General features: G+C 48.4%; 3 protein-coding genes across 6 annotated transcripts; 1 reads left to right on the forward strand and 2 right to left on the reverse strand.

Moving 5' to 3' along the window:
- Positions 1-9607: 9607 nt before the first annotated feature.
- PDHB (pyruvate dehydrogenase E1 subunit beta) lies at positions 9608-59068 on the reverse strand. 2 transcript variants are annotated; one of them, XM_063940880.1, is made up of 10 exons: positions 58943-59068; positions 58808-58867; positions 44019-44126; positions 25352-25414; positions 19063-19098; positions 18668-18953; positions 18457-18567; positions 17651-17742; positions 17068-17209; positions 9608-10127 (listed from the first exon to the last, which is right to left on the reverse strand). In XM_063940880.1, exons 1-10 carry the CDS (start codon positions 58976-58978, stop codon positions 9979-9981), a joined length of 1083 nt encoding a protein of 360 aa, XP_063796950.1. In that variant the 5' UTR covers positions 58979-59068; the 3' UTR covers positions 9608-9978. The 2 variants fall into 2 exon arrangements, with proteins under 2 accessions (XP_063796950.1, XP_063796951.1); XM_063940881.1 differs by lacking the exon at positions 44019-44126.
- Positions 59069-59117: 49 nt separating this feature from the next.
- On the forward strand, positions 59118-184561 carry KCTD6 (potassium channel tetramerization domain containing 6). Of its 3 annotated transcripts, XM_063940882.1 has the most exons (5): positions 59119-59374; positions 119927-120027; positions 123058-123180; positions 181649-181755; positions 182638-184561. In XM_063940882.1, the coding sequence occupies exons 4-5, from the start codon at positions 181672-181674 to the stop codon at positions 183322-183324; spliced, it is 771 nt and encodes a 256-aa protein (XP_063796952.1). In that variant the 5' UTR covers positions 59119-59374; positions 119927-120027; positions 123058-123180; positions 181649-181671; the 3' UTR covers positions 183325-184561. The 3 variants fall into 3 exon arrangements, with proteins under 3 accessions (XP_063796954.1, XP_063796952.1, XP_063796953.1); XM_063940883.1 differs by lacking the exon at positions 123058-123180; XM_063940884.1 differs by lacking the exons at positions 119927-120027; positions 123058-123180 and having other exon boundaries at positions 59118-59374.
- A 49624-nt stretch (positions 184562-234185) lies between these two features.
- ACOX2 (acyl-CoA oxidase 2) lies at positions 234186-469850 on the reverse strand. The gene is made up of 14 exons (XM_063940885.1): positions 469571-469850; positions 464383-464545; positions 388220-388371; positions 361730-361837; positions 333604-333723; positions 322702-322817; positions 296985-297157; positions 273240-273402; positions 259694-259884; positions 259428-259589; positions 258259-258364; positions 235712-235929; positions 235416-235548; positions 234186-234683 (listed from the first exon to the last, which is right to left on the reverse strand). Exons 1-14 carry the CDS (start codon positions 469713-469715, stop codon positions 234621-234623), a joined length of 2013 nt encoding a protein of 670 aa, XP_063796955.1. The 5' UTR covers positions 469716-469850; the 3' UTR covers positions 234186-234620.
- Between the last annotated feature and the right edge of the window lie 106866 nt (positions 469851-576716).

Genomic DNA, 576716 nt, shown 5'->3' on the forward strand with positions numbered 1-576716 from the left:
GGGATCTTGAAGAAGATGTACCGCTTGTAGAAGGCCGTTGTAAATGGCTTTCAATTCCAGAACGTTTATGTGAAGGCAGGCTTCCTGACTTGACCATTTTCCTTGGAAGCTTTCCCCCTGTGTGACAGCTCTCCAGCCTCGGAGACTTGCATCTGTGGTTATTAGGACCCAGTCGTGAATCCCAAACCTGCGTCCCTCTAGTAGTTGAGAACTGTGTAGCCACCACAGGAGCGAAATTCTGGCTTTGGGGGGGGACAGGATTATTTTCCGGTGCATGTGTAGGTGGGATCCGGGCCACTTGTCCAACAGGTCCCACTGGAATCCTCTGGCATTAAATCAGCCAAACTCTATGGCCTCGTAGGCCGCTACCATTTTCCCCCCAACAACCGAATGCATTGATGGATCGACACGCTTGTTGGTTTCAATATTTGTTTGACCATTTTCTGGATTTCTAGAGCCTTTTCCACTGGAAGAAATACTCTCCGTACTTCTGTGTCCAGAATCATCCCTAAAAAGGACAATCTTGTCGTTGGTTCCAACTGCGACTTTGGAAAATTCATGATCCAACCGTGTTGTTGGAGTATTGACAGGGAGAGTGCGATGTTCTGCACCAACTGTTCCCTAGATCTCGCTTTTATCAGGAGATCGTCCAGATAAGGAATTATATTGCCTCCTTTTTAACGAAGGAGGACAGTCATCTCCGCCATCACCTTGGTGAATACCCTCGGTGCCGTGGAGAGTCCGAACGGCAACGTCTGAAACTGGTAATGGCAATCCTGTACTGCGAATCTCAGATAAGCTTGGTGAGGAGGATAAATGGGATCATGCAAGTAAGCATCTTTTATGTCTACTGACACCATGAAGTCCCCCTCTTCCAGACTGGAAATCACTACCCTCAGGGATTCCATCTTGAACTTGAACCTTTTCAGGTAGAGATTCAGATTTTTTAGGTTTAAAATCGGTCTGACCGAGTCGTCCGGCTTCGGAACTACGAAGAGGCTTGAATAAAAAAAAACTACTCCTTACTGTGCCAAGGGTACCAGGACAATGACCTGATCCTGACAATTTTTGAATTGCCGTTGTTACTGCCTCTCTTCCCGGAAGAGAAGCTGGCATGGTCGATTTGAAAAATCGGCATGGGGGGACGTCTTGAAACTCTAGTTTGTAACCATGGGACACTATTTGTAAGACCCATTGGTCCAGGCCAGATTGAATCCAGATTTGGCTGAAAAATTTCAGACGTGCAACCACCCGAGCGGGCTCCCGCAAGGGAGCCCCAGCGTTATGCTGCAGATTTGACAGAAGCAGGGGTGGACTTCTGCTCCTGCGATCCGGGAGACGCTGCGGATTTCTTTCCTTTTCCCCTTCCCCTACCTGCAAGAAAGGGGAGACCTTTGGCCTTTTTGTATTTGTTGGGCCTAAAGGACTGTATGTGAGAGTGATGAGTCTTTTTCGCCAGTGTAGGAGCATAAGGCAAGAATGTCGATTTACCTGTGGTAGCTGCCGAGACTAACGCATCCAGCCCATCACCAAACAAGGCCTCACCTTTATATGGGAGAGCCTCCATATTTCTTTTGGAATCTGCATCAGCATTCCACTGGCGAATCCACAACGCCCTCCGAGCAGATACTGCCATGGTAGCGGTTCTTGATCCAAGAAACCAATATATTTCATGGTTTCTAGTACGTACGCAGCAGCGTCTTTGATATGACCTAACGTTAGGAGTATCTCGTCTCCATCTATTGTGTCAATGTCTAATGACAAGTTTTCTGACCACTTTTCAATAGCACTACTCACCCACTCACAGACAATGGTAGGCACGAGTAGTGTCCCATTGGCCACATCAATAGATCACCTCACTCACTTGCGGTCTGTCGGCTCCTTAAGTGAAGCGATTCCAGACGCAGGGAGAAACACCTTTTCTCTTTTATGACAGGGCCCTGTCTAAAATGCGGGGTGACTTCCACCTTTTTTGGAAAAAGGTAAGCTGCCTGAATTCCTTTTGGGAATCTGAAATTTTTCTTTTCAGGTTAAATCAGACCTGAGGTGGAGGGAAAATTACATTACTTCTTTACTAAAGTAAGCCCTCTCCTTGTGGTAAAATAAGAATTTACTTACCGATAATTCTATTTCTCGTAGTCCGTAGTGGATGCTGGGGACTCCGTAAGGACCATGGGGAATAGCGGCTCCGCAGGAGACTGGGCACAAAAGTAAAGCTTTAGAACTACCTGGTGTGCACTGGCTCCTCCCCCTATGACCCTCCTCCAAGCCTCAGTTAGGATACTGTGCCTGGACGAGCGTACACAATAAGGAAGGATTTTGAATCCCGGGTAAGACTCATACCAGCCACACCAATCACACCATATAACTTGTGATCTAAACCCAGTTAACAGCATGATAACAGAGGAGCCTCTAGAAAAGATGGCTCACTACAGCAATAACCCGATTTTTTGGTAACAATAACTATGTACCAGTATTGCAGACAATCCGCACTTGGGATGGGCGCCCAGCATCCACTACGGACTACGAGAAATAGAATTATCGGTAAGTAAATTCTTATTTTCTCTAACGTCCTAAGTGGATGCTGGGGACTCCGTAAGGACCATGGGGATTATACCAAAGCTCCCAAACGGGCGGGAGAGTGCGGATGACTCTGCAGCACCAAATGAGAGAACTCCCGGTCCTCCTCAGCCAGGGTATCAAATTTGTAGAATTTTACAAACGTATTTGCTCCTGACCAAGTAGCTGCTCGGCAAAGTTGTAAAGCCGAGACCCCTCGGGCAGCCGCCCAAGATGAGCCCACCTTCCTTGTGGAATGGGCTTTTACAGATTTTGGCTGTGGCAGGCCTGCCACAGAATGTGCAAGCTGAATTGTACTACAAATCCAACGAGCAATAGTCTGCTTAGAAGCAGGAGCACCCAGCTTGTTGGGTGCATACAGAATAAACAACGAGTCAGATTTTCTGACTCCAGCCGTCCTGGAAACCAATATTTCCAGGGCTCTGACAACGTCTAGCAACTTGGAGTCCTCCAAGTCCCTAGTAGCCGCAGGCACCACAATAGGTTGATTCAGGTGAAACGCTGAAAATCACCTTAGGGAGAAACTGAGGACAAGTCCTCAATTCCGCCCTGTCCGAATGGAAAATCAGATGAGGGCTTTTACAGGATAAAGCCGCCAATTCTGACACGCACCTGGCCCAGGCCAGGGCCAACAGCATGACCACTTTCCATGTGAGATATTTTAACTCCACATATTTAAGTGGTTCAAACTAATGTGACTTTTGGAACCCAAAAACTACATTTAGATCCCAAGGTGCCACTGGAGGCACAAAAGGAGGCTGTATATACAGTACCCCTTTCACAAACGTCTGAACTTCAGGGACTGAAGCTAGTTCTTTTTGGAAGAAAATGGACAGGGCCGAAATTTGAACCTTAATGGACCCCCATTTCAGGCCCATAGACACTCCTGTTTGCAGGAAATGTAGGAATCGACCTAGTTGAAAATTCCTCCGTCGGGGCCTTACTGGCCTCGCACCACGCAACATATTTTCGCCAAATGCGGTGATAATGTTTTGCAGTTATATCTTTCCTGGCTTTGATCAGGATAGGGATGACTTCATCCGGAATGCCTTTTTCCTTCAGGATCCGGCGTTCAACCGCCCTGCCGTTAAACGCAGTCGCGGTAAGTCTTGGAACAGACAGGGTCCTTGCTGGAGCAGGTCCCTTCTTAGAGGTAGAGGCCACGGATCCTCCGTGAGCATCTCTTGAAGTTCCGGTTACCAAGTCCTTCTTGGCCAATCCGGAGCCACGAATATAGTGCTTACTCCTCTCCATCTTATAATTCTCAGTACCTTGGTTATGAGAGGCAGAGGAGGGAACACATACACTGACTGGTACACCCACTGTGTTACCAGAGCGTCTACAGCTATTGCCTGAGGGTCCCTTGACCTGGCGCAATACTTGTCGAGTTTTATAAACATGTGGAAGACTTCTGGGTGAAGTCCCCACTCTCCCGGGTGGAGGTCGTGTCTGCTGAGGAAGTCTGCTTCCCAGTTGTCCACTTCCGGAATGAATACTGCTGACAGTGCTATCACATGATTTTCCGCCCAGCGAAGAATCCTTGCAGCTTCTGCCATTGCCCTTCTGCTTCTTGTGTCACCCTGTCTGTTTACGTGGGTGACTGCCGTGATGTTGTCCGAATGGATCAACTCCGGGTGACCTTGAAGCAGAGGTCTTGCTGAGCTTAGAGCATTGTAAATGACCCTTAGCTTCAGGATATTTATGTGAAGTGATGTCTCCAGGCTTGACCATAAGCTCTGGAAATTCCTTCCCTGTGTGACTGCTCCCCAGCCTCGCAGGCTGGCATCCGTGGTCATTAGGACCCAGTCCTGAATGTGCGGCCCTATAGAAGATGAGCACTCTGCAACCACCACAGGAGAGACACCCTTGTGCTTGGTGACAGGGTTATCCGCTGATGCATCTGAAGATGCGACCCAGACCATTTGTCCAGCAGGTCCCACTGGAAAGTTCTTGCGTGGAATCTGCCGCATGGGATTGCTTCATAGGAAGCCACCATTTTTTCCAGAACCATCTCATTGATGTACTGAGACTTGGCTCGGTTATAGGAGGTTCCCGACTAGCTCGGATAACTCCGACTTTCTCCTCCGGGAGAAACACCTTTTTCTGAACTGTGTCCAGGATCATCCCTAAGAACAGAAGACGAGTCGTCTGAATCAGCTGCGATTTTGGAATATTGAGAATCCAATCGTGCTGCCGCAACACTACCTGAGATAGTGCTACACCGACCTCCAACTGTTCCCTGGATCTTACCCTTATCAGGGAATCGTCCAAGTAAGGGATAACTAAAATTCCCTTCCTTCGAAGGAGTATTTTCGGCCATTACCTTGGTAAAGACCCGGGGTGCCGTGGACCATCCATACGGCAGCGTCTGAAACTGATAGTGACAGTTCTGTACCATAAACCTGAGGTACCCTTGGTAAGAAGGGTAAATTGGGACATGAAGGTAAGCATCCTTGATGTACCGAGACATCATGTAGTCCTCTTCTTCCAGGTTCGCAATCACTGCTCTGAGTGACTCAATCTTGAATTTGAACCTCTGTATGTAAGTGTTCAAAGATTTTAGATTTAGAATCGGTCTCACCGAGCCGTCCGGCTTCGGTACCACAACCGTGTGGAATAATACCCCTTTCCCTGTTGCAGGAGGGGTACCTTGATTATCACCTGCTGGGAATACAGCTTGTGAATGGCTTCCAAAACTGTCTCCCTGTCAGAAGGAGACATCGGTAAAGCAGACTTTAGGAAACGGCGAGGGGGAGACGTCTCGAATTCCAATTTGTACCCCTGAGATATCACCTGAAGGATCCAGGGGTCTACTTGCGAGTGAGCCCACTGCGCGCTGAAATTCATTGAGACGGGCCCCCACCGTGCCTGATTCTGCTTGTAAAGCCCCAGCGTCATACTGAGGGCTTGGCAGAGGCAGGAGAGGGTTTCTGTTCCTGGGAACTGGCTGATTTCTGCAGCCTTTTTCCTCTCCCTCTGTCACGGGGCAGAAATGAGGAACCTTTTGCCCGCTTGCCCACGAAAAGACTGCGCCTGATAATACGGCGTCTTCTCATGTTGAGAGGCGACCTGGGGTACAAACGTGGATTTCCCAGCTGTTGCCGTGGCCACCAGGTCTGAAAGATCGACCCCAAATAACTCATCCCCTTAATAAGGCAATACTTCCAAATGCCGTTTGGAATCCGCATCACCTGACCACTGTCGTGTCCATAACCCTCTACTGGTAGAAATGGACAACGCACTTAGACTTGATGCCAGTCGGCAAATATTCCGCTGTGCATCACGCATATATAGAAATGCATCTTTTAAATGCTCTATAGGCAATAATATACTGTCCCTATCTAGGGTATCAATATTTTCAGTCAGGGAATCCGACCACGCCAACCCAGCACTGCACATCCAGGCTGAGGCGATTGCTGGTCGCAGTATAACACCAGTATGTGTGTAAATACCTTTTAGGATGCCCTCCTGCTTTCTATCAGCAGGATCCTTAAGGGCGGCCATCTCAGGAGAGGGTAGAGCCCTTGTTCTTACAAGCGTGTGAGCGCTTTATCCACCCTAGGGGGTGTTTCCCAACCCACCCTAGGGGGTGTTTCCCAACGCACCCTAACCTCTGGCGGGAAAGGATATAATGCCAATAACATTTTAGAAATTATCAGTTGTTATCGGGGGAAAACCACGCATCATCACACACCTCATTTTATTTCTCAGATTCAGGAAAACTACAGGTAGTTTTTCCTCACCGAACATAATACCCCTTTTTGGTGGTACTCGTATTATCAGAAATGTGTAAAACATTTTTCATTGCCTCAATCATGTAACGTGTGGCCCTACTGGAAGTCACATTTGTCTCTTCACCGTCGACACTGGAGTCAGTATCCGTGTCGGCGTCTATATCTGCCATCTGAGGTAACGGGCGCTTTAGAGCCCCTGACGGCCTATGAGACGTCTGGACAGGCACAAGCTGAGTAGCCGGCTGTCTCATGTCAACCACTGTCTTTTATACAGAGCTGACACTGTTACGTAATTCCTTCCAACAGTTCATCCACTCAGGTGTCGACCCCCTAGGGGGTGACATCACTATTACAGGCAATCTGCTCCGTCTCCACATCATTTTTCTCCTCATACATGTCGACACAAACGTACCGACATACAGCACACACACAGGGAATGCTCTGATAGAGGACAGGACCCCACTAGCCCTTTGGGGAGACAGAGGGAGAGTTTGCCAGCACACACCAGAGCGCTATATATATACAGGGATAACCTTATATAAGTGTTTTTTTCCCCTTATAGCTGCTGTATCTTTAATACTGCGCGTAATTAGTGCCCCCCTTCTCTTTTTTAACCCTTTCTGTAGTGTAGTGACTGCAGGGGAGAGCCAGGGAGCTTCCCTCCAACGGAGCTGTGAGGGAAAATGGCGCCAGTGTGCTGAGGAGATAGGCTCCGCCCCCTTATCTCCCGTTTTTCTATGTATTCTGGCAGGGGTTAAATTCATCCATATAGCCCAGGAGCTATATGTGATGCATTTTTTGCCATCCAAGGTGTTTTTATTGCGTCTCAGGGCGCCCCCCCCCCCCCCCAGCGCCCTGCACCCTCAGTGACCGGAGTGTGAAGTGTGCTGAGAGCAATGGCGCACAGCTGCAGTGCTGTGCGCTACCTTGTTGAAGACAGGACGTCTTCTGCCGCCGATTTTCCGGACCTCTTCTGTCTTCTGGCTCTGTAAGGGGGCCGGCGGCGCGGCTCTGGGACCCATCCATGGCTGGGTCCCAGAGCTAATGTCCAGTAGCCTAAGAAGCCCAATCCACTCTGCACGCAGGTGAGTTCGCTTCTTCTCCCCTTAGTCCCTCGATGCAGTGAGCCTGTTGCCAGCAGGTCTCACTGAAAATAAAAAACCTAAAACTAAACTTTTCACTAAGCAGCTCAGGAGAGCCACCTAGTGTGCACCCTTCTCGTTCGGGCACAAAAATCTAACTGAGGCTTGGAGGAGGGTCATAGGGGGAGGAGCCAGTGCACACCAGGTAGTTCTAAAGCTTTACTTTTGTGCCAGTCTCCTGCGGAGCCGCTATTCCCCATGGTCCTTACGGAGTCCCCAGCATCCACTTAGGACGTTAGAGAAAAGAGGGGGCTTCGTAACTTCTAACACCTCCTTTATAGCTAAAACATGTTTTGAATGCTTTTTTGCTAATTTAGGACCTATTCCCCTGGAATCACTAGTGTCGACACAGGAATCAGAGTCCGTGTCGGTATCAGTTTGTACTACTTGTGCAAATTTGTATGTGACCCAGAAAGGTTCCTGTGGATGAAAGGCAGAACTATTAAAAATCACATCTTCAATAGATTATTTTCATTTTCTGTATGAGATTCAGTCCAACCTCTTACTGATATGATTCACACCATCATGTAACCTTTCACCCAGTCAGGCTCTTGGTGTCATATTACACCTCTGTGTCCCTAACATGTCTCCAGAGTTCCCTGCCACAGACATGTCACACACGTGCACAACCATACCACAGACACTCCGGGACTTATAGGGGACAGACCCACACTAAAATCTGTCAGAGAGACAGAGATCGGATTTGCCAGTTCACAACCCAGCGCCAGAAACACAATGTCTGAACACAAAATGCCCACTGGCATTCACTGCTTTTAACATGTTAATCACACAATTATATAGCACCAAATTTACTGTGGCCCCTGTTTTTCACCCCGATACTTGTTCAGTAGTGGAGGAGGACCAGCTTTGTCTCTGCAGCCTGAGGAGAGAGAGAAAATTGTGCTGAGCAGTGTGCTGGCTGACTGAGGAGGAAGCTCCACTCTTCAATGGTGTGTTTCTCCTTAGCTTTTATGAGGTAATTTTTTATACTGGCAGGGGTAGGACTGTGCCTCAGCAACTTATGCCCCTTATTTATGCCAGTTTCCATAGGTTTCATGCTGCCCAGGGCCCCTGCGCCCTGCAGTGCCTGTGTATGTGTGGGAAACATGGCGCGCTGCGCTCCCGCCAGCCGCGCGGTACCTTTAGCCGTCACTTTCTTGATTGAAGATCTGTCTTCTAACACTCACCTGTCTTCTGGCTCTGTGAGGGTGGTGACGGCGTGCTGTGGGAGTGAGCATCTAGGCACGGCTAGCGTTCAGTTCCCTTCAGGAGCTAATGGTGTCCTGTCAGCCAGAAGCAGAGCCATGAAACTCTTTAGGAAGTTGGTCCCTACTTCTGCTCCCTCAGTCCCACGAAGCAGGGAGACTGTTGCCAGCAGTTCTCCCTGAAAATAAAAAACCTAACACAAGCCTTTTCAGAGAAACTCAGTAGAGCTCCTCTGGAGTGCATCCAGTCTGCCTGGGCACATTTCTAAAACTGAGGTCTGGAGGAGGGGCATAAAGGGAGGAGCCAGTTCACACCCTTGAAAAGTCTTAAAATGCCCATGGCTCCTGCGGAACAGTCTATACCCCATGGTACTGAAGTGGACCCCAGCATCCTCTAGGACGTATGAGAAAAGAAAGAGGGAGAGAGTTTTTTTCTTTTCTTCCTGTGGTTTAGTCAATCTGAAACAGGGCAGCATTTTATACTATTCAGAACAGAACACATTCACCAGAGTTCCATCAGTGAAAACAGCTATCAATACAGACATACAGACATACATACATACATACATACAGTATCAGACTCTCCAGAAAGTTTCAGACAGGCTCCCAAAACCCACTTCTTTAATAATCTCATTTCTGTCCGTCTCCCACTCCCTTTGGATGTTCAAGGTCTCACGAGCAGGGCCCTCGTGGTTGGACATAAAGGATATTAATAATCTTACAAAAACTGTTTACTACTTACTGGGGAATTCAAATGCTGGGCCGATTAGCTCCCCTTTTCGCTCAAAAGTGCCTGCTACCCTATGGAGTAGCAAACCGTTTTGAGCGAGATTCCACAACATAAATTGCGGCGGATATCGTGCGGATTTGGCTGGACAAATCCATTCAACATCAACTGTCTAATCGCAGACATTATCACACAAAGACATAAGAAAAAAAAAGGAAATTCCCAAAACAAATTCAGGTTTTTATTGTGGTACAAAGCAACATTACGTATTTCTTTTTTATTACAGGAACCGGACCAACGGAGGCATTTATACAGAAGTATGGAATTCATTATTCCCAATAAATATTGTCCGCCTTGTAACACATTTCTCCAATATGAGACAGATCCACTGGTAGGAGTGTGTCTAATTGACTGTGCAGTCCCTGGCACCAGAGACCCTCTATAAGTTAACTGATCTTTGTAAACAAGTCAGTTTCCCAGCAATAAATGAAATGGTTTGTTTTTATAGACCAGTAATCCAGAGAAAAATATAGGTGGGATACTAATGTTAAAAAGACATGTACATGACCATTAAATGAGATTATATACACCTAGACAATATTTAGAGTCTTTTTAACTGCAAATATGATATCCTTTACTTGTGGTATGCAGTTGTCTTCTAATATCTTGGCATAAGGCATGGGAACATCGGCGCCAGTCACACGGAACACGGGGGAATCCAGGTAATTGAATGCAGGTCCTGCCACAGAATAACATTGTTATATGAAAAATAATAAGAATTTACTCACCGGTAATTCTATTTCTCGTAGTCCGTAGTGGATGCTGGGGACTCCGTAAGGTCCATGGGGAATAGACGGGCTCCGCAGGAGACTGGGCACTCTAAAAGAAAGATTAGGTACCATCTGGTGTGCACTGGCTCCTCCCTCTATGCCCCTCCTCCAGACCCCAGTTAGGGAAACTGTGCCCGGAAGAGCTGACATTACAAGGAAAGGATTTTGGAATCCAGGGTAAGACTCATACCAGCCACACCAATCACACCGTACAACTCGTGATAACCTTACCCAGTTAACAGTATGAACAACAACCGAGCATCACTCAACGGATGGCTCATAACAATAACCCTTTATTAAGCAATAACTATATACACGTATTGCAGAAAGTCCGCACTTGGGACGGGCGCCCAGCATCCACTACGGACTCCGAGAAATAGAATTACCAGTGAGTAAATTCTTATTTTCTCTAACGTCCTAGTGGATGCTGGGGACTCCGTAAGGACCATGGGGATTATACCAAAGCTCCCAAACGGGCGGGAGAGTGCGGATGACTCGAATGAGCAAACACTAAGTCCTCCTCAGCCAGGGTATCAAACTTGTAGAACTTTGCAAAAGTGTTTGAACCCGACCAAGTAGCCGCTCGGCAAAGCTGTAAAGCTGAGACCCCTCGGGCAGCCGCCCAAGAAGAGCCCACCTTCCTTGTGGAATGGGCTTTCACTGATTTTGGATGCGGCAATCCAGCCGCAGAATGAGCCAGCTGAATCGTGCTACAGATCCAGCGACCAATAGTTTGCTTTAAAGCAGGAGCACCCAGCTTATTGGGTGCATACAGAATAAACAGCGAGTCAGTCTTCCTGACTCCAGCCGTTCTGGAAACATATATTTTCAAAGCCCGGACTACGTCCAGCAACTTGGAGTCCTCCAAGTCCCGAGTAGCCGCAGGGACCACAATAGGTTGGTTCAAATGAAACGATGATACCACCTTTGGGAGAAATTGGGGACGAGTCCGCAATTCTGCCCTGTCCATATGGAAGATCAAATAAGGGCTTTTACATGACAAAGCCGCCAATTCTGATACACGCCTCGCCGATGCTAAGGCCAACAGCATGACCACTTTCCACGTGAGATACTTTAGTTCCACGGTCTTAAGTGGTTCAAACCAGTGGGATTTCAGGAAATCCAACACAACGTTAAGATCCCAAGGTGCCACTGGTGGCACAAAAGGGGGCTGAATATGCAGCACTCCCTTTACAAACGTCTGAACCTCAGGCAGTGAAGCCAGTTCTTTTTGAAAGAAAATGGATAGGGCCGAAATCTGGACCTTTATGGACCCTAATTTCAGGCCCATAGTCACACCTGACTGTAGGAAGTGCAGAAATCGACCCAGCTGGAATTCCACTGTAGGGGCCATCCTGGCCTCACACCAAGCAACATATCTTCGCCATATACGGTGATAAAAGCTAGGAAGGATGTAACAGCTAAGCATTATCAGCGTAGGAAACACTTCATCCGGGATGCCCTTTTCAGTTAGGATCCGGCGTTCAACCGCCATGCCGTCAAACGCAGCCGCGGTAAGTCTTGGAACAGACAGGGCCCCTGTTGCAACAGGTCCTGTTTGAGAGGCAGAGGCCATGGGTCCTCTGTGATCATCTCTTGTAGTTCTGGGTACCAAGTCCTTCTTGGCCAATCCGGAACGATGAGTATTGTTCTCACTCCTCTTTTTCTTACTATTCTCAGTACCTTGGGTATGAGAGGAAGAGGAGGGAACACATATACCGACTGGAACACCCAGGGTGTCACTAGCGCGTCCACAGCTATCGCCTGAGGGTCCCTTGACCTGGCGCAATATCTTTTTAGCTTTTTGTTGAGGCGGGACGCCATCATGTCCACCTGTGGCAGTTCCCATCGATTTGCTATCTGTGTGAAGACTTCTTGATGAAGTCCCCACTCTCCCTGGTGGAGGTCGTGTCTGCTGAGGAAGTCTGCTTCCCAGTTGTCCACTCCCGGAATGAACACTGCTGACAGTGCTTGTACGTGAATCTCCGCCCAACGAAGAATCTTTGTGGCTTCTGCCATCGCCACCCTGCTTCTTGTGCCGCCCTGGCGGTTTACATGGGCGACCGCCGTGATGTTGTCTGACTGAATCAGCACTGGTTGGTCTCGAAGCAGGGGCTCCGCTTGACTCAGGGCGTTGTATATGGCCCTTAGCTCCAGTATATTTATGTGCAGACAAGTCTCCTGACTTGACCACAGCCCTTGGAAGTTTCTTCCCTGAGTAACTGCCCCCCATCCGCGGAGGCTTGCATCCGTGGTCACCAGGACCCAGTCCTGTATGCCGAACCTGCGGCCCTCGAGAAGATGAGCACTCTGCAGCCACCACAGAAGAGACACCCTGGCCCTCGGGGACAGGGTGATCAGCCGATGCATCTGAAGATGCAATCCGGACCACTTGTCCAACAGATCCCACTGAAAGATCCTCGCATGGAACCTGCCGAAGGGAATGGCTTCGTATGAGGCCACCATCTTTCCCAGGACTCGCGTGCAGTGATGCACCGACACCTGTTTTGGTTTTAGGAGGTCCCTGACCAGAGTCACTAACTCCTGGGCCTTCTCCTCCGGGAGAAACACCTTCTTCTGTTCTGTGTCCAGAATCATACCCAGGAAGGGCAGACGCGTCGTAGGAATCAGCTGCGACTTTGGAATATTCAGAATCCAGCCGTGCTGTTGCAACACTTCCTGAGAGTGTGCTACGCTGATCAACAACTGCTCCCTGGACCTCGCCCTTATGAGGAGATCGTCCAAGTACGGGATAACCGTAACTCCTTGCTTCCGAATGAGTACCATCATTTCGGCCATTACCTTGGTAAATATTCTCGGTGCCGTGGACAGACCAAACGGCAACGTCTGGAATTGGTAATGACAGTCCTGTACCACCAACCTGAGGTACTCCTGGTGAGGTGGATAAATGGGGACATGCAAGTAAGCATCCTTGATGTCCAGAGATACCATAAAATCCCCCTCTTCCAGGCTTGCAATGACCGCTCTGAGCGATTCCATTTTGAACTTGAATTTTTTCATATAAATGTTCAAGGATTTTAAATTCAGAATGGGTCTTACCGAACCGTCCGGTTTCGGTACCACAAACAGTGTGGAATAGTAACCCCTTCCCTGTTGAAGGAGGGGGACCATTATCATCACTTGCTGGAGGTACAGCTTGTGAATTGCCGCCAGGACTACCTCCCTTTCCGTGGGGGAAGTGGCAAGGCTGATTTTAGGTAACGGTGAGGGGGAGTCACTTCGAACTCCAGCTTGTATCCCTGAGATACAATTTGTATAGCCCAAGGATCCACCTGTGAGCGAACCCACTGGTTGCTGAATTTTCGGAGACGCGCCCCCACCGCTCCTGGCTCCGCCTGTGGAGCCCCAGCGTCATGCGGTGGACTTAGTGGAAGCCGGGGAGGACTTTTGTTCCTGGGAACTAGCTGCATGGTGCAGCTTCTTTCCTCTACCCCTGCCTCTGGCAAGAAAGGATGCACCTCTGACCTTCTTGCTTCTCTGAGAACGAAAGGACTGCATTTGATAATACGGTGCTTTCTTAGGCTGTGAGGAAATCTGAGGCAAGAAAGTAGACTTTCCAGCTGACGCTGTAGACACAAGGTCCGAGAGGCCGTCCCCAAACAATTCCTCACCCTTATAAGGCAAAACCTCCATGTGTTTTTTAGAATCGGCATCCCCTGTCCATTGCCGAGTCCATAAGACCCTCCTGGCAGAAATGGACATTGCATTAATTCTAGAGCCCAGCAGGCAAATGTCCCTCTGGGCATCCCGCATATATAAGACGGCGTCTTTTATATGGCCCAGGGTTAGCAAGACAGTATCCCTGTCCAGGGCATCTATGTCCTCTGACAGAGTATCTGTCCATGCTGCTACAGCGCTACACATCCAGGCTGAAGCAATAGCTGGCCTCAGTAGAGTACCAGAGTGTGTATACACTGACTTCAAGATAGCTTCCTGCTTCCTATCCACAGGATCCTTTAGGGCGGCCGTATCCTGAGACGGCAGGGCCACCTTCTTAGATAAGCGTGTCAGCGCCTTGTCTACCCTAGGGGAGGATTCCCAACGTAACCTGTCCGTTGGCGGGAAAGGGTACGCCAGCAGTAATTTTTTGGAAATCACCACTTTCTTATCAGGGGAACTCCACGCTTCTTCACATAACTCATTTAATTCATGTGACGGGGGAAAAGTCACTGCCTGCTTTTTCTCTCCAAACATATACACCCTCTTGTCAGGGACAGGGTTAACCTCTGAAATGTGCAATACATCTTTCATTGCAATAATCATGTAGCGGATGGCCTTGGTCATCTTAGGCTGTAATTGTGCCTCATCATCGTCGACACTGGAGTCGGACTCCGTGTCGGCATCTGTGTCAACCATCTGAGATAGTGGGCGTTTATGAGACCCTGACGGCCTCTGAGTCGCCTGGGCGGGCCCGGGTTGATACCCCGGCTGTCCCAAGGCTGCAGCGTCATCAAACCTTTTATGCAAGGAGCTTACATTATCATTTAAGACCTTCCACATATCCATCCAATCAGGTGTCGGCCCCGACAGCGGCGACACCACATTTATCCGCACTTGCTCCGCCTCCACGTAACCCTCCTCATCAAACATGTCGACACAGCTGTACCGACACACAGCACACACACGGGGAATGCTCTGACTGAGGACAGGACCCCACAAAGGCCTTTGGGGAGACAGAGAGAGAGTATGCCAGCACACACCACAGCGCTATATAACCCAGGGATATTCACTATAATAAGTGATTACCCAATAGCTGCCGATTTTATGTCTTTTGCGCCTAAATTTATGTGCCCCCCCTCTTTTTACCCTTCTTGTACCTGGATACTGCAGGGGAGAGCCTGGGGAGCGTCCTTCCAGCGGAGCTGTGAAGAGAAAATGGCGTTGGTGTGCTGAGGAAGAAGGCCCCGCCCCCTCAGCGGCGGGCTTCTGTCCCGCTTCTGTGTGAAAAAAAATGGCGGGGGTTTTTACATATATACAGTGCCTGACTGTATATATGTAAGTTATGCCAAAAAGGTACTTCAATTGCTGCCCAGGGCGCCCCCCCCCAGTGCCCTGCACCCTATAGCGACCGGAGTGTGAAAGTGTGCTGGGAGCAATGGCGCACAGCTGCGGTGCTGTGCGCTACCTTAAATGAAGACAGGAGTCTTCAGCCGCCGTTTTCGCCGTCTTCAAGCTTCTGTTCTTCTGGCTCTGCGAGGGGGACGGCGGCGCGGCTCCGGGAACGGACGATCGAGGATAGATGCCTGTGTTCGAACCCTCTGGAGCGAATGGTGTCCAGTAGCCTAAGAAGCGCAACCTAGCTGTAGACAGGTAGGTTTGCTTCTCTCCCCTCAGTCCCTCGTAGCAGTGAGTCTGTTGCCAGCAGACGCTCACTGAAAATAAAAAACCTAACAAATACTTTCTTTTACTAGCAGGCTCAGGAGAGCCCACTAGGAGCACCCAGCTCTGGCCGGGCACAGATTCTAACTGGGGTCTGGAGGAGGGGCATAGAGGGAGGAGCCAGTGCACACCAGATAGTACCTAATCTTTCTTTAGAGTGCCCAGTCTCCTGCGGAGCCCGTCTATTCCCCATGGTCCTTACGGAGTCCCCAGCATCCACTAGGACGTTAGAGAAATAAGGGGCAATAATTTGCTCAAACCAACTGAACAGAGCACAGTACATATAGTCTGTATAATGTTAAAATTCTACCGTTATGGTCTGCGACACATTTTGACTATAAAGAAACTCAGCTACAAGCATATGTAGCATTTGCAACAAGAGTTATAGCTTTAAGGCATGGTGGCACAGCTCACTTCCTTTTGCCGCTTAATTTATAACTAAATGGTTGTATGGATGTACTACATCACATTAGGTTACATTGTAGGGCTGCCAGTGCACATTATGCAACACAGTACCCCCCAATTCCATTATGACAGTGTGCCCAGTTCATAATATGCCACAATATAGTACCTCATTATAGTGCCCCAGTTCATATTATGTAACATTATATTGCCCTCCAGTTCATTTTATACCACATTACAGTGAGCAGATCCAGAGGTGAAACTAATTATTTGTAGTCCACAAGGCAAATGTCTGTAAGCCCCCTAATGTGTATAACACATGTAACTGTGACAGGGAAGGTGGCCCCTCTCAGCTCTGGGCCCCTTAGCAGCTACACTCCTTGCACCTATGGTAGCTACGCTCTTGTCCCTGGCCCCATGCATTTATACTATGGATAAAAGCTGTGCTCTGACTTTAGACCTCTAATCACTTACAATTCTGTAAACATGTGATCATTGGTAAATCTGTTCAGGTTACAACTTTTGTAAAGTTTTTTTTTTTTTTTTTTAAATTGATCCCCAGTTTATAAATGGTTATATGTTGTATATACCAGCCTACTGAGGAGGTTTAGTTCTATTTTTGTATTTAAACTGGTATACTCAACTCAGTAGCCAGGGCTTTTCTCATCTTATTCTCACTACATTTATAAACATGCCTCATAATAGGACATGTCATTTTCTAAAGGACCATCATTTGGCACTGGGGTCAATTTCGTCCCATACATGCTGCTGTAGTAGGCAAAATGCCCGATACTGGTTGTACTATTGAAGCATATATGGCCAGCTTTATCCACATAACGAACTTAAAATAAAAATGAACAAGGCAAGAGCAACTGAGAGATAAACCAATAAATAAGGGAAAAAACCTATACAAAAAAAAAAAAAGGCAATTGAATGGAAAGGGAGCAGTAGTGTCTGACATCCCATTAACATAGGTAAACTTAACTCCAATTTAACAGTGAACATCAGGTGATATAAAATACAGATACATGCTTATTATAACATTACCTTCCATTATCTTGGCGCAGATTTCAGCTCCTACACCAAACTGTGGCCACCCTCCTTCTACTGTGACCAGATGGTTGGTTTTTACAACACTAGCTTCAATTGTTTCAGTGTCCATTGGCCGAATTGTCCGTAAGTTGACAACCTTTTAAAAAAAACATATACGCTAAAGAGTTAGGAATTAAATGGCAAGATAATATTTTAACCAGTTTATTTCAGATGTATTTCAAGGCAGCCCTTCCCAAATGGTGGCTATCAGTATGCCACAGACCAACATAAGATTTACTTCTCAGTTTTACACTTCAGGTACACCATCTATAAATATAAGAAACAAAACTGTGTCTGAGTATCCTGGGACTTGTAGGATCACAGCACCCGGAGAGCCACAGACTGTCCCGACCTTCATATCTTGTATAGGTTTTAAATTCTTGTTCCTAATGAGCCCATACCCATTGGTGTTTCACTGCACATGCACTGAACCAGTGCATTCTTAAAAGAGGCCAAAAAAAAATGCCCTGGCAAAGCGGTGCGGCATCACCAGTCTATGGGGCCGGCTATAGTGTTCCACTGCTAGATATGTGCTTACCTCACAATCAATTCCTTCTTTAGCCAGCACATTGGCAGCCTCTAGACAATGCCCAACAGAACGCGAATGAGAGACCAGAGTGATCTGACTTCCTGTGGGTAAAGAACAGGTGTACGTTACACACTACATAGTCACATGCCTATCACAATTACCTGCAAAAAGCCATTAAACATTAAATACAACCCATCCAATAACCATTTAGCCAAACATCGATTACCAAAAATTTGGGGGTATTTTCATTGCACACTACAGATTTGGTCATTGTTCCACCTGGAATGAGTGCAGCACCATGCATTACCAGTGATACTTCTGCCAGACAAGTAATGGACCAGAACTGTACAGCTTGGACTTCTCAGAGGCCATTATGCAGAGATCCACCCATTCAATATAAGAAGGTTGTAATGCATGGCCAGAAATTAGAGAGAAGGCTGTCAGAATACCTTAAAATTCTGCCCAAAAATGACAGCTTCAAACACATATCTCGTTATTGATTAAATGCTACAAATATTTTATAGGAAAGTGCTATTTACGTTAGGTTTAGCAGCCTTTTTAAATAGCAAGCATATGCATGTCTACCAAGAAACACGTAACCCAAATCTTTTCTATCAAATATATAAGGAAACTGCCCACAGCAAGACAAGGTTTTTGTGTTGTATGTACCCATGTTATTAAGCTGTCTGTACACAGTCACACAATACTACAAGTGTCACCTTCAGCATCTTTGAAAGGACATACGGATAGGAAGTCTGCACAAAAAATGTTTACGCTACAATGACAAATCCCAAAAGATAAAGACCCGTTCGTACCTTGCCGTTCAATCTTTGCTTTACCAATGGGAACAACAAAGTCCTTTGATTGAGCTTCTTCAGACAGTTCAAATGGCACACCATACATTAACTCGTTCTCTAGCATCACCACTGTAATGGAAACAGGTACATGTCAGAGGGGCTCCATTGGATCACTGCATAGATCATGCAGCCAAGGGAGATATGTGGGACGAATGACCACTCCATTTACCTGGGTTATTATCCCGGACAGCTGCTTTCAGGAGACCTTTAGCATCTTCAGCATTCCAAGGGCTCACCACCTTCAATCCGGGGCAGTGCCCGTACCAGGCAGCAAAGCACTGGGAGTGCTGGGCAGCCACACCAGCCGAGGCACCATTTGGCCCCCGGAAAACAATAGGGACAGGCACACGGCCTGCTGACATGTAATAGGTTTTAGCAGCGGAGTTAATGACTTGATCAATTGCTTGCATGGAGAAGTTGAATGTCATGAACTCACAGATTGGCCTCAATCCTGCCTGTGTTACAAATTAAAAAAATAAATAAAAATAAACACCCCAATACTTCATTTTCCATACATAAATTTCGGCAATTTGCTCCGAGTATAAAGCGAAAATGAACACATACCATGGCAGCACCAACAGCAATGCCTGCAAAACCCATCTAAAAGGGGGGGAAAAAAAACAAAAAAAAAACAAAAAAAACACACAACAAATAATATATTAAGACTAGTACTGCTTAAAATACAGACTTTACCATTAATCCTTCTTAAATGGAAATACAATTTTAGAAGTTCAGCATCAATTGCTTTCTAGAACACTGTACATAAATACAAATCTGGTCTATATCCACTGACACATATAAATACAAGTGTCCTGGGAACAGGGAGGAATTAATGTATATCTATATAGCTACTGGCGACTGTACAAATATTAATGGTATATTCTAATATGTAAGACAAGCCAGTCCACATGCATACTTGTAGAAGTCAAAGTTCCTTTAACATAAAAACACAAGTAGCCTATGTCTGTAGGAATCCACATTTTATTTATTAAGATGCTACATGTAACCTTATATCAGTGATGAACAAATCCCACGGGCCAGGTAACATACGAGACTAAATAGTTAGCGCTGGCACTTAAGTTTTGGGATTAGTTTCTAGCAATGTTTATGGATGACGATCATTCCCGGAATTGTAAAAATAAGAATTTACTTACCGATAATTCTATTTCTCGTAGTCCGTAGTGGATGCTGGGGACTCCGTAAGGACCATGGGGAATAGCGGCTCCGCAGGAGACTGGGCACATCTAAAGAAAGCTTTAGGACTATCTGGTGTGCACTGGCTCCTCCCCCTATGACCCTCCTCCAAGCCTCAGTTAGGATACTGTGCCCGGACGAGCGTACACAATAAGGAAGGATTTTGAATCCCGGGTAAGACTCATACCAGCCACACCAATCACACTGTACAACTTGTGATCTGAACCCAGTTAACAGCATGATAACAGAGGAGCCTCTAGAAAAGATGGCTCACTACAGCAATAACCCGATTTTTTGGTAACAATAACTATGTACCAGTATTGCAGACAATCCGCACTTGGGATGGGCGCCCAGCATCCACTACGGACTACGAGAAATAGAATTATCGGTAAGTAAATTCTTATTTTCTCTAACGTCCTAAGTGGATGCTGGGGACTCCGTAAGGACCATGGGGATATACCAAAGCTCCCAAACGGGCGGGAGAGTGCGGATGACTCTGCAGCACCAATTGAGAGAACTCCAGGTCCTCCTCAGCCAGGGTATCAATTTTGTAGAATTTTACAAACGTATTTGCTCCTGACCAAGTAGCTGCTCGGCAAAGTTGTAAAGCCGAGACCCCTCGGGCAGCCGCCCAAGATGAGCCCACCTTCCTTGTGGAGTGGGCATTTACAGATTTTTGGCTGTGGCAGGCCTGCCACAGAATGTGCAAGCTGAATTGTACTACAAATCCAACGAGCAATAGTCTGCTTAGAAGCAGGAGCACCCAGCTTGTTGGGTGCATACAGGATAAACAGCGAGTCAGATTTTCTGACTTCAGCCGTCCTGGAAACATATATTTTCAGGGCCCTGACAACGTCTAGCAACTTGGAGTCCTCCAAGTCCCTAGTAGCCGCAGGCACCACAATAGGTTGGTTCAGGTGAAACGCTGAAACCACCTTAGGGAGAAACTGAGGACGAGTCCTCAATTCCGCCCTGTCCGAATGGAAAATCAGATAAGGGCTTTTACAGGATAAAGCCGCCAATTCTGACACGCGCCTGGCCCAGGCCAGGGCCAACAGCATGACCACTTTCCATGTGAGATATTTTAACTCCACAGATTTAAGTGGTTCAAACCAATGTGACTTTTGGAACCCAAAAAACTACATTGAGATCCCAAAGTGCCACTGGAGGCACAAAAGGAGGCTGTATATGCAGTACCCCTTTTACAAACGTCTGAACTTCAGGGACTGAAGCTAGTTCTTTTTGGAAGAAAATTGACAGGGCCGAAATTTGAACCTTAATGGACCCCAATTTCAGGCCCATAGACACTCCTGTTTGCAGGAAATGTAGGAATCGACCCAGTTGAATTTCCTCCGTCGGGCCTTACTGGCCTCACACCACGCAACATATTTTCGCCAAATGCGGTGATAATGTTTTGCGGTTACATCCTTCCTGGCTTTGATCAGGATAGGGATGACTTCATCCGGAATGCCTTTTTTTCCTTCAGGATCCGGCGTTCAACCGCCATGCCGTCAAACGCAGCCGCGGTAAGTCTTGGAACAGACAGGGTCCTTGTTGGAGCAGGTCCCTTCTTAGAGGTAGAGGCCACGGATCCTCCGTGAGCATCTCTTGAAGTTCCGGTTACCAAGTCCTTCTTGGCCAATCCGGAGCCACGAATATAGTGCTTACTCCTCTCCATCTTATCAATCTCAGTACCTTGGGTATGAGAGGCAGAGGAGGGAACACATACACTGACTGGTACACCCACGGTGTTACCAGAGCGTCTACAGCTATTGCCTGAGGGTCCCTTGACCTGGCGCAATACCTGTCGAGTTTTTCCCAACGGTTTATAATCATGTGGAAGACTTCTGGGTGAAGTCCCCACTCTCCCGGGTGGAGGTCGTGCTGAGGAAGTCTGCTTCCCAGTTGTCCACTCCCGGAATGAATACTGCTGACAGTGCTATCACATGATTTTCCGCCCAGCGAAGAATCCTTGCAGCTTCTGCCATTGCCCTCCTGCTTCTTGTGCCACCCTGTCTGTTTACGTGGGTGACTGCCGTGATGTTGTCCGACTGGATCAACACCGGCTGACCTTGAAGCAGAGGTCTTGCTAAGCTTAGAGCATTGTAAATGTCCCTTAGCTTCAGGATATTTATGTGAAGTGATGTCTCCAGGCTTGACCATAAGCCCTGGAAATTCCTTCCCTGTGTGACTGCTCCCCAGCCTCGCAGGCTGGCATCCGTGGTCACCAGGACCCAGTCCTGAATGCCGAATCTGCGGCCCTCTAGAAGATGAGCACTCTGCAACCACCACAGGAGGGACACCCTTGTCCTTGGTGACAGGGTTATCCGCTGATGCATCTGAAGATGCGACCAGGACCATTTGTCCAGCAGGTCCCACTGGAAAGTTCTTGCGTGGAATCTGCCGAATGGGATTGCTTCGTAGGAAGCCACCATTTTACCCAGAACCCTTGTGCATTGATGCACTGAGACTTGGCTCCGTTTTAGGAGGTTCCTGACTAGCTCGGATAACTCCCTGTCTTTCCCCTCCGGGAGAAACACCTTTTTCTGGACTGTGTCCAGGATCATCCCTAGGAACCGAAGACAAGTCGTCGGAACCAGCTGCGATTTTGGAATATTGAGAATCCAATCGTGCTGCCGCAACACTACCTGAGATAGTGCTACACCGACCTCCAACTGTTCCCTGGATCTTACCCTTATCAGGGAATCGTCCAAGTAAGGGATAACTAAAATTCCCTTCCTTCGAAGGAATATCATCATTTCGGCCATTACCTTGGTAAAGACCCGGGGTGCCGTGGACCATCCATACGGCAGCGTCTGAACTGATAGTGACAGTTCTGTACCATAAACCTGAGGTACCCTTGGTGAGAAGGGTAAATTTTTGACATGAAGGTAAGCATCCTTGATGTCCCGAGACATCATGTAGTCCCCTTCTTCCAGGTTCGCAATCACTGCTCTGAGTGACTCAATCTTGAATTTGAACCTCTGTATGTAAGTGTTCAAAGATTTTAGATTTAGAATCGGTCTCACCGAGCCGTCCGGCTTCGGTACCACAACAGTGTGGAATAATACCCCGTTCCCTGTTGCAGGAGGGGTACCTTGATTATCACCTGCTGGGAATACAGCTTGTGAATGGCTTCCAAAACTGTCTCCCTGTCAGAAGGAGACATCGGTAAAGCCGACTTTAGGAAAACGGCGAGGGGGAGACGTCTCGAATTCTAATTTGTACCCCTGAGATATCACCTGAAGGATCCAGGGGTCTACTTGCGAGTGAGCCCACTGCGCGCTGAAATTCATTGAGACGGGCCCCCCACCGTGCCTGATTCTGCTTGTAAAGCCCCAGCGTCATACTGAGGGCTTGGCAGAGGCGGGAGAGGGTTTCTGTTCCTGGGAACTGGCTGATTTCTGCAGCCTTTTTCCTCTCCCTCTGTCACGGGGCAGAAATGAGGAACATTTTGCCCGCTTGTCCACGAAAAGACTGCGCCTGATAATACGGCGTCTTCTCATGTTGAGAGGCGACCTGGGGTACAAACGTGGATTTCCCAGCTGTTGCCGTGGCCACCAGGTCTGAAAGACCGACCCCAAATAACTCCTCCCCTTATTAAGGCAATACTTCCAAATGCCGTTTGGAATACGCATCACCTGACCACTGACGTGTCCATAACCCTCTACTGGTAGAAATGGACAACGCACTTAGACTTGATGCCAGTCGGCAAATATTCCGCTGTGCATCACGCATATATAGAAATGCATCTTTTAAATGCTCTATAGGCAAAAATATACTGTCCCTATCTAGGGTATCAATATTTTCAGTCAGGGAATCCGACCACGCCAACCCAGCACTGCACATCCAGGCTGAGGCGATTGCTGGTCGCAGTATAACACCAGTATGTGTGTAAATACATTTTAGGATACCCTCCTGCTTTCTATCAGCAGGATCCTTAAGGGCGGCCATCTCAGGAGAGGGTAGAGCCCTTACAAGCGTGTGAGCGCTTTATCCACCCTAGGGGGTGTTTCCCAACGCACCCTAACCTCTGGCGGGAAAGGATATAATGCCAATAACATTTTAGAAATTATCAGTTGTTATCGGGGGAAAACCACGCATCATCACACACCTCATTTAATTTCTCAGATTCAGGAAAACTACAGGTAGTTTTTCCTCACCGAACATAATACCCCTTTTTGGTGGTACTCGTATTATCAGAAATGTGTAAAACATTTTTCATTGCCTCAATCATGTAACGTGTGGCCCTACTGGAAGTCACATTTGTCTCTTCACCGTCGACACTGGAGTCAGTATCCGTGTCGGCGTCTATATCTGCCATCTGAGGTAACGGGCGCTTTAGAGCCCCTGACGGCCTATGAGACGTCTGGACAGGCACAAGCTGAGTAGCCGGCTGTCTCATGTCAACCACTGTCTTTTATACAGAGCTGACACTGTCACGTAATTCCTTCCAACAGTTCATCCACTCAGGTGTCGACCCCCCTAGGGGGTGACATCACTATTACAGGCAATCTGCTCCGTCTCCACATCATTTTTCTCCTCATACATGTCGACACAAACGTACCGACATACAGCACACACAGGGAATGCTCTGATAGAGGACAGGACCCCACTAGCCCTTTGGGGAGACAGAGAGAGAGTTTGCCAGCACACACCAAAGCGCTATATATATATACACAGGGATAACCTTATATAAGTGTTTTTCCCCTTATAGCTGCTGTATTGTTAATACTGCGCCTAATTAGTGCCCCCCTCTCTTTTTTAACCCTTTCTGTAGTGTAGTGACTGCAGGGGAGAGCCAGGGGAGCTTCCCTCCAACTGAGCTGTGAGGGAAAATGGCGCCAGTGTGCTGAGGAGATAGGCTCCGCCCCTTTTTCGCGGACTTTTCTCCTGCTTTTTTATGGATTCTGGCAGGGGTTAAAATTCATCCATATAGCCCTGGGGGCTATATGTGATGTATTTTCGCCAGCCAAGGTGTTTTTATTGCTGCTCAGGGCGCCCCCCCCTAGCGCCCTGCACCCTCAGTGACCGAAGTGTGAAGTGTGCTGAGGAGCAATGGCGCACAGCTGCAGTGCTGTGCGCTACCTTGGTGAAGACAGGATGTCTTCTGCCGCCGATTTTCCGGACCTCTTCTGTCTTCTGGCTCTGTAAGGGGGCCGGCGGCGCGGCTCTGGGACCCATCCATGGCTGGGCCTGTGATCGTCCCTCTGGAGCTAATGTCCAGTAGCCTAAGAAGCCCAATCCACTCTGCACGCAGGTGAGTTCGCTTCTTCTCCCCTTAGTCCCTCGATGCAGTGAGCCTGTTGCCAGCAGGTCTCACTGAAAATAAAAAACCTAAACTAAAACTTTCACTAAGAAGCTCAGGAGAGCCCCTAGTGTGCACCCTTCTCGTTCGGGCACAGAGATCTAACTGAGGCTTGGAGGAGGGTCATAGGGGGAGGAGCCAGTGCACACCAGATAGTCCTAAAGCTTTCTTTAGATGTGCCCAGTCTCCTGCGGAGCCGCTATTCCCCATGGTCCTTACGGAGACCCCAGCATCCACTTAGGACGTTAGAGAAAGAGCCTGATGCTCCTAGAATAAGCGGACTGGTTCCTGATTCCTACTTTATCCACCAATGAGTTGGATATGTTCTACTTATGCTAGTAGGTCACGTACCTCAGATATAGGCGTATCCATAACTCTTTTGTCTCCATACTTTTTCCAAAGACCTCTACTGATCTGAAAAAACGAAATTTCAGTTGTCATAAATATATTGCACTAATTTGTTCCTAATTATATACATACATACATACATACACACACTGGCCTGAAAAATAAGAATTTACTTACCGATAATTCTATTTCTCGGAGTCCGTAGTGGATGCTGGGGTTCCTGAAAGGACCATGGGGGAATAGCGGCTCCGCAGGAGACAGGGCACAAAAAGTAAAGCTTTACGATCAGGTGGTGTGTACTGGCTCCTCCCCCTATGACCCTCCTCCAAGCCTCAGTTGGATACTGTGCCCGGACGAGCGTACACAATAAGGAAGGATTTATGAATCCCGGGTAAGACTCATACCAGCCACACCAATCACACCGTACAACCTGTGATCTAAACCCAGTTAACAGTATGATAACAGAGGAGCCTCTGAAAGATGGCTCCCTACAACAATAACCCGAATTAGGTAACAATAACTATGTACAATTATTGCAGATAATCCGCACTTGGGATGGGCGCCCAGCATCCACTACGGACTCCGAGAAATAGAATTATCGGTAAGTAAATTCTTATTTTCTCTATCGTCCTAGTGGATGCTGGGGTTCCTGAAAGGACCATGGGGATTATACCAAAGCTCCCAAACGGGCGGGAGAGTGCGGATGACTCTGCAGCACCGAATGAGAGAACTCCAGGTCCTCCTTAGCCAGGGTATCAAATTTGTAGAATTTTACAAACGTGTTCTCCCCCGACCACGTAGCCGCTCGGCAGAGTTGTAATGCCGAGACCCCTCGGGCAGCCGCCCAAGAAGAACCCACCTTCTTTGTGGAGTGGGCTTTTACCGATTTTGGCTGTGGCAGGCCTGCCACAGAATGTGCAAGCTGAATCGTACTACAAATCCAGCGAGCAATAGTCTGCTTAGACGCAGGAGCGCCCAACTTGTTGGGAGCATATAGTATAAACAGTGAGTCAGATTTCCTGACTCCAGCTGTCCTTGAAATGTATATTTTTAAAGCTCTGACAACGTCCAACAACTTGGAGTCCTCCAAGTCGCTTGTAGCCGCAGGCACTACAATAGGCTGGTTCAGATGAAATGCTGACACCACCTTAGGGAGAAAATGCGGACGAGTCCGCAGTTCTGCCCTGTCCGAATGGAAAATCAGATATGGGCTTTTGTAAGATAAAGCTGCCAGTTCTGACACTCTCCTGGCCGAAGCCAGGGCTAGTAGCATGGTCACTTTCCATGTGAGATATTTCAAATCCACAGTTTTTAGTGGTTCAAACCAATGAGATTTGAGAAAGTCCAAAACAACATTGAGATCCCACGGTGCCACTGGAGGCACCACAGGGGGCTGTATATGCAGCACTCCCTTAACAAAAGTCTGGACTTCAGGAACTGAAGCCAATTCTTTCTGGAAGAAAATCGACAGGGCCGAAATTTGAACCTTAATAGATCCCAATTTGAGACCCATAGACAATCCTGATTGCAGGAAATGTAGGAATCGACCCAGTTGAAATTCCTCCGTCGGAGCACTCCGATCCTCGCACCACGCAACATATTTTCGCCAAATGCGGTGATAATGTTGCGCGGTTACTTCCTTCCTTGCTTTAATCAAAGTAGGAATGACTTCTTCCGGCATGCCTTTTTTCTTCAGGATCCGGCGTTCAACCGCCATGCCGTCAAACGCAGCCGCGGTAAGTCTTGAAACAGACAGGGACCCTGCTGAAGCAAGTCCCTTCTCAGAGGTAGAGGCCACGGATCTTCCGTGATCATCTCTTGAAGTTCCGGGTACCAAGTCCTTCTTGGCCAATCCGGAACCACTAGTATCGTTCTTACGCCTCTTTGCCGTATAATTCTCAATACTTTTGGTATGAGAGGCAGAGGAGGAAACACATACACCGACTGGTACACCCAAGGCGTTACCAGCGCGTCCACAGCTATTGCCTGCGGATCTCTTGACCTGGCGCAATACCTGTCCAGTTTTTTGTTGAGGCGAGACGCCATCATGTCCACCATTGGTCTTTCCCAACGGGTTACCAGCATGTGGAAAACTTCTGGATGAAGACCCCACTCTCCCGGGTGAAGGTCGTGTCTGCTGAGGAAGTCTGCTTCCCAGTTGTCCACTCCCGGGATGAACACTGCTGACAGTGCTATCACATGATTCTCTGCCCAGCGAAGAATCCTTGCAGCTTCTGCCATTGCACTCCTGCTTCTTGTGCCGCCCTGTCTGTTCACATGGGCGACTGCCGTGATGTTGTCCGACTGGATCAACACCGGTTTTCCTTGAAGCAGAGGTTCTGCCTGGCTTAGAGCATTGTAGATTGCTCTTAGTTCCAGAATGTTTATGTGAAGAGACGTTTCCAGGCTCGACCACACGCCCTGGAAGTTTCTTCCTTGTGTGACTGCTCCCCAGCCTCTCAGGCTGGCGTCCGTGGTCACCAGGATCCAATCCTGTATGCCGAATCTGCGGCCCTCCAATAGATGAGCACTCTGCAACCACCACAGAAGAGATACCCTTGTCCTTGGAGACAGGGTTATCCGCTGGTGCATCTGAAGATGCGACCCTGACCATTTGTCCAACAGATCCCTCTGGAAAATTCTTGCGTGGAATCTGCCGAATGGAATTGCATCGTAAGAAGCCACCATTTTTCCCAGGACTCTTGTGCATTGATGTACAGACACCTTTCCTGGTTTTAGGAGGTTCCTGACAAGTTCGGATAACTCCTTGGCTTTTTCCTCCGGGAGAAATACCTTTTTCTGAACCGTGTCCAGAATCATCCCTAGGAACAGCAGACGTGTTGTCGGAATTAACTGGGATTTTGGAATATTCAGAATCCACCCGTGCTGTTTTAGCACTTCTTGAGACAGTGCTAATCCCATCTCTAGCTGTTCTCTGGACCTTGCCCTTATTAGGAGATCGTCCAAGTATGGGATAATGAATACGCCTTTTCTTCGAAGAAGAATCATCATCTCGGCCATTACCTTGGTAAAGACCCGAGGTGCCGTGGACAATCCAAACGGCAGCGTCTGAAACTGATAGTGACAGTTCTGTACGACGAACCTGAGGTACCCCTGGTGTGAGGGGTAAATTGGAACGTGGAGATACGCATCCTTGATGTCCAAGGATACCATAAAGTCCCCTTCTTCCAGGTTCGCTATCACTGCTCTGAGTGACTCCATCTTGAACTTGAACTTCTTTATGTACAGGTTCAAGGATTTCAGATTTAGAATAGGTCTTACCGAGCCATCCGGCTTCGGTACCACAAATAGAGTGGAATAATACCCCTTTCCTTGTTGTAAAAGAGGTACCTTGACTATCACCTGCTGAGAGTACAGCTTGTGAATGGCTTCCAAGACCGTCACCCTGTCGGAGGGGGACGTTGGTAAAGCAGACTTCAGGAAACGGCGAGGTGGATCCGTCTCTAGTTCCAACCTGTACCCCTGAGATATTATCTGCAGGATCCAGGGATCTACCTGCGAGTGAGCCCACTGCGCGCTGAAATTCTTGAGACGACCCCCCACCGCCCCGAGTCCGCTTGAGAAGCCCCAGCGTCATGCTGAGGCTTTTGTAGAAGCGGGGGAGGGCTTCTGTTCCTGGGAAGGAGCTGCCTGTTGCAGTCTCTTCCCCCTTCCTCTGCCTCGTGGCAGATATGAATATCCCTTTGCTCTCTTGTTTTTAAAGGAACGAAAGGGCTGCGGTTGAAAAGTCGGTGTCTTTTTCTGTTGGGGAGTGACTTGAGGTAAAAAGGTGGATTTCCCGGCTGTAGCCGTGGCCACCAAATCCGATAGACCGACACCAAATAACTCCTCCCCTTTATACGGCAAAACTTCCATATGCCGTTTTGAGTCCGCATCACCTGACCACTGTCGCGTCCATAAACTTCTTCTGGCCGAAATGGACATAGCACTTACCCGTGATGCCAGTGTGCAAATATCCCTCTGTGCATCACGCATATAAAGAAATGCATCCTTTATTTGCTCTAAAGACAGTAAAACATTGTCCCTATCCAGGGTATCAATATTTTCAATCAGGGACTCTGACCAAGCTACCCCAGCACTGCACATCCAGGCTGTCGCTATAGCTGGTCGTAGTATAACACCTGTATGTGTGTATATACTTTTTTGGATATTTTCCATCCTCCTATCTGCTGGATCTTTAAGTGCGGCCGTCTCAGGAGAGGGTAACGCCACTTGTTTTGATAAGCGTGTGAGCGCCTTGTCCACCCTAGGAGGTGTTTCCCAGCGCGCCCTAACCTCTGGCGGGAAAGGGTATAAAGCCAATAACTTCTTTGAAATTAGCATTTTTTTATCGGGGGCAACCCACGCTTCATCACACACCTCATTTAATTCATCTGATTCAGGAAAAACTATAGGTAGTTTTTTCACACCCCACATAATACCCTGTTTTGTGGTACCTGTAGTATCAGCAATATGTAACGCCTCCTTCATTGCCAAAATCATATAACGTGTGGCCCTACTGGAAAATACGGTTGATTCATCACCGTCGCCACTGGAATCAGTGCCTGTGTCTGGGTCTGTGTCGACCGACTGAGGCAAAGGGCGTTTTACAGCCCCTGACGGTGTTTGAGGCGCCTGGACAGGTGCTAATTGATTGCCCGGCCGTCTCATGTCGTCAAACGACTGCTTTAGCGTGTTGACACTATCCCGTAATTCCATAAATAAAGGCATCCATTCTGGTGTCGACCCCCTAGGGGGTGACATCCCCATATTTGGCAATTGCTCCGCCTCCACACCAATATCGTCCTCATACATGTCGACACACACGTACCGACCCACAGCAGACACACAGGGGATGCTCTTAAAGAAGACAGGACCCCACTAGCCCTTTGGGGAGACAGAGGGAGAGTTTGCCAGCACACACCAAAAAGCGCTATATATGACAGGGATAGCCTTATAATAAGTGCTCCCTGTATAGCTGCTTTAATAATATAATTTTGCCACAATTTTGCCCCCCCTCTCTTGTTTTACCCTGTTTCTGTAGTGCAGTGCAGGGGAGAGCCTGGGAGCCTTCCTGACCAGCGGAGCTGTGTGAGGAAAATGGCGCTGTGTGCTGAGGAGATAGGCCCCGCCCCTTTTTCGGCGGGCTCGTCTCCCGCTCTTTAGTGGATTCTGGCAGGGGTTAAATATCTCCATATAGCCCCCGGAGGCTATATGTGAGGTATTTTTAGCCAAAATAGGTTTTCATTTGCCTCCCAGGGCACCCCCCTCCCAGCGCCCTGCACCCTCAGTGACTGCCGTGTGAAGTGTGCTGAGAGGAAAATGGCGCACAGCTGCAGTGCTGTGCGCTACCTTAAGAAGACTGAGGAGTCTTCTGCCGCCGATTCTGGACCTCTTCTCGTTTCAGCATCTGCAAGGGGGCCGGCGGCGAGGCTCCGGTGACCATCCAGGCTGTACCTGTGATCGTCCCTCTGGAGCTAATGTCCAGTAGCCAAGAAGCCAATCCATCCTGCACGCAGGTGAGTTCACTTCTTCTCCCCTAAGTCCCTCGTTGCAGTGATCCTGTTGCCAGCAGGACTCACTGTAAAATAAAAAACCTAAGCTAAACTTTTCTAAGCAGCTCTTTAGGAGAGCCACCTAGATTGCACCCTTCTCGGCCGGGCACAAAAATCTAACTGAGGCTTGGAGGAGGGTCATAGGGGGAGGAGCCAGTACACACCACCTGATCGTAAAGCTTTACTTTTTGTGCCCTGTCTCCTGCGGAGCCGCTATTCCCCCATGGTCCTTTCAGGAACCCCAGCATCCACTAGGACGATAGAGAAATCATAATTAAAGGCCCTCCCCAGCTTATGGGTTCATGATTATCGACCTCTCCAAATAGTAACAACCTGTCATAAACGCTTAAACCTTAACAGACAGTCTTCAAATTGAGCTCCATAAGTAGCTCAATGAAGGGTTACTGCATTCTGTAAAGGCCACTCTGGGTACGGAAGAGAAAAATGCACTAGAATAATGGAATGTGTTACTTGGCTATATGGGCAGACAAATTTCATATACTGGTGTGCAAGCAAGCATGACAGGTCACTATCGTACTGCATGAAGTCTTGTCACCTGAGGCCTTGAAATTAGCTGCACCCTTCTACGGTTTGTCTTTACAATCAGTGGTTCCAGCTGGAAGTTGGCACATTTCATAACAGTCTCTTGGCATTGCCTGATCCTGAACTCTCACCTGATGGGACCGCTGTATATGTTGTCAAAAATAAGATTTTAAACCTACCGGTAAATCTATTTCTCCTAGTCCGTAGAGGATGCTGGGGACTCCGTAAGGACCATGGGGGGTATAGACTGGCTCCGCAGGAGATAGGGCACCTAAAAAGGACTTTGACTATGGGTGTGCACTGGCTCCTCCCTCTATGCCCCTCCTCCAGACCTCAGTTAGAGAACTGTGCCCAGAGGAGATGGACAATACAAGGCAGGATTTAGCAACCCAAGGGCAAGATTCATACCAGCCCACACCAATCATACCATGTAACCTGGAACATACATAACCAGTTAACACTATGAACAAACTACAGTAACGGTCCAAGACCGATGTCAACTGTAACATAACCCTTATGTAAGCAACAACTATATACAAGTCTTGCAGAGTTTCCGCACTGGGACGGGCGCCCAGCATCCTCTACGGACTAGGAGAAAATAAGAATTTACTTACCGATAATTCTATTTCTCGTAGTCCGTAGTGGATGCTGGGAACTCCGTAAGGACCATGGGGAATAGCGGCTCCGCAGGAGACTGGGCACAAAAGTAAAAGCTTTAGGACTACCTGGTGTGCACTGGCTCCTCCCCCTATGACCCTCCTCCAAGCCTCAGTTAGGATACTGTGCCCGGACGAGCGTACACAATAAGGAAGGATTTTGAATCCCGGGTAAGACTCATACCAGCCACACCAATCACACCGTACAACCTGTGATCTGAACCCAGTTAACAGCATGATAACAGAGGAGCCTCTGAAAAGATGGCTCACAACAATAATAACCCGATTTTTGTAACAACTATGTACAAGTATTGCAGACAATCCGCACTTGGGATGGGCGCCCAGCATCCACTACGGACTACGAGAAATAGAATTATCGGTAAGTAAATTCTTATTTTCTCTGACGTCCTAGTGGATGCTGGGAACTCCGTAAGGACCATGGGGATTATACCAAAGCTCCCAAACGGGCGGGAGAGTGCGGATGACTCTGCAGCACCGAATGAGAGAACTCCAGGTCCTCCTCAGCCAGGGTATCAAATTTGTAGAATTTAGCAAACGTGTTTGCCCCTGACCAAGTAGCTGCTCGGCAAAGTTGTAAAGCCGAGACCCCTCGGGCAGCCGCCCAAGATGAGCCCACCTTCCTTGTGGAATGGGCTTTTACAGATTTTGGCTGTGGCAGGCCTGCCACAGAATGTGCAAGCTGAATTGTACTACAAATCCAACGAGCAATAGTCTGCTTAGAAGCAGGAGCACCCAGCTTGTTGGGTGCATACAGGATAAACAGCGAGTCAAATTTTCTGACTCCAGCCGTCCTGGAAACATATTTTCAGGGCCCTGACTACGTCCAGCAACTTGGAGTCCTCCAAGTCCCTAGTAGCCGCAGGTACCACAATAGGCTGGTTCAAGTGAAACGCTGAAACCACCTTAGGGAGAAATTGAGGACGAGTCCTCAATTCTGCCCTGTCCGTATGAAAAATTAGGTAAGGGCTTTTATAGGATAAAGCCGCCAATTCTGAGACACGCCTGGCTGAAGCCGGGGCCAACAGCATTACCACTTTCCATGTGAGATATTTTAAGTCCACACTGGTGAGTGGTTCAAACCAATGTGATTTTAGGAACCCCAAAACTACATTGAGATCCCAAGGTGCCACTGGAGGCACAAAAGGAGGCTGTATATGCAGTACCCCCTTGACAAACGTCTGAACTTCAGGAACTGAAGCCAGTTCTTTCTGGAAGAAAATCGACAGGGCCGAAATTTGAACCTTAATGGACCCTAATTTTAGGCCCATAGACAGTCCTGTTTGCAGGAAATGCAGGAAACGACCCAGTTGAAATTCCTCTGTAGGGGCCTTCCTGGCCTCGCACCACGCAACATATTTACGCCAAATACGGTGATAATGCTGTACGGTTACATCCTTCCTGGCTTTGATCAGGGTAGGGATGACTTCATCCGGAATGCCTTTTTCCTTCAGGATCCGGCGTTCAACCGCCATGCCGTCAAACGCAGCCGCGGTAAGTCTTGGAACAGACAGGGTCCCTGCTGGAGCAGGTCCTTTCTTAGAGGTAGAGGCCACGGGTCCTCTGTGAGCATCTCTTGAAGTTCCGGGTACCAAGTCCTTCTTGGCCAATCCGGAGCCACGAGTATAGTCCTTACTCCTCTCCTTCTTATGATTCTCAGTACCTTGGGTATGAGAGGCAGAGGAGGGAACACATACACTGACTGGTACACCCACGGTGTTACCAGAGCGTCCACAGCTATTGCCTGAGGGTCCCTTGACCTGGCGCAATACCTGTCTAGTTTTTTTGTTGAGGCGGGACGCCATCATGTCCACCTTTGGTTTTTCCCAACGGTTCACAATCATGTGGAAGACTTCTGGGTGAAGTCCCCACTCTCCCGGGTGGAGGTCGTGTCTGCTGAGGAAGTCTGCTTCCCAGTTGTCCACTCCCGGAATGAACACTGCTGACAGTGCTATCACATGATTTTCCGCCCAGCGAAGAATCCTTGCAACTTCTGCCATTGCCCTCCTGCTTCTTGTGCCGCCCTGTCTGTTTACGTGGGCGACTGCCGTGATGTTGTCTGACTGGATCAGCACCGGCTGACCTTGAAGCAGAGGTCTTGCTAGGCTTAGAGCATTGTAGATGGCCCTTAGCTCCAGGATATTTATGTGAAGTGAAGTGATGTCTCCAGGCTTGACCACAAGCCCTGGAAATTTCTTCCCTGTGTGACTGCTCCCCAGCCTCTCAGGCTGGCATCCGTGGTCACCAGGACCCAGTCCTGAATGCCGAATCTGCGGCCCTCTAGAAGATGAGCACTCTGCAACCACCACAGGAGAGACACCCTTGTCCTTGGTGACAAGATTATCCGCTGATGCATCTGAAGATGCGACCCGGACCATTTGTCTAGCAGATCCCACTGGAAGGTTCTTGCGTGGAATCTGCCGAATGGGATTGCTTCGTAAGAAGCCACCATCTTTCCCAGGACCCTTGTGCATTGATGCACTGAGACTTGGCCTGGTTTTAGGAGATTTCTGACTAGTTCGGATAACTCCCTGGCTTTCTCCTCCGGGAGAAACACCTTTTTCTGGACTGTGTCCAGGATCATCCCTAGGAATAGAAGTCGTGTCGTCGGGATCAGCTGCGATTTTGGAATATTGAGAATCTAACCGTGCTGGCGCAGCACTATCTGAGATAGTGCTACTCCGACTTCCAACTGTTCCCTGGATCTTGCCCTTATCAGGAGATCGTCCAAGTAAGGGATAACTAAAACTCCCTTCCTTCGAAGGAGTATCATCATTTCGGCCATTACCTTGGTAAAGACCCGGGGTGCCGTGGACAATCCAAACGGCAGCGTCTGAAACTGATAGTGACAGTTCTGTACCACAAACCTGAGGTACCCTTGGTGAGAAGGGTAAATTGGGACATGTAGGTAAGCATCTTTGATGTCCAGAGACACCATATAGTCCCCTTCTTCCAGGTTTGCAATCACTGCTCTGAGTGACTCCATCTTGAATTTGAACCTTTGTATGTAAGTGTTCAAGGATTTTAGGTTTAAAATTGGTCTCACCGAGCCGTCCGGCTTCGGTACCACAAATAGTGTGGAATAGTACCCCTTTCCCTGTTGTAGGAGGGGTACCTTGATTATCACCTGCTGGGAATATAGCTTGTGAATGGCTTCCAATACTGCCTCCCTGTCTGAGGGAGACGTCGGTAAAGCAGACTTTAGAAAACGGCGAGGGGGAGACGTCTCGAATTCCAATTTGTACCCTTGAGATACCACCTGAAGGATCCAGGGGTCCACTTGCGAGTGGGCCCACTGCGCACTGAACTTCTTCAGACGGGCCCCCACCGTGCCTGAGTCCGCTTGTAAAGCCCCAGCGTCATGCTGAGGACTTTGCGGAGGCGGGAGAGGGCTTTTGTTCCTGGGAACTGGCTGTTTGTTGCAGCCTTTTTCCTCTCCCTCTGCCACGGGGCAGAAATGAGGCGCCTTTTGCCCGCTTGCCCTTATGGGGCCGAAAGGACTGCGCCTGATAATACGGCGTCTTCTTAGGTTGAGAAGCTACCTGGGGTAAAAATGTGGATTTTCCAGCAGTTGCCGTGGCTACCAGGTCTGATAGACCTACCCCAAATAACTCCTCCCCCTTATAAGGCAATACTTCCATGTGCCTTTTAGAATCCGCATCACCTGACCACTGCCGCGTCCATAAACCTCTTCTTGCAGAAATGGACAGCGCGCTAACTCTTGATGCCAGTCGGCAAATATCCCTCTGTGCATCACGCATATATAGAAATGTATCCTTCAAATGCTCTATAGTCAGTAATATACTGTCCCTATCTAGGGTATCAATATTTTCAGTCAGGGAATCCGACCACGCCAGGCCCGCACTGCACATCCAGGCTGAGGCGATTGCTGGTCGCAGTATAACACCCGTGTGAGTGTATATACATTTTAGGATATTCTCCAGCTTTCTATCGGCAGGTTCCTTTAGGGCGGCCGTATCAGGAGAGGGTAGTGCTACCTGTTTAGACAAGCGTGTGAGTGCTTTATCCACCCTAGGGGGTGTTTCCCAACGTGCCCTATCCTCTGGCGGGAAAGGGTACGATGCCAATAACCTTTTAGGAATTATAAGTTTTTTAATCGGGGGAAACCCACGCCTCATCACACACTTCATTTAATTCCTCGGATACAGGAAAAACTACAGGCAGTTTTTTCTCACCAAACATAATACCCTTTTTAGTGGTACTTGTATTATCAGAGATATGCAATACATTTTTCATTGCTTCAATCATGTAATGTGTGGCCCTAGTGGAAGTCACGTTTGTCTCCTCATCATCGACACTGGAGTCAGTATCCGTGTCTGTGTCTGCCATTTGAGGTAACGGGCGTTTTAAAGCCCCTGATGGCGTTTGAGACCCCTGGACAGGCACAAGCTGAGTAGCCGGCTGTCTCATGTCGTCAACTGTCTGTCGTAAAGAGCTGACACTGTCACGCAATTCCTTCCATAAGCTCATCCACTCAGGTGTCGACTCCCTAGGGGGTGACAACTCTATAATAGGCAATTGCTCCGCCTCCATCTCATTTTCCTCCTCAAACATGTCGACACAATCGTACCGACACACCGCACACACACAGGGAATGCTCTGATAGAGGACAGGACCCCACTAGCCCTTTGGGGAGACAGAGGGAGAGTATGCCAGCACACACCAGAGCGCTATATATAGACAGGAATACCACTATAAAATGTGCTTTTCCCTTTATAGCTGCTGTTAGTATCAAAACTGCGCCAAGTTAGTGCCCCCCTCTCTTTTTTACCCTTTTCTGTAGTGCAGGACTGCAGGGGAGATTCAGTGAGACGTCCTTCCAGTGGAGCTGTGATGGAAAATGGCGCCCGTGTGCTGAGGAGATAGGCTCCGCCCCCTTCTCGGCGGCCTTTTCTCCCGCTTTTTGGTGAGTTCTGGCAGGGGTTAAAATACATCCATATAGCCCTGGGGGTTATATGTGGTGTATTTATGCCAGCCAAGGTGTTTACATTGCTGCTCAGGGCGCCCCCCCCTAGCGCCCTGCACCCTCAGTGACCGAAGTGTGAAGTGTGCCTGAGTAACAATGGCGCACAGCTGCAGTGCTGTGCGCTACCTTGTTGAAGACTGATGTCTTCTGCCGCCGATTTTTCCGGACCTCTTCTTGCTTCTGGCTCTGTAAGGGGGCCGGCGGCGCGGCTCTGGGACCGAGCTCCGAGGCTGGGCCTGTGTTCGGTCCCTCTGGAGCTAATGGTGTCCAGTAGCCTAAGAAGCCCAAGCTACCACCACTTAGGTAGGTTCGCTTCTTCTCCCCTTAGTCCCTCGATGCAGTGAGCCTGTTGCCAGCAGGTCTCACTGAAAATAAAAAACCTAAAACTAAACTTTCACTAAGAAGCTCAGGAGAGCCCCTAATGTGCACCCTTCTCGGCCGGGCACAAAAATCTAACTGAGGCTTGGAGGAGGGTCATAGGGGGGAGGAGCCAGTGCACACCAGGTAGTCCTAAAGCTTTACTTTTGTGCCCAGTCTCCTGCGGAGCCGCTATTCCCCATGGTCCTTACGGAGTTCCTAGCATCCACTAGGACGTCAGAGAAATAGATTTACCGGTAGGTTTAAAATCTTATTTTCTCTTACGTCCTAGAGGATGCTGGGGACTCCGTAAGGACCATGGGGTTTATACCAAAGCATCCAATCGGGCGGGAGAGTGCGTATGACTCTGCAGCACCGACTGAGCAAACGCTAGGTCCTCATCAGCCAGGGTATCAAACTTGTAGAATTTAGCAAAAGTATTTGACCCCGACCAAGTCTCCGCTCGGCAAAGTTGTAAAGCCGAGACGCCTCGGGCAGCCGCCCAAGAAGAGCCCACCTTCCTAGTGGAATGGGTCTTAACCGAATTTGGTACCGTCAATCCAGCCGTAGAGTGAGCCTGCTGAATCGTATTACAGATCCAGCGAGCCGTAGTCTGCTTCGAAGCAGGAGCGCCAATCTTATTGGCCGCATACAGGATAAACAGAGCCTCTGTCATCCTAATTCTAGCCGTCCTGGCTACATAAATTTTTAAGGCCCTGACTACGTCCAGGGATCTGGAATCCTTCAGGTCACTTGTAGCCACAGGCACCACAATAGGTTGATTCATATGGAACGAAGAAACCACTTTAGGCAAAAATTGCGGACGTGTCCTCAATTCAGCTCGATCCACATGAAAAATCAAGTAGGGGCTTTTGTGTGACAAAGCCGCCAATTCAGACACTCGCCTTGCTGATGCCAAAGCCAACAGCATGACCACCTTCCAGGTAAGAAATTTCAACTCAACCTTGGTAAGCGGTTCAAACCAGTGTGATTTTAAGAACTGCAACACCACGTTCAAGTCCCATGGTGCCACTGGAGGCACAAAAGGGGGCTGGATGTGCAGCACTCCCTTTACAAACGTCTGGACTTCTAGAAGAGAAGCCAATTCCTTCTGAAAGAAAATCGAGAGGGCCGAAATCTGTACCTTAACAGAGCTTAATTTCAGGCCCATATCCACTCCTGTCTGTAGGAAGTGGAGAAGACGACCCAGATGAAAATCTTCCGTAGGTGCATTCTTGGTCTCACACCAAGACACATACTTTCGCCAGATACGGTGATAATGTCTTATCGTCACCTCCTCCCTAGCCTTTATTAACGTAGGGATGACCTCTTCTGGAATTCCCTTTTTCGCTAGGATTCGGCGTTCAACCGCCATGCCGTCAAACGTAACCGCGGTAAGTCTTGAAACACACAGGGCCCCTGCTGCAACAGGTCTTCCCTCAGAGGAAGAGGCCAGGGATCTCCTGTGAGCATCTCTTGTAGATCCGAGTACCAGGCCCTTCGAGGCCAGTCTGGGACAACGAGTATCGTTCGTACTCTTCTTCGTCTTATGATCCTCAACACTTGTGATGAGAGGAAGAGGAGGAAACACGTAGACCGATTTGAACACCCACGGTGTTACCAGAGCGTCCACTGCTATTGCCTGAGGGTCCCGAGACCTGGCGCAGTACCTCTGAAGTTTTTTGTTGAGGTGTAACGCCATCATGTCTATTTGAGGAGTTCCCCAAAGACGTGCTACGTCTGCAAAGACTTCTTGCTGAAGTCCCCACTCTCCTGGATGGAGATAGTGTCTGCTGAGGAAGTCTGCTTCCCAGTTGTCCACTCCCGGAATGAAGACAGCTGACAGAGCGCTTACATGATTTTCCGCCCCGCGAAGGATCTTTGTGGCTTCCGCCATCGCAACTCTGCTTTTTGTCCCGCCTTGGTGGTTCACATGAGCCACTGCTGTGACATTGTCTGATTGAATCAGAACCGGTAGGTTTCGAAGAAAACTCTCCGCTTGTCGAAGGCCGTTGTAAATGGCCCTGAGTTCCAACACATTGATATGTAGACAGGACTCCTGGTCTGACCAAAGACCCTGAAAATGTTTTCCCTGTGTGACCGCTCCCCATCCTCGGAGGCTCGCGTCCGTGGTAACCAGGATCCAATCCTGAATTCCGAACCTGCGACCCTCCAGGAGGTGAGCACTTTGCAACCACAGGAGGGACACTCTGGTCCCTGGGGACAGAGTTATTTTCCGATGTAAGTGCAGATGGGACCCGGACCACTTGTCCAGAAGGTCCCATTGAAAAGTCCTTGCATGGAACCTGCCAAAGGGAGTGGCCTCGTAGGCCGCCCCCATTTTTCCCAGAACTCGAGTGCATTGGTGAACTGACACCCTTTTCGGTTTTAGCAGGTCTCTGACCATGTTCTGTATGTCTTGGGCTCTCTCTATTGGGAGGAAGACCTTCATTTGTTCCGTATCCAGTATCATACCTAGGAACGGTAGTCGAGTTGTTGGGAATCAACTGTGACTTTGGTAGATTTAGAATCCAACCGTGTTGCTGGAGCACTCTCAACGAGAGCGCCACACTGTTCAGCAATTTCTCCCTTGATCTCGCTTTTATCAGGAGATCGTCCAAGTATGGGATAATTGTGACTCCATGCTTGCGCAGGACCACCATCATTTCCGCCATTATCTTGGTGAAAATCCTCGGGGCCGTGGAGAGTCCAAACGGCAACGTCTGAAATTGGTAATGACAATCCTGTACAGCGAATCTCAGGTATTCCTGATGGGTGGCATATATGGGGACATGAAGGTACGCATCCTTTATGTCCAGAGACACCATAAACTCCCCCTCCTCCATGTTGGCTATTATCGCTCTGAGAGATTCCATTTTGAATTTGAATCTTCTTATGTACAGGTTTAGGAATTTCAGATTCAAAATAGGTCTGACCGAACCGTCCGGTTTCGGGACCACAAATAGGGTTGAATAGTAATCTCTTACCTGCTGGTGCAGGGGAACCTCGATTATCACTTGCTGTATACACAGCGTTTGAATTGCAGCTAACACTACATCCCTTTCCGATGTGGAAGCTGGTAGGGCCGATTTGAAAAATCGGCGCGGGGGCACCTCCTCGAATTCCAATTTGTAACCCTGGGAAACTATTTCCAACACCCAGGGATTCAGGTCCGAACTGACCCAGGCCTGACTGAAAAGTCGAAGACGTGCCCCCACCGGTGCGGACTCCCTCAGGGGAGCCCCAGCGTCATGCTGTGGGTTTTGGAGCAGCCGGGGAGGACTTTGGTTCCTGGGCACCTGCCGAAGCAGGTGCTCTCTTGCCTCTGCCCTTACCTCTGGCGAGGAAAGAGGATCCCGACCTCTTTTGGACTTGTGCGACCGAAAGGACTGCATCTGATAGGGTGTTACTTTCTTTTGCTGTTGGGGAATATATGGTAAAAAATTTGATTTACCTGCTGTGGCTGTGGAAACCAGGTCCGTCAGCCGATCCCCAAACAATACATCACCCTTGTAGGGTAGTAATTCCATATGTTTCTTGGAATCCGCATCACCCGTCCATTGGCGAGTCCATAAGGATCTTCTCGCTGAGACAGACATGGCATTGGCCCTAGAAGCTAGCAATCCAATGTCCCTTTGAGCATCCCTCATAAATAAGACTGCGTCTTTAATATGGGCTAGAGTTAGGAATATAGTATCCTTATCCATATTATCAAATTGATCTGACAGCTCATCTGTCCAAGCTGCAATTGCGCTACACACCTATGCCGACGCAATTGTCGGTCTTAGCACAGCACCCGTATGAGAATAAATACACTTTAAGGTAGTTTCTTGCCTGCGATCTGCAGGGTCCTTAAGGGCTGCTGTGTCAGGAGACGGTAGCGCCACTTTCTTGGACAAGCGCGTCAGGGCTTTGTCCACAGTGGGGGGTGATTCCCAAATCTCCCTTGCCATATAAATTCTTTTGGGGATCTGCGGTCTCTTATCCGGAGTCTCCCAAGCTTTTCCAAAGAATTCATTTAATTCATGAGATGTGGGAAAGTTAATAATCTGTTTCTTTTCCTTAAACATGTGTACCCTTGTGTCGGGGACAGAGGGTTCATCCACCATATGCAACACATCCCTTATTGCCACAATCATACACTGAATGGTTTTAGTCACCCTAGGGTGCAATTTTACTTAGTCATAGTCGACACTGGAATCAGAATCCGTGTCGGTAGTAGTGTCTTGTGTTAAGGGACGCTTTTGAGACCCCGACGGGCCCTGTGAGTCGGTCCAATCTGAGGATTGACCCCCTGATGTCCCCCCTAAATCAGCCTTATCAAGCCTTTTATGTAAAGATGTCACACTTGCATTCAACATATGTCACATGTCATTCCAATCTGGAGTCGGCACAACCGACGGGGACACACCACCTCCTCCTTGGAGAAGCCTTCCGCCTCAGACATGTCGACACACACGTACCGACACCCCCCACACACAGGGATTAACCTATAAGGGGACAAAACCCCAACTAGGCCCTTAGGAGAGACAGAGAGAGAGTATGCCAGCACACACCCAGCGCTTAATAACACTGGAAAAATATGACCAGATAGCGCATATATTATATATATATATTGACCAGATTCCCACTCACTGCACTCAAAATGCTCCCCTCCTCTTTTTTCCAGCCGGAATGTTCAGCAGGGGAGAGACCAGGGAGCCAGCGTTTTCCTCATGCAGCTTCTGTGGAGAAAATAGCGCTGGTTAGTGCTGGGGATCAAGCTCCGCCCACCCGACGGCAGGCTTCGGTCCCGGTGATTTTTTTTATAGAAAATGGCGGGGGATCGTAGAATTACTGCCCAGCAGCCTAATCTACCTGGTCAGTGCCCAAATGTGAGGTTTATTGCTGCCCAGGGCGCCCCCCCTGCGCCCTTCAGTGCTGCTCTGTGTGTGTGAATGGAAGCAATGGCGCGCAGCCTTACCTCATGAAGATCTGAGGTCTTCTGCCTTCTCATACTCACCCGGCTTCGATCTTCGGCATCTGTGAGGACGGCGGCGCGGCTCCGGGACGAACCCCAGGTGAGACCTGTGTTCCGACTCCCTCTGGAGCTAATGGTGTCCAGTAGCCTTAGAAACAGAGCCCAACTTAACAAAACAGCTCTGCTTCTCTCTCCTCGGTCCCACGATGCAGGGAGCCTGTTGCCAACAGGACTCCCTGAAAATAAAAAACCTAACAAAATTATTTTTCCACAGAAAACTCTGGAGAGCTCTCTGCAGTGCACCCATTCTCCTCTGGGCACAAGATCTAACTGAGGTCTGGAGGAGGGGCATAGAGGAAGGAGCCAGTGCACACCCATAGTCAAAGTTCTTTTTAGGTGCCCTATCTCCTGCGGAGCCCGTCTATACCCCCATGGTCCTTACGGAGTCCCCAGCATCCTCTAGGACGTAAGAGAAATAAACTTTAGTTTCTAGCTGGCTACCTAAATAAATTGCTGGGATCCTACCAGTCCAAACAACAGGTTATGGTGTCAAATCTAGCTCTCGCTTACCTGTACACAGCATGCCAGTAACTTAAGACAATCTGCTGCACCTTACTACCTCTAACACCTTTCCTCTTACTGCCTTTCATTTTGTAATATCTTATGTCCTACTGTCATACCTGCAGGTCCACCGGTATGCATTTTATTGTAAGGTTCTTTTCTCTCATCATACATTTACACCTGCATACTTGCATTGACACCACTGCATCTATTTTATGTGGTTCTATTTTTAGAATGTGTTACAACACTTATTTGCATGTAGTACGGTTTGATATGAATATAACGGACAATTGGGCAGATGTATTAACCTGGAAAAGGCATAAGGAAGTGATAAACCAGTGATATGTGCAAGGTGATAAAGGCACCAGCCAATCAGCTCCTAACTGTTTATTTACTTATTGGAGCTGACTGGCTGGTGCGTTTATCACCTTGCACATATCACTGCTTTATCACTTCCTTATGCCTTCTCCAGGTTAATACATCTGCCCCCATGTGTGGTCACATGTAACAGCACTTCCTCTATCCATCTACATCACAGTTCTTCTTTGCAGCTTTACCTTTTTAGAAGTCTGCTCATCGGTTCCATTAACAAAAAGTTCTAGCATGACCTCATTCAAGTCATGTTTAATAGTCCTTTTGCGGTATACACACAAGGGGAATTGAATTAGCCACGGTAATTTAAAGGCAGGCTGATTGAAACAGAGGAACTATTCAACTTGAGCAGACTTAAGTTAATAAGGATTTCTCTTTCAAGCCTGAGTGGGCTTGAAAAGAAATCCACATTAAATGGCTGTTTGCCGGTTCCCACGAATGTGTTAACCCATAGGTCGGTGAATGTAACCTGGATTCTGTGGGTTAATGTGCGCTTACAGGGTAATTTACCATGCGAGAAAAAGGGGCTGTCACAGAGTATCCCCAGGCATTAAAGCGCAAGGCTTTCACCCTTTTCCCTGTGCGGTAAATCACTGCTGCTAATTGAATTCCCCCCACAGTCTTTAAGCCCTGGAAGTGAAAAGGCACAGATATACCATACCTTATATGCACCATCATATTGAGCAACTTCTTCTCCTAAGATAAACACCTTTTCATCTCTTTCCAATTCTTCATCCAATGCCTGATTTAAAGCATCTCGAACTGTGAGCTAAAATAATTATTTTGTGTTATATACATAGAAACATAGAATTTGACGGCAGATAAGAACCACTTGGCCCATCCTTTATGCAATCTCAACCCTTTTTTAACCTTAATTCTTTGTAAGGATATTCATATGCCTGTCCCAAGCATGTTTAAATTGCCCTACAGTCTTAGCCTCTACCACCTCTGATGGGAGGCTATTCCACTTATCCACTACCCTTTATGTGAAGTAATTTTTCCTTAAATTTCCCCTGAACCTCCCCCCCTCCAGTCTCAATGTATGCCCTCGAGTTCTAATACTTCTTTTCCTTTGAAGAATGTTTCCCTCCTGAACTTTGTTAAGACCCTTGATATATTTGAAAGTTTCTATCATGTCCCCCCTTTCCCTTCTCTCCTCCAAACTATACATGTTAAGATCTTTTAGCCTTTCCGGGTAAGTTTTGTGATGTAGGCCATGCACCATTTTAGTTGCCCTTCTTTGTACACTCTCTAATGTATTTATATCCTTCTGGAGATAGAGTCTCCAGAACTGGACACAGTATTCCAGATGGGGCCGTACCAATGACCTATACAGTGGCATTATCACTTCTTTTTTACTGCTACTGATTCCTCTCCCTATGCAACCAAGCATCTGACTTGCCTTTCTCATTGCTTTGTTGCATTGCTTTCCTTCCTTCAAGTCACTTGAAATAGTGACTCCTAAATCTCTTTCCTCCTCAGTAGTTTCCATTATAGTACCCTTGATACTATACTTAGCCTTTGGGTTTTTGAGACCCAAGTGCATGATTTTGCATTTTTTAGCATTAAACTGTAGTTGCCACGTTCTTGACCATTTCTCAAGCCTACCTAGGTCATTAATCATTTGTTTGACCCCTCCCGGTGTGTCTACCCTGTTGCATATCTTTGTATCATCTGCAAAAAGGCATATCTTCCCTTCAATACCATCTGCAATGTCACCAACAAAGATATTAAAGAGAACTGGACCAAGTACAGATCCCTGGGGTACTCCACTGGTAACATTTCCCTCCATAGATTGCACTCCATTAACTACGACTGTCTGTTTCCTATCCTGCAACCAGGTTCTTATCCATTTAACTGATTTATAATCCACCCCCAGGCTTTCAAGTTTATTTAGCAGTCTGCGATGTGGGACAGTGTCAGATGCCTTACTAAAGTCTAGATATGCTACATCTACAGCTCCCCCTTGATCTATTATTTTCATCACAGAGTCAAAAAAGTCATTAAGAATTGTTTGGCATGATCTCCCACCAGTAAATCCATGCTGTTTTGGATCCTGTAAATTGTTTGATTTAAGATATTCCACTACTCTTTCTTTTAATAGTTTTTCCATTACTTTCCCTACTACTGATGTAAGGCTTACTGGTCTGTAGTTACTTGCTTCTTCCTTGCTTCCACTTTTGTGCAGTGGAACTACATTTGCTCTTTTCCAGTCCTCTGGAATAGCACCTGTATTTAGTGACTGGTTAAATAATTCTGTCAAAAGGTGTAACCAGCACATCTTTTAGCTCTTTGAGTATCCTTGGGTGTATCCCATCTGGTCCCATTGATTTATCCACTTTTAGTTTTGAAAGTTCTGTTAGGACCTTCTCCTCTGTAAATGTATTTTCATCTACCTTATTTTTATGAATGTCCTTGCAACTTAACTGTGGCCCCATCCCTTCTTCTGTAGTAAATACTGAGCAAAAATAATTATTTAGGTGATCTGCTATTGCCTTGTCTCCCTCCACCAAATGCCCACTCTCTGTCTTAAGTCTTATTATTCCTCCATTTGATTTTCTCCTTTCACTTATATACTTAAAAAGTTTTGCCCCCTTTATCTACTGACTGGGCCATTTTCTCCTCAGCTTCTGCCTTTGCACGTCTGATCACTTTCTTAGCATCCTTCCGTCTGTCCAGATACACCTCTTTGTCGTTATTATTTTGAGTCTGTTGGTATTTCCTAAAAGCCATCTTTTTTGCTTTCACACTAGTTGATACTTCTTTTGTGAACCACACTGGCTTCCTTTTACTGGTGCTTTTCCTAACCATTTTGATACAAAGGTCTGTTGCACTTAGTATTGCACTTTTCAGTTTTTTCCACCTCTCCTGCACTCCTTCCAAGTTCCTCCAGTCTGCCAATGAATCACTTAAACATCTCCCCATTTTTGCAAAGTCAGCATTTCTAAAATCCAACACCTTTGTTTTTGTGTGACAGGAGTTGGATCCTGTCTTTATACTAAACCATACTGCTTGATGATCACTGGATCCCAGGTGCTCACCCACATATAGATCAGATATCCTATCACCATTTGTAAAAATTAGATCTAATATTGTGTCTTTGCGAGTGGGCTCCCTCACCAATTGCTTGAGAGATGCTCCCTGTAAGGAATGTAGAAATTTGCCACTTGTAGCTGAACTTGCAAAAGACCCCTCCCAATTTACATCAGGTAAATTAAAATCTCCCATGATTATGACTTCTCCCTTAAAAGCCATTTTAGAGATGTCCAACAATAGGTTCCTGTCCAAATCCTGCCCCTGGCCTGGTGGTCTATAGATCACCAATGCGAATAATGTCCTTCTTCCCAGTTTCTATGGTGACCCAAAGGGCCTCAGTTTTGGCTTTAATATTTTGTATTAAAGTAGCATTTATGCTTTTTTTCACATACATTGCTACCCCTCCTCCTATTCTATCTTTCCTAAATAAATTGTATCCTGGTATAGCTAAGCCCCAGTCATGATTCTCATATACACATTGAATTTCACATACCAACTACCAAGGCAAAGATAAGATGGGACGTTTATAAGAACTGGTGGAGTCGCCGATAGTGATCAAACATTTTCTAAACGGCATGGGAAAGGTCTGTAAAAATTGGCTTGTTATGGGAACCCCCAATCTTCTCCTTTGCCCCAATTATCATAGTTTCCAAATTAACTAGCAAATAGTATATACATTTATAAATATCTCAGACTCAGTCACAGCATGTACTACCATACATATAGGAGTTCAAAGCTGCATTCTGTACTTTCATATTGGGCCAGCTACTGTAGTATTTTGCATAGTTCACTTTAAATGTGAATAGAAAATACAATAAAAATTAACAATAATTTATTCTTTGAGGGCATTAAAAACCAGGAAACCAATGTTCCAAAGCAAAGTGATTACATATTTTACTTTGACAACAAAACCGTTATGGCATGAAACGGGAGCAGTGTTCTCTATTCACATTAATAGTGCACCAGCTGAGCACAGAAGCACACAAAAAATAAGAATTTACTTACCGATAATTCTATTTCTCGGAGTCCGTAGTGGATGCTGGGGTTCCTGAAAGGACCATGGGGAATAGCGGCTCCGCAGGAGACAGGGCCCAAAAGTAAAGCTTTACGATCAGGTGGTGTGTACTGGCTCCTCCCCCTATGACCCTCCTCCAAGCCTCAGTTAGGATACTGTGCCCGGACGAGCGTACACAATAAGGAAGGATTTATGAATCCCGGGTAAGACTCATACCAGCCACACCAATCACACCGTACAACCTGTGATCTAAACCCAGTTAACAGTATGATAACAGCGGAGCCTCTGAAAAGATGGCTCACAACAATAATAACCCGATTTTTGTAACTATGTACAAGTAATGCAGATAATCCGCACTTGGGATGGGCGCCCAGCATCCACTACGGACTCCGAGAAATAGAATTATCGGTAAGTAAATTCTTATTTTCTCTATCGTCCTAGTGGATGCTGGGGTTCCTGAAAGGACCATGGGGATTATACCAAAGCTCCCAAACGGGCGGGAGAGTGCGGATGACTCTGCAGCACCGAATGAGAGAACTCCAGGTCCTCCTTAGCCAGGGTATCAAATTTGTAGGATTTTACAAACGTGTTTGCCCCTGACTAAATAGCCGCTCGGCAAAGTTGTAAAGCCGAGACCCCTCGGGCAGCCGCCCAAGATGAGCCCACCTTCCTTGTGGAATGGGCATTTACATATTTTGGCTGTGGCAGGGCTGCCACAGAATGTGCAAGCTGAATTGTATTACACATCCAACTAGCAATAGTCTGCTTAGAAGCAAGAGCACCCAGTTTGTTGGGTGCATACAGGATAACAGCAAGTCAGTTTTCCTGACTCCAGCCGTCCTGGAACCTATATTTTCAGGGCCCTGACAACATCTAGCAACTTGGAGTCCTCCAAGTCCCTAGTAGGTGCAAGGCACCACAATAAGCTGGTTCAGGTGAAACACTGACACCACCTTAGGGAGAGAACTGGGGACGAGTCCGCAGCTCTGCCCTGTCCAAATGGACAAACAGATATGGGCTTTTTTGAGAAAAAAAAACACCAATTTGACACTCGCCTGGTCCAGGCCAGGGCCAAGAGCATGATCACTTTTCATGTGAGATGCTTCAAATCCACAGATTTGACTGGTTTTAAACCAATGTGATTTGAGGAATCCCAGAACTACGTTGAGATCCCACAGTGCCACTGGAGGCACAAAAGGGGGTTGTATATGCAATACTCCCTTGACAAACTTCTGGACTTCAGGAACTGAAGCCAATTCTTTCTGGAAGAAAATCGACAGGGCCGAAATTTGAACCTTAATGGACCCCAATTTGAGGCCCATAGACACTCCTGTTTGCAGGAAATGCAGGAATCGACCGAGTTGAAATTTCTTCGTGGGGCCTTTCTGGCCTCGCACCACGCAACATATTTTTTTCACATGTGGTGATAATGTTGTGCGGGCACTTCCTTTCTGGCTTTGACCAGGGTAGGAATGACCTCTTCCGGAATGCCTTTTTCCCTTAGGATCCGGCGTTCCACCGCCATGCCGTCAAACGCAGCTGCAGTAAGTCTTGGAACAGACATGGTACTTGCTGAAACAAGTCCCTTCTTAGCGGCAGAGGCCATAAGTCCTCTGTGAGCATCTCTTGAAGTTCCGGGTACCAAGTCCTTCTTGGCCAATCCGGAGCCATGAGTATAGTTCTTACTCCTCTACGTCTTATAAGTCTCAGTACCTTAGGTATGATAAGCAGAGGATGGAACACATACACCGACTGGTACACCCACGGTGTTACCAGAACGTCCACAGCAATTGCCTGAGGGTCTCTTAACCTGGCGCAATACCTGTCCCGTTGTTTGTTCAGACGGGACGCCATCATGTCCACCTTTGGTATTTCCCAACGGTTTACAATCATGTGGAAAACTTCCCGATGAAGTTTCCACTCTGCCGGGTGGAGGTCGTGCCTGCTGAGGAAGTCTGCTTCCCAGTTTCCATTCCCGGAATGAAACACTGCTGACAGTGCTATCACATGATTTTCCGCCCAGCGAAAAGTCCTTGCAGTTTTTGCCATTGCCCTCCTGCTTCTTGTGCCGCCCTGTCTATTTACGTGGGCGACTGCCGTGATGTTTTTCCCACTGGATCAATACCGGCTGACCTTGAAGCAGAGGTCTTGCTAAGCTTAGAGCATTATAAATTTAGCCTTAGCTCCAGTATATTTATGTGGAGAAAAGTCTCCAGACTTGATCACACTCCCTGGAAATTTTTTTTTTTTTTTTTTTCTTGTGTGACTGCTCCCCAGCCTCTCGGGCTGGCCTCCGTGGTCACCAGCATCCAATCCTGAATGCCGAATCTGCGGCCCTCTAGAAGATGAGCACTCTGTAACCACCACAGGAGAGACACCCTTGTCCTTGGATATAGGGTTATCCGCTGATGCATCTGAAGATGCGATCCGGACCATTTGTCCAGCAGATCCCACTGAAAAGTTCTTGCGTGAAATCTGCCGAATGGAATTGCTTCGTAGGAAGTCACCATTTTTACCAGGACCCTTGTGCAATGATGCACTGATTTTAGGAGGTTCCTGACTAGCTCGGATAACTCCCTGGCTTTCTCTTCCGGGAGAAACACCTTTTTCTGGACTGTGTCCAGAATCATCCCTAAGCACAGGAGACTTGTCGTCGGGATCAGCTGCGATTTTGGAATATTTAGAATCCACCCGTGCTGTTGTAGCAGTATCCGAGATAGTGCTACTCCGACCTCCAACTGTTCCCTGGACTTTGCCCTTATCAGGAGATCGTCCAAGTAAGGGATAATTAAGACGCCTTTTCTTCGAAGAAGAATCATCATTTCGGCCATTACCTTGGTAAAGACCCGGGGTGCCGTGGACAATCCAAACGGCAGCGTCTGAAACTGATAGTGACCGTTCTGTACCACGAACCTGAGGTACCCTTAGTGAGAAGGGCAAATTTGGGACATGGAGGTAAGCATCCCTGATGTCTCGGGACACCATATAGTCCCCTTCTTCCTGGTTCGTTATCACTGCTCTGAGTGACTCCATCTTGATTTGAACCTTTGTAAGTGTTCAAATTTTTTAGATTTAGAATAGGTCTCACCTAGCCTTCTGGCTTCAGTACCACAATATAGTGTGGAATAATACCCCTTTTCTTGTTGTAGGAGGGGTAATTTAATTATCACCTGCTGGGAATACAGCTTGTGAATTGTTTCCCATACTGCCTCCTTGTCGGAGGGAGACCTTGGTAAAGCAGACTTCAGGAGCCTGCGAAGGGGAAACGTTGCTGCAGTCTTCTTCCCTTTCCTCTATCCCTGGGCAGATATGACTCTTATAGGGACGAAAGGACTGAGGCTGAAAAGACGGTGTCTTTTTCTGCAGAGATGTGACTTAGGGTAAAAACGGTGGATTTTCCAGCAGTTGCCGTGGCCACCAGGTCCGATGGACCGACCCCAAATAACTCCTCTTCCTTTATACGGCAATACACCTTTGTGCCGTTTGGAATCTGCATCACCTGACCACTGTCGTGTCCATAAACATCTTCTGGCAGATATGGACATCGCACTTACTCTTGATGCCAGAGTGCAAATATCCCTCTGTGCATCTCGCATATATAGAAAATGCATCCTTTAAATGCTCTATAGTCAATAAAATACTGTCCCTGTCAAGGGTATCAATATTTTTAGTCAGGGAATCCGACCAAGCCATCCCAGCTCTGCACATTCAGGCTGAGGCGATCGCTGGTCGCAGTATAACACCAGTATGTGTGTATATACTTTTTATGATATTTTCCAGCCTCCTGTCAGCTGGCTCCTTGAGGACGGCCCTATCTATAGACGGTACCGCCACTTGTTTTGATAAGCGTGTGAGCGCCTTATCCACCCTAAGGGGTGTTTCCCAACGCGCCCTAACTTCTGGCGGGAAAGGGTATACCGCCCATAATTTTCTATCGGGGGGAACCCACGCATCATCACACACTTCATTTAAATTTATCTGATTCAGGAAAAACTACGGTAGTTTTTTCACATCCCACATAATACCCTCTTTTGTGGTACTTGTAGTATCAGAAATATGTAACACCTCCTTCATTGCCCTTAACGTGTGGCCCTAATAAGGAATACGTTTGTTTATTCACCGTCGACACTGGATTCAGTGTCCGTGTCTGTGTCGACCGACTAAAGTAAACGGGCGTTTTAAAAACCCCTGACGGTGTTTTTGAGACGTCTGGACCGGTACTAATTGTTTGTCGGCCGTCTCATGTCGTCAACCGACCTTGCAGCGTGTTGACATTATCACGTAATTCCCTAAATAAGCCATCCATTCCGGTGTCGACTCCCTAGAGAGTGACATCACCATTACAGGCAATTGCTCCGCCTCCTCACCAACATCGTCCTCATACATGTCGACACACAGCACACACACAGGGAATGCTCTGATAGAGGACAGGACCCACTAGCCCTTTGGAGAGACAGAGGGAGAGTTTGCCAGCACACACCAAAAACGCTATAATTATATAGGGACAACCTTATATAAGTGTTTTCCCTTATAGCATCTTTTTTATATATTTCTAACGCCAAATTAGTGCCCCCCCTCTCTGTTTTAACCCTGTTTCTGTAGTGCAGTGCAGGGGAGAGCCTGGGAGCCTTCCCTCCAGCCTTTCTGTGAGGTAAAATGGCGCTGTGTGCTGAGGAGATAGGCCCCGCCCCTTTTTCGGCGGCCTCGTCTCCCGCTCTTTAACGGATTCTGGCAGGGGTTAAATATCTCCATATAGCCCCCGGAGGCTATATGTGAGGTATTTTTAGCCAAAAATAAGAATTTACTTACCGATAATTCTATTTCTCGGAGTCTGTAGTGGATGCTGGGGTTCCTGAAAGGACCATGGGGAATAGCGGCTCCGCAGGAGACAGGGCACAAAAAGTAAAGCTTTAGGATCAGGTGGTGTGCACTGGCTCCTCCCCCTATGACCCTCCTCCAAGCCTCAGTTAGGTACTGTGCCCGGACGAGCGTACACAATAAGGAAGGATTTATGAATCCCGGGTAAGACTCATACCAGCCACACCAATCACACTGTACAACCTGTGATCTGAACCCAGTTAACAGTATGATAACAGCGGAGCCTCTGAAAAGATGGCTCACAACAATAACCCGATTTTTGTAACTATGTACAAGTAATGCAGATAATCCGCACTTGGGATGGGCGCCCAGCATCCACTACGGACTCCGAGAAATAGAATTATCGGTAAGTAAATTCTTATTTTCTCTATCGTCCTAGTGGATGCTGGGGTTCCTGAAAGGACCATGGGGATTATACCAAAGCTCCCAAACGGGCGGGAGAGTGCGGATGACTCTGCAGCACCGAATGAGAGAACTCCAGGTCCTCCTTAGCCAGGGTATCAAATTTGTAGGATTTTACAAACGTGTTTGCCCCTGACTAAATAGCCGCTCGGCAAAGTTGTAAAGCCGAGACCCCTCGGGCAGCCGCCCAAGATGAGCCCACCTTCCTTGTGGAATGGGCATTTACATATTTTGGCTGTGGCAGGCCTGCCACAGAATGTGCAAGCTGAATTGTATTACACATCCAACTAGCAAAAGTCTGCTTAAAAGCAAGAGCACCCAGTTTGTTGGGTGCATACAGGATAACAGCAAGTCAGTTTTCCTGACTCCAGCCGTCCTGGAACCTATATTTTCAGGGCCCTGACCACATCTAGCAACTTGGAGTCCTCCAAGTCCCTAGTAGGCGCAAGACACCACAATAAGCTGGTTCAGGTGAAACACTGACACCACCTTAGGGAGAGAACTGGGGACGAGTCCGCAGCTCTGCCCTGTCCGAATGGACAAACAGATATGGGCTTTTTTGAGAAAAAAACCACCAATTTGACACTCGCCTGGTCCAGGCCAGGTCCAAGAGCATGTTCACTTTTCATGTGAGATGCTTCAAATCCACAGATTTGACTGGTTTTAAACCAATGTGTTTTGAGGAATCCCAGAACTACGTTGAGATCCCACAGTGCCACTGGAGGCACAAAAGGGGGTTGTATATGCAATACTCCCTTGACAAACTTCTGGACTTCAGGAACTGAAGCCAATTCTTTCTGGAAGAAAAATCGACAGGGCCGAAATTTGAACCTTAATGGACCCCAATTTGAGGCCCATAGACACTCCTGTTTGCAAGAAATGCAGGAATCGACCGAGTTGAAATTTCTTCGTGGGGCCTTCCTGGCCTCACACCACGCAACATATTTTCGCCACATGTGGTGATAATGTTGTGCGGTCACCTCCTTTCTGGCTTTGACCAGGGTAGGAATGACCTCTTCCTGAATGCCTTTTCCCTTAGGATCCGGCGTTCCACCGCCATGCCGTCAAACGCAGCTGCGGTAAGTCTTGGAACAGACATGGTACTTGCTGAAACAAGTCCCTTCTTAGCGGCAGAGGCCATAAGTCCTCTGTGAGCATCTCTTGAAGTTCCGGGTACCAAGTCCTTCTTGGCCAATCCGGAGCCATGAGTATAGTTCTTACTCCTCTACGTCTTATAATTCTCAGTACCTTAGGTATGAAAAGCAGAGGATGGAACACATACACCGACTGGTACACCCACGGTGTTACCAGAACGTCCACAGCTATTGCCTGAGGGTCTCTTAACCTGGCGCAATACCTGTCCCGTTTTTTGTTCAGACGGGACGCCATCATGTCCACCTTTGGTAATTCCCAACGGTTTACAATTATGTGGAAAACTTCCCCATTAAGTTCCCACTCTGCCGGGTGGAGGTCGTGCCTACTGAGGAAGTCTGCTTCCCAGTTTCCATTCCCGGAATGAAACACTGCTGACAGTGCTATCACATGATTTTCCGCCCAGCGAAAAGTCCTTGCAGTTTTTGCCACTGCCCTCCTGCTTCTTGTGCCGCCCTGTCTATTTACGTGGGCGACTGCCGTGATGTTTTATCCCACTGGATCAATACCGGCTGACCTTGAAGCAGAGGGTCTTGCTAAGCTTAGAGCATTATAAATTTACCCTTAGCTACATTTATGTGGAGAAAAATCTCCAGACTTGATCACACTCCCTGGAAATTTTTTCCTTGTGTGACTGCTCCCCAGCCTCTCGGGCTGGCCTCCGTGGTCACCAACATCCAAAACTGAATGCCGAATCTGCGGCCCTCTAGAAGATGAGCACTCTGTAACCACCACAGGAGAGACACCCTTGTCCTTGGATATAGGGTTATCCGCTGATGCATCTGAAGATGCGATCCGGACCATTTGTCCAGCAGATCCCACTGAAAAGTTCTTGCATGAAATCTGCCGACTGGAATTGCTTCGAAGGAAGTCACCATTTTTTTTACCATGGCCCTTGTGCAATGATGCACTGATTTTAGGAGGTTCCTGACTAGCTCGGATAACTCCCTGGCTTTCTCTTCCGGGAGAAACACCTTTTTCTGGACTGTGTCCAGAATCATCCCTAAGCACAGGAGACTTGTTGTCGGGATCAGCTGCGATTTTGGAATATTTAGAATCCACCCCTGCTGTTGTAACAGTATCCGAGATAGTGCTACTCCGACCTCCAACTGTTCCCTGGACTTTGCCCTTATCAGGAGATCGTCCAAGTAAGGGATAATTAAGACGCCTTTTCTTCGAAGAAGAACCATCATTTCGGCCATTACCTTGGTAAAGACCCGGGGTGCCGTAGACAATCCAAACGGCAGCGTCTGAAACTGATAGTGACAGTTCTGTACCACGAACCTGAGGTACCCTTAGTGATAAGGGCAAATTTGGGACATGGAGGTAAGCATCCCTGATGTCTCGGGACACCAGATAGTCCCCTTCTTCCCGGTTCGTTATCACTGCTCTGAGTGACTCCATCTTGATTTGAACCTTTGTAAGTGTTCAAATTTTTTTAGATTTAGAATAGGTCTCACCTAGCCTTCTGGCTTCAGTACCACAATATAGTGTGGAATAATACCCCCTTTTCTTGTTGTAGGAGGGGTAATTTAATTATCACCTGCTGGGAATACAGCTCGTGAATTTTTTCCCATACTGCCTCCTTGTCGGAGGGAGACCTTGGTAAAGCAGACTTCAGGAGCCTGCGCAGGGGAAACGTCTCGACATTCCAAACTGTACCCCTGGGATACTACTTGTAGGATCCAGGGGTCCTGTACGGTCTCAGCGTCATGCTGAGAGCTTGTCAGAAGCGGTGGAACGCTTCTGTTCCTGGGAATGGGCTGCCTGCTGCAGTCTTCTTCCCTTTCCTCTATCCCTGGGCAGATATGACTCTTATAGGGACGAAAGGACTGAAGCTGAAAAGACGGTGTCTTTTTCTGCAGAGATGTGACTTAGGGTAAAAACGGTGGATTTTCCAGCAGTTGCTGTGGCCACCAGGTCCGATGGACCGACCCCAAATAACTCCTCTTCCTTTATACGGCAATACACCTTTGTGCCGTTTGGAATCTGCATCACCTGACCACTGTCGTGTCCATAAACATCTTCTGGCAGATATGGACATCGCACTTACTCTTGATGCCAGAGTGCAAATATCCCTCTGTGCATCTCGCATATATAGAAATACATCCTTTAAATGCTCTATAGTCAATAAAATACTGTCCCTGTCAAGGGTATCAATATTTTTAGTCAGGGAATCCGACCAAGCCACCCCAGCTCTGCACATCCAGGCTGAGGCGATCGCTGGTCGCAGTATAACACCAGTATGTGTGTATATACTTTTTATGATATTTTCCAGCCTCCTGTCAGCTGGCTCCTTGAGGACGGCCCTATCTATAGACGGTACCGCCACTTGTTCTGATAAGCGTGTGAGCGCCTTATCCACCCTAAGGGGTGTTTCCCAACGCGCCCTAACTTCTGGCGGGAAAGGGTATACCGCCCATATTTTCTATCGGGGGGAACCCACGCATCATCACACACTTCATTTAATTTATCTGATTCAGGAAAAACTACGGTAGTTTTTTCACATCCCACATAATACCCTCTTTTGTGGTACTTGTAGTATCAGAAATATGTAACACCTCCTTCATTGCCCTTAACGTGTGGCCCTAATAAGGAATACGTTTGTTTATTCACCGTCGACACTGGATTCAGTGTCCCTGTCTGTGTCTGTGTCGACCGACTAAAGTAAACGGGCGTTTTAAAACCCCTGACGGTGTTTTTGAGACGTCTGGACCGGTACTAATTGTTTGTCGGCCGTCTCATGTCGTCAACCGACCTTGGCGCGTGTTGACATTATCACGTAATTCCCTAAATAAGCCATCCATTCCGGTGTCGACTCCCTAGAGAGTGACATCACCATTACAGGCAATTGCTCCGCCTCCTCACCAACATCGTCCTCATACATGTCGACACACACGTACCGACACACAGCACACACACAGGGAATGCTCTGATAGAGGACAGGACCTACTAGCCCTTTGGAGAGACAGAGGGAGAGTTTGCCAGCACACACCAAAAACGCTATAATTATATAGGGACAACCTTATATAAGTGTTTTCCCTTATAGCATCTTTTTTATATATTTCTAACGCCAAATTAGTGCCCCCCCTCTCTGTTTTAACCCTGTTTCTGTAGTGCAGTGCAGGGGAGAGCCTGGGAGCCTTCCCTCCAGCCTTTCTGTGAGGGAAAATGGCGCTGTGTGCTGAGGAGATAGGCCCCGCCCCTTTTTCGGCGGCCTCGTCTCCCGCTCTTAACGGATTCTGGCAGGGGTTAAATATCTCCATATAGCCCCCGGAGGCTATATGTGAGGTATTTTTTAGCCAAAAAAGGTTTTCATTTGCCTCCCAGGGCGCCCCCCTCCCAGCGCCCTGCACCCTCAGTGACTGCCGTGTGAAGTGTGCTGAGAGGAAAATGGCGCACAGCTGCAGTGCTGTGCGCTACCTTAAGAAGACTGAGGAGTCTTCTGCCGCCGATTCTGGACCTCTTCTCGTTTCAGCATCTGCAAGGGGGCCGGCGGCGAGGCTCCGGTGACCATCCAGGCTGTACCTGTGATCGTCCCTCTGGAGCTAATGTCCAGTAGCCAAGAAGCCAATCCATCCTGCACGCAGGTGAGTTCACTTCTTCTCCCCTAAGTCCCTCGTTGCAGTGATCCTGTTGCCAGCAGGACTCACTGTAAAATAAAAAACCTAAGCTAAACTTTTCTAAGCAGCTCTTTAGGAGAGCCACCTAGATTGCACCCTTCTCGGCCGGGCACAAAAATCTAACTGAGGCTTGGAGGAGGGTCATAGGGGGAGGAGCCAGTGCACACCACCTGATCCTAAAGCTTTACTTTTTGTGCCCTGTCTCCTGCGGAGCCGCTATTCCCCATGGTCCTTTCAGGAACCCCAGCATCCACTAGGACGATAGAGAAATAGGTTTTCATTTGCCTCCCAGGGCGCCCCCCTCCCAGCGCCCTGCACCCTCAGTGACTGCCGTGTGAAGTGTGCTGAGAGGAAATGGCGCACAGCTGCAGTGCTGTGCGCTACCTTAAGAAGACTGAGGAGTCTTCTGCCGCCGATTCTGGACCTCTTCTCGTTTCAGCATCTGCAAGGGGGCCGGCGGCGAGGCTCCGGTGACCATCCAGGCTGTACCTGTGATCGTCCCTCTGGAGCTAATGTCCAGTAGCCAAAGAAGCCAATCCATCCTTTACGCAGGTGAGTTCACTTCTTCTCCCCTAAGTCCCTCGTTGCAGTGATCCTGTTGCCAGCAGGACTCACTGTAAAATAAAAAAACCTAAGCTAAACTTTTTCTAAGCAGCTCTTTAGGAGAGCCACCGAGATTGCACCCTTCTCGGCCGGGCACAAAAATCTAACTGAGGCTTGGAGGAGGGTCATAGGGGGAGGAGCCAGTACACACCACCTGATCGTAAAGCTTTACTTTTGTGCCCTGTCTCCTGCGGAGCCGCTATTCCCCATGGTCCTTTCAGGAACCCCAGCATCCACTAGGACGATAGAGAAATGTTAGTTTCCTTGTTAGAAAATTGCCACAATCTGAAGCAGCCATTTGTCTTTGCACTTGAAATCACCGACATGAAGTATTTCTGTTGCATAACAAAGCAGTGGCAACCGAATCACATGAGTGGCCCGCCAACCTTCAAAATAGCCTCTGCAACACCCACATCTCTCCACCAGGTACCAACCTGACCTCTTATTTGCCCTCAGTGCCCACATGGATTTCATAACTACCCCCCCTCCCCTCCCTATGTGTAATGTGAGCTGCACAGAACTGCATTAGGAGAATGCAGCAGACAGTCACCACCTAGAAGTCTCACTTAAGGTCTGTGACCATATATATATATATATATATATATATATATATATATATATATATATATAACAGACGAGGCTTTAGGAGATTTGCTTATATACAGGTCATAGACATGGAATGGGGATGACAGAACATTGCTAGGCTCTAACACATACATACAGTGACAGGGGACACGGTACCTGCAGGGCGGCTGGCGAGGTCCTGTGGAATTCTCTCTGCAGGAACACTGACACGCCATTCTGTGGAGACAAGGAGATACTGAGCACCGCTCTCATGTCATACTCAGTCACACTGTACCCCGCTGCTCCCCTTACCTTCCCCCCGCAGAACAGTCTCCTCAGCGCAGCCATTTTGCCTCTGTCCTCTGACAAGACGTCGCCCTTCGCAAGGATTTCCACCAATCACAGCGCAGCACAGGACGGTCCAGACTCCAATCATCAGCTGACTGGCTTAGACCAATGAGAGGTGAGGTGAGGCGAACGCATCGTTTCACACACCCCTAGCAGAAGTCGCTGCAAGCGGGCAGAGGAGAGCGGAGTGCGTAACTACGCAACCACCAATCAGCGTGCGGGCGTGGGCTGGGAACGTACACGGAAAGCAAAGAGGAACATTTGTATTCAGTCCGCGGGCTTGTGGGAGGAGACCGAGAGCAGGCCCTAGCCTAGTTCGTTTTTGCACAGACTGTGGTGATTGCTGGCCGTGCCTCGCCCCCTGCAGCCCTCACATCCAGACGGAGCATAGATCGGGTAAGGGCGGGCATGCAAAGCCCATTCCATCACATGTGGGTCAGGCAGACATGCTCTGATTGTACCGGACTGACCGCACCACTAATGCTCTCATATATATATATATATATATACACACACACACACACACACACACACACACACACACACACACACTATAATATCTATCTACAGTATATATCTAATAACTATTTCTTATCTATCTATCTATCTATCTATCTGTAATAAACACCATTCTCATATCGGATAATATATTTACCATATATATCTACCTAGAGTGTTTAATAACTTATTCTTATCTATATCATATTTCTAATATTTATATTTAATCTAGCTACAGTATCTAATAAAGATCAATTTCATACCTACCAAATACATACTTTATCATCTATCTATCTATCTATCTATCTATCTCTTATACTAATAATAATAATAATAGACTGTAACCCATAATTCTGGAATATATCTTCTAGTAGAGCTTATGTATTATACTTATAAGTACGCACCAGAACGATTTATATGAAGGACGGACCATCATATCGTTCTGTCCTTCATTTATATAGAATTAGGTCGCTAGCATTACCACCCGTCTTGCCGTGCAGCAGGGCTGACCGGACAGTGTCAGTAGCGACCATGGCTGCCCGCATATTGGGCATACACACTGAGCGTTATACCTGATATGTTGTTTGCGCTGAATAGGAACGACATATCAGGCCGATATTGCTCCAGTGTGTGCCATTTGTGCTTGAGTCATACTATTTGGTACTCACAGCATATATTGTTTACATTTTGGATTATTGACTCACTGTACAAAGGTTATTTGTTATCATAATCTTTTTATAATGTCAATGATTATACAATGTTATACAGGGATATTTTGAATGGCAACTTGGCCATATGTAGTTGTTAAACTACTGTTTTCACTTTTATTTATAATGTATTTATTTGTGATGTATTGTGGACCTGATTCATGTTTGTAAATAAAGCAAAAAAGCAAGCAACTGGGCAAAACCATGTTGCATTGCAAGTGGGGCAGGTGTAACATGTGCAGAGAGAGATTTGGCTGGGGATGAGGTCAAACAAATCTAAATTACAAAAAAAGAAAGAAAAAGAAGCATTTTTTTTGGACGCACTAAACCACTGTTCATTTTTTTTAAATTTTTTATCTTTAATCGGTATGCATTAAAATTGTAATCTCAAGGAATTGGTGAAATATTAAAATATAGTGTGACTATATTTTAATATTTCACCAATACCTTGAGATTACAATTTTAATGCATACCGATTAAAGATAAAAAAATTTAAAAAAATGAACAGTGGTTTAGTGCGTCCAAAAAAATGCTTCTTTTTCTTTCTTTTTTCTGATTACATTGTGTGGGTCTAGGACCCAAAAGCATTTGGAGAGCACCTGCGTTTAGAACAAGAAATAGGGTATAATAAACCCAAGATAAGTTAGTAACGCAGTAGTTACCACGATACATTCAAGCTCTACATATAAGAAAGTAATTAAGAAAACTGGTGCGGGATTATAAAAACTTTGTGTAAAATCTAAATTACAGTGTAAAGATAAAGCTGTCTAACATTTGTGGGCTACATGCAAAAGCAGCCAATATTTACCCTGAACAGAAACAATATAAATGTATTTCTCTAACGTCCTAGTGGATGCTGGGGACTCCGTAAGGACCATGGGGAATAGACGGGCTCCGCAGGAGACAGGGCACTCTAAGAAAGAATTAGGACTACTGGTGTGCACTGGCTCTTCCCTCTATGTCCCTCCTCCAGACCTCAGTTAGAATCTGTGCCCGGACAGAGCTGGGTGCACTTTAGTGAGCTCTCCTGAGCTTGCTAATAAGAAAGTATTTTGTTAGGTTTTTTTATTTTCAGAGAGATCTGCTGGCAACAGACTCTCTGCTACATGGGACTGAGGGGAGAGAAGCAGACCTACTAACTGCGGATAGGTCATGCTTCTTAGGCTACTGGACACCATTAGCTCCAGAGGGATCGAACACAGGAACGCACCCTTGGTCGTCCGATCCCGGAGCCGCACCACCGTCCCCCTCGCAGAGCCAGAAGACAGAAGCGGCGAGAGAAGCAAGAAGACTTCAAAATCGGCGGCAGAAGACTCCTGTCTTCATATGAGGTAGCGCACAGCACATTAAACCCGCACACTCCGGTCACTGTAGGGTGCAGGGCGCAGGGGGGGTGCCCTGGGCAGCAATTGAGTACCTCTTAGCATTAAAGAGCATATATACAGTTGGGCACTGTATATATGCATGAGCCCCCGCCATTATTTTACACAAAATCGTGGGACAGAAGCCCGCCGCTGAGGGGGCAGGGCTTCTTCCTCAGCACTCACCAGCGCCATTTTCTCTCCACAGCTCCGCTGAGAGGAAGCTCCCCAGGCTCTCCCCTGCAGAATCACGGTAGAAAGAGGGTAAAAAGAGAGGGTGGGGCACATAAATTTAGCGCAAAATCACTAATACAGCAGCTACTGGGTTAACACTAAGTTACTGTGTAATTCCTGGGTTATATAGCGCTGGGGTGTGTGCTGGCATACTCTCTCTCTGTCTCTCCAAAAGGCCTTGTGGGGGTTCTGTCCTCAAATAGAGCATCCCCTGTGTGTGTGGTGTGTCGGTACGCTTGTGTCGACATGTTTGACGAGGAAGGCTATGTGGAAGCAGAGCAGGTGCAGATGAATGTGGGGTCTCCGCCGACGGCGCCGACACCTAATTGGATGGATATGTGGAAGGTGTTAAATGATAATGTAAACTCCTTGCATAAAAGGTTGGATAAAGCTGAAGCCTTGGGACAGTCAGGGTCTCAACCCATGCCTGATCCTACAGCGCAGAGGCCGTCAGGGTCTCAGAAGCGCCCACTATCCCAGATTGTTGACACAGATATCGACACGGATTCTGACTCCAGTGTCGATGGCGATGATGCACAGTTGCAGCCTAAAATGGCTAAAGCCATCCGCTACATGATTATAGCAATGAAGGATGTATTGCACATTTCAGAGGTAAACCCTGTCCCTGACAAGAGGGTTTATATGTTTGGGGAAAAAAGGCAAGAAGTGACTTTTCCCCCTTCACATGAGTTAAATGAGTTATGTGAAAAAGCTTGGGATTCTCCTGATAGGAAAGTGCAGATTTCCAAACGGTTACTTATGGCATATCCTTTCCCGCCAACGGACAGGCTACGCTGGGAATCCTCCCCTAGGGTAGACAAAGCTTTGACACGCTTATCTAAGAAGGTGGCCCTGCCGTCACAGGATACGGCCACCCTAAAAGATCCTGCGGATAGGAAGCAGGAAGGTATCCTGAAGTCCGTTTATACACATTCAGGTACCCTACAAAGGCCGGCAATTGCGTCTGCCTGGATGTGTAGTGCTGTAGCAGCATGGACAGATACTCTGTCTGAGGAACTTGATACCTTGGACAAGGATACTATATTACTTACCCTGGGGCATATAAAAGACGCTGTCCTATATATGAGGGATGCCCAGAGGGACATTTGCCTACTGGGCTCTAGAATAAATGCAATGTCAATTTCTGCCAGAAGGGTCCTGTGGACTCGGCAATGGACAGGTGATGCCGACTCAAAAAAGCACATGGAGGTTTTACCTTATAAGGGTGAGGAATTGTTTGGGGACGGTCTCTCGGACCTAGTTTCCACTGCTACGGCTGGGAAGTCAAATTTTTTGCCATATATTCCCTCACAACCTAAGAAAGCACCGTATTACCAAATGCAGTCCTTTCGATCGGAAAGAGGCAAGAAAGTCCGAGGGGCGTCTTTTCTTGCCAGAGGCAGGGGTAGAGGAAAGAAGCTGCACAATACAGCTAGTTCCCAGGAACAGAAGTCCTCCCCGGCTTCCACTAAATCCACTGCATGACGCTGGGGCTCCACAGGTGGAGCCAGGAGCGGTGGGGACGCGTCTCCGAAATTTCAGCCACCAGTGGGTTCGCTCACAGGTGGATCCCTGGGCTATACAGATTGTGTCTCAGGGATACAAGCTGGAATTCGAAGTGATGCCCCCTCACCGTTCCCTCAAATCGGCCCTGCCAGCTTCCCCCATAGAAAGGGAAGTAGTGTTAGCGGCAATTCACAAATTATATCTCCAGCAGGTGGTGGTACAGGTTCCCCTCCCTCAACAGGGAAGGGGTTACTATTCCACAATGTTTGTGGTTCCGAAACCGGACGGTTCGGTCAGACCCATATTGAATTTAAAATCCCTGAACATTTACCTGAAAAGGTTCAAGTTCAAGATGGAATCGCTCAGGGCGGTCATTGCTTACTTGCATGTCCCCATTTATCCACCTCATCAGGAGTACCTCAGATTTGTGGTACAGGACTGTCATTACCAATTCCAGACGTTGCCGTTTGGTCTGTCCACGGCACTGAGAATATTTTCCAAGGTAATGGCAGAAATGATGGTGCTTCTGCGAAAGCAAGGAGTTACAATTATCCCATACTTGGACGATCTCCTCATAAAGGCGAGGTCCAGAGAGCAGTTGCTGATCAGCGTAGCACACTCTCGGGAGGTGTTACAACAGCACGGCTGGATTCTGAATATTCCAAAGTCGCAGCTGATTCTTACGACGAGACTGCCCTTCCTGGGCATGATTCTGGACACAGACCAGAAGAAGGTGTTTCTCCCGGAGGAGAAGGCCCAGGAGCTCTTGACGCTGGTCAGAGACCCCTTAAAACCAAATCGATGCACGCGAGTCCTGGGAAAGATGGTGGCGTCATACGAGGCCATTCCCTTCGGCAGGTTCCATGCGAGGACCTTTCAGTGGGATCTGTTGGACAAGTGGTCCGGATCGCATCTTCAGATGCATCGGCTGATCACCCTATCCCCCAGGGCCAGGGTGTCTCTCTTCTGTGGTGGCTGCAGAGTGCTCACCTTCTCGAGGGCCGCAGGTTCGGCATACAGGACTGGGTCCTGGTGACCACGGATGCAAGCCTCCGAGGGTGGGGGGCAGTCACTCAGGGAAGAAACTTCCAGGGGCTGTGGTCAAGTCAGGGCCATATACAACGCCCTGAGTCAAGCGGAGCCTCTGCTTCGCAACGAACCGGTGCTGATTCAGTCAGACAACATCACCGCAGTGGCTCATGTAAACCGCCAGGGCGGCACAAGAAGCAGGGTGGCGATGGCAGAAGCCAGAATTCTTCGCTGGGCGGAGAATCACGTGCAAGCACTGTCAGCAGTGTTCATTCGGGAGTGGACAACTGGGAAGCAGACTTCCTCAGCAGGCACGACCTCCACCCGGGAGAGTGGGGACTTCATCAAGAAGTCTTCACACAGATTACAAATCGATGGGAACTGCCACAGGTGGACATGATGGCATCCCGCCTCAACAAAAAGCTACAAAGGTATTGCGCCAGGTCAAGAGACCCTCAGGCGATAGCTGTGGACGCATTAGTGACACCGTGGGTGTTCCAGTCGGTTTATGTGTTTCCTCCTCTTCCTGTCATACCCAAGGTGCTGAGAATCGTAAGAAAAAGAGGAGTGAGAACAATACTCATTGTTCCGGATTGGCCAAGAAGGACTTGGTATCCGGAACTGCAAGAAATGCTCACAGAGGACCCATGGCCTCTGCCTCTCAGACAGGATCTGATGCAACAGGGGCCCTGTCTGTTCCAAGACTTACCGCGGCTGCGTTTGACGGCATGGCGGTTGAACGCCGGATCCTAGCGGAGAAATGCATTCCAGATGAAGTTATTCCTACGCTGATAAAGGCTTGGAAAGACGTGACAGCAAAACATTATCACCGTGTATGGAGAAAATATGTTGCTTGGTGTGAGGCCAGGAAGGCCCCTACAGAGGAATTCCAGCTGGGCCGTTTCCTTCACTTCCTACCGTCGGGAGTGACTATGGGCTTAAAATTAGGGTCCATAAAGGTCCAGATTTCGGCCCTATCCATTTTCTTTCAAAAGGAACTGGCTTCTCTTCCTGAGGTTCAGACGTTTGTAAAGGGAGTGCTGCATATTCAGCCCCCTTTTGTGCCACCAGTGGCACCTTGGGATCTTAACGTGGTGTTGAGTTTCCTGAAATCTCACTGGTTTGAGCCACTTAAGACCGTGGAGTTAAAATATCTCACATGGAAAGTGGTCATGCTATTGGCCTTAGCTTCGGCTAGGCGTGTGTCAGAGTTGGCGGCTTTGTCATGTAAAAGCCCCTATCTGGTTTTCCATATGGATAGGGCAGAATTACGGACTCGTCCGCAATTTCTGCCGAAGGTGGTGTCATCTTTTCATTTGAACCAACCTATTGTGGTGCCTGCGGCTACTCGTGACTTGGAGGATTCCAAGTTACTAGATGTAGTCAGGGCTTTGAAGATTTATGTAGCCAGAACGGCTGGAGTCAGGAAAACTGACTCGCTGTTTATCCTGTATGCATCCAACAAGCTGGGTGCTCCTGCTTCAAAGCAAACTATTGCTCGCTGGATCTTTAACACGATTCAGCAGGCTCATTCTGCGGCTGGATTGCCGCATCCAAAATCAGTAAAAGCCCATTCCACAAGGAAGCTGGGCTCTTCTTGGGCGGCTGCCCGAGGGGTCTCGGCATTACAGCTTTGCCGAGCAGCTACTTGGTCGGGTTCAAACACGTTTGCAAAATTCTACAAGTTTGATACCCTGGCTGAGGAGGACCTTGTGTTTGCTCATTCGGTGCTGCAGAGTCATCCGCACTCTCCCGCCCGTTTGGGAGCTTTGGTATAATCTCTATGGTCCTTACGGAGTCCCCAGCATCCACTAGGACGTTAGAGAAAATAAGATTTTACTCACCGGTAAATCTATTTCTCGTAGTCCGTAGTGGATGCTGGGCGCCCGTCCCAAGTGCGGACTTCTTCTGCAATACTTGTATATAGTTATTGCTTAAATAAGGGTTATGTTATGTTTGCATCAGGTTGTCTGATGCTTTGTTGTTGTTCATACTGTTAACTGGGTAAGTTATCACAAGTTATACGGTGTGATTGGTGTGGCTGGTATGAGTCTTACCCCTGATTCCAAAAATCCTCTCCTTGTACTGTCAGCTCTTCCGGGCACAGTTTCCTTAACTGAGGTCTGGAGGAGGGACATAGAGGGAGGAGCCAGTGCACACCAGTAGTCCTAATTCTTTCTTAGAGTGCCATGTCTCCTGCGGAGCCCGTCTATTCCCCATGGTCCTTACGGAGTCCCCAGCATCCACTACGGACTACGAGAAATAGATTTACCGGTGAGTAAAATCTTATTTCTCTATCGTCCTAGTGGATGCTGGGGTTCCTGAAAGGATCATGGGGAATAGCGGCTCCGCAGGAGACAGGGCACAAAAAGTAAAGCTTTAGGATCAGGTGGTGTGCACTGGCTCCTCCCCCTATGACCCTCCTCCAAGCCTCAGTTAGATTTTTGTGCCCGGCCGAGAAGGGTGCAATCTAGGTGGCTCTCCTAAAGAGCTGCTTAGAAAAGTTTTAGCTTAGGTTTTTTATTTTACAGTGAGTCCTGCTGGCAACAGGATCACTGCAACGAGGGACTTAGGGGAGAAGAAGTGAACTCACCTGCGTGCAGGATGGATTGGCTTCTTTGGCTACTGGACATTAGCTCCAGAGGGACGATCACAGGTACAGCCTGGATGGTCACCGGAGCCTCGCCGCCGGCCCCCTTGCAGATGCTGAAACGAGAAGAGGTCCAGAATCGGCGGCAGAAGACTCCTCAGTCTTCTTAAGGTAGCGCACAGCACTGCAGCTGTGCGCCATTTCCTCTCAGCACACTTCACACGGCAGTCACTGAGGGTGCAGGGCGCTGGGAGGGGGGCGCCCTGGGAGGCAAATGAAAACCTTTTTTGGCTAAAAATACCTCACATATAGCCTCCGGGGGCTATATGGAGATATTTAACCCCTGCCAGAATCCATTAAAGAGCGGGAGACGAGCCCGCCGAAAAAGGGGCGGGGCCTATCTCCTCAGCACACAGCGCCATTTTCCCTCACAGAAAGGCTGGAGGGAAGGCTCCCAGGCTCTCCCCTGCACTGCACTACAGAAACAGGGTTAAAACAGAGAGGGGGGGCACTAATTTGGCGTTAGAAATATATAAAAGATGCTATAAGGGAAAACACTTATATAAGGTTGTCCCTATATAATTATAGCGTTTTTGGTGTGTGCTGGCAAACTCTCCCTCTGTCTCTCCAAAGGGCTAGTGGGTCCTGTCCTCTATCAGAGCATTCCCTGTGTGTGTGCTGTGTGTCGGTACGTGTGTGTCGACATGTATGAGGACGATGTTGGTGAGGAGGCGGAGCAATTGCCTGTAATGGTGATGTCACTCTCTAGGGAGTCGACACCGGAATGGATGGCTTATTTAGGGAATTACGTGATAATGTCAACACGCTGCAAGGTCGGTTGACGACATGAGACGGCCGACAAACAATTAGTACCGGTCCAGACGTCTCAGAAACACCGTCAGGGGTTTTAAAACGCCCGTTTACTTTAGTCTGTCGACACAGACACAGACACGGACACTGAATCCAGTGTCGACGGTGAATAAACAAACGTTTTCCTTATTAGGGCCACACGTTAAGGGCAATGAAGGAGGTGTTACATATTTCTGATACTACAAGTACCACAAAAGAGGGTATTATGTGGGATGTGAAAAAACTACCGTAGTTTTTCCTGAATCAGATAAATTAAATGAAGTGTGTGATGATGCGTGGGTTCCCCCCGATAGAAAATTATGGGCGGTATACCCTTTCCCGCCAGAAGTTAGGGCGCGTTGGGAAACACCCCTTAGGGTGGATAAGGCGCTCACACGCTTATCAAAACAAGTGGCGGTACCGTCTATAGATAGGGCCGTCCTCAAGGAGCCAGCTGACAGGAGGCTGGAAAATATCATAAAAAGTATATACACACATACTGGTGTTATACTGCGACCAGCGATCGCCTCAGCCTGGATGTGCAGAGCTGGGGTAGCTTGGTCGGATTCCCTGACTAAAAATATTGATACCCTTGACAGGGACAGTATTTTATTGACTATAGAGCATTTAAAGGATGCATTTTCTATATATGCGAGATGCACAGAGGGATATTTGCACTCTGGCATCAAGAGTAAGTGCGATGTCCATATCTGCCAGAAGATGTTTATGGACACGACAGTGGTCAGGTGATGCAGATTCCAAACGGCACAAAGGTGTATTGCCGTATAAAGGAAGAGGAGTTATTTGGGGTCGGTCCATCGGACCTGGTGGCCACGGCAACTGCTGGAAAATCCACCGTTTTTACCCTAAGTCACATCTCTGCAGAAAAAGACACCGTCTTTTCAGCCTCAGTCCTTTCGTCCCTATAAGAGTCATATCTGCCCAGGGATAGAGGAAAGGGAAGAAGACTGCAGCAGGCAGCCCATTCCCAGGAACAGAAGCGTTCCACCGCTTCTGCCAAGCTCTCAGCATGACGCTGGGACCGTACAGGACCCCTGGATCCTACATGTAGTATCCCAGGGGTACAGATTGGAATGTCGAGACGTTTCCCCTTCGCAGGCTCCTGAAGTCTGGTTTACCAAGGTCTCCCTCCGACAAGGAGGCAGTATGGGAAACAATTCACAAGCTGTATTCCCAGCAGGTGATATTCAAATTACCCCTCCTACAACAAGAAAAGGGGTATTATTCCACATTATATTGTGGTACTGAAGCCAGAAGGCTAGGTGAGACCTATTCTAAATCTAAAAAAATTTGAACACTTACAAAGGTTCAAATCAAGATGGAGTCACTCAGAGCAGTGATAACGAACCAGGAAGAAGGGGACTATATAGTGTCCGAGACATCAGGGATGCTTACCTCCATGTCCAAAATTTGCCCTTCTCACTAAGGGTACCTCAGGTTCGTGGTACAGAACTGTCACTATCAGTTTCAGACGCTGCCGTTTGGATTGTCCACGGCACCCCGGGTCTTTACCAAGGTAATGGCCGAAATGATGATTCTTCTTCGAAGAAAAGGCGTCTTAATTATCCCTTACTTGGACGATCTCCTGATAAGGGCAAAGTCCAGGGAACAGTTGGAGGTCGGAGTAGCACTATCTCGGATACTGCTACAACAGCACGGGTGGATTCTAAATATTCCAAAATCGCAGCTGATCCCGACGACAAGTCTGCTGTGCCTAGGGATGAATCTGGACACAGTCCAGAAAAAGGTGTTTCTCCCGGTAGAGAAAGCCAGGGAGTTATCCGAGCTAGTCAGGAACCTCCTAAAATCAGTGCATCATTGCACAAGGGTCCTGGTAAAGATGGTGACTTCCTACGAAGCAATTCCATTCGGCAGATTTCACGCAAGAATTTTTCAGTGGGATCTGCTGGACAAATGGTCCGGATCGCATCTTCAGATGCATCAGCGGATAACCCTATATCCAAGGACAAGGGTGTCTCTCCTGTGGTGGTTACAGAGTGCTCATCTTCTAGAGGGCCGCAGATTCGGCATTCAGGATTGGATGCTGGTGACCACGGAGGCCAGCCCGAGAGGCTGGGGAGCAGTCACACAAGGAAAAAATTTCCAGGGAGTGTGATCAAGTCTGGAGACTTTTCTCCACATAAATATACTGGAGCTAAGGGTAAATTTATAATACTCTAAGCTTAGCAAGACCTCTGCTTCAAGGTCAGCCGGTATTGATCCAGTGGGAAAAACATCACGGCAGTCGCCCACGTAAATAGACAGGGCGGCATAAGAAGCAGGAGGGCAATGGCAAAAACTGCAAGGACTTTTCGCTGGGCGGAAAATCATGTGATAGCACTGTCAGCAGTGTTTCATTCCGGGAATGGAAACTGGGAAGCAGACTTCCTCAGCAGGCACGACCTCCACCCGGCAGAGTGGAAACTTCATCGGGAAGTTTTCCACATGATTGTAAACCGTTGGGAAATACCAAAGGTGGACATGATGGCGTCCCGTCTGAACAAAAAACGGGACAGGTATTGCGCCAGGTTAAGAGACCCTCAGGCAATAGCTGTGGACGTTCTGGTAACACCATGGATGTACCAGTCGGTGTATGTGTTCCATCCTCTGCTTCTCATACCTAAGGTACTGAGACTTATAAGACGTAGAGGAGTAAGAACTATACTCATGGCTCCGGATTGGCCAAGAAGGACTTGGTACCCGGAACTTCAAGAGATGCTCACAGAGGACTTATGGCCTCTGCCGCTAAGAAGGGACTTGTTTCAGCAAGTACCATGTCTGTTCCAAGACTTACCGCAGCTGCGTTTGACGGCATGGCGGTGGAACGCCGGATCCTAAGGGAAAAAGGCATTCCGGAAGAGGTCATTCCTACCCTGGTCAAAGCCAGAAAGGAGGTGACCGCACAACATTATCACCACATGTGGCAAAAATATGTTGCGTGGTGTGAGGCCAGAAAGGCCCCACGAAGAAATTTCAACTCGGTCGATTCCTGCATTTCCTGCAAACAGGAGTGTCTATGGGCCTCAAATTGGGGTCCATTAAGGTTCAAATTTCGGCCCTGTCGATTTTCTTCCAGAAAGAAGTGGCTTCAGTTCCTGAAGTCCAGAAGTTTGTCAAGGGAGTATTGCATATACAACCCCCTTTTGTGCCTCCAGTGGCACTGTGGGATCTCAACGTAGTTCTGGGATTCCTCAAATCACATTGGTTTAAAACCAGTCAAATCTGTGGATTTGAAGCATCTCACATGAAAAGTGACCATGCTCTTGGCCCTGGCCTGGACCAGGCGAGTGTCAAATTGGTGGTTTTTTTCTCAAAAAAGCCCATATCTGGTTGTCCATTTGGACAGGGCAGAGCTGCGGACTCGTCCCCAGTTCTCTCCCTAAGGTGGTGTCAGTGTTTCACCTGAACCAGCTTATTTTGGTGCCTTGCGCCTACTAGGGACTTGGAGGACTCCAGGTTGCTAGATGTTGTCAGGGCCCTGTAAATATAGGTTCCAGGACGGCTGGAGTCAGGAAAACTGACTTGCTGTTATCCTGTATGCACCCAACAAACTGGGTGCTCTTGCTTCTAAGCAGACTATTGCTAGTTGGATGTGTAATACAATTCAGCTTGCACATTCTGTGGCAGGCCTGCCACAGCCAAAATATGTAAATGCCCATTCCACAAGGAAGGTGGGCTTATCTTGGGCGGCTGCCCGAGGGGTCTCGGCTTTACAACTTTGCCGAGCGGCTATTTAGTCAGGGGCAAACACGTTGGTAAAATCCTACAAATTTGATACCCTGGCTAAGGAGGACCTGGAGTTCTCTCATTCGGTGCTGCAGAGTCATCCGCACTCTCCCGCCCGTTTGGGAGCTTTGGTATTATCCCCATGGTCCTTTCAGGAACCCCAGCATCCACTAGGACGATAGAGAAAATAAGAATTTACTTACCGATAATTCTATTTCTCGGAGTCCGTAGTGGATGCTGGGCGCCCATCCCAAGTGCGGATTATCTGCAATACTTGTACATAGTTACAAAAATCGGGTTATTATTGTTGTGAGCCATCTTTTCAGAGGCTCCGCTGTTATCATACTGTTAACTGGGTTCAGATCACAGGTTGTACAGTGTGATTGGTGTGGCTGGTATGAGTCTTACCCGGGATTCAAAATCCTTCCTTATTGTGTACGCTCGTCCGGGCACAGTATCCTAACTGAGGCTTGGAGGAGGGTCATAGGGGGAGGAGCCAGTGCACACCACCTGATCCTAAAGCTTTACTTTTTGTGCCCTGTCTCCTGCGGAGCCGCTATTCCCCATGGTCCTTTCAGGAACCCCAGCATCCACTACGGACTCCGAGAAATAGAATTATTGGTAAGTAAATTCTTATTTTTGCTCCCCTTGCATGGCAACGTGGTTTGTTTCAGACACAGTTACTTGCTTTTTTTGCTTTACCTATAAACATAAATCAGGCCCTGTATTCATTGTGACACTTTTATATTAGTTTGGTTTATGTCATCTTTAGTATATGGCAGGGGTTCACAAACTTTTTTGAATAATGGCGCCCTAGAGCAGGCATTCCCAACCACGGTCCTCAAGGCACACCAACAGTGCAGGTTTTTGTGATATCCAGGCTGCAGCACAGATAGTTAAATCAAATTAACTGAGCTACTAATTAAGTCACCTGTGCTGAAGTCTGGCCCAAATCATGCAGGCTGATACTGATACTGATGATGATGATGATGTATCAGACCTGGAGGAGGGTGAGGTGGACTCGGGAGGGGGGGATGAAGCTTTGTCACAGGGTATACAGGCCCTGATAGAAGCTATTAGAGATGTCCTGCACATCCCTGATAAGGTGTCAGAGGACGAGGAGGAATCTTATTGTAATGTGAAAAGGAAATCCTCAGCTACTTTCCCTGCATCTAAGGAATTAAATTCCCTATTTGAAGCAACTTGGGTAAATCCTGACAAGAAGTTTCAGGTCCCAAAACGGTTACTCGCATCCTTCCTGTTTCCTAAGGATGACAGAAAAAAATGGGAAAACCCACCGATAGTTGACGCATCGGTTTCTAGGCTGTCACGTAATAGAGTTTTACCTGTCCCTGGGGCAGCTTCCTTGAAGGATGCTGGAGACCGCAAGATTGAGACCACTCTCAAATCTCTGTACACAGCTGCGGGGGTGGCCCAGAGACCTACTATAGCTTGTGCATGGATCTCTAGGGCCATTGCTAAATGGTCAGGTAATCTAATTGACGTGTTAAATTCCTTATCCACGGGGGAGATAATTTTACAACTACAGCATACACAGGATTCTGCTAACTTTATGGTGGAGGCCATAAAGGAAATTGGTTTACTCAATGCACGCACCACTGCCATGGCAGTGTCAGCATGCAGGGGCTTATGGCTACGCCAGTGGACTGCGGACGTGGATTCCAGGAAAGGCGTGGAAAGCCTACATTTCGCAGGTGAATCCCTTTTTGGAGATGAACTGGATACGTGGATATCCAAGGCTACGGCGGGTAAGTCTACATACCTTCTTTCCGCAGCTCCCCCAGCTAGAAAATCCTACACTGCTCCAACTCTGCAGTCCTTAGTTTAAAAACAAAACCAAAGGTTCTTCTATGGCCTTCAAAGGCAATAGAGGTAAACCCAGAAGACCAGCAACTGCAGGTTCACAGGAACAGAACCCCGGTTCTGCTTCCTCTAAGCCTTCAGCATGATGGTGGACCACACTGCCTGGAAGACAGGCAGGTGGGAGCCCGTTTGAGATTCTTCAGTCACATATGGGCAACGTCATGCCAGGTTCCCTGGGTCAAAGATCTTATAGCCCAGGGCTACAGACTGGAGTTTCAGGAACTCCCACCTCACAGATTCTTTAAATCAGGCTTACCAGCTTCTCAAGAAGCAAGTATGACTTTACAGGAATCAATTCAGAGACTGGTTCAAACTCAGGTCATTGTTCCAGTTCCACTTCGGCTGCAAAACCAGGGTTATTATTCCAACCTGTTTGTGGTTCCGAAACCGGACGGTTCAGTAAGGCCCATTTCTCTAACGTCCTAAGTGGATGCTGGGGACTCCGTAAGGACCATGGGGAATAGCGGCTCCGCAGGAGACTGGGCACAAAAGTAAAGCTTTAGAACTACCTGGTGTGCACTGGCTCCTCCCCCTATGACCCTCCTCCAAGCCTCAGTTAGATTTTTGTGCCCGAACGAGAAGGGTGCACACTAGGTGGCTCTCCTGAGCTGCTTAGTGAAAAGTTTAGTTTTAGGTTTTTTATTTTCAGTGAGACCTGCTGGCAACAGGCTCACTGCATCGAGGGACTAAGGGGAGAAGAAGCGAACTCACCTGCGTGCAGAGTGGATTGGGCTTCTTAGGCTACTGGACATTAGCTCCAGAGGGACGATCACAGGCCCAGCCATGGATGGGTCCCAGAGCCGCGCCGCCGGCCCCCTTACAGAGCCAGAAGACAGAAGAGGTCCGGAAAATCGGCGGCAGAAGACGTCCTGTCTTCACCAAGGTAGCGCACAGCACTGCAGCTGTGCGCCATTGCTCCTCAGCACACTTCACACTTCGGTCACTGAGGGTGCAGGGCGCTAGGGGGGGGCGCCCTGAGCAGCAATAAAAACACCTTGGCTGGCGAAAATACATCACATATAGCCCCCAGGGCTATATGGATGAATTTTAACCCCTGCCAGAATCCATAAAAAAGCAGGAGAAAAGTCCGCGAAAAAGGGGCGGAGCCTATCTCCTCAGCACACTGGCGCCATTTTCCCTCACAGCTCAGTTGGAGGGAAGCTCCCCTGGCTCTCCCCTGCAGTCACTACACTACAGAAAGGGTTAAAAAAGAGAGGGGGGCACTAATTAGGCGCAGTATTAACAATACAGCAGCTATAAGGGGAAAAACACTTATATAAGGTTATCCATATATATATATATATATATATATATATATATATATATATATATATATATAGCGCTCTGGTGTGTGCTGGCAAACTCTCCCTCTGTCTCCCCAAAGGGCTAGTGGGGTCCTGTCCTCTATCAGAGCATTCCCTGTGTGTGTGCTGTGTGTCGGTACGTTTGTGTCGACATGTATGAGGAGAAAAATGATGTGGAGACGGAGCAGATTGCCTGTAATAGTGATGTCACCCCCTAGGGGGTCGACACCTGAGTGGATGAACTGTTGGAAGGAATTACGTGACAGTGTCAGCTCTGTATAAAAGACAGTGGTTGACATGAGACAGCCGGCTACTCAGCTTGTGCCTGTCCAGACGTCTCATAGGCCGTCAGGGGCTCTAAAGCGCCCGTTACCTCAGATGGCAGATATAGACGCCGACACGGATACTGACTCCAGTGTCGACGGTGAAGAGACAAATGTGACTTCCAGTAGGGCCACACGTTACATGATTGAGGCAATGAAAAATGTTTTACACATTTCTGATAATACGAGTACCACCAAAAAGGGGTATTATGTTCGGTGAGGAAAAACTACCTGTAGTTTTCCTGAATCTGAGAAATTAAATGAGGTGTGTGATGATGCGTGGGTTTCCCCCGATAACAACTGATAATTTCTAAAATGCTATTGGCATTATATCCTTTCCCGCCAGAGGTTAGGGTGCGTTGGGAAACACCCCCTAGGGTGGATAAAGCGCTCACACGCTTGTAAGAACAAGGGCTCTACCCTCTCCTGAGATGGCCGCCCTTAAGGATCCTGCTGATAGAAAGCAGGAGGGTATCCTAAAATGTATTTACACACATACTGGTGTTATACTGCGACCAGCAATCGCCTCAGCCTGGATGTGCAGTGCTGGGTTGGCGTGGTCGGATTCCCTGACTGAAAATATTGATACCCTAGATAGGGACAGTATATTATTGCCTATAGAGCATTTGAAAGATGCATTTCTATATATGCGTGATGCACAGCGGAATATTTGCCGACTGGCATCAAGTCTAAGTGCGTTGTCCATTTCTACCAGTAGAGGGTTATGGACACGACAGTGGTCAGGTGATGCGGATTCCAAACGGCATTTGGAAGTATTGCCTTATTAAGGGGAGGAGTTATTTGGGGTCGGTCTTTCAGACCTGGTGGCCACGGCAACAGCTGGGAAATCCACGTTTGTACCCCAGGTCGCCTCTCAACATGAGAAGACGCCGTATTATCAGGCGCAGTCTTTTCGTGGACAAGCGGGCAAAAGGTTCCTCATTTCTGCCCCGTGACAGAGGGAGAGGAAAAAGGCTGCAGAAATCAGCCAGTTCCCAGGAACAAACCCTCTCCCGCCTCTGCCAAGCCCTCAGTATGACGCTGGGGCTTTACAAGCAGAATCAGGCACGGTGGGGGGCCCGTCTCAATGAATTTCAGCGCGCAGTGGGCTCACTCGCAAGTAGACCCCTGGATCCTTCAGGTGATATCTCAGGGGTATAAATTGGAATTCGAGACGTCTCCCCCTCGCCGTTTCCTAAAGTCGGCTTTACAGATGTCTCCTTCTGACAGGGAGACAGTTTTGGAAGCCATTCACTGTCATGACTAAGGTTTTGTGAACCCGGTGTTAGTGAAGTCTGTGCGGGCGACTGGAGGATTATATGAATACTACCACTGACCTGGTTTGGGACTGTTGTGGACTCTGGGTTTCTTCCGGTGACTGGGAAGAGGAACCGCAGCAGAGATGGCCGAATCTAGGTTCTCCTCATGCAGGATTAGGTCGGCAGACAGGAGGCATGCTGAAGGTCTCCTAAAAGACAGAACTGGAAAGGCACTGATGAATCCGTGAAAGAATACCAGGTATAATTGTGCTAAAGGGCACGGGGTGCTTGGAGACACTGAGGTGCTTGCGGACACTGAGGTGCTTGCGGACACTGAGGTGCTTGCGGACACTGAGGTGCTTGGGGACACTGAGGTGCTTGGGGACACTGGGGTGCGTAGAGACACTGGGGTGCGTAGAGACACTGGGGTGCGTAGAGACACGGGTGCGTAGAGACACTGGGGTGCGTAGAGACACTGGGGTGCTGAGGTACTGAGGCACGGAGGTACTGAGGCACGGAGGTACTGAGGTGCTGGAAGCACGGAGGTACTGAGGCACGGAGGTGCTGAGGCACAGAGGTACTGAGGCACAGAGGTGCTGGAAGCACGGAGGTGCTGAGGCACGGAGGTGCTGAGGCACGGAGGTGCTGAGGCACGGAGGTGCTGAGGCACGGAGGTGCTGAGGCACGGAGGTGCTGAGGCACGGAGGTGCTGAGGCACGGAGATGCTGGAAGCACGGAGATGCTGAGGCACTGAGGCACGGAGATGCTGAGTCACGGAGGTACTGAGGCACTGAGGTACTGAGACGCTGAGGCACGGAGGTGCTGAGGCACGGAGGTGCTGAGGCACGGAGGTGCTGAGGCACGGAGGCACGGAGATGCTGAGTCACGGAGGTACTGAGGCACTGAGGTACTGAGACGCTGAGACACGGAGGTGCTGAGGCACGGAGGTGCTGAGGCACGGAGGCACGGAGATGCTGGAAGCACGGAGATGCTGAGGCACGAGGTACTGAGCCCTGGAGATCCCAACTACAACAGTAGTAAAACTGAAACACGACAGCTGTGGTTTTCAGTGGAGAACACGGAATTCAGTACTGTGCCTTTAAGACGAAACATTGCAGCTGTACCTTTACATTGAGACTCAGGGAAATGGTGAAATCAAATGGCAACACACAAGTAAACCAAACGGTAACAAGGGAACAGAGTTTCCACAGGAACTTAGGTACAAAGGTTACCTTTAGGGAGCTCAGCTTAAGACCCACACAAGGCTGTATGTGACACAAGGAACTGGCCCAGATTCCAACTCAGCCTCCTGATTTATACTTCCTGGTCCTTGATGATTGGTGGGCAGGATTAGGTGATGTAGAGAGTCTCAGGCTGGCAGAGGATTGGACAACTCTGGGTCAGGTGAAGTCACTGTCATGTGACTACTCTAGAGGAGGCTGTGAAGTGCAGCGAGGCCTAGCAGGCCGAGAGAACACTGAAGCCTGAACTTCAGATTACTGAATTCAGCCTCACACAGGAGATCACCACAGGTGGAGCTAATTAACTATTACCTCTCAGGCAGAGAACTCAGGAAAACTCAGTGCTGACAAGCTGTTTAACTCCGTGAGTGAAAAGACACAGGATCCAGGACAGATGGCAGGGGTAAGTCACCAAATATAAAACCTACAGTCAGGATTGTGACAGTATCCCCCTCTTCAAGGGTGGACTCCGGACACCCATCTTGAATCTTAGAGGAACTTGAGAAATTCATACAGAAGAATTTAGGACCTTCGTTGATGCAGATTCCAAAGGTTTAGGACTAAATTCTTTAACTACAGCGTTACTGAAAGTCTGTAAGTCATGGAACACAGGATCATTACTCTCAAAGAGCATGTTGGCCCACTCCAAAGCTCTTCCTCTGAATGCCAGGAACAGATATCGAGTAACGTTGGAAGGAGTTACTGCACCTGAAGGATCAGACTCCATCCGAGAGAGAAATTGTTCAACCAGAGCGGCATATTGCAATAAATCTCCATCAAAGTAAATAGGTGGAAAACCATCAGACGAAAGCTTAGAGGATGAAACTGAAGAAAGCTTTGGCTGGACGAGTAGGACTGGATTGGATCCGAGGATACTTGAATTGGCTGGAGCCAAAGGAGACGGACCAGGCTGGTCCTGGAGTATTGCTGGACCGGCTGGAACCGGGACGGACTGACCAGGCGGAGCCTGGAGTATTGATGGACCGGCTGGAACCGGGACGGACTGACCAGGCGGAGCCTGGAGTATTGATGGACCGGCTGGAACCGGGACGGGCTGAGCCCTTTCTTCACAGGGCTGGGCTGAGGCAAGAGCCCCCTCTTCACGGGGCTGGGCAGCACTCTGTAGAATCTCTGGCTGGGCAGCACTCTGTAGAATCTCTGGCTGGGCAGCACTCTGTAGAATCTCTGGCTGGGCAGCACTCTGTAGAATCTCTGGCTGGGCAGCACTCTGTAGAATCTCTGGCTGGGCAGCACTCTGTAGACTCTCTGGCTGGGCAGCACTCTGTAGACTCTCTGGCTGGGCAGCACTCTGTAGACTCTCTGGCTGGGCAGCACTCTGTAGACTCTCTGGCTGGGCAGCACTCTGTAGACTCTCTGGCTGGGCAGCACTCTGTAGACTCTCTGGCTGGGCAGCACTCTGTAGACTCTCTGGCTGGGCAGCACTCTGTAGACTCTCTGGCTGGGCAGCACTCTGTAGACTCTCTGGCTGGGCAGCACTCTGAAGACTCTCTGGCTGGGCAGCACTCTGAAGACTCTCTGGGGCTGGACGCTCTGAAAACGCCCCTCCTGGGGCTGGACGCTCTGAAGACGCCCCTCCTGGGGCTGGATGCTCTGAAGACGCCCCTCCTGGGGCTGTGGACACGGACTCCTCTGTGACTGTAAATGGCTTGAACATTCTTCTCTGGACACCCAACTTGGGATAAGGTCTTTTAACCACCGGACCCCAGTCATAAATTTGAGTCTCTCTCAGAAGAGTAGCCTTCTTGATACCCCCGTCAGCAGCAGAAGGATCGGATACTGTGGATGACTTGTAGACATGAGTACTATGATACTGAGATTTGTCACTATTACCTGGCTTGCGAAGAATGCAGTCTTTAACAAAATGACCAGAATTTCCACAGTAAAGACAGAGATGTAGCTCCTTACGCCGCTGACGTTCAGCTTCAGAGAGCTTGGGCCGTGGATAGCTCTGATGAAAAACTTTCCCTTGCGCAGAGGAAGAGACTCTATTAACTGGATGGGACAAAACAGGATCAACAACGTTGGTAGTATTCCTGAGGAGATCAGGCATCACAGAGAGAATACTAGGCAAAAGTTCTTGTAACTGTAGTAACATCTGGTAGAAAATCTGCAGTTGGTCAGGAGTCTTAGAGCAGAAGGTCATAGAATCTCTGGAGGACGAATTCCGCTGCAGACACTGTGCCAATTGATGCTGAGTCGACTCCAGACCTTCCAAGCGTCCTGCAATATTGCTTAGGAGGTCATGCGTCAGACAAACACTTTCGGCCGGGTCCATGTGGCCAGTTCCTACTGTCATGACTAAGGTTTTGTGAACCCGGTGTTAGTGAAGTCTGTGCGGGCGACTGGAGGATTATATGAATACTACCACTGACCTGGTTTGGGACTGTTGTGGACTCTGGGTTTCTTCCGGTGACTGGGAAGAGGAACCGCAGCAGAGATGGCCGAATCTAGGTTCTCCTCATGCAGGATTAGGTCGGCAGACAGGAGGCATGCTGAAGGTCTCCTGAAAGACAGAACTGGAAAGGCACTGATGAATCCGTGAAGAATACCAGGTATAATTGTGCTAAAGGGCACGGGGTGCTTGGAGACACTGAGGTGCTTGCGGACACTGAGGTGCTTGCGGACACTGAGGTGCTTGCGGACACTGAGGTGCTTGGGGACACTGAGGTGCTTGGGGACACTGAGGTGCTTGGGGACACTGAGGTGCTTGGGGACACTGAGGTGCTTGGAGACACTGAGGTGCTTGGAGACACTGAGGTGCTTGGAGACACTGGGGTGCGTAGAGACACTGGGGTGCGTAGAGACACTGGGGTGCGTAGAGACACTGGGGTGCTGAGGCACGGAGGTACTAAGGCACGGAGGTACTTAGGCACGGAGGTGCTGTGGCACGGAGGTGCTGGAAGCACGGAGGTGCTGAGGCACGGAGGTGCTGAGGCACAGAGGTGCTGGAAGCACGGAGGTGCTGAGGCACTGAGATGCTGAGTCACGGAGGTACTGAGGCACTGAGACGCTGAGTCACGGAGGTACTGAGACACGGAGGTGCTGAGGCACGGAGGTGCTGAGGCGCTGAGGCACTGAGGCACGGAGATGCTGGAAGCACGGAGATGCTGAGGCACGGAGATGCTGAGTCACGGAGGTACTGAGGCACCGAGGTACTGAGACGCTGAGACACGGAGGTGCTGAGACACGGAGGTGCTGAGGCACGGAGGTGCTGAGTCACGGAGGTGCTGAGTCACGGAGGTGCTGAGTCACGGAGGTGCTGAGTCACGGAGGTGCTGAGGCACGGAGATGCTGGAAGCACGGAGATGCTGAGGCACGAGGTACTGAGCCCTGGAGATCCCAACTACAACAGTAGTAAAACTGAAACACGACAGCTGTGGTTTTCAGTGGAGAACACGGAATTCAGTACTGTGCCTTTAAGACGAAACATTGCAGCTGTACCTTTACATTGAGACTCAGGGAAATGGTGAAATCAAATGGCAACACACAAGTAAACCAAACGGTAACAAGGGAACAGAGTTTCCACAGGAACTTAGGTACAAAGGTTACCTTTAGGGAGCTCAGCTTAAGACCCACACAAGGCTGTATGTGACACAAGGAACTGGCCCAGATTCCAACTCAGCCTCCTGATTTATACTTCCTGGTCCTTGATGATTGGTGGGCAGGATTAGGTGATGTAGAGAGTCTCAGGCTGGCAGAGGATTGGACAACTCTGGGTCAGGTGAAGTCACGGTCATGTGACTACTCTAGAGGAGGCTGTGAAGTGCAGCGAGGCCTAGCAGGCCGAGAGAACACTGAAGCCTGAACTTCAGATTACTGAATTCAGCCTCACACAGGAGATCACCACAGGTGGAGCTAATTAACTATTACCTCTCAGGCAGAGAACTCAGGAAAACTCAGTGCTGACAAGCTGTTTAACTCCGTGAGTGAAAAGACACAGGATCCAGGACAGATGGCAGGGGTAAGTCACCAAATATAAAACCTACAGTCAGGATTGTGACATTCACAAGCTGTATTCCCAGCAGGTGATAATCAAGGTACCCCTCCTGCAACAGGGAACGGGGTATTATTCCACACTGTTGTGGTACCGAAGCCGGACGGCTCGGTGAGACCGATTCTAAATCTAAAATCTTTGAACACTTACATACAGAGGTTCAAATTCAAGATTGAGTCACTCAGAGCAGTGATTGCGAACCTGGAAGAAGGGGACTACATGATGTCTCGGGACATCAAGGATGCTTACCTTCATGTCCCAATTTACCCTTCTCACCAAGGGTACCTCAGGTTTATGGTACAGAACTGTCACTATCAGTTCAGACGCTGCCGTATGGATGGTCCACGGCACCCCGGGTCTTTACCAAGGTAATGGCCGAAATGATGATATTCCTTCGAAGGAAGGGAATTTTAGTTATCCCTTACTTGGACGATTCCCTGATAAGGGTAAGATCCAGGGAACAGTTGGAGGTCGGTGTAGCACTATCTCAGGTAGTGTTGCGGCAGCACGATTGGATTCTCAATATTCCAAAATCGCAGCTGGTTCCGACAACTCGTCTTCTGTTCCTAGGGATGATCCTGGACACAGTCCAGAAAAAGGTGTTTCTCCCGGAGGAGAAAGCCAGGGAGTTATCCGAGCTAGTCAGGAACCTCCTAAAACCGAGCCAACTCTCAGTGCATCAATGCACAAGGGTTCTGGGTAAAATGGTGGCTTCCTACGAAGCAATCCCATTCGGCAGATTCCACGCAAGAACTTTCCAGTGGGACCTGCTGGACAAATGGTCCGGGTCGCATCTTCAGATGCATCAGCGGATAACCCTGTCACCAAGGACAAGGGTGTCCCTCCTGTGGTGGTTGCAGAGTGCTCATCTTCTAGAGGGCCGCAGATTCGGCATTCAGGACTGGGTCCTGGTGACCACGGAGGCCAGCCTGCGAGGCTGGGGAGCAGTCACACAGGGAAGGAATTTCCAGGGCTTATGGTCAAGCCTGGAGACATCACTTCACATAAATATCCTGAAGCTAAGGGCCATTTACAATGCTCTAAGCTTAGCAAGACCTCTGCTTCAAGGTCAGCCGGTGTTGATCCAGTCGGACAACATCACGGCAGTCACCCACGTAAACAGACAGGGTGGCACAAGAAGCAGGACACGACCTCCACCCGGGAGAGTGGAGACTTCACCCAGAAGTCTTCCACATGATTATAAACCGTTGGAAAAAACTCGACAGGTATTGCGCCAGGTCAAGGGACCCTCAGGCAATAGCTGTAGACGCTCTGGTAACACCGTGGGTGTACCAGTCAGTGTATGTGTTCCCTCCTCTGCCTCTCATACCCAAGGTACTGAGATTGATCAGATGGAGAGGAGTAAGCACTATATTCGTGGCTCCGGATTGGCCAAGAAGGACTTGGTAACCGGAACTTCAAGAGATGCTCACGGAGGATCCGTGGCCTCTACCTCTAAGAAGGGACCTGCTCCAGCAAGGACCCTGTCTGTTCCAAGACTTACCGCGGCTGCGTTTGACGGCATGGCGGTTGAACGCCGGATCCTGAAGGAAAAAAGGCATTCCGGATGAAGTCATCCCTATCTTGATCAAAGCCAGGAAGGATGTAACCGCAAAACATTATCACCGCATTTGGCGAAAATATGTTGCGTGGTGCGAGGCCAGTAAGGCCCGACGGAGGAAATTCAACTGGGTCGATTCCTACATTTCCTGCAAACAGGAGTGTCTATGGGCCTGAAATTGGGGTCCATTAAGGTTCAAATTTCGGCCCTGTCAATTTTCTTCCAAAAAGAACTAGCTTCAGTCCCTGAAGTTCAGACGTTTGTAAAAGGGGTACTGCATATACAGCCTCCTTTTGTGCCTCCAGTGGCACTTTGGGATCTCAATGTAGTTTTTGGGTTCCAAAAGTCACATTGGTTTGAACCACTTAAATCTGTGGAGTTAAAATATCTCACATGGAAAGTGGTCATGCTGTTGGCCCTGGCCTGGGCCAGGCGCGTGTCAGAATTGGCGGCTTTATCCTGTAAAAGCCCTGATCTGATTTTCCATTCGGACAGGGCGGAATTGAGGACTCGTCCTCAGTTTCTCCCTAAGGTGGTTTCAGCGTTTCACCTGAACCAACCTATTGTGGTGCCTGCGGCTACTAGGGACTTGGAGGACTCCAAGTTGCTAGACGTTGTCAGGGCCCTGAAAATATATGTTTCCAGGACGGCTGGAGTCAGAAAATCTGACTCGCTGTTTATCCTGTATGCACCCAACAAGCTGGGTGCTCCTGCTTCTAAGCAGACTATTGCTCGTTGGATTTGTCGTACAATTCAGCTTGCACATTCTGTGGCAGGCCTGCCACAGCCAAAAATCTGTAAATGCCCACTCCACAAGGAAGGTGGGCTCATCTTGGGCGGCTGCCCGAGGGGTCTCGGCTTTACAACTTTGCCGAGCAGCTACTTGGTCAGGAGCAAATACGTTTGTAAAATTCTACAAAATTGATACCCTGGCTGAGGAGGACCTGGAGTTCTCTCATTTGGTGCTGCAGAGTCATCCGCACTCTCCCGCCCGTTTGGGAGCTTTGGTATAATCCCCATGGTCCTTACGGAGTCCCCAGCATCCACTTAGGACGTTACAGAAAATAAGAATTTACTTACCGATAATTCTATTTCTCGTAGTCCGTAGTGGATGCTGGGCGCCCATCCCAAGTGCGGATTGTCTGTAATACTGGTACATAGTTATTGTTACCAAAAAAATCGGGTTATTGCTGTAGTGAGCCATCTTTTCTAGAGGCTCCTCTATTATCATGCTGTTAACTGGGTTTAGATCACGAGTTATACGGTGTGATTGGTGTGGCTGGTATGAGTCTTACCCGGGATTCAAAATCCTTCCTTATTGTATATGCTCGTCCGGGCACAGTATCCTAACTGAGGCTTGGAGGAGGGTCATAGGGGGAGGAGCCAGTGCACACCAGGTAGTTCTAAAGCTTTACTTTTGTGCCCAGTCTCCTGCGGAGCCGCTATTCCCCATGGTCCTTACGGAGTCCCCAGCATCCACTACGGACTACGAGAAATAGAATTATCGGTAAGTAAATTCTTATTTTTAAATCTCAAGTCGTTGAACCGATACTTACGGATGTTCAAGATGGAGTCTCTGCGAGCAGTGATCTCAGGTCTGGAGGAGGGGGAATTCTTGGTGTCTCTAGATATCAAGGATGCGTACCTTCTTGTTCCAATTTGGCTGCCTCATCAGGCTTATCTAAGGTTTGCATTACAGGACTGTCACTACCAGTTCAAGCCCTGCCATTTGGCCTCTCTACGGCACCGAGGGTGTTCACCAAGGTAATGGCAGAGATGATATTTCTCCTCCACAAACAGGTAGTGAACATAATTCCCTACCTGGACGATTTGATGCTAAAAGCACCATCCAGGGAGTTGTTAGTCGTTGTTGGATGGATTTTTAACCTACCAAAATCTCATCTGGGACCAACACAGAGGCTTCCATTCCTAGGGATGATATTGGATATGGAGGCGCAGAAGGTATTCCTTCCGTTGGAAAAAGCATTGGTGATCCAGTCTATGGTGCGGGATGTTCTAAGACAAACCCGTACATGGGTGCATCTATGCATTCGCCTTCTGGGAAAGATGGTAGCCGCTTACGAGGTACTGCAGTATGGAAGGTTTCACGCAAGGCCCTTCCAGCTGGATCTGTTGGACAAATGGTCCGGATCGCATCTTCACATGCACCAGAGGATTCGTCTGTCGCCAAAAGCCAGGATTTCTCTTCTGTGGTGGCTTCAGACTTCTCACCTGACGAGGGCCGAAGGTTCGGGATTCAAAATTGGATTCTGCTAACCACAGACGCAAGCCTCAGAGGTTGGGGAGCAGTCACCCAGGGAGAACAGTTCCAAGGAAAATGGTCAAGTCAGGAAGCCATTGTTTCAATCAACATTCTGGAACTAAGGGCCATAAACAACGCCCTTCTACAGGCATGGCATCTTCTTCAAGATCGAGCCATTCAGGTTCAGTCGGACAATGTGATGGCAGTAACGTACATAAACCGACAAGGCGGAACGAAGAGCAGGGCAGCAATGCCAGAGATAACAAGGATTCTCCTCTGGGCAGAAAGACACGCTGTGGCGTTGTCCGCTATCTTCATTCCGGGAGTACACAACTGGGAAGCAGACTTCCTCAGCAGACACGACCTCCACCCAGGAGAGTGGAGCCTTCACCCGGAGGTGTTTGGGTGCTTAACATGTCGGTGGGGAATGCCACAAATCGACATGATGGACTCTTCTCAACAAGAAGCTCAAGCGGTATTGTTCCAGGTCGAGGGACCCTCAGTCAGTGGCGTTGGATGCTCTGGTGACTCCATGGGTCTACCAGATGGTGTACGTGTTTCCACCACTCCCATTGATCCCAAAGATTCTCAAAAGACTAAAAATGGAAAAGGTTCAAGCAATTCTTATTGCTCTGGACTAGCCAAGAAGGGCCTGGTATGCGGATCTACTGGAGATGCTCCTAGAGGACCTTTTCTAACAGGGGCCGTTCATCTATCAAGACTTACCTTGGCTACATTTGACGGCATGGAGGTTGAGCGTCAAATTCTAGCCCGGAAAGGGATCCCGGATAGGGTTATTCCAACCCTGTTCCAAGCCAGAAAGGGGGTAATGTCTAAATATTACCACCGTATTCGGAAAAAATACGTCTTGGTGTGAGAAGAAAATTTCCTGCAGTGGAATTTCAACTGGGACGTTTTCTCCTTTATCTGCAGTCAGGTGTGGATGTGGGCCTACGTTTGGGCTCCATAAAAGTCCCAATTTTGGCCTTATCCATTTTCTTCCAGAAACAATTGGCTTCTCTCCCTGAGGTTCAGACATTTTGAAGGGGGTTATGCACATCCGCCCGCCCTTTGTGCCTCCTACGGCACCTTGGGATCTCAACGTGGTGTTGCAGTTCCTGCAATCGGAATGGTTTGAGCCTTTATAGGACGTGGACGTCAAGTTTCTTACGTGGAAGGCCGTCACGCTGTTGGCCTTGGCTTCTGCGAGGTGTGTGTTGGAGCTGGGGGTGTTGTCTCACATAAACCCCTATTTGATTTTTTTCATGAAGATTGGGCTGAACTCAGAACTTGTCTGCAATTTCTTCCAAAGGTGGTGTCTGCGTTTCACATCAACCAACCTATTGTGGGACCGGTGGTTACCGACACCTCTCCTGCTTCAAAGTCCTTGGATGTTGTGAGGGCTTTGAAGATCTATGTGAAGCGGACAGCTCGTCACAGAAAATCTGACTCTCTGTTTGTTCTCTGTGATCCCAATAAAATTGGGTGTCCTGCTTCAAAGCAGACAATTGAACGCTGGATCAGGCTTACTATCCAGTGTGCTTATTCCACGTCAGGTTTGCCGTATCCAAAATCTGTACAGGCGCGCTCTACTAAATCGGTGGGTTCTTCCTGGGCAGCTGCCCGTGGTGTCTCGGCTTTACAGCTCTGCCGAGCAGCTACTTGGTCAGGTTCGAACACGTTTGTTAAGTTCTACAAGTTCGATACTTGGCCTCTGAGGACTTTCAGTTTGGGCAATCAGTTCTGCTGGAACCTCAGCACTCTCGTATGCGGTTTGGGAGCTTTGGTACATCCTCATGGTACTAATGTGGACCCCAGTATCCTCTAGGACGTAAGAGAAAATAGGATTTTAATTACCTACCAGTAAATCCTTTTCTCGTAGAAAAGACTACGAGAAAAGGATTTACCGGTAGGTAATTAGGGGTGGCAAGAAAAAAAGACTATTTTAATTACCTACCGGTAAATCCTTTTCTCGTAGAAAAGACTACGAGAAAAGGATTTACCGGAAGGTTATTAAAATCCTATTTTTTTTCTTGGCACCCCTAAGCCAAAAGTTTCTGTTTGAGAAATGGAAAAAAAAAATATTAAATGAAGCTAATTGTGTGCTTACAAGTCATCCTTAGGGTCAGTTATGTGGTGGTGGTGGAAAAAGTTGCACTTCTGCTTGTCCACATATTTTATGCTGGTCAGGTCACCTGCACTAGTTTTGCCTCCCATATGGACCGTAAATAATTTGATGTGATACTGGACCATCAACCAGTGGCACCCCCATAGAGCAACGACACCCAGTTTGGGAACCACTGCTATATGGTGTAATGTACCCCTTACTGTAAATCATAAGGATGTTATAAGTCTTCAAGGAGCTATGTGAGAATATGGCCACAGTGCTTACATAGAGGTTATAAATCTTTTAGGTGACTTTTTAAATAGTTGTAATTACAATTTTTACAATTTGTAATTACAATTTTTGGTTTCGGTTTCTTTGTAAAGGGAAGGGGAACCCCAATTAGGGCACCGTGTCCGCTCGCATGGCTCGCTTCGTTCGCCATGCTTCGGGCAAGGTGCCTCGCTCCGCTACTGTTGCGCTCGACACAGGTTACCGTTCCCAATTGTAGTCCACGTGGATTGTCAAGTATGAAAAAGTCCCAAAAAATTGAAAAACATTTTTTGAAAAACTCATGTCGACCTTTAGACCTGTTGACCTAATGCATGTCAACCTTCTGTGGTCGACCTAATGACTGTCGACCTGAGCTGTGTCGATCTAACAACTGCATCCCCTCTGCACATGTTATATCTGCCCCCCCCCCCCTGCCGTGCACACGGGGGATCATTCAGACCAGATCACACGCTAGCTTTTTTTGCAGCGGTGCGATCGGGTCTGAACTGCGTATGCACTGCAATGCGTAGGCGCGGCGGCCGCCGGCGACGGGGATCGCCAGACAGCGACGGATTTTACGAAGAAAGCGTTCGCAGTGGCGATTGCAAGAAGATTGACAGGAAGAGGCAGTTTGTGGGTGTCAACTGACCATTTTTAAGGAGTGTCCAGGAGAACGCAGGCGTGTCCAGCCATTGTAAGGGAGGGTTCCTGACGTCAGCTCCAGGCCGGATTGTCGCAGCGGCTGTGTAAGTCCTGAGCTGTGCAGAGACTGCACAAACTTTTGTTTGTGCAGCTCTCTGCACATGCATTCGCACCCCTGCACAGTGATTACCCACTCCCCCTGTTGGTGGCAACTACCTGATCGCAGCACTGCAAAAAAAAGCTTGCTTGCGATCAGTTAAAACTGAGTTTCCTGGATCAGAACAACTGATGGAAATTATGGAAGAGGCTTGGGCTACACCCAGTAAGAAATTTAGAATTCCTAGGAAATGGAATTCCAGTGATCCTCTTTCAGCTGGGGACTGTTTAAAATCTACATTATCTCTGCCTTCAACATCATTAAATGATGTCACGAATAGGAGGGTAGATGGTTTGCTAAAAAATGTTTTTTCCCTGTCTGGGGCAATCATTAGACCAGCCATGGCTTCAGCCTGGATGGCTAAAGCAGTGGCTGCCTGGGCAGATGCATTGGAAGGGGAAACTTCAATGACATCTAGAGAGCAGAAAGCCCATATTGCACATATCAAACAGGCTGCAATATTCTTGGAAGAAGCAGCCTTGGATATGGGTACTATTGCCTCTCAAGCATCAGCTTCAGCAGTAGCCGCACGCAGAGCAGTTTGGCTGCGCACTTGGAAAGCTGATTCATTATCCAAGAAGGTTTTGGAGTCTTTACCTTTTACTAGGGAGATTCTCTTTCGTAAAGAGTTAACCCTTATTTTGGAGTCAGAAGCAGACTCCAAGAAAGTAAAGTTTCCTTCCACTTACAAATTTAAGCCTAAAATCCCAGCTTTTCGGTCTCAAGAAAAAGCAAAAGGAAAGGGCGATGGCAAACAGTCCCAATACAACAGTTCTGGTAAGACTAAAAAGCATTGGGCTACCAGAGGACCAGCTTCTAAAACAGAAAATAAGCCATCAGCCTGATACTGATGGTGCGGGCCTCCACCTGGGGGACCCCAGGGTGGGAGGCCGACTTCTTCATTTTGCACAGCTCTGGCAGAAGTCTACCAAGGATGCCTGGGTGCAAGAAGCGGTATCTCACGGTTATGTGTTGGCTTTCAGGAAAAACCCTCCTCAAAGTTTTTTTTGTACCAGCCCGTCTTTGGTAGAGACGAGGACCAGGGCTTTGCAAGAGGCAGGTCCGAAATTGCTTCAGTCAGGAGTAATCATTCCGGTTTCTCCTGCACAACGAGGACAGGGTTTCTACTCCAACCTGTTTCTAGTCCAGAAGTCAAATGGGTCATTCTGGCCCATACTCAATCTGAAAATGCTGAACAAGTACATTTGGGTACCTCGTTTTCATATGGAGACTTTACGTTCCATCATTTTGGCCATGGAGCCAGGGGATTTTATGGTGTCCCTGGATATCCAGGATGCTTACCTACATGTTCCTATATCCCTGTCCCATCAGCGCTATCTCAGGTTCGCTATCCTCCAACAGCATTTTCAGTTTCAAGGCTCTACCATTTGGATTGGCCACAGCTCCCAGGGTATTCACCAAAATTATGGTTATAATGGCAGCTTATCTCTGCCAGCAGGGGATAAGAATTTTTGCATACCTCGACAATCTTTTAATCCTGGCACAATCACAGGAATTGCTTCTGTGTCATCTGCAGCAGACACTAGAGTGTCTGCAAAAGCATGGATGGCTCATAAATTGGGCAAAATCGTCTGGTTCCGTCATATCGGATGACTCGCTTGCGAATACAGCTTGGGAGCTGTATTGGATTCATGCCTTCAGAGATTAATTTTACCTCTGAACAAAATAGCCAGACTTCAGTTAAGGATTCAGGAGAGTCTACACAGTCGGAAAGTATCCATTCACGCAGCAATGCATGTGATGGGATTGATGGTGTCAACATTCGACATGGTAGAGTATGCTCAGTTCCATTCAAGGCCTCTGCTGCATCTGATTCTTACCAAATGGAATGGTTTTCATCAGACGATAAAAACACAGACTATGGTCCTTACTCAGAAAGTAAGAAGGTCATTAGCCTGGTGGCTACAGACAGCCCATCTGGACAAAGGGAGACCCTTTTGGATATCATATTAGGAAATTCTGACAACGGATGCCAGCCTTCAGGGCTAGGGAGTAGTGTCAGGAAGAAGTTTCTTCCAGGGGCAGTGGACCAAAGAAGAAAGTTGCCTGCAAATAAATATATTGGAACTCCGAGCCATATACATGGCGTTGAATCAGGCAAAGGACACTCTCTTCAGGGGAAACCAGTCCAGATCCGCTCGGACTATGCGGCTGATCAGGGAGGAACTCGCAGCCGGAAAACAATGACAGAAGTAAGTCACACGTTAGCGTGGGCAGAACTTCATCTTTCAGCCTTGTCCGCAGTGTTTGTTCCAGGGGTCCTAAACTGGGAAGCGGATTTTCTCAGTCGTCACACCATTGATGCAAATGAATGGGCTCTACACCCGGAAGTCTTCCAGACCCTGGTCGACAGATGGGAGTTGCCAGAGATATATCTCATGGCATCTCGTCAGAACCACAAGGTGCCCGCATACGGATCAAGAACAAAGGATCCCAAAGCGATCTTTGTGGATGCCCTGTCAGTGAGATGGGATTTTCATCTGGCATATGTGTTTTCTCCCATCGCCCTGCTACCCAGGGTTGTTAGAAAGGTAAAACAAGAAAAAAGTGCCGTGATACTAATAGCTCCGGCTTGGCTCAGAAGACATTGGTACACAGATCTGCAGAGGATGTCGATGGATGCTCCATTCCTACTACCTCAACGTCCAGATCTACTGATTCAGGGGCCTTGTCATCACAGACATCTGGATAGACTGTCTTTGACGGCGTGGCATCCTGAAGACAAGAAGATTCTCACAACAGGTAATTCAAACAATGCTTAGAGCAAGGAAACCCTCCTCAGCTCGCATTTATCACAGAACATGGCAAGCCTATATTCAGTGGTGCAGTGAATAGAAATTTGGCTCCAGGTCTTTCAGAGTTTCCAGAATCCTAGCATTCCTTCAGGCAGGAATGGATAAAGGTTTAAGGGTGGCTTCCTTGAGAGTGCAAGTGTCAGCGCTAAACTGGCAATTTCTCTGACGTCCTAGTGGATGCTGGGACTTCCGTAAGGACCATGGGGAATAGCGGCTCCGCAGGAGACTGGGTACAAAGTAAAAGCTTTAGGACTAGCTGGTGTGCACTGGCTCCTCCCCCTATGACCCTCCTCCAAGCCTCAGTTAAGATTTTGTGCCCGGCCGAGAAGGGTGCAATCTAGGTGGCTCTCCTGAGCTGCTTAGAAGTAAAAGTATACTTAGGTTTTTTATTTTCTCTATCGTCCTTGTGGATGCTGGGGTTCCTGAAAGGACCATGGGGGGGGATAGCGGCTCCGCAGGAGACAGGGCACAAAAAGTAAAGCTTTCCGATCAGGTGGTGTGCACTGGCTCCTCCCCCTATGACCCTCCTCCAGACTCCAGTTAGATTTTTGTGCCCGGCCGAGAAGGGTGCAATCTAGGTGGCTCTCCTAAAGAGCTGCTTAGAGAAAGTTTAGCTTAGGTTTTTTATTTTACAGTGAGTCCTGCTGGCAACAGGATCACTGCAACGAGGGACTTAGGGGAGAAGGAGTGAACTCACCTGCGTGCAGGATGGATTGGCTTCTTGGCTACTGGACATCAGCTCCAGAGGGACGATCACAGGTACAGCCTGGATGGTCACCGGAGCCGCGCCGCCGGCCCCCTTGCAGATGCTGAAGTAAGAAGAGGTCCAGAATCGGCGGCTGAAGACTCCTGCAGTCTTCTAAAGGTAGCGCACAGCACTGCAGCTGTGCGCCATTTTCCTCTCAGCACACTTCACACGGCAGTCACTGAGGGTGCAGGGCGCTGGGAGGGGGGCGCCCTGGGAGGCAAATGAAAACCTTTTTTGGCGAAAAATACCTCACATATAGCCCCCAGAGGCTATATGGAGATATTTAACCCCTGCCAAGATTCACTAAATAGCGGGAGACGAGCCCGCCGAAAAAGGGGCGGGGCCTATCTCCTCAGCACACAGCGCCATTTTCTCTCACAGAAAGCCTGGAGAGAAGGCTCCCAGGCTCTCCCCTGCACTGCACTACAGAAACAGGGTTAAAACAGAGAGGGGGGGCACTGATTTTGGCGATATTGAGATATATATAAAGATGCTATAAGGGAAAACACTTATATAAGGTTGTCCCTATATAATTATAGCGTTTTGGTGTGTGCTGGCAAACTCTCCCTCTGTCTCCCCAAAGGGCTAGTGTGGGTCCTGTCCTCTGTCAGAGCATTCCCGGTGTGTGTGCTGTATGTCGGTACGTGTGTGTCGACATGTATGAGGACGATGTTGGTGAGGAGGCGGAGAAATTGCCTGTAATGGTGATGTCACTCTCTAGGGAGTCGACACCGGAATAGATGGCTTATTTAGGGAATTACGTGAGAATGTCAACACGCTGCAAGGTCGGTTGACGACGTGAGACGGCCGACAAACTATTAGTACCGGTCCAGGCGTCTCAGAAACACCGTCAGGGGCGTTAAAAACGCCCATTTACCTCAGTCGGTCGACACAGACACAGACACGGACACTGAATCCAGTGTCGACGGTGAATAAACAAACGTATTTCTCATTAGGGCCACACGTTAAGGGCAATGAAGGAGGTGTTGCATATTTCTGATACTACAAGTACCACAAAAAAGGGTATTATGTGGGAGTGAAAAAACTACCTGTAGTTTTTCCTGAATCAGATAAAATAAAATGAAGTGTGTGATGATGCGTGGGGTTACCCCGATAGCAAATATTGGCGTTATACCCTTTCCCGCCAGAAATTAGGGCGCGTTGGGAAACACCCCTTAGGGTGATAAGGCGCTCACACGCTTATCAAGTGGCGTTACCGTCTCCAGATACGGCCGCCCTCAAGGAGCCAGCTGATAGGAAGCTGGAAAGATATCCTAAAAAGTATATACACACATACGGTGGTTATACTGCGACCAGCGATCGCCATCAGCCTGGAGATGCAGTGCTGGGTTGGCTTGGTCGGATTCCCTGACTGAAAATATTTTATTCATATAGAGCATTTAATAGGATGCATTCTATATATATGTACGTGAGATGCACAGAGGGATATTTGCTCTCTGGCATCAAGATAAGTACGTTGTCCATATCACCCAGAAGATGTCATGGACACGACAGTGGTCAGGTGATACAGATCCCATACGGCACATGGAAGTATTGCCGTATAAAGGGAAGGAGTTAGTTGGGGTCGGTCCATCGGACCTGGGGACCACGGCAACAGCTGGGAAATCCAACCTTTTTACCCCAAGTTACATCTCAGCTGAAAAAGACACCGTCTTTTCAGCCTCAATCCTTCCTTTCCCATGAGGGCATGCAGGCAAAAGGCCAGTCATATCTGCCCAGACATAGAGGTAAGGGAAGTAGACTGCAGCAGGCAGCCCCTTCCCAGGAAAAGAAGCCCTCCACCGCGTCTGCCAAGTCCTCAGCATGACGCTGGGGCCATGCAAGCGGACTCAAGGTGGGGGGGTAGTCTCAAGAGTCTCAGCGCGCAGTGGGATCACTCGCAGGTTGACCCCTAGATAGTACAAGTATTATCCCAGGGGTACAGATTGGAGAGTCGAGACATCTTCTCCTCGCAGGTTTCTGAAGTCTGCTTTACCAACGGCTCCCTCCGACAGGGAGGCAGCATTGGAAACAATTCACAAGCTGTATATCCAGCAGGTGATAATCAAAGTACCCCTCCTACAACAAGGAAAAGGGTATTATTTTTCCACACTATATTGTGGTACTGACGCCAGACGGCTTGGTGAGACATAGTCTAAACTGAAATCTTTGAACACTTACATAAAAGGTTCAAATCGAGATGGAGTCACTCAGAGCAGTGATAGCGAACCGGAAAAAAGGGGACTATATGGTGTCCCTGGACATCAAGGATTACCTCCATGTCCAAATTTGCCCTTCTCAACAAGGGTACCTCTGGTTCGTGGTACAGAACTGTCAATATCAGTTTCAGACGATGCCGTTTGAATTATCCACGGCACCCCGGGCCTTTTACCAAGGTAATGGCCGAAAAGATGTTTCTTCAAAGAAAAAAGGCATCTAAATTATCCCTTACTTGGACGATATCCTGAAAAGGGCAAGTTCCAGAGAACAGTTGGAGGTCGGAAGAGCACTATCTAAAGTAGTTCTACGACAGCACGACTGGATTCTAAATATTCCAAGAATCGCAGCTGTTTTCCGACGATACGTCTGCTGTTCCTAGGACTGATTCTGGGCATAGTCCAGAAAAAGGTGTTCCTCCGGGAGGAAAAAGCCAAGGAGTTATTCGACCTAGTCAGAAACCTCCTAAAACCAGGCCAAGTATCAGTGCATCAATGCACAGGAGTCCTGGGAAAAATGGTGGCTTCTTACGAAGCGATTCCATTCGGCAGATCTCAGGGGATTTGCTGGACGAATGGTCCGGATCGCATTTTCAGATGCATCAGCGGATAATCCTGTCTCCAAGGACAAGGGTGTCTCTTCTGTGGGGGCTGCAGAGTGCTCATCTTTTAGAGGGCAGCACACTCAGCATTCAGGACTGTGTTCTGGGGACCACGGATACCAGCCTGAGAGGCTGGGGAGTAGTCACACAGGGAAAAAATTTTCCAAGGAAGTGTGGTCAAGTCTGGAGACTTCTCTCCACATGAATATACTGGAGCTAAGGGCAATTTACAATGCTCTGAGCCTAGGAAGACTCCTGCTTCAAAGTCAACCGGTGCTGATCCAGTAGGACATCATCATGGCGGTCGCCCACGTTATCAGACGGGGCGACACAAGAAGCAGGAGGGCAATGACAGCAAGGATTCTTCGCTGGGCGGAAAATCATGTGATAACACTGTCAGCAGTGTTCATTCCGGGAGTGGGCAACTGGGAAGATTTCCTCAGCATAAATGAATTCCACCCGGAAAAGTGGAAACTTAATCTGGAAGTTTCCACATGATTGTAAACCGTTGGGAAAGACCAAAGGTGGTTATGATGGCGTCCCACCTGAAGCGCCAGGTCAAGAGACACTCAGGCAATACCTGGGACGCTCTGGTAACACCGTCGGTGTACCAGTCGGTGTATGTGTTCCATCCTCTGCTTTTCATACCCAATGTATTGAAAATGATAGGAAGGAGAGGAGTAAGAACTATACTCGTGGCTCCGGTTTGGCCAAGAAGGACTTGGTTCCCGGAACTTAAAGAGATACTAAGAAGGGTCTTGATTCGGCAAGAACCGTGTCTGTTCCGGGACTTACCGCAGCTGCGTTGACGCCAAGGCGGGTGAACGCCGGATCCTAAGGGAAAGAGGCATTCCGGAAGAGGTCATCCCTACCCTGGTCAGAGCCAGGAAGGAGGTGACCGCACAACATTATCACCACTTAGGTGAAAATATGTGCCAGGGTGTGAGTCCAGGAAGGCTCCACGGAAGAATTTCAACTAGGTTAATTTCTACATTTCCTGCAAACAGGAGTGTCTATGGGTCTCAAATTGGGTCCATTAAGGTTCAAATTTCGGCCTGTTGATTTTCTTCCAGAAAGAAATTGGCTTCAGTTCCTGAAGTCCAGAAGTTGTTAAGGGAGTACTGCATATACAGCCCCTTTGATGTCTCCAGTGGCACTGGGCGATCTCAACGTAGTTTTGGGATTCCTAAAAAATCACATTGGTTTAAACAACTCAAATCTGTGGATTTGATATATCTCACATGGAAAATGACCATGCTGTTGGTCCTGGCCTCGGCCAGGCGAGTGTCAGAATTGGCGGCTTTATCTCACAAAGCCATATCTGATTGTCCATTCGGACAGAGCAAAGCTGCGGACTCGTCCCCAGTTTCTCCTTAAGGTGGTGTCAGCGTTTCACCTGAACCAGCTTATTGTGGTACCTGCGGCTACTAGGGACTTGGAGGACTCCAAGTTGCTGGATGTTATCAGGGCCCTGAAAATATAGTTTCCAGGTTGGCTGGAGTCAGGAAATCTGACTTGCTGTTTATCCTGTATGCACCCAACAATGCTGGGTGCTTCTGCTTCTAAGCAGTCGATTGCTCGTGGGATTGGTAGCACAATTCAACTTGCACATTCTGTGGCAGGCCTGCCACAGTCTAAATCTGTTAAGGCCCATTCCACAAGGAAGGTGGGCTCATCTTGGGCGGCTGCCCGAGGGGTCTCGGCATTACAACTTTGCCGAGCAGCTACGTGGTCGGGGGAGAACACGTTTGTAAAATTCTACAAATTTGATACCCTGGCAAAAGAGGACCTGGAGTTCTCTCATTCGGTGCTGCAGAGTCATCCGCACTCTCCCGCCCGTTTGGGAGCTTTGGTATAATCCCCATGGTCCTTTCAGGAACCCCAGCATCCACAAGGACGATAGAGAAAATAAGAATTTACTTACCGATAATTCTATTTCTCGGAGTCCGTAGTGGATGCTGGGCGCCCATCCCAAGTGCGGATTATCTGCAATACTTGTACATAGTTATTGCTAACTAAATCGGGTTATTGTTGTTGTGAGCCATCTTTTCAGAGGCTCCGCTGTTATCATACTGTTAACTGGTTTCAGATCACAGGTTGTACAGTGTGATTGGTGTGGCTGGTATGAGTCTTACCCGGGATTCAAAATTCCTCCCTTATTGTGTACGCTCGTCCGGGCACAGTACCTAACTGGAGTCTGGAGGAGGGTCATAGGGGGAGGAGCCAGTGCACACCACCTGATCGGAAAGCTTTACTTTTTGTGCCCTGTCTCCTGCGGAGCCGCTATCCCCCCCCATGGTCCTTTCAGGAACCCCAGCATCCACTACGGACTCCGAGAAATAGAATTATCGGTAAGTAAATTCTTATTTTCAGTGAGTCCTGCTGGCAACAGGCTCACTGCAGCGCGGGACTAAGGGGAGAAGAAGCGAACTCACCTGCGTGCAGAGTGGATTGGGCTTCTTGGCTACTGGACATTAGCTCCAGAGGGACGATCACAGGTTCAGCCTGGATGGGTCCCGGAGCCGCGCCGCCGGCCCCCTTACAGAGCCAGAAGAGCGAAGAGGTCCGGAGAAAGCGGCGGCAGAAGACGTTCCTGTCTTCAGATAAGGTAGCGCACAGCACTGCAGCTGTGCGCCATTGCTCTCAGCACACTTCACACTCCGGTCACTGAGGGTGCAGGGCGCTGGGGGGGAGCGCCCTGAGACGCAATAAAACTTGATAAAAACCTTATGTGGCTAAAGAAATGCATCACATATAGCTCCTGGGCTATATGGATGCATTTAACCCCTGCCAGTTTTCCAGAAAAAAGCGGGAGAAAAGGCCGCCGTGAAGGGGGCGGAGCCTATCTCCTCAGCACACAAGCGCCATTTTCTTTCACAGCTCCGCTGGAAGGACGGCTCCCTGACTCTCCCCTGCAGACTACACTACAGAAACAGGGTAAAACAAGAGAGGGGGGCACTATTGGCAGCTAATATATAATACAGCAGCTATAAAGGGAGTAACACTTATATAAGGTTATCCCTGAATATATATAGCGCTCTGGTGTGTGCTGGCAAACTCTCCCTCTGTCTCCCCAAAGGGCTAGTGGGGTCCTATCCTCTGTCAGAGCATTCCCTGTGTGTGTGCTGGGTGTCGGTACGATTGTGTCGACATGTATGAGGAGGAAAATGATGTGGAAGCAGAGCAATTGCCTGTGTTAGTGATGTCACCCCCTAGGGAGTCGACACCTGACTGGATGGTTGTATTTAAAGAATTACGTGACAATGTCAGCACTTTGCAAAAAACTGTTGACGACATGAGACAGCCGGCAAATCAGTTAGTGCCTATTCAGGCGTCTCAGACACCGTCAGGGGCGCTAAAACGCCCGTTACCTCAGATGGTCGACACAGACCCAGACACGGATACTGAATCCAGTGTCGACGGTGAGGAGACGAACGTAATGTCCAGTAGGGCCACACGTTACATGATCACGGCGATGAAGGAGGCATTGAACATTTCTGACACTACAAGTACCACAAAAAAGGGTATTATGTGGGGTGTGAAAAAACTACCAGTAGTTTTTCCTGAATCAGATGAATTAAAATAGAAGGCTGGAAAATATCCTAAAAGGTATATACACACATACTGGTGTTATACTGCGACCAGCAATCGCCTCAGCCTGGATGTGCAGCGCTGGAGTGGCTTGGTCGGATTCCCTGACTGAAAATATTGATACCCTGGATAGGGACAGTATATTATTAACTATAGAGCATTTAAAGGATGCATTACTATATATGCGTGATGCACAGAGGGATATTTGCACCCTGGCATCAAGAGTGAGTGCGATGTCCATTTCTGCCAGAAGGGCGTTATGGACGCGACAGTGGTCAGGTGATGCAGATTCCAAACGACATATGGAAGTATTGCCGTATAAAGGGGAGGAGTTATTTGGGGTCGGTCTATCAGACCTGGTGGCCACGGCAACGGCTGGAAAGTTCACCTTTTTACCCCAGGTCACCTCTCAGCAGAAAAAGACACCGTCTTTTCAAACTCAGTCCTTTCGTTCCCATAAGAACAAGCGGGCAAAAGGCCACTCATTTCTGCCCCGGGGCAGAGGAAGAGGAAAAAGACTGCACCAGGCAGCCTCTTCCCAGGAGCAGAAGCCCTCCCCCGCTTCTGCCAAGTCTTCAGCATGACGCTGGGGCTTTACAAGCGGACTCAGGCACGGTGGGGGCCCGTCTCAAAAATTTCAACGCGCAGTGGGCTCACTCGCAAGTGGACCCCTGGATCCTGCAGGTAGTATCACAGGGGTACAAATTGGAATTCGAGACGTCTCCCCCTCGAAGATTCCTGAAGTCTGCTCTACCAACGTCTCCCTCCGACAGGGAGGCAGTATTGGAAGCTATTCACAAGCTGTATTCCCAGCAGGTGATAATCAAGGTACCCCTCCTACAACAGGGAAAGGGGTATTATTCCACGCTGTTTGTGGTACCGAAGCCGGACGGCTCGGTGAGACCAATTTTAAATCTAAAATCCTTGAACACTTACATAAAAAGGTTCAAGTTCAAGATGGAATCACTCAGAGCAGTGATAGCGAATCTGGAAGAAGGGGACTATATGGTATCTCTGGACATCAAAGATGCTTATCTCCATGTCCCAATCTTCCCTTCTCACCAAGGGTACCTCAGGTTTGTGGTACAAGACTGTCATTATCAGTTTCAGACGCTGCCGTTTGGATTGTCCACGGCACCCCGGGTCTTTACCAAGGTAATGGCCGAAATGATGATTCTTCTTCGAAGAAAAGGCGTCTTAATTATCCCTTACTTGGATCTCCTGATAAGGGCAAGGTCCAGGGAACAGTTAGAGTTCGGAGTAGCACTGTCTCAGGTAGTGTTACGTCAGCACGGGTGGATTCTAAATATCCCAAAATCACAGCTGATTCCAACAACACGTCTACTGTTCCTGGGGATGATTCTGGACACAGTCCAGAAAAAGGTGTTTCTCCCTGAGGAGAAGGCCAGGGAGTTATCCGAGCTAGTCAGGAACCTCCTAAAACCAGGCCAGGTGTCAGTGCATCAATGCACGAGAGTCCTGGTAAAAATGGTGGCTTCTTACGAAGCGATTCCATTCGGAAGATTCCATGCAAGAACGTTTCAGTGGGATCTGCTGGACAAATGGTCCGGATCGCATCTTCAGATGCATCAGCGGATTACCCTATCTCCAAGGACAAGGGTGTCTCTCCTGTGGTGGTTACAGAGGGCTCATCTTCTAGAGGGCCGCAGATTCGGCATTCAGGATTGGATGCTGGTGACCACGGATGCCAGCCTGAGAGGCTGGGGAGCAGTCACACAGGGAAGAAATTTCCAGGGCTTGTGGTCAAGCATGGAAACGTCTCTTCACATAAATATCCTGGAACTAAGGGCCATTTACAATGCCCTAAGTCAAGCAAGGCCTCTGCTTCAGGGTCAGTCGGTATTGATCCAATCGGACAACATCACGGCAGTCGCCCACGTCAACAGACAGGGCGGCACAAGAAGCAGGAGGGCAATGGCAGAAGCTGCAAGGATTCTCCGCTAGGCGGAAAATCATGTGGTAGCACTGTCAGCAGTGTTCATTCCGGGAGTGGACAACTGGGAAGCAGACTTCCTCAGCAGACACGACCTCCACCCGGGGGAGTGGGGACTTCACCCAGAAGTCTTCCAACTGATTGTAAACCGTTGGGAAAAACCAAAGGTGGACATGATGGCGTCCCGTCTCAACAAAAAACTGGACAGATATTGCGCAAGGTCAAGGGACCCTCAGGCAATAGCGGTGGATGCTCTGGTAACACCGTGGGTGTACCAGTCGGTGTATGTGTTCCCTCCTCTGCCTCTCATACCAAAAGTACTGAGAATCATAAGAAAGAGAGGAGTAAGAACTATACTCGTGGCTCCGGATTGGCCAAGAAGAACTTGGTACCCGGAACTGCAAGAGATGCTCACGGAGGATCCGTGGCCTCTACCTCTAAGAAAGGACCTGCTCCAGCAGGGACCTTGTCTGTTCCAAGACTTACCGCGGCTGCGTTTGACGGCATGGCGGTTGAACGCCGGATCCTGATGGAAAAAGGCATTCCAGATGAAGTCATCCCTACCCTGATCAAAGCCAGGAAGGATGTAACCGCAAAACATTATCACCGCATTTGGCGAAAATATGTTGCGTGGTGTGAGGCCAAGAAGGCCCCCACAGAGGAATTTCAACTGGGTCGTTTCTTACATTTCCTGCAAGCAGGACTGTCTATGGGCCTAAAATTAGGATCCATTAAGGTTCAAATTTCGGCCCTGTCGATCTTCTTCCAGAAAGAACTGGCTTCAGTGCCTGAAGTTCAGACGTTTGTCAAAGGGGTACTGCATATACAGCCTCCTTTTGTGCCACCAGTGGCACCTTGGGATCTCAATGTAGTTTTAGGGTTCCTAAAATCACATTGGTTTGAACCACTCACCACTGTGGACTTGAAATATCTCACATGGAAAGTGGTAATGCTGTTAGCCCTGGCTTCAGCCAGGCGTGTCTCAGAATTGGCGGCTTTATCATATAAAAGCCCTTACCTAATTTTTCATTCAGACAGGGCAGAATTGAGGACTCGTCCTCAATTTCTCCCTAAGGTGGTTTCAGCGTTTCACATGAACCAACCTATTGTGGTACCTGTGGCTACTAGGGACTTGGAGGACTCCAAGTTACTGGACGTAGTCATGGCCCTAAAAATATATGTTTCCAGGACGGCTGGAGTCAGAAAATCTGACTCGCTGTTTATCCTGTATGCACCCAACAAGCTGGGTGCTCCTGCTTCTAAGCAGACGATTGCTCGTTGGATTTGTAGTACAATTCAGCTTGCACATTCTGTGGCAGGACTGCCACAGCCAAAATCTGTTAAAGCCCATTCCTCAAGGAAAGTGGGCTCATCTTGGGCGGCTGCCCGAGGGGTCTCGGCTTTACAACTTTGCCGAGCAGCTACTTGGTCAGGGGCAAACACGTTTGCAAAATTTTACAAATTCGATACCCTGGCTGAGGAGGACCTGGAGTTCTCTCATTCGGTGCTGCAGAGTCATCCGCACTCTCCCGCCCGTTTGGGAGCTTTGGTATAATCCCCATGGTCCTTACGGAAGTCCCAGCATCCACTAGGACGTCGGAGAAAATAAGGATTTACTTACCGATAATTCTATTTCTCGTAGTCCGTAGTGGATGCTGGGCGCCCATCCCAAGTGCGGATTGTCTGCAATACTTGTATATAGTTATTGTTACAAAAAATCGGGTTGTTTATTGTTGTGAGCCATCTTTTTAGAGGCTCCTAAGTTTTATCATACTGTTAACTGGGTTCAGATCACAGGTTGTACGGTGTGATTGGTGTGGCTGGTATGAGTCTTACCCGGGATTCAAAATCCTTCCTTATTGTGTACGCTCGTCCGGGCACAGTATCCTAACTGAGGCTTGGAGGAGGGTCATAGGGGGAGGAGCCAGTGCACACCAGCTAGTCCTAAAGCTTTTACTTTGTGCCCAGTCTCCTGCGGAGCCGCTATTCCCCATGGTCCTTACGGAAGTCCCAGCATCCACTACGGACTACGAGAAATAGAATTATCGGTAAGTAAATTCTTATTTTTCTTTTGGAACCATACAACCTACAGGATGTGCACACTTTTTTCCAGGGAATGCTACGCATTCAACCTCCTTTTGTTCCTCCTACAGTGCCTTGGGACCTAAGTTTAGTTCTAAAGGCCCTTCAAGTTGCCCCATTTGAAACACTTAAAAGAGTGGATTTTAAATGGTTGACAGCTAAGGTTCTCTTTCTACTCCCCATGGCTTCAGCTAGAAGAGTTTTTCGATTTAGGGGCATTGTTATGTCGTCCTCCATTTCTGAGTTTTTTTTTTTTTATACAGATAGAGCAGTTCTCAGAACTAAATCTGGGTATCTTCCTAAGGAGGTGTCTAAATTTCACCCTAACGAAGAAATTGTAGTCCCGGCTTTTCAGGTATCGGGACTTTCTGCGGGAGAAGCGTCGCTGGACGTAGTCCGAGCATTAAGAATCTACATAGATCGTACTAGTGCCATCAGAAAAACAGATTCTCTCTCTCTTTGTTCTCTACGGATTTCGCAAGAGAGGATGGCCTGCTGATAAGCAGACACTGGTGAGGTGACTTCAGATGACTATTTCAGAAGCATATTCTCAAACTGCTCTCCCGGTTCCGGATAATGTCTCTGCCCACTCACTCGTAAGGTAGTTCCATCATGGGCAGCACAATGTGGTGCTTCAGCAGAACAGATATGTAAGGCAGCCACATGGTCTTCCATTAACGCATTCATTAGTCATTATGCCGTGGATACCTTTGCCTCTCAGGACGCTGAATTCGGGCGAAGGCTTCTCCTGACCAATCAGGAGCATACCCACCACTAAATTGCTTTGGGACATCCCAATGTATCCTGTGGATACCCTGTGAACCCTGCCGGAGAAATATACGTTATGGTAAGAACTTATCTTTGATAACAGTATTTCTCCTAAGTCCATAGGTTCCACAGGGATCCCACCCTGACGCACCCTGATTTGAGGATCCTTTTACTCACTAACCTCTTCCCTCTTGTACGGAAGGGTATGCATGTGTGTTCTTCTCGCCTGGTTAGGGCTCTACATGATGCTCCTGCCTTGAGCTTTGGAAAACAACTGATTTGCCTGAGCCAGGAGGCAGGGATGCATGGACGGGCCCGCTGCATGCTGGGAGGCCAGAAAGCTTTGACCGTTTGGTGCAGATCCGCTGTCTCTCCACCATATCCCAATGTATCCTGTGGAACCTGTGGACTTAGGAGAAATACTGTTATCAACGGTAAGTTCTTACCATAACACATATTTTCCAGTTAAGCAGTTCCCACCATACGAGTGAATGGAGCCGAGCATCTGCAATCATTCCTATGGGCAAACTGTGATAGGTGAAGCCCGGGGAGACCAAAGCCAGTCGAGAAGCTGTTGCTGTGGCATCTGGTCCTGATTGGCTGCTGGGTCCCTTTAGTGACATTAGTCACATGGAGGCCGGCAGTAGCGTAGTAGAAGTTTACATACACTTCTACATGTCCGTTTTGGCTCCATTTTTCCACAGTATTTTAAGAACCAGGACCAGCTCAAAGAGCCCGGGGCTGGTTATGTTTAGGAGGGGGGACCTCACAAAGTTTTGTTACTTGTTTTGTTTTTCATATTTTTAACTACACATTTACATAGAAAAGCATGCACGGAACTCACTGATCCGTCCATGATCCTCCAAACACACCAGGCAAAAAAGCTGGTTTATTTGAAACCTCTTATTTCTGTATGAATTCCATCCTTTTGTGGCACTGTTTATGTAATGTCGGCAGCGATTGAGAATACGAATCCTTGGTAAATTTCCGTGTTCTAAGGTGTCTGTGAAAATCCAACCGTGTTTGGCCATTGGTCTATTTGTTCGTACATGTGTGGGCGGCCGTGTATCTCAATACGTATTGGTTAAACTCTGCCTAGATTTATGTTTGGTAAATTAATGAGGTGCGTTTTTGGCCGGAAATACCATCTCAAATAAATCCCGTAGCTTAGTAAATTTACCCTGTACTGTGATTACATACTTTCATTTTCAAATGTTAATTTCTCTAACGTCCTAGTGGATGCTGGGGACTCCGTCAGGACCATGGGGAATAGCGGGCTCCGCAGGAGACAGGGCACATCTAAAAAAGCTTTTAGGTCACATGGTGTGTACTGGCTCCTCCCCCTATGACCCTCCTCCAAGCCTCAGTTAGGTTTTTGTGCCCGTCCGAGAGGGTGCAATCTAGGTGGCTCTCTTAAAGAGCTGTTTAGAAAAGTTTTTTTTTAGGTTTCTAATCAGTGATTCCTGCTGGCGACAGGATCACTGCAACGAGGGACTTAGGGGAGAGACTTGCATCTCACCTGCGTGCAGGAGGATTGAAGTCTTAGGCTACTGGACACTGAGCTCCAGAGGGAGTCGGAACACAGGTCAGCCTGGGGTTCGTCCCGGAGCCGCGCCGCCGATCCCCCTTACAGACGCTGAAGAACGGCAGAACGGAGGTCCGGAAACAGGCGGCAGAAGACTCCTCAGTCTTCATGAAGGTAGCGCACAGCACTGCAGCTGTGCGCCATTGTTGCTACACGGCTCACTGATCTCGGTCACGGAGGGTGCAGGGCGCTGCTGGGGGCGCCCTGGGCAGCAATATAGATTACCTTAGAGGCAAATAAATACATCACATATAGCCATTAAGGCTATATGTATGTATTTAACCCAGGCCAGTTTTCCTAATAACCGGGAGAAAAGCCCGCCGTGAAAGGGGCGGAGCTTATTCTCCTCAGCACTCAGCGCCATTTTCCTGACCAGCTCCGCTGGTGAGGAAGGCTCCCACTCTCCCCTGCACTACAGAAACAGGGTTAAAGAGAAGGGGGGCATAAATTGGCGATATAATTATATATTAAGAGCCCATATATAGAAACAACACCTTCTAGGGTTGTTATATACATTATGGCGCTTTTGGTGTGTGCTGGCAAACTCTCCCTCTGTCTCCCCAAAGGGCTAGTGGGTCCTGTCCTCTATCAGAGCATTCCCTGTATGTGTGTGCTGTAGGTCGGTACGTGTGTGTCGACATGTATGAGGAAAATGTTGGTGAGGAGACGGAGAAAATTGCCTGTAATGGTGATGTCACTCTCTAGGGAGTCGACACCAGAATGGATGGCTTACTTATGGAATTACGTGATAATGTCAACACGCTGCAAGCCGGTTGACGACATGAGACAGCCGGCGGACAAATTAGTATCGGTCCAGGCGTCTCAGACACCGTCAGGGGCTTGTAAAAACGCCCATTTACCTCAGTCGGTCGACAGACACTGACACGGACACTGACCCCAGTGTCGACGGTGAAGAAACAAACGTATTTTTCCTTTAGGGCCACAAGTTACATGTTAAGGGCAATGAAGGAGGTGTTACGTATTTCTGATACCACAAGTACCACAAATAAGGGTATTTTGTAGGGTGGGAATAAACTACTTGTAGTTTTGCCTGAATCAGATAAATTAAATGAAGTGTGTGATGATACGTGGGGTTCCTCCGACAGAAAGTTATGGGCGGTATACCCTTTTTCCCGCCAGTAGTAAGGGCGAGTTGGAAAACACACCTTAGGGTGGACAAGGCGCTCACACGCTTATAAAAAACATGGCGTTACCGTTTCCAGATACGGCCGCCCTCAAGGAGCCAGCTGATAGGAAGCTGAAAAATATCATAACAGTATATACACACATACTGGTGTTATACTACGACCAGCAATCGCCTCAGCCTGGATGTGCAGCGCTGAGGGGGCTTGGTCGGATTTCCTGACTGAAAATTTTGATACCCTTGACAGGGACAGGATTTTATTGTCTATAGAGCATTTTAAGGATGCATTTCTATATATGTGTGATGCGCAGAGGCATATTTGCATTCTGGCATCAAGAGTAAATGTGATGTACATATCTGCCAGATGAAGACACGACAGTGGTCAGGTGAGGCAGATTCCAGACGGCATATGGAAGTATTGCCGTATAAAGGGGCGGTCCATTGGACCTGGTGGCCATGGCAACAGCTGAAAAATCCACCTTTTGTTACCCCGAGTCACATATTGGCAGAAAAGGACACAGTCTTTTCAGTCTCAGTCCTTTCGTCCCCATACGGGCAGGCGGGCGAAGGCCAGTCATATCTGCCCAGGGGGAGAGGAAAGGGAAGAAGACTGCAGCAAGCAGCTCATTCCCAGGAACAGAAGCTCCTCACGGCTTCTGCCAAGTCCGCAGCATAACGCTAGGGCCGTACAAGCGGACTCAGGTGCGGTAGGGGGTCATCTCAAGAGTTTCAGCAACACTCGCAAGGGAACTCCGGGATCCTACATGTAATATCCCAGGTGTACATTGGAAATTCGAGACGTCTCCCCCTCACACAATTCACAGGCTGTAATCCCAGCAGGTGATAATCAAAGTACCCTTCTTACAACAAGGAAGGGGGTAGTATTCCACACTATATTGTGGTACTGAAGCCAACCGGCTCGGTGAGATCTGAAATATTTGAACACTTACATACAAGCGTTCAAATCAAGATGGAGTCACTCGGAGCAGTGATAGCGAACCAGGAAGAAGGGGACGATATGATGTCACTGGATATCAGGGACGTTTACCTACAGGTCCAAATTTGCCCTTCTCACCAAGGGTACTTCAGGTTCCTGGTACAGAACTGTCACTATCAGTTCAGACGCTGCCGTTTGGATTGTCCACGGCGCCCCGGGTCTTTACCAAGGTAATGGCGGGAATGATGATTTTTCTTAAAAGAAACATGGACGCTTTCCTGATAAGGGCAAGGTCCAGAGAACAGTTGGAGGTCGGAGTAGCACTATCTTAAGTAGTTCTACGACAGCACGAGTGGATTCTAAATATTCCAAAATCGCAGCTTTTTCCGACGACACGTCTACTGTTCCTAGGGAAGATTCTGGACACAGTCCAGAAAAACGTGTTTCTCCCAGTGGAGAAAACCAGGGAGTTATCCGAGCTAATCGGGATCCTCCTAAAACCAGGAAAAGTGTCAGTGCATCATTGCACAATAGTCCTGGTAAAAATGGTGGCTTATTACGAAGCAATTCCATTCGGCAGATTTCCCGCAAGAACTCTTCAGTGGGATCTGCTGGACAAATGGTCCGGATCGCATCCTCAGATGCATCAGCGGATAACCCTATATCCAAGGAAAAGGGTGTCTCTCCTGTGGTGATTACAGAGTGCTCATCTTCTAGAGGGCCGCAGATTCGGCATTCAGGATTGGATGCCGGTGACCACGGAGGCCAGCCTGAGAGGCTGGGGAACAGTCACACAGGGAAAAAATTTCCAGGGAAGTGTGATTAAGTCTGGAGAATTCTCTCCGCATAAATAAGCTTAGAGCAATTTTATAATGCTCTAAACTTAGCTAGACCTCTGCTTCAAGGTCAGCCGGTATTGATCCAGTGGGATAACATCACGGCAGTCGCCCACGTAAACAGAAGGGCGGCACAAGAAGCAGGAGGGCAGTGAAAACTGCAAGGATTTTTCGCTAGGCGGAAAATCATGTGATAGCACTGTCAGCAGTGTTCTTTCCGGGAGTGGACGACTGGGAAGCAGACTTCCTCAGCAGGCATGACCTCCACCCGGGAGAGTGGAAACTTCATAGGGAAGTTTTTCAACATGATTGTGGACCGTTGGCAAAGACCAAAGGTGGACATGATGGCGTCCCGCCCGAACAAAAAACGGGACAGGTATTCCGCCAGGTCATGAGACCTTCAGGCGATAGCTGTGGATGTTCTGGTAACACCGTGGGTGTACCAGTCTGTGTATGTGTTCCCTCCTCTGTTTCTCATAACCAGGGTATTGAGAATTATAAGACATAGAGGAGTATGAACTATACTAGTGGCTCCGGATTGGCCAAGAGGGACTTGGTACCCGGAACTTCAAGAAATGCTCACAGAGGACTAAGGGCCTGGGGAGCTAAGAAGGGACTTGATTCAGCAAGTACCATGTCTATTCCAAGACTTACCGCGGCTGCGTTTGACGGCATGGCGGTTGAATGCCGGATCCTGAGGGGAAAAGGCATTCCATAAGAGGTCATACCTACCCTGGTCAAAGCCAGGAAGGAGGTGGCCGCACAACGTCATCACCACATGTGGTGAAAATATGTTGCGTGGGTGAGGCCAGGAAGGCTCCACGACGGAAATTCAACTAGGTCGATTTCTACACTTCCTGAAAACAGGAGTGTTTTGGACCTCAAATTGGGGTTCATTAACATTTAAATTTCGGCCCTGTAGATTTTCTTCCAGAAAGAATTGACTTCCGTTCCTGAAGTCCAGATTGTAAAGGATGTATTGCATATACAGCTTTTTTGTGCCCCTAGGGGCACCGTGAGATCTCAACATAGTGTTGGGATTTCTTAAATTCATATTGGTTTGAACCGCTCAAATCTGTGGATTTGAAATATCTCACATGGAAAGTGACCATGCTGTTGACAAATATCTCACATGGGAAGTGACCATGTGGTTAGCCCTGGCCTCGGCCAGGCGATTGTCAGAATGGGCGGCTTTGTCTTACAAAAGCCCATGTTAAAATTTTCCATTTGAACAGGACAGAACTGGGACTCGTCTCCAGTTTCTTCATAAAGGGGTGTCAGCGTTTTCACCTGAAACAACCTCTTGTGGTGCCTGCGGCTACTAGGGACTTGGAGGACTCCAAGTTACTAGACGTGGTCAGGGCCCTAAAAATATATATATATATATATATATATATATATATATATATATATATATATATATATATAGTTAGGACGGCTGGAGTCAGAAAGTCTGACTTGCTGTTTATACTGTATACACCCAACAAGCTGGGTGCTCATGCTTCTAAGCAGTCTATTGCACGCTGGATTTGTAATACAATTCAGCTTGCACATTCTGTGGCAGGCCTGCCACAGACAAAATATATAGATGCCCATTCCACAAGGAAGGTGGGCTCATCCTGGGCGGCTGCCCGAGGAGTCTCGGCATTACAACTTTGCCGAGCAGCTACGTGGTCAGGGGAGAACACGTTTGTAAAATTTTACAAATTTTGATACTCTGGCTAAGGAGGACCTGGAGTTCTCTCATTCGGTGCTGCAGAGTCATCCGCACTCTCCCGCCCGTTTGGGAGCTTTGGTATAATCCCCATGGTCCTGACGGAGTCCCCAGCATCCACTAGGACGTTAGAGAAAATAAGAATTTACTTACCGATAATTCTATTTCTCGTAGTCCGTAGTGGATGCTGGGCGCCCATCCCAAGTGCGGATTGTCTGCAATGCTTGTACATAGTTATTGTTACAAAAATCGGGTTATTACTATTGTTGTGAGCCATCTTTTCGGAGGCTACTTCGTTTTGTTATCATACTGTTAACTGGGTTCAGATCACAAGTTGTACGGTGTGATTGGTGTGGCTGGTATGAGTCTTACCCGGGATTCAAGATCCTTCCTTATTGTGTACGCTCGTCCGGGCACAGTACCTAACTGAGGCTTGGAGGAGGGTCATAGGGGGAGGAGCCAGTACACACCATGTGACCTAAAAGCTTTTTTAGATGTGCCCTGTCTCCTGCGGAGCCCGCTATTCCCCATGGTCCTGACGGAGTCCCCAGCATCCACTACGGACTACGAGAAATAGAATTATCGGTAAGTAAATTCTTATTTTTTTAAATATTTAAAAAACCTGACCGATGTTCACGCAACGGAGCAATTCTCTTCAAACTGCACGTGTGCTGCGATCGCAATGCGCATGTGGCAAGGTACCGCTGCAATGCAGTCGCACTGATGATTTCTGTATCCTAGAGAAACACAATTGCATTTGGGTACAAACAAACATTAGGCCCTATAAGTGAATATCAGCTTGCCTAGCTGTGTCATTGCGAATCCCTAGTGAGTTGCTTCTCCGCCAGTTGTAGGAACTCATAAAGAAGGAAACCTTGATCCCATAGTATATAAACAGTATTTCTCTGACGTCCTAAGTGGATGCTGGGACTCCGTAAGGACCATGGGGAATAGCGGCTCTGCAGGAGACTGGGCACAACTAAAGAAAGCTTTAGGACTACCTGGTGTGCACTGGCTCCTCCCCCTATGACCCTCCTCCAGACCTCAGTTAGAATCTTGTGCCCGGCTGAGCTGGATGCACACTAGGGGCTCTCCTGAGCTCCTAGAAAAAGAAAGTTTATTTTAGGTTTTTTATTTTCAGTGAGATCTGCTGGCAACAGACTCACTGCTACGAGGGACTAGGGGGAGAGAAGCGAACCTACCTGCTTGCAGCTAGCTTGGGCTTCTAGGCTACTGGACACCATTAGCTCCAGAGGGATCAAACACAGGGCCCGACCTCGATCGTCCGGAGCCGCGCCGCCGTCCCCCTTACAGAGCCAGAAGCAAGAAGACAGTCCTGGAAATCGGCGGCAGAAGACTTCGGTCTTCATCAAGGTAGCGCACAGCACTGCAGCTGTGCGCCATTGCTTCCCATGCACACCTCACACTCCGGTCACTGATGGGTGCAGGGCACTGGGGGGGGGGCGCCCTGGGCTGCAATATTAAGTACCTTGGCTGGCAAAACTACACATAATATAGTCATAGAGACTATATATGTGTAAAATCCCCTGCCAGATATACCTACAAAAAAGCGTGAGAAGTCCGCCGGAAAAGGGGCGGAGCTATCTCCCTCAGCACACTGGCGCCATTTTCCCTCGCAGCTCCGCTGGAAGGATCGCTCCCAGGCTCTCCCCTGCAGTTTCCAGACTACATAGGGTAAAAAAGAGAGGGGGGGCACTAAATTTAGGCGCAATATTGTGTATACAAGCAGCTATTGGGAAAATCACTCAGTTACAGTGTTAATCCCTGTGTTATATAGCGCTCTGGTGTGTGCTGGCATACTCGCTCTCTGTCTCCCCAAAGGGCTTTGTGGGGTCCTTTCCTCAGTCAGAGCATTCCCTGCGTGTGTGCGGTGTGTCGGTACGGCTGTGTCGACATGTTTGATGAGGAGGCTTATGTGGAGGCGGAGCAGTTGCCGATAAATGTGATGTCACCCCCTGCGGGCCGACACCTGAGTGGATGGACTTGTGGAAGGAATTACGTGAAAGTGTCAACTCCTTACATAAAAGGTTTGACGACATAGCAGATGTGGGACAGCCGGCTTCTCAGCTCGTGCTTGCCCAACTGTCTCAAAAGCCATCAGGGGCTCTAAAACGCCCGCTACCTCAGATGGCAGACACAGATGTCGACACGGATACTGAATCCAGTGTCGACGACGATGAGACTAAGGTAACTTCCAATAGGGCCACACGTTGCATGATTGAGGCAATGAAAAATGTGTTGCACATTTCTGATGTTACCCCAGGTACCACAAAAAAGGGTATTTTGTTTGGGGAGAAAAAACTACCAGTGGTTTTTCCCCCATCTGAGGAATTAAATGAAGTGTGTGAAGAAGCGTGGGCTTCCCCCGATAAGAAACTGGTAATTTCTAAAAGGTTACTAATGGCGTACCCTTTCCCGCCAGAGGATAGGTCACGTTGGGAAACATCCCCTAGGGTGGATAAAGCGCTCACACGCCTGTCAAAGAAGGTGGCACTACCGTCTCCGGATACGGCCGCCCTAAAGGAGCCTGCTGATAGGAAGCAGGAGGCTATCCTGAAGTCTGTGTATACACACTCAGGTATTATATTGAGACCGGCTATTGCTTCAGCATGGATGTGCAGTGCTGCAGCTGCGTGGTCAGATTCCCTGTCAGAAAATATTGATACCCTAGACAGGGACACTATATTGCTAACCGTAGAGCATATAAAAGACGCAGTCTTATACATGAGAGATGCACAGAGGGATATTTGCCGGCTGGCATCTAAAATAAGTGCAATGTCCATTTCTGCCAGGAGAGGATTATGGACTCGGCAGTGGACAGGTGATGCAGATTCTAAAAGGCACATGGAAGTTTTGCCTTATAAAGGTGAGGAGTTGTTTGGGGATGGTCTCTCGGACCTCGTTTCCACAGCCACAGTTGGGAAGTCAGCATTTTTACCCCATGTTCCCTCACAGCCAAAGAAAGCACCGTATTATCAGGTACAGTCCTTTCGGCCCCAGAAAGGCAAGCGGGTTTAAGGCGCGTCCTTTCTGCCCAGAGGCAGAGGTAGAGGGAAAAAGCTGCAGCATACAGCCAGTTCCCAGGAGCAAAAGTCCTCCCCCGCTTCCTCCAAGTCCACCGCATGACGCTGGGGCTCCACAGGCGGAGCCAGGTACGGTGGGGGCCCGTCTCAAAAACTTCAGCAATCAGTGGGCTTGCTCACGGGTGGATCCCTGGATCCTTCAAGTGGTATCTCAGGGGTACAAGCTGGAATTTGAGACGTCTCCCCCCCCCCCCGCCGTTTCCTCAAATCTGCCTTGCCAACAACTCCCTCAGGCAGGGAGGCAGTGCTAGAGGCAATTCACAAGCTGTATTCCCAGCAGGTGATAGTCAAGGTGCCCCTCCTTCAACAAGGACGGGGTTACTATTCCACAATGTTTGTGGTACCGAAACCGGACGGTTCGGTGAGACCCATTTTAAATTTAAAATCCTTTAACACTTATATAAAAAAATTCAATTTCAAGATGGAATCGCTCAGGGCGGTTATTTCAAGCCTGGACGAGGGGGATTACATGGTATCACTGGACATCAAGGATGCTTACCTGCATGTCCCCATTTACCATCCTCACCAGGAGTACCTCAGATTTGTGGTACAGGATTGTCATTACCAATTCCAGACGTTGCCGTTTGGTCTGTCCACAGCACCGAGGGTATTTACCAAGGTAATGGCCGAAATGATGATACTCCTTCGAAAAAAGGGAGCTTTAATTATCCCGTACTTGGACGATCTCCTGATAAAGGCGAGGTCCAGGGAGCAGTTGTTGGTCGGGGTAGCACTATCTCGGGAGGTGCTACAACAGCACGGTTGGATTCTAAATATTCCAAAGTCACAGCTGGTCCCTACGACACGTCTACTGTTCCTGGGGATGGTTCTGGACACAGAACAGAAAAAAGTGTTTCTCCCGGAGGAGAAAGCCAAGGAGCTGTCATCTCTAGTCAGAGGCCTCCTGAAACCAAAACAGGTGTCGGTGCATCACTGCACGCGAGTACTGGGAAAAATGGTAGCTTCCTACGAAGCAATTCCATTCGGCAGGTTCCATGCAAGGACTTTTCAGTGGGACCTGTTGGACAAGTGGTCCGGATCGCATCTTCAGATGCATCGGCTGATAACCCTGTCTCCAAGGACCAGGGTGTCTCTGCTGTGGTGGCTGCAAAGTGCTCATCTTCAAGAGGGCCGCAGATTCGGCATACAGGACTGGGTCCTGGTGACCACGGATGCCAGCCTTCGAGGCTGGGGGGCAGTCACACAGGGAAGAAACTTCCAAGGACTATGGTCGAGTCAGGAGACTTCCCTACACATAAATATTCTGGAACTGAGGGCCATTTACAATGCCCTAAGTCAGGCAAAACCCCTGCTTCAAAACCAGCCGGTGCTGATCCAGTCAGACAACATCACGGCAGTCGCCCATGTAAACCGACAGGGCGGCACAAGAAGCAGGACGGCGATGGCAGAAGCCACAAGGATTCTCCGATGGGCGGAAAATCACGTGTTAGCACTGTCAGCAGTGTTCATTCCGGGAGTGGACAACTGGGAAGCAGACTTCCTCAGCAGGCACGACCTTCACCCGGGAGAGTGGGGACTTCATCCAGAAGTCTTCCAACTGATTGTAAACCGTTGGGAAAGGCCACAGGTGGACATGATGGCGTCCCGCCTCAACAAAAAGCTAGAAAGATATTGCGCCAGGTCAAGAGACCCTCAGGCGATAGCTGTGGAAGCTCTAGTGACACCGTGGGTGTACCGGTCGGTTTATGTGTTCCCTCCTCTTCCTCTCATACCCAAGGTACTGAGGATAATAAGGAGAAGAGGAGTAAGAACTATACTCATTGTTCCGGATTGGCCAAGAAGAGCTTGGTACCCGGAACTTCAAGAAATGATCTCAGAGGACCCATGGCCTCTGCCGCTCAGACAGGACCTGCTGCAGCAGGGGCCCTGTCTGTTCCAAGACTTACCGCGGCTGCGTTTGACGGCATGGCGGTTGAACACCGGATCCTGAAGGAAAAGGGCATTCCGGAGGAAGTCATTCCTACGCTGATTAAAGCTAGGAAAGAAGTGACCGCAAACCATTATCACCGCATTTGGCGAAAATATGTTGCGTGGTGTGAGGCCAGGAAGGCCCCAACGGAGGAATTTCAGCTGGGCAGTTTTCTGCACTTCCTACAGTCAGGGGTGACTATGGGCCTAAAATTGGGTTCCATTAAGGTCCAGATTTCGGCTCTATCGATTTTCTTCCAGAGAGAACTGGCTTCACTACCTGAAGTTCAGACTTTTGTTAAGGGAGTGCTGCATATTCAGCCCCCTTTTGTGCCTCCAGTGGCACCTTGGGATCTCATCGTGGTGTTGGATTTCCTAAAGTCACATTGGTTTGAGCCTCTTAAAACCGTGGAATTATAATATCTCACGTGGAAAGTGGTCATGCTGTTGGCCTTAGCTTCGGCCAGGCGTGTGTCAGAATTGGCGGCTTTGTCATGTAAAAGCCCTTATCTGATTTTCCATATGGATAGGGCAGAATTGAGGACTCGTCCCCAGTTCCTCCCTAAGGTGGTATCAGCCTTTCATTTGAACCAACCTATCGTGGTGCCTGCGGCTACTAAAGACTTGGAGGCTTCCAAGTTGTTGGACGTGGTCAGGGCCCTGAAAATTTATGTTTCCAGGACGGCTAGTGTCAGGAAAACTGACTCGCTATTTATCCTGTATGCACCCAACAAGCTGGGTGCTCCTGCTTTAAAGCAGACTATTGCTCGCTGGATCTGTAGTACGATTCAGCGTGCACATTCTGCGGTGGGACTGCCGCATCCTAAATCAGTGAAAGCCCATTCCACGAGGAAGGTGGGCTCTTCTTGGGCGGCTGCCCGAGGGGTCTCGGCTTTACAACTTTGCCGAGCAGCTACTTGGTCGGGGTCAAACACATTTGCTAAATTCTACAAGTTTGACACCCTGGCTGAGGAGGACCTAGAGTTTGCCCATTCGGTGCTGCAGAGTCATCCGCACTCTCCCGCCCGTTTGGGAGCTTTGGTATAATCCCCATGGTCCTTACGGAGTCCCAGCATCCATTTAGGACGTCAGAGAAAATAAGATTTTACTCACCGGTAAATCTGTTTCTCGTAGTCCGTAGTGGATTCTGGGCGCCCATCCCAAGTGCGGATTGTCTGCAATACTTGTATATAGTTATTGTTTAACTAAAGGGTTATTGTTGAGCGGCTCAGTTATTATTCATACTGTTAACTGGGTTTAGTATCACGAGTTATACGGTGTGATTGGTGTGGCTGGTATGAGTCTTACCCGGGATTCAAAATCCTTCCTTATTGTGTCAGCTCTTCCGGGCACAGTATCCTAACTGAGGTCTGGAGGAGGGTCATAGGGGGAGGAGCCAGTGCACACCAGGTAGTCCTAAAGCTTTCTTTAGTTGTGCCCAGTCTCCTGCGGAGCCGCTATTCCCCATGGTCCTTACGGAGTCCCAGCATCCACTACGGACTACGAGAAATAGATTTACCGGTGAGTAAAATCTTATTTTTAATAAAAACCTACAATGCAAAATGCACATACTCAAAATAATTTAAAAAATTGGCTTATCTGGATATGGTGACAGTTAGTGTAGGATTCAACTTGATTGTATGGTAATTCCACAAGAGTTACAGCAAATAAAAGTCCAAATTCCAAAGATAAGTCCAAAAGACAGTTCTAATAAGTCCTGTTTGTGTACAGGAATACAGACGCGCATCCTATGGTTTGGTAAAATCTAGACGCCTGAATTCAGTCTACCCCTCTTTCACCGTGGCTATATATCCACTAGGACTGGTGCAGTATTTCAAGTGCTTATCTGAATCTATGGCAGGAGTGGTTTTATCTCTATATAGAGAGTTTATTTTACTTTATTCTGTGTGTGTGGTCTACCTGAGAGCAATAAACATAATTCTGCTTACAAAATCCTGCATGATATTACCTAATGTGGTCCCTGTGACCTACAGATAAGAGGTAATGACAGTAATCTCCCCCTGGCTGCTTTGTATTCAATCCAATGCCCTGAGTCAACGCCCTGCCGGTCCAGATCCAGTGTAAAGGGTAGATTTACGAAAGGGGGGAGCACACAGAGAAATCCGTGCTTAAATTCTAAGCAATCTGACTAATCACAGATCTCTCCGTGTGTATACTCAACAGTGATAACCGCGCCGCATCCCAAATCTAGTGATCGCTCATTTCACCGCTGGGTGAAATGACCGCCTTCCTAGCTTAGCACACGTCGTACTGTGTGCTGAGCGGGGGTAGAGATGTGTGTTGATCGGTTTGTGCTAGATCACTCAGCACACATCTTCCCCGTGTGTAAGGACTTTAAAGGTTGATCTTTAGCAATTTCAAATCTATGAAAATCGGTCTTAATCGATGTTGTGTTACTAACAGATAATTTTTTATATTCATTTTTCAATGTTAGTAAATGTGTATTTCTCTTACGTCCTACAGGATGCTGGGGTCCACATTAGTACCATGGGGTATACACGGGTCCACCAGGAGCCATTAGCACTTTAAGAGTTTGAGAGTGTGGGCTGGCTCCTCCCTCTATGCCCCTCCTACCAGACTGAGTTTAGAAAATGTGCCCGGAGGAGCTGGTCACAGCTAGGGGAGTTCTCCAGAGCTTTTCTAGTTAAAGTTATTTTTAGAGTTTATTTTTTAACAGGAGGCTGTTGGCAACAGCCTGCCTGCAACGAGGGACTAAGGGGTGGAGCAGTGTCCGCCCTGCGGGGTCTGGGCCACTGTCTCCGCTGACTGGACACTGAGCTCCAGAGGGGTCAGATCGTTCTCCGCCACAGGGGACCGCTCGCCCCAGCAGCATGCCGCCACCCCCTTACAGAGCTGAAGAGTGGTGAGTGAGACACTGACCCCCTTAGCAAGCGGCGGGCCGGTGTGAAGATGGCGGCAACGGGGAGGGAGCGCAGTATTAACTGCGGTCCTGGGATCACTTACCAGATAGTGGTCAGCCTTTCAATTCTTGAAAAACCATTAACATTTATTTGTAACACTGTTTAAAATTCTATTCATACATCATTAGAAATATGGCTTTTTTGCTGAGAATCTGTCTTCTTTCGTCAAAACTAGCATGTTCAACTTGTTCCTAATACTTGGCCAGATAATTCTTGACCATTTTCAGTGAGTAATGGGATTTGGTCTATGAGGGTTGCCATGGTGAACCACTCACAGATTCAACTCCAGCAATGTACCTGATGCCGCTGGCTGGTTAGTTCAAGAGAATAATCATGGTCAGGACATGTAACAAGAATCAGCAGTTTAAGGCTTACAAGTGAGCAAGTATGAAGTTGGCTTTCAGGAGAGTTTGTCAGACATCTTAGCTCACCTCTATGGTCAGACCTCTGTGATGTTGACCTCTATGGTTAGAACTCCTGTCCTGGCCATAGACCTCTGTGTTGACCTCTATGGTCAGAACTCTTCCTTGCAGGCAAGATCCTAACACCTGCTTCCTATCTCTGTGATTGGCAGTTGTAAAGGAGGAAACATTCTTCAAAGGAAGAGAAGTATTAAAACTCTAGGACATGGAGAGAAGTAGGTTTAGGGTAAATTTAAGGAAACACTACATCACAGAAATGGTAATGGACAGTAGGGCAAATTCAACATGCTTGGTATTGGCAAATCCTTACAAAGATATATGGATCAAATAGAGTTGAGGTTACCTAAAGGTTTGGGGGAAAAAAAAAAAAAGGGGGTGGGGGGGGGGGGGGTTGGTAGACTAGATTGGCCAAGTGGTTGTCTCTCTACTTCCTCTAGTACCAAAAGCAATCCCTAAACCTACTAGGCCTGGCTCTGATAGATTTTGAGCCAAGATCCTCGCCCCTGTCACTTTTCGCTCCTCTATCTTCGTGTCCTTGTGGGCAGTGGCGCCGAGAGGGTGGGAGCGGGTACTGTTTACCCAGGCCCGTTGCAGACAGCGGCCAGGCAGAGAGAGAGGCTGACTGCTTCAGCATCCTCTCTCCCCCAGTGCAGCACGCGCTGCTGTGTGTTGAGCTAGGGAGAGAGGCAGTAGTCAGCATCTCTCCTATGTACGGGTAGGGTTAGGCGATCGCACCTGTCCCCCCCCACCTTCCCCGGCCACCAAATCTAAATATAGCCTCCCCCCCTCCCATATTGCAGCTCTGCCGGGCCCCAGTAATGGGACGGAGCATTGCCGACAGGGGAGGTGTGGCCAGGACCCCTCCTTGCAAAATAGAAAAAACATTTGTTATGTTTTTCTATTTTGTAAGGAGGGGTCCTGGCCACACCTCCCCTGTCGGCAATGCCCCGTCCCGTTACCGGGGCCCAGCAGAGCTATCGTTGCCCCTGCTTGTGGATGCCACTAAGTCTTATGATTGTTTATGTGATCAGTGGGATGGAGCAATGGCTTATATTACATACCTTGGTATTGTACGCTAAGGAGCTGATTTAGAGTTGCTCACATCTATCCATCCGCTCAGATGGATCTCTGTGTAGGCTCAACTCCTCCGACATGCCTGCTACACACTGCCAGAGCACACAGCCTTGCTGCCCACTAAGCCAGAAGGGCAAATGTGACTGAGATGCCTATGATTCTGAGTCGCACGTAATTGCTTAGAATAGCATACGCTCGGCCACCTATCCTTTCACTTGATAAAGTGACCATTATCACCATCTTGCAATGGATAATTGCAAGATGGTGATAATGGTCACTTTATCAAGTGAAAGGATAGGTGCAACTCTCCTATGAACAGATGTCCACATTTATCTTCCTGCTCACCTTGCGTCTGACTTGCAGCCAGCACTGCATCTGCTCAATATGTTTTGTCTATCTTGCTGTACTGTGGTTTTTCAATTAATCTAGTGACAGTGGTTGTAATATATATTGATTGGGCAGTGTGGTCAGCTGCATCTGTCTGACTTGGAGCCTCGACTTTGGACTCAACCAAGTATGAAAAACTGTTTTGGTTATCTAAGCATAGTTTTGTGACGTGCCAGGTAATATGACAAGCATATAATCTACAGTAGCTTTCTTACTGTTCTGTCCTGCTGTGTGCTCGCTCTTAGTGATGTATACCGACAGATTTTCTCCCTCTTGGGGGTCCACGACCCCCCTGGAGGGAGAATAGATAGCGTGGCGCTCATAGCGCGCCTCCGTGCCCGCAGCATGGCAAACCCGCAAGGGGCTCATTTGCGCTCGCCCAGCTGTCGGTATGCCGGCGGTCGGGATTCGGCGCCGGTATTCTGGCCGCCGGGAGCCCAACTTCCGCCATCACATACTACACCCATGTATACACCCATGCACATACTACTAGCCATGCTAACTCTTTTAGGCAATCACCATTTATCTGTTGCCTCCTTTTGTTTTGCAGACAGCTGCTCCCTAATACCAAATGAGAACGAAGAGACAAATTCAGCAAGCAATCTACCAGTGTAGAAATAACGATGCCTCAGTCACTGTAGTAGTCTAAAGGTAATGACAACCGTTCCTTTGTGTTTAATGATATTCATTTCTCAAGCAGGACCCCCTTGCCGCAGCAGTAGCTTTGCCTTTTACTGCAGCTGCATCTGTATGCTAATGCTGCTGATGGTTTTGTTAATAGTGAAATGCCCACTTGCAGCAGTGCAAATCTGTCTCGATGAGTCTCTAGAGTTTAGATGCACCATTGAAACTCAGGAGCAGTTTATGTGCCTGGACGCTGCTTCCTGTGCAAGCGGTTCTGCGCATTTAGATGCAGCCGCTGTTAGTGACACACCCTGTTACATCCAAGAAACGCCCATTAAAATCCATACTCCCTGCGTCCAAATTCGTTTATGTGGTCGCCTTCAGGATGCATGTGCAGTACTTGCAACATCAGCCAATTACGTGCATATTGGCATTGCGGCATTCTTAGCGTCAGATTCTAAATTACTTACCAGCGCATTCTTACAACTCGGGTGTGGTATGCAAGGTCTACAGTCATTAGGTCGAGCCCATATGATCGACAGGCGCAAGGTTGACATGGACAAAAGGTCGACATGGCAATGGTTGCCACAAAAATGGTAGAGCAGCTTTTTTTGCATTTTTGGGTTATTGTGGATAGTTTTTTCATCCCAGAATACCATTTGTAGAAACGTGTCCCCTCGCGGGCTCGCCACACTTCAGGCACGGTGTCTTGCTTTGCACGCCACAAGATTACTAAAGGTTTTGATTTGTGACGTGGGTAGTTAAGGATAGAAAGTCCAAAAACATGATAAACCCCAATAAACAGGTGTCGACAAGTGTCATTGTAACCATTTGAACTTGTCAGCCTTTTTTTTTTTTTGTCCATGGCGACTTTGTGACTGACGACCATGTGGAGTCGACCTAATGACTGTCGACCTATAGTCCGAATCCCCACAAACTCTGTGCGGGGAGCTCACTGCCACGGCATGGCACCTTGTTGTGCAGTAATGTCACCTGTGTGCAGGGAGCTCACTGCCACCGCATGGCACCTTGTTGTGCAGTAATGTCACCTGTGTGTGCGGGGAGCTCACTGCCACGGTATGGCACCTTGTTGTGCAGTAATGTCACCTGTGTGTGCGGGGAGCTCACTGCCACGGCATGGCACCTTGATGTGCAGTAATGTCACCTGTGTGCGGGGAGCTCACTGCCACAGCATGGCACCTTGTTGTGCAGTAATGTCACCTGTGTGCGGGGAGCTCACTGCCACCGCATGGCACCTTGTTGTGCAGTAATGTCACCTGTGTGCGGGGAGCTCACTGCCACCGCATGGCACCTTGTTGTGCAGTAATGTCACCTGTGTGCGGGGAGCTCACTGCCACGGCATGGCACCTTGTTGTGCAGTAATGTCACCTGTGTGTGCTGGGAGCTCTGTACCACGGCATGGCACCTTGTTGTGCAGTAATGTCACCTGTGTGCTGGGAGCTCACTGCCACCGCATGGCACCTTGTTGTGCAGTAATGTCACCTGTGTGCGGGGAGCTCACTGCCACGGCATGGCACCTTGTTGTGCAGTAATGTCACCTGTGTGCGGGGAGCTCACTGCCACGGCATGGCACCTTGTTGTGCAGTAATGTCACCTGTGTGTGCTGGGAGCTCTGTACCACGGCATGGCACCTTGTTGTGCAGTAATGTCACCTGTGTATGCTGGGAGCTCACTGCCACCGCATGGCACCTTGTTGTGCAGTAATGTCACCTGTGTGCAGGGAGCTCACTGCCACGGAATGACGCCTTGTGGTGCAGTAATGTCACCTGTGTGCTGGGAGCTCACTACTGCACAACAAGATGCCATGCCGTGGCAGTGCGGGGCGCACACAGGTGACATTACTGCACAACAAAGTGCCATGCCGTAGCAATGTCACCTGTGTGCGGGGCGCTCACTGCCACGGCATGGCATCTTGTTGTGCAGTAATGTCACCTGTGTGTGCTGGGAGCTCACTGCTACCGCATGGCACCTTGTTGTGCAGTAATGTCACCTGTGTGTGCTGGGAGCTCACTGCCACCGCATGGCACCTTGTTGTGCAGTAATGTCACCTGTGTGCGGGGTGCTCACTGCCACCGCATGGCACCTTGTTGTGAAGTAATGTCACCTGTGTGCTGGGAGCTCACTGCCACAGCATGGCACCTTGTTGTGCAGTAATGTCACCTATGTGCTGGGAGCTCTGTACCACGGCATGGCACCTTGTTGTGCAGTAATGTCACGTGTGCGGGGAGCTCACTGCCACAGCATGGCACCTTGTTGTGCAGTAATGTCACCTATGTGCTGGGAGCTCTGTACCACGGCATGGCACCTTGTTGTGCAGTAATGTCACGTGTGCGGGGAGCTCACTGCCACAGCATGGCACCTTGTTGTGCAGTAATGTCACCTATGTGCTGGGAGCTCTGTACCACGGCATGGCACCTTGTTGTGCAGTAATGTCACCTGTGTGCGGGGAGCTCACTGCCACCGCATGGTACCTTTAACCCATGCTGACCTTTCATTATTAGGATATGTGGCTTGCATTATGGAAAACCACATGTTGGGGGGCTAGGTGTTGGCGGAATTTCACTAACGACATTCTTAACCATGAACCTGGTGCCATCCGTGAATAGATTTAGTTGCCACGGGTAATGCTACCTTGCATGCCTCCTGTATTGCGGCCTTTGAACTATTGTCACTGACTGCTGCATAAATCTTATATAGCAGTGTCACACTCTGCCCTAACCAGCAGGTGTCAGTGGTGTTCTCATTATTTCTTTAGTCTACTATCACTCCCTACATGAACTACTCTGGAGTAATGGTATTTCTGCTACAGTTTTGCCCTCACTCAGTAGTGAGGTACACCCTCCCTCCATATTAGCCTACTGTATATGGACTTAAAATAACTTAGCATAATGTCTTAGGATTTTATTTCTCTAGCAAGTGCTGAAATTCTTTTACTTTTATAGATTGTCTTGCCAAATTAGTGTGTGACGCTAGGTTCTAGGAGGATAGGTTTTAGCTATCCTTTGCTCATACTCATTTGAGCTCCTACTTTCCTAGGTCTGATGTACCAGTGTGACAGAAGAGGAGAACACTGTTGGTAGTTTTCAGAAAACATTTACGCTTTAATTCACTGTGCGCGGTGAATCAAGGATCCTGCGGGAGGATATCAACTGCTACAAGGTTTGTTAGATAATTCAGACATCATGGTTGTTCATTTTTTGCTATGCATTAAACACTTGAGGATTTCAGTTCTTGATACTCTGAATGCAGGTGGCTCATAACTATAAGAAGGGCACCATTACTATATGTGGAGACTCCAACCTGGTCACTTAACCTTGGGTTGGATAGGGCATACTCTTCTGCTTTGTCCTTTCAAGTTTCTTAATTTGGATAATGATCTATTTGGTGGTTAGAGATACTCCAACCACTGATGGCTACACTTGGCTCTCACAATACTTATGTAGGATTGACCACATCTTTGTCCCTCTGGCCCTTCTTCCATCTGGTTTATTTCTTCCTAGTATTCCCATCACCCCTTTGTCAGGTCACTGGTAATGGTTTTATGTAAAGCAGAAAATGCGACACTTGATGCTGTCAAGAAAGCTCTGCCTTCTTCTGCATTGTTCCCTCATCATCAGAGATTATACTACACCTTGTGTGATCTCTAATTATACACAAGTTTCTGCAGTGGGGTACACTGGTATTCCACAGGCAATAACATTGGGGTGTAGAGTTGGATTTTGATCCAAGGCACCAACAGGCTAAAGCTTTGACTGTTCCCAGGATGCACAGCACCGCCTTCTCTATAGCCCCACCTCCAGGCACTGGATCTCAGTTTGTAAGTTGGTGTCTGCAGTGCAGGTCACTAACAGGTGGGACTGCACTAGGCAGCCTGTAAAGACTTTGATTAGACAAATGTCCGCTCCACGTCCCTCTGGGGTCATCTAAGCGTTCCATTTCTTCCTCACAATCCACTGAGGATGGGGAAAATACTGATCTGTCAGACACTGATAATACAGTTGCTTCTGATGAGTAATCTCCAACCCAGGTTGATGTTCCTGACCTTGTGGAGGCTATCAAGCTGATTCTTCACATTGATGATGACATTGAGCCTTCTGTTACATCTAAGAAACCTGATAAGCTAAAACGTCAAAAGGTTGCTAAAGTAGTTTTACCACATTATGACCACTTAATAGACATACGTCGGGAATCCTGGTCATCTCCAGGAAAAAAGTTTTCCCTGTCTAATAAGGTGCTAGCTCGTTATCCTATCCCTGCGGAGTTGAGCAAGAAGTGGGAAAGGCCACCGCCGGTGGACTCTCATGTCGCCTGTCTTGTGGTGCCCTCTACTCTGCACACTGTCACCTCACTGAAGGAACCGACAGATAAGCGTGTGGAGGGATGCCTGAAGTCTATTTACAATCTTACCGGTGCTGTACATAGACCCACTATGGCTGCCTCTTGGGCGGCAAAAGGAATTGAAGCATGGGTTCAGGCAACTGAGGAGGAGCTACCATGGCCGCCTGTCAGCCTGCTTCCAAACAAGACAAGCCTGCTGCATGATGGGGCGGGCTTCCCCTTGGGGGACCCCAGGGTGGTAGGCCGACTTCTGCAGTTCGCCCAGGCCTGGTTAAAGACCACTTCAGGCGCCTGGGTACGGGAAGTTGTTTCTCACGGGTACGCAATCTCTTTCAAGAGACGTCCCCTCACCAGTTCTGTTCAACGGTTGTCCCTTCGGATCCGTTGAAAGCACAAGCTCTACACCTGGTCGTACAATCCCTCCTGGAAACAAGAGTGGTAGTGCCGGTACCACTGTCACAGAGAGGCAGGGGATACTATTCGACCCTGTTTCTTGTTCTGAAACCGAATGGGTCTTTCTGGCCTATCCTCAACCTCAAATCATTGAACAAGTTTGTGAGAGTGTCCAAATTCTGTATGGAAACTCTGCGCTCTAATGTGCTGGCCATGGAACCCGAGGACTTTATGGTATCCCTGGACATACAGGATGCTTACCTGCACATACCTATTGCCATTTCGCATCATCAATATCTGCGGTTTGCTATTGGCTACCTACATTTTCAATTCCAGGCTCTGCCGTTTGGACTGGACATGGCACCACAGATTTTCACCAAGGTAATGGCCAAGATGACGGCTTTTCTCCGTCGTCAGGGAATCAGAATCCTTCCATATCTGGACGACTTGCTGATTCTGTTGAACTCCCAGGATGTCCTCCTCAGTCAACTGGAGATGTCTGTCAAATTCCTTCAATCCCACGGGTGGCTCAACAATTGGAAGAAGTCCTCACTGGTCCCTGCTCAGTGCATGGTGCACCTGGGGGCGCTGTTGGACACACACAGCCAAAGACTGTTTCTGTCTCCGGAGAAACTTCAGGACAAGAGCAGATGCTTTCTCTCTCACCAGAGAGTGTCGATACACTCGGCGATGCAAGTACTAGGCCTCATGGTATCGGCTTTCAACATGGTAGAGTACGCTCCATTTCATTCCCGCCCTCTGCAGAGGTTAACAGGACGACCTGCCTCATCAGATCAGATCTCAAATGGTCTCCTTGACTCCAGAGGTTCGTCTGTCACTGAGCTTCAGCTCGGATTTATTACAGGGTCTGGAATTCTTACTTCACATGGTGTGCTGCTAAGAAGTATGATACATATACATTCAAAACTTCCAGACTTTTGGCTTTTCTACAACAAGGCCTGGACTTGGGCCTTCGTCTGGCCTCCCTCAAGGTTCATATTTCTGCCTTGTCTGTGTGGTTTCAGAGAAAAATTGCGACTCTTCCTGACGTTCACACTTTCACTCAGGGTGTTCTACGGATTCAGCCTCCCTATGTCCCTCCTGTGTGTCCATGGGATCTGTCTGTCGTCTTAAATGCCCTGCAAGAGTCTCCATTTGAACCTCTTGAGTCTGTGGACCTTAAATGCCTTACACTTAAGTTTGTGTTTCTGTTGGCTATTGCCTCTGCTAGGAGGGTGTCGGACTTAGGCACTTTGTCCTGTCGTCCACCCTTTCTGATTTTTCACGGTGACCGGGTAGTACTTCGAACTCGCCCAGGTTATTTGTGTAAGGTGGTATCATCTTATCACCTTAACCAGGAGATTGTGGTTCCAGCCTTCATCTCTTCTGGTTTGTCCTCCAAAGAAAGGTCTTTGGATGTGGTACGGGCTCTCCATATTTATGTGGAAAGGACTGCCTCGATCAGGTGGTCAGATTCCCTTTTTGTAGTTTTTGGTTTTCACAAACGTGGCTGGCCTGCGAATAAGCAAACCTTGGCCAGATGGATTAGAATGGTGATTGCACAAGCCTATGCGCAGGCTGGGCTCCTAGCTCCTGCTGCTATTAAAGCCCATTCTACTCGGTCTGTTGGACCTTTTTGGGCAGCCTGCCATGGTGCGTCCGCTGAACAATTGTGCAAGGCGGTTATGTGGTCCTCAGTGAACACGTTCAGGTTCTATGCCTTTGATACTTCCGTATCCCAGGATGCTTCCTTTGGACGCTGGTTTCTTGTGCCCGCTACAGTGCGTCCCCTCCCATGAGGAACTGCTTTAGGACATCCCCGATGTTATTCCCTGTGAAATACCAGTGTACCCCGCTGCAGAAAAGTAGATTTATGGTAGACTTACCCATTGTTAAATCTTTCTGCGAGGTACACTGGATTCCACAGGGCGTTCACTTCGCTTCTTGGGGTTTGTATGGCATTAGCCGCTAGTCCCTTCTCCTGTCGTGAGAATGTGGTTCTATGTGACCAACATCTACCGTCTCTTACCTGCTACTGCATTGGACTGGTTAACAAAACTGAGCTCCAGTGCCTGGAGGCGGGCTATAGAGGAGGCGGTGCAGTGCATACTGGGAACAGTCAAAGCTTTAGCCTGTTGGTGCCTCGGATCAAGATCCGACTCTACACCCGATGTTATTCACTGTGGAATCCAGTGTACCTCTCAGAAAGAGATTTAACAATGGTAAATCCACCATAAATCTCCTTTTTTTTCTTTATGAATTTCACTACTTTTGATCCTGCACATACACCAGACAATGCCCATTCCACCAAACCTTGCTATTTTAGAGACTTCTTAAGCCAATCGTGCTATTTTTATCCCGATCATAAGCTAATTATTTTTAGCAGCTGGAGGTGTGATCATGGCCCAGGAAGTTCAGTATGCAGTGCATTCTCTAAACGTTTCTCATAGCCCAGGCCTTATTGGCATCTCAGCAAGTTTCCAGACGGAGACATTTTTTGAAATAGACGGCTAAGATCAAACTACTGTCCTTGGTGGTCATACTCTCACACTCTATGCCTGTGCGGTAGTACATACACAAGATTGTGCACTACAAGTGTAAATTACTTGTAGTTATATACACTTGTAGTGTAAATAACCAGTTGTGACCCTAGTATTTTAAATCATTTTAGTGCTCACATAAAGAATATAATAAATCTTAGTGCCTCATAAAGAATTAAGTCATTAAGATTTATTAAATTCTTTATGTAATCATTAAGATTTCTTATATTTTTATGGGATCCGACAATGGTACATACTGCAGAGCTTTCTCACAAGCTCTGTCCCTGCATGTGATAATTGATATACTCATGTCATGTTTTCAATTATCGCATTGCGGATTGCAGTGATTTCATCACAACCACATCCTCAGATGCTGCGCGTGCACACTCCACAAAAAAATTCAGACTACGATCGCTGCCGCTGCAGCGATCCAGTCTGAATTAGCCCTTATGTGCGCATTTAGGTGGCAGGGTTGTTGGTTGGTCAGGACCGTCCGTGGATGGCCATGGGGAAACAGAGCCAGGGGCGGTATTTCGTGTTTGCCGTGGCCGGTTGTGGCTCATGGACCAGTAGCTCATCGGGCCTGCCAGGTGGCGGCTCCTGGTTGGCTGCTGGTCCGTGGTCTCCGATTGGCTCATAGCTAGCCTTGAATTCAAGGTGCCGTTGCAGGGTCTGTACCTCGTGGTTGGCTGCCAGTGGTCCCGATCAATCAGCGCTCCTGCTGCTTTGGCCCCCTCATGGTCCAGGCCCAGGACTGAAGTACCAGTTGTGCCCCCCTTGATGGTGGCCCTGTGGGTAGGAATAACGGTTGCACAAAAAAAAAAATTCTTAAAGCTATTTGTGCAAATGCTAGGAGCTTAGGAGACAATGGACCTGATTCAGAGATAGACACAGATCTCTGCATAACCAGCAAGACCTGCGTCCATCTCCTCACATGCTAGGGGCCAACCAGCACAGGGTAAGACTGCCCAGCATGTGTGGCGCCGCCTCTTGATGCGTCCACAATTACATTGCGGAGGCATCGAATTAAGGTTGACCCTTGGCAACACAGCCTTTCTCTGACGTCCTAGTGGATGCTGGGGACTCCGTCAGGACCATGGGGAATAGCGGCTCCGCAGGAGACAGGGCACAAAATTTAAAAGTTTGACCACTAGGTGGTGTGTACTGGCTCCTCCCCCTATGACCCTCCTCCAAGCCTCAGTTAGGTTTTTGTGCCCGTCCGAGCAGGGTGCAATCTAGGTGGCTCTCATAAAGAGCTGCTTAGAGTAAAAGTTTTGATAGTTTTATTATTTTCAGTGAGTCCTGCTGGCAACAGGCTCACTGCAACGAGGGACCTAGGGGAGAAGAAGTGAACTCACCTGCGTGCAGGATGGATTTGCTTCTTAGGCTACTGGACACTAGCTCCAGAGGGACGATCACAGGTACAGCCTGGATGGGTCACCGGAGCCGCGCCGCCGACCCCCTTGCAGATGCCGAAGTAAGAAGAGGTCCAGAAACCGGCGGCTGAAGGCTTTTCAGTCTTCATGAGGTAGCGCACAGCACTGCAGCTGTGCACCATTGCGCTCAGGCACACTTCACACCGGCGGTCACTGAGGGTGCAGGGCGCTGGGGGGGGCGCCCTGGGCAGCAATGTTAATACCTTTCTGGCTAAAAAGAATACATCACATATAGTCCATGAGGCTATATGGATGTATTTCACCCCTGCCAGGTCTCAGAAAAACCGGGAGAAGAGCCCGCCGGAATAGGGGGCGGGGCCTATCTCCTCAGCACACAGCGCCATTTTCCTACACAGCTCCGCTGCTAGGAAGGCTCCCAGGCTCTCCCCTGCACTGCACTACAGAAACAGGGTAAAAAACAGAGAGGGGGGGCATTTTTTGGCGATATTATATATATTTAAGCAGCTATAAGGAAACAACACTTATATAAGGTTGTTCCTATATAATTATAGCGCTTTGGTGTGTGCTGGCAAACTCTCCCTCTGTCTCCCCAAAGGGCTAGTGGGGTCCTGTCTTCTATCAGAGCATTCCCTGTGTGTCTGCTGTGTGTCGGTACGTGTGTGTCGACATGTATGAGGACGATGTTGGTGTGGAGGCGGAGCAATTGCCGGGAATGGTGATGTCACCCCCTAGGGAGTCGACACCGAAATGGATGGCTTTGTTTATGGAATTACGTGATAATGTCAGCACGCTGCAAAAGTCGGTTGACGACATGAGACGACCGGCAAACCAGTTAGTACCTGTACAGGCGTCTCAAACACCGTCAGGGGCTGTAAAACGCCCTTTGCCTCAGTCGGTCGACACAGACCCAGACACGGACACCGAATCTAGTGTCGATGGTGAAGAAACGAACGTATTTTCCAGTAGGGCCACACGTTATATGATCACGGCAATGAAGGAGGCTTTGCATATCTCTGATACTGCAAGTACCACAAAAAGGGGTATTATGTGGGGTCTGAAAAAACTACCTGTAGTTTTTCCTGAATCAGAGGAATTGAATGACGTGTGTGATGAAGCGTGGGTTACCCCTGATAAAAAACTGCTAATTTCAAAGAAGTTATTGGCGTTATACCCTTTCCCGCCAGAGGTTAGGGCGCGCTGGGAAACACCCCCTAGGGTGGACAAGGCGCTCACACGTTTATCCAAACAAGTGGCGTTACCGTCTCCTGATACGCCCTCAAGGATCCAGCTGATAGGAGGCTGGAAAATACTCTAAAAAGTATATACACACATACTGGTGTTATACTGCGACCAGCAATCGCCTCAGCCTGGATGTGCAGTGCTGGGGTGGCTTGGTCGGATTCCCTGACTGAAAATATTGATACCCTGGATAGGGACAGTATTTTATTGACTATAGAGCAATTAAAGGATGCATTCCTTTATATGCGAGATACACAGAGGGATATCTGCACTCTTGCATCAAGAGTAAGTGCGATGTCCATATCTGCCAGAAGAAGTCTATGGACACGACAGTGGTCAGGCGATGCGGATTCCAAACGGCATATGGAAGTATTGCCGTATAAAGGGGAGGAATTATTTGGGGTCGGTCTATCGGATTTGGTAGCCACGGCAACAGCCGGGAAGTCCACCTTTTTACCTCAAGTCCCCTCCCAGCAGAAAAAGACGCAGTCTTTTCAGCCGCAGTCCTTTCGTTCCTATAAGAACAAGCGAGCAAAGGGACATTCATATTTGCCCCGAGGCAAAGGAAAGGGTAAGAGACTGCAGCAAGCAGCCCCTTCCCAGGAGCAGAAGTCCTCCCCGGCTTCTGCAAAGGCCTCAGCATGACGCTGGGACCTTACAAGCGGACTCAGGGGCGGTGGGGGGTCGCCTCAAGAATTTCAGCGCACAGTGGGCTCACTCGCAGGTGGACCCCTGGATCCTGCAGGTAGTATCTCAGGGTTACAGGTTGGAATTCGAGAAGTCTCCCCCTCGCCGGTTCCTAAAATCTGCTTTGCCAACGTCTCCCTCAGACAGGGCGACGGTATTGGAAGCCATTCACAAGCTGTATTCTCAGCAGGTGATAATCAAGGTACCCCTTCTACAACAGGGAAAGGGGTATTACTCCACGCTATTTGTGGTACCGAAGCCGGACGGCTCGGTAAGACCTATTCTAAATCTGAAATCTCTGAACCTGTACATACAAAGATTCAAGTTCAAGATGGAGTCACTCAGAGCAGTGATAGCGAATCTGGAAGAAGGGGATTTTATGGTGTCCTTGGACATCAAGGATGCTTACCTTCATGTCCCAATTTGCCCTTCACACCAAGGGTACCTCAGGTTCGTGGTACAAAACTGTCATTATCAGTTTCAGACGCTGCCGTTTGGATTGTCCACGGCACCCAGGGTCTTTACCAAGGTAATGGCCGAAATGATGATCCTTCTTCGAAGAGAAGGCGTATTAATTATCCCTTACTTGGACGATCTCCTGATAAGGGCAAGATCCAGAGAACAGCTGGAGGTCGGAGTAGCACTAACTCAAGTAGTGCTCCAACAGCACGGGTGGATTCTGAATTTTCCAAAATCCCAACTGATCCCGACGACACGTCTGCTGTTCCTAGGGATGATTCTGGACACTGTTCAGAAAAAGGTATTTCTTCCGGAGGAGAAAGCCAGGGAGTTATCCGAACTCGTCAGGAACCTCCTAAAACCAGGGACAGTGTCTGTGCATCAATGCACAAGAGTCCTGGGAAAAATGGTGGCTTCTTACGAAGCGATTCCATTCGGCAGATTCCATGCACAAATTTTTCAGTGGGAGCTGCTAGACAAATGGTCCGGATCGCATCTGCAGATGCATCAGCGGATAAAATTGTCGACAAGGACAAGGGTCTCTCTGCTATGGTGGTTGCAGAGTGCTCATCTGTTAGAGGGCCGCAGATTCGGCATACAGAACTGGGTCCTAGTGACCACGGATGCCAGCCTGAGAGGCTGGGGAGCGGTCACACAAGGAAGAAACTTCCAGGGCGTGTGGTCAAGCCTGGAAACGTCTCTTCACATAAATATACTGGAACTAAGAGCAATCTACAATGCTCTAAGCCTGGCAAAACCTCTGCTTCAGGGTCAGCCGGTGTTGATCCAGTCGGACAACATCACGGCAGTCGCCCACGTAAACAGACAGGGCGGCACAAGAAGCAGGAGGGCAATGGCAGAAGCTGCAAGGATTCTTCGCTGGGCGGAAAATCATGTGATAGCACTGTCAGCAGTGTTCACCACATGATTGTAGTCCATTGGGAAAGACCAATGGTGGACATGATGGCGTCCCGCCTCAACAAAAAACTGGACAGGTATTGCGCCAGGCCAAGAGACCCTCAGGCAATAGCTGTGGACGCTCTGGTAACACCATGGGTGTACCAGTCAGTGTATGTGTTCCCTCCTCTGCCTCTCATACCCAAGGTATTGAGAATTATACGGCAAAGGGGAGTAAGAACGATACTAGTGGCTCCGGACTGGCCAAGAAGGACTTGGTACCCGGAACTTCAGGAGATGCTCACGGAAGATCCGTGGCCTCTACCTCTAAGAAGGGATCTGCTTCAGCAGAGACCGTGTCTATTCCAAGACTTACCGCGGCTGCGTTTGACGGCATGGCGGTTGAACGCCGGATCCTAAGGGAAAAAGGCATTCCGGAAGAGGTCATCCCTACCCTGGTCAAAGCCAGGAAGGAGGTGACTGCACAACATTATCACCGCATTTGGAGAAAATATGTTGCATGGTGTGAGGCCAGGAAGGCCCCGACAGAGGAATTTCAACTGGGTCGATTCCTACATTTCCTGCAAACAGGATTATCTATGGGCCTCAAATTAGGGTCCATTAAGGTTCAAATTTCGGCCCTGTCGATTTTCTTCCAGAAAGAATTGGCTTCAGTTCCTGAAGTCCAGGCTTTTGTAAAAGGAGTACTACATATACAGCCCCCGGTTGTGCCCCCAGTGGCACCGTGGGATCTCAATGTAGTTTTGGATTTTCTCAAATCCCATTGGTTTGAGCCACTCAAATCGGTAGATTTGAAATATCTTACATGGAAAGTAACCATGCTACTGGCCCTGGCTTCAGCCAGGAGAGTGTCGGAATTGGCGGCTTTATCGTATAAAAGCCCATATCTGATTTTCCATTCGGACAGGGCAGAATTGAGGACGCGTCCTCATTTTCTGCCTAAGGTGGTATCAGCGTTTCACCTGAACCAGCCTATTGTGGTGCCTGCGGCTACTAGCGATTTGGAGGATTCCAAGTTGCTGGACGTTGTCAGAGCATTGAAAATATATATTTCAAGGACGGCTGGAGTCAGAAAATCTGACTCGCTGCTTATACTGTATGCACCCAACAAGCTGGGTGCTCCTGCTTCTAAGCAGACGATTGCTCGTTGGATTTGTAGCACAATTCAACTGGCACATTCTGTGGCAGGCCTGCCACAGCCTAAATCTGTCAATGCCCACTCCACAAGGAAGGTGGGCTCATCTTGGGCGGCTGCCCGAGGGGTCTCGGCATTACAACTCTGCCGAGCAGCTACGTGGTCAGGGGAGAACACGTTTGTAAAATTCTACAAATTTGATACCCTGGCTAAGGAGGACCTGGAGTTCTCTCATTCGGTGCTGCAGAGTCATCCGCACTCTCCCGCCCGTTTGGGAGCTTTGGTATAATCCCCATGGTCCTGACTGAGTCCCCAGCATCCACTAGGACGTCAGAGAAAATAAGAATTTACTCACCGGTAATTCTATTTCTCGTAGTCCGTAGTGGATGCTGGGCGCCCATCCCAAGTGCGGATTGTCTGCAATACTTGTACATAGTTATTGTTACAAAAAAAATCGGGTTGTTTATTGTTGTGAGCCATCTTTTCAGAGGCTCCTACGTTATCATACTGTTAACTGGGTTCAGATCACAAGTTGTACGGTGTGATTGGTGTGGCTGGTATGAGTCTTACCCGGGATTCAAAATCCTTCCTTATTGTGTACGCTCGTCCGGGCACAGTATCCTAACTGAGGCTTGGAGGAGGGTCATAGGGGGAGGAGCCAGTACACACCACCTAGTGGTCAAACTTTTAAATTTTGTGCCCTGTCTCCTGCGGAGCCGCTATTCCCCATGGTCCTGACGGAGTCCCAGCATCCACTACGGACTACGAGAAATAGAATTACCGGTGAGTAAATTCTTATTTTCTGCACTGTCAGACGGTCCACCGCCATTCTTTTAATCAGAGCGTCTGCGTGTGACATCACGCAGTTGACCCACCAGCGAAACACTGCATCGGCGCCCTCCCACCGGCCGACACTGTCAATCACCTTGCTGCCGCATCCTAAAAAGATGCGTCTGCAAGGTGTAGAATGCAGCGGCTGCGTTGGGTCTGAATGAGCCAAAATTCCAGAGCTAATTGCAATAGTGACAAACGATGTCTAGATATTGTGGGTATTACGGGAAGCATGGTGCAACAAAAATCATTACTGGGACATAGTTTCACCAGGATATAATTTATTTAAGGACAGAATGGTAAGAATCAGAGAAGAGTTAGTAATGTATGTAAAAAATGTATAAATGCTCCTTTTATACAAAATATTGAAGGAAAAACTGAGGTCCTTTGGGTGACCATAGAAATGGGGAAAAGGACACGATTCACACTGAGGTGATCTATAGACAACCAGGCCAGGGCCAGGAATTGGACAGGAACCTGTTGCTGGAAATCACTAAAATTACTTTATAGCTTGAGGTCATAATCATGGGAGACTTTACCTGCTATGAATTGGGAGGGGTCTTTTGCAAGTTCAACTACGTGTGGCAAATTTCGAATTTCCTTACAGGGAGCATCCCTTAAGCAATTGGTGAGGGAGCCCACTCGCAAAGACTCAATATTAGATTTAATACTCATAAATGGTGACAGGATATCCTGACATATACAGTATGTGGGTGAGAACCTAGGATCCAGTGATCATCAAACAGTATGGTTTAGTATAAAGACAGGGTCCCTCTCATGCCACACAAAAACGAAGGTGTTGGATTGTAGGAAGGCTGACTTTGCTGAAAAGGGAGATTTACAAAAGAGATATCGACTACTGTGAAAGCAAAAAAAGACGGCATTTAGGAAATATAAGCAGACTCAAAATACAGAAGTACAGATGGTGTAATGGTAGGCGTTACTGCCTCATAGTACTGAGGTCCTGGGAACAATTCCCACCATGGCCATAACTGTGTGGAGTTTGTAGATTATATTCTCCCCGTGCTTGCGTGAGTTTCCTCTAGGTGCTCTGGTTTACTCCCACAATCCAAAAATAAACTGATAGGTTAATTGGTCCCCAACAAAAAAATAACCCTAGCATGAATGTGTGTGCATGTACATGTGGTAGGGAATAATGGGGCAGATGTATTAACCTGGAGAAGGCATAAGTAAGTGATAAACAAATGGTAAGTGCAAGGTGATAAACACACCAGCCAATCGGCTCTCATATGTAAATTAACAGGAGCTGATTGGCTGGTGCATTATCACCTTGCACTTAACATTGGTTTATCACTTCCTTGGGGCAGATGTATTAACCTGGAGAAGGCATAAGGAAGTGATAAACCAGTGATATGTGCAAGGTGATAAACGCACCAGCCAATCAGCTCCTAACTGTTAATTTACATATTTCAGCTGATTGGCTGATGCCTTTATCACCTTGCACATATCACTGGTCTATCACTTCCTTATGCCTTCTCCAGGTTAATACATGCCTTATACAGGTTAATACATCTACCCCATAGATTGTATTATAGATCGGATTTATTATATTCGTGGAGGCACTGTGATAAATTCCTTATGGGGCACTAAGATTTAATATATTATTTATGGAGGTACTACTATTTATTATATTTCTGGGGTCATTAAGATTTAATAGATTCTTTATGGGGGCATTAAGATTTTATTATATATGGAGGCACTAAGATTTTTTTATATTCTTTATGGGATTATTAAGATTTCTTATATTCTTTATGGAGACACTAAGATATTTTATATTCTTTATGGGGCAATAAGATTTATTATATTTCTCTAATTTCCTAGTGGATACTGGGGAATAATATATTACCATGGGGTATAGATCGGGTCCACTGTAGCCTGGCACTTTAAGAAATCAATAGTGTGTGCTGGCTCCTCCACTCTATGCCCATCCTAGCAGACTCAGTCTAGGAAACTGTGCCCGAGGAGACGGACTCAGTTTCGAAAATGTGCCCAAGGAGCTGGGTGCATTCTGTTGCTCTCCAGAGCGTTTTCTTCAGGTATTCATTTTAGTTTATTATTTTCAGGCACACTGGTTGGCAACCAGTCTGCCTGCGTCGTTGGACATAAGGGGGGGACCGAACCAACTTCCTAAGAGTTAATGGTTCATAATCCCAGCTGACAGGACACTGAGCTCCTGAGGTGATGTTTCTCACACTCCCAGAGGGTGAGCCCACGCCGGCAGCATGCCCCCACCGGTTAGCGGGTCCTCGGTGCAAAATTGGGCTACGGGCCGTGGTGCCCACCGGGAACCCAGACTGGCAACATGGTAAACGGGGGCTACGGGCTCTTGTTTTACACTTTTAAATGTAGAAAGCCAGTATAAAGAAACTACAGGGACTGCGCGCCATTAAGGGGGCAGGGCTTCCCAGAGAGCGGGACCAGAGGCTAAACGGCGCCATTTCCTGCTGCTGCTGCTCATAACAGGCTGCATGCGGAGACTGCTCCTCCACAAGACCCACTGAATCACCATTGTAACTGGTGCCAGGGGGTTATAGTGAAGGGGAGAGCGCAATATCAACGGTTATGCCGCTGTGGAAAAATTTACACATAGACACCCAGCGGGGCGCTGCCCGGTCTGTGGTGTAGTGTGCTGTTCCATTCCGCTCTGTGTCACTCCATTCAGGGTCAGCTGGGATAAGTGTGCATAGCTCACTAATACTACACTGTGTTATCATACTAATTGTGTGTTTTTCTGCTCAGCATGTCTGCAAATAAGTCTGTGTACTTTATGCAAGGCTATGTTTACACCTTCCTCACAGAGGTCCCTCATGTGTACCCAATGCCCAATTCCTTCACAAGCTAGTCATGTGCAGGAATCTGAGTGGATCTAATCATTTAAAACTATGGTTTGCTGTGTTAATTCTAGTATTAGCTATGGCTAAGCAAGAAAGACGAGCCCTGAAAAAAAACAATGGACACGTTTATGGTTGCTGCTGCAGGCCAGATAGGCTCTTCAGCCCCCCCTGTTGGTCTCTCACAAACGCACTCTCCCTCACTTGTAACAATCTGATTCTGAACTACCAGAGTTTGATGAAGGAGAGGCTGAGGTTGACGAGGATAATTCCCTGTCCCCAGGTGTTGAGGCCCTCATTTATGCCATTAGAGAGGTGCTCAATATCCCTGATAAGGAGGAAGAACAGGCAGAGAAATTGTATTTTAATGTGAAACCAAAGTCTTCTGCAACGTTCCCGGTTTCTAAAGAATGACAAAAAATGTATTACCCCTAAACGGGTTTTAAATTCTTTCCTTTTCCCTACAGAGGATAGGAAAGTTTGGGAAACCCCACCGGCAGTTGATACATCTGTGTACAGGCTGTCACGTAAGATTGTTTTACCTGTTCCTGGGGCTGTTTCCCCTAAAGACCCAGCTGATCGCAAAACTGAAACTACTCTTAAATCAATTTACAGTATACTGCAGCAGGTGTAGCCCAACGCCCTACCATAATATGCGGCTGGATTTCTAGAGCCATGGTAAAACGGTCTGATGACATTTTGAAAGAATTGCTTACACTACCTCGAGAAGAGATAGTTACATTACTACAATACATCCAAGATGCTGCAAACTTTGAATGAGGCTGTTAAAGAACTTATTATTATTAAATTTTTATAAGGCGCCACAAGTGTTTAGCAGCGCCGTACAAAGGACAGTACAGGGAGACAAACTTAGCATTACAGTAAATAAATAACAAAAATAGAGTACAGGTAACAAGGAGCGCCACACATTCTCAATTTGGTCCCCTCACCAAGCGTTCTTCAGGTTCGCGATTCTGGACCAACATTTCCAGTTTCAGGACTTACCCTTTGGTCTCTCCACAGCCCCAAGGGTATTCACAAAGGTAATGGTGGAAATGATGCTACAACTGCGCATGAGGGGTGTCCAAATAATTCCGTACCTGGGCGATCTCCTGATAAAGGCGGTGTCCAGGGAACAGCTGCTGCACAGTATCGACTTGACTACTCGTTTGCTTACGAATCACGGATGGATACTCAATTTCCAGAAATCTCTCTTGGAACCGTCTCAGAGAATTCAGTTCCTGGGGATGATCCTGGATACGGTGTCTCAGAAGATTTACATTCCCATGGACAAGGCCTTGACTATTCAGTCTATGGTCTGGTCGGTGCTGCAACCTTGCGTGGTCTCGATTCATCTGTGCATTCGCCTGCTGGGCAAGATGGTGGCGTCTACAAGGTGATACAGCACGGCAGGTTCCACGCGCGACCGTTTCAACTGGATTTGTTGGACAAATGGTCAGGATCTCACCTGCAAATGCATCAGTATAGAACTCTGTCACCGAAAGCACGGATTTCCCTTCCATGGTGGATACAAGTCCCCCCCATCTGGTGGAGGGTCGGAGTTTCAACACCCAGTCATGGACGCTGTTGACAACAGATGCCAGCCTCCGGGGTTGGGGGGCTGTGACTCAAGGAGCGCAGTTCCAGGGGATGTGGTCTTTTCAGGAATCTGCTCTTCCAATCAACATCCTGGAACTCAGGGCAATTTACAACGCTCTCAAACAGGCCTCATCCCTCCTTCGGAATCAGGCCATCCAGGTGCAGTCGGACAACGCCACGGCAGTAGCGTACATCAACCAGTAGGGAGGAACCAGAAGGAGGGCCGCAATGCGAGAGGTGTCAAGAATACTCCTTTGGGTGGAAGCCAATACAAGGGCCATCTCAGCAGTTTACATTCCAGGAGTGGACAACTGGGAAGCAGACTTCCTAAGCAGGCACGACCTCCATCTGGGGGAATGGGGCCTCCACCCTCAGGTGATTCAACAACTTGTTCACCGGTGGGGTTGTCCACAGATAAACCTGATGGCGTCCCATCTCAACAAGAAGCGCCATCGTTACTGCTCCAGAACGAGGGACCCGCAGGCGGTTGCAGTAGACGCTCTGACGACGCCATGGAATAACCAGTTCGTTTACCTGTTTCCTCCGATTTCTCTAATCCCAAGAGTTCTAAAAAAAACTCAAAAAGGAAAGGGTTCAGGCAATTCTCATTGCCCTGGATTGGCCTCCACGGGCCTGGTATGCGGATCTCCTGACCCTGTCGTTGGAGGAACCCTGGCCTCTGCTGCTTCTTAAGGACCTTCTTCAACAAGGACCGTTCGTCTATCCAGACTTACAGCGGCTACGTTTGACGGCCTGGAGGTTGAGAGAGAAATTTTAACTAGGAAGGGTCTTCCATCCAAGGTGGTTTCCACGATGGTTCAGGCCCGTAAGGTGGTTACCTCAACACATTACCACCATATTTGGAAGAAGTATGTTTCTTGGTGTGAGGGTCGAAAATGTTCTCCTGTGGAATTTTGTCTGGGCCGGTTTCTATTGTTCCTGCATGCAGGAAGTGGCTAAGGTCCTACGATTAGGCTTCATGAAAGTTCAGATCTCTGCTCTCTCAATCTTCTTCTAGAAACAACTGGCAGTACTTCCTGAAGTACAGACCTTTCTTAATGGGGTGTTGCACATTCAGCCACCCTTTGTTGCTCCCACTGCTCCGTGGGACCTCAATGTGGTGTTGACCTTTCTCCAATCGGATTGGTTCGAACCCTTGCATAAGGTTGACTTAAAATACCTGACGTGGAAGACCGTTATCTTACTGGCCTTGGCTTGACAAGTGTCTGAATTGGGGTCCTTGTCCTGCAAGAGCCCATACTTGGTGGTTCATGAGGATAGGGCAGAGCTCCGAACTAGTCCACAATTTTTGCTGAAGGTGGTATCGGCTTTTCATGTAAATCAACCAATCGTGGTTCCTGTCTTATCCGACACTTCGGTTGCTCCGAAGTCCCTGGATGTTGTGAGGGCTTTGAGGATTTAAATCAAAAAGATTGCTCGTCACAGGAAGTCTGACTCGCTTTTCGTCCTTTATGATGCTAAGAATATTGGTCGTCCTGCCTCTAAGCAGTCCATTGCTCATTGGCTCAAATTGACTATCCAACAAGCCTATACTTTGGCTGCTCTGCCGTTGCCGAGTGGGTTCTTCCTGGGAGGCTGCCCGGGGCGTCTCGGCCTTACAGTTAGGCCATGCAGCAAATTGGTCTGGTGTGAATACCTTTGTTAAGTTCTACAGGTTTGACACCTTGGCCAAAGATGACCTTCAGTTTGGTCAGGCGGTTTTGCAGGTGTCCCAGCACTCTCCCACCCGTTCTGGGTGCTTTAAGACGTCCCCATGGTAATATACTCTTCCCCAATATCCACTAGGATGTTAGAGAAAATAGGAATTTAATACCTACTGGTAATTCCTTTTCTTGTAGTCTGTAGTGAATACTGGGCGCCCGCCTCTGTGCTTCGTTTCCTGCTTACCTGGTTGTAAGTGTTATGGGATGGGTTTGCTGTTACTTCCCTGTTCCATGTTTGGTTAGCGTTGCTGTCCTTCTATAGTTAGCAATGCTTTCCTCTGTTCTGGTTAGCTCTGCTTTCCTATTGTTGTGTGTTGGTTCGTTACCTCACCACTTTATGTGTTAGATTTTTCTCTCAAAGTATGTCCGTCTCCTCGGGCACAGTTTCCTAGACTGAGTCTGCTAGGATGGGAATAGAGTGGAGGAGCCAGCACACACTATTGATTTCTTAAAGTGCCAGACTCCAGTGGACCCGATCTATACCCCCATGGTAATATACTATTCCCCAGTATCCACTACGGACTATGAGAAAAGGAATTACCGGTAGGTATTAAATGCCTATTTTTTAATGGGGTCATTATGATTTATTATATTTATGGAGGCACTAAGATTTATTTATATTCTTTATGGGGTCAGCTATTATATATATTATGGGGTCATTAAGAGTTATTATATTTATGGAGGCACTAAGATTTATTGTATTCTTTATGGGGCAACTAAGATCTATTCTATTATTTATGGAGGCACTAAGATTAATTATATTCTTTAAAAAGGCACTAAGATGTGTTATTTATAGAGCCACTAGGATTTATTATACACTGCTCAAAAAAATAAAGGGAACACTAAAATAACACATCCTAGATCTGAATGAATGAAATATTCTTATTAAATACTTTGTTCTTTACATAGTTGAATGTGCTGACAACAATATCACACAAAAATTATCAATGGAAATCAAATTTATTAACCCATGGAGGTCTGGATTTGGAGTCACCCTCAAAATTAAAGTGGAAAAACACACTACAGGCTGATCCAATTTTGATGTAATGTCCTTAAAACAAGTCAAAATGAGGCTCAGTAGTGTGTGTGGCCTCCACGTGCCTGTATGACCTCCCTACAACGCCTGGGCATGCTCCTGATGAGGTGGCGGATGGTCTCCTGAGGGATCTCCTCCCAGCCCTGGACTAAAGCATCCGCCAACTCCTGGACAGTCTGTGATGCAACGTGGCGTTGGTGGATGGAGCGAGACATGATATCCCAGATGTGCTCAATTGGATTCAGGTCTGGGGAACGGGCGGGCCAGTCCATAGCATCAATGCCTTAGTCTTGCAGGAACTGCTGACACACTCCAGCCACATGAGGTCTTGCATTGGGAGGAACCCAGGGCCAACCGCACCAGCATATATGGTCTCACAAGGGGTCCGAGGATCTCATCTCGGTACCTAATGGCAGTCAGGCTACCTCTGGCGAGCACATGGAGGGCTGTGCGGCCCCCCAAAGAAATGCCACCCCACACCATTACTGACCCACTGCCAAACCGGTCATGCTGGAGGATGTTGCAGGCAGCAGAACGTTCTCCTTGGCGTCTCCAGACTCTGTCACGTCTGTCACATGTGCTCAGTGAGAACCTGCTTTCATCTGTGAAGAGCACAGGACACCAGTGGCGAATTTGCCAATCTTGGTGTTCTCTGGCAAATGCCAAACGTCCTGCACGATCCCCACCTGTGGACGTCAGGCCCTCATACCACCCTCATGGAGTCTGTTTCTGATCGTTTTAGTAGACACATGCACATTTGTGGCTTGCTGGAGGTCATTTTGCAGGGCTCTGGCAGTGCTCCTCCTGTTCCTCCTTGCACAAAGGCGGAGGTAGCGGTCCTGCTGCTGGGTTGTTGCCCTCCTATGGCCTCTTCCATGTCTCCTGATGTACTGGCCTGTCTCCTGGTAGCGCCTCCATGCTCTGGACACTACGCTGACAGACACAGCAAACCTTCTTGCCACAGCTCGCATTGATGTGCCATCCTGGATGAGCTGCACTACCTGAGCCACTTGTGTGGGTTGTAGGGAGGTCATACAGGCACGTGGAGGCCACACACACTAGTGAGACTCATTTTGACTTGTTTTAAGGACATTACATCAAAGTTGGATCAGCCTGTAGTGTGTTTTTCCACTTTAATTTTGAGGGTGACTCCAAATCCAGACCTCCATGGGTTAATAAATTTAATTTCCATTAATAATTTTTGTGTGATTTTGTTGTCAGCACATTCAACTATGTAAAGAACAAAGTATTTAATAAGAATATTTCATTCATTCAGATCTAGGATGTGTTATTTTAGTGTTCCCTTTATTTTTTTGAGCAGTGTATTCTAGAAGAAGACACTAAGATGTGTTATATTCTCTATGGAGCCACTAATACCCCTTTCAGACATGCTCCAAATTCCCGGGATTTTTCACATGAACGCGCATCATCCCAGGAATTTGGCATGTGTGAAAGGTCCCAACCCGGGAACACGTCCCGGGTTGCCGACCCTGCAATTGACCAGGGTTTTTCCCGGGAAGACAGCCCGGCTTAGGTCTGAAAGGTGCAACCCGGGAATTTGCTCCCGGCTTGCACCTACACACCTCTGATTGGCGCTAGACTGGAAGGGGCGGAGCTGTCTGGAGGGGGCTTCTGTTGTCCGTGCTGCAGTGTAGTTGAGCAGCCGGCGCAGCTAACAGAGGCGGCCTGTTGTGGTGAGCGAGTGTGTGTGTATGAATTTGGCATGTGTGTGTGTATATATCACATGTATGTATGTATGTGTGTGTTTGAGTGTGACATGTGTATGTGTAAGACGTGTGTGTGTGTAACATGTACGAGTGTGTGTGACATGAGAGTAGCCTGGTCTGCCCTGGCTGTCAGGGCAATTCAGGCTTGTGTCTGAAAGGCGTCGACCCGGAAATTTCCCAGGTCTCGGGTTAAGTGTGAAAGGGGGTCCCAGCAAAAACCCGGGATTTTTCAGAGGTGAAAATCCCGGGTCTGAAGCAGGGAAATTCCCAAGTCCTATGTCTGAAAGGGGTATAACATTTATTATATTCTTTATGAAGGCACTAAGTTTTATTTCATTCTTTAAGAGGGCAATCATATTTATTGTATTCTTTATGGAGCCATTAAGATTTATTATATTCTAGAAGAAGGCACTAAGATATGTTATATTCTTTATGAAGGCACTAAGATTTGGATTTAATAAATCTTAGGGCCTCCATAAAGAATCTAATAAATCTTAATGACCCAATAAAGAATCCGTCTGTGTTTGATCTTCTCCTGGGCTGGACTTCTCAGTGCTGCACTTTTGTTTAGCCAGTCAGGCACAAACTCACTGATTGGCTGAACAAAACTTGTTGTAAGAGACCGTCCCACCTCTAGTTCATTTCTGCTGTTTCTATTCTGAAAACACAGTGACATAATGTCACAGGATGGAGATCTTAAACAATTCTCAATTCTGTAATGAGTAAAATATTCCTATCTATTGTGCTAGTAATGCATTCCGGCAATGCTTATTATACAGTAGTTCTATGTCTCTTTCTCTGTTCCCTTCCTTTTCTCCCCATTTCTCTGACGTCCTAGTGGATGCTGGGAACTCCGTAAGGACCATGGGGAATAGCGGCTCCGCAGGAGACTGGGCACAAAAAAGAAAGCTTTAGGACTACCTGGTGTGCACTGGCTCCTCCCCCTATGACCCTCCTCCAAGCCTCAGTTAGATTTTTGTGCCCGACCGAGCTGGGTGCAATCTAGGGGGCTCTCCTGAGCTTCTTAGAAAAAGTTAGTTTTAGGTTTTTTATTTTCAGTGAGACCTGCTGGCAACAGGCTCACTGCATCGAGGGACTAAGGGGAGAAGAAGCGAACCTGCCTGCTTGCAGCCAGCTTGGGCTTCTTAGGCTACTGGACACCATTAGCTCCAGAGGGACCGAACACAGGCCCAGCCTCGGAGTCCGGTCCCAGAGCCGCGCCGCCGGCCCCCTTACAGAGCCAGAAGCAAGAAGAGGTCCGGAAAATCGGCGGCAGAAGACATCAGTCTTCACCAAGGTAGCGCACAGCACTGCAGCTGTGCGCCATTGCTCCTCATGCACACCACACACTCCGGTCACTGATGGGTGCAGGGCGCTGGGGGGGGGGGCGCCCTGAGCAGCAATATAAACACCTTGGCTGGCAAAAATACATCACATATAACCCCCAGGGCTATATGGATGTATATTAACCCCTGCCAGATTCCAGAAAAAAGCGGGAGAAAAGTCCGCCGAGAAGGGGGGGGAAGCCTATCTCCTCGGCACACTGGCGCCATTTTCCCTCATAGCTCCATTGGAGGGAAGCTCCCTGGCTCTCCCCTGCAGTTAATACACTACAGAAAGGGTTAAAAAGAGAGGGGGGGGGCACAATTTAGGCGCAGTATACAAATATATGCAGCTATAAGGGAAAACACTTTTTTATAGGTGCTATCCCTGTGATATATAGCGCCCTGGTGTGTGCTGGCATACTCTCCCTCTGTCTCCCCAAAGGGCTTTGTGGGGTCCTGTCCTCTATCAGAGCATTCCCTGTGTGTGTGCTGTGTGTCGGTACGGCTGTGTCGACAGGTATGTGGAGGATAATGAGGTGGAGGCGGAGCGAATGCCTGTAAATATGTTGTCACCCCCTGCGGGGTCGACACCGGGGTGGTTGAACTTATGGAAGGACTACGTGAAAGTGTCAACTCCTTACATAAAAGGTCGACGACACGGAACAGCCGGCTACTCAGCTTGTGCCTGTTCCAGCGTCTCAAATGTCATGGGGGGCTTTAAAATCGCCCGCTACCTCAGATAACAGACACAGATGTCGACACGGATACTGACTCCAGTGTCGACATCGATGAGACTGGTGTACCCTCCAAATAGGACCACCCGTTACAGGATTGAGGCAATGAAAAATGTATTACACATTTATGATTATACCCCAGGTACCACATAAAAGGGTATTGTGTTTGGTGACAGAAAACTATTAGTAGTTTCTCTGACGTCCTAGTGGATGCTGGGACTCCGTCAGGACCATGGGGAATAGCGGCTCCGCAGGAGACAGGGCACAAAATTTAAAAGTTTGACCACTAGGTGGTGTGTACTGGCTCCTCCCCCTATGACCCTCCTCCAAGCCTCAGTTAGGTTTTTGTGCCCGTCCGAGCAGGGTGCAATCTAGGTGGCTCTCCTAAAGAGCTGCTTAGAAAAAGTTTGTTAGGTTTTTTTATTTTCAGTGAGTCCTGCTGGCAACAGGCTCACTGCAACGAGGGACTTAGGGGAGAAGAAGTGAACTCACCTGCGTGCAGGATGGATTTGCTTCTTAGGCTACTGGACACTAGCTCCAGAGGGACGATCACAGGTACAGCCTACAATACAAAATATGGGGAGGTTCACAAGCGCTACAATATACTAGTCAAACAGTATCATATAGTATCATGGTTGTAATCTCCAGAACTCTTGGACCACAGGAATCCCACGATTTCTTTGACCTCACAGTTTGGAAAAGGTTCGCACCTTTCGACTAACCTCCTCCAAGCGTGATATATACTTCAAAAGGTTTCTTTAAAATTCTCCTCAGATAACCATATTCTTCCGACACGTGATTTACCACCGCCCCGTCCCTCAGAAAGGGCACTCACCTTTCAACAATGCCCTATATTCCTTGAAAGGTTTCTTTCGCTGCTGGTGGAGACCTGAGTTTTCACCGGTGAGCCGCCAGTATATAGTAGATATGTGGATAAAAACGATGGATATCCCAAAAATACATAAATTTATTATATCTTAAAAAGATATATCCATATACACTCAAATGCACCAAAAAAATAAAAAATAACAAAAATAGATAAAATATAACACCAAATCACTGGTACCCTCGGTCAGATAGGTAATGCTATTACCCCCAAAATGCCATAGAATTCCAAACACTCTAAAATTGTCCGCACAATTTAAAGTAAAAATCGAGTGTGGGTTCTTTACAGCAGAACAAGGCAAATGGAGAAGACCATACGACCTGGGGTACACAGGTGTGTATCCTGTGTACCCCAGGTCGTATGGTCTTCTCCATTTGCCTTGTTCTGCTGTAAAGAACCCACACTCGATTTTTTTTTTTTAAATAGAGTAATTTTTATTCAACAGCGATTTTATATATACAGACATTACAGTGTACACTGGGAGGCACATTGGGATTACACGTTGTTCAAAGCATTGTTGTCACCATGGATATACGTATACTTAAACTAATACGAATGACATTTCCCCATTTTACAGTTCCCGTGCATATTTCCCACCATATACATATTTTCTGAAGTCTGTAACCAGGTCGCGTTTCACATACTTAACATTTTGTATTTCCTCCCGCCCCCCCAACCAGGACCTGTATTAAAAAATTACCCCGTCTGTCAGGCCCTTGATAGCCCCCAACCCCTCTACCCCCAAACAAACCCTTTAACTAACTTAAGCCTAGTTACCTAACATGCGTGATGTGGTGTGGCGACCAGATATGTAAACAGCTATAATAGATGAGAGATGGAGGTCCGGCTCTGCGCCCCGAGGCCCAGATATCACACCGCGGCGAGGGTCGGTGCCTCTAAGTCCGAAGGGCAAGGGATGAGTATGTGGAAGTGATCCAAGGAGACCATATCTTCTCGTATTTGGTAAGGGCATTATACTTCATGTATACATAACGTTCTTTTGTTAGAGTATCATTTATCAAACCTTTGAAAGCATGTATCGTGGGAGGTCGCGGGGCCATCCACGTCCGCGCGATGCACACCTTTGCAAGGGCGCACATGTTGCGGGCGTACAAGTCTTCCCAGCGGGACCCAGAATCGGGGTCTCCCACCCCCAGAATGCAGAATTTCGGAGTCAGCAAGCTCCTCTGTATCCCCGTATGTTCCAGAATCGACCCGACCCCGGCCCAGAACACCTGCAGCAGCGGGCATTCCCATGTGAGGTGCCAGAATGTACCTCCGGCAGCCCCGCACTTGGGGCAACCGCCAGCGCTATCTGTCCTAAATCTGGCCAGCCTGCTCGGTGTCATGTATGATCTATGTAGAATAAAAAACTGTATCTGTTGAAACCGCAGCGATTTGGTGACCTGGCTCGGGTTACCCAGAGCGCCCTCCCAGTCTTCCCCGTCCATGGGACCTACGTCACTCTCCCATCTCTCCCTAAGACTTGAGAGCGGGTCTGCATGTGTCGTTTGAAGGAGATACGAGTAAGTGAAGGAGATCACCTTAACTCGGCCCAGTGAATGTAGGAATGCTTTCATGGGGAAGGGGGAAAGCGTTGGGGCAGAATCTGCGAATTGCGCTTGCAGGGCATGTCTCAGTTGTAAGAATCTATAGAAGTGTGAGTTCGGGAGTCCAAACTCCTCTTTCAATTGCTGAAATGATTTTAACGTGCCATTGCTATATAGCTGGGACACCGAAACTATCAAGTACGGAGCCCATACCTCCTCGCCCCCCAGGGACCCCAGTTCACTAAGCAATCTGGAGTGCCACAGGGAAGTGTCCGGGTCCATTCCCTCGTACCCAAGTAGGGCCTTCAATGCCAACCATATCTTCATAGCCTGGAAGACAATAGGAGGTGATAGTCTGGAAGGGTTACCCCCCGCCAAAACCTGTGCCGGGGAAAGACTTGGGTAATAGCATCTAAGGAACGCCCGGCCTAGTCCATCTTCCTCCCCTCCTCGGAGCCACATGCCAATGTGTGATAGCTGAGCAGCATAATAATACAGTTGGAAGTGGGGTAATGCCAAGCCGCCGTCCCTTTTTTGTCTGGTAAGAGTGGATAATTTTATTCTGGACCTTCTATTGGCCCATATCAAGGACGTCAGGACACTATTTAATTTTCTGAAGAACGCTGGAAATATGTAAACAGGGGACTGCAATAGAACATACAAAAGTTTAGGCAGCACTACCATTTTAATGAGGCCGACTCTACCCGTCATTGTCAGTGGCAGCTTGCACCAAGCTCTCGATTTGCGCACAATCATCTGTACCACAGGGTCAAGGTTTAGGGGCACAAAGTCCGATGGGTCATTGGTAACCAGGATCCCAAGGTACTTAAACTGGGCTGTCCAACACAGCGGTAGGGATATTTTCGGGGACTGGGGGGGGGAGCCCATAACGGGCATGATAAACGATTTGGTCCAGTTTATGCGGAGACCCGAGTACCTACCGAAGGTCTCTATGACCCGCAACACAATGGGCATATCCACCGCGTAGTCTCGAAGGAATAACAACAGGTCATCCGCATAAAGGGCCAATTTGTCAGTGCAGGGACCCGTACTGATTCCCTTAATGTCCGGGTGTGACCTAATCAAACAGGCCAGGGGCTCCATGGCAATGGCAAACAGGGCAGGAGAGAGGGGGCATCCCTGTCTGGTGCCCCGTGTCAAAGGGAATGAGGAGGAAATGTATCCATTCACCAGGACCCTGGCGCGTGGATTCTGGTATAGCAGTTTGACCCATTGTATAAAGTTGGGGCCAAAGCCCATGCTCCTCATAACTCCCCACAGGTATGGCCACTCAACACTATCAAAAGCCTTGGCCGCGTCCAATGAGACCATGACCTCGTCAGAAGGGAAATCATGAGGAGCCTGCAAAATAGTGTACAGCCTGCGCAAGTTAATGGACGTGGATTTCCCAGGCATGAAGCCGGTTTGATCGGGATGGATTATGGATTCAATCACCGTGTTTACACGGACCGCAAGAATTTTCGCTAAGATCTTAGCGTCTGTGGGGATAAGGGAGATCGGCCTGTATGACTCCAAGAGTTTAGGGTCCTTACCAGGTTTTGGAAGCATTATTAGAATAGCCTCGGACATTGAGGGAGGAAGGCAGTCAGCGGCATATATGTTGACATACATGTCTAGTAGTTGAGGTCCAAAAAACTTAATGTACTGTTTATATAGTTCCGTGGGAATACCGTCACTACCCGGGGATTTGCCACTAGGAGCCGCCTCAACCGCCGACACCACCTCCTCCAAGGTCAGAGGCGCATCCAGAGCGTCCCTATCCTCAGGGGAAAGTTTAGAAAGGGGGATGTTTGTCAGGTAGAGGTCTAGCTCCTCCCCGGAACATGTCAGTCGACTGTTGTATACCTCCCTAAAATAACAAAGGAGTAGCTGTGCAATGTCGGGGGTGTTATCTGTAATGGAGCCGTCGGCGCCGAGCAGCTGTACTATTGTGGTCCCAGGCCTGTCGTAATGCACTAGGTGGGCCAACAAGCTACCTGGTCTGTCCGCCTGCATGTATATATTATTGGCCCTAAACAAGAGGGAGCGTGCATTTTTGTCTGAGAGGTGAGCCAGCCAGGCCCCCTGAGCCGTCTGCCATCGGGCCTTCAGCGCAGGGGTGCCCTCAGTCAGGTAGCGTGTCTCCAGGTCCCTGCACTCTGTCTCAAGCTGTCTTTCTGTCGCCCTGCGAGCCACCTTGCAGGCAGCAATTTTGCCAATTAAGGTACCTCGCATATACGCCTTGAATGCATCCCAAACTACCGGAGCCGGGGCCGTGTCTGCGTTATCCGCGAAAAATCCCTCCCATGTGGGCGCTAATTCTGGGCATTCGCCCAGCTGGGCAAGCCAGGATGGATGCAATCTCCAGTATGACTGTCCCCTCTGACATTCCCCTGCCAGTGACAGCACCAGGGGTGAATGATCGGATACCCCCCGTGCCTCGTAATGAGCGTCCGTCACGCCGGGCACAAGCTCCGGTGAGACCAGGGCCAGGTCGACTCTGGAAAAGGAGCCATGTGTACTCGAGTAACAGGAGTATTGCTGAAGGGTAGGATTACGAACCCTCCAGACATCTACCCACTGCATACTGTCTAGGAACTCTGCAAATTTAGATTTGGGAGGAATCAAGTCGCCCCCCGCTCCCTGTCTCGAAGGAGTCCTCCATCTGTCCAAAGAGGCATCCAACACAGCGTTGAAGTCTCCCAGGCAGATGACAGGAGTGTGGGGGGAGGAGGCCACGAATGAGGCAGCCTTTTGCAGGACATCGTATGAGAATGGGGGGGGAACATACACAGACAATAGGAAAAAATTTCGTGAAAACAGTTTGCACTCTAGAAATACGTATCTACCATAAGGATCTGTGTTTACCCTAATCATCTCGAACTGTACAGTCCTCCTTATCATCACCGACACCCCTCGGGAATAAGAGGAGTGTGAGGAATGATACGCCCACCCCACCCAGGGCCTGCGGAGCGATAACAGCCTATTCCCCTCCAAGTGAGTTTCACTCAAGCAAATAATATCCGGGCCATATTTCTTGATCATTTTAAATACTAGGGAACGTTTAACTTTGTTGTTGATGCCCCGGACATTCCACGCCAGAAATTTCAAGGGAGGCATGTCAGTCTAAGTATCAGCAGGGGCGCAGCTCTATTAGCAACCACCCGTCCAACCGATGTTTCGCACCTATAATCATATCGCCCGCAGGCCCCGAGCCCCAAACCGGACCCCATAAAACAATACAGGCCCACCACACCCTCCAATTGACAAACAAATAGGCTTCTTAAATTCAAAATGAGCAACATAATAACTACTGAGAGGCCAACGGCGGCCCCCAAACTTCCCCCCACCCCGTATACCTCCCCGAACTGTGGTATACCCATATCCCTAACTAAACTCTAACCTTGGAGATCCCAAGGCCTACGGCAACACTGTACCAGGTGTACAGATCAATCAACCCCAATACAAAAACCCTTTTGTACGTTAATGTCACTTCTCAGCAAAGTCCAGAACTATTAAGCTAGAGGAAGCTCCCTGGACTTATACTTGCGGAGTGTTGGCCCATATAGGAGGGCGACCCGGTGTCAGTCTGGAGCCAGCTGGCGGTCCCCCGGAGCATACCTGTCCAGCCAGGACGCCGCCTCCCTCGGCGAGCCGAAGAACTTTGTCTCCCCGTCCGCCACTACGCGGAGCCTGGAGGGGAACAGCATCGAGTAGGGCAGATTCAAGTCTCGAAGACGTCTTTTGATGGGAAGGAACTGGGCCCGGTCTTTTTGAACGTCCGCTGCAAAGTCCGGAAATGCCGACACCCTGATTCCATTCCGGAGTAGGGGGCCCTTCACACGGCCCAGGCGCAGGACAGAGTCCCGATCCTTGTAGTGCAGGAACTTTGCAATAAAAGTTCGTGGCGGGGCGCCTGGGGGCAGGGGCCGGAAGGGCACACGGTGAGCCCGCTCCACTGCAAACTGGGAGGTGAAGGATTCCGCACCATATGCCTCTTTTAGCCAGGACTCCAGGAAATCTTCAGGGTTTGCCCCCTCCTCCTTTTCGGGGAGGCCCACGAATCTCACATTGTTTCTGCGGAGTCTGCCCTCCATGTCCAGGAGTTTAGTTTGCATTGTCGCGACTTGCTGTGTGACTGCAGACACCGATCTCTGAAGAGGGCCGCTGAGGTCCTCCAGGTTGGAGACCCTTGTTTCGGTTTCGCCCACTCTCTCCCGTATTCGCTGGACGTCCTGCCGCATCAGTGATAGATCACACTGTACCTTCTCCATTTTGTCCGACAGACGTTGTTCGCTGGCCGCTATAGCCTCCAGGACCTGCTGGATGGAGGGAGCGGGTGGTTGTGTATTCGCCCCCGAGTCGGCCCCGGCCGAGGGATCCATTCTGGCAGGGGGGGAGGCCTTAGGTGATGGCTGCGTCGACTGGGTTGCAGGCTGTCGTGCGAACTTCTCCAATTTAGCAGCGGCAGCGCTCTGACCACCCCTCACCATCGTATCAATGCCCAGGACAGCTCAGAGTCTCGCTATTCAGTGTCAAGAGGTATAGCAGGAGGGTGAATGCAGTATCAGCAGCTGCCAGGCACTGGGAAAGCCGGCTGCCAGGCCAGTGGGAGAAGGGGGGAACCAGGTGAATTCAGTAGTATGTAAATGTAAATCCAATATGTGATGTTCCAAGGGTAAAGGCAGAGGAAGGCAGCTGGGGCCAGTCCAAGCTCCTCCAGCCCAGCACAATCACACACTCACTGCACTCTGCTGTAAGGAAGAAGGGAGGAAGCTGCAGGCAAGATGGCCGCCCAGCACCTTTATTATTCACTCCTCTCACCCTGCTCCAGGCCTCAGGGGAACTGATTTGATCCTGTGTGAAGCCCTGGGGGTGCAGGAGTGAGGTGTCGCTGTCCCCAAGAGCCGCCAGCCGCCGTGTCCGCCTCCGGCGCGGGATCGCGCGCGCGCGCGCACACGCGCCCGGCAGAGCTCCAAAACTGAGGCCGGGGATTGAATTGCGGCCTAGGCCCGAGGTCCGGGCGGCCGCTGGCGCGAGCCGGAAGCGCTCGTTTCAGGCAGTGACCGTGCCCGCTGCCTCCCCAGTACTAATAGGCAGGAGATGGGACCAGGGGAGACCGCAATATAGAGCCCCAGGATGGTTTCAGGATTTTTATTCCAGGGAGCTCCTCGGTCCTGCTGCCTAGTCCCTTGCTGCCGTGGCCACGCCCCCACCCACACTCGATTTTTACTTTAAATTGTGCGGACAATTTTAGAGTGTTTGGAATTCTATGGCATTTTGGGGGTAATAGCATTACCTATCTGACCGAGGGTACCAGTGATTTGGTGTTATATTTTATCTATTTTTGTTATTTTTTATTTTTTTGGTGCATTTGAGTGTATATGGATATATCTTTTTAAGATATAATAAATTTATGTATTTTTGGGATATCCATCGTTTTTATCCACATATCTACTATATACTGGCGGCTCACCGGTGAAAACTCAGGTCTCCACCAGCAGCGAAAGAAACCTTTCAAGGAATATAGGGCATTGTTGAAAGGTGAGTGCCCTTTCTGAGGGACGGGGCGGTGGTAAATCACGTGTCGGAAGAATATGGTTATCTGAGGAGAATTTTAAAGAAACCTTTTGAAGTATATATCACGCTTGGAGGAGGTTAGTCGAAAGGTGCGAACCTTTTCCAAACTGTGAGGTCAAAGAAATCGTGGGATTCCTGTGGTCCAAGAGTTCTGGAGATTACAACCATGATACTATATGATACTGTTTGACTAGTATATTGTAGCGCTTGTGAACCTCCCCATATTTTGTATTGTATATTGTGTCAAGGAGTAGTGCTCTTGGGGGTTGGTACCGAGCTGCCACAAAGGCGCAAGTTATTCTTTTCTGTCTGTTTGGAACAGGTACAGCCTGGATGGGTCACCGGAGCCGCGCCGCCGACCCCCTTGCAGATGCCGAATAGAGAAGAGGTCCAGAAACCGGCGGCAGAAGACGTCTCAGTCTTCATGAGGTAGCGCACAGCACTGCAGCTGTGCGCCATTGCTCTCCGCACACTTCACACCAGCGGTCACTGAGGGTGCAGGGCGCTGGGGGGGCGCCCTGGGCAGCAATGTAATATACCTATTCTGGCTAAAATATATCACATATAGCCCCTGGGGCTATATGGATGTATTTAACCCCTGCCAGGTTCCAAAAAAACCGGGAGAAGAAGCCCGCCGAAAAGGGGGCGGGGCCTATTCTCCTCAGCACACAGCGCCATTTTCCTGCCCAGCTCCGCTGCGAGGAAGGCTCCCAGGACTCTCCCCTGCACTGCACTACAGAAACAGGGTAAAAACAGAGAGGGGGGGCACTTATTGGCGATATTTATAATATTTGAGCTGCTATAAAGGGAACACACTTATTAAGGTTGTCCCTATATATATTTATAGCGCTTGGGTGTGTGCTGGCAAACTCTCCCTCTGTCTCCCCAAAGGGCTAGTGGGGTCCTGTCTTCTATCAGAGCATTCCCTGTGTGTCTGCTGTGTGTCGGTACGTGTGTGTCGACATGTATGAGGACGATGTTGGCGTGGAGGCGGAGCAATTGCCTGTAATGGTGATGTCACCCCCTAGGGAGTCGACACCAGAATGGATGGCTTTGTTTATGGAATTACGGGATAGTGTCAGCACACTACAAAAGTCGGTTGACGACATGAGACAGCCGGCAAACCAGTTAGTACCTGTCCAGGCGTCTCAGACACCGTCAGGGGCTGTAAAACGCCCTTTACCTCAGTCGGTCGACACAGACCCAGACACTGACACTGAATCCAGTGTCGACGGTGAAGAAACAAACGTATTTTCCAGTAGGGCCACACGTTATATGATCACGGCAATGAAGGAGGCTTTGCATATCTCTGATACTGCAAGTACCACAAAAAGGGGTATTATGTGGGGTGTGAAAAAACTACCGATAGTTTTTCCTGAATCAGAGGAACTGAATGAAGTGTGTGATGAAGCGTGGGTTACCCCAGATAGAAAACTGCTAATTTCAAAGAAGTTATTGGTATTATACCCTTTCCCGCCAGAGGTTAGGGCGCGCTGGGAAACACCTCCTAGGGTGGATAAGGCGCTCACACGCTTATCAAAGCAAGTGGCGTTACCGTCTCCTGATACGGCCGCCCTCAAGGATCCAGCTGATAGGAGGCTGGAGAATACATTAAAAAGTATATACACACATACGGGTGTTATACTGAGACCAGCAATCGCCTCAGCCTGGATGTGCAGTGCTGGCGTGGCTTGGTCGGAGTCACTGTCTGAAAATATTGATACCCTGGATAGGGACAGTATTTTACTGACTATACCCGGCTTCTACAAAGGCGTCAGCATGACGCTGGGACCTTACAAGCAGACTCAGGGGCGGTGGGGGGTCGCCTCAAACATTTCAGCGCACAGTGGGCTCACTCGCAGGTGGACCCCTGGATCCTGCAGGTAGTATCTCAGGGTTACAGGTTGGAATTCGAGAAGTCCCCTCCTCGCCGTTTCCTAAAGTCTGCTTTGCCAACGTCTCCCTCCGACAGGGCGACGGTATTGGAGGCCATTCACAAGCTGTATTCTCAGCAGGTGATAGTCAAGGTACCCCTCCTACAACAGGGACAGGGGTATTACTCCACGCTATTTGTGGTACCGAAGCCGGACGGCTCGGTAAGACCGATTCTAAATCTAAAATCTCTGAACCTGTACATACAAAAATTCAAGTTCAAGATGGAGTCACTCAGAGCAGTGATAGCGAATCTGGAAGAAGGGGATTTTATGGTGTCCTTGGACATCAAGGATGCTTACCTTCATGTTCCAATTTGTCCTTCACACCAAGGGTACCTCAGGTTCGTGGTCCAAAACTGTCATTATCAGTTTCAGACGCTGCCGTTTGGATTGTCCACGGCACCCCGGGTCTTTACCAAGGTAATGGCCGAAATGATGATCCTTCTTCGAAGAGAAGGCGTCTTAATTATCCCTTACTTGGACGATCTCCTGATAAGGGCAAGATCCAGAGAACAGCTGGAGGTCGGAGTAGCACTAACCCAAGTAGTGCTCCAACAACACGGGTGGATTCTGAATTTTCCAAAATCCCAACTGATCCCGACGACACGTCTGTTGTTCCTAGGGATGATTCTGGACACTGTTCAGAAAAAGGTATTTCTTCCGGAGGAGAAAGCCAGGGAGTTATCCGATCTAGTCAGGAACCTCCTAAAACCAGGAAAAGTATCTGTGCATCACTGCACAAGAGTCCTGGGAAAAATGGTAGCTTCTTACGAAGCGATTCCATTCGGCAGATTCCATGCACGAACTTTTCAGTGGGATCTGCTGGACAAATGGTCCGGATCGCATCTGCAGATGCATCAGCGGATAAAATTGTCCACAAGGACAAGAGTGTCTCTGCTATGGTGGTTGCAGAGTGCTCATCTGTTAGAGGGCCGCAGATTCGGCATACAGAACTGGGTCCTAGTGACCACGGATGCCAGCCTGAGAGGCTGGGGAGCGGTCACACAGGGAAGAAACTTCCAGGGCGTGTGGTCAAGCCTGGAGACGTCTCTTCACATAAATATACTGGAGCTAAGAGCAATCTACAATGCTCTAAGCCTGGCAAAACCTCTGCTTCAGGGTCAGCCGGTGTTGATTCAGTCGGACAACATCACGGCAGTCGCCCACGTAAACAGACAGGGCGGCACAAGAAGCAGGAGGGCAATGGCAGAAGCTGCAAGGATTCTCCGCTGGGCAGAAAATCATGTGTTAGCACTGTCAGCTGTGTTCATTCCGGGAGTGGACAACTGGGAAGCAGACTTCCTCAGCAGACACGATCTGCACCCGGGAGAGTGGGGACTTCATCCAGAAGTCTTCCACATGATTGTGGTCCATTGGGAAAGACCAATGGTGGACATGATGGCGTCCCGCCTCAACAAAAAACTGGACAGGTATTGCGCCAGGTCAAGAGACCCTCAGGCAATAGCTGTAGACGCTCTGGTAACACCATGGGTGTACCAGTCAGTGTATGTGTTTCCTCCTCTGCCTCTCATACCAAAAGTACTGAGAATTATACGGCAAAGGGGAGTAAGAACGATACTCGTGGCTCCGGATTGGCCAAGAAGAACTTGGTACCCGGAACTTCAGGAGATGCTCACGGAAGATCCGTGGCCTCTACCTCTAAGACGGGACCTGCTTCAGCAGGGACCGTGTCTATTCCAAGACTTACCGCGGCTGCGTTTGACGGCATGGCGGTTGAACGCCGAATCCTAAGGGAAAAAGGCATTCCGGAAGAGGTCATCCCTACCCTGGTAAAAGCCAGGAAGGAGGTGACTGCACAACATTATCACCGCATTTGGAGAAAATATGTTGCGTGGTGTGAGGCCAGGAAGGCCCCGACGGAGGAATTTCAACTGGGTCGATTCCTACATTTCCTGCAAACAGGATTGTCTATGGGCCTCAAATTAGGGTCCATTAAGGTTCAAATTTCGGCCCTGTCGATTTTCTTCCAAAAAGAATTGGCTTCAGTTCCTGAAGTCCAGACTTTTGTAAAAGGAGTACTACATATACAGCCCCCGGTTGTGCCCCCAGTGGCACCGTGGGATCTTAATGTAGTTTTGGATTTTCTCAAATCCCATTGGTTTGAGCCACTCAAATCGGTGGATTTGAAATATCTTACATGGAAAGTAACCATGCTACTGGCCCTGGCTTCAGCCAGGAGAGTGTCAGAATTGGCGGCTTTATCGTATAAAAGCCCATATCTGATTTTCCATTCGGACAGGGCAGAACTGCAGACGCGTCCTCACTTTCTGCCTAAGGTGGTTTCAGCGTTTCACCTGAACCAGCCTATTGTGGTGCCTGCGGCTACTAGCGATTTGGAGGATTCCAAGTTGCTGGACGTTGTCAGAGCATTGAAAATATATATTTCAAGGACGGCTGGAGTCAGAAAATCTGACTCGCTGTTTATACTGTATGCACCCAACAAGCTGGGTGCTCCTGCTTCTAAGCAGACGATTGCTCGTTGGATTTGTAGCACAATTCAACTTGCACATTCTGTGGCAGGCCTGCCACAGCCTAAATCTGTCAAGGCCCATTCCACAAGGAAGGTGGGCTCATCTTGGGCGGCTGCCCGAGGGGTCTCGGCATTACAACTCTGCCGAGCAGCTACGTGGTCAGGGGAGAACACGTTTGTAAAATTCTACAAATTTGATACCCTGGCTAAGGAGGACCTGGAGTTCTCTCATTCGGTGCTGCAGAGTCATCCGCACTCTCCCGCCCGTTTGGGAGCTTTGGTATAAACCCCATGGTCCTGACGGAGTCCCAGCATCCACTAGGACGTCAGAGAAAATAAGATTTTACTTACCGATAAATCTATTTCTCGTAGTCCGTAGTGGATGCTGGGCGCCCATCCCAAGTGCGGATTGTCTGCAATACTTGTACATAGTTATTGTTACAAAAAAATCGGGTTGTTATTGTTGTGAGCCGTCTGTTCAGAGGCTCCTACGTTTGTCATACTGTTAACTGGGTTCAGATCACAAGTTGTACGGTGTGATTGGTGTGGCTGGTATGAGTCTTACCCGGGATTCAAAATCCTTCCTTATTGTGTACGCTCGTCCGGGCACAGTATCCTAACTGAGGCTTGGAGGAGGGTCATAGGGGGAGGAGCCAGTACACACCACCTAGTGGTCAAACTTTTAAATTTTGTGCCCTGTCTCCTGCGGAGCCGCTATTCCCCATGGTCCTGACGGAGTCCCAGCATCCACTACGGACTACGAGAAATAGATTTATCGGTAAGTAAAATCTTATTTTTTCCTGCATCTGAGAAATTAAATGAGGTGTGTGAGGAAGAGTGGTCTGCTCCCGGTAAGAAATTGATAATTTCTACAACGGTTATTGGCAGCGTACCCTTTCCCGCCAGAGGATAGGTCACGCGGGGAAACACCCCATAGGGTAGATACAGCGCTTACACGCTTATCAGAAAAGGTGGCACTACCGTCTCCGGATACGGCCGCCCTGAAGGAACCTGCTGATAGAAAGCAGGAGGTTACCCTATAAGTTATGGTCACACACTAGGGCATTATATTGCGACCAGCCGTTGCTTCGGCATGGATGTGCAGTGCTCCCGCTGCGTGGTCAGATTCCCTGTCGGAAAATAACTATGGATAGGGACAATATTTTGCTGAAAATAGAGCATATAAAAGACGTGGTCTTATACATGCGTAATGCTCAGAGGGATATTTGCCGGCTGGCATCAAAAATAAGCGCTAGGTCCATTGCCGCCAGACGGGGGTTATGGACTTGACAATGGTCAGGCGATGCCGACTCGAATCGGCACATGGAAGTTGCCCTATAAGGGGGTAAAACTGTTTGGGGATAGTTTTTCAGACCTCGTTTCCACAGCTACTGCTGGGAAATCGATTTTTTTGCCACAGGCTACCCCACAACAAAGGAAAGCACCGTATCATCAAGTACAGTCCTTTCGGCCCCAGAAAAGCAAGAGGGCTAGAGGCTCATCCTTTCTGCCGAGAGGCAAAGGTAGAGGAAAAAAGCTGCAACACACAGCTAGTTCCCAAGAGCAGAAGTCCTCCCTGCGTCCGGTAGGTCCACAGCTTGGTGCTGGGGCTGCTCAGGCGGACCCGGGTACGGTGGGGGCCCGTCTCAGATATTTCAGCGGACAGTGGGCTCTCTCACATGGATCCCTGGGTCCTTCAAGCAGGATCTCAGGGGTACAGGCTGGAGTTCGAGACGTTCTTCCCCCCGCCGTTTCCTAAAATCTGCCTTACCGGCACCTCCCTCTGCCAGGTAGACGGTGTTGGTGGATATTCAACACTATAATCACAACAAGTGATTGTCAAGGTACCCCTCCTTCAGCAAGGAAGGGGTTACTATTCCACAGTGGTTGTGGTACCGAAACGGTTCGGTGAGACCCATCTTGAAATTAAAATACTTAAACTTTTATATCAGAAGATTCAAGTTCAAGATGGAATCGCTCAGGGCGGTTATTACGAGCCTGGACGAGGGGGATTACAGGGTCTCCCTGGACATCAAGGATGCGTACCTGCATGTCCCCATTTACCCCCCTCACCAGGAGTACCTCAGATATGTGGTACAGGACTGTCACTATCAGTTCCAGACGCGGCCGTTGGAGTTGTCCACGGCACCGAAGGTCTTTACCTAGGTAATGGCCGAAGTGACGATACTCCTTCGCAAGAAGAAAGTTTTTATTATCCCGTACTTGGACGATCTCCTGATAAAGGCGAGGTCCAAAGAACAGTTGGTAGTAGGGGTAGCAGAAGTGCTACAACAGCACGACTGGATTCTCAATATTCCAAAGTCACAGCTGGTCCCGACGACACGTCTTCTGTTCCTGGGAATGTTTCTGAACACAGACCAGAAAAGAGTGTTTCTTCCAGTGGAAAAAGCCGAGGAGTTGTCATCTCTAGTCAGAGACATCCTAAAACCAGGACAGGTGTCGGTACATCAATGCACACGAGTCCTGGGAAAAATGGTAGCTTCATACGAAGCATAATTCCATTCGGAAGACTCCACGCAAGGACGTTCCAGTGGGACCTGTGGGACTAATGGTCCGGGTCCCATCTACAGATACAACAGCGGATAACCCTGTCAGCAAGAAACAGGGTGTCGCTGCTGTGGTGGCTGCAGAGGGCTCATCTACTAGAGGGCCGCAGATTCGGAATACAGGACTGGGTCCTGGTGACCACGGATGCCAGCCTTCGGGGCTGGGGTGCAGTCACACAGGGAAGAAATTTCCAAGGAGATTTCGCTTCACATAAATATTCTGCAGCTAAGGGCCATTTACAATACCCTAAGCCAAGCAAGGCCCCTGCTTCAGAACCAGCCGGTACTGATCCAATCAGACGACATCACGGCGGTCGCCCATGTAAACAGACAGGGCGGCACAAGAAGCAGGATGGCGATGGCAGAAGCCACAAGGATTCTACGATGGGTGACCTACACCCAGGAGAATGGGGACTTCATCCAGAAGTTTTCCAAATGCGGGTAAACCGTTGGGAATGACAACGGGTGGACATGATGGCGTCCCGCCTCAACAAGAAGTTGAAAAGATATGGCGCCAGGTCAAGGGACCCGCAGGCGATCGCTGGGGACGCTCTAGTGACACCATGGGTGTACCAGTCGGTTTATGTGTCTCCTCCTCTACCTCTCATACCCAAGGTACTGAGAATAATAAGAAGGCGAGGAGTGAAAACCATACTCGGGGTTCCGGATTGGCCATGAAGAGCTTGGTACCCGGAACTTCAAGAGATGCTGGCAGAGGACCCTTGGCCTCTGCCGCTCAGACAAGACCTGCTGCAGCAGGGACCCTGTCTGTTCCAAGACTTACCGCGGCTGCGTTTGACGGCATGGCGGTAGAACACCGGATCCTAAAGGAAAAGGGTATTCCGAAGGAAGTCATCCCTACCCTGATCATAGCCAGGAAGGATGTCACCGCAAGACATTATCGCCGCGTTTGGCGAAGATTTGTTGCTTGGTGGGAGGCCATGAAGGCCCCGACAGAGGAATTTCAACTATGTCGATTCCTGCACTTCCTGCAAGCAGGGGTGACGTTTGGGCCTCAAATTGGGGTCCATCAAGGTCCAGATTTCGGCTCTGTCGAATTTCTTCCAGAAAGAACTGGCTTCACTGCCTGAAGTTCAGACTTTGGTTAAAGGAGTACTACATATTCAGCCTCCTTTTTGTGCCCCCTGTGGCACTTTTTGGATCTCAACGTGGTGTTGGATTTCCTAAAGTCGCATGGGTAGAGCCACTTAAAACCATGGAGCTAAAGTATCTCCCGTGGAAAGTGGTCATGCTGTTGGCCTTGGCCAGGCGTGTGTCAGAATTGGCGGCTTTGTCATGTAAAAGGCCTTATCTAATTTTCTATATGGATAGGGCAGAGTTGAGGACTCGTCCTCAGTTTCTCCCGAAGGTGGTCTCAGGTTTTCACTTGAACCAACCTATTGTGGTGCCTGTGGCTACTGGGGACTTGGAGGATTCCAAGTTGCTGGACGTAGTCAGGGCCCTGAAAATTTTATATTTCCAGGACGGCTGGAGTCAGGAAAACTGACTCGCTGTTTATCCTGATGGCACCCAACAAGCTGGGTGCTCCTGCTTCTAAGCAGTCTATTGCGCGCTGGATTTGTAGCACTATTCAGCTGGCGCATTCTGCGGTAGGATTACCGCAGCCTAAATCAATAAAAGCCCATTCCACAAGGACGGTGGGCTCATCTTGGGCGGCTGCCCGAGGGGTCTCGGCTTTACATCTTTGCCGAGCAGCTACTTGGTCAGGGGCAAACACGTTTGCAAAATTCTATGAATTTGATACCCTGGCTGAGGAGGAGGACCTGGAGTTCTCTCATTTGGTGCTGCAGAGTCATCCGCACTCTCCCGCCCGTTTGGGAGCTTTGGTATAATCCCCATGGTCCTTACGGAGTTCCCAGCATCCACTAGGACGTCAGAGAAAATAAGAATTTACTTACCGATAATTCTATTTCTCGTAGTCCGTAGTGGATGCTGGGCGCCCATCCCAAGTGCGGATTGTCTGCAATACTTGTACATAGTTATTGTTAACTAATCGGGTTCTTGTTGTGAGCCATCTATTCAGAGGCTCCTCTGTTATCATGCTGTTAACTGGGTTTCATATCACAAGTTGTACGGTGTGATTGGTGTGGCTGGTATGAGTCTTACCCGGGATTCAAAATCCTTCCTTATTGTGTACGCTCGTCCGGGCACAGTATCCTAACTGAGGCTTGGAGGAGGGTCATAGGGGGAGGAGCCAGTGCACACCAGGTAGTCCTAAAGCTTTCTTTTTTGTGCCCAGTCTCCTGCGGAGCCGCTATTCCCCATGGTCCTTACGGAGTTCCCAGCATCCACTACGGACTACGAGATATAGAATTATCGGTAAGTAAATTCTTATTATTAGTATTATGGCAGTGACGTATCTATAATGGATGCAAGGTGTTCAGCTCTTACACCTCACACCCTGTATCCAAGTTCTGTAATACTTACCTCTCCGAGTTGGTGCAGCAGGCCATTTTTCCGATAATATGCGCAGTTGAAAAATCACCAGGAAAATGTCTGCCGCACCATTTTCCTGGAGACCTAAGCATGGGTTGGAGACCATGCCACATTACCAGAGTCTACTCTTTGAGCACCCGACTACTGGGAGAGGATGGGATCTCCCGACAAACCCTTAATGCCTGGTGCCCGATATAAAGCTCCCAGCAGCAACTCCAGGCAAACGGCGCAGACGTTCCCGCCTCCAGTACCTCCTGTATCTGCAAGCCATCTCTTCAAGTTCCTTCTCCTGGCTAAAACCCTGCTGATTAATTTGGTCGGCGGTGGTGTTCCTGGTATTCCTCGGGCATCGGAACCTGCAGCACACAGTGTTTTGGAACACGTAGCAAGCAGCTTCCAGTTCCCCAAGCAACACCATGCTCAGTGCTCAACACACCGAGTATATCTGGAATTATAGCCATAGCCAAAGCATAGCAACGGATTTAAGCTGAAGTCACAACTATATTTACTCTCACACCCTCCTGACCCTTGGCCAGCGTTGCTGGGTGATCATATCATACAACCCATTAAGAACCTAGTAATATGGTGGACCATTATGCAATAGGTAGCATCTATCCTTGTGTATCAATGCCTATTTCTCTATAGATTGTAAGCTTGCGAGCAGGGCCTTCCTACCTCTGTCTGTTTTTACCCAGTTTTGTTCTATTACTGCTGTTCTAATTGTAAAGCTCAATGGAATATGCTGCGCTATATAAGAAACTGTTAATAAATAAATAAATAATAAAATATATTCACAGTACAGCTGTTATGATAGATAATGTAAAATAAATTTTGTAACTCATTGCAGCTTCACAACCTCAGAGCTTTATTTGAAAAAAAGAGGGGGGGGGGGGGGACAAAAGGAGAGGAAGAGAAGGAGAGGAGAGAGGAAAGAAAAGGAAGAGAAAAGAAAGGAGAAAAAAAGAAAAAACAACCCCCCCCCCCCCACACACACACACACACGCACACCCCACACCTTTTTAACTGCTCCTTATTGCTGTCCATTATTTATTTAATTTTTTTTCTTCAAGTCTCTGCACATTTGAATGGAGAAATTCCTCTCTCCTTCCATACCGTGTAGTACCAAGAAAAGAGCAGACAAGGGGGAGAAGGCAGTACCTATTATGGCTGCTGTGATGGATTCTCCAGGGGTTAGAGTGGCATCTATCTCCCCTATGCTTCCAAATAGTGCTGAACAATCTTTGCAAGAATTGCCCTCAACACCCCTCACTTATGAAGATTTAGTGAAGGCAATACAAGACACTGTGCGCCCCCTCATTCTGAAGCAAAAAAAATAATTTTCGGACGCTGTACGGGGACCTAAATCGCCAATTACACAGCTCTCTACCAGGATGCATACAACAAATGCTCAGCTGGGTGAGTGACTTCATGATTTAGATGTAGTAAAGCAACAGTCTGCCTCCATGATTCAAACTCAACCAGATTACAGACAAGTTAGACCAGTGGTGCTTAAACTTGGTCCTCAGGACCCCACACAGTTCACGCTTTGTAGGTCACCTAGCAGGAGCACAGGTGTACTCATTACTCACTGACACATTTTAAAAGATCCACAGGTGGAGCGAATTATTTCACTTGTGATTCTGTGAGGAGAAATGGAAAACATGCACTGTGTGGGTTCCTGGGGACTGAGTTTGAGAACCTGTGAGTTAGACGATCTAGAAAATCGTAAGACAGAACAATTTGTAGCCAGTGGGTCTACCATAGTATCACTGTATACATTTCATGAAGTGTCGCTATATACATTTTTGACTGATACTTTCCCAGCTCTAAAATATGTTTATGATGACTGTGCTAATATGGTTATTGAAAGAGTACATCATATTGATTGTAAGCTTGCGAGTAAGGCCTTCGTACCTCTGTGACTGTTTGTTATTACCCAGCTTTGTTTTATCATTGTTTCCAATTGTAAAGCGCAACGGAATATGCTGCGCTATATAAGAAACTGTTAATAAATAAATATTGGTCCTATCAGAGATAATTTATCTACCAGACCTTGAGTAATGTTATTTTCCGATGTTTGAATTCTCTACATAAGATGGCTTTATGGACTGCTTCAAGAAAAGTGTCCCACCTAGTATGGGGAGGTACATAGTCTTCGCCTTTTCCAGGATTATTCTGCGGAGTTATCAAAAGCCAGGATACAATTTTCTTCTATTTGTGCAAAATCGATAAAAAAAAGATCGAAAGATTGCTTTATTATACCCCCGTACGTTTACGGATCTTCACTGATTTTATGGATTTTAGTTCAGTAGACGATGCTACCCCTTTTCTGGATAAAAGGGGCATAAGCTGACCATCGCAGTACATCTTTAAGCTATGAGATAACTGTATCGGAGTCCTGATTAGTTATATGAAATCCTTGTAGTAAGTGCTTTGAAGATAACTGATGGACTGAGCTTCAACTGCAATGCATAGATAATATTGCAATGGAATACTGATACTTATTGTGTTACTGTTATTTTTTTAATCTTATGTGTCTATTTAGGTTATACAGTATAAATATGCTTGGTTGTCTTGTTTAGGGGGCATCTGTAATGTTAACTTATGTTTCTCTTACATCCTAGAGGATACTGGGGTTCAATTTAGTACCATGGGGTATAGACGGGTCCAGTAGGAGCCATGGGTACTTTAAGAATTTGATAGTGTGGGCTGGCTCCTCCCTCTGTCCCTCAGTATGCAGACTCAGTTTAGAAAATGTGCCCGGAGGAGAAGGTCATGCTTATGGAAACTCCTGAAGAGTTTTCTGCATTTATTTTATGTGTTTGTTATTTTCAGTCAGGGCTGGTTGGCACCAGCCTGCCTGCTTCATGGGACTTAGGTGGGGTGAGGGAAGGCCCAACCTCTTAATGGTCCCGTTCCCCGCTGACGGGACACTGAGCTCCTGAGGGAACTATTCGCAAGCCCCACCACGGCGAGCGTACATTCCCTCAGCACTCCGCCACCACTAACAGAGCCAGAAGAAAGAAGAGTGGTGAGTACTAAGCTGACGTTCCAGTTAGCGGGTCGCCGGCCATTATGGCAGCATGAGGGTACGGAAACACACGGCTTCTAACCGGGCGGAATGCGTCTCCAGACACAGTACACAGCTGCGTCTCAGTACACTGTACACAGTACCCACACTGGCAGAAACAGCCTTAAAACGGTTTTCTCTCCATTTTAAGCACCAGATTACCTCAGCCAGTATAAAAAAACGGGAAGACCACGCGCCATTGAAGGGGCGGGCCTTCACTATGAGCAGGTCCAGCAGCTCACCAGCGCCATTTTCCCTCTGCAGTGGACACAGACGCTGACTGACAGGGACGCGCAGCTCCTCCGGAGAGACTCCAGAATACCTCATCAGTACCAGGTACGCGCAGCTCCTCCGGAGAGACTCCAGAATACCTCAGAGATTATTAGTGTACTAAGTCCCCTATCTGCGACCCGGCTGAGCTTGGCATTAGCGATAAGGGCGCAGTGGGGGCTGGCTCCAAATAACTCTGTCTCCCTGAAGTGCTCTTTGTGGGTTAATTGTGTTTAACCTTTTCCTGTGTGTGTGTGTACTGTCACATTTACATTATGTCAGTCAAAGAGTGTGTTTCTTGAACAGCAGAGTGTTCCTCTTCACCAGGGAAATCCCCTCCCATTTGTCCGCAAAAACGATCTCTGGCCCATATCCTGCAGTCTGACTCTGATGGGTCAGACATGGAGGAGGGCGAGGTGGATTTGGAGGTGGGGGATGCTACTCTGTCACAGGGAATAGAGGCTCTTAGGAGGAGTGTGAGGAATCTTATTTTAATGTAAAAAAGAAGTCCTCAGTCACTTTTCCTGCGTCAAAGGAATTGAATACCCTGTTTGAAGAACCGTGGGTTAATCCTTTCAAATCCCTAAAAGGTTGCTCTCATCATTTCCTTTTCCTCTGGAGGATAGGAAAAAATGGGAAAATCCACCGTTAGTGGACGCATCAGTCACGGGAAATTGTATTGCCTGTCCCTGGTGCAGCCTCCCTGAAATACACGGCTGATCGTAAAATTGAGACTACACTCAAATCATTGTACACAGCTGCTGGGGTGGCCCAGAGACCCACTATTGCATGCGAGTGGATCACAAAAGCCATTGCTAAATGGTCAGGTAACCTAATTGAGGGGTTAGATTCCTTGTCTAGGGGGGATGTTGTTTTACTCCTGCAGCAATATACAAGACTCTGCGAACTTTATGGTGGAAGCTATAAAAGAGATAGGCTTGCTTAATGCACGCTCCACCGCTATGGCAGTGTCAGCACGCAGGGGCTTGTTTCTACACCATTGGACTGCTGATGCGGACTCCAGGAAAGGTGTGGAAGGCCTACCATTCACAGGAGAGGCCTTGTTTGGAGATGAACTAGACAAATGGATCTCCAAAGCTACTGCGGATAAGTCTACGTATCTTCCTTCCGCAGCTCCCCCAGGAAAGCTTATTCAGCTACAAATTTACAGTCCTTTCGGATAGCCAAGTTTAAGGGCAAATCCAGAGGTGCTTCTACGGCCTCCAGAGGCACAAGAGGTAAACCACGCAAACCAGCAACTGCAGGTGTTCAGGAACAGAGCTCAGGCTCTGCTTCATCAAAGCCTTCATCATGACGGTGGACAACATCGTGCCAGGATCCCTGGGTCATAGATCTTATTTCTCAGGGCTACAGACTGGAGTTTCAGGAGCTCGCACCTCACAGATTCTTCAAATCAGGCTTACCAGTTTCACAAGAGGCATGTATAACCTTACAGGATGCCATTCAAAAGCTGGTACAGACTCAGGTCATTGTTCCATTTCCACCTCCTCTACAAAACAAGGGATATTATTCCAACTTGTTTGTAGTACCGAAACCGTATGGTTCGGTAAGGCTGATTTTGAATCTAAAATCATTGAACCCGTACTTACGAGTGTTCAAATTCAAGATGGAGTCTCCGAGAGTGGTGATCTCAGGTCTGGAGTTTTTAGTGTTTTTGGATATCAATGATGCGTACCTTCACATTCCGATCTGGCCGCCTCATTAGGCTTATCTACGGTTTGCACCGCTAGACTGTCACTACCAGTTCCAGGCCCTGCCATTTGGTCTGTCCACGGCACCGAGGGTATTCACCAAAGTGATGGCAGAGATGATGTTTATACTCCGCAAACAGGGAGTGAATATAATTCCGTATCTGGACAATCTTCTGATAAAGGCGCTGTCCAGGGAGAGGTTGCTGGACAGCATTGGTCCTTCAACCAAAATTCTCCAGGATCACGGGTGGATTCTGAACCTTCCGAAATCCCACCTAGAGCCAACATGGAGGCTTCCATTCCTGGGAATGATACTGGACACGGAGTCGCAAAAAGTGTTCCTTCCGTTGGAAAAGGCGTTGGTAATCCAGTCGTTGGTTCGGGATGTCCTGAAGCCAACCCGGATATCGGTACATGTATGCATTTGCCTGCTGTAGAAAATGGTGGCCTCTTACGAGGCGCTTCAATACGGAAGGTTTCACGCAAGAACCTTCCAGCTCGATCTGTTGGACAAATGGTCCGGATCGCATCTTCACATGGACCAGAGGATCAGTCTGTCGCCAAAAGCCAGGATTACCCTTCTGTGGTGGCTACAGACTTCTCACCTCGTCGAGGGTCGGAGATTCGGAATTCAGAACTGGATTCTGTTAACCACGGACGCAAGCCTCAGAGGTTGGGAAGCAGTCACCCAGAGAGTGCAGTTTCAAGGAAGATGGTCAAGTCAGGAAGTTATCCTTCCAATCAACATTCTGGAACTTAGGGTCATATACAACGCCCTTTTGCAGGCCTCATATCATCTTCAAGATCGGGCCATTTAAGTCCGGTCTGACAATGTGATGGTAGTAACGTACATAAACCGACAAGGCGGAACGAAAAGCAGTGCAGCAATGTCAGAGGTGTCAAGAATTCTCCTCTGTGCAGAAAAAAAACTGGCGTTGTCAGTGGTCTTCATTCCGGGAGTAGATAACTGGGAAGCAGATTTCCTCAGCAGACACGACCTGCACCTGGGGGAGTGGGGCCTTCACCCGGAAGTGTTCAGGTGTTTGACACGTCGGTGGGGAATGCCACAAATCAACATGATGGCCTCTTGTCTCAACAAGAAGCTCAAGCGGTATTGTTCCAGGTTGAGAGACCCACAGGCAGTGGCGGTAGATGCACTGACGACTTCATGGGTCTATGAGATGGTGTACGTGTTTCCTCCACTTCCTCTGATCCCAAGAATTCTAAAAAGGGAAAAGGTTCAAGCAATACTCATTGCTCCGGACTTGCCAAGAAGGGCCTGGTACGCGGACCTTCTGGAGATGCTTCTAGAGGATCCGTGTCCTCTACTTCTTTGCAAGGATCTTCTGCAACAGGGCCCGTTCGTCTATCAGGACTTACAGCGGCTACGTTTGATGGCATGGAAGTTGAATGGCTGATTCTAGCCAGAAGAGGGATCCCTAGCAAAGTTATCCTGACTATGATCCAAGCCAAGAAGGGGGTAATGTCGAAACATTACCACCGTGTTTGGAAGAAATACGTCTCTTGGTGTGAGAGCAGAAATTATTCTGCGGGGGAATTTCATCTGGGATGTTTCCTGCTTTTTCTGAATTCAGGTGTGGATGTGACCTACGTCTGGGCTCCATAGAAGTCCAGATTTCGGCCTTGCCCATTTTCTTTCAAAAACAATTGGCTTCTCTCCCTGAGGTCCAGATGTTCTTGAAAGGTGTTCTGCACATCCCATCTCCCTTTGTGCCTCCCACGGCACCTTGGGATCTCAATTTGGTGCTGCAGTTCCTCCAATTGTACTGGTTAGAACCGTTACAGGAGGTGGGCATAAAATATCTTGCGTGGAAGACCGTCACACTGTTGGCCTTGGCTTCAGCAAGACGTGTGTTGGAGCTGGGGACGTTGTCTCACAATTAACCCTATTTAATTTTCCATGAGGACAGAGCTGAACTCAGAACTCGCCAGCAATTTCTTCCTAAAATGGTGTCTGCGTTTCACATCAACCAACCATCACCTCTGCTACTTCAAAGTCTTTGGATGTTGTGAGGGCTTTGAAGGTATACTTGAAGAGGACAGCTCGTCACAGGAAATCCGACTCGCTGTTCGTTCTCTATGATCCCAATAAATTTGGGTGTCCCGCTTCAAAGCAGACAATTGCACGCTGGATCAGGCTCACTATCCAGCATGCTTATTCCACGGCAGGTTTGCCGGTTCTAAAACCTGTACAGGCCCACTCTACTAGGTCGTGGGTTCTTCCTGGGCGGCTGGCCGGGGTGTCTCGGCTTTACAGCTCTGCCGAGCGGCTACTTGGTCTGGTTCGAACACATTTGCTAAGTTTTACAAGTTCGATACTTTGGCCTCTGAGGACCTTCAGTTTGGCCAGTCAGTTCTGCTGGAACCTCCGCACTCTCCCACCCGGTTTGGGAGCTTTGGTACATCCCCATGGTACTAAATGGAACTCAAGTATCCTCTAGGACGTAAGAGAAAATAGGATTTTAATTACCTACCGTTAATCCTTTTCTCGTAGTCCGTAGAGGATACTGGGCGCCCGCCTGGTGCTTCGTTCTTCCTGCACTGTTACTTGGTTAAGTATTGTTGGTTCAGCTGTTGCTGTTCCTGTTTAAAGTTGTGTTAGCGTAGCTTTCCTCTGGTTTGTGTGTGCTGGTTCGGAATCTCACCACTATCCTTTTATATCTTTCTCTCAAAGTATGTTCATCTCCTCGGGCACAGTTTCCTAGACTGAGTCTGGTAGGAGGGGCATAGAGGGAGGAGCCAGCCCACACTATCAAATTCTTAAAGTGCCCATCGCTCCTAATGGACCCGTCTATACCCCATGGTACTAAATGGAACCCCAGTATCCTCTACGGACTATGAGAAAAGGATTTACCAGTTGGTAATTTAAAATCCTATTTTCATTGACCCCAGGGTGCAAGGAATTTTTACCCTTTCTTATTCTTCATTTGACAGTCGCTAAGAAAGTCATTTTGTAATCTTGGACAGTTGCTTCTCCACCCTTTTTAGATGTTACTCCAGATCTTATATTTTGATGAAAAAGTTATGTTGGCAGATATTGAGAAAGGTATTCTCAGTTTTTATAAAAAAAAAAGGGGGGGGGGGAAATATACATAGGTACACTACACTGGGCAGCTCAATCCGAAATCACATTTTGAAACTATTTGAACCAGCAACATAGAATTATTTATAGTTAACCCTTATGAGAGGTGACCTTTACTGCATTATCCAACTATGGTTACAAATAATAAAGGGGGGAGAGAGCCAAGGAACCGCTAGGTGATCTTTTTTATTTATACTTAGGGCCAGCCTTATTACAACTTTTTTGACGAAGAAAATAAGAATATATTTAAAGAAAAAAAAATTATATAAAAAATATATTTTTTAAGATGGTGTTTTACAGTATGCTATGGTGGGTTGTAAGCAACTTATCGGAGTTTTGTATTTGTGTAATAAAAGTTTCACTGCGATTCCCAGCCATGTGTATGGGGTGAGAGGTGTATCTCTTGCACTTAGTAATATATCCGATACGTACTAATGATAACTTCTCCAGCGCGGCTTTCCGCTTGCACATACATAAACTCCTGCATTAGTTGAATGGATATTTGCATTAGCATAAGATCCTTAATCCGGCAGTTGCTTATAAACTGCAAAACTACTACAAGTTGATTTATGGTGCCCATCATGGTTTATTGGGATTTAGAAGCAAAATGGAAATGACTGTGGAGGGTGCAAAATTTGACACCAGTTGATGGGGGGGGGGGGGGGGGGGGAGGGGAGGGGAGGGGGAGAGGGAGAGTTTGGGGAATTAGCTCCTTTTAATGTGATTTCTTTGGATCAAAGTGCAAAATCAGGTTCTAGATTTGGTAGCTCAGGCTATGTAAATGAGATTGAGGGGTGGGGAGGGTGCATTTACACCTGTGTTCTCTGCTTTGTAGGTGCACAGCTTTGTTCTTTTGTGTTCCCTCCCCACAAAAGAACTTGATATTTTGCAGTACCCCTGAAGTACCGGAGTTCAGATCCAATTATATTCGCTTTCCACATTCCAAGGTGCACCACCAGTGTAATAAAAGGCTTCACACAACAGTGACACATGTAATAAAGGCAGTCCCAACATTCTCTCTCTGCTAAAATGTTACTTGTTTGGACTTTGAAGTGACTAGCACATTTAGCGCATTTTTATGTTTATCAGAAAATCCAGTGCTACATTGATGTTAGGGAAGCCAATCCCGGGTCATTCTTTCAATCCCGGTATTCGGAATTGAAAAACTCATTACCGGGATACCTGGGTTTAAAATAAAAATCTTTCATAGACCACAGCCGGCCCCCCAACATTACAGTAACAATAATAAAATAACAGTCATGCGCCCAGCCCCAGGCCCACAGAAGATCCTTCATTGACTCGCCCTCTGCCACCTTCTGCCTCCTCCAGACACTTGGTTCCACTCCAAGAACAGGACAGTACAGGCCAAGGCAGACCAGGGGGCTTCACTTCACGTCCAGGCAGCAGCAAGCTGAAGTTATCAGGAGGTTTCAGTCCACTTCTCCACTTGCAATGTTGCACACAGCACAGCAGTAGTGCAACACAGCCTTTGGCACTACAGAGCAGGAGCAAGCAGGGCCTGTCCAGGCTGGGGTGGCACTGGCAGGCCAGGCAGCAACAGCAGCCCCTCTCTGGCCGCAGGGTAGTCACCTCTATTGTTAGTGACACTAAACTGGAGTCACCTTGTCGTCACTTACCACATGGCTCTTTCGTCCTCCGCGTAAGCGGCCTGACTGGTTTTGATGAAGGAGCTGGCTGGCTTGGGGCTGCACAGTGTGACCTCTGATGTCACACCGCACACAGCAGAGCAGTGGCTGAGGCTGCCAAATGCTGCTGCTAGTGCCCGACAAAAAAAAATAAAGAAACAAAACTGCACATGCGTCGCTTAATCCTGCAAATCCTGGCATTTTTGGTCTGAAACCCCGGGATCCGCTAATCCTGATCCCGGGATTAGCCTCCCTAATTGATATCCCATAGGCAGTTTTTAGGACTGGGAAAGTACTGTGCTGTTTGGTATGTGCCAGCGTGACTAGTAATTGGATTTACAATAGTTATGCATTATTTTATCCATTCATGCTCTCCATTGCTGACACAGTCTCCCTAATGCCTATAACATTATGTGAGTTAGGAGTCAGAGGAGGTAGTTTCCAAAGAATTTGACAATCTCATAAAAGCTTTTTTAGAAGACCTTTACTGCGAGCGGCAATTGTCATTTAGCGTTGTTAGCAGAAGATGGGTGCACTCTATACATATTGAGCTGTAACCTAAAAGTAGCTCATCTGTCAGCAAGATCCTTCTGTTCCAGAGTAGGTGGAGGAGAAACAGAGATGCAAGAAGCCGCCCTATGAGTTCTAGTCTGGTGCTTTGTCAGGGGTCTCATTTACAGTGTACACAGTTTGTTCTAATGTCCTTTGCAATAACTACTACTTTAAGCATAAGTTCCCAAACTCTGCCATTACAGTCCAGGCTTGAGCACAGTTGATTTAATGAATGCCTCAGTCAATTTGATTTAACTATCTGGACTCAAGCATTGGATATCCTTTTGAAAACTGGATTGTAATGGAGGAGTGTGGGAAACTCTGATTTAAGGCATTCTGACAAAGGACTCCTGATATCACAATGCTGATGGATCCCGATGGTGAGTATTAGGGTTAGGGTTGCTTTTTGGCTTAAGGTTAGGGGGAGGTTAGGGTTAGACTGTGGGAGGGGTGGTTAGGGTTAGAATACTCACTAAGATACAACGACATTGTCACAGTTGTATTCTGCTGTCGGGATTCTGACCGACAGCATTTTGTGCCCAACCCATTCTATAGGCTAGATCAGTGGTTTCCAAACTTTTTTGAATCACGGCACCCTAGAGTATCAGAATTTTTTTCACGGCACCCCTAGGCCAAAAATTTCTTATTGAGAAATTTAGAAAGAAATATTAAATTAAGTAGATTGTGTTTATATGTCATCCTTAGGGTCAGTTGTGTGGTGAGGGACAAGATTTGCTTCTGTTTGTCCACATATTTTATGACTGACTGCTACTACCGTGTTTCCCCGATAATAAGCCCTACCCCGAAAATAAGCCCTACCCCTGCTTTTGGAAACTGGTCCAAAATAAGCCCTACCCCGAAAATAAGCCCTATCAAAATTCCCGTTCCCTGAGTCCGTGCACTAAATTCAATGCCCCCAAGCTCCACCCCCGCTAACCCCCTTCACCGCCGCCCTGCTTGAGGGATGCTGTACAGTACGGTACTGTATCAGCCGTTGAAGACTCCAGCTCCCAGTCCCAGGGATGCATTGCGACCTGCGCATGATGTCACCGCGCACATCACGCGGCTTCTGTACACGGCGGGAGCGGAGCAGCAGTGCTGGCGGAAAGCAAGAAGAAGCAAGAAGAAGAAACTAACTGGAAAGTGCTGTAGGTGAGGAGCAGGACTGGGGGCATGGTGGCTGTAAAAGGAGGACTGGTGCCTGTAAAAGCAGGACTGGGGGCATGATGGCTGTAAAAGCAGGACTGGGGGCTGTAAAAGCAGGACTGGGGGCATGGTGGCTGTAAAAGCAGGACTGGGGGCATGATGGCTGTAAAAGCAGGACTGGGGGCTGTAAAAGCAGGACTGGGGGCATGTGGCTGTAAAATAAGCCCTACCCCGAAAATAAGCCCTATGGTGTTTTCTGTTGAAAAAAAAAAAATAAGACAGTGTCTTATTATCGGGGAAACACGGTAGCACTAGTTTTGCCTATTATATTGACCATAAATAATTTGAATTGGTCCTGGACCACCAATCCAAGGCACCCCAGGGAGCCACGGCACACAGTTTGGGAACCACTGGGCTAGATGCATCATCGCTTGGAAAAGAGAAAAAGTGCCAGCCAATCAGGTCCTAACTGCCAGGTCACAGGCTGTGTTTGGAAAATGTGTTAGGAGCTGATTGGCTGGTCCTTTTTCACTCTCCATTTTATCACTTTTCAAGCGATGATGCATCTGGCCCTATGTCTATGGTAGAACTATGAGTGGGATGTTTGTCATTCTGCCCTTATTAGCTATCATGTGCTACATGGAATGTGATTGTCAATATCCCTGTAACAATTAGCTGCTTAGATATTTCATACATTGAATTTGCAATTAGTCTTCTTGCCACAGTCTTCAGTTTCCATTCTTCATGCTTCGGATGCTTTCAGTGAACGTTTTGTCACATGTACTCATTTTACTTGGGTGACTATTTATGTACTAATGTCCTGCTGTGTAATGCTCCGGCACAACTGACTGTGTATCCATACATTGGGCGTTTTCACAGTTAGCTCTCATACATGGCTATTACAGGCATGCCTACTGTCACAATACCCTGTGTACTATAGAATGTATTACTTGTGTAATTTAAAAATTAAACAGATAAAATATTTATTCTTCCATTGACTTTTTTGTTCCCTGCGATGTTCTTCATTTAAACTTTTAATATAGGTAAATAAAGGTTGTAGGCAAGCAAAATGGAAACCATCCAGTCATTTAGTACGATGTCAGGTCACCATGCAGAACCAGCAGAACTCAGAAAGCTTTAGATTGGCACCGCATCTGCATGCTGAGAACATATCCCGGTCAGAATGATAGTTCATGGTCTGTGTTCTTTCTGCCACTAAACTCAGAAATGTGCATTGACAGGTGTGTTTCTATGACATCTTGCTCCGTGGCAGTCTCGGACTGTTTTTGATGAAACTAACTGTTTGCAACATAGGTTGACATTTACCCGCAGATCCTCCCCTGTGTTGTCTCATGCTTCAAATGAATGCATGGATTTCATGGTCCTGGAGTACGGGCTTTTACCCGCTGTTATTCATTGTTGATGTAGCTGGATGTTGATGTATTCCCTCTAAGTCTATGCTGACATCGCCGTTGACGCCATAGCTCATAAGACATTAATAAGCCATGCTCTCTTGGTTATTGACCCTATTTCCCCCCCCAGCAATCACCCCTTTAAGTCACTGAGATACCGTCTTGCAGCCACAGATTATTTTGATCATACTGTGAAGTTATTTGCTTATTTAACACATGAACCATTCTTGTATGGAGGATATTAATATACACAGTGACCTTCATTTACACAGGTTTTTCCATTTTCTAGTCCACTACCTTGTATGTGTAAGGTAAAGCATCTTGGCACAGGTTATTCAGTACAAAGAACAGAATATAGTATTAGGAAATAAGAGATTGAATCTGAAGTCATTATGAGAATAAGGATTTTCGCCACAGGTTCTTTTCCTACTCTATGGGTGTTGTGGACACATACAAGTGGGAATAGTCTTGTAGCACCGGTATTCCTGCTGTCTGCATTAACAGCTGTCGGCATTCCGCCGTCGGTATCCTGACTGCCCGGATCCCAACAGCTGCCAAATTAAACGTATACCTAAGGATTGTCATACTGCAGCATTTATTCTTGTTGTCAGCTAGTAATAAGTTATTTCTCTGACGTCCTAGTGGATGCTGGGAACTCCGTAAGGACCATGGGGAATAGACGGGCTCCGCAGGAGACTGGGCACTCTAAAAGAAAGATTAGGTACTATCTGGTGTGCACTGGCTCCTCCCACTATGACCCTCCTCCAGACCTCAGTTAGATTTCTGTGCCCGGCCGAGCTGGATGCACACTAGGGGCTCTCCTGAGCTCCTAGAAAGAAAGTTTATTTTAGGTTTTTTATTTTACAGTGAGACCTGCTGGCAACAGGCTCACTGCATCGAGGGACTAAGGGGAGAAGAAGCGAACCTACCTGCTTGCAGCTAGCTTGGGCTTCTTAGGCTACTGGACATCATTAGCTCCAGAGGGATCGACCGCAGGACCCGTCCTTGGTGTTCGTTCCCGGAGCCGCGCCGCCGTCCCCCTTACAGAGCCAGAAGCACGAAGATGGTCCGGAAAATCGGCGGCAGAAGACTTCAGTCTTCACCAAGGTAGCGCACAGCACTGCAGCTGTGCGCCATTGCTCCTCATGTACACCTCACACTCCGGTCACTGATGGGTGCAGGGCGCTGGGGGGGGGGCGCCCTGAGCAGCAATAAAAACACCTTGGCTGGCAAAATAATCACAATATATAGCCCCAGAGGCTATATATGTGATAAATACCCCTGCCAGAATCCATAAAAAAGCGGGAGAAAAGTCCGTGAAAAAGGGGCGGAGCTATCTCCCTCAGCACACTGGCGCCATTTTCTCTTCACAGTGCAGCTGGAAGACAGCTCCCCAGGCTCTCCCCTGTAGTTTTCAGGCTCAAAGGGTTAAAAAGAGAGGGGGGGCACTAAATTTAGGCGCAATATTGTATATACAAGCAGCTATTGGGAAAAATTCACTCAATATAGTGTTAATCCCTACATTATATAGCGCTCTGGTGTGTGCTGGCATACTCTCTCTCTGTCTCCCCAAAGGGCTTTGTGGGGTCCTGTCCTCAGTCAGAGCATTCCCTGTGTGTGCGCGGTGTGTCGGTACGGCTGTGTCGACACGTTTGATGAGGAGGCTTATGTGGTGGCAGAGCAGATGCCGATAAATGTGATGTCGCCCCCTGTGGGGCCGACACCAGAGTGGATGGATAGGTGGAAGGTATAAACCGACAGTGTCAACTCCTTACATAAAAGGCTGGATGACGTAACAGCTGTGGGACAGCCGGCTTCTCAGCCCGCGCCTGCCCAGGCGTCTCAAAGGCCATCAGGGGCTCAAAAACGCCCGCTCCCTCAGATGGCAGACACAGATGTCGACACGGAGTCTGACTCCAGTGTCGACGAGGTTGAGACATATACACAATCCACTAGGAACATCCGTTACATGATCCCGGCAATAAAAAAAAAAATGTGTTACACATTTCTGACATTAACCCAAGTACCACTAAAAAAGGGTTTTATGTTTGGGGAGAAAAAGCAGGCAGTGTTTTGTTCCCCCATCAAATGAGTGAATGAAGTGTGTGAAAAAGCGTGGGTTCCCCCGATAAGAAACTGGTAATTTCTAAAAAGTTACTGATGGCGTACCCTTTCCCGCCAGAGGATAAGTTACGCTGGGAGATATCCCCTAGGGTGGATAAGGCGCTCACACGTTTGTCAAAAAAGGTGGCACTGCCGTCTTAGGATACGGCCACTTTGAAGGTACCTGCTGATAAAAAGCAGGAGGCTATCCTGAAGTCTGTATTTACACACTCAGGTACTAGACTGAGACCTGCAGATAGTGCTGCTGCAGCGTGGTCTGTGACCCTGTCAAACAGGGATACTATTTTGCGAACATAAGAGCATATTAAAGACGTCGTCTTATATATGAGGGATGCACAGAGGGATATTTTGCCGGCTGGCATCCAGAATTAATGCAATGTCCATTCTGTCAGGAGGGTATTAGAGACCCGATACTGACTTTAAAAGGCACATAGAGATTCTGCCTTATAAGGGTGAGGAATTGTTTGGGGATGGTCCCTGGGACCTCGTATCCACAGCAACTGGGAAGAAATTTTTTTACCTCAGGTTTCCTCACAGCCTAAGAAAGCACTGTTTTATCAGGTACAGTCCTTTCGGCTTCAGAAAAGCAAGCGGGTCAAAGGCGCTTCCTTTCTGCACAGAGACGAGGGAAGAGGGAAAAAGCTGTACCGGTCAGCCAGTTCCCTGAATCAAAATTCTTCCCCCGCTTCCTCTGAGTCCACCGCATGACGCGGGGGCTCCACAGGCGTAGCCAGGTACGGTGGGGGGCCGCCTCAAAAATTTCAGCGATCAGTGGGCTCGCTCACAGGTGGATCCCTGGATCCTTCAAGTAGTATCTCAGGGGTACAAGCAGGAATTCGAGGCGTCTCCCCCCCGCCGTTTCCTCAAATCTGCCTTGCCGACAACTCCCTCAGGCAGGGAGCCTGTGCTAGAGGCAATTCACAAGCTGTATTCCCAGCAGGTGATAGTCAAGGTGCCCCTACTTCAACAAGGACGGGGTTACTATTCCACACTGTTTGTGGTACCGAAACCGGACGGTTCGGTGAGACCCATTTTAAATTTGAAATCCTTGAACACATACATAAAAAATTCAAGTTCAAGATGGAATCGCTCAGGGCGGTTATTGCAAGCCTGGAGGAGGGGGATTACATGGTATCCCTGGACATCAAGGATGCTTACCTACATGTCCCCATTTACCATCCTCACCAGGAGAGTACCTCAGATTTGTGGTACAGGATTGCCATTACCAATTCCAAACACTGCCGTTTGGACTGTCCACGGCACCGAGGGTCTTTACCAAGGTAATGGCAGAAATGATGATACTCCTTCGAAAAAAGGGAGTTTTAATTATCCCGTACTTGGACGATCTCCTTTACAAAGGCGAGGTCCAAGGAGCAGTTGTTGGTCGGAGTAGCACTATCTCGGGAAGTGCTACAACAGCACGGATGGATTCTAAACATTCCAAAGTCACAGCTGGTTCCTACCACACGCCTACTGTTCCTGGGGATGGTTCTGGACACAGAACAGAAAAAAGTGTTTCTCCCGCAGGAGAAAGCCAAGGAGCTGTCATCTCTAGTCAGAGACCTCCTGAAACCAAAACAGGTATCGGTGCATCACTGCACACGAGTCCTGGGAAAAATGGTAGCTTCTTACGAAGCAATTCCATTCGGCAGGTTCCATGCAAGAACCTTTCAGTGGGACCTCTTGGACAAGTGGTCGGGATCGCATCTTCAGATGCATCGGCTGATACCCTGGTCCTTGGAGACAGGGTTATCTCTACTGTGGTGGCTGCAGAGTGCTCATCTTCAGAGGGCCGCAGATTCGGCATACAGGACTGGGTCCTGGTAACCACGGATGCCAGCCTTCGAGGCTGGGGGGCAGTCACACAGGGAAGAAATTTCCATGGACTTTGGTCAAGTCAGGAGTCGTCCCTACACATAAATATTCTGGAACTGAGGGCCATTTACAATGCCCTAAGTCTGGCAAGGCCTCTGCTTCAAAACCAGCCGGTACTGATCCAATCAGACAACATCACGGCAGTCGCCCATGTAAACCGACAGGGCGGCACAAGAAGCAGGATGGCGATGGCAGAAGCCACAAGGATTCTCCGATGGGCGGAAAATCACGTCTTAGCACTGTCAGCAGTGTTCATTCCGGGAGTGGACAACTGGGAAGCAGACTTCCTCAGCAGACACGACCTACACCCGGGAGAGTGGGGACTTCATCCAGAAGTCTTCCAACTGTTGGTAAACCGTTGGGAAAGGCCACAGGTGGACATGATGGCGTCCCGCCTAAACAAAAAACTAGATATTGCGCCAGGTCAAGGGACCCTCAGGCAATAGCTGTGGACGCTCTAGTGACACCGTGGGTGTACCAGTCGGTTTATGTATTCCCTCCTCTGCCTCTCATACCAAAGGTACTGAGAATAATAAGAAAACGAGGAGTAAGAACGATACTCGTGGTTCCGGATTGGCCAAGAAGAGCTTGGTACCCAGAACTTCAAGAAATGATATCAGAGGACCCATGGCCTCTACCGCTCAGACAGGATCTGCTACAGCAGGGGCCCTGTCTGTTCCAAGACTTACCGCGGCTGCGTTTGACGGCATGGCGGTTGAATTCCGGATCCTAAAGGAAAAGGGCATTCCGGAGGAAGTCATTCCTACGCTGATAAAAGCCAGGAAAGAAGTAACCGCAAACCATTATCACCGTATTTGGCGAAAATATGTTGCGTGTTGTGAGGCCAGGAAGGCCCCAACAGAGGAATTTCAGCTGGGTCGTTTTCTGCACTTCCTACAGTCGGGAGTGACTATGGGCCTAAAATTGGGTTCCATTAAGGTCCAGATTTCGGCTCTGTCGATTTTCTTCCAGAAAGAACTGGCTTCACTGCCTGAAGTTCAGACATTTGTAAAGGGAGTGAGCCATATTCAGCCCCCTTTTGTGCCTCCTGTGGCACCTTGGGATCTCAACGTGGTGTTGAGTTTCCTAAAATCACATTGGTTTGAGCCACTTAAAACTGTGGATTTGAAATATCTCACGTGGAAAGTGGTCATGTTATTGGCCTTGGCTTCGGCCAGGCGTGTGTCAGAATTGGCGGCTTTGTCATGTAAAAGCCCTTATCTGATTTTCCATATGGATAGGGCAGAATTGAGGACTCATCCCCAGTTTCTCCCTAAGGTGGTATCAGCTTTTCACTTGAACTAACCTATTGTAGTGCCTGCGGCTACTAGGGACTTGGAAGATTCCAAGTTACTGGACGTAGTCAGGGCCTTAAAAATTTATATTTCCAGGACGGCTGGAGTCAGGAAAACTGACTTGCTTTTTATCCTGTATGCACCCAACAAAATAGGTGCTCCTGCTTCTAAGCAGACTATTGCTCTCTGAATTTGTAGCACAATTCAGCTGGCGCATTCTGCGGCTGGATTGCCGCATCCTAAATCAGTAAAAGCCCATTCCACGAGGAAAGTGGGCTCATCTTAGGCGGCTGCCCGAGGGGTCTCGGCCTTACAACTTTGCCGAGCTGCAACTTGGTCAGGGGCAAACACGTTTGCTAAATTCTACAAATTTGATACCCTGGCTGAGGAGGACCTTGAGTTCTCTCATTCGGTGCTGCAGAGTCATCCGCACTCTCCCGCCCGTTTGGGAGCTTTGGTATAATCCCCATGGTCCTTACGGAGTTCCCAGCATCCACTAGGACGTCAGAGAAAATAAGATTTTACTCACCGGTAAATCTATTTCTCGTAGTCCGTAGTGGATGCTGGGCGCCCATCCCAAGTGCGGATTGTCTGCAATACTTGTATATAGTTATTGCCTAACTAAGGGTTATTGTTGAGCCATCTGTTGAGAGGCTCAGGTATATTTCATACTGTTAACTGGGTATAGTATCACGAGTTATACGGTGTGATTGGTGTGGCTGGTATGAGTCTTACCCGGGATTCAAAATCCTTCCTTATTGTGTCAGCTCTTCCGGGCACAGTATCCTTACTGAGGTCTGGAGGAGGGTCATAGTGGGAGGAGCCAGTGCACACCAGATAGTACCTAATCTTTCTTTTAGAGTGCCCAGTCTCCTGCGGAGCCCGTCTATTCCCCATGGTCCTTACGGAGTTCCCAGCATCCACTACGGACTACGAGAAATAGATTTACCGGTGAGTAAAATCTTATTATCTTGTATATGTTTTGGGAACCCATTGACAATGCTTTGTAATGTTCTCTTACAGAAGCTGGACTAAGTGGCCGGTGTATGCATTCCTCTGCGTTCAAACGTCGGGTTCATTCCAAGCATCAACCATTTGTTCAAATGGATAATGGAGACTGGGGATACATGGTATGTGGAGTATTTAATCCTCATTAAACATTAAAACAGAAAAAGGCTTATTTTATAACCTGGTGCCCATGTGCTGTAACTCTTAACCAGTTAAAAATACATTTAGATAAATCTACTGGAAATTAGAATAATGTAGGATACTTCCCGATATATGTGTATGTGTGTATTTTAGACCTATTACTTGATGGTTCACAAGCACACAGTGTGGTCTGCATGGGTACCTATTACTGTTGTCAGGATTTATGTTTCCTCTGTCTTTCCCCCCCCTCTTATATTGAATCTCCATCCTTTCGTCTCTCTCTCTCTCTCTCTCTCTCTCATGGGGGTTAATGGTTGAAGTCAGGCTCCAGCAATCGGAGGGTTAACGGTTGCGGGTAGGTCCCTATCCTTCAGCGGGGTAACTGTAGAATTTAGTTTCTCGTCAGTGGGGATGGTTAATCGAACTTTCTGTCAAGACCACCTATCACTACCCACTGCTTCTAGTGCATTGCGAGGACTGATTTGAATAAACATGAGTGTGGGAGTAGGAGGACATTACTTACAGTAATGGTGCTGCATCTTCAGCCTCTTTTTTGTAATTACAGGCTGCTGCTGTTTTTAAACTGGTTTTAGAATACGTTGGGGTTTATTTACTATACTGTGGATTCTAAAACCTGCCGCTACCGATTGTGTTTATGCCTAAAATTTAAAAGGGTCATTATTTTACTAGGCTAGTATGGTTGATCAGAGTATTGCCCTTTACATTTTCAGGCATAAACACTATTGGAAGCCCTGGGGTTTAGAACCTGACGCTTATAAATAAACCCCCCTGAATATTTGTACATTAGTGCCCTAATATTCTCAAATGTTCTCACCTTTAATTAAACTTTCTTGCCCTTTTAGACTGCGGATCCAGTCACGCTAAATGTTGGGGGCCATGTGTACACGACTTCTCTCTCCACACTGACTCGTTATCCAGACTCCATGTTAGGTGCCATGTTTAGAGGTGATTTCCCCACAGCCAGGGACTCCCAAGGCAATTACTTTATTGATCGAGATGGATCCCTATTTCGGTACATCTTAAACTTCCTACGGACATCAGAACTAACTGTGCCTGTAGATTTCAAGGAGTTTGACCTGCTTAGGAGAGAGGCAGATTTCTATCAAATTGAACCTTTAATACAATGTCTGAATGACCCCAAGCCCTTGTACCCTACGGACACCTTTGAAGAAGTTGTGGAACTGTCTAGTACAAGGAAATTATCCAAATATTCCAACCCAGTTGCTGTAATTATAACCCAGCTCACTATCACAACCAAGGTGCATGCGTTATTAGAAGGAATCGCCAGCCATTTCACCAAGTGGAATAAGCACATGATGGACACAAGGGATTGCCAAGTTTCCTTCACTTTTGGGCCCTGTGATTACCACCAGGAAGTCTCTCTCAGAGTCCACCTCATGGAATACATCACAAAGCAAGGCTTCACAATCCGGAACACTCGTGTCCACCACATGAGCGAGAGAGCCAATGAGAACACAGTGGAACATAATTGGACTTTTTGCCGATTAGCAAGAAAGACTGATGACTGACCTAGTATGTCTCAGCCTCCTCCGGTGTAGGAGTCAATCAATTCTGTGTCCTTTTAACTATATTACATACTGTTGTGCACACCCTTATTTATTAACAGCCACGAAGACTGGATAGTACAGCTAATGTGACTCTTGAGTTGTTCTGCTATCCAGCATGCATGCATGAGTCCGCACTTGAAAGTTTGGTGTCCAGTAACATTTCCCATGCTTTACTGTACGCTTCCAAACCCTTAATGCACACATCACTCTCCTCAATATTGATATGTTAGCACTCATGTACTTGAGGTTTGTGAGTTTGTAATACAGGCAATGATTATTGCTAGAACGTCATAAATTAACTGGAGATGAGCTTCAGTTTTCGGACCATTCTGAATCATGATCAACGATACTAGTAATCAGCTACTGACCTTGTATATTTGTAATGTATTTTTAACTATGCTACAGTAGTGATCAAATCTTGGGTTAGGACAGTCAGATGAAGAGCCTTGATTTTTCTGTTTGTTATGATGTATGGTAGGCTGGGTGCTGAGTACAAATGTGATAGTATACATCTACTGTTACTTCAGATTATGCTGGCCCCACATCAAGTAATGTCAATGGAGATATTACCAAATTTAATGGTACACCAGAAAATAGATCAAAATGAATCAGATAATGGAGCGTAACCGTACATCAGGACAGCAGATGGCCTCTAACTACCTGTCTGCAGCACACAATAGATGGAACTGTCCAATTCAGCCACCCATCTTTGTGTCCGAACTGGTAACTGGTCCTGTTTGGACTGATTTGACAGTGCAGGGCTGTGTCTGGCAGCTGAAAGTGAATGTCAGATTGGGTGCTATAGGCTACTGCACGTTGTTGTGTAAATAGCCACATCACAATATTACAAGCATATGTTGTGTAAATAACCACATCACATATTACAAGCATATTCAGATGTTCTGAGAAATGTTCTGAGTCAGCTTTTCTTGCTAATATTCCGAAGATTTCAGTGCTGTGTCCTGCAGCCGTCCTACTGTTCATAACATCTCCCATTGTTTGTGATATCAGTGTCTATTCCAACATCCATATTGTTTACACTCTCATTATATGACCTTGATTAGGAATGTCAACATTTTAGGAGTAGTTCCATAAAACCTGACATCATTTTTACAAACGTTTACTTTTGCTATGGTGTTTACAGTGACATTTTGTATAGCCAATAAATGCTCCATTGTCCTTTTTTTTTTTTTTTTTTTTAATAAAAATAGATGCAGAAATTTTAAAGGCTGTTTTATAAAAGTGTGTGCAAAAGATGTTCTTTAACTTATGCAGCCATCAGAGAGGAGGAAGATTGCGTGCAGTCTCCGGCCGGGCCCCGTCCGCTCTAGCAAGGCAGTGCAGTAGACTGTCCCTGAGTTCTAGGAGTACAGCTGACTCTAGTGCTGTGCCAGAGTCTACTGCAGATGTGCAGGTCTACAGGAAAATGGTGCGATGGTCCTTTTTCCATTGAGTTTCATACTATGCATGTGCTGGGAAAAAGGCACAGCGGGCATTTTCGCAGTGATTTGTGCAGCACTGCTGTCGCTGACATGGGACTCCGGAGAGGTAAATATTGAAAAACTGTGTGCAGGATGTGTGCTGTGTGAGCTCCCCTGGACCCAACTGCACCCGTTATAACTATACCACTGCCAACCTTTCAGAACCTGCCAACTGTATATCTGTTGCTATGGGTTATAACTAGGGAAGTTAATCCTGCCCCATTTTGTAATCCCAGGAATCATGAATTAAAAAATCTCAATCCCGAGACTCCATTGTGCAAAGATATCCTTTCCCCCACCAACCTTGCTTTTTCGCTTACGTCCTAGGGGATACTGGGATTCCATTTAGTACCATGGGGTATAGACGGGTCCACTAGGAGCCATGGGCACTATAGAAGTTTGATAGTGTGTGCTGGCTCCTTCCTCTATGTCCCTCCTACCAGATGTGAGCCGGTCACATCTCTGGAAGCTCCTGAAGAGTTTTCTACATTTATTTTTAAAGTTTGTTTATTTCAGGTAGGACTGGATGGAACCAGCTTGCCTGCTTCGTGGGACTTAGGAGGGGGGGCAACCCCACTAAGGGTCAATGGTCCCGTTCCCCGCTGACAGGACGCTAGCTCCTGAGTGATCTATTCTCAAGTCCCACCACGGCGAGCATACATTCCCGCAGCACGCTGCCACCCCTAACAGAGCCAGAAGAATGGTAAGTACTAAGCCGGCGTCCCGGCTAGCCGGCCGCCGGCCATTATGGCGGCATGAGAGGGTATGGAGACGCATGGCTTCTACACGGTGCAGACTTAGTCTCCTGACTAAGTACACTGTAGTGTACACAGTACCCAGACTGGCACTACAGCCATGAAAGGGGAATGTCTCCATTTTGTGCACTCAGACGCATAAGCCAGTATAAAAAAGTGCGGGAAGACCGCGCACCATTGAAGGGGAGGGTCTTCACTATGAGCAGATCCAGCAGCTCACAAGTGCCATTTTCCCTACTGCAGCTGACAGACGCTGACTGACAGGGATGCGCAGCTCCTCCGGAAAGCCTCCAGTTTACCTCAGCGGTACCAGGGGGTTATAGCAGGGGGGAGCGGTTTACTAGTGTACTAAATCCCTAATCTAGGTACTTAGTCTGCGACCCGGCTAAGCTTGGCATTGGCCAAGTGTGCTGGTTCCATACTCTCTCTGGAAGGGCTCTTTGTGGGTTATTTGTGCTTTTAACCTTTTCCTGTGTGTGTGCTGTCACTACTGCTGTATGTCAGGCAAAGAGTGTGTTTCATGTAAGGCACAGTGTTCCTCTTCTCCAGGGGGTTCACTAGTGTGTACTCAGTGTAGTATCCCTTACCAGGCTAGTGGGGCAGAACCAGCATGGCTGGACTCCATTAGGGGAATGATTTCCACCATTTCTACAAAATTATCTTGTAATGAGTAAGAGACGCAATACGTAAGGCAGTCTATGGATGAGTTTATGAAAAAGGACTCAGTGCCCAGACCAGCGTCTCAGTCCTCTACCATTTTTCCGCAAAAACGTACTTTGGCCCATATACTGCATTCTGACTCTGATAATGAAGGGTCAGAAATAGAGGAAGGTGAGGTAGACACACAGGTAGGGGAGGGTACTCTGTCACGGTGTAGAGGCTCTCATAGATGCTATCAGAGAAATTCTAAATATCCCTGATAAGGTGACAGAGGAGAGTGAGGAATCTTACTTTAATATTAAGAAAAAATCCTCCGCCTCTTTTCCTGTGTCAAAGGAACTAAATACCCTGTTTGAAGAACCGTGGGTTAATCCAGATAAGAAATTTAAATATCCTAGGCGGTTGTTATCATACTTTTCCTTTTCCTCCTGAGGATAGGAAAAAAAAGGGAAAATCCACTGATAGTGGATGTGTCAGTCTCCAGGCTCTCACGTAAAATTGTACTACCTGTGCCTGGTGCAGCCTCCCTAAAAGATGCGGCTGATCGCAACATTGAGACTACACTCAAATCTTTGTATACTGCTGCGGGGGCGGCCCAGAGACCCACTATAGCATGTGGGTGGATTACAAGAGCCATTACTAAATGGTCAGGTAATTTAATTGAGGGGTTAGACACCATACCTCAAGAGGAAATTATTTTGCTCCTGCAATATATACAAGACTCTACGAACTTTATGGTGGAAGCCATAAAAGAAATAGGTTTGCTTAATGCACGCACTACAGCTATGGCAGTGTCGGCACGCAGAGGATTATGGCTACCTCAGTGGACTGCTGACGCGGACTCCAGGAAAGGAGTGGAAGGCCTACATTTCACAGGAGAGGCCTTACTTGGAGATGAGCTCGACATATGGATCTCCCGAGCTACTGTGGGTAAGTCCACATACCTACTTTCTGCAGCTCCGCCAGCTAGGAAGGCCTACTCAGGATCTAATCTACAGTCCTTTTGGACTGCCAAGTTTAGAGGCAAGGCCAGAGGTGTTTCTACCGCCACTACTGGTAAACCACGCAAACCAGTGACTGCTGGTTCACCGGAACAGGGCTCTGCTTCCTCAAAACCTTCTGCATGATGATGGACCACGATGCCTGGAAGACATGTGGGTGGGAGTCCGGTTAAAATTCTTCAATCACATCTGGACAGGATCGTGCCAGGATCCCTGGGTCATAGACCTTATATCGCAGGTTTACAAACTGAAGATCCAGGAGCTCCCACCTCACAGATTCTTCAAATCAGGCTTACCAGTTTCACAAGAGGCGAGAGTAAACTTACATGACGCCAGTCAAAAACTGTTACAGACCCAGGTCATTATACCAGTTCCACCTCATCTACACAACAAGGGATACTATTCCAGCTTGTTTGTAGTACTGAAACCGGACGATTCTGAACCTCAAGTCACTGAACCCTGTCAAAGTCGAAAAATATTATGATGCGTATGCCTTGTACTAACCCCATGCACATGCCCGCTGCTCGTGCACCCAGTCTGCCGTGCGTGCACATGTCCGCAATTTGCGTAAGATTGCTCCGGCGATTACGCGCGTGATATGCGCATTTACGGTAGAGTTTGTGAGCGTGTAGCGGGCAACTCGATCATAACATATTTAACTCAAATAGCGTGTTTTATAGATAATATTCCCCTAAACAATGTCAGCAAGTATGCTTATTTTAAACGGTTCGTGGACAGAGAGATTCCTCTTTGCATGATAGGAAGGGTCAGATAAAGGTTGAACGGTGGTGTCGAGTATCCAGCTGTAGAGTATTTTAATGGTAACATTTCGGTGTTGGTTAGGAAGAGATTGTTCGCTCCTGTGTATAGTTATGTACAAAAGTAGTTTATAGACATTTACTGTATTTGCTGTTCATTATCCATGCGGCGGGAATCCTGAGGATACCTCCCACCTGAGCAGTTGGAGAAAGACACAACCCACCTGTTCGAACCCACCTATGACCTTTTGTTATAATGCAGAGACACATTCCTGTGTCCAATGAACAATGAGATTATAGGGACCATTGTATTGTTACTGTTTGCTGTGTATATAAAGACCACCATTGCTGGGCCAGTCACTCACTCTCTCTGCAAGGTTTTCACATTGAAGGCTGAGGGCTGGATCCAGGACGCGCTTGCGAATCATTCCCACGTGTGTAAGTTCTCTGTAGCCATTTTGTTATCCTTAGTGTTTGCCATTTATTCTCATTCTGTTTGCTCGTGTTTGCGATCGTTCGCTGTTGTTCATATTATTCCTTGTTATTCTGTTTAGATTTTGATGTTAGTTTTGTAGTGTATAAGCTGTATTGTTTTCCCCTTTTTACTCTAAAGAATCATCCACGAAGGTGTTAGAGCCGGAGTGGTTTTTAAATCCAAACCAGGTCTTGTGTTTTCACTAGTTACTGTAAAGGGTTTTCCTATAGCGTCTCAATCGCACAAACAGCTTACATATTATCAAGGTTAATAAGCGTTACATCATTATAGTATTACATTGCCAAGGTTTAGAGTATAAGCATATTCTTACTGTGTTTATTTAAAAGGTTTAAAGGTTATCAACTGTGTGTGCGTTCGCTGTGTGTATTCCGGACACTCAGCGCAGCGTGTGTACGCCAAGTGTGTACCACGTACGGTACTCCGTACGCAAATAGCGTGCAAAGTGCGTAGCACATGCACGTGGTCTAGCGGCCATAGTGGCTCAACAGTAATAGTATATAGCTTACGTTTAAAGGTAATATTTGACATTATCAATTGGGAGCTCGTCCGTCCTCCTCATATCCACAGCCTAGCGGAACCAGGCAGACTTTATCCATCAGCAAAGGGCGGGAAGGTAGTATCCCCTTGTTAGCCGTTCGGTGGTCGGGGATACGGTAGTGCTGATTAGATAAGCGTCTGCTCCGCTTGGTTTGTAGGGATGCTGGTGGGATCCGGATCCGAAAGGTAAGAACGTTAAGCTATTGTCTTTTAAAACTGTTTTAATTTCTGTATTGGTGCAATTTGCGCACGCAACACACGCACACACCTGTATTTCTCTATCGTCCTAGTGGATGCTGGGGTTCCTGAAAGGACCATGGGGAATAGCGGCTCCGCAGGAGACAGGGCACAAAAAGTAAAGCTTTTCCGATCAGGTGGTGTGCACTGGCTCCTCCCCCTATGACCCTCCTCCAGACTCCAGTTAGATTTTTGTGCCCGGCCGAGAAGGGTGCAATCTAGGTGGCTCTCCTAAAGAGCTGCTTAGAGAAAGTTTAGCTAGGTTTTTTATGTTACAGTGATTCCTGCTGGCAACAGGATCACTGCAGCGAGGGACTGAGGGGAGAAGGAGTCAACTCACCTGCGTGCAGGATGGATTGGCTTCTTGGCTACTGGACATCAAGCTCCAGAGGGACGATCACAGGTACAGCCTGGATGGTCACCGGAGCCGCGCCGCCGGCCCCCTTGCAGATGCTGAAGACAGAAGAGGTCCAGAATCGGCGGCTGAAGACTCCTGCAGTCTTCTAAAGGTAGCGCACAGCACTGCAGCTGTGCGCCATTTTCCTCTCAGCACACTTCACACGGCAGTCACTGAGGGTGCAGGGCGCTGGGAGGGGGGCGCCCTGGGAGGCAAAATGAGTACCTATAAAGGCTAAAAATACCTCACATATAGCCCTAGAGGCTATATGGAGATATTTAACCCCTGCCTGATTTCTCAAAATAGCGGGAGACGAGCCCGCCGGAAAAGGGGCGGGGCCTATCTCCTCAGCACACGGCGCCATTTCCTCTCACAGCTCCGCTGGTCAGGACGGCTCCCAGGTCTCTCCCCTGCACTGCACTACAGAAACAGGGTAAAACAGAGAGGGGGGGCAAATTTATGGCGATATTTTTATATAACAAAGCAGCTATAGGGGAGCACTTATTATAAGGCTATCCCTGATATATATATAGCGCTTTTGGTGTGTGCTGGCAAACTCTCCCTCTGTCTCCCCAAAGGGCTAGTGGGTCCTGTCTTCATTAGGAGCATTCCCTGTGTGTCTGCTGTGTGTCGGTACGTGTGTGTCGACATGTATGAGGACGATATTGGTGTGGAGGCGGAGCAATTGCCAAATATGGGGATGTCACCTCCTAGGGGGTCGACACCAGAATGGATGCCTTTATTTATGGAACTACGGGACAATTAGTGCCTGTCCAGGCGACTCAAACACCGTCAGGGGCTGTGAAACGCCCTTTGCCTCAGTCGGTCGACACAGACCCAGACACAGGCGATGACTCCAGTGGTGACGGTGACGAATCAACCGTATTTTCCAGTAGGGCCACACGTTATATGATTTTGGCAATGAAGGAGGCGTTACAATTAGCTGATACTACAGGTACCACTAAACAGGGTATTATGTGGGGTATGAAAAAACTACCTATAGTTTTTCCTGAATCAGAAGAACTAAATGACGTGTGTAATGAAGCGTGGGTTGCCCCTGATAAAAAGCTGATAATTTCAAAGAAATTATTGGCATTATACCCTTTCCCGCCAGAGGTTAGGGAGCGCTGGGAAACACCTCCTAGGGTGGACAAGGCGCTAACACGCTTATCTAAACAAGTGGCGTTACCCTCTCCTGAGACGGCCGCACTTAAAGATCCATCAGATAGGAGGATGGAAAATATCCAAAAAAGTATATACACACATGCAGGTGTTATACTACGACCAGCTGTAGCAACTGCCTGGATGGGCAGTGCGGGGGTAGTTTGGTCAGAATCCCTGATTGAAAATATTGATACCCTGGACAGGGACAATATTCTACTGTCGTTAGAACAAATAAAGGATGCATTTCTTTATATGCGTGATGCACAGAGGGATATATGCACACTGGCATCACGGGTAAGTGCTATGTCCATTTCGGCCAGAAGAGCTTTATGGACGCGACAGTGGACAGGCGATGCGGATTCAAAACGGCATATGGAAGTTTTGCCGTATAAGGGGGAGGAGTTATTTGGAGTCGGTCTATCAGATTTGGTGGCCACGGCTACAGCCGGGAAATCCACCTTTCTACCTCAAGTCACTCCCCAACAGAAAAAGGCACCGACTTTTCAACCGCAGCCCTTTCGTTCCTTTAAAAATAAGAGAGCAAAGGGCTATTCATATTTGCCACGAGGCAAAGGTCGAGGGAAGAGACAGCAACACGCAGCTCCTTCCCAGGATCAGAAGCCCTCCCCGGCTTCTACAAAAGCCTCAGCATGACGCTGGGGCTTCTCAAGCGGACTCGGGGACGGTGGGCGGTCGTCTCAAAAATTACAGCGCGCAGTGGGCTCACTCGCAAGTAGATCCCTGGATCCTGCAGATAATATCTCAGGGATACAGGTTGGAATTAGAGACAGATCCACCTCGCCGTTTCCTGAGGTCTGCTTTACCAACGTCCCCCTCCGAAAGGGAGACGGTGTTGGAAGCCATTCACAAGCTGTACTCTCAGCAGGTGATAGTCAAGGTACCTCTTCTGCAACAAGGGAAGGGGTATTATTCCACTCTTTTTGTGGTACCGAAGCCGGATGGCTCGGTAAGGCCTATTCTAAATCTGAAGTCCTTGAACCTGTACATAAAGAAGTTCAAGTTCAAAATGGAGTCACTCAGAGCAGTGATAGCGAACCTGGAAGAGGGGAACTTTATGGTATCCTTGGACATCAAGGATGCGTATCTCCACGTTCCAATTTACCCCTCACACCAGGGGTACCTCAGGTTCGTTGTACAAAACTGTCACTATCAGTTTCAGACGCTGCCGTTCGGATTGTCCACGGCACCTCGGATCTTTACAAAGGTAATGGCCGAGATGATTCTTCTTCGAAGAAAAGGCGTATTAATTATCCCATACTTGGACGATCTCCTAATAAGGGCGAGGTCCAGAGAACAGCTAGAGATGGGATTAGCACTGTCTCAAGAAGTGCTAAAACAGCACGGGTGGATTCTGAATATTCCAAAATCCCAGTTAATGCCGACAACTCGTCTGCTGTTCCTAGGGATGATTCTGGACACGGTTCAGAAAAAGGTTTTTCTCCCGGAGGAAAAAGCCAAGGAGTTATCCGAGCTTGTCAGGAACCTCCTGAAACCAGGAAAGGTGTCTGTACATCAATGCACAAGAGTCCTGGGAAAAATGGTGGCTTCTTACGAAGCGATTCCATTCGGCAGATTCCACGCAAGAATTTTCCAAAGGGATCTGTTGGACAAATGGTCAGGGTCGCATCTTCAGATGCACCTACGGATAACCCTGTCTCCAAGGACAAGGGTGTCTCTTCTGTGGTGGTTGCAGAGTGCTCATCTATTGGAGGGCCGCAGATTCGGCATACAGGATTGGATCCTGGTGACCACGGACGCCAGCCTGAGAGGCTGGGGAGCAGTCACACAAGGAAGAAACTTCCAGGGAGTATGGACGAGCCTGGAAACGTCTCTTCACATAAACATTCTGGAACTAAGAGCAATATACAATGCTCTAAACCAGGCAGAACCTCTGCTTCAGGGAAAACCGGTATTGATCCAGTCGGACAACATCACGGCAGTCGCCCATGTGAACAGACAGGGCGGCACAAGAAGCAGGAGGGCAATGGCAGAAGCTGCAAGGATTCTTCGCTGGGCAGAGAATCATGTGATAGCACTGTCAGCAGTGTTCATCCCGGGAGTGGACAACTGGGAAGCAGACTTCCTCAGCAGACACGATCTTCACCCGGGAGAGTGGGGACTTCATCCAGAAGTCTTCCACATGCTGGTAACCCGTTGGGAAAGACCAATGGTGGACATGATGGCGTCTCGCCTCAACAAAAAACTGGACAGGTATTGCGCCAGGTCAAGAGATCCGCAGGCAATAGCTGTGGACGCGCTGGTAACGCCTTGGGTGTACCAGTCGGTGTATGTGTTTCCTCCTCTGCCTCTCATACCAAAAGTATTGAGAATTATACGGCAAAGAGGCGTAAGAACGATACTAGTGGTTCCGGATTGGCCAAGGAGAACTTGGTACCCGGAACTTCAAGAGATGATCACGGAAGATCCGTGGCCTCTACCTCTAAGGAGGGACTTGCTTCAGCAGGGTCCCTGTCTGTTTCAAGACTTACCGCGGCTGCGTTTGACGGCATGGCGGTTGAACGCCGGATCCTAAAGGAAAGAGGCATGCCGGAAGAAGTCATTCCTACTTTGATTAAAGCAAGGAAGGAAGTAACCGTGCAACATTATCACCGAATTTGGCGAAAATATGTTGCGTGGTGCGAAGATCGGAGTGCTCCGACGGAGGAATTTCAACTGGGTCGATTCCTACATTTCCTGCAATCAGGATTGTCAATGGGTCTCAAATTGGGATCTATTAAGGTTCAAATTTCGGCCCTGTCGATTTTCTTTCAAAAAGAATTGGCTTCAGTCCCTGAAGTCCAGACCTTTGTTAAGGGAGTGCTGCATATACAGCCTCCTGTGGTGCCTCCAGTGGCACCGTGGGATCTAAATGTGGTTTTGGATTTCCTAAAATCTCATTGGTTTGAACCACTAAAAAAGGTGGATTTGAAATATCTCACATGGAAAGTGACCATGCTTCTAGCCCTGGCTTCTGCCAGGAGAGTGTCAGAATTGGCAGCTTTATCTTACAAAAGCCCATATCTGATTTTCCATTCGGACAGGGCAGAACTGCGAACTCGTCCGCATTTTCTCCCTAAGGTGGTGTCAGCATTTCATCTGAACCAGCCTATTGTAGTGCCTGCGGCTACAAGTGACTTGGAGGACTCCAAGTTACTGGACGTTGTCAGAGCATTAAAAATATATATTGCAAGGACAGCTGGAGTCAGAAAATCTGACTCGTTGTTTATATTGTATGCACCCAACAAGATGGGTGCTCCTGCGTCTAAGCAGACGATTGCTCGTTGGATCTGTAGCACAATCCAACTTGCACATTCTGTGGCAGGCTTGCCACAGCCTAAATCTGTAAAGGCCCACTCCACAAGGAAGGTGGGCTCATCTTGGGCGGCTGCCCGAGGGGTCTCGGCATTACAACTTTGCCGAGCAGCTACGTGGTCAGGGGAGAACACGTTTGTAAAATTTTACAAATTTGATACTCTGGCTAAGGAGGACCTGGAGTTCTCTCATTCGGTGCTGCAGAGTCATCCGCACTCTCCCGCCCGTTTGGGAGCTTTGGTATAATCCCCATGGTCCTTTCAGGAACCCCAGCATCCACTAGGACGATAGAGAAAATAAGATTTTACTTACCGATAAATCTATTTCTCGGAGTCCGTAGTGGATGCTGGGCGCCCATCCCAAGTGCGGATTATCTGCATAAGTTGTACATAGTTATTGTTAACTAATTCGGGTTATTGTTAAAGGAAGCCATCTTTCAGAGGCTCCGCTGTTATCATACTGTTAACTGGGTTTAGATCACAAGTTGTACGGTGTGATTGGTGTGGCTGGTATGAGTCTTACCCGGGATTCAAAATCCTCCCTTATTGTGTACGCTCGTCCGGGCACAGTACCTAACTGGAGTCTGGAGGAGGGTCATAGGGGGAGGAGCCAGTGCACACCACCTGATCGGAAAAGCTTTACTTTTTGTGCCCTGTCTCCTGCGGAGCCGCTATTCCCCATGGTCCTTTCAGGAACCCCAGCATCCACTACGGACTCCGAGAAATAGATTTATCGGTAAGTAAAATCTTATTTTTCATTTGTGTACCTTCACATATCTACCTTTCTGTTTGCCATTAGCATTGATCACGTGCTGAGAAAATTTGTTGCTATTTTAGTTAAAAGTAAAACTAATACTTAAGGGAGTAATTGTAAAACACGCACGCAGCCTGACCCAGTTATAAAGGTTATACAGGAGATACTGTGTGTTGCTTGGTAAACGATTATAGTTAAATATCGTTTGCATTTATAGAAACGTGTTATTTGTGTTACTGCGGACGTATCCGGCCTGTGTACACGTGTCTCTGACCGAGTGCGAGACAGCGTACGCAACGCAAAGGCCTACACACGTGGCGTAAATTACGCAATGTGCGTACAGATACGCCCATTAAATACAAATCACAGGATAGCATTGTTTTAGTAGGCGATACAGAAGCCACGCGATAATAGCACAGATTTGTTCAGTTTCCAAAATTTTAGTTTAAAAAGATCCTTCTCTCGTTGCATCTCCTCTGGGATTAGCCTGTGTTACCTGAATGAAAGAAATTTTCTGTACAGAAAAATCAAAGTATATATGAAGTGAAAGAGCGTGTGTATGCAAGTAAAGTTTTCTTTTGTGTGAACCCTGGAATTCGAGATCTCGTAGAAGGACACCCGTGAAGTGAACACGTGGTGGCGTGGGAGAAGGCCATCTCACGTTAACATTGTATAAGGTAAAAGGAGCAATTAGTAGTACAGCAGACCAAAAGGTCCGCGAGTCAGAAATCCGTTTAAGGTAAGTAACGAAGCTCTGAAGACCCTGACTTAAGAAAGGTCAGAGGTAGTGAGCGCAGCCCCGGGGGTTGGCGCAGTACCCATATAGGCCCGTTTTGAGAATACGCTCCGGCTGAAGGTTTTGCAGCCTAAACAACCGATTCCGCTGGTCGTTCAGCGGATAAGTAACAGTTACTTATACGCAGTGTGACTGTACCGCATGTAATTGTGTGCATTAGTTGGTTACCTTGATACCCATTACGCAATTTGCGTACGCTTTGCGGGATCATAAACGCTATTTGTACACTTTAACGTGATTTGTGTAGGTTTTTTTTATTTTAAGGGAGGTTCGCTGATCACTCAGGAATTCTCCAGCAACTGATACTTACTGGGGAGGGTAGCATACTCCCACACGCCCCAGTAAATAGAGGTTACACAGGGGCCCTGGGTTGAGTACGCCAGTGCTGAAGCAGTGTGTGGGCGTATTGGTCGACGTGGGTGAAGGCACTCGTTGGATTTTCACCGTTGCCTTACCTCTGAGAACGTGGTTTTTGTAGGAATTCGCTGAGAAGGCAATACCTGCAAAGATGGGGGCCAGTTGCTCAAGTAAGGGACGATCAACCAAGGTTCAGGTTGATAAAATTCCGCGACCAGCAGGGTCGGCGAGGTACATAATGTGTGAAAAATATGGATCTCACGCCGAGGTTTTATGCAATGAGTGGGAACGTATGACTGTGAACGATGGGGAGAAGTTTCCCAGGGTAGGCAGTTTTAATCCTGAGGTTTTGCAAAATTTAAGGAGAAGGATATGTCTGATAAAATCCGGGAAGCAACGGATTAGACATGATTATTTACAGTTATGGCAACAGGAAGGTGAGATACAACGGGGATTAGCTCAAGCAGCTGGTTCCAATCCTATCAGAAAACTGATAGCTACCGCACCACCACCACCACCACCACCATACATAACAGGAGAGAAAGTGGCTACAGAGAATGGCATACTGGTATATGATAAAAGTGCACTTAATAAATGTATTAATGATAAAAGTAAAGTAGATAAGTGTATTGAAGCTAATGCTAACCCGTGCAAGTTGTATCCCGTCTTAAACTTCCCTGAGGACTGCGACCAGGAAGATGAGCCTACCACAATATCGGCACTCTCTCTAGCAGCCACCATACGAGAGACTACAGTGGGCACGGCCCAACCAGTAAGAGGAGTAGCAAAGGCCCCTAGTGGAGGGACAGGTGAGGTCGTGTCGGCAGGTAAGTACGGCACTGTACATTACGCAGAAACAATTACACCACACATTGTAGAATCAACCCAGAGTGATGTTATTGAACTTAATCCTGTCAGGGTAATTGCAGTCCCAAATGGAAAAACTGACACTTCGGGAGTCACTCCCGTCAGGAACATTGCAATGCATTGTCCCTTTTCCTGGACAGAATTAAGAACAATGATGTCTGAATTCCCTGATCCTAGGAAAGATCTAGTTGCAAGCCAAAGGTTCATTAGAGAACTAGGTAACTCCGCAGAACCCAATAACAAAGATTGACGGACATTGCTGAGGGCATGTTTGCCCCCCAATATCGACTCTGCGAGATTTATCACTGATTGTAGGTTAGATGAAGAGGTACCTCTCACTGATGAGTACAAACAGGACAATGTAAAACGTATCAACCTGCAGTTAGGAGTATATTTCCCAGCTGTTGTCAAGTGGAACAAAATCTTCTCCATAAGGCAAAAAGAAGGTGAAATGGCTTCTGATTATTTCCATCGGGCACTGCAGGAAATGGCTAGGTATACAGGAATAGAGGACATTAAGACCAAATGTTCACCATAGGGAAGTAGCGGTTTCTGTATTAATGGATGGTGTAAAGGAAGTGTTGAGAATGAGGGTACAGACCACTCAACCAAACTGGATAGGTATGTCGGTGGCTGCTTTGAGAGAGACCGCTATTGAGCATGATCGGAACATCATGAGTCACAGGGCGATAAGCTGATGGCAGTAAGTATACAAGCCCTTACAACAAAGCCACCTCAGCCTAAGCCCCAGACCCCTGTGGGTAAGTCAAATGTGATAACATGTTACAACTGTCAGAGAGAGGGACATATTGCACGGAATTGTATGTTTAACGACCCACATAAGGTATATCAACCCTCTAGACAACGACATGACACACGTAATTGGGATCAGGGACCGCAGAGACGGAGTAATGAGCCACATGCAGGGGAAAAAAGAAGGTACCCACCAAAAAGAGACCGGCAAGTCTCTGAAAATTCCCATTTACCCCTTCACATGTTGTAGCTGCCAGCGCGCTGCGGGGAGGTCACCACATACAATAGGGGTGGGGCCACACCTGTAGTCTGCAGCCAGTAAAATTGATTGCGAGCCTTGGAAGTGAACCCGAGGTCACAATTGATGTAGCTGGTAGATCTCTACCTTTCCTTGTAGATACGGGGGCGGCCAAGTCAGTGTTAAATTCAACAGTGGGTATGAAGACCACTGGTAAAACAATTCCAGCCATGGGAGTAACAGGAGTAGTACAACACTACCCTTTAAGCAAACCAGCAGAGATTACGATAGGGCCTTTGCAGACCAAGCACTCCTTTTTGCTAGCTGCATCGGCTCTGACTAATCTACTTGGGAGAGATTTACTGTGCAAAATGGGGTGTGTCATATATTGTACTCCTGGAGGTGTGATCTTAGATATACCCGAGAATCACGCTCAGGAAGTGCAGGATATGCTAGACTCCCCACAAAGGTTAATGTCACACACTGCTGTTACAGAGAGGTGTCCGTCCAAGGTAGAGGAAATGATTTCCCAGATACCGGAGTCACTTTGGACCAAGGATGGACAAGACACTGGATTAATGGCAAATGTAGATCCTGTAGTAATTCAAGTAAAAGATGGTAGGATAGCTCCAAAAATCCCACAGTATCCTCTGAAGCCAGAGGTGGAGTTAGGAGTTTACCCAGTAATAGAGCGCTTGCTACAACAGGGCATTCTGGTTAGGATGTCCAGCACTGCCAATAGTCCCATCTTCCCTGTGAAAAAGAGTGGGGGGAGGGGATACAGGCTAGTGCAGGATCTAAGGGGGATCAACAAAATAGTTGAGAGCCAATTCCCCGTAGTGCCAAATCCAGCTGTCATCCTTATGCAAATCCCTCCCACTGCGAAATTTTTCACTGTGATTGACCTCTGCTCCGCTTTCTTTTCGGTACCTCTGCACCCTGACAGCCAATATTTGTTTGCATTCACATACAGAGGACTACAGTACACCTGGACTCGCTTACCACAAAGTTTCATTGACAGCCCAAGTATTTTCTCACAGGCTTTGCATGATTGTTTACAATCCTTTCAACCTGAGAGCGGTTCAGTATTAATACAGTATGTAGACGACTTACTGCTGTGTTCTGATTCACTCCAATCGTCCTTGAGAGACACAAAGCAGCTTCTGTTTCATCTTTCTGATACGGGACACAAGGTTTCAAAGGATAAGTTGCAATTATGCCAGACCAAGGTAAAATATTTGGGACATTGTTTGACACAAGGACTGAGACACCTCACCGCTGATAGAATACAGGCGATTCGCGACATGACTCTGCCACAAACCCAGCAACAGATTCGCACTTTCCTAGGAATGTGTGGGTACTGTCGTAACTGGATACCAGGATTTTCCATACTAGCCTTACCTTTGCAAGAGATGGTCTCATCAAACAAACCAGATCGGATTTCGCACACAGATGAGTCCGAACTGGCATTTGAGAGACTCAAACAGTGCCTAACGCAGGCACCAGCATTAGGTATGCCAGATTATGGGAAACCCTTTGAACTGTACGGTACGGAAAGTGCTGGGTGTGCGGCAGGTGTTTTAACCCAGAAGCATGGTGATGCCAGCAGGCCGGTAGCCTACTACAGCGCTCAGCTAGACACGGTAGCACGATCCCTCCCCACATGCTTGCGAAGTGTTGTAGCGATAGCATTGCTAGTGAGTAAAAGCGAAGATGTAGTGCTAGGACACAACCTGACCATCCATACACCTCATGCAGTGTCAGCCTTACTGAATTCTGCCCAAACCAGACACGTCTCATCTGCACGATTTACAAGGTGGGAATTAGCACTAATTGCCCCTGTAAACATCACCATAAGGAGACGCAGCGCACTAAATCCTGCAACGTATCTCCCAGGTGTGCCTGGACAGGCACAAAGGGTGGGGGATGAGAATGATGGCGAAGGAGGATTTAGTACAGACACTGACACACATGATTGTATGGAATATTTGACACAAAATTTCACTGCAAGGCCCGACATCAGTGACAACCCACTGGAAGGTGTAGATTTTACTTTCTACACTGACGGTATTTGCCACAGACAGACGGACTCGGGAGACTTGTGTACTGGATACGCAGTCGTAGATGACAAAGGTACATAGAAGCAGAACCCCTGGGCCCACCTCACTCAGCACAAGTTGCTGAGCTGGTTGCCCTAACCAGAGCGTGTGAATTGGCTAAAGGTAAGTCAGCCAATATCTACACGGATTCTAGGTATGCCTTTGGAGTAGTGCATGATTTCGGGGCCCTATGGCGCCTCAGAAATTTCATGACGGCAGCTGGCACACCCGTGGCGCATGCAACCCACATCAAAATACTTTTAGCCGCGATACAGGAACCTGACAGAGTGGCTGTTATCAAGTGTAAAGCCCACACATACAGTCAAGACCCAGTGTCACTTGGTAACAGCCGGGCAGACGAAGCTGCTAAATCAGCAGCCAGTACCCCATACAGGCAGACATCACACAACTGATGGTATTCAATACCGTCAACACACAGAAATTGAGTGAAATGCAAAATTTGTGTTCTCCACAGGAAAAGGCAGTCTGGAGGTCAAAAGGATATGGCCAGGAGTCCTCAGGACTCTGGACAGATGGATAGGGTAAGCCAGTGGCACCCAGAGCATACCTTCCGAGTTTAGCGGAGGCGGCACATGGGCTGACTCATCTAGATAAAGAAGGTATGTGCAAGTTGGTAAGAGCCTACTGGTGCGCACCAGGATTTTCTTCCCATGCGGGTAAGAGGGCAATGACATGCCTCACCTGCTTAAGGAAGAACATTGGAAAGGCGATACCAACAGAACCATCTGTTATGAGCCACGGCTGTGGCTCATTCCTGTTTTGCATTTTGGTTCTGTATTTTATGTTTATAAAGTTGTCTTGCATGCCAGGATTTCCTGTTGCTCTGTTTTAGAATACTCTTGTTGCTGCCGCTGGTGAGTCTGTGTAATTGCAGCTTGTTCTCATGTGTTCAGCCTCACCTGGCTGCTAATTGCACCTTGTCAGTTTGGAGTCATGCAACAGGGCAGCTGCATGAAATTATTAATTAGGCCTCTGTTATACGCTGGCTCAGTGCAGTTCACAGATGCTGGTGATATTTCTAAGTTTCCAGTCTGCTTGGGTTCTGAGCTTGTTCCTGCTAGTTCCAGAATTCCTGTGTCAGTCCCTGTGTCGATTCCTGTGTCTGATCCCGTGTCCTGCCGTTAAGCGTTCCTGTCCTGAAGTCCAGTGGCTTTGCCTGTGCCTGGTCAAGTTTCTGGCTTCTTGGTGTCCACCGGTCTGTCGTTTGGGATTCTGCCTGTCCTCCAGTTCTGAGAGTCTGTGTCGGCAGCATTGGAGGTTCCTGTCCGTTTGCCAGAATTCGTACCGGTTCCGTGAGTAGCGGCTCTGCCGCGTCCGTCGGCCTAGGCCGCTGTATTCCGTTATTCCTGTCACTGGTGTTTTGCAGAGGGTTCTGCTTATGCTGTCACCGCCGGTACACAAAAGTATTGTGTCGGTGTGTGGTCAGCATTTCCTTTGTTGTTCTTTTCCTTTGGCGGCAAGCCGTACATACATTTAGTTTTAGGCTAGTTAGTAGCCCCTGGCTTTGGTTGTTTCAGTTAGAGGGACCCTTGTTATCACCCTGTCTCGGTACACTCTTTGTCTCTCATTAAGACCTGAGGGGGCATCGAAGTTGGGCAGACGTAATCCGCCCTTCAAACGCGGCTGCCATGGGCTCAAGCAACCATAGTCTCGCAAGAGTGTGCTGACAGCACGGGCGAGACAACGGAGATAGGGCGCCAGGGGCTGTTCCCTTTCCATTCCCCTTTCCCAGCATTACGTCCTGGTGCTCTGGACTCACTTCATAACATCTCCCTTGTTCTGAGCACCAGGAACCTAACACCATCCCATATTCCGCGAATGGACGGCCCTTTTCAGGTAATACAGATTAAATTTCTACAAGGTGGCAATTGTATGAAATCAAAGTATGTATTGGTTTGATATTCAGATATGTTCGGATTTTAATGAATTGCAAGCGCAGTACCAAATTGATGAGTTTGAGGAGCGAGGGCATTGTAACAACAACTGGTTTAATTTATGACCCATCAATCGAGACAATGTTGTGATAAGATGTGATTCCACGGTCCGTTTCTTTCACCCGTTTCTCCTTTGTTTTTCTCCAAGGTACAAAGACATCCACTTGGAAGAAGAATTTGATGACCCTTCATACAGACCACTGATGAACTGTGTCACAGACACTTGATGAGCTTTTAGAGACTTTAACTTTTATGGACACTTGAAGAACTTTGCTTGCCACTTACAGCAAAGATACAGCAATCCGGACAAGACATCGACAAGACTTCAACAAAACACCCAAAGACGACCACATACATAATCATACGAATGCATTTATAACGCATGTTTCTTATCTTCATCTCTACTATCTTCAGGTAGTGACACACAGTCGACAGGTAATATAGGCACATATATTAGCACTCACATATTCTCCCCCTTCATGTATCATCAACTAATGTGCACCCCATTTGTTGGAACTAAAAAGCCGAAAAGAGCTCGGTATAGTTTGTTAGCCCACTTACAGACCCTTAATACGGGATGAGAAGGATTCAATGTATACTTCGCAATACCTCGAAGCTTATTTTAGAACATGTACAGCACGATGATACATGACCCCTCAGACATGGATTTCATACACACATGCTTTTACTATCCCACTAGGTCATACATTTCCCACCTCCTCCCTACTCCCAATCATAATAAGGAATTTCATGGTAATATATATTTTTCTGCTTAAATTGTTTAGATAGTGGCAGTTATTGTTGACTGCCAAAGGGTGGACTGTCAAAGTCGAAAAATATTATGATGCGTATGCCTTGTACTAACCCCATGCACATGCCCGCTGCTCGTGCACCCAGTCTGCCGTGCGTGCACATGTCCGCAATTTGCGAAAGATCGCTCCGGCGATTACGCGCGTGATATGCGCATTTACGGTAGAGTTTGTGAGCGTGTAGCGGGCGACTCGATCATAACATATTTAACTCAAATAGCGTGTTTTATAGATAATATTCCCCTAAACAATGTCAGCAAGTATGTTTATTTTAAACGGTTCGTGGACAGAGAGATTCCTCTTTGCATGATAGGAAGGGTCAGATAAAGGTTGACCGGCGGTGTCTAGTATCCAGCTGTAGAGTATTTTAATGGTAACATTTCGGTGTTGGTTAGGAAGAGATTGTTCGCTGCTGCGTATAGTTATGTACAAAAGTAGTTTATAGACATTTACTGTATTTGCTGTTCATTATCCATGCGGCAGGAATCCTGAGGATACCTCCTACCTGAGCAGTTGGAGAAAGACACAACCCACCTGTTCGAACCCACCTATGACCTTTTGTTATAATGCAGAGACACATTCCTGTGTCCAATGAACAATGAGATTATAGGGACCATTGTATTGTTACTGTATGCTGTGTATATAAAGACCACCTGGGCCAGTCACTCACTCTCTCTGCAAGGTTTTCACATTGAAGGCTGAGGGCTGGATCCAGGACGCGCTTGCGAATCATTCCCATGTGTGTAAGTTCTCTGTAGCCATTTTGTTATCCTTAGTGTTTTCCATTTATTCTCATTATGTTTGCTCGTGTTTGCGATTGTTCGCTATTGTTCATATTATTCCTTGTTATTCTGTTTAGATTTTGATGTTAGTTTTGTAGTGTATAAGCTGTATTGTTTTCCCCTTTTTACTCTAAAGAATCATCCACGAAGGTGTTAGAGCCGGAGTGGTTTTTAAATCCAAACCAGGTCTTGTGTTTTCACTAGTTACTGTAAAGGGTTTTCCTATAGCGTCTCAATCGCTCAAACAGCTTACATATTATCAAGGTTAATAAGCGTTACATCATTATAGTATTACATTGCCAAGGTTTAGAGTATAAGCATATTCTTACTGTGTTTATTTAAAAGGTTTAAAGGTTATCAACTGTGTGTGCGCTCGCTGTGTGTATTCCGTACACTCAGCGCAGCGTGTGTACGTGGTCTAGCGGCCATAGCGGCTCAACGGTAATAGTATATAGCTTACGTTTAAAGGTAATATTTGACATTATCAACCCGTACTTACGAGTGTTCAAATTCAAGATGGAGTTGTTGAGAGTGGTAATCTCAGGTCTGGAGAAGGGGGAATTCCTAGAGTCTCTAGATGTCAAGGATGCGTACCATCACATTCCGATCTGGCCGCCTCATCAGGCTTATCTACGGTTTGCAATGCAGGACTGCCACTACCAGTTTCAGGCCCTGCCATTTGGTCTCTCCATGGCACCAAGGGTGTTCACCAAAGTGATGGCAGAGATGATGATGTTGCTCCGCAGACAGGGAGTGAACATAGTTCCGTACTTGGACGATCTTCTGATAAAGGCTCCGTCCAGGGAACAGCTGTTGGAGAACATTGCCCTCAACCAGACTACTGGATCATGGGTGGATTCTGAACCTGCCATAATCTCACCTAGAACCAACACAGAGGCTCCATTTCCTGGGACACAGAGTCTCAAAAAGAATTCCTTCCCTTGGAAAAGGCAATGGTAATCCAATCGATGGTTTGGGCCGTCTTGAAGCCGACCTGAGAATCTCCGCTCATCACTGCATACGCCTTCTGGGGAAAAAGGGGGCTTCTTACGAAGCAGTTCAGTACGGAAGGTTTCATGCGAGGCCCTTCCAGGTGGATCTGTTGGACAAATGGTCCAGATCGCATCTTCACATGCACCAGAGGATTCGTCTGTCACCAAAAGCCAGGATCTCCCTCCTGTGGTGCCTACATACTTCTCACCTAGTCGAGGTTTGGAGGTTCGGGATTCAGAATTGGATTCTGCTAACCACAGACGCAAGCCTCAGAGGTTGGGTAGCAGTCACCCAGGGGTGCAGTTTCAGGTAAGGTTGTCAAGTCAGGAAGTCGTCCTTCCAATAAACATCCTGGAACTCAGGGCTATCTACAACACCCTTCTGCAGGCCATTCAGGTCCAGTCGGACAATTTGACGGTGGTGACGTACATAAATCGACAGGGCGGAACAAAAAGCAGAGCCGCAATGTCAGAGGTGTCAAGAATTCTCCTCTGGGCATGGCGTCGTCGGCGTTCTTCATTCCGGGATTAGACTACTGGGAAGCAGACTTCCTCAGCAGACACAATCTGCACCCGGGGGAATGGGGTCTCCACCCGGAGGTGTTCCGGTGGTTAACATGTCGGTGGGGGTATCCACAAATCGACATGATGGCCTCTCGACTCAACAAGAAGCTCAAGCGGTATTGTTCCAGGTCGAGGGACCCACAGGCAGTAGCAGTAGACGCCCTGACAACTCCATGGGTTTACTAGCTCGTGTACTTGTTTCCTCCCATTCCTCTGATCCCAAGAATTCTAAAAAGAATAAAAAGTGAAAAGGTTCAAGCAATCCTCATTGCTCCGGACTGGCCACGAACGGCCTGGTATACAGATCTTCTTAATATGCGGATCAAAGATCTGTGGCCTCTGCCTCTTCGAGAGGATCTTCTGATGCAGGGCCCGTTCATCTATGAAGACTTACCATGGCTACGTTTAATGGCATGGAAGTTGAACGGTTGATTCTAGCCAGGAGAGGGATTCCTGACAAGATCATACCGACTATGATCCAAGCCAGAAAGGGGGTAACTTCTAAACATTACCATCGTATTTGGAAAATATATGTCTCTTGGTGTGAGAGCAGACAATATTCTGCGGTGGAATTTCATCTGGGATGTTTCCTGCTTTTTCTGCAGTCTGGAGTGGATGTGGGCCTACGCCTAGTTCAGATTTCGGCCTTGTCTATTTCTTTCAGAAACAATTGGCTTTTCTCCCTGAGGTCCAGACGTTCTTGAAAGGTGTTCTGCACTTACAACCTCCCTTTATGCCTCTTACGGCACCTTGGGATCTTAATTTGGTACTGCAGTTCCTTCAATCGGACTGGTTTGAACCGTTGCAGGAGGTAGACGTAAAGTACCTTACGTGGAAGACCATCACACTGTTGGCCTTGGCTTCAGCAAGACATGTGTCAGAGCTGGGTGCGTTGTCTCACAAGAGCCCCTACTTAATTTTCCATGAGGACAGAGCTGAACTCAGGACTCGTCAGCAATTCCTTCCTAAGGTGGTGTCCGCATTTCACATCAACCAACCTATTGTGGTTCTGGCTGTTAGACACCTCTGCTACTTCAAAGTCTTTGGCTGTCGTAAAGGCTTTGAAGGTCTATGTGAAGAGAACAGCTCGTCACAGGAAATCAGACTCGCTGTTCGTTCTTTATGATCTCCATAAAATTGGGTGTCCTGCTTCGAAGCAGTCTATTGCATGCTAGATCAGGCTCACGATCCAGCATCAGAAATAGTGGAAATAGTGTTGCGCTCAATCCAGTTGCCTTAATTAATTGATTAATGAACCCTTAATTTATGTAAATTATGGATGAAGTGGATAACACATTAAAAAATGTATGGAGCAAGTAGATAATGTGTGGTCCTTTGTTGGACAAATACAATGATGTGGAGACAAATGATGATTATATAGTAAACAGGTACTTTTGTACCGCTTTATTAAGATCAGGCTAGCTAAAGAAATGCCATTGGTAAGGATGAGTACTTAAATGGCAATGATGATATTAATACCAGTGTCTCTCTCAGTTATGAAATCAGTGCAGGTAGGGTAGAGGAGAAACTCAGATAGCGCTGGTAACTCCAACGCGTTTCAGCCTTTCAGAGGCCTTCTCCCAGAGGAAGGCCTCTGAAAGTCTGAAACGCGTTGGAGTTACCAACATACAGACATTGGAGTTCTGCAGAACCGCATCTAAGCACCAGAGACAGCGATTGACAGACTAACAAGACCCGGTCACGTGATCGGGAGAACCCGGAAGCTGAACCCGTTGCCGAGCAACAGAGGACAGAGAAGCCAGTGACGGTGCGCGGCGGACACAGGAGAAGGTAAGAAGCGAGTCTCCGTATGCGGCGGGAGTCACTCAGCAAGCAGCTCTGTAGAGCGCTATCTGAGGTTCTCCTCTACCCTAGACAGGACTACCAGTCCGGCCCATCGGCTCTCAGGGGACGTCTGCATCAGGACGCACCACGAGCAGCTGAAGCCGGCTGGTAAGACCGGTCCGGAGCCTCCCTATCATACCCCCTATGTGTACCTGCTAAACGCCCACACCGTGAAGAATAAGAAGGACACGTAATTGCTACTTACATAAAAAGCGCTTTATGAGAAACTTTACAGACTGTTCAGTGCACTATAAATAGAGACTGAAACAACCAAAGGTGCGGGACGCTGCAACCTGCACTGATTTCATAACTGAGAGAGACACTGGTATTAATATCATCATTGCCATTTAAGTACTCATCCTTACCAATGGCATTTCTTTAGCTAGCCTGATCTTAATAAAGCGGTACAAAAGTACCTGTTTACTATATAATCATCATTTGTCTCCACATCGTTGTATTTGTCCAACAAAGGACCACACATTATCTACTTGCTCCATACATTTTTTAATGTGTTATCCACTTCATCCATAATTTACATAAATTAAGGGTTCATTAAATTAATTAATTAATTAAGGCAACTGGATTGAGCGCAACACTATTTCCACTATTTCTGGAGCTTGTATCAGGTTAGTCACCTGAAAGTGTAGCAGCTCGTCCGCACAATAGATCCCAGTGCGCAGATAATTTCATAATTATCACGATCCAGCATGCTTATTACACGGCAGGTTTGCCGATTCAAACATCTGTTCAAGCCCACTCTACTAGGTCGGTGAGTTCTTGTTGGGCGGCTGCCCGGGGTGTCTCGGCTTTACAGCTCTGCCGAGCAGCTACTTGGTCGGGTTCAAACATGTTTGCTAACTTTTACAAGTTCGATACTTTGGCCTCTGAGGATCTTCAGTTTGGTCAATCAGTTCTGCAGGAACCTCAGCACTCTCCCACCCGGTTTCGGAGCTTTGGTACTCCCCCCTGGTGCTAAATGGATTCCCAGTATCCCCTGGGACATAAGAGAAAATAGGATTTTAATTACCTACCGGTATATCCTTTTCTCGTAGTCCGTTGGGGATACTGGGTGCCTGCCAGTGGTTCATTCTTCGTTCTCTCTTACTTGGTTCAGTAGTGTTGTTTGGCTCAGCTGTTGCTATCCCTGTTTGTAAGTTTGGTTAGCATGGCTTTCCTCTTGTTCTGGTTGTGCTGGTTTGAATTCTCACCACTTTCCTTTTCTATATTCTCTCAAAGTATGTCCGTTTCCTCTGGCACAGTTTCCTAGACTGAGTCTGCTAGGAGGGGCATAGAGGGAGGAGCGAGCATTCAACATTCAAACATCTATAGTGCCCATGAATCCTAGTGGACCAGTCTATACCCCATGGTACTAAATGGATTTCCAGTATCCGCTACGGACTACGAGAAAAGGATTTTCCGGTAGGTAATTAAAATCCTATTTTTTCCCCCCTCCCTCAGCGTCCCTCTGTTTCCTTCCCCCTCTCCTTTTAATTACCTTAGTCACACAGCAACGATCAGAAGGGTCTTCTCTTGTTGGCAGACACATTGCCTGATCCTCACCCAGGCACAGCTGCAGTAGAAGAGCTGGAATCCAGTGGTGTGCCTTATCTCAGTCACTGATTGGCTTGGATTGCAGCACATTGATGATGTCACCGTGCTCTAAGATCCCAGCCTATCAGTGACTGAGAGACAGTGGTGTCACAAGGGGGATGCGGGCCGCACAGGGGAGTCACTCTCCGAGAGGGCCGACACCTGAATTGTGGCTACTCTGCAGTGACAGGAACTGGCTGTAGCAGTGTGACATTAAACTGCAGCACCTGGCTCCTGTCACTGAGAAGAAGCTGGCAGTGCAGCATCTCTGGTGGCATGCCCAGCATCCCCAGAGTGATGTAGAATTGCGGCAGCGGCGAGGCCATGCCCCCTTTCTGAAAGGCTATGTCCCCTTGATGTGCCTGCCTAGGTGCGCATAGGGGGACTATTAGCCACACCAGGTGTCACTGACCCAAGTGAGACACTACTGCTGTGAGTAACTGCGTCATGGGACTCCATCTATTCTATGGGCAGCTAGGACTATCTGAGAGGACGGATAATGCGACCAGAAACCTAGAAGGTAAGTAATATCTCACTACCCCCATCCCAAACCACAGTGTGGTTTGAATCCCATAATAGCCCAGATTTAATGATTATAATCCCAGGTATTTCTCTATCGTCCTAGTGGATGCTGGGGTTCCTGAAAGGACCATGGGGAATAGCGGCTCCGCAGGAGACAGGGCACAAAAAGTAAAGCTTTCCGATCAGGTGGTGTGCACTGGCTCCTCCCCCTATGACCCTCCTCCAAGCCTCAGTTAGATTTTTGTGCCCGGCCGAGAAGGGTGCAATCTAGGTGGCTCTCCTAAAGAGCTGCTTAGAGAAAGTTTAGCTTAGGTTTTTTATTTTACAGTGAGTCCTGCTGGCAACAGGATCACTGCAACGAGGGACTTAGGGGAGAAGAAGTGAACTCACCTGCGTGCAGGATGGATTGGCTTCTTGGCTACTGGACATCAGCTCCAGAGGGACGATCACAGGTACAGCCTGGATGGTCACCGGAGCCTCGCCGCCGGCCCCCTTGCAGATGCTGAAACATGAAGAGGTCCAGAATCGGCGGCAGAAGACTCCTCAGTCTTCTAAAGGTAGCGCACAGCACTGCAGCTGTGCGCCATTTTCCTCTCAGCACACTTCACACGGCAGTCACTGAGGGTGCAGGGCGCTGGGAGGGGAGCGCCCTGGGAGGCAAATGAAAACCTATTTGGCTAAAAAATACCTCACATATAGCCTCCGGGGGCTATATGGAGATATTTAACCCCTGCCAGAATACACTAAAGAGCGGGAGACGAGCCCGCCGGAAAAGGGGCGGGGCCTATCTCCTCAGCACACAGCGCCATTTTCCTTACACAGCTCCGCTGGTCAGGACGGCTCCCAGGTCTCTCCCCTGCACTGCACTACAGAAACAGGGTAAAAAGAGAGGGGGGGCAAAATAGTGGCAAAAATTATATTATAAAAGCAGCTATACAGGGAGCACTTATTATAAGGCTATCCCTGTCATATATAGCGCTTTTGGTGTGTGCTGGCAAACTCTCCCTCTGTCTCCCCAAAGGGCTAGTGGGGTCCTGTCTTCGTTAAGAGCATTCCCTGTGTGTCGGTACGTGTGTGTCGACATGTATGAGGACGATATTGGTGTGGAGGCGGAGCAATTGCCAAATATGGGGATGTCACCTCCTAGGGGGTCGACACCAGAATGGATGCCTTTATTTATGGAATTACGGGATAGTGTCAACACGCTAAAGCAGTCGTTTGACGACATGAGACGGCCGGACAATCAGTTAGTGCCTGTCCAGGCGCCTCAAACACCGTCAGGGGCTGTAAAACGCCCTTTGCCTCAGTCGGTCGACACAGACCCAGACACAGGCACTGATTCCAGTGGCGACGGTGACGAATCAACCGTATTTTCCAGTAGGGCCACACGTTATATGATTTTGGCAATGAAGGAGGCGTTACATTTAGCTGATACTACAGGTACCACTAAACAGGGTATTATGTGGGGTGTGAAAAAACTACCTATAGTTTTTCCTGAATCAGAAGAACTAAATGATGTATGTGATGAAGCGTGGGTTGCCCCCGATAAAAAGATGCTAATTTCAAAGAAGTTATTAGCTTTATACCCTTTCCCGTCAGAGGTTAGGGCGCGCTGGGAAACACCTCCTAGGGTGGACAAGGCGCTCACACGCTTATCTAAACAAGTGGCGTTACCCTCTCCTGAGACGGCCGCACTTAAAGATCCAGCAGATAGGAGGATGGAAAATATCCAAAAAAGTATATACACACATACAGGTGTTATACTACGACCAGCTATAGCGACAGCCTGGATGTGCAGTGCTGGAGTAGCTTGGTCAGAGTCCCTGATTGAAAATATTGATACCCTGGATAGGGACAATGTTTTACTGTCTTTAGAGCAAATAAAGGATGCATTTCTTTATATGCGTGATGCACAGAGGGATATCTGCACACTGGCATCACGGGTAAGTGCTATGTCCATTTCGGCCAGAAGAAGTTTATGGACGCGACAGTGGTCAGGCGATGCGGACTCAAAACGGCATATGGAAGTTTTGCCGTATAAAGGGGAGGAGTTATTTGGAGTCGGTCTATCAGATTTGGTGGCCACGGCTACAGCCGGGAAATCCACCTTTTTACCTCAAGCTACTCCCCAACAGAAAAAGACACCGACTTTTCAACCGCAGCCCTTTCGTTCCTTTAAAAACAAGAGAGCAAAGGGATATTCATATCTGCCACGAGGCAGAGGAAGGGGGAAGAGACACCAACAGGCAGCTCCTTCCCAGGAACAGAAGCCCTCCCCCGCTTCTACAAAAGCCTCAGCATGACGCTGGGGCTTCTCAAGCGGACTCGGGGGCGGTGGGCGGTCGTCTCAAGAATTTCAGCGCGCAGTGGGCTCACTCGCAGGTAGATCCCTGGATCCTGCAGATAATATCTCAGGGGTACAGGTTGGAACTAGAGACAGATCCGCCTCGCCGTTTCCTGAAGTCTGCTTTACCAACGTCCCCCTCCGAAAGGGAGACGGTTTTGGAAGCCATTCACAAGCTGTACTCTCAGCAGGTGATAGTCAAGGTACCTCTTCTACAACAGGGAAAGGGGTATTATTCCACTCTATTTGTGGTACCGAAGCCGGACGGCTCGGTAAGACCTATTCTAAATCTGAAGTCCTTGAACCTGTACATAAAGAAGTTCAAGTTCAAAATGGAGTCACTCAGAGCAGTGATAGCGTACCTGGAAGAAGGGGACTTTATGGTGTCCTTGGACATCAAGGATGCGTACCTCCACGTTCCAATTTACCCCTCACACCAGGGGTACCTCAGGTTCGTTGTACAAAACTGTCACTATCAGTTTCAGACGCTGCCGTTCGGATTGTCCACGGCACCTCGGGTCTTTACAAAGGTAATGGCCGAGATGATGATTCTTCTTCGAAGAAAAGGCGTATTAATTATCCCATACTTGGACGATCTCCTAATAAGGGCAAGGTCCAGAGAACAGCTAGAGAGGGGATTAGCACTGTCTCAAGAAGTGCTAAAACAGCACGGCTGGATTCTGAATATTCCAAAATCCCAGTTAATGCCGACAACTCGTCTGCTGTTCCTAGGGATGATTCTGGACACGGTTCAGAAAAAGGTTTTTCTCCCGGAGGAAAAAGCCAAGGAGTTATCCGAGCTTGTCAGGAACCTCCTAAAACCAGGAAAGGTGTCTGTACATCAATGCACAAGAGTCCTGGGAAAAATGGTGGCTTCTTACGAAGCAATTCCATTCGGCAGATTCCATGCACGAATTTTCCAGAGGGATCTGTTGGACAAATGGTCAGGGTCGCATCTTCAGATGCACCAGCGGATAACCCTGTCTCCAAGGACAAGGGTATCTCTTCTGTGGTGGTTGCAGAGTGCTCATCTATTGGAGGGCCGCAGATTCGGCATACAGGATTGGATCCTGGTGACCACGGACGCCAGCCTGAGAGGCTGGGGAGCAGTCACACAAGGAAGAAACTTCCAGGGAGTGTGGACGAGCCTGGAAACGTCTCTTCACATAAACATTCTGGAACTAAGAGCAATCTACAATGCTCTAAGCCAGGCAGAACCTCTGCTTCAAGGAAAACCGGTGTTGATCCAGTCGGACAACATCACGGCAGTCGCCCATGTAAACAGACAGGGCGGCACAAGAAGCAGGAGTGCAATGGCAGAAGCTGCAAGGATTCTTCGCTGGGCAGAGAATCATGTGATAGCACTGTCAGCAGTGTTCATCCCGGGAGTGGACAACTGGGAAGCAGACTTCCTCAGCAGACACGACCTTCACCCGGGAGAGTGGGGACTTCATCCGGAAGTCTTCCACATGCTGGTAACCCGTTGGGAAAGACCAATGGTGGACATGATGGCGTCTCGCCTCAACAAAAAACTGGACAGGTATTGCGCCAGGTCAAGAGATCCGCAGGCAATAGCTGTGGACGCGCTGGTAACGCCTTGGGTGTACCAGTCGGTGTATGTGTTTCCTCCTCTGCCTCTCATACCAAAAGTATTGAGAATTATACGGCAAAGAGGCGTAAGAACGATACTAGTGGTTCCGGATTGGCCAAGAAGGACTTGGTACCCGGAACTTCAAGAGATGATCACGGAAGATCCGTGGCCTCTACCTCTAAGGAGGGACTTGCTTCAGCAGGGTCCCTGTCTGTTTCAAGACTTACCGCGGCTGCGTTTGACGGCATGGCGGTTGAACGCCGGATCCTAAAGGAAAAAGGCATGCCGGAAGAAGTCATTCCTACTTTGATTAAAGCAAGGAAGGAAGTAACCGTGCAACACTATCACCGCATTTGGCGAAGATATGTTGCGTGGTGCGAGGATCGGAGTGCTCCGACGGAGGAATTTCAACTGGGTCGATTCCTACATTTCCTGCAATCAGGATTGTCTATGGGTCTCAAATTGGGATCTATTAAGGTTCAAATTTCGGCCCTGTCGATTTTCTTTCAAAAAGAATTGGCTTCAGTTCCTGAAGTCCAGACTTTTGTTAAGGGAGTGCTGCATATACAGCCTCCTGTGGTGCCTCCAGTGGCACCGTGGGATCTCAATGTGGTTTTGGAATTTCTAAAATCTCATTGGTTTGAACCACTAAAAAAGGTGGATTTAAAATATCTCACATGGAAAGTGACCATGTTACTAGCCCTGGCTTCGGCCAGGAGAGTGTCAGAACTGGCAGCTTTATCTTACAAAAGCCCATATCTGATTTTCCATTCGGACAGGGCAGAACTGCGGACTCGTCCGCATTTTCTCCCTAAGGTGGTGTCAGCATTTCATCTGAACCAACCTATTGTAGTGCCTGCGGCTACAAGTGACTTGGAGGACTCCAAGTTACTGGACGTTGTCAGAGCATTAAAAATATATATTGCAAGGACAGCTGGAGTCAGAAAATCTGACTCGTTGTTTATATTGTATGCACCCAACAAGATGGGTGCTCCTGCGTCTAAGCAGACGATTGCTCGTTGGATCTGTAGCACAATCCAACTTGCACATTCTGTGGCAGGCCTGCCACAGCCTAAATCTGTAAAGGCCCACTCCACAAGGAAGGTGGGCTCATCTTGGGCGGCTGCCCGAGGGGTCTCGGCATTACAACTTTGCCGAGCAGCTACGTGGTCAGGGGAGAACACGTTTGTAAAATTTTACAAATTTGATACTCTGGCTAAGGAGGACCTGGAGTTCTCTCATTCGGTGCTGCAGAGTCATCCGCACTCTCCCGCCCGTTTGGGAGCTTTGGTATAATCCCCATGGTCCTTTCAGGAACCCCAGCATCCACTAGGACGATAGAGAAAATAAGAATTTACTTACCGATAATTCTATTTCTCGGAGTCCGTAGTGGATGCTGGGTGCCCATCCCAAGTGCGGATTATCTGCAATAATTGTACATAGTTATTGTTAACTAATTCGGGTTATTGTTTAGGAAGCCATCTTTCAGAGGCTCCTCTGTTATCATACTGTTAACTGGGTTTGATCACAAGTTGTACGGTGTGATTGGTGTGGCTGGTATGAGTCTTACCCGGGATTCAAAATTCCTCCCTTATTGTGTACGCTCGTCCGGGCACAGTACCTAACTGAGGCTTGGAGGAGGGTCATAGGGGGAGGAGCCAGTGCACACCACCTGATCGGAAAGCTTTACTTTTTGTGCCCTGTCTCCTGCGGAGCCGCTATTCCCCATGGTCCTTTCAGGAACCCCAGCATCCACTACGGACTCCGAGAAATAGAATTATCGGTAAGTAAATTCTTATTTTTTGGTACAAAAATGTCCAGGATCTTCAGATTGGATTCTCTAGTTATAACATCTTATACCTGTAATACTTGTCATTAAATATCCATAAAGTGGTAATTTAAATGACTATGATAAAGGTGAAAAAGTTTTATATGGTGGCGATACTTGTTTCCTTGCACAAAAACTCTATCTCAGAATAAATTGTTTTTATATATATATATATATATATATATATATACACACAGAGTAAAAACCACAGCACTCACCGCACCAGAAGCGGGGCACAGCTATGCACTTACCACTCACAGGGTGGGGTGCATGTAACACTGCACTCTCCACCACAGAAGCGGGGTACACAGCTGTACTTACCACTCACAGGGCGGGGTGCATGTAGCCCATGACCACATCGCTCTAATAAATACAAACAGAGAACCCAGCACTCACCAAAGTAAACTCACTTATCCTCAACAATTCAATAAATAAATGATGGGGGTTTAGTTGGTGGATTGGCCAATGCACGGAAGCCTGTATACCGATTCAAGGTACCCCACCTTCATACAGGTCCTACACTATCACAGAGTCTTAAAACCTGACTACCACACTGCTGCATCATCTGCCAGTGTGGTAGTCAGGTTTTAAGACTCTGTGATAGTGTAGGACCTGTATGAAGGTGGGGTACCTTGAATCGGTATACAGGCTTCCGTGCATTGGCCAATCCACCAACTAAACCCCCATCATTTATTTATTGAATTGTTGAGGATAAGTGAGTTTACTTTGGTGAGTGCTGGGTTCTCTGTTTGTATTTATTAGAGCGATGTGGTCATGGGCTACATGCACCCCGCCCTGTGAGTGGTAAGTACAGCTGTGTACCCCGCTTCTGTGGTGGAGAGTGCAGTGTTACATGCACCCCACCCTGTGAGTGGTAAGTGCATAGCTGTGCCCCGCTTCTGGTGCGGTGAGTGCTGTGGTTTTTACTCTGTGTGTATATGAAGGGGTTAATCTATGGTTAGCTCTTATTAACCGTGGCCACTAGCTTTCTCATGCACCCGTGTGGACTTTATTATCCTGAACCTGTCTCAGCTGTTTTTTAGCAATCATCTTTGAGCCAGTGCAATAGGTGACTAGTGTGCCTTTAAAAGCCATAAAGTCTGTGGCAGGTACACATTACATCTAGCAGGCAGATGATGCAGCAGTGTGGTAGTCAGGTTTTAAGACTCTGTGATAGTGTAGGACCTGTATGAAGGTGGGGTACCTTGAATCGGTATACAGGCTTCCGTGCATTGGCCAATCCACCAACTAAACCCCCATCATTTATTTATTGAATTGTTGAGGATAAGTGAGTTTACTTTGGTGAGTGCTGGGTTCTCTGTTATATATATATATATATATATATATATATATATATTTTTTTTTTTTTTTTTTTTTTTTTGCAGCGGGGTACACTGGGTTCCACAGGGATAGCATTGGGGTGTAGAGTAGGATCTTGATCCAAGGCACCAACAGGCTAAAGCAGAGATGGGGAACTGTTGGCCCTCCAGCTGTTGCTAAACTATGCATACCAGCATGCCTTGTAACAGTTTTGCAATTTGGCCATGCTAAAACTGTTGCAGGGCATGCTGGGATGTGTAGTTGAACAACAGCTGGAGGGCCAAAGGTTCCCCATCCCTGGGCTAAAGCTTTGTCTGTTCCCAAGATGCTCAGTGCCGCCTCCTCTATAACCCCGCCTCCGTGCACAGGAGCTCAGTTTGTAAGTTGGTGCATGCAGTGCAGGCAGCTAACAGGCCCTGAAAAGAGTTTTTAAAAGTGAAGATAGAAGACTTCAAGGGCTGCAGCAGAGGCACTGTCCGTGCTAGATGTCATTCTGACATCTCCTGCTGCAGCTCCCTCACCTCCCCCAGCGGCGCTTTATACTCCCGTGTCCCTGGTTGCCGGGTACTTACAGCGGAGGCTCCGGTTCTCTACTTCAGGCACACACACCAACCGCAGCTCTCCGGGATCGCGTGGCCACATTCGGGGAGGAGGTAAGAGGGTCCCCCAGATGGGACCGGCTGGAAATCGCAATCCGGTGCGGCCATTAGGAGGCGGGCTACGTGCGCTGGCGTGGACACTGTGTCAGTACAGGGACACCACTAGATCACCGGGGCAGGGGCACAGGTCGGTTTTACTAAAGCGTTTTTATATGGCCCACAGTACGGTGGTGAAGTCCAGCAAGGGGATAAGGCTCTGACCTGTAGCCCCACCCCCAGGGCGCCATTTAGAGTAAATGTTCCCACCCTGGAGCTGCATCTCTCTCTCACCCACACTCCCTGTCAGCGTTTGGGCGCCATCTTCACATGCTGAGCTGATCCTGGGACTGTTTGGGCAAAGTCTCCTCTGTAAAGCCACCTGCATGTCAGCACTGTGCATTTTACAGGACACTTAAGTATTCTACATGTCTGGTGACAGTGTTAGTTAAGAAACAGTGCATTTAGTCAGGGTTATGTAGTACAAGTACCCTGTGATATACATCCAGTCTTTACTGTGCATTGATATATCTATTGATCTGTATAGCTTTACTTAGTATTACTAGTCCAGTGCAGTTTTATTGCTTGTCATAATTTCTACATTGTACATGTGACTGTGTGTGCGCATATAGCTGCTGCAAAATCTCTACTCCATGTATCTCACTCAGATTGCTATCCCTATATTCTGTACCCTGAGGGGGGCTAAGTGAGTCAGGGTCATTATTTGATATAGGTGTTTCACAGGACATACTTATTGTGTATTTCTCTAACGTCCTAGAGGATGCTGGGACTCCGTAAGGACCATGGGGAATAGAAGGGCTCCGCAGGAGATAGGGCACTTTAAGAAAGCTTTGGATTCTGGGTGTGCACTGGCTCCTCCCTCTATGCCCCTCCTCCAGACCTCAGTTTTATACTGTGCCCAGAGGGAAATGGGTGCACTGCAGGGAGCTCCCCTGAGTTCTCTGCCTAGAAAGCATTTTTGTTTGGATTTTTTCTCTTTTTTACAGGGAGCACTGCTGGCAACAGGCTCCCTGCATTGAGGGACTGAGGAGAGAGGGGAAGACCTACTTAAATGATAGGCTCTGCTTCCTCGGCTACTGGACACCATTAGCTCCAGAGGGGGTGAACACAGGTTCGTCCTGGGCGTTCACTCCCAGAGCCGCGCCGCCATTCTCCTCACAGAGCCAGAAGAAAAGAAGTCAGAAGACGTCTCAGGCGGCAGAAGCCTTCAGAGCTTCACTGAGGTAACGCACAGCACTGCAGCTGTGCGTCATTGCTCCACACACCTCACACACTCCGGTCACTGTAAGGGTGCAGGGCGGGCGCCCTGGGCAGCAATATAAACACCTCTCTGATGGCAAAAGACTATATACATGTACAGGTGGGCACTGTACATGTATATAAAAGAGCCCCCACCATTTTTTAATAACTTTGAGCGGGACAGAAGCCCGCCGCCGAGGGGGCGGGGCTTCTCCTTCAGCACTCACCAGCGCCATTTTCTCTCCACAGCACCGCTGAGAGGAAACTCCCCGGACTCTCCCCTGATTTACACATGGTGAAAGGGGTTTTTGAAGGAGAGTGGGGGGGGGGGGGGGTGTACATAATTGGCATTTTATTACTACACAGCGCTACTGGGGAAAAGCATTCTGTGTTTCTTTCCAGGGGTATAGCGCTGGGGTGTGTGCTGGCATACTCTCTCTCTGTCTCTCCAAAGGGCCTTAAAAGGGATACTGTCTTCAGAAAAAGAGTTTCCCTGTGTGGGTGAAGTGTGTCGGTACGCGTGTGTCGACATGTTTGACGAGGAAGGCTCGTTTAATGCGGAGGGGGAGTGCTTGAATGTCAGGTCGCCATCGGCAACGCCGACACCGGACTGGGTGGATATGCTGAATGTCTCTGGCATGACGCTGGGGCTTCCCGCGGGGAGGCAGATCAAGTGGGAGCACGTCTTCGATTTTTCGGCCATGTCTGGGTTCACTCACAGGTGGATCCCTGGGCATTAGAGATTCTTTCTCAGGGATACAGACTGGAATTCGAAGACTTGCCTCTCTGACTTCCCCGTCAGAGAGGGAGCTAGTGTTAGCTGCAATCCAAAAATTGTATATTCAACAGGTGATAGTCAAAGTTCCTCATCTCCAACAAGGAGAGGGATATTACTCAACCATGTTTGTGGTCCCGAAACCGGACGGTTCGGTCAGACCCATTTTAAATCTAAAATCCCTGAACCTGTACTTGAAGAGATTCAAGTTCAAAATGGAATCACTCAGGGTGGTCATCGCCAGCCTGGAGGGGGGGGGGGATTGGATGGTGTCCCTGGACATAAAGGATGCATACCTTCATGTTCCAATTTCCCCCCCTCACCAGGCGTTCCTGAGTTGCAGTACAGGACTGTCACTACCAATTTCAGACGTTGCCGTTTGGGCTTTCCACGGCCCCGAGAATTTTCACCAAGGTAATGGCGGAAATGATGGTGCTCCTGCGCAAGCAAGGTGTCACAATTATCCCATACTTGGACGATCTCCTCATAAAGGTGAGATCTCAGGAGAAGTTGCTGGATAGCGTGTCTCTGTCCATGAAGACGTTGCAAATGCACGGCTGGATTCTCAATTTACCGAAGTCCCAGCTAGTCCCTGCAACGCATCTGACCTTTTTGGGCCTGATTCTAGACACAGACCAGAAGAGGGTTTTTCTTCCGATGGAAAAAGTTCAGGAGCTCATAGCCCTGGTCAGGAACCTATTGAAGCCAAAAAAGGTTTCAGTGCATCATTGCACACGGGTTCTGGGGAAGATGGTGGCTTCATACGAGGCCATCCCCTTCAGCAGGTTCCATGCGAGGACCTTTCAATGGGACCTATTGGACAAATGGTCCGGGTCCCATTTACAAATGCATCAAAGGATAACCCTGTCTCCCAGGACCAGGGTATCTCTCCTGTGGTGGCTGCACAGTGCTCACCTACTAGAGGGTCGCAGGTTCGGCATTCAGGACTGGGTCCTGGTGACCACGGACGCAAGCCTCCGAGGCTGGGGAGCGGTCACGCTAGGAAGAAATTTCCAAGGTCTCTGGTCAAATCTAGAGACTTGTCTCCACATCAACGTCCTGGAGTTGAGGGCCATATACAACGCCCTACGTCAGGCGGAGAAATTGCTTCAGAACAAACCGGTCCTGATTCAGTCGGACAATGTCACGGCAGTGGCTCATGTAAACCACCAAGGAGGAACAAGGAGCAGAGTGGCCATGGCAGAAGCGACCAGGATTCTACGCTGGGCGGAAGGCCATGTAAGCGCACTATCAGCAGTGTTCATCCCGGGGGTGGACAACTGGGAGGCGGACTTCCTCAGCAGGCACGACCTGCATCCGGGAGAGTGGGGACTTCATCAGGAAGTCTTCGCACAGATCACGGATCGGTGGGGACTGCCTCAGATAGACATGATGGCATCCCGTCTCAACAAAAAGCTGAAGCGGTATTGCGCCAGGTCAAGAGACCCTCAGGCGGTAGCGGTAGACGCTCTGGTGACATCTTGGGTGTTCAGATCGGTCTATGTGTTTCCTCCTCTACCTCTCATACCCAAGGTGTTGAGAATAATAAGAATAAGCAGGGTTAGAACAATCCTCATTGTTCCAGATTGGCCACGGAGGACTTGGTATCCGGAGCTGCAAGAGTTGCTCACAGAAGATCCGTGGCCTCTTCCTCTAAGGCAGGACCTGCTGCAGCAGGGGCCCTGTCTGTTCCAAGACTTACCGCGGCTGCGTTTGACGGCATGGCGGTTGAACGCCGGATCCTAGCGGAAAAAGGGATTCCGGAAGAGGTCAATCCTACCCTGATCAAGGCTAGGAAGGACGTGACATCGAAACATTATCACCGTATATGGCGAAAATATGTTTCTTGGTGTGAGGCCAGAGCTGCTCCTACGGAGGAGTTCCATTTGGGCCGTCTACTTCACTTCCTTCAAACAGGAGTGAATTTGGGCCTTAAACTAGGGTCCATAAAGGTCCAAATTTCGGCCTTATCCATTTTCTTTCAAAGAGAATTGGCCTCTCTTCCTGAAGTACAGACTTTTGTTAAGGGGGTGCTGCATATTCAGCCTCCTTTTGTACCTCCGGTGGCGCCTTGGGATCTTAACGTGGTATTACGTTTCCTCAAGTCCCCTTAGTTTGAACCACTCAAAACAGTGGAGTTGAAATATCTCACTTGGAAAGTGGTCATGTTGTTGGCATTAGCTTCGGCAAGGTGTGTTTCAGAATTGGCGGCTTTATCACATAAAAGCCCATACCTGGTTTTTCACGTGGATAGGGCGGAGTTGAGGACTCGTCCTCAATTTCTGCCAAAAGTGGTCTCATCTTTTCATATGAACCAACCTATTGTCGTGCCTGTGGCTTCACGGGACTTGGAGGATTCCGAGTCCCTGGATGTGGTCAGGGCTTTGAAGATTTATGTGACCAGAACAGCTAGGATCAGGGAGACTGAGGCTTTGTTTGTTCTGTATGCGGCCAACAAGGTTGGCGCTCCTGCTTCAAAGCAGACTATTGCTCGCTGGATCTGTAACACGATTCAGCAGGCGCATTCTACGGCAGGATTGCCATTGCCCAAATCGGTTAAGGCCCATTCCACTAGGAAGGTGGGCTCTTCTTGGGCGGCTGCCCGAGGGGTCTCGGCATTACAGTTGTGCCGAGCAGCTACTTGGTCGGGGTCAAACACCTTTGCGAAGTTCTATAAGTTTAATACCCTGGCTGAGGAGGACCTCCTGTTTGCTCAATCGGTGCTGCAGAGTCATCCGCACTCGCCCGCCCGTTTGGGAGCTGTGGTATAATCCCCATGGTCCTTACGGAGTCCCAGCATCCTCTAGGACGTTGGAGAAAATAGGATTTTACTTACCGGTAAATCTACTTCTCGTAGTCCGTAGAGGATGCTGGGCGCCCGTCCCAAGTGCGAACTACTTCTGCATGACTTGTATATAGTTATGGCTTACATAAGGGTTATGTTGTAGTTTTATCGGTTGGACCGAGGCTATGTTGTTGTTCATACTGTTAACTGGGTAGTTTATCACAAGTTATACGGTGTGGCTGGTATGAATCTCGCCCTTAGATTTACAAAAATCCTTCCTCGTACTGTCCATCTCCTTTGGGCACAGTTTCCCTAACTGAGGTCTGGAGGACGGGCATAGAGGGAGGAGCCAGTGCACACCCAGAATCCAAAGCTTTCTTAAAGTGCCCTATCTCCTGCGGAGCCCGTCTATTCCCCATGGTCCTTACGGAGTCCCAGCATCCTCTACGGACTACGAGAAATAGATTTACTGGTAAGTAAAATCCTATTTTTTCTCTGTGATTTTCAATCACTGTATGCCTCTTGAATCCTCTGTTTGTGATTCCACACTGTACAGGGGGTTCTTGGTAAGGTATTAGACTGCTGATATTGTACTGTGTTGCCTGTGATTTTCGCTTTCAGTTATGTTAGTTTCAAGGGGCGACGGTGCTGTGGCTGATCCCACAATGCGTGGTGGTGACGCTGCAGATACATTAGAGGAAAACATAGCAGCAGAGGGTTTAGGTTATGGGGTTCACTACCCTCCAGTAGGGCCGTAGCAACAGGGGTCCATAATGACCCACCTTGGGCTACTTTCTCTACTAAATATATTGGTAACTAGACTTACGCCCCGTATGGGACCTCACGTGCCGGTACAGCCACATATTGTCCCTGTGGTTAATCTGCCATGAGCAGATCTTCTATCCACTCAGTTACAGCAATTGAACCACTCAATGAACAAACAAAAACCCAACCCTCGCCTGCCTAAGACCAAGGGATCCTCTAAGCGGGCCATTACTTCCTCACAATCCACCCATGTTCCAGACACTTTGTCTGATGAAGATGGAGTATATACTGACCCCTCAGACACTGATCCAGATGCTTCTGATGGGTAATTTGTTTCACAGGTGGATGTTCCTAACCTATTGGAGGCTATCAGGCTGATTCTTCAAATTGATGACCACCCAGAACCTGTTGTTACCTCTAAGAAACCAGATAGATTTAAACGTCAGAAGGTTATTAAACAAGTTTTACCTCATTCTGACCACTTAGTTGACATACGTCAGGCATCCTGGGAAAATCCAGGAAAGAAATTCACACCTCACAAGAAAATGCTGGCTCGCTATCCCCTCGCTGCGGAGCGAAGTAAGAACTGGGAAACGTCACCGCTGGTGGATTCGCAAGTGGCACAGCTGGTGGTGTCCTCTGCTCTGCCTGTAACTACCGTCACCTCTGAAAGAACTGATGGATAAGCACGTGGAGGGTTGCTTAAAAGCTATTTACACCCTCGTAGGAGATGTGCATCGACCCACTATTGCAGCTACTTGGGCTGCAGAAGCTATTGAAGCGTGGGCTCAGGAGGTGGAAGAAGAGCTGCCGTCCAATTTTTCTGATAGTGCTAGACAATGTCTCTCGTATAATGGTTGAAGACCACTTCCGACGCCTGGGTATGGGAAGTCAACACTCATGGATATGCCATATCCTTCAAGAATCGTCCACCTCATTGATTTTGCCTGACGGACAGCCCTTCGGATCAGATGAAGGCAAAAACTCTTCATTTGGTGGTACAATCCCTCCTGGACACAGGAGTGGTAGTACAGATGCCTCTGGCTCAGAGAGGCAAAGGGTATTATTCACCGCCGTTCCTAGTCCCGAAACCAAAGTGTTCCTCCCAGCCAATTCTCAACCTCAAGTCCTTGAACAAATTTTTTGTGAGAGTCTCCAAGCTTCGTATGGAAACTCTTCGCTCTATTGCTCTGGCTTTGGAGCCTGGGGACTATATGGTCTCCCTGGACATACAGGATGCTTACCTCAATATTCCGATTGCCATGTCGCATTAGCAGTACCTGCGGTTTGCTATTCGCAACCTCCATTATAAATTTTGGGCTTTACCTTTTGGTTTGACCATGGCTCCGCGAGTTTTCACGAAGGTTATGGTGGTAATGATGGCTTTACTCCGCCGTCACGGTGTCAGGATCCTACCGTATCTGGACAGCCTGCTGATCCTGGCAAATTCCCCAGAAATTCTCCTCCGTTATCTGGATCTGACGGTCCAGTTTCTGAGAGCCCACGGGTGGCTCATCAACTGGAAGAAATCTTCCCTGGTTCCTGCTCAGAGCATGGTGCACCTGGGGGCATTGTTGGACACTCACAATCAGCGGTTGTTTTTGTCTCAGGAGAAGGTCCTGAACCTTCAGAACAGAATTTGATGCTTCCTCTCTCGTCCACAAGTGTCGATTCACTCGGCGATGCAAGTACTAGGCCTCATGGTGTCTGCTTTCGACATGGTGGAGTGTGCTCAATTTCATTCCCGCCCTCTGGAGAGGTTAATCCTTTCGAATTGGGAAGGCCTGCCTCACTGGATCAGGACTCACATGATCTACTTGACGCCGGAGGTTCGCCTGTCACTGTCCTGCTGGCAACAGGACCAGCAATTGAGCAGGGGTCGTCCCTTCTGGATCTCCAACTGGGTCCTTCTGACGACGGATGCCAGTCTGCGGGGTTGGGGCACGCTGTTGGAGCAACACTCTCTTCAGGGTCGGTGGACCAGGGAGGAATCTCTCCTCCTGATAAACATTCTGGAGTTGTGGGCAGTGGGGGTAATTCTGAGTTGATCGCAGCAGGAACTTTGTTAGCAGTTGGGCAAAACCATGTGCACTGTAGGCGGGGCAGATATAACGTGCAGAGAGAGTTAGATTTGGGTGGGTTATTTTGTTTCTGTGCAGGGTAAATACTGGCTGCTTTATTTTTACACTGCAATTTAGATTGCAGATTGAACACACCCCACCCAAATCGAACTCTCTCTGCACATGTTATATCTGCCCCCCCTGCAGTGCACATGGTTTTGCCCAACTGTTAACAAAGTTCCTGCTGCGATCAACTCAGAATTATCCCCAGTGTTCAATGCTTTGAAACTAGCCCTGCATCTGGTACAGAACAGACCTGTTCAAGTACAGTCGGACAATGCCACCACGGTGGCGTACATAAATCATCAAGGCGGCATTCGAAGCCACATGGCAATGATGGAAGTGTCAAAGATTCTTCATTGGGCGGAAGGCCATCTGCCAGCCATATCAGCAGTATTCATTCCAGGGGTCCTCAACTGAGAAGCGGATTTCCTCAGTCGTCAGGATGTACATGCCAGAGAGTGGAGCCTTCATCTAGTGGAAAAATGGGGCCTACCAGACGTAGACCTGATGGCGTATCGACACAATCACAAGGTGCCGGTCTTCGGAGCAAGAACAAGGGATCCTCAAGCAGCGTTCGTGGATGCATTGGCAATTCCATGGAACTTCCGGCTGCCGTATGTGTTCCCTCCGGTGTCACTCCTGCCCAGGGTAATACAGAAGTTCAAGCAAGAAGGAGGAATACTACTTCTAATCGCTCCAGCGTGGCCCAGGCGGCATTGGTTCTCGGACCTACAGGGTCTCTCGATAGAGCGTCCTCTTCTACTTCCACAATGCCCAGACCTCCTCGTTCAGGACCCTTGGTCTACCAGGATCTGGCCCGACTGGCTTTGATGGCATGGCTCTTGAAGCTTCAGTTCTGAGGGCCAAAGGATTTTCTGAGGCAGTCATTCAAAACTATGTTGAAGGCCCGTAAACCGGCTTCTGCTCGGATTTATCATAGGGTCTGGAATTCTTACTTCACATGGTGTGCGGCTAAGAATTGTGATGCATACAAGTTCAGTACTGCCAAACTTTTGGCTTTCCTGCAACAGGGCCTGGACTTAGGCCTTCGTCTGGCCTCCCTCAAGGTTCATATTTCTGCCTTGTCGATGTGGTTTCAGAGAAAAATTGTGACTCTTCCGGACGTTCACACTTTCACTCAGGGTGTTCTACGGATTCAGCCTCCCTATGTCCCTCCTGTGTGTCCATGGGATCTGTCTGTCGTCTTAAATGCCTGATGTTCATACATTCACTCAGGGTGTTTTATGGATTCAACCTCCCTATGTTCCTCCTGTGGCTCCTTGGGATTTGTCGGTTGTTCTGGATGCCTTACAAGAGTCTCCGTTTGAACCTCTTGAGTCTGTGGACCTTAAGTGGCTTACTCTTAAGGTCTTGTTTTTGCTGGCTATTGCCTCTGCTAGACGGGTTTCAGACTTGGTTGCCTTGTCCTGTCGGTCACCCTTTCTGATTTTTCACTGTGACCGGGCGGTTCCCAGAACTCGCCCTGGTTATCTGCCTAAGGTGGTGTCGTCTTTCCACCTTAACCAAGAGATTGTGGTTCCGGCCTTTACCTCTCCAGGTTTATCCTCCAAAGAGCGGTCTTTGGATGTGGTATGGGCTCTCCGTGTTTATGTGAAAAGAACAGCTTCGCTTTGTTCTTTTTGGTTTTCACAAACGTGACTGGCCTGCTAACAAGCAGACCTTATCCAGATGGATTAGAATGGAGATTGCACATGCTTATGTACAGGCTGGCCTTTCAGCTCCTGCTACCATCAATGCCCATTGTACTCTGTCTGTTGGACCTTCTTGGGCGGCCCGCCGTGATGCGACCCTTGAACAATTGTGCAAGGCGGCTATGTGGTCCTCAGTGAACATGTTCATAAGGTTCTATGCCTTCAATACTTCCTGCCTTCCGGGATGCTTCCTTTGGACGCCGGGTTCTTGTGCCTGCTACAGTGTGTCCTTTCCCATGATAAACTGCTTTAGGACATCCCGATGTAATTCCCTGTGGAATCAGTGTACCCCGCTGCAGAAAAGGAGATTTATGGTAAGAACTTACCTTTGTTAAATCTCTTTCTGCGAGGTACACTGGATTCCACAGGACGCCCACCCTGGCACACTTAGCTTCTTTGGGTTTGTATGGCATTAGCCGCTGGTACCTTCTCTTGTCGTGAGAATGTAGTGTATGTGGCTACTAACTGTTGTCTCTTTTACCTGCTACTGCACTGGACTGGTTAACAAAACTGAGCTCCAGTGCCTGGAGGTGGGGATATAGAGGAGGCGGCGCTATGCATCCTGGGAACAGTCAAAGCTTTAGCCTGTTGGTGCCTCGGATCAAGATCCAACTCTACACCCCCTGATGTAATTCCCTGTGGAATCCAGTGTACTACGCAGACAGAGATTTAACAAAGGTAAGTTCTTACCATAAATCTCCTTTTTCTCTTACGTCCTAGGGGATACTGGGAATCTATTTAGTACCATGGGGAAGTACCAAAGCTCCCAAACCGGGTGGGAGAGTGCTGAGGTTTCTGCAGAACTGATTGACCAAAGTGAAGGTCCTCAGAGGCCAAAGTAACTTGTAAAACTTAGCAAACGTGTTTGAACCTGACCAAATAGCTGCTCGGCAGAGCTGTAATGCAGAGACCCCCCCCGGGCAGCCGCCCAAGATGAACCCACCGATCTAGAAGAGTAGGCCTGTACAGATTTTGGAACTGGCAAGCGTGCCGTGGAATAAGCATGCTGGATAGTGAGCCTGATCCAGTGTGCAATGGACTGCTTTGTAGCAGGACACTCAATCTTATTGGGATCATAGAGAACCTTCAAAGCCCTTGCAACATCCAAAGACCTTGAAGTAGCAGAAGTGTCCGTAACAACCGGAACCACAATAGGTTGGTTGATGTGAAATGCGGACTCCACCTTAGGAAGGGATTGCTGACGAGTCCTGAGTTCAGCTCTGTCCTCATGGAAAATCAAGTAGGGTCTCTTGTGAGACAACGCCCCCAGCTCCGACACACGTCTCGCTGAAGCTAAGGCCAACAGTGCGACGATCTTCGACATAAGGTACTTTATATCTACTTCCTGTAACAGTTCAAACTAGTCCAACTAGAGGAAGTGCAGCACCAAATTTAGATCTCAAGGTGCCGTGGGAGGCACAAAGGGAGGTTGGATGTGCAGATCTCCTTTCAAGAACGTCTGGACCTCAGGGAGAGAAGCCAATTGTTTCTGAAAGTAAATAGACAAAGCTGAAATCTGGACTTTAATGGAGTCTAGATGTAGGCCCACACCCACCCCCGACTGCAGAAAAACTAGGAAATGTCCCAGATGAAATTCCACAGCAGAATATTGTCTGCTTTCACACCAAGAGACATATATCTTCCATATACGGTGGTAATGTTTAACTGTTACCCCCTTCCTGGCTTGGATCATAGTCAGGATGACGTTGTCAGGAATCCCTCTCCTGGCTAGAATCAGCCGTTCAACTTCCATGCTGTTAAACATAGCCGCAGTAAGTCCTGATAGACGAACGGGCCCTGTTGCAGAAGATCCCTTTTGAAGAAGTAGAGGCCACGGATCTTCGATCAGCATCTCGAGAAGATCCATGTACCAGGCCCTTCGAGGCCAGTCCAGAGCAATGAGGATTGCTTGAACCTTTTTATTCTTTTTAGAATTCTTGGGATCAGTGGAAGTGAAGGAAACACGTACACCAGCTGGTAGACCCATGGAGTTATCAAAGTGTCTACCGCCACTGCTTGTGGGTCTCTCAACCTGGAACAATACCGCTTGAGCTTCTTATTGAGTCGAGATGCCATCATGTCGATCTGTGGATATACTCACCGACGTGTCAACCACTGGAACACCTCCAGGTGAAGGCCCCACTCCCCCGGGTGCAGGCCGTGTCTGCTAAGGAAGTCTGCTTCCCAGTTGTCTACACCCTGAATGAAGACCGCTGACAAAGCCACGGCATGTTTTTCCACCCAGAGGAAAATTCTTGACACCTCTGACATTGCTTCTCTGCTTTTCGTTCCGCCCTGTCGGTTTATGTACGTTACCACCGTCACATTGTCCAACTGGACTTGAATTGCCTGATTCTGAAATAGAGATGAGGCCTGCAGAAGGGCGTTGTAGATAGCCCTGAGTTCCAGGATGTTTATTGGTAGGACGATTTCCTGACTTGACCATCTTCCCTAAAACTGCACCCCATGGGTGACTGCTCCCCAACCTCTGAGGCTTGCGTCTGTGGTTAGCAGAATCCAATTCTGAATCCCGAACCTCCGACCCTCGACTAGGTGAGAAGTCTGTAGCCACCACAGGTGGGAGATCCTGGGTCTTGGCGACGGTGCATGTGAAGATGCGATGCGGACCATTTGTCCAATAGATCTAGTTGGAAGGGCCTTGCATGAAACCTTCCGTACTGAAGCGTCTCGTAAGAGGCCACCATTTTCCCCAGAAGGCGAATGCACAGAGATCCGGCTTGGCTTCAGGACAGCCTGAACCATCGACTGGATTACCATAGCCTTTTCCAAGGGAAGGAACACTCTCTGAGACTCTGTGTCCAGTATCATTCCTAGGAAAGGAAGCCTCTGTGTCGGTTCCAGGTGAGATTTTGGTAGGCTCAGACTCCACCCGTGATCCAGGAGTAGTCTGGTTGAGAGGCCAATGCTGTCCAACAACCGCTCCCTGGACGGTGCCTTTATCAGAAGATCATTCAGATATGAAATTATGTTCACTCCCTGTTTGCGGAGTAGAAACATCATCTCTGCCATCACTTCGATGAACATTCTCAGTGCCGTGGAGAGGCCAGATGACAGGGCCTGGAACTGGTAGTGACAGTCCTGCAGTGCAAACCGTAGATAAGCCTGATGAGGCGGCCAGATTGGAATGTGAAGGTACGCATCCTTGATATCCAGAGACAGTAGGAATTCCCCCTCCCCAAGACCTGAGATCACAGCTCTCAGAGACTCCATCTTGAATTTGAACACTCGTAAGTACGGGTTCAACGACTTGAGGTTCAGAATCCGCCTAACCGAACTGTCCGGTTTCGGTACTACAAACAAGTTGGAATAGTGGGCCTAATTCTGAGTTGATCGCAGCAGCAATTTTGTTAGCAGTTGGGCATAACCATGTGCACTGCAGGAGGGCAGATATAACATGTGCAGAGAGAGTTAGATTTGGGTGTGGTGTATTCAAACTGAAATCTAAATTGCAGTGTAAAAATAAAGCAGCCAGTATTTACCCTGCACAGAAACAAAATAACCCACCCAAATCTAACTCTCTCTGCACGTTATATCTGCCACACCTTCAGTACACATGGTTTTGCCCAATTGCTAACAATCTTGCTGCTGCGACCAACTCAGAATTACCCCCAGTACCCCTTGTTTTGCAGCTGAGGTGGAACTGGAACAATGACCTGGGTCTGTACCAGTTTTTGAATGGCGTTCTGTAAAGTTATACTTGCCTCTTGTGAAACTGGTGAGCCTGATTTGAAGAATCTGTGAGGTGGGAGCTACTGAAACTCCAGTCTGTAGCCCTGGGAAATAAGATCTATGACCCAGGGATCCTGGCACGACGTTGTCCAGATGTGACTGAAGACTTTTAGCCAGACTCCCACCCGCCAGTCTTCCAGGCATCTCGGTCCACCGTCACCCAGCAACAGCTATTAATAATATAAGTGCTTTTATCAACACTTAAGGATCGCCTTTGAACTTATTAATAAAAGCTTTAGTTTGGATATACATCCTTTTAAATTATCACAGTGGTTTATTTGGACCTCAGCCTCTAATTAACCCTGATAAATATCAGATAATTATCTACAATCTCTCAGCTGTCTTTTTCTGGACTTCAACCTAATGAGGAAAAAGGATACATGCACAGAGTTGTAACTTATGTAGCAGAATTAGCTACTACATATTTGATTGCTACTTTTTTATTTTTTATATTGTTACATGTATCTATTTGTTTTGTCTGCTCTACAGCAATGAATATTTTTAATGTTTTATTGTGTATATAATAAATATTTGTTAATTTGGAACCACCGGCATTTCTGACCATAATTATTGGCTCTCTAACGCAGCCCCTTATATTTGTATTCTGAAGGTTTTGAGGGAGCTTAGCTTGAGCCCTGTTCCTGTGAACCGGCAGTTGCTGGTTTGCATGGTTTACCTTTAGCACCTCTGGTGGCGGTAGAAGAACCTCTGGACTTGCCCCTAAACTTGGCAGTCCGGAAGGATTGTAAATTGAGTCCTGAGTAGGCCTTCCTAGCTGGGGGAGCTGCAGAATGAAGTTATGTGGACTTACCCACAGTAGCTTTGAGATCCATTTGTCTAGTTATTCTCCAAATAAGGCCTCACCTGTGAAAGGTAGGCCTTCTTCTCTTTTCCGGGAGTCCGCATCTGCTGTCCACTGGCGTAGCCATAGACCCCTGCATGCACACACTGCCATAGCTGTAGTGCGTGCATTAAGCAAGCCTATTTCTTTTATGGCTTTCACCATAAAGTTCACAGAGTCCTGTATATGTTGCAGGAGCAAAACAATCTTCCCTTGAGATAAGGTATCTAACCCCTCAATTAGGTTACCCGACCATTTAGCAATGGCTTGCGTAATCCACCCACATGCTATAGTGGGTCTCTGGGCTACCCCTGCAGCTATATATAAAGATTTCAGCATAGTCTCAATCTTGCGGTCAGCTGTGTCTTTCAGGGAGGATGCACCTGGGGCAGGCAATACAATTTGCCGTGAGAGCCTGGATAGTGATGCATCCACTCTTGGTGGATTTTCCCATTTTTTCCTATCCTCAGGAGGAAAAGGAAAGGATGATAATAACCGTTTAGGGATTTTAAATTTCTTATCAGGATTAACCCATGGTTCTTCAAACAGGGTATTTAATTATTTTGACACAGGAAGCGTGGTTGAGGATTTCTTTTTTTATATTAAAATAAGATTCCTCACTCTCCTCTGTCACCTAATCAGGAATATTCAGAACTTCTCTGATAGCTTCTATAAGAGCCTCTATTCCCTGTGACAGAGTACCCTCCCCTACCTCTGAGTTCACCTCACCCTCCTCCATGTCTGACCCCTCATCATCCAAGTCAGACTGCAGGATATGGGCCAAAGTGTGTTTTTGCGGACAAACGGCAGGGGATTGAGACACTGGTTTGGGTACTGAGTCTCTTTTCATATACTCAGTTATAGATTGTCTTAAGTATTGCGTCTCTTTCTCATTCCGAGATAACTTAGTAGAGATTGTGGAAATCATTCCCCTAATGGAGTCCAGCCATGCTGGTTCTGCCCCACTAGCCTGGGAAGGGACACTACATTGAGTACACATTAGTGAACCCCCTAGGGAAGAGGAATACTGTGCTTTACATGAAACACACTCTTTGCATGACATACTGTATAGTGACAGCACACACACACACGAAAAGGTTAAATGCACAATTAACCTACAATGAGCCCTTCCAGGGAGACACAGAGGGAGTATGGAAACAGCACACGGCGCCCTTAACGCTAATGCCAAGCTTAGCTAGGTCGCAGACTAAGTACCTAGATCAGGTACACTAACAATTGCTCCCCCCCTGGTACCGCTGAGGTAATCTGGAGTCTCTCTGAAGGAGCTGCGCGTCCCTGTCAGTCATCGTCTGTGTCAACTGCAGAGGGAAAATGGTGCTGGTGAGCTGCTGGATCCGCTCATAGTGAAGCCCAGCACCTTCAAATGCGCGCAGTCTTCCCGCACTTTTTTATACTGGCTTTATGTGTCTTGTGCATAAAATGGAGACAGACTCCTTTTATTGCTATGTTGCCAGTCTGGGTACTGTGTCCACTGTTCAGCATCTGTGTCCGTACACAGCAGGAGACGCAGTCCGCCCCATTTAGAAGCTGTTCGTCTCCGTACCCTCATGCCACCATAATGGCCGGCGACCAGCTAACCGGGACGCCGGCTTAGTACTCACCACTCTTCATTCTTCTGGCTCTGTTAGGGGTGGCGGCGTGCTGCGGGAATGTACGCTCGCTGTGGTGGGGCTTGCAAATTGTTCCCTCAGGAGCTAGTGTCCTGTCAGCGGGGAATGGGACCACTAACCCTTAGTGGGGTTGGGCCATTTTACCCCCTAAGTCCCACGAGCAGGCAGGCTGGTACCATCCAATCCTGCCTGAAAATAACAAACACAGAAAATAAATGCAGAAAACTCTTCAGGAGCTTCCAGAGATGTGACCGGCTCACCCGGGCACAGTTTCTAAACTGATTCTGGTAGGAGGGGCATAGAGGGAGAAGCCAGCGCACACTATCAATTTCTTAAAGTGCCTGTGACTCCTAGTGGACCCATCTATACCCATGGTACTAAATGGATTCCCTGTATCCCCTAAGGCGTAAGAGAAAAATGCCTAATGTTAATTAGTAGTATTGCTGTGGGGGTGGGCAGAAACCCAAGTCCCAGCCTGCATAGTCTACAGCTAACCGTGCACAGGGCAGATGGTGCAAGGCTGCTAATGGCCACACGCTGGGACTGTCACTTTGTGGCAGCAGATCTGTCTGAACCAAGCAAAGCCAATTGCTCACTTATAGGGGTATCCTCAGAACCGATACTTCCGTTTGAATGTAAGGTAGGCACAATATTACACTGCACAAAGACTGCCTTTAACTGATATCTATTTACCGGGTGTAGTATGGTTTGCCGGCAGTTGGGGTCCCGGCGACCGGCATACCGGCGCCGGAATCCCGACCACCGGCATACCGACAGCTGGGCGAGCGCAAATGAGCCCCTTGCGGGCAGGGCACGGTGGTGTGCGTATCTTCCCTTCAGGTGGGGTCGTGGACTCCCAAGAGGGAGAAAATATGTCGGCGGTCGGGATTCCGGCGCCGGTATGGTGGTCGCCGGGAGCCCGGCTGCCGGCAACCTGAAGACCACCCCTATTTACCACAAGTACTTACAGTCTTATCTACTAACAAGTCTCATCTACACCTTCATTCACAATGTTCGTGAGGGAATCCATATGTGTCGCGATAACAGTGTAACCTATGGCTGTTTTGTCTTGGCCAAACATTGGAGAGTAAGCTCCTGGTTAATAGCAAGAGGTTCAACACCAGTCCATGTATCACTGGTGGCAGTGGGCCAGCAGGAACTATGATTATGTATCACTGTATATATAATATATCATCAGCATTTACAGGGCTACCTTCAGCCCATCTCCAAATCTCACTATTGTGGATGTGGAAACCTATCTCACGTCAAGGTAATATCCAGTAATCATACCTCCCTGAAAAAAATGACAGGAGCTGATTGGCTAGTCATTTATCACTGTTTGGGGTCTATTCATAAAGCAGAGAAAAGCCCTATTTTGCGTTGAACAGGGCTTTTCTCTGCTTCCTGTTATTCATGGAGCAGGTTACCGTGAAGTCCCTGACTTCCCGCTCCGTGCCTGAATCACATCACCATACTTTTGTATGGTGAGTGCGATTCATGAAGGAACAGAAAGCTCTGCTTTCTGCTTCTCCATGGAGTTCAGGCTCGCATTCTCAGGATGGCGCAACCTGAACTTCGGTGTGGGGACGGCAGGGAAGCCCTTGAGAAAATTATAGACTGCATCTGATTGGTTGCTGTCGGCAACATCATCAATTCTCTGTTTCAGAAGCTTTAGTAAATTTACCCCACAATGTTAAAAAATAAACCCACTTAGAGCAGTGTGAAGACGACATTAATCTTTATTGTTTAAAATATTTAACTTTGAAGATCAATCAACATTGGTCATTAGATGCATAATCCCGTAGTGTCCCAATTCTCATGGAACAGTCTCAGTTTCCCGTGGGCAAACTGTTCTGGTCATTGAGCAAATGATTGCTTTACATTTAGTGTGATCAGGTTGTAAATGTGCCATTCATGAATGTTGGGGGCACCAACATTAGAAAAATCTAGGTATGTAGGATATTACTTTATCTGTACAATTCTGAAGCAAATGATATTACCTGTGGATTAGACACCACAATAGAGGACAGCAGGAGCCAGACAGGGAAAGATATACTGTATATACAGATAAAACATGCTGTATATACAGATAAAACATAAGACCTATTTAAAACCCCATTAACTTCAGGAATCCTGATCTTCAATGGGATCTCTCTTCATAATTTTGATTGATTGCTCTGCAAATATGGCTTCAGGTAATTCTCATACACGGGGCTCACCTAAGAAACAAATAGAAAAACTATCTCATATGTACACAGTCATTTATTTTCTTCTTACTGTATATCATTTAAGTATGGTTTACTGAAACAAGGCATTTAAAGTGGACCTGTTGGCTTAAGAAAGCATAAGAAGCCATTTTATGTCCTGAAACTAAAGGAAAGAACAAGTGGCAATACTGAGGTACAGCATGAAATGATCTCTATTCTCCTTTCTGCATGTACAGTATGAGTTTGATGTTTCTTATCACTATGGGGTCTATTTACTAAGCCCTGAAGAGAGCTAAAGTGGAGATAAAGCACCAGCCAATCAGCTCCTAACTGCCATTTTTCAAACAGCCTGTAACATGGCAGTTAGGAGCTGATTGGCTGGTACTTTATCTCCATCCACTTTATCTCCCTCCAAGGCTTAGTAAGTAGGCCCCTAAATCTTTACAGTACAAAACCCAGATATATGTGTTATGTGATCATAACAACAGGGTTAGTGTTGATTTCATTTAATGTCTGGTTATTAGTGATAAGTTTGTTTTCTTATAAATACCCTCAGTTTCATTTTGATGCCCCGACAGGTCAACTGTGAGAATGACACCATACAATTGTCTGAGCACACTGTTGGTCAAGACATACAGTAAGCGGCTAGTATGCTCTAGCCAATAGGAGCAGTATACAGTAGAAGGTACTGTAGACAAGTAACTTACTGCAACACCCCATTTCAGTACCACAGCTGGGCCTTACCTTCTTGCTCTCCGGGTTCTTCCGAGCCCACTCAAGCAGATTATGATACACATTCCCGTCATAGCTCCCAAGGGCCGATAATAACTCATAATCTGTGTAATCAAAGGCATCCACTAGTAGAACTGCATCTTTCCTGCAAAGAGGAGTAAAAGGTTTTTGTCAGTCCAGAGCACAACCCTGAATCACTCCGATTCCTGGTCCTAATATACTGAAGCCAAATGTTCTAATCATTCTCTTTATTCTGCTTGATGTGGCAATCAGTGTAAATCTCTAAGTACAGTAGTGCGGTTACTCACCGGATCTCGGCTAAGAGGCCCAAGTAGGCCGTAGTGACCATGTCCAGCTGTTTCCCTGACAAGTAACCATGTTGCAGGAAATCACCGGCACTTGTAAATATCCCATGCAATGCATACAAGTCACAGAGCCGCTTCAGAACAGTCTTGATTTCAGGCTGGTTTGACAGTGAATTGAGTGAAGAGATGAACACCTTCACCGTTAAGTAGTGTATATGAGCCTAGGCATAAAGAAGTCGCATTCAAATTGATGTTTTTCAAATGCTTGTTTAGTTTTAAGCCTTTATACATTTATTTGTATAACAAGATTTATGGTAAGAACTTACCGTTGTTAGATCTCTTTCTGCGAGGTACACTGGGCTCCACAAGGATTAACATCGGGGTGTAGAGTAGGATCTTGATCCGAGGCACCAACAGGCTCAAAGCTTTTGACTGTTCCCAAGATGCACAGCGCCGCCTCCTCTATAACCCCGCCTCCGTGCACAGGAGCTCAGTTTCGTTAACCAGACCAATGCAGTAGCAGGTACCAGAGATGACAATCGCTCGTATCCAATTACACCACACACTCACCACAGGAGAGGGTGTCAGCAGCTATGCCAATACCAACCCAAAGAAGCTAAGTGCGTCAGGGTGGTGCCTTGTGGAGCCCAGTGTACCTCGCAGAAAGAGATTTAACAACGGTAAGTTCTTACCATAAATCTCGTTTTCTACTGTGGGGTACACTGGGCTCCACAAGGATTAACATCGGGGATGTCCTAAAGCAGTTCCTTATGGGAGGGGACGCACTGTAGCGGGCACAAGAACCCAGCATCCAAAGGAACATCCTGGGAAGCGGCGGTATTGAAGGCATAGAACCTTATAAACGTGTTTCCGGAGGACCACATTGCCGCCTTGCACAATTGTTCAAGTGTCGCATCCACAGTGGGCCGCCCATGAAGGTCCAACCGACCGAGTAGAATGGGCTTTAATGGTAGCAGGAACCGGACGACCAGCCTGTACATAAGCATGTGCAATCACCATTCTAATCCATCTGGCCAAAGTCTGCTTGGAAGCAGGCCAGCCACGTTTGTGAAAACCAAACAGTACAAAAAGAGAATCAGATTTCCTAATGGAGGAAGTTCTCTTCACATAGATACGGAGAGCCCGTACCACATCCAAAGACCGTTCTTTGGAAGACAATCCAGGAGAATTAAAGGCCGGAACCACAATCTCCTGGTTAAGGTGGAAGGAAGACACCACCTTAGGTAAATAACCTGGCCGCATTCTAAGAACCGCCCGGTCACGGTGAAAAATCAAATAGGGAAACTTACAGGATAAGGCACCCAAGTCCGATACCCTTCTAGCTGAAGCCATCGCCAGCAAGAAAAGGACCTTAAGGGAAAGCCACTTAAGGTCAGCAGATGCAAGAGGCTCAAACGGAGACTCTTGCAAGGTCTCCAAAACCACCGACAAGTACCAAGGGGCCACGGGTGGCACATAAGGAGGCTGAATCCGCAACACACCCTGAGTGAATGTATGGACATCAGGTAGGGTAGCAATTTTTCTCTGAAACCAAACCGACAAGGCAGAGATGTGAACCTTGAGGGAGGCCAGACGCAGGCCTAAGTCCAGGCCCTGTTGTAGAAAGGCCAATAGTTTGGCTGTACTAAACTTGAAAACGTCATGATTGTGAGACGCACACCAAGTAAAGCATTCCAGACCCTATGGTAGATCCGAGCAGAAGCCGGCTTACGGGCCTTCAACATACTTTGAACGACCGCATCAGAAAAACCCTTGGCCCTCAGGACGGAAGCTTCAAGAGCCATGCCGTCAAAGCCAGACGGGCCAAATCCTGGTAAACACAAGGGCCCTGAATGAGGAGACCTGGTCGTTGTGGAAGTAGAAGGGGACGATCCCATGAGAGACCCAGTAGATTGGAGAACCAGTGCCGTCTGGGCCACGCTGGAGCGACCAGAAGCAGGTTTCCTCCTTCTTGCTTGAACTTCCGTATTACTCTGGGCAAGAGTGACACCGGAGGGAACACATACGGTAGCTGAAAGTTCCATGGAATTGCCAGAGTGTCCACGAACGCAGCTTGAGGAACCCTTGTCCTTGCTCCGAATACCGGAACCTTGTGATTGTGTCGAGACGCCATCAGATCCACATCTGGAAGGCGCCACGTGTCCACGAGAAGTTGAAACACCTCCGGATGGAGGCTCCACTCTCCGGCGTGTACGTCCTGATGACTGAGTTCAGGACACCTGGAATGAACACTGCGGATATGGCCGATAGATGGCACTCCACCCACTGAAGAATCTGTGATACTTCCCTCAGTGCCATGCAGCTTCGAGTTCCACCATGATGATTTATGTACGCCACCGTGGTGGCGTTGTCCGACTGAACTTGGACAGGTTTGTTCTGTATTAGATGCTGGGCCATTGTCAATGCATTGAACACTGCCTGCAGTTCCAAAATATTGATCGGGAGCAGAGACTCCTCCTTGGTCCACCGACCTTGAAGAGAGTGTTGTTCCAACACCGCACCCCAACCTCTCAGACTGGCATCCGTCGTCAGAAGGACCCAGCTGGATATCCAGAAGGGATGGCCCCTGCTCAATTGCTGGTCCTGAAGCCACCAGCTCAGTGACAGGCGGTCCTCTGGAGACAATGAGATCTGATCTGGTGAGGCAGGCCATCCCACTTGGTCAGAATTAATTTCTGCAGAGGGCAAGAGTAGAATTGAGCATTCTCCACCATGTCGAAAGCCAACACCATGAGACCCAGCACTTGCATTGTCGAATGTATCGACACTTGTGGACGAGATAGGAAGTATTGAATCCAGTGCTGAAGCTTCAGGACTTTCTCATGAGACAGGAACAACCGTTGGTTGTCCAATAACGCTCCCAGATGTAACATGCTCCGAGCAAGAACCAGGGAGGACTTCTTCCAGTTGATCAGACACCCGTGGGCTTTCATGCACTGGACCGTCAGATCGAGATGACATAGGAGAAGTTCTGGGGAATTTGCCAAGATCAACAAATCATCCAAGTACGGTAGGATCCTGACCCCTTGACAGCGGAGTGTAGCCGTCATGACCGCCATAACTTTGGTGAAAACTTGGGGAGCCGTTGTCAAACCAAAGAGTAACACCCGAAATTGGAAATGAAGGTTGCCCACCGCAAACCTCAGGTACTGCTGATGAGATACCGCAATAAGAATATGGGGGCAGGCATCCTGTATGTCCTGGGAGACCATATAGTCCCCAGGCTCCAAGGCCAGAACAATAGAGCGCAGCGTTTCCATATGAAACTTTGAGGTCCGCACATGCTTGTTCAAGGACTTCAGATTGAGAATGGGCCGCGAGGACCCGTTTGGTTTCGGGACTAGGAACAGCAGTGAATAGTACCCCTTGCCTCTCTGAGCCAGAGGCACCTGTACTACCACTCCTGTGGTCAGGAGGGAATGTACCACCGAGTGCAAAGTGTTTGCTTTTGCCAGATCCAGAGGCACACCTGTCAGGAAAAATAGATGAGGGGGACGATTCTTGAAGGGTATGGCGTAACCTTGAGCGACGACTTCCCTCACCCAGGTATCTGAAGTCGTCTTCAACCATTCCTGGGCAAAACCTAGAAGTCGGCCCCCACCCTAGGATCCCCCAGGGGGAGGCCCGCCCCATCATGCGGCAGGCTTGTCAGTTTTGGAAGCTGGCAGACGGGAGGCCCAGGTACGCTTCAGTCTGGGCTTGGCAGGTCTGGAAGCACGAGCTTGCTTTGGGTACGCCTGACCTTTTGCTTTTCCTGGAGGACGAAAGTGCCGAGGAAAAGTACTTTTAGCCTTCTGTGCGGAAGGAGCCGTACTAGGTAGGCAAGCTGTTTTAGCAGTAGCCAGATCAGCCACAATCTTATTGAGGTCTTCTCCAAAGAGAATGTCTCCCTTGGAAGGAAGCACCTCCAGGGTTTTCTTGGAATCCATATCCACCGACCAGGATCTCAACCAAAGGATACGTATGGCCAAGACGGACGTAGTAGCAGCCTTGGCCGCCAGCACCCCGGCATCGGAGGCCGCCTCCTTAAGCTACAGAGAAACTGTGGTAATATATGAGAGACATTGTCGAACATGCTCAGATGCATTAGAAGGCAGCTCCGCCTCTAGCTCCTGAGCCCACGCCTCAACAGCTTCAGCAGCCCAAGTTGCTGCAATGGTTGGCCTATGCACAGCCCCTGTTAGGGTGTAAATCGCTTTCAAACAACCCTACACACGTCTATCCGTCGGTTCCATCAGAGAGGTGATGGTAGTTACTGGCAGAGCAGAGGAAACTACCATACGCGCCACATGAGAATCTACTGGTGGAGGAGTTTCCCAATTCTTACATGTCTCCGCAGAGAGAGGATAGGGAGCCAACAGTCTCTTATTCGGTGTGAATTTTGTCCCCGGATTTTCCCAGGATTCCTGATGTATGTCAACTAGGTGTTCAGAATGAGGTAAAACTTGTTTAAATCACCTTCCTACGTTTAAACCTATCCGGTTTCTTAGAGACAGCCTCAGGCACCTGAAGAATGAGCCTGATTGCCTCAATCAAATCCGGGACATCCACCAATGACTTCCCTTCCCCATCAGAAACATCTGTGTCAGTGTCTGTGGGATCAGTATATGCACCATCCTCGTCAGAGGACGTGTCTGGAATAGCAGTGGATTGGGAGGAGGTAATGGCCCGTTTAGAAGACGACTTAGTCTTAGGCGGGCGAGAGTGACACTTAGATTTAGTCAGGGACCGGTTCAGATGCTGTAACTGAGTGGAGATTTGAGCTGCCCATGGCGGATTAATAGCAGGGACCATAAACTGCTGCAGTGGCACAGGTGGTCCCACAGGGGGTGCCAATTTAGTTACAAGCGTGATTAACAATGTGGAAAATGTAGCCCAAGGTGGGTCCTGTGATGCCCCAGGTGCTACCGACCCACTGGGGGGTAAGGAACCCCCTGAACTCTCAGCTGCCATATTATCCTCCATTACGTCCGCGGCCTCACTACCACGCAATGTGGGAGAAGCCCCAGCGTCGTTGCCACGTGTAGCAGACATAACAGTGTGCACAATATCGGGCAACTTGGTACAAGGTGTAGCAGCAATATACCTAGCAAGAACACTCGGTGAAGTGTGCCTATGACAACACAGACCGGGAGTTCAAGAGATATAAACTATATGGCGACTATAAATCACAAGTAAAAATACACAGCAAGTATATCTTGTGATAGAATCCTATATTAAACAGAAAGAAACCTGATACACTTAGCCCCCTCAGGTATAGCAATATAGGAGTAGCCCACTGAGTGAAATACCCTGTAATAAGGCAACCACGCAGCAGCTACATGCACACACACATATATAGTCACAATCGTACCATGCAGAAATTATGCACCATAAAACTGCACTGGACTAGCAATACAAAGTAATACTCAGTATGGCTACAGATGGGTCCACATTTATCTTGACCTTTAATAGGATTAACTGAGACTGGCCAGTCGGACTTAGGGGGTAATTCCAAGTTGATCGCAGCAGGATTTTTGATAGCAATTGGGCAAAATCATGTGCACTGCAGGGGAGGCAGATATAACGTGCAGAAAGAGATAGATATTTTTTTTTAATTGTTTATTTAATTTTCAGGTTATAAAGGATTACAGTAACCCCCCACAACACGTGGGGAGAGCATATTTATAAAACATTATACCTAGAGCAGAAATATAACCTTAAGAAAAAGGTCATGGGGTTTCCTTAATAAAAAACATTACATTGATAATTCGAGAAATAAAGGTAAGATATACATCGGGAGTAACAGAAGCAATCCGATTAAATGGGAACCAAGAATTAATCTCGTGACTGTACCAGTAAAGAAAGGAAAGATAAAGAAAAAGCAAGAGAAGAGAAAAGAAGAGAAGGGAAAGACGGGGAAGGTATAGAGTAGAGGGAGAAAAAACAGAGTTGGAGGAACCGCCAGTGCGCCTCTTTATGCTGCAAATACCGCTCGGAGAGCTAGTGCAAGATAGAAGGTAATACTTGAGGTACACGAAAAGGTAATATTAGGGATGGTCATATGTCTACGCGATAGGTTAGGAGATTACAAAAATCATAGTAGGAGAGCCACAGAACCCTCAGGGGAGCGTATTCTACGTGCGGGAGCTTGAGAGTCGAACCATAATTCCCAAATCAGAAGAAACTGGAAAGATCTGTTATGGAGGTATGCAGTGATTTTTTCCATGCTTGCGAAGTACCATACTTTATCAATGACCTACTTAATAGCTTACTCTGTTTCCAGTGGAGGGCAATTGAGCATCAGGCAGCATTTAAGATCTGTGTTAGTAGTTTACCGGTGTTTGGAGGTGTGTTAACAATGGGGAGGCCCAGCAGAAAAGACCAAGGGTCTTTAGATATCTGGGTATAGAGCACTGTACTCATCAGGCGTGCGACTGAGTCCCAAAATAGCATGATCTTAGGGCACGTCCACCAGATGTGGAGGAAAGAGCCATGGCCGCCGCAGCCTCTCCAGCATGTGGGCGAAGAGGAAGGAAACATTTTGTGGAGTCTAGAGGGGACAAAATACCACCTATATAATATCTTGTAGGTGTTTTCCTTTACTAGGGTTGAGATGGAGGATTTTGCGGCAGCAGTGAAGACATCTGACCAATCATGGTCAGCAGGCAGCGGTCCTAGATCCCGTTCCCACTGGAGTACAAAAGCCGGGGTCGTCAACTGACCCCAAACCTGAAGAAGGGAGTATAGTAGGGAAATGATTCCTCGAGCAAGTAGTTTATGATAGCAATAAGACTCCAGAGTGGATAAAGGTTGGAACAGGGAAGAATTCGATAGAGAAGAGACAAAGTGTCTTATCTGGAAATAGGTAAAAGGGTTCGCTTCCGAGAAATTATATTTTGACATGACAGCCGATAAAGGTGCGCAGGCACCCTCGGACAGTACATCCAGAACAAAGCGGATATTCCTTTCCGACCATGGACGAGAGTGAGTCAGAGAATGACCCGGGGCGAAAGAAGGGTTATCCCATAAAGGGGTAAGCGAAGAGGGGGATGACAGCAGGTGAAAGCGACGAGTGCAGTAGTCCCAGATCTGGCAAGAAAATTCCAGCACAGGGTGCAGAAAGAGTTAGATTTGGGTGGGTTATTTTATTTCTGTGCAGGGTAAATATTGGCTGCTTTATTTTTACACTGCAAATTAGATTGCAGATTGAACACACCCCACCCAAATCTAACTCTCTCTGCACATGTTATATCTGCCTCCCCTGCAGTGCGCATGGTTTTGCCCAATTGCTAACAAAAATCCTGCTGCGATCAACTTGGAATTACCCCCTTAATTCCCTTGAGAACAATAGATGAAGGGTTTATGCTAATAAGTCATGTTGTGCATAGGTGCAGAAAACCAGTCAAGATAACCGTGGACCCATCTGTATATGTGTTAACAATAGATATAACAAAGCAGAGCAGATACTGGATGTATATCACAGGGTGTTTGTACCACACAACCCTGAATGTATGCACTCTTTCTTAACTAATACTGTCCCAGTGACAGGTAGAATACTTAAGTGTTCTGTATGAAGCACAGCACTGGCAATCAGGCGGTTCTACAGAGGAGGATTTGCCCCAGCAGTCCCAGGAACAGCTCAGCTCAATCTGTGATGGCCGCTGGTCGGGAGTGAAGGAGAGAAATGCAGCTCCAGGGCGGGAACATTTGCAGAAATGGCGCCCTGGGGCTGGGGGGAGGGACCACAGGTCCGGCCTGCTCCCCACCGGGTGCTGCGGGCAGTGAAAAGCGGGGTTTATACAATAAAAAAAAAAAACAGACCAGTGCCTCTTAATTGTCCCTGGTGGTTAGTGGAGCGGCTGCCCAGTAATCAGTGTCCACGCCAGCGCGCGCGGCCCACCTCCTACGGCCGCGCTGGATCGCAGTAAAGTGCGGGCACAGAAGCCTCTTACCACCCCCGTACCTGCGGCCCCACGATCCGGGAGGATGGCGGCGTGTGTGTGACTGACCGTTTGAAGGAACCGGAGCCTCCGCTGCAGTGACCCGGCAACCAGGGCGCGGGAGTATACAGCGCCGCTGGGGGTGACGGAGCTGCAGACAGAAAAGTCTATGAGACTTTGCCTGCTGCAGCCCTTGTAGTCTTCAGAAGAATCTTCAGTTCTTCTCTTTCAAATAAAGCTATCAATAGGCTGCCTGAGGCAGCCCTCCTGTTAAGTGCCTGCTTACTGCATGGAACCAGCTTACAAACTGAGCTCCTGTGCATGGAGGCGGGGTTATAGAGGAGGCGACGCTGTGCATCTTGGGAACAGTCAAAAGCTTTGAGCCTGTTGGTGCCTCAGATCAAGATCCTACTCTACACCCCAATATTAATCCTTGTGGAGCCCAGTGTACCCCGGAGCAGAAAATGTTATTTCTCTTACGTCCTAGAGGATGCTGGGGTCCACATTAGTACCATGGGGTATAGACTGGTCCACCAGGAGCCATTGGCACTTTAAGAGTTTGAGAGTGTGGGCTGGCTCCTCCCTCTATGCCCCTCCTATCAGACTCAGTTTAGAAAATGTGCCCAGAGGAGCCGGTCACAATTTTTTTTGAGTTTATTATTTTACAGGGAGGCTGCTGGCAACATCCTCCCTGCAGTGAGGGACTGAGGGGAGGAGCAGTGTCCGCCCTTTGGCGTCTGACCCACTGTCTTCGCTGACTGGACACTGAGCTCCAGAGGGGTCTGATCGTTCTCCGCCACAGGGGACCGCTCGCCCCAGCAGCATGCCGCCACCCCCTTGCAGAGCTGAAGAATCGGTGGCCAGTGAGACACTGACTTCCCTAGCGGGGGCTCAGTGTGAAGATGGCGGCATCAGGGTAGGAGCGCAGTTTTAACTGCGCTCCGGAGATGGCTCAGCGGTACATGAGGGGCGCCCTAGGCCAGCGCGAGACCATACACTGGTCCAGAAGCCTGTCGGGGTTCCGGATCTCAGCCAGCACTAAATCCTCAGGCCAGTATAATCTGATGAAGAGCGGGAAGACAGCGCCATTTTGGGGGTGGAGCTTCTCCTTAGAGCGGACTCAGCAGCATTTAGCGCCATTTTCCTGCCTGCACAGCGCTGACAAGGAGAATCAGGTCCCTCCACAGCAACTCCAGCTATCTAAACAGTACCAGGGGGTTGTAGAAGGGGAGGGAGGCTGCAATACGACTGTGTATCCTATTAAGGTACACAGTCAGCGCTGAAAAGGGGTCTCCCTTTGGTAAAAAAGCACTGTGTGTGGGTTGGCTTCAATCTCTGTGTCTCTCTTGCCATTCTTGGGGGGGGGGGGGGGGGACTGTCTCCCCTGTGTGTGTGTGTGGAGTGTTTGGTGGTCTCCTTTAGCTATGTCCATGGACACTGTGTCATATGCTGCGGAGGACTTGTCCTCCCAGGATGATCCCATTCCATGTAATCAGGATAGCACTGGTTTAGCACAGATACCAGCAAGGGAACCTGAGTGGTTTTCCTCTATCAAATCTTGGATTTCTCAGATTTCAGATAGGGTTGCAAGTAATGAATCTGCAACCCAGGTATTACAGAACTCTATGGCAGTATGGCCGGTTTCTGGTACCTCAGGACGCTCCGCTATATACCCCCACAAACGTGCGCTTGTGCATGTCACACAGGATGACATGGATACCGATTCTGACACCACAGACGGTGATGGGGATGTGTTGCGGGGGTCTGCATCACTTGCAAAAGGGGTGCAATTGATGATAAAGGCTATCAGGGATGTGTTGAATATTAATGATACCACACCTGAGCAGGTTGAGGAGGCTTTTTCACTGAAAATAAAAAAGCCTCGCTAACCTTCCCTGCGTCAAAGGAATTGAATGCTATATTTGAAAAAGCATGGGAAAACTCGGAGACAAAATTCCAGATCCCTAAAAGGGTACAGATGGCGTTTCCTTTCCCTGAGGAGGATAGGAAAAAATGGGAAAACCCGCCGATTGTTGACACATCTTTGTCCAGACTCTCAAAGAAGGTGGTTTTACCTGTTCCAGGATCTACCGCCTTAAAGGAGATGACTGATCGAAAGACTGATAATGGTCAGCTACCTTACTAGAGGATTTGGATACGATGGATAAGAGTGATGTTGAATTATTTTTACACAACATTCACGATTCAGCAGGTCTTATGGTAGAATCCATGAAAGACCTCGGTTCCATGGCTGCGGGAATGTCTTACATGTCTGTTTCGGCTCGTCGGGGACTGCGGCAGCGCCAGTGGTCGGCCGACGCGGAATACAGAAAGAGTGTGGAGTCCCTACCCTATACAGGTCAGGCTCTCTTTGGGGAAGATTTAGACGCGTGGATATCCAGGGCTACAGTGGGTAAGTCTCTGTTTTTTCCCTCAGCTGCACCTGCTCCGAAGAAATCCTTTTCTTCATCAGCAACACAGTCCTTTCGGCCTAACAAGCCTAGAATGGCCAGACCGTCCAATACCTTCTTTAGGGGAGGTCGAGTTAAGTCCAAGAAACCTGCTGCTGCAGGTTCCCAGGAACAAAAGCCAGCTTCGGGTACGCCAATGTCCTCCGCATGACGGTGGACTGCACAGCCTGGAGGTGGGGCCAGTGGGTGCGAGACTCAGACAATTCATTCACGTCTGGGTATCGTCCGGCCTGGATCCCTCGGTGATAGATATTGTATCCCAGGGATACAGGCTGGTATTTCAAAGTCTCCCTCCTCATCCTTTTTTCAAATCAGGCTTGCCAGCTCTGCTGGCAGACAGCACTGTCCTGCAAGAAGCTGTCCAGAAGTTGGTGGAGGCACAGGTTACTATTCAAACCTTTCCGTGGTACCGAAACCGGATGGTTCGGTCAGGCCCATTCTGAACCTAAAATCATTGAACCCCTTTCTAAAGGAGTTCAAGTTCAAGATGGAGTCTCTCAGGGCGGTGATATCAGGTCTGGAAGAGGGGGAATTCCTGGTATCCCTGGATATCAAGGATGCGTACCTCCACATTCCGATCTGGCTCCCGCATCAGGCTTATCTCCGTTTCGCATTACTGGACTGTCATTTCCAGTTCCAGGCCCTGACATTCGGCCTCTCCACAGCACCGAGGGTGTTTACCAAGGTGATGGCAGAGTTGATGGTTCTCCTCTGCAAACAAGGGGTGAACATAATTCCATATCTAGACGATCTGCTGATAAAGGCATCGTCCAAGGAGAAGCTGCTGCAGTCTATTGTTCGTACAACCCACCTCCTCAAAATCCACGGTTGGATTCTGAACCTTCCGAAGTCACATTTGGAACCAACCCAGAGGTTGTCCTTTCTGGGAATGATCCTAGACACAGAAGTGCAAAAAGGGTGTTTCTTCCGCAGGCAAAGGCGTTGGTGATACAAGCAATGGTCCGGGATGTCCTGAAGCCAGCCCGGGTGTCGGTTCATCAATGCATTCGCCTGTTGGGAAAGATGGTGGCCTCTTACAAGGCTCTCCAGTATGGAAAGTTCCATGCTCGGGCCTTCCAACTGGATCTCCTGGACAAGTGGTCAGGATCTCATATCCACATGCACCAGAGAATACGTCTGTCGCCGAAGGCCAGAATTTCGCTCCTTTGGTGGTTGCAATTGCCTCACTTTCTTGAGGGCCGCAGGTTCGGGATTCAGGAATGGGTCCTTCTAACCACAGATGCGAGCCTTCAGGGCTGGGGAGCAATCACTCAAGGAGCAACATTCAAAGGAAGGTGGTCAAGTCTGGAAGCCGGCCAATTGGCTACCCTCCCTGAGGTTCAGACTTTTTTGAAGGGAGTTCTGCACATCCAACCTCCCTTTGTACCGCCTACGGCGCCGTGGGGCCTTAACGTGGTGTTGCAGTTCCTCCAGTCGGATTGGTTTGAGTCTCTACAGGAGGTTGAGGTCAAATTTCTTACATGGAAGGCTGTCACGTTGTTGGCCTTAGCTTCTGCTAGACGTGTGTCCGAATTGGGGGCTCTATCCTGTAAAAGCCCTTACTTGATCTTCCACGAAGATAGAGCTGAGCTCCGGACACATCAGCAGTTTCTTCCGAAGGTTGTGTCGGCATTTCATATCAACCAACCTATTGTGGTGCCAGTGGCTACTGACTCCTCAATGACATCAAAGTCCTTGGATGTTGTGAGGGCTCTGAAGATATATGTGAGGAGAACTTCTCGTCACAGAAAATCGGACTCTCTGTTTGTCCTATATGATCCCAAGAAAATTGGGTGTCTTGCTTCTAAGCAGACGATCTCTCACTGTATTAGCGGGGTAATTCAAAGTTGATCGCAGCAGGATTTTTGATAGCAACTGGGCAAAACCATGTGCACTGCAGGGGAGGCAGATATAACATGTGCAGAAAGAGATAGATTTGGGTGGGTTATATTGTTTCTGTGCAGGGTAAATACTTATTAATATTTATCTTTACACTGCAAATTAGATTGCAGATTGAACACACCACACCCAAATCTAACTCTCTCTGCACATGTTATATCTGCCTCCCATGCAGTGCACATGGTTTTGCCCAGTTGCTATCAAAAATCCTGCTGCGATCAACTTGGAATTACCCCCTAGGTTCACTATCCAGCACCCTTATTCTACGGCAGGTTTGCTGTGTTCAAAATCTGTTAAGGCCCACTCTACTCGTAAGGTGGGGTCTTCCTGGGCGGCTGCCCGGGGTGTCTCGGCATTGCAACTTGGCCGAGCTGCAACTTGGTCTGGGTCGAACACGTTTGCAAAGTTTTACAAGTTCGATACTTTGGCCTCTGACTGAACTTCAGATCATCAATCAGTTTTGCAGGAGCGTCCGCGCTCACCCTCCCGTTCTGGGAGCTTTGGTACATCCCCATGGTACTATTGTGGACCCCAGCATCCTCTAGGACGTAAGAGAAAATAGGATTTTGGTTACCTACCGGTAACTCCTTTTCTCGTAGTCCGTAGAGGATGCTGGGTGCCTGCCCAACGCTTCGTTTCCTGCACCCGTTTTATGGTTCAGTACAGCTTGGTTTAGTACTGTATTGTTACTTGGTAAGTAATGTTTCAGCAGTTGCTGAGGTTTTCAAGCTAGTTAGCTTGGTTTGCCTTCTATGTGTGAGCTGGTATGAATCTCGCCAATATCTGTGTTAAATCCTTCTCTTAAAGATGTCCGTCTCCTCGGGCACAGTTTCTAGACTGAGTCTGGTAGGAGGGGCATAGAGGGAGGAGCCAGCCCAAACTCTCAAACTCTTAAAGTGCCAATGGCTCCTGGTGGACCCGTCTATACCCCATGGTACTAATGTGGACCCCAACATCCTCTACGGATTACGAGAAAAGAATTTACCGGTAGGTAACCAAAATCCTATTTTTCATTTCCTGTACAGTATTTCTAAATTATGACACAAAGTTCTCTAATGGGCACTTTAGGCAGAGTCCGTATTGTGGGGCTTATTCAGAATTGGGCCAAACAGAATTGCAAAATGCATCTGAAGCCAAGGTGCATTTTTGCAACCTATACTGATTTGGGGGGTTATTCAGAGATGGGCACAGATCTTGTTTCCCGCGCCAAGATCTGTGTCCATCTCCTCACATGCCGAGGGGCCGCTCAGTATGGTTGTGCTGGCAGGCGGTCCGTCACCGTTTTTTTTTATCGGAGCAGCTGCGTGTGACATCACGTGTGCAGACCAGATGGACGAGTCATTGTCCTGGTTCTTTAGAACCTGTGCTCAAGCATGGATATCTGAAAAACCTGGACTGTAGCGCTGATCACTCATCTAAAAATTCTCTTTCCAACCAGTTATGGTAATGTATGTGAGCAAAAGGCAATTAAATGTTTGCAGCCAAATGCCGGACAATGGTGAAAATAGTTCTTCAGACAAGTTGGTTAAATCTGTTTGTTTTAACCAACTAATCTGAACGAACATTTTCATCCATTTTCTGGTATTTGGGAGCAATCGGACGATTGTCACTTGCTTTCATGCATGATCGTTCCAATCAGCCAACTAGTTGGCTAGTTGGAAAGATAACCTTTAGATGTGTGGCCAGCTTTTGGTTGTTTTGGTGAAAATGAAAAGAAGTCAAACGCCAAAACAACTGAACACTGCGCTACCTGTAACATTATACTGTACATTTTGTTTGCCAAGTAGCATTACAGCTTTAAAGGCAATCGCTGTTGCAGACTTTTTATAAGACATGGGGGTATATTTACTAAAATTCGTAATTTACTGAATGAGGTTAAAGTTCAAACGCGAATGACATCGAATGTGTGAAATTGCAACTTTTTGAATTTTTTACGACTCATTTACTATGCTGTCGTATTCTGCATTTTCGAGTTTTCCGATGTCGATGTCATTCGTATTTTCAGGCAGTGTTTTACGGGAGTGAATAGTAAAACACTGCCGACATTAACACAATGAATCTCGGCCGGATCTGTGAGATCTGTGCAGGGCTTCATTGTGCACCTTTAAAAAAAAATTAAAGTGTTAAAAATAAAAATGAGTGGGGTCCCCCCTCCTAAGCAAAACCAGCCTCGGGCTCTTTGAGCCGGTCCTGGTTGAAAAAATATGGGGGGGAAAATGACAGGGGTTCCCCCATATTTGATCAACCAGCACAGGGCTCTGCGCCTGGTCCTGGTGCAAAAAAATAAGATTTTACTCACCGGTAAATCTATTTCTCGTAGTCCGTAGTGGATGCTGGGACTCCGTAAGGACCATGGGGAATAGCGGCTCCGCAGGAGACTGGGCACAACTAAAGAAAGCTTTAGGACTACCTGGTGTGCACTGGCTCCTCCCACTATGACCCTCCTCCAGACCTCAGTTAGGATACTGTGCCCGGAAGAGCTGACACAATAAGGAAGGATTTTGAATCCCGGGTAAGACTCATACCAGCCACACCAATCACACCGTATAACTCGTGATACTATACCCAGTTAACAGTATGAAATATAACTGAGCCTCTCAACAGATGGCTCAACAATAACCCTTTAGTTAGGCAATAACTATATACAAGTATTGCAGACAATCCGCACTTGGGATGGGCGCCCAGCATCCACTACGGACTACGAGAAATAGATTTACCGGTGAGTAAAATCTTATTTTCTCTGACGTCCTAAGTGGATGCTGGGACTCCGTAAGGACCATGGGGATTATACCAAAGCTCCCAAACGGGCGGGAGAGTGCGGATGACTCTGCAGCACCGAATGAGCAAACTCTAGGTCCTCCTCAGCCAGGGTATCAAACTTGTAGACTCTTGCAAAAGTGTTTGAACCCGACCAAGTAACAGCTCGGCAAATTTGTAAAGCCGAGACCCCTCGGGCAGCCGCCCAAGAAGAGCCCCTTTCCTCGTGGAATGGGCTTTTACTGATTTAGGATGCGGCAGTCCAGCCGCAGAATGTGCAAGTTGAATCGTGCTACAGATCCAGCGAGCAATAGTCTGCTTAGAAGCAGGAGCACCCAGCTTGTTGGGTGCATACAGGATAAATAGCGAGTCAGTTTTCCTGACTCCAGCCGTCCTGGAAACATATATTTTTCAGGGCCCTGACTACGTCCAGTAACTTGGAATCCTCCAAGTCCCAAGTAGCCGCAGGCACCACAATAGGTTGGTTCACATGAAAAACTGATACCACCTTAGGAAGGAATTGGGAACGAGTCCTCAATTCCGCCCTATCCATATAAAAAAATTAGATAAGGGCTGTTGCATGATAAAGCCGCTAATTCTGATACACGCCTGGCCGACGCCAAGGCCAACAGCATGACCACTTTCCACGTGAGGTATTTTAGATCCACGGATTTAAGTGGCTCAACCCAATGCGACTTCAGGAAATCCAACACCACGTTGAGATCCCACTGTGCCACTGGAGGCACAAACGGGGCTGACTATGCAGCACTCCCTTAACAAAAGTCTGAACTTCAGGCAGTGAAGTCAGTTCTATTTTGGAAGAAAATCGATAGAGCCGAAATCTGGACCTTAATGGAACCCAATTTTAGGCCCATAGTCACCCCTGACTGTAGGAAGTGCAGAAATCGACCTAGCTGAAATTCCTCCGTTGGGGCCTTCCTGGCCTCACAGCACGCAACATATTTCCGCCATATGCGGTGATAATGGTTTGCGTTCACTTCTTTCCTAGCTTTAATTAGCGTAGGAATAACTTCCTCCGGAATGCCCTTTTCCTTCAGGATCCGGCGTTCAACCGCCATGCCGTCAAACGCAGCCGCGGTACGTCTTGGAACAGACAGGCCCCCTGCTGCAGCAGGTCCTGTCTGAGCGGCAGAGGCCATGGGTCCTCTGAGATCATTTCTTGGAGTTCTGGGTACCAAACTCTTCTTGGCCAATCCGGAACAATGAGTATAGTTCTTACTCCTCTCCTTCTTATTATTCTCATTACCCTGGGTATGAGAGGCAGAGAAGGGAACACATACACCGACTGGTACACCCACGGTGTTACCAGAGCGTCCACAGCTATCGCCTGAGGGTCCCTTGACATGACGCAATATCTTTTTAGCTTTTTGTTGAGGCAGGACGCCATCATGTCCACCTGTGGCCTTTCCCAACGGTGTACAATCATTTGGAAGACTTCTGGATGAAGTCCCCACTCTCCCGGGTGGAGGTCGTGTCTGCTGAGAAAGTCTGCTTCCCAGTTATCCACTCCGGGAATGAACACTGCTGACAGTGCTAACACATGATTTTCCGCCCATCGGAGAATCCTTGTGGCTTCTGCCATCGCCATCCTGCTTCTTGTGCCGCCCTGTCGTTTACATGAGCGACCGCCGTGATGTTGTCTGACTGGATCAGCACCGGCCGGTGTTGAAGCAGGGGTCTAGCCTGACTTAGGGCATTGTAACTGGCCCTTAGTTCCAGCTCCTGACTTGTCCATAGTCCTTGGAAGTTTCTTCCCTGTGTGACTGTCCCCCAGCCTCGAAGGCTGGCATCCGTGGTCACCAGGACCCAGTCCTGTATGCCGAATCTGTGGCCCTCTAGAAGATGAGCACTCTGCAGCCACCACAACAGCGACACCCTGGCCCTTGGAGACAGGGTTATCCGCCGATGCATCTGAAGATGCGACCCGGACCACTTGTCCAACAGATCCCACTGGAAGATCCTTGCATGGGACCTGGCGAATGGAATTTCTTCGTAAGAAGCTACCATCTTTCCCAGGGCTCGCGTGCATTGATGCACCGACACCTGTATTTGTATTAGGAGGTCTCTGTCTAGAGACGACAATTCCTTGGACTTCTCCTCCGGGAGAAACCCTTTTTCTCTTGTTCTGTGTCCAGAACCATACCCAGGAACAGTAGACGCGTCGTAGTAACCAGCTGCGACTTTGGAATATTCAGAATCCAGCCGTGCTGTTGTAGCACTTCCCGAGATAGTGCTACTCCGACGAACAACTGCTCCCTGGACCTCGCCTTTATAAGGAGATCGTCCAAGTACGGGATAATTATTTTGGCCATTACCTTGGTAAATACCCTCGGTGCCGGGGACAGACCAACGGCAACGTCTGGAATTGGTAATGACAATCCTGGTGAGGGTAAATAGGGACATGCAGGTAAGCATCCTTGATGTCCAGTGATACCATGAAATTCTCCAGGCTTGCAATAATCGCCCTGAGCGATTCCATTTTGAACTTGAACCACCGTATATAAGTGTTCAAGGATTTCAATTTTAGAATGGGTCTCACCGAACCGTCTGGTTTCGGTACCACAAACATTTTGGAATAGTAACCCCGGCCTTGTTGAAGGAGGGGTACTTTGATTTCACCTGCTGAAAGTACAGCTTGTGAATTGCCGCCAGTACTACCTCCCTTTCTCCGAGGGCAGCAGGCAAGGCTGATGTGAGGTAACGGCGAGTGGGAGTCGCCTCGAACTCCAGCTTGTATTCCTGTGATACTACTTGCAGAACCTAGGGATCCACCTGAGGGCAAGCCCACTGGTCCCTGAAGTTCCCGAGACGCGCCCCCACCGCACCTGTCTCCACCTGTGGAGCCCCAGCGTCATGCGGTGGACTCAGAGGAAGCGGGGGAAGATTTTTGATCCTGGGAACTGGCTGTCTGGTGCAGCTTTTTCCTTCTTCCCTTGTCTCTGTGCAGAAAGGAAGCGCCTTTGACCCGCTTGCTTTTCTGAAGCCGAAAGGACTGTACCTGAAAATACGGTGCTTTCTTAGGCTGTGAGGAAACCTGAGGTAAATTTTTTTTTTCTTCCCAGCTGTTGCTGTGGATACGAGGTCCCAGAGACCATCCCCAAACAATTCCTCACCCTTATAAGGCAGAATCTCCATGTGCCTTTTAAAGTCAGCATCACCTGTCCACTACCGGGTCTCTAATACCCTCCTGGCAGAATGGACATTGCATTAATTCTGGATGCCAGCCGGCAAATATCCCTCTGTGCATCCCTCATATATAAGACGACGTCTTTAAAATGCTCTATGTTAGCAAAATATTATCCCTGTCTAGGGTATTAATATTATCTGACAGGGTATCAGACCACGCTGCAGCAGCACTATTCATGCTGAGGCAATTGCAGGTCTCAGTATAGTACCTGAGTGTGTATATACAGACTTCAGGATAACCTCCTGCTTTTTATCAGCAGGCTCCTTCAAAGTGGCCGTATCCTAAGACGGCAGTGCCACCTTTTTTGACAAACGTGTGAGCGCCTTATCCACCCTAGGGGATATCTCCCAACGTGACCTATCCTCTGGCGGGAAAGGGTACGCCAGCAGTAACTTTTTAGAAATTACCAGTTTCTTATCGGGGGAACCCACGCTTCATTCACTCATCTGATGGGGGAACAAAACACTGGCTGCTTTTTCTCCCCAAACATAAAACCCCTTTTTATGTGGTACTTGGGTTAATGTCAGAAATGTGTAACACATTTTTCATTGCCGAGATCATGCAACGGATGTTCCTAGTGGATTGTGTATATATCTCAACCTCGTCGACACTGGAGTCAGACTCCGTGTCGACATCTGTGTCTGCCATCTGAGGTAACGGGCGTTTCTTGAGCCCCTGATGGCCTTTGAGACGCCTGGGCAGGCGCGGGCTGAGAAGCCGCCTGTCCCACAGCTGTTACGTCATCCAGCCTTTTATGTAAGGAGTTCACATTGTCGGTTAATACCTTCCACCTATCCATCCACTCTGGTGTCGGCCCCACAGGGGGCGACATCCCATTTATCGGCCTCTGCTCCGCCTCCACGTAACCTTCCTCATCCAACATGTCGACACAGCCATACCGACACACCGCACACACACAGGGAATGCTCTGACTGAGGACAGGACCCCACAAAGTCCTTTGGGGAGACAGAGAGAGAGTATGCCAGCACATACCAGAGCGCTATATAATGCAGGGATTAACACTATAACTGAGTGATTTTTCCCCCAATAGCTGCTTGTATACACATATTGCGCCTAAATTTGGTGCCCCCCCCCCTCTCTTTTTAACCCTTTGAGCCTGAAAACTACAGGGGAGAGCCTGGGGAGCTGTCTTCCAGCTGCACTGTGAAGAAAAAATGGCGCCAGTGTGCTGAGGGAGATAGCCCCGCCCCTTTTTCGGCTGACTTTTCTCCCGCTTTTTTCATGGATTCTGGCAGGGGTAATTTATCACATATATAGCCCTGGGACTATATATTGTGATGATTTGCCAGCCAAAGTGTTTATATTGCCCTCAGGGCGCCCCCCCCCCCCCCCCAGCGCCCTGCACCCATCAGTGACCGGAGTGTGAGGTGTGCATGAGGAGCAATGGCGCACAGCTGCAGTGCTGTGCGCTACCTTGTTGAAGACAGAAGTCTTCTGCCGCCGATTTTCAGGAACACTTCTTGCTTCTGGCTCTGTAAGGGGGCCGGCGGCGCGGCTCCGGGACCGAACATCAAGGTCGGGTCCTGCGGTCGATCCCTCTGGAGCTAATGGTGTCCAGTAGCCTAAGAAGCCCAAGCTACCACCAGTTAGGTAGGTTCGCTTCTTCTCCCCTTAGTCCCTCGCTGCAGTGAGTCTGTTGCCAGCAGATCTCACTGTAAAATAAAAAACCTAAATATACTTTCTTTCTAGGAGCTCAGGAGAGCCCCTAGTGTGCATCCAGCTCAGCCGGGCACAAGATTCTAACTGAGGTCTGGAGGAGGGTCATAGTGGGAGGAGCCAGTGCACACCAGGTAGTCCTAAAGCTTTCTTTAGTTGTGCCCAGTCTCCTGCGGAGCCGCTATTCCCCATGGTCCTTACGGAGTCCCAGCATCCACTTAGGACGTCAGAGAAATAAAGGGGACAAAAAGCGTAGGGGTCCCCCGTATTTTTGGTACCAGCACCGGGCTCCACTAGTCAGAGAGATAATGCCACAGCCGGGGGACACTTTTATATAGGTCCCTGCGGCCCTGGCATTAAATCACTAACTAGTCACCCCTGGGCGTGGTACCCTGGAGGAGTGGGGACCCCTTAAATCAAGGGGTCCCCCCCTTCCAGCCACCCGAGGGCCAGGGTTGAAGCCCGAGGCTGTCCCCCCATCCAAGGGCGGTGGATGGGGGGCTGACAGCCTTGCGAAAAAATAAGAATATTGTTTTTTGTAGCAGTACTAAAAGTCCCAGCAAGCCTCCCCCGCAAGCTGGTACTTGGAGAACCACAAGTACCAGCATGTGGTGGACAAACGGGCCCGCTGGTACCTGTATTACTACTACAAAAAAATACCCCCAAAAAAACAGGACACACACACCGTGACAGTAAAACTTTATTACATACATGCTCACCTACATACACACATACTTACCTATGTTCACACGAGGCTCGGTCCACTTCTCCATGTAGACTTCACGGGGTACCTGTGAAAAAAATTATACTCACATAATCCAGTGTAGCAAGTGTCCTCTTTATAATCCACGTACTTGGCAAAAAAACAAACCGGAAACCCGAACCACGCACTGAAAGGGGTCCCATGTTTACACATGGGACCCCTTTCCCCGACTGCCAGGACCCCCCCTGACTCCTGTCAAAGAGGAACCCTTCTGCCAATCAGGGAGCGCCACGTCGTGGCACTCTCCTGATTGGCTCTGCGCTCCTGTACTGTCAGTGAGGCTGCGACTGAAGATACAATGTAGCGCATAGGCGCTCCATTGTATCCAATGGTGGGAACTTTGCGGTCAGCGGTTGAGGTTACTCGCGGTCAACCGCTGACCGCAAAGTTCCCACCATTGGATACAATGGAGCGCCAATGCGCTACATTGTATCTTCAGTGCGCAGCCTCACTGACAGTACAGGAGCGCAGAGCCAATCAGGAGAGTGCCACGACGTGGCGCTCCCTGATTGGCAGAAGGGAACCTCTTTGACAGGAGTCAGTGGGGGGTCCTGGCAGTCGGGGAATGGGTCCCATGTGTAAACATGGGACCCCTTTCAGTGCGTGGTTCGGGTTTCCGGTTTGTTTTTTTGCCAAGTACGTGGATTATAAAGAGGACACTTGCTACACTGGATTATGTGAGTATAATTTTTTTCACAGGCACCCCGTGGAGTCTACATGGAGAAGTGGACCGAGCCTTGTGTGAACATAGGTAAGTATGTGTGTATGTAGGTGTGCATGTATGTAATAAAGTTTTACTGTCATGGTGTGTGTGTCCTGTTTTTTGGGGGGCATTTTTTTTGTAGTAATACTACAGGTACCAGCGGGCCCGTTTGTCCACCGCATGCTGGTACTTGTGGTTCTCCAAGTACCAGCTTGCGGGGAGGCTTGCTGGGACTTTTAGTACTGCTACAAAAAACAATATTCTTATTTTTTCGCAAGGCTATCAGCCCCCCATCCGCCGCCCTTGGATGGGGGGGACAGCCTCAGGCTTCACCCCTGGCCCTTGGGTGGCTGGAGGGGAGGGACCCCTTGATTTAAGGGGTCCCCACTCCTCCAGGGTACCCCGGCCAGGGGTGACTAGTTAGTGATTTAATGCCAGGGCCGCAGGGACCTATATAAAAGTGTCCCCCGGCTGTGGCATTAACTCTCTGACTAGTGGAGCCCGGTGCTGGTACAAAAAATACGGGTGACCCCTACGCTTTTTGTCCCCTGTATTTTTTGCACCAGGACCAGGCGCAGAGCTCGGTGCTGGTTGTTCAAATATGGGGGAACCCCTGTCATTTTTCCCCCCATATTTTTTCAACCAGGACCGGCTCAAAGAGCCCGAGGCTGGATTTGTTTAGGAGGGGGGACCCCACGCATTTTTTTTCATAAATTTAACCCTTTCACACCCCATCCCACTGATAAACATGCACGGATCTCACGGATCCGTACATGCCTATCAGAACACAGTAAAAAAAAGCAGGTCTATTTTAAAACTGCTTTTAATTATGATTTGTATTTTTTCACGGCAGTGTTTGGCTATTGCCGGCAGTGTTTGTGAAATAGAATTTTTAGTAAATTACCGAGTTGTATAAAATAACAACCGTATTTGACCGATGGTGTATTCATTCGTATTTTTTTTCTTTGACTTCAAAAAAAATACGAATGCCCTCATCACTGCCGAGATTTGAGCTTAGTAAATTCCCGAGATGACACTTTGATGAAAAAACACCAAATCGGTCAAAATCGGGAGCTTAGTAAATATACCCCTTGATGTTATTTTTTACACTAGTCTAAGTAACACTGACCATGGAGGCCTTTACAAGCTCCACGGAGTTGTTGTTCCATGCCATGTACGGTTCCACTCCTGACAGAACCAGGCTCTCAATTTTTGTTGCTGCAGATGCAACAAGCCTGGAAACAAAAATAATATAGAATGCAATTAGAATATTATATAGCTCTTTTCCTTATACTGTATTTATGTTTCATTTAACCACTTAACTGACAATCCCCCCTCCCAAAAAAAAAAAATGCTCAGAAATTATCTGGGTTTTTTTTATAAGTGAATTAGGTCAAGAACATGAATTTAATCTTATCCAAAATGATTTTAGTTAGAAAATAAATAAAAATCCTCCCTTCCCCCCCTCCCCACAAACATCAGAACATTGGGAACATTGCTACGTTACTTTTTACACCCCAGACAGCTCCCAGGTACGCAGGTGGCTTGGGGGAGTTGGTTAACACTTTCCCAGCAGCTGCCATTGTCTGCAGCCGCCGGGTGGGGGGTCCTGCACGGCAACACTGAGGGGAGGGTGCAGGGAGGCAGGGGGACCTTTCGGTCCCCCTGAGAGCAGCGGAGGGAAGTTTCCCTTCCCTGCAGCTGCTAACACACTTTATCTGACTGGTCGCATCCTGTGCGATCAGGTCAGATAAAACACTTGCTGGTATGGTGACATCTGTTGGAACCATGCCAAGCAAGTGGTTAATGCTGAATTCCCTAAAGTATAGGGAGTTCAAAAAGTCCCTCTGCTGTGAGTGCTGTCTCTGACTACAGATCTCCTCTGCAGCCGTGAGAGACCAGCGAGGGACAAAGCCAGAGGGGAGACCAGAGACCCTGCAGCATGAGCAGTTCTCTTTTATTTCATGTAAATAAAGTATTTAAAAACAATTATGTTGTCATATTACTCAGCACACATTCTCTACAGGGAGACTTGCTTAGCACACAGACACTGCGGAGGGACTTTTTGAACTCCCTGTAGTGTCTTCTTGCCAAAAAAAAATCGGTCTAAAACTAAATGTCAGTCAAAAACATTACCAATCATCTGCTTTAATATGCTCCATAAAAATGGTTTTCAGAATAAGTTTTTAAAGGGAAAAAAAACCACCCCAATTATTATTGGCAATTGTATGACATGCTCACAATTTTAAAATGAATATCAGAAACCGGTCATTGCGTTCACTCATCCACCTCACTGACCTATAGACCCTGTGCTCAAAGGCCTTTAAATACACCTCTGGATTCCGGAAATCTGAGTGTGTTGTAGCTTGGCACCCACTAGAGAGTGGTGAAGACAGATAGGATACGTCGGGCGGAACTGGTTTTCCTGACTGGGCCCCAGCAAAACACTTAACCAAAAACCTATGAAAAATACAATGAATAATAATAATAATAAAATGAGATAAATCTACCATACACTCTACAGTTCTTGCTCTCGTTTGGAATATCATTAAAATCAGTGTTACCTTGCAGTCTGTAGATACAGGACAGTGTTCTCCCCTTCATAAGTACATGAAGCGATAACCTTAGTGTACAGTGTCGGTAAGCCGCTGTAGAGTGAGTAGCCGTGGCCCCCACAAGCCCTGCGACACACCTCCACCCCACCTGAGCAGACCTCTGTGGCAAAAGCTTTCATCCCAGCAGTAAGAGCATGCAGCTTAAAGAAACACACACATAATAATTACAATACAGAATGCAGTATGAAGACCTGTAGTGTATCCCCTTTCTCTAGCTATGGGCCTGATGTACAGTTGTACGCTTTGCCAATGTTTTTCCAACTGAGGGATAGTCGGGCATGCATCACAATGCGCTTGCACAGAGATTGATTTGTGATTACGCTCACAGTGAGGATTAATTTGCAAGTGACTGACAGAGAGCAGACGTTTTGTGGGAGGTAACGGAGTAGTGGCAAAAATGTGGGCATGTTGTGACATTTTCAGGGCATGTCTCAGTTGTGACGGCCATTCTTAGTGACCATAGAAACAATCAAGAAGTCGATGTTTTCCAGATCTGCATTGATGCTGCAAATGTGCATGCAGTTGCGGACAGCTACAAAGACTTTAGTGGACGTCCCTATACAAATCCCAACAGCTGTTATATTAGCATATTTTTGCAAAATCTCCGAGTCAAAAAATAGGATTTTCTCATAGTCCGTAGGGGATACTGGGAAACCATTTATTACCATGGGCTATAGACGGGTCCACTTGGACCCATGGGTACTATAGAAGTTTGATAATGTGTTCTGGCTCCTCCCTCTATGCCCCCCCTACTAAACTCAGTCTAGAAAACTGTGCCCTGGGAGACGGACATACTTTGAGAGAAGGCTATAGATAAGGAAAGTGGTGATATTTTGAACCAGCACACCCATAACAAGAGGAAAGACATGCTAACCACACTTGAAAACCAGAACAGCAACAGCTGAACCAAAGAACAGTAGTCAAACAAATAACCGTGCAGGAAGAACTAAGCATCAGCGCCCAGTATCCCCTACGGACTACGAGAAAAGGATTTACCAGTAGGTAATTGAAATCCTATTTTCTCTTACGTCATAGGGGATACTGGGAATCCATTTAGTACCATGGGGAAATACCAAAGCTCCCAAACAGGGGTGGGAGAGTGCTGAGGTTCCTGCAGAACTGACTGACCAAACTGAAGAACCTCAGAGGCCAAGGTATCGAACTTGTAAAACTTGGCAAACGTGTTCGAACCTGACCAAGTAGCTGCTCGGCAGAGCTGTAATGCCGAGACACCTCGGGTAGCCGCCCAAGAGGAACCCACCAACCTAGTAGTGTGGGCCTGTACAGATCTTGGAATCGGCAAGCCTGCCGTGGAATAAGCATGCTGGATAGTGAGCCTGATCCAGCAAGCAATTGACTGCTTTGAAGCAGGACACCCAATCTTGTTGGCATCATATAAAACGAACAGCTAGACCGATTTCCTGTGACGAGCTGTTTGATTTACATAAACCTTCAGAGCCCTTACAACGTCCAAGGACTTAGAAGCAGCAGAGGTGTCAGTAACAACTGGGACCACAATTGGCTGGTTTATGTGAAACGCCGACACCACCTTAGGAAGGAATTGCTGACGAGTCCTGAGTTCAGCTCTGTCCTCATGGAAAATCAAGTAGGGTCTCTTGTGAGACAACGCCTCCAACTCAGACACGCACCTTGCTGAAGCCAAGGCCAACAGTGTGATGGTCTTCCACGTAAGATACTTTACGTCTACCTCCTGTAACAGTTTAAAACAGTCCGATTTGAGGAATGTCAGAACCAAATTGAGATCTCAAAGTGCCGTGGGAGGCACAAAGGGAGGTTGGATGTGAAGAACACCTTTCAAGAACGTCTGGACCTCAGGGAGAGAAGCCAATTGTTTCTGAAAGAAAATAGACAAGGCTGAAATCTGAACTTTTATGGAGCCTAGGCGTAGGCCCACGTCAACTCCCAACTGCAGAAAAAGCAGGAAACGTCCCAGATGAAATTCCACCGTAGAATATTGTCTACTCTCACACCAAGAGACATATTTCTTCCAGATACGATGGTAATGTTTTGACGTTACCCCTTTCCTGGCTTGGATCATAGTCGGGATGACCTTGTTAGGAATCCCTCTCCTGGCTAGAATCAACCATTCAACTTCCATGCCGTCAAACGTAGCCGTGTTAAGCCTTGATAGACGAACGGGCCCTGTTGCAGAAGATCCTCTAGAAGAGACAGAGGTCACGGATCTTCGACTAGCATCTCCAGAAGATCTGCATATCAGGCCCTTCGCGGCCAGTCCGGAGCAATGAGAATTGCTTGAGCTCTTTCCCTTTTTATTTGAGAATTTTAGGGATCAGAGGAATGGGAGGAAACACGTACAGCAGCTGGTAGACCCACAGAGTTGTCGGGGCATCGACCGCTACAGCTTGTCGGTCCCTCGACCTGGAACAATACCACCTGAGCTTTTTGTTGAGTCGAGAGGCCATCATGTAGATTTGTGGATAACCCCACGGATGTGTCTGCCACTGGAACACCTCCGGGTGGAAACCCCATTCCCCCGGGAGCAGGTTGTGTCTGCTGAGGAAGTCTGCTTTCCAGTTGTCTACTCCCGGAATGAAGATCACCGACAATGCCACGGCGTGTTTTTCCCATCCAGAGGAGAATTCTTGACTCCTCTGACATTGCGGCCCTGCTTTTCGTTCCACCTTGTCGGTTGATGTAAGACACCGCTGTCACATTGTCCGACTTAACTTGAATGGCCTGATTCTGAAGAAAAGCGGAGGCCTGCAGAAGGGTGTTTATTGGAAGAATGATTTCCTGACTTGACCATCTTCCTTGAAACTACACCCCCTGGGTGACTGCACCCCAACCTCTGAGGCTTGCGTCTGTGGTTAGCAGAATCCAATTCTGAATCCCGAACCTTCTACCCTCCACTAGGTGAGAAGTTTGTAGCCACCACAGGAGGGAGATCCTGGCTTTCGGTGACAGACAAATCCGCTGATGCATATGAAGATGCGATCTGGGCCATTTTTCCTACAGTTCCAGCTGGAATGCCCTCGCATGAAACCTTCCATACTGGATTGCTTCGTAAAAAGCCACTATTTTCCCCAGAAGGCGGATGCACAGATGTACTGAGATTCGGGTCAGCTTCAAGACAACCCAAACTATCGACTGGATCACCATTGCCTTTTCCAAGGGAAGGAACACTCTGTGTCCAGTATCACTCTCAGGAAATGAAGCTTCCGTGTTGGTTCTAGGTGAGATTTTGGTATGTTCAGAATCCACCCATGATCCAGGAGTAATCTGGTCGTGAGACCAATGTTCTTCAACAACTGCTCCGTGGATGCAGCCTTTATTAGAAGGTCATCCAGGTAAGGAACTACGTTTACTCCCTGTCTGCGGAGCAACATCATCTCTGCCATCACTTTGGTGAACACCCTTGGTGCCGTGGAGACACCAAATGGCAGGGCCTGAAACTGGTAGTGACAGTCCTGCAGTGCAAACCGTAGATAAGCTTGATGAGGCGGCCAGATCGGAATGTGAAGGTACGCATCCTTGACATCCAGAGACGCTAGGATTTCCCCCTCTTCCAGACCTGAGATCACTGCTCTCAGAGACTCCATCTTGAACTTGAACACTCGTAAGTATGGGTTCAATGATTTGGGATTCAGAATCGGTCTTCCTGAACCGTCCGGTTTCGGAACTACAAACAAGCTGGAATAGTATCCCTTGTTTTGTAGATGAGGTGGAACTGGAACAATGACCTGGGTCTGTAACAGTTTTTAAATGGCTTCTTGTAAGGTTACTCTTGCTTCTTGTGAAACTGGTAAGCCTGATTTGAAGAATCTGTGAGGTGGGAGATCCTGGAACTCCAGCATGTAGCCCTGGGATATAAGGTCTATGACCCAGGGATCCTGGCAAGATCTTGTCCAGGTCTGACTGAAGAATTGTAGCTGGCCTCCCACCTGCCAATCTCCCAGACATCGCGGTCCACCATCATGCAGAAGGTTTGAGGAAGCAGAGCCTGAGCTCTGTTCCTGAGAACCAGCAGTCGCTGGCTTGCGTGGTTTAACTCTAGCACCTCTGGCGGCGGTAGAAGAACCTCTGGCCTTGCCCCTAAACTTGGCATTCCGAAAGGACTGTAAATTGGGTCCTGAGTAGGCCATTCTGGCTGGCGGAGCTGTAGAAGGCAAATAAGTGGACTTATCCGCAGTAGCTCGTGAGATCCACTTGTCGAGTTCATCGTCAAATAAGGCCTCATCTGTGAACGGCAGGCCTTCCACACCTTTTTTCGATTTTGCGTCAGCAGTCCACTGACGTAACCATAATCCCCTGCGTGCCGACACTGCCAAAGCTGTAGTGCGTGCATTGAGTAAACCTATCTCTTTAATGGCTTCCACCATAAAATTTGCAGAGTCTTGTATGTGCTGCAGGAGCAACACAATTTCCTCTTGAGGTAAGGTGTCTAACCCCTCAATTAAATTACCAGACCATTTAGCAATGGCTCAAGCAATCCACCCACAAGCTATAGTGGGACTCTGGGTCACCCCTGCAGCTGTGTACAAAAAAATAAGAATTTACTTACCGATAATTCTATTTCTCGGAGTCCGTAGTGGATGCTGGGGTTCCTGAAAGGACCATGGGGGAATAGCGGCTCCGCAGGAGACAGGGCACAAAAAGTAAAGCTTTAGGATCAGGTGGTGTGCACTGGCTCCTCCCCCTATGACCCTCCTCCAAGCCTCAGTTAGGATACTGTGCCCGGACGAGCGTACACAATAAGGAAGGATTTATGAATCCCGGGTAAGACTCATACCAGCCACACCAATCACACTGTACAACCTGTGATCTGAACCCAGTTAACAGTATGATAACAGCGGAGCCTCTGAAAGATGGCTCACAACAATAATAACCCGATTTTTGTAACTATGTACAAGTATTGCAGATAATCCGCACTTGGGATGGGCGCCCAGCATCCACTACGGACTCCGAGAAATAGAATTATCGGTAAGTAAATTCTTATTTTCTCTATCGTCCTAGTGGATGCTGGGGTTCCTGAAAGGACCATGGGGATTATACCAAAGCTCCCAAACGGGCGGGAGAGTGCGGATGACTCTGCAGCACCGAATGAGAGAACTCCAGGTCCTCCTTAGCCAGGTTATCAAATTTGTAGGATTTTACAAACGTGTTTGCCCCTGACTAAATAGCCGCTCGGCAAAGTTGTAAAGCCGAGACCCCTCGGGCAGCCGCCCAAGATGAGCCCACCTTCCTTGTGGAATGGGCATTTACATATTTTGGCTGTGGCAGGCCTGCCACAGAATGTGCAAGCTGAATTGTATTACACATCCAACTAGCAAAAGTCTGCTTAGAAGCAAGAGCACCCAGTTTGTTGGGTGCATACAGGATAACAGCAAGTCAGTTTTCCTGACTCCAGCCGTCCTGGAACCTATATTTTCAGGGCCCTGACCACATCTAGCAACTTGGAGTCCTCCAAGTCCCTAGTAGGCGCAAGACACCACAATAAGCTGGTTCAGGTGAAACACTGACACCACCTTAGGGAGAGAACTGGGGACGAGTCCGCAGCTCTGCCCTGTCCGAATGGACAAACAGATATGGGCTTTTTTGAGAAAAAAACCACCAATTTGACACTCGCCTGGTCCAGGCCAGGTCCAAGAGCATGTTCACTTTTCATGTGAGATGCTTCAAATCCACAGATTTGACTGGTTTTAAACCAATGTGTTTTGAGGAATCCCAGAACTACGTTGAGATCCCACAGTGCCACTGGAGGCACAAAAGGGGGTTGTATATGCAATACTCCCTTGACAAACTTCTGGACTTCAGGAACTGAAGCCAATTCTTTCTGGAAGAAAAATCGACAGGGCCGAAATTTGAACCTTAATGGACCCCAATTTGAGGCCCATAGACACTCCTGTTTGCAGGAAATGCAGGAATCGACCGAGTTGAAATTTCTTCGTGGGGCCTTCCTGGCCTCACACCACGCAACATATTTTCGCCACATGTGGTGATAATGTTGTGCGGTCACCTCCTTTCTGGCTTTGACCAGGGTAGGAATGACCTCTTCCTGAATGCCTTTTCCCTTAGGATCCGGCGTTCCACCGCCATGCCGTCAAACGCAGCTGCGGTAAGTCTTGGAACAGACATGGTACTTGCTGAAACAAGTCCCTTCTTAGCGGCAGAGGCCATAAGTCCTCTGTGAGCATCTCTTGAAGTTCCGGGTACCAAGTCCTTCTTGGCCAATCCGGAGCCATGAGTATAGTTCTTACTCCTCTACGTCTTATAATTCTCAGTACCTTAGGTATGAAAAGCAGAGGATGGAACACATACACCGACTGGTACACCCACGGTGTTACCAGAACGTCCACAGCTATTGCCTGAGGGTCTCTTAACCTGGCGCAATACCTGTCCCGTTTTTTGTTCAGACGGGACGCCATCATGTCCACCTTTGGTAATTCCCAACGGTTTACAATCATGTGGAAAACTTCCCCATGAAGTTCCCACTCTGCCGGGTGGAGGTCGTGCCTACTGAGGAAGTCTGCTTCCCAGTTTCCATTCCCGGAATGAAACACTGCTGACAGTGCTATCACATGATTTTCCGCCCAGCGAAAAGTCCTTGCAGTTTTTGCCACTGCCCTCCTGCTTCTTGTGCCGCCCTGTCTATTTACGTGGGCGACTGCCGTGATGTTTTATCCCACTGGATCAATACCGGCTGACCTTGAAGCAGAGGTCTTGCTAAGCTTAGAGCATTATAAATTTACCCTTAGCTATATTTATGTGGAGAAAAGTCTCCAGACTTGATCACACTCCCTGGAAATTTTTTCCTTGTGTGACTGCTCCCCAGCCTCTCGGGCTGGCCTCCGTGGTCACCAACATCCAAAACTGAATGTCGAATCTGCGGCCCTCTAGAAGATGAGCACTCTGTAACCACCACAGGAGAGACACCCTTGTCCTTGGATATAGGGTTATCCGCTGATGCATCTGAAGATGCGATCCGGACCATTTGTCCAGCAGATCCCACTGAAAAGTTCTTGCATGAAATCTGCCGACTGGAATTGCTTCGAAGGAAGTCACCATTTTTTTACCATGGCCCTTGTGCAATGATGCACTGATTTTAGGAGGTTCCTGACTAGCTCGGATAACTCCCTGGCTTTCTCTTCCGGGAGAAACACCTTTTTCTGGACTGTGTCCAGAATCATCCCTAAGCACAGGAGACTTGTTGTCGGGATCAGCTGCGATTTTGGAATATTTAGAATCCACCCCTGCTGTTGTAACAGTATCCGAGATAGTGCTACTCCGACCTCCAACTGTTCCCTGGACTTTGCCCTTATCAGGAGATCGTCCAAGTAAGGGATAATTAAGACGCCTTTTCTTCGAAGAACCATCATTTCGGCCATTACCTTGGTAAAGACCCGGGGTGCCGTGGACAATCCAAACGGCAGCGTCTGAAACTGATAGTGACAGTTCTGTACCACGAACCTGAGGTACCCTTAGTGATAAGGGCAAATTTGGGACATGGAGGTAAGCATCCCTGATGTCTCGGGACACCATATAGTCCCCTTCTTCCCGGTTCGTTATCACTGCTCTGAGTGACTCCATCTTGATTTGAACCTTTGTAAGTGTTCAAATTTTTTTAGATTTAGAATAGGTCTCACCTAGCCTTCTGGCTTCAGTACCACAATATAGTGTGGAATAATACCCCTTTTCTTGTTGTAGGAGGGGTAATTTAATTATCACCTGCTGGGAATACAGCTCGTGAATTTTTTCCCATACTGCCTCCTTGTCGGAGGGAGACCTTGGTAAAGCAGACTTCAGGAGCCTGCGCAGGGGAAACGTCTCGACATTCCAATCTGTACCCCTGGGATACTACTTGTAGGATCCAGGGGTCCTGTACGGTCTCAGCGTCATGCTGAGAGCTTGTCAGAAGCGGTGGAACGCTTCTGTTCCTGGGAATGGGCTGCCTGCTGCAGTCTTCTTCCCTTTCCTCTATCCCTGGGGAGATATGACTCTTATAGGGACGAAAGGACTGAAGCTGAAAAGACGGTGTCTTTTTCTGCAGAGATGTGACTTAGGGTAAAAAACGGTGGATTTTCCAGCAGTTGCCGTGGCCACCAGGTCCGATGGACCGACCCCAAATAACTCCTCTTCCTTTATACGGCAATACACCTTTGTGCCGTTTGGAATCTGCATCACCTGACCACTGTCGTGTCCATAAACATCTTCTGGCAGATATGGACATCGCACTTACTCTTGATGCCAGAGTGCAAATATCCCTCTGTGCATCTCGCATATATAGAAATGCATCCTTTAAATGCTCTATAGTCAATAAAATACTGTCCCTGTCAAGGGTATCAATATTTTTAGTCAGGGAATCCGACCAAGCCACCCCAGCTCTGCACATCCAGGCTGAGGCGATCGCTGGTCGCAGTATAACACCAGTATGTGTGTATATACTTTTTATGATATTTTTCCAGCCTCCTGTCAGCTGGCTCCTTGAGGACGGCCCTATCTATAGACGGTACCGCCACTTGTTCTGATAAGCGTGTGAGCGCCTTATCCACCCTAAGGGGTGTTTCCCAACGCGCCCTAACTTCTGGCGGGAAAGGGTATACCGCCCATATTTTCTATCTGGGGGAACCCACGCATCATCACACACTTCATTTAATTTATCTGATTCAGGAAAAACTACGGTAGTTTTTTCACATCCCACATAATACCCTCTTTTGTGGTACTTGTAGTATCAGAAATACGTAACACCTCCTTCATTGCCCTTAACGTGTGGCCCTAATAAGGAATACGTTTGTTTATTCACCGTCGACACTGGATTCAGTGTCCCTGTCTGTGTCTGTGTCGACCGACTAAAGTAAACGGGCGTTTTAAAACCCCTGACGGTGTTTTTGAGACGTCTGGAACGGTACTAATTGTTTGTCGGCCGTCTCATGTCGTCAACCGACCTTGCCGCGTGTTGACATTATCATGTAATTCCCTAAATAAGCCATCCATTCCGGTGTCGACTCCCTAGAGAGTGACATCACCATTACAGGCAATTGCTCCGCCTCCTCACCAACATCGTCCTCATACATGTCGACACACACGTACCGACACACAGCACACACACAGGGAATGCTCTGATAGAGGACAGGACCTACTAGCCCTTTGGAGAGACAGAGGGAGAGTTTGCCAGCACACACCAAAAACGCTATAATTATATAGGGACAACCTTATATAAGTGTTTTCCCTTATAGCATCTTTTTTATATTTCTAACGCCAAATTAGTGCCCCCCCTCTCTGTTTTAACCCTGTTTCTGTAGTGCAGTGCAGGGGAGAGCCTGGGAGCCTTCCCTCCAGCCTTTCTGTGAGGGAAAATGGCGCTGTGTGCTGAGGAGATAGGCCCCGCCCCTTTTTCGGCGGCCTCGTCTCCCGCTCTTAACGGATTCTGGCAGGGGTTAAATATCTCCATATAGCCCCCGGAGGCTATATGTGAGGTATTTTTAGCCAAATTAGGTTTTCATTTGCCTCCCAGGGCGCCCCCCTCCCAGCGCCCTGCACCCTCAGTGACTGCCGTGTGAAGTGTGCTGAGAGGAAAATGGCGCACAGCTGCAGTGCTGTGCGCTACCTTTAGAAGACTGAGGAGTCTTCTGCCGCCGATTCTGGACCTCTTCTCGTTTCAGCATCTGCAAGGGGGCCGGCGGCGAGGCTCCGGTGACCATCCAGGCTGTACCTGTGATCGTCCCTCTGGAGCTAATGTCCAGTAGCCAAGAAGCCAATCCATCCTGCACGCAGGTGAGTTCACTTCTTCTCCCCTAAGTCCCTCGTTGCAGTGATCCTGTTGCCAGCAGGACTCACTGTAAAATAAAAAACCTAAGCTAAACTTTTCTAAGCAGCTCTTTAGGAGAGCCACCTAGATTGCACCCTTCTCGGCCGGGCACAAAAATCTAACTGAGGCTTGGAGGAGGGTCATAGGGGGAGGAGCCAGTGCACACCACCTGATCCTAAAGCTTTACTTTTTGTGCCCTGTCTCCTGCGGAGCCGCTATTCCCCCATGGTCCTTTCAGGAACCCCAGCATCCACTAGGACGATAGAGAAATGTAATGTAGTCTTAAGCTTATGGTCAGCTGTGTCTTTTAGGGAGGCTGCACAAGGAACAGGTAATACTATTTTACGTGAGAGCCTGGAGACTGATGTACCGCTATCAGTGGATTTTCCCATTTTTTCCTATCCTCAGGAGGAAAAGGAAAAGATGATAATAACCGCATAGGAATCTGAAATTTCCCACAGTTCTCCAAATAGGGTATTTAGTTCCTTTGATACGGGAAAAGTGGCTAAGGATTTCTCTTTATATTAAAGTAAGATTCCTCACACTCCTCTGTCACCTTATCAGGGATATTTAGAACTTCTCTGATAGAATCTATGAGAGCCTCTATACCCTGCTACAGAGTACTTTCCCCTACCTCTATGTCCACCTCACCTGCCTCCATTTCCGACCCTTCATTATCAGAGTCAGAATACAGGATCTGGGCCAAAGTACGTTTTTCTGGACAAATGGTAGAGGGCTAAGATCATTTTGCATAAACTCAGCCATAGACTGTCTTAAGTATTGCGTCTCTTTACGAGATAATTTAGTAGAGATGGTAGAAATCATCCCCCTAATGGAGTCCAGCCATGCTGGCTCTGCCCCACTAGCCTGAGAAGGGATTCTACACTGAGTACACACTAGTGAACCCCCTGGAGAAGAGGAACACTGTGCCTTACATGAAACACACTCTTTGCCTGACATACTGCAGCAGTGACAGCCCTTCCCGAGAGACACAGAGAGAGGATAGAACCAGTAGATGGCACCCTTATCGCTAAAGCCAAGCTTAGCCAGGTCGCAGACTAAGTACCTAGATTAGGGACTTATAGGGACATGTACTAAGCAGTGATAAAAGTGGATAAGTAAGCCAGTGGAGAAGTGGCCCATGGCAACCAATCAGCTGCTCTGTATACATTTATAGTATGCAAATTCTAAACGTTACGTCAATGTTGATTGGTTGCCATGGGCAACTTCTCCAGTGGCTCACTTCTCCACTTTTATCACTGCTTAGTACATGTCCCTTTTAGTACACCATTATATTGCTCCCCCCTGCTATGACCCCCTGGTACCGCTGAGGTCATCTGGAGGCTCTCTGGAGGAGCTGCGCATCCCTGTCAGTCAGTGTCTGTGTCAGCTGCAGTAGGGTAAAATGGCGCCTGTGAGCTGCTGAATCCACTCATAGTGAAGCTCCGCCCCTTCAATAGCGCGCGGTCTTCCCGCTCTTTTTTATACTGGCTTTATGTGTCTGTGTGCATAAAATGGAGACAGTACCCTTTTAAGCCCGTATTGCCAGTCTGGGTACTGTGTACACTACAGTGTACTAAGTCTGGAGACTTAGGGAGTCATTCAGACCTGATCGCATGCAAGGTTTTTTTTGCTGCGCTGCGATCAGGTCAGAACTGCGAATGCATATGCACCACAATGCGCAGGCGCGTCGTACAAATACAAAGTGGATTGTTGCCCAGCGATGTATTGTACGAAGAATCTGTTCGCACAGCCGATCGCATGGAGATTGACAGCAAGAAGACGTTTGTGGGTGTCAACTGACCGTTTTCTGGGAGTGTTTGAAAAACACAGGCGTATCCAAGTGTTTGCAGGGCGGGTGTCTGACATCAATTCCGGCCCCAGACAGGCTGAAGTGATTTCAGTGCCTGAATAAGTTCTGGGCTTCTCAGAAACTGCACAAAACTTTTTTTGTACCTCCCGGCTGCACATGCGATCACACACTTGCAAAGCGAAAATACACTCCCCTATGGGCGGCGACTATCTGCTCGCAGCAGTGCAAAAAAACCCTAGCGAGCGATCAGGTCTGAATTAGGCCCTCAGTCTACCCTGTGTGGGAGCCGTGCGACTCCGTACCCCTATGCTGCCATAATGGCCAGCTGCCCACTAACCGGGATGCCGGCTTAGTACTCACCACTATTCTTTCTTCTGGCTCTGTTAGGGGTGGCGGCGTGCTGCGGGAATGTAGGCTCGCCGTGATGGGGCTTGCGAATAGTTCCCTCAGGAGCTAGCGTCCTGTCAGCGGGGAACAGGACCATTAACCCTTAGTGGGGTTGGGCCGTTCCCCCCCCTCCCTTAGTCCCACGAAGCAGGCAGGCTGGTGCCATCCAGTCCTACTTGAAAATAACAAACTTTAAAAATAAATGCAGAAAACTTTTCAGGAGCTTCCAGAGATGTGACCGGCTCCTTCGAGCACATTTTCTAAACGGAGTCTGGTAGGAGGGGCATAGAGGGAGGTGTCAGCACACGTTATCAAACTTCTATTGTGCCCATGGCTTCAAGTGGACCCGTCTATACCCCATGGTACTAAATCGATTCCCAGTATCCCCTAGGATTTAACAGAAATCACATCTGCGGCAACATTAGCATACAAATATGAATCAGGCCCTATGTACAAATATATTTTATATTAAGAGGAATTATTTTGGTATGTTTGAGGGCTCTTGCATTCTTGAAGTCAAAACAGCCAATTGGGCTAAAGACAGGGGTGTTTTAGGAGAGGAGGGGGCCCGCATGTAGCCTCCATTGCAGGCCCCCTCCTCTCTGGCAGCGAGTAGACTCTGGTATTATGACAGAGTCTATTGCGCATGCGCAGGTTTCCAGGAACATGCCTTGTTCCAGGGGACATTTCCAGTGCGCACGCGCAAATCACTCAGAAATGGCTGCTGTGATTTTTGTCTGCCTTGCAGGAATGCCGCCTGGGCTTAGGAGAGGTAAGTATAATTTTTGGGTGCAGCCATTATAGAAATGCCTATGGCTACAGAGGAAAAGTGATCCTAAAAGGACGGCCCAGCAGTTACTGCAGGAAGACGGGTTTTTGTTTTTTACTGTGTATCAAACTGTAAATTACGTATATAAGAGCTATTTAACCTTATTCAGTATTTTATTAACAAATCTGCATATTTCTTAACAAAATACTGAAGAAGGGTTAATAGCTACTATTTAATGTGAAAAAATATTATAATGTTGGTGATGATTTAAAAAAAAAATTAATATTAACCAATTAAGGACTAAAATGGTAAAAAAAAATTGCCATGTCACTTATCACTTTTTTGTCTATGAATTTATAATACTGTACACTACTGCCTGAGGCACTGTCATGGAAGTCTTCATACAGTACAACAAAAGATGAATAGTGTAACTGATATGATAGGACATCTGAAAGTAGATGACTTTTACGTGTCTTTAAAAATCAAATAATCTCGATCAGTTCAATTCCACTTTTTTACCAGGTTACTTTTTTTTTTTTTAAAGATCGAACACAATACGTCCAATTCATAACACGGTAATGTACCATAAACAGCCAGGAGTCAGCCATGTTGTGGGCTGAACCAATATTTGTGAAAACACAACCTAAAACATTTGCTAAGAAACAGTGACATCACTCAGAATTTCATCTAAAATCGCCACCACTGGCAATAAGAACTTTAAATTCAAACATCAAGTTACCTGAGGAAGAGAATTGAAATTGTCCATTCTAATTTCTTTGTAGACATCATTGTAAACATTAGCCACGTGTTTAACTGTAAAAACAATGGCATAACAAGAAGCCAGGAGGGGAAACAACTTTTGCTGCTGTGTTTGATAATCAAGGATTTTCGGTTCTCTGTCCCTAAAATACAATTTGAAAAGTAAATTAAACACTTATAAAATTAAATTATTTCAACATTTATAATATATTTTTTCTGTCATAAAAAGAGCACTGCCAGTTTTAACACAGATCTACTCCAAACACACAAATGCATAGGGCAACAAGACACAAGTAAAGATATAAATAGTGAACTAAAAAATAAAAATAATATTGAAAAACTTTGGTGATTGAGGGACACCAAGCATAATGAACTAACAAACTCTGAGGTGGAAATGCACTTAAAAACATTTGTCGAAATTTTATTTATGTTGACTTAACGCAACAATATATTTTAAAAGCAAAAAAGCTGCTTTAAATCCAAAGGCAAAAAAAAGGATTTTGATAACCTACCGGTAAATCCTTTTCTCCTAGTCCGTAGAGGATCCTGGGGACGACATCAAGACCATGGGGTATAGACGGGATCCGCAGGAGACATGGGCACTCTAAAGACTTTTCATTGGGTGTGAACTGGCTCCTCCCTCTATGCCCCTCCTCCAGACCTCAGTTGTAGGAACTGTGCCCAGGGAGACTGACAATTCGAGGAAAGGAATTACTTAACTAGTGGTGAGAAATCTACCAACTCACACCCTCAACCATGCCGCACACATGGCATTCAACATAACACACGCCAACAGGAATGAACTAATTGCAGCAACATGCTGAAACCAAGATAACACAACTTGTGTAACTGTAATAACTAAACTGCAGGTAAAGTACGCACTGGGACCAGGGCCGTCTTTTCGTATGGGCTCAATGGGCTCTTGCCCAAGGGCCCCAGGAGTAAAAGGGCCCTAGGCTGATAGCTGAGGGTCCCCTCTTTCCAGGGGTACCAGATTTTTGAAAATCGGCCCATGGGAATCAGAGATATTCGACTTCAAAGCAGTGGTCCCCATCCAAGCCTGTTAATTGTTCTTCCCAGCCAGATATCTCGGGTTCTGGCTGACTTAGAGTTTTTCTGAGGGTACACTCCAAAATCTGGGACTCTCCCTTCAGTGGACACTGGCAGCTTGTCTCTACTATGCCCAGAAACAGAGATATCAGCCTTCAAGCTGCTGGTCCCTGCTCCAGCTCCAAACGCCTAATATGCTGTTTTATATATTTGTTGGTGGATTGCTCTGGCTCCTGAAGTCTGATCCCCAAGTCCCCAGTATCTCCTGAAAGGTGGGACTCTAGTTTTTTTTTATCCCATTAAAGCTAAGAAAACTATTTCCAGGAACTGGAGATATCTGCAGTAAAGCAAGCTGCCCTGACCCCCGGAAAATGATGAATATTAAGCCCACTCCACTATCCACCCCTCCCCTGTGTATTAAACACCCCATACCACCCTGGAAGTTATGTTCCAGGGCCCCTTCATTCAGCACAATGTCCCCTTCTACAGTTTAGTGTTCTCCTTCCTGCCCCATTTGTGCAGTAAAGGAGTAATTAGCAGAAATGATTTCTCCAGGTCCTACATGCTGAGCGAAATATAGAACCCCCCTACCCCCCGCGGAACATCAAAGATGCCACTGATAGCACCCCCCACCCCTACTGCTGGTGGGTGGGTAGGGGCCCCAGTGCATTGCTGTGCCCAGGGGCCTACACTGCTGTTAAGACGGCTCTGACTGGGACGGGCGCCCAGCATCCTCTACGGACTAGGAGAAAAGGATTTACCGGTAGGTTATCAAAATCCTATTTTCTCATACATCCTAGAGGATGCTGGGGACGACATCAAGACCATGGCATCTATACCAAAGCTCCAGTACGGGCGGGAGAGTGCGGATGACCCTGCAGCACCGATTGACCAAACTTTAGGTCCTCATCGGCCAAGGTGTCAAACTTGTAGAATTTTGCAAATGTGTTTGACCCTGACCAAGTAGCTGCTTGGCAAAGTTGTAATGCCGAGACCCCCCTGGGCAGCCGCCCAGGAGGAGCCCACCTTCCTAGTAGAATGGGCCTTCACCGACATCGGTAACGGCAATCCAGCCGTAGAATGAGCTTGCTGAATCGTACCTCTGATCCAGCGCGCAATAGTCTGCTTGGAAGCAGGACACCCAATCTTGTTGGGATCATACAGGACAAACAAAACCTCTGTTTTCCGTATTCGAGCTGTTCTAGCGACATAAATCTTCAAAGCTCTAACCACATCTAGAGACTTTGACTCAGCGAACGTGTCAGTAGCAAATAGCACCACAATAGGTTGGTTTATGTGGAAAGAGAAAACCACCTTTGGAAGAAAATGTTGACGAGTTCTCAACTCTGCCCTATCTTCATGGAAGATCAGGTAAGGGCTCTTGTGGGACAAGGCCCCCAATTCAGACACCCGCCTTGAGAATGCCAACACCAAAAGCATCACCACTTTCCAAGTGAGAAACTTCAACTCTATTTCTTGTAGAGGCTCAAACCAACCCGATTGAAGGAACTGCAACACCACATTAAGGTCCCATGGTGCCACTGGAGGCCCAAATGGAGGCTGGATGTGCAGAACCCCTTTCACGAACGTCTGAACTTCTGGAAAGGAGGCCAATTATTTTTGAAAGAAAACTTATAAGGCCGAAATCTGGACCTTGATTGACCCCAATCTAAGGCCCGCATCCACACCAGCCTGCAGAAAATGGAGAAAACGTCCCAACTTAAACTCTTCCATAGGAGCCTTCTTGGATTCACATCAAGACACATTTTCTCCAAATACGGTGGTAATGTTTAGACGTTACTCCTTTCCTGGCCTGAATAAGAGTGGGGATGACTTCCTTGGGAATACCCTTTTGGGCTAGGATCCGACGCTCAACAGCCATGCCGTCAAACGTAGCCGCGGTAAGTCTTGATACACACATGGCCCCTGCTGTAGTAGGTCCTCTCAAGGAGGAAGAAGCCGAGGATCTTCTATGAGCAACTCCTGAAGATCTGGATACCAAGCCCTCCTTGGCCAGTCTGGGGCAATGAAGATTGCTCAAACTCTTGTTCTTATTATTATTTTGAGAACTTTTGGAATTAGTGGAAGTGGAGGGAAAACATATACCGACCGAAACACCCACTGGGTCACCAGTGTATCCACTGCTATTGCTTGAGGGTCTCTCGACCTGGAACAATATCTCTGAAGCTTCTTGTTTAGACGAGATGCCATCATGTCTACTTGAGGAACTCCCCAAAGACTCGTCACCTCTGCGAAGACTTCTTGGTGGAGGCCCCACTCTCCTGGATGGAGATCGTGTCTGCTGAGGAAGTCTTCTTCCCAGTTGTCCACTCCCGGAATGAAAATTGCTGACAGAGCTCTAACATGTCTTTCTGCCCAGAGGAGAATACTTGTCACCTCTGCCATTGCCGCTCTGCTTTTCGTTCCGCCTTGCCTGTTTATGTACGCGACTGCTGTTACATTGTCCGACTGGATCTGCACGGGATCTTGAAGAAGATGTACCGCTTGTAGAAGGCCGTTGTAAATGGCTCTCAATTCCAGAACGTTTATGTGAAGGCAGGCTTCCTGACTTGACCATTTTCTTTGGAAGCTTTCCCCCTGTGTGATAGCTCTCCAGCCTTGGAGACTTGCATCCGTGGTTATTAGGACCCAGTCGTGAATCCCAAATCTGCGTCCCTCTAGTAGGTGAGAACTGTGTAGCCACCACAGGAGCAAAATCCTGGCTTTGGGGGACAGGATTATTTTCCGGTGTATGTGTAGGTGGCATCCGGACCACTTGTCCAACAGGTCCCACTGGAATACTCTGGCATGAAATCGGCCAAACTGTATGGCCTCGTAGGCCGCTACCATTTTCCCCAACAACCGAATGCATTGATGGATCAATACGCTTGTTGGTTTCAATATTTGTTTGACCATTTTCTGGATTTCCAGAGCCTTTTCCACTGGAAGAAATACTCTCTGTGTCCAGAATCATCCCTAAAAAGGACAATCTTGTCGTCGGTTCCAACTACGACTTTGGAAAATTCATGATCCAACCGTGTTGTTGGAGTATTGACAGGGAGAGAGCGATGTTCTGCACCAACTGTTCCCTGGATCTTGCTTTATCAGGAGATTGTCCAGATAAGGAATTATATTGACTCATTTTTAACAAAGGAGGACCATCATCTCCGCCATCACCTTGGTGAATACCCTCGGTGCCGTGGAGAGTCCGAACGGCAATGTCTGAAACTGGTAATGGCAATCCTGTACTGTGAATCTCAGATAAGCTTGGTGAGGAGGATAAATGGGAACATGCAAGTAAGCATCTTTTATGTCTACTGACACCATGAAGTCCCCCTATTCCAGACTGGAAATCACTACCTTCAGGGATTCCATCTTGAACTTGAACCTTTTCAGGTAGAGATTCAGATTTTCGGGTTTAAAATCGGTCTGACCGAGCTGTCCGGCTTCGGAACTACGAAGAGGCCTGAATAAAAAAACCTTCTCCTTACTGTGCCAAGGGTACCAGGACAATGACCTGATCCTGACATAATTTTTGAATTGCCGGTGTTACTGCCTCTCTTCCTGGAAGAGAAGCTGGCAAGGTCGATTTGAAAAATCAGCATGGGGGGACGTCTTGAAACTCTAGTTTGTACCCATGGGACACTATTTGTAAGACCCATTGGTCCAGGCCAGATTGAATCCAGATTTGGCTGAAAAGTTTCAGACGTGCTCCCACCCGAGCGGACTCCCGCAAGGGAGCCCCAGCGTTATGCTGCAGATTTGGCAGAAGCAGGGGTGGACTTCTGCTCCTGCGATCCGGGAGACGCTGCGGATTTCTTTCCTTTTCCCCTTTCCCTACCTGCAAAAAAAGGGGAGACCTTTGGCCTTTTTGTATTTGTTGGGCCGAAATGACTGTGTGTGAGAGTGATGTGTCTTTTTCGCCGGTGTAGGAGCATAAGGCAAGAATGTCGACTTACCTGCGGTAGCTGTCGAGACTAACGCATCCAGCCCATCACCAAACAAGGCCTCACCTTTATACGGAATCTACATCAACATTCCACTGGCGAATCCACAACACCCTCCGAGCCGATACTGCCATGGTAGCGGTTCTTGATCCCAAGAAACCAATATATTTCATGGATTCTAGTACATACGCAGCAGCGACAGAGTATCTCGTCTCCATCTATTGTGTCAATGTCTAATGACAAGTTTTCTGACCACTTTTCAATAGCACTACTCACCCACTCACAAACAGTGGTAGGCCTGAGTAGTGTCCCATTGGCCACATCAATAAATCACCTCACTCACTTGCGGTCTGTCGACTCCTTAAGTGAAGCCATTCCAGGCGCAGGGAGAAACACCTTTTCTCTTTTATGACAGGGCCCTGTCTAAAATGCGGGGTGACTCCCACCTTTTTTGGAAAAAGGTAATGCTGCCTGAATTCCTTTTGGGAATCTGAAATTCTTTTCAGGTTAAATCAGACCTGAGGCGGAGGGAAAATTACATTACTTCTTTACTAAAGTCAACCCTCTCCTTGTGGTAAAAGAGGGGGCTTCGTAACTTCTAACACCTCCTTTATAGCTAAAACATGTTTTGAATGCTTTTTTTGCTAACTTGGGACCTATTCCCCTGGAATCACTAGTGTCGACACAGGAATCAGAGTCCGTGTCGGTATCAGTTTGTACTACTTGTGCAAATTTGTATGTGACCCAGAAAGGTCCCTGTAGATCAGGGGTGGGGAACTGCGGCCCGCGGGCCGTATAAGCCGTTTGGTCCGGCCCACCAGCTGGTGTCAGTGAGACACGCTGCCGCTCAGTCCGGCGGCAGCGGGTCTCAGCTGTCAGAACAGGGAGACGGAGGAGAGCGCGGCTGTCGGGCGGCTGCGGCGGCGTGTAGTACTTCAAACCAGCCGCCGGTCCGTGAGCCAATCAGAGCTCGCGGACCGGCAGCCAATCAGGAGCCGCAGCTGCCGGTCCGCGAGCTCTGATTGGCTCTCGAACCGGCGGCTGGTTTGAAGTACTACACGGCGCCGCCGCTCCCACCCGACAGCCGCGCTCTCCTCCGTGTCTCACGGTAAGCAGCACGGAGGGGAGGGGGGAAGGCATCTGCATACCTGGCACTGTGGGGGGCATTTGTATACCTGGCACTGTGGGGGGCATCTGTATACCTGGCACTGTGGGGGCATCTGCATACCTGGCACTGTGGGGGGCATTTGTATACCTGGCACTGTGGGGGGCATCTGTATACCTGGCACTGTGGGGGCATCTGCATACCTGGCACTGTGGGGGGCATTTGTATACCTGGCACTGTGGGGGGCATTTGTATACCTGGCACTGTGGGGAGCATTTGTATACCTGGCACTGTGGGGGCATCTGTATACCTGGCACTGTGGGGGCATCTGTATACCTGGCACTGTGGGGGGCATTTGTATACCTGGCACTGTGGGGGCATCTGTATACCTGGCACTGTGGGGGCATTTGTATACCTGGCACTGTGGGGACATTTGTATACCTGGCACTGTGGGGGCATTTGTATACCTGGCACTGTGGGGGCATCTGTATACCTGGCACTGTGGGGGGCATTTGTATACCTGGCACTGTGGGGGCATCTGTATACCTGGCACTGTGAGGGCATTTGTATACCTGGCACTGTGGGGGGCATTTGTACACCTGGCACTGTGAGGGCATTTGTATACCTGGCACTGTGAGGGGCATCTGTACACCTGGCACTGTGGGGACATCTGTATACCTGGCACTGTGAGGGGCATTTGTATACCTGGAACTGTGGGGGGCATTTGTATACCTGGCACTGTGGGGGCATTTGTATACCTGGCACTGTGGGGGCAATTGTGGATCTGGCACTGCACTATTGGGGGCATATGTGTATCACGTCCCATTTTAACTGGCCACACCCAATTTTTTGGCGCGTGCGCGCCTCCGCGCCTCCGGCGCGCACACACAGTACCTCTAAGGGGCAGACCTACTGGGGGGCAGGGTAATTTTTTAAGTTGAGAATTTTTGTATGGCCCCCAAAGGATTTTATAAATATCCAAATGGCCCTCGGTAGAAAAAAGGTTCCCCACCCCTGCTGTAGATGAAAGGCAGAACTATTAAAAATCATATCTTCAACAGATTATTTTAATTTTCTGTATGAGATTCATTCTAACCTCTTACTGATATGATTCACACTATCATTTAACCTTCCACCCAGTCAGGCTCTTGGTGTCATATTACACCTCTGTGTCCCTAACATGTCTCCACAGAGTTCCCTGCCACAGACATGTCACACACTTGCAGAACCACACCACAGACACTCCGGGACTTATAGGGGGCAGACCCACAGTAAAATCTGTCAGAGTGACACATGGGATTTGCCAGTTCACAACCCAGCGCCAGTAACACAATGTCTGTGAACACAAAATGCCCACTGACATGCAGCGCTTTTATAATGCTAATCACACAATAATATAGCACCAAATTCACTGTGCCCCCCCCCCTTGTTTTGCACCCTGATACTTGTTCAGTAGTGGAGGAGGACCAGCCTTATCTCTGCAGCCTGAGGAGAGAAAATGGCGCTGAGCAGTGTGCTGACTGACTGAGGAGGAAGCTCCACTCTTCCATGGTGTGTTTCTCCTCAGCTTTTATGAGGTAATTTTTTTATACTGGTGGGGGTAGGACTGTGCATCAGCAACTTATGTCCCTTATTTATGCCAGTTTCCATAGGTTTCATGCTGCCCAGGGCCCCCCCCCCCCACGCCCTGCACCCTGCAGTGCCTGTGTATGTGTGGGCAAAATGGCGCGCTGCGCTCCCGCCATCCGCGCGGGACCTTCAGCCGTCACTTACTTGATTGAAGATCATTCTTCTCATACTCACCTGTCTTCTGGCTCTGTGAGGGGGGTGACGGTGTGCTGTGGGAGTGAGCATCTAGACACGGCTAGCGTTCAGTTCCCTTCAGGAGCTAATGGTGTCCTGTCAGCTCCCTTCAGGAGCTAATGGTGTCCTGTCAGCCAGAAGCAGAGCCATGAAACTCTGAGGAAGTTGGTTCCTACTTCTGCCCCCTCAGTCCCACGAAGCAGGGAGTCTGATGCCAGCAGATCTCCCTGAAAATAAAAAACCTAACATAAGTCTTTTCAGAGAAACTCAGTAGAGCTCCTCAGAGTGCATCCAGTCGACCTGGGCACATTTCTAAAACGGAGGTCTGGAGGAGGGGCATAGAGGGAGGAGCCAGTTCACACCCAATGAAAAGTCTTTAGAGTGCCCATGTCTCCTGCGGATCCCGTCTATACCCCATGGTCTTGATGTTGTCCCCAGCATCCTCTAGGACGTATGAGAAATCATAAATATTAAAAAATTGCTATTAATTATATTTCCACAAAAATTTTGGGTGATACAGTGGGGGTCATTCCGAGTTGATCGCTAGCTGCCGTTGTTCGCAGCGCAGCGATCAGGCTAAAAATCGGCATTTCTGCGCATGCATATGGGCCGCAATGTGCACGCGCGTCGTACGGGTACTAAGCCCGTTGTGGTTGTGCACAGGTTGTAGCGAAGTTGTCAGTCGCACTGACGGACGCAAGAAGATTGACAGCAAGGGGGCGTTTCTGGGTGTCAACTGACCGGTTCCAGGGAGTGTTTGCAAAAAAGTAGGAGTGTCTGAAAAAACGCAGGCGTGGCTGGGCGTTCGCTGGGCAGGTGTATGACGTCAATTCCGGACACGAATAGGATGAAGTGATTGCAAGCGCTGAGTAGGTTCAGAGCTACTCTGAAACTGCACAAACTTATTTTGTAGAGCTCGGCTGCACATGCGTTCGCACTTCTCCTAAGCTAAAATACACTCCCCAGTGGGCGGCGGCATAGCGTTTGCACGGCTGCTAAAACTAGCTAGCGAGCGATCAACTCGGAATGACCCCCAGCAGAGCGCCTGCAAAATCATTTTGTGCAAAACAAGACCAGCCCTGTAGTTACACTTCGTGTGCGTTGATTCTAATGACGAAGGGACGGCTTTTGACGTCACACACCCGTCCAGCGTTCGCCCAGCCACGCCTACGTTTTCCCCGACACGCTTGCGTTTTTCTAAGCACTCCCTGAAAATGGTCGGTTGACACCCAGAAACGCCCACTTCATGTCAAGCTTCCTGCGTTTGGCCGTGTGAGTGAAAGCTTCGCTAGAACCTGTGCAAAACCACAACGGACTCTGTACCCGTAAGTCACGCATGCGCATTGCGGTGCATACGCATGCACAGAAATGCCGATTTCTCTTACGTCCTAGAGGATGCTGGGGTCCATATTAGTACCATGAGGGTATAGACGGGTCCACAAAGAGCCATTGGCACTTTAAGAGTTTAACAGTGTGGGCTGGCTGCTCCCTCTATGCCCCTCCCAGCAGACTCAGGTTAGAAAATGTGCCCGGAGGAGCCGGTCACAGCTAGGGGAGCTCTACAGAGCTTCTTTAGAAAAGTTTCTTTTAGAGTTTGTTATTTTACAGGGAGGCTGCTGCCAACAGCCTCCCTGCATCGAGGGACTGAGGGGGGGAGCAGTGTCCACCCTGCGGGGTCTGAGCCACTGTCTTCACTGACTGGACACCGAGCTCCTGAGGGGATAGATCGCTCCCCGCCCCAGGGGAACACTCACCCCAGCAGTATGCCACCCCCTTACAGATCTGAAGTGTGGCGAGTGAGTCATCGGCTCCCTATCAAGCAGGGAGCCGATGTGAAGATGGCGGCTAGAGGGTAGGAGCGCAGTACTAACTGCGCTCCGGGGAGGCTCAGATGTGCTTGGTGCGGCGCTATGAGGGGCACCCTGAGCCGACGCCTTAACCCTACACTGACCAGAAAGCCGGTCGGGGTCCGCGGATCTCAGCCAGCACAAAATCCTCAGGCCAGTATAATCTTGGAAGAGCAGGAAGACAGCGCCATTAAGGGGGCGGAGCTTCTCATCAGAGCGGACCCAGCAGAGTTCAGCGCCATTTTCCTGCCTGCAGACATGCTGCCAATGGAAGAGCAGTCCCTCCAGAGCAACTATCTGTACGGTACCAGGGGGTTGTAGAAGGCAGGGGAGGCTGTGTAAAGACTGTGTCACCTATTAAGGGACACAGTCAGCGCTGGTTAAGGGTCTCCCTATACCTATATAGCGCTGTGTGTGAGTTGGCTCCAATCTCTGTGTCTCTCTGCCATTCTTGGGGGGGGGGGGGAATCTCTGTCTGCACTGTACCCTGTGGGTGTGTGGGGTGTACAAGCAAACATGTCTAGAGACTCTGCTGCTGCGATCAACTAGACGCCACCTATGGGGGAGTGTATTTTAGCTTAGCAGGGCTGCGATCTGTCTCTAGGCTGTCAAAATAGGTGGTCTTACCAGTCCCGGGATCTACCGCGTTGAAAGACACGGCAGATCGCAAACTGGATGCTACGCTCAAATCCATATACACGGCTTCAGGGGCTATACTGCGGCCTACTATTGCCTGTGCATGGATTTCAAAAGCTATAGCAAAGTGGTCAATCACTCTGCAGGAGGACTTGACTACAATGGATAGAGGTGACGTTGATTTATTTTTACGTAACATACAGGATTCTGCAGGGTTCCTGGTAGAATCCATGAAGGATCTGGGTTCCATGGCTGCGGGGATCTCCTCCATGTCCGTCTCGGCTCGAAGGGGTCTCTGGCTGCGCCAATGGTCTGCGGACAGGTCAGGCTCTGTTTGGGGAGGCGCTGTATGCGTGCATTGCCACGGCTACCGCGGGTAAGTCTCCTTTTCTTCCCTCAGCTGCACCGGCTATGAAGCCTTTTACTCCCAACACGTCACAGTCCTTTCTGCCCACTAGGCCTAGAAAGAACAAGCCCTCTCACACTTTATTTAGAGGTGGTCGTGCCATATCCAAAAAGCCTGCTCCTGCAGGTTCCCAGGACCAGAAACCTGCTTCTGGTACCTCAAAGTCCTCATCATGATGGTGGACCGCAAAGCCTGGAGGAAGGACAGGTGGGAGCAAGACTCCGGCATTTCAGCCACGTCTGGATGTCGTCTGGCCTGGACCCCTGGATACATGATATTGTGTCCCGGGTGTACAGGCTGGAGTTTCAAACTATCCCACCTCACAGATTCTTCAAATCAGGCTTGCTGGCTTTGCCGGCAGACAGAGCTATTCTACTGGAAGCTATCCAAAAATTGATAGTATCCGAGGTCATTGTTCCAATTCCACCTCATCAGTTGGCCAAAGGTTACTATTCGAACCTTTTTGTGGTACCGAAGCCGGATGGTTCAGTAAGGCCGATTCTGAATTTGAAATCGTTGAACCCTTATCTCAGGGACTTCAAATTCAAGATGGAGTCTCTGAGGGCAGTTCTCTCAGGACTGACGGAAGGGGAGTTCCTGGTGTCCCTGGACATCAAGGATGCGTACCTCCACATTCCCATTTGGTCGCCGCATCAGGCTTATCTCAGGTTTGCACTGTTGGATGATCACTATCAGTTTCAGGCACTGCCGTTCGGTCTCTCCATGGCACCGAGGGTCTTCACCAAGGTGATGGCAGAGATGATGGTTCTCCTCCGCAAGCAGGGGGTGAACATAATTCCATATCTGGATGATCTGCTGATCAAGGCATCGTCCAAGGAGAAGTTGTTAAGATCCATTGCTCTCACAATGCATCTGCTCAAGGAGCACGGTTGGATTCTGAACCTTCCAAAGTCTCATCTGGAGCCGACAAGGAGGCTGTCTTTCCTAGGGATGATCCTTGACACGGAGGTGCAGAGGGTGTTTCTACAGGTGGAGAAAATGTTGGTGATTCAAACCATGGTCCGGGATGTCTTGAAGCCTGCCAGGGTGTCGGTTCATCAGTGCATCCGCCTTCTGGGGAAGATGGTTGCCTCCTACGAGGCTCTGCAGCACAGAAGGTTTCATGCTCGATCCTTTCAACTGGTCGGGATCTCACCTACACATACACCAGAGGATACATCTGTCTCTGAAAGCCAGGATTTCGCTCCTCTGGTGGCTACAACTACCACACCTTCTGGATGGCCGAAGGTCCGGAGTTCAGGACTGGATACTTCTAACCATGGATGCAAGTCTAAGAGGTTGGGGAGCAGTCGCTCAAGGGGAGACCTTCCATGGAAGGTGGTCGAGTCAGGAGTCCCTTCTTCCGATAAACATCCTGAAGCTAAGAGCCGTATACAACGGCCTTCTTCAAGCAGAACACCTTCTACAGGATCGGGCTGTTCAGGTGCAGTCAGACAACGTGACCACAGTGGCCTACATAAACCGACAAGGCGGAACGAAGAGCAGGGCTGCAATGTCAGAGGTGACAAAAATCCTCCTCTGGGCAGAAAGACACGCTGTAGCGATGTCAGCAATCTTCATTCCGGGAGTAGACAACTGGGAAGTGGACTTCCTCAACAGACACGATCTCCATCCAGGAGAGTAGGGCCTCCACCCAGAGGTGTTCGAGGAGGTAACCGGTTGGTGGGGGGTTCCTCACATAGACATGATGGCCTCCCGCCTCAACAAGAAGCTGCGGAGGTACTGTTCCAGGTCGAGGGACCCACAGGCAGTAGTGGTGGACGCACTAGTAACGCCGTGGGTGTTCACGTCAGTGTATGTATTCCCTCCAATTCCTCTAATTCCAAGAGTTCTACAACTTGTAAAAAGAACAAAAGTTCTGGCAATCACCATTGCTCCAGACTGGCCAAGGAGGGCTTGGTAAGTGGATCTGCTGGATCTACTGCTGGAAGATCCAAGGCCCCTACCTCTTCAGGAGGATCTTCTACTGCAGGGGCCGTTCGCTTATCAAGACTTACCACGGCTATGTTTGAAGGCATGGCGGTTGAGCGCCAGATCTTAGCTCGGAAGGGTATTCCGAGCGAGGTTATTCCTACCCTGATACAGGCTAGGAAGGGAGTAACGTCTAAACATTACCATCGAATTTCGAAAAAATATGTGTCTTGGTGTGAATCCAAGAAATTTCCTGTGGTGGAGTTTCAACTTGGACGTTTTCTCCTTTTCCTGCAAGCATGTGTGGATATGGGCCTGAGATTGGGCTCCATCAAGGTCCAGATATCAGCTTTGTCCATTTTCTTCCAGAAACAATTGACTGTCCTCCCTGAGGTTCAGACCTTTTTGAAAGGGGGTTCTGCACATCCAGCCTCCCTTTGTGGCGCCAACAACACCCTGGGATCTTGAAGCAGTGTTGCATTTCCTGCAATCGGATTGGTTTGAGCCTCTACAGGAGGCTGAAATCAAGTTTTTCACGTGGAAGGCGGTAACCTTGTTGGCGGCTTTGGCTCGAAGTGTGTCGGAATTGGGGGCTTTGTCCTGTAAAAGTCCCTATCTGGTCTTCCATGAGGATAGGGCTGAACTAAGGATTCGAAAACAGTTCCTTCCTAAGGTTGTGTTGGCTTTTCATATCAACCAACCTATTGTGGTGCCAGTGGCTACTGACTCCTCAATTGCTTCACAGGCCTTAGATGTTGTGAGGGCTTTGAAGATTTCTGTGAAGAGGACGGCACGTCACAGAAAATCTGACTCTCTGTTTGTCCTCTATGATCCCAAGAAAATTGGGTGTCCTGCTTCTAAGCAATCGATTTCCAGCTGGTTCAGGTTCACCATCCAGCATGCATATTCTACGGCAGGATTGCTGTGTCCAAGATCTGTTAAGGCCCACTCTACTCGTAAGCTGGGTTCTTCCTGGGCGGGTGCCTGGGGTGTCTCGGCTGTACAGCCTTGCTGAGCAGCTACTTGGTCTGGATCGAACACGTTTGCTAAGTTTTACAAGTTTGATACTTTGGCCTCTGATGACCTCAAGTTTGTTCAAGCAGTTCTGCAGGAGCCTGTGCGCTCTCCCTCCCGTTATGGGAGCTTTGGTACATCCCCAGGGTACTAATATAGACCCCAGCATCCTCTAGGATGTAAGAGAAAATAGGATTTTAATTACCTGCCGGTAAATCCTTTACTCGTAGTCCGTAGAGGATGCTGGGCGCACGCTCAGCGCTTCTTTATCCTGCAGTGTTTGTTTGGTTCAGTACTCCCTGCTTCCTGGGTAAGTTCTGCGTTCTTTACTGTTTCAGTACTGTTTCAGCTGTTGCTGAGTTTTCCGGCATGTTGGCCGGATTTGCCTTGTTGTGTGAGCTGGTATGAATCTTGCCACTATCTGTGTATTTCTTTCTCTCGAAGTATGTCGTCTCCTCTTGCACAGTTTCTAGACTGAGTCTGGTAGGAGGGGCATAGAGGGAGGAGCCAGCCCACACTGTTAAACTCTTAAAGTGCCAATGGCTCCTGGTGAACCCATCTATACCCCCATGGTACCAATATGGACCCCAGCAACCTCTACGGACTACGAGTAAAGGATTTACTGGTAGGTAATTAAAATCCTATTTTTTAGCCTGATCACTGCGCTACGAACAACGGCAGCTAGCGATCAACACTGAATGACCCCCATACTCTGCTGCTAAATGAAAAACCACTGGTGACACACCTGAACTGTGGGAAATTATTCAATTATTTATTTTCACTTAGAGAAAAAGAGAATTAGCTTTAGACTTAAATTGTGCCCAGCCATGTGCACCAATAACTGATCATCACAAAAAGGTTTTTACTCAAGTTGTAGGATCAATGTTAAACTTTTTAAAATTGTATTACAGGTACATAGTTACCCACTATTAAAGTCTCCTCTACAGGTACAAGTCAAAGTTACATACTTTTAAAGTCTCCTCTTCGAAAGACGCCAGGAGAGGAGATGTGCTTGCCATTTTGCAGTGCGGAGTTGGGCTATCACGTCACTAGGCCCTACCACTAAAGTTCCATGATTCATGGGTCTGCGGGTAGGGGCGGGATTAAATTATGCAAATATGGGTAATTTAGCCCCGCCCCTCCGTACAGCACCACGATTCCATGTATAATCTCCTCATTCTGCCCTCTTCACTAGGAAGTGGGCTTGATGTGGGAGATACGGCCACTCTTCCATGGGTGCATGGGACTACCCTGAAAACTCAGGAGTCTCACGCAAGTTAGGCAAGTATGAACAAATATATTTCCACTACAACTCATGTATTTGTAAACTGTAGGTATCTCTGTACTGCTGCATATAATGCGATCTATCTCTTGCACAAAACACAATTACAATGATGACATTGTAATTTCAACAATACTGCAATAGTGCTCAGCAGCAAAATAAAGGATAAAAAAAAAAAACAGTATAGCACAAAAAAACACCCAGTGCACTTTCAAATTAAACCAACTACAATGTTTAAATACATGTAACATTAAACAACATATTTAACCTATTTTGCTGCTGAGACTGTTCTGGAACGTTTGGGCTGGTTGTATTTAGATATGAATTGGTGCAGTACCCACATAGATTATACTTGTTTTTTTTTCATGAAAATAGCATTCATGTTGCTTATCTCTCCTCATATGGCAAGGTAAATCTACCCAAAATGGACAAAAAGTGTGTTTATTGTTTTTTTCATTGTACAGTAATTGCAAGAAAATGTCTAATCATTTTTCTCACCATCCACAAGGAATACTCTGTAGTTCTTGACTTTCCAAAACATTCTACAAATGCATTGTATACCAGGAGTCTGGAGGCAAAATAGAAGGTGGTGTCCCCAACACCCATTCGCTCCGGCTTGCGCATGTACCGACGTTGCACATGTGCAGTAGCACAGCTAAGGGGACAAAGGAGGAAGTTGCAAGCCAGTTACTTCTCAGTGGTTGCCAGGATGGGTTCCTATTGGAGCCCCTGTACCTAATAATTATTCCTTAATGGTGCTAATTGCGGCCATAAGGAATCTTTATTTTTGGGTGCTGGCTGCAAATGATAATACAGCCCTAAAAGATTTACATTAATAATTAGTACAAATGCTTAAAACAAATTCTGCACTTCTTTTCATCATATAAGACACAACAGCAGAGCTGTAGCTCACTATATACACACTTTGACGTGACCCACATTGCTGCTACAATCACACATTCCTGGACTTTTCAGCTTAAAGGGGCTACTAAGGGGGCTTCTGAGCAAGGACAACAGTCAGCAGTGACTGTAGAAAAACACTATGTAATGTGTGGAGAGAGATCTGTCCTAGTTCAGCAGCCCCCATCGGTCCTCCCTCCATGGTTTGAGCCCGGAGACCAGTGCTTCCACTGCTTCCAGGAGTAACGCTACTGATTAAATGTGGTCTGGTGATCAACAGTGATCATCTCTGGATTTCCTAACACTTTCTGGAGTAAAGTGGTGTTATTGCCTGCTGCTCCCTAGACAATAACCTCTAAGGGGGCCACATCAGCATCATTATTATCATCATCATCATCTCCTCTTTCAATAAAGGTGTACCTGTGTTTATCAGAGCCAGGATAAGAGAAATATCCCTCCATCCCTGGGCTATTTAATAATTTCAGCAGTGCAAGAGTGTTCTCTGGTGATCCCACATGATCACCAGAGAGCAACTCCTCAGGGTCAAGTCAATGCCCCCTTTGGAGCAGTTGAAATATGGTCTCTGGAGTAACAAATCACACTTGCCAACTGTGAAGAGGAATAATGGTCTGGTGCCGTATTTCTTGTTTTGGCCTAGGCCCCTTAGTTCCAGCGAAGTGACTTCTTAATGCTACAGCATACAGTGACTTTCTAGAGCAGTGATTTTCAACCTTTCACGACTCGTGGCACGCCTAACAAGACTTTAAAATTCCCAAGGCACACTATCTTTACCCATGGGGAAAAAACAAAACATATGTCCCCACAGATATCAAATACATTGGCCTCAACATTTATCGAACACACTGGGCCCCACAATAATTCCACACTGCCCCCCCCACAAACACACACAGTAATGGCACACACACTGCACCCTTCACAGCCCCCACAGTAATGGCACACATACTGCCCCCTCCTTCCCTGTAATAGTGTACTACTCACAGACCCCACTGTAATGTCAGCCCGAAGTCCTGTATATCTGTTATGCACACCAGTGCCTGCAGGAATGTACTGGTGTTTGAACTGTTATGCAAAACAAATGGACTCACAGACAAACTGGGGAATATGACATAACGTACACAGAAGGTGATAGGGTAACAAAATACACACACAGTGAACAGAGAAGCCCAGAGGCTAAGGAACTGGGTATCTCCCTTGTATTAGAACTGCTCAGATGTAAAAAGCAAGATGTTGTGTTTTAATACGTAGAGAACCCGAAATGCTGTTGCTAAGGGCAACAGCAAAACCCTAAAGGGTTACCAACGGGTGTGGCAGTAAACTCCTTGGTCAGAGATGGAATGATAGACACAAGGAGAGCCTCCACAATCCTGATTCTCACTTGCAGTGCACAGGTTTAAGCTTACTGCCACTAAACTGACCCCTGACACCTAGCACAGTGAGACAGGATTAGACAGGCAAGTGTTAGAATACAGCCGCAAACTTGCTAAGTTCACAGAGTAATAACAGAACCCCAGCAAGCTAAACGACTGACTCCAGTCTTACTGCTAGGTCTGGATTGGCAGAGTGTAATACCAAATCCCCAGGCCTATTTGCAGTAAGCAACAAACAAATACAAAGCTACACAGTACTGGCTAACTTTCATGAACTGACTAACCAACAGAGATTCAGCAGCATCTGCTTACCCTGAAAAGAGGCCTTATAAAGCAGGTGCTGTCCACGCCCCACTCAGACCTCACAGACTGTGAGCACAAAAACCAGCACCGGATCCCCTGCCGTGCACAGAGCCTATAACCACTGCACAGCAAAAGACCCGAACCGGAGTATCAGCTGCGCTCAGGTTACTCCACTAGCACTTGTCTCCCGGTTGCCATGACGACGTGGCAGCACAGGGCAGGAGACCCTAACAGTACCCCCCCTCTGACGAGGGGTCAAAGAACCCCTACCACCGGGTTTATCGGGGAACTGCGAGAAGAAAGAGCGTATCAGTCTGGGGGCATGAAGATCACAACTGCGCACCCACGACCGCTCCTCCGGGCCATACCCCTTCCAGTGCACCAAAAATGACAGCCGACCCCGAACCACCTTGGAGTCAAGAATCCTTTCAACAACAAACTCCCTCTGGCCACATATCAGAAGAGGGGAAGGTCTTCCACTGGAAAAAGGATTACTAATCGCCCGTTTTAAAAGGGAACAATGAAATGTTTTATTGATACCCAAAGAACGGGGCAGATCTAACTGAAATGCCACCGGATTGATAACCCTGGTGATCTTATAAGGGCCGATGAACCGGGGCCCTAACTTATGAGATGGCTGTCTCAACTTCAAATTCTTGGTAGACAACCAGACGAAGTCTCCTAATTTGAAGCTGCAGGGTCTTTTCCGCTTATCAAAAACCCTTTTGGTCACTAATGACACAGACACAAGGGCTTTCTTCACTTTCCGCCAAATACCTCTAAGGACCGAAACCACAGAGGAACCACCAGGCGTGGAGTCCAGGGGGTCAAAAGAATTGGCCTTAGGATGATGCCCATACACACAAAGGAAGGGAGAGATCCCTGTAGCAGAGTGAGCCGCGTTGTTATAGGCAAACTCCGCCATGGACAGATGAGCAACCCAGTCAGTCTGACACTTGGAGACATAACACCTGAGGAACTGCTCCAAGGACTGGTTCACCCTTTCAGTCTGCCCATTAGACTGCGGATGGTAGCCTGACGACAAGCTGACAGAAATCTGGAGATCGGAACAAAATGCCCTCCAGAATTTGGCCACAAACTGGGATCCGCGGTCAGAGACCACATCAAGTGGCAACCCGTGGAGACGCACAACATGCAGCATAAATAATTCAGACAGGCGTCTGGCTGATGGCAGCCCAACCAGTGGAACGAAGTGCGCCATCTTCGAAAACCTGTCAACGACAACCCAGATGGCTGTCATCCCCGAGGATTTGGGCAAGTCCACCACAAAATCCATTGAAATGTGGGTCCATGGCTTAGATGGGATAGAGAGTGGATGTAATGGGCCAACAGGAACCCCTCTAGGAGTCTTATTTCGGGCACAGATGTCACATGCCCGAACCCACTGATCCACATCCTTAGCCACCGAGGGCCACCACACCGCCCTAGATAGCAACTCCCGAGTTCTGGCAATACCCGGGTGACCTGCCGACTTCTTGGCATGGAATTCCAGGAACACTCGCTGTCTTAACCTAGGAGGCACAAACAAAAGACCTACCGGAAGGTCTGGAGGAGCCTGCTCCTGTGCTCTAAGGACTAATGATAAGAGGTCCTGGGTAATGCCCACTTTAATACATGATGGGGAAACAATGGGCAACGGCTCCTCGGTGGTCTCCTGGATTGGAGCAAAACTCCGCGAGAGCGCATCAGCCTTGATGTTTTTTGACCCAGGGCGATATGTTATCAAAAAATTAAAGCGAGCAAAAAACAAAGCCCATCGTGCCTGCCTGGCATTGAGACGCTTCGCTGACTCTAAATATGCCAGATTCTTATGGTCAGTGAGAATTGAGACCACAAACTTAGCCCCCTCAAGCCAGTGTCTCCACTCCTCGAGTGCATCCTTAATAGCCAACAATTCCCGGTTACCCACGTCATAATTCATCTCGGCAGGCGAAAATTTACGGGAAAAGTAAGCACAGGGATGAAGGCGATTATCAGACACTCCCATCTGAGAAAGCACTGCCCCAATACCCATCTCAGAGGCATCCACCTCCACCACAAAAGGACGCTCTGGATCTGGGTGTCGCAGCACCTTGGCCGAAACAAATGCCCTTTTGAGACGGGCAAAAGCCGCTTTAGCCTCACAAGACCAGTGAGCAACATCCGCCCCTTTCTTAGTGAGTGCCACCAAGGGCGCCACTATAGACGAAAATCCAGCGATAAATCGTCTATAAAAATTTGCAAAGCCCAGGAAACGCTGAAGCGCCTTCAAACTAGTGGGCTGCACCCAATCCAGGACTGCCTGTACCTTGGAACCCTCCATTTGGAAACCTTCTGGGGAGATAATATATCCTAGAAATGCGATTTGCTGAACTTCAAATGCGCACTTCTCCAGCTTCGCCCCAAGCCGGTGGTCTCTGAGTTTCTGGAGGACTAAGCGTACATGCTTCCGATGTTCCTCCAGGGAATGGGAGAAGATTAGGATGTCATCTAAGTATACAACTAAGAATCTATCCAAATATTCCCTGAGCACATCATTCATGAAATCCTGGAAGACTGCCGGGGCATTACAGAGCCCAAAAGGCATCACCAAATATTCATAATGCCCTGAGTGGGTATTAAAGGCAGTCTTCCATTCATCCCCCTCTCTTATTCGGATTAGATTGTACGCACCGCGTAGGTCAATCTTAGAAAAAATGGTGGCAGTACGAAGCTGGTCAAACAAGACCGAAATGAGAGGCAGTGGGTATGAGTTTTTAATCGTGATACGGTTCAATTCCCTGAAGTCGATGCAGGGTCGCAACGAACCGTCCTTTTTACCCACGAAGAAGAACCCCGACCCAACTGGAGACTGTGAAGGTCTGATAAATCCCTTAGCCAAGTTCTCCTGAATGTACTCTGCCATAGCCTGAGTCTCAGGACGTGACAGGGAGTACAACCTGCTCTTGGGAAGCTTAGCATTTGGCAACAAATCAATGGCACAGTCATAGGGGCGATGGGGAGGTAGTACCTCTGCAACTTTTTTGGAGAACACGTCCGCAAAATCTGCATAACACCCTGGCAATCCTGGCAAACTTAGCTGCGAGAGCCTGACTGGAAGGCTCAAGCAACTCCTGAAACAATCAGTACCCCAACTAAGAATCTCCCCAGAGACCCAGTGAAATTGAGGATTGTGGGCCCTTAACCAGGGTAACCCCAACACCAATGGGGCAAAAGTACAGACAGTCACATAAAAGGACAACTCCTCAGAGTGTGTGGCTCCAATAAACAAAGAAATCTGGCTAGTGCAAGAGGTAATTTTACCTTGGGATAATGGTTCCCCGTTTAACCCACAAATCTCAATTTCCGATGCCAAGGGTACTAAGGGAACAGAGTGTTTTAGGGCGAATTGGCGGTCCATAAAAACCCCGTCGGCCCCACTGTCCACAAAGGCCTCAGTCTTGACAGTTTGACCGAGGATCTTCAAGGTCACCGGAATGATAAAAGTCTTCTTGGGAAATTCTGACTTCTGGCCTGACAGGATATTTCCCATCACCCTCAGGCCCTGAAGTTTTCCGGCTTTTCTGGGCATGATACTACCACATGACCTTTATTCCCACAGTACAAACACAACCCCTGCTGTCTCCTCCGCGTCTTCTCACGCAAGGAGAGGCGGGTAGCCCCAATCTGCATAGGCTCCTCAGAAAATTCCTCAGAGTCTGAGGTTCCCTTGGGAAGGAAGGAAATCTCAGTCTCCCTTTCAAGCCTACGCTCTCTCAGCCGTCTATCCACCCGGATGGATAACTGCATGAGCTGATCCAAGCTATCAGGCAAGGGATATTGTACCAGTTGGTCCTTTATCTGGTTAGAAAGACCTCTTCGGTACTGGTGTCTCAGGGCTGGGTCATTCCACTGGGTATCATGGGCCAACCTCCGAAACTCCGTACAGTAAACCTCAACTGGCCTTCGCCCTTGCTTAAGGATCGAAATCTGAGCCTCGGCTGAGGCCGTCTTGTCAGGGTCATCATACAACATGCCCAGTGCCGTAAAAAAAGCATCAACACTTTTAAGCGACGGACAGTCAGGCTGCAACCCATATGCCCAGACCTGTGGGTCTCCTTGTAGCAAGGAAATCACTATGCCCACCCGCTGAATCTCCGACCCAGAAGACTGAGGCCTAAGCCGGAAGTATAGCTTGCAGCTCTCCTTGAAACAAAAGAACTGCGAGCGATCTCCAGAAAAACGATCCGGGAGATTTACTTTCGGCTCCTTAACCCCTGCAGGTGCTGCTGCTGCGGGAGCTCCGCCAGCAGCCTGGGAGGTGTGCATTTTAATGGACAAATCATTAAATTGCCGAGTCAGGACCTGCACCTGATCGACCACCTGTTGCAACGTATTTTGAGGGGTATGCTCCATATTCCCACAAAATTTCAACAGGAGTATTAGGCTGCTGAATATGTTATGCACACCAGTGCCTGCAGGAATGTACTGGTGTTTGAACTGTTATGCAAAACAAATGGACTCACAGACAAACTGGGGAATATGACATAACGTACACAGAAGGTGATAGGGTAACAAAATACACACACAGTGAACAGAGAAGCCCAGAGGCTAAGGAACTGGGTATCTCCCTTGTATTAGAACTGCTCAGATGTAAAAAGCAAGATGTTGTGTTTTAATACGTAGAGAACCCGAAATGCTGTTGCTAAGGGCAACAGCAAAACCCTAAAGGGTTACCAACGGGTGTGGCAGTAAACTCCTTGGTCAGAGATGGAATGATAGACACAAGGAGAGCCTCCACAATCCTGATTCTCACTTGCAGTGCACAGGTTTAAGCTTACTGCCACTAAACTGACCCCTGACACCTAGCACAGTGAGACAGGATTAGACAGGCAAGTGTTAGAATACAGCCGCAAACTTGCTAAGTTCACAGGAGTAATAACAGAACCCCAGCAAGCTAAACGACTGACTCCAGTCTTACTGCTAGGTCTGGATTGGCAGAGTGTAATACCAAATCCCCAGGCCTATTTGCAGTAAGCAACAAACAAATACAAAGCTACACAGTACTGGCTAACTTTCATGAACTGACTAACCAACAGAGATTCAGCAGCATCTGCTTACCCTGAAAAGAGGCCTTATAAAGCAGGTGCTGTCCACGCCCCACTCAGACCTCACAGACTGTGAGCACAAAAACCAGCACCGGATCCCCTGCCGTGCACAGAGCCTATAACCACTGCACAGCAAAAGACCCGAACCGGAGTATCAGCTGCGCTCAGGTTACTCCACTAGCACTTGTCTCCCGGTTGCCATGACGACGTGGCAGCACAGGGCAGGAGACCCTAACAATATCAGAGCTGTAGTAGGATTAGAACAGGGCAGTCCGCACGCTGCAGCATACACTAGCACCAAGCGCAGCAGGAATGAGACGTAGTATGAGTGACCTATCAGCACGTCACCATAGGTCACGGACTGGGCAGCAGGAAAGCTGACTGTGCTGGCCATGCACAACGACAGGAGAAGGATCCATGTATCGCAGGCTGACGGCGGCAGAGCACTGTCTGCGGGCGGCGGCGCACTGTGCAGGGCATCTCTGGTGGCCGGTGAGCCGCGTGAACGGCAGGCTGCGGCACACCTGACAACTGCTGGCGGCACACTAGTGTGCCGCGGCACAGCGGTTGAAAAACGCTGTTCTAGAGTAATGTGTGCTGCCAACTTTGTAGTAACTGCCTTAGGATGGCCTTTTCCTGTTTCAGCATGACACAAAGCCAGGTCCATCAAAAATGTTTTGGCGAGTTTGGTGTTTAAGAACTTGACTGCACAGATCCATGATTAAACACAATTGGGATGAATTGGAACGCAAACTCAGAGCAAGGGCTTTTTCCCCAACATCAATGTCTAGCTAATGCTCTTGTGGCTGTATGAATGAAAATGTCCACAGAGATGTTCTAAAATCTAGTAGAAATCCTTCCAAGAGGAGTAGAGTCTGTTATAGCAGCAAGGGGAGTCATACTCCACAATAATGCCCATGGTATTGGAATAAGAAGCACATATGAATGAGATGTTTGGATGCCTACATACTTTGACCATGTAGTGTTAGAAAGAAAAGTAATTTGTATCACTGGTAAGAACGTACCCTGGTTTTAACTCTGACTGGCGTCTCACGGCAGAGTATCGGATAGAGATGGTGCACGCCTTCATCAGAGATTCCAGCACCTCACCGCGGAGTAGGGACACCCGCACATGAATCATGGTGAAGTAGTTTATCTTATCAGATCCACGCTTAATGTAGGAGCCATCAGGAAGAACCTGTCATGGGAAAGTAAAAAAAATAAAAATAAAATATCAAATCCAACATCTGGAGAAAGTGATTATTTTTAAGAGTCTAAACTCCGATGACTATACCTTGAAGTGTAACAGATAAACTCATACAGGTGGAGTATCCCTTATCCAAAATGCTTGGGAACCGAAGTATTTTGGATACTGGATTTTTCAGCATTTTGGAATAATTGCATACCATAATGAGATATCATGGCGATGGGACCCAAGTCTAAGCACAGAATGCATTTATGTTCAATATACACCTTATACACACAGCCTGAAGGTTATTTTAGTCAATATTTTTAATAACTCTGTGCATTAAATAAAGTGTGTGTACATACACATAATTAATTTATGTTTCATATACACCTTATACACACAGCCTGAAGGTCATTTAATACAATATTTGTAATAACTTTGTGTATTAAACAAAGTTTGTGTACATTGAGCCATCAGAAAACAAAGGTTTCACTATCTCACTCAAAAAAAATCTGTATTTCGGAATATTTGGATATGGGATACTCAACCTGTGTCACATAATGATGACAATAAAATAAATAATTTTACAAAATGATTATACTTTATAATACACTGGTTTTGGATAGAGATGAGGGGGTTCGGTTCCTCGGAATCCGAACCCCCCCGAACTTCACCAATTTTACACGGGTTCGAGGCAGACTCGGATCCTCCCGCCTTGCTCGGTTAACCCGAGCGCTCCCGAACGTCATCATCCCGCTGTCGTATTCTCGCGAGATTCGTATTCTATATAAGGAGCCGCGCATCGCCGCCATTTTCACTCGTGCATTGGAGAGGATAGGGAGAGGACGTGTGCAGTGTTCTCTCAGTTGTGTTCAGTGTGCTGCAAATATCTGTGCTCAGTGTGCTGCAAATATCTGTGCTCAGTGTGCTTGCAAATATCTGTGCTCAGTGTGCTTGCAAATATCTGTGCTCAGTGTGCTTGCAAATATCTGTGCTCAGTGTGCTTGCAAATATCTACGTTCTCTGCCTGAAAAATGCTCTATATCTGTGCTGCATTGTAGTATATAGTAGGAGGATAGTGCAGAATTTTGCTGACCAGTGACCACCAGTATTATATCAGTACGGTACAGTAGTCCACTGCTCTACCTACCTCTGTGTCGTCAAGTATATTATCCATCCATACCTGTGGTGCATTTTAGTTGTTGTGCGCAGTAGTAGGAGGACAGTGCATAATTTTGCTGACTACCAGTATATAATATATAGCAGTACGGTACAGTAGTCCACTGCTCTACCTACCTCTGTGTCGTTAAGTATACTATCCATCCATACCTGTGGTGCATTATAGTTGTTGTGCGCAGTAGTAGGAGGACAGTGCATAATTTTGCTGACAACCAGTATATAATATATAGCAGTACGGTACAGTAGTCCACTGCTCTACCTACCCCTATGGTGCATTTTAGTTGTTGTGCACAGTAGTAGGAGGACAGTGCATAATTTTGCTGACTACCAGTATATAATATATAGCAGTATGGTACAGTAGTCCACTGCTCTACCTACCTCTGTGTCGTCAAGTATACTATCCATCCATACCTGTGGTGCATTTTAGTTGTTGTGCGCAGTAGTAGGAGGACAGTGCATAATTTTGCTGACCACCAGTATATAATATATAGCAGTACGGTACAGTAGTCCACTGCTCTACCTACCTCTGTGTCGTCAAGTATACTATCCATCCATACCTGTGGTGCATTTAAGTTTTGCGCACTAGTAGTAGGACAGTGCATAATTTTGCTGACCACCAGTATATAATATATAGCAGTACGGTACAGTAGTCCACTGCTCTACCTACCTCTGTGTCGTCAAGTATACTATCCATCCATACCTGTGGTGCATTTTAGTTGTTGTGCGCAGTAGCAGGAGGACAGTGCATCATTTTGCTGACCACCAGTATATAATATATAGCAGCACGGTACAGTAGGCCATTGCTATTGATATATTACTGGCATATAATTCCACACATTAAAAAATGGAGAACAAAAATGTGGAGAGTAAAATAGGGAAAGATCAAGATCCACTTCCACCTCGTGCTGACGTTGCTGCCACTAGTCATGGCCGAGACGATGAAATGCCATCAACGTCGTCTGCCAAGGCCGATGCCCAATGTCATAGTAGAGAGCATGTAAAATCCAAAAAACAAAAGTTCAGTAAAATGACCCAAAAATCTAAATTAAAAGCGTCTGAGGAGAAGCGTAAACTTGCCAATATGCCATTTACGACACGGAGTGGCAAGGAACGGCTGAGGCCCTCTCCTATGTTCCTCATGACTAGTGGGTCAGCTTCACATGAGGATGGAAGCACTCATTCTCCCACTAGAAAAATGAAAAGACTTAAGCTGGCAAAAGCACAGCAAGGAACTGTGCGTTCTTCTAAATCACAAATCCCCAAGGAGAGTCCAATTGTGTCGGTTGCGATGCCTGACCTTCCCAACACTGGACGGGAAGAGGTGGCGCCTTCCACCATTTGCACGCCCCCCCAAGTGCTGGAAGGAGCACCCGCAGTCCAGTTCCTGATAGTCAAATTGAAGATGTCACTGTTGAAGTACACCAGGATGAGGATATGGGTGTTGCTAGCGCTGAGGAGGAAATTAACAAGGAGGATTCTGATGGTGAGGTGGTTTGTTTAAGTCAGGCACGCGGGGAGACACCTGTTGTCCGTGGGACGAATATGGCCATTGACATGCCTGGTCAAATTACAAAAAAAATCACCTCGTCGGTGTGGAATTATTTTAACAGAAATGCGGACAACATTTGTCAAGCCGTGTGTTGCCTTTGTCAAGCTGTAATAAGTAGGGGTAAGGACGTTAACCACCTAGGAACATCCTCCCTTATACGTCACCTGGAGCGCATTCATCAGAAGTCATTGACAAGTTCAAAAACTTTGGGTGACAGCGGAAGCAGTCCACTGACAACTAAATCCCTTCCTCTTGTAACCAAGCTCCTGCAAACCATACCACCAACTCCCTCAGTGTCAATTTCCTCCTTAGACAGGAACGCCAATAGTCCTGCAGGCCATGTCACTGTCAAGTCTGACGAGTCCTCTCCTACCTGGGATTCCTCCGATGCATCCTTGAGTGTAACGCCTACTGCTGCTGGCACTGCTGTTGTTGCTGCTGGGAGTCGATCGTCATCCCAGAGAGGAATTTAGAAGGCCACTTGTACTACTTCCAGTAAGCAATTGACTGTCCAACAGTCCTTTGCGAGGAAGATAAAATATCACAGCAGTCATCCTGCTGCAAAGCGGATAACTCAGGCCTTGGCAGCCTGGGCGGTGTTAAACGTGTTTCCGGTATCCACCGTTAATTCACAGGAAACTAGAGATTTGCTTGAGGTACTGTGTCCCCGGTACCAAATACCATCTAGGTTCCATTTCTCTAGGCAGGCGATACCGTGAATGTACACAGACCTCAGAAGAAGAGTCACCAGTGTCCTAAAAAATGCAGTTGTACCCAATGTCCACTTAACCACGGACATGTGGACAAGTGGAGCAGGGCAGACTAAGGACTATATGACCGTGACAGCCCACTGGGTAGATGTATTGCCTCTCGCAGCAAGAACAGCAGCGGCGGCACCAGTAGCAGCAACTCGCAAACGCCAACTCATTCCTAGGCAGGCTACGCTTTGTATCACCGCTTTCCAGAAGAGGCACACAGCTGACAACCTCTTACAGAAACTGAGGAACATCATCGCAGAATGGCTTACCCCAATTGGACTCTCCTGGGGATTTGTGACATCGGACAACGCCACCAATATTGTGCGTGCATTACATGTGGGCAAATTCCAGCACGTCCCATGTTTTGCACATACATTGAATTTGGTGGTGCAGAATTATTTAAAAAACTACAGGGGCGTACAAGAGATGCTGTCGGTGGCCCGAAGAATTGCGGGCCACTTTCGGCATCAGCCACCGCGTGCCGAAGACTGGAGCACCAGCAAACACTCCTGAACCTGCCCCGCCATCATCTGAAGCAAGAGGTGGTAACGAGGTTGAATACAACCCTGTCTTCTACTGTCACTGCATATGATTCTGTCACCATTGAAAGAATGGTGGAGGATTATATGAGTGACCGCATCCAAGTAGGCACGTCAGACAGTCCGTACGTATACTGGCAGGAAAAAGAGGCAATTTGGAGGCCCTTGCACAAACTGGCTTTATTTTACCTAAGTTGCCCCCCCTCTAGTGTGTACTCCGAAAGAGTGTTTAGTGCAGCTGATCACCTTCTCAGCAATCGGCGTACGAGGTTACTTCCAGAAAATGTGGAGAAGATGATGTTCATCAAAATGAATTATAATCAATTCCTCCGTGGAGACATTCACCAGCAATTGCCTCCAGAAAGTACACAGGGACCTGAGATGGTGGATTCCAGTGGGGACGAATTAATAATCTGTGAGGAGGGGGATGTACACAGTGAAAGGGGTGAGGAATCGGACGATGAGGAGGAGGTGGACATCTTGCCTCTGTAGAACCAGTTTGTGCAAGGAGAGATTGATTGCTTCTTTTTTGGTGGGGGCCCAAACCAACCAGTCATTTCAGTCACAGTCGTGTGGCAGACCCTGTCGCTGAAATGATGGGTTTGTTAAAGTGTGCATGTCCTGTTTATACAACATAAGGGTGGGTGGGAGGGCCCAAGGACAATTCCATCTTGCACCTCTTTTTTTATTTAATTTATCTTTGCATCATGTGCTGTTTGTGGACTATTTTTAAATCTGCCATCCTGTCTGACACTGCAGTGACACTTCTAGATGGGCCAGGTGTTCGTGTCGGCCACTTGGGTCGCTTAGCTTAGTCACACAGCGACCTTGGTGCACCTCTTTTTTTCTTTGCATCATGTGCTGTTTGGGGACTATTTTTTGAAGTGCCATCCTGTCTGACACTGCAGTGCCACTCCTAGATGGGCCAGGTGTTTGTGTCGGCCACTTGGGTCGCTTAGCTTAGTCACACAGCTACCTCATTGCGTCTCTTTTTTTCTCTGCATCATGTGCTGTTTGGGGACTATTTTTTTTGAAGTGCCATCCTGTCTGACACTGCAGTGCCACTCCTAGATGGGCCAGGTGTTTGTGTCGGCCACTTGTGTCGCTTAGCTTAGTCACACAGCGACCTTGGTGCGCCTCTTTTTTTCTTTGCATCATGTGCTGTTTGGGGACTATTTTTTTGAAGTGCCATCCTGCCTGACACTGCAGTGCCACTCCTAGATGGGCCAGGTGTTTGTGTCGGCCACTTGTGTCGCTTAGCTTAGCCATCCAGCGACCTCGGTGCAAATTTTAGGACTAAAAATAATATTGTGAGGTGTGAGGTGTTCAAAATAGACTGAAAATGAGTGTAAATTATGGTTATTGAGGTTAATAATACTATGGGATCAAAATGACCCCCAAATTCTATGATTTAAGCTGTTTTTGAGGGTTTTTTGTAATAAACACCCGAATCCAAAACACACCCGAATCCGACAAAAAATTTTCAGGGACGTTTTGGCAAAACGCGTCCGAATCCAAAACACGGCCGCGGAACCGAATCCAAAACCAAAACACAAAACCCCAAAAATTTCCGGTGCACATCTCTATTTTAAACCCCATAATAGTGTCCTAGTTCATTTTATGATCCCTGTTATTGCCCTACATCACATTATGTTACATTGCAGGGCTGCCAGTTCACAGTATGCAACACCATACCTCCAATTCACATTATGATATACAGTGTCCCCAGTTCATTTATGCCACACTATAGAGCCTCCACTTTATATTGTGCTACATTACAAGTGCCCCAGTTCATATTATGTAACATTATAATACCCTCCAGTTTATTTTCTACCACATTACAATGAGCAGGTTCGGCAACATAACTAGATAAATTCTAGGCCCCAAGGCAAAAGATTGTAAGGACCCCTATGTACCAGCCAATGGTGAAAAAATAGGGTTTTAATTACCTACCGGTAAATCCTTTTCTCGTAGTCCGTAGAGGATGCTGGGGTCCATTTTAGTACCATGGGGTATAGACGGTTCCGCAGGAGCCTTCGGCACGTTAAGACTTTTCAACAGTGTGAACTGGCTCCTCCCTCTATGCCCCTCCTCCAGACCTCAGTATAGGAGGAGACGGACGGACAACTTCGAGAGAAGAATTTACATTAAACTAGTGGCGACATTCACACCAGCTCACACCATACAAAACATGCAGCCTAACATGGCTTTCAACATAACCCATGCTAACGTGCATGCATAACGCAACGGCAACAGCTGTGAACATCTTAACACATGAGAACCTGTGTAAAAAGATAAAACGTAAATCTGCAGGAAAAATGAGCACTGGGCGGGCGCCCATCATCCTCTACGGACTACGAGAAAAGGATTTACCGGTAGGTAATTAAAATTATATTTTCTCTTACGTCCTAGAGGATGCTGGGGTCCATTTTAGTACCATAGGGGATATACCAAAGCTCCCAGTACGGGCGGGAAAGTGCTAATGTTCCTGTAGAACTGACTGACCAAACTGAAAGTCGTCAGCAGCCAAGGTGCCAAACATGTAAAACTTAGCAAACATGTTTGTCCCTGACCAAGTAGCTGCTCGGCAAATTTGCAACACCGAGACACCCCGGGCAGCCGCCCAGGAAGAACCCACTTTCCTTGTAGAGTGGAATAAGCGTGCTGAATGGTACCTTCGATCCAGCGCGCAGTAGTCTGCCTAGAAGCAGGACCCCCAATCTTGCTGGGGTCATAGAGGACAAACAAAAATTCTGTTTTACTTATCCGAGCTTTTCTTGCAACATAAGTCCTCAACGCTCTGACGACATCCAAGGACTCTTGAAACGGCTGAGGTGTCAGAAGCCACTGGCACCACCACAGGTTGGTTGATATGGAAATAAGACACAACCTTTGGAAGAAAATGCTGATATGTCTGCAGTTCAGCTCTATCTTCACGAAAAATCAAATAAGGACTCTTGTGTGACAGAGCCCCTAATTCAGACACTCGTCTGCCTGAGGCCAAGGCCAACAGCATGACCACTTTCCAAGTGAGAAACTTCAACTCTACCTCTTGTAGAGGCTCAAACCAGTCCGATTTTAGGAACTGCAACACCACATTAAGATCCCATGGCACCGCAGGAGGCACAAAGGCAGGTTGGATATGCAGAACCCCCTTCATGGACGTCTGGACCTCAGGAAGGGAAGCCAACTGTTTCTGAAAGAAAATGGACAAGGCCTAAATTTGGACCTTGATAGACCCTAATCTCAAGCCAGCATCCACACCCGCCTGTAGAAATAGGAGAAGACGTCCTAATTTAAACTCCACCGCAGGAGACTTCTTGGATTCACACCAAGATACATATTTTCTCCAAATACGTTATATACTTATATGAAAAAACACAGATTTTCGCCTATAACTGAAGGACATTTAATCTATATAACCCTATAGGTACAATGTAAAAAACACTGATGTTATTGTAGTTATAGTTCTCAAAGAAACTTGTTCCAGTATTAATTGGTGAACAGAACAATATAATTTGAATCATCCAAAATATATATATAACGAGTTTTATGGTAAGAACTTACCTTTGTTAAAACTCTTTCTGCGAGGTACACTGGGCTCCACAAGTCTGGACAATAGGGTGTAGAGTAGGATCTTGATCCGAGGCATCAACAGACTCAAAGCTTTGACTGTTCCCAGAATGCACAGTGCCGCCTCCTCTATAACCCCGCCTCCCAGCACAGGAGCTCAGTTTTGTTAACCAGCCCAATGCAGTAGCAGGAAAAGAGACGACAACGGTTAGTAGCCACATATACCATACTCTCATGACAAGAGAAGTGTCAGCGGCTAATGTCATATCAACCCAAAGAAGCTAAGTGCGTCAGGGTGGGCGCCTTGTGGAGCCCAGTGTACCTCGCAGAAAGAGTTTTAACAAAGGTAAGTTCTTACCATAAATCTCGTTTTCTGCTGCGGGGTACACTGGGCTCCACAAGTCTGGACAATGGGGATGTCCTAAAGCAGTTCCTTATGGGAGGGGACGCACTGTAGTGGGCACAAGAACCCGGCGTCCAAAGGAAGCATCCTGGGAAGCGGCAGTATCGAAGGCATAGAACCTTATGAACGTGTTCCCGGAGGACCACGTAGCTGCCTTACACAATTGATCAAGGGTCGCACCATGGGGGGCCGCCCAAGAAGGTCCAACAGACTGAGAAATATGGGCCATAATGTGAGCAGGAGCTGACAGACCAGCCTTCACATAAGCATGTGCAATCACCATTCTAATCCATCTGGCCAGGGTCTGCTTGTGAGCAGGCCAGCCACGTTTGTGAAATCCAAACAAAACAAAGGGGGAATCAGATTTTCAAATAGAAGCAGTTCTCTTCACATAGATACAGTGAGCCCTTACCACATCCAAAGACCGCTCTTTGGGAGACAAATCAGGAGAGACAAAGGCTGGAACCACAATCTCCTGATTAAGGTGGAACGAAGAAACCACCTTAGGTAAATATCCGGGACGAGTCCTAAGAACCGCCCGGTCACGGTGAAAAATCAGACATGGGGAACTACAAGACAAGGCACCCAGATCCGACACTCTTCTAGCAGAGGCAATAGCCAGCAAGAACACCACCTTAAAGGAAAGCCACTTAAGGTCAGCTGAACCAAGAGGTTCAAATGGAGGCTCCTGCAACGCCTCCAAAACCACCGACAAGTCCCAAGGAGCCACAGGCGGGACATAGGGAGGTTGGATACGCAACACACCCTGAGTGAAAGTATGAACATCAGGTAAAGTCGCAATTTTTCTCTGAAACCACATTGACAAGGCAGAAATATGAACCTTGAGGGAGGCCAGACGCAGGCCTAAAGAAAAGCCAAAAGTTTGGCTGTACTAAACTTGGAAGCGTCATAATTGTTAGATGCGCACCAAACAAAGTATGAATGCCAGACCCTATGGTAAATCCGAGCAGAAGCCGGTTTCCGGGCCCGCAACATAGTTTTAATGACCTCTTCAGAAAAACCCTTAGCCCTCAAGACGGAAGCTTCAAGAGCCACGCCGTCAAAGATAGCCGGGCTAGGTCCTGGTAGACACAAGGGCCCTGAACGAGGAGGTCTGGGCATTGTGGAAGTAGAAGTGGACGCTCTGACGATAGGCCTTGCAGGCAGTGGCGTAAGTTTGCCCCAGTCGCCCGGAGGCATGATAAATGTTAGTCATCACAATAAAAAAGACACCAGCATACCTTTATAGAACTTCTACAGTGCTCCCTCACCTGCCAGCAGGTCCTGATGGATATGCTTTGGCGCAACGGTATGACAATATATACAAACAACTTGACTTTCACTTACACACACACACATGCCTCTTTCGCTTAATCACACACACACCTCTTCTGCTTAAATACGCACGCACGTCTCTTTCACTCACACATACACCTATTTCACTTACACACACATACCTCTCACTACACACATGCCTCTTTTACTTAAACACACGCATATGCCTCTTTTGCTTTCACACACACGCTTTTCGCTTACACACACGTGCCTCTTTCACTTACACACACATGCCCTTTTCGCTTACACAAACACACCTCCTTAACTTAGGCACACCTCTCACTTACACACACATGCCTCTCACACACACACATGCCTCTCACTTACACACGCCTCTCGCTTACACATGCCTCTTTTACTTACAAACACGCTTCTCACTTACACAGACATGCCTCTTTCGCTTACACGCACATGCCCTTTCGCTTATACACACATGCCTCTTTTGCTTATACACACATGCCTCTTTCACTTACACACATGCCTCTTAACACACACGCCTCTTTTGCTTACACACACACACACACACACACACACACACACACACACACACACACACACACACACATGTCTCTTTCACTTAAACACACATCTTTCCTTAAAAAAAACACAGACATACACATACACCTCACTTAAAAACATGCACACACATTAACACAGTGCTGCCAACATTTATTAAAGTCATCACTGTCACCCCCACCCCCCCACATGCACCTTACACATGCAAAGTGCACCTTGAGGCAGGTGCTGCCAATAACTACCTGTGCTATCAGTCTAGACCTAACCCTGGATGGAGGGAGAATCAGAGAGTGCTTAACCTGGCCAGGTCAATTGGAAGGGCCTGGGAGTGGCTGTGCGCTGGAGCTTCCCCTATTTGCAGCCAGTGCCGGCTCCCTGGAGAGACGAGGAGGCAGCTGCTGTGTCACTGACACAGCTCTGCTCCTCCATCTGACAAAATAATGCAGCAGCGGCAATGGATCAGCGGGCAGTGGGGAGACAATGGAGGAGAGGTGCCCCCTCCAGGGAAGGAGCCCGGCGACAGCCGACTCCACTGCCTCCCACAGTTCCGCCCCTGCTTGCAGGTCTGAGAACCAGTGCCGTCTGGGCCATGCCGGAGCTATGAGAAGCAGATTTCCTTTTTCTTGCTTGAACTTCCGAATTACCCTGGGCAGGAGTGACACCGGAGGGAACACGTACGGCAGCCGAAACCTCCACGGCACCGCCAGCGCATCCACGAATGCTGCTTGAGGATCCCTTGTCCTTGCTCCGAAGACCGGAACCTTGTGACTGTGTCGAGACGCCATCAGATCCACATCTGGAAGACCCCACCTTTCCATGAGGAGTTGAAACACTTCTGGATGGAGGCCCCACTCGCCGGCATGCACGTCCTGACGACTGAGAAAGTCCGCTTCCCAATTCAGGACTCCCGGAATGAATATTGCCGATATTGCCGGTACATGGCGTTCTCCCCACTGTAGAATCCGTGAGGCTTCCTTCATTGCCAAACGGCTTCAAGTGCCGCCTTGATGATTTATGTAAGCCACTGTGGTGGCGTTGTCTGACTGTACTTGAACAGGTTCAACGCATTGAAGACCGCCCGCAACTGCAGAATGTTGATCGAGAGGAGAGATTCCTCCTTGGTCCACCGACCCTGTAAGGAGTGCTGCTCCAGCACTGCGCCCCAACCTCTTAGACTGGCATCTGTCGTCAACAGGACCCAGTTGGATATCCAGAAGGGACGGCCCCTGCACAATTGTTGGTCCTGGAGCCACCAGAGCAGCGACAGACGGACCTCCGGAGTCAATGAGATCATGTGAGACCTGATCCGGTGAGGCAGGCCGTCCCACTTGGCTAGAATCAGCTTCTGGAGGGGGCGAGAATGGAATTGAGCATACTCCACCATGTCGAATGCTGACACCATGAGGCCCAGCACCTGCATAGCAAAATGTATCGACACTTGCGGACGAGAAAGGAAGCAACAAATCCTGTCCTGAAGCTTCAGCACTTTCTCCTGAGACAAGAACAACCTCTGGTTGTCAGTGTCTAACAGCGCTCCCAGGTGCACCATGCTCTGAGCAGGGACCAGGGAGGATTTCTTCCAGCTGATGAGCCACCCGTGGGCTTTTAGAAACTGGACCATCATATCCAGATGACACAGGAGAAGATTTGGGGAATTTGCCAGGATTAACAAGTCGTCCAGATACGGCAGTATCCTGACCCCTTGACGGCGGAGTACCACCATCATCACCGTCATAACTTTGGTGAAGACTCGCGGAGCCGTTGTTAAACCAAAAAGGTAACGACCGAAACTGGTAATGGATGTTGCCAATAGCAAACCTCAGGTATTGTTGATGTGACACTGCTATAGGAATATGCAGGTAAGCATCCTGTATGTCCAAGGAGACCATGTAGTCCCCAGGTTCCAAGGCCAGAACTATAGAGCGAAGGGTTTCCATACGGAACTTCACAAACCTGTTCAATGCCTTGAGGTTGAGAATGGGCCGGAAGGACCCATTCGGTTTCGGGACTAGAAACAGCAGAGAATAGTACCCCCGGCCCCTCTGAGCAAGAGGCACCTGTACTACGACTCCTGTATCCAGGAGGGTCTGTACCACCGAGTGTAGAGTTTTTGCCTTTGTCCGGTCCAAAGGGACGTCTGTCTGGCAAAATCGATGAGGGGGACGGTTTTTGAAGGCAATGGCGTAACCTTGAGTGACGACTTCCCGTACCCAGGCATCTGAAGTGGTCTTCAACCATTCCTGGGTATACCCTAGAAGCCGGCCTCCCACCCTGGGATCCCCCAGGGGGAGGCCCGCCCCGTCATGCGGCAGGCTCATCATCTTGGAAGCTGGCTGACTGACAGCCCAGGCTCTTTTGGGCTTCGGCTTACCAGGTTTGGAAGTGCGGGCCTGCTTATGGTACGCCTGACCTTTTGAAGGACGAAAGGGTCGAAAGGACGTACCTTTAGCCTTCGACACAGAAGGAGCGGTATTAGGTAGACAGGCAGTTTTGGTAGTAGCCAAGTCAGCCACTATCTTATTTAAGTCCTCCCCAAACAGAATATCTCCCTTGAAAGGGAGTACCTCCAGGGTTTTTCTAGAGTCCAGATCCACAGATCAGGATCTCAGCCACAATATCCGGCGAGCCAGGACTGACGTAGTAGAGGCCTTGGCTGCCAGGATACCGGCATCAGAAGCCGCCTCATATCGAGAAGCTGTGACAATATATGACAAGCATTGTCTAGCATGGTCAGAGGAGATTTCAGCTTCTAACTCCAAGGCCCATGCTTCAATAGCCTCAGCAGCCCATGAAGCTGCAATAGTAGGCCTTTGTGCAGCACCCGTGAGGGTGTAAATCGCTTTTAGACAACCCTCCACACGTTTATCCGTGACGGTAGTGACAGGTAGAGCTGAGGAAACCACCATCCTAGCCACATGCGAGTCCACTGGAGGAGGTGTTTCCCAATTCTTAGACAGCTCTGGCGCGAGGGGATAGCGAGCAAGCATCCTCTTTTGAGGCACAAACTTCGTACCCGGGTTTTCCCAGGGTTCCTGACGTATATCCACTAGGTGATCAGAGTGAGGTAAAACCTGTTTAACCACTTTCTGACGCTTGAACCTATCTGGTTTCTTAGGAAGCACGGATGGCTCGGGATCATCCGTAATCTGCAGAATTAACTTAAGAGCCTCCAAAAGGTCAGGAACATCCACATGTGAACTACCCTCCCCATCAGCCGTATCTGAGTCAGAACCTGTGGGGTCAGTGTAAGTGCCGTCCTCATCAGACGAGGTGTCATCAGACGAGCAGTGGATTGTGAGGAGACAAGCGCTCGCTTAGAGGACCTCTTGGACTTAGGCGAGCGTTGGTCAGACTTTTTAGTAGTCAAGGACTGGTTCAACTTCTTTATTTGAGCAGATAAATCGTCCGCCCACGGCGGGTTAGCTGCAGGGCCCACATACGGTTGTACCGGCATTGGGGGTCCCAATAGGGGGTGTTAGTTTATGAACTAGCGTATGCAGAAGCGTGGAAAAAGCAGCCCACGATGGGTCAGTATGTGCCTCCGTTGCCACAGTCCCACTGGGGGGCAAGGAGCCCCCAGAACCAGAGCCCACAGCTGCTATATTCTCCTCATATGTGCCTGTGGCTTCAGCAACACCAGCAGTGTGTTCCGCCCCAGAACCGTTACCCTCAGAAGCAGACATGATATAACTTGCAGTATGAGGTAACACAGTACAATTATCAGCAGCACAATATCCCAAACCCAAACCCCTGCGCAGTGTAGTCAGCACTAGCAGAGATAAAGGAGAGATATGGTGACCAAATCACAGAGAAAAATACGTAATACAGTATATCTTTGTGAAAATCCTATATTAGATAACACCTGACGCACCAAACCCCTCAGGTTATAGAATATAGGGATAGCAAGTTGAGTGAAAGACACGAGATGGATAACACTCAGCTATCAAATGCACACACAGAAGGTCACAGTTTGTACAATGCAAAGGTTATTACAGACAATAATACTGCACTGGACTAGCTTACACAGCTATATAACAGTAGATATAACAGTACACAGTAAGAACTGGATGTATATCAAAAGGTAATTGTACTATAAAACCCTGACTAAATGCACTCTTTCTTAACTATCACTGTCTAAAAAGGCAGGAAGAATACTTAAGTGTCATGTAAAGGCACAGCGCTGACAACCAGGCGGCTTTACATAGGAGTATTTGCCCATGCAGTCCCAGGAACAGTGAGCTGAGGGATAATGGCCCTCACTCCCAGACACTGACTGGGAGTGAGGAAAAGACAGATATGCAGCTCCAGGGCGGGAACATTTGCGTGAAATGGCGCCCTGGGGCTGGGGGAGGGGCTTCAGGTCTAAGCCTTATCCCCCTTGCTGGCAAAACCACCGGGTACTGTGGGCGATATAAGAAGTGGTTTAGAGAGAAAACCCGACCTGCGCCCATGCCCTGGTGATCTAGTGGGATCGCCTGTACTGCCACAGTGTCCACCGCAAGCGCGCGCGGCCCGCCTCCCACTGACCGCCCCGGATCGCAGTAAAGACCGGGTCCCGCAAGCTGGACCCACTTACCACCTCCTAAAGCGCGGCCATGCGATCCTGGAGAGCCCCAGCCGTGTGTGTCTAACATGAAGAAAACCGGAGCCTCCGCTGTAGGTTCCCGGCAACCAGGGCTCGGGAGTGTGCAGCGCCTCTGGGGAGAGCTGGAGCTGCAGCAGTGAATGTCACAAAACATTTACCACCGCTGCTGCCCTTGACGTCTTCACTTTTTACCTCATAAAAAGCTTTTCTCAGGCTTGGAGCAGCCCCTCTGTTAAGTGCCTGCTTACTGCAGCACCAACTGACAAAACTGAGCTCCTGTGCTGGGAGGCGGGGTTATAGAGGAGGCGGCGCTGTGCATTCTGGGAACAGTCAAAGCTTTGAGTCTGTTGGTGCCTCGGATCAAGATCCTACTCTACACCCCATTGTCCAGACTTGTGGAGCCCAGTGTACCCCGCAGAAATATATATATATATATATATATATATATATATATATATATGTTATGCCTTTATATAACCCACTTAATAGATGGCACAAATAGTATCAAACTGCAAGAATCTTATATGAACTTCACAGATGGCAGCATATAAATCTCAACCACAAGTTCTGTGGTATGTTGCCACTATAATAACAATGTTTCACCTATGTATCCAAATCCTAAATCAAATGCAATGCAAATAATAAACCCTTGGTAAAAAAATAAGATTTTACTCACCGGTAAATCTATTTCTCGTAGTCCGTAGTGGATGCTGGGGACTCCGTAAGGACCATGGGGAATAGCGGCTCCGCAGGAGCCTGGGCACAGCTAAGAAAGATTTAGGACTACCTGGTGTGCACTGGCTCCTCCCACTATGACCCTCCTCCAGACTTCAGTAAGGATACTGTGCCCGGAAGAGCTGACACAATAAGGAAGGATTTTGAATCCCGGGTAAGACTCATACCAGCCACACCAATCACACCGTATAACTCGTGATAATATACCCAGTTAACAGTATGAACACAACAGAGCCTCTCAAAAGATGGCTCAACAATAACCCTTGTAGTTAACAATAACTATATACAAGTATTGCAGACAGTCCGCACTTGGGACGGGCGCCCAGCATCCACTACGGACTACGAGAAATAGATTTACCGGTGAGTAAAATCTTATTTTCTCTGACGTCCTAGAGGATGCTGGGGACTCCGTAAGGACCATGGGGATTATACCAAAGCTCCCAAACGGGCGGGAGAGTGCGGATGACTCTGCAGCACCGAATGAGAGAACCAAGGTCCTCCTCAGCCAGGGTATCAAAGTTGTAGAATTTTGCAAACGTGTTTGCCCCTGACCAAGTAGCAGCTCGGCAAAGTTGTAAAGCCGAGACCCCTCGGGCAGCCGCCCAAGAAGAGCCCACTTTCCTTGTGGAATAGGCTTTTACAGATTTAGGCTGCGGCAGGCCAACCACAAAATGCGCAAGCTGAATTGTGCTACAAATCCAGCGAGCAATAGTCTGCTTTGAAGCAGGAGCACCCATCTTGTTTGGTGCATACAGGATAAATAGCGAGTCAGTCTTCCTGACTCCAGCCGTCCTGGAAACATAAATTTTCAAGGCCCTGACTACGTCCAGTAACTTGGAGTCCTCCAAGTCCCTAGTAGCCGCAGGCACCACGATAGGTTGGTTCAAGTGAAAAGCTGATACCACCTTAGGAAGAAACTGGGGACGAGTCCTCAATTCTGCCCTATCCATATGGAAAATCAAATAGGGGCTTTTACATGACAAAGCCGCCAATTCTGATATACGCCTTGCCGAAGCCAAGGCCAAAAGCATGACCACTTTCCACGTGAGATATTTTAAATCCACGGTTTTGAGTGGCTCAAACTAATGTGACTTTAGGAAACCCAACACCACGTTGAGGTCCCACGGTGCCACTGGAGGCACAAAAGGAGGCTGAATATGCAGCACTCCCTTGACAAAAGTCTGAACTTCAGGCAGTGAAGTCAGTTCTTTTTGGAAGAAAATCGACAGAGCCGAAATCTGGACCTTAATGGAACCCAATTGTAGGCCCATAGTCACCTCTGACTGTAGGAAGTGCAGAAATCGACCTAGTTGAAATTTCTCCTTTGGGGCCTTCCTGGCCTCACAGTGCGCAACATATTTCCGCCATATGCGGTGATAATGGTTTGCGTTCACTTCTTTCCTAGCTTTAATTAGCGTAGGAATAACTTCCTCCGGAATGCCCTTTTCCTTCAGGATCCGGCGTTCAACCGCCATGCCGTCAAACGCAGCCGCGGTACGTCTTGGAACAGACAGGCCCCCTGCTGCAGCAGGTCCTGTCTGAGCGGCAGAGGCCATGGGTCCTCTGAGATCATTTCTTGGAGTTCTGGTTACCAAGCTCTTCTTGGCCCACCCGGAACAATGAGTATAGTTCTTACTCCTCTCCTTCTTATTATTCTCATTACCCTGGGTAAGAGAAGCAGAGAAGGGAACACATACACCGACTGGTACACAAACGGTGTTACCAGAGCGTCCACAGCTATCGCCTTAGGGTCCTTGACCTGGCGCAATATCTTTGTAACTTTTAGTTGAGGCGGGACGCCATCATGTCCACCTGTGGCCTTTCCCAACGGTGTACAATCATTTGGAAAACTTCTGGATGAAGTCCCCACTCTCCCGGGTGGAGGTCGTGTCTTCTGAGAAAGTCTGCTTCTCAGTTGTCCACTCCGGGAATGAACACTGCTGACAGTGCTAACACATGATTTTCCGCCCATCGGAGAATCCTTGTGGCTTCTGCCATCGCCATCCTGCTTCTTGTGCCGCCCTGTCGTTTACATGAGCGACCGCCGTGATGTTGTCTGACTGGATCAGCACCGGCCGGTGTTGAAGCAGGGGTCTTGGAAGTTTCTTCCCTGTGTGACTGCCCCCCAGCCTCGAAGGCTGGCATCCGTGGTCACCAGGACCCAGTCCTGTATGCCGAATCTGCGGCCCCCTAGAAGATGAGCACTCTGCAGCCACCACAACAGCGACACCCTGGCCCTTGGAGACAGGGTTATCCGCCGATGCATCTGAAGATGCGACCCGGACCACATGTCCAACAGATCCCACTGAAAAATCCTTGTATGGGACCTGGCGAATGGAATTTCTTCGTAAGAAGCTACCATCCTTCCCATTGATGCACCGACACCTGTATACGTATTAGGAGGTCTCTGTCTAGAGACGACAACTCCTTGGACTTCTCCTCCGGGAGAAAACCTTTTTTATCCTGTTCTGTGTCCAGAACCATACTCAGGAACAGTAGACGCGTCGTAGGAACCAGCTGCGACTTTGGATATTCAGAATCCAGCCGTGCTGTTGTAGCACTTCCCGAGATAGTGCTACTCCGCCGAACAACTGCTCCCTGGACCTCGCCTTTATAAGGAGATCTTTCAAGTACGGGATAATTATTTCGGCCATTACCTTGGTAAATACCTCGGTGCCGGGGACAGACCAACGGCAACGTCTGGAATTGGTAATGACAATCCTGTACCACAATTTTGAGGTACTCCTGGTGAAGAGGGTAAATAGGGACATGCAGGTAAGCATCCTTGATGTCCAGTGATACCATGAAATTCTCCAGGCTTGCAATAATCGCCCTGAGCGATTCCATTTCGAACTTGAACCTTCGTATATAAGTGTTCAAGGCTTTCAATTTTAGAATGGGTCTCACCGAACCGTCTGGTTTCGGTACCACAACATTATGGAATAGTAACCCCGGCCTTGTTGAAGGAGGGGTACCTTGATTTCACCTGCTGGAGGTGAAGCTTGTGAATTGCCGCCAGTACTACCTTTCTGCGAGGGCAGCAGGCAAGGCTGAGGTGAGGTAACGGCGAGGGGGAGTCGCCTCGAACTCCAGCCTGTATCCCTGTGATACTATTTGCAGAACCTAGGGATCCACCTGTGGGCAAACCCACTGGTCCTGAAGTTCCCGAGACGCGCCCCTACCGCACCTGTCTCCACCTGTGGAGCCCCAACGTCAAGCGGTGGACTCAGAGGAAGCGGGGGAAGATTTTTGATCCTGGGAACTGGCTGCTGGTGCAGCTTTTTCCTTCTTCCCTTGTCTCTGTGCAGAAAGGAAGCGCCTTTGACCCGCTTGCTTTTCTGAAGCCGAAAGGACTGTACCTAAAAATACGGTGCTTTCTTAGGCTGTGAGGAAACCTGAGGTAAAAAAAAAATTTCTTCCCAGCTGTTGCTGTGGATACGAGGTCCCAGAGACCATCCCCAAACAATTCCTCACCCTTATAAGGCAGAATCTCCATGTGCCTTTTATAGGCAGCATCACCTGTCCACTGCCGGGTTTCTAATACCCTCCTGGCAGAATGGACATTGCATTTATTCTGGATGCCAGCCGGCAATATCCCTCTGTGCATCCTTTATATATAAGACGACGTCTTTAATATGCTCTATGTTAGTAAACTATTATCCCTGTCTTAGAGTATTAATATTATCTGACAGGGTATCAGACCACGCTGCAGCAGCACTATTTATGCTGAGGCAATTGCAGGTCTCAGTATATAACCTGAGTGTGTATATACAGACTTCAGGATAGCCTCCTGTTTTTTATCAGCAGGCTCCTTCAAGGTGGCCGCATCCTAAGACGGCAGTGCCACCTTTTTTGACAAACGTGTGAGCGCGTTATCCACCCTAAGGGATATCTCCCAATGTGACCTATCCTCTGGCGGGAAAGGGTACGCCATCAGTAACTTTTTAGAAATTACCAGTTTCTTATTGGGGGAACCCACGCTACTTTACACACTTCATTCATTCATCTGATGGGGGAACAAAACACTGGCTGCTTTTTCTCCCCAAAAATAAAACCCCTTTTATGTGGTACTTGGGTTCATGTCAGAAATGCGTAACACATTTTTCATTGCCGAGATCATGTAACGGATGTTCCTAGTGGATTGTGTATATGTCTCAACCTCGTCGACACTGGAGTCAGACTCCGTGTCGACATCTGTGTCTGCCATCTGATGTAACGGGCGCTTTTTTGAGCCCCTGATGGCCTTTGAGACGCCTGGGCAGGCGCGGGCTGAGAAGCCGGCTGTCCCACAGCTGTTTTACGTGATCCAGCCTTGTAAGGAGTTGACATTGTCGGTTAATACCTTCCACCTATCCATCCACTCTGGTGTCGGCCCCACAGGGGACGACATCCCATTTATCGGCCTCTGCTCCACCTCCACGTAACCTTCCTCATCCCACATGTCGACACAGCCGTACCGACACACAGCACACACACAGGGAATGCTCTGACTGAGGACAGGACCCCACAAAGTCCTTTGGGGAGACAGAGAGAGAGTATGCCAGCACACACCAGAGCGCTATATAATGCAGGGGTTAACACTATAACTGAGTGATTTTTCCCCCAATAGCTGCTTGTATAAACAATATTGCGCCTAAATTTAGTGCCCCCCCTCTCTTTTTAACCCTTTGAGCCTGAAAACTACAGGGGAGAGCCTGGGGAGCTGTCTTCCAGCTGCACAGTGAAGAGAAAATGGCGCCAGTGTGCTGAGGGAGATAGCTCCGCCCCTTTTTCGCGGACTTTTCTCCCGCTTTTTTATGGATTCTGGCAGGGGTATTTATCACATATATAGCCTCTGGGGCTATATATTGTGATATATTTGCCAGCCAAGGTGTTTTTATTGCTGCTCAGGGCGCCCCCCCCCCCAGCGCCCTGCACCCTCAGTGACCGGAGTGTGAAGTGTGTATGAGGAGCAATGGCGCACAGCTGCAGTGCTGTGCGCTACCTTGGTGAAGACTGATGTCTTCTGCCGCCGATTTTCCGGATTCTTCTTGCTTCTGGCTCTGTAAGGGGGCCGGCGGCGCGGCTCCGGGACCGAACACCAATGGCCGGTTCCATGCGGTCGATCCCTCTGGAGCTAATGGTGTCCAGTAGCCTAAGAAGCCCAAGCTACCACCAGTTAGGTAGGTTCGCTTCTTCTCCCCTTAGTCCCTCGCTGCAGTGAGTCTGTTGCCAGCAGATCTCACTGTAAAATAAAAAACCTAAAATATACTTTCTCTCTAGGAGCTCAGGAGAGCCCCTAGTGTGCATCCAGCTCAGCCGGGCACAAGATTCTAACTGAGGTCTGGAGGAGGGTCATAGTGGGAGGAGCCAGTGCACACCAGGTAGTCCTAAATCTTTCTTAGCTGTGCCCAGTCTCTTGCGGAGCCGCTATTCCCCATGGTCCTTACGGAGTCCCCAGCATCCACTAGGACGTCAGAGAAATATATATTATACTGTTGTAACATCGTCCGTTAAATGTGATTACATTTCATATTGTTTTTAGCATCTTATTACATCCACATAACATACAAAAACTGGAACTGGATAAAAGATAGGTATAATAGAAAAATAGAATTGTATTATAAGCCGCTGCTTCTCACCTTCAGACTACCAATGATTAAAACATCGAATGGCCAGTGAGCGAGTGCAATATCAAGTTGGTGCCACACTTTAAGGTAGGATTACACCGATGCTTCTCACCATCATATCATATATCACTTATCACTTGAACATCCAATGGTGAGTGAGCGAGTGTAAACATCACCAAGAAAAAAGTGTAGGTGCTTCTACTGTCGGTTGCCGACGATAATCTTAAGGCCCGTACACACTGGTCGATATATCGGCCGTTCTCTTGAACGGCCGATATATCGCGGGACCGTCGGCCAGTGTGTACGGCCGATACGTCTGTGAACTCCGTCGTTCACAGACGTATCGCGTCGGCCGAGCAGCACAGCCGACGGCCAATATATCTACCGATATATTGGCGCGTCGCTGTGTGTGTACGGGGCGGTCGGCCGACCGCCCGTACACATGCTGCGGCGGCCGGTGGTGATTGACAGCTGAACTGGGCGGGCGTGTGTACACGCCCGCCCAGTTCATGACATCAGTCCCCAACGGATCGGGCAGTGTGTATGCACAGCACACTGCCCGATCCGTCCATAGATATATCTGCCGATCAATTGATCTGCAGATATATCTACTAGTGTGTACCCACCTTTACTGTTATTGGTTAAACCGATGAGAGAGCACTGAACGGCTAAAAGGGAAGAGAAACCTGAGCAGAACTAGGGGAGGAAGGAGGGGAGGGGAGAAAAACAATAGATTCCCTCTAAACACCAAGAACTCCAAATACAGATACAATCTGGAAAGTGAAAAATCTCTCATAGAAGTATCATGTACTGCTGCTTCTCACTATCATATTTTGAAAAATCAAAGCATCGAATGGCCAGTGAGCGGGTACCGCAGATAAATCATAAGGGATAGAGAAAAATAAATGATATACTTGTGCTTATTTACCAGGAAAGTATAATATAATCTTAAAAGCAAACACGTTTTCCAGTTTCCAAAGAAAACATTAATATTTAAAGGATTTATCCAGGATCATTCGCAGAAATGACAACCTCTGCGTTGGTTCCAAATGTGACTTTGGAGGATTCAGAATTAAACCGTGACTCTGGAGCAGTCGTGTTGTGAGAACAATGGACTGCAGAAGCTTCTCCTTGGACGAAGCCTTTATCAGCAGATCGTCCAGATATGGAATGATGTTCACCCCCTGCTTGCGGAGGAGAATCATCATTTCCACCATTACCTTGGTAAACACCCTCGGTGCTGTGGAGAGGCCGAATGGCAGGGCCTGGAACTGGAAATGACAGTCCTACAGTGCGAATCGGAGATAAGCCTGATGCAGCAGCCAGATCGGAATGTGGAGATATGCATTCTTGATATCCAGTGATACCAGGAATTCCCCCTCTTCCAGACCTGATATCACCACACTGAGAGACTCCATCTTGAACTTGAAAGAAAGGGGTTCAATGATTTTAGGTTCAGAATGGGCTTGACCGAACCACCTGGTTTCGGTACCACAAAAAGGTTCTAATAGTAACCTTTGGTCAGCATGTGAGGTGGCACTGGCACAATGACCTGTGCCTCCACCAGCTTTTGGACAGCGTCTTGTAGTACCGTGCTGTCCTCCAACAGAGTTGGTAAGCCCGACTTGAAAAAGTGATGAGGAGGGAGACTTTGAAATTCCAGCCTGTATGCCTGAGACACAATATCTACCACCCAGGGATCCAGGCCAGACGATACCCAGACATGACAGAAGAGTCCGAGTCTCGCTCCCACTGGCCCCACCACCGGGCGGGCAGTGCACCATCATGCAGAGGACTTTGGCGTACCCAAAGCAGGCTTTTGTTCCTGGGAACCTTCAGCGGCAGGTTTCTTGGACTTAATCCGACCTCCCCTAAAGAAGGTATTGGATGTTCTGGCCTTTCTAGGCTTGTTAGGCCGAAAGGACTGCGGTGCTGCTGAGGAGAAGGATTTCTTCAGAGCAGGTGCTGCTGAGGGAAGAAACGGAGACTTACCCGCTGTAGCGGTGGATATCCACATGTCTAGAGCTTCCCCAAAGAGAGCCTGACCTGTATAGGGATTCCGCGTTGGCCGACCACTGGCGCAGTCACAGTCCCCGACGAGCTGAAACAGACATGGAAGAAATTCCTGCAGCCATGGTACCCAGGTCTTTCATGGATTCTACTATAAAACCTGCAGAATCGTGTATGTAGCGTAAATACAATGCAACGTCATCCCTATCCATCGTATCCAAATCCTTAAGCAAGGTAGCCGACCACTTCACTATTGCTTTTGCAATCCATGCACTAGCAATAGTGGGACGTAATATGGCCCCAGAAGCAGTGTACATTGATTTAAGAGTGTTATCAATTTTTCTATCTGCCGGCTCCTTTAAGGCGGTAGATCCTGGAACATGCAAAACCACCTTTTTTGAGAGTCTGGGCACAGATGCGTCAACAATCGGAGGGTTTTCCCACTTTTTCCTATCCTCCTCAGGCAAAGGAAAAGCCACCTGAACCCTTTTAGGGATCTGGAACCACTTCTTAGGATTTTCCCATGCTTTTTCAAATATAGCATTCAACTCATTTGATGCAGGGAAGGTTAGCGAGGCTTTTTTATTTTCAGTGAACATTTAACACATCCCTGATAGCCTCTATCAATAATTGCACCCCCCTTGCAAGAGATGCGGACCCCTGCAACACATCCCCATCACCGTCTGTAGTGTCAGAATCGGTATCTGTGTTGTCTTGTGTGACATGCACAAGTGTGACATGCACAAGTTAGTACTGCGCTCCCTCCCCGTTGCCGCCATCTTCACACCGGCCCCCCGCTTGCTAGGGGGGTCGGTGACTCACTCACTACTTCTTCAGCGTCTGCAAGGGGTTGGCGGCATACTGCTGGGGCGAGCGGTCCCCTGTGACGGAGACCGATCTGACCCCTCTGGAGCTCAGTGTCCAGTCAGCGGAGTCAGTGGCTCAGACCCCGCAGGGCGGACACTGCTCCCCCCCCTTAGTCCCTTGCTGCAGGCAGGCTGTTGCCAACAGCCTCCTGTAAAAAAAAAAAACTCAAAAAAATAACTTTTACTAGAAAAGCTCAGGAAAGCTCCCCTAGCTGTGACCGGCTCCTCCAGGCACATTTTCTAAACTGAGTCTAGTAGGAGGGGCATAGAGGGTGGAGCCAGCCCAACTCTTAAAGTGCCAATGGCTCCTGGTGGACCCGTCTATATCCCATGGTACTAATGTGGACCCCAGCATCCTCTAGGACGTAAGAGAAAGAGAGTTTTCTTTGTGTCTCTACTGTTTCATATTTTGCACTAACTCTTAGGAGCACCACCGGCATTATGATGAGGCTCTTTTTTGTCCCTTGTATAATATGATAAGATTGATATTTATATTTAATATCTAATAATATCTAATGATATATTCATTATTATTATTATTCCGGTTTATAATCAATTTGTCACTTGCTAACTTGGTGACCATACCAGTGCGCCTACCTTCCTTTCTGTTTTTGCTACATTTACTCAATCTGTCCAGTTAAAACTCCAAGCCACAGGAGTAGATTTTCTTATTGTCCCCTCCCCACAGCTGGAGCACCAAATCCTGACACATTGCAGCCATTTGCTATTGGCTCAGCCAGTTCCATGCCAGCAAATCAATAAAGCTCACCGTCTTTCGCTCTAAGGAAATGTAGAAGCCTCGGCAAATACTACTTTTCTGAGCATACCCAGATACCCAGTTAAGGGGATGGGGCACCATAAGAAAATCTAACCTAGGTCTGCAGTAACACATACTGATGTAGCCATGTTCACCGTGGCTACATCTGCACTAAACGAGCACTCTCGGTGTGTCTAGCCACGCCTAGCTGTGGCATTTGCCACTCCCATTCATGCGAATAGGGTGCGTGTGCATCTAAGACGCGCGCTCCAGATGTACATGCAGTCGGGCCTAACAAGGCGCGACCACGGTAAGATGTAGCCACGATAATCAAATATTGTCTTTCATTTGCCAACTACAATAGACTACTAAAATCAGATACCAGATCATTGCTAGCAGTTACTGCATGTTGCAGCTACTGCTTTTTGCATTATGTTACTAATGCCCCTTTCACATCGCACTAAAAACCCGGTATCGACACAGCATATTGCCGTGTCGAAACGGGTCAGTGTGCGATATGAAAGGTCCTTTTCAGATTTAGCGGGTCGCCTGACCCGGTAATTCAACCCGGTAAAAAAGAAGGGTTATTACCGAGTTGATTACCGTGTCAGGCGCAGTGTGAATGGGAGCCGTTCCGATGCGACACGGCTCCCATTCACAGCATAGGCAGAGGTTGCGCAGGAGATGAGCTCATCTCCCGGCGCCGCCTCCACCCCCGCCCCTGCTGCTGCTGCGCCCTCCGCTGCTATGGCAACCGACCCGGTATATTGCCGGGTCGGAAAGCCAGCAACGGAGCGCAAATGCCGGATCCCACCCGGTAAGTACACGTTTCTCTTACCGGGTAGGATCCGGCATTTGCGATCTGAATGCAGCATAAATAAGCCTTGAGATGTTTGAGCACTCACGCTTGTTTCTCAACAGGGCGCATCACTCTCCGTCTACACACAGACAAAGTGGTGCAGGATATGTGTGCGCTATATAAATAACTGTTAATAAATAATAACCCAACACATGCTACAAAGTAATAGGCCTGTTTTCTTTTGCCCCTTTCTTGCTACAGTGTTGTTTGAGATAAACAATTATATCTATCAGGTGAACTCACAGGACGTATAACAAGCAATCATGTAGCAGTGCCTAACCTCACAGTATCTGCTTAGCATGTTTTCCTTAGGGATACGAATACTTCTCATCATGAGGTATCCATTGTCAATGTGCTCAAAAGCCATCTTGGGTCCAATGTCCCCGACAGTTATTCCTGAAAAGAGATGGAACAACCTGAGTGTTTGAATATCGTATATTTTAATGTAATAAAACACAACACCAGACGGTATTACACACAATTATCTTAAACACTTAAAATAATAAAACTTAAAACCTATCATTAAGTCCTGGAAATGAACCTATACAAATAGGATATAATAAAATGAAAGAATGTGTACATTAGTATGGACCGAGCTGCTGTTTGATGGTTGCAAGCCAAAAAATAAACAAAGAGGAAAAAGAAAATAGCGCTGTGTGCATATTATCTATCTATCTATCTATCTATCTATCTATCTATCTATCTATCTATCTATCTATCTATCGATAAACTGTATTATAATGAAAAGAAAATATTGCTGCAGGCAATGTGCAATGTGTTTCTTTACTTGGTTATACAACGTATCATATAGTGGGATTAGTTCCACTGGGAAATGATAGCCATGTAGATGAAAGTTCCCTTTTAAGTAACACAAAATTCAGAGAATGGGGCAGTGTGTGACTTTTAATAGAAAATGATTGATGTAGAGTACATTAATACCCCTGGTGGTCTGTATAGATCAGGTAAATACTGGTGCCCGCAGGCTTGGGATAAGGAAAGGATCCAGTGGGGTATTAGTCTGGTATAACAGGGGCATTTCAGCAGTCTGAATAAACCTTAAATAAAAGTGCTAGTTTCTAGTCTCAGGTTCAACTTTCACATTAATACCTCTTCAGAACGGGGCCAGCTGAAATCATCTGGGTCGAGTGACCCGGTATTTCAACTCGGGTAGCGATCAAGGTTGAACACATGTTCAACCCGGCTCAGGGTGTGGTGTGAACGGGTAAGCCGGGATGATGTGACCAGGGACCCCGTCACTCCATAGGAAGAGGTGGCGCTTGGAGATCATCTAAACTCCAAGTGCCACCTCCGCATGCGTTGGCGGTGACTTCACCAACCCGGAGTATTGCCAGATCAGGCCACCTGTCTGAAAGACCCATGCAGAAATCCCAGGTCTGACTCAAATTAAGCGGTCTGAAAAGGGTGTTAGTGTACTTCCACTGTTTTGGTTCGTTTATAATTCATATATGAATGTCACAAATGTTTACACATTTAAATGTTCGAATGTTCATATATTTATAGGTTCTGCAACATGGTGTTTGACCTAATCACACAGTAGTTATTTGTTACTTGCCAAAAAAAGTTGCCAAGCGTGTGCCTAGCTGCCGAGAGGCCCCCTCCCTCCCCTCACAGATCTTGCAGACTTCCAGACACAGCCTCACTTCTGCCTTCTCCCTCAACGTCTGCAGTTAGTACACCCAACTCCCACTCGCATCCACCTCACGCCACCAATGGGAGGGGGTGATGATGGGGACAGAGATGACAGTGAAAAAAAAACCCTGCAACACCAGGCACAACAACTAGCCAGTGTATGATGGGTACAAAATACTAGAAAAAATGAGATTTATGGTAAGTACTTACCTTTGTTAAATCCCTTTCTGCAGTACACTGGGCTCCACAAGGATGGACAATGGGGTGTAGAGTAGGATCTTGATCCAAGGGCACCAACAGGCTCAAAAGCTTTGACTGTTCCCAAGATGCACAGCGCCGCCTCCTCTATAACCCCGCCTCCCTGCACAGGAGCTCAGTATTTAGTTAACCAGACCAATGCAGTAGCAGTAAAAGAGACAACAGTTAGTAGCCACAAACACCACAGTCTCATGACAGGAGAAGTGTCAGCGGCTAATGCCATACCAACCCAAAGAAGCTAAGTGCGTCAGGGTGGGCACCTTGTGGAGCCCAGTGTACCTCGCAGAAAGAGATTTAACAAAGGTAAGTTCTTACCATAAATCTCGTTTTCTGCTGCGGGGTACACTGGGCTCCACAAGGATGGACAATGGGGATGTCCTAAAGCAGTTCCTTATGGGAGGGGATGCACTGTAGCGGGCACAAGAACCCGGTGTCCAAAGGAAGCATCCTGGGAAGCGGCAGTATCGAAAGCATAGAACCTTATGAACGTGTTCACTGAGGACCACGTAGTCGCCTTGCACAACTGTTCAAGGGTCGCCCCACAGTGAGCCGCCAAGAAGGTCCAACAGACCGAGTAGAATGGGCCGTAATGTGAGCAGGAGCTGACAGACCAGCCTTCACATAAGCATCTGCAATCACCATTCTAATCCATCTGGCCAACGTCTGCTTGTGAGCAGGCCAGCCACGTTTTTGAAAACCAAACAAAACAAAGAGAATCCGATTTTCTAAGAGAAGCCGTTCTCTGTACGTAGATACGGAGAGCCCGTACCACATCCAAAGACCGTTCTTTGGGAGACAAGTCAGAAGATACAAGGGCCGGAACCACAATCTCCTGGTTAAGGTGAAACGAAGAAACCACCTTAGGTAAATATCCGGGACGAGTCCTAAGGACCGCCCGGTCACGGTGAAAAATCAGATATGGGGAACTACAGGACAAGGCACCCAAATCCAACACTCTTCTAGCGGAGGCAATAGCCAGCAAAAACACCACCTTAAGAGAAAGCCACTTAAGGTCAGCTGAGCCAAGAGGTTCAAATGGGGACTCTTGCAACACCTCCAAAACCACTGACAAATCCCAAGGAGCCCCGGGCGGGACATAGGGGGGTTGGATATGCCACGCCGTCAAAAACAGCCGGGCCAGGTTCTGGTAGACACAGGGGCCCTGAATGAGTAGGTCTGGGCGTTGTGGAAGTAGAATTGGATGTTCTGACGAGAGGCCCTGAAGGTCTGAGAACAAGTGACGTCTGGGCCACGCTGGAGCTATGAGAAGCAAGAACTTCCGAATTACCCTGGGCAGAAGGGACACCGGAGGGAACACGTACGGCAGCCGAAACCTCCACGGCACCGCCAGCGCATCCACGAATGCTGCTTGAGGATCCCTTGTCCTTGCTCCGAAGACGGAAACTTGTGATTGTGTCAAGACGCCATCAGATCCTTATCTGGAAGACCCCACCTTTCCACGAGGAGTTGAAACACTTCTGGATGGAGGCCCCACTCGCCGGCATGCACATCCTGACGACTGAGAAAGTCCGCTTCCCAATTCAGGAATCCCGGAATGAATATTGCCGATGTTGCTGGCAGATGGCGTTCTGCCCATTGAAGAATCCGCAAGACTTCCTTCATTGCCAGGCGGCTTTGAGTGCCGCCTTGATGGTTTATGTAAGCCACTGTGGTGGCGTTGTCCGACTGTACTTGAACAGGACGGTTTTGTATTAAATGCTAGGCCAGGTTAAATGCATTGAAGACCGCGCGCAATTCCAGAATGTTGATCGGAAGGAGAGACTCCTCCTTGGTCCACCGACCCTGAAGGGAGTGTTGCTCCAACACCGCGCCCCAACCCCATAGACTGCCATCTGTCGTCAACAGGACCCAGTCGGGTATCCAGAAAGGACGACCCCTGCTCAACTGAATTGAGCATACTCCACCATGTCGAATGCTGACACTATGAGGCCCAGCATCGCCGAATGAATCGACACTTGCGGATGAGAGAGGAAGCAACGAATCCTGTCCTGAAGCTTCAGGACTTTCTCCTGAGACAAAAACAACCGCTGGTTGTGAGTGTCCAACAGCGCTCCCAGGTGCACCATGCTCCAAGCAGGGACCAGGGAGGATTTCTTCCAGTTGATGAGCCACCCGTGGGCTTGCAGAAACCGGACAGTCAGATGTAGATGATGTAGGAGAATTTCCAGCGAATTTGCCAGGATCAACAAGTCGTCCAGATACGGTACGATCCTGACCCCTTGATGGCGGAGCACCGCCATTACTTTGGTAAAAACTTGCGGGGCCGTAGTTAAACCAAAAGGTAACGCCCATAACTGGTAGTGGAGGTTGCCAACCGCATACCTCAGATACTGTTGATGCGACACCGCTATAGGAACATGCAGGTAAGCATCCTGTATATCCAGGGAGACCATATAGTCCCCAGCTTCCAAGGCCAGAACTATAGAACGAAGGGTTTCCATACGGCACTTGGAAATTTTCACAAACTTGTTCAGTGCCTTGAGGTTGAGAATGGGCCGAAAAGACCCATTCGGCTTCGGAACTAGAAACAGCGGAGAGTAGTACCCCTGGCCTCTCTGAACAAGAGGCACTTGTACCACCACTCCTGTGTACAGGAGGGTCTGTACCACCGAATGCAGAGTCTTTGCCTTGATTTGATCCGCAGGGACGTCTGTCAGGCAAAATCGATGAGGGGGACGGTTTTTGAAGGCTATGGCGTAACCTCGAGTAACGACTTCCCATACCCATGCATCTGAAGTGGTCTTCAACCATTCCTGGGTATACCCTAGAAGCCGGCCCCCCACCCTGGGGTCCCCCAGGGGGAGGCCCGCCCCGTCATGCGGCAGGCTTATCAGTCTTGGAAGCTGGCTGATGGGCAGCCCAGGCTCTTTTGGGCTTTGGCTTACCAGGTTTGGAAGTGCGGGCCTGTTTGTGGTATGCCTGACCTTTTGCTTTACCTGAAGGACGAAAGGGACGAAAGGAAGTACTTTTAGCCTTTGTCACAGAAGGAGCGGTACTTGGCAGACAGGCCGTTTTGGCAGTAGCCAGATCAGCCACTATCTTATTTAAGTCTTCTCCAAACAGGATATCTCCCTTAAAAGGGAGTACCTCCAGGGTTTTTCTAGAATCCAGATCCATGGACCAGGATCGCAGCCACAATATCCGGCGAGCCAGGACTGACGTAGTAGAAGCCTTAGCTGCCAGAACATCGGCAGCTGTTACAATATATGATAAGCATTGTCTAGCATGGTCAGAAAAAAGTTCAGCTTCCAACTCTAGGGCCCACGCTTCAATAGCTTCTGCAGCCCATGTCGCTGCAATAGTGGGCCTTTGCGCAGCACCCGTGAGGGTGTAAATCGCTTTCAGACAACCCTCCACACGTTTATCCGTAGGCTCTTTCAGAGACGTGACAGTAGTGACAGGTAGAGCTGAGGAAACCACCATCCTTGCCACATGCGAGTCCACTGGAGGAGGTGTCTCCCAATTTTTAGAAAGCTCTGGCGCGAGGGGATATGGAGCAAGCAGCTTCTTATGAGGCACGAACTTCTTACCTGGATTTTCCCAGGGTTCCTGACGTATATCCACCAGGTGATCAGAATGAGGTAAAACTTGTTTAACCACCTTCTGATGCTTGAACCTATCTGGTTTCTTAGGAGGGACGGATGTCTCGGGATCATCCGTAATCTGTAGGATCAACTTAATAGCCTCCAAAAGATCAGGAACATCCACTTGTGAACCACTATCCCCCTCAGCATTTACTGTGTCAGAAACTGTGGGGTCAGTGTAAGCGCCATCTTCATCAGACGAGGTGTCAGTGACAGCAATGGATCGTGAGGAGACAATAGCTCGCTTAGAGGACCCCTTGGTCTTAGGCGAGCGAGGGCTAGACCTTTTAGTAGTCAGTGACTGGATAAATTTCTTCAATTGAGCGGACAAGTTATCTGCCCACGGCGGGTTAGCCACAGGGACCATATACGGCTGAACCCAGAGCCGGATTAAGGGGGGTGCCAAGGGGGTCAGTACCCCTGGGCCCCCCTGGCATAAGGGGCCCCCCAGCCGAAGCTGCTCTGCACCGCTCTGGTGCTGCTGTTCCCTCTGCCCTGTATCAGCCGCTGACCCGTGGGGAGGGAGCCACATGAAACAGCGGCGAGCGGGACATCACACACCTGCTGGCAGCTCGGAATCCTCCCTCCCCAGCAGCCGGGAGTCTTCTCCTCCCTGCTGCAGCGTGGAGCTGGGGTAGGGGGGGGGGGAAGAGAGAGAGAATAGGGGGGTGGCCCAAATGTTTTTTTGTTTTCAATGCCCGCTGTCCGGCGCTACGGCAGGCTTTCGGAGCTCCGCCCCCTTGTAGCTGTATACCGCGATTTGGGGGTCGGAGCAGAGGGGGAGGAGCTAATATGAGATCATTGTTATAGATTCACGTCATATTGGCTCCGCCCCCTCCCCGGCGACCCGCGAATCGCGGCATTTTTGCCGTGGGGGCGGGGCCTAATGGTGAACTGTGTCCCTGGCACCCAGCAATATCTCCTGGCTGTGGCATCCTCAGTCCTCACCCCTTTACTCAGGGCAGGCTTCCATGTAAGTGTGTGCACAGTTTGTGCTCTATATATGTATACTGTATGTATGTGTATATATGTTCTATTAGTGTATACAGTATGTATATGTGTATATTTTCTATGTGTGTGTATGTGTTTTATGTGTATGTTATGTATTTGTGTGTATGTGGGGGTATGAGTTGTATGTAACGTGTGTGTGTGTGTATATATATATATATATATATATATATATATATATATAGATGCTGCGGACGGATCGGCACTCACCTAGCTGGTGATTACATGCTCCGGTGCCCTCTGGAGATCCATTTTCATAGGCGACTCTGTTCCAATCAGCGGCACTCGGAGACTTGTAGAATATCATAAAACGTGCTTTAATAAATCATGGTGATTGTCACCATGACTTATTAAAGCACGTTTTATGATATTCTACAAGTCTCCGAGTGCCGCTGATTGGAACAGAGTCACATATATATATATATATATATATATATATAAATTTACAAAATCGATTGGCCGCCACTCCCTCTCCTTAATCAGCAGCCGTGGTTCTCTTTACACTGCCTTCACATAACCTCCAATAGTATGGCACTCAGCGGGCTTCTTAATCACATATCACAAACGCCAGCTAGTTCAGCAACGTTTCGGGTTTTATTTACCCTTTTGTCGTATATGTGCTGTTTGACAAAGGGTAAATAAAACCCAAAACGTTGCTGAACTAGCTGGCGTTTGTGATATGTGATTAAGAAGCCCACTGAGTGACATACTTTTGGAGTATATATATATATATATATATATATATATATAATGGTCGAAGTGGGGCGGTATACAAAATGAGGAAATTAAAGTGCAGCAGGAGGCGAAGGAAGTGGCCATCCTGCTGCACATGTTGCTCCACGTCCATGCGCGGCAGCCAGCGGCTGTGTACAGCGCTGTACTAGCTCACAGCCGCCCACCGCCAGCCACTCACGGCAGCCAGCCTCCCACCGTTCACCACCGCCAGCCACCCGCCGCTCACCCGCAACAAATGTGGTAATGTTCCCCTGCTGTCACCTCTCTCCCTGTCGTTACCTTCCCTGTCCCTACTGTCACTCTCTCTCTCCCAGCTGTCACTGTCGTCACTCTCTCTCTCCCTGCTGTCACTGTCGTCACTCTCTCTCTCTCCCTGCTGTCACTGTCGTCACTCTCTCTCCCTGTCGTTACTCTCTCTCCCTGTCGTCACTCTCTTTCCCTGCTGTCACAATTTCAGCTCATTCAGTGTGCTACAATGTGAATTTCGGCTCATTCAGTGTGCTACAATGTGAATTTCGGCTCATTCAGTGTGCTACAATGTGAGTTTCGGCTCATTCAGTGTGCTACAATGTGAATTTCGGCTCATTCAGTGTGCTACAATGTGAGTTTCGGCTCATTCAGTGTGCTTCAATGTGAATTTCGGCTCATTCAGTGTGCTACAATGTGAATTTCGGCTCATTCAGTGTGCTACATTGTGAATTTCAGCTCAGTCAGTGTGCTACAATGTGAATTTCGGCTCATTCAGTGTACTATAATGTGAGTTTCGGCTCATTCAGTGTGCTACAATGTGAATTTCGGCTCATTCAGTGTGCTACAATGTGAGTTTCGGCTCATTCAGTGTGCTACAATGTGAATTTCGGCTCATTCAGTGTGCTACAATGTGAGTTTCGGCTCAGTCAGTGTGCTACACTGTGAATTTCGGCTCATTCAGTGTGCTACAATGTGAATTTCGGCTCATTCAGTGTGCTACATTGTGAATTTCAGCTCAGTCAGTGTGCTACAATGTGAATTTCGGCTCATTCAGTGTACTATAATGTGAGTTTCGGCTCATTCAGTGTGCTACAGGGTGAATTTCGGCTCATTCAGTGTGCTACAATGTGAGTTTCGGCTCATTCAGTGTGCTACAATGTGAATTTCGGCTCAGTCAGTGTGCTACACTGTGAATTTCGTCTCATTCAGTGTGCTACAATGTGAATTTTGGTTCATTCAGTGTGCTAGAATGTGGATTTCGGCTCATTCAGTGTGCTACAATGTGAATTTTGGTTCATTCAGTGTGCTAGAATGTGGATTTCGGCTCATTCAGTGTGCTACAATGTGAATTTCGGCTCATTCAGTGTGCTATAATGTGAATTTCGGCTCATACCGTGTGCTATAATGTGAATTTCAGCTCGTACCGTGTGCTATTAAGGTGAAAGGGGCACCAGTACTAGATAGTTTAAGGGGTTCTACTACACTGGTCACGCCCCCTTTTGTGTTACCCCCCCCTTTTTGTGTGACCGCACCCCCTGCGCGTGCATAATTGTGTCCTTGACTTTTGCATACCTTCACTTCAAAATTTCCACCTCGACCACTGTATCTATCTATCTATCTATCTATCTATCTATATATATATATATACACACACACACACACACACACACACACACACACACACACACACACACACACACACACACGTGCGTGCATCAAAGGAAACCCCCTTCCGAATCCTGCTTTTGCCCCTGCGGATGGTGGTTGCTGGTGGGGGGCCCCCTGTCTTGGGTGCCCTGGGCCCCCCAAGGGCTTAATCCGGCCCTGGCTGAACCGGCATAGGAGGTCCCATAGGGGTCGTTAGTTTATTAACTAGCGTATTCAGAAGTGTGGAGAAAGTAGCTCACGGTGGGTCATTATGGACCCCCGTTGCAGAGGCAAGGAACCCCCAGAACCAGAGCCCTCAGCTGCTATATTCTCCTCATAGGTATCTGTGGTGTCAGCAACACTGGTAGTGTGTTCGGCCCCAGACCCGTTACCCTCATACGCAGACATGATATAAATTGCAATATCAGGTAACACAGTACAATTGTCAGCAGCACAATACCTGACCCAAACCCCTGCTTAATGTAGTCAGCACATGCAGGGACACAGGAGAGATACAGTGACTAGAATCACATAAAAAAAATACAATTAAAGTATATTTCGTGAATATCCTATATTACCGTATCATAAACCTGACGCACCAAGCCCCCTCAGGTTATAGAATATAGGGATAGCAAGTTGAGTGAGAAACACGAAATGAAAATCACCCAGCAAGCTAATGCACACACATATATTATTTTATTATTACCAGTTATTTATATAGCGCACACATATTCCGCAGCGCTTTACAGAGAATATTTGGCCATTCACATCAGTCCCTGTCCCAGTTGAGCTTACAATCTATATTCCCTATCACATGTACACGCACACACATTCATGCTAGGGTTAATTTTGTTGGGAGCCAATTAACCTACCAGTATATTTTTGGATTGTGGGAGGAAACCGGAGTACCCGGAGGAAACCCACGCAAGTACGGGGAGAATATACAAACTCCACACAGTTAGGGCCATGGTGGGAATTGAACCCATGACCTCAGTGCTGTGAGGCAGTAATGCTAACCATTACACCATCCGTACTGCCACATATAGTCACAGTTGTACAATGCAGAGGTTATTACACACAATAATACTGCACTGGACTAGCTTATATACAGCTATGTAAACAATAGATATAACACTGCACAGTAAAAACTGGATGTATATCCCAGGGTACTTGTACCAGAGAACCCTGACTAAATGCACTTTTTCTTAACTATCACTGTCTAAATGACATGTAGAATACTTAAGTGTCTTATAAAGGCACAACGCTGACTATCAGGTGGCTTTACAAAGGAGGATTTGCCCAAGCAGTCCCAGGAACAGTGTAGCTGAGAGAAATGGCGCCCAAACACTGACTGGGAGTGAGGGAGCGACAGATATGCAGCTCCAGGGAGGGAACATGTACTGTAAATGGCGCCCTGGGGCTGGGGGAGGGGCTCCAGGTCTAAGCCTTATCCCCTCTGCTGGCATAACCACCTGGTACTGCGGGCAGGGCCGGTTCCGGGGCTTCTGGCGCCCCGGGCGTCATTAGGGGGCGTGGCTTCATACAGGGGGCGTGGTCAGTTACACCCCCTGTACTGTTGTAGGATGTGCGGTGCGCGATGATGTCATCGCGCACCGCACAGCAAAGGTCCTCTCCACGAAGGTAAACTAGACGCTAAGCGTTTAGTTCCCTTCGTGGAGAGGACCTTTGCTGTGCGGTGCGCGATGACGTCAACGCGCACCGCACATCATTACAGTGAAGGTACTCTCCAGGAAGGGAGGAAAACCGGAGCCAACCGCTGTAGTTACCCGGCAACCAGGGCGCGGGAGTGTACAGCGCTGCTAGGGAGAGATGGAGCTGCAGCAGTGAATGTCTCCTGACATCTACACACTGCTGCAGCCCTTGAAGTCTTCACTTTTCTTCTAAAAAGCTCTTCTTAGGGCTGCCAGGAGCAGCACCTCTGTTAAGTGCCTGCTATCTGCAGCACCATCTACAAAACTGAGCTCCTGTGCAGGAAGGCGGCGCTGTGCATCTTGGGAACAGTGAAATCTTTTGAGCCTGTTGGTGCCCTCGGATCAAGAGCCTACTCTACACCCCATTGTCCATCCTTGTGGAGCCCAGTGTACCCCGCAGCAGAAACATGTGAGCATAGGTCATTCTTTAAAAACATTCTCATTCCAATACAATTGCTATTTATTAACATGAATGGATACTGCCAAACTGATTTAACAGCCAAGATAAAATGATGGACCACTGTAGAAAAATAGCTCTATCCATAGTCTGATAAGTACTTGGATGCTTTAGAACTTATACAGAAGACTTAATGTTACCTGGGAGAGGTGTGTGGTCCCTGAGACTTCGGACCTGGACTATGAATGGATGCATGCCATGTGCCTTTCCTTTGGTATGTAGTTGGGCCAGGACCACAGCATGGGTGCAGGTCTTCCCCACTGAACATGTCAGAAAACACAAAAATGAATACCATAAGTTACAATGTGGCCAGTAATAATCAGACATCGTTGGTTTATAGGGGCGACAAAGTTTTGTATTAAGAACAATGGTTTTTTTACAGATGTATGATCTAGTTGTTCATTTAACAAAACCTTAAAGTACATTATTCTTATCTAAAATTTAAACAAAACACAAGAACAAATATAAAATGTATGAATATAACGTGTCTCAGAAGAGGAACTAAATAAACAGGTAGGCTTAATTATCCAGAAGACTGAGTCCCTAAAATGGCATTCAAATAAGAATTTACTTACCGATAATTCGATTTCTAATAGTCCGTAGTGGATGCTGGGGACTCCGAAAGGACCATGGGGAATAGCGGCTCCGCAGGAGACTGGGCACAAAAGTAAAAGCTTTAGGACTACCTTGTGTGCACTGGCTCCTCCCCCCATGACCCTCCTCCAAGCCTCAGTTAGGACACTGTGCCCGGACGAGCGTACACAATAAGGAAGGATTTTGAATCCCGGGTAAGACTCATACCAGCCACACCAATCACACCGTACAACTTGTGATTTGAACCCAGTTAACAGCATGATAACAGAGGAGCCTCTGAAAAGATGGCTCACAACAATAATAACCCGATTTTTGTAACAATAACTATGTACAAGTATTGCAGACAATCCGCACTTGGGATGGGCGCCCAGCATCCACTACGGACTATGAGAAATAGAATTATCGGTAAGTAAATTCTTATTTTCTCTAACGTCCTAGTGGATGCTGGGGACTCCGAAAGGACCATGGGGATTATACCAAAGCTCCCAAACGGGCGGGAGAGTGCGGATGACTCTGCAGCACCGAATGAGAGAACTCCAGGTCCTCCTCAGCCAGGGTATCAAATTTGTAGAATTTTGCAAACGTATTTGCCCCTGACCAAGTAGCTGCTCGGCAAAGTTGTAAAGCCGAGACCCCTCGGGCAGCCGCCCAAGATGAGCCCACTTTCCGTGTGGAATGGGCTTTTACAGATTTTGGCTGTGGCAGGCCTGCCACAGAATGTGCAAGCTGAATTGTACTACAAATCCAACGAGCAATCGTCTGCTTAGAAGCAGGGGCACCCAGCTTGTTGGGTGCATACAGGATAAACAGCGAGTCAGATTTTCTGACTCCAGCCGTCCTGGAAACATATATTTTCAGGGCCCTGACTACGTCCAGCAACTTGGAATCCTCCAAGTCCCTAGTAGCCGCAGGCACCACAATAGGCTGGTTTAAGTGAAATGCTGAAACCACCTTAGGGAGAAATTGAGGACGAGTCCTCAATTCTGCCCTGTCCGTATGAAAAATTAGGTAAGGGCTTTTATAGGATAAAGCCGCCAATTCTGATACACGCCTGGCTGAAGTCAGGGCTAACAGCATTACCACTTTCCATGTGAGATATTTTAAGTCCACAGTGGTGAGTGGTTCAAACCAATGTGATTTTATGAATCCCAAAACTACATTGAGATCCCAAGGTGCCACTGGAGACACAAAAGGAGGCTGTATATGCAGTACCCCCTTGACAAACGTCTCAACTTCAGGAACTGAAGCTAGTTCTTTTTGGAAGAATATTGACAGGGCCGAAATTTGAACCTTAATGGACCCTAATTTGAGGCCCATAGACAGTCCTGTTTGCAGGAAATGCAGGAATCGACCCAGTTGAAATTCCTCTGTAGGGGCCTTCCTGGCCTCACACCACGCAACATATTTACGCCAAATACGGTGATAATGTTGCACAGTTACATCCTTCCTGGCTTTGATCAGGGTAGGGATAACTTCATCCGGAATGCCTTTTTCCTTCAGGATCCGGCGTTCAACCGCCATGCCGTCAAACGCAGCCGCGGTAAGTCTTGGAACAGACATGGTCCCTGCTGGAGCAGGTCCTTTCTTAGAGGTAGTGGCCACGGGTCTTCCGTGAGCATCTCTTGAATTTCCGGGTACCAAGTCCTTCTTGGCCAATCCAGAGCCACGAGTATAGTCTTTACACCTCTCCTTCTTATGATTCTCAGTACCTTGGGTATGAGAGGCAGAGGAGGGAACACATATACTGACTGGTACACCCACGGTGTTACCAGAGCGTCCACAGCTATTGCCTGAGGGTCCCTTGACCTGGCGCAATATCTGTCCAGTTTTTTGTTGAGGCGGGACGCCATCATGTCCACCTTTGGTTTTTCCCAACGGTTCACAATCATGTGGAAGACTTCTGGGTGAAGTCCCCACTCCCCCGGGTGAAGATCGTGTCTGCTGAGGAAGTCTGCTTCCCAGTTGTCCACTCCCGGAATGAACACTGCTGACAGTGCTATCACATGATTTTCCGCCCAGCGAAGAATCCTTGCAACTTCCGTCATTGCCCTCCTGCTTCTTGTGCCGCCCTGTCTGTTTACGTGGGCGACTGCCGTGATGTTGTCCGACTGGATCAACACCGGCTGACCCTGAAGCAGAGGCCTTGCCTGACTTAGGGCATTGTAAATGGCCCTTAGTTCCAGGATATTTATGTGAAGTGACGTTTCCATGCTTGACCACAAGCCCTGGAAATTTTTTCCCTGTGTGACTGCTCCCCAGCCTCTCAGGCTGGCATCCGTGGTCACCAGGACCCAATCCTGAATGCCGAATCTGCGGCCCTCTAGGAGATGAGCACTCTGTAACCACCACAGGAGAGACACCCTTGTCCTTGGAGACAGGGTTATCCGCTGATGCATTTGAAGATGCGATCCGGACCATTTGTCCAGCAGATCCCACTGAAAAGTTCTTGCGTGGAATCTGCCGAATGGAATCGCTTCGTAAGAAGCCACCATCTTTCCCAGGACCCTTGTGCATTGATGCACTGACACTTGGCCTGGTCTTAGGAGGTTCCTGACTAGGTCGGATAACTCCCTGGCTTTCTCCTCCGGGAGAAACACCTTTTTCTGTACTGTGTCCAGAATCATCCCTAGGAACAGCAGACGTGTCGTCGGAATCAGCTGCGATTTTGGAATATTTAGAATCCATCCGTGCTGTCGTAGTACTACTTGAGATAGTGCTACTCCGACCTCTAACTGTTCTCTGGACCTTGCCCTTATCAGGAGATCGTCCAAGTAAGGGATAATTAAGACGCCTTTTCTTCGAAGAAGAATCATCATTTCGGCCATTACCTTGGTAAAGACCCGGGGTGCCGTGGACAATCCAAACGGCAGCGTCTGAAACTGATAGTGACAGTTCTGTACCACAAACCTGAGGTACCCTTGGTGAGAAGGGCAAATTGGGACATGGAGGTAAGCATCCTTGATGTCCAGAGACACCATATAGTCCCCTTCTTCCAGGTTCGCTATCACTGCTCTGAGTGACTCCATCTTGAACTTGAACCTTTTTATGTAAGTGTTCAAGGATTTCAGATTTAAAATGGGTCTCACCGAGCCGTCCGGCTTCGGTACCACAACCAGCGTGGAATAATACCCCTTTCCCTGTTGTAGGAGGGGTACCTTGATTATCACCTGCTGGGAATACAGCTTGTGAATGGCTTCCAATACCGCCTCCCTGTCGGGAGGAGACGTTGGTAAAGCAGACTTCAGGAACCGGCGAGGGGGAGACGTCTCGAATTCCAATTTGTACCCCTGAGATACTACCTGCAGGATCCAGGGGTCCACTTGCGAGTGAGCCCACTGCGCGCTGAAATTCTTGAGACGGGCCCCCACCGTGCCTGAGTCCGCTTGTAAGGCCCCAGCGTCATGCTGAGGACTTGGCAGAAGAGGGGGAGGGCTTCTGTTCGTGGGAAGAGGCTGTCTGCTGCAGTCTTTTTCCCCTTCCTCTGCCCCGGGGCAGATATGAGTGGCCTTTTGCCCGCTTGCCCTTATGGGGACGAAAGGACTGAGCCTGAAAAGACGGTATCTTTTTCTGCTGAGAGGTGACCTGGGGTAAAAAGGTGGATTTCCCAGCCATTGCCGTGGCCACCAGGTCCGATAGACCGACCCCAAATAACTCCTCCCCTTTATACGGCAATACTTCCATATGCCGTTTGGAATCCGCATCACCTGACCACTGTCGCGTCCATAACCCTCTTCTGGCAGAAATGGACATCGCACTTACTCTTGATGCCAGAGTGCAAATATCCCTCTGTGCATCTCGCATATATAGAAATGCATCCTTTAAATGCTCTATAGTCAATAATATATTGTCCCTGTCCAGGGTATCAATATTTTCAGTCAGGGAATCCGACCAAGCCACCCCAGCACTGCACATCCAGGCTGAGGCGATTGCTGGTCGCAGTATAATACCAGTATGCGTGTATATACTTTTTAGGATATTTTCCAGCTTCCTATCAGCTGGTTCCTTGAGGGCGGCCGTATCAGGAGACGGTAACGCCACTTGTTTTGATAAGCGTGTGAGCGCCTTATCTACCCTAGGGGGTGTTTCCCAACGTGCCCTAACCTCTGGCGGGAAAGGGTATAATGCCAATAATTTTTTAGAAATTAGCAGTTTTTTATCGGGGGAAACCCACGCTTCATCACACACCTCATTTAATTAATCTGATTCAGGAAAAACTACGGGTAGTTTTTTCACACCCCACATAATACCCTTTTTTGTGGTACTTGTAGTATCAGAAATGTTCAAAACCTCCTTCATTGCCGTGATCATGTAACGTGTGGCCCTACTGGAAAATACGTTTGTTTCCTCACCGTCGACACTGGAGTCAGTGTCCGTGTGTCACGATCCGGGTATCTGGACGCCATTACTTACCCTTCAGATGCCTCCTAAGGCTGGCTCAGCGTTTCAGGACCGGATCCCGCTGTTCCTGAGTTTCCACATGCAGAATGTCAGAGTGGTGATTTCATCAGCCGCGGCCTCCGCTGTGCCCGCGTGGTTAAATGTGCGCTTGTCAGTCTGGCGTCTCCTGTCTCCTGTGGCCGGCGTCGCCATTACGGTTTCAATTCTCACATGGATTACAAACCAAACTTCCCTCCAAGTGTCTGCATGGGCGCAGCCATCTTGGATTTTGTCATCTGATTATTTCCACCAATCTGCTGTCTGTATTGTTGATTTGCATAATTGCCTAGCCAACCCCTTCCTTGCTGCAGGTATAAGTATGCTGTGCCTGAGCAAGGAGGGCGTCAGTGCTTTGGTTGTCTAACCTAGTTCCAGTTTGTCTCTCTCCTGTGGTTGTCTTCCAGGTTCCAGCTCCTGTCTCCAGACTTCTGCTATAGAGACCCGCACCAGCATTCCATCTGCGGTGTAGCCTGACTCTCCGATCCATTCTGGACTCACCTGTTTCCAGCTCAAACAATCACCTGCTTCCAGCCCAGCTTCCAGCAGTGTATAGCTTCTCTTAAAGGGCCGGTGTCCTTTTCTGCAGTTTACCACTCTCCACCGGTATTATTATTTCACCGCTCTCAAACAATCACCTGCTTCCAGCCCAGCTTCCAGCAGTGTATAGCTTCTCTTAAAGGGCCGGTGTCCTTTTCTGCAGTTTACCACTCTCCACCGGTATTATTATTTCACCGCTCTCAAACTCCAAACTTCATTATTATTTCATCGCTCTCAAGTTCGTTTATTATTTAACTGGTTCCAGCCAGTATCCACTCCGTACCAACAATAGTCTGGTTCCAGCCAGTATCCACAGCAGCCGTTTTACCTTCAGCAGCCCAGCCTTTCCTGGAACATCAGCTGGTACGATCCTGGGTTCTCTCCATTGCTACAGTCAGGCCTGGTAAGGACTTTCCAACTAGAAGATTATAAGAACTGTCTCACACTACCAGTGCCTGTGGCCCTTGCCACCCTGTAGTACCCAGGAATTGTATTTATCCTCTGTTGACTTTTATGTTTCCTTTTACTGCTGCTGTGTTACGGAGTTTGTCATAATAAACATCATTGACTTTTATCCTGGTTGTCGTGGTCACGCCTTCGGGCAGTTATTCTACATGTTACTTACATGTCTAGGGGTCTGATACAACCTCCCAGGTTCCGTTACATCTCAGCCCCTACAACTGAGGCTGCCTCCCGTCAGCTCAGGCCCTCAGTTGTGACAGTAAGCACTGACCTAATGAATCCAGCCGGAGACCAGGATCAAGCGGCCAGGCCGATGCAAGAACTGGCAGCCCGACTTGAACATCAGGAGGCTGCACAGGGCCACATCATCCGCTGTCTCCAGGATCTCTCTACACGGCTGGATGGGATTCAAACGACCCTCCGTGGACCTGGCACGTCCGGTGCGTCCACTACAGTAACACCAGCTGTAACCCCACCCACCTTACCCATTTCCAGTCCACATCTTCATCTTCCAACGCCAGCAAAATTTGATGGATCTCCAAGGTTCTGCAGGGGATTTCTCAATCAATGTGAAATCCACTTTGAGCTTCTACCTGGCAATTTCTTCAGTGACCGTACCAAAATTGCCTATATCATCTCCCTTCTCAGTGGCTCAGCCCTTGACTGGGCATCACCTTTATGGGAGAAGTCTGATCCCCTGCTATCCTCCTATACTGACTTTGTAGCTACATTCAGGCGCATCTTCGTTGAGCCAGGCCGGATAACATCTGCTTCATCTGAGATTCTCCGTTTACGCCAGGGAACACGTACTGTGGGACAGTATCTTATACAGTTTAAAATCCTGGCATCTGAACTGGCATGGAACGACGAGGCCCTGTATGCTGCATTCTGGCATGGCTTATCAGAACGCATCAAGGATGAGTTAGCTACCAGAGACTTGCCCTCTAAGTTGGATGTGCTAATTTTTCTTTGCACGAAGGTTGATCTACGTTTCAGAGAGAGAGCAACCGAGCGAGGAAGATCATTTACTCCTAAATCTTCTGCTCCTCCTCCTCGTCAACCATCTCCATCCAAGGATGAGCCTATGCAAATTAGTCGTTCCCGTCTATCTCCCGCTGAGCGCCGAAGACGTCTCTCTGAGTCTCTCTGTCTCTACTGTGCAGCTCCGTCGCACACTATCAATGCCTGTCCCAAACGTCCGGGAAACTCCAGATCCTAGCTCGCCAAGGAGAGGGCCGGCTAGGAGTAATGATCTCCTCTCCATCTCCTCATGACTGTAACCTCCCAGTGTCGCTCCAAATTGCTCAACGTTACAGGAACGTCATTGCCCTCCTTGATTCCGGAGCAGCTGGGAATTTCATAACCGAAGCTTATGTTAAACGGTGGTCCCTACCCATCGAGAGACTGTCCTCGTCCATCTCTTTGACTGCCGTGGATGGCAGCAAGATTTTTGACGCAGTCATTTCCTTAAGGACTCTTCCAGTTCGTCTGAGAGTGGGAGTTCTTCATTCTGAGTATATTTCTTTTTTAGTGATTCCAAGAGCCACACATCCAGTGGTTTTAGGCCTTCCATGGCTCCGTCTCCACAACCCATCAATTGACTGGACGACTACGCAAATACTGGCATGGGGTCCCTCCTGTGCTGAGACTTGTTTAGCCAAAGTTCTTCCTGTTTGTTCTTCCTTCCCCAGGTCATCTGATGTTCCGCCTCATCCATATCAAGACTTCACGGACGTGTTCAGTAAAGCCTCTGCTGATATCCTTCCTCCTCATAGAGAATGGGACTGCCCAATCGACCTCATTCCAGGGAAGGTTCCACCGCGAGGCCGAACTTATCCGTTGTCTCTGCCTGAGACACACTCCATGGAAGAGTACATCAAAGAGAACCTGGCGAAGGGTTTCATCCGACCATCTTCTTCTCCAGCCGGCGCAGGCTTCTTCTTCGTTAAGAAGAAAGACGGTGGTCTGCGTCCGTGCATCGATTACAGAGGTCTGAACGACATTACCGTCAAGAACCGATACCCTTTACCCCTGATTACCGAGCTCTTTGATAGAGTTAGTGGTGCAACTATTTTCACAAAGCTGGACTTGAGGGGTGCCTACAATCTCATCCGAATCCGTGAGGGTGACGAGTGGAAGACCGCCTTTAACACCCGTGACGGACATTATGAGTACCTCGTCATGCCCTTCGGATTGAGCAACGCTCCAGCAGTCTTCCAGCACTTCGTGAATGAGATTTTCAGGGACATCTTGTACCGCCATGTCGTGGTTTATCTAGAAGACATCCTCATCTTTGCTAATAATCTCGAAGATCATCGTTTCTGGGTAAAAGAGGTTCTTTCCCGTCTCCGTGTCAATCACCTCTATTGTAAATTGGAGAAGTGTGTGTTTGAAGTTAAAACCATTCCGTTTCTAGGTTACATTGTGTCCGGTTCCGGACTAGAGATGGATCCTGAGAAACTCCAAGCAATCCAGAATTGGCCTATACCCTTAAGCCTCAAAGGGGTCCAGAGGTTCTTAGGGTTCGCCAATTATTATAGAAAATTAATACGAGACTTTTCCACCATCGTGGCGCCTATCACTGCATTAACCAAGAAAGGTGCTAATCCGTCCAAGTGGTCCGAGGAAGCTACACAGGCCTTTCACCTTCTGAAGCAACGGTTCATCTCTGCACCAGTTCTGAAACAGCCCGACACCGACTCTCCTTTAATCTTAGAGGTAGATGCCTCCTCCGTTGGAGTAGGAGCGGTGTTATCCCAGAGGGCCAAAGATGGACATCTACATCCTTGCAGTTTCTTCTCCCGGAAGTTCTCCCCAGCTGAGCACAACTATGCCATTGGCGATCAGGAGTTGCTAGCCATCAAGCTCGCTCTGGAGGAGTGGAGATACCTGTTGGAGGGAGCTTCCCATTCAATCACCATACTTACCGACCACAAAAATCTTTTATATCTCAAAGGCGCACAATGTCTGAATCCTCGTCAGGCCAGATGGGCACTTTTCTTTTCTAGGTTTGACTTTAAACTCCAGTTCTGTCCGGGTTCTCAGAATCGTAAGGCCGATGCCCTTTCCCGCTCATGGGAGCAAGAAAATGAGTCCGAGTCTGCAGACAAGCATCCTATTATTAATCCGTTGGCATTCTCCACGGTAGGGATGGACTCTACGCCTCCACCAGGGAAAAGTTTTGTTAAGCCAGTTCTAAGGAAGAAGCTCATGCATTGGGCCCATGCTTCCCGTTTTGCTGGACATACAGGCATTCAGAAAACCCTTGAATTTATTTCTAGGTCCTACTGGTGGCCAACTCTGAAGAAGGACGTTATGGAATTTATTGCCTCCTGCCCAAAGTGTGCCCAACACAAAGTCTCCCGCCAGTCGCCTGCGGGGCAACTGGTTCCATTATCTGTTCCCCGTCGACCTTGGACCCATTTGTCGATGGACTTTGTTTCCGATCTACCTATCTGCAACAAGTTTAATACCATCTGGGTGGTAGTTGACCGGTTCACCAAGATGGCACATTTCATCCCTCTCACCGGTCTTCCGTCAGCTTCCAAGTTGGCTCAAGTGTTTATACAAGAGATCTTCCGACTTCACGGTCTTCCTGAAGAGATCATCTCGGATCGTGGAGTACAATTTGTAGCCAAATTTTGGCGAAGTTTGTGTCAAGCTCTCCAAGTCAAGTTAAAGTTTTCCACGGCTTACCATCCTCAGACCAATGGTCAAACCGAGAGGGTGAATCAGGACTTGGAGGCCTTCCTCCGTATATATGTGTCTTCCTCTCAAGATGACTGGGTTCAACTCCTTCCTTGGGCCGAGTTCAGCCACAACAATCAATACCATTCCTCATCTTCTTCTACACCATTCTTCATTAATTATGGATTCCACCCTAAAGTCCCAGAATTCCAACCGCTTCCCGCAACTTCTGTTCCAGCAGTGGATGTCACCTTGCGTCAGTTTTCAAATAACTGGAGGAACGTCCGCGCAGCCCTGCTTAAAGCCTCATTCAGGTATAAGAAGTTTGCCGATAGGAAGCGTAGAGCGGTTCCTGCTCTCAAGGTGGGTGATCGTGTGTGGCTGTCCACGAAGAATTTGAGGTTGAGAGTTCTGTCAAAGTCAGAAAAATATCTCTATGCACGTTGCCATATTTGCACCGCACACTGGTCTGCGCTGCGCATGCGTACGCTCTCCCGTGAAGGCGCATACCCGCAATAGCGTGCACCCGCGGGCGCACGGTATGCGTATTTACGGTAGAGTTTATGTAAATCGTAGCGTGCGACTCATTCGTTACATATTTTCAGTAATAATGTAGTTTGTAGATCATGGTCCCTTTGATAGATTCTGAAAGTTTGGTTAATATAGAATGTCCCTGAGCTGAGGAATCCCTCTTTGTATCGTAGGAAGGGTCTAACAGGAGTCATGCAGTAGTGTTTGGTACCCATCGGAAGAGTATTTAAATAGCAATATTCCGGTGTTGGTTTGGAGCGTATTAATCGCTCGTGCGAATAGTTATGGACATAAGAAGTTTATGTCCATTTCTACTATTTACTCATACTCAGGTATGCGGCGGGAAACCTAGTTCCCCACCCACCTGAGCTGTTTGAAATCGTCACAGCCCACCTGTATGAATCAACCTATGACCTTTTGTTATGATGCAGGGCCAAATTCTGACGTCCAATGGACAATGGGATTGTAGGGACTGTAAGATTGCATTGTGTGTGGGGCATAAATAGGCAGGCCGACCACATCCAGCTCTCACTCTTCAACGGTTCTCATTGCTGAAAATCGGGTGCTGGATGTCCAGGCGCATGCGATCGTTTACCCTTGTGCGTAAGTTTCTCTCCGTAATCATTGTCTTTCTGTGAGCCATTTCTCTCATATTTATATCTCTCTCTCTCTCTCTCTCCCTTCTCCTTCTCTCGTATCTCCCATTGACTAGTATTGTATTGTATTAGATCAGCATAGCATTGTATTGTATTTCTTGTATATTAAGTTTGGTTAGGAAGTCTCTGTTATATTGTAGTGTATCATTTGTACTGTGATTCTTTTTGCAAGTATAATAGTTATAATACAGATAATAGGCTTTGGACCCTAAACCAGTATCTGTGTATTTTCTCATAGTTTTAAGTGTTCACTTGAGCGTCGGTGACGCTCAAGCAGTTTTGTAGTTAGTCAGGTTACACAAGGTTGCACTTACACCCTGTATTCACATTAAGGTACTCTGTGTATTTCATTAAGAAAAGGTTTAGACATAAAGGTATAGCGTTGTGAGCGTCTGCGCCGCTGGTGATCTCCTCGTGGTCTCGAGCGTCCGCTACGCCATAGCGAATCATTACGTTAGTCATAGCCAACAGAGTGCTTGTCTGTGATCTCTGGGCCGTGAGCGAACGTGACGCTTGAGCGTCTCGCCTACGGCTGAGCGATCGTTACGCAACTTGCGTACCCTTACGGTACTTCTTAAGTAAACAGCGTACAGTGTTCTTAGACCTCATAAAGGGTTATATATACGATAAATTTCGAGCTTTATCAATTGGCGGCTCGTCCTGTCCTTCACATATCTGCACTAGGTAGATCAGCAGACATTATCCCTCAGCAAAGGGCGGGAGGTTGTCTCGTAGTGCTGACGGGATAAGCGTCTGCTTCGCTTAGATAACGAGTGCTGAAGGAATCCGGGAACCGGAGGTAAGAACAAAACGCTTGTGTTTTTTTTTTTTTTAAACTGTTTATTTTTCTTCTGTCTTGCGTATATACGCACGCATACATATATATCTGCACTTCTTTTCCATCTGTGTATTTCATTTGTCGTATATCACCATCCTGTCTGCCAGTTTTTATAGTTGATAGAAAAGTGCTAAAAGAGACTTGCTGTTATTTCATAGTTTAAGGATAGAGGTAATAGTTAAAAGTGTAGACAAACACACAGGTTTGCCTGGGAGATAAGGCAAAGCCAGTGGGGTACGCGGTAGATGATCAGGGATCGTTTACATTGATAAAAGTATATTGTGTTACGGTGGATCTTTGTTTTGCGTACACGTGTCTCTAACAAAGACTAGCGTACGCAATCCAAAGGCCGACGCACGCAGCGTTCATTACGCAACGTAGCGTCCGGTTACGCCCACGTAGCTCAAGTCACGATAAGTTGATTTTTAACGCAACGTGATAAATAGAGCAACAGGCGGTAAATAACGCAAGTCTATTTTTGGAAATCCAAAATCTAAATTAACAGATCCTGCTCCTAATTGGTAACACAGCTGGGCTGAAGAAAATTTTCTGCGCAGAAATAGAAATAGAAACAAAAGTGTACATGTGATGAGTGAGTGTTTTTACAATTTTAAAGGTTGAACCACAAGAAAAGTCGAGTACTCGTGAGGTACATGCGTGTAAGTGACGTGCACGGTGGCTAGGGAGGCATCTCTGGTTAAATACAATTTTGAGCATTAGAGTATAGCAGACCAGGAGGTCATACTGTAACAAGACCAGGAGGTCATACTGTAACAAGACCAGGAGGTCATAACAGACCAGGAGGTCCAGGTACAGCCGACAAGGAAGTCCGCTATACAGTTCACAGGCACAACACCGAAAAGGGTTGGTGCAACACCCATATAGGCCATATAAGCTCTGGCTGAAGGAATTCGCAGTCGTAAGTTTCGATTCCATTGGTCTTTCCGTACATAAGCTTAGTTATTTGTGTACTGAACGACTGGACCGCACGTAAGTGTGTGCAGTAGTTAGTAATCTGACCTAATACCATTAGAGTAAAGTGGTCACAAACGCTATTTGTACATTCTGACGTGATTTGTGTAATTTTTTTATTTTTGGAAGGGAAGTTCGCTGGTCACTCAGGAACTATCTAACAACCCCACCTTTACTGGAAAGAGTAAGTGTCCTGCGGGTAACCCTCATATGTTCCAGTAAACCGAAGGTTCCATAGGGGCCCTAGGTCGAGTACGCCAGCACCATATCGGTGTGATCAGGTCGTATAGGTCGGCGTGGGCGAGTGAGTGGGGTACTCGGTAAACCGCCACCGTCAGCCTATTATTGGCATTTGGTTTTTCGTAAAGGGTTGGCTAAATAAAGCAACACTTTCGAACTATGGGGGCCACTTGTTCAGGTAGGGGGCGATCAACCTCGGTTCGGGTTGATTCAGTGGTCCGGCCAATTGGGTCGGCCAGGTATATCATGTGTGAGAAATATGGAAGTCACACAGAAACTTTATGTGATGAATGGGAGAGAATGACTGTGCATGACGGGGAGAAATTCCCAAGAATAGGGAGCTTCAGCACAGAAGTGTTACAAAATTTAAGGAGGAGGATATGTCTCATAAAATCAACAAAGAGACGAATTCAGCATTATGATTATTTACAGTTGTGGCAACAGGAAGGTGAGATACAGAGAGGTTTGGCTCAGGCGGCGGGATCTGGCACTAACAGAAAATTAATTGCCACGGCCCCGCCGCCACCATATATATCAGGAGAGAAGTTGATTACGGAGAAAGACGCACTAAGGTGTAACACAAAATCACTTAGTAACTGTGTAAATGTTAATGATAATGTTAACTCATTAACCCATGCAAGTATTGACCCGTGCAAGTTGTACCCTGTTTTGAACTTTCCTCAGGAGTGTGATCAAGAGGACGAATCGGCAACGATTTCAGCGCTCTCTCTAGCAGCCACCATAGCAGAGACCACAGTAGGCACAGCTCCACCCACGAGATTAGTAAAGGTCCCTAGCGGAGGGATAGGTGAGGTCGTATCAACTGGTAAGTATGGCACCATGCATTATGCTGAAACTATTTCACCACAGCCTGTAGAATCTACACAGAATGAGGTTGTTAGAATCACACCTGTTAGAGTAATAGCAGTACCAAATGGGAAAACAGACGCATCAGGAGCCACTCCCATTAGGAACATCGCCATGTACACTCCATTTTCCCGAATGGAATTAAGGACCATAGTGTCTGAATTTCCTGACCCTAGAAAAGACTTAGTTGCCAGTCAAAAATACATCAGAGACTTAGGTAACACTGTAGAGCCCAACAATAAAGACTGGCAGATATTGCTGAGAGCATGTTTACCCTCAAATGTCGACGCAACTCAATTTTTGGCTGATTGCGGACTAGATCATGATGTACCTCTTACAGATGTGTACAACCAAGATAATGTGAAAAGAATAAACTTGCAGCTAAAAGAGTATTTCCCAGCAGTAGCTAAATGGAATAAGATATTCTCCATTAAACAGAAGGAGTCAGAGACAGCTGCAGAGTATTTTCACAGAGCATTATTAGAAATGGCAAAATACACAGGTATAGAGGACATTAAAACAGACACAAACCATCGGGAAGTAGCAGTATCGGTACTGATGGATGGTTTAAAAGAGTCATTGAAGACTAGGGTACAGACCACGCAACCATGTTGGCGAGGTCTGTCTGTGGCTACTTTGAGAGAGGCTGCTATTGATCACGACAGAAACATCACTAGACACAGGGAACAACAAGGTGACAAATTAATGTCAGTAAGTATACAGGCTCTGACCACAAGGCAGCCTTTGTTTGTATCACCAAATCCTGTGGGTAAGTCAAGTATGGTTACTTGTTATTCTTGTCACAAACAGGGACACATGGCACGAGATTGTAGAGTAAAGAATCCACGAAACTCATACCAAACCCCTAGACAACGACACGACACACGACATTGGGAGCAAGGTCCGCAGAAACGGAGCTATGAGCCACATACAGGGGAAACAAAAAGATATCCCCCAAACAGAGACTGGCATGCCTCTGGTAGTTCCCAACTATCTCCCTCACAAATAGTCGCTGCCAGCGGGATTCAGGGAGGTCACCATACCCAATAGGGGTGTGGCCATACCTGTAATCTGCAGCCGGTGAAATTGATTGCCAACCTTGAAAGTGAACCCGAGGTCGCAATCAATGTAGCTGGTAAAACTTTAAACTTTCTTGTAGACACAGGGGCGGCCAAGTCAGTGATAAATTCGACAGTGGGCATGAGAACCACTGGTAGGACAATTCCAGCCATGGGAGTAACAGGAGTAGTCCAGCACTACCCTGTTAGCAAACCAGCCGAGATTACAATAGGGCCTTTGCATACCAAGCATTCCTTTTTGCTGGCTGCATCGGCACCAACCAATCTCCTGGGAAGAGACTTACTGTGTAAAATGGGGTGCGTCATTTATTGTACTCCTGAAGGTGTATTCTTGGACATCCCTGAGAATCACACTCAGGAGGTACGAGACATGTTAGACTCCCCATCAAAATTAATGTCACATTCCATTATGACAAATAGGAATCCATCCCAAGTAGAAGAGATGACATCTCAGATACCAGAGTCACTTTGGACAAAAGACGGACAGGACACTGGATTAATGGCAAACGTAGCTCCAGTAGTGGTACAAGTAAAAGATGGTAGGATAGCTCCAAAAATCCCACAATATCCTCTGAAGCCAGAGGTGGAGTTAGGAGTTTACCCAGTAATAGAGCGCTTGCTACAACAGGGCATTCTAGTAAGAACGTCCAGCACTGCCAATAGTCCCATCTTCCCTGTTAAGAAGAGTGGGGGGAGGGGTTACAGGCTAGTGCAGGATCTAAGGGGGATCAACAAAATAGTTGAGAGTCAGTTCCCCGTAGTGCCAAATCCAGCTGTCATCCTAATGCAAATCCCTCCCACTGCCAAATTTTTCACTGTTATTGACCTCTGCTCCGCTTTCTTTTCGGTACCTCTGCACCCTGACAGCCAATATTTGTTTGCATTCACATACAGAGGAGTCCAATACACGTGGACTCGATTACCCCAAGGTTTCATAGATAGTCCAAGTATATTTTCTCAGGCTTTGCATGATTGTTTACAGTCTTTCCAACCAGACAGTGGATCAGTATTGATACAGTATGTGGACGATTTATTACTGTGTTCAGATTCACTGGAAGCATCCCTGAAGGATACGAAACAGCTCCTGTTTCATCTTTCAGACACCGGACACAAGGTGTCCAAAGACAAGTTGCAATTATGCCAAACTAAGGTAAAATATTTGGGACACTGTCTAACACAAGGACTGAGACACCTGACCGCTGATAGAATCCAAGCAATTAGAGACATGACACTGCCACAAACCCAGCAACAGATCAGGACGTTTTTAGGAATGTGTGGGTATTGCCGTAATTGGATCCCAGGGTTTTCCATATTGGCGTTACCTTTGCAGGAAATGGTCTCCTCAAACAAACCTGATAGAATCTCGCATACAGACGAATCCGAAACAGCATTTGAGAGACTCAAACAGTGCCTAACGCAGGCGCCAGCACTAGGTATGCCAGACTATGGGAAACCCTTTGAACTATACGGAACAGAAAGTGCTGGTTGTGCAGCAGGTGTACTAACCCAAAAACACGGTGATGCCAGCAGGCCAGTTGCATACTACAGCGCTCAGCTAGACACGGTAGCGCGATCCCTCCCCACATGCTTGCGAAGCGTTGCTGCGATAGCATTGCTAGTGACAAAAAGCGAAGACGTCGTGCTAGGCCACAACCTCACAATCCATACGCCACATGCAGTATCAGCCTTATTGAATTCTGCCCAAACCAGACACGTCTCATCAGCGAGGTTTACAAGATGGGAATTGGCACTAATGGCCCCCGTAAACATCACCATAAGGAGATGCAGTGCATTAAATCCTGCAACATATCTCCCAGGTGTGCCTGGTCAGGCACAAAGGGTGGAAGGTGAGAGTGCTGGGGAAGGAGGATTCAATACAAAGGAAGATACACATGATTGTATGGAATATTTGACCCAAAATTTTACCGCAAGGCCTGACATCAGTGACAACCCACTGGAAGATGCAGAACTCACGTTCTACACGGACGGTAGTTGTCACAGACAGTCAGACTCGGGAGACTTGTGTACTGGATACGCAGTCGTAGATGACCAAGACACCATAGAAGCGGAACCGCTAGGCCCACCTCACTCAGCCCAGGTTGCTGAACTGGTCGCCCTAACCAGAGCATGTGAATTGGCTAAGGGTAAGTCAGCCAATATCTACACCGATTCTAGATACGCATTCGGGGTAGTCCATGATTTCGGAGCCCTATGGCGTCTCAGAAATTTCATGACGGCTGCTGGTACACCGGTAGCGCATGCAACTCACATAAAAAGGCTTCTAACAGCGATACAGGAACCCGACAGAGTGGCTGTTATCAAATGTAAAGCACACACATATAGTCAAGACCCAGTGTCACTTGGTAACAGCCGAGCAGACGAAGCAGCTAAGCTTGCAGCTGCTACCCCCATACAGACAGACACCACACAACTGATGGTATTTAATACCATCAACACACAGAAGTTGTGTGAGATGCAGAATTTGTGTTCCACACAAGAAAGAGCAGTCTGGAAGGCAAAGGGATATGGCCAGGAGTCCTCAGGGCTCTGGACGGATGGACATGGTAAACCAGTGGCCCCCAGAGCATATCTTCCATGTCTGGCTGAAGCAGCTCACGGGCTGACTCATCTAGGCAAGGAGGGGATGTGCAAATTGGTAAGAGCATACTGGTGCGCCCCAGGATTCTCCTCTCATGCGAGTAAAAGAGCAATGTCATGCCTTACCTGTCTGAGAAAGAATATTGGAAAGGCAATACCTACAGAACCATCCCATATCCCACCTGCCGGCGGCCCTTTCCAGGTAATACAAATTGACTTCATTCAATTACCCCCATGTCGAAATTTGAAATATGTACTTGTTTGTATAGATGTTTTCTCGAATTGGGTCGAAGCATTTCCAGCAGCTACAAATACCGCTATGTTTACAGCTAAGAAAATTGTGCAGGAATTTGTATGTAGATATGGTATCCCTAGAATCATTGAAAGTGATAGGGGTACCCATTTTACAGGTGATGTCTTTCAAGGAATGTGTAAGTTGATGGGAATTGATAGCAAGCTGCACACTCCGTACCGTCCACAGGCGAGTGCGAAGGTCGAAAGAGTGAACAGCACTATTAAAAATAAATTGAGTAAAGTAATGGCAGAGACAGGATTGACATGGCCAGAAGCTTTACCCATTGTATTGTACAGTATCAGAACCACTCCCAGGTCCCCTCTTAATCTGTCCCCTTTTGAAATCTTGTTTGGTCGACAACCGCATGTCATGATTAACCCTCAGGAAGATTTGAAATGTAACAATGAAGTAACTATAAAATACTTGATTAACATGAGCAAGCAGTTGAGGAATCAAAATGATAATCTGAAGTTGGTGATTCCTGATTTACCAGGTAGTAATTGTCATGACATTGAACCTGGGGATTATGTAATGATACGAAATTTTCTACGCTCAGGTTGTCTTATTGATAGATGGGAAGGACCATACCAGGTCTTATTGACTAGCACCACAGCATTGAAGGTTGCTGAGAGAGAGACTTGGGTCCATTCATCCCACTGCAAAAAGGTTGCTGATCCAGAGAAGTCCCGTGATAAGGAACAGACGGTAGAGGTTGTATCACTGGAGTGTCTGTTCCAGGAGGACTGAGGCGGCACCTGAGCCTTGAAGACCGAAAGCAGTTGTTGACCCCCTTCTCCCTTTTATTGTTTTCTCCACTTCCCATCCCCCTCTCCCTTAAAAAAATTTATTTTTCCCCCTTCTCATTCTTCTCTATTTCCTCCTCAAAGATGGACTTGCCCCAAGAGACTGTGATCCGGATTTTGATGTTAACCATGATGTTGACCAGAGCAGTCTGTTCCGGCGAGAGTACCATAGAGGTCGAGAGAGGTTCTGGAATGGGTTCCGATTATGATGATGGAGGCGCAGTTTTCCAAGATCAACCAAGCCAACAAGCAAAGGCGAGTATCAGAAAACGATCCGATAGAAGAAATTGTGATGGATTGTTAGCTGAAGAAAACTGTATCTGTAGGCTCTGTGACAATTTGATTGAGGATGGATGCATAAAGAAATGCCAATCCAGTTTTAATATCCATATGGACCGGCATCCATTGAGTGACTATCACTCCTTAGTGGGTAACGTACTAAACCAAACAGATTGTTGGGTATGCTCTCAAGTACCTCAGGGTCATAGCAAATCAGGGCTAGTACCATTTCCTTTAACGTTAGGGGAGGTACTTGAGCTAAGTGGTGGGAGACCGGTGGACCGGAGGTTTAACATCTCCAGCCCTCCTAGTTTGAAGCTCCACCAATACCATGTGGATAGGTCCCTCTTATGTTTTAATATCTCCAATCCCCGTAAGCCGGGAAATTGGGAAGTGTCATGGAGCAACCTTACCATGACCTTTTCACACAGAGCAGATAGAATGCCTACAGATACAGAGCTTGTACGCCACATAGCCAGTAGAGGAAAATCTTTCCGGTATCGATATACCTTAGGAAATAGGATTACTAGAGTTGGAGAAGTATCACCAGGATACTGTGCACATATCGTACAAACCGATACGTGCATTAAGCAGATGGAAGAATTAGGGTCAGGAGAATTCACCTGGAAGGTGTGTAATATGGTAATGTCCTTCTCTGTCCCATATGTTCTCCCCGATGATGCATATTTCATATGCGGGAGAAAGGCGTACAAGTGGCTTGCCCCAAACTCTGAAGGATTGTGTTATATTGGAAAAGTATTGCCTGAAGTGATGACTGTTACACATGACAAAATGAAGGACATACACCGTGGTGCCCAAGCTCCTTATACTCACACTCATTACGAGCACCGAGTTAAAAGACAACTGTCAGAAAGGTTAGAGCACCCGGCCTCTGATCTTATCCATGAATCCACCGGGATTCAGGTTCTGGTAGCGTTAGATTTCACTCGCACCGCTCGGGGAGTGATGAATTATAGATACATTTCCACACTCGCCAATTTGTTAGATAATATCACTGAAATGTATGATGACACATTCAGATACACTGGAAGAGAACTTCAAGCTTATAAAACAGAACTAGTTCAGCATAGGATGATTCTTAATTATCTTACAGCAGTAACAGGCGGATATTGTGTTACATTGGCAACACAGTACGGCATAAAGTGTTGCACGTATATCACCAATAGCACCGAGGATCCAGTAGAGGTCATAGACCAAAAGATGGACGATATTCTCCAATTGAAGTGGGAATTTCGTCGAAAACACAATCTCACCCTTGCTGCTGTAGGTAATGAGCTGACTGGTTGGGTGTCATGGTTGAACCCGCGAAATTGGTTCTCCGGTTTAGGAGACTGGGCTCAAGGAGTCATAATGGATGTTGGAAAGTTCCTCCTATGTATCTTAGGTGTTGTTATATCTATTGGATTGATATTTAGATGCGGGCAGGCTTTAATGAGGTGCAAACAAAGTACAACAGTGATGAGCTTGAGGAGTGAGGAAACTGTAATTAACCTGGATTTGATTTATGACCCAATGATAGAAACCAGAATGTGATGAAAATGCGATTATACGGTCCGTTTCTTTCACCTGTTTTTCTGCTTTTCTCCAAGATACAAAGACCCCCTTGGACGAGGAAGTTGACGAGACACTATACAGACAACAGACAAGCACCAAAGATGAAGTTTTGACAACCTATGATATGGACACTTGATGAACTTTGCCATGGATCCCCAGTTTCCCTAGTATTTTTAAACTCACGCTAGCCCAACATTTTTGTAAATCTGATGGCACTGACAAAGCTTGTTGCTCATGCCTAAGGAGCAAAACAGCGCAAAGAAGACGACTTTCAACTGATACCGAACAAAACTTCGACGACAGATGTACATTTACCTGACATAGAATATCATTGCATTTTCCATAAGTGTTCTTCATCTTCATCTCTACAACCCTCAGGTAATAACACACATAGTATAGGGAATACAGGCACAGATATCAGCAACCACATACTTCCCCCATTCATGTATCATCAACTAAAATGTGCATCCCCATTTTGTTACAACTGAAAGCCGAAATGAGCTCGGTAAAGTTTGACAGCCCATCCACAGACCTGTACCACGGGATAAGAAGGAATTCAAATGTATACTTCGCAAAACCTCGAAGCTTGATTTACCACACGTACGGCACGATGATACATGACCCTCCAAACATGGACTCATACACACATGCTTCTGCTTTTTCACTAGGTCATACCCTCTTCACACCTACTCCTCTCTTCTTCCTCACCCAACCATGGAAATGAATTAACCCCTGACATATATTTTTCTCCTTTTGAAATGTTTTCAGGAAGTGGCAGTTATTATTGACTGCCAAAGGGTGGACTGTCAAAGTCAGAAAAATATCTCTATGCACGTTGCCATATTTGCACCGCACACTGGTCTGCGCTGCGCATGCGTACGCTCTCCCGTGAAGGCGCATACCCGCAATAGCGTGCACCCGCGGGCGCACGGTATGCGTATTTACGGTAGAGTTTATGTAAATCGTAGCGTGCGACTCATTCGTTACATATTTTCAGTAATAATGTAGTTTGTAGATCATGGTCCCTTTGATAGATTCTGAAAGTTTGGTTAATATAGAATGTCCCTGAGCTGAGGAATCCCTCTTTGTATCGTAGGAAGGGTCTAACAGGAGTCATGCAGTAGTGTTTGGTACCCATCGGAAGAGTATTTAAATAGCAATATTCCGGTGTTGGTTTGGAGCGTATTAATCGCTTGTGCGAATAGTTATGGCCATAAGAAGTTTATGTCCATTTCTACTATTTACTCATACTCAGGTATGCGGCGGGAAACCTAGTTCCCCACCCACCTGAGCTGTTTGAAATCGTCACAGCCCACCTGTATGAATCAACCTATGACCTTTTGTTATGATGCAGGGCCAAATTCTGACGTCCAATGGACAATGGGATTGTAGGGACTGTAAGATTGCATTGTGTGTGGGGCATAAATAGGCAGGCCGACCACATCCAGCTCTCACTCTTCAACGGTTCTCATTGCTGAAAATCGGGTGCTGGATGTCCAGGCGCATGCGATCGTTTACCCTTGTGCGTAAGTTTCTCTCCGTAATCATTGTCTTTCTGTGAGCCATTTCTCTCATATTTATATCTCTCTCTCTCTCTCCCTTCTCCTTCTCTCGTATCTCCCATTGACTAGTATTGTATTGTATTAGATCAGCATAGCATTGTATTGTATTTCTTGTATATTAAGTTTGGTTAGGAAGTCTCTGTTATATTGTAGTGTATCATTTGTACTGTGATTCTTTTTGCAAGTATAATAGTTATAATACAGATAATAGGCTTTGGACCCTAAACCAGTATCTGTGTATTTTCTCATAGTTTTAAGTGTTCACTTGAGCGTCTGTGACGCTCAAGCAGCTTTGTAGTTAGTCAGGTTACACAAGGTTGCACTTACACCCTGTATTCACATTAAGGTACTCTGTGTATTTCATTAAGAAAAGGTTTAGACATAAAGGTATAGCGTTGTGAGCGTCTGCGCCGCTGGTGATCTCCTCGTGGTCTCGAGCGTCCGCTACGCCATAGCGAATCATTACGTTAGTCATAGCCAACAGAGTGCTTGTCTGTGATCTCTGGGCCGTGAGCGAACGTGACGCTTGAGCGTCTCGCCTACGGCTGAGCGATCGTTACGCAACTTGCGTACCCTTACGGTACTTCTTAAGTAAACAGCGTACAGTGTTCTTAGACCTCATAAAGGGTTATATATACGATAAATTTCGAGCTTTATCAGTTCCCAGCATGAAATTTGCACCTCGCTACATCGGACCCTTCAAGATTGAACAAGTCATCAATCCTGTTGCCTACAGGTTACAGTTACCATCCTTCTTGAAAATACCCAGGACATTTCATGTTTCTTTGTTGAAACCGCTGATCCTGAATCGGTTTCATTCCGCACTTCCTCCAGCTCCCAAAGTTCAGACTCAACGGGGAGTCGAGTACGAGGTGGCCAAGATTTTGGACTCACGTTTCCGTTACGGTCAGTTACAATACCTCATTGACTGGAAGGGCTATGGTCCTGAAGAACGCTCTTGGACCAATGCCTCAGACGTCCATGCTCCTGCCTTGGTCCGAAATTTCCACGCAAAGTTTCCTTTAAAGCCTAAGAAGTGTCCTGGGGCCACTCCTAAAGGGGGGGGTGCTGTCACGATCCGGGTATCTGGACGCCATTACTTACCCTTCAGATGCCTCCTAAGGCTGGCTCAGCGTTCCAGGACCGGATCCCGCTGTTCCTGAGTTTCCACATGCAGAATGTCAGAGTGGTGATTTCATCAGCCGCGGCCTCCGCGTGGTTAAATGTGCGCTTGTCAGTCTGGCGTCTCCTGTCTCCTGTGGCCGGCGTCGCCATTACTGTTTCAATTCTCACATGGATTACAAACCAAACTTCCCTCCAAGTGTCTGCATGGGCGCAGCCATCTTGGATTTTGTCATCTGATTATTTCCACCAATCTGCTGTCTGTATTGTTGATTTGCATAATTGCCTAGCCAACCCCTTCCTTGCTGCAGGTATAAGTATGCTGTGCCTGAGCAAGGAGGGCGTCAGTGCTTTGGTTGTCTAACCTAGTTCCAGTTTGTCTCTCTCCTGTGGTTGTCTTCCAGGTTCCAGCTCCTGTCTCCAGACTTCTGCTATAGAGACCCGCACCAGCATTCCATCTGCGGTGTAGCCTGACTCTCCGATCCATTCTGGACTCACCTGTTTCCAGCTCAAACAATCACCTGCTTCCAGCCCAGCTTTCAGCAGTGTATAGCTTCTCTTAAAGGGCCGGTGTCCTTTTCTGCAGTTTACCACTCTCCACCGGTATTATTATTTCACCGCTCTCAAACAATCACCTGCTTCCAGCCCAGCTTCCAGCAGTGTATAGCTTCTCTTAAAGGGCCGGTGTCCTTTTCTGCAGTTTACCACTCTCCACCGGTATTATTATTTCACCGCTCTCAAACTCCAAACTTCATTATTATTTCATCGCTCTCAAGTTCGTTTATTATTTAACTGGTTCCAGCCAGTATCCACTCCGTACCAACAACAGTCTGGTTCCAGCCAGTATCCACAGCAGCCGTTTTACCTTCAGCAGCCCAGCCTTTCCTGGAACATCAGCTGGTACGATCCTGGGTTCTCTCCATTGCTACAGTCAGGCCTGGTAAGGACTTTCCAACTAGAAGATTATAAGAACTGTCTCACACTACCAGTGCCTGTGGCCCTTGCCACCCTGTAGTACCCAGGAATTGTATTTATCCTCTGTTGACTTTTATGTTTCCTTTTACTGCTGCTGTGTTACGGAGTTTGTCATAATAAACATCATTGACTTTTATCCTGGTTGTCGTGGTCACGCCTTCGGGCAGTTATTCTACATGTTACTTACATGTCTAGGGGTCTGATACAACCTCCCAGGTTCCGTTACATCTCAGCCCCTACAACTGAGGCTGCCTCCCGTCAGCTCAGGCCCTCAGTTGTGACACCGTGTCAGTGTCTGTATCGACCTGAGGTAACGGGCGTTTTAGAGCCCCTGACGGTGTTTGAGACGCCTGTACAGGTATTAACTGATTTGCCGGCTGTCTCATGTCGTCAACAGTCTTTTGTAAAGTGCTGACACTATCACGTAATTCTTTCCATTAGACCATCCAGTCAGGTGTCGACTCCCTAGGGGGTGACATCACTAACACAGGCAATTGCTCCGCCTCCACACCATTTTCCTCCTCATACATGTCGACACAATGTACCGACACACAGCACACACACAGGGAATGCTCTGACAGAGGACAGGACCCCACTAGCCCTTTGGGGAGACAGAGGGAGAGTTTGCCAGCACACACCAGAGCGCTATATATATATAGGGATAACCTTATATAAGTGTTTTTCCCTGATATAGCTGCTGTATATATTTATCTGCCAAATTAGTGCCCCCCCTCTCTTGTTTTACCCTGTTTCTGTAGTTCAGGACTGCAGGGGAGAGTCAGGGAGCCTTCCTCCAACGGAGCTGTGAGGAAAAAATGGCGCCAGTGTGCTGAGGAGATAGGCTCCGCCCCCTTCTCGGCGGCCTTTCTCCCGCTTTTTTATGGAAAAATTGGCAGGGGTTAAATGCATCCATATAGCCCAGGAGCTATATGTGATGTATTTTTTGCCAAAAAAGGTGTTTTTATTGCGTCTCAGGGCGCCCCCCCCCAGCGCCCGGCACCCTCAGTGACCGGAGTGTGAAGTGTGCTGAGAGCAATGGCGCACAGCTGCGGTGCTGTGCGCTACCTTATTGAAGACAGGACGTCTTCTGCCGCCGATTTTCCGGACCTCTTCAGTCTTCTGGCTCTGTAAGGGGGCCGGCGGCGCGGCTCTGGGACCCATCCATGGCTGGGCCTGTGATCGTCCCTCTGGAGCTAATGTCCAGTAGCCTAAGAAGCCCAATCCACTCTGCACGCAGGTGAGTTCGCTTCTTCTCCCCTTAGTCCCTCGGTGCAGTGAGCCTGTTGCCAGCAGGTCTCACTGAAAATAAAAAACCTACTTTAAACTTTTACTCTAAGCAGCTCAGGAGAGCCCCTTAGTATGCACCCTTCTCGTTCGGGCACAAAAATCTAACTGAGGCTTGGAGGAGGGTCATGGGGGGAGGAGCCAGTGCATACCAGGTAGTCCTAAAGCTTTTACTTTTGTGCCCAGTCTCCTGCGGAGCCGCTATTCCCCATGGTCCTTTCGGAGTCCCCAGCATCCACTAGGACGTTAGAGAAAATATATTTTGAATTATAGAGAAGCACTGTGGGCCTAATTCAGACCTGATCATAGCAGCAAATTTGTTAGATAATGGGCAAGACCATGTGGGTGATTCAGAGTTGATCGTAGCTGTGCTAAATTTAGCACAGCTACTATCAGGCACACTGACATGCGGGGGGGACGCCCAGCACAGGGCTAGCCCGCCGCGCATGTCACTCGCTGCCCGTCAGAGAAGTACAAAAGCATCGCACAGCGGCGATGCTTTTGTACTTCAGGAGTAGCTCCCGCCCAGCGCAGCTCCTGCGCACTGGCCAGGAGCTACTCGTCGCTGCCCGGTTCGCAGCGGCTGCGTGCGACGTCACGCACCGCCATGGCCCAGCCACCCCTGCGTTGACCAGACCGTGACCCTTAAACGCCCCCTCCCGCCCAGGAACACGCACAGCACCGATCAGATCTGAATTAGCCCTCATGTGCACTGCAGGGGGGGGGGGGGCAGATATAACATGTGCAGAGAGAGTTAGATTTGGGTGGCTTATAATGTTTCTGTGCAGGGTAAATACTGGCTGCTTTAATTTTACACTGCAATTTAGATTTCAGCTTGCACACACTACACCCAAATCTAAAGGTGGGTACACACTAATAGATATATCTGCAGATCAATTGATCTGCAGATATATCTATGGACAGATCGGGCAGTGTGTTGAGCATACACACTGCCCGATCCGTCCGGACTGACGTCATGAACTGGGCGGGCGTGTACACACGCCCGCCCAGTTCAACTGTCAATCACCGCCGGCCGCCGCAGCATGTGTACGTACACACACAGCGACGCACCAATATATCGGTAGATATATTGGCCGTCAGCTGTGCTGCGCGGCCGATGCGATACGTCTGTGAACGACGGAGTTCACAGACGTATCAGCCGTACACACTGGCCGACGGTCCCGCGATATATCGGCCGTTCAAGAGAACGGCCGATATATCGACCAGTGTGTACGGGCCTTAACTCTCTCTGCACATGTTATATCTGCCCCCCTGCAGTGCACATGGTTTTGCCCATTACGTAACAAATTTGCGGCTGTGATCAGGTTTGAATTAGGCCCTGGATCAGCATGAATAGTAATAAGACCAATACACCTCATGGCACCAAATATTCAGGGGAGTCTCCATGAGCAAAACAATTGAAAAGCTCTCTCTCTTTATGTTGCCATTTTAACTTATTTCTTATATTTTGCTTTATTATTATTAATATTATTATTATGATGGCTACTACAAGTAATGTGACCCATATGCTGTGTGACTTCAGTTCGCCCCTGCTCCCCATTCTGTCTGCCCCCCACCCGTTTATCCACTGCTCTGCCCCCATATCAGTCAAACTGTCCCACCATCAGTTGAGGTGTGTAGTGTGATCAGATTTCTGCATTTAAACAGAACATCAGCGGCTGAAATTAATCGGCAACTTGCCGAGGTTTACGGTAATAACCTCAGGTCACACAAACAGTTTTGGGTTTGATAATGACAGGAGAGCCATTCAAGATGAGCAGCGATCCGGCCGGCCAAGCACGTCCTCCACAGATGACAATTTGTGCTGCATTGAAGGTCAGATTCAGGAGGACAGAAGCATTCGAGATAAGTGATATAACTGGCAATGAATCTCAGCTGCTGATGTGTCCTTTAGACGCAGAAATCTGTTCAACTGCATAAAGCAAATAGTTTCTACATTTCTTTTGTTGGGAATGATGTGTGTGCAGGTAATGATATTGCAGAGTTATGCAGGCACACAGATGGCTCAAACTATGAACAGCCCAGTTACTTAACAAGTGGTGTTGGTTTATTAAAAGACAGCAGGCCATGAAGCTTCCCTGGAGAACAGGAAGACTGGAGTCTGAGAAGTAGCGCACTCCTCTTTCCACATCTTTTACATAACAAGTAGGAACTGAAAAGATAAACAGAGCTATCCAATTAGCCCCGGATTTTTTCCAGTGTTTCACCAATTTTGTTTTTTTACAGGCTATCCTAATAGATTGCCCATAAAAAAAAGCCCTTTCTCCCGAAAGCACACAGGTTCAGTGAAATCTGTGTGTTTTCGTAAGAAATAGCCCCATTTCCATATGAAAACAGGGCTGTTTCCAGGGATTTGGTTTCGCCTATCTGAGGCAGGTGAAATAAAATCCCAGAGAAGGCGTGGCGACCTGCGGTGTCCTATGCCCGCTGCAGTCTGCACTGAGGGTGTTCGTCCGGGAACCGGCACTCAGTAGAGCCAGAGCAGCGCCGCAACCCCCTCTTCCCCTGACCCCGGCGGTGGTCACATGACCTGGGATCCGGAGGTCAGTGGTGCACCGGTAGCTGTCAGGAGCCGGCACCCGGTGCAGCATCAGAAGCCCCGATAAGCCACCGCTCTTGTGCCGACTTATCGGGCTAATAGGATAGCCCCCGGCGGGACAATTATCCCCAGTAAATTACCGAGAGTAATTGGATATCCCCAAAAATCTTCTTGATGAACACTTTAAAAATCATACACTATTTTGAACTAATTCCTATAGCAAGTGAGAATTCGGTTGAAAGTCAGGTTTAAATACGTCACTATGTACAGTAGAATCAAATCTATGAAGTAAGGTTGTAAAGAATCAACTTACAGTCTCCTGGCCACCATTTTGTTGCAGTTATCTGTGGAGTGTCTATTATAAACTCCTGGGTGGTAGGGTCAAAGGTTGCGGTAGTTTCCAAACCACGAAGATATGTTCCTGCAAACAAACAACAGGGATACCTGAACATTGTGCATATAGAGATATTTTTAACATATACGTTGTGAAAATTGTAATGCTTCAGATTGGCTACAGGATCCCGAAAATGTGCTAAATCTCTAAAAACACATTGGGCTGGTCTAGAACCTGCCTGAGCTGAAGTCTTCGGTGCTGTATTACTGCTATGCAGTTTCTGTGCTGCAAGCAGGGGTGTATCTAGGAATATCTTGACTAGCATTTGCAACTATAATTAAAGAAGGAAACATAATAGGCACTCACTAGGTTTCATGAAAAGAATATATTATATTATAAAAAGATTGGATTCATATATATATGTTTATATAATACATATATAATGTCGTTTCATTGTTATGTATAATGTGTACCCTGGGAGCCATCAAAGCACACTGCAGGCAGTACTACTGTGTGGCATAACATCGATGTGTTCTACTGTGTGGTTTAATGTAAATGGGCTCTACTGTAGTGTAACGTGAACATGGGACACTACTGTGTGATGAAACATCAATAAGAGGCACTACTGTGATGTAATGTAAATATGAGGAGGGGGGGGTTAGGTTTCAGTTTTGCCTAGGGTGCCGGAAAACCTTACACCGGCCCTGGGAATATGAGCACCCCGCCCCCACACACCCACACACACATATACACATATTTGAATTAAGGAAGGCGTGTCAAAAAAGGAATGTGGACTTGTGGGGATGAGGCATGGCCACACAATAGTACTTCCAACTCAAATTATGCCACACAGCATCACATTACACCGCACAGTAGTGTCTCTTATTCATGTTACGCCACACAGTAATACCCCTATAGAAAACACCATCTGTACAAGGCATATGGGGAATGCAAATGGAAATGTGGACCAGTGCTAATAAATATATTTCTATTTCTATATGGGGAATGCGGTCAAACCATCTGATCCCGCCCATACATACAGGGGCATAGCCAGAACTTTGTGGGCCCCATAGCAACATTTTGAAGGGGCCCCTGCCCCAATGCTTCTAGAGAGACACCTCTCAGCAGCATTTTTTAATTGAATGCCCCGTAATAGATAACCAAGTTTATTTTATGAATCATAGTAGTGCGCTAGTTTGCGTTATTTCACATTGTAGGGCAACCAGTACACATTATGCAACACAGTACACCAAATTCACATTTCCATACAGTGTCCCCAATTCATATTATGCTACATTAGTGTCCCCAGTTTATATTATGCCACACTATAGACCCTCCACTTCATATTCTGCCACATTATAGTACCCCAGTTCATATTATGTAACATTATAATGCCCTATAGTTCATGTTATACCACATTACAATGAGCATGCCCAGGGACATAACTAGATATATTATAGTCCCCAAGGCACAAGATTGTAAGGGCTCCTATGTATCTAAAAATGTAGAAAAATGTATATAACACATTTAACTGTGACAGGGAAGGTGGCCCCTCTCAGCTCTGGGCCCCATAGCAGCTGCACTCCCCTGTTCCTGGTGACTGTCACTGCCGGCGCCAGTGTCCAGCGGCACAGCTCCGCACTAGTGATCAATCAGACTCAAAGTAAACTACAGCTCCCAGCAGCCCTTGCTGACGGGAGCTCATGGCAACAAGGGCTGCTGGGAGCTGTAGTTTATGTTGAGTCTGATTACAAGCCAGGGGCGGTGCGCTGCGCTGCTGCTGGACACTGGCACTAACAGACAGTCAACAAGTCTGACAGTACTACTTGGTTCTACCCACGGCCATGGATGGCACTGCCGGGCGGCACCCCCTCTATTGCCTGGCGCCCCTGGCGAGTGCCATCCATGGCCAATGGGTAGATACACCCCTGGCTGCAAGTTACAATGATTTATTCTATTACATTCCTACAGGCAGGGATGTTGCTGTTTGGGGGCCGCAGAGAAAGGGCTGGAACTAGCAGTGGTGCGTCTGGTGCATTATACTGGGGCCTGCAGCTGGCAGCTTTGTAATAAGTCAGACTGACTTATTAGTATGGGCCCGCCTGGCCATGACTAAGAGGATGTAGTCCACACAGAGGATGAGGAGCACATCTCTCCCCGGCTCCTCCTCTCTGCCTTCTGAGCAAGTGGGACTAGGTGCTGAGGGAGATCCGATCCTGCTCATGCTGCCAGGCAGAGGCGGAACTACTGCCAGTGCAACCAGTGCGTTGCACTGGGGCCCTCCTCTGTCCAGGGGCCCAAAGCATGTAATGAGTCAAACTGACTCATTACATGCCGCTGTGTGCTGCGGGCAACCGCTGCCTGCAGCACACAGCCGCCCGGAGAGAGAGGAGAGGAGCGCAGCGGCACAGGGGGGAAGGAGGAGGAGGGAGGTGGAGGAGGAAGCCGCAGCAGTGCTATGTTACTGGTTGAGGCGCTGCTGCTGCTGTCCCTCTGCTTCACTATAGGCTGCACTACACCGCTGTGAAGCGCATCCCAGCATTCACAGTGGCGGAAGACAGCCTATAGTGAAGCAGAGGGACAGCAGCAGCAGCAGCGCCTCCACCAATAACACTGCGCTGCTACGGCTCCCTCCTCCACCTCCCTCCTCCTCCTTCTCTCCTGCCCGGGATCTCTGCCAGAAGCTGCACCGAGGAGCCTGAGCCAGCGGAGAGGGTAAGTATAATTAATTAATTAATTCTCTTTCTTTCTTTCTTTTTTTCTTTCTCTTTGTCTTACTTTATGTGCAAAAAGGGGGACTGTCTGCCGTAATGTGTAAAAAAGGGGGAATCTGCCTGCCGTGATGTGTAAAAAGGGGACGCTGTCTGCCACAATGTGTAAAAAGGGGGAATCTGCCTGACGTAATGTGTAAAAAGGGGGAATCTGCCTGCCGTGATGTGTAAAAAGGGCACGCTGTTTGCCGTAATGTGTAAAAAGGGGGACGCTGTCTGCTGTTATGTGTAACAAGGGCACGCTGTCTGCCGTAATGTGTAAAAAGGGGACGCTGTCTGCCGTCATGTGTAAAAAGAGCACGCTGTTTGCCGTTATGTGTAAAAACTGTACGCTGTCTGCCGTAATGTGTAACAAGGGCACGCTGTCTGCCACTATGTGTATCAAGGGCACGCTGTCTGCCGTTATGTGTAAAAAGAGGACACTGTCTGCCATTATGTGTAAAAAGGGGACGCTGTCTGCCGTTATGTGTAAAAAGTGCACGCTGTCTGCCTCTATGTGTAAAAAGGGCACGCTGTCTGCCTCTATGTGTAAAAAGGGGGACGCTGTCTGCCATAATGTGTAAAAAGGGGACGCTGTCTGCCATAATGTGTAAAAAGGGGAATCTGTCCACCGTAAGGTGTAAAAGGGTCTCTACCTGGTGTAGTGGTGCTACTGTGCGGCGTAATTTGAATAATGGAGACTACTGTGCACCGTTTTATGAATTGGTATTATTTTGTGGCCACACCCCTTCCCCACGAAGCCGCACCCCTGTGTATTTTTGCGCGCGCCTACGGCGCGCACTGCCCCTGTTTTGTATGCAGGGGTGGGCCCCGATGCCGTTTCTTGCACACAGTGCTAAAATGTCTAGTTACGGCACTGTTGCTAGATATCCATTTATCTTGCCCTGAGCAGGTCCCCCTCACCAGATCCTCTCCAGGGGTGAGGGGGTGGACTTGGATGGGATGCAGGGGAAGGGGGGGGGGGCAAAGCATTTTGTCGCACCTGGGCCCACCGCTCGCTAGTTCCGCCACTGCTGCCAGGGATGATGTTACAATCTTCCTCGGCGCAGAAACCCAGGCAGGGAGGATAGGAGGAGCCGCCCTGCCCATGCTTGCTGTGCCAGCTATCTCAGAGTTTTTCTGGCATGCATACCTCCGAACTTTCTTTAATGTGCAAGAGGGACACACGCGCGGCAAAGCCGCGCGCGCTCACGAAAAAGGGGCATGGTCCCTGAAGGAGGCATGGCTTCGCGGCAATGCCGCAATTCAGGCCACGCCTCCCTTGTCCATCACTGAAGTGTGAACTGCTGGCATGCCCCCTTCTCCCTCTGTCACTCGTGAATATTCTCAGCTGCTCTGCTAGGCAGGGCAGTGAGAGACAGAGCCTCCCAACTAACCCCCCTCACCCCCCCCCCCCCCCCCACCGCGGGACACTGCGGCCCGCGGGTGGTACAGCGGGACAGTCCCCAAAAAACGGGACTGTCCCGCGAAAATCGGGACAGTTGGGAGGTATGGGCATAGGCTCATGTCACAGTTTGTCACAGTGTTTAACTGGGTGCCCCTGCCTGCCAGCCACCTCACAACTGAGCCAGCCACTCAGTTCTGGCGTGGGCGCACCTCTCCTGAGGTGTGAGCAGAAATCCGACTAAACTAGTGCCGCAATGCTACTTTCTGTCAGTGAGGCGGGCAGTATGTGCTCTGAGGGGATCTATATGGGGGTTAGCATGTGCAGTGTGGGGACAGTGAGTGCTGTGTATGTGTGTGTGTGTGTGTGGGCCGATTGATGTATGGACCCTGTCACACTCCGGACTTTTAAAAGTACTTTCTTATCTGTGCAATGTCTGTCCTGGCTGGCGCAGAGGTCTGTGCGCGCTGTATCCACGCATCACTCCCAGAGGTCCGCTGGTGCTGAACCAACATGAAGTCTCCAGCAGCTGTTGCTGCTTCTGCGTATAATACTGAACAGCGCTGTTTTCCATTGTTTCAGTGTTTATTTCTCATTGTGCTCACTTCCTGGTGTTTGAGCCAAGTCAGAGTTTCCCTACAACTCCGGACATGGGCGCTGCCATCTTGGATTCCATCAGCTGATCCTCCATTGTCCAATCCTGGAGCTCCTTTTGTCAGCTGATTGCAACATCCAATGAATCCACACTGCAAGGTATAAAGGCAACTTCCTGGGATTACCAATTTGTCAGTACAAGTGTCTTTATCCAGGAAGTAACAGCTCTGTGCTGAGCGCTTTCATTCCAGTGACTTTGTATGATCCAGTCTGTTCCGATTCGATTCCGGCTACCATAGCTATTTGGACTTTGCCTTTCTTCATTGTCTTTCTGCAATACTGCAAGTGTTAAGATTCTGGATCAAGGGGCTAATTCAGTAAGGATAGCAAATTCTGCTAATCAGCAGAATTTGCTATCCTTTTGGTTGCATGCTCTGCGTGCTGCCCAGCATGCTGAGCAGAGCCTCCCCCAGTTGAACAAGCAGAAATTGTGGAGCGTTCGCAATGTCTGCTTGTTAGCAGAAACTGTGGCAGCCTCCTGATCGCAGCGACTGCATGTGACGTTACCCAGCCGCCGCGATCATGTCCCTGTTCGTCCGCCTCCGTCGACTGTTCGCGCCACCCTGCCCCCGCAATGCTCCGTCTCCTCCCTGGAAACGGAATTTTCCTGCCCCGCGACCGCTTCTGCCTCGCAGTTTAGACCTAATCGCCCTCTGTACGAAAACGCAGCCTAGCGATCAGGTCTGAATTACCCCCCAAGCCTGGTGAGCACTCCAGTCCGTTCCAGTTCCATTCCGTATACTATTATCATTTGAACTGTGTCTTTCTTTAATACTGTCAAGTGTCAAGATTCCGGATCAAGCCCGGTCAGCACTACAGTCCAATCCAATTTCATTCTGGATATTTGTTACGTTCCTGATGCTCAGAACTGGAGAGATGTAGTGATGCGAGTTCAGAGCACCAGAACGTGACGCTGAACTAAGGAGAGGTACGGGAATAGCCCCTAGCACCCTACCTCCATTGTCTTACCCGTGTGGTCGACTCACGCCTGAACGACTACGGTTTCTTGGGCCCACGGCAGCCGCGTTTGAAGGGCGGATTAGGTCTGCCCAACTCCGATGCCCCCAGGTCATAGAGAGAGACAAAGCGTGAACCGAGACAGGGTAATAACAAGGGGACCTCTAACTAAAACAAACAGAAGCTAGGGGCTACTAACAACCCTAAAACTAAAAGGTATGTACGGCATGCCGCCAAGGAAAAAGGACAACAAAAGATACCACTGTCCGTTTCCCCACACGGCACCGCCGAGTTCCGGGGAGGACAGTGAAAAGCGGAAACCTCCGCAAAAACCTCCAACACAAAAGTAATACAAAGTTAACGAGGCCTAGGCCGCAACTCGCGGCAGAAGCCGCTACTCACGAAACCGGGAGAGAACCCCAAATAACGAGAACCCTCGGATGACTGCAACAGGTTCGTTTTGGACAGGAAGGATTCCCAGGACCGGCTTCAGAACTCCAGGACTCGGGAGCACAGGGAGCAGGATCGACCAGATACAGCTAAATCAGGAACAGACGTTACCAGGCAGGAACAGCATGCAGGAAGCTATCACCGGCGTCTGTGTGAGGCACTGAGGAGGCATAAAACAGGGAACCCTCCAATGGCAGTGCAGAGCCTGATTGATGAATGTCGTGCAGCTGCCTTGCTGCACGAGCAGGGGAGAACAGGTGTGAGTACTCTCATGGCAACGGGGAACGCGGTCCGCCTGTGGCGTCCCCGTTGCCATGGACCCGGCGGCCCTGGGCGCATGGCGTCCTAGCGTTGCCAGGGACCCGGCGGCTATCGCGCGCACGGCGTCCCGGCGTTGCTAGGCGCCGTGCGGGAGCATACAGAGCGAGAGGCGCGGCGGCCGTGACCGCTGCTCGGTCAGAGCGCGGACAAAAACCGCTGCGCCTAACAATATTATTGTTATTTGAACTTTGTCTTCTTCAGTCCAATCCAGTTTCATTCCAGTCATCATTCCTGTGGCTAATCTGGTATCTTCTGTCAGCATACAGTAACTCATGGATGTTGTTCTTTAATAAAAGTTGTATTCTTTATTATAATTGCCTCTGGGCTTGTCACTGCTAAAACACCAACGATTCTTTCAAGTCTATGCACCATACCTGGTTAAAGCCTCCTCAATTCATTTATAATTCCTCTGTGTTAGCTCCATACACAAACGCCTGTCCAAACCAAACCCAAGCCTCAGGCGTGACAGTTTGAACTGACCAAATGGATCCAGCCAAGGATCAGGCTTCATCTGCAGGACCAGTCCAGATCCTAGCCGCACGCCTAGAACGTCAAGAGACTGCGCAGGGTCAGGTGATTAATTGCCTGCAAGAATTGTCCACTCGCCTAGATGTTGGTCAAACCTTACACAAGGGTCATGGAGCTACACTTCCTTCACCTCCAAATCCTCCAGCTTTTCCTCCATCTTCAGCGTCTCAGCTCCAGTTTCCTGTTCCTACCAAATTCGATGGGAACCCCAATTTTTTTTTTTTAATTCAATGTGAGATCCACTTCGAATTACAATCTAATAACTTTCCAACTGAGCGTACCAAGGTGGCATTTATCATCTCCCTTCTCTCTGGGTCAGCCCAGGACTGGGCATCTCCACTCTGGGAAAAATCCGATGCAATATTGTCTACATATAAAGACTTTGTAACATCTTTTCGTCGGATTTCCGATGAAAATGGGAGAGTGACATTTGCTTGCACAGACATCTTACGCTTCCGCCAAGGGTCTCACTCTGTTAGCCAATACCTGGTTCAATTCCAAATATTGGCTTCTGAATTAAGCTGGAATAATGAGGCACTCGATGCAGCATTTTGGAATGGTCTATCTGAGAAAATCAAAGGCAAACTTGTCACTCGTCACCTTCCAGACAAGTTGGAGTCCTTAAGGGCCCCATACACTAGACCGATAATGCCCGAATTCAGCCTGATATATTGGATGAAATTGGGCATTTTCGGTGTGCTTTTCCGCTGATCCAATGTGCATTCCCGTGTGCATCGGATCGGATCCCCCTAGATCCGACCTATCACGAGTGCTGCATTCGTTATATGTCGGATCCGGCAGTAAATGGATAGGATACATACAAAAAAGCCTGCATACGATATATCTAATACTATCCTGCCAATGGGGAGGCTGCCGGGAGGTTGGAGGAAATCTTATATGATATGACGGACCGTCATGTCGTATAAGTGTTTGGGGCCCTATAGTCTACCTATGTACTATGGAGGACTTGCGCTTCCAGGAGCGAGCTATTGAAAGAGGAATTTCTCTGCCTAAGATTTGAGCGGGGTCAACTCATCAGTTCTGTCTTTCAAAGGAGGAACCGATGCATGTAAACCACTCTCGTCTGTCCCAGTTAGAACACCAAAGACGACGTTCTGTAAATCTCTGTCTCTACTGCGCTGCTTCTTTACATCAAATCAACTCCTGTCCAAAACATTCGGGAAATGCCCGCTCCTAGTCAAGCAAGGAGAGGCTCAACTGGGAGTACTCAACTCCTCTCCACGAAATTCCGATTGTATTCTTTCAATTTATTTGAAAGTTGCCCAACGATTCAAGAAAGTCTCAGCTCTTCTCAACTCCAGCGCTGCTGGAAATTTCATCACCACAGCTTTAGTCCAGCAATGGGCACTACCCTCTGAAAGGCTGCCCAAACCAGTTTATCTAACTGCGGTAGATGGGAGTTGCATATTAAGTGGTACCATTACCTACCAGACTCACCTCTTTGAGTCAAGATTGGGGCCTTGCATTCCGAACTTTTACATTTTCTAGTTATCCCCAGGGCATCGCATTCCATTGTTCTGGGTCTGCCTTGGCTCCGCCAACATAACCCCCAAATGAATTGGGAAACCTCTCAAATCACTGCTTGGGGGTCATCCTGTTTCAAGTCCTGCCTGCAACAAGTATTTCCAACACGTTCTACAGGTCCGTCTCATCCGGATATTCCTCCTCATCCTTATGAAGAATTTGCAGACGTATTCAGCAAGGCAGGTGCAGACGTTCTTCGTCCTCATCGTGAATGGAATTGCCCAATAGACCTGATTCCAGGAAAAACTCCTCCTAAAGGACGTACTTATCATCTGTCCATCCCTGAGACCCAATTCATGGCGGAATACATTCGAGAGAACCTTGAGAAGGGCTTTATCAGACCCTCTTCATCACCTGCTGGTGCCGTTTTTTTCTTTGTAAAAAAGAAAGATGGTGGATTACGTCCTTTTGTTGATTATAGAGGCCTGAATGAAAAATCGCTATCTTTTACCTCTAATCACAGAACTTTTTGACCGAGTCAGTGGTGCTACCATATTTACCAAACTCGGCCTACGTGGGGCTTATAACTTAATCCATATACGATGTGCGATGCATTTGCACTTCTGTGGGGAAGGGGGGGTTTTGAGGCGGCACTGACATACGGGGCGGAGAAGCCCTGTGCTGGGGGCGACCCCCGCATGTCAGTATTTAGCACAGCTACGATCATCTCGGAATGAGGGCCCAAGCCAAGTGAGCACTCCAGTCCGTTCCGGTTCCATTCTGGATGCAATTGTCATTTGAACTGTGTCTTTCTGCAATACTGGCAGTGTTAAGATCAAGCCCGGTCAGCATTACAGCCCAATCCAGTTTCATTTTGGATATTACTGTTATTTGAACTTTGTCTTCTTCAGTCCAATCCAGTTTCATTCCAGTCATCAGTCCTGTGGCTAACCTGGTATCTTCGGTGAGCATACAGTAACTGCAGTGAATCATGGATGTTGTTCTTTAATAAAAGTTTTATTCTTTATTATAATTGCCTCTGGGCTTGTCACTGCTAAAACACCAACGATTCTTTCAAGTCTATGCACCATCCCTTTTTAAAGCCTCCTAAATTCATTTAATATCCCTCTGTGTCAGCTCCATCCACAAATGCCTGTCCAAACCAAACCCAACCCTCAGGCGTGACAGGCCCCATTAGACACCTCCTCATCCTAGTAATGCATTACCTCGCTCTGTCCCACCAACATATGCTGTGGTTACTGTGTAGCAATGCAGGGAAAGCTACCAACATTATTATTATTAACAAATCATGCTTACAATACAATACCTTCTTGGAAAACTCTAAGGGGGAATTCAAATGTTTGAAAAGTCGGTGTCTGTTTTTTCCTATTTGATAGGAAAAAAACAGACACCCAACTGACTTTTCAAGCATTTGAATTCCCTCCTAGGAATAATGTCTGTCTGCTTTTACCCAGTTTTGTTCTATTACTGTTGTTCTAATTGTAAAGCGCAACGGAATATGCTGCGCTATATAAGAAACTGTTTATAAAAAATAACAATCAACAAATATAATAGCCACTGAACGGCATGACAAACGCATTACCCAAACTGTGTGCTAGTGGGCAGTACGGTTGGTGTAATGGTTAGCATTACTGCCCTACAGCACTGAGGACTTGGGTTCGATTCCCACCAAGTCCCTATCTGTGTGGCAATTGTAGGTTCTCTACATGTTTGCAAGAACTACTCCCCACAATCTAAAAACATACTGTTTATTGGCTTCTGACATAAATGAACCCAATTGGGTACACACTGGACGATATATACAATTATACAGTATGTGTGTGTGTGTGTGTGTGTGTGTGTATATATATATATACACACACACACACACACACACACACACACACACACACACACACACACACACACACTAACCATACATTGTCCTGACCATCTAGCAGTGTTCACACATCATTACTGTGGACGTTTTTCACAAATATATCACAAGGGCCATGCTGCATGGCAGATGCCATGTATTGTGTAGGTACTGTATAATCGTCCACATCTGCTTGCTCACGCGACAAAACAACCGATCCATATATTGGCCCAAGGAACCAGTTGAAATTACATCACAGGGCATATTTACTAAAAGGAGATTTATGCTAAGAACTTACCGTTGTTAAATCTCTTTCTGCGAGGTACACTGGGTTCCACAGGGGATAACATTGGGGTGTAGAGTAGGATCTTGATTCGAGGCACCAACAGGCTAAAGCTTTGACTGTTCCCAAGATGCTCAGCGCCGCCTTCTCTATAACCCCGTCTCCGTGCAGAGGAGCTCGGATTCGTTAACCAGTCCAATGCAGTAGCAGTCAAAAGAGACAACAACTGTTAGTAGCCATGTAAACCACATTCTCACGACAGGAGAAGGTATCAGCAGCTAAAGCCATACAAACCCAAAAAAGCTAAGTGTGTCAGGGGGGGGGCGCCCTGTGGAACCCAGTGTACTTTGCAGAAAGATTTAACAACGGTAAATTCTTACCATAAATATCCTTTTCTGCAGCGGGATACACTGGGTTCCACAGGGAATAACATCGGTGATGTCCTAAAGCAGTTCCTCATGGGAGGGGACGCACTGTAGCGGGCACAAGAACCCGGCATCCAAATGAAGCATCCTGGGAAGCGGAAGTATCGAAGGCATAGAACCTTATGAACGTGTTCACTTAGGACCACGTCGCCGCTTTCCACAATTGGGTAGCACCACGGCGGTGAAAACCAAAAAGGACAAAGCGAGAGTCCGACTTCCGAATGGAAGCTGTCCCCTTCACATAGATACATAGAACCCGTACCATGTCCAAAGACCGCTCTTTGGATGACAATTCAGGAGAGATAAAGGCTGGAACCACAATCTCTTGGTTAAGGTAGAAAGAAGACACCACCTTAGGTAGATAACCAGGGCATGCCCGAAGAACTGCCCGGTCATGGCGAAAAATCAGAAAGGGAGACCGACAGGATAAGGCACCCAAGTCTGAAACCCGTCTAGCAGCGGCAATAGCCAGCAGTAACAAAACCTTAAGAGTAAGCCACTTAAGGTCCGCAGACTCAAGAGGTTCAAACGGAGACTCTTGCAAGGCCTCCAGAACCACCGACAAATCCCAAGGCGCCACAGGCGGGACATAGGGAGGTTGAATCCATAATACACCCTGAGTAAATGTATGAACATCAGGCAGAGTCACAATTTTTCTCTGAAACCACACCGACAAGGCAGAAATATGAACCTTGTTGGAGGCCAGACGAAGGCCCAAGTCCAGGCCCCATTGTAGGAAGGCCAAAAGTTTGGCCGTACTAAACTTGTAAGCATCATGATTGTTAGCTGCGCACCAAGCAAAGTAAGAATTCCAGACCCTATGAAAAATCCGAGCAGAAGCCGGTTTACGGGCCTTCAACATGGTTTGAATGACCACTTCAGAAAATCCTTTGGCCCTCAGAACTGAAACTTCAAGAGCCACGCCGTCAAAGCCAGCCGGGCCAAATCCTGGTATACACAGGGGCCCTGAACGAGGAGGTCTGCGTGTTGTGGAAGTAGAAGAGGATGCTCTATCGAGAGACCCTGTAGGTCTGAGAATCAGTGACGTCTGGGCCATGCTGGAGCGATCAGAAGCAGGATTCCTCCTTCTTGCTTGAACTTCCTAATCACCCAGGGCAGAAGTGACACCGGAGGGAACGTGTACGGCAGCCGAAAGTACCATGGAATTGCCAATGCGTCCACGAACGCTGCTTGAGGATCCTTTGTCCTTGCTCCGAAGACTGGAACCTTGTGATTGTGTCGAGACGCCATCAGTCTACGTCTGGTAGGCCCCACTTGTCCACTAGGAGTTGAAATACTTCTGGATGGAGACTCCACTCTCCGGCGTGTACGTCTTGACGACTGAGGAAGTCCGCTTCCCAGTTGAGGACCCCTGGAATGAACACTGCCGATATGGCAGGTAGATGGCGTTCCGCCCACTGAAGTATCTTTGACACTTCCATCATTGCCATGTGGCTTTGAGTGCCACCTTGATGATTTATGTACGCCACCGTGGTGGCGTTGTCCGACTGTACTTGAACAGGCCTGTTCTGTATCTATACATGCTGGCCAGGTTTAGAGCATTGAAAACTGCCTGCAATTCCAGAATGTTTATCGGGAGGAGAGACTCCTCCTTGGTCCACCGATCCTGAAGGGAGTGTTGCTCCAACACCGCGCCCCAACCCCTCAGACTGGCATCCGTCATCAGAAGGACCCAGTTGGAGATCCAGAAGGGATGACCCCTGTTCAATCGTTGGTCCGGGAGCCACCAGTTCAGTGACCGACAAACCTCCGAAGACAATGAGAACATGTGAGACCTGATCCTGTGACGCAGGCCGTCCCACTTGGCAAGAAGCAGCGTCTCCAGAGGGCGGGAATGAAATTGAGCGTACTACACCATGTTGAAAGCCGACACCATGAGACCTAGTACTTGTATCGCCGAGTGTATTGACACTTGCGGACGAGAGAGGAAGCATCAAAATCTGTCCTGAAGGTTCAGGACCTTCTCCTGAGACAAGAATAACCGCTCGTTGTGAGTGTCCAACAACGCCTCCAGGTGCACCATGCTCTGAGCAGGGACCAGGGAGGATTTCTTCCAGTTGATGAGCCACCTGTGGGCTTGCAGAAACTGGACCATCAGATCCAGATGACGGAGGAGAATTTCTGGGGAATTCGCCAGGATCAGCAAGTCATCCAGATACGGTAGGATCCTGACACCCTGACGGCGGAGTAAAGCCGCCATTACTGCCATGACCTTCGTGAAGACTCGCGGAGCCGTGGTCAAACCAAAAGGTAAAGCCTGAAATTGATAATGGAGGTTGCCAATAGCAAACCGCAAGTATTGCTGATGCGACACTGAAATAGGTATATGTAGGTAAGCATCCTGTATGTCCAGGGAGACCATATAGTCCCCGGGCTCCAAGGCCAGAACAATAGAGCGTAGAGTTTCCATACGAAACTTGGAGACTCTCAAAAATTTGTTCAGGGATTTGAGGTCGAGAATGGGCTGGGAGGAACCATTCGGTTTTGGAACTAGGAATAGTGGTGAATTGTACCCCTTGCCTCTCTGAGCCAGACTCTCCGGTACTGCCACTCCTATATCCAGGAGGGATTGTACCACCAAATGAAGAGGTTTGCCTTTACCTGATCCGAAGGGATGTCCGTCAGGCAAAATCGATGAGAGGGACGATTCTTTAAGGATATGGCGTATCCGTGAGTGACGACTTCCCGTACCCAGGCGTCGGAAGTGGTCTTCAACCATTCCTGGGTAAACCTTAGAAGTCGGCTTCCCACCCTGGATTTCCCCAGGGGGAGGCCCGTCCCGTCATGCAGTAGGCTCGTCCGATTTTGAAGCAGGCTGACGGGCAGCCCAGGAACGTTTAGGTTTGGAAGTGCGAGCCTGTTTCGGGTATGCCTGACCTTTTTCTTTACCTGGAGGATGAAAAGAATGAAAGGAAGTACTCTTAACCTTCAGGACCGAAGGAGCAGTACTAGATAGACACGCCGTCTTAGCAGAAGTTTAGTCGGCCACAATATTGTTGAGATCCTCCCCAAAAAGAATGTCTCCCTTAAAAGGGAGTACCTCCAGGGTTTTCTTAAAATCCAGATCCACGACTTCCGGTGGGCGGTCCGGAGTGTCCGCGTTTTAAAGGAGCTCTCCGTTCCCTGCTGCCTCGAGCGATATCTGAGGGGTTAAACACCGGGACCTGCGCCGCAAATTCACACCAGGGGCCAGCGGAGATAGTAGTGGGCAAGAGGAGACCATCTCCCCGGCTCCCCACCGCCTGCTGCCCGCGGCCGCCATATTGGAAGTGGCCGGGCGCCCTGACCCTCACTCTCCCGGCCTGGCTCTCTGCCTGAGACGGCCGTCGATAGCGGCCCCGCCTGGCTCTCTGTCCCCCCAAGCTCCGTGCCGCTGCCGCTGACGGCGAAGAGTGAGATGCCGCAGGTGCCCGCCTGGGGTGAAGACGTGGACTGGAGACCCCCCCCCCCCCCGCTACCTCCACTAACCGAGAACCGGGCCCGCGCACACCATACTGCACCTCCGCGGCTTGCAGCCAATAGACACCTGGGGTCAGCCGCTACAAGCAGTGACATTGGGCCAGTCTCCACCCGCCGGCCTGTCCCGCTTGGCGCCATAGTGGTCCCTGGAATAACGGGCTCTTTATACCCGTGCACCCCAGTTACAGTCAGGCTCTGTTTCTTGGCCCATACATCACGAGCCCCAGGTGCCAGTGTCTCCTGTACTCCACAACAGCAAGAGTGACGGACCGTATCTCTGCCAACTTAGTCCAGTACAGCGGGTCAGGACCTGTACCGCCAACCTGACTCTGACATCTCTTACCTGAACCCCTGACCACAAGCTGCCTTATACAGATCCTGCTATAAGCTGATACTACCTGGAAACGGGTCGTGGTGATCTAATACATCAATAACAGTGGTCACGCACCCATATTTACTCCCTGCAGGGCAGGATATTTGACATCACCTACTTTCTCACCGTGACGTGCCACTACTACGTTTATATGGATAAATATGTGGCTAAACCTCAAAGAGGGGGACGTGGCTCTGCACCGGCAAAAAACAAAGACACCAGGGCATCTGCCTCAGCCTCTATTAATTCACCGCCCTCATCCCCTAATGCCAACGTCTTGGATGGCGTACCAGATCCTACTAGATATACTATGGACGCGGTGGCCAGAGCACAAGAAATCTCTGACATACTCTCGCCTCTGCTGGACAAGAAACTTGCAGGACTAAAAGACGCCATTGATTCCACCATGATGCAGTTAAAAGAACATAGCACACGGCTGGATGAAGTCGAACAACGGGTCTCAAACCTGGAAGACGATCTGACTACTGCCCGCTCCGTCATCGATTCTCAAGTGTCTACCATTTCCGCGATACAGGAGAATCTAGAAGATTTAGAAAATCGTAATCGTCGAAATAATCTTCGTATGATTGGCTTACCGGAATCAGTTAGACCTAAAGAATTGCTAGCTTTGGTCTCCTCCTGGCTACCAACTGAGCTGGGCTGCTTGGCATATGGTGAGTCCTTGGCAATTGAGCGGGCGCACCGAATTGGTCCTGACTTCCAGACAGATCGCCGCAGACCTAGACCGGTCATATTCAAGTTCCTCAACTACACAGACAAAGTCAGGGTGATGGAAGCATACCGCAAAGCTCAAGAGCTCTTTTATCATGGAGACAAGCTACTTTTGTTTCAGGACTTTTCCTATAGTGTGGCCATGAAGAGGAGGGAATTCTCTCACACTTGCAAGATCCTGTTCGACGAGGGCGTTCGTTTCGCCCTACTTTATCCGGCGAAGCTCCGTGTTCAACATAACGGCAAGACGTACCTATTTGACACATCTTCTGAAGCAAAGACTTTTGCAGAATCCTTACGACACCACCCCTCTCCGGCCTCCAAAGACAGAGACTGATATCGAACTCCACCATAGAATTAACGCCTATATCATCTCCCTTATGGAGGTCGTGATTGGTAATGTATGGCTGATCACTAATGCTCCTTATGTTCTGTTTATTGCAGTACTACTTGTTCTTGAATTTGAATATTGCGGGGCCTTTCCGCCCCTTCTCTTTTTTCCCTCTCTTTTTCTCTTCCTGCCCCTCCCTTTCTCTCCCCTCCCTTTCCCTCCCCCCTCCTCCTTACCCTGATCCGAATTATACTATTAGGTTATAGTAGGTCACTTAGACCACTGTTATGGGTTCAAAAAAATTTAGAAAATGGACTTACTGTATCAAACTGTTTACAAATATTTTGAATGTTAATGTTATGGCACAGTGTTATCACCCCTACTAATGGTTGGGTTTCCCTACTCGCTGGGACATGGGAGCCCCACGGTATATTTCATTATTGTCTTATGTGTCCGACAGGACAGGTATAGGTTAGACCGGACATCTCCATGGCTGCCTCTTTAGAGATTAAGACGAGTCTAAAGTTCCTTACTTGGAACGTGGAGGGTCTTAATACTCCAATTAAACAAAAAAAGATATTACAACACCTCAAACGCCTACGGCCTGATGTAGCGATGTTGCAAGAAACTCATTGGAAATCGGGGGACCCCAACGTGCTTACGGACAGTTGTATTCAGGGTTTTAAATCAGCATCCTTTACCTCTAAGAAGCGAGGGGTAGTGATTATATTCCACAAGTCCCTTAGTTATAACATACTAGACACCCTGGAGGATGTAGAAGGTCGGTTCCTATTCATAAAAGTGCAATTAGAAGGGGAGCTTTACACTCTAGTGACTATATATGCACCGAATTCGGATCGTAACGCTTTCTTTTCGAACGTTTACGCCCGACTTCAAGAATGGACCGAGGGTAGCTTGGTCATTGGGGGCAATTTCAATTCCACACTACAACCGGACTTGAATAGGTCAGGTACTCTTAGCGGACAGAATTATACTATACCAGCTTCCCTGCAATTCTTGCTGTCCTCATTTCACCTAATAGACCCGTGGCGACACCAACACTCCGTTAGTCGGGAATACACCTTTTATTCTCATCCACATGCCACGTCTACTAGAATAGACTATTGGTTGCTCCCAGCGGGATTGCTCTCTAGGCTATGCGATTCAAAAGTAGAAAATATTGCCATTTCTGATCACGCAACTACATGGTTCACACTTGAACTGAAATCCCCTAAGACGACCTCCTTTAATTGGAGATTTCCCTCACACCTGTATACTTCCCCCGACTTTAAATCATATTTAGAGACTAATTTCCTCGACTATGCCAATAACAATGCACAACACATAGATGATATCAATCTTTTCTGGTCTGCATCCAAGCCGGTGGTACGGGGTTATATCATTGCGTATGTTGCTGCTAAGCGTAAGCGCCTCAATCAACGGTTTCGTGATCTCGGCCTAGCATTAACAAATTCCTATGCAACATTGTTAGCTTCCCCGACAGAAGACCACCGCAGAATTTACACTGAGACGAAACATATTTACGACACCCTTTGCACAGAGAGAGCCCAATATGCTTTAGATTTTCAAAAACACAAATACTTCAGATGGGGAAATAAAGCCGGCAAACTCTTAGCAAATGTAGTTCGCAGTCAGCGCCCTACTTCACACATTCTATCCCTTCAATCTGATGCCCAGTTGTCCTCCGACCCGACAGCCATCGCTGGTTCCTTTTTGACTTACTACAAGGAACTATATACGGCTCCACCAGATGACCCCATTAGCGGCATGACCTTCTTGAGATCAGCAGGGTCTCCCACACTGACAGCAGAGGATCGGAACTCTCTTATGGCCCCTATTACTGAATTGGAACTATTAACGGTAATTAAACAATTGGCTAATGGTAAATCCCCAGGCCCAGATGGACTGAGCGTAGAGTATTACAAACTGCTATTACCCCATATCACACCACACCTTCTGACCTTACTCAATTCCATTTTGGCCGGAAACGCTGCTCCCCCCACCTTTAACCATACTCGTGTGATAGAAACCAGGAAAAGACCCTACCCTAGTACAATCATATTGCCCGATCTCCCTCTTAAACCAAGATTTTAAAATCTTGACAGCACTCATGGCACATAGGCTGCAAGCAGTGTTGCCCACGATTTTACATTCATCACAGACGGGTTTTGTGAAGGGGAGAACGTCGGTACACAATATAAGACAATTAGTCGCTGCTTTGACCATATCGGCCCAGAAAACAGGTGGGGCGTCCTGGCTGGTGAGCTGTGACGCTGATAAAGCGTTTGATCGCGTGTCGTGGTCTCACCTGCTGAGGGTGCTGCACTGGCAACGATTTGGAGCCGAATTTGTCAAATTCTTTCGTACCATTTATGACTCGACTTCCGCGTTTCTTACAGTAAATGGACTGAACATGGACACATTTACGTTACACAGAGGCACGAGACAGGGGTGCCCCCTGTCCCCACTCCTTTTTGACTTAGCATTAGACCCGCTCATTAGACACTGTCACCTGAGTTCTGACTGGCATGGGATTGGAATAGGTGGTAACGACCTTAAGGTCACAGCCTACGCGGATGACTTGTTATTATATTTTTCAAACCCTCAAGATGCGTTTCCTGGTCTGCTGTCGTTGTTGGCGACCTTTGAATCGATCTCGGGTTTAAGATTAATAAATCCAAGACAGAAGCTTTGGCGCTACATTCAAACGCCAAGCACGGCTGGAACTTTCAGTTCCCCTTCCGCTGGGCGTGCCAAACAATCACATACTTAGGGCTCCAGATACCTGTTCATCCGTCCGATCTATACAGACATAGCATTCCACGACTAATCACACGTACTTTAACCGATTTCCAGGCGTGGAAACATCTGCCCCTCTCTTATTTAGGACGATGCCAGCTAATCAAAATGATCTCCTTCCCGAGATTTTTGTACCCCATTCAAATGCTGCCTTTATTAATTTCGGAAGCAGACATAAAGACTCTAAATAAGGCTTTAGTGAATGTATATGGGCACATAAAAAACCTAGGATCTCACTATTTAAACTGAGCCAATCGCAAAAATTGGGAGGTGTCAATCTACCTTGCATTAGAAGTTACATGCTGGCTGCGAACTACCGCTACACTGTTGATTGGATACACGAGATAGAGACCTTCGCTAATACTGGCCTGGAACAGGCCTTCTGTCCTGAGCTTTCTCTAGTCAGCTTATTGCATATGCGTCCATCAGCCTTTCCTCACCTGGTCAAAAACAACATATTGCTGACCTCGACTTTCGCGGCTTGGAGGCAGACACGCTCTAGGATGGGTATCTCCAGCTATATCACACCTTTCCTTCCCCTGGCCCATAACCCAGACTTTCAGGGAACTGCTGCACGCACCACATTGACCGCCCTATCGGACCGAGGCACTAGGTTGCTTTACCAGCTGATATGTAGAGACACTCACCAGGTTCGCACATACTCAAACCTCTGCGAAAGTTTCCATTGTTTGTGGAGCTGCCTAGAAGTACGTAAATTCTGGGATTTAATACAAACCTTTATTAAATCACCATAGCTGTCTCCCCAGAATGGGTCATCTGGTACATACATTCGGCACCTTCTGCTTCTACGATGTCGATTGGCCAGCGACTATTGTTAACTAAAATAGCAGCAGCTGGCAAGAAAACAATACTATCGCAATGGATAGCTACTGACTCCCTATCCTTAGCTCTATTTCTACCACGGCTATCATATTTATTCCACATGGAGTGGCTGGAAATGCTAATTGATAAAGAAAACAAAATAACGAGATTCTTTGACATATGGCTCCCTTATGTCCAGATGATAGATGGTCCTGTTAAGACCCCCATACGCCAAGCAGTATCTCACACTACATGGTATAATCTTGAAGTACTAGATCGGGGACACTAACCCTTTTAAAATGAGTTTTGAATGATACCTCATGATCCTGTTTGACCTGACTTACCTCTTTTTTCTGTATTACATTGTTTATACTGGCAGAATGCTGACCGGGGTGCCACTGTGTCTTTTTACCATATGCTGATGTATGTAAATGTTATACAGTTGTCCAATAAAGTATTTAAAAAAAAAAAAATCCAGATCCACAGACCAGGATCATAACCAGAGAATTCGTCGAGCCAAAATTGATGTAATAAAAGCCTTGGCTGCCAGAATACCGGCATCAGAAGCCGCCTCCTTAATGTAATGGAATGCTGTGACAATATACGAGAGACATTGTCTAGCACAGTGATCTCCAACCCGTAGCTCGCGAGCTACCGGTAGCTCGCCGTAGTATTTTTGGTAGCTCACAGAGCGCACGGGCTTGGGAGGTCACTGGCACTCCTCCTCCCTTCATTTTTAATATGGTGCCGGCTGTCAGCCAATCAGAGCTCATGGACCGGCAGTGGCGGCACCTAATTGGCTGCCAGACCACGAGTTTTGATTGGCTCACTTACCGGCACCATATTTTAAATTCCCGCCACTGCCGGAGACTCTGTCACCCTCACCGCAGCTGCTCTCCGGACTTCACAGGAAAGGCGCGCGCTGCGCTCTCCTCCCCTTCCGTCCCTCATACAGGAGGAGCAGCACCGGCGGCAGTAGAAGAAGCCAGCAAGGGTTAGCACTGTGTGGGGCACTGTATCGGACACTGCGGGGGAACATTTTATCTGGCACTGCGGGGGGCATTTTAAATGGCACTGCGGGGGGAATTGTATCTGGCACTGGTGGGGGCATTGTATCTGGCACTGCTGGGGGGCATTATTTGTGTATCTGGCACTGCTGGGAGCATTATTTGTGTATCTGGCACTGCTGGGAGGCATTATTTGTATATCTGGCACTGCTGAGGGGCATTATTTGTGTATCTGGCATTGCTGAGGGGCATTATTTGTGTATCTGGCACTACGCGGGGGGGCATTACTTGTAGTAGTGAGGCCACACCCACTTTTGTGAGGCCACACCCACTTTTGCAGGAACGCACGTGCATTGGGGGGAGGCGGTAGCTCTTTCAGAGGTTTTATTTCCAGAAAGTAGCTCACACCCCAATTAAGGTTGGAGACCACTGGTCTAGCACTATCAGAAAAGTTGGAAGGCAGCTCTGCTTCCACCTCCTGAGCCCACGCTTCAATAGCTTCCGCAGCCCAAGTAGCTGCAATAGTGGGTCGATGCACAGCTCCTGCGAGGGTGTAAATAGCTTTTAAGCAACCCTCCACGCGCTTATCTGTCGGTTCTTTCAAAGAGGTAACGGTAGTTACAGGCAGAGCAGAGGACACCACCAGCCGCACCACTTGTGAATCCACCTGCGGGGTGTTTCCCAATTTTTACTTAGCTCTGCAGTGAGGGGATAGCGAGCCAGCATCTTCTTGTGAGGTGTGAATTTCTTTCCTGGATTTTCCCAGGATTCCTGACGTATGTCAACTAAATGGTCAGAATGAGGTAAAACTTGTTTAACAACCTTTTGACGTTTAAATCTGTCTGGTTTCTTAGAGGTAACAACAGGCTCTGGGTCATCATCAATTTGAAGAATCAACCTGATAGCCTCCAATAAGTCAGGAACATCCACCTGTGAAACAGATTCCCCATCAGAAGCATCTGGATCAGTGTCTGACGGGTCAGTATATACGCCATCTTCATCAGACGAAGTGTCCGGAACATGGGTGGATTGTGAGGAAGTTATGGCCTGCTTAGAGGACCCCTTGGTCTTACGCGGGCGAGGGTTAGGTTTTTGTTTGTTCAGTGAGTGATTCAATTGCTGTAACTGAGTGGACAGGAGACCTGCCCATGGCGGATTAACCGCAGGGACAATATGTGGCTGTACCGGCACGTGAGGTCCCAGAGGGGGCGTAAGTCTAGTTACCAGCGTATTCAGTAGAGAGGAGAAAGTAGCCCAAGGTGGGTCATTATGGACCCCCATTGCTACGGCCCTACTGGGGGGTAGAGAACCCCCGGAACCTGAACCCTCCACAGCTATATTTTCCTCTATTGCGTCTGTAACATCACCACCATGCATTGTGGGATCAGCCACAGACCGGCCGCCCCTTGAAGCTGACATAATATGAAAGAGTGAACCACGGGCAACACAGTACAATAACAGCAGTATAATAACTGACCAAGAACCCCCTGTGCAGTGTGATAGCACAGAGGGATTCAAGAGGTATTTAGTGACTGAAAATCACAGAGAAAAATACACAAAAAGTATATCCTGTGAACTACCTATATTAAATAATAACACCGATGCACTTAGGGGTATATGCAATTAGCGGCGAATCGCGGCAATTTTTTCGGCCGTTTTTCAATTCGACACAATTCGACAGTCTAATTTCGGCAAGTGGGTGCCGAAATTGACCATATGCAATAAAAAACGGATTCGACAGTCCCGCTGACGAAAAACGGCCGATTTGACGGATTTTGTTCCGTTTTTTTAAAAACGGGGAAAAACGGGGAAAAACATGGCGTGGGGTCCCCCCTCCAAAGCATAACCAGCCTCGGGCTCTTCGAGCTGGTCCTGGTTCTAAAAATCCGGGGGGGAAATGGACAGGGGATCTCCCGTATTTTTAAAACCAGCACCGGGCTCTGCGCCTGGTGCTGGTGCAAAAAATACGGGGGACAAAAAGAGTAGGGGTCCCCCGTATTTTTTACACCAGCATCGGGCTCCACTAGCTGGACAGATAATGCCACAGCCGGGGGGTCACTTTTATACAGTGCCCTGCGGCCGTGGCATTAAATATCCAACTAGTCACCCCTGGCCGGGGTACCCTGGGGGAGAGGGGACCCCTTCAATCAAGGGGTCCCCCCCCAGCCACCCAAGGGCCAGGGGTGAAGCCCGAGGCTGTCCCCCCATCCAAGGGCTGCGGATGGGAGGCTGATAGCCTTGAGAAAATGTAAAGAATATTGTTTTTTCCTGTAGTACTACAAGTCCCAGCAAGCCTCCCCCGCAAGCTGGTACTTGGAGAACCACAAGTACCAGCATGCGGGAGAAAAACGGGCCCGCTGGTACCTGTAGTACTTCTGGAAAAAAAATACCCAAATAAAAACAGGAGACATACACCTTGAGAGTAAAACTTTATTGCACACCTGCCGATACACACATACTTACCTATGTTGACCCGCCGACTGCCACGTCTCCTGATCCGACGATCCGGGGTACCTGTGAATAAAATTATACTCACCTCAATCCAGTGTCCAGATATAAATCCTCGAACTTGGCAAAACAAATAAACGCACACCCGAACCAGCGGACTGAAAGGGGTCCCATGTTTTCACATGGGACCCCTTTCCCCGAATGCCGGGACACCACGTGACTCCCGTCACAGAGGTCCCTTCAGCCAATCAGGAAGCGCTACTTCGTTGCACTCACCTGATTGGCTGTATGCGCGTGTGACCTCAGACAGCGCATCGCAAAGCCTCTCCATTACTTTCAATGGTGGGAACTTTGCCGTCAGCGGTGGGGTTACCCGCGGTCAGCCGCTGACCGCGGTTGACCTCACCGCTGATGCAAAGTTCCCACCATTGAGTATAATGAAGAGGCTTTGCGAGGCGCTGTCTGAGGTCACACGCACACAGATATGCTGCTGGTATACTCCGTATGCTCACAGCTTTGCGATTCTATAGCGATGACTCTACGTTAGCAACAGGACTCCATGCACTGAGAACGTTACTTATAGTCCGCAGAAGATGGATGTATAGCTCTTTATAATAGCCAATAGTGAGTAGTCCATTAACTCCAAAGCGCTCCTTAAAGGTGGGACAAATGTCTATTTGCAGTCTCAGTAAGCTGCTGATGCGTTTCACAGCTCCAGGCTGCTTTATCAATCTTTGACCTTTGATAAAGCAGCCTGGAGCTGCGAAACGCGTTAGGAGCTTACCGAGACTGCAAATAGACATTTGTCCCACCTGTAAGGAACCGCTTTGGAGTTAATGGACTACTCATTATCGGCTATTATAAAGAGCTATACATCCATCTTCTGCGGACTATAAGTAACGTTCTCAGTGCATGGAGTCCTGTTGCTAACGTGGAGCCATCGCTATAGAATCGCAAAGCTGTGAGCATACGGAGTATACCAGCAGCATATCTAGGACCCTAACAATAGTGCATGGAATCCTAATACCATCAAGGAGCCACTGCCATAGGAGACGACGTCTGGAACTTAACAGCTGGTAATAGCCTTTGATATTGAGCTCTTTAGAAAGAAGCCGAAATTATTGTTATAGATCCATTACCAGTGCATGGGACATTGATACACTATTGATCATTCAGTCTCTAATTTTTTTTAAATACCCCTATATGTGTTATTGGTTGTTTTTATAACCTAAATGTTATTGTTTATTACTATTAGCTACAGTATATATAAAATTGCTTGTTTTACCATTAGCGCTGTTCATCTTTTATATTTACTAACCGTCGGTTTTGGTCTCCCCCCCATGTCACTAAGCAGTAACCTCTCAGCTTGGGCTGGTATGGGAAAATAGGGGGAAAGATAACGCAGAGTTACCCCTATTTTCTTATAACCAGCTGCACTAGCAGGAGGGCTGATGCTATATCAGGGGGACACACAGCATGGGATTCCCCTGCTATAATGGCAGCCAACCGCAAACTGGTCAGCCTAGGGCTGAATTACTTGTAAGGGTGGGACCCCAAACTTAAATTAAGGTCTCCCCCTCCTAAAGGATCCACCACCCTGCACTCACTGCACTAGGCTGTACTAGCCATGACATCCGTTTCCATGCTCCCAGCCAATCAGTGCTTACACATTCATGCATATGGCAGTGTCTGCAAGTGATCTGTCATTTTGCATAGGCACTGCACACAGATGAAAAAAACAAAACCAGCCTTTCTGCAGCGGGGTACACTGGGTTCCACAGGGAATAACATCGGGGTGTAGAGTAGGATCTTGATCCGAGGCACCAACAGGATAAAGCTTTGACTGTTCCCAAGATGCTCAGCGCTGCCTCCTCTATAACCCTGCCTCCGTGCACAGGAGCTCAGTTTGTAAGTTGGTGCCTGCAGTGCAGGCAGCTAACAGGCAGGGCTGCTCCAGCAGCCCTTAGAACAGCTTTTTAAAGTGAAGATTGAAGACTTCAAGGGCTGCAGCAGAGGCACTATATGTGCTAGATGTCAGTCTGACATCTCCTGCTGCAGCTCCATCACTTCCCCCGGCGGCGCTTTATACTCCCGTGTCCCTGAATGCTGGGTACTTACAGTGGAGGCTCCGGTTCTCTCCGTCAGGCACACACACCAGCCGCAGCACTCAGAAAGGAGGAAAGAGGGTCCCCCAGATGGGACCCGCTGGAAATCACGGCCGGTGGGAAGTATAGGGACCCCACTAGACCACCAGGGCAGGGGCACAAGTCGGTGTAGCTGAAAAAACGTTTACATATGGCCCACAGTACCCGGTGGTGAAGTCCAGCAAGGGGATAAGGCTCTGACCTGTAGCCCCTCCCCCAGCCCCAGGGCGCTATTTAGAGTAAATGTTCCCGCCCTGGAGCTGCATCTGCGTTTGGGCGCCATCTTCACATGCTGAGCCGATCCTGGGACTGTTTGGGCGGATCCTCCTCTGTAAAGCCACCTGCATGTCAGCGCTGTGCATTTTACAGGACACTTAAGTATTCTACATGTCTGTTGACAGTGTTAGTTAAGAAACAGTGCATTACTTCAGGGTTATGTAGTACAAGTACCCTGTGATATACATCCAGTCTTTACTGTGCATTGATATATCTATTGATTTGTATAGCTTTACTTAGTGCTACTTAGTATTGCTAGTCCAGTGCAGTTTTATTACTTGTCATAATTTCTGCATTGTACATGTGACTGTGTGTGTGTGCATATAGCTGCTGTGTGATTTCCATTCCGTGTATCTCACTCAGATTGCTATCCCTATATTCTATACCCTGAGGGAGGCTAAGGGGTATATGCAATTGCGGTCGAATTCCCGAAATTGTCGAAAAACTGGACTTTTTCGCCCCCCAAAAAAAATCGACAATGCAATTCAGTACTTTCCGTCAAAAAAACGGACTTTCCAAATTCGACTTTTTGAATTCGACATTTGTCAAATTCGACTTTTCTGCAATGGTACAAATGCGGCAATTCGACAAAAGTATATTCAATTGAAGTTTGGAAATTCGACAACAGTGCTTTTAGACAGTAAATTCGTCATTTTCAATCCGCCACACTTTGGTGGGTGAATCTAATAAAAAAAAATTGGCTGTATGCGCGTGTGACAATTGTGTTCCAAATAGTAAAAGCAGAACGGAATATGTTGACGCTATATAAATATTATTACATAATAAGAATACACTGATATTGCTGCGGATGAGGATTGGATCTTATAGTAATGTCATGTACTGTGGTACAAACAAAGCATTGTTAAAACAACAACAGCAACACAAGACCTGCAGGAACGTACCATGTCCAAGTTCGGTTTGAGCGTAGGTTCCTATAATTTGATAATTACTTGCAAGGGGGAGCCACTTGGCAATTTGCTCATCTGTCCCCAGAGTGCTGAGGGTCTTTATGAAGACTTTGTGGATGTTGAGGCCAACCTCTCCACCTAGAGCCCTGAAATGACACAATCAAGATTCACAAAACGGGTGCTAGGAGAATTGGGACTGCACGTTTATGTTGGACATAAAACACCACAATAAACAGACAGACTTATTTTTTTCATTAGCATAGATCCAATTTACAGCAATTTTCTTCCAAAATATTATAGACAGCATGACTATGAGCAAATCCACAGTAACAGATAATGTATAAAGGCAAACGGCAGTTATAACTTTCTTAGGTACAGTAACATAATTCATCTTTGTATGCAATGGCCGATGTTCACACAACGGAGCGATCGCACTGCGACTGTGCCAAGGGACCTTTGCGATTGTAGTGAGAACTTCATCACTCAGTGAGTGACATGGTGTGTCGTGACCATTTATGGGGTGTGTATCTGCATTCAGCTGTGATCATGTACTCAGAGACACAGGGCATAAGTGTCGCTACTGCCCCAGCCAGTCTACGTAGCCATAGTCCTACCCTTACAGTCGATGTTCCTCGTTCTAGTGCACAGACTGTGAACGTGTATGCAGTTGGTGGGCGTCTCTTCTCATTTCTGGCCAGCAGGGACACTTGCTAACATTAGCAGTTCAGTAGCCTAGGAAATCGTAAATGCAATTGCTTTTGTGTACAAATGTGAATTAGGTCCATAAGGCCCGATACTGATATGTATGCAAATTTCTGGTGCAACTGCCATTTAGTAAAAAAATAAGAATTTACTTACCGATAATTCTATTTCTCTGAGTCCGTAGTGGATGCTGGGGCTCCTGAAAGGACCATGGGGAATAGCGGCTCCGCAGGAGACAGGGCACAAAAGTAAAGCTTTTACAGGTCAGGTGGTGTGTACTGGCTCCTCCCCCTATGACCCTCCTCCAGACTCCAGTTAGGTACTGTGCCCGGACGAGCGTACACAATAAGGGAGGCAATTTGAATCCCGGGTAAGACTCATACCAGCCACACCAATCACACCGTACAACTTGTGATCTAAACCCAGTTAACAGTATGATAACAGAGGAGCCTCTGAAAGATGGCTTCCTAAACAATAACCCGAATTAGTTAACAATAACTATGTACAATTTATGCAGATAATCCGCACTTGGGATGGGCGCCCAGCATCCACTACGGACTCCGAGAAATAGAATTATCGGTAAGTAAATTCTTATTTTCTCTATCGTCCTAAGTGGATGCTGGGGCTCCTGAAAGGACCATGGGGATTATACCAAAGCTCCCAAACGGGCGGGAGAGTGCGGATGACTCTGCAGCACCGAATGAGAGAACTCCAGGTCCTCCTTTGCCAGGGTATCAAATTTGTAAAAATTTACAAACGTGTTCTCCCCTGACCACGTAGCTGCTCGGCAGAGTTGTAATGCCGAGACCCCTCGGGCAGCCGCCCAAGATGAGCCCACCTTCCTTGCGGAATGGGCCTTAACAGATTTAGGCTGTGGCAGGCCTGCCACAGAATGTGCAAGTTGAATTTTGTTTCAAATCCAACGAGCAATCGACTGCTTAGAAGCAGGTGCACCCAACTTGTTGGGTGCATACAGTATAAACAGCGAGTCAGATTTTCTGACTCCAGCCGTCCTTTAAATGTATATTTTTAAGGCTCTGACAACGTCCAACAACTTGGAGTCCTTCAAGTCGTCTGTAGCCGCAGGCACTACAATAGGCTGGTTCAGGTGAAACGCTGATACCACCTTAGGGAGAAAATGCGGACGCGTCCGCAGCTCTGCCCTATGTCGAATGGAAAATTAAATAAGGGCTTTTATAAGACAAAGCCGCCAGTTCAGATACTCTCCCGGCCGAAGCCAGGGCCAGTAACATAGTCACTTTCCATGTGAGATATTTCAAATCCACATTCTTTAGTGGTTCAAACCAATTGGATTTGAGGAAATCTAAAACTACATTTAGATCCCACGGTGCCACCTTAGGCACCACAGGAGGCTGTATATGCAGTACTCCTTTGATAAAAATCTGGACCTCAGGGACTGAGGCCAATTCTTTTTGGAAGAATATTGATAGGGCCGAAATTTGAACCTTAATAGATCCCAATTTGAGACCCATAGACAATCCTGATTGCAGGAAATGTAGGAAACGACCCAGTTGAAATTCCTCCATCGGAGCACTCCGCTGCTCGCACCACGCAACATATTTTCGCCAAATACGGCGATAATGCTTCGCGGTGACTTCCTTCCTTGCCTTTATCAAGGTAGGAATGACTTCTTCTGGAATGCCTTTTCCTTTTAGGATCTGGCATTCAAACGCCATGCCGTCAAACGCAGCCGCGGTAGGTCTTGAAAAAGACAAGGACCCTGCTGAAGCAGGTCCCTTCTCAGAAGTAGAGGCCACGGATCGTCCGTGACCATCTCTTGAAGTTCCGGGTACCAAGTCCTTCTTGGCCAATCCGGAGCCACTAGTCTTACTCCTCTTTGCCGTATAATCCTCAATACCTTTGGTATGAGAGGCAGAGGAGGAAACACATATACCGACTGGTACACCCAAGGTGTTACCAGCGCGTCCACAGCTATTGCCTGCGGATCTCTTGACCTGGCGCAATACCTGTCCAGTGTTTTGTTGAGGCGAGACGCCATCATGTCCACCATTGGTTTTACCCAACGGTTTAATAGCATGTGGAAAACTTCTGGATGAAGTCCCCACTCTCCCGGGTGAAGGTCGTGTCTGCTGAGGAAGTCTGCTTCCCAGTTGTCCACGCCCGGGATGAATACTGCTGACAGTGCTATCACGTGATTCTCCGCCCAGCGAAGGATCCTGGCAGCTTCTGCCATTGCCCTCCTGCTTCTTGTGCTGCCCTGTCTGTTTACATGGGCGACTGCCGTGATGTTGTCCGACTGGATCAACACCGGTCTTCCTTGAAGCAGAGGTTCCGCCTGGCTTAGAGCATTGTAGATTGCTCTTAGTTCCAGAATGCTTATGTGAAGAGACTTTTTCAGGCTCGACCACACTCCCTGGAAATTTCTTCCCTGTGTGACTGCTCCCCAGCCTCTCAGGCTGGCATCCGTGGTCACCAGGATCCAATCCTGCATGCCGAATCTGCGGCCCTCCAATAGATGAGCCTCCTGCAACCACCACAGAAGGGATACCCTTGTCCTCGGCGACAGGGTTATCCGCAGGTGCATCTGAAGATGTGACCCTGACCATTTGTCCAACAGATCCCTTTGCATGGAATCTGCCGAAAGGGATTGCTTCGTAAGAAGCTACCATTTTTTCCCAGGACTCTTGTGCATTGATGTACAGACACCTTTCCTGGTTTTAGGAGGTTCCTGACCAGGTCAGATAACTCCTTGGCTTTTTCTTCGGGAAGAAAAACCTTTTTCTGAACTGTGTCCAGAATCATCCCCAGGAACAGCAGACGAGTTGTCGGCATTAATTGGGATTTTGGAATATTCAGAATCCATCCGTGCTGCTTTAGCACCTCTTGAGATAGTGCTAAACCCATCTCTAGCTGTTCTCTGGACCTTGCCCTTATTAGGAGATCGTCCAAGTATGGGATAATTAATACGCCTTTTCTTCGAAGAAGAAATATTATCTCGGCCATTACCTTTGTAAAGACCCGAGGTGCCGTGGACAAACCAAACGGCAGCGTCTGAAACTGATAGTGACAGTTTTGTACAACGAACCTGAGGTACCCCTGGTGTGAGGGGTAATTGGAACGTGGAGATACGCATCCTTGATGTCCAAGGATACCATAAAGTCCCCTTCTTCCAGGTTCGCTATCACTGCTCTGAGTGTTTAGAATAGGCCTTACCGAGCCATCCGGCTTCGGTACCACAAAAAGAGTGGAATAATACCCCTTCCCTTGTTGTAGAAGAGGTACCTTGACTATCACCTGCTGAGACTACAGCTTGTGAATGGCTTCCAAAACCGTCTCCCTTTCTGAGGGGGACGTTGGTAAAGCAGACTTCAGGAAACGGCGAGGTGGCTCTGTCTCTAATTTCAACCTGTACCCCTGAGATATTATCTGCAGGATCCAGGGATTTACCTGCGAGTGAGCCCACTGCGCGCTGTAATTCTTGAGACGACCGCCTACCGCCCCCGAGTCCGCTTGCGAAGCCCCAGCGTCATGCTGAGGCTTTTGTAGAAGCCGGGGAGGGCTTCTGTTCCTGGGAAGGAGCTGCCTGTTGCTGTCTCTTCCCTCGTCCTCTGCCTCGTGGCAGATATGAATAGCCCTTTGCTCTCTTATTTTTAAAGGAACGAAAGGGCTGCGGTTGAAAGGTCGGTGCCTTTTTCTGTTGGGGAGTGACTTGAGGTAGAAAGGTGGATTTCCCGGCCGTAGCCGTGGCCACCAAATCCGATAGACCGACCCCAAATAACTCCTCTACGCATCGCCTGTCCACTGTCGTGTCCATAAAGCTCTTCTGGCCGAAATGGACATAGCACTTACCCGTGATGCCAGTGTGCAGATATCTCTCTGTGCATCACGCATATAAAGAAATGCATCCTTTATTTGTTCTAACGACAGTAAAATATTGTCCCTGTCCAGGGTATCAATATTTTCGATCAGGGACTCTGACCAAACTACCCCAGCACTGCACATCCAGGCAGTCGCAATAGCTGGTCGTAGTATAACACCTGCATGTGTGTGTATATACCTTTTTGGATATTTTCCATCCTCCTATCTGATGGATCTTTAAGTGCGGCCGTCTCAGGAGAGGGTAACGCCACTTGTTTTGATAGGCGTGTTAGCGCTTTGTCCACCCTAGGAGGTGTTTCCCAGCGCTCCCTAACCTCTGGCGGGAAAGGGTATAAAGCCAATAACTTCTTTGAAATTAGCAGTTTTTTATCGGGGCACCCCACGCTTCATCACACACGTCATTTAATTCTTCTGATTCGGTAAAAACTACTGGTAGTTTTTTCACACCCCACATAATACCCTGTTTAGTGGTACCTGTAGTATCAGCTAAATGTAACATCTCCTTTATTGCCAAAATCATATAACGTGTGGCCCTACTGGAAAATACGGTTGATTCGTCACCTTCACCACCGGAATCAGTGCCTGTGTCTGGGTCTGTGTCGACCGACTGAGGCAAGGGGCGTTTTACAGCCCCTGACGGTGTTTGAGGCGCCTGGACAGGCACTAATTGAGTGTCCGGCCGCCTCATGTCGGCAAACGACTGCTTAAGCGAGTTGACGCTATCCCGTAATTACACAAATAAAGGCATCCATTCTGGTGTCGACCCCCTAGGAGGTGACATCCTCATATTTGGCAATTGCTCCGCCTCCACACCAATAACGTCCTCATACATGTCGACACACACGTACCGACACACAGCAGACACACAGGGAATGCTCTATACGAAGACAGGACCCACTAGCCCTTTGGGGAGACAGAGGGAGAGTCTGCCAGCACACACCGAAAAGCGCTATATATGACAGGGATAGCCTTATGATTAAGTGCTCCCTTATAGCTGCTTTTATATTAATATATTGCCATTTATTTTGCCCCCCCTCTCTGTTATACCCTGTTTCTGTAGTGCAGTGCAGGGGAGAGACCTAGGAGCCTTCCTGACCAGCGGAGCTGTGACAGAAAATGGCGCCGTGTGCTGAGGAGATAGGCCCCGCCCCTTTTTCGGCGGGCTCGTCTCCCGCTATTTAGTACATTTAGGCAGGGGTAAATATCTCCATATAGCCTCTGGGGCTATATGTGAGGTATTTTTAGCCTTTTTAAAGGTTTTCATTTGCCTCCCAGGGCGCCCCCCCCCAGCGCCCTGCACCCTCAGTGACTGCCGTGTGAAGTGTGCTGAGAGGAAAATGGCGCACAGCTGCAGTGCTGTGCGCTACCTTAAGAAGACTGCAGGAGTCTTCAGCCGCCGATTCTGGACCTCTTCTTGCTTCAGCATCTGTGAGGGGGCCGGCGGCGTGGCTCCGGTGACCATCCAGGCTGTACCTGTGATCGTCCCTCTGGAGCTTCATGTCCAGTAGCCAAGAAGCCAATCCATCCTGCACGCAGGTGAGTTCACTTCTTCTCCCCTCTGTCCCTCGTTGCAGTGATCCTGTTGCCAGCAGGAATCACTGTAAAATAAAAAACCTAAGCTAAACTCTCTAAGCAGCTCTTTATGAGAGCCACCTAGAATTGCACCCTTCTCGGCCGGGCACAAAAATCTAACTGGAGTCTGGAGGAGGGTCATAGGGGGAGGAGCCAGTACACACCACCTGACCTGTAAAAGCTTTACTTTTGTGCCCTGTCTCCTGCGGAGCCGCTATTCCCCATGGTCCTTTCAGGAGCCCCAGCATCCACTTAGGACGATAGAGAAATTAGCAAATACCGCAGCTGCCGGGATTTGTATTGAGATGCCCTCTGGAGATGTCTCAGATTCACCGCTTGTGTACGAAGACACAGACATCAGACGCACATCAGTCAATAATGGAACTTCTGACTCACCCATTACTTGCGGTGTCACACACTCACACAGATACTTACAAACCCTCACGCACATTACTACACTTACTGCTTCTGCAGGAGTCCGGATTCCAACGCTGGAAGAGAAGACACCGATTTGGAACGGGAGTAATTACAGACTGATTAAGCTAATTGGAAACGTCCAATTGCTTAATTAGTCCTTACAGGGGGTTCCGATGGAGTGCCAGAGCAAGTCCAGGTGATTTTTCATACAAATAAGGATTTAAGGAAAAATCAGGCTTGCTCTGGAGGTGCGTGAGTGTGTCCCATTTTCTGTCCTTTTTTAAAATTCTCATCCTCAATTGAATTTTCCCCCCCTTAGGATTTTATTGGCTATTTACTCGGTAGACCACAAGAAAGATGCTTTGGATGGAGCCAAATTATCACTGGATGCAGAAAAGGCCTTTGACATGGTGCTATGGCCACACCCGTATAACACACTACATAGATTCGGCTCCTCAGATCAATTTATCACTATTCTTCGCACTCCATTCAAACATGGAACTGTCAAGGCTGTCCTGTCTCCATTACTATATTTATCATCCCTACAATATTCTATTCCAGTTGTGCTGGATATTCACATAACGTTCTATTCCTTTACTTTTTCTTTGCCCCATCCCCTGACTTATGTGCATACCTTTGTCTGTCTCTCCCCCTTACCCATTTAGGTCTATGTATATAATTACAGGTCTATATGTACATTGTGTATCTTCTTATCTCTGTTTTGATACCTTTTGCAATTATATGATATGATGTCTAGGATGTACGTCATGACTTCTCGAATTCTAGATATATATCCCTTCAAAGGACACTTTAATCATGTTAAAGGTTGGACAGGTCTTCTTCTCTATGGTTTAGGATGGGCGATCTTAGATTTGTTTATTGTTTATTAGCACTACCCCTATTATGTTTTGAGCAGGATACACATTTGTGACATACTCTTGTATTGTTTTTTTTGTTTTTTTTTTAAATAATTTATTAGGGGGATCAAAACACAATACAATAATACAACTGTCAAAATGCAAAGATGTAAAAGCAAGTGCATAAATCCGGAAAAGACAATGTGGACAGCATTTTGAATATGATCCATCTTAACAATTTAAAGAGAAAGGAAGAGATAGAGAAGGAAAGAAAAGAGAGAGGAAAAAAAAAGAAAGAGAATAGAAGTTGTAATGAGGTAGTAGTTGAGAGGGGCAAAGGCAAAGATCAATAGAAGAGGTAGAGAAAAGGAAGAGAAAGAAAAAGAAAAAAAAAGGGGAGAGGATAGGATGTGTGGACCCTCGGTAAAAGAGCAAAATGAAAATTGATGAAGCCGAGAACAGGATGACAGATCAGAGAGCGAATGGGGAGGCGACTTGCTGAAGGGAGATCCAAGGGGACCATACGGAGTAAAAATTTTTGGAGGAATTATTAATGATGCTAGTCATATATTCCATGCGGTACACGTACCAAGTACGAGCTAATATAAATGGAATGGAAGGGGCAGCTGCACGTTTCCAGTCCATCACAATTTGACAGGTGGTCGCAGAAACCACATGACACATCAATTGGTTTTGGTATTTGGATAAAGTTGGGACATAAAATGGTAGAAGAAAAAACTTAGGGTTGTATGGAATAGGCATTTGTAATAGAGTTGTTATGTAGGCAATAACATCTTTCCATAGTATAGCTATTCTAGGGCAGGACCACCATATATGTATGAAGGAGCCTTCTGCATTCCAACCCCTCCACAACCTGTCAGAAGAACCAGGGTAAATTTTGCAAACGCTAGAAGGGACATAGTACCATCTGTAAAGTAATTTGTAAGTGTTTTCTTGATTCCTAACGCATATAGAACTAGAGGCAACGTTGGCCCAAGTCTCTGTCCATTTGTCCTCAGCTAGGCTAGCGTGGAGGTCGGATTCCCAAGCCGTCTCGTAGGCGGTAGGCTGGGGGGGAAGGGTCATCAATAAGTAGTGTGTATATAAGAGACCTCTAGTGGAAGAATGTCTAAGGCACAAAGCCTCAAAAGCAGTCAGTTGGCGTTTGGTAATAACTGGGTGCACAGTAGAGTGAAAATATCTATTTTGAAGGAACTGAAAAAAATGTTTAGTGGGGATAGATATAGCCTCCTGAACTTGAGAAAACTGGGGAAAATTTGCATTTGCGGAGATATCATTAAGAAACAGTATGCCCCTGTTCTTCCACGGGAGGAATGATGTATTGTGCATACCCGGAGGAAAAGCAGGGTTATGTAGAAGCGGCACAATCGGAGATGGGAAGGGGGCTAGGCTGTATTTTTGTTTGCAGAGTCCCAAACAGATAAGGATTGGGGGATGATCGGGTGGGAGACTACATTTTTGGGCCGGTTGGACCTCGAGATCCACAGAAGGGAGGAGACAAAAGAAAGCCCCAATTCAGCAGCCTCAATATCAGTCCAAACCTTCCGTGCCTCAGGATTACACCATTGCACACAGTGAGCCAATTGCGCTGCAATATAATAACATCTAAAATCTGGGATACCCAGACCACCACCACCACCATGGCTAGGGTGCTGTAGCAGTTGTAAGCGAATCCGGGGACGCTTATTAGCCCAAATACAACAAGAGGACTGGAATCTTAAAAATTTGAATACATAAGAGGGGATGAAGATTGTGAAGTTTGGAAAAGATAAAGGAGCTTGGGGAGCACGTTCATCTTTACTGAATTAACACATCCTATCCAGGACATAAATAAAGAAGACCACAAAAGCAGGTCTGATTTGACCTGGTCTAGAACACGGGGGAAGTTAGCCTGAAAGAGTTGGTGATGCCAATGGGTTAAATAGATACCTAGGCATTTAAATTTGCGTTTATGCCAATTAAACAGGAAAGAAGCTTCAAGAGTCAATTTGGTCGGACCCGGAACATAGAGATCAAGTACTTCAGTTTTGTCAGTATTGATTTTATAACCAGAGAATTTGGAATAAAGGTCTATTTCGGCCAAGAGAGGTTGCAGAGATTGGACCGGTTGTCCCAGGGATATCAGGACATCGTCTACATAGAGCGCAATTTTGAGCTCAGTTGGGCCTATTCACACACCAGCAATGTCAGCATTGGCACTTATCCTCGCAGCTAGGGGTTCCATAACAAGGGCAAATATTAAGTGGGAGAGCAGGCAGCCCTGCCTGGTATCTTTAGCAATCCCGAAAGGGGAAGAGGTGAAGCGGTTAACAGAAACCGTGGCTGAGGGGAAGTGGTACAGTGCCTGAACACCTTGGAGAAATCTACTGGTAAACCCCATTCTGTGGAGTACCTGAAAGGCAATGGACCATAAAATACGGTCGATTTGTTTATGGATAGAGTGAATTACATCTATGGCTCTCCTAATGTTATTGGACGCCTGGCAACTTGGGATAAAGCCCACCTGGTCCGGGTGAATGAGGTGGGGAAGGTAAGTGGCAAGACGCAGATTTTGGTGTAGATCTTTAGGTCTACATTGAGTAAAGAGATTGCCCGGTAATTAGCACATTTTGAGGGATCTTTATCAGGTTTTGGGATCACCACTATGTCAGCTTGCAGCGAAGCAGGTGTAAAGGATGCGCCACTCAGAAGGTCGTTCAATAAAGAGGTGAGGCGGGGAGCAAGTTCAGGTGCAAATGTTTTGTAGTATTGAGCAGTAAAACCATTGGGTCCTTGGGTAGCGGAGGGTCACATGGACTTAATGGCAGCAAAAGTCTCTTCTTGTGTGATGTCAGTATTCAATGAGGACAATTGGCTATCAGTTATACAAGATAGGGATGAATTGAGCAAGTACGACTGGACCGCTTCAGTATCGCGTGAAGAGGCAGGGGGTACTGGCAGGTTATACAGGTAATTACAGAAATCTCTAATTTCGTCAACCATCACTCTGGAATCGTATGTGAAGCCTTTTAGAGTAGAAGAATAGAGTTTGTCAATGGAGGCTAGGGCCTGCTTATGCCGTAGCTTGTTGGCTAGCAAAGAGTCGATTTTATCAGATTTGTCATAAAACCTCTGGCGTAATTTCCACAGAGTAGTGGCAGCGTGACGGGAGAGGAGAGCATTCAATTGTCCTTTAAGGTTATCAATCTGGGTAAGAAGAGCAGTTGTAGGATTAAGTTTATGTTGGGCTAGAAAGGCCGAAATTTGAGGTTCAAGAGACGAGACCTCTTGTGTCATCTATTTCCGCATAATAGAAGCTTTTTCTATTACGTGGCCTCGGAGAGTAGCCTTGTGGGCTTCCCATACGATTCCAGGAACAACATCAGGGCTCTTGTAGTTTTTATGAAAAATCCAATAAATATATTTAAATACCTTTTTTATAACCCACTTACTGTATTTTAAAGTGCACAGACTTAATAATTCTCTACAGCGGTTTCTATAAGGGATGAGAAGCACAACATTTCAGTCCCAGGATGAGGCAGCAGAACAGCTGGGCACACCCTTGATGACACATGGTGTTGAAAACAGCTGATTGGACAAGCAGGGAAGCCATTCAGCTACTTACAAGGAACTAGGAATTAATGTAAAACGCTATGCTTCCTGATGCTTATTAAAGGAAAAGAACCCTGCAACCAGGATCACTGCTGAAATACCGCCCAGAGTGTCCTTTGGACACCATAGGCAGGCACCCTGCCATGTGCACAGCTGCTCTGAGAGTCTTCAAGACTCTGGTCACTGCTGCACTTCCAGGTGGGTGCTGGTGGCCCTGCCCCCTAACCACCACTTCATGCACTAAGGTGGTAGGGCCAGTCAGAGGCGGATTGGGATGGAAAACCAGCCTGGAAAATTAATGGAAGCAGCCCTAATGGGGGCGGAGTCTTTTGATGGGGTGTGGTCTGTCAAGGGGGACGGGATCCCTCCTTATAGAGCCTGAGGGGTGTATAGTGCATGTCACTGGGTTGGGAGGGGGGTGTTACTGTATCTAGGGGGCTAACACACTGACACACTGATGCTGACACACAAATAGACACTGACACACTGATGCTGACACATAAAATGATGCTGATGCACTGACACACAGGCAGATGTTAGCAAAGTGATGCTGACACACAGATGCTGACACACAGACACAAACACACAGATGCTGACACACAAACAGATACTGACACACATACACACAGAGTTTATGGAGCTCACAGCAGAGCCCTCTGACACCCACCTCAGCGCACAGTAGCTGTCAGCACATGCAATACATAAATCCCACCCCTCATTCAACACACATAAGTAACTGACACCCAGCTGGCAAAAAACTCCCTACCCCTGCATTATACAGCAGCGCCAGTAGCCCCCCTCTCTCTCCCCTGAAGCAGCCGGCAAGCCCCATCTCTGTCCCCACACAATGGCCAGCAGCCCCCCTCTGTGTTCCCACCCATCAGCAGTTCTTTCCCCCAGCTGCAGCCCCCCTCTCTCCGCAGCAGTGGCCGGCAAGCCCCTTCTCTGTCCCCACTTAGTGGCCAGCAAACTACGCTCTCTGTACTCCTCCCGCACCAGCTCTCTCCCCCCGCAGCAGCCGGCAACACCCCTTTCTCCCCGCGCATTGGCTCTCTCCCACGGTGGCCAGCAAACCCCCACTATCTCACCCTAAAGAAGATGCTGTCTTCTTCTGCAGCGGCTGGCAACCCCCGCCGATGGTTCGTAGTGCCCACTGACTGCCTCGGAGCAGGAGTTAGGACTGGGGCAGATATGAATTGGCCCGGGCATGGTGGATGGGGGGAGCACAGCCTGTAAAGAGGACGGGGCCGGCCCACCAGCAAACCATCCCGGCGTCCCACTTGACCAATCCGCCCCTGGGGCCAGTACATGGAGCTGTTAAGCCCTGTTACGGCACTAAGTGGCAGATTTATTAAGCCTGTGAAGTGATAAAGTGGAAGGTGATAACGCACCAGCCAATCAGCTCCTAACTTCCATGTTACAGGTTGGGTTTGAAAAATGATAGTTATGAACTGACTGGCTGGTGCGTTATCACCTTCCACTTTATCACTTCACCAGGCTTAATAAATCTGCCCCTTAGAGTTGTAAGTACTGGTATTCATGATAGTGACAATGGCTGAAACTGCAAACAGAAGTAGAGGGGCCGACGTGATGCATATGCATGAAGCCGTGTGTATAGTCACTTTGGCAAGCTGTTAGCAAAATATTCACATTCAGAATGCAGCCGTATATGGAGCTGTGCAATCTGAATCCGGCCCTAAATTCAAAAATTCAGTAGAATAGTTTGGAAATGAATGAGACTGATCTAGGGTATTGAAAACTGCTTATTGGACAAGCTGGGAAAGGTTCTGAAGTGGAACTAGCGGCGGTGCATTGCATCGGGTCTCACCGAAATACAGAGGTCTGCAACCAGCGGCACTGTAATGATTCAGACTGACTCACTGGCTGGTATGTAATGAAGTCCGAGTTCGGAGGCCATGAGGTATGCCGGCTGAACTTGGAAATTTAAAGGGGCAATCATGTAAAAGGCTAAACCATGCCTTGTACATGATTGCCCCTTTTAAAAAAAGTCAGAGTTCGGCTGGCACCCCCAGCATCACTAATGTGAATTACTAGTAATGTGTACCCAGCATTACAGTATGTAGCTGTGTCTGCCACCTCTTTTTTTTTTTTTTTTGCGTGGTTAAACAGAGTGGGCAAACAATACATTGACAAAAGGGACAAACTGTCAGGAAAACCAACGTCCAACAAAAACCACAATTTTAGAATAGACAACGAAAATAATCAAAAATAAAACATTAGTAATCAAGTATCAAATTTGGGAGGGGAGGGGAAGAAGGAAGAGGGGGATAGGGAAGAGGGGAAACCACAATATAATCCAATCACAGTACATATCCTGGAAATAGTGAGATCAGAAAAAAATAAGATTTTACTTACCGGTAAATCTATTTCTCGTAGTCCGTAGTGGATGCAGGGGACTCCGTAAGGACCATGGGGAATAGACGGGCTCCGCAGGAGACAGGGCACTTTAAGAAAGAATTTGGATACTGGTGTGCTCTGGCTCCTCCCTCTATGTCCCTCCTCCAGACCTCAGTTAGAGAAACTGTGCCCGGAAGAGCTGACAGTACAAGGAAAGGATTTTGGAATCCAGGGCAAGACTCATACCAGTCACACCAATCACTCCGTATAACTTGTGATAAACTTACCCAGTTAACAGTATGAACAACAACAGAGCATCAGATCAACCCTGATGCACCACAACATAACCCTCATTTAAGCAATAACTATATACAAGTATTGCAGAAGAAGTCTGCACTTGGGACGGGCGCCCAGCATCCACTACGGACTACGAGAAATAAATTTACCGGTAAGTAAAATCTTATTTTCTCTAACGTCCTAGTGGATGCTGGGGACTCCGTAAGGACCATGGGGATTATACCAAAGCTCCCAAACGGGCGGGAGAGTGCGGATGACTCTGCAGCACCGAATGAGCAAACACAAGGTCCTCCTCAGCCAGGGTATCAAACTTGTAAAACTTTGCAAGTGTGTTTGAATCTGACCAAGTAGCTGCTCGGCAAAGCTGTAATGCCGAGACCCCTCGGGCAGCCGCCCAAGAAGAGCCCACCTTCCTTGTGGAGTGGGCTTTCACTGATTTTGGAAACGGCAAACCAGCCGCAGAATGAGCCTGCTGAATCGTGTTACAGATCCAGCGTGCAATAGTTTGCTTTGAAGCAGGAACACCCAGCTTGTTGGATGCATACAGGATAAACAGCGACTCAGTTTTCCTGACTCTAGCCGTTCTGGCTACATAAACCTTCAAAGCCCTGACCACATCCAGCAACTCGGAATCCTCCAAGTCACGAGTAGCCACACGCACCACAATAGGTTGGTTCATATGAAAAGATGACACCACTTTTGGCAAAAATTGTGGACGGGTCCGCAATTCTGCCCTGTCCATATGGAAAACCAGATAGGGGCTTTTATGTGACAAAGCCGCTAATTCTGACACACGCCTAGCTGAAGCCAAGGCTAATAGCATGACCACCTTCCACGTGAGAAATTTTAACTCCACGGTTTTGAGTGGCTCAAACCAGTGTGACTTCAGGAAACTCAACACCACGTTAAAGATCCCAAGGTGCCACTGGAGGCACAAAAGGGGGCTGAATATGCCGCACTCCCTTTACAACGTCTGAACTTCAGGAAGAGAAGCCAGTTCTTTTTGAAAGAAAATGGATAGGGACGAATTCTGAACCTTAATGGAACCCAATTTCAGGCCCAAAGTCACTCCCGACTGTAGTAAATGAAGGAAAACGGCCCAGCTGGAATTCCTCCGCAGGGGCATTCCTGGCCTCACACCAAGCAACATATTTTCGCCATATACGGTGATAATGTTGAGCCGTCACATCCTTCCTAGCCTCTTATCAGCGTAGGAATGACCTCATCCGGAATGCCTTTTTCTGCTAGGATCCGGCGTTCAACCGCCATGCCGTCAAATGCAGCCGCGGTAAGTCTAGGAACAGACAGGGCCCCTGTTGCACAAGTCCTGTCTTAGAGGCAGAGGCCACGGGTCCTCTGAGAGCATTTCTTGCAGATCTGGATACCAAGTCCTTCTTGGCCAATCCGGAACAAAGAGTATTGTTCTCACTCCTCTTTTCCTTATGATTCTCAGCACCTTGGGTATGAGAGGAAGAAGAGGAAATACATAGACCGACGGGAACACCCACGGTGTCACCAGTGCGTCCACAGCTATCGCCTGAGGGTCTCTTGACCTGGCGCAATATCTCTGCAGCTTTTTGTTGAGGCGGGATGCCATCATGTCCACCTGTGGCAGTTCCCACCGACTTGCAATCTGCATGAAGACTTCTTGATGAAGTCCCCACTCTCCCGGGTGGAGGTCGTGCCTACTGAGGAAGTCTGCTTCCCAGTTGTCCACTCCCGGAATGAACACTGCTGACAGTGCGCTTACGTGATTCCCCGCCCAGCGAAGAATTCTGGTGGCTTTTACCATCGCCACCCTGCTCCTTGTGCCGCCTTGGCGGTTTACATGAGCCACTGCGGTGATATTGTGTGACTGAATCAGAACCGGTTGGTCGCGAAGCAGGGTCTCCGCTTGACTTAGGGCGATGTATATTGCCCTTAGTTCCAGGATATTGATGTGAAGGCAAGTCTCCTGCCTTGACCACAGCCCTTGGAAATTTCTTCCATGTGTGACTGCCCCCCACCCTCAGAGGCTTGCATCCGTGGTCACCAGGACCCAGTCCTGAATGCCGAATCTGTGACCTTCGAGAAGGTGGGCACTCTGCAGCCACCACAGGAGAGACACCCTGGCCCTGGGGGATAGGGTGATTAATCTGAAGATGTGATCTGGACCACTTGTCCAGTAAGTCCCATTGGAAAGTCCTCGCATAGAACCTGCCGAAGGGAATGGCCTCGTATGATGCCACCCTCCTTCCCAGGACTCGAGTGCAGTGATGCACTGACACCTGTTTTGGTTTTAATAGATTCCTGACCAGTGTCACGAGCTCCTGAGCTCTCTCTATCGGGAGATAAACCCTTTTCTGGTCTGTGTCTAGGATCATGTCTAGGAGAGGCAGATGAGCTGTAGGAACCAACTGCGACTTTGGAATATATAGAATCCAGCCGTGTTGCCGTTACACTTCCAGAGAAAGTGATACGCTGTTCAGCAACTGCTCTCTTCATCTCGCTTTTATGAGGAGATCGTCCAAGTACGTGATAATAGTGACACCTTGCTTCCGCAGGAGCACCATCATTTCCGCCATTACCTTGGCGAATATTCTTAAGGCCGTGGAGAGACCAAACGGCAACGTCTGAAATTGGTAATGACAATCCCGTACCGCAATTCTGAGGTACGCCTGATGAGGTGGATAAATGGGGACATGAAGGTATGCATCCTTTATGTCCCGAGTCACCATAAAATCTCCTCCTTTCAGGCTTGCAAGGACCGCTCTTAGCGATTCCATCTTGAACTTGAACCTTTTCAGGTATATGTTCAGGGATTTTAAATTCAATATGGGTCTGACCGAACCGTCTGGTTTCGGGACTACAACATGGTCGAATAATAACCCCCTCCTTGTTGAAGGAGGGGAACCTTGACCACCACCTGTTGAAGATACAATTTGTGAATTGCAGTTAACACTGTTTCCCTCTCGTGGGGGGAAGCCGGCAGGGCCGTCGGTGAGAGGGCATCTTCTCAAACTCCAGCTTGTATCCCTGAGACACAATATCTATTGCCCAGGGATCTAACAGGGAGTGAACCCACTTGTGGCTGAACTTACGAAGGCGTGCCCCCACCGGGCCTAGCTCCGCCTGTGGAGCCCCAGCGACATGCGGTGGATTTTTGTAGAGGCCGGGGAGGACTTCTGTTCCTGGGAACTAGCTGTGTTGTGCAGCTTCTTTCCTCTGCCCCCGCCTCTGGCAAGAAAGGACGCACCTCGGACTTTCTTGTTTCTTTATTCGAAAGGCTGCATTTGATAATGTCGTGCTTTCCTAGGCTGTGCAGGAATATAAGGCAAAATATCAGAATTACCAGCTATAGCTGTGGAGACCAGGTCCGAGAACCCTTCTCCACACAATCCTCAGCCTTCCATATGCCTCTTAAGTCGGCATCATCTGTCCATTGCATATTCTACAGGACACGTCAAGCAGAAGTCGACATAGCTTTGACTCTAGGACCCAGTATACTCATGTCTCTTTGGGCATGTTTTATATATACATATCTCTTAAGACAGCATCTTTAATATATATATATATATATATATATATATATATATATACACAAACAAATATAGAAAACCACAGCACTCGCCACCCCAGAAGCGGGGTGCAGTGTCTGCACTCACCACTCATAGGGTGGGGTGCATGCAGCCCATGGCCACCTACCCAAATACATACAAATAGAGAATTCAGCACTCACCATAGCAAGCTCACTTGTCCTCACAACATCAATAAATAAATGATGGGGGTTTAGTTAGTGAATTGGCCAATGCACGGAAGCCTGCATACCGCTCCACGGTACCCCACCTACATGCAGGTCCTACACTATCACAAAGCCTTAAGAATTAAAACCTGGCAACTGTATCACATAATATAACTGCAAATATGCCCACTAAGTTTAATGTATGCCTGCCACATATCTAGTGGCTTTTAAAGGCATACTAGTCACCTGACACAGCCGGTAAATTACTAAGGAGCAGCTGACACAGGTTTAGAACAATTGAGATTACACAGGGGTGCATGAAAAGGCCTGTGACCATGGTTAATAAGAGTTAACCAAAGATTAACCCCATAATATACAAACAAATATAGAAAACCACAGCACTCGCCACCCCAGAAGCGGGGTGCAGTGTCTGCACTCACCACTCATAGGGTGGGGTGCATGCAGCCCATGGCCACCTACCCAAATACATACAAATAGAGAATTCAGCACTCACCATAGCAAGCTCACTTGTCCTCACATCATCAATAAATAAATGATGGGGGTTTAGTTAGTGAATTGGCCAATGCACGGAAGCCTGCATACCGCTCCACGGTACCCCACCTACATGCAGGTCCTACACTATCACAAAGCCTTAAGAATTAAAACCTGTGTCAGCTGCTCCTTAGTAATTTACCGGCTGTGTCAGGTGACTAGTATGCCTTTAAAAGCCACTAGATATGTGGCAGGCATACATTAAACTTAGTGGGCATATTTGCAGTTATATTATGTGATACAGTTGCCAGGTTTTAATTCTTAAGGCTTTGTGATAGTGTAGGACCTGCATGTAGGTGGGGTACCGTGGAGCGGTATGCAGGCTTCCGTGCATAGGCCAATTCACTAACTAAACCCCCATCATTTATTTATTGATGTTGTGAGGACAAGTGAGCTTGCTATGGTGAGTGCTGAATTCTCTATTTGTATATATATATATATATATATATCTATATATCTATATATACATATGTATATCTATATACAGACTAGGGTCTCAATCTTTGCTGATAAGGTACCTGTCCACGCTGCCACAGCGCTATAAACCCATGCCGACACAATCGCCGGTCTGAGTAGTGTACCAGAATGTGCACGCTATCTGCAGGATCCCTGAGAATAGCTGTTACGTCAGGGCTACCTTTTGGGCAAACGTGACACCCTAGGGGAAGATTCCCATCATATCCTGGCCCTAGTGGGGAAAGGATACTGCCTGAGAATTCTTTGTGGGAAACTGCAGTCTCTTGTCTGGAGATTCCCACTCTTTTTCTTCATGAGAGGAGGGAAATTTACCTCAGCTTTCTTCCCCTTAAAACATGTGTACCCTTGTGTCAGGGACAGATGAGTCATCAGTGATATGCAAATCATCTTTTATTACAATAATCATATATTGAATACTTTTCTGCCATTTTGGCTGTAACTTTGCATTATCGTAGTCGACACTGGAGTCAAACTTCGTGTCGATATCAGTGTCTATTATTTTGGATAGTGAGCATTGAGAGACTCTGAAGGTCTCTGCGACATAGGGACAGACATGGGTAGATTTCCTGTCTGTTCTCTAATCTTTTGTGCAATAAATTCACCTTAGCACTTAATTACACATATCCAAACAGGTGTCGGCGTTGTCGACGGAGACACCCTCTCACACACATATTTGCTCCATCTCCTCCTTAGGGGAGCCTTTTACCTCAGACATGTAGACACACACGTACTGACACACCACACACTCAGGGAATGCTCATCTGAAGACAATTCCCCCATAAGGCCCTTTGGAGAGACAGAGAGAGAGTATGCCAGCACACACCCCAGCGCTATTAACCCAGGAATAACACAGTAACTTAATGTTAACCCAGTAGCTGCTGTTTATATTGATTTTTGCGCCTAATTATGTGCCCCCCCCCTCTCTTTTTACCCTCTTCTGCCGTGTAACTGCAGGGGAGAGACTGGGGAGCTTCCTCTCAGCGGTGCTGTGGAGAAAAAACATGGCGCTGGTGAGTGCTGAGGAAGAAGCCCCGCCCCCTCGACGGCGGGCTTCTGTCCCGCTTTCATGTACAATTTTGGCGGGGGCTCATACATATATACAGTGCCCAACTGTATATTATGCAAACTTTTGCCAAAGAGGTCTCTAATTGCTGCCCAGGGCGCCCCCCCCCCCTGCACCCTACAGTGACCGGAGTATGTGGGTTTAGTGTGGGAGCAATGGCGCACAGCTGCAGTGCTGTGCGCTACCTCATATGAAGACTGGAGTCTTCTGCCGCCGATTTCGAAGTCTTCTTGCTTCTGTCACCGGTTTCTGTCTTCTGGCTCTGCGAGGTGCGATCCTGTGTACGATCCCTCTGGAGCTAATGGTGTCCAGTAGCCTAAGAAGCAGGACCTATCTTCAGTGAGTAGGGCTGCTTCTCTCCCCTCAGTCACACGTAGCAGAGAGCCTGTTGCCAGCAGATCTCTCTGAAAATAAAAAAACTAACAAAATACTTTCTTTTTAGCAAGCTCAGGAGAGCTCACTAAGTAGCACCCAGCTCTTCCGGGCACAGATTCTAACTGAGGTCTGGAGGAGGGACATAGAGGGAGGAGCCAGAGCACACCAGTATCCAAATTCTTTCTTAAAGTGCCCTGTCTCCTGCGGAGCCCGTCTATTCCCCATGGTCCTTACGGAGTCCCCAGCATCCACTAGGACGTTAGAGAAAAGAAAGAGAAGGAGGGCAAGGGAGAGACGAGAGAGGATAAGAAGGAGAAAAAGATTCAGAGGGAAGAAGAAAAAGAAAAAAAAGAGAAGAAAAGGAGAGAGGAGATGAAGGAGGAGCAGTAGTCAATGCCCATGGGTCTGCGGAAGGAGCTAGGAGCAAGAGGAAGGAGACGGCGATCTACGTTCAGCAGCGAGCCAAGGGGCCCAAACCTGCTCAAAAACATGACCCCGGTCGTGGAGATAATATGTAATCTTCTCCATTGATGCAATATGCCAAATTTTGGTTTTAAGGGACGGGAGAGAGGGTGGAGAGGGGTTCTTCCAATTAAGAGCTATCAGCGATTTTGCCGCAGTCTGCCACCTCTTTGCATGTACTTTGCCATAACTTAATTTCCAAAGCTCAATTAGATTGACAGAAGCGCTATTTTATGAAATATGGGGAGTATGGGGAACAGAAAGCAAATAATGGACCTGTACTAAATGGTGAATTTATCAGCCATAACTAAACAGGGTAAACAGATCAGCCATTTTTTGCCGGCATAAACTATATGAAGGAAGATTGTATACAACGAGATAGGTGACAGACACCCTTTGGGCGCGTCTCTGAATATCAGCTTGCCTTTGTTACCAAAAAAGGGGGTAACCCTTAACCCCCCAAAAAATCACAGGCAGAATACAATGATATATATGCCTTGAAAAAGGAACATCAAGTTCCAAAACGCGTTGGTGCCAGCACTTCCAGGGACAGTGGAGATTTTGCCAGGGAGGACTTTGAGACTCGCTGAGCTTGTGCAGGCTAAGTCCAGACTGCTCTGCACTACTTTGTGACCTGCAGCTCCCCCACCATCCTTCCGGTAGGACTCCTTATTTTATGCATGTTATTATGCTTTTATTACATTTTTTTTCCCATTAAATTTTATATGTTAGTAACTGAATAGCACCATTTTTTTACCTATCATTGTATTGTAGATGAAGGAAGAGACCAGCTTTGTGCTCTATATAATCTGAAATAAAAAAGGAACTTCAGATGCAACTGGTGCAACTTAATCTCTCACAGATGGGGAGTACACCGCCACAGGACTCGGGCCAAATAATTGTATCCAATAAAAACAAAAGTGACGGCATTATCAGAAGTTATTAAATGAAAATAAAATGAAATACCATGATGAAACAATGGCCATACCTCAGTAATCCGATCAGTGGCAAATTCTCATTAAAAATGGATAAACACACCTTATAATAATTGTGGGGAAAATAAATCTTATCACCATTTTATTTAATTTAAAATTAAATATAATTGTCATATATTAATACGGTAATTACTGCCCTTTAGGCTTCCTTATATTTAAAGAGCAACTTATACAACTTTTTGATATTAATATATAAGAAAGCCTGTGTATTCATTTGATAAATGGTACAGCTGACATACAGATTTGTTCTCATACAATGTGACTTCAGTCACGCCAAACAGCCACTCTCAGCGCGCCAGGGTGGTCATTCCGAGTTGATCGCTCGCTGCCGATTTTCGCAGTGCAGCGTTCAAGTGAAAAAACTGCAAAAATGCGCATGCTACGCAGCGCGCATGCGCTAAGTACTTTCACACAAAACTTTGTAGTTTTACACAAGCTCGAGCGACGTTTTTTCATCGCTCGAGTGATCGTAGTGTGATTGACAGGAAGTGGGTGTTTCTGGGCAGAAACTGCCCGTTTTCAGGGAGTGTGCTAAAAAAACGCAGGCGTGCCAGGCAAAAACGCAGGAGTGGCTGGAGAAACGGGGGAGTGACTGGCCGAACGCAGGGCGTGTTTGTGACGTCAAACCAGGAACTAAACGGACTGAGGTGATCGCAATCTAGCAGTACGTCTGGAGCTACTCAGAAACTGCAGGGAATTATTTAGTAGCAGGTCTGCTAATCTTTCATTCGCTATTCTGCTAAACTAAGATACACTCCCAGAGGGCGGCGGCCTAGCGTGTGCAATGCTGCTAAAAGCAGCTAGCGAGCGAACAACTCGGAATGAGGGCCCAGGTCCCAAGCGTCTTGATTGTACCAAGGGGGTCATTCTGACCCGATCGCTCGCTGCAGTTTGTCGCAGCGCAGCGATCGCGTCAGAACCGCTCATGCGCTGGCACCGCAGTGCGCCGGCGCATGGCAGTCGTTGCTGCATAGCGATCGAATCTGAGACAGAGGCGGTCGCTGGGCGGGAGGGGGCTGAACGGCGGTGTTAAGCCAACGTTTAGGAGGCGCGGTCTGGCCAACGCAGGCGTGGCCGGACCATTGGGGGGACGTCTCACGCAGCTAATGCGGCCAGCGGCAGCGACAAACTACTCCCGGCCAGCCGCAGGAGCTGTGCTGGCCGGGAGAAACTCCTGAAATACAAAAGCATCACCGGTGTGCGATGCTTTTGTGTTTGTGTTGGGGAAGGGGGGGGGGGGGGGCGGCACTGAAATGCGGGGCGGACTAGCCCTGTACTGGGCATCCCCCCACATGTCAGGGAAGATGATCGTAGCTGTGCTAAATTTAGCACAGCTACGATCAACTCGGAATGACCCCCCCAAGTGTCTTTTTCACTAAAATGTGTCTTATTTGAACAAATAAAATGACCGTGAGCGACAAAACTACTTTGCTAGACTGCAATCATCAATTTGATGTGCGACATTTGTACATCTGATTGCAGCTAAGACAGAATCCATATACAAAGTGCTATGATGCAGCGGTCGCTGCTTTTCCTCACACCAAGTTCCACTGTGCCTCATCTACGACTTCCTGTGTGGTTAAAGTCGCAGGCCAGCGTCTCCAGTACACTTTGAGTGGCGTTTCACTGCGTCTGTGGTGCGAACAAGATGCAAAATTTGAAGAAAAAAAACACAGTGCATTACACCTCTCGGAGAAACTAAGTCATGATGGGCATCTCGCACCACATGGCGCATTGAGTCTGATGTGCACCGGAAATTTTTCGGGTTTTGTGTTTTGGTTTCGGTTCCGTGGCCGTGTTTTGGATTTGGACGCGTTTTGCCAAAACCTCTCTGAAAATTTTTTGTTGGATTCGGGTGTGTTTTGGATTCGGGTGTTTTTTTACAAAAAACCCTCAAAAACAGCTTAAATCATAGAATTTGGGGGTCATTTTGATCCCATAGTATTATTAACCTCAATAACTATAATTTCCACTCATTTTCAGTCTATTCTGAACACCTCACATCTCACAATATTATTTTTAGTCCTAAAATTTGCACCAAGGTCGCTGGATGACTAAGCTAAGCGACCCAAGTGTCCGACACAAACACCTGGCCCATCTAGGAGTGGCACTGCAGTGTCAGACAGGATGACACTTCAAAAAAATAGTCCCCAAACAGCACATGATGCAAAGAAAAAAAGAGGCGCAATGAGGTAGCTGTGTGACTAAGCTAAGCGACACAAGTGGCCGACACAAACACCTGGCCCATCTAGGAGTGGCACTGCAGTGTCAGACAGGATGGCACTTCAAAAAAACAGTCCCCAAACAGCACATGATGCAAAGAAAAAAAGAGGTGCACCAAGGTTCGTGTGTGACTAAACTAAGCGACCCAAGTGGCCGACACAAACACCTGGCCCATCTAGAAGTGGCACTGCAGTTTTCTAACGAGAGGATGAGTGCTTCCATCCTCATGTGAATCTGAACCACTAGCCATGAACATAGGCCAGGGCCTCAGCCGTTCCTTGCCACTCCGTGTCGTAAATGGCATATTGGCAAGTTTACGCTTCTCATCAGACGCTTTTAATTTAGATTTTTGGGTCATTTTACTGAACTTTTGTTTTTTTGGATTTTACATGCTCTCTACTATGACATTGGGCATCGGCCTTGGCAGACGACGTTGACAGCATTTCAACGTCTCGGCCATGACTAGTGACAGCAGCTTCAGCACGAGGTGGAAGTGGATCTTGATCATTCCCTATTTTACCCTCCACATTTTTGTTCTCCATTTTTTAATGTGTGGAATTATATGCCAGTAATATATCAATAGCAATGGCCTACTGTACCGTACTGCTATATATTATATACGGGTGGTCAGTAAAATTATGCACTATATATAATGCGCACAACAACTAAAATGCACCACAGGTATGGATGGATAGTATACTTGACGACACAGAGTTAGGTAGAGCAGTGGCCTACTGTACCGTACTGCTATATATTATATATACTGGTGGTCAGCAAACTGTGCAAAACTGAAATGCGCCACAGGTATGGATGGATCATAGGTGTGCGCAGGGGGGGTGCCTGGTGCGCACAGGCACCCCCTAATGTCCGGCACCCCTATCTCACATGCCTGATGCAGCGATCGCCGAACAGGCTGGTTACTGTCCCCTCTGCGCTGCACCCTGTCAGGACTGCATTACTGACCGGACACCTGGGTTAATCAAGGGTGCCACTGCCACTGGCTTTCAAACTCCTGCCTCCACTTCCATATACAAAAACAGCGTGATGTGATTACGTCATGCTGCTCGCACGCCCACCCATCACACCCGCCACCTCTCTCCTTCTACGCTATGCCAACGCCAGCCACTGATGAGGAGCAGCATGCAGTCAGTGTTCCTCTTAGGAAGACAAATTCAATACTGGCAGGCGGTCGGCAGCAGCATTGACACAGCTCTCGTTTTTCCTGCAGCAGCATTAACTAGTCTGCGACTGTCAGTGTCAGTGAGTGACTGACTTGTAAGTAAGCTGCTGCTGCTTGCAGGGGAAAGAGAGGAAGAGCCAGACCAGGCTGAGGAGGAGCAGTGTAATTACAGTGAGTGCCTTCAGAGGTGTTTGTTTGGTGCACACAACAACATCTGACAATGTATCTGCTTTATTAAGATTGGTACAAGGGTGGATATTTTATATTGCGTTGACCGTTAATAGATGGTGCTAGACATGCCCAAAAGGTGGTGCTAGACACACCCCTCCGATGGTGCACCCCCTAATAAAATGTGCTGCGCACGCCTATGGGATGGATAGTATACTTGACGACACAGAGGTAGATAGAGCAGTGGCCTACTGTACCGTACTGCTATATATTATATATACTGGTGGTCAGCAAACTGTGCAAAACTGCAATGCACCACAGGTATGGATGGATAGTATACTTGACGACACAGAGGTAGAGCAGTGGACTACTGTACTGTACTGCTATATATATATATATATATATATATATATATATATATATATATATATAGTTATACTGGTGGTCAGCAAAATTCTGCACTGTCCTCCTACTATATACTACAATGCAGCACAGATATGGAGCGTTTTTCAGGCAGAGAACGTATAATACTGGTGGTCACTGGTCAGCAAAACTCTGCACTGTCCTCCTACTATATAATACTGCTAGTCCTAAGTCTCCACAATAAAGCAATTAGCACACTGAGCACAGATATGGAGCATTTTTCTGGCAGAGAACGTAGATATTTGCACTTGCAGCACACTGAGCACAGATATTTGCAGCACACTGAGCACTGATATTTGCAGCACACTGAGCACAGATATTTGCAGCCCACTGAACATAGAAACTGAGAGGACGCCAGCCACGTCCTCTCACGATCATCTCCAATGCACAAGTGAAAAATGGCGGCGACGCGCGGCTCCTTATATAGAATACGAATCTCGCGAGAATCCGACCGCAGGATGATGACGTTCGGGCGCGCTCGGGTTAACCGAGCAAGGCGGGAGGATCCGAGTTGCTTGGACCCATGGAAAAAAAGGTGAAGTTCCCGAGGATCCGAACCCGCTCATCACTAACGAGGACACATCTGTAAGCAGTTTGTTCCATAAATAAATATGTCCAGCTCACTGCCTGTTCCGTCTTTAAAGAAAGCAACCACTGCCTAGGAAGATGATGCTTCTCTATCTTGCAGCAGTGCAGACAGAACTTGTGTGATTGGCTAGTGAATTCATAAATAGACCAAGGAGAGTAATGTCACAGACAGAAAATGGACACACCTTTTTTTGCAATGTCCACAGGAAGGATGTAATTGGGAGGATGTGGTGTGGTAAATCACATCATCACAATTACATTATCAAGCTCCTGGACCACAGGCTTCACTGGTGAAGTAATTGGTTCCGGGAGTCTCATTCACTTTCCCAGTCTCGGGATTCCAGGACAGCTCCCCAAAAGTCAGGAGTCTGATGGAAATTCCGAGATAATAAAGAAGTATGGTGGCCATATGCCTGCACATAGTATATTCGACACTTATTTTCTTTACCAGCAAAGAAGAAAAAACACTATGAGCAAAGAAATGCAACATACTGTACTAAAACAAGGTGGAGTGAAAATATATATATAGTAGTAACCGTAAAGTCTGTTCTATAATGCAGTTACTGAAATGACAGAATTATATGTGCATGAAAATAGGATTTTAATTACCTACCGGTAAATCCTTTTCTCGTAGTCCGTAGAGGATGCTGGGGTTCACATTAGTAACATGGGGGTATAGATGGGTCCACCAGGAGCCATTGGCACTCTAAGAGTTTGAGAGTGTGGGCTGGCTCCTCCCTCTATGCCCCTCCTACCAGACTCAGTCTAGAAACTGTGCCCGACGAGACGGATATCTTCGAGAGAAGGATTATACACAGATAGTGGCAACATTCATACCAACTCACACATACAAGGCAAACCAAGCTAACCAGTTTTAAACTCAGCAACCGCTGAAACATTACTTACCAAGTAACAATGCAGTACTTAACTAAAAACAAAGTTGTACTGAACCAGATAACCACTGCAGGAAAACTAAGTGCTGGGTGAGCGCCCAGCATCCTCTACGGACTACGAGAAAAGGATTTAATGGTAGGTAATTAAAATCCTATTTTCTCTTACGTCCTAGAGGATGCTGGGGTCCACATTAGTACCATGGGGATGTACCAAAGCTCCCAGAATGGGAGGGAGAGCGCGGAGGCTCCTGCAGAACTAATTGACCAAACTTTAGGTCCTCAGAGGCCAAAGTATCGAACTTGTAGAACTTTGCAAACATGTTCGACCAAGACCAAATAGCCGCTCGGCAGAGTTGTAAAGCCGCCCAGGAAGAACCCACCTTATGCATAGAGTGGGCCATAAGAGACGTAGGACACTGCAAGCCTGCTGTAGAATATGCATGCTGGATAGTGAACCTGATCCAGCGAGAGATCGTCTGCTTAGAAGCAGGACACCCAATTTTCTTGGGATCATACAGGACAAACAGAGTCCGATTTTCTGTGACGAGCAGTCCTCTTCACATAGATTTTCAGAGCCTTTAAAACATCTAAGGACTTTGATGAGATTGAGGAGTCAATCGCAACTGGCACCACAATAGTTTGGTTGATATGAAAAGCTGACACAACCTTCGGAAGGAACTGCTGATGTGTCCGGAGCCCAGCTCTATCTTCATGGAAGATCAAGTCAGGGCTTTTACAGGACAAAGCCCCAAACTCCGACACACGTCTAGCAGAAGTGACGGCCTTCCACGTGAGAAACTTGACCTCAACCTACTGTAGAGGTTTAAACCAATCTGATTGGAGGAACTGCAACACCACGTTAAGATCCCAGGGCGCCGTAGGCGGTACAAAAGGAGGTTGCATGTGCAGAACTCCCTTCAAAAAAGTCTGAACCTCAGAGAGGTTTCTGGAAGAAAATGGATAAGGCCGAAATCTGGACCTTCACGGATCCCAACCTCAGGCCCATATCCACACCTGCTTGCAGCAAGAGGAGAAACTGTCCCAGTTGAAACTCCACCGTAGGAAACTTCTTGGACTCACACCAAGAGATATATTTCTTCCAAATACGATGGTAATGTTTAGACGTTACTCCTTTCTTAGCCTGTATCAGGGTAGGAATAACCTTGTTCGGAATGCCCTTCCGAGCTAATATCTGGCGTTCAACCTCCATGCCGTTAAAACGTAGCTGCGGTAAGTCTTGATAGGCGAACGGCCCCTGCTGTAGCAGGTACTCCCAAAGAGGAAGAGGCCTCGGCTCTTCTAGCAGTAGATCCAGAAGATCCGCGTACCAAGTCCTTCTTGGCCAGTCTGGAGCAATAAGGATCGCTTGAACTCTTGTTCTCCTTATGAGCTTTAGAACGGTTGGAATGAGTGGAAGTGGAGGAAACACGTACACCGACTGGAACACCCACAGAGTCCCTAGGGCGTCCACCACCACAGCTTGCGGGTCCCTCGACCTGGAACAATATCGCCGAAGCTTCTTGTTGAGACGAGAGGCCATCATGTCTATTTGAGGTACATCCCAAAGATCTGTTACCTCTCTGAAGACCTCCAGATGGAGTCCCCACTCCGCTGGATGGAGATCGTGTCTGCTGAGGAAGTCTGCTTCCAGTTGTCTACTCCCGGAATGAAGATTGCTGACAGCGCCAATGCGTGTTTTTCTGCCCAGAGGATGATTCTTATTACCTCTGACATTGCAGCTCTGCTCTTCGTTCCGCCCTGTCGGTTTATGTAAGGCACTGTCGTTACATTGTCCGACTGCACTTGAATGGCCCGGTTTCTCAGAAGATGGGCCACTTGGAGTAGACCGTTGCAGATGGCTCTTAGTTCCAGGATGTTTAATGGTAGGCCGGCTTCCAGACTTGACCACCTTCCTTGGAAGGTTTCCCCTTGAGTGACTGCACCCAAGCCCCGGAGACTTGCATCCATGGTTAGAAGGATCCAGTCCTGAATCCCGAACCTGCGGCCCTCCAGAAGGTGAGGTAATTGAAGCAACCAGAGGAGTGAAATCCTGGCCTTTGGCGACAGACGTATTCTCTGGTGCATGTGTAGATGAGATCCCGACCACTTGTCCAGGAGATCCAGTTGGAAGGGCCGAGAATGAAACCTCCCGTACTGCAGAGCCTCGTAAGAGGCCACCATCTTCCCCAGAAGGCGAGTGTACTGATGAACCCAGACCTTCAGGACATCCCAGACCATTGTTTGTATCACCAACGCTTTCTCCTCCGGAAGAAATACCCTTTGCACTTCCGTGTCGAGGATCATTCCCAGAAAAGACAACCTCCTGGTCGGTTCCAAATGTGATTTCGGAAGATTCAGGATCCAATCGTGTTCCCTGAGCAAATGAGTCGTGAGAACAATGGACTGTAACAGCTTCTCCTTGGACGATGCCTTTATTAGCAGATCGTCCAGATATGGGATTATATACACCCCTTGTCTGCGGAGGAGAAACATCATCTCTGCCATCACCTTGGTGAACACCCTCGGTGCCGTAGAGATGCCAAATGGTAGGGCCTGGAACTGAAAATGACTGTCTAACAGTGCGAATCAGAGATAAGCCTGATGCTGCGGCCAAATCGGAATGTGGAGGTATGCATCCTTGATATCCAGGGATACTAGGAATTCCCCCTCCTCCAGACCTGATATCACCGCCCTCAGAGACTCCATCTTGAACTTGAACTCCCTCAGAAAGGGGTTTAGCGATTTTAAGTTCAAAATGGGCCTGACCAAACCTTCCGGTTTCGGTACCACAAATAGGTTTGAATAGTAACCTTTATTTTGCAGATGAGGTGGAACTAGTACAATGACCTGTGACTCCCCCAACTTTTGGATGGCTTCCTGTAGGATAGCCCTGTCTGCCAGCAAAGCTGGCAAGCCTGATTTGAAGAATCGGTGAGGTGGAAAATCCTAAAACTCCAGCCAGTACCCCTGGGACACGATATTCTGCACCCAGGGGTCCATGCCGGACGACACCCAGACGTGGCTGAAACCTCTGTGCCTCGCCCACACATTACAGGCCAAAGATTTAAAGGCATCTTCTTTTCTCTCTCTATACATCCTCACTAGGTAAGCTCATTAGCTCTTTTGATTTCCAATATCATCTCTATGCTGATGATACTCAAATCTATCTTTCCTCTCCGGACCTCTCCCCAGCTCTCCTCACTCGAATCTCCAACTGTCTCTCTGCTATCTCTGTTTGGATGTTCCAGCGCTTTCTTAAACTTAACATGTCTAAGACTGAGCTGATCATCTTCCCTTCCTCCCCCCATAACCTCACCTCTCACAATCTCATTATCTATTGATGGCACTACTATCTCCTCGAGCCCCCAAGTGCGCTGTCTTGGAGTAATCCTTGACTCCTCCCTCTCCATCAAACCACACATTCAGCACCTCTCACAAACCTGCCGTTTTCATTAAAAAAAATAATTCCAGGATCAGACCCTTTCTGGCCCAGGATGCTACTAAGACTCTTATTCACTCACTGGTCATCTCCAGACCGGACTACTGTAACCTCCTCCTGACTTGCATTTCTGACAAATACCTCTCCACTCCAATCTATCCTCAATGCTGCTGCCCGGCTCATTTTCCTCACCAAACGCACTACGTCCACCTCTCCTCTCCTACAAGACCTTCACTGGCTTCTCTTCCCTTTCAGAATCCATTTCAAGCTTCTCACACTCACTTACAAAGCCCTCACCCACTCCTCTCCCATTTACATCTCTGACCTTATCTCCCCTTACACTCCCACCCGTCCTCTTCGCTCTGTTAATGCACGCCGACTCTCCTGCCTACTGATTACTTCCTCCCACTCCTACCTCCAAGGTTTTTCACGTGCTGCTCCAATTCTCTGGAATTCCCTATCTCTCCCCCTCAGACTCTCCACCTCTCTACAAAACTTCAAACGGGCTCTCAAGACCCACGTCTTCACCAACCCCAGCCAAATCTCATCCTAACCCTCTGTTCCATGCTCTCTATGTACCCCGGCTGTGTCATACCCTGTCTGTCTACCCCTCACCTTTACAATGTAATCTCTCATGAGTAGGGCCCTTTTCCCTCATGTGCTTATCCTTTCTCTAACCTTAATAATCTTCAACTGCATCAACTCCAGTAGTTCTTTGCCATCTGATACTTATTTCAGTGTTATCTGCTGATGTAGCTATGTTTATTTACCCTGTACTTGTCCTATATTGTCTTCAATTGTAAGTTGCTGTTTTCCTGTTTTGATTATTTCTTTATGTACTCTGTACTTGGGCGCTGCGGAACCCTTGTGGCGCCATATAAATAAAGGATAATAATCAATCATAATCATCATCATCTACAGACAGAAAATAAGATTTTACTTACCGGTAAATCTATTTCTCGTAGTCCGTAGTGGATGCTGGGGACTCCGTAAGGACCATGGGGAATAGACTGGCTCCGCAGGAGACATGGGCACCCCAAGAAAGAATTTAGATTCTGGTGTGCTCTGGCAGAGCATCAGTTCAACCCTGATGCAACAATAACAACAATAACATAGCCCTTATTGCAGCAATAACTCTATACAAGTATTGCAGAAGAAGTCCGCACTTGGGACGGGCGCCCAGCATCCACTACGGACTACGAGAAATAGATTTACCGGTAACTAAAATCTTATTTTCTCTAACGTCCTCTTCAGCCAGGGTATCAAACTTGTAGAACTTTGCAAAAGTGTTTGAACCTGACCAAGTAGCCGCTCGGCACAGCTGTAATGCCGAGACCCCTCGGGCAGCCGCCCAAGAAGAGCCCACCTTCCTAGTGGAATGGGCCTTAACTGATTTTGGCAGCGGCAATCCAGCCGCAGAATGAGCCTGCTGAATCGTATTACAGATCCAGCGAGCAATAGTTTGCTTTGAAGCAGGAGCACCAAGCTTGTTGGAAGCATACAGGATAAACAAAGATTCTGTTTTCCTGACCCTAGCCGTTCTGGCTACATAAACCTTCAAAGCCCTGACCACATCAAGTAACTCGGAATCCTCCAAGTCAGTAGTAGCCACAGGCACCACAATAGCTTGGTTTATATGAAAGGATGAAACCACTTTTGGCAGAAATTGTGGACGGGTCCGCAATTCTGCTTTATCCGCATGGAAAACCAGATAGGGGCATTTATGTGACAAAGCCGCTAATTCTGACACACGCCTAACCGAAGCCAATGCTAGTAGCATGACCACCTTCCAGGTGAGATATTTCAATTCCACCATTTTGAGTGGTTCAAACCAGTGGGATTTCAGGAAACTCAACACCACGTTAAGATCCCAAGGTGCCACCGGGGGCACAAAAGGGGGTTGAATACGCAGCACTCCCTTCACAACGTCTGAACTTCAGGTAGAGAAGCCAGCTCTTTTTGAAAGAAAATGGATAGGGCCGAAATCTGGAACTTAATGGAACCCAATTTTAGGCCCAAAGTCACTCCTGACTGTAGGAAGTGAAGGAAGCGGCCCAGCTGGAATTCCTCCGTAGGGGCATTCCTGGCCTCACACCAAGCAACATTTTTGCCATATATGGTGATAATATTGAGCTGTCATGTCCTTCCTAGCCTTTATCAGCGTAGGAATGACCTCATCTGGAATGCCCTTTTCCGCTAGGATCCGGCGTTCAACCGCCATGCCGTCAAACGCAGCCGCGGTAAGTCTTGGAACAGACAGGGCCCTTGTTGCAACAAGTCCTGTCTTAGAGGAAGAGGCCACGGGTCCTCTGTGAGCATTTCTTGCAGATCTGGATACCAAGTCCTTCTTGGCCAATCCGGAACAATGAGTATTGTTCTCACTCCTCTTTTTCTTATGATTCTCAACACCTTGGGTATGAGGGGAAGAGGAGGAAATACATAGACCGATTGGAATACCCACGGTGTCACCAGGGCGTCTACAGCTATCGCCTGAGGGTCTCTTGACCTGGCGCAATACCTCTGTAGTTTCTTGTTGAGGCGGGATGCCATCATGTCCATCTGTGGCAGTTCCCACCGACTTGCAAGCTGTGCGAAGACTTCTTGATGAAGTCCCCACTCCCTGGGTGGAGGTCGTGCCTGCTGAGGAAGTCTGCTTCCCAGTTGTCTACCCCCGGGATGAACACTGCTGACAGTGCGCTTACATGATTCTCCGCCCAGCAAAGAATTCTGGTGGCTTCTGCCATCGCCACCCTGCTCCTTGTGCCGCCTTGTTGGTTTACATGAGCCACAGCGGTGATGTTGTCTGACTGAATCAGAACTGGTTGACCGCGAAGCAGGGTCTCTGCTTGACGTAGGGCGTTGTAAATGGCCCTTAGTTCCAGGATGTTGATGTGAAGGCAAGTCTCCTGACTTGACCACAGACCTTGGAAATTTCTTCCCTGTGTGACTGCTCCCCACCCTCGGAGGCTTGCATCCGTGGTCACCAGGACCCAGTCCTGAATGCCGAATCTGCGGCCCTCGAGAAGGTGAGCACTTTGCAGCCACCACAAGAGAGACACCCTGGCCCTGGGGGATAGGGTGATTAACCGATGCATCTGAAGATGTGATCCGGACCATTTGTCCAGTAAGTCCCATTGAAAAGGTCCTCGCATGGAACCTGCCGAAGGGAATGGCCTCGTACGATGCCACAATCTTTCCCAGGACTCGAGTGCAGTGATGCACTGACACCTGTTTTGGCTTTAATAGGTCCCTGACCAGTGTCATGAGTTCCTGAACCTTCTCTATCGGGAGATAAACCCTTTTCTGGCCTGTGTCCAGAATCATGCCCAGGAAAGGCAGACGAGTCGTAGGAACCAACTGCGACTTTGGAATATTCAGAATCCAGCCGCGTTGCCGTAACACTTCCAGAGAACGTGCTACGCTGATCAGCAACTGCTCTCTTGACCTCGCTTTTATGAGGAGATCGTCCAAGTATGGGATAATTGTGACCCCTTGCTTCCGCAGGAGTACCATCATTTCCGCCATTACCGTGGTAAATATTCTCGGAGCCGTGGAGAGACCAACGGCAACGTCTGAAATTGGTAATGACAATCCTGTACCACAAATCTGAGGTACGCCTGATGAGGTGGATAAATGGGGACATGAAGGTATGCATCCTTTATGTCCAGAGACACCATAAAATCCCCCCCATCCAGGCTTGCAATGACCGCTCTCAGCGATTCCATCTTGAACCGGAACCTTTTTAGGTATATGTTCAGGGATTTTAAATTCAATATGGGTCTGACCGAACCGTCCGGTTTCGGTACCACAAACATGGTCGAATAATAACCCTTTCCTTGTTGAAGGAGGGGAACCGTGACCACCACCTGTTGAAGATACAATTTGTGAATTGCAGTTAACACTATTTCCCTCTCTAAGGGGGAAGCTGGCAGGGCCGACTTGAGGTATCGGTGAGGGGGCATCTCTTCGAATTCCAGCTTGTATCCCTGAGACACAATATCTATTGCCCAGGGATCCAACTGTGAGTGAACCCACTTGTGGCTAAAATTTTGGAGACGCGCCCCCACCGGGCCTAGCTCCGCCTGTGGAGCCCCAGCGTCATGCGGTGGATTTAGTGGAAGCCGGGGAGGACTTCTGTTCCTGGGAACTAGCTGTGTTGTGCAGCTTCTTTCCTCTGCCCCTGCCTCTGGCAAGAAAGGACGCACCTCGGACTTTCTTGTTTTTCTGTGATCGAAAGGACTGCATTTGGTAATACGGTGCTTTCTTAGGTTGTGAGGAAACATATGGCAAAAAATTTGACTTCCCAGCCGTAGCTGTGGAGACCAGGTCCGAGAGACCCTCCCCAAACAATTCCTCACCCTTGTAAGGTAAAACCTCCATGTGCCTTTTTGAGTCGGCATCACCTGTCCATTGCAGAGTCCACAGGACCCTTCTGGCAGAAATCGACATAGCATTTATTCTAGAACCTAGTAGGCTAATGTCTCTCTGAGCATCTCTCATATAAAGGACAGCGTCTTTAATATGCCCCAGGGTCATTAATATAGTATCCTTGTCTAAGGTATCTAGTTCCTCAGATAAGGTATCCGTCCATGCTGCTACAACACTACACACCCAAGCCGACGCGATTGCCGGCCTCAGTAAGGTACCTGAATGTGTATAAATAAGAATTTACTCACCGGTAATTCTATTTCTCGTAGTCCGTAGTGGATGCTGGGTACTCCGTAAGGACCATGGGGAATAGACGGGCTCCGCAGGAGACTGGGCAGTCTTAAAAGAAAGATTAGGTACTATATCTGGTGTGCACTGGCTCCTCCCTCTATGCCCCTCCTCCAGACCTCAGTTAGGAAAACTGTGCCCGGAAGAGCTGACATTACTAGGAAAGGATTTGGAATCCAGGGTAAGACTCATACCAGCCACACCAATCACACCGTACAACTTGTGATAACTATACCCAGTTAACAGTATGAACAACAACTGAGCCTCATTCAACAGATGGCTCATAACAATAACCCTATAGTTAAGCAATAACTATATACATGTATTGCAGAAAGTCCGCACTTGGGACGGGCTCCCAGCATCCACTACGGACTACGAGAAATAGAATTACTGGTGAGTAAATTCTTATTTTCTCTGACGTCCTAGTGGATGCTGGGTACTCCGTAAGGACCATGGGGATTATACCAAAGCTCCCAATAGGGCGGGAGAGTGCGGATGACTCTGCAGCACCGAATGAGCAAACTCAAGGTCCTCCTCAGCCAGGGTATCAAACTTGTAGAATTTTGCAAAAGTGTTTGATCCCGACCAAGTAGCAGCTCGGCAAAGTTGTAAAGCCGAGACCCCTCGGGCAGCCGCCCAAGTAGAGCCCACCTTCCTCGTGGAATGGGCTTTTACTGATTTAGAATGCGGCAGTCCAGCCGCAGAATGTGCAAGTTGAATCGTGCTACAGATCCAGCGAGCAATAGTCTGCTTTGAAGCAGGAGCACCTAGCTTGTTGAGTGCATGCAGGATAAACAGCGAGTCAGTTTTCCTGACTCTAGCCATCCTAGATTTTCAGGGCCCGGACTACGTCCAGCAACTTGGAATCCTCCAAGTCCCGAGTAGCCGCAGGCACCACAATAGGTTGGTTCAAATGAAACGCTGATACCACCTTTGGGAGAAATTGGGGACGAGTCCTCAATTCTGCCCTGTCCATATGGAAAATCAGATATGGGCTTTTACAGGACAAAGCCGCCAATTCTGACACACGCCTAGCTGAGGCCAAGGCCAACAGCATGACTACCTTCCACGTGAGATACTTCAACTCCACGGTCTGAAGTGGCTCAAACCAATGTGATTTTAGGAAATCCAACACAACGTTGAGATCCCAAGGTGCCACTGGAGGCACAAAAGGGGGCTGAATATGCAGCACTCCCTTAACAAACGTCTGAACTTCAGGCAGTGAAGCCAGTTCTTTTTGAAAGAAAATAGACAGGGCCAAAATCTAGACTTTAATGGATCCCAATTTTAGGCCCATAGTCACTCCTGACTGTAGGAAGTGCAGAAATCGACCCAGCTGAAATTCCTCTGTTGGGGCCTTCCTGGCCTCACACCAAGCAACATATTTTCGCCATATGCGGTGATAATGTTTTGCTGTCACATCCTTCCTAGCTTCAATCAGCATAGGAATGACTTCATCTGGAATGCCCTTTTCCATTAGGATCCGGCGTTCAACCGCCATGCCATCAGCCGCGGTAAGTCTTGGAACAGACAGGGCCCCTGCTGTAGCAGGTCCTGTCGGAGCGGCAGAGGCCAAGGGTCCTCTGAAATCATTTCTTGTAGTTCCGGGTACCAAGTTCTTCTTGGCCAATCCGGAACGATGAGTATAGTTCTTACTCCTCTCTTTCTTATTATCCTCAGTACCTTTGGTATGAGAGGAAGAGGAGGGAACACATAAACCGACTGGTACACCCACGGTGTCACTAGAGCGTCCACAGCTATCGCCTGAGGGTCCCTTGACCTGGCGCAATATCTTTTTAGCTTTTTGTTGAGGCGGGACGCCATCATGTCCACCTGTGGCCTTTCCCAACGATTTACAATCAGCTTGAAGACTTCTGGATGAAGTCCCCACTCTCCCGGGTGGAGGTCGTGCCTGCTGAGGAAGTCTGCTTCCCAGTTGTCCACTCCCGGAATGAACACCGCTGACAGTGCTAGCACGTGATTCTCCGCCCATCGAAGAATCCTTGTGGCTTCTGCCATCGCCATCCTGCTTCTTGTGCCGCCCTGTCGGTTTACATGGGCGACCGCCGTGATGTTGTCTGACTGAATCAGCACCGGTTGGTTTTGAAGCAGGGGTTCTGCTTGACTCAGGGCATTGTAAATGGCCCTTAGTTCCAGAATATTTATGTGTAGGGAAGTCTCCTGACTCGACCACTGTCCTTGGAAGTTTCTTCCCTGAGTGACTGCCCCCCAACCTCGGAGGCTTGCATCCGTGGTCACCAGGACCCAGTCCTGAATGCCGAATCTGCGGCCCTTGAGAAGATGAGCACTCTGCAGCCACCACAGCAGAGACACCCTGGCCCTCGGGGACAGGGTGATCAACCGATGCATCTGAAGATGCGATCCGGACCACTTGTCTAACAGATCCCACTGAAAGATCCTTGCATGGAACCTGCCGAAGGGAATTGCTTCGTAAGAAGCTACCATCTTTCCCAGGACTCGCGTGCAGTGATGCACCGACACCTGTTTTGGTTTCAGGAGGTCCCTGACCAGAGATGACAATTCCTGGGCCTTCTCCTCCGGGAGAAACACCTTCTTCTGTTCTGTGTCCAGAATCATGCCCAAGAACAGCAGACGCGTCGTAGGAATCAGCTGCGACTTTGGGATATTCAGAATCCAGCCGTGCTGTTGTAGCACTTCCCGAGATAGTGCTACTCCGACTAACAACTGCTCCTTGGACCTTGCCTTTATAAGGAGATCGTCCAAGTACGGGATAATTATAAAATCCCCCTCTTCCAGGCTTGCAATAACCGCATTGAGCGATTCCATTTTGAACTTGAACTTCCTTACATAAGTGTTCAAGGATTTTAAATTTAGAATGGGTCTCACCGAACCGTCTGGTTTCGGTACCACAAACATTGTGGAATAGTAACCCCGTCCCTGTTGAAGGAGGGGAACCTTGATTATCACCTGCTGAAGGTACAGCTTGTGAATAGCCGCCAGCACTACCTCCCTGGCAAGGCTGATTTGAGGTAACGGCGAGGGGGAGTCGCCTCGAACTCCAGCATGTATCCCTGAGATACCACTTGTAGAACCCAGAGATCCACCTGTGAGCGAACCCACTGGTCGCTGAAGTTCCGGAGACGCGCCCCCACCGCACCTGGCTCCACCTGTGGAGCCCCAGCGTCATGCGGTGGACTTAGTGGAAGCAGGGGAGGATTTTTGTTCCTGGGAACTGGCTGCCTGGTGCAGCTTTTTTCCTCTACCCCTGCCTCTGGGCAGAAAGGATGTGCCTCTGACCCGCTTGCCTTTCTGAGGCCGAAAGGACTGTACTTGATAATACGGTGCTTTCTTAGGCTGTGAGGGAATCTGAGGTAAAAAAGTCAACTTCCCAGCTGTTGCTGTGGATACGAGGTCCGAGAGACCGTCCCCAAACAATTCCTCACCCTTATAAGGCAAAACCTCCATGTGCCTTTTAGAATCAGCATCACCTGTCCACTGCCGAGTCCATAATACTCTCATGGCAGAAATGGACATTGCATTAATTCTAGATGCCAGCCGGCAAATGTCCCTCTGTGCATCCCTCATATACAAGACGACGTACTTTATATGCTCTAAGGTTAGCAAAATAGCATCCCTGTCGAGGGTATCAATGTTGTCTGACAGGGTATCAGACCATGCTGCTGCAGCACTACACATCCATGCTGAAGCAATAGCAGGTCTCAGTATAGTACCTGAGTGTGAATATACAGACTTCAGGATAGCCTCCTGCTTTCTATCTGCAGGCTCCTTTAGGGCGGCCGTATCCTGAGACGGCAGTGCCACCCTTTTAGATAATCGTGTGAGCGCCTTGTCCACCCTAGGGGATGTCTCCCAGCGTAACCTATCCGTTGGCGGGAAAGGGTACGCCATCAGTAACCTCTTAGAAATCACTAGTTTCTTATCAGGGGAACACCACGCTTCTTCACACAATTCATTTAATTCATCAGATGGGGGAAAAGTCACTGGCTGCTTTTTCTCCCCAAACATAATACCCTTTTTAGTGGTAACCGGGTTAATGTCAGAAATGTGCAACACATTTTTCATTGCCGTAATCATGCATCGGATGGCCCTTGTGGACTGTACATTTGTCTCATCCTCGTCTACACTGGAGTCAGACTCCGTGTCGACATCTGTGTCTGCCATCTGAGCTAGCGGGCGTTTTTGAGCCCCTGATGGCCTCTGAGACGCCTGGGCAGGCGCGGGCTGAGATGCCGGCTGTCCCAAGGCTGTTACATCATCAAACCTTTTATGTAAAGAGTTGACACTGTCGGTTAATACCTTCCACATATCCATCCACTCCGGTGTCGGCCCCGTAGGGGGCGACATCACACTTATCGGCTCCTGCTCCGTCTCCACGTAGCCCTCCTCATCAAACATGTCGACACAGCCGTACCGACACACCGCACACACACAGGGAATGCTCTGACTGAGGACAGGACCCCACAAACTCCTTTGGGGAGACAGAGAGAGAGTATGCCAGCACACACCACAGCGCTATATAACACAGGGATTTTCACTATACTGAGTGATTTTTCCCAATAGCTGCTTATTAACACAAATTGCGCCTAAATTTATGTGCCCCCCCCTCTCTTTTTTACCCTTGTTGTACTGGATACTGCAGGGGAGAGCCTGGGGAGCGTCCTTCCAGCGGAGCTGTGAAGAGAAAATGGCGCTGGCTGTGCTGAGGAAGAAAGCCCCGCCCCCTCAGCGGCGGGCTTCTCCCGCTTTTTATAATGTTAATGGCGGGGGTTTATGCACATATACAGTGTTATACACTGTATTATGTGCTATTTGTGCCAAAAGGTAAACTAATTGCTGCCCAGGGCGCCCCCCTTCCCAGCGCCCTGCACCCAACAGTGACCGGAGTGTGTGGTGTGCTATGGGAGCAATGGCGCACAGCTGCAGTGCTGTGCGCTACCTTAATGAAGACAGGAGTCTTCAGCCACCGTTTTTCATCTTTATCTTCCGTCTTCTGGCTCTGCAAGGGGGACGGCGGCGCGGCTCCGGGAACGGACGATCGAGGTCGGGCCCTGTGTTCGATCCCTCTGGAGCTAATGGTGTCCAGTAGCCTTAGTAGCACAAGCTAGCTGCAAGCAGGTAGGTTTGCTTCTCTCCCCTCAGTCCCTCGTAGCAGTGAGTCTGTTGCCAGCAGATCTCACTGAAAATAAAAAACCTAACAAATACTTTCTTTTCTAGTGAGCTCAGGAGAGCCCACTAGGTGCATCCAGCTCTGGCCGGGCACAGATTCTAACTGAGGTCTGGAGGAGGGGCATAGAGGGAGGAGCCAGTGCACACCAGATATAGTACCTAATCTTTCTTTTAAGAGTGCCCAGTCTCCTGCGGAGCCCGTCTATTCCCCATGGTTCTTACGGAGTTCCCAGCATCCACTAGGACGTCAGAGAAACACACATTACATAGAACACATACATATATACACATACTCACATGCAAACACATATCTACATACTGTGTACACACACATAGAACATATGCACACAGACACACACATAGAATACATACATATATACACAATAACACAAACATCTGTAGCCCCCCTTTTATAACTGTGGGTACGACTTATCCCAGAAAAGTGTAAAGGTAGGGTGTCAGATTAATGTCCCTTGCCGGATACCTATACTCCTGAAATATCACTAAACCTGTCTGTAGAGCATATATAACATTATACCAAGACATATGACTATGTTAAATGGCGGGGTTACCTCTATTATCCTTTCCAATTACAGGTTCCTCCACCGATAAGAAGGCAGCTCCGAGACCGGTAAGTATACTGATGTTTAATATCAATAGCAAGTATCTAACATTACAGGCTTTTATATTACAATCTTCACCATATAACCCTTTCTAAGAATATTACTTTTCCTATACAGAAATTGCTGCATGCAATACATAAAAACTCATTCAGTTCATGGTCACTAGACTATAGACCCGGGTAGGTAAAAATATATCTAGATGGATACAGGGTTGCCACCAGAAATTGTGGGGCCCGGGACTGACAAATTAGGCAGCCCCCCCCCCCTTCCCCGGAAAAGGAGGGGGGTGGGGGGGGAGTTAATTAAAAAATATATATATTTAAAAAAAAAAAAAAATCTCTATACAGACACGCAGCAGCAACAATCACACAAAGTCACAAACACAAATATTACATACTTACAAATCCGTCCTACTGAGCGACCTCTCTCCTACTCTGTTTGTGTCTGCTGCTTCTGACCTGAGCTGCGGCTCCTCTTCGCTTCAATTACTGGCGCAGCGTGACATCATGACGTCACGCCGCGCCACAGCCGGCTCCAACAAACTTTATCAAACAGCAAGCTGCAGTTTGCTTGTTATGATAGGCGGTGGGCAGCGTGGATCTGCGATGGGCGGCTGCGGGTGGAGGGAAGCAGCCCGCGGCCCGCTGATGACAGTTTCAGCAGCCGCGGTCAGCCCCACCGGCAGCATCCATTGCCGGGAATAGCGACAGCGGGACGTTTGAGCAGCCCGGGCCCTCCACCCAATGTCAGAGTGGCCGGGCCCGGGACAAGTGTACACAGGGCACCCCCTTGATGGCGGCCCTGGATGGATAGTTTCTTTGGTCAAAATAATCCTGGTTCCTCAATTATATGACGTCAGTGCTGGCGACAGGTTTATTTTAGCAGGCTACTTTGCTGTCATTGGATATGCAGTTCTGCTGTCCACAGTTATTATGCTTTTGTTTTCTCCAAACACTAAACTCTATTTGCGTTAGTTTCTATTTGAATTTCCTTTTCTATGGGTTTGAGATAAGGTAAATAGTACGCACGCTTTGTGTGGACGCTTTCTCAATAATACTTAGAGATGAGAGCTCCTGTAGTTATTTAATAGAAAAATTGTCCCTATTTGAACTGTTCGCTGCTGCCTTTGTTGCAACTGAGTTGTCACTCTCTGGTTTCTCCTGCAGGCTCCGTTTGCTAGTATTACTGTTACATATGTTGCAATTTATGCATCTACTTGTCTCTCCTACCGACTTTCAATTTACTTGTCAGCTCAATATATTAAACTGCTTATGATCACTGATGACTGCCTGCATCTTCTCCTGGCAGCTGGGTCCTTGCTCAATCTTTGGATACTAACAGTTTAAGTGGTTCAGTCCTGCCTTTACACAATGTTGACTGTACTTGGCTATGACTTCTCCACTGCTTACCACTGAGTAATGTGCCCTACTATCTCCTCTCCTAATCAACCAACGTATAATAGGCAATATTTACGGGTTAAAACATTAGTGATAATATGTAAAGTCTAGTTATAATGGTCTTCAGAATTCAAGAAAATAAGAATTTACTTACCGATAATTCTATTTCTCGTAGTCCGTAGTGGATGCTGGGGACTCCGTCAGGACCATGGGGAATAGCGGCTGATATGATATGATATGTAGTATGCCTATATACTGTGTGAGACTGTGGCTGTATCTGCATATGAAATGCTACACACAGACTATAGGCATGCTGCATATCATTTTAATCAGCAGAAGCTGCTGATGCCCCTAGGAATATCAAATGCCCTAGGCAATTGCCTAGTTTGCCTATGCCTATGGCCGGCTCTGCTGACAACCCATCACACAAGAGTGATTTTGAACAAAGTGCAAACACAAGCAGCTGTAGCTTTAATACTTCAGAGTATTTCTCTGACGTCCTAAGTGGATGCTGGGGACTCCGTCAGGACCATGGGGAATAGCGGCTCCGCAGGAGACAGGGCACAAAAGTAAAAGCTTTAGGATCAGGTGGTGTGCACTGGCTCCTCCCCCTATGACCCTCCTCCAAGCCTCAGTTAGGATACTGTGCCCGGACGAGCGTACACAATAAGGAAGGATTTTGAATCCCGGGTAAGACTCATACCAGCCACACCAATCACACTGTACAACCTGTGATCTGAACCCAGTTAACAGCATGATAACAGCGGAGCCTCTGAAAAGATGGCTCACAACAATAATAACCCGATTTTTGTAACAATAACTATGTACAAGTATTGCAGACAATCCGCACTTGGGATGGGCGCCCAGCATCCACTACGGACTACGAGAAATAGAATTATCGGTAAGTAAATTCTTATTTTCTCTGACGTCCTAAGTGGATGCTGGGGACTCCGTCAGGACCATGGGGATTATACCAAAGCTCCCAAACGGGCGGGAGAGTGCGGATGACTCTGCAGCACCGAATGAGAGAACTCCAGGTCCTCCTCAGCCAGGGTGTGCCCCTGACCAAGTAGCAGCTCGGCAAAGTTGTAAAGCCGAGACCCCTCGGGCAGCCGCCCAAGATGAGCCCACCTTCCTTGTGGAATGGGCATTTACATATTTTGGCTGTGGCAGTGCTGCCACAGAATGTGCAAGCTGAATTGTACTACACATCCAACTAGCAATCGTCTGCTTAGAAGCAAGAGCACCCAGATTTTTGGGTGCCTACAGGATAACAGCAAGTCAGTCTTCCTGACTCCAGCCGTCCTGGAAACCTATATTTTCAGGGCCCTGACAACATCTAGCAACTTGGAGTCCTCCAAGTCCCTAGTAGCCGCAGGTACCACAATAAACTGGTGCAGGTGAAACGCTGACACCACCTTAGGGAGAAACTGGGGACGAGTCCGCAACCCTGCCCCGTCCGAATGGACAATCAGATATGGGCTTTGTGAGACAAAGCTGCCAATTTTGACACTCGCCTGGCCGAGGCCAGGGCCAACAGCATGGTCACTTTTCATGTGAGATATTTCAAATCCACAGATTTGAGCGGTTTAAACCAATGTGATTTGAGGAATCCCAGAACTACGTTGAGATCCCACAGTGCCACTGGAGGCACAAAAAGGGGTTGTATATGCAGTACTCCCTTGACAAACTTCTGGACTTCAGGAACTGAAGCCAATTCTTTCTGGAAGAAAATTGACAGGGCCGAAATTTGAACCTTAATGGACCCCAATTTGAGGCCCATAGACACTCCTGTTTTCAGGAAATGCAGGAATCGACCGAGTTGAAATTTCTTCGTGGGGCCTTCCTGGCCTCACACCACGCAACATATTTTCGCCACATGTGGTGATAATGTTGTGCGGTCACCTCCTTCCTGGCTTTGACCAGGGTAGGAATTACCTCTTCCGGAATGCCTTTTTACCTTAGGATCCGGCGTTCCACCGCCATGCCGTCAAACGCAGCCGCGGTAAGTCTTGGAAACAGACATGGTACTTGCTGAAGCAAGTCCCTTCTTAGCGGCAGAGGCCATGAGTCCTCTGTGAGCATTTCTTGAAGTTCCGGGTACCAAGTCCTTCTTGGCCAATCCGGAGCCACGAGTATAGTTCTTACTCCTCTACGTCTTATAATTCTCAGTACCTTGGGTATGAGAAGCAGAGGAGGGAACACATACACCGACTGGTACACCCACGGTGTTACCAGAAACGTCCACAGCTATTACCTGAGGGTCTCTTGACCTGGCGCAATACCTGTCCAGTTTTTTGTTCAGGCGGGACGCCATCATGTCCACCTTTGGTCTTTCCCAACGGTTCACAATCATGTGGAAGACTTCCCGATGAAGTCCCCACTCTCCCGGGTGGAGGTCGTGCCTGCTGAGGAAGTTTGCTTCCCAGTTGTCCACTCCCGGAATGAACACTGCTGACAGTGCTATCACATGATTTTCCGCCCAGCGAAGAATCCTTGCAGTTTCTGCCATTGCCCTCCTGCTTCTTGTGCCGCCCTGTCTGTTTACGTGGGCGACTGCCGTGATGTTGTCCCACTGGATCAATACCGGCTGACCTTGAAGCAGAGGTCTTGCTAAGCTTAGAGCATTGTAAATTGTCCTTAGCTCCAGTATATTTATGTGGAGAGAAGTCTCCAGACTTGATCACACTCCCTGGAAATTTTTTCCCTGTGTGACTGCTCCCCAGCCTCTCAGGCTGGCATCCGTGGTTACCAGGACCCAGTCCTGAATGCCGAATCTGCGGCCCTTTAGTAGATGAGCACTCTGCAGCCACCGCAGAAGAAACACCCTTGTCCTTGGAGACAGGGTTATCCGCTGATGCATCTGAAGATGCGATCCGGACCATTTTTCCAGCAGATCCCACTGAAAAGTTCTTGCGTGAAATCTGCCGAATGGAATCGCTTCGTAAGAAGCCACCATTTTTCCCAAGACCCTTGTGCAATGATGCACTGACACTTTTCCTGGTTTTAGGAGGTTCCTGACTAGCTCGGATAACTCCCTGGCTTTCTTCTCCGGGAGAAACACCCTTTTCTGGATTGTGTCCAGAATCATCCCTAGGAACAGCAGATGTGTCGTCGGAACAGCTGCGATTTTGGAATATTTAGAATCCACCCGTGCTGTCGTAGAACTACTTGAGATAGTGCTACTCCGACCTCCAACTGTTCTCTGGACCTTGCCCTTATCAGGCGATCGTCCATTTTCTTTGAAGAAGAATCATCATTTCGGCCATTACCTTGGTAAAGACCCGGGGTGCCGTGGACAATCCAAACGGCAGCGTCTGAAACTGATAGTGACAGTTCTGTACCACGAACCTGAGGTACCCTTGGTGAGAAGGGCAAATTGGGACATGGAGGTAAGCATCCCTGATGTCCAGGGACACCATATAGTCCCCTTCTTCGTGGTTCGCTATCACTGCTCTGAGTGACTCCATCTTGATTTGAACCTTTGTATGTAAGTGTTCAAATATTTCAGATTTAGAATAGGTCTCACCGAGCCGTCTGGCTTCAGTACCACAATATAGTGTGGAATAATACCCCTTTCCTTGTTGTAGGAGGGGTACTTTGATTATCACCTGCTGGGAATACAGCTTGTGAAATGTTTTCAATACTGCCCCCCTGTCGGAGGGAGACGTTGGTAAAGCAAACTTCAGGAACCTGCGAGGGGGAGACGTCTCGAATTTCCAATCTGTACCCCTGGGATACTACTTGTAGGATCCAGGGGTCCACTTGCGAGTGAGCCCACTGCGTGCTGAAACTCTTGAGACGACCCCCCACCGCACCTGTTTGTACGGCCCCAGCGTCATGCTGAGGACTTGGCAGAAGCGGTGGAGGGCTTCTGTTCCTGGGAATGGGCTGCCTGCTGCAGTCTTCTTCCCTTTCCTCTATCCCTGGGCAGATATGACTGGCCTTTTGCCCGCTTGCCCTTATGGGGACGAAAGGACTGAGGCTGAAAAGACGATGTCTTTTTCTGCTGACATGTGACTTGGGGTAAAAAAGGTGGATTTTCCAGCTGTTGCCGTGGCCACCAGGTCCGATGGACCGACCCCAAATAACTCCTCCCCTTTATACGGCAATACTTCCATGTGCCGTTTGGAATCTGCATCACCTGACCACTGTCGTGTCCATAAACATCTTTTGGCAGATATGGACATCGCACTTACTCTTGATGCCAGAGTGCAAATATCCCTCTGTGCATCTCGCATATATAGAAATGCATCCTTTAAATGCTCTATAGTCAATAAAATACTGTCCCTGTCAAGGGTATCAATATTTTCAGTCAGGGAATCCGACCAAGCCACCCCAGCGCTGCCCATCCAGGCTGAGGCGATCGCTGGTCGCAGTATAACACCAGTATGTGTGTATATACTTTTTAGGATATTTTCCAGCCTCCTATCAGTTGGCTCCTTGAGGGCGGCCGTATCTGGAGACGGTAACGCCACTTGTTTCGATAAGCGTGTGAGCGCCTTATCCACCCTAAGGGGTGTTTCCCAACGCGCCATAACTTCTGGCGGGAAAGGGTATACCGCCAATAATTTTCTATCGGGGGAAACCCACGCATCATCACACACTTCATTTAATTTATCTGATTCAGGAAAAACCACAGGTAGTTTTTTCACACCCCACATAATACCCTTTTTTGCGGTACTTGTAGTATCAGAAATATGTAACACCTCCTTCATTGCCCTTAACATGTAACGTGTGGCCCTAAAGGAAAATACGTTTGTTTCTTCACCGTCGACACTGGAGTCAGTGTCCCTGTCTGTGTCTGTGTCGACCGACTGAGGTAAATGGGCGTTTTAAAGCCCCTGACGGTGTTTGAGACGCCTGGACAGGTACTAATTTGTTTGCCGGCCGTCTCATGTCGTCAACCGACCTTGCAGCGTGTTGACATTATCACGTAATTCCCTAAATACGCCATCCATTCCGGTGTCGACTCCCTAGAGAGTGACATCACCATTACAGGCAATTGCTCCGCCTCCTCACCAACATCGTCCTCATACATGTCGACACACACGTACCGACACCCAGCACACACACAGGGAATGCTCTGATAGAGGACAGGACCCCACTAGCCCTTTGGGGAGACAGAGGGAGAGTTTGCCAGCACACACCAAAACGCTATAATTATACAGGGACAACCTTTATATAAGTGTTTTCCCCTTATAGCATCTTAATATATAATCATATCGCCAAATAAGTGCCCCCCCTCTCTGTTTTAACCCTGTTTCTGTAGTGCAGTGCAGGGGAGAGCCTGGGAGCCTTCCCACCAGCAGTTCTGTGAGGGAAAATGGCGCTGTGTGCTGAGGAGAATAGGCCCCGCCCCCTTTTCGGCGGGCTTCTTCTCCCGTTTTTCTGACAACCTGGCAGGGGTTAAATACATCCATATAGCCCCAGAGGCTATATGTGATGTATTTTTAGCCAGTATAGGTACTTTCATTGCTGCCCAGGGCGCCCCCCCCAGCGCCCTGCACCCTCAGTGACCGTTGGTGTGAAGTGTGCTGAGAGCAATGGCGCACAGCTGCAGTGCTGTGCGCTACCTCATGAAGACTGAGAAGTCTTCAGCCGCCGATTTCTGGACCTCTTCTCTCTTCAGCATCTGCAAGGGGGTCGGCGGCGCGGCTCCGGTGACCCATCCAGGCTGTACCTGTGATCGTCCCTCTGGAGCTAGTGTCCAGTAGCCTAAGAAGCCAATCCATCCTGCACGCAGGTGAGTTCACTTCTTCTCCCCTAAGTCCCTCGTTGCAGTGAGCCTGTTGCCAGCAGGACTCACTGAAAATAAAAAACCTAATAAAACTTTTACTCTAAGCAGCTCTTTATGAGAGCCACCTAGATTGCACCCTGCTCGGACGGGCACAAAGATCTAACTGAGGCTTGGAGGAGGGTCATAGGGGGAGGAGCCAGTGCACACCACCTGATCCTAAAGCTTTTACTTTTGTGCCCTGTCTCCTGCGGAGCCGCTATTCCCCATGGTCCTGACGGAGTCCCCAGCATCCACTTAGGACGTCAGAGAAATACTCTGAAGTATTAAAGCTACAGCTGCTTGTGTTTGCACTTTGTTCAAAATCACTCTTGTGTGATGGGTTGTCAGCAGAGCCGGCCATAGGCATAGGCAAACTAGGCAATTGCCTAGGGCATTTGATATTCCTAGGGGCATCAGCAGCTTCTGCTGATTAAAATGATATGCAGCATGCCTATAGTCTGTGTGTAGCATTTCATATGCAGATACAGCCACAGTCTCACACAGTATATAGGCATACTACATATCATTTTAATCAGCAGAATCTGCTTGTGCATCCTAGCCACATAGCAATGCAAATAAGATGCATTTTCATAACAAAAAGGTGCCCGACGTTAGCATTGAGGCAAGATTTATGAGTACCGATCTGTATCCAAGCAGAGGCAGAGGTCACAGTGTTAGTGGCAGTGTGAGTGCTGTGTGCATGTGAGTGGGTTTGTTGTGCAGTAGTGTTTGGAATATGTGTAAGAAGCATTATGTGTGTCATGTAAAAATGCATTAATAATGTGCAACATATGTGTAAGTAAGGGGCACTATGTGTGTCATTATGTGTATAAGAGCATTAATAATGTGCGGCATATGTGTAATAGTGTACTACTGTATGTGTATCATTATGTGTATAGGGGCAGTAATAATGTGCAGCAAATGGGTAGGGGCACTATGTGTGTCATTATGGTCTCATGTGTAAGGGGCATTACTCTGGCATTATGTGTATAAGGTGCTCTACTATGTGGCGTTGCGTATAGAAAGGGCACTACTGTGTCGTCTAATGTGACTAAAGAGCAATAGGGTGTGATGTAATGTGAATAAAGAAAAATATGGTGTGGTGCAATGTGAATAAGGGGCTCTACTGTGAGGAGTAATGTTTATAAGGTAAAGTGATACTACTGTGGGATGTAATATGAATTATGGACACTATCGCATGATCAAATGTGAATAAAGTTGCAGTATTGTGAGGCGTAACTGGAATTGGGGTTACTATTGTGTGGCCATGCCCCTTGCCAGCAAAAAACACACCCCTTTTTGGGCTGAGCACCAAATGTGCGAACTGTTCCTCTTTAAAATATAGGGGGCACAAACACCAAAATAAGGACTGCTATGGGTGAGGGGCAAGGTCAGAGGCAGAACCAGCGGTGGTGCTAGGGGACACCAGCCAAAATCTTGCCTAGGGCATCATATTGGTTAGGGCCGGCTCTGGTTGTCAGTGACGAGGACGTGCACTCTGTCTGATCCTCCTATACTGCTGCTGCTATGGTCGATGCCGTCATATATAGCTATAGGGCTTGGTGTAAGTGTGATGCATCAATTCAGCTCACCTACAGTCCTTTCGATCACTGGGTAGTTGGGTGGTGCTCCCCCCGACTCCTCCTCCAGTTAGTAGACGGGCTGGTTCCTTCTGCCTGATGCTGCCTTTGAAGCAATTCCACCTCCGCTATGAGGGATGCACGGTAGCCGCTTCCCTGGTTACTATGGCACCGCCTAGGAACGCCTTACACCTCTGCTGTCACTCCAGGCCGTCCCGCAAACTGCAATGCCCGACAGTGCCTTCCAGGTAACAGCGCTGCCCAGACCAGCCCCTGTATGCTCTGTTGCCTCTGCGCTCCACAGACAGACACCGCTGGGAGCGGGAAATCACTGCCACAGCTTCCGTCTCACCAGACCGCGGCCTCCCCTCATCAGCCGCTTCCGCCCCTCAGCTCCGCCATTACCGACTCTCTCAAGCCAGTCCATTCTCCGGTCCCCTTTGGTACCCAGGTAACCACTCTCCGTCGCAGCTTTCCCCAACAGAGTACCAGGAGCCTTCTCGCGTTCTCACCCCCTCTTATACCTTTTCTTTCAATCTTCGCGCGCTGCCCCCTGCTCCCGACGGAGCTGTCTCGCGCCCCGGCTTCTGAGGCTTCTAGAGCCTTCTACACATGCACTGCCCACCAATGTAGATACACCAAAATAAATACATATACAATTAAGACTGTCCCTACGTACATAAGGTCGATTACTTTATTCATGATGGGAATCTAATATTAGTAGCATTATACTGTGTGCTAGTATTGTTAGGATTATTAATGAGGCGCTGCTTCCTTAAACATAAACAGTGATAACGAGTACTTTACAGCCCACAGGGCTACCCTCTCCCCTGGTGTTTACATGTATGGTACGTAGTGTATATCACCATCCACTTAAGGTATCTTCTGGTACACCTACGTTAACCGTGTCATAGGGTATACCCGAAATAGGGCCATGACATCACCATGTTAGGATGCAATACTAATGGAATTTCAGTTGGAGTTCCTAACTGCTCATATGTGAGTATTCAAGGGGGTTTATGAATCCTTTGAGGCCTGGCGGACATAATGGGTCACTCCAACATATCCCCTCCATCTTCCCCAAAATTAGCTATAACTTCGTAAACTCCCCCTGTTCCCCAACTTCCCTCATTTGCCATACCATCGGCATCGGTTCCCACTGGTTGGAGGGACAGGGTACTTCTGGTTCCTGAGGATCCTGATCCAATAAATGCTCCTCCATCCTACAGTCACTATCTGTACAGTAATACCCGGAGGTGTATTCATCCGATTTTTCCTCATCCTCCTCATTCCTAGAGCGGTTATCCTCTGGGTTACGCTCCCTGAAGTTGCACCCCCGACCCTTCGGAGCACCGGAGTTTCCAGTATCCTCCCATCGAAAGTCTTGTGCAATGGGGAGCAAATGCTGCTGATGGTAGGTTAACATGGGTCCCTGTCCATCGGCCCGCACTAGCTGATAGGCAGGAATATTAGGCAACTGCTTCACTACAATATAAGGCTCAGCCCTCCATCGATTATTCAATTTTTGCTTACTGGGTAGTCCAAAGGCTCGAAGGAGCACTCGGTCTCCCGACTTTAAACACTGCTCTTTAACATTACGATCACATAGGGCTTTGGGGGTCATTACGAGTTGATCGCTAGCTGCCGTTGTTCGCAGCGCAGCGATCAGGCTAAAAATCGGCACTTCTGCGCATGCGTATGCGGCTCAATGCGCACGCCCGACATACTTTCACAAAAGCCGATGCAATTTCACACAAGGTCTAGCGACGCTTTTCAATCGCACTGCTGGCCGCAGAGTGATTGACAGGAAGTGGGTGTTTCTGGGTGGTAACTGACCGTTTTCGGGGAGTGTGTTTAAAAATGCAGGCGTGCCAGATACAATCGCAGGTGTGCCTGGCGAAACGCAGGCGTGGCTGGCCGAATGCAGGGCGTGTTCGTGACGTCAAACAGGAACTAAACAGTCTGAAGTGATCGCAAGCTAGGAGTAAGTCTCGAGCTGCTCAGAAACTGCACAATCTTTTTTTGTAGCAGTGCTGCGATCCTTTCGTTCGCATTTCTGCTAAGCTAAGATACACTCCCAGAGGGCGGCGGCTTAGCGTTTGCACGGCTGCTAAAAGCAGCTAACGAGCGAACAACTTGGAATGAGGGCCTTTATTCTTTTCCCACAGCTTATGGGCAGAAGACTGCCAACTGATATGCCTCATTTAACTGTTGTCAGAGTTGCTTGACGTTCTGAGAGTAAGAAGAGGCCGCGGTAGAATTGACCTGCGTACCTAAGCATACATCAATCGGTAGCCAGGCTTCCTGGCTGAACATAAGATAGTACGGCGTGAATCCAGTAGCTTCGTTTCTGGTGCAATTGTAAGCGTGAACTAGTGGAGATACATGGCGATGCCATTGATGTTTCCGTTTGGCGTTTAATGTACCCAGCATGTTAATCAAGGTCCGGTTGAAGCGCTCAGGCTGAGGATCACCTTGATGATGGTACGGAGTGATGCGGGACTTTTGGATGCCACAGCAGTGACACAATTCTTTAATTAAACGGCTCTCAAATTCCCTTCCCTGGTCAGAATGGATTCTCGCAGGTAGTCCATAGTGGACAAAAAAACTTTTCCCACAGGGTTTTGGCAATGGTCGCCGCTGTCTGGTTGACCATTATATAGGCTTGGGCGTATCTGCTGAAGTGATCTGTTGCCACTAGTATATGGCTATGTTGTCCCCCTGTGCCTTCCAGTGTCAGAAAATCTATACATATCAATTCCAACGGTCCCGAACTCTGGATGTTCACTAGCGGAGTGGACTTGGTCGGTAAGGTTTTCCTGAGGATGCAGTTTCCACAGGTCCTACAGAAGTGGTCAATATCATGGTTTATAAAGGGCCAAAAGAATCGGTCAGCGACTAATCCTTGTGTCTTGTCATATCCTAAATGCCCGTGCTCATCGTGTAATGCCTCTAATACCATCTGTTTATATTGAGTGGGCAATATGATCTGTAGCTTACACGTTCCATCGCTTCTCTGAACACTTCGATATAATATTCCCTTCTTCATCTTCAGTTTTCGTAGCTGCTGCCATAACACCTTTGACTAGCGGGACAGATGTGGTCGGTTGACAACTAAGTTCGGGTTCTCTACACTCCTCAGGATGGGGGCAATATGCAGATCATCTCGTGCCTGTGCCAGTCTTATCTGGTGATCATGCCGAACCCTTCCAATGCTGTATGACTCAACCTACAGTAGGCTGGGGGAATCACTAAATCCGAAGCTCCTATCGCCAATATAGCTGCTGACTCAGTATTCCGGTTAATGCTTATCTGTTGGCATAACCCTTTCACTGCAGCTGCAGGCACCTCAATCCAATCATCTCCTACATCGCAAGGATCTCCATGTGGCATTCGAGACAATGCATCTGCATCCTGATTATTAATTTCCGGGTGGTATTTGATGTTAAAGTCATAATTGGTTTGTGCAGCCAGCCACTTATGGCCAGTGGCATCTAACTTGACGGAAGTCTGAACGTAGGTGAGAGGGTTCTTATCCGTCTGTACTGTGAAGTGGACTCCATACAGGTAGTCATTGAACTTCTCACTAACAGCCCATTTTAGAGCCAGAAATTCCAATTTATGGACTGGGTAATTTTTCTCACTTCTGGACAGGCCCCGACTGACATAGGAGATGGGTCTCAGCTGTTGGTCTTGCACTTGGTACAACATTTCCCAAGACCTTCCAACGAGGCACTTCATATGGGAGGTCAGGTCTAGCGTAGGCTAATACGGGTGACTTGGTAGATGGTCTTTAAAATTACTAAATGCTTCTTCGCACTGCTCAGTCCACCGGACTCCAAAAGACTCCCGAGGTTTATAATAAATAAGTTTCTCTCCTTTAGGTGGAACGACGGTGCTTTTACTGGCGGGAGGATACCCGCGGGTCAGTCCTGTTAATGGTTGTGTGACTTTGGAATAGTGAGGCACGAATTTCCGATAGTAGCCACAGAACCCAAGAAAAGACCTTAAGTCTTTGATGTTATCCGGTCTAGGCCAATTCTTCACAGTTGCCACCTTGTCTGGGTCAGTAGCTATCCCGTGTCTACTCACGATATGCCCTAGATATTTGACGGATGCCCTGCAGAACTTACATTTCTCGATGGACAGCTTCAGTCCTCTAGCCTGAAGTCAGTCTAGTACCTTAAGGAGGCGTTCATTGTGCTCGTCCAGATCTTTTTCGAAGACAATAATATCGTCTAGATATACCAATACTTTGCAGTAGCACATGTCCCCTACCATTTTTTCCATCATTCTCTGAAACGTAGCCGGGGCTCTTTTTATGCCTTGGGGCATTTTTAAGAACTCAAAGAAGCCTACAGGGCATATAAAGGCGGTCTTGGCTATATCGGTGACACTCATCGGGATCTGGCAATATCCACATCGGAGGTTGAGCACGGAGATCATTGACTCCCCTGGAGACAATCTAATGCCTTCGGAACAGTGTATTGATCTGGCACTCTCCGATTATTCAAAGTGCGGTAGTCAATACAAAGCCTGATTTCTCCACTCTTCTTACGTGCGACCACAATGGGGGAGGCATATGGGCTCTCCGAGTCCGCAATTACGTGGTTCTCCAATAAACTGCGCAGATGTGTTCTCACGTCTTCGAAGTCAGCTGGCGCTAACCTCCTAGATCATTCCCGGAAGGGGGTGTCATCAGCTTGATGTGGTGCTCCACTCCCGTTGCAGTCTCAAGATCCCAGTCGCCTTTGGAAAAGACTGCCTCTCTCAACTGAAGTTGTTCCACCAAACATTGTTGACTCACGATATTGATTATCACTCGCTTGGAAGCAAGAAGCTAGATCAAAGGTCTTTGGCCGTTGATCAACCCCCTGAGCTAACTCTCTACTACCGGCTCCTGTGCTGCTTTCTATCAAGTGGCATCGATATTCCCTGTCACCATTCTTTCGAAATATAGAGTGCTGGTTTTCCTTGTCCTGCTTCTCACACCATCGAATGAGATTTTTGAACATATGGGTATTAGTGCCCACAATCGCGGGAAGTTGGCCATTATCCCCCGGCGAGTCAGGGCAAATCAAAGCCATCAGCGGAACGGTCTCATTGGGAGTAATGAGTCCAGGCTCAAAGGTGATCTGGGTTTCGATATATAGCCTAGATAACGGTATTTCTGCTCACTCAAACCCCAGATGGTAAGGGCACTGAGTGGTTGAATGGGAATATCAGACAAGTGTTCTCTGTACCAAGATTCAAAGACTATTGACACTTGGGACCCGCTGTCCATTCAGATAGTACAATCCTGCCCGTTGATCATGGCTTTGACCAGTGGGGCCTGCACCATTAGGGTTTCAGGAATGGTGGCAGACCACTGGACACTCCCCAGTGCGTGAATATTTATTATTGGGGAGCCTGTGAGGGGGTCACAGCAATCCCCTGGGAGTTTCCCAACTGAGTAGCTTTCATCCTATCGGGGTTCTGCAGATTTCCTCTCCTTTCGGGTCCCCCAACCGGACATTCAATGGACCGATGCCCAGGCTGTCCACAACTATAGCATATGATGGGGGCCCAACATCCACCTCCCCTTCTCATCCCTTTGCCCACCTCAGGGAGCCAATACGGTTGGGTGTTAGCATCTACCTGGAGGGCAATTTGCTGGTATATCTTCTTGTTTTGCTCTTCTAGCAGTTTGAACAATCGGTCTTCCGTAACTGGGGGAGTTGGAGTAGGTAGTACCATCTTTACCTTCTTAATGGCTTTTTCACGATTTTCGATTTGTACCTCCTCTAACTTTACTTCTTTTATCAATTCAGTTAAGTTAGGAGGAGGACCCGAAGCCATGGTACAGCGAAGTCTTTGGGCCACCGGATGGTTAGTCAGTGCCCCTTTCAACACCTGCTTCCTTTGACTCTCATCAACAGCCTCTTTGACCACTATCTTATAGATCAATCTAACCACCCGGTAGATGTAGTGAGTCAATGTTTCCCCCGGATCTTGATATGTATGAGTCAGTCTCGCTATTAAATCCCCTACATCTTCTAAAGTTCCGAAGGAGAAGTCTAAGGCTTCAATGTAGTCTTTTAGAGTGGCTGTTGACTTGCTCCTCCTAGTGGTCTGTATCACCCCCATGGCGGGCCCCCGGAGACTTTCCACTATATGCTGTTTCATTATATGCTTTGGGCATTGCCATTCCTCCGAATGTTGAATAGCGGCTACTCACCACTTATTATAAGTTTCCTCCCCTGCCGGCACAGGTGTAATTCCCGAGAATATTCTCAACCATCAATATCCCCCTTCGTAGTGCCATCGTTCTAACTAACTGACCATTTTGTCCACTACAATGTCGACTCCTGTTCCCATAGTTTCATCTCTAATATCCAGAGATTCCCATTCACCAGTATTCATACAGAAACACTCCCCGGATAACGGTGCTCTGGAACCAGGGTGGTCCCTCCCCCCCTCTTCAGCATTATCTCCCCCTTCGGGCCACAACAGTAGTATTTTCTTCTGGCAACCCCTGCTACTACCACCATGCTGGGAATTAATGTCTGATCTAGTGGGTTTAGGTTGCTAATCAGCACCACATAGGTATTTCCAGGTGGCCCTTTGCATCTGTCAACAACACAGGGCTGGTTGATCCCATATAGATTCCCCACTGCACGTAGTATGGGGTCATCACTGACTGTGGATAGGTTTCCCCATAGTCCAAAGCAACAAAGAGGTTCCACCCCCTTCTCCCTACACCAGTGATAGATGTCGGCCGCTGTTACCTCCTTCATCACTTCCCTGAGTAATAAACAATTAGACCTGATGGGCTCCCACTCTTGAGATCTCAGCAGTGCCTCCAAATGTAGCCCCCCTTTTATAACTGGGGGTACGACTTATCCCAGAAATGTGCCTCTACCCAAGCTCTTTGGATGATGGTATTACCAGGCTGGCTTGGGAACGCCTAAAGTGTAAAGGGAGGGTGTCAGATTAATGTCCCTTGCCGGATACCTATACTCCTGAAATATTACTAAACCCGTCTGTCGAGAATATAATGTTATACCAAGACATATGACTATGTTAAATGGCGGGGTTACTTCTATTATCCTTTTCGATTACAGGTTCCTCCACCGATAAGAAGGTAAGTATATTGATGTTTAATATCAATAGCAAGTATCTAACATTACAGGCTTTTATATTACAATTTTCACCATATAACCCTTTCTAATAATATTACTTTTCCTATACAGAAATTAATGCATGCAATACAAAAAAACTCATTTAGTTCATGGTCACTAGACTATAGAACCGGGTAGGTAAAAATATATCTAGATGGATAGTTTTTATGGTCTCTTACTAATGTGCACAGTTAGATACAGTAACTATCCTCAGTTTTATATAATCCAAGAAGAGTATATGTCTGAATAGGGATTTTTTTATACTCTTACTCTAGCTAGCCATAAACAATTAGATGCCAGACATGCAGTCCCAAGGAGACAAAATAATCTTGGTTCCTCAATTATATGATGTCAGTGCTGGTGACAGGTTTATTTTAGCAGGCTACTTTGCTGTCATTGGATATGCAGTTCTGCTGTCCACAGTTATTATGCTTTTGTTTTCTCCAAACACTAAACTCTATTTGCATTAGTTTCTATTTGAATTTTCTTTTCTCTGGGTTTGGGATAAGGGAAATAGTACGCACGCTTTGTGTGAACGCTTTCTTAATAATACTAACACCCCTTTTCCACTAAAGCACGGGTCGCAGCCGTGTTGCCGGGTTGGTGACGCTACTACTGACGCGGCAGGGGCGGCGCTGGGAGATCACATGATCGCCCAGTGCCTCCCTCCCTATACACTGTGAACGGGAGCTGTGTCGCCTCGACACGGCACCCATTCACACTAGACAGCTAGCCGGGTAGGATTCCCGGATCACTTGATCCGGGAATTTGCCGGGGAACCCTTTTCCACTAGGGCAAAACACGGGTAAATGCGCGCCCCCGCGCATTTACCCGTGTTTCTAAGAGCTAGTGGAAAAGGGGTATTAGAGATGAGAGCTCCTGTAGTTATTTAATAGAAATATTGTCCCTATTTGAACTGTTCGCTGCTACCTTTGTTGCAATTGAGTTGTCACGCTCTGGTTTCTCCTGCAGGCTCCGTTTGCTATTATGCAAAGAAAAGATATACCAAAATATATCCAAACAGGCGCTACTTAGAGCTCGTTTTCCTAGCAGCTGTTTAAGGAGATAGTCACTCTCCACACATTAAATACACACAAAAACAGAAAGAAAACAGCGCTTATACTCATGAATTATATAGACATTGTTATAGACAACATGGTAATCTAAAAAAGTATCATTTATTAAAATTATTTGATATAGAAAAAGTGTAACTGGCTAACAAGCCTTCACTATATTCAGTTACAATTAACTTGTCAGCTCAATATATTAAACTGCTTATGATCACTGATGACTGCCTGCATCTTCTCCTGGCAGCTGGGTCCTTGCTCAATCTTTGGCTACTAACAGTTTAAGTGGTTCAGTCCTGCCTTTTACACAATGTTGACTGCACTTGGCTATGACTTCTCCACTGCTTACCACTGAGCAATGTGCCCTACTATCTCCTCTCCTAATCAACCAACGTATAATAGGCAATATTTACAGGTTAAGACGTTAGTGGTAATATGTAAAGTCTAGTTATAATGGACTGCAGAATTCAAGAAATACTCCTGAAGTATTAAAGCTACAGCTGCTTGTGTTTGCACTTTGGGGGTAATTCTGAGTTGATCGCAGCAGGAACTTTGGCCCTCATTCCGAGTTGTTCACTCGCAAGCTGCTTTTAGCAGCATTGCACACGCTAAACACCGCCTACTGGGAGTGAATCTTAGCTTAGCAAAATTGCGAACGAAAGATTCTCAAAATTGTGAATAGAAATTTCTAAGCAGTTTCTGAGTAGCTCGACACTTACTCTGCCACTGCGATCAGTTCAGTCAGTTTCGTTCCTGTTTTGACGTCACAAACACACCCAGCGTTCGCCCAGACACTCCCCCGTTTCTCCAGCCACTCCCGCGTTTTTCCCAGAAACGGCAGCGTTTTTTCGCACACACCCATAAAACGGCCTGTTTCCGCCCAGAAACACCCACTTCCTGTCAATCACACAACGATCACCAGAACGAAGAAAAAACCTTGTAATGCCGTGAGTAAAATACCTAACTTCTTAGCAAATTTACTTGGCGCAGCCGCAGTGCGAACATTGCGCATGCGCAGTTTGCGGAAAATCGCTGCGATGCAATGAAAAAGAACGAGCGAACAACTCGGAATGAGGGCCTTTGTTAGCAGTTGGGCAAAACCATGTGCACTGCAGGTGTGGCAGATATAACATTTGCAGAGAGAGTTAGATTTGGGTGGGTTATTTTGTTTCTGTGCAGGGTAAATACTTGCTGCTTTATTTTTACACTGCAATTTAGATTGCAGATTGAACTCACCACACCCAAATCTAACTCTCTCTGCACATGTTATATCTGCCTCCCCTGCAGTGCACATGGTTTTGCCCAACTGCTAACAAAGTTCCTGCTGCGATCAACTCAGAATTACCCCCTTTGTTCAAAATCACTCTTGTGTGATGGGTTGTCAGTGACGAGGACGTGCACTCTGTCTGATCCTCCTATACTGCCGCTGCTACTGTCGATGCCGTCATCAGGGCCGGCTCTAGGCATGTTCGAATAGAGCGGCCGCGCAGGGCGCCACCCTTAATGGGCGCCGCGCGCTGGAGCCGCCATATTCGAAGCTGGAGCCGGCCCTGTGCAGCGTTGGCCCGGCCGTGACCTCTTGCGTGCGCTATGCGCGCTGTGCGGCGCCAGTGTCTAACGTCAGACGCCGGCGCCACGCAGCGCGCATAGCGCACACAAGCGCCTTGGAGGCCGCCCGCCCGTCGGCCCTCACCTGGACCCGGACCCGCACTCGCCCGCCATCGGACAGCAGTACTCCTCCCCCTCTCAGCGCCGCAGGTATTTGGGGGGGAGGGAGGCACATTTATGGATGGCACTGTGGGGGCATTTATGTATCTGGCACTGTGGGGGCATTTATGTATCTGGAACTGTGGGGACATATCTGGCACTGTGGGGGCATTTATGTATCTGGCACTGTGGGTGCATTTATGTATCTGGCACTGTGGGGGCATTTATGGATCTGGCACTGTGGGGGCATTTATGGATCTGGCACTGTGGGGGCATTTATGGATCTGGCACTGTGGGGGCATTGATCTGGCACTGTGGGGGCATTGATCTGGCACTGTGGGGGCATTGATCTGGTACTGTGGGGGCATTTATCTGGCACTGTGGGGGCATTGATCTGGCACTGTGGGGGCATTGATCTGGCACTGTGGGGCATTTATCTGGCACTGTGGGGGCATATCTGGCACTGTGGGGGCATATCTGGCACTGTGGGGGCATATCTGGCACTGTGGGGGCATATCTGGCACTGTGGGGGCATTTATGTATCTGGCACTGTGGGGGCATTAATGTATCTGGTACTGTAGGGGCATTTATATATCTGGCACTGTGGGGGCATTTATGTATCTGGCACTGTGGGGGCATATCTGGCACTGTGGGGGCATATCTGGCACTGTGGGGGCATATCTGTATCTGGCACTGTGGGGGCATATCTGGCACTGTAGGGGCATATCTGGCACTGTAGGGGCATTTCTGTATCTGGCACTGTGGGGGCATATCTGGCACTGTGGGTCATTTATCTGGCACTGTGGGGGCATATCTGGCACTGTGGGGGCATTTCTGTATCTGGCACTGTAGGGGCATTTATGTATCTGGAACTGTGGGGACATATCTGGCACTGTGGGGGCATTTATGTATCTGGCACTGTGGGGACATTTCTGTATCTGGCACTGCTGGGGGGCATGTCATGTGTAGCTGGCACGGCTGGGGAGCATATCATGTAGTGTTCCCGCTAGGCGTCTGTGGCTAGGCAATGAGTCTCAGTGCTCTGCCTGGCGCAAAGTGTCTAACGTGCTCTGCCTGGCGCAAAGTGTCTAACGTGCTCTGCCTGGCGCAAAGTGTCTAACGTGCTCTGCCTGGCGCAAAGTGTCTAACGTGCTCTGCCTGGCGCAAAGTGTCTAGGAGGTTCTACCTGGTGCAGTGTATATTAACTGCACTACTGAGTGGTGTAATGCGACTTGCCACTATTATGTGGCCACGCACCTTTCCCACGAAGCAACGCCCCTAAATTTACCCAGTGCTTTACCATGTAGGTAGATGAGCACCAAGCATTACAGTATGTACTAGAGATGTGCACTTGAAATTTTTCGGGTTTTGTGTTTGGGTTCGGTTCCGCGGCCGTGTTTTGGGTTCGACCGCGTTTTGGCAAAACCTCACCGAATTTTTTTTGTCGGATTCGGGTGTGTTTTGGATTCGGGTGTTTTTTTTAAAAAACACTAAAAAACAGCTTAAATCATAGAATTTGGGGGTCATTTTGATCCCAAAGTATTATTAACCTCAAAAACCATAATTTCCACTCATTTTCAGTCTATTCTGAATACCTCACACCTCACAATATTATTTTTAGTCCTAAAATTTGCACCTAGGTCGCTGGATGACTAAGCTAAGCGACCCTAGTGGCCGACACAAACACCGTGCCCATCTAGGAGTGGCACTGCAGTGTCACGCAGGATGGCCCTTCCAAAAAACACTCCCCAAACAGCACATGACGCAAAGAAAAAAAGAGGCGCAATGAGGTAGCTGTGTGAGTAAGATAAGCGACCCTAGTGGCCGACACAAACACCGGGCCCATCTAGGAGTGGCACTGCAGTGTCACGCAGGATGGCCCTTCCAAAAAACACTCCCCAAACAGCACATGACGCAAAGAAAAAAAGAGGCGCAATGAGGTAGCTGTGTGAGTAAGATAAGCGACCCTAGTGGCCGACACAAACACCGGGCCCATCTAGGAGTGGCACTGCAGTGTCACGCAGGATGGCCCTTCCAAAAAACACTCCCCAAACAGCACATGACGCAAAGAAAAAAAGAGGCGCAATGAGGTAGCTGTGTGAGTAAGATAAGCGACCCTAGTGGCCGACACAAACACCGGGCCCATCTAGGAGTGGCACTGCAGTGTCACGCAGGATGGCCCTTCCAAAAAACACTCCCCAAACAGCACATGACGCAAAGAAAAAAAGAGGCGCAATGAGGTAGCTGTGTGAGTAAGATAAGCGACCCTAGTGGCCGACACAAACACCGGGCCCATCTAGGAGTGGCACTGCAGTGTCACGCAGGATGGCCCTTCCAAAAAACACTCCCCAAACAGCACATGACGCAAAGAAAAAAAGAGGCGCAATGAGGTAGCTGTGTGAGTAAGATAAGCGACCCTAGTGGCCGACACAAACACCGGGCCCATCTAGGAGTGGCACTGCAGTGTCACGCAGGATGGCCCTTCCAAAAAACCCTCCCCAAACAGCACATGACGCAAAGAAAAAAAGAGGCGCAATGAGGTAGCTGTGTGAGTAAGATAAGCGACCCTAGTGGCCGACACAAACACCGGGCCCATCTAGGAGTGGCACTGCAGTGTCACGCAGGATGGCCCTTCCAAAAAACCCTCCCCAAACAGCACATGACGCAAAGAAAAAAAGAGGCGCAATGAGGTAGCTGTGTGAGTAAGATAAGCGACCCTAGTGGCCGACACAAACACCGGGCCCATCTAGGAGTGGCACTGCAGTGTCACGCAGGATGGCCCTTCCAAAAAACATTCCACAAACAGCACATGACGCAAAGAAAAATTAAAGAAAAAAGAGGTGCAAGATGGAATTGTCCTTGGGCCCTCCCACCCACCCTTATGTTGTATAAACAGGACATGCACACTTTAACCAACCCATCATTTCAGTGACAGGGTCTGCCACACGACTGTGACTGAAATGACGGGTTGGTTTGGACCCCCACCAAAAAAGAAGCAATTAATCTCTCCTTGCACAAACTGGCTCTACAGAGGCAAGATGTCCACCTCATCATCATCATCCTCCGATATATCACCGTGTACATCCTCCTCCTCACAGATTATCAATTCGTCCCCACTGGAATCCACCATCTCAGCTCCCTGTGTACTTTGTGGAGGCAATTGCTGCTGGTCAATGTCTCCACGGAGGAATTGATTATAATTCATTTTAATGAACATCATCTTCTCCACATTTTCTGGATGTAACCTCGTACGCCGATTGCTGACAAGGTGAGCGGCGGCACTAAACACTCTTTCGGAGTACACACTTGTGGGAGGGCAACTTAGGTAGAATAAAGCCAGTTTGTGCAAGGGCCTCCAAATTGCCTCTTTTTCCTGCCAGTATAAGTACGGACTGTGTGACGTGCCTACTTGGATGCGGTCACTCATATAATCCTCCACCATTCTTTCAATGGGGAGAGAATCATATGCAGTGACAGTAGACGACATGTCCGTAATCGTTGTCAGGTCCTTCAGTCCGGACCAGATGTCAGCATCAGCAGTCGCTCCAGACTGCCCTGCATCACCGCCAGCGGGTGGGCTCGGAATTCTGAGCCTTTTCCTCGCACCCCCAGTTGCGGGAGAATGTGAAGGAGGAGATGTTGACAGGTCGCGTTCCGCTTGACTTGACAATTTTGTCACCAGCAGGTCTTTCAACCCCAGCAGACTTGTGTCTGCCGGAAAGAGAGATCCAAGGTAGGCTTTAAATCTAGGATCGTGCACGGTGGCCAAAATGTAGTGCTCTGATTTCAACAGATTGACCACCCGTGAATCCTTGTTAAGCGAATTAAGGGCTCCATCCACAAGTCCCACATGCCTAGCGGAATCGCTCCGTGTTAGCTCCTCCTTCAATGTCTCCAGCTTCTTCTGCAAAAGCCTGATGAGGGGAATGACCTGACTCAGGCTGGCAGTGTCTGAACTGACTTCACGTGTGGCAAGTTCAAAGGGCATCAGAACCTTGCACAACGTTGAAATCATTCTCCACTGCGCTTGAGACAGGTGCATTCCACCTCCTATATCGTGCTCAATTGTATAGGCTTGAATGGCCTTTTGCTGCTCCTCCAACCTCTGAAGCATATAGAGGGTTGAATTCCACCTCGTTACCACTTCTTGCTTCAGATGATGGCAGGGCAGGTTCAGTAGTTTTTGGTGGTGCTCCAGTCTTCTGTACGTGGTGCCTGTACGCCGAAAGTGTCCCGCAATTCTTCTGGCCACCGACAGCATCTCTTGCACGCCCCTGTCGTTTTTTTAAAAATTCTGCACCACCAAATTCAAGGTATGTGCAAAACATGGGACGTGCTGGAATTTGCCCATATTTAATGCACACACAATATTGCTGGCGTTGTCCGATGCCACAAATCCACAGGAGAGTCCAATTGGGGTAAGCCATTCCGCGATGATCTTCCTCAGTTGCCGTAAGAGGTTTTCAGCTGTGTGCGTATTCTGGAAAGCGGTGATACAAAGCGTAGCCTGCCTAGGAAAGAGTTGGCGTTTGCGAGATGCTGCTACTGGTGCCGCCGCTGCTGTTCTTGCGGCGGGAGTCCATACATCTACCCAGTGGGCTGTCACAGTCATATAGTCCTGACCCTGCCCTGCTCCACATGTCCGTGGTTAAGTGGACATTGGGTACAACTGCATTTTTTAGGACACTGGTGAGTCTTTTTCTGACGTCCGTGTACATTCTCGGTATCGCCTGCCTAGAGAAGTGGAACCTAGATGGTATTTGGTAACGGGGGCACACTGCCTCAATAAATTGTCTAGTTCCCTGTGAACTAACGGCGGATACCGGACGCACGTCTAACACCAACATAGTTGTCAAGGCCTCAGTTATCCGCTTTGCAGCAGGATGACTGCTGTGATATTTCATCTTCCTCGCAAAGGACTGTTGGACAGTCAATTGCTTACTGGAAGTAGTACAAGTGGGCTTACGACTTCCCCTCTGGGATGACGATCGACTCCCAGCAGCAACAACAGCAGCGCCAGCAGCAGTAGGCATTACACTCAAGGATGCATCGGAGGAATCCCAGGCAGGAGAGGACTTGTCAGAATTGCCAGTGACATGGCCTGCAGGACTATTGGCATTCCTGGGTAAGGAGGAAATTGACACTGAGGGAGTTGGTGGGGTGGTTTGCGTGAGCTTGGTTACAAGAGGAAGGGATTTACTGGTCAGTGGACTGCTTCCGCTGTCACCCAAAGTTTTTGAACTTGTCACTGACTTATTATGAATGCGCTGCAGGTGACGTATAAGGGAGGATGTTCCGAGGTGGTTAACGTCCTTACCCCTACTTATTACAGCTTGACAAAGGCAACACACGGCTTGACAAATGTTGTCCGCATTTCTGGTGAAATACTTCCACACCGAAGAGCTGATTTTTTTTGTATTTTGACCAGGCATGTCAATGGCCCTATTCCTCCCACGGACAACAGGTGTCTCCCCGGGTGCCTGACTTAAACAAACCACCTCACCATCAGAATCCTCCTGGTCAATTTCCTCCCCAGCGCCAGCAACACCCATATCCTCCTCATCCTGGTGTACTTCAACACTGACATCTTCAATCTGACTATCAGGAACTGGACTGCGGGTGCTCCTTCCAGCACTTGCAGGGGGCGTGCAAATGGTGGAAGGCGCATGCTCTTCACGTCCAGTGTTGGGAAGGTCAGGCATCGCAACCGACACAATTGGACTCTCCTTGTGGATTTGGGATTTCGAAGAACGCACAGTTCTTTGCGGTGCTTTTGCCAGCTTGAGTCTTTTCAGTTTTCTAGCGAGAGGCTGAGTGCTTCCATCCTCATGTGAAGCTGAACCACTAGCCATGAACATAGGCCAGGGCCTCAGCCGTTCCTTGCCACTCCGTGTGGTAAATGGCATATTGGCAAGTTTACGCTTCTCCTCCGACAATTTTATTTTAGGTTTTGGAGTCCTTTTTTTACTGATATTTGGTGTTTTGGATTTGACATGCTCTGTACTATGACATTGGGCATCGGCCTTGGCAGACGACGTTGCTGGCATTTCATCGTCTCGGCCATGACTAGTGGCAGCAGCTTCAGCACGAGGTGGAAGTGGATCTTGATCTTTCCCTAATTTTGGAACCTCAACATTTTTGTTCTCCATATTTTAATAGGCACAACTAAAAGGCACCTCAGGTAAACAATGGAGATGGATGGATACTAGTATACTTATGGATGGACTGCCGAGTGCCGACACAGAGGTAGCTACAGCCGTGGACTACCGTACTGTGTCTGCTGCTAATATAGACTGGATGATAATGAGATGAAATCAATATATATATATGTATGTATATATAATATCACTAGTACTGCAGCCGGACAGGTAGATAATATATTTATTAGGTAATGATGACTGATGACGGACCTGCTGGACACTGTCAGCTCAGCAGCACCGCAGACTGCTACAGTAAGCTACTATACTATAGTAGTATGTACAAAGAAGAAAGAAAAAAAAAAACCACGGGTAGGTGGTATACAATTATGGATGGACTGCCGAGTGCCGACACAGAGGTAGCTACAGCCGTGGACTACCGTACTGTGTCTGCTGCTAATATAGACTGGATGATTGATAATGAGATGAAATCAATATATATATATATGTATGTATATATAATATCACTAGTACTGCAGCCGGACAGGTAGATAATATATTTATTAGGTAATGATGACTGATGACGGACCTGCTGGACACTGTCAGCTCAGCAGCACCGCAGACTGCTACAGTAAGCTACTATACTATAGTAGTATGTACAAAGAAGAAAGAAAAAAAAAAAAACACGGGTAGGTGGTATACAATTATGGATGGACTGCCGAGTGCCGACACAGAGGTAGCTACAGCCGTGGACTAACGTACTGTGTCTGCTGCTAATATAGACTGGATGATTGATAATGAGATGAAATCAATATATATATATATATGTATGTATATATAATATCACTAGTACTGCAGCCGGACAGGTAGATAATATATTTATTAGGTAATGATGACTGATGACGGACCTGCTGGACACTGTCAGCTCAGCAGCACCGCAGACTGCTACAGTAAGCTACTATACTATAGTAGTATGTACAAAGAAGAAAGAAAAAAAAAAAACCACGGGTAGGTGGTATACAATTATGGATGGACTGCCGAGTGCCGACACAGAGGTAGCTACAGCCGTGGACTAACGTACTGTGTCTGCTGCTAATATAGACTGGATGATAATGAGATGAAATCAATATATATATATATATGTATGTATATATAATATCACTAGTACTGCAGCCGGACAGGTAGATAATATATTTATTAGGTAATGATGACTGATGACGGACCTGCTGGACACTGTCAGCTCAGCAGCACCGCAGACTGCTACAGTAAGCTACTATACTATAGTAGTATGTACAAAGAAGAAAGAAAAAAAAAAACCACGGGTAGGTGGTATACAATTATGGATGGACTGCCGAGTGCCGACACAGAGGTAGCTACAGCCGTGGACTAACGTACTGTGTCTGCTGCTAATATAGACTGGATGATTGATAATGAGATGAAATCAATATATATATATATATGTATGTATATATAATATCACTAGTACTGCAGCCGGACAGGTAGATAATAATAAGATTTTACTTACCGATAAATCTATTTCTCGTAGTCCGTAGTGGATGCTGGGGACTCCGTCAGGACCATGGGGAATAGCGGCTCCGCAGGAGACAGGGCACAAAAGTAAGCTTTTAGGATCACATGGTGTGTACTGGCTCCTCCCCCTATGACCCTCCTCCAAGCTTCAGTTAGGTACTGTGCCCGGACGAGCGTACACAATAAGGAAGGATCTTGAATCCCGGGTAAGACTCATACCAGCCACACCAATCACACCGTACAACCTGTGATTTGAACCCAGTTAACAGTATGATAACAACGAAGGAGCCTCTGAAAAGATGGCCCACAACAATAACAACCCGATTTTTGTAACAATAATTATGTACAAGTAATGCAGACAATCCGCACTTGGGATGGGCGCCCAGCATCCACTACGGACTACGAGAAATAGATTTATCGGTAAGTAAAATCTTATTTTCTCTAACGTCCTAGTGGATGCTGGGGACTCCGTCAGGACCATGGGGATTATACCAAAGCTCCCAAACGGGCGGGAGAGTGCGGATGACTCTGCAGCACCGAATGAGAGAAACTCCAGGTCCTCCTCAGCCAGGGTATCAAATTTGTAGAATTTTACAAACGTGTTCCCCCCTGACCACGTAGCTGCTCGGCAAAGTTGTAAAGCCGAGACCCCTCGGGCAGCCGCCCAAGATGAGCCCACCTTCCTTGTGGAATGGGCATTTACAGATTTTGGCTGTGGCAGGCCTGCCACAGAATGTGCAAGTTGAATTGTACTACAAATCCAACGAGCAATAGTCTGCTTAGAAGCAGGAGCACCCAGCTTTTTGGGTGCATACAATATAAACAGCCAGTCAGACTTTCTGACTCCAGCCGTCCTGGAATTATATATATATATATATATATATATATATATTTTCAGGGCCCTGACAACGTCTAGCAACTTGGAGTCCTCCAAGACCCTAGTAGCCGCAGGCACCACAATAGGTTGTTTCAGGTGAAACGCTGACACCACCTTAGGAAGAAACTGGGGACAAGTCCGCAGTTCTGCCCTGTCCGAATGGAAAATCAAATATGGGCTTTTGTAAGACAAAGCCGCCAATTCTGACAATCGCCTGGCCGAGGCCAGGGCCAACAGCATGGTCACTTTCCATGTGAGATATTTCAAATCCACAGATTTGAGCGGTTCAACCCAATATGATTTGAGGAATCCCAACACTACGTTGAGATCCCACGGTGCCACTGGAGGCACAAAAAGGGGCTGTATATGCAATACTCCCTTGACAAACGTCTGGACTTCAGGAACCGAAGCCAATTCTTTCTGGAAGAAAATCTACAGGGCCGAAACTTGAACCTTAATGGACCCCAATTTGAGGCTCATAGACACTCCTGTTTGCAGGAAGTGCAGAAATCGACCTAGTTGAAATTTCTTCGTGGGGCCTTCCTGGCCTCACCCACGCAACATATTTTTACCACATGTGGTGATAACGTTGTGCGGTCACCTCCTTCCTGGCTTTGACCAGGGTAGGTATGACCTCTTCCGGAATGCCTTTTCCCTTAGAATCCGGCGTTCAACCGCCATGCCGTCAAACGCAGCCGCGGTAAGTCTTGGAACAGACATGGTACTTGCTGAAGCAAGTCCCTTCTTAGCTCCTGAGGCCATTAGTCCTCTATGAGCATCTCTTGAAGTTCCGGGTACCAAGTCCCTCTTGGCCAATCCGGAGCCACGAGTATAGTTCTTACTCCTCTACGTCTTATAATTCTCAATACCTTGGTTATGAGAAGCAGAGGAGGGAACACATACACCGACTGTTACACCCACGGTGTTACCAGGACATCCACAGCTATCGCCTGAAGGTCTCGTGACCTGGCGCAATACCTGTCCCGTTTTTTGTTCGGGCGGGACGCCATCATGTCCACCTTTGGTCTTTCCCAACGGTTCACAATCATGCGGAAAACTTCCCTATGAAGTTCCCACTCTCCCGGGTGGAGGTCGTGCCTGCTGAGGAAGTCTGCTTCCCAGTCGTCCACTCCCGGAATGAACACTGCTGACAGTGCTATCACATGATTTTCCGCCTAGCGAAAAATCCTTGCAGTTTTGCCACTGCCCTCCTGCTTCTTGTGCCGCCCTTTCTGTTTACGTGGGCGACTGCCGTGATGTTATCCCACTGGATCAATACCGGCTGACCTTGAAGCAGAGGTCTTGCTAAGTTTAGAGCATTATAAATTTGCTCTTAGCTCCAGTATATTTATGTGGAGAGAATTCTCCAGACTTGATCACACTCCCTGGAAATTTTTTCCCTGTGTGACTGCTCCCCAGCCTCTCAGGCTGGCCTCCGTGGTCACCAGCATCCAATCCTGAATGCCGAATCTACGGCCCTCTAGAAGATGAGCACTCTGTAATCACCACAGGAGAGACACCCTTGTCCTTGGATATAGGGTTATCCGCTGATGCATCTGAAGATGCGATCCGGACCATTTGTCCAGCAGATCCCACTGAAGAGTTCTTGCGTGAAATCTGCCGAATGGAATCGCTTCGTAATAAGCCACCATTTTTACCAGGACTCTTGTGCAATGATGCACTGACACTTTTCCTGGTTTTAGGAGGATCCCGATTAGCTCGGATAACTCCCTGGCTTTCTCCTCTGGGAGAAACACCTTTTTCTGGACTGTGTCCAGAATCATCCCTAGGACCAGCAGACGTGTCGTCGGAACAACTGCGGTTTTGGAATATTTAGAATCCACCCGTGTTGTCGTAGAACTACTTGAGATAGTGCTACTCCGACCTCCAACTGTTCTCTGGACCTTGTTCTTATCAGGAGGTCGTCCATTTTCTTTGAAGACGAATCCTCATTTCGGTCATTACCTTGGTAAGGACCCGGGGTGCCTTGGACAATCCAATGGCATCGTCTGAAACTGATAGTGACAGTTCTGTACCACGAACCTGAGATACCCTTGGTGAGAAAGGTAAATTTTGGGACATGGAGGTAAGCATCCCTGATGTCCCGGGACACCATATAGTCCCCTTCTTCCCGGTTCGCTATCACTGCTCTGAGTGACTCCATCTGGATTTGAACCTTTGTAAGTGTTCAAATATTTCAGATTTAGAATAGGTCTCACCTAGCCTTCTGGCTTCAGTATCACAATATAGTGTGGAATAATACCCCTTTCCCTGTTGTAGGAGGGGTAATTTTATTATCACCTGCTGGGAATACAGCTTGTGAATTGTTTTCAATACTGCCTCCCTGTCGGAGGGAGACATTGGTACAGCAGACTACAGGAACCTGCGAGGGGGAAACGTCTCGACATTCCAATCTGTACCCCTTGGATACTACTTGTAGGATCCAGGGGTCCTGTACGGTCCTAGCGTCATGCTGAGAACTTGGTAGAAGCGGTGGAGGGCTTCTGTTCCTGGGAATGGGCTGCCTGCTGCAGTCTTCTTCCCTTTCCTCTATCCCTGGGCAGATATGACTCTTATAGGGACGAAAGGACTGAGGCTGAAAAGACGGTGTCTTTTTCTGCAGAGATGTGACTTAGGGTAAAAAACGGTGGATTTTCCAGCAGTTGCCGTGGCCACCAGGTCCCATGGACCGACCCCAAATAACTCCTCCCCTTTATACGGCAATACATCTTTGTGCCGTTTGGAATCTGCATCACCTGACCACTGTCGTGTCCATAAACATCTTCTTGCAGATATGGACATCGCATTTACTCTTGATGCCAGAGTGCAAATATCCCTCTGCGCATCTCGCATATATAGAAATGCATCCTTTAAATGCTCTATAGTCAATAAAATACTGTCCCTGTCAAGGGTATCAATATTTTTAGTCAGGGAATCCGACCAAGCCACCTCAGCTCTGCACATCCAGGCTGAGGCGATCGCTGGTCGCAGTATAACACCAGCATGTGTGTGTATACTTTTTAGGATATTTTCCAGCCTCCTATCAGCTGGCTCCTTAAGTACGGCCCTATCTGTAGATGGTACCGCCACTTGTTCTGATAAGCATGTGAGCGCCTTATCCACCCTAAGGGGTGTTTCCCAACGCGCCCTAACTTCTGGCGGGAAAGGGTATACCGCCAATAATTTTCTATCGGGGGAAACCCACGCATCATCACACACTTCATTTAATTTATCTGATTCAGGAAAAACTACAGGTAGTTTTTTCACATCCCACATAATACCCTTTTTTGTGGTACTTGTAGTATCAGAAATATGTAACACCTCCTTCATTGCCCTTAACGTGTGGCCCTAAAGGAAAATACGTTTGTTTCTTCACCGTCGACACTGAAATCAGTGTCCGTGTCTGGGTCTGTGTCGACCGACTGAGGTAAATGGGCGTTTTACAGCCCCTGACGGTGTTTTAGACGCCTGGACAGGTACTAATTTGATCGCCGGCCGTCTCATGTCGTCAACCGGCTTGCAGCGTGTTGACATTATCACGTAATTCCATAAATAAGCCATCCATTCCGGTGTCGACTCCCTAGAGAGTGACATCACCATTACAGGCAATTTGCTCCGCCTCCTCACCAACATTTTCCTCATACATGTCGACACACACGTACCGACATACAGCACACACATAGGGAATGCTCTGATAGAGGACAGGACCCACTAGCCCTTTGGGGAGACAGAGGGAGAGTTTGCCAGCACACACCAAAACGCTATAATTATACAGGGACAACCTTTATATAAGTGTTCCTCCCTTATAGCATTTAATATATATTCATATCGCCAAATCAGTGCCCCCCCTCTCTGTTTTAACCCTGTTTCTGTAGTGCAGTGCAGGGGAGAGCATGGGAGCCTTCCCACCAGCATTTCTGTGAGGGAAAATGGCGCTGTGTGCTGAGGAGAATAGGCCCCGCCCCCTTTTCGGCGGGCTTCTTCTCCGGAGTTTGTGATATCTGGCAGGGGTTAAATACATCCATATAGCCTCAAGGGCTATATGTGATGTATTTTTCGCCATACAGGTATTATACATTGCTGCCCAGGGCGCCCCCCCCCGCGCCCTGCACCCTCCGTGACCGCTGTGTGAAGTGTGCTGACAACAATGGCGCACAGCTGCAGTGCTGTGCGCTACCTGATGAAGACTGAAAGTCTTCTGCCGCCTGGTTCCGGACCTCTTCAATCTTCAGCATCTGCAAGGGGGGTCGGCGGCGCGGCTCCGGGACGAACCCCAGGGCGAGACCTGTGTTCCGACTCCCTCTGGAGCTAATGGTGTCCAGTAGCCTAAGAAGCCAATCCATCCTGCACGCAGGTGAGTTCACTTCTCTCCCCTAAGTCCCTCGTAGCAGTGAGCCTGTTGCCAGCAGGACTCACTGAAAATAAAGAACCTAAAAACTTTTTCTAAGCAACTCTTTAAGAGAGCCACCTAGATTGCACCCTGCTCGGACGGGCACAAAAACCTAACTGAGGCTTGGAGGAGGGTCATAGGGGGAGGGGCCAGTACACACCATGTGATCCTAAAAGCTTACTTTTGTGCCCTGTCTCCTGCGGAGCCGCTATTCCCCATGGTCCTGACGGAGTCCCCAGCATCCACTAGGACGTTAGAGAAATATTTATTAGGTAATGATGACTGATGACGGACCTGCTGGACACTGCCAGCTCAGCAGCACCGCAGACTGCTACAGTAAGCTACTATACTCTATAGTAGTATGTACAAAGAAGAAAGAAAAAAAAAAAACCACGGGTAGGTGGTATACAATTATGGATGGACTGCCGAGTGCCGACACAGAGGTAGCTACAGCCGTGGACTAACGTACTGTGTCTGCTGCTAATATAGAGTCTAGACTGGATGATAAATTATTGATAATGAGATGAAATCAATATAATATCACTAGTACTGCAGTCGGACAGGTACTATATATATTTATTATGTAATGACTGATGACGGACCTGCTGGACACTGTCAGGTCAGCACAGCACCGCAGACTGCTACAGTAAGCTACTATAGTAGTATGTATAAAGAAGAATGAAAAAAAAAAAAACCACGGGTAGGTGGTATACAATATTATATATATATATATATATATTATATATACAATTATATATTTTTATATATATATATATATATATATATATATATATATATATATTAAACTGGTGGTGATTGATTATTAAACTGGTGGTCACTTCAGGTCACGTTGCAACTTGCAACTAGTACTCCGAGGCCTAAGCAGACAATCACAAAATATATTATTATACTGGTGGTCAGTGTGGTCACAACAATGGCAGTGTGGCACTGACTCTGGCAGCAAAAGTGTGCACTGTACGTTATATGTACTCCTGAGTCCTGCTCTCAGACTCTAACTGCTCCCCACTGTCAGTGTCTCCCCCACAAGTCAGATAATACACTTACAGTCACACTATCTATTATCTAATCTATAAATATCACTTCAGCAAGTAGTATAGTAGTATACAGTATAGTAGTACTCCTCCTAATAATGCTCCCCAAAATACTGTGTCTCTCTCTTCTCTAAACGGAGAGGACGCCAGCCACGTCCTCTCCCTATGACTCTCAATGCACGTGTGAAAATGGCGGCGACGCGCGGCTCCTTATATAGAATCCGAGTCTCGCGATAGAATCCGAGCCTCGCGAGAATCCGACAGCGTGATGATGACGTTCGGGCGCGCTCGGGTTAGCCGAGCAAGGCGGGAAGATCCGAGCCTGCTCGGACCCGTGTAAAAAACCTGAAGTTCGGGCGGGTTCGGATTCAGAGGAACCGAACCCGCTCATCTCTAGTATGTACATCATTTTGCCCTCCTAACTTAAAAATGTGCCCTCCCTGTGATCAGCACCCTGCCCTAAAAAGTGAACACTATCATGTGCAGCTGGCACTGCTGGGGGGTATATTTTGTGTAGCTGGCACTGCTGGGGGGCATGTCATGTCTATCTGGCACTGCTGGGGGGTATATTGTGTGTAGCTGGCACTGCTGGGGGGCATGTCATGTCTATCTGGCACTGCACATTATGTGTATCTGACACTATACTGGAGACATTGTGTGTAAGGAACCCTACTGTGGCTGTTATGTGTAAGGCTGCTAATTGTGTGCGTAGAGGGGGTGTGAAAATATATTTATTTATAGTCTAATAATATAAAGTTATGAGGCCACACCCACTTTTCCAGAGGCCACGCCCAATTTTCCTGGAGCGCGCGCCTGGGGGGGGGGGGGGGCGCGCTTTTACATGTTCTCGCTCAGGGTACTAGTAGGCCTGGAGCCGGCCCTGGCCGTCATATATAGCTATAGGGCTTGGTGTAAGTGTGATGCATCAATTCAGCTCACCTACAGTCCTTTCGATCACTGGGTAGTTGGGTGGTGCTCCCCCCGACTCCTCCTCCAGTTAGTAGACAGGCTGGCTCCTTCTGCGTGATGCTGCCTTTGAAGCAATTTCACCTTCGCTATGAGGGACACACAGTAGCCGCTTCCCTGGTTACTATGGCACCGCCTAGGAACGCCTTACACCTCTGCTGTCACTCCAGGCCATCCCGCAAGCTGCAATGCCCGACAGTGCCTTCCAGGTAACAGCGCTGCCCAGACCAGCCCCTGTACGCTCTGTCGCCTCTGCGCTCCACAGACAGACACCGCTGGGACCGGGAAATCACTGCCACAGCTTCCGTCTCACCAGACCGCGGCCTCCCCTCATCAGCCGCTTCCGCCCCTCAGCTCCGCCATTACCGACTCTCTCATGCCAGTCCATTCTCTGGTCCCCTTTGGCACCCAGGTAACCACTCTCCGTCGCAGCTCTCCCCAACAGAGTACCAGGAGCCTTCTCGCGCTCTCACCTCACCCCTCTTATAACTTTCCTTTCAATCTCCGCGCGCTGCCCCCTGCTCCCGACGGAGCTGTCTCGCGCCCCGGTTCCTGAGGCTTCTAGAGCCTTCTACAGTTGCACTGCCCACCAATGTAGATACACCAAAATAAATACATATACAATTAAGACTGTCCCTATGTACATAAGGCCCATTACTCTGTTCATGAGGGGAATCTAATATTACTAGCATTATACTGTGTGCTAGTATTGTTAGGATTATTAATGAGGCTCTGCTTCCTTCAACAGTGATAACGAGTACATTACAGCCCACAGGGCTACACATAGAACACACAGAACATATACACACACACATATACACACACACAAACACACACACACACAAACACACATACACAGAGGGGGAGATGTACTAAGCCTTGAAAAGTGATACATTTCATGATAATAAAGTACCAGACAATCAGCTCCTAACTGCCAAGTCACAGGCTGGGTTTGAAAAATTACAGGAGCTGGTTGGTTGGTACTTTATCACTGTGAAATGTATCACTTTTCACGGCTTAGTACATCTGGCCCTCAGAATACACACACACACACACACACACACACACACACACACACACACACACACACACACACACACACACACAATGCAATAGTACATATACACACATGTAGAACACATATACAAACACACACACGTACACTAACATCTGGAGCCTGTCCTAAAAATATCGCAGGTGGTCATTGCTGGGGATCTGGGGCTGAGCAGGGGCAGTTTTCATTATTGGGCAATTCTATGAGAAACAAATATATATTTGTCAGCACCAGGACCACGTAAGGTTAAAAAAAAAAAAAAAACATTTGGGGGTAAATTTACTAAGATGGGAGTTCTATTTAAGATGGATGTTGCCCATAGCAACCAATCATATTCTACTTTACATTTATATAGCACCTTCTATAAGATAATACCTGGAATGTGATTGGTTGCTATGGGCAACATCCCATCTTAAATAGAACTTCCATCTTAGTAAATTTACCCCTTAGTTCGTCAAGGGGTGGGGTTTTTTTTATTTGGGGGGGGGGAGGGGTACACAGAATCCCCCCCTTCGTGCACTACTGTGAAACCACCTCTCACTTACTATTCTATTCTCACAGTCACAAACTGGGAGGGATTCAAAAATTGCATTCACTCAATTTGAATAAGACCTGAAAAGACCTGTCTATAACTTAGAAGCCTGCAGCTGTAGAACATGTACGTTTATTAACTCCCTTCCCTTTACTCCCTGTGTCTGGTATGAGCTAAAAATATTACCTGTAAACATATTCAATCTCTGGTCCATCTTCATCCCATCCAAGTGACTTGATTTTGTTCTTCAAATGGAAAGTGTTGCGGACTGCGCTTTCATATCGCTCTGATGGGGTCTTGAAGTATAGGTATTCTCGGCTGAAGACGGGATCCTTGTTAATTTCACTCACTGGAGGAGATACAACAGAATAATGTGGGCAGTTTTATACATGCATATATATTTTATTTTTGTTTTATGTTTATTAATTATGGTTACAATGTAATCAGATGTATTCTGGTGTCATACACTCTGCTGGTGCACAGTTAAAATATCAACATGCAATACATCGACACAGACTCAACCGGATACTCGAGGATCAGCAATCACTGCCTGAAAAAACATCTGAAAATCTGGTTAATTTTATATGGTGTTCAAACCTGTATGATTCACCCAACTATCGGGCATGATTTAGAGAATTATGTTAATACGATATTTACATAATCTCTGATGTTCAGTGATCTGAGCACGTGCAAGAGCCGCACTGCACATGTGCAGACCTGGTCCTGCCATGCTGCTGGCATTGGGTGCTGAGACAGGGAATGTTCCAGCAAACAAGAGCATGTCAACCCCTTTTTCTTGACGTGCTGAAGCCAGTGACTGTGTCCTGGAATGCAACGTCACTGGTCCCGGCAGTTGGTTTTTCCATACATCTTCAGTAAAGTCAGGGTTCCATAGATGTCTTATGTTCATGCAGTTGATCCGAAGCTGCGTTTCCAGACGCAGCAGCATATCAGAGGAGCTGTCAGTGGGCCTCTATGCGGCTGTGCATATTTTAGCAGAACGATGCGCACAAAGATTCAAAACCTGTGCCTCTAACGTACATCTCTGAATGAGGCCCATCGTTCAGCCAACTTCTTTGTGTAGTATATGGAGGCACAACAGCTATCGGGCAGTCGCTCCTGCCCTCTTCCCTGTCGGCTGGTCTGCTACTCTCCAATAGAGAAAAATGTGTTACTTAAACCTGCGCAAATGGGTGCAGCCTACATCCACCTTTCTATAGATGTCCTACCCAAAGCTTCCAGCACATCACTATACAAGAAAATAATAAATCAAACAAAAGACAGTAACATTTTATATGTGTGCATGTGCAAGCATGGGCCTTATTACGAAGGTCGCCACCGGGCCCGACGCGTGGCAAGCGCAACGAGCCCACAAGGGAGCAAGTTGCTCTCGCCTCCACGGGTAGGTGAGGGCGGGTGCGGGGGTTCTGCAGGTGGGGGAAGGGAGTGGGTGCGGGGGTGCCGCAGGTGGGGGAGGAGCGAGTGCGGGGGTGCCGTGGGTGGGTGAGGGAGGGGCGGGTACGGTGGGTGGGGGAGGGGGGTGGGTGCGGGGGTGCTACGGGTAGGCGAGGGGCAGGTGCGCCGGGCAGGAGGGAGATAGACGCTACTCTCTGCCATCAGTCTGGGATCCTAGCTGTTAGCACAGCTCCCAGCAAGGCTGTATCCGCCAGTCTATAGCTGCAGCCGCACAGGTGCTTGGGAGTTGTAGTCTCCGGCCGTTCATCCCTCTGCTCAGGTGCAGCGCACAGGACTACGTATCGCGGCAGCCCCTCACAGTTGTGGGACAGCGCATTACAGTCCAGCTCTCTGTAGGCAGACGGGCTCCTCTCAGTGTGTGGCAGGTGAGTAGGTGCAAAGGGTGCTCTGGCCAGGGGCTATTCCCTGCATTCCCTGTATGAACTCAGCGGGAGGAGAGGGGGGTCTCACAGTTACGCGGGGGTCAGGATATTTATATTGGCCAGATCTGTGACTGACTCCACGCAGCCAGCTGTAGGCATGCTACGTCTTTTTAGACAGAAACCAGGAAGCTCCATATAATGTTGAGACTTGTAGTCCTGCAACAGCTGAACAGCCGCGGGTGGCTGACCTTTCATCTAGAGCAGGGGTGGGGAACCTTTTTTCTAGCGAGGGCCATTTGTATATTTATAAAATCCTTCGGGGGCCATACAAAAATTCTCAATTTAAAAAAATTACCCTGCCCCCCAGTAGGTCTGCCCCTTAGGTGTGCAGCAAAAAAAATGGGTATGGCCAGTTAAAATGGGACGTGATACACATATGCCCCCAATAGTGCAGTGCCAGATCCACAATTGCCCCCACAATGCCAGGTATACAAATGCCCCTCACAGTGCCAAGTATACAAATGTCCCTCACCGTGCCAGGTATACAAATGTCCCTCACCGTGCCAGGTATAGATATGCCCCTCACCGTGCCAGGTATACAGATGCCCCCCACCGTGCCAGGTATACAGATGCCCCCCACCGTGCCAGGTATACAAATGCCCCCCACCGTGCCAGGTATACAAATGCCCCACACCGTGCCAGGTATACAAATGCCCCTCACCGTGCCAGGTATACATATGCCCCTCACCGTGCCAGGTATACAGATGCCCCCACAGTGCCAGGTATACATATGCTCCCACAGTGCCAGGTATACAGATGCCCCCCACAGCGCAAGGTATACAGATGCCCCCACAGTGCCAGCTATACAGATGCCCCCACAGTGCCAGGTACACAGATGCTCCTACAGTGCCAGGTACACAGATGCCCCCACAGTGCCAGCTATACAGATGCCCCCACAGTGCCAGCTATACAGATGCCCCCACAGTGCCAGGTACACAGATACCCCTACAGTGCCAGCTATACAGATGTCCCCACAGTGCCAACTATACAGATGTCCCCACAGTGCCAGCTATGCAGATGCCCCCACAGTGCCAGCTATGCAGATGCCCCCACAGTGCCAGGTACACAGATGCCCCCACAGTGCCAGGTACACAAATGTCCCCACAGTGCCAGCTATACAGATGCCCCCACAGTGCCAGGTATACAGATGCCCCCACAGTGCCAGCTATACAGATGCCCCCACAGTGCCAGCTATACAGATGTCCCCACAGTGCCAGGTATACAGATGCCCCCACGGTGCCAGGTATACAGATGCCCCCACAGTGCCAGGTATACAGATGCCCCCCGTGCTGCTTACCGCTGCTTGCTGACAGGGAGGAGAGCGCGGCTATGTCGGGTGGCGGCGGCGTGTAGGACTTCAAACCGGTGCGAGAGCCAATCAGAGCTCGCGGGCCGGCAGCCGCGGCTCCTGATTGGCTGCCGGTCCGCGAGCTCTGATTGGCTCACGAAGCGGCGGCTAGTTTGAAGTCCTACACGCCGCCGCCATCATCCAACAACGCCGCGCTCTTCTCCCTGTCCTGACAGCTGAGACACCCTGCCGCCGGGCTGAGCGGCGGCGTGTCTCACTGACAGAAGCGGGTGGGCCGGAGCAAATGGCTTCGCGGGCCGGAGGTTCCCCACCCCTGATCTAGAGAAATGCATTTCAACACTGATCTTTGTTATAATAATTTCTAGCAGCGCTGCTGAACTGTCACCTCAATAAAAAACACAATAATATAAGGAGGTGACTGGATCTAACATCAGATAAAGAGAAATCATTTGTGCACTTGGTAGTGCTGGAAGACAGGGACCTCTCCAGGGACAGACATTTCCAGGTATAGATCTGTATATCTGTGACAGGTACATAAGGGAGATTAGGGACAGTTGGCAACAGGGGTTAAAGTGAGCCGGAACGGGGCGGAACTGCGTTCCGCCTCCTCCGGCTCACCTAACCCGATGTGTGGCCGGCGCCGCAGGGAGATGCCGGGCGCCCGCTGAGATTGTGTTACCAGCGGGCACCCGGCTCTCTCTCCACAGCGGCAGCCGGAGGCAGGAGCTCAGTACTGAGCTCCGGCTTCCAGCGCTGTCACTGTGCGCTATGGGAGAGACGTCATGATGTCTCTCCCATAGTGCAGAGGAGCGGATGCCCAGAGGACTGCAGCGGTTGGACACGGAGCGGGGCTTGGTGAGTATGGTGTGTTTTGTTTTTTCCTTTGTGTAGCGGCGCATCTACTTGGGGGCATCTACTGGGGGCAAACTACTGAGGGGCATCTACTGGGGGACATCTACTGGGGGACATCTACTGGGTGGGCATCTACTGGGTGCAAACTACAAGGGGGCTACCTACTAGGGGCAAACTACAGGAGGGCATTACTACTGGGGACATAACTACAGGGGCATTACTAGTGAGGGCGTAACTACAGGAGCATTACTACTTGGGGGCTAAACTACTGGGGGCATAATTACAGGGGCTAAACTACTGGGGGCATTACTACTTGGAGGCATTATTACTGGGGACTAAACTACAAGGGGGCATAACTACAGAGGCTAAACTACAAGGGGGCAAACTACAGGGGGTATTACTATTGGTGGCTAAACTACAAGGGGAGAACTACTGGGGGTATTATCACTGGGAGGCTAAACTAAAGGGGGGGTAAACTACTAGGGGCATAACTACTGGGGCTAAACGACTGGGGGCATTAATACAGACATTACTACTGGAGGCACTACCATTAAAGGCATTACTACTGGGGGCATTGTAAAGGGGGCACTTCATAAGGGGCATCACTTCTGGGGACATAAGGGGCACTACTATTGCGGGCATTGCATAAAGGGCACCACTATGGGCTCTATATAAGGGGCACTACCACTGTGGGCACTACCAGTACAGTGGACATTGCATAAGGAGCACTACTACTGTGGGCATTGTATAAGGGGCGCTACTGCTGTGGGCATTATGTGTATTATGGAGTGCTACTACTGTGAACATTATTACTATTGTGTGACCACGCCCCTTTCTTTTTGACATGGGCGCCGTGGGGAGGGGGGTGAGTTCCACCACTTCTCTAGGACCACTTTAAGCACTAGTTGGCAATCACACGTACATACAGTACACACACAGGAACTAAGGGGAACATTTACTAAGCAATGATAAGAGTGGAGAAGTGAGCCAGTGGAGAAATTTCCCCACCAACCAATAAGCAGCTCTGTATCATTTTATAGTATGCAAATTATAGATGTTACTTCAGTGCTGATTGGTTGCCATGGGCAACTTCTCCACTGGCTCACTTCTTCTCCGCTCTTATCACTGCTTAGTAAATGTACCCCGTAGTCTCTTGTGGCAAAGCAAACACTGAGAGCAGTTCTGTAGTCATCAGACTCAACACTGAGATTTGTAACCTGAGAATAACACAACACACATGCATGGAGGGATCACATTACACAGCACATACATGTATCCTATCCTGACACTGGTAGGTGACACAAGAAGAACTTACCAACTGATCTCCTGAGGCGAGTTACTTCCACACCTCCATCTACAATGTTGATGAGGGTTTCCACACTGAAGGAGGGGGAGGCTCTCTCGCTGGCCAGGTCAGGGTTAATGTCATGTCCCACAGAGCTCGCTTTCCACCAGACCATTGTCAGAGATCAGACTTTAAACATCTGTGTGTTGTGTGAGCAAAGTCCATAACTATATCACACACAGCTACCGCAGGCCACACCAGGGGCTGATACATTGTATCTGGGAAGGACTTAGTGATTGGATGCGAGCTTTGTCACTCAGCTCTGTGATTCCTCCCTATGTGTTCAGTCAGAACTCTGCTGGCCTATGTCAGATTAGATGCAAGGATAGCTTACAGCTAGAGTATGCCTCCCCTATTAACTCCTGTCATAGCAGGCAGGTTGTGCTTATATAGTTGCTATATGACAGCAGCTGTAACAATAGGTGGGGAGCTACCTGCCACATAGAAACTGTGCATATGCCCCAGAAATAAATAATAAAAAAAGTAAAAATATATCTAGATCTGCAGCCATTCATGTCTTCCACGTATTACGTGACTGTTTAACCTAACAATTTTCTTAATTTTAAGTAAAAAAGGGGAAGATCTGAGCGTTCTATACATTCAATTCATGTCCTACTGTCATAATGATCTTTGGGGCAGATGTATTAACCTGGAGAAGGCATAAGGAAGTGATAAACCAGTGATAAATGCAAGGTGATAAACGCACCAGCCAATCAGCTCCTAACTGTCAATTTGCATATTGGAGCTGATTGGCTGGTGCGTTTATCACCTTGCACTTGTCACTGGTCTATCACTTCCTTGTGCCGTCTCCAGGTTAATACATCTGCCCCAATGTGCGAAGTGTGCCTTGTACACAGCGCAGCTTCCCTGGGGCGGAATCAGCCACAGCAGTGATCCGAAATAAATGACCCTTCTGCTACATCTACCTCCTGACTCCAGCAGTCACATGCGGGATTCGGTGAAAATCGGACCGGATCACTGTCCCGAACACCGGACCGGATCAGCTCCCTGCAGTGACCTCTGCCGCTGGGGAGCTGTGTAAGTACGTACCTGCCAGGGAGGCGTGTCCGCGGACGGGCTGTCAGTGGCGAGGGAGAGATGTCTGCAGGCTCCCCACTCGAAGCTGCTGCTGCTCCAGCACTGCTAGGAGGCTTTCAGCCCTGCACAGTGGCGCTGTCTGTGCGCTGTTGTCACACAGGGAAATGCTGTGCAGGGCTGACAGCCTCCTACCTACCCCGCTGATACTACACTCGGGCAAAGGGAGGGGGGAGAATGGAGATAGCTGCTGGTGCTGCAGCTCATCTATTTCAAACACTGGCTGCATAGGGAGGGTTTTTTTTTTTAATGCAGTAAAATATAAATAAATAATTGACAATAAATGACCCCTTGCACACTGTTTTTCTTGGGAGGGTAGAGGGTGTGACTACACCGCCTTTGTAAAAAATATAATTAAAACTAGTATTTATGAGCAGCGCCAAACGCAGTGGCGCCGAGAGGCGGGTATTATTTACCACATCCCAGGCTGCTGGAGGGGCCCGACAGGGGAGTCCGCCTCCCCCTTCCCAAATATACTTACTCCTGGCGGTGCTGGGCAGCGCCATCTTCCCAGTGACAACATCGGGAAGATGGCCGCCGCACATTGAAAGCAAAGACTCTGGCACTGTGTCATAGTCTTTGCTCTGTAGTGCACATGCGCCATGTTCCCAGATGTCACTGGGAAGATGGTGCCACCAGCCGAAGAGGAGGGACCCGCTTCCGATCAAGCAACATGGCCCTGTTGAATAAATTGCGCACGACTAATACTTTAATCAATTATTTATTTCAGGGGTGTAGACACAACCCCAATTTAGGCCACACTCCGTTATATTACTGGGACTCAGCATGTCTCTCCACGCCCCTGACCACACGCTCTATTGTGGGGTGGGGCGCCGTTATACCCATTCCGGTTGGTAGAATTGGGTGCAGAACACCCAAACAAACTTACAGATGGAGCCACGCTCATCTTGGCTTCTCTGCTGCGCCTAGGCGCACCATGGTTTATTAGCATAAACCTTTCATCTATTGTTCTTAGCTGCAATACAATACAGAAAGAACAATACAGCAGGGGATTAAATCCGACTGCCCTGGCCAAGATGAGGAGGGCTCCATCTGTAGATGTTCAGGGTGCCAGAATAGAACCACCTTAGATATCAGTTCCAGGTGCCAGAATGGGGTGCAGACCATCTTAGATAGCTGTTCCGGGTGCCGGAACGGGGTGCATACCACATTAGATAGATGTACCGGGTGCCGGAACGGGGTGCAGAACACATAGGGGGTCATTCTGAGTTGATCGAGAGTAGCTCCCGGCCAGCGCAGCTTTAGTGTGCTGGCCGGGAGCTACTCATCGCTCCCTGGCCCGCAGCGGCTGCGCGTGACGTCACGCAGCTGCCACGGACCGCCCCCCCCCCCCCAACGGTACGGCTACGCCTGCGTTGGCCGGACCACTCCCCCTAACCCCCTCCCACCCAGCGACCCCCTCTGCGCAGTTCCGACCTGATCGCTGCGCTGCGACAAACTGCAGCGAGCGATCAGGTCGGAATGACCCCCATAGACAGCCTTAGATAGCCATTCTGGGAGATGGAGTGGAATGCAGGCCACCTTAGAAAGTCGTTTCTAGTGCCGAAACAGGATGCAGACCACCTTAGATACCCTTGTGTTTTTATATATTTTTAGGTTCGGCGCACCCCTAGCTTATATAATAAGTATGATTCCTAAAGTATTTAATCCGTTGTATGAAATAAGTCTCTCTCTCTCTCTCTCTCTCTCTCTCTCTCTCTATATATATATATATATATATATACGTCTGAACTATATCTTAATATTAATAATAAAAGATATTACACAATGGACATAAAAAAATATATATTTTATTTATTTAAATATGTGTTCGTATTAAAAATTTACTAATAGTCTGCACACTATATAAGATATAAACTTGTACCATTATTCTAAATAGACATAAGATAAAAGACAAACACACAAACATTTACACATGTACTCTCCTTGTGGGTACACAGGAGCCGGTTTACCCCACTTGGATGGTGTACTTTGACACCTGTGCTTGAAAAGGCTTTTAAGTGGTGTGAATGTCTTATCCTCTTAAAGTCCAATACAATTTATGGTATTCCTACCTAGATCTTTACAGTCCTCTGGACGTGATTACTTGCTCATGCTCCCATTTGGTGTAATAACAAAGTTCCATATACTGGTGAATCTTCGGGTGCGGTATTGAAAGTCGACAGTAACTAGGTCGACAATGTCTAGGTTGACCACTATTGGTCGACAGTAACTAGGTCGACAGGGTGTCTAGGTCGATAGGGTCTTTAGGTCGACATGTTCCCGGTCGACAGGTCAAAAGGTCGACATGAGTTTTTAATGTTATTTTGGTGTCGTTTTCTTCGTAGAGTGACCGGGAGCCCCAATTAGTGCACCGCGTCCCCTCGCATGGCTCGCTTCACTCGCCATGCTTCGGGCATGGTGCCTTCGCTTCGCTCGGCACAGATTACCGTTCCAATCATAGTCCACGTGGATCGTTAAGTATGAAAAGGTTCAACAAAAGAAAACATTTGTGAAAAAGTCATGTCGACTTTTTGACCTGTCGACCTAAAGACCCTGTCGACCTAGACACCCTGTCGACCTAGTTACTGTCGACCAATAGTGGTCGACCTAGACATTGTCGACCTAGTCACTGTCGACTTTCAATCCGGATCCCGAATCTTCTTACCGCGCTGTTTCTGTGTTCCGTATCCGAGGTTACCCGTGCAGGGTTTGAGTTCTAGGAAACCGAGCGACAAATAGTCGCGAGGGCGGATAAACAATTAGGATGGGCCCCTAATATCGTAGCAAGCTTGGAGAAGTATAGTTGCAAGGAGAGGGAAGAGGAGGGGGGAGGGTCCAGGAGAGAGATTTAGCAAAGGACTGGTGGGAACAGAGGGAGAGAGGAAGCGTGGAGGAAGGGCTGCCCCTCCCTGCTCAGAAAGGCATATGTAAAGGTTGATTCTATTTCGGAGTGGGAGAAGGGACCTTCTGACGTATCTAGGGGAGGAGACACGTCCCCAGGGGGAGGAGCTACGGGCGAACAGGGTACCCGAAAAGTACCCTCGCGGGCTCGCTTCGCTCGCCACGCTTCGCTCGCCACGCTTCGCTCGCCACGCTTCGGGCTTGGTGGCTCGCTTCGCTCGCCACCTGATTACTAAAGGTAATAGTTGGTGGCGTGGATAGTAGAGGAACTATCCCGCTGGCGTAGCTCCTCCCTCTTGTGTCATAACTCCTCCCCCAGACGGAAAAGGTCCCTTAGCCCACTTGATTCTAGCATCTACCCATATGTAAAGGGGGAAGGGAGAACAGAGGCAGCATTAGGAGTAGAGATTCTAACCCTGCAGCATCTGACACAGCTCCACAGCACATGCATACCTCCCAACTGTCCCGGTTTTCGCGGGACAGTCCCATTTTTTGGGGACTGTCCCGCTGTCCCACCCGCGGGCCGCAGTGTCCCGCGGTGGGGGGGGCAGTTGGGAGGCTCTGCGTCTATTCAGTGGAGACAGGAGGAGAGGGGGCATGCCAGCTCAGTGACGAAAACGGGGGCGTGGCTTGCGATTGCGGGTCCTCCGCAAAGCCACGCCCCCTTTTGCACAGACCACACCCCTTTTCGAGAGCGCGCGGCTTTGCCGCGCGTGTGTCCCTCCTTGGACCAGGACAAAGTTGGGAGGTATGCACATGCTTCCTTTGGTCTGCGGCCATTTTCATTTTTTCTCCTTTCTCCACTCTTAGCTCCCTTCTATACTCTTTTCTCCCTGTCTTTCATTTCCTTCTTTCCCTGTTTTCACACATACCGTATAAGCCCCCTCAGAAGCCACGCTTACAATAACATGGACCTAACGATGGTAGCTGGATGGAGCTACGGCGGAGAGATGCCAGTAAAGGAGATCTTGAAGGGAGGCAAATATGTAGGATATAGCAGCGCTAAATTTAAGTGATTGGATAGATATACTGATACAGATTGAGTATCCCTTATCCAAAATGCTTGGGACCAGAGGTATTTTGGATATCGGATTTTTCCGTATTTTGGAATAATTGCATACCATAATGAGATATCATGGTGATGGGACCTAAGTCTAAGCACAGAATGTATTTGTTTCATATACACCTTATACACACAGCCTGAAGGTAATTTTTGCCAATATTTTTGATAACTTTGTGTATTAAACAAAGTGTGTGTACATTCACATAATTCATTTATGTTTCATATACACCTTATACACACAGCCTGAAGTTTATTTAATACAATATTTTTAATAACTTTGTGTATTAAACAAAATTTGAGTACATTGAGCCACAGAAAACAAAGATTTCACTATCTCAGTCTCACTCAAAAAAGTCCGTATTTCGGAATATTCCGTATTTCGGAATATGTGGATATGGGTTCCTCAACCTGTAATGGTAATAATAATATAACAATTTATTATGTTAAAAAAACACTTAAAAGACAATTCTCTCCTCATTTGTCAAGTAGCAGTAGAAAAAAATAAGATTTTAAACCTACCGGTAAATCTTTTTCTCCTAGTCCGTAGAGGATGCTGGGGACTCCGTAAGGACCATGGGGTATAGACGGGCTCCGCAGGAGACATGGGCACCACAAAGAACCTTAGAATGGGTGTGCACTGGCTCCTCCCTCCATGCCCCCCCCCCAGACCCCAGTTAGAGAAACTGTGCCCAGAGGAGATGGACAATACGAGGAAAGGATTTTGTTAATCTAAGGGCAAGATTCATACCAGCCCACACCATCCACACCGTATAACCTGGAATATACGCAACCAGTTAACAGTATGAATAAAAACCAGTATCAGCTAAAGACTGATCATAACTGTAACATAACCCTTATGTAAGCAACAACTATATACAAGCCTTGCAGATTTTGTCCGCACTGGGACGGGCGCCCAGCATCCTCTACGGACTAGGAGAAAAATATTTACCGGTAGGTTTTAAATCTTATTTTCTCTTACGTTCTGGAGGATGCTGGGGACTCCGTAAGGACCATGGGGTTTATACCAAAGCTCCAGACCGGGCGGGAGAGTGCGGACGACTCTGCAGCACCGATTGAGCAAACGCAAGGTCCTCATCAGCCAGGGTATCAAACTTATAGAACTTTGCAAAAGTGTTTGAACCTGACCAGGTAGCTGCTCGGCAAAGTTGTAAAGCCGAGACGCCTCGGGCAGCCGCCCAAGAAGAGGCCACCTTCCTAGTGGAATGGGCCTTTACTGAATTTGTTAACGGCAATCCCGCCATAGAATGAGCCTGCTGAATCGTGTTACAGATCCAGCGAGCAATAGTCTGCTTCGAAGCAGGAGCGCCAAACCTTGTTGGCTGCATACAGGACAAACAGTGCTTCTGTTTTCCTAACTCGAGCCGTTCTGGCTACATAGATTTTTAAGGCCCTGACTACATCCAGGGACTTGGAATCCTCCAAGTCACCCGTAGCCACAGGCACCACAATAGGTTGGTTCATATGAAATGAAGAAACCACCTTAGGCAAACATTGAGGCCGAGTTCTCAACTCTGCTCTATCCACATGGAAGGTTAAATAGGGGCTCTTGTGAGACAAGGCTTCCAATTCGGACATCCGCCTTGCAGATGCCAAGGCCAGCAACATGACCACCTACCAAGTGAGAAATTTAAATTCAATCGTTTGAAGAGGCTCAAACCAGTGAGAATTCAGGAACTGTAACACCACGTTAAGGTCCCATGGTGCCACTGGGGGCACAAAAGGAGGCTGGATGTGCAGCACTCCCTTTACAAAAGTCTGGACTTCTGGGAGAGAAGCCAATTCCTTCTGAAAGAAAATAGATAGGGCTGAAATCTGTACCTTAATGGAGCCTAATTTTAGGCCCATATCCACTCCTGTCTGTAGAAAGTGGAGAAAACGGCCCAGATGGAAATCTTCCGTAGGAGCATTCTTGGCTTCACACCAAGAAACATATTTCCTCCAGATACGGTGATAATGTTTTGCCGTCACCTCCTTCCTAGCCTTTATCAGAGTAGGGATGACCTCCTCCGAAATACCTTTCCCAGCTAGGATTCGGTGTTCAACCGCCATGCCGTCAAACGTAACCGCGGTAAGTCTTGGAACACGCAGGGCCCCTGTTGTAACAGGTCCTTCCTGAGAGGAAGAGGCCATGGATCTTCTGTGAGCATCTCCTGAAGATCTGAATACCAGGCCCTTTGAGGCCAATCTGGAACAATGAGGATTGTTCTCACTCTTTTTTGTCTTATGATTCTCAATATTTTTGAGATGAGAGGAAGAGGGGGGAACACATAGACCGACTGAAACACCCAAGGTGTCACCAGGGCATCCACCGCTACTGCCTGAGGGTCCCTTGACCTGGCACAATACCTCCGAAGCTTCTTGTTGAGGCGTGAGGCCATCATGTCTATGTGAGGAATTCCCCAAAGGCTTGTTATCTCTGTAAAAACGTCTTGATGAAGTCCCCACTCTCCTGGATGGAGATCGTGTCTGCTGAGGAAGTCTGCTTCCCAGTTGTCCACTCCCGGAATGAAGACCGCTGACAGAGCGCTTACGTGTGACGTTGTCTGATTAAATCAGAACCGGTAGGTCGCGAAGAAGATTCTACGCTTGTCGTAGGCCGTTGTATATGGCCCTCAATTCCAGTACGTTGATGTGTAGACCATAGGCCCTGAAAACTTCTCCCCTGTGTGACTGCTCCCCATCCTCGGAGGCTCACGTCCGTGGTCACCAGAACCCAGTCTTGAATGCCGAAACTGTGACCCTCTAGAAGGTGAGCACTTTGCAGCCACCACAGGAGAGACACCCTTGCCCGAGGGACAGGCTTATCTTCTGATGTATTAGTAGATGGGACCCTGACCACTTGTCCAGGAGGTCCCACTGAAACGTCCTGGCATTAAACCTGCCGAAGGGGATGGCCTCATAGGCTGCCACCATTTTCCCCAGAACTCGAGTGCATTGATGAACCGACACCCTTTTTGGTTTTAGCAAGTCTCTGACCATGTTCTGGATGTCCTGGGCTTTTTCCCTCGGGAAAAAAACCCTCTTCTGTTCCATGTCCAGAATCATGCCTAGGAATGATAGTCGAGTCGTTGGAATCAATTGTGACTTTGGCAGATTGAGAATCCAACCGTGTTGTTATAGCACTCTCAGGGAGAGCGACACGCTCTTCTGTAATTGATCTCTCGATCGTGCTTTTATCAGGAGATCGTCCAAATATGGGATAATTGTGACTCCCTGCCTGCGCAGGAGCACCATCATCTCCGCCATCACCTTGGTGAAAATCCTCGGGGCCGTGGAAAGCCCAAACGGCAACGTCTGAAACTGGTAATGACAGTCCCGTACAGCGAATATCAAGTACGCCTGATGTGGAGGATATATGGGGACATGAAGGTATGCATCCTTTATGTCGAGTGACACCATAAAATCCCCCCCTTCCAGACTGGAGATCACAGCCCGGAGCGATTCCATCTTGAATTTGAACTTTTTCAAGTACAGGTTTAGGGATTTTAGATTTAAAATGGGTCTGACCGAACCATCCGGCTTCGGGACCACGAACAGGGTCGAATAGTACCCTTTCCCCTGTTGAACTAGGGGAACCTTGACAATCACTTGCTGTTGATACAGCTTTTGAATTGCAGCTAACACTACTTCCCTCTCTGGGGGAGAAGCTGGCAAGGCCGACTTGAAAAAACGGCGAGTGGGCACCCATCTATTCGAATTCCAGTTTGTAGCCTTGGGATACAATATCCATTGCCTAAGGATCCACGTCTGACAGAACCCAGACCTGGCTGAAGAGTCGAAGATGTGCCCCCACTGGTGTGGACTCCCTCAATGGAGCCCCAGCGTCATGCGGTGGATTTAGCAGAAGCCGGGGAGGACTTCTGCTCCTGGGAACTAGCCGGAGCAGGTGCTCTCCTTCCTCTACCCTTACCTCTGGTGAGGAAAGATGAGCCCCGACCTCTTCTGGACTTATGCGACCGAAAGGACTGCATCTGATATTGTGGAGTTTTCTTTTGCTGCGGGGGAACATAAGGCAAAAAGGTAGATTTACCCACGGTAGCTGTGGCAACCAAGTCCGCGAGACCTTCCCCAAATAAAACTTCACCTTTGTATGGCAAAACCTCCATATGCTTCTTTGAGTCGGCATCACCCATCCATTGGCGGGTCCACAGGGCTCGCTTAGCAGAAATCGCCATGGCGCTGGCTCTCGAACCCAGCAGCCCAACGTCTATTTGAGCGTCCCTCATATATAAGACTGCGTCTTTAATGTGGCCTAAGGTCAATAAAATGGTATCCCTATCTAGGGTATCAAGGTCAGCTGACAAGGTATCTGTCCAGGCTGCAACTGCACTAAACACCCATGCCGATGCTATTGCCGGTCTGAGCAAAGCACCTGTATGCGCATAAATAGACTTTAAAGTAGTTTCCTGTCTGCGATCAGCAGGATCCTTGAGGGCTGCCGTGTTTGGAGACTGTAGCGCCACCTTCTTGGACAGGCGTGTTAAAGCCTTGTCCACCCTGGGTGAGGATTCCCAACGTACCCTGTCCTGTGCAGGGAAAGGATATGCCATAAGAATTCTCTTGGGAATCTGCAGTTTTTTATCTGGAGTTTCCCAAGCTTTTTCAAATAACTCGTTAAGCTCATGGGATGGGGGAAAGGTTACCTCAGGTTTCTTTTCCTTATACATGCGCACCCTTGTGTCAGGGACCGAGGGATCATCTGTGATATGCAAAACATCTTTTATTGCAACAATGAATACTTTTTGCCACCCTAGGGTGTAACCTCGCTTCATCGTAGTCGACACTGGAGTCAGAATCCGTGTCGGTATCAGTGTCTGCTATTTGGGATAGGGGACGTTTTTGAGACCCAGAAGGGCCCAGTGACCCAGCCGAAGCTGTGGATTGACTCCCTGCTTTTTCACTGGACTCTGCTTTGTCCAATCTCTAATGTAATAAGGTCACATTTGCATTTAAAACATTCCACATGTCCATCCAATCATGAGTCGGCGTTGCCGACGGAGACACCACAATCATCTGCTCCACCTCCTCCTTAGATGAGCCTTCCGCTTCAGACATGCCGACACACACGTACCGACACCCCCACACACTCAGGGATATATCTATATGGAGACAATTCCCCAATAAGGCCCTTTGGAGAGACAGAGAGAGAGTATGCCAGCACACACCCAGCGCCAACTGACAATGGAAAATAAACTCCCAGATAATAGCGCTTTTATATTAATCACTGTGTTAATACACTCACTGCGCCTTACAAGTGCCCCCCCCCCTCCTCTTTTCAGCCCTGTGTCGCCGTGTTCAGCAGGGGAGAGACCGGGGAGCCAGCTTCTCTGCAGATCTCTGTGGAGAAAATGGCACTGGCTAGTGCTGAGGGACCAAGCTCCGCCCCCTCCAGCGGCGGGCTTCGGTCCCGCTCAAAGTAACTCAAACTGGCAGGGGATTCAAAGAATTACTGCCTCCTCAGTGTCCAACCTTATAATGCCAGATAGAGAAGTTTTATTGCTGCCCAGGGCGCCCCCCCTGCGCCCTGCACCCATCAGTGCCCGCTAGTGTGTGTAGTGTGTGGGAGCAATGGCGCGCAGCGTTACCGCTGCGCGCTTACCTCAGTGAAGATCTGAAGTCTTCTGCCGCCTTGAAGTCTTCTTTTCTTCTTATACTCACCCGGCTTCTATCTTCCGGCTCTGCGAGGAGGACGGCGGCGCGGCTCTGGGACGAACAGCGAGGGGAGACCTGCGTTCTGACTCCCTCCGATACTAATGGTGTCCAGTAGCCTAAGAAGCAGAGCCTATCACTTAAGTAGGTCTGCTTCTCTTTCCTCAGTCCCACGATGCAGGGAGCCCGTTGCCAGCAGTGCTCCCTGGAAATAAAAAACCTAACAAAATTCTTTATCAGAGAAACTCAGGAGAGCTCCCCTGTAATGCACCCAATCTCCTCTGGGCACAGGATCCACTGTGGTCTGGGGGGGGGGGGGCATGGAGGGAGGAGCCAGTGCACACCCATTCTAAGGTTCTTTGCCCGTCTATACCCCATGGTCCTTACGGAGTCCCCAGCATCTTCTAGGACGTAAGAGAAATGCACCTTTTTTACAGTTCTCACATAAATCTGTTTGTAATCAGACCGATTGGGGTCTGTTCCTGAATATGTACCCAGGTGAGTCCACTAGTCCCACTGCAGACACAGTAATAATCAGCACAGTTCGGCAGATCACCTGTGTGATAAGGCTGCTGCTGCTGCAGGTGTTAGTGATCCTCCTCAGGTGTTAGTGATCCTCCCGCAGCAGAGAACAAGTGGGTGGTCCGATGACGCAATTCGCGCTGAATCGCGTCATCGTAGCTCCGCCCCCGCTATACAGCGCCTCTTTTCTCGGCACTGCACAGCGGGAGGCGGATTCACAATGACGCGACCCTGATGCCACGCCCCCGGACCGTCCATTTTCCTGACGGCCATGCCCCCAGACCGCCCATTCTGCTGCCGGCCACGCCCCCATGCACCTACAACGCTGCCTCCCCCTGGAGAAGGGGGCAGCAAAGTAGGTAAGTATGATGTATGTATAGGAGCATATAGAGTGATATATACGTATACACGTAGATATATGTATGTAGAGGGCTGGTCATATACACTGCGCGCACGGATGTGTAGGGATGCATGTGTGGACACATATATAGTTATATACATGAAAGGTGTGTATTTAGAAGCGCATTTATATGTATGTGTGTGTAGACTCGTGTGCGCAGATGTGGATACAGTATATGTATTGTGCAAAACAGTTTTGGTTTATAGGAAAAAGTTTTTTACAACAGGCATATTAGCAGCTTCCTATAAGGGTGCGTACGTAGGCTCGTATGCAAGACAAGGGGGGGGGGGGGGGTCACATGTATCAGGGAATAGGTAGTCATAAGGACACAGAGGTGTGCATATAGTGATTCACGAGAGTTCAGAGGTAGTTTGATACCATACAACAAGCTGTAGGGGTAGACATGTGCAATGTACGAGGTAAACACGCATATGCTTGGCTATGGCGCAGAGTGGGCAAGGGGATTGCTTACCATAGTCATAATCTGGGATTCGGATCCCATTAGGAAGTGATGTAAAAAAGAATAGCGCATACATAAGTATATGTAGGCAGGGCCCGGGACTGACAAAATAGGCAGGGCCCATCCCCTTTTGTGTGTGTGTGTGTGTGTGTGTGTATTACATACACACACACACATGCATGCATACGTACATACATGTGCCGCTGTCGGGAGGGCCCGGGATGCTAATGCTGCTGCCTGCCCGCCTCCATTCCCGCTGTTCTGCTGCTCTCCGTCCTCCTGCAGCTGTATTGAAAACGTCCGTCCCAAAATGGCCGCCGCCTCAGAGGAGACAGTTATTAAAGATACTAGTGGGCTCCTCTAGTATCTTGAATATCTGTCTCCTCTGTGGCGGTGACCATTTTGGGAGGGAAGTTTTCAATACAGAGCTGCTGGAGGGTCGTAGGACAGCGGCAGAACAGCGGGGGCGACCGCAGAACGGCGGGGGGGGGGCAGGCAGGTGGCAGCATGAGCACCCCAGGCCCTCTTCTCTCTGTCAGGGAGACTGGGCCCGGGACAGCTGTGCCCCCAGAACCCCCCTGATGGCGGCCCTGTATGTAGGGTTGTTATTGGCAAATGCACACGTAGTTACATTATGATCGTTATCCTTTATATGGTGCCACGAGGGTTCCACAGCGCCCAAATACAGAGTGCATAAACAAATAATCGAAAAAGGAAAACAGCAACTTATAGTTCAGCACAATGACAAGCTGGGGCAGGTCAGGGCGTGGGCATGAATGCACATTAGGTTACATATAAGTTGGGGGCATGCAAACAGTATAAGCGGAGGAGGCTGAGCCTCAAAAAAAAAAAAATCATATGTCAGTGCACCACATAGTTTTGGCATTACGCCAGGCGCTCTGGGTCTTTACTTTCATGCTCATGTATCGCTGTATTGCTAGGCAGTATTACTGAGCATTGTGTTGAGGTCTGTAAAGTGCTTTGAGGTCGGTTTGGAGAAAGAGTGCAATATAAATAAAAATATTATTATAAGGGATGAAGGTGATATGGAAAAGAAATGTATAACTCGCGTAAATCATCCGCTCTGGGTCAGAGCGGTTTTATAAATTGGCATTTAACACAAAGGCATAACAGGGGTGTAAATCTGGCTCTGATACTAGCCAATGCCCCCCCAGCAATTAACCTCACCACATGTCACTGATATAAGCATATGTACTACTGTACAGTGAGGTTGAAGCAAAATTACGTAAGGGTCATATTCAAAGGCAGTATAAACAGATAATTATTGTATTAGGCAAGAGTTGGTAAGCAGGCTGCAGATAGCCATTGAGACGCAATCCATAACAATTATTATTATTATTATTATCCTTTATTTATGTGGCACCACATGGGATCCACAGCGCCCAATTACACAGTAACTTACCTCCTAACACTTCTCTAATAGAAAGAGGTATTTTTATGTGCGGCGAAGCCACGCCTGTCCAAAAAAGGGAACCTGGCCTCAAGAAAAGGGGCGGGGCTCCACGGCAATGCCGCAGCCACGTGTCACGCCTCCCATTTTCGTCACCGAGGGGGCATGTCTCTCCCCCTGTCTCCTGTGTATACAGTGAGGGACAGAGCCTCCCAACTTCCCAACTGCCCCCCCCCCCCCCCCCCTCCCGTGGGACAGTTCAATGTAATACAGGACAAATACATATATAAACATAGCTGCGTCAGTAAGCAGCACTGAAATAAGTATCAGGGCGGCAGAAAACCAGGGGATTTGGTGCCATCAAAGGGAGTATTGGAAAGAATATAGGTGAAGTAAGAAAAGTAAAAGCATATGCCAGTGGAAGCTTACATTCAGAGAGGGTTGGCAGCAAGTACCATGTTTAGCCATCAAAGCAGGCACATTATAATCTAGGAAACCACCATTATGCATTTGTTATCTTACAGTCTCTATTGTTTTGGTCTTTCTGTATCACCCCAGGCACCCGGCCAGCACCTAAGGCGCACCTACTGATCCAGGAAATGGTGATGGCATACAAAGCAGCACCCAGCATGGGACGCGCAGCAACACGGAAGGGCTGGTCCAGAGCATCTTTATACGCAGCACAGGCGGCATGGCACCAGGTTACAACCCAAGGGGTGTGAGGAGCCCCAGAGCATGTCAGTATAGCAGGGCATCTTTTGTGGATGGAGGGAGCCTCCATCGAACCTACTGGCCTAACCATTTGGTGCTGCAACACACACAACAGCAAACAACATTCACAGGAGCTCCAACGCATAAGCAGGCAGTTCATATCACCCTCATACACAGCGCAGGCAGGCACCAAGCTACATCTCAGCAAGCAAGCAGAAATCATGGAGAGGCCACACAATAGGCCGGCATAGCAGGTCATTGTGGCACGGGCGAATAAGCATGTATCGCACCTACTGGGCTAAGTAGGGATAGCACCCTGTGTGAGATACCGGTGGTAGTAGGGGAATCATCATGTGGTTATAGTGGTTATTGTTGTTAATATAATGAAACTGGAACCGATCATAATACAAACTGGTTGTCAGAACAAGGCAGCTGTATGTGAGCAGCAATCTCTCCTTCATGTCATCTTCACACACAGGAACAAAAAAGTGAGAGACATACATCACAGGCTGTAAACACATAACGCATATGACAGCTCCACCCATGGCCGGATTAACAATGGGGCGGATGGAGCTGCAGCTCCAAGCCCCCCATTGAAAATAGGCCCACAGACCTCCCTGCAGTGCAGGTAGTAGCCAGTGCTGACAGGAAAAAAAACATTTCCTGTCAGCACATACAGCAGATCCCTCACCTCCGGCTGCACATTCACCCTCACCCCAAACTGGGTAACCTGTGCCCTGACCTCTTCGTGTTGCAAGGGGGCGGGGCTTTGGACGGGCACGGGGGCGGAGCCTCGGAAATAGCTCCGAGACAGCAGCCTCCTGTCAAGACCCTTCCCCTCTTGCATGAGGCATGTTATTGTTGGGAAGCTGCAGCAGGAAAGGTAAGCTGCAGCAAAAGCATTTATGTTTTGTTTTGATGGGCGAGGGGGCGGGGCTTCGGACGGGCATGGGGGCGGAGCCTCGGATATAGCTCCGAGGCTCCGCCCTCGTGTCCGTCCGAAGCCCCGCTCCCTTGTCCATCAAAACATAAATGCTTTTGCTGCAGCTTACCTTTCCTGCTGCAGCTTCCCAACAATAACATGCCTCATGAAAGAGGGGAACGGTCTTGACAGGAGGCTGCTGTCTTCTAGGAGAGCTGGGTCCCTGGATGTCAGAGCTGAGAGGGCATGCAAAACCATGTGAGTAGCAGCCCACACCAGACCCTGAGGTCTCCTATGTAAGTGGTGTCTATGTCAGTAAGTTTTGAGGGGTGTGTGTGTGTGTCACTGAGTAAGTAGTGTCTGTCAGTAAGTAGTGTCAGTGTCAGTAGGTTTTGCGTTGTGTATGTGTCAGTAAGTAGTGTCAGTGTCAGTAAGTTTTGTATTGTGTCTGTGTCAGTAAGTTTTGCATTGTGTGTGTGTGTGTGTGTGTGTGTGTGTGTGTGTGTGTGTGTCAGTAAGTAGTGTCTGTCAGTAAGTGGTGTCTGTGTAAGTTTTGTGTTGTGCCGTGTGTGTCAGTATGTTTTGCGTTGTGTGTGTGTGTGTGTGTGTCAGTCAGTCCTGCAAGTGTGGCGGTACCATTAAGAATGTGTCCGCCAGTATGCCATACCCCCGCCACACTGTAAAACACCACCACCAAGCTCTTAGATCTTGCTCGGAGGCGCCGCCAGCACCTTCTTCCTTTTCCAGGAAAAGGACTGCTGCGAGCATGAAAGTGATGTCATCACCCTCCCGCACCTGGCAGACTGGCAGAGAAAAAGTGACGGTGGGGTGCCGGGCCAGCGGTGTGTGGGTGGTATTCAGTATACCAGTTGTTGGGATCCCGGCGCACAGTATACCGGCGCCGGAATCCCGACAACCGGCATACCGACACCTTTTCTCCCTCTTGGGGGTCCACGACCCCCCTGGAGGGAGGATACCGTGGCGCTTACGCACGCCACTGTGCCCGCAGCATGGCGAGCGCAGCGAGCCCTCAAGGGGCTCATTTGCGCTCGCCCTGCTGTCGGGAAGCCGGCGGTCGGGATCCCGGCGCCGGTATGCTGGCCGCCGGGTACCCGGCCGCCGGCAACTCTTACCACACCCCGGTGAGTAACTCTAATGGTCGGGACCCCTCCTCACAAGTACAATGAGGCGACACTCCCGAGTTTTGCTGGTGCAGTAAGATTTATTGATCCAGAATCTTACTTAATAAATCTTACTGCACCAGCAAGACTCGGGAGTGCTGCCTCATTGTACTCTGTCCACAGCTTGAAAAACCGAAGGAGGGAACTGGAGCAAATATTCACATTATAACAGGATGAGCGCTGGGTACACATCTTATATATAATATTTTTTATTCTATAACCAGTGTCACATCCTGCTGTCCTTGTCTCTGTAGTCCGCAGGGACAGGCGGTGTCTGTGCCATGGATTCACATAATATATAACCACTCCACCTAGTGTCACATGGTCACATCCCTTAATGGCATGTGACCACGCCCACTGCGCACAGGCACAGTAGCACTGAGAAAAAAATTCTGTGTGCAGCACTGGTGTCAGTAAGAAGTGTCTGTCAGTAAGTAGTGTTTGTGTCAGTACATTTTGCATGGTGTCTGTGTCAGTAAGTTTTGTGTTGTGTTTGTGTGTCAGTAAGTAGTATTTTTGTCAGTATGTTTTGCATTGTGTGTGTGTGTGTCTGTCAGTAAGTGGTGTCTATGTCAGTTAGTTTTGTGTTGTGTGTGTGTGTGTGTGTGTGTGTGTCAGTAAGTAGTGTCTGTCAGTAGATTTTGTACTGTGTGTGTCAGTAAGTAGTGTCTGTCAGTAAGTGGTGGGTGTCTGTGTCAGTAATACCCCTTTCACACCGCAAAAATAACCTGGTATAGACCGGGTATATTGCCGGGTCGACAAGTTTCGATGTGCGTTGTGAAAGGGGTCATGGGCGAATTCCGGTTTGCCTGACCCGGTAATTCAACCCGGGAATAAAGCAACCCGGGACCCATTCACTGCATAGGGAGTGGCGGCGCGGAGATGATCTCATCTCCCAGCGCCGCCTCCGCACCTGCGCCTGATGCCGACTCCATCTCCGCCCACGGATGGCAACCCGACCCAGCAAATTGCCGGGTCGAGTTGGCGGTGTGTAGGGTCCAATGCCGGGTCCCACCCAGGAATGGACCCATTTCCAATTCCCAGGTGGGACCCGGCATTGTGATGTGAGAGCGGTATAAGTATTGTGTTGTTTGTGTGTGTGTGTGTGTGTGTCAGTAAGTAATGTCTGAGTCAGTAAGTTTATCTGTGTTGTGCGTGTGTGTCAGTCAGTAATATCTATCAGTAAGTGGTGTCTGTGTCGGTAAGTTTTGTGTTGTGCGTGTTAGTAAGTAGTGTCTGTCAGTAAGTGGTGATTGTGTCAGTAAGCTTTGTGTTGTGTGTGTGTCAGTAAGTAGTGTCTGTCTGTAAGTGGTGACTGTGTTACTCACATGGCATAGGCCACACCCCCTATTTAGACCACACCCACACCACACTGATCACACCACCACATCACTAGTCACACCACTGCAGCGCTTCACACCTCCTGCCGAGGCACACAATAGGCCCTTCCTAAATTTCAGCTCCATGCCCATATGGACCTTAATCTGGCACTGGCTCCACCTGCTGTCCCTCCTGTGCAATTACACATCAAAGTCGCACTCTATTACAGTTTCTCTAACGTCCTAGTGGATGCTGGGGACTCCGTAAGGACCATGGGGAATAGACGGGCTCCGCAGGAGACAGGGCACTTTAAGAAAGAATTTGGATTCTGGTGTGTTCTGGCTCCTCCCTCTATGTCCCTCCTCCAGACCTCAGTTTGAATCTGTGCCCGGACGAGCTGGGTGCTACTTAGTGAGCTCTCCTGAGCTTGCTAAAAAGAAAGTATTTTGTTAGGTTTTTTATTTTCAGAGAGATCTGCTGGCAACAGGCTGTCTGCTACGTGGGACTGAGGGGAGAGAAGCAGCCCTACTCACTGAAGATAGGTCCTGCTTCTTAGGCTACTGGACACCATTAGCTCCAGAGGGATCGTACACAGGATCGCACCCTTGGTGGTCCGATCCCGGAGCCGCGCCGCCGTCCCCCTCGCAGAGCCAGAAGACAGAAGCCGGTGTCAGAAGCAAGAAGACGTCGAAATCGGCGGCAGAAGACTCCAGTCTTCACATGAGGTAGCGCACAGCACTGCAGCTGTGCGCCATTGCTCCCACACTAAACCCACATACTCCAGTCACTGTAGGGTGCAGGGCGTAGGGGGGGGCGCCCTGGGCAGCAATTAGGAACCTCTTGGCAAAAAGGAGCATATATACAGTTGGGCACTGTATATATGCATGAGCCCCCGCCATTAGTTTACACACAAACACGGGACAGAAGCCCGCCGCTGAGGCTGCGGAGCTTCTTCCTCAGCACTCACCAGCGCCATTTTCTCTCCACAGCTCCGCTGAGAGGAAGCTCCCCAGGCTCTCCCCTGCAGAATCACGGTAGAAGAGGGTAAAAAGAGAGGGGGGGCACATAAATTTGGCGCAAAAACAATATATACAGCAGCTACTGGGTTAACACTAAGTTACTGTGTGACTCCTGGGACATATAGCGCTGGTGTGTGTGCTGGCATACTCTCTCTCTGTCTCTCCAAAAGGCCTTGTGGGGGAACTGTCTTCAAATAGAGCATCCCCTGTAAGATAGTAACATAGTAACATAGTATCTGAGGTTGAAAAAAGACAATTGTCCATCGAGTTCATCCTATTTGTGGTCTCCTATGCATGATGATTTGACTAAAATTTCTGACTGATGCTGCTGTCAGCCGTTGCATTTTATCCCTATTTATAGTAACTATAATGCATGACTATGCACCATACCCCTGGATATCCTTATCCATTAGGAATTTATCTAACCCATTCTTAAAGTTGTTGACAGATTCCGCCATTACAACTCCCTCGGGCAGGGAATTCCAAACACGTATTGTCCTTACCGTGAAAAAGCCTTTACGCCGAATTGTGCGGAATCTCCTCTCCTCTAACCTGAGCGAGTGTCCACGAGTCCTCTGTGTTGATCTAACCAAAAACAGGTCCCGCGCAAGCTCTGTGTATTGTCCCCTTATATATTTGTAGATGTTGATCATATCCCCTCTTAGTCTCCGCTTTTCCAATGTAAACATGCCTAGTCTTTCAAGCCTTTCCTTGTATTCCATCGTCTCCATGCCCTTAATTAGTTTGGTCGCCCTCCTCTGTACCTTTTCAAGCTCCAGGATGTCACGATCCGGGTACTGAGACACTATCTCCCTTCTGGTTGTACGCCCTCCGCGGCCTCCGCCGCCATTCCTGTGTTTCCAGTATACGGACTTACCAGTGTAACGTCTCATGTCTGCCGCAGCCTCCGCTGTCATCCATGCGGTACCAGTATACAAGTTGCCAGTGTGGCGTCTCCTGCCCTCCGTGGCCTTCCCCGCCATTACTGCTGAATCTCCACATGCTTTTCCAAACTAACTTTCCCTCCAAGTGCTAACATGGGCGCAGCCATGTTGGTTTCAGTCACATGCCTCAGTCTCCACCAATCCGCTGCATTACTGGAATCTGCATAATTGTTCAGCCAATGCCTGCCTTGCTGCAGGTATAAGTATCCTGTGCCTGAACCATGAAATCGTCAGTGCTTCCATTGTCATCAGTGATTCCAGCCTACAAGCTTCACTACAGACTTTCTCCTGCAATTCCATTCTGCAGTTCAGCCTGACTTCCCTGGTGATTACACTCTGCTGTGTAACCCGACTCTCCAGTGTTAACCCCCTACAGCCTACTTTGGATTCCTGTGTTTGAACTTTTGCTTTACAGTAATCATCCTTCATTCCTCAGTTCCAGCGCACTCCAGCTTCTTTTCTCATCTTCCAACGAACCCCAGCTTCTTTACTTATCTTCCAGCGAACCCCAGCTTCATTACTGATCTTCCAGCGAACCCCAGCTTCATTTATTGTTTACAGAACTTTCCTCCATATTCCAGGTTACTGGTCTTTACCAAATGTGCACCTAATTATCACATGTGACTTTCTATTATTCTTTTGCACGTTATTTGACTTTTTATTTAATAAAAGCACTTAAGGAATTCCCTTGTTGTCGTGGTCACGCCTTCGGGCATTCTTTGCTGCTGTCAATACGCATGTCCAGGAGTCACATAGCTCCTCCTAAATTTAAGTACCCGTCAGGCCCTACAACTGAGGCTCTCAGTCACGGTCTCCAGCCCTCAGTTGTGACAGTAAGCACTGACCAGATGGATCCAGCCGGAGACCAGGCCCAAGCGCTTAGGCTGATACAAGAACTGGCAACCCGCCTTGAATGTCAGGAGGCTGCTGTAGGCCATGTTGGTCGCTATCTCCAGGACCTCACCTCCCGGCTGGATGAAATTCAAGCGGCCCTCCGTGGATCAGGGGCGTCCAGTGTGTCGACTCCAGCGCCTCCGGTGGTGTCCCCACCCACCATACCTGTTCCTGCTCCCTATCTTCACTTGCCGACTCCTGCTAAATATGATGGATCCCCTAAAGCCTGCAGGGGTTTCCTAAACCAGTGCGAGATCCAATTTGAATTGCAACCCAGCAGTTTCCCTACTGACCGCATTAAGGTGGCATACCTTATTTCTCTACTCACTGGTGCTGCTCTAGACTGGGCTTCACCTATATGGGAAAGGTCTGATGCTCTGTTGTCATCCTATGCTAACTTCGTGGCAACGTTCAGACGAATTTTCGATGAGCCAGGTCGAGTGACATCAGCTTCTTCAGAGATCCTTCGACTGCGTCAGGGGACGCGAACTGTCGGTCAGTATTTGGTGCAATTCCAGACCTTGGCATCTGAAGTCTCCTGGAATGATGACGCTCTTTATGCAGCCTTCTGGGGAGGGCTATCCGAGAATATCAAAGATGAGCTCGCTGCTAGAGACTTGCCTTTAACATTAAACGAGCTCATTTCCCTCTGCACTAAGGTCGATTTACGGTTCCGTGAAAGGGCTGTTGAACGAGGAAGATCCACATTTCCCAAGATTCCTACTGTTTCCATTCCTCGTCAGCCATCTCCGTCTAGGGAGGAACCTATGCAGATAGGTCGCTCTCGTTTATCTCAGGCAGAGCGTAGTAGACGTCTTGCTGAGCGTCTCTGTTTGTATTGTGCCGAATCTTCTCACGTTATCAAGTCCTGTCCCAAGCGTCCGGGACAACCTCAAGTCCTAGCCCACCAAGGAGAAGACCAGCTAGGAGTGACGAATTTCTCTCCATTTCCAAGTAACTGCAATCTCTCCGTTTCTCTGCAGGTGGCTCAGCGTACTAAGAATCTCACTGCCTTATTGGATTCTGGAGCAGCCGGAAACTTTATTACAGAGAGGTTCGTTAAGCAGTGGTCTCTACCCACTGAGAGACTGTCATCACCGATATCTCTAACTGCCGTGGACGGCAGTAGGATTCCTGATGCGGTGATTACCTCCAAGACCCTACCTATCCGTCTGAAGGTAGGGGATCAGCATACAGAGTTGATTTCTTTCCAGGTTATCCCCAGGGCCACCCATCCTGTGGTCTTAGGCCTTCCATGGCTACGTCTGCATAATCCTCAAGTTGATTGGAAGTCGACCCGTATCCTTGCATGGGGTCCTTCCTGCTCTGAGATCTGTCTCCAAAAAAAGCTTCCAGTTCGCATATCCTCCTACAAGTCTTCTGATGTCCCGTCTCCTCCGTGCCAATACTCCAAGCTACAGTTTTGTCCAGGGTCACCGAATCACAAGGCTGATGCCCTTTCCCGCTCCCGGGAGCAAGAAAATGAGTCTGAGTCTACTGACAAGCATTGTACTGTTGATCTAGTGGCGTTCTCCGCAGTGAGGATGGACTCTATGCCCCCGCCAGGGAAAAATTTCGTGAAGCCGGCTTTCAGGAGGAAGCTCTTTCATCGGGCACATTCCTCTCGCTTTGCCGGACACGCGGGCATACGCAAGACCTTAAAATTCGTTTCCAGGTCAAATTGGTGGCCGACCCCAAAAAAGGACATTGCTGAATTTGTGGCCTCCTGCCCAAAATGTGCCCAGCACAAAGTATCCCGCCAGTCACCCACTAGGCAACTGGTTTCCTTGTCTGTTCCTCATCGTCCGTGGGTTCATTCCTCGATGGATTCTGTCATGGATTCCCCACTTCCAAGTTGGCACAAGTCTTCATCCAGAAGTTCCATTCCAGATGGCCAGGTAAACTTAAGAAGTGTCCTGGGGCCACTCCTAAACGGGGGGGTACTGTCACGATCCGGGTACTGAGACACTATCTCCCTTCTGGTTGTACGCCCTCCGCGGCCTCCGCCGCCATTCCTGTGTTTCCAGTATACGGACTTACCAGTGTAACGTCTCATGTCTGCTGCGGCCTCCGCTGTCATCCATGCGGTTCCAGTATACAAGTTGCCAGTGTGGCGTCTCCTGCCCTCCGTGGCCTTCGCCGCCATTACTGCTGAATCTCCACATGCTTTTCCAAACTAACTTTCCCTCCAAGTGCTAACATGGGCGCAGCCATGTTGGTTTCAGTCACATGCCTCAGTCTCCACCAATCCGCTGCGTTACTGGAATCTGCATAATTGTTCAGCCAATGCCTGCCTTGCTGCAGGTATAAGTATCCTGTGCCTGAACCATGAAATCGTCAGTGCTTCCATTGTCATCAGTGATTCCAGCCTACAAGCTTCACTACAGACTTTCTCCTGCAATTCCATTCTGCAGTTCAGCCTGGTGATTACACTCTGCTGTGTAACCCGACTCTCCAGTGTTAACCCCCTACAGCCTACTTTGGATTCCTGTGTTTGAACTTTTGCTTTACAGTAATCATCCTTCATTCCTCAGTTCCAACGAACCCCAGCTTCTTTACTCATCTTCCAGCGAACCCCAGCTTCATTACTGATCTTCCAGCGAACCCCAGCTTCATTTATTGTTTACAGAACTTTCCTCCATATTCCAGGTTACTGGTCTTTACCAAATGTGCACCTAATTATCACGTGTGACTTTCTATTATTCTTTTGCACGTTATTTGACTTTTTATTTAATAAAAGCACTTAAGGAATTCCCTTGTTGTCGTGGTCACGCCTTCGGGCATTCTTTGCTGCTGTCAATACGCATGTCCAGGAGTCACATAGCTCCTCCTAAATTTAAGTACCCGTCAGGCCCTACAACTGAGGCTCTCAGTCACGGTCTCCAGCCCTCAATTGTGACACAGGATATCCTTTTTGTAGTACGGTGCCCAGAATTGTACACAGTATTCAAGGTGTGGCCTCACTAGTGATTTATATAACGGGAGTATAATACTCTCGTCCCTAGCATCAATACCCCGTTTTATGCATGCTAATATCTTATTAGCCTTCTTTGCTGCAGTCCTACTTTGGGTACTACTGCTTAGCTTGCTATCTATGAGGACACCCAAGTCCTTTTCCAGTAGAGAATCCCCTAATTTTACCCCATTTAGTAGGTAGGTGTAATTTTTGTTCTTGTTACCACAGTGCATTACCTTACACTTGTCTGTGTTGAAGCGCATTCTCCATTTGGCTGCCCATGCTTCTAATTTAACTAAGTCGTTCTGAAGAGACTCGGCCTCCTCCTCTGTATTTATAGCCTTACACAATTTGGTATCATCTGCAAAAATTGACACCATGCTCTCTAGACCTTCTGTTAGGTCGTTAATGAAAATATTGAACAATAGCGGTCCTAATACTGAGCCTTGCGGCACACCGCTTAGCACTTCAGTCCAAGTTGAAAAAGATCCATTAACCACAACGCGCTGCTCCCTATTATCTAACCAGTTTTTGACCCAAGTGCATATTGTGCTTCCTAGCCCTGATTCTTGTAGCTTGTAGATAAGTCTCATGTGTGGTACAGTATCGAACGCTTTGGCAAAGTCTAAAAAGATTACATCCACGTCTTTACCCTGATCTAGGTTTGCGCTTACTGTTTCATAAAAGCCAAGTAAGTTGGTTTGACAGGATCTGTCCTTCATAAACCCATGTTGATTCCTTTTAATGACCTTATTGACTTCAAGGAACTTCTGAATACTATCTCTTAGAATACCTTCCAATACTTTCCCCACTATAGATGTAAGACTAACTGGTCTATAATTACCTGGTTCAGCTTTACTTCCCTTTTTGAATATAGGCACTACTTCCGCTATACGCCAGTCTTTGGGAACCATACCTGATATAACTGAATCCTTAAAGATCAAAGATAGCGGTTTTGCCAGTTCAGAGTGAAGCTTCATTAGAACCCTTGGGTGAATACCATCGGTCCCTGGTGATTTATTAATCTTTAAATGTTTTAATCGGTCACAGACTACTTCCTCGCTTAAATAAGTACCTATCAGTGGGATATTCTCATTATTGAGATTGTGTGTCAGTCCCTGAAATGGGTCCTCTCTAGTGAATACTGTTGAAAAAAACTCATTTAGTGTGTCCGCTATGTCATTATCATTTTTGCTTAAGACTCCCAACTTGTCTTTTAAAGGGCCTATACTCTCCTTCTTTAATCTCTTGCTATTAATGTATTTAAATAATTTTTTGGGATTCGCTTTGCTTTCCTTTGCTACTAGTTTTTCAGTTTCTATTTTGGCCGCTCTTATTTCCTTTTTGCAAATTTTGTTACATTCCTTATAGTGCTGAAATGACTCTGCTTCCCCGTCAGATTTGTATTTTTTAAATGCTCGCCTTTTCTTGCCCATAAGTTCCTTAATCTTTTTGTTAAGCCACATCGGTTTATGATTTTTATTCCTTTTTTTGCTACTCATAGGAATAAATTTGAGTGTATTTTTAGCTAGCAGGAATTTTAGTACCTCCCATTTCTCCGTACTATTTTTTCCTAAAAACAAACCTTCCCATTCAATATCCCTGAAAAATACCCTCATCTTTTCAAAATTGGCTTTGCTAAAGTTTAGAGTCCTAGTTGAGCCAGTATAGGGCTGTTTATGGAAACTGATATTGAATGTGACCATATTGTGGTCGCTGTTTCCTATGGGTTCCCCTACTATAATACCTGATACCAAATCCCCATTGTTTGTTAATACCAGGTCTAAGATTGCATTGTACCTAGTTGGTTCCTCAATTAGTTGGACTAAGTAGTTATCATTAAGTGTGTTTAAAAACATATTTCCCCTAGCAGTATCACATGAATCGTTTTTCCAGTTTATCTCTGGATAGTTAAAATCTCCCATCACTACTATGTCTCCTGTGTGTGTGGTGTGTCGGCACGCTTGTGTCGGCATGTTTGATGAGGAAGGCTATGTGGAAGCAGAGCGGGAGCAAATGAATGTGGGGACGGCGCCGACACCCGATTGGATGGATATGTGGAAGGTTTTAAATGATAATGTCACTTCCTTGCATAAAAGGTTGGATAAAGCTGAAGCCTTGGGACAGCCGGGGTCTCAGCCCATGCCTGATCCTATGTCGCAGAGGCCGTCAGGGTCTCAGAAGCACCCACTATCCCAAATTGTTGACACAGATGTCGACACAGATTCTGACTTCAGTGTCGATGGCGATAATGCAAAGTTACAGCCTAAAATGGCTAAAGCCATCCGTTACATGATTATAGCGATGAAGGATGTGTTGCACATCACAGAGGAAACCCCAGTCCCTGACAAGAGGGTTTATATATATGAGGAAAAAAGGCAAGAGGTGACCTTTCCCCCTTCATATGAGTTAAATGAGTTATGTGAAAAGGCTTGGGAATCTCCAGATAGAAAACTGCAGATTTCCAAACGGATGCTTATGGCGTATCCTTTCCCGCCAACGGACAGGGTACGCTGGGAATCCTCCCCTAGGGTAGACAAAGCTTTAACACGCTTATCCAAGAGGGTAGCCCTGCCGTCACAGGATACGGCCACCCTAAAAGATGCTGCGGATAGAAAGCAGGAGGGTATCCTGAAGTCCATTTATACACATTCAGGTACCCTACTAAGGCCGGCGATTGCGTCGGCCTGGATGTGTAGTGCTGTAGCAGCATGGACAGATACCTTATCTGAGGAACTTGATACCTTGGACAAGGATACTATAGTGCTGACCCTGGGGCATATAAAAGACGTGTATATGAGAGATGCTCAAAGAGACATTAGCCTACTGGGCTCTAGAATAAATGCAATGTCGATTTCTGCCAGAAGGGTCCTGTGGACTAGGCAGTGGACAGGCGATGCCGACTCAAAAAGGCACATGGAGGTTTTACCTTATAAGGGTGAGGAATTGTTTGGGGACGGTCTCTCGGACCTGGTCTCCACAGCTACGGCTGGAAAGTCAAATTTTTTGCCATATATTCCCTCACAACCTAAGAAAGCACCGTATTATCAAATGCAGTCCTTTCGATCACAAAAAGGCAAGAAAGTACGAGGTGCGTCCTTTCTTGCCAGAGGCAGGGGTAGAGGAAAGAAGCTGCACAATACAGCTAGTTCCCAGGAACAGAAGTCCTCCCCGGCTTCCACTAAATCCACCGCATGACGCTGGGGCTCCACAGGCGGAGCTAGGCCCAGTGGGGGCGCGTCTCCGAAATTTCAGTCACAAGTGGGTTCACTCCCAGGTGGATCCCTGGGCTATAGAGATTATGTCTCAGGGATACAAGCTGGAATTCGAAGAGATGCCCCCTCACCGTTACCTCAAATCGGCCCTGCCAGCTTCCCCCTTAGAGAGGGAAATAGTGTTAGCTGCAATTCCCAAATTGTATCTTCAGCAGGTGGTGGTAAAGGTTCCCCTCCTTCAACAGGAAAGGGGTTACTATTCGACCATGTTTGTGGTACCGAAACCGGACGGTTCGGTCAGACCCATATTGAATTTAAAATCCCTGAACATATACCTGAAAAGGTTAAAGTTCAAGATGGAATCGCTCAGAGCGGTCATAGCAAGCCTGGAAGGGGGGGATTTTATGGTGTCTCTGGACATAAAGGATGCTTACCTTCATGTCCCCATTTATCCACCTCATCAGGCGTACCTCAGATTTGTGGTACAGGACTGTCATTACCAATTCCAGACGTTGCCGTTTGGTCTCTCCACGGCACCGAGAATATTTACCAAGGTAATGGCGGAGATGATGGTGCTCCTGCGGAAGCAAGGGGTCACAATTATCCGATACTTGGACGGTCTCCTCATAAAGGCGAGAGCAGTTGCTGATCAGCGTAGCACACTCTCAGGAGGTGTTACAACAGCACGGCTGGATTCTAAATATTCCAAAGTCGCAGCTGATTCCTACGACTCGTCTGCCCTTCCGGGGCATGATTCTGGACACAGACCAGAAGAGGGTTTATCTCCCGATGGAGAAGGCATGACACTGGTCAGAGACCTATTAAAACCAAAACAGGTGTCGGTGCATCACTGCACGCGCGTCCTGGGAAAGATGGTGGCATCATACGAGGCCATTCCATTCGGCAGGTTCCATGCGATCACCTTTCATTGGGATTTGTTGGACAAGTGGTCCGGATCACATCTACAGATGCATCGGCTGATCACCCTATCCCCCAGGGCCAGGGTGTCTCTCCTGTGGTGGCTGCAGAGTGCTCACCTTCTCGAGGGCCGCAGATTCGGCATTCAGGACTGGGTCCTGGTGACCACGGATGCAAGCCTCCGAGGGTGGGGGGCAGTCACACAGGGAAAAAACTTCCAAGGTATGTGGTCAAGTCAGGAGACTTGCCTTCACGTCAATATCCTGGAACTAAGGGCCATATACAACGCCCTACGTCAAGCGGAGACCCTGCTTCGCGACCAACCGGTTCTGATTCAGTCAGACAACATCACCGCAGTGGCTCATGTAAACCGCCAAGGCGGCACAAGGAGCAGGGTGGCGATGGCGGAAGCCACCAGAATTCTTAGCTGGGCGGAGAATCACGTAAGAGCACTGTCAGCAGTGTTCATTCCGGGAGTGGACAACTGGGAAGCAGACTTCCTCAGCAGGCACGACCTCCACCCGGGAGAGTGGGGACTTCATCAAGAAGTCTTCACGCAGATTGTAAGTCGGTGGGAACTGCCACAGGTGGATATGATGGCATCCCGCCTCAACAAAAAGCTACAGAGGTATTGCGCCAGGTCAAGAGACCCTCAGGCGATAGCTGTAGATGCACTAGTGACACCATGGGTGTTCCAGTCGGTCTATGTATTCCCTCCTCTTCCTCTCATACCCAAGGTGCTGAGAATCATAAGAAAAAGAGGAGTGAGAACAATACTCATTGTTCCGGATTGGCCAAGAAGGACTTGGTATCCAGATCTGCAAGAAATGCTCACAGAGGACCCGTGGCCTCTGCCTCTAAGACAGGACTTGTTGCAACAGGGGCCCTGTCTGTTTCAAGACTTACCGCGGCTGCGTTTGACGGCATGGCGGTTGAACGCCGGATCCTAGCAGAAAAAGGCATTCCGGATGAGGTTATTCCTACGCTGATAAAAGCTAGAAAGGACGTGACGGCTAAACATTATCACCGTATATGGCAAAAATATGTTGCTTGGTGTGAGGCCAAGAATGCCCCTACGGAGGAATTCCAGCTGGGCCGTTTCCTTCACTTTCTACAGTCGGGAGTGACTTTGGGCCTGAAATTGGGTTCCATTAAGGTCCAGATTTCAGCCCTATCCATTTTCTTTTAAAAGGAACTGGCTTCTCTTCCTGAAGTTCAGACGTTTGTAAAGGGAGTGCTGCATATTCAGCCCCCTTTTGTGCCTCCAGTGGCACCTTGGGATCTTAATGTGGTGTTGAGTTTCCTGAAGTCACACTGGTTTGAGCCACTCAAAATGGTGGAGTTAAAATATCTCACGTGGAAGGTGGTCATTGTCACGATCCGGGTATCTGGACGCCATTTCTTACCCATCAGATGCCTCCTAAGGCTGGCTCAGCGCTCCAGGACCGGATCCCATCTGTTATCCTGATGTGTACATTCCTGTATCCTCTCCTGTCACTCTGGGACGCTGTCACAGTAAACGCCATATTACACCTGGCATGGCGTCTCCCGCGGCCTCCGCCGCCGTCCCTGAACTTCTGCATGCAGAGTGTCTGAGTGGCGATTACGTCAGCCGCGGCCTCCGCTGTGTCCGCGTGGTTGGATGTGCATCTGTCAGCCTGGCGCCTCCTGTCTCCGGTGGCCGGCGCCGCCATTACTGTTTTCATTACCACATGGATTACAAACCAAACTTCCCTCCAAGTGTCTGCATGGGCGCAGCCATCTTGGATTCTGTCAGCTGATCATTTCCACCAATCTGTTCTCAGTATTGATAATCTGCATAATTGCCTAGCCAATCCCTTCCTTGCTGCAGGTATAAATACACTGTGCCTGAGCAAGGAAGGCGTCAGTGCTTTGGTTGTCAAACCTAGTTCCTGTTTGTCTCTTTCCTGTGATTGTCTTCCAGGTTCCAGCTCCTGTCTCAAGACTTCCACCATAGAGACCCGCACCAGCATTCCACCTGCGGTGTAGCCTGACTCTCCAATCCATTGTGGATTCATCTGTTTCCAGCTACAACATTACCTGCTTCCAGCTCAGCTTCCAGCAGAGTACAGCTTCCCTTAAAGGGCCGGTGTCCTTTCTACACTTTACCACTCTCCACCGGTATTATTATTTCTCCGCTCTCAAGTTCTACATTTCAGTTCATATTTCATCGCTCCCAAGTTCATTTATTATTTAACTGGTTCCAGCCAGTATCCACTCCGTGCTAACAACAGTCTGGTTCCAGCCAGTATCCACAGCAGCTGTTTTATCTTCAGCAACCCAGCTTTTCCTGGAACACCAGCTGGCACAATCCTGGGTTATCTCCATTGCTACAGTCGGGCCTGGTAAGGACTTTCCATCTAGAAGATCATAAGAACTATCTCACACTACCAGTGCCCTGTGGCTCCTGCCATCCTGTAGTACCCAGGAACTGTATTTATTCTTTGCTGACTTTTACGTTTTCTTTTACTGCTGCTGTGTTGCGGAGTTGTCATAATAAACATCATTGACTTTTATCCAAGTTGTCGTGGTCACGCCTTCGGGCAGTTATTATTCATGTTACTTACATGTCCCGGGGTCTGATACAACCTCCCAGGTTCCGGTACATCTCAGCCCCTACAACTGAGGCTGCCTCCCGTCAGCTCAGGCCCTCAGTTGTGACAGTAAGCACTGACCTAATGAATCCAGCCGGAGACCAGGATCAAGCGGCCAGGCCGATGCAAGAACTGGCAGCCCGACTAGAACATCAGGAGGCTGCACAGGGCCACATCATCCGCTGTCTCCAGGATCTCTCTACTCGGCTGGATGGGATTCAGACAACTCTCCGTGGATCAGGCGCGTCTGGTGCGTCAACCACAGTGACTCCAGCTATAACCCCACCCACCTTACCCATTTCTGCTCCACGTCTTCATCTTCCAACGCCAGCAAAATTTGACGGATCTCCAAGATTCTGCAGGGGATTTCTCAACCAGTGTGAGATTCAGTTTGAGCTACAACCTGGCAATTTTCCCAGTGACCGTACAAAAATTGCCTACATTATTTCTCTTCTCAGTGGCTCAGCCCTTGATTGGGCATCACCGTTATGGGAGAGGTCCGACACCCTGCTATCTTCCTACACTGCCTTCGTGTCAACATTCAGGCGCATCTTCGACGAGCCAGGCCGGGTAACCTCAGCTTCATCCGAGATTCTCCGTTTACGCCAGGGGTCACGTACTGTAGGACAATATCTGATACAGTTCCAGATCCTGGCATCCGAACTGGCATGGAACGACGAGGCCCTGTATGCTGCATTCTGGCATGGCTTATCTGAGCGTATTAAAGATGAGTTAGCTACCAGAGACTTACCTTCTAAGTTAGATGAGCTAATCTCACTCTGCACGAAAGTTGATTTACGTTTCAGAGAGAGAGCAACTGAGCGTGGAAGATCATCTGCTCCAAAATCTTCTGCTCCTCCTCCTCGTCAACTGTCACCATCTAAAGATGAGCCCATGCAACTTGGCCGTTCCCGTTTAACTCCTGCTGAGCGCCGAAGACGTCTCTCTGAGTCTCTTTGCCTTTACTGTGCAGCTCCGTCTCACACCATCAATGCCTGTCCCGAACGTCCGGGAAAACTCCAAACCCTAGCTCGCCCAGGAGAGGGCCGGCTAGGAATAATGATCTCCTCTCCATCTCCTCATGATTGTAATCTCCCAGTGTCGCTCCAAATTGCTCAACGTTATCGGAACGTCATTGCCCTCCTTGATTCCGGAGCAGCTGGGAACTTTATTACCGAAGCCTATGTTAAACGGTGGTCCCTACCCACCGAGAGACTTCCTTCGTCCATCTCCTTAACTGCCGTGGATGGCAGTAAAATTTTTGATACAGTTATTGCTCTAAGGACTCTACCAGTTCGTCTGAGAGTGGGAGTTCTTCATTCCGAACTTATTTCACTTTTAGTGATTCCAAGAGCCACACATCCTGTGGTCCTGGGCCTTCCATGGCTCCGTCTTCACAATCCTACAATTGATTGGACGACTACGCAAATCCTGGCATGGGGTTCCTCCTGTGCTGAGACATGTTTGTTTAAAGTATTGCCTGTCTGTTCTTCCTCCCCCAGGTCGTCTGATGTTCCACCTCCTCCATATCAAGATTTCACGGAAGTGTTCAGTAAAGCTTCTGCTGATATCCTTCCTCCTCATAGAGAATGGGACTGTCCGATTGATCTCGTTCCAGGGAAGGTTCCACCTCGAGGCCGAACTTATCCGTTGTCTCTGCCTGAGACGCATTCTATGGAGGAATATATTAAAGAGAACCTAGCAAAGGGGTTCATTCGACCTTCTTCTTCTCCAGCCGGCGCAGGCTTCTTTTTTGTAAAAAAGAAAGATGGTGGTCTGCGGCCGTGCATCGACTACAGAGGTTTGAACGACATTACCATCAAGAACCGTTATCCTTTACCCCTGATTACTGAGCTCTTTGACAGAGTTAGCGGAGCTACCATCTTTACAAAACTGGACTTGCGAGGTGCATACAATCTCATCCGGATCCGTGAGGTTGACGAGTGGAAGACCGCCTTTAACACCCGTGACGGACATTATGAGTACCTCGTCATGCCCTTCGGATTGAGCAATGCTCCAGCTGTCTTCCAGCATTTTGTCAATGAGATCTTCAGAGACATTCTATACCGTCATGTCGTGGTCTATCTAGACGATATCCTCATTTTTGCCAACGATTTAGAGGAACATCGTTTTTGGGTTAAAGAGGTTCTGTCCCGTCTCCGTGTCAATCATCTCTATTGCAAATTAGAAAAATGCGTCTTTGAAGTCAAGTCCATTCCGTTTCTAGGGTACATTGTGTCCGGTTCCGGACTAGAGATGGATCCTGAGAAACTACAAGCAATCCAAAATTGGCCGGTACCCTTAACCCTCAAAGGGGTCCAGAGGTTCTTAGGGTTCGCCAACTATTACCGAAAGTTTATACGAGACTTTTCCACGATTGTGGCGCCTATTACTGCTTTCACTAAGAAGGGTGCTAACCCGTCCAAGTGGTCTGAAGAAGCCATGCAAGCATTTCATCTTTTAAAACAAAGGTTCATCTCTGCGCCTGTTCTGAAACAGCCTGACATCGACTCTCCTTTCATCTTAGAGGTGGATGCCTCCTCCGTTGGAGTAGGAGCGGTGTTATCTCAGAGGGCTAAAGATGGCCATTTACACCCTTGCAGTTTCTTCTCCCGGAAGTTCTCCCCAGCTGAGCGCAACTATGCCATTGGCGACCAGGAGTTGCTAGCCATCAAGCTCGCTCTAGAAGAGTGGAGGTATCTGTTGGAGGGAGCTTCTCATTCAATCACCATACTTACAGACCACAAGAATCTTTTATACCTGAAGGGCGCACAATGTCTCAACCCTCGTCAGGCCAGATGGGCACTTTTCTTTTCCAGGTTCGACTTTAAACTCCAGTTCTGTCCGGGCTCTCAGAATCGCAAGGCCGATGCCCTTTCCCGCTCATGGGAGCAAGAAAATGAGTCAGAGTCTTCAGACAAGCATCCTATTATAAATCCGTTGGCATTCTCCACGGTAGGGATGGACTCTACGCCCCCATCAGGGAAAAGTTTTGTGAAGCCGATGCTAAGGAAGAAGCTCATGCATTGGGCCCATGCTTCCCGTTTTGCCGGACATACAGGTATCCAAAAAACCCTGGAGTTTATCTCTAGGTCCTATTGGTGGCCAACTCTGAAAAAGGACGTCTTGGAGTTTATTGCATCTTGCCCAAAGTGTGCCCAACATAAAGTATCCCGCCAGTCGCCTGCGGGGCAACTGGTTCCACTATCCGTTCCCCGTCGACCATGGACCCACTTGTCGATGGATTTCATTACAGACTTACCCATGTGCAACAAGTTCAATACCATCTGGGTGGTAGTTGACCGGTTCACCAAGATGGCACACTTCATTCCTCTCACCGGTCTTCCGTCAGCTTCCAAGTTGGCTCAAGTATTCATACAAGAGATCTTCCGACTCCACGGTCTTCCTGAAGAAATTATCTCAGATCGAGGAGTTCAATTCACAGCCAAATTCTGGCGAAGTTTATGTCAAGTCCTCCAAGTCAAGCTAAAGTTTTCCACGGCTTACCATCCTCAGACCAATGGTCAAACCGAGAGGGTGAATCAGGACTTGGAGGCCTTCCTCTGCATCTATGTGTCCTCCTCTCAAGATGACTGGGTTCAATTACTTCCCTGGGCCGAGTTCTGTCATAACAACCAGTATCATTCTTCATCTGCTTCAACACCATTCTTCACTAACTTTGGATTCCACCCTAAAGTCCCTGAGTTCCAACCGCTTCCAGCAACTTCTGTTCCCGCAGTGGATATCACCTTGCATCAGTTTGCCAATATCTGGAAGAGCGTACGATCAGCTCTGCTCAAGGCATCGTTCAGGTACAAGAAGTTTGCGGATAAGAAGCGTCGAGCAGTTCCTGCTCTCAAGGTGGGTGATCGGGTATGGTTATCCACGAAGAATTTGAGGTTAAGAGTTCCCAGTATGAAGTTTGCACCTCGCTATATCGGTCCTTTCAAGATTGAACAAGTCATCAATCCTGTTGCTTACAGACTCCAGTTGCCTCCCTTCTTAAAAATACCCAGGACATTCCATGTTTCCCTGTTGAAACCGCTGATCTTGAATCGGTTTCATTCCTCACTTCCTCCAACTCCGAAAGTCCAAACTCAACGAGGCGTTGAGTATGAAGTGGCCAAGATCCTGGACTCACGTCACCGTTACGGTCAACTACAATATCTTATTGACTGGAAGGGTTATGGTCCTGAGGAACGTTCATGGACCAATGCTTATGATGTCCATGCTCCTGCCTTGGTCCGGAGATTCCATTCCAAGTTTCCTCAAAAGCCAAAGAAGTGTCCTGGGGCCACTCCTAAAGGGGGGGGTGCTGTCACAATCCGGGTATCTGGACGCCATTTCTTACCCATCAGATGCCTCCTAAGGCTGGCTCAGCGCTCCAGGACCGGATCCCATCTGTTATCCTGATGTGTACATTCCTGTATCCTCTCCTGTCACTCTGGGACGCTGTCACAGTAAACGCCATATTACACCTGGCATGGCGTCTCCCGCGGCCTCCGCCGCCGTCCCTGAACTTCTGCATGCAGAGTGTCTGAGTGGCGATTACGTCAGCCGCGGCCTCCGCTGTGTCCGCGTGGTTGGATGTGCATCTGTCAGCCTGGCGCCTCCTGTCTCCGGTGGCCGGCGCCGCCATTACTGTTTTCATTACCACATGGATTACAAACCAAACTTCCCTCCAAGTGTCTGCATGGGCGCAGCCATCTTGGATTTTGTTAGCTGATCATTTCCACCAATCTGTTCTCAGTATTGATAATCTGCATAATTGCCTAGCCAATCCCTTCCTTGCTGCAGGTATAAATACACTGTGCCTGAGCAAGGAAGGCGTCAGTGCTTTGGTTGTCAAACCTAGTTCCTGTTTGTCTCTTTCCTGTGATTGTCTTCCAGGTTCCAGCTCCTGTCTCAAGACTTCCACCATAGAGACCCGCACCAGCATTCCACCTGCGGTGTAGCCTGACTCTCCAATCCATTGTGGATTCATCTGTTTCCAGCTACAACATTACCTGCTTCCAGCTCAGCTTCCAGCAGAGTACAGCTTCCCTTAAAGGGCCGGTGTCCTTTCTACACTTTACCACTCTCCACCGGTATTATTATTTCTCCGCTCTCAAGTTCTACATTTCAGTTCATATTTCATCGCTCCCAAGTTCATTTATTATTTAACTGGTTCCAGCCAGTATCCACTCCGTGCTAACAACAGTCTGGTTCCAGCCAGTATCCACAGCAGCTGTTTTATCTTCAGCAACCCAGCTTTTCCTGGAACACCAGCTGGCACAATCCTGGGTTATCTCCATTGCTACAGTCGGGCCTGGTAAGGACTTTCCATCTAGAAGATCATAAGAACTATCTCACACTACCAGTGCCCTGTGGCTCCTGCCATCCTGTAGTACCCAGGAACTGTATTTATTCTTTGCTGACTTTTACGTTTTCTTTTACTGCTGCTGTGTTGCGGAGTTGTCATAATAAACATCATTGACTTTTATCCAAGTTGTCGTGGTCACGCCTTCGGGCAGTTATTATTCATGTTACTTACATGTCCCGGGGTCTGATACAACCTCCCAGGTTCCGGTACATCTCAGCCCCTACAACTGAGGCTGCCTCCCGTCAGCTCAGGCCCTCAGTTGTGACAGTCATGCTATTAGCCTTGGCTTCGGCTAGGCGTGTGTCAGAATTAGCGGCTTTGTCACATAAAAGCCCCTATCTGGTTTTCCATATGGACAGGGCAGAATTGCGGACCCGTCCACAATTTCTGCCAAAAGTGGTGTCATCTTTTCATATGAACCAGCCTATTGTGGTGCCTGTGGCTACTCGTGACTTGGAGGATTCCGAGTTACTAGATGTGGTCAGGGCTTTGAAGGTTTATGTAGCCAGAACGGCTAGAGTCAGGAAAACTGAGTCGCTGTTTATCCTGTATGCATCCAACAAGCTGGGTGCTCCTGCTTCAAAGCAAACTATTGCTCGCTGGATCTGTAACACGATTCAGCAGGCTCATTCTGCGGCTGGATTGCCGCTTCCAAAATCAGTTAAAGCCCACTCCACAAGGAAGGTTAGCTCTTCTTGGGCGGCTACCCGAGGGGTCTCGGCATTACAGCTTTGCCGAGCGGCTACTTGGTCAGGTTCAAACACTTTTGCAAAGTTCTACAAGTTTGATACCCTGGCTGAGGAGGACCTTGTGTTTGCTCATTCGGTGCTGCAGAGTCATCCGCACTCTTCCGCCCGTTTGGGAGCTTTGGTATAATCCCCATGGTCCTTACTGAGTCCCCAGCATCCACTAGGACGTTAGAGAAAATAAGATTTTACTTACCGGTAAATCTATTTCTCGTAGTCCGTAGTGGATGCTGGGCGCCCGTCCCAAGTGCGGACTTCTTCTGCAATGCTTGTATATAGTTATTGCTTAAATAAGGGTTATGTTTGGTTGCATCAGGGTTGATCTGATGCTCCGTTGTTGTTCATACTGTTAACTGGGTAAATTTATCACGAGTGATACGGTATGATTGGTGTGACTGGTATGAGTCTTGCCCTGGATTCCAAAATCCTTTCCTTGTACTGTCAGCTCTTCCGGGCACAGTTTCTCTAACTGAGGTCTGGAGGAGGGACATAGAGGGAGGAGCCAGAACACACCAGAATCCAAATTCTTTCTTAAAGTGCCCTGTCTCCTGCGGAGCCTGTCTATTCCCCATGGTCCTTACGGAGTCCTCAGCATCCACTACGGACTACGAGAAATAGATTTACCGGTACGTAAAATCTTATTTTCTCAACAGTTATTAAGCTAACAAGGCAAGAACACCCATACATCATTGATATTTCCAGACGCCGGCTGCAGTGCTTGGTTCATGGCAATATGGAGTGTTGGGGGAAGAGAGATGCAGATGCACACTCTTAGCACTAAGAACACTGATAATAATTTTTTTTTAATTAGCTGGGTTCCTGCATTTCAGATCACACATTGATAAGGCCCTATTTAGAGGGAAGTCCTGTATAAATTTATAGAATGTGATAGTATTAGGGATGTTAGGGACCCATGTGATGAAGTCACCTGGCCGCGGTACATGGGCCCGCATATTTGCGCAAATGTGTGCTAAGAACTTCAATTATACGCCATGTTAATTGTGAGGGTTTATTTAAATTATTTTTATTATTAGTGTTCTTAGTGCTAGGAGTGTGCATCTGCATCTCTCTTCCCCCAGCATAGTATTAGAAGCCTCAGCATGATAGCAACTCTTGATATCTTTAGTAATAGGATGTGCAGTCCAGGTCCCCCCCTTTTTCCACTATATTTGTGTATATATTGTACACTGGAAGGCAAGGCTTCCTTCCTCTGGATTGGCACTCCGCCCATTCACCCTCAGGTGTTTTAATTAGCTGGGTTCCTGCATTTCAGATCACACATTGATAAGGCCCTATTTAGAGGTAAGTCCTGTATAAATTTCTAGAATGTGATAGTATTAGGGATTAGGGAGGCCAATCCCGGGCCGTTTTTTCAATCCCGGGATTCGGGATTGAAAAACAGTCAATCCCGGGATTGAAGTAGGGACTAGTGAAGGTTGTAGGGAGCAGCGCTGGAGGGAGGGTGTAGGTAGTGGTGCGGGAGGTAGGGAGGGTGTAGGTAGTGGTGCGGGAGGCAGGGAGGGTGTAGGTAGCGGTGCGGGAGGTAGGGAGGGTGTAGGTAGCGGTGCGGGAGGTAGGGAGGGGGTAGGTAGTGGTGCGGGAGGGTGGGTGTAGGTAGTGGTGTGGGAGGATGTAGGTAGCGGCGCGGAAGGGTTGGTAGCGGCGCGAGAGGGATGGTGGGTGTAAGTAATGACACTTACTATTAGGCGGGCGGCCACGACAGCCATGGACTCACTGAACGCGGGAGCATTTCAAATGAAGCGCCGGCCGCCAGCCTACCAGAGCTGGCAGGCCGGCAGCCAATCAGGGAAGCGGTCGCAGCAGTGGCTCCTGATTGGCTGCCGCTGCTGCGGAAGCTTCCCTGATTGGCTGCCGAGCCGCCAGTTCTGATTGGCTGGCTGCCGTCGCTACATTTGAAGTGCTCCCGCGTTCAGTGAGTCCATGGCTGCCGCGGCCGCCCGCCTAATCGTAAGTGTCATTACTTACACCCACCCTCCCGCACATGCGCACTGTAATCCCTTGAATCCCGGGATTGGAAGCTCCAATCCTGGGATTCAAATCCCGGCATTTTTGGGCCCAAATCCCGGAATCCCGCCAATCCCGATCCCGGGATTGGCCTCCCTATTAGGGATGTTAGGGACCCATGTGATGAAGTCACCTGGCCGCGGTACATGGGCCCGCATATTTGCGCAAATGTGTGCTAAGAACTTCAATTATATTCCATGTTAATTGTGAGGGTTTATTTAAATTATTTTTATTATCAGTGTTCTTAGTGCTAAGAGTGTGCATCTGCATCTCTCTTCCCCCAACACAGTATTAGAAGCCTCTGCATAATAGCACCTCTTGATATCTTTAGTAATAGGATGTGCAATCCAGGTTCCCCCCTTTTTTCCCTTATATTTGTATATATATATTGTACACTGGAAGGCAAGGCTTCCTTCCTCTGGATTGGCACTCCTCCCATTCACCCTCAGCTGCTTTAATTAGATGGGTTCCTGCATTTCAGATCACACATTGATAAGCAGTGGCAAACGCAGGATTTGCATGGGGGGGTTTCCAGAACTGGGTGGAGCCAATCACGGGGGTGGGGACTGAGGTGACCCAGTATATGCTGGGTCTGTAAAACTAGTGTGTCTGTGTGTGTGTGTGTGTGTGTGTGTGTGTATATATATATATATATAAATATATACACATATCTACACATATATAGGGTTCACTATGGTATGCCGGCGGACAGGCTCCCGGCGACCAGCATACCGGCGCCGGGAGCCTGACCGCCGGCTTACCGACAGTGTGGCGAGCGCAAATGAGCCCCTTGCGGCCTCGCTGCGCTCGCCACGCTACGGGCACGGTGGCACGCTATGCGCACCACGCTATTTTATTCTCCCTCCAGGGGGGTCGTGGACCCCCACGAGGGAGAACAATTGTTGGTATGCCGGCTGTCGGGATCCCGGCGCCGGTATACTGTGCGCCGGGATCCCGTCAGTCGGCATACTGAAGACCACCCCATATATATACCGTGTGTGTGTGTATCTCCTATATATTTGCCTAACGTCTGTGACTCTGTGCTCGTAACGCTGGGCGGAGTCACAGAGCTGGGCGGAGTCAACTGCATCTGCTGCAGGGAGCTACTCCATACCCAGCGCCAGCAGCAGTCAGGTGCAAGACCCTACCTTACAGTATAGGAGGTGAGGATGGCCACTAGCTGCCGGCTGCTGTGCCTGTCCTCCCTCCCGGCTGCTGTGCCTGTCCTCCCCCCCCCACCCCAAATCACCTTTGACAGCGGGCTGTGTGCTGTGCAGTGCGGGTTCCGAAAAGGGGGCGGAGCTACGGCGTCACGAGGGGCGGAGCTACACGGAATAGAGGGGCGGAGCTACACGGGACCAGACAGCTGAACAGTGGTGGAATCAGCATTGCAGTGACGGCCAGCCAGACTTGGTAAGTGGAGGGTGAGAGAGAAATGTGTGTGCGTGTGTGTATATAGTGGGGGTGTGTGTGTGTGTGTGTGTGTGTGTGTGTGTGTGTGTGTGTGTGTGTGTGTGTGTGTGTGTGTGTATAGTGGGGGTGTGTGTGTATATAGTGTGTGTGTGTGTGTGTGTGTGTATATATGGTGGGGTGTGTGTGTTTGTATATATGTGTGAATTGTGTGTGTGTGAGGTATGTCTGTGTGTGCGCACTTTATGGACGCCACTGCTGGGGGGGCCATTACATGCAAGGACGCTACTAATATAGGGGGGGCATTACGTATAAGGACGCTACTACTATAGGGGGGGCATTACGTATAAGGACGCTACTACTATAGGGGGGGCATTACGTCTAAGGACGCTACTACTATAGGGGGGCATTACGTATAAGGACGCTACTACTATAGGGGGGGCATTACGTATAAGGACGCTACTACTATGGGGGGGCATTACGTATAAGGACGCTACTACTATAGGGGGGGTATTACGTATAAGGACGCTACTACTATAGGGGGGGCATTACGTATAAGGACGCTACTACTATAGGGGGGGCATTACGTCTAAGGACGCTACTACTATAGGGGGGGCATTACGTCTAAGGATGCTACTACTATAGGGGGGCTTTACGTCTAAGGACGCTACTAATATAGGGGGGGCATTACGTATAAGGACGCTACTAATATAGGGGGGGCATTACGTATAAGGACGCTACTACTATAGGGGGGGCATTACGTCTAAGGACGCTACTACTATAGGGGGGGCATTACGTCTAAGGACGCTACTACTATAGGGGAGGCATTACGTCTAAGGACGCTACTACTATGGGGGGCATTACGTATAAGGACGCTACTACTATAGGGGGGCATTACGTATAAGGAGGCTACTAATACTGGGGGGCATTACATATAAGGACGCTACTACTGGGGGGGCATTATGTATAAGGACTCTATTACTTCTGGGGGGCATTATGTGTAAGGACGGTGCTACTACTACTGGGAGGGCATTACATGTAAGGATGCTACTACTACTGGGGGGCATTATGTATAAGGACGGTACTACTACTGGGGGCACATCTCCTATATATTTGCCTTAGTCTGTGACTCTGTGCCTGTAACGCTAGGCGGAGTCACAGTGGCTGCATGCAGGGCAGGAACAGTCCCCTCCCTCGGTCCGCCCAGTGCCCTGTCTCTCTCCTCCCCGTACACTCCCTGTACGTACCCTGGTGACCCTGCAGCCGGGGAGCGGGGACTGTAAGCCGGACTCGCCGTCACCGCACAGTCCGGAGGCCCCCCTCCCACAGCATTCACCCCACCTGCGGCGCACGGCTCTCCTTTCACCCACGGCACACACCGCATCCCACCCGCGCCGCATGGCCCTCCTCCCACCCGCGCCGCACACCGCATCCCACCCGCGCTGCACGGACCTCCTTCCACCCGCGGCACACACCCCTCACCCAACCACTGCACTCCCGTCCCCTCCCCCCCTGCTGCACCCCCCACCCCTCCCCCACCCGCAGCACCCCCGCACCACCCCCATACCACTTCTCCCCCTGCACCCTCCACCCCACACTCCCCTCCAACACCCGCAGCACTCCCGTCCCCTCCTGTAGCACCCCCCCGCCCCTCCCCCACCCGCAGAACCCCCCCCCTCCCCCACCCGTGGCACCCATAGCATCCACCACATCCGCGACACCCGCGGCGCACGGCCCTCCCTCCACCCACAGCATCCAACACATCAGCCCCCCACCCGCGGAACACGGCTCACGCCCCCCTCCCACCCGCACCACATGGCCCGCGGCACCCCGCACCCTCCCACCCGCGGCATCCCGCACCCTCCCACCCGCGGTAACCACAGCATCCACCCCACCCGCGGCACACACCCCTCACCCAACCACTGCTCTCCCGTCCCCACCCCCACCTGATGCACCCTTCACCCCTCCCCCACCCGCGGCACCCACAGCATCCACCACATCCGCGGCACACGCCCCTCCACCACCCGCAGCACTCCCGCCCCCTCCTGTAGCACCCCTCCCTCATCCGCAGAACCCCCCCTACCCCTCCCCCACCCGTGGCACCCACCACATCCATCCCCCACCCGTAGCACCCACAACCCAAAAAACCCACCCTCTCTCTCCCCCACCCACGGCACCCCCCCTACACCCATCTCCCCCCCTCCCCCCCCTACACCCACGCACCCTCCACCCCACCCGCGGCACCCCCTTATCCACCCCACCTGCCGAACCCACACCATCCACCACATCCGCCCCCCACCCGCGGTACTCCCCCCTCCTTCCCTCTGCACTCCATCCCCCAACCATAGCCCCCCCTCCCCCACCCACAGCACCTCCCCCCATACCCACCTCTCCTCCTCGCTACACCCACACCCCACCAGCCCCTCCCCCACCCGCAGCATCCACGACATCCGTCCCCCACCCGCGGCACACACCCCTCCCCCACCCGTAGCACCCACACACCTCCCCCACCTGCAGCACCCCTGCACTTTCCCCCCCATACCCACCTCTTCCCCCCCCCCCCATGCTCCACCCCACCCGGCCCTCTCCCACCCGCGACACCCACAGTATCCACCACATACGCCCCCCCTCCCACCCACAGCATCCACCACATCCACCCCCCACACACGTCCCTCCAACACCCACGGCACTCCCACCCCCTCCCCCATCCGTATCACCCACACCCGCATCACAACCCTCCCCTGCCGCAGCGCATCCGGACCCCTGCAGCCGCCACTCCTCCAACCACAGCACCTCCGGCCCCCACCCACACCTTCCCTAGAGCTGGATTAAGGGGGGGTCCCGGGGATACGTATCCCCGGGCCCCCCTTTCCAAAAGGGCCCCCTGCCACACCACAGATCGGATCTCTCTTCCGATCCGATCTGTAGTGCTGTAGAGATGTGACCTGTGTTCCAGGGCACATCAGAGCTCCAGGGTGCAGGGGATCTGCGTCCCCTGCAGAGGTCAGCGCCTGTCAGTAAGCGGTGGGTGTCCGGTGCAGGGACCAGGTGTTTCCTTGCACCAGACTGGAAGTGGCGACGGGCAGCGGCGCTTCAAACTTGGCGCCCTTTTGCCAGCCAATCTGAAGCGCTGGCGGCGGGAGTTCTTTTCCGGCGCCGTCCGCCAGTAAATCATGGCTCGCGGGGCGCCGGCCAATCAGATTGTCTCGCCGGGTCATTGGCCCCGCCCACGCCATCTGACGTCAGATGCCGGGCGGGAGCCGAAGAAGATGACCGCGCGGAAGAGCGCAGAAGACACCGAGCGAGAGCCGAAGAGGGAGGCCGCGCTGAAGAGCGGTGAACAGCCGGATGGAGGGAGAAGAGCTTCGGTGCCCGCTGAAAAGGCCGGAAGACGCCGTGCTCCTGATGGAAGATGACCCGGACCAGGTGAGGCCTCAGTGAGGTGGTTTCTCACTCACACCCCCTTTCCTCCCTAGACCGTCAGGGATCGGGCACTAGGCCCGTAGGTACAGTCAGGCCCTCCTGGCCTGTGGGTATGTAGTCGGGCCCTCTCGTCCCGTGGCCATTTATAGTCGGGCCCTCCCGGCCCGAGGGCGCATGGTGGGCATTAGGCCCCGTTAATAGGTGCACCCCCCACCCCTCTCTTCAATAGGAACCCCACTGTCTAAAGCACCCCGGGCCCCCCATGGTCTTAATCTGGCTCTGCCTTCCCCCATTCGCGGACCTACCACGCCCTCCCCTTCCCCACCCGCAGCACCTCTTGACCACCTATCTACTGGCCTGTGTATGTTCAAAGGCGTGCAGGGGTTAACGGGGCGTAGCCCCAACCGACGGTGTGAAGAGCGCCCGTAGGGCGCGATGAATCACCTAGTATATATATATATATATATACACACACACACACACACACACACACACACACACACACACACACACAGCATATTAAACATGCATATATATATATATATATACACACACACATACAGTACACATATATATACACATGTATATATATCATATGTGTGTGTGTGTTTATATGTATGTATGTATATACATGTGTATATATGTATGCACATGGATATATATGTACTATAATTAAAATAAAGTAAACTTTTATTGCACTTACAAGTGCCACCAGGAAGACAGCAGGCTGCAGAGGACGCTAGACAGCCATTAATAATACTCATGCAGCTAAAAAAAAATAAAAAATAAAATATTTTTTTTTATTTTTATTTTTAGTGGAGGGGGGTTTCTGGGTGCTCGGAACCCCCCCTGGGTGCGCCACTAATAAGGCCCTGTTTAGAGGTAAGTCCTGTATAAATTTATAGAATGTGATAGTATTAGGGATGTTAGGGACCCATGTGATGAAGTCACCTGGCCGCGGTACATGGGCCCGCATATTTGCGCAAATGTGTGCTAAGAACTTCAATTATACGCCATGTTAATTGTGAGGGTTTATTTAAATTATTTTTATTATCAGTGTTCTTAGTGCTAAGAGTGTGCATCTGCATCTCTCTTCCCCCAGCATAGTATTAGAAGCCTCAGCATGATAGCAACTCTTGATATCTTTAGTAATAGGATGTGCAATCCAGGTTCCCCCCTTTTCTCTAACGTCCTAGTGGATGCTGGGGACTCCGTAAGGACCATGGGGAAATAGACGGGCTCCGCAGGAGACTGGGCACTCCAAAGAAAGATTCAGTACTATCTGGTGTGCACTGGCTCCTCCCTCTATGCCCCTCCTCCAGACCCCAGTTAGAATCTGTGCCCGGCCAGAGCTGGGTGCTCCTAGTGGGCTCTCCTGAGCTTGCTAGAAAAGAAAGTATTTTGTCAGGTTTTTTATTTTCAGAGAGCTTCTGCTGGCAACAGACTCTCTGCTACGTGGTATCACAACTGAGGGTTTTAGCTGACAGGAGGAAGCCTCAGTTGTAGGGGCTGAGAGGAACTTAAACCGGGGAGGTTTAATCAGACCCCTGGACATGTAAGTGTTAAAAGGAAACCCGAAGGTGTGACCATGACAACCAGATAAAAGTAAATTAAAAGTTTATTGACAAACTCCGTGTAACAACAGACAGCAAATAATAAAAATGGCAATGATAAATAATATGATTCCTGGAGCACTCTGACCATGAAATGGTTTCACAGGACACTGGCAGGTTAAGAACAGTTGTTAAAGTCCTTAGATGGAATAACCTTACCAGGCCTGGCTGTAGTAGTGAAGATATCCAAGGAACATGCCAGTAGATGGAACAGATGAAGCTGGTAACTTGAATCAGCTGTTGTAATTGCTGGATAGAACCAGCCAGTTGGTAAGACACGGAGTGGATGCGGAATGGAATCAGCCAGATGATAAAGTCACTGAATGAATGCTGGGTGGAACCAGCCAGGTGATGAAACACGGAGTGAATATAATAAGATGCTAGGGAGCGTGGAAACAGAGGAGTTGAAGGATGATTACCGGTGGTAGTGGATACTGCTGGAAGCAGATGAAATAGCTGGAAGCTGGAAACTGGATCAGCCACGGTGGACTGCAGAGTCAGGCTGCACCGCAGGATGGTAGGCAGGTGCGGGTCTCTTTAGTGGATGCTGGAGACAGGAGCTGGAACCTGGAAACACAACCACAGGAGAGAGACTGGAACAAGGTATGACAAACAAAGCACTGACCATTTCCTGGCCCAGGCACAGGATACTTATACCTGCAGCAATGCAGGTATTGGCTGGGCAATTATGCAGATTTCCAGAGGCAGTGGATTGGAGGAACTGAAGCATGCGCCCATGTTAGAACTTGGAGGGAAAACTGGTTTAGGAAACCATGTGGAAACATAACTGCAATGGCGGCGCCGGCCGCAGAGGACAGGAGACGCCAGACTAAGAAATGTATGCTGATACTCGTGGATGACAACGGAGGCCGCGGCAGGCATGGAACACCACACTGACAACCTGCACCTATAACACAGGAGCGGAGGCCGCGGAGAACGGGAGACGCCATGCAGGATTCAAACATGGCGCCGCTGTGACAGCATCTCAGCGTGACAGGAGGGATGTGCAGTATGTGGACACAGATGAGATCCGGCCTTGGAACGCTGAGCGAGCCTCAGGAGACATCTGAAAGGCAGGTAATGGCGTCCAGATATCCATATCGTGACAGCACCCCCCCCTTTAGGAGTGGCCCCAGGACACTTCTTAGGCTTTAGAGGAAACTTCGAGTGGAAATTCCGGACCAAGGCAGGAGCATGGACATCAGACGCATTGGTCCAAGAGCGTTCTTCAGGACCATAGCCCTTCCAGTCAATAAGATACTGCAACTGACCGTAACGGAAACGTGAGTCCAGAATCTTGGCCACCTCATACTCGATTCCCCATTGAGTCTGAACTTTAGGAGTTGGAGGAAGTGCAGAATGAAACCGATTCAGGATCAGCGGTTTCAACAGGGAAACATGGAATGTCCTGGGTATTTTCAAAAAGGGAGGTAACTGGAGTCTGTAAGCAACAGGATTGATGACTTGTTCAATTTTAAAAGGACCGATGTAACGAGGAGCAAATTTCATGCTGGGAACTCTCAACCTCAAATTCTTCGTGGACAACCATACTCGATCACCCACCTTAAGAGCAGGAACCGCTCTACGCTTCCTATCGGCAAACTTCTTGTACCTAAATGAGGCTTTAAGCAGGGCTGCGCGGACATTCTTCCAGTTGTTTGAAAACTGACGCAAGGTGACATCCACTGCTGGAACAGAAGTTGCTGGAAGCGGTTGGAATTCTGGAACCTTAGGGTGAAATCCATAGTTGATGAAGAATGGTGTTGAGGAGGATGAGGAATGGTATTGATTGTTGTGGCTAAACTCGGCCCAAGGAAGGAGTTGAACCCAGTCATCTTGGGAGGAAGACACGTAAATGCGGAGGAAGGCCTCCAAGTCCTGATTCATCCTCTCGGTTTGACCATTGGTCTGAGGATGGTAAGCTGTAGAAAACTTTAACTTGACTTGGAGGGCTTGACACAAACTTCGCCAAAATTTGGCTACAAATTGTACTCCACGATCGGAGATGATCTCTTCAGGGAGACCGTGAAGTCGGAAGATCTCTTGGATAAACACTTGAGCCAACTTGGAAGCTGACGGAAGACCGGTAAGGGGTATGAAATGTGCCATCTTGGTGAACCGGTCAACTACCACCCAGATGGTATTAAACTTGTTGCATATAGGCAGATCTGTGACAAAGTCCATCGACAAATGGGTCCACGGTCGACTGGGAACAGTTAATGGAACCAGTTGCCCCGCAGGCGACTGGCGGGGGACTTTGTGTTGGGCACACTTTGGGCAAGAGGCAATAAACTCCTTGACGTCCTTCTTCAGAGTTGGCCACCAGTAGGACCTAGAGATAAACTCAAGGGTTTTCTGAATGCCTGTATGTCCGGCAAAACGGGAAGCATGGGCCCAATGCATGAGCTTCTTCCTCAACACCGGCTTCACAAAACTTTTCCCTGGTGGGGGCGTAGAGTCCATCCCTACCGTGGAGAATGCCAACGGATTAATAATAGGATGCTTGTCTGAAGACTCTGACTCGTTTCTTGCTCCCAAGAGCGGGAAAGGGCATCGGCCTTGCGATTCTGAGAGCCCAGACAGAACTGGAGCTTAAAGTCGAACCTGGAAAGGAAAAGTGCCCATCTGGCCTGACGAGGGTTAAGACATTGTGCGCCTTTCAGGTATAAAAGATTCTTGAGGTCGGTAAGTATCGTGATTGAATGAGAAGCTCCTTCCAACAGATATCTCCACTCCTCTAGAGTGAGCTTGATGGCTAGCAACTCCTGGTCGCCAATGGCATAGTTGCGCTCAGCTGGGGAGAACTTCCGGGAGAAGAAACTGCAAGGGTGTAGATGGCCATCTTTAGCCCTCTGAGATAACACCGCTCCTACTCCAACGGAGGAGGCATCCACCTCTAAGATGAAAGGAGAGTCGGTGTCGGGCTGTTTCAGAACTGGTGCAGAGATGAAACGTTGTTTTAGAAGATGAAAAGCTTGCGCAGCTTCTTCAGACCACTTGGACGGGTTAGCACCCTTCTTGGTTAATGCAGTGATAGGCGCCACAATGGTGGAAAAGTCTCGTATGAACTTTCTGTAATAATTGGCGAACCCTAAGAACGTCTGGACCCCTTTGAGGGTTAAGGGTATCGGCCAATTCTGGATTGCTTGTAGTTTCTCAGGATCCATCTCTAGTCCGGAACCGGACACAATGTAACCTAGAAACGGAATGGATTTAACTTCAAAGACACATTTCTCCAATTTGCAATAGAGATGATTGACACGGAGACGGGACAGAACCTCCTTTACCCAAAAACGATGTTCCTCTAGATTATTGGCAAAGATGAGGATATCATCTAAATAAACCACGACATGGCGGTATAAGATGTCTCTGAAGATCTCATTCACAAAATGCTGGAAGACAGCTGGAGCATTGCTCAATCCGAAGGGCATGACGAGGTACTCATAATGTCCATCACGGGTGTTAAAGGCGGTCTTCCACTCGTCACCCTCACGGATCCGTATGAGATTGTAGGCACCCCTCAAATCCAACTTTGTAAAGATGGTTGCTCCGCTGACTCTATCGAAGAGCTCTGTAATCAAAGGTAAAGGATACCGGTTCTTGACGGTAATGTCGTTCAGACCTCTGTAATCGATGCACGGTCGCAGACCACCGTCTTTCTTCTTAACGAAGAAGAAGCCTGCGCCAGCTGGAGAAGAAGAAGGTCGGATAAAACCTTTCACCAGGTTCTCTTTGATGTACTCCTCCATGGAGTGCGTCTCAGGCAGAGACAACGGGTAAGTTCGGCCTCGAGGTGGAACCTTCCCTGGAATGAGATCAATTGGGCAGTCCCATTCTCTATGAGGAGGAAGGATATCAGCAGAAGCTTTACTGAACACGTCCGTGTAGTCTTGATATGGAGGAGGTGGAACATCAGATGACCTGGGGAAAGAAGAACAAACAGGAAGCACTTTGAACAAACAAGTCTTTGCACAGGAGGGACCCCATGCTAGTATTTGCGTAGTCGTCCAGTCAATCGACAGATTGTGGAGACGGAGCCATGGAAGGCCCAAAACCACTGGATGTGTGGCTCTTGGAATCACTAGGAAGGAAATAAATTCTGCATGAAGAACTCCTACTCTCAGACGAACTGGTAGAGTCCTTAGAGAAACAACTGCGTCAAAAATCTTGCTGCCATCTACTGCAGTTAAGGAGATGGACGAAGGAAGTCTCTCGGTGGGTAGGGACCACCGTTTAACATAAGCTTCGGTTATGAAATTCCCAGCTGCTCCGGAATCAAGGAGGGCAATGACGTTCCTGTAACGTTGAGCAATTTGGAGCGAGACTGGGAGATTACAATCATGAGGAGATGGAGAGGAGATCATTACTCCTAGCCGGCCCTCTCCTTGGCGAGCTAGGATTTGGAGTTTCCCGGACGTTTGGGACAGGCATTGATTATGTGAGACGGAGCTGCACAATAGAGACAGAGAGACGTCTTCGGCGCTCAGCGGGAGATAGACGGGAACGGCCAATTTGCATGGGCTCATCCTTGGATGGAGACGGTTGACGAAGAGGAGGAGCAGAAGATTTTGGAGCAGACGATCTTCCTCGCTCGGTTGCTCTCTCTCTGAAACGTAGATCAACCTTCGTGCAAAGAGAAATTAGCTCATCCAACTTAGAGGGCAAGTCTCTGGTAGCTAACTCATCCTTGATGCGTTCTGATAAGCCATGCCAGAATGCAGCATACAGGGCCTCGTCGTTCCATGCCAGTTCAGATGCCAGAATTTTGAACTGTATGAGATACTGTCCCACAGTACGTGTTCCCTGGCGTAAACGGATAATCTCAGATGAAGCAGAGGTTACCCGGCCTGGCTCGTCGAAGATGCGCCTGAATGTTGCCACAAAGTCCGTATAGGAGGACAGCAGGGGATCAGACTTCTCCCATAAAGGTGATGCCCAGTCAAGGGCTGAGCCGCTGAGAAGGGAAATGATATAGGCAATTTTAGTACGGTCACTGGGGAAATTGCCAGGCTGAAGCTCAAAGTGGATTTTGCATTGGTTAAGAAATCCCCTGCAGAACCTTGGAGATCCGTCAAATTTTGCTGGCGTTGGGAGATGAAGACGTGGAATGGAAATGGGTAAGGTGGGTGGGGTTACAGCTGGTGTCACTGTTGTGGACGCACCGGACGTGCCAGGTCCACGGAGGGTCGTTTGAATCCCGTCCAGCCGCGTAGAGAGATCCTGGAGACAGCGGATGATGTGGCCTTGTGCAGCCTCCTGATGTTCAAGTCGGGCTGCCAGTTCTTGCATCGGCCTGGCCGCTTGATCCTGGTCTCCGGCTGGATTCATATGGTCAGTGCTTACTGTCACAACTGAGGGTTTTAGCTGACAGGAGGAAGCCTCAGTTGTAGGGGCTTAGAGGAACTTAAACCGGGGAGGTTTAATCAGACCCCTGGACATGTAAGTGTTAAAAGGAAACCCGATGGTGTGACCATGACAACCAGGTAAAAGTAAATTAAAAGTTTATTGACAAACTCCGTGTAACAACAGACAGCAAATAATAAAAATGGCAATGATAAATAATATGATTCCTGGAGCACTCTGACCATGAAATGGTTTCACAGGACACTGGCAGGTTAAGAACAGTTGTTAAAGTCCTTAGATGGAATAACCTTACCAGGCCTGGCTGTAGTAGTGAAGATATCCAAGGAACATGCCAGTAGATGGAACAGATGAAGCTGGTAACTTGAATCAGCTGTTGTAATTGCTGGATAGAACCAGCCAGGTGGTAAGACACGGAGTGGATGCGGAATGGAATCAGCCAGATGATAAAGTCACTGAATGAATGCTGGGTGGAACCAGCCAGGTGATGAAACACGGAGTGAATATAATAAGATGCTAGGGAGCGTGGAAACAGAGGAGTTGAAGGATGATTACCGGTGGTAGTGGATACTGCTGGAAGCAGATGAAATAGCTGGAAGCTGGAAACTGGATCAGCCACGGTGGACTGCAGAGTCAGGCTGCACCGCAGGATGGTAGGCAGGTGCGGGTCTCTTTAGTGGATGCTGGAGACAGGAGCTGGAACCTGGAAACACAACCACAGGAGAGAGACTGGAACAAGGTATGACAAACAAAGCACTGACCATTTCCTGGCCCAGGCACAGGATACTTATACCTGCAGCAATGCAGGTATTGGCTGGGCAATTATGCAGATTTCCAGAGGCAGTGGATTGGAGGAACTGAAGCATGTGATTGAATCCAACATGGCTGCGCCCATGTTAGAACTTGGAGGGAAAACTGGTTTAGGAAACCATGGGGAAACATAACTGCAATGGCGGCGCCGGCCGCAGAGGACAGGAGACGCCAGACTGAGAAATGTATGCTGATACTCGTGGATGACAACGGAGGCCGCGGCAGGCATGGAACACCACACTGACAACCTGCACCTATAACACAGGAGCGGAGGCCGCAGAGAACGGGAGACGCCATGCAGGATTCAAACATGGCGCCGCTGTGACAGCATCTCAGCGTGACAGGAGGGATGTGCAGTATGTGGACACAGATGAGATCCGGCCTTGGAACGCTGAGCGAGCCTCAGGAGACATCTGAAAGGCAGGTAATGGCGTCCAGATACCCGGATCGTGACACGTGGGACTGAGGAGAGAGAAGCAAACCTACTCACTGCAGCTAAGTTGCGCTTCTTAGGCTACTGGACACCATTAGCTCCAGAGGGATCGAACACAGGTACCTAACCTTGATCGTCCGTTCCCGGAGCCGCGCCGCCGTCCCCCTCGCAGAGCCAGAAGTACAGAAGCAGCAGAAGCAAGAAGACATCGAAATCGGCGGCAGAAGACTCCTGTCTTCACTTAAGGTAGCGCACAGCACTGCAGCTGTGCGCCATTGCTCCCGCAGCACACCCACACACTCCGGTTACTGTAGGGTGCAGGGTGCAGGGGGGGGGGGCGCCCTGGGCAGCAATTAAGATACCTGATGGCAAAAGTATACATATATACAGTCAGGCACTGTATATATGTGCGAGCCCCCCCATTTTTACACATGAGAAGCGGGACAGAAGCCCGCCGCTGAGGGGGCGGGGCCTTCTTCCTCAGCACACCAGCGCCATTTTCTCTTCTCAGCTCCGCTGGAAGGACGCTCCCCAAGCTCTCCCCTGCAGTATACAGGAGCAATAGAGGGTAAAAAAGAGAGGGGGGGCACATAAATTTAGGCGCAGAGATATATATATATATATATATATATATATATAAAAACAGCAGCTACTGGGTAAACACTAAGGTACAGTGTAATCCCTGGGTTATATAGCGCTGGGGTGTGTGCTGGCATACTCTCTCTCTGTCTCCCCAAAAGCCTTTGTGGGGTCCTGTCCTCAGTCAGAGCATTCCCTGTATGTGTGCGGTGTGTCGGTACGCCTGTGTCGACATGTTTGATGAGGAAGGATACGTGGAGGCAGAACAAGTGCAAATAGATGTGGTGTCGCCCCCGACGGGGCCGACACCTGATTGGATGGATATGTGGAAGGTGTTAAATGATAATGTAAGCTCCTTACATAACAGATTGGATAAAGCTGTATTCTTGGGACAGTCGGGGTCTCAACCCATGCCTGCTCCCACAGCGCAGAGGCCGTCAGGGTCTCAAAAGCGCCAAATATACCAGTTAGTTGACACAGACATCGACACCGAATCTGATTCCAGTGTCGATGACGATGATGCAAAGTTGCAGCCTAAAATGACTAAAGCCATCCGCTACATCAGGCATGTCCAACCTGCGGCCCTCCAGCTGTTGAGAAACTACACATCCCAGCATGCCCTGACACAGCTTTAGCATTCTCTGACAGCAAAACAGTGTCAGGGCATGCTGGGATATGTAGTTTCACAACAGCTGGAGGGCCGCAGGTTGGACATGCCTGCGCTACATGATTGTGGCAATGAAGGATGTGTTACACATTTCTGAGGAAAATCCTGTCCCTGACAAGAGGATTTATATGTATGGGGAGAAAAAGCAAGAAATGGCTTTTCCCCCGTCACATGAATTGAATGAATTATGTGAAAAAGCGTGGGATTCCTCTGATAGGAAGGTAGTAATTTCCAAGAGATTGCTAATGGCGTATCCTTTCACGCCAACGGACAGGTTACGCTGGGAATCCTCCCCCAGGGTAGACAAGGTGTTGACACGCTTATCTAAGAAGGTGGCCCTGCCGTCTAAGGATACGGCCGCCCTAAAGGATCCTGCGGATAGAAAGCAGGAAGCTATCCTGAAGTCTGTTTACACACATTCTGGTACGCTGCTGAGGCCAGCAATTGTTTGGGGACGGTCTCTCAGACCTAGTTTCCACAGCTACGGCTGGGAAGTCAAATTTCTTGCCCATATATTCCCTCACAGCCAAAGAAAGCACCGTATTACCAAATGCAGTCCTTTCGTTCGCAAAAGAGCAAGAAAGTCAGAGGTGCATCCTTTCTTGCCAGAGGCAGGGGTAGAGGAAAGAGGCTGCACCACGCAGCTAGTTCCCAGGAACAAAAGTCCTCCCCGGCTTCCACTAAATCCACCGCATGACGCTGGGGCTCCACAGGCGGAGCCAGGAGCCGTGGGGGCGAGTCTCCGACATTTCAGCCACCAGTGGGTTCGCTCACGGGTGGATCCTTGGGCTATACAAGTTGTGTCTCAGGGATACAAACTGGAATTCGAGGTGACACCCCCTCACCGTTACCTAAAATCGGCCTTGCCAGCTTCCCCCACGGAAAGGGAGGTAGTGCTGGCAGCAATTCACAAGTTATACCTCCAGCAGGTTGTTGTAAAGGTTCCTCTCCTTCAACAGGGAAGGGGTTACTATTCCACTATGTTTGTAGTACCGAAACCGGGCGGTTCGGTCAGACCCATCTTGAATTTAAAATCCCTGAACATTTATCTGAAGAAATTCAAGTTCAAAATGGAATCGCTCAGAGCGGTCATTGCAAGCCTGGAAGAGGGGGATTTTATGGTGTCTCTGGACATCAAGGATGCTTACTTGCATGTCCCCATTTATCCACCTCATCAGGAGTACCTCAGATTTGTGGTACAGGACTGTCATTACCAATTCCAGACGTTGCCGTTTGGGCTCTCCACGGCACCGAGAATATTTACCAAGGTAATGGCGGAAATGATGGTGCTCCTGAGAAAGCAAGGAGTCACAATTATCCCATACTTGGACGATCTCCTCATAAAGGCGAGGTCCAGAGAGCAGTTGCTGATCAGCGTAGCACACTCTCAGGAAGTGTTGCAACAGCACGGCTGGATTCTGAATATTCCAAAGTCGCAGCTGATTCCTACGACGCGTCTGCCCTTTCTGGGCATGATTCTGGACACGGACCAAAAGAAGGTGTTTCTCCCGGCGGAGAAGGCTCAGGAGCTCGTGACTCTAGTCAGAGACCTCTTAAAACCGAAACAGGTGTCGGTGCATCACTGCACGCGAGTCCTGGGAAAGATGGTGGCGTCATACGAAGCCATTCCCTTCGGCAGGTTCCATGCGAGGATCTTTCAGTGGGATCTGTTGGACAAGTGGTCCGGATCGCATCTTCAGATGCATCGGCTGATCACCCTGTCCCCCAGGACCAGGGTGTCTCTTCTGTGGTGGCTGCAGAGTGCTCACCTTCTCGAGGGCCGCGGGTTCGGCATACAGGACTGGGTCCTGGTGACCACGGATGCGAGCCTCCGAGGATGGGGGGCAGTCAATCAGGGAAGAAACTTCCAAGGGTTGTGGTCAAGTCAGGAGGCTTGTCTGCACATAAATATCCTGGAACTAAGGGCCATATACAACGCCCTGAGTCAAGCGGAGCCTCTGCTTCGCAACCAACCGGTGCTGATTCAGTCAGACAACATCACCGCAGTGGCTCATGTAAACCACGAGGGCGGCACAAGAAGCAGAGTGGCGATGGCGGAAGCCACCAGGATTCTTCGTTGGGCGGAGAATCACGTGCAAGCACTGTCAGCAGTGTTCATTCCGGGAGTGGACAACTGGGAAGCAGACTTCCTCAGCAGGCACGACCTCCACCCGGGAGAGTGGGGACTTCATCAAGAAGTCTTCACGCAGATTGCAAGTCGGTGGGAACTGCCACAGGTGGACATGATGGCGTCCCGCCTCAACAAAAAGCTAAAAAGGTATTGCGCCAGGTCAAGGGACCCTCAGGCGATAGCTGTGGACGCACTGGTAACACCGTGGGTGTTCCAGTCGGTCTATGTGTTTCCTCCTCTTCCTCTCATACCCAAGCTACTGAGAATCGTAAGGAAAAGAAGAGTGAAAACAATACTCATTGTTCCGGACTGGCCAAGAAGGACTTGGTACCCGGAACTGCAAGAAATGCTCACAGAGGAACCATGGCCTCTGCCTCTCAGACAGGACCTGTTGCAACAGGGGCCCTGTCTGTTCCACGACTTACCACGGCTGCGTTTGACGGCATGGCGGTTGAACGCCGAATCCTAGCAGAAAAGGGCATTCCGGATTAAGTTATTCCTACGCTGATAAAGGCTAGGAAGGACGTGACAGCAAAGCATTATCACCGTATATGGCGAAAATATGTTGCTTGGTGTGAGGCCAGGAAGGCCCCTACAGAGGAATTCCAGCTGGGTCGATTCCTGCACTTCCTACAGTCAGGTGTGACTATGGGCCTAAAATTAGGGTCCATAAAGGTCCAGATTTCGGCCCTATCCATCTTCTTTCAAAAAGAACTGGCTTCACTGCCTGAGGTTCAGACGTTTGTTAAGGGAGTGCTGCATATTCAGCCCCCTTTTGTGCCACCAGTGGCACCTTGGGATCTTAACGGGGTGTTGGATTTCCTGAAATCCCACTGGTTTGAGCCACTTCAGACCGTGGAACTAAAGTATCTCACGTGGAAAGTGGTCATGCTGTTGGCTTTAGCTTCAGCTAGGCGTGTGTCAGAATTGACGGCTTTGTCATGTAAAAGCCCCTATCTGGTTTTCCATATGGACAGGGCAGAATTGCGGACTCGTCCGCAGTTTCTGCCAAAGGTGGTGTCATCTTTTCATTTGAACCAACCTATTGTGGTGCCTGCAGCTACTCGTGACTTGGAGGACTCCAAGTTGCTGGACGTAGTCCGGGCTTTGAAGATTTATGTAACCAGAACGGCTGGTGCCAGGAAGACTAACTCGCTGTTTATCCTGTATGCATCCAACAAGCTGGGTGCTCCTGCTTCAAAGCAAACTATTGCTCGCTGGATCTGTAACACGATTCAGCAGGCTCATTCTGCGGCGGGATTGCCGCAGCCGAAATCAGTGAAAGCCCATTCCACAAGGAAAGTGGGCTCTTCTTGGGCGGCTGCCCGAGGGGTCTCGGCATTACAGCTTTGCCGAGCTGCTACTTGGTCGGGTTCAAACACTTTTGCAAAATTCTATAGGTTTGATACCCTGGCTGAGGAGGACCTTGTGTTTGCCCATTCGGTGCTGCAGAGTCATCCGCACTCTCCCGCCCGTTTGGGAGCTTTGGTATAATCCGCATGGTCCTTACGGAGTCCCCAGCATCCTCTAGGACGTTAGAGAAAATAAGAATTTACTCACCGGTAATTCTATTTCTCGTAGTCCGTAGTGGATGCTGGGCGCCCATCCCAAGTGCGGACTTTCTGCAATACGTGTATATAGTTATTGCTTAACAAGGGGTTATGGTTATGTAGCATCGGTTGAGTGATGCTCAGTTGTTGTTCATACTGTTAACTGGGTAAGTTTATCACAAGTTGTACAGTGTGATTGGTGTGGCTGGTATGAGTCTTACCCTGGATTCCAAAATCCTTTCCTTGTAATGTCAGCTCTTCCGGGCACAGTTTCCTTAACTGAGGTCTGGAGGAGGGGCATAGAGGGAGGAGCCAGTGCACACCAGATAGTACTGAATCTTTCTTTGGAGTGCCCAGTCTCCTGCGGAGCCCGTCTATTTCCCCATGGTCCTTACGGAGTCCCCAGCATCCACTACGGACTACAAGAAATAGAATTACCGGTGAGTAAATTCTTATTTTTTCCAATATGGAGTGTTGCCTGGCAATGGTAGCCAATGTATTACTATTGATCACCAGAATAAGGATATGGATACGTTTTTGCGTACGCATATGAGTTTTTGTGAGAGTACATGCATGGTTTCATATTTATAGAACTAGGGAGGCCCTGCCTGCAAAGTGTGCTGCATAACAATATTACATATTACCTAGAGCAGTGCTACCGAAATTCCATTCAGGCGAATTTAGGGCAGGAGTGCACTAGTCTGAATCTGGTAGCCAATGGCGGAGGTCAGGACCTGACATACGCATGCATACAGGTTCAAGTCTTGCCAGGTGCATAGTAATTAGGCAGATGGGCCGAGGCGCAGGAAGGGAAATGCAGGTGTATTCCCAGTGCAGCTGATAAAGGGATGCCCAAAATGACTGCACCAACCCTGCATTATGTGTTTTCTACTTGCTGTAATTAGTGATGTGCACCGGAAATTTTTCGGGTTTTGTGTTTTGGTTTTGGGTTCGGTTCCGCGGCCGTGTTTTGGGTTCGAACGCGTTTTGGCAAAACCTCACCGAATTTTTTTTGTCGGATTCGGGTGTGTTTTGGATTCGGGTGTTTTTTTCAAAAAACCCTAAAAAACAGCTTAAATCATAGAATTTGGGGGTCATTTTGATCCCAAAGTATTATTAACCTCAATAACCATAATTTCCACTCATTTTCAGTCTATTCTGAACACCTCACACCTCACAATATTATTTTTAGTCCTAAAATTTGCACCGAGGTCGCTGGATGGCTAAGCTAAGCGACCCAAGTGGCCGACACAAACACCTGGCCCATCTAGGAGTGGCACTGCAGTGTCACGCAGGATGGCCCTTCCAAAAAACACTCCCCAAACAGCACGTGACGCAAAGAAAAAAAGAGGCGCAATGAGGTAGCTGTGTGAGTAAGCTAAGCGACCCTAGTGGCCGACACAAACACCTGGCCCATCTAGGAGTGGCACTGCAGTGTCACGCAGGATGGCCCTTCCAAAAAACACTCCCCAAACAGCACATGACGCAAAGAAAAAAAGAGGCGCAATGAGGTAGCTGTGTGAGTAAGCTAAGCGACCCTAGTGGCCGACACAAACACCTGGCCCATCTAGGAGTGGCACTGCAGTGTCACGCAGGATGGCCCTTCCAAAAAACACTCCCCAAACAGCACATGACGCAAAGAAAAAAAGAGGCGCAATGAGGTAGCTGTGTGAGTAAGCTAAGCGACCCTAGTGGCCAACACAAACACCTGGCCCATCTAGGAGTGGCACTGCAGTGTCACGCAGGATGGCCCTTCCAAAAAACACTCCCCAAACAGCACATGACGCAAAGAAAAAAAGAGGCGCAATGAGGTAGCTTTGTGAGTAAGCTAAGCGACCCTAGTGGCCGACACAAACACCTGGCCCATCTAGGAGTGGCACTGCAGTGTAACGCAGGATGGCCCTTCCAAAAAACACTCCCCAAACAGCACATGACGCAAAGAAAAAAAGAGGCGCAATGAGGTAGCTGTGTGAGTAAGCTAAGCGACCCTAGTGGCCGACACAAACACCTGGCCCATCTAGGAGTGACACTGCAGTGTCACGCAGGATGGCCCTTCCAAAAAACACCCCCCAAACAGCACATGACGCAAAGGAAAATGAAAGAAAAAAGAGGTGCAAGATGGAATTGTCCTTGGGCCCTCCCACCCACCCTTATGTTGTATAAACAGGACATGCACACTTTAACCAACCTATCATTTCAGTGACAGGGTCTGCCACACGACTGTGACTGAAATGATGGGTTGGTTTGGACCCCCACCAAAAAAGAAGCAATTAATCTCTCCTTGCATAGGTGTGCGCAGGGGGGGTGCCTGGTGCGCACAGGCACCCCCTAATGTCTGGCACCTCGATCTCACATGCCTGATGCAGCAATCGCCGAGCAGGCTGATTACTGTCCCCTCTGCGCTGCACCCTGTCAGGACCGCATTACTGACCAGAGGCCTGGGTAAATCAAGGATGCCACCGCCCACCCGCCACATGCCCACCTCTCTCCTTCTATGCTATGCCTACACCAGCCACTGATGAGGAGCAGCATGCAGCCAGCATTCCTCTTTGGAAGACAAATTCATTACTGGCAGGCAGTCGGCAGCAGCATTGACACGTCACTCGTTTTTTCCAGCAGCAGCAGCAGTACTAGTCTGCGACTGTCAGTGTCAGTGAGTGACTGACTTGTAAGTAAGCTGCTGCAGCTTGCAGGGGAAAGAGAGGGTAGCCAGACCAGGCTGAGGAGAAGCAGTGTAATTGCAGTGAGTGCCATCATGGGTGTTTGTTTGGTGCACACCACAACATCTGACAATGTATCTGCTTTATTAGGATTGGCACAAGGGTGGATATTTTATATTGCGTTGACGTCAATAGATGGTGCTAGACACGGCCAAAAGGCGTTGCTAGACACACCCCTCCAACGGTGCACCCCCTAATAAAATGTGCTGCGCACGCCTATGTCTCCTTGCACAAACTGGCTCTACAGAGGCAAGATGTCCACCTCATCATCATCCTCCGATATATCACCGTGTACATCCCCCTCCTCACAGATTATCAATTCGTCCCCACTGGAATCCACCATCTCAGCTCCCTGTGTACTTTGTGGAGGCAATTGCTGCTGGTCAATGTCTCCACGGAGGAATTGATTATAATTCATTTTAATGAACATCATCTTCTCCACATTTTCTGGATGTAACCTCGTACGCCGATTGCTGACAAGGTGAGCGGCGGCACTAAACACTCTTTCGGAGTACACACTTGTGGGAGGGCAACTTAGGTAGAATAAAGCCAGTTTGTGCAAGGGCCTCCAAATTGCCTCTTTTTCCTGCCAGTATAAGTACGGACTGTCTGACGTGCCTACTTGGATGCGGTCACTCATATAATCCTCCACCATTCTTTCAATGGGGAGAGAATCATATGCAGTGACAGTAGACGACATGTCCGTAATCGTTGGCAGGTCCTTCAGTCCGGACCAGATGTCAGCATCAGCAGTCGCTCCAGACTGCCCTGCATCACCGCCAGCGGGTGGGCTCGGAATTCTGAGCTTTTTCCTCGCACCCCCAGTTGCGGGAGAATGTGAAGGAGGAGATGTTGACAGGTCGCGTTCCGCTTGACTTGACAATTTTGTCACCAGCAGTTCTTTGAACCCCAGCAGACTTGTGTCTGCCGGAAAGAGAGATCCAAGGTAGGTTTTAAATCTAGGATCGAGCACGGTGGCCAAAATGTAGTGCTGTGATTTCATCAGATTGACCACCCGTGAATCCTTGTTAAGCGAATTAAGGGCTCCATCCACAAGTCCCACATGCCTAGCGGAATCGCTCTGTGTTAGCTCCTCCTTCAATGTCTCCAGCTTCTTCTGCAAAAGCATGATGAGGGGAATGACCTGACTCAGGCTGGCAGTGTCTGAACTGACTTCACGTGTGGCAAGTTCAAAAGGTTGCAGAACCTTGCACAACGTTGAAATCATTCTCCACTGCGCTTGAGACAGGTGCATTCCACCTCCTATATCGTGCTCAGTTGTATAGGCTTGAATGGCCTTTTGCTGCTCCTCCAACCTCTGAAGCATATAGAGGGTTGAATTCCACCTCGTTACCACTTCTTGCTTCAGATGATGGCAGGGCAGGTTCAGGCGTTTTTGGTGGTGCTCCAGTCTTCTGTACGTGGTGCCTGTACGCCGAAAGTGTCCCGCAATTCTTCTGGCCACCGACAGCATCTCTTGCACGCCCCTCTCGTTTTTTAAATAATTCTGCACCACCAAATTCAAGGTATGTGCAAAACATGGGACGTGCTGGAATTTGCCCAGATTTAATGCACACACAATATTGCTGGCGTTGTCCGATGCCACAAATCCACAGGAGAGTCCAATTGGGGTAAGCCATTCTGCGATGATCTTCCTCAGTTGCCGTAAGAGGTTTTTAGCTGTGTGCGTATTCTGGAAAGCGGTGATACAAAGCGTAGCCTGCCTAGGAAAGAGTTGGCGTTTGCGAGATGCTGCTACTGGTGCCGCCGCTGCTGTTCTTGCGGCGGGAGTCCATACATCTACCCAGTGGGCTGTCACAGTCATATAGTCCTGAGCCTGCCCTGCTCCACTTGTCCACATGTCCGTGGTTAAGTGGACATTGGGTACAACTGCATTTTTTAGGACACTGGTGAGTCTTTTTCTGAGGTCTGTGTACATTTTCGGTATCGCCTGCCTAGAGAAATGGAACCTAGATGGTATTTGGTACCGGGGACACAGTACCTCCAACAAGTCTCTAGTTGGCTCTGCAGTAATGATGGATACCGGAACCACGTTTCTCACCGCCCAGGATGCCAAGGCCTCAGTTATCCGCTTTGCAGCAGGATGACTGCTGTGATATTTCATCTTCCTCGCAAAGGACTGTTGGACAGTCAATTGCTTGGTGGAAGTAGTAAAAGTGGTCTTACGAGTACCACTTCCCCTCTGGGATGACCATCGACTCCCAGCAGCAACAACAGCAGCGCCAGCAGCAGTAGGCGTTACACGCAAGGATGCATCGGAGGAATCCCAGGCAGGAGAGGACTCATCAGAATTGCCAGTGACATGGCCTGCAGGACTATTGGCATTCCTGGGGAAGGAGGAAATTGACACTGAGGGAGTTGGTGGGGTGGTTTGCGTGAGCTTGGTTACAAGAGGAAGGGATTTACTGGTCAGTGGACTGCTTCCGCTGTCGCCCAAAGTTTTTGAACTTGTCACTGACTTATGATGAATGCGCTGCAGGTGACGTATAAGGGAGGATGTTCCGAGGTGGTTAACGTCCTTACCCCTACTTATTACAGCTTGACAAAGGCAACACACGGCTTGACAAATGTTGTCCGCATTTCTGTTGAAATACTTCCACACCGAAGAGCTGATTTTTTTGGTATTTTCACCAGGCATGTCAATGGCCCTATTCCTCCCACGGACAACAGGTGTCTCCCCGGGTGCCTGACTTAAACAAACCACCTCACCATCAGAATCCTCCTGGTCAATTTCCTCCCCAGCGCCAGCAACACCCATATCCTCCTCATCCTGGTGTACTTCAACACTGACATCTTCAATCTGACTATCAGGAACTGGACTGCGGGTGCTCCTTCCAGCACTTGCAGGGGGCGTGCAAATGGTGGAAGGCGCATGCTCTTCACGTCCAGTGTTGGGAAGGTCAGGCATCGCAAACGACACAATTGGACTCTCCTTGTGGATTTGTGATTTCGTAGAACGCACAGTTCTTTGCTGTGCTTTTGCCAGCTTGAGTCTTTTCATTTTTCTAGCGAGAGGCTGAGTGCTTCCATCCTCATGTGAAGCTGAACCACTAGCCATGAACATAGGCCAGGGCCTCAGCCGTTCCTTGCCACTCCGTGTGGTAAATGGCATATTGGCAAGTTTACGCTTCTCCTCTGACAATTTTATTTTAGATTTTTGAGTCCTTTTTTTACTGATATTTGGTGTTTTGGATTTTACATGCTCTGTACTATGACATTGGGCATCGGCCTTGGCAGACGACGTTGCTGGCATTTCATCGTCTCGGCCATGACTAGTGGCAGCAGCTTCAGCACGAGGTGGAAGTCGATCTTGATCTTTCCCTATTTTTGGAACCTCAACATTTTTGTTCTCCATATTTTAATAGGCACAACTAAAAGGCACCTCAGGTAAACAATGGAGATGGATGGATACTAGTATACTTATGGATGGACGAGCGACTGCCGACACAGAGGTAGCTACAGCCGTGGACTACCGTACTGCGTCTGCTGCTAATATAGACTGGATGATAATGATATAAAAAATATATATATATCACTACTGCAGCCGGACAGGTATATATTATATAATGACGGACCTGCTGGACACTGTCAGCTCAGCACTGCAGACTCCTAAAGTAAGCTACTAGTATCAAGAAGATAGAAAGAAAAAAAAACACCACAGGTAGGTGGTATACAATTATGGATGGACGAGCGACTGCCGACACAGAGGTAGCTACAGCCGTGGACTACCGTACTGCGTCTGCTGCAGTGCTAATATAGACTGGATGATAATGATATAAAAAATATATATATATCACTACTGCAGCCGGACAGGTATATATTATATAATGACGGACCTGCTGGACACTGTCAGCAGAATGCGTTTATAGAATAAAAACACCACACGACGAGTGTTTAACTTTTTCAGGCAGACAATCACAATATACTGGTGGTCAGTGGTCACTGGTCAGTCACACTGGCAGTGGCACTCTGGCAGCAAAAGTGTGCACTGTTAAAATATGTACTCCTGCTATAACTGCTCCCCAGTCTCCCCCACAATTAAGCTGTGTGAGCAGTGAGCACTCAGCACAGTCAGATATACAGTATTACATAGATGATGCAGCACACTGAGGCTGAGCACAGATATGGTATGTGACTGTGTCACACTGTGTATCGTTTTTTTTCAGGCAGAGAACGGATTAATTAAACTGGTGGTCACTGGTCACACTATCAGCAAGTAGTACTCCTAATATGCTCCCCAAAATTAGTAAATCAAGTGTCTCTACTACTCTCTAGTCTACTCTAAACGGAGAGGACGCCAGCCACGTCCTCTCCCTATCAATCTCAATGCACGTGTGAAAATGGCGGCGACGCGCGGCTCCTTATATAGAATCCGAGTCTCGCGATAGAATCCGAGCCTCGCGAGAATCCGACAGCGGGATGATGACGTTCGGGCGCGCTCGGGTTAACCGAGCAAGGCGGGAAGATCCGAGTCTGCCTCGGACCCGTGTAAAAAGCGTGAAGTTCGGGGGGGTCGGTTTCCGAGAAATCGAACCCGCTCATCACTAGCTGTAATACAAAGGGCAGATTTGGCTATGAGTGATGTTCTTGTTGTTACTTGTTGCTGTTCCTGAGTGCTGCTCCTGCTAGCCAGCTCCTAACTGACACTTTTACCATTTGGGATTGGCTTTGATGCCTATAAAGTGCCTTAAGTCCTATGGAGAAAAAAAAAAAAAAAAAAGCACTATATAACGTTGTGCTGTTAGATCCAGTTCAGAACCTTGTTTAAATATGGCACCACCACGACTGATTTTCAGGAGAAAGGTTATAGCACTCAATCATCCGAGGCTATGGAAGCCACAGACACAGGAAAAGTGCTCAAGGGCACTGGCGGATGGCAGTCCACGAGCTACAGGTAACACATTTACGCCAGCAGAGGAGATGATACACAAATAACTCCCTATCCTGCGCAGAGGGTCACACGGGGGATATCTTCTCGCCAACGTTGAATTTGGGAGACGGAAGGGATTTGCCTTTTCCCTACCTTGAAAAAGGGCCAGGACTAGCCACGGACCCGGGGAGGTTTTGGGTTTTACCTTCCGCCGGGGCACCCTCTGCGCATATGTCTTATCCTGCCACTAACATACCCTTCACTCCTCACCCACCCACCCACCAACTATCTTGTCCGTACCCAGCATCCGTTCACTATGTCTTGCAATGTTATTTTGGGGGTCCCAGGACCACTTTGGGGAAGTATGCTAATTGTCCGCATGTCCATTACAGGCAGGTAGGAGGAAGTGAAAAAGGAAGGATACTCGGTCACTCTTACATACACTAGGCAGCCAGGGCAGCAACAGAGAAGTAGCAGGGTGCCACATCTGAAACAATGAACATACGTTGGGTGGGGCAGAGGGGTATGAGATGGGATGGCATGCGTGCAAAGGTGCACCAAGCAGAAAGGAGGCTTGGTCCTCCGAGGCTCATCATAATTCACCTGGGCGGCAACGATATAGGCAAGAGGAACTCTATAGACCTGATAAACGAGATTAAAGAAGACCTGGCATACCTATTGCACAGGTTGAAGGGGGCCAGAATAGTATGGTCTAACATAGTACCCAGGAGGCGATGGTCTGATCCCCTTGGGGGGCCAGCTCTGGATGAGGCCAGAAGAATAAAATCAATGCAGCAGTTGGCAAGTTCATTGTTTCAGAAAGGGGGCAGCGTAGTTAGGCATGATCAAATTCAGTTTCACAGGCCAACGTTATACAGTGCACACGGAGTGCACCTTGCTGAGGCCGGCCTGGAACTGTTTTAACACACAGCTGATAGGGGCAAGAGCTATACAGGTTCGGGCCTGTTACTGTTTCGAAGTTCGAGGTAATGCCCAGGATGGCAATGGCCTAGCCACCCATTTGGTGAGGCCAGCGCTAGATGAAGGCACTAGTAAATTCATAACTGAATAACCCCTTGCGCTAATTAATTGAAGGCAACATGACATGAAAACACACAAGTTAATTAATTAAGATAATTTTAATGTCTATAAAATCAATCATATATGGTTAACTAGACACAATCATAAAAAATTTTGTTAATTAGTATGCGCATACAAATAAAAAAGCTAAATGCTAGACCTACTATTTGAGCATAAGAGGTGGATCATATAGCTACTTGTGACCACAAAGGACTGATTCAATAATCATAGGTTGACAGTGTCCTGAATTTTCTTCTCAAAAAAGGACAGTCCCATTAGATGTGCTCATATAAATTTGTTTAAGTAAATACCAAATGTTAGGTTGAACCAAATAATCAAATGTGGATGGTTCTTTTACATGTGATAAAGCTATCCAGACAACATGGAGGAAATAGGTATATCACCCGGGGCTTGGTGCACGGCAAGCACCTATAGAAGAAAGCTCCCGTCTGCCACAGTCCGTGAGTGGCGTACTCCGTCTCCCACTGTGTCAGGTTCTCATGCACACACCTTATATCGCTTTGAGAGATAGAGGTTGGTTCGGCTCCCGGAGCTCTGCGCACTGCAGGCGCTGATCAGATGGTTTTGCTCCCGTCTTTAAGCCGCCGCATATAGCGTCCTCCCGTCTCCCGTTTAACAGTCTCGAGCAGCGTTGCACATCAATAAGGACCTAGATGCAATGTCCACTGGGTCACAAAAGGGCACCTTCTCTGACGCGTTTCGCTTCTAATTGAAGCTTCCTCATAGAGTTCATAGTACCCAGGAGGCGATGGTCTGATCCCCTTGGGGGGCCAGCTCTGGATGAGGCCAGAAGAATAAAATCAATGCAGCAGTTGGCAAGTTCATTGTTTCAGAAAGGGGGCAGCGTAGTTAGGCATGATCAAATTCAGTTTCACAGGCCAACGTTATACAGTGCACACGGAGTGCACGTTGCTGAGGCCGGCCTGGAACTGTTTTAACACACAGCTGATAGGGGCAAGAGCTATACAGGTTCGGGCCTGTTACTGTTTCGAAGTTCGAGGTAATGCCCAGGATGGCAATGGCCTAGCCACCCATTTGGTGAGGCCAGCGCTAGATGAAGGCACTAGTAAATTCATGTAGCAGCCGGCAAGTTCATTGTTTCAAAGAAGGGGGCAGCGTAACCATTCAATAGCAAATTCAGTTTCAGAGTTTCATGAGTTGCAGATAGATAAGCAGACAGAGTTCACTGGCAGAAGCCGACCTAGTGCTGTTTGTGACACAGTGACTAAGGGCTAGAGGCTTGTTAGGGTCACACTAGGTTGACTTAGGGTCACAGTAGTGGTGGCGGGCTACGGTTCGCGGGGAACCTAGCGTTGGCGGAAGCACTGCGGGCCAGCCAAGAAGGGCGCTGGCACATCCGTGGAGACACCCCACCCCAGCGATAAATAGGCTGATACACCCGGTACCACCCAGATGGGGGGCCGGGCCAAAGCCAGGTGAGGGGGTGGGGGTGAGTTCTCCCGGGCCTATGCTTCGGGGGCAGAGAAGGGGGGTCCCTGGGCTGTTACCGGTTGCAGTTTGCAGTTGCGCAGACAGGACCCTCTACTCCCAGGAAATAAATAAATAATAAATGACCCCTTGCACACTGTTTTTGTTGGGAGAGTAGAGGGTGTGACCATGCCGCCTTTGTAAAAAATATAATGAAAACTAGTATTTATGAGCAGTGCCACACGCAGTAGCACCGAGAGGCGGGTATTATTTACCACATCTCAGGCTGCTGGAGTGGCCCGACAGTGGAGTCCGCCTCCCCCTTCCCAAATATACTTATTCCTGGCGGTGCTGAGCGGAGCCATCTTCCCAGTGACAACGTCGGGAAGATGGCCGCCGCATATTGAAGGCAAAGACTCTGGCACTGTGTCATAGTCTTTGCTCTGTAGTGCACATGCGCCATGTTCCCAGATGTCACTGGGAAGATGGCGCCGCCGGCCGAAGAGGAGGGACCCGCTTCCGATCAAGCAACCTGGCCCTGTTGAATAAATTGCGCACGATTTCTTTCCTCCGATATGGAACACAGAAACAGCACGGTAAGAAGATTCACCAGTATATGGAACTTTGTTATTACACCAAATGGGAGCATGAGCAAGTAATCACGTCCAGAGGACTGTAAAGATCTAGGTAGGAATACCATAAATTGTATTGGACTTTAAGAGCATAAGACATTCACACCACTTAAAAGCCTTTTCAAGCACATGTGTCAAAGTACACCATCCAAGTAAGGTAAACCGGCTCCTGTGTACCCACAATGAGAGTACATGTGTAAATGTTTGTGTGTTTGTCTTGTGTCTTATGTCTAGTTAGAATACAGGTACAAGTTTATATCGTGTATAGGTGGTCATTCCGACCCAATCGCTCGCTGCAGTTTGTTGCAGCGCAGCGATCGGGTAGGAACTGCGCATGCGCCAGCGCCGCAGTGCGCCGGCGCATGGCAACCTTCGTTACCTAGTGATCGCCTCTGAGACGGAGGCGGTCGCTAGGCGGGAGGGGGCTGAATGGAGGCGTTAAGCCGCCATTTAGGGGGAGCGGTCCGGCCAACGCAGGCGTGGCCGGACCGTTGGGGGGTGTCACGCAGCCGCTGCGGCCAGTGGGAGCGACGAGTAACAGCTCCTGCGGCTGGCCGGGAGTTACTCCTCAAATACAAAGGCATCGCCGCTGTGCGATGCTTTTGTATTTGTGCGGGGGGGCTGGCACTGACATGCGGGGCGGACTAGCCCTGTCCCCCTGCATGTCTGAGTTAACGATCGTAGCTGTGCTAAATTTAGCACAGCTACGATCAACTCGGAATGACCCTTATAGTCTGCAGACTATTAGTAAATTTTTAACACTAACACATATTTAAATAAATAAAATATATATTTTTATGTCCATTGTGTAATATCTTTTATTACTAATTTTAAGATGTATTTTAAACATATATATATAGAGATACACTTATTTTATACAACAATACATCTGTTTTACCAAACTGGGCTTGTGTAGTATACCCATATTTGGTTCATTGCCAGCAACCAGCTTATAGGGTTTTTAATCAGGAGGAGCGCAGTTCTTCTGACCTTTTGTTACACCTTAGATACCCGTTCTGGGTGCCGGAATGGTGTACATAATACCCAAATAACCTTAGATAGTTGTTCTGGGTGCCGGAATAGGACGCAGACCACCTAAGATATCCGATCCGGGTTCCGGAACAGGGTGCAGACCACCTTTGATAGCTGTTTCAGGTGCCGGAATGGTGTGCAGGACACCCAGACAACCTTAGATAAGCTGTTCTGTGTGCCAGAACAGGATGCAGACAACCTTAGATACCTGTTCCGGGTGCCGGAGCGGTGTGCAGAACACCAAAATATCCTTATATAGCTGTTGGCGGTGCCAGAATAGGATACAAACCACCTTAGATCACCATTCCGGGTGCCGGAATGGTTTGCTGAACACCCAAATAACCTTAGATAGCTGTTCCGAGTGCCGTACAGGATGCAGAACACCCAGAAAACCTAAGATAGCCATTTCGGGAGATGGAATGGAATGCAGGCCACCTTAGAAAGTCGTTTCGAGTGCCGGAACAGGATGCAGACCACCTTAGATACCCGTTCCGGCTGCCGGAATGGTGTGCAGAGCACTCAAACAACCTTAGAGATCCATTCAGGGTGCCGGAATATGATGTAGACCACCTTAGATACCAGCTCAGGGTGCCGGGATGGTGTGCAGAACACCCAGATAACCTTAGATAGCTATTCAGAGTGCCGGAACATAGCTCAAACCACCTTAGACAACCGTTCCGTGTGCCGGAACAGGATGCAGACCACCTTAGATTGCTGTTTCAGGTGCTGGAATGGTGTGCAGGACACCCAGACAACCTTAGATAGCTGTTCAGAGTGCTGGAATAGGGTGCAGACCACCTTAGATACCTGTTCCGCGTGCCGGAACATTGCTCAAACCAACTTAGACAACCGTTCCGGGTGCCAGAATAGGATGCAGACCACCTTAGATTGCTGTTTTAGGTGCCGGAGTGGTGTGTAGGACACCCAGAACACCTTATATAGCTGTTCAAGATGCCGGAATAGGGCGCAGACCACCTCAGATACCTGTTCCGGGTGCCGGAACAGGGCTCAAACCATCTTAGACAACCCTACCGGGTGCCGGAACAGGATGCAGACCACCTTAGATAGCTGTTTCAGGTGCCGGAATGGTGTGCAGGACACTCAGACAACCTTAGATGTTCAGAGTGCCGGAATAGGGCGCAGACCACCTCAGATACCTGTTCCGGGTGCCGGAACAGGGCTCAAACCATCTTAGACAACCGTTCCGGGTGCCGGAACAGGATGCAGACCACCTTAGATAGCTGTTTCAGGTGCCGGAATGGTGTGCAGGACACCCAGACAACCTTAGATAGCTGCTCAGAGTTCCGGAATAGGGCGTAGACCACCTTAGATACCTGTTCCGGGTGCCGAAACAGGAGGCAGACCACCTTAGATTGCTGTTTCAGGTGCCGAAATGGTGTGCAGGACACCCAGACAACCTTAGATAGCTGTTCAGAGTGCCAGAATAGGGCGCAGACCACCTTAGATACCTGTTCCGGGTGCTGGAAGGAGGTGCAAAACACCAAGACCTTCTTACACAGCCGGAACAGGCTGCAGACCACCATAAATAGGCTTTCCGGGTTCTGCAACAGGGTGCAGACCACCTTAGATAGCTGTTCCGTGTGCCGGAATGGGCTGCAGGCCACCCTAGATAGCTGTTCTGGGTGCTGGAAGGAGGTGCAAAAAACCGAGACCACATTACACAGCCATTCCGGATGCCAGAACGGGCAGCAGATCACTGTAGATAGCCATTCTGTGTGCTGGAATAGGGCACAGGCCACCTTAGATAGCCAGTCCAGGTGCCAGAACGGGGCACAGACCACAATAGATAGACACTCCGGATACCGGAACGGGGTACAGACGAACCACACCACATTACGCAGCCATTCCTGGTGCCGGACCAGGCAGTAGATCACCGTAGATAGTATTCTGGGTGCCGGAAGGAGGCGCAGTCCACCTTAGATAGCCGTTCCGGGTGCCGGAACGAGGCACAGACCACATTAGATAGCCACTCCTGGTAACATAGTAACATAGTAACATAGTATCTGAGGTTGAAAAAAGACAATTGTCCATCGAGTTCAACCTATTTGTGGTCTCCAATGCATGATGATTTGACTAAAATTTCTGACTGATGCTGCTGTCAGCCGTTACATTTTATCCCTATTTATAGTAACTATAATGCATGACTATGCACCATACCCCTGGATATCCTTATCCATTAGGAATTTATCTAACCCATTCTTAAAGGTGTTGACAGATTCCGCCATTACAACTCCCTCGGGCAGGGAATTCCAAACATGTATTGTCCTTACCGTGAAAAAGCCTTTACGCCGTATTGTGCGGAATCTCCTCTCCTCTAACCCGAGCGAGTGTCCACGAGTCCTCTGTGTTGATCTAACCAAAAACAGGTCCCGCGCAAGCTCTGTGTATTGTCCCCTTATATATTTGTAGATGTTGATCATATCCCCTCTTAGTCTCCGCTTTTCCAATGTAAACATGCCTAGTCTTTCAAGCCTTTCCTTGTATTCCATCGTCTCCATGCCCTTAATTAGTTTGGTCGCCCTCCTCTGTACCATTTCAAGCTCCAGGATATCCTTTTTGTAGTACGGTGCCCAGAATTGTACACAGTATTCAAGGTGTGGCCTCACTAGTGATTTATATAACGGGAGTATAATACTCTCGTCCCTAGCATCAATACCCCGTTTTATGCATGCTAATATCTTATTAGCCTTCTTTGCTGCAGTCCTACTTTGGGTACTACTGCTTAGCTTGCTATCTATGAGGACACCTAAGTCCTTTTCCAGTACAGAAACCCCTAATTTTACCCCATTTAGTAGGTAGGTGTAATTTATGTTCTTGTTACCACAGTGCATTACCTTACACTTGTCTGTGTTGAAGCGCATTCTTTATTTGGCTGCCCATGCTTCTAATTTAACTAAGTCGTTCTGAAGAGACTCGGCATCCTCCTCTGTATTTATAGCCTTACACAATTTGGTATCATCTGCGAAAATTGACACCATGCTCTCTAGACCTTCTGTTAGGTCGTTAATGAAAATATTGAACAATAGCGGTCCTAATACTGAGCCTTGCGGCACACCACTTAGCACTTCAGTCCAAGTTGAAAAAGATCCATTAACCACAACGCGCTGCTTCCTATTATCTAACCAGTTTTTGACCCAAGTGCATATTGTGCTTCCTAGCCCTGATTCTTGTAGCTTGTAGATAAGTCTCATGTGTGGTACAGTATCGAACGCTTTGGCAAAGTCTAAAAAGATTACATCCACGTCTTTCCCCTGATCTAGGTTTGCGCTTACTGTTTCATAAAAGCCAAGTAAGTTGGTTTGACAGGATCTGTCCTTCATAAACCCATGTTGATTCCTTTTAATGACCTTATTGGTTTCAAGGAACTTCTGAATACTATCTCTTAGAATACCTTCCAATATTTTCCCCACTATAGATGTAAGACTAACTGGTCTATAATTACCTGGTTCAGCTTTACTTCCCTTTTTGAATATAGGCACTACTTCCGCTATACGCCAGTCTTTGGGAACCATACCTGATATAACTGAATCCTTAAAGATCAAAGATAGCGGTTTTGCCAGTTCAGAGTGAAGCTCCATTAGAACCCTTGGATGAATACCATCGGGCCCTGGTGATTTATTTATCTTTAAATGTTTTAATCTGTCACAGACTACTTCCTCGCTTAGAATGGGCAGCAGATCACCGTAGATAGCCATTCCGTGTACTGGAATAGGGCGCAGGACACTTTAGATAGCCTATTCGGGTACCAAAACGGGGTACAGCACATTACGCAGCCATTCCAGGTGCCGGAACGGGGTGTAGAATACGCAGACCACATTACACAGCCATTCCGGGTGCCAGAACTGGCAGCAGATCACCGTAGATAGCCATTCCGTGTACCGGAATAGGGCGCAGGACACTTTAGATAGCCTATTCGGGTACCAGAACGCGGTACAGATGAACCACAACACATTACGCAGCCATTCCAGGTGCCAGAACGGGGTGTAGAATACCCAAACCACATTACACAGCCATTCCGGGTGCCAGAACGGGCAGCAGATCACCGTAGATAGCCATTCCGTGTGCCGGAATAGGGCGCAGGCCACCTTTGATCGACATTCCAGGTGCCGGAACGGGGCACAGAACACAATAGATAGCCTACCTGGGTAACCGGAACGGGGTGCAGACGAACCATACCACATTACGCAGCCATTCCTGGTGCCGGACCAGGCAGCAGATCACCGTAGATAGTATTCCGGGTGCAGGGAGGGGGCCCAGTCCACCTTAGATAGCCGTTCCGGGTGCCAGAACGAGGTGCAGACCACATTAGATAACCATTCCGGGTACCGGAACAGGGTGTAGAATACCCAGACCACATTACACAGCCATTCCGGGTGCCGGACCAGGCAGCAGATCACTGTAGATAGCCATTCCGTGTGCTGGAATAGGGAGCAGGCCACTTTAGATAGCCGTTCCGCATGCCGGAATGGGCCGCATGCCACCTTAGATAGCCGTTCCGGGTGCTGGAAGGAGGTGCAAAAAACCAAGACCACATTACACAGCCATTCCGGGTGCCGGACCAGGCAGTAGATTACCGTAGATAGCATTCCTGGTGCCGGAACGGGGCGCAATCCACCTTAGATAGCCATTCTGGGTGCTGGAACGGGGTGCAGAAAACTCAGACCATAGTACACAACCATTCTCGGTGCCGGAACAGGCAGCAGATCACCATAGATAGCAGTTCCGGATGCCAGAACAAGGACACAGACCACGTTAGATTGCCGCACCGTGTACCTGAACCTGGTGCAGAACACCCAGACCACATTACGCAGTGATTTGAGGTGCAGATCACTTTAGATAGCAATCCAGGTGCCGGAATAGGCTTCAGACCACCTTAGATAGCCGTTCTGGGTACCGGAAGGGGTGTAGAACACCCAGACCACATAACGCAGTCATTTTGGATGCCGGAACAGGCAGCAGATCACCATAGATAGTATTCAGGGTGCAGGTACAGGGTTCAGACCACATTAGATAGCCGTTCCGAGTGCCGGTAGGGGCGACAGACCATCTTAGATAGCCGTTCTGGTTGCCGGAACAAGACGCAGACCACCTTAGATAGCTGTTTCAGGTGCCGGAATGGTGTGCAAGACACCCAGACAGCCTTATATAGCTGTTCAGGGTAGACATGGATGTCAGTATGGGGGAATGTTGTGTTTAGTCATGGATGTCAGTATTGCAGGGCAGGCGGGGGAAGTGTGCAGACATGATGTCAGTATGAGGAAGGGGGATCATGCAGTCACCTCTACTGTATATATATTTGTCTCATACCGTGTGGCGTAAAGTGGATTTCTCTTACGTCCTAGAGGATGCTGGGGTCCACATTAGTACCATGGGGTATAAACAGGTCCACCAGGAGCCATTGGCACTTTAAGAGTTTGAGCGGGTGGGCTGGCTCCTCCCTCTATGCCCCTCCTACCAGACCCAGTTTAGAAAATGTGCCCGGAGGAGCCGGTCACAGCTAGGGGAGCTCCATAGGAGTTTCTCTGTTTTTATTTTATTTTAATAGAGTTTTAGGCACAGGTAGACTGCTGGCAACAGCCTCCCTGCTTCGTGGGACTAAGGGGGGGAGTAGTGTCCGCCCTAAGGGGTCTGAGCCACTATCTCCGCTGACAGGACACTGAGCTCCTGAGGGGAATGATCGTTCACCGCCACAGGTGATCGCTCACCACTGCAGCATGCCGCCACCCCCTTACAGAGCCAGAAGACTTCAGTGGCGAGTGAGTCACCGCCCCCCCTGGCAAGCGGGGAGCCGGTGTGAAGATGGCAGCATCAGGGTAGGGAGCGCAGTACTAACTGCACTCCGGGGCTCAGCGGTACATAGTGCGGTGATGTGAGGGCCGCCCTGAGCCAGCACCCACACCCTACACTGGTCGGCAAGCCTGTCAGGGACCCCGGATTACTGCCAGCAGACATTCCTCAGGCCAGTATAATGCACAGTGGAGCGGGAAGCAGCGCCATGAAAGGGGGCAGAGCTTCTCAGAGCGGACCCAGCAGCGTTCAGCGCCATTTTTTCTGCCTGCAGACACTGACAGGGAGAGCTGTCCCTCCACATCAACTCAGCTATCTTGTACGGTACCAGGGGGTTGTAGAAGGGGGGGGGGGGGGGGGAGGCTGTGTAAATACTGTGTAGCCTACTAAGGTGCACAGTAACCGCTGGGTAGGGGCTTCACTCTATCTTAAAAGCGCTGTGTGTGGGTTGGCTCCAATCTCTGTGGCTCTCTTGACATTCTTGGGGGGAAACTCTGTCTGCCCTTTCCCTGTGTGTATGTGGAGTGTTTGTTGTCTCCAAAAGCCATGTCTAGGGACTCTGTGTCATATGCTGCAGAGGATAACTCCTCTCAGGATGATCCCATTCCATGTAATCAGGATTTTACTGTTTTATCTCAGATCCCTGCAAAGGAGCCTGAGTGGTTAGCCGCTTTTAAGGGTATGATTTCTCAGATTTCTTCTAGGGTAGCACAAACTGAGACTGCAATTCAAGTTTTACAGAACTCTATGGTGGTTTGGTCTGGTTCTGTTCCATCTGGACCTCCTAGCGCACAATCTCACAAACGTGCTCTTGCCCAGATTATGCAAGATAACACGAATACCGATTCTGACACGGCAGATGATAATGTAGATGTGCTGCAGGGGGCTGCATCTCTTGCAAAGGGGGTGCAATTGATGATTGAGGCCATTAGAGATATGTTGTATATTGCTGACGCAGCACCTGAGCAGGTTGAGGAGGCTTACTTCACGGATAATAAGAAAGCCTCGCTAACCTTCCATGCGTCTAAAGAATTAAACGCTATATTTGAAAAATCCTGGGAGAACCCAGAGAAAAATTCCAGATCCCCAGAAAGGTTCTGGTTGCTTTTCCCTTCCCTGAGGAGGATAGAAAGAAATGTGAAAACCCACCCATAGTTGATGCATCTGTTTCCAGACTGTCAAAGAAGGTGGTTTTACGTGTCCCGGTATCTACCACGTTAAAAGAACCGGCGGATCGCAAAATTGACACTACGCTCAGATCCATGTACACGGCTTCAGGGGCAATACTACAACCTACTATTGCCTGTGCATGGATTTCTAAACCTATAGTAAAGTGGTCAGGCACGTTACTTGAGGAACTGGATTCAATGGATAAAAGTGACTAATTGTTTTTACGTAACATACAGGATTCTGCAGGATTTATGGTGGAATCCATGAAAGACCTGGGTACGATGGCTGCAGGAATATCTTCCATGACTGTCTCAGCTCGCAGAGGACTCTGGCTATGCCAATGGTCTGCCGACGCGGAATCCAGGAGAGGTGTGGAGAACCTACTCTACACAGGTAAGGCTCTGTTTGGGGAAGCGTTGGATGCGTGGATTTCCACGGCAACCGCGGGTAAGTCACCTTTGCTTCCCTCAGCTGCACCTGCTATGAAGAAACCCTTTTCTTCACCTACGTCACAGTCCTTTCGTACAGCTAAAACACAAAAGACCAAGTCGTCTGACACCTTCTTTAGAGGAGGTAGGGCAAGATCCAAAAAACATGCTACTGCAGCTTCCCAGGACCAGAAATCTGCTTCTGGTACATCAAAACCCTCAGCATGATGGTGGACTGCAAGGCCCAGAGGAAGTGCCGGTGGGAGCGAGGCTCAGATGGTTCATTCAAGTGTGGGTGTCGTCCGGCCTGGACCCTTGGGTGCAGGATATTGTGTCCCAGGGTACAGGCTGGAGTTTCAGGAACTCCCGCCCCATCGATTCTTCAAATCAGGCTTTCCAGCTCTGCTGGCAGACAGGGCTGTCCTACAGGAAGCCATCTAAAAATTGGAAAAGTCACAGGTCATTGTACCAGTTCCACCTCAGATGCAAAACAAGGGTTACTATTCGAACCTTTTCGTGGTACCAAAACCAGATGGTTCGGTCAGACCAATTTTGAACTTGAAAATGTTGAACCCCTATCTGAGGGAGTTCAAATTCAAAATGGAGTCTCTGAGAGCAGTAATCCCAGGTCGGGAAGAGGGGGAGTTCCTGGTATCCCTGGATATCAAGGATGCGTACTTCCACATTCCGATTTGGCCGCCGCATCAGGCTTATCTCCGATTCGTACTGTTAGACTGTGACTATCAGTTCCAGGCACTACCAATCGGCCTCTCCATGGCACCGAGGGTGTTCACCAAGGTGATGGCAGGGGTGGTCTTCAGGTTGCCGGCGGCAAGGCTCCCGGCGACCACCATACCGGTGCCGGAATCCCGACCGCCGGCATACCGACATCTTTTCTCCCTCTCGGGGGTCCACGACCCCTACGGAGGGAGAATAGATAGCATGGCACGTGTAGCGCGCCACCGTGCCCGCAAGGGGCTCACTTGCACTTGCCCAGCTGTCGGTATGCTGGCGGTCGGGATTCCGGCGCCGGTATGCTGGTCACCGAGACCCCGACCGCGGGCAATCCATACTACATCCGATGGCAGAGATGATGGTTCTCTTTCGCAGGCAGGGAGTGAACATAATTCCATACCTGGACTATCTGCTGATAAAGGCAATGTCCAGGGAGAAGTTGTTGCAGTCCATTGCTCTCACGACTTCACTACACAGGGATCACGGTTGGATCCTGAACTTTCCAAAGTCACATTTGGAACCGACAAGGAGATTATCTTTCCTGGGGATGATCCTCGACATGGAAGTGCAGAGGGTGTTTCTACCGGTGGAGAAAGCGTTGGTGATACAATCAATCCGGGTGATACAATCAGTCCGGGATATCTTGAAGCCAGCCCAGGTATCGGATCATCAGTGTATTCGCCCTCTGGGGAAGATGGTTGCCTCTTATGAGGCTCTAACGTACGGAAGATTCCATGCTCAACACTTCCAGCTGGATCTCCTAGACAAATGGTCGGGATCTCATCTGCACATGCACCAGAGTATATGTCTCTCACCAAAGGCAAAGATTTTGCTCCTCTGGTGGCTGCAAATGCCTCACCTGCTGGATCCTTCTAACCACGGATGCAAGTCTCAGAGGTTTGGGAGCGAGCACTCAGTGTTATGAGCCACGGCTGTGGCTCATTCCTGTTTTGCATTTTGGTTATGTATTTTATGTTATACTTCTGTTTATGTTCCCCGTGGGTGTCATGGGGTGTTCGGAGCTCACCCTTAAGGAGAGGGTACTGTTATGAACCACAGGTAGTAGTTCATTCCTGTTTTCCATATTTTATGTTTTTAGTTGTCTTGCAGGCCAGGATTTCCCGTTGCTCTGGTTTAAGAAGACTCTTGTTTGCTGCCGGTGGTGAGTCTGTGTAATTGCAGCTTGTTCCCATGTGTTCAGCCTCACCTGTCTGTTAATTGCACCTCTCAGTTGTGCAGCAGGGCAGCTGCACGACATAATTAATTAGGACTCTCTGTTATATTCTGGCTCAGTGCAATACACAGACGCTGGTGATAGTTCCAGAGTTCTTGAGTTCTGAGCTAGTCCCTGCCAGTTCCTGAGCTCCTGTCTAGCAGTGTCTGTCTAGCTGCTTCCAGTGTCGGTTCCAGTGTCTGATCCCGTGTCCTGCCGTGAAGCGTTCCTGTCCAGAAGTCCTGTGGCTTTGTCTGTGCCTGGTCGAGTGTCTGGCTTCTAGGTGTCCACCTGTCTGTCGTTTGGGATTCTGCCTGTCCTCCGGTTCTGAGAGACTGTGTCGGCTGCATTGGGGGTTCCTGTCCGTTTGCCAGTATTTGTACCGGTTCCGTGAGTAGCGGCTTTGCCGCGTCCGTCGGCCTAGGCCGCAGTATTCTTTGGTTATATTTGTTACTGGTGTTTTGCAGAGGGTTCTGCTTATGCTGTCACCGCCGGTACACAACAGTATTGTGTCGGAGTGTGGACAGCATTTCCTTTGTTGTTCTTTTCCTTTGGCGGCGTGCCACACATATATTTAGTTTTAGGGTTGTTAGTAGCCCCTAGCCTTCTGTTTGCTTTAGTTAGAGGTCCCCTTGTTATTATCCTGTCTCGGTTCACGCCTTGTCTCACTCTAAGACCTGGGGGCATCGGAGTTGGGCAGACCTAATCCGCCCTTCAAACGCGGCTGCCGTGGACCCAAGAAACCATAGTCACTCAGGCGTGAACTGACCACACGGGTGAAACAATGGAGGTAGGGTGCTAGGGGCTATTTCCACACCACACCTTATTTCAGCATCACGTTCTGGTGCTCTGGACTCACTACGCAACATCTCTCTTGTTCTGAGCACCAGGAACCTAACATTATCACCAGCCATACAACAAAAAAGAAACAAAGCTAAATAGTAGTTTTTTCTTTTTTGGTCCAGTGTCTTGTCTAGAATTCAGTGTGCAGAATCCAGTCCTGTCTAGAATTCAGTGTGCAGAATCCAGTCCGGTGTTTAGAATCCAGTCCTGTCTAGAATTCAGTGTGCAGAATCCAGTCCGGTGTTTAGAATCCAGTCCTGTCTAGAATTCAGTGTGCAGAATCCAGTCCGGTGTGCATAATCCAGTCCTGTCTAGAATTCAGTGTGCAGAATCCAGTCCGGTGTGCAGAATCCAGTCCTGTCTAGAATTCAGTGTGCAGAATCCAGTCCAGTGTGCAGAATCCAGTCCGGTGTGCGGAATCCAGTCTTGTCTTGTCTAGTTTAAAAAAAAAGTCCAGTCTTGTCTTGTCTAGTCTAGTTTAGTCTTGTCTTGTCTAGTTTAAATTCCTCCTATGCCAACTATGCAAGCCCTGCAGGCGTCTCTCTCAGCCCTGAACTCTGCTTTCAGTGCTTTGAAACCTGAGCGACTGGACGTTTTGCAGCAATCCTTAAAGCAACTGCAAAACCTTCTGACTAAAATTTTGCTTATCTTGCCAGAAGTCGTTGAGAGTTCATCTACCTCTAAAGAGACTCTTGCTCACAATATGGTGACAAGAGAATCCTCAGGTTCAGTTGGAGAGAAAAAGTTTAAACGTTTTCTGCGGCCCAGGCTCTCAGAAGAGGAGCGTCTGCGTCGCAGAAACTTAAATTTATGCCTATATTGTGGGGGTTTAGGCCACTATCTGCAGACCTGTGAGTTGCGCAAGCCAAAGTGTGGTGACAAGTCCTGCCCTCTGGCCAAGTTGAGTCAGGATACAAGACCTACTCCTGTCTCTACTGTGGCAGAGGTACTTGTCACACAACCCACACTAAAAAGCACTCTGTCCTATAATTGGGGTCCTTGGGCTAGGTAAAGCCCCATTATAGATTCAGGAACCAAAGGAGAATGTTTCTCTGACGTCCTAGTGGATGCTGGGAACTCCGAAAGGACCATGGGGAATAGCGGCTCCGCAGGAGACTGGGCACAACTAAAGAAAGCTTTTAGGTCACCTGGTGTGCACTGGCTCCTCCCACTATGACCCTCCTCCAAGCCTCAGTTAGATTTTGTGCCCGGCCGAGGTTGGATGCACACTAGGGGCTCTCCTGAGCTTCTAAAAAGAAAGTATATAATTAGGTTTTTTATTTTACAGTGAGACCTGCTGGCAACAGGCTCACTGCAGCGAGGGACTAAGGGGAGAAGAAGCGAACCTACCTGCTTGCAGCTAGCTTGGGCTTCTTAGGCTACTGGACACCATTAGCTCCAGAGGGATCGACCGCATGGAACTGGCCTTGGTGTTCGGTCCCGGAGCCGCGCCGCCGTCCCCCTTACAGAGCCAGAAGCAAGAAGAGGTCAGGAAAATCAGCGGCAGAAGACATCAGTCTTCACCAAGGTAGCGCACAGCACTGCAGCTGTGCGCCATTGCTCCTCATACACACTTCACACTCCGGTCACTGAGGGTGCAGGGCGCTAGGGGGGGGGGGGGCGCCCTGAGCAGCAATAAAAACACCTTGGCTGGCAAAAATACCACAATATATAGCCCCAGAGGCTATATATGTGATAATTACCCCTGCCAGAATCCATAAAAAAGCGGGAGAAAAGTCAGCGAAAAAGGGGCGGAGCTATCTCCTTCAGCACACTGGCGCCATTTCTCCTTCACAGATCCGCTGGAAGGAAGCTCCCTGGCTCTCCCCTGCAGTCTACACTACAGAAAAGGGTAAAAAAGAGAGGGGGGGCACTAAATTTAGGCGCAGTATATATAACAGCAGCTATAGGGGACATAACTCAGTTAGTCCCTGCATTATATAGCGCTCTGGTGTGTGCTGGCATACTCTCACTCTGTCTCCCCAAAGGGCTTTTGTGGGTCCTGTCCTGTGTTAGAGCATTCCCTGTGTGTGTGCGGTGTGTCGGTACGGCTGTGTCGACATGTTTGATGAGGATAATAATGTGGAGGCGGAGCAGATGCCTATAAAAGGGATGTCACCCCCTGCGGGGCAGACACCTGAGTGGATGGACTTATGGAAGGAATTGCGTGCACGTGTCGACTCCTTACACAAAAAATTTGACGACATGCCAAATGCGGGACAGCCGGCTTCTCAGCTCGTGCCTGTCCAGGCGTCTCAAAGGCCATCGGGGGCTCTAAAACGCCCGCTACCTCAGATGGCAGACGCGGATGTCGACACGGATACTGACACCAGTGTCGACGACGATGAGTCTAGTCTAATGTCCACTAAGGCCATTCGTTGCATGATTGAAGCAATGAAAGAGGTGTTACAAATTTCTGATATAAACCCAGGTACCACTAAAAAGGGTATTATGTTTGGGGAGAAAAAACTACCCGTAGTTTTTCCCCCATCAGAAGAATTAAATGAAGTGTGTGAAGAAGCGTGGGCTTTCCCTGATAAAAGATTGGTAATCTCTAAGAAGTTACTAATGGCGTTCCCTTTCCCGCCAGAGGATAGGTCACGTTGGGAGACACCCCCTAGGGTGGATAAAGCGCTCACACGTTTGTCTAAAAAGGTGGCACTACCGTCTCCGGATATGGCCGCCCTCAAGGAACCTGCTGATAGAAAGCAGGAGGCGATCCTGAAGTCTGTATATACACACTCAGGCATTATACTTAGACCAGCTATTGCGTCAGCATGGATGTGCAGTGCTGCCGCTGCGTGGTCAGATTCCCTGTCAGAAAATATTGACACCCTAGACAGCGACACTATTCTGCTAACCATAGAGCATATAAAAGACTCAGTCTTATACATGAGAGATGCACAGAGGGAGATCTGCCGGCTGGCATCTAAAATAAGTGCATTGTCCAGTTCTGCTAGGAGAGGCTTATGGACTCGCCAGTGGACAGGGGATGCAGATTCAAAAAGGCACATGGAAGTTTTGCCTTATAAGGGTGAGGAGTTATTTGGGGATGGTCTCTCGGACCTAGTTTCCACAGCAACTGCTGGGAAGTCAGCATTTTTACCCCATGTTCTCTCACAGCCTAAAAAGGCGCCGTTTTATCAGGTACAGTCCTTTCGGACTCAGAAAAACAGGCGTGGAAAAGGCGGGTCCTTTCTGTCCAGAGGCAGAGGTAGGGGAAAAAGGCTGCAACAAACAGCAGGTTCCCAGGAGCAAAAGTCCTCCCCCGCTTCTTCCGAGTCCGCCGCATGACGGTGGGGCTCCACAGGCGGAGCCAGGTACAGTGGGGGGCCGCCTCAAAAATTTCAGCGATCAGTGGGCTCGCTCACAGGTGGATCCCTGGATCCTGCAAATAGTATCTCAAGGGTACAAACTGGAATTCAAAGCGTCTCCACCCCACCGGTTCCTAAAATCTGCCTTGCCGATTACTCCTTCAGACAGGGAGGCGGTGCTAGCGGCAATTCACAAGCTGTATTCCCAGCAGGTGATAATCAAGGTGCCCCTACTTCAACAAGGACGGGGTTACTATTCCACACTGTTTGTGGTACCGAAACCGGACGGTTCGGTGAGACCCATTTTAAATTTGAAATCCTTGAACACATAAATAAAAAATTTCAAGTTCAAGATGGAATCGCTCAGGGCGGTTATTGCAAGCCTGGACGAGGGGGATTACATGGTATCCCTGGACATCAAGGATGCTTACCTGCATGTCCCCATTTACTATCCTCACCAGGAGTACCTCAGATTTGTGGTACAGGATTGCCATTACCAATTCCAGACGCTGCCGTTTGGACTCTCCACGGCACCGAGGGTGTTTACCAAGGTAATGGCGGAAATTATGATACTCCTTCGAAGAAAGGGAGTTTTAATTATCCCGTACTTGGACGATCTCCTAATAAAGGCGAGGTCCAAGGAGCAGTTGTTGGTGGGAGTAGCACTATCTCAGGAGGTGCTACACCAGCACGGTTGGATTCTGAACTGTTCCTGGGTATGATTCTGGATACAGTCCAGAAAAAAGTGTTTCTCCCGGAGGAGAAAGCCAAGGAGCTGTCATCTCTAGTCAGAGACCTCCTGAAACCAAAACAGGTATCGGTGCATCACTGCACGCGGGTCCTGGGAAAGATGGTGGCTTCTTACGAAGCAATTCCTTTCGGCAGGTTCCAGGCCAGAATCTTTCAGTGGGACCTGTTGGACCAATGGTCTGGATCGCATCTTCAGATGCATCGCCTAATAAATATTTTGGAACTAAGGGCCATTTACAATGCCCTAAGTCAGGCAAAATCCCTGCTTCTACACCAGCCGGTACTGATCCAGTCAGACAACATCACGGCAGTCGCCCATGTAAATCGACAGGGCGGCACAAGAAGCAGGATGGCAATGGCAGAAGCCACAAGGATTCTCCGATGGGCGGAAAATCACGTACTAGCACTGTCAGCAGTGTTCATTCCGGGAGTGGACAACTGGGAAGCAGACTTTCTCAGCAGGCACGACCTCCACCCGGGAGAGTGGGGACTTCATCCAGAAGTCTTCACGCTGATTGTAAATCGATGGGAACGGCCACAGGTGGACATGATGGCGTCCCGCCTAAACAAAAAACTAGAGAGATATTGCGCCAGGTCAAGGGACCCTCAGGCGATAGCTGTGGACGCTCTAGTGACACCGTGGGTGTACCAGTCAGTTTATGTGTTCCCTCCTCTGCCTCTCATACCAAGGGTACTGAGAATAATAAGAAAACGAGGAGTAAGAACAATACTCGTGGTTCCGGATTGGCCAAGACGAGCGTGGTACCCGGAACTTCAAGAGATGATCTCAGTGGACCCATGGCCTCTGCCGCTCAGACAGGACCTGCTGCAGCAGGGGCCCTGTCTGTTCCAAGACTTACCGCGGCTGCGTTTGACGGCATGGCGGTTGAACGCCGGATCCTGAAGGAAAAGGGCATTCCGGAGGAAGTCATTCCTACGCTGATTAAAGCCAGGAAAGATGTAACTGCAAAGCATTATCACCGCATATGGCGGAAATATGTTGCTTGGTGTGAGGCCAAAAAGGCCCCAACAGTGGAATTTCACCTAGGTCGATTTCTGCATTTCCTACAAGGGAGTGACTATGGGCCTGAAATTAGGCTCCATTAAGGTACAGATCTCGGCTCTGTCGATTTTCTTCCAGAAAGAACTAGCTTCACTACCTGAAGTTCAGACGTTTGTGAAAGGAGTGCTGCATATTCAGCCCCCGTTTGTGCCTCCAGTGGCACCTTGGGATCTCAACGTGGCGTTGAGTTTCATAAAATCACATTGGTTTGAGCCACTTAAAACCGTGGATCTAAAATATCTCACGTGGAAAGTGGTCATGTTATTGGCCTTGGCTTCAGCCAGGCGTGTGTCAGAATTGGCAGCTTTGTCATGTAAAAGCCCTTATCTGATTTTCCATATGGATAGGGCGGAATTGAGGACTCGTCCCCAGTTTCTCCCTAAGGTGGTATCAGCTTTTCACTTGAACCAACCTATTGTGGTGCCTGTGGCTACTAGGGACTTGGAGGATTCCAAGTTACTGGACGTAGTCAGGGCCTTGAAAATTTATGTTTCCAGGACGGCTAGAGTCAGGAAAACTGACTCGCTATTTATCCTGTATGCACCCAACAAACTGGGTGCTCCTGCTTCTAAGCAGATTATTGCTCGCTGGATTTGTAGCACAATTCAGCTGGCGCATTCTGCGGCTGGACTGCCGCATCCTAAATCAGTAAAAGCCCATTCCACAAGGAAGGTGGGCTCATCTTGGGCGGCTGCCCGAGGGGTCTCGGCTTTACAACTTTGCCGAGCTGCTACTTGGTCAGGGGCAAACACGTTTGCAAAATTCTACAAATTTGATACCCTGGCTGAGGAGGACCTTGAGTTCTCTCATTCGGTGCTGCAGAGTCATCCGCACTCTCCCGCCCGTTTGGGAGCTTTGGTATAATCCCCATGGTCCTTTCGGAGTTCCCAGCATCCACTAGGACGTCAGAGAAAATAAGATTTTACTCACCGGTAAATCTATTTCTCGTAGTCCGTAGTGGATGCTGGGCGCCCATCCCAAGTGCGGATTGTCTGCAATACTTGTACATAGTTATTGTTAACTAAAGGGTTATTGTTGAGCCATCTGTTGAGAGGCTCAGTTGTTTTCATACTGTTAAACTGGGTATAGTATCACGAGTTATACGGTGTGATTGGTGTGGCTGGTAAGAGTCTTACCCGGGATTCAAAATCCTTCCTTATTATGTCAGCTCGTCCGGGCACAGTGTCCTAACTGAGGCTTGGAGGAGGGTCATAGTGGGAGAAGCCAGTGCACACCAGGTGACCTAAAAGCTTTCTTTAGTTGTGCCCAGTCTCCTGCGGAGCCGCTATTCCCCATGGTCCTTTCGGAGTTCCCAGCATCCACTACGGACTACGAGAAATAGATTTACCGGTGAGTAAAATCTTATTTTCTCTCCTCTCTTGATTTTCCTGTTGAAGCAGAGTGGCAAACCCCTGGAGCGATGCCCAGAGTCCCGGAGCGGTACCCGATGCCCCGATGCCCAGAGTCCTGGAGCGGTACCCGATGCCCAGAATCCTGGAGCGGTACCCGATGCCCAGAGTCCTGGAGCGGTACCCGATGCCCAGAGTCCTGGAGCGGTACCCGATGCCCAGAGTCCTGGAGCGGTACCCGATGCCCAGAGTCCTGGAGCGGTACCCGATGCCCAGAGTCCTGGAGCGGTACCCGATGCCCTGGGTCATAGAGGGACATCGAATATTATAGCTCAGGTGTCAATACCAGAAGGGGTCTCAGAAGCTGTTACCCCAGGTAGGGACTTGAAAAGCGCAACTCCAGAGAAGGTGTCTAAAACCATAGTTCTAGAAGGGAACTCGAGAAGCAAAACCCCAGAAGGGATCTTTGAAGTAACATAGTAACATAGTATCTGAGGTTGAAAAAAGACAATTGTCCATCGAGTTCAACCTATTTGTGGTCTCCTATGCATGATGATTTGACTAAAATTTCTGACTGATGCTGCTGTCAGCCGTTACATTTTATCCCTATTTATAGTAACTATAATGCATGACTATGCACCATACCCCTGGATATCCTTATCCATTAGGAATTTATCTAACCCATTCTTAAAGGTGTTGACAGATTCCGCCATTACAACTCCCTCGGGCAGGGAATTCCAAACATGTATTGTCCTTACCGTGAAAAAGCCTTTACGCCGTATTGTGCGGAATCTCCTCTCCTCTAACCTGAGCGAGTGTCCACGAGTCCTCTGTGTTGATCTAACCAAAAACAGGTCCCGCGCAAGCTCTGTGTATTGTCCCCTTATATATTTGTAGATGTTGATCATATCCCCTCTTAGTCTCCGCTTTTCCAATGTAAACATGCCTAGTCTTTCAAGCCTTTCCTTGTATTCCATCGTCTCCATGCCCTTAATTAGTTTGGTCGCCCTCCTCTGTACCTTTTCAAGCTCCAGGATATCCTTTTTGTAGTACGGTGCCCAGAATTGTACACAGTATTCAAGGTGTGGCCTCACTAGTGATTTATATAACGGGAGTATAATACTCTCGTCCCTAGCATCAATACCCCGTTTTATGCATGCTAATATCTTATTAGCCTTCTTTGCTGCAGTCCTACTTTGGGTACTACTGCTTAGCTTGCTATCTATGAGGACACCTAAGTCCTTTTCCAGTACAGAATCCCCTAATTTTACCCCATTTAGTAGGTAGGTGTAATTTATGTTCTTGTTACCACAGTGCATTACCTTACACTTGTCTGTGTTGAAGCGCATTCTCCATTTGGCTGCCCATGCTTCTAATTTAACTAAGGCGTTCTGAAGAGACTAGGCATCCTCCTCTGTATTTATAGCCTTACACAATTTGGTATCATCTGCAAAAATTGACACCATGCTCTCTAGACCTTCTGTTAGGTCATTAATGAAAATATTGAACAATAGCGGTCCTAATACTGAGCCTTGCGGCACACCACTTAGCACTTCAGTCCAAGTTGAAAAAGATCCATTAACCACAACGCGCTGCTTCCTATTATCTAACCAGTTTTTGACCCAAGTGCATATTGTGCTTCCTAGCCCTAATTCTTGTAGCTTGTAGATAAGTCTCATGTGTGGTACAGTATCGAACGCTTTGGCAAAGTCTAAAAAGATTACATCCACGTCTTTACCCTGATCTAGGTTTGCGCTTACTGTTTCATAAAAGCCAAGTAAGTTGGTTTGACAGGATCTGTCCTTCATAAACCCATGTTGATTCCTTTTAATGACCTTATTGGTTTCAAGGAACTTCTGAATACTATCTCTTAGAATACCTTCCAATACTTTCCCCACTATAGATGTAAGACTAACTGGTCTATAATTACCTGGTTCAGCTTTACTTCCCTTTTTGAATATAGGCACTACTTCCGCTATACGCCAGTCTTTGGGAACCATACCTGATATAACTGAATCCTTAAAGATCAAAGATAGCGGTTTTGCCAGTTCAGAGTGAAGCTCCATTAGAACCCTTGGATGAATACCATCGGGCCCTGGTGATTTATTAATCTTTAAATGTTTTAATCGGTCACAGACTACTTCCTCGCTTAAATAAGTACCTATCAGTGTGATATTCTCATTATTGAGATTGTGCGTTAGTCCCTGAATTGGGTCCTCACGAGTGAATACTGTTGAAAAAAACTCATTTAGTTTGTCCGCTATGTCATTATCATTTTTGCTTAAGACTCCCAACTTGTCTTTTAAAGGGCCTATACTCTCCTTCTTTAATCTCTTGCTATTAATGTATTTAAATAATTTTTTGGGATTCGCTTTGCTTTCCTTTGCTACTAGTTTTTCAGTTTCTACTTTAGCCGCTCTTATTTCCTTTTTGCAAATTTTGTTACATTCCTTATAGTGCTGAAATGACTCTGCTTCCCCGTCAGATTTGTATTTTTTAAATGCTCGCCTTTTCTTGCCCATAAATTCCTTAATCTTTTTGTTAAGCCACATCGGTTTATGATTTTTATTCCTTTTTTTGCTACTCATAGGAATACATTTGAGTGTATTTTTAGCTAGCAGGAATTTTAGTACCTCCCATTTCTCTGTAGTATTTTTTCCTAAAAACAAACCTTCCCATTCAACATCCCTGAAAAATACCCTCATCTTTTCAAAATTTGCTTTGCTAAAGTTTAAAGTCCTAGTTGAGCCAGTATAGGGCTGTTTATAGAAACTGATATTGAATGTGACCATATTGTGGTCGCTGTTTCCTATGGGTTCCCCTACTATAATACCTGATACCAAATCCCCATTGTTTGTTAATACCAGGTCTAAGATTGCATTGTACCTAGTTGGTTCCTCAATTAGTTGGACTAAGTAGTTATCATTAAGTGTGTTTAAAAACATATTGCCCCTAGCAGTATCACATGAATCGTTTTTCCAGTTTATCTCTGGATAGTTAAAATCTCCCATCGCTACTATGTCTCCTACTCCTGCTGCTCTTTCAATTTGCTTTAGTAACAATTCATCATCAGATGCGTTGATACCAGGCGGCCTATAGCATACACCCAATACTAACTTTTTTATTTCTTTTTCCCCGCATGCAATTTCTACCCATAATGTCTCGACAGTGTCTACAGTCCCCTCCTGAATATCTTCCCATATATTAGGTTTTAAAAACGGCTTTACGTAAAGACACACCCCTCCACCCTTTTTATTTAGTCTGTCTCTCCTAAACAGTATATAGCCCTCTAGATTGACTGTCCAATCATGAGATTCATCCCACCAAGTTTCAGTAATGCCTATAATATCATACTGTTTGCTTGCTGCAAGTATTTCTAGTTTCTAGTTCACCCTTTTTACCAGTAATGCTTCTGGCGTTTACATACATACAACTAAGATAAGTATTTTCCCTTGCGTTAGGGACATCTTTCACCTTATGTAGCAAGGATGACCTGTAATCGTCATTGGTTAGTGCTTTGGTAAAATCCCTTTTAGTACCCATGTTAGTAACCTTACCGCCTGCTCTTACCCTCCCCCCAACTTCTCCCCCATTTCGTTTACTACCGCCATCCCCACTATTCTCACTGCATGACCCGTAGTTTCTAGCTAAACCCTCCCCCCAGGCTCCTAGTTTAAAATCTCCTCCAACCTTCTAAGTAATATCCCCAAGTGAGGTCTCGAGAGACACAGCCCCAGAGAAGTGTCTAGAAGTCGCTTCCCCAGGAAAGGACTCAAGAGGCATAGCGTTAGTGGAGGTTCTGAAGGTTATAGCTTCAGCAAAAGTCCCGGAAGTCATTGTCCCGGGAGAAGTTTCGATAATTATCGACTCGGAGAGGGAGGCTGACGGCCCGGTCCCAGAGAGAGAGGCTGACGGCCCGATCCCAGAGAGGAAGGCTGACGGCCCGATCCCAGAGAGGAAGGCTGACGGCCCGATCCCAGAGAGGGAGGCTGACGGCCCAGTCCCAGAGAGGGAGGCTGACGGCCCAGTCCCAGAGAGGGAGGCTGACGGCCCGGTCCCAGTAAAAGAATCTGAGGTGCTGCCCCGAGCGGGGTTCCCGAAGGCCACTGCCCCAGAGGGGGTCCTGAGGGCCACTGCCCCGGGTGGGGTTCCGAGGGCCACTGCCCTGGGTGGGGTTCCGAGGGCCACTGCCCCGGGTGGAGTTCAGAAAGTTACTGCCCCGGGTGGGGTTCCGAAAGTCACTGCCCCGGGTAGGGTTCAGAAAGTCACTACCCCGGGTGGGGTTCCGAGGGTCACTGCCCCAGGTGGGGTTCCGAGGGTCACTGCCCCAGGTGGGGTTCAGAAAGTCACTGCCCCAGGTGGGGTTCAGAAAGTCTCAGCCTCGAGTAAGGTCAGTAGTGACCAGGTCCTAGCAAAGCACTCTAGTCAGTCAGATGGGAAGGAAGCAGATCCTGACTCTGTTGATATCTCAACATCTATAATCTTTGATGGGGACTTAGTCCAATTTCTGACACTTTACAAACACTATTACATCATTATGTTGTCTAGACCATTTCTGGGCATCACTTCAGAGAACCTTGTGCTCTATCTGATATATTCCTTTAGAGGGGAGCCTTTTGAGTGGGCATCCAATTTAATGAAAACTGAAGATCCCATTCTTCAGGATCCCCCAGCATTCAGTGATGCAGTTATTAAAAGATATAGTTCCAAAGAAATTGGTTCAGGTTCCTCTAGGTCACCCGTCTTATCTGCTGAGAGTTCACTGTATACTGTAAATTCGGCACAAGAGTCTCAGCCCGTTGTTTTGACTGCAGGGTGTGCTTTTCTGTCTTCTTCTAATAGTAGTACTTTGCCTGAAAGTTCAGCTCCCAAGGTTAAGAAACCAATCTCTGATTTGAACCCAGCCTTGCTGGGAGGTACCATCAGTTCAGACAATGTTTGGGGAATTACCTTGGTCAGACCTCAAGAACTTTGTAAAAATAAGAAGAAGAAGAAGAAGAAGAAAAAGAAATAATTATTGACTCTTGCCTTGATATATTAAAAAAAAAAAAGATTTTTTTCCCCCCTTGTCTTGTGTCCAGTGGCCACCGTCAAAGGGGGGGGGGGGGGGGCACTGTTACAAGCTGTTGCCACAGCTTGTTTCTGTTTTCTTGCCTGTTAGACCAGTGTGTCAGGTTTTTTTTTGTATCCCTTGTTTTGGAAAGTCTGAATTTTGGGGTCCGTTGACCCCTCCTCAAGGGGTGGGGGTGGGGTACTGTTATAAGCCACGGCTGTGGCTCATTCCTGTTTTGCATTTTTGGTGATGTATTTTATGTTATACTTCTGTTTATGTTCCCCGTGGGTGTCATGGGGTGTTCGGAGCTCACCCTTAAGGAAAGGGTACTGTTATGAACCACAGGTAGTGGTTCATTCCTGTTTTCCATATTTTATGTTTTTAGTTGTCTTGCAGGCCAGGATTTCCCATTGCTCTGGTTTAAGAAGACTCTTGTTTGCTGCCGGTGGTGAGTCTGTGTAATTGCAGCTTGTTCCCATGTGTTCAGCCTCACCTGTCTGTTAATTGCACCTCTCAGTTGTGCAGCAGGGCAGCTGCACGACATAATTAATTAGGACTCTCTGTTATATTCTGGCTCAGTGCAATACACAGACGCTGGTGATAGTTCCAGAGTTCTTGAGTTCTGAGCTAGTCCCTGCCAGTTCCTGAGCTCCTGTCTAGCAGTGTCTGTCTAGCTGCTTCCAGTGTCAGTTCCTGTGTCGGTTCCAGTGTCTGATCCTGTGTCCTGCCGTGAAGCGTTCCTGTCCAGAAGTCCTGTGGCTTTGTCTGTGCCTGGTCGAGTGTCTGGCTTCTTGGTGTCCACCGGTCTGTCGTTTGGGATTCTGCCTGTCCTCCGGTTCTGAGAGTCTGTGTCGGCTGCATTGGGGGTTCCTGTCCGTTTGCCAGTATTTGTACCGGTTCCGTGAGTAGCGGCTTTGCCGCGTCCGTCGGCCTAGGCCGCAGTATTCTTTGGTTATATTTGTTACTGGTGTTTTGCAGAGGGTTCTGCTTATGCTGTCACCGCCGGTACACAACAGTATTGTGTCGGCGTGTGGACAGCATTTCCTTTGTTGTTCTATTCCTTTGGCGGCGTGCCGCACATATATTTAGTTTTAGGGTTGTTAGTAGCCCCTAGCCTTCTGTTTGCTTTAGTTAGAGGTCCCCTTGTTATTATCCTGTCTCGGTTCACGCCTTGTCTCACTCTAAGACCTGGGGGCATCGGAGTTGGGCAGACCTAATCCGCCCTTCAAACGCGGCTGCCGTGGGCCCAAGAAACCATAGTCACTCAGGCGTGAACTGACCACACGGGTGAAACAATAAGGGTAGGGTGCTAGGGGCTATTTCCACACCACACCTTATTTCAGCGTCACGTTCTGGTGCTCTGGACTCACTACGCAACATCTCCCTTGTTCTGAGCACCAGGAACCTAACACTCAGAGGGAAAACTTCCAGGAAAGATGGTCAAATCTGAAAGCCACTCTTCCAATAAACATTCTGGAACTAAGAGCTGTGTACAACGGTCTTCTCCAAGCGGCACATCTTCTACAAGATCGGGCCATTCAAGTACAGTCGGACAATGTAATGACGGTGGCCTACATAAACCGACAGGGTGTAACAAAGAGCAGAGCTGTAATGTCAGAGGCAACAAGAATCCTCTTCTGGGCAGAAAGGCATGTATTGGTGCTGTCGGCGATCTTCCTTCCAGGAGTGGACAACTGGGCAGCGGACTTCCTCAGCAAACACAAACTCCATCCAGGAGAATGGGGCCTCCATCCGGAGGTGTTCACAGATTTGACCAGTCGTTGGGGCGTGCCTCAAATAGACATGATGGCCTCACGACTCAACAAAAATCTTCGGAGGTACTGTTCCAGGTCGAGAGACCCACAAGCAGTGGCGGTGTATGCCCTGGTAACTCAGTGGGTGTTCAAGTCAGTGTATGTGTTCCCTTCACTTGCACTCATTCCAAGAGTTCTAAAATTCATAAAGAGAACAAGGGTTCAGGCAATTCTCATTGCTACGGACTGGCCAAGAAGGGCTTGGTACGCGGATCTTCCGGACTTACTGTTGGAAGATCCAAGGCCTCTTCTTTTTCGCGAGGACCTTCTGCAGCAGGGGCCGTTCACTTATCAAGACTTACCGCAACTACGTTTGATGGCATGGCGGTTGAACGCCAGATCTTAGCCCGAAAGGGTATTCCGAGCAAGGTTATTCCTACCCTGATACAGGCTAGGAAAGGAGTAACAGCTAAACATTACCATCGCATTTGGAAAAAATATGTGTCTTGGTGTGAATCCAAGCAGTTTCCTACGGTGGAGTTTCAACTGGGACGGTTTCTCCTCTTCCTGAAAACAGGTGTGGATATGGGCCTGAGGTTGGGATCCGTAAAAGTCAAAATTTTGGCCGTATACATTTTCTTCCAGAAACAACTAGCTTCCCTCCCTGAGGTTCAGACTTTCTTGAAAGGGGTTCTGCACATCCAGCCTCCCTTTGTGCCACCTACGGCACCCTGGGATCTTAACGTGGTGTTACAGTTCCTCCAATTAGATTGGTTCGAACCTCTACAGGAGGTTGAGTTCAAGTTTCTCACGTGGAAGGCTGACACTTTGTTGGCATTGGCTTCTGCTCGACGCATGTCGGAGTTGGGAGCTTTGTCTTGTAAGAGCCTCTACTTGATCTTTCATGAAGATAGAGCTGAGCTCCGGACACGTCGGCAGTTTCTTCCTAAGGTTGTGTCAGCTTTTCATATCAACCAACCTATTGTGGTGCCAGTTGCTACTGATTCGTCAATTCCATCAAAGTCCTTGTTGTAAGGGCTCTGAAAATCTATGTGACGAGGACTGCTCATCACAGGAAATGGGACTCTCTGTTTATCCTGTATTTTCCCAAGAAAATTGGGTGTCCTGCTTCTAAGCAGACGATTTCGCGTTGGATCAGGTTCACTATCCAGCATGCGTACTCTACGGCAGGATTGCCGTGTCCAAAATCTGTTAAGGCCCACTCTACTCGTAAGGTGGGGTCTTCCTGGGCGGCTGTCCGGGGTGTCTCGGCTTTACAGCTCTGCCGAGCGGCTACTTGATCTGGGTCGAACACGTTTGCTAAGTTTTATATTTTCGATACTTTGGCCTCTGAGATCCTGAAGTTTGGTCAATCAGTTCTGCTGGAGCCTCTGCGCTCTCCCTCCCGTTCTGGGAGCTTTGGTACATCCCCATGGTACTAATGCAGTGGTTACTTAGTTCTGTACTGCTTAGTTCTTGGTTAAGTACTGTTTCGTTACTTGGTAAGTAATCTTGTTGAGCTGTTGATGAGTTTTCAGGCTGGTTAGCTTGGTTTGACTTGTATGTGTGAGCTGGTGTGAATCTCACCACTATCTGTGTATAATCCTTCTCTCGAAGTTGTCCGTCTCCTTGGGCACAGTTTCTAAACTGAGTCTGGTAGGAGGGGCATAGAGGGAGGAGCCAGCCCACACTCTCAAACTCTTAAAGTGCCAATGGCTCCTTGTGGACCCGTCTATACCCCATGGTACTAATGTGGACCCGAGCATCCTCTACGGACTACGAGAAAAGGATTTACCGGTAGGTAATTAAAATCCTATTTTTGGCTCATGCTGTGTTGCAAAATGTGAATTTCGTCTCATACTGTGTGACATAATGTGAATTTCGGCTCATTCTGTTTGGCATAATGTGGATTTCGGCTCAAACCATGTGGTGTAATGTGAATGTGGCTCATTCTGTGTAGCATAATGTGGATTTTGGCTCATACTGTGTGGCATAATGTGGATTTCGGCTCATACTGTGTGGCATAATGTGGATTTTGGCTCATACCGTGTAGCATAATGTGAATTTTGGATCATACTGTGTGGCATAATGTGAATTTCGGCTCATACTGTGTGGCATAATGTGGATTTCATCTCATACCGTGTGTTGTAATGTGAATTTGGCTCATACTGTGTGACGTAATGTGAATTTGGCTCATACTGTGTCTCATAATGTGGATTTCGGCTCATATTGTGTGGCATAATGTGAATTTCGGCTCATACTGTGTGGTGTAATGTGAATAAGGGGCACCACTGTCAGTAGTTGGGGAGCATAGCGACATGTGTGACAAATGCTGGTGTCTTACAGAAGGGGAGTCTAATGGCATAGAAAGAGGCAAATGTGGCTGTGATGGCATATGTGTACATTTTAAACTACTTGTGTTATATTAAAACTCACATTTTCGGCCCCCTAAATCTCCCTTACTTTACAGAATGTCACACTCAAAATTAGGGTGTAGGTACTTAGGGGTGAAAAGGGTGGGGTGTGTGGGGGTACATATGCATTTAGGCCCACCACTCTCTACTTCCACCGCTGCATCAGGGATAGGTTAGGGAAGTGTAAACATCAATATTTTGCAGCGGCAGCTAGGACTCAGGGTTATGCCGTAGCAGACAGTACCGGACGGTGGTCGCACCATTATTATTATTTTTTTCTCTGGGGTTTATTATATCTACGTTATTAGGAACTAGGGAGACATTAGATTAAGCCATGTGATTTTACTGAGAGAATGTAAAATAGTGCTAGACATGTCCCTGGATGGCGTTAGACATGCCAAAAAATACAGTGCTAGACACACCCCTCCTGCGGTGCACCCCCTGATAAAATTAGCTGCGCGCACCTATGCACACAGGCTATCCATGACCTGTGAAGCTGCTGTCAGCACGAGCAGCGGCCGTGACCCGGGAGCTACAGAGATGAGGTGACATACTTGTTCAGCTTCCACTCCCATCCTGGCTGCTTTGTCCCAGTTACCACCACTACCCTTAGTCTGTTCTCTGCTCCCCACTACTACTACTCCCAGCCTGCCCCTATTCCCCACCACCACTACTCCCAGCCTACCCCCTGCTCTCCACCACTACTATTTCCAGCCTGCCCCTGCTCTGCACTTCTACTGCTACTCCCGACCTGCCCCTCCTGCTCTGCACTACTACTCCCAACCTGCCCCCCCTGCTCCACACAACTCCTACTCCCAGCCTGCTCCCCGCTTTGCACTACTACTGCTACTACTGACCTGCCCACCTGCACTGCACTACTGGTACTCCCAACCTGCCCCCCTGCTCTGCACTACTTCTTCTCCCAGCCTGACCCCTGCTACCCACAACTACTACTCTCAGCCTGCCCCCTGCTCTGCACTACAGTTAGCCCCAGCCTGCTGCCCGCTCTACACCACTACTACTCCCAGCCTGACCCCCTCCTGACCTGCCTCTCCTGCTCTGCACTACTATTACTCCCAACCTGGCACCTGCTCTACACTACGTCTTCTCCAGCATGTTTCCCCCACCCCCGCTCCCCCCTCAACTACTAACCTCAGCCCGCCCCACGCTCTGCTCTATGACTGATATGCACTATTACTACTTCCAACCTGCCCCTTCCTCTGTACTATTTCTTCTCCCAGCCTGCCCCCCTTCTCCCCACAACTACTACTCCCAGCCTGCCACCCTGATCCACACTACTACTTCTGTCCTGTCCCCTTCATCCTATTACTACTTCTCGCATCCTGATCACCAGATGTGAACACTAACCACATCTTTTGTGCAGCACTAGCCATACCAACTGTGGTGGAGAGCTGATTTGGGGGGCCCCTTTTTAGATTTTGCTATGGGTCCGACGAATTTCTAGTTATGCCCCTGGATATCACTCATATCTCCTTGTTACAAACCTGCCACAATAATTTCTACACTCTCATACTAAAGAATGGGGATGTGGAAATTGTGCTATTCATCAAGTTCCCAAAAGCATTTTTTCAGAACTTGTTAGTGATACTGTACACCATCCTGAGATGGCATACAGCCCCTGAGCCCATCATATGCTGCCGAGAAATGTGTCAAGGATCCTGGGCATAAAGATACAATCAGCTGCTTGACACCACTATTTTAATTGCCTTCTACTAAGACCCTGTCCTGCACACTTACAGGGTGTATTACTCCTACTCTTAGTTCAGCTACTACCAGTAGCGGATCTTGCCACGGGCAAGCAGGACTTTTGCCCGGGGCGCAGCCTTCCGGAGGGCGCAGGGCGCCACACCAGGGCAAGATCCGCTGCTGCTGTGTGCCCCGCGCTGCCCGCCTGCTGCCGCTGGCCGCTGCCCCCCGCTGCCGCTGTGAAGGGAAACTAGACGCGTACGCGTCTAGTTTCCCTTCGTGGAAAGGTCCTTTATTGTGCGGTGCGCGATGTCGTCATCGCGCACCGCACAGCAAAGGTCCTCTCCACAAAGGGAACTAGACGCTACGCATCTAGTTTCCCTTCGTGGAGAGGACCTTTGCTGTGCGGTGCGCGATGACGTCATCGCGCACCGCACATCATTTCAGTCTGTACAGGGGGCGTAAATGACCACGCCCCCTGTACGAAGTCACGCCCCCTATTGCCGCCCGGGGCGCTCAGAGCGCCAGAACCGGCCCTGGCTACTACCCGTGGCTATATCTAGTGCGGCACACCTGAGCCTTGATCCATCACGGAGAGGAGATACCGTCTAGTGCAGTGATTTTCAACCTTTTTCGACTCGTGGCACACCTAACCAGACTTTAAAATTGCCAAGGTACGCTATCCGTCTCCCACGGGGTGGGGGGGTTGGGGGGGGGGTGTAGGGAACACATGCATTGGCCCCCACAGTATCAAGCCCATTGGACCCCACAGTTGTCAAACACATTGTACCCCACAGTTATCAAAAACATTGGCCCCCGCGGAATAAAACACATTGGCCCCCGCGGAATAAAACACATTGGCCCCCGCGGAATAAAACACATTGGCCCCCGCGGAATAAAACACATTGGCCCCCGCGGAATAAAACACATTGGCCCCCACGGTATAAAACACATTGGCCCCCGCGGAATAAAACACATTGGCCCCCAGAGTTATAAATCAAACACACTGGCCCCCACTGTAATTCCTCACTGCCCCCCCCCCCCCCCCCCCACAGTAACTCCACACTGCCTCCCCCCTAGTAATTCCACACTGTCTCCTCCCCTGAAATTGTACACACTGCACTCACAATAATGCCAACCTGCAGTCCTGTTTATTCCGGGCAGGATGAGCAGACAGCAGAGCAGGCAGCAGCTCACACTAGCAGGCGGGCGGGAATGTGACGTGGCGTGCATGACCTATGTGTCACAGCACGTCACCTAAGGTCACGGGACGGGCAGCGAAAAAGCTGAATATACTGGCTGAGCCCGACGGCAGATGGACCCAAGTATCTCTGACAGGAGAAGGGCGGCAGCGGAGCACTGTCGGCGGGCGCCGGAGCACTATGTAGGAGATCTCTGGTGGGCGGCGGGCTGCGGCACACCTGACAACCGCTGGCGGCACACTAGTGTGCCGCGGCACAGCGGTTGAAAAACGCTGGTCTAGTGGTACTGTCGGCTGCACAATCCTTGCATCTGAGTCGCTGCACGCCCGGCTTAGTGCAGCCGTCACCCATCAATGCATAGAGGCAGTGCCGTAACTAGGCATTTTAGCGCTGTGTGCAAGAAACAACAGTGGCGCCCCCTCCCCATGGAAGTTAGGGGCAGGGCACGCGAAAAATATATAGGGGCGTGGCTTCATGGGGAAGGGGCGTAGCCACAAAATAATAGCAATTCATAATACGGTGCACAGTAGTCTCCATTATTCAAATTACGCTGCACAGTAGCGCCACTACACCAGGTAGAGCCCCTTTTATACATTACAGCAGACAGCGTCCCCCTTTTTACACATTACAGCAGACAGTCCCCCTTTTTTACACATTACGGCAGACAGCGTCCCCTTTTTTACACATTACGGCAGACAGCGTCCCCCTTTTTTACACATTACAGCAGACAGCGTCCCCTTTTTTAACATTACGGCAGACAGCGTCCCCTTTTTACACATTACAGCAGACAGCGTCCCCGTTTTTACACATCATGGCAGACGGTGTCCCCCTTTTCACACATTGCAGCAGCCAGGGTCCCCCCTTTTACACATTGCGGCAGCCAGTCCCCCTTTTTACACATTGCGGCAGCCAGGCCCCCTTTTTACATATTACGGCAGACGGTGTACCCCTTTTTACACATTGCGGCAGCCAGTCCCCCTTTTTACACATTACGGCAGCCAGTCCCCCTTTTTACACATTGCGGCAGCCAGTCCCCCTTTTTACACATTACGGCAGCCAGTCCCCCTTTTTACACATTGCGGCAGCCAGGCCCCCTTTTTACATATTACGGCAGACGGTGTACCCCTTTTTACACATTGCGGCAGCCAGTCCCCCTTTTTACACATTACGGCAGCCAGTCCCCCTTTTTACACATTGCGGCAGCCAGGCCCCCTTTTTACACATTATGGCAGACGGTGTCCCCCTGAGAGAGAGAGAGAGAGAGAGAGAGAGAGAGAAAGAGAGAGAGATACTTACCATCTCCCCGCTGACAGGCTCCTCGTGCTGGCAGCTCCCTCGGTGCAGGCATCGGACAAGGAGGAGGAGGGAGGGGGACTGGAGCCGCAGCAGTGCTATTTCATCGGTAGTGAGCGCCGCTGCAGCTGTCCCATCTCCTTCCGTATTGGCTGCCCGGCGCTGCTGTGGATGCTGGGATGGATGAACTGCATCCCAGCATCCACAGCAGCGCCGGGCAGCCAATACGGAAGGAGAGGGGACAGCTGCAGCGGCGCTTACTACCAATGAAATAGTGCTGCTGCGGCTCCAGTCCCCCTCCCTCCTCCTCCTTCTCCGCTGCCCGGCGCTGCTCTCTCCTCCACAGCGAGGCACACGGCGCACACAGCAGAGGCGGCATGTAATTAGTCAATTTGACTCATTACATGCCGCTGGGCGTGCGCCCTCAGGGCAACTGCGCTGTGTGCCAGGCCCACTTGGCAGACACGTAGTTACGGCCCTGCATTAATCGTCCAGCATTAATCGCCGGCTGCACGATCCCCGGATTTGAGCCGCTGTACATCTAGCCCAGTGCAGCCGCTTATTATCTGCCCTTCAGCCCGTGGACGCACGGCTGGTAAAAAGACCTGACATTTAAGGACTTTGTCTCCTTGACACTTATCACAACCCATTACTGAGGTTTTGTACAATAACAGGAAGACTGAGAGATATATATATATAGTGGGTAAGATACTCACTGACTTTCTCATGGATGCTTTTCATGTCTAAACTTTTGTTATTTATTACAAAGACTTGCATGTCTGTGTACGAATCAATGAGATAGTAACTGTTACAACTACACAGTTCAATGCGCTAAATTTTTTACTACATTGTTGTCAGCAGCATGATTCTCTATTTCTCCTTATTATAGGATACTTCTTATTATTGTCTGATTTTATATTTTATTTTTATATGTTTATTTGTGTATTGGTATATATACCACAGTGCAGTGGCGTGCGGTGAGGTCAATGACTGGTGAGGCACTACAGCCATAAAGTCCGCCGAATCCTGCCGATGACCCCTACCGCCACCGAGCCAATGCCCGCTACTGCCTCTGAGCCGATGCCCGCTGCCACCGCCAATGGCTTACAAACTCGCCCATCATCAACTGTCCCAGCCCTCCGCCACTAATTTGCATCTCAGTCCAATGCTGCCAATGCCCGCTGCCTGCCTGCTCATCATACTTGTGATATATTGTACATTTTTATAGAAAAAAAATAATAATTAGTGTTTGGGACTGGGAAGGGAGTGGGAGGAGGACATGAATGCAATTTTGTTGTCCAGGGCTTCCATTAATGGGGAAGGGTTTGAATGGGTTAAAAAATGTAAAAAAAATGTGTGAGGTCCCTCCTCCTAAGTATAACCAGCCTCGGGCTCTTTGAGCCAGTCCTGGTTGTTTAAATACTGGGGGGAAAATTGGACAGGGGTTGCCCGTATTTAGACAACCAGCACTGGGCTCTTAGTCCGGTCCTGGTGCAAAAAAAACTGGGGACAAAGGACATAGGGGTCACCCGTATTTTTAAAACCAGCATCGGGCTCCACTAGCCAGGGACATAATGCCACAGCCGGGGGACACATTTATGTACGTCCCTGCGGCTGTGGCATTACCCCCCCAACTAGTCACCCCTGGCCGGGGTTCCCTGGAGGAGTGGGGACCCCTTAAATCAAGGGTTTCCCCCCCCTCAAGGCACACAAGGGCCAGGGGTGAAGCCCGAGGCTGTCCCCAGCACCCCTGGGCGGTGGGTGCCGGGCTGATAGCCATAAGTGTGTAAAAAAAAGGCCCAGCAAGCCTCCCCCACTTGCTGGTACTTGGAGAACCTCAAATACCAGCATGCGGGGAAATAACGGGCCTGCTGGTACCTGTAGTTCTACAACAACAAAAAATACCCAAATAAAAACACAACACACACACCGTGAAAGTAAAAATTTATGAAAACACACTTACACACTCACACATACTTACCTACATCCCACACCGGTCATGTCCACTTGTCCATGTAGAATCCAATAGGGGGACCTGTAAAAATTAAAATTATACTTACAAACGAAGTAATCCACAGGAGGAGAGAGAGAGAGAGAAATAGAGAGAAATTAATGAATATTATGCACTCACTGACGCGGGAGGACGTTAGCACAGACAGGGGTGAGTGCTGCTGCTGGCTGGGAGGACGGAGCAGGCGCCGGAGGAGGAACGAGGGGGGATGATTCCTACTCGGCCACAGCACACAGGTGCCACGCCGGAGGAGGAACGAGGGGGGTCCTACCTGGCCACCAAACTCAGTCTCAGGCACAAAGGCGCCACCACTTCCGCCTCCAGCGCCGCCTGTGGGTGATTGGACACAGGGTCCGGTTCTAGACCTTGTGGCATTTTTTTTTCTTCATTTTACACTGTACCTTGTGGTGGTGAGACTCTGGAGGAGAGGCGCCAACAGCGAAGGTGTGGTTCAGGGCCGGACTGCCCATCTGTCACTTCTGGCAAATGCCAGAAGGGCCGATGGGCCGGTCCACAGAGAGCGAGGAACGCCGCATGCAGTGCATCTCCCGGCTCTCTGTTTTGTCTGCCACTATAGTGCCCCATTGCTAAGCAATATGGGGGCATGCTGCGAGTCCACGCCCCCTGACTCGCAGTACACCCCCATTTGCAGTGTCCGCTCCCCCCGTTGCTAAGCAATATGGGGGCGTGCCGCGAGTCTACTCCCCCTGACTCACAGCACGCCCTCATTTGCAGTGTCCGCACCCCCCGTTGCTAAGCAATATGGGGGCATGCCGCAAGTCCACGCCCCCTGACTCGTGGCATTCCCCCATTTGCAGTGTCCGCGTGCTTCTTTCTCGGCGCACGCACCCCCGTTTACGCGCGCACATGGATGCCAGGACCAGAAAGAGGCCTCAGTCCATCCCCGGTGGGGGTAGTGGTGGGACACTGGAGAAGAAGAGCCAACAGCAAAGGGGGGATGGGGAGGTGGAGTGGTGAGAAACTGAAGGAGAGGAGCTGGCAGCAAGGGTTGGGTGAGATACTGAGGGACAGGAGTCGGCAGCAAGGGGGGGTGGTGGTGGTGAGACATTGGATGAGCCGGATGAGAGGAGCCGGCAGTGGGAGAGGGCACACTATGGAGAGAATGTGGGGGCAGGGTGCACTGGACATGGGCAGGGGGTGCCGGGAAGGAAGAGCAGAGAGCGGGGACACTGGGGAGAGCATGTGCGGATGGAGAGTGCTGAACTTAGGGAGCGCAGAGAGCAGGGCACTTACAGCTGTCAATATAGGCTGGCAGAGCCGGCCCTAACCAAAATGATGCCCTAGGCAAGATTTTGGCTGGTGCCCCCTAGCACCACTGCTAGTTCCACCTCTGACCCTGCACCCATTTCCCAGCACCATCACCCCTCACCCATAGCAGTCCTTATTTTGGTGTTCCCACCCCCTATATTTTAAACATGAACATTGCGCACATCTGGCGCACAACCCAGAAAAGTATGTGTTTTTGCTGGCAAGGGGCATGGCCACACAATAATGCCCCCAGTTCAAATCCTGCCACACAGTACTGCAACTTTATTCACAATTTATCATGTGATAGTGTCCCTAATTCATGTTACATCACACAGTAGTATCGCTTTACCTTGTATACGTTACTCCTCACAGTAGTGTCCCTTATTCACATTACATCACAATAAATTGCTCCTTATGCACATTACACCACAACATATTGCTCTTTATTCACATTAGACCACAAAGTAGTCCCCTTTATACACATTATGCCACACAGTAGAGCATCTTATACACATAATGCCACACATTAGTAATGCATTTATGCACATAATACCACACAGTAATGCCCCTTACATATATAGTAACATAGTATCTGAGGTTGAAAAAAAGACAATTGTCCATCGAGTTCAACCTATTTGTGGTCTCCTATGCATGATGATTTGACTAAAATTTCTGACTGATGCTGCTGTCAGCCGTTGCATTTTATCCCTATTTATAGTAACTATAATGCATGACTATGCACCATACCCCTGGATATCCTTATCCATTAGGAATTTATCTAACCTATTCTTAAAGGTGTTGACAGATTCCGCCATTACAACTCCCTCGGGCAGGGAATTCCAAACACGTATTGTCCTTACCGTGAAAAAGCCTTTACGCCGTATTGTGCGGAATCTCCTCTCCTCTAACCTGAGCGAGTGTCCACGAGTCCTCTGTGTTGATCTAACCAAAAACAGGTCCCGCGCAAGCTCTGTGTATTGTCCCCTTATATATTTGTAGATGTTGATCATATCCCCTCTTAGTCTCCGCTTTTCCAATGTAAACATGCCTAGTCTTTCAAGCCTTTTCCTTGTATTCCATCGTCTCCATGCCCTTAATTAGTTTGGTCGCCCTCCTCTGTACCTTTTCAAGCTCCAGGATATCCTTTTTGTAGTACGGTGCCCAGAATTGTACACAGTATTCAAGGTGTGGCCTCACTAGTGATTTATATAACGGGAGTATAATACTCTCGTCCCTAGCATCAATACCCCGTTTTATGCATGCTAATATCTTATTAGCCTTCTTTGCTGCAGTCCTACTTTGGGTACTACTGCTTAGCTTGCTATCTATGAGGACACCTAAGTCCTTTACCAGTACAGAATCCCCTAATTGTATCCCATTTAGTAGGTAGGTGTAATTTTTGTTCTTGTTACTACAGTGCATTACCTTACACTTGTCTGTGTTGAAGCGCATTCTCCATTTGGCTGCCCATGCTTCTAATTTAACTAAGTCATTCTGAAGAGACTCGGCATCCTCCTCTGTATTTATAGCCTTACACAATTTGGTATCATCTGCAAAAATTGACACCATGCTCTCTAGACCTTCTGTTAGGTCGTTAATGAAAATATTGAACAATAGCAGTCCTAATACTGAGCCTTGCGGCACACCAGTTAGCACTTCAGTCCAAGTTGAAAAAGATCCATTAACCACAACGCGCTGCTCCCTGTTATCTAACCAGTTTTTGACCCAAGTGCATATTGTGCTTCCTAGCCCTGATTCTTGTAGCTTGTAGATAAGTCTCATGTGTGGTACAGTATCGAACGCTTTGGCAAAGTCTAAAAAGATTACATCCACGTCTTTACCCTGATCTAGGTTTGCGCTTACTGTTTCATAAAAGCCAAGTAAGTTGGTTTGACAGGATCTGTCCTTCATAAACCCATGTTGATTCCTTTTAATTACCTTATTGACTTCAAAGAACTTCTGAATACTATCTCTTAGAATACCTTCCAATACTTTCCCCACTATAGATGTAAGACTAACTGGTCTATAATTACCTGGTTCAGCTTTACTTCCCTTTTTGAATATAGGCACTACTTACGCTATACGCCAGTCTTTGGGAACCATACCTGATATAACTGAATCCTTAAAGATCAAAGATAGCGGTTTTGCCAGTTCAGAGTGAAGCTCCATTAGAACCCTTGGGTGAATACCATCGGGCCCTGGTGATTTATTAATCTTTATGACACACATTATTAATGTCCTTATAAGTATAATGCGCCTTACGCATTATGCCAACCTTTATCAATGTCCTTATACACATAATGTCCTTTACACATGTGCCACACATTATTAATGCCCTTATACACATAAAGACACACATAATGTCCCTTACACATAAGCCACACATTATTAATGCATTTATACACACGACACACTTATTGCCCCTTACACATATGCTGAACACTATTACACAACCAACCCACTCACACAATCACAGCACTCACATGGCCACTAACACTGTGTCCTCTGCCTCTGCTTGGATACAGATGTGTCCTCATAAATCGCCTCAGTGTGCCATGCAGTAGGAGATGCCTGGCGTGAGTCATCTGGCAGCTCTGCTAACGGCAGGTGCCTATTTATTGATGGAAATGCACATTGTTTGCATTTCTATACTGCTAGGATGTACAAGCAGCTTCTGCTGATTAAAATTATATGCTGCATGCCTATATACTGTGTGCGACTGTGGCTGTATCTGCATGCGAAATGCTACACACAGAATATAGGCATGCCGCATATCATTTTAATCAGCAGAAGCTGCTGGTGCCCCTAGGCATGCCAAATGCCCTAGGCAGTTGCCTAGTTTGCCTATGCCTAGGGCTGGCTCTGTAGGCTGGCATATGATGAATGCTATTCATCATCAGACTCTCCTAAAATTATCTCTTCCGAAAAGCCGCCCTTTCTGCGGAGTCAGCTTTTTGGAAATGTGATACTTTTTATCCCCTTAACTGCACTGTCTTCCTACTGACTGCCTATGCCAGCCTATATTGACAGCTGTGAGTGCCCTGCTCTCTGCACTCCCTACCAGCACTCTCTCCCTATGTTCAGCACTCCCCACCAGCACATTCTCTCCCCAGTGTCCACGCTCTCTGCGCTTCCTTCCCGGCACTCTCTGCCCATGTCCGGGGCACCCTGCCCCCACATACTCTCCATAGTGTGCCCTCTCCCGCTGCCGGCTCCTCTCAGTTGGCTCATCCAGTTTCTCACCACCACCCCCTTGCTGCTGGCTCCTGTCTCTCAGTATCTCACCACTCACATTGCTGCTGGCTCCTCTCCTTCAGTGTCTCACCCCCCCACTTTGCTGTTGGTTCCTTTCCTCCAGAGTCTCACCACTACCCCCACCCTCGCAGTCGGCTCCTCTCCTCCAGTGTCTCACCACTCCCCCCTTGCTGTCAGCTCCTCTCCTCCACTGTCTCACCACTCCCCCCTTTGCTGTTGGCTCCACTCCAGTGTTTCACCACTGACCCACCCCTCGCTGTCAACTACTCTCCTCCACTGTCTCACCACTCCCCCCTTTGCTGTTGCCTCCTCTCCTCCAGTGTCTCACCACTACCCACACCCTTGCTGTCAGCTCCTCTCCTCCAGTGTCTCACCCCTACACCCACCCTCACTGTCAGCTCCTCTCCTCCAATGTCTCACCACTACACCCACCCTCACTGTCAGCTCCTCTCCTCCAGTGTTTTGCCACTCCCCCCTTTGCTATTGCCTCATCTCCTCCAGTGTCTCTCCACTACCCCCACCCTCACTGTCAGCTCCTATCCTCCAATGTCTCATCACTACCCCCACCCTCACTGTCAGCTCCTCTCCTCCAATGTCTCACCACTACACCCACCCTCACTGTCAGCTCCTCTCCTCCAGTGTCTCACCACTCCCCCCTTTGCTATTGCCTCCTCTCCTCCAGTGTCTCTCCACTACCCCCACCCTCACTGTCAGCTCCTATCCTCCAATGTCTCATCACTACCCCCACCCTCACTGTCAGCTCCTCTCCTCCAGTGTCTCACCACTCCCCCCTTTGCTGTTGGTTCCTCTCCAGTGTCTCACCGTCTCACCACTGACCCACCCCTCGCTGTCAACTACTCTCCTCCACTGTCTCACCACTCCCCCCTTTGCTGTTGCCTCCTCTCCTCCAGTGTCTCTCTACCACCCCCACCCTCACTGTCAGCTCCTATCCTCCAATGTCTCATCACTACCCCCACCCTCACTGTCAGCTCCTCTCCTCCAGTGTCACACCACTACCCCCACCCTCGCTGTCATCCCCTCTCCTCCACTGTCTCGTCACCCCCCCCCCCTTTGCTGTTGCCTCCTCTCCTCCAGTGTCTCATCACTACCCCCACCCTTGCTGTCAGCTCCTCTCCTCCAGTGTCTCACCACTCCCCCCTTTGCTGTTGCCTCCTCTCCTCCAGTGTCTCACCACTACCCCCACCATCACTGTCAGCTCCTCTCCTCCAGTGTCTCACCACTCCCCTTTTGCTGTTGCCTCCTCTCCTCCAGTGTCTCACCACTGCCCCCGCCCTCGCTGTCAGCTCCTCTCCTCCAGTGTCTCACCACTCCCCTTTTGCTGTTGCCTCCTCTCCTCCAGTGTCTCACCACTACCCCCACCCTCGCTGTCAGCTCTTCTCCTCCAGTGTCTCACCACTCCCCTTTTGCTGTTGCCTCCTCTCCTCCAGTGTCTCACCACTACCCCCACCCTTGCTGTCAGCTCCTCTCCTCCAGTGTCTCACCACTCCCGCCTTTGCTGTTGCCTCCTCTCCTCCAGTGTCTCACCACTACCCCCACCCTCACTGTCAGCTCCTCTCCTCCAGTGTCTCACCACTCCCGCCTTTGCTGTTGCCTCCTCTCCTCCAGTGTCTCACCACTGCCCCCACCCTCGCTGTCAGCTCCTCTCCTCCAGTGTCTCACCACTCCCCTTTTGCTGTTGCCTCCTCTCCTCCAGTGTCTCACCACTACCCCCACCCTCGCTGTCAGCTCCTCTCCTCCAGTGTCTCACCACTCCCCTTTTGCTGTTGCCTCCTCTCCTCCAGTATCTCACCACTGCCCCCACCCTCGCTGTCATCTCCTGTCCTCCAGTGTCTCACCACTCCCACCTTTGCTGTTGGCTCCTCTCCAGTGTCTCACCACTGACCCCACCCTCGCTGTCGGCACATCTCCAGTGTCTCTCCACCACAAGGTGCAGTTTAAAACGTAACATATGGGTTCAGGGGCTGTATGCCATCTCAGGATGGTGTACAATATTACTAACAAGTTCTGAAAAAATGCTTTTTGTGAACTTGTTGAATAGCACAATTTCCACATGGTATGAGGGTGTGAAAATTATCGTGGCAGGTTTGTAACAAGGAGATATGAGTGATACCCAGGAGTGCAACTAGAAATTTGTCGGCCCCATAGCAAAATATTTAAGGGGCCCCCCAACTCGGCGCTCTACCACAGTTGATATGGCTAGTGCTGCACAAGAGATGTGGTTAGTGTTCACATCCAGGGATCAGGATGCAAGAAGTAGTAATTGGATGAAGGGGACAGGACAGAAGTAGTAGTGTGGATCAGGGTGGCAGGCTGGGAGTAGTAGTTGTGGG

Source organism: Pseudophryne corroboree, chromosome 9 (assembly GCF_028390025.1).
Source record: "Pseudophryne corroboree isolate aPseCor3 chromosome 9, aPseCor3.hap2, whole genome shotgun sequence".
Lineage (NCBI taxonomy): Eukaryota > Metazoa > Chordata > Amphibia > Anura > Myobatrachidae > Pseudophryne > Pseudophryne corroboree.

Excerpts from the sequence above, each read along its gene's own strand:
- KCTD6 (XM_063940884.1), top strand. The coding sequence starts at position 181,672 with ATGCATTCCTCTGCGTTCAAACGTCGGGTTCATTCCAAGCATCAACCA. Across the intron at positions 181,756-182,637 it reads ATGGAGACTGGGGATACATG|ACTGCGGATCCAGTCACGCT; the intron begins GTATGTGGAGTA and ends TTGCCCTTTTAG.
- ACOX2 (XM_063940885.1), bottom strand. The coding sequence starts at position 469,715 with ATGGTCTGGTGGAAAGCGAGCTCTGTGGGACATGACATTAACCCTGAC. Across the intron at positions 235,549-235,711 it reads GGCCTCTTAGCCGAGATCCG|GAAAGATGCAGTTCTACTAG; the intron begins GTGAGTAACCGC and ends TCCTCTTTGCAG. Across the intron at positions 234,684-235,415 it reads AGAACCCGGAGAGCAAGAAG|GTGAGCCCCGTGTATGAGAA; the intron begins GTAAGGCCCAGC and ends TTTGTTTCTTAG.
- PDHB (XM_063940880.1), bottom strand. The coding sequence starts at position 58,978 with ATGGCTGCGCTGAGGAGACTGTTCTGCGGGGGGAAG. Across the intron at positions 25,415-44,018 it reads AATATGATGGTGCATATAAG|ATCAGTAGAGGTCTTTGGAA; the intron begins GTATGGTATATC and ends TCGTTTTTTCAG. Across the intron at positions 17,210-17,650 it reads AAGAAGGAATTGATTGTGAG|GTTGTCAACTTACGGACAAT; the intron begins GTAAGCACATAT and ends TTTTTTTAAAAG.